We start from the raw sequence: 492,493 nt of genomic DNA on the forward strand, positions 1-492,493 counted from the left end.
TGTTTGTTTGTGTGTCTATCAACCTGCCAGCACTTTTGTTTGGTAAGTCACATCATCTTTGTTTTTAGATATATTTTTCCCATGTGGAATGTTTCCCTCTATTATATTCTGAACAATATTATAAGGTATACAAGGGCAATTTATTCGGGCTGACTTAGATGATTGGAAACTATGTTGGCTGGAACCATATATCGATACTTTAATTACTTACGCACATGAGAGTTTTGGTCATTGTGGATCAACCAAATGTACACAGAAGATTCAGGAAAACATCTATTTTTATAACATAGGAAGGAGAGTCAAGAAGAAGATTGCCAGCTGTGACAGATGTCAAATACTGAAGGAAAGTAATCAAACAAGTAGAGGCCAAATGCCAAATGTACTGCCAAATAGTTACCTAGACCTCATGTCTGTGGACGTTTATGGACCTTTGCCTATGTCTAAGAATAGGTTTTGTTATGTTTTTGTGGTGGTTGATGTATTTTCGTAGTTCATAAAGCTGTTTCCTCTTAAGAAAGCTACCACTAAGCAATTCATCTCTAAGTCTGAAAATATTTATCTGGCAATGGCTCTAGTTTACATCATAACTTGGAAAGATTTTGTTGATCACACTAAAACAAGGCATATTCTAACCTCAGTGTACCAAGTGTCAAGTAACCCTGCAGAAAGATATATGAGAAGAATTGGAAGACTGTTTAGAAGATATTGTAGTAAGAATCATACCAGTTGGATAGATTATGTTGGTGGTTTTGAGGATATCATGAACAGCTTACAAAGTTCTTCAACTGGTTTTTTGCCATATGAAATCATGTTTGATTGCAGGATAGCTAACTTCATTTCTGAGACTGTTGAGTTTCCTCCATGTAAAATTCTGTCATTGCAAGAGAGGGAAGAGTGTGTCAGAGAGATGATGAAAAAGCAGGGGGATAGGAGAAAGCAGAGACATGATGGTAAAAGCAGATTTTCTAAGTTTGAGGTAGGAGAAAGCCAAAGGAAAGTCAAAAGTGCCAACATCTGGGATAAAGAAATTTTACAATACTTATATAGGACCATTACAAAATCTTGATAATCTGCATCCTAATGCATACAGACTTGTGTATCCTAAATCTAATTAGTTGTTTGGATTATGTAGTATCACTGAACTGAAAGTTTATCTTTTTTCATAGTCAGATACTGTCCCCATACCCTCCACCCAACAGTTCCCACCCCTCTGTCCTATCATCTCCTCCGCCTTCTCATCTTCCACTCTGTTCCAATGCCCTTCTCCAATGAATCTGCTCATCTTTCCCTGCTTCTCTCCTCTTTTCCCCACCTCGCTGCCCCACAACCCCCTGTCACTGCTCTTGTTGGCATTCTAGTTCCTGCACATTCCACCAGACAGCATTCATCTCTCTCTCTCTCTCTCTCTCTCTCTCTCTCTCTCTCTCTCTATATATATATATATATATATATATATATATATATATATATATATATATATATATATATATATATATATAAAACAGAAAGAAACTTCCACATGGGAAAAATATATTAAAAACAAAGATTCCAAGACTTACCAAGCGGGAAAGCGCCGGCAGACAGGCACATGAACAAAACACACAAACACACACACAGAATTACGAGCTTTCGCAACTGGCAGTTGCTTCGTCAGGAAAGAGGGAAGGAGAGGGAAAAATGAAAGGATGTGGGTTTTAAGGGAGAGGGTAAGGAGTCATTCCAATCCCGGGAGCGGAAAGACTTCCCTTAGGGGAAAAAAAGGACAGGTGTACACTCGCACACACACACACATATCCATCCGCACATACACAGAGGTGTCTGTGTGTCTGTGTATGTGCGGATGGATATGTGTGTGTGTGTGCGAGTGTACACCTGTCCTTTTTTTCCCCTAAGGGAAGTCTTTCCGCTCCCGGGATTGGAATGACTCCTTACCCTCTCCCTTAAAACCCACATCCTTTCATTTTTCCCTCTCCTTCCCTCTTTCCTGACGAAGCAACTGCCAGTTGCGAAAGCTCGTAATTCTGTGTGTGTGTTTGTGTGTTTTGTTCATGTGCCTGTCTGCCGGCGCTTTCCCGCTTGGTAAGTCTTGGAATCTTTGTTTTTAATATATTTTTCCCATGTGGAAGTTTCTTTCTGTTTTATATATACACTACTATCACTTCCCCCTTCCTGACCGCTCCAGATTGCTGCTCACATCCCATGTGACAGTTGCATTCTGGCCTGAGATGCTGGAGTTGGTGGTTGTGCGTGCATGAGGTGTGCTTGCTTGCTTATGTATGTGTCTCTCTTACTGTGGCTGTGACTGAAAGCTTTATGTAAGTGGCCTTAAACTGTGCCTGTCTGCAACTTGAACTTGTCTTCAAGTAGCAATCTGTCTTTCCCTACATTGTTGATATTCCTACCCGGAGTTTCTATTGTTTGATTTATACAAAAATGTTTCGGATAAATTACTCAAAAGAGTCATCTTTACCAAAGCAATGAGAGGTTTCTGCTGTGTAACAATGGTCAAGCTGCTGTCTCACTAACTATCATTCTATTTGTGGTTAAAAAAGTGAAAATCCTGCCCAATACTTCTTTCCTTTGGTATCTGCTAATTTCAGTTTTCTTAAAAACTGACATTTTCTTTTATGTAACACATTATGAGCATATTACTGTAATTAAAAAGCAGTGATAAGTGCATGGAAGTCATTGTAAACATATTTCTTAAATAAACAAGTGTGTACTGACATAATGATTATGTGAAAAGTTGAATGAATAAAAGTTTTTGATATCCATGTATACATTTTTGTTCACCAATTGTTTGAATTTTTGAGGCAGGCTGTGTAAATCCTTTATCATAATAGAGATAAGATGGTGATAATTACTTTTGGAATGTTTAGGTGTTGTATTTTGGGATTAGTGGTTTTCAAAATGGTTGTAAAAGGGTGGGCAATGACAATTTCTGCTAAAAACTTTTGTATTGTGTTTATCATTTCCTTTATTCCCATTTCTTCCAGATGTCTTATTACCTCTCAGATTCACGGTATTTTGGTTGTTGTGTTGAAAAGAAACTGCATTATCTGATGTGTCAACCTTTCCTGATCCATTCTTAGGTCATGTCCAAAGAATGTAGTTTTCCTTTATCTGACAGTGTCTAAGATCCTCTCTCTCTGATTATAATATTCTTGGCTTATTGGTCTTCTATACTGATCATCTCCTGTCCTTCTGAGTTCCAGTGTCCTCCTGCAAGTCCTTCATTTCGTAAGTTCTAGCCTCCTAAGTAATCCTATATATACGAGATTCAGACATTTTCTGTTTATAATAATTTAGGTCAGATCACTGTCTTGTAATGTTTTAGTTTTGCATTGGTCTGAATGTTTTTATTATTGTAGATGTTCATAGTAAGTTTGTATCTGAAATTCATCTTGTTTGTTCATATCCCAATGTTTCTTTTTCTATTAAACAAGTTTCTATCCATTCTATCATAGCATTGAAGACTGCCACAGACAATTTTGAAAAGCATATCTTATTTAAAAGTTAATAAAAGGATAATAAATATGGAGAGAGAACAAATGTTTTTAACAAATTGCATATATTTTACAAAACAGGAACAATTTTTACAAGACTACTTACAGTAGTTCATTTAAGAGACTAGTTGTTTCAGAACATACCCAACTGGTACAGGCTGAAAATACTGTTAATGATAGTGTCTTAGAAAGAGTCAGCAGTAAACTCTGGTTTACTAGAAAGTAAACTAGAGTTCACCAGTAACACACAGATCCCACCTAATTATTCAGGAGAGCTTATAACATTCTGCCATAACTTTCCTTACTATACTTGCAACTTTATCTTATAGAAATACCATAGGTGAAATTATGATATGTAGAGGAAAGCTTCCTGGAACATATGACTAAAATTTCCATTACCCAAAAAAAAAGTTATGTCTTGAAATCTTTCTCCCCTAATTTTTTTATAATTTCATAACTTGATAAGTGGAATCTTTCTCCAACTTTGTAAAACCAGACTTTATACCTTAAGTTTAAAAAAAGGTTAATCAGTTTTTCAAAAAATAGAATGACACAGTATAATTTAAAATTTACTATATGAAGTGAAGACTAATTTACAGCTGATATGTCCATTTCATATCAGTAAAATTATTCTGCCAGTATTTCAGTTTTACACCAGAAGAAAGTAAAACACTTATTCTGTTAGAAACTATATTTGAAATATAAGCACATGTTTTCTCATATCCAGTATGAGAAACTGTCAACATACTTACACAAAATGTTTTCCAGGTTATATTAAACAAGTGAATCACTGCTGTTATATTCTTTTAATAAGTGATGTGATGCTAAAGCACACAGTACTAATTTCATGTTTGTTTATCTTCTTTCACATAAATAATTGTGCACCTCAAATTCCATAACCCTATTGTTACATTGTTTGTACATTTTTATCTCTTCAGCTGAATATGTTGACCATGTTACAATAAAAGGAGGTAAAATCCTGATGTATGATATATTTTATGTATTTATGTTTATAAAATGCAGGCAGCAATCAGACTGACAGCATAACAAAACAGTTGTACCAAATCTTGAGTATTTGAAGTTAAACAGTTTTCATCAGCAAATAAGTGTTCAAATCCAATCACGACAGTGTACACTTTATTATTTTTCCCTTTCAGTTTATCTTCTGCAAAATAGATTTTGATGTTATGCTGATGAGATTCAGTACTGGTGCTTTTATAATGATATTTGCTCATTCACCACAACTAGTCGTGGCACACAAAGTCATTTTGCTGACTCAACTGTCATTGTAACATTGTTTTTGCTTCACTAGCTTAAAAATGCCAGTAATATCATTTTCAGTGTCAGCTGAGTGATACAAGAAACTGTCGATGACATCACTTCATCAAGATCCATCAGTAACTTCTTTTACTGAAGCAGTACATCCTCTGCATTACGCCTTTTCAGCAGGGGCTGACTCAGTGTTTTCTGTAAAAATAAGAAAAAAAAAATTAAGAATACTGAAACTGTTTTACAATTATGGTAAGCAAGTTTACCGAAATAAAAAAGATATATGTCAGGCAAATACATACACATATGAACGCACACATTCTTTGTGTTCTTTAGATTGAGAGCCTTTATTGATGCTTGGGTATGAGAGACTTAGCCTTTGTTCTTTTACATTATCATGCTTGGTTGTGAGTTATTTATCATTTTTTCTTGTACATCTAAAATGGTTCTATGTATCTTAAGTTGTCATATTTTATCAAAATCAATAGAATGCCTGGTCTTTTGTAAACTTGGGATCACAGAACAGAAAATGTTGATGGGCAGTTAGGTGCTGTCTGGATAAAGAACCATGGGGTAGTCAGTAGTGTAGAAGCGGAGAGGGCATCATATTGTAGAAGGAAGAGCATGAGGAAGTTCTACGTGACAAAGAATCGATATCTGTGAATAAGAACAGTGGAGGGCTGGAGGGAAACTAGGCAGGATGTCAGCTCAGGTCCCACTGAGCATGGACAAAGAGGTGGTATGGGAAATAAGAATTCAGAAGTGACAGAGAAATAGTTATAGGAGTGCAAGAGGGAAGGTAAATGGAAAGTCAAATAAATATTTTTTAATTATTGCAGTGCATCTCTACTCCTATGATTTGTTTGGGCATACACAAACACCCTCAGCAAAACCACTGCATCCATTCCTGTTACTTTGTTAATCATCAATATTTCTAACGTTAATCATCAATATTTCTAACTGCATAATTATTGGACTCTCCTTCTTCAAACAACAGCTCTTCAGATGGATATGAAATCTTTCCACCTCACTTAATATTTTGTATGAAATTATTATTATGTGGTCTGTGTTGACACAAAAGAACTATTAACTTGCTCATAAAAACTTCTGAGACCAAATTTCTACATCTACAACTGTACTCTGCAAAGTGCAGGCCAGAGGGTCCTTCTCATTATACCACACATTAGAGTTCCTTCCCATTCCATTCATGGCTGCTATATCACCTCTGTGTATGATTTGATTAGTCTAATCTTGTATACTTGGAGCAATACAAAGGCAGACATGGCACATTCCCAGATTTGTCTCTTATTACTCATTCTTGAAATTTTTAAAAGACTGTTAAGGGATAGCTGATGTAGGTTCTCAAAACTCTGTAAGTAGGCTTTACATGGATAGCAGGCATCTATCTTCAAGCATTTGCCATTTAAAGTTCTTCAGGAATTGTTTAGACGCTCTTCCATGACTCAAACACACTTGTGACCATTCATTCTGCCTTCTTTGTATATGTACAATATTCCCTATTAGCCCTGTTTGTTATGGGTCCCACACATGATCAGTATTCTAAGCCATGTCACACAAGTGTGTTCCTATTAAACTCCTTTGTTGAATGACTGCATTTTCTCAATGTTCTACCAATGAACCAAAGTCTACCAACGGCTTTACCTATGACTGAGCCACTGTGATCTTTCCATTGCATATTCCCACAAATGAAATGGCTCTTTTGGAAAGTAAAGAATGTTTTTTCTAAAGAAATTTTTATTTGATGTAATTAAACCAAACTGTATTTTACATACAGTTTGATATCCAAGCTACTCTTCTACTTAGTCATACTGTTCAACCAGCTTTTTTATGCCTTCTGCATACTCAGTTGCCACCAAGTTGTTGTTGAAGCACTGGTTAACAGCTCTTTTAAGTTCACCATCACCACCAAGGCATTGTCATCTGCTCTATGTAAGGAAGACTTAAGCTGGGTTGCCTGTATTAAGGTGCGTGAAATACGAGATGATCCAAAAGTCCGTTAACATTTGAAAATAAACGTACTTCACGGAATAATGTAGGAAGACAAGTAGAAATTTACTGAGAAATTTACTTAGATTAACAATGGATTTTTAGCGAAAAAAAAAAAGACGTGGATTAGGGCTAAGTCAGGATTGTATGGTGGATGTTGAAACATTTCTCATTGTAACCACTGAAGCAAGGCCTTTGTCACTTCTTGTATGTGGACTTGCATTATCATGAAGGAGAATGACTTCAACTGGTTAGCATTCCATGCTGCTTGTTTTTAAGGCCACAGTGAAGTCACTGAATAGTCTGACAGTAAGCAGCTGCATTTATGATCTCACTATATACACATAGTTGATGAGTGGGAAACTCTTATGATCCCAAAACACTGCAGCCATAACCTTTCTTGTGCTCAAAATTTGTTTTGCTTTTCTGATTTCTTTTGGGATTGCAAGTGACATCATTCCATTAACTGGTGCTTTGTTTCTGATGTGAAATGTGATATCCAAGTCTCATCAGCAGTAACAATGTGAATCAAAAATTCATCACTATCCTTTTCACAGTGACTTTATGTCTATGCAGCTGCCATTTATTTCGTTTTGTGTCTGTATGGAGAAATTCTAGGAACCCACCTGGCACACACTTTTTTATAGCCCAGATCTGCACTAATCTTCTTGTTACAACACAGTTTTTGAAATACCTGGAAAGAGTAAATGCAGTCCACTAATTGTGAAATGGCTCTCTTCTTGGATTTTTCTTGCAGTCCTTGCTTTGAGTCCATCAATCACCACTCAGAGTCAGACCAAGTGATCTTCATGTGAACAGCTAATCTTCATGTGACCAGTCTCCTATTCACCATTAATTATGATACACCACTTCCAAACTGACCTCAGTTACCTATCTATAATTCCTGCACATTTAAAAAGTAGATAACACTATGCACCTCACACTTTGTGTTATCATCAATTTCACTACACATTTTAAAACTGCACAAATAAGTAGTAAGCAAGTTTATCAGATCATACCTGCCATTAAACTTAAGCAGATGAGTACCTAGGTCAGTGGCCACTCAGTGGTGGCGATGGGGTGACATGATCACATGCCAAAACAAAAGTCCTTTACTTTCTGAATTTGTATGAGTCGACTGATCCCAACTGTGGTTCATTGAAACTGCAGTCACATCATATTTCTTTTTTTGTGTCATATAAAGGGCACAGTTTACATTTCTGAACATAAAGTAAACTGTCTGTTTTTCAGATAGTATTTCATTGTAGATACATAGTTAAATCATCTAAAAAAATTCTGAAGTTGCCATTAATATTGTCTATCATATCATTATCATATAACTTGGGCAGTAAGGGTACACACTGTTAGACATTTCTAAGGCTGTTCATGACTCTTTTAACTAAGATGGCGTGCGGCATTTTCTCTACTGAGGAATACCTGACCCAGTCACAAATTTTTTTTGCCACTTCATATAATCATACTTCAGTTAATAAGCATCATTGTGATACAAAGCCAAATGCTGTTCAAAAGTTAAGAATTACTGAACCCATGTGATTGTCATCATCCATGGCTTTCAGAATGTCATGTTAGGAAAGTGAAAATTGTGTTTTGCCTGACCAGTGTTTGTGGAATCCATCCTGGTTAGTGTGAAGGAAGTAATTATGTTTGATCAACCTCATTGTATTTGAGCTCTGAATATGTTTCGACAGGCATGTTAGTCAGCTGCTCCAAAAACAGAGATAGAGCTTCACTGCAGTTTTAAATTCATCCAAAACCTTTCAAACAAAACTGAGCAAAACCAAAGTTAGCTTAAGGAGAGCCATGCATGAAGTGTTCAATGAAATCAAAGGCAAAATTCACTCTACCACTCTGACAAAAAATTCAGAGATGTTCTGGTCTTATGTTAAATCAGAAAATGGATCAAAGCCATATCCCACACCCACAATGAGCAGTGACACTGAAACAGATGATGACGTAGAAAGGACTGCAATACTAAATTTCTTGTTTCAAAATCGTTTCTCTGAGCAAGATCCTGCTGCAATTCCTCCTTGAAATCTTCTCGTGCATGTCAGAATTACATATACTGAAATAAATGATCATATGACAGACATAATTTGAAATCACTGAATAGAGGAAAGTCAACTGAACCTGATAGGATTCTAAGTAGAGTATGCAAAAGTAATTGTTCCTCTTCCAGCAGCAATGTACTGTGGGTTGTCAGAGGGGCACAGCATTCTTAGCGATTGTAAAAAAAAAAGTACAGGTCATTCTTGTTTCCAAGAAGGGTTGTTCTGCCTCAAGAACTTTGGGATAAATTCTAGAGACACTCGTATTTCACCATCTCAAACACACGATATTTTAAGGATGAGTGTGTGAGAGTGGAAATGTGTCTACTGTGCCCTGGTTTGTTTGTGTGCAGGACAGAAATGTGTTAGGAGAAGACTAAAGTTGCGGCGATCTATCGGCACTGACAAGTGGTGGCCATGGATGCCTTGGAAGCCATATGTCCAGTACAAGGAGTAATGAAGGGCTACTCTTTGGTAGTGAAATAGTAGTGACGGTTGGGAACAAATGAAATAGGTTTTATCTAGAGACTCATATACTCTGTTGTTTGACTTTCTAGGAGCAAGAACTGTTTTGACAAGGTTTATTAAAACCAAAAGAGACTGTAATGGTATATGTTAAGTATTAAGGTTTTCCAGACGGGGTTGATTTGCGAGACTTGAGAGTGCATGTGAAACTTGTGTAGTTGTTTTATTGTGAAGAAGAAAATATAGCAAAGTTGATATGAAAGTATTCTGAGAGTAAGAAATCATTTCAAAAGTAGAGAAGTAGTTCAGTATCATTTCCCTCACCAGCACAAAATCATCGGAGAAGAAGCATTGTGAAGATTGATGCAGCCGTCTGTCCTGAGAAGAAGATCGGCTGCACACTATACGTAAATCACCCAAGAGAAACGTGTGAGTCTTCCACCCCAGTACAACACACCTCTTGTCATCAGGAAAACATTTGAGGGTCATTGAACAGATGCACAAAAGTATAGGGCTTTATTACTGATGTCAGTATGTTGTTGAATTTTGGAACACATTTAATGCTCACATATTATGACATTTCTAGAGACAAAAAGAAAAAATTTCTTCTTTGGAAATCAGTATGGATTCTGCAAGCAATGATAATTTGAAACTGACCTCTCTCTCTCTCTCTCTCTCTCTCTCTCTCTCTCTCTCTCTCTCTCTCTCTCTCTCTCTCTCTGCTCATTCACAAGATCCAGAAGCCATCAGATAACCTCAGATTATGGCATGTTCCTTGACTTCCAGAAAGTGGTGTAGATACAGTTCTGCACTGTCACCTCGTGAACAAAGACCGATTGAGGTGGCGCAGAGGCTAGCATACTGGACTCGCATTCAGGAGGACGACGGTTAAATCCCACGTTAGGCCATCCTGATTTAAGTTTTCTGTGATTTCCCTAAATCACTCCAGGCAAATGCCGGGATGGTTCCTTTGAACGGGCATGGCCGACTTCCTTCCCCGTCCTTCCCTAATCCGATGAGACCAATGACCTTGCTGTTTGCTGTCAGCAAGGGACTTGATTATTTGTTTTCCAGTTATTGACATTTTGTAAAAATGGACTTTTACTAAAGGGGTCAAAAATGGCTCTTCTTGCCACATAAGTGTTCAAAGAAGTATTTAATTTCTACAGTGTTAACTGACTGTGAAAGACAATTCAAGAAGCATTTTTTTGTGTTGTTGGTATTTAGCTAGACGCTCAACTGTGCACATTCAACAGAATAGTGTCAATAAACATTTTCCAGTTTAGATTCCATGTATCAGTTATATCACACATAATAATGGCGACAAGTTAAAAACTGTGTTTTACCTATGCTGTTGCAGAAAATGACCTGGTGATTTTTTTATTCACCATGGCAGCTCCAACAGAGACAGTGGATATCAAAAAACTTGTACTCATACTCCTCCAGCAGATGCTGCAGACTAATGAGAGGTTGGTGGCAAGTCCATGCCACTAGTGTTGGGCCAATTAACACAGATAGACTCATTGGTGTGGAAGTGCCTTGCCCTTTGACCAGAAGGTGGAACCTTGGGACAGCTAGGTTACCCAACTGGAACAATACTTCTGCATTTATGAGGTTACAGGTGACATGCAGTCCATGCTTTCCTCCTGGCTCATGCAGGTCCTTCGGTGTTCCAATCAGTTAAACAGCTACACCCTCAAACAGAGCCCCAAGCCCTCCCCTATGATACGTCAAGGCTAGCCTCTCAGAATATTTCAAGTCACAGATCCAATGTGCAGCAGGGAGGAATAGTTTTTTAGCTGTTAAAAGATAGAATCAGAGTCATACCATGATTGTATTGACTCATTACAGACACTGTAAATTCATGTGTACTAATAGAGAGTGCCATCAGTCTTATGCTTCCTTGCTAGATAGAAACATGGTTTCAGTGCACGCTCTCAATGAAACAATGAGACATTATGTCCTTAAACTCTAGGACTCTTCACTTTATGCGTGTTTCCCAATTATTTGTGCATATGAACAGTTGCTCCACTCTTCAACAGCCCTGTAGGATCTCACTTTGGTGTCTGCGTCCACGCCAGCCAAGCCTGCCTGTGGACCCTGATGGCCATTCCACGAGCAGGATGGGGTACCCCCAAGAGGCTGCCAACAATAGCCACTCCCATCAAGCATCCAATGTTTCATACAACACACAAGTCAGAAATGTCATTTTCGACAAGTGAGAGGAAAATCTTGTGGCAAAACAGGACATAAAGCGAACTGCCACTCCTCTTCACATATGAATGAGCGGTTTATATTCAAGTTGAACAATTTGTGAAAGCCCAGGTCTCGACAGAGTTTGAAGATCCTCATGTAGCGCACATCCAGTCCATCCACAAACCATTGTCCAAACACATGAAACCGGGTGTTTAAATTGATGGGGTGATAGTGTCCTTACAAACTGACACCTGTTCAGCTGGCACAATAATTGATTAGAACACATACAAAAAGGTTGGAGCACCACCTTGCATCATTTTTTCACTTTGTTGAAGAGTTTCAGCAACGATGTAATCTTGGTGCCAGGTTTTTTTCCATGTACGTGTGTTACAAGGACAAATCAGTTATGATTCACATCCTGATGTCACTACCATAGGCACCTGTAATTTGCTGGGTAGGGATCTCTTTCACACCCTGGGTTTAGAGATACATGAAACTGTACCAACATTCAGTGTATCTCACCACAGGTGCAACATTTCCTTCAAAGTTCCCCATGATTTTTTCATTGAATAAGATAGGGATGAATAATTCTGAGGCACACATTACCATGTTACCCCAGGCCATTCTCAAATTTTGTGAAGCCCATGATGTTCCATTCACTCTACAGGACTCCAATGGCTGCAAGGGAGTTCTGTCCCCAGTGTGTAACAGTAGATGGGCATTCCCCATTGTCTTAGCCAAAATCCCAATGGCGCAATCCATGTCTTTGGCGACTTTAAAGCCATCATCATTGCACAAGCAGTCACAGACCCATATCCAATCCCAAAAATTAGAGATATTATGACTTGCCTCACCTGCCTAGACTGATGTAAAGGATGCCTATCTGCAGCTCCCCTTTACGATGACCCTAAGAAGTTACTACTGATCAATAAACCATTTAGACCTTTCTGGTATAATCAATTACCTTTTGACATGTCCAGTGCACTGGCCATATTCCAGATGTATTTAGAACAGTTAATCCAACAAGTTCCCAGCACAGCCCATTATCTGGATGATATTTTGGTAGTAGGCAAAACTATGGAAGACCTCACTCATAATTTAGAAGCATTATTTACTATTTTTCAAAAAGTGAATTCACATTGCAACTTGGACAAGCATGTATTCTCTATAAATCAAATGGAGTATTTGGAACATATTGTTAGTGCTTCAGCAATATGTTCCATCCCAACTTGCATGGAGGAGGCAGTCCAAAAGCTTTCTACTCCCAAGGACATCTCTTAACTGAAGTTTGTCCTTGATCAAATTAATTACTATTACCACTTCATCTCCCAGGTGGCAGCCGTAGTGGAACAGCTACATCAGCTCTTATGAACAAAATTTGCCATAGAAACGAGCAGACTAATGTGACTGCACCATCTGTAGTTTGAAGCAGGCTCTTTTCAAATGTACCTGTGTAATAGAGTATGATCCAGCAAACCCATTGATCCTCTTGCTTAACTGATTACTGGGTGATGGCAGTGCTCTCCACATTGTGGACAGGGCAGAATGCCTATAGTCTTTGTTTCCAAATCATGCATGGAAAAATTACAGCCAAATTGAGAAGGAGACCCTTGCCAACATATTCGGCATAAGGAAATTCCATGGCTGGTTCACACTCCTCACAGGCTACAAGCTGCTCCTGCCCTCTTTGGAAGCTCTTCCACCCAAGAATGCTTGATGCTTACAACTTTGAGGCCTCTTTTCATCAAGTTACTCAAAAGACATCAGTTTTGTTCAACAACACACCATGATAATGCGGAACTTCTCTCCTACTCAGCTGTATAAACTGCTCCTGCCTTTGACAAAGACCCTAAAGTGTGCTTCCACTTGGATGTTGCAGTGAAGGAAGCCATCAACAACCACCCTCTGAATGGCAACACAGTAAAGCACCCCATAGCATAAGACCCAATCCTTGGTAAGGTCTTTAGATGTGTGCAATTTTGGTGGCCAGCCAATGGAAAGCAACTACAGAACCCAGAACATCAGGCCATCTGGGATCACTGCTATGACTTCTCTACACCAGTTGGTTGTCCTGATCCAAGGGCAAAATTGGTGAACACGTGTTGTAATCCCCAGCTCACTCCAACAGAGCATCTTGTAACTCCTCCACCAGACACCTGGGTGTCGTGGGAGGTTCTCACAAAACAGCTGGCCAAACATCACAGGTACTGGTGAGGAATGGATGGCCGGCCGTGGTGGTCTCGCGGTTCTAGGTGCGCAGTCCGGAACCGTGCGACTGCTATGATCGCAGGTTCAAATCCTGCCTCGGGCATGGATGTGTGATGTCCTTAGGTTAGTTAGGTTTAAGTAGTTCTAAGTTCTAGGGGACTGATGACCACAGCAGTTGAGTCCCATAGTGCTCAGAGCCATTTGAACCAATTGTTTTGAGGAATGGATGCAGCCATCACAAACATGTTTTCTGCTTGTACCTCTTGCCAATCCAAGCAAGCAGTCTCTACACATAGATATTTCACGTGGCTATCCACTTCAGCCCCTTTGTCAAGGATTTATCTGGGTTTCACTGGCCCCCCTCTGGGGACCTCTTGGCTCTGGATACCGATCTGTCTCATGGATGCCTTCCATTTACTACCATCCACTCATTAGCCAGGATATTTTCCTTAGTGGGTCTCCTGGAAACTATAGTTGGTTCCCCAACTTACATCTTCAGAATCCCAGGAATTTTGTCAATGGAATCAGATTACTCCACATGGCTCCATTCCACCCAATTCCAAATGGCTTGGCAGAATGATCTGTAATAACTTTCAAAATTCAAATATCTAAACTCTGCCAGCATTGCTCAGTCACCAATGTGCTTTCTCTTTTTCTATCCTCTGAATGGGGACAGCCTCTTGAGGTGGTGTCAGTTTCTGAAAAAAAAAAATACATGGGACACTCATTACATTCTCAACTATCCACCATCCACTCGACAGTTCGATCACATCAGCCCCCTGCCCGCACCATCACAGGTATGCCCCACAAGGCCAGGTGTGGGCAAAACTATATATCAGGTATAGGCCATAATGCATCTCAGACACCATTTAGCATGTCCTCAGAAGGGCCAAGGTAGAAATCTCGTGTACTGATGGGTCAAAACACAGGTACCACCTATAAACCAAATTTACCAATCATGGGGACCTCCACAACTGGCAGAAAATCTGACACCACTATTTGTTCCATAAACCCCAGTGCCAGCAGCTGACAATGATCAGGTGCCAGCCAGAGGGTTGCTGTGGCATGCCTACCACAGAGGGCCAGCAGCCAAATGGCTGCCAGCTGCACAATTCAAATACCTATGGCTCCACTCGAACCATTGAGGGCCAACAGGGCAGCAAGTATATCATCAAATTTCAATCATTGCGTGCAGCTAGCATCGGCCTGTGCTGGTCAAGACCATGTTCTGCTTCTGCGGCCCAGCCAATAGGCCATTTGGGAAGATGCAGTACTTTGCACATCAAAGATTTAAGCTCACACCAGGTTGGTAGAAGGCAGTGACATTGCAAGCCCAGAACCTATGAACTTCACCAGAACTGTCGCCACTGTCAGAACAGCTCTTCATGCCACAGTAAATTTCCTGAAGGAGTATTTAATTTCTATGGTGTTAATTGATTAGTCCTGGAAGACTCTACAAGAAGCATTTTTTGTGTTGTTGTTAATATTTAGCTAAACACTCAGAACTGTGACATTCAACATAATGCTGTCAATAAACATTTTTCCAGTTTAGATTCCATGTATCAACTATGTTGGACATAATAGGGGTGATCAATGATCATCACTATTTATGACATATTGATACTGTCCATTCTCACTTTCTTAGATATTGATGAGGGTCATGACAGTATACAAAAGCAGAAAATCTGAGAATATCTTGAGAAAAGACCTGTTATGTGTGTTTTAATTAATTAACATATACAGATCATTGTATGAACACTGGCAGACTTATTCACAAATACGTGCTTGTTTTTCAATTGTGGTTTGAGACTAAGCAGGGTGCACAGGAAGGCATTTTCATAATTTTATTCATCACTGTATCACAATTTTAGGCTCATGCATTTGCAGATGATGATTTAATGTGAGATGAAAATGATGCTAAAGTAAAACAGAAATTGAATGACTGGATTCTGTATTCAAGCCAGTAGACTAAAAACTTCCTTTATGTGGTGAGTAGCAATCTATTGGTTTCATAATATTGATGTTGTTCCATCCTGACTTTCCATTGTTTGATTCAGCTGTAAGAAATTACTGATAAAATGAAGTCAGTTGTCACACCTGTTGTTGAAAGAAAAAGTGTTCTTAAATGTGTTTCTTCACTGAAGCTGAAAATGTTCATAAAACAAGCAAATATCCTTTCATGACATGTTAACACTGTACTTTATGGTATCAAAATTAATCAAAATATAAATGCAGAAATTATTGTCCTACCTTTACTTTTCTTTGGCTCATTCCAAGGCTGCACTACTGCACTTCCAAAGATAACAAAAATTGTGTTTCCAAAAAGATATATACCCGAAGCAATATAGAAAACAATTTGCCACTTTTCTCTGGTGCTCTGTATGAAACAAAAATAAAATAAAGTAATAATTATAAGATGGACAGGAATTTAAAGCCTACATATAACTACATAGATTTATTCATTCAGTCATCTTGTTTTGTAGACCCTACAATGAAGAGAATCTTCAAAGCTGTGGAATATTCATTTGTCCTGTTTTGCTGACTCCAACACAACGGAAAAAAAAGCGAGACATATCAAAGTACACATTAACAGTGCAACTCCATAATAATTTATCATCATCATTTTCTTTTTGATACACATCAGACACTTAGCTGTGAAAACACTATTTAGTTTATCAAAAGCAAACCAGGAAAGTTTTACTCATTTCATTTACTATCCATTCAACTGTCTTCAACTGCCCTAAGTATACAAATTCATCAAGTGGTTTACTAGTTCACTGTTAATTTGTCTAGTTTTCTTTCAATAAAAAACAGAAAGCTCTCTCAACATGAAGATTGGTTTGAACACTATAATAATAGTAATATATTAATTTTTGATCATTTAGTACAATGATATGGATAAATCACTTCTAGATAATTATACAATGGAATGACTGTATTGTATAATAAATTCTCACATGCATTTTTGTAATACATAACTTAGAAACAGTTTTGTGTGTTAATTATTTTCAAAGAATGATAATACTTTTGTGTTTTCATTACTCATAATCTCTTCTCTCTCTCCCTCCCTCCCTCCCTCTCTCTCTCTCTCTCTCTCTCTCTCTCTCTCTCTCTCTCTCTCTCACGCACACACACACACACACACACACACACACACACACACACAAACACTCAAACGCAAACACACACATAGTGGTACCGGTTTGGTGAGTTCAGCATAATTTCTTTAAGTGAGTAATTTATGATTCAATGTTTTTCATATTATTTGGTTTTAAATATTGCATTATATGGAAAACCAATAGTGACATATTGATCTCCAACCCATGTATATATGCTGTATAACTTTTATTTATGTAACTGGGCTTTGTCAATTGCTGCAATAGCTAAACGACAATAAAATTTCATTCAGTTCAATTCAACACACACACGCACACACACACACACACACACACACACACAGACAGAATTTCATACACTTAACTTTGTTCACAGAATTATTGTTGCTCCTTCCAAGGTCACTAAGCAGAGTCAACTTTAACAGATCACTGCTGGAGATGAAAGGGATGATAATCAATAGAAGAGATCCTATGACTGTCTGCAGATTAGGGGCCCAATAATTTTCTTAGAATTTATTTTATTCTCCTTTAAACTGATTTTCAAATCTACTTTCAAGATTAATATATTTATTAAGTCTTCCATTTGTCATTTATGGTTTTGTGTAGAAGAGGTAAACAATGCAATGTAATCAGTAAAACAAAGGTGATTCAGATGAGTGTACCTAGGACGTGAACTGTGGAGAAGGCTGGGAGGGGATGGAGGGTGGGAGTGGGAGGCAACATGTTTTAGCTTTATGATGAATGGCAAAATACATTTGAGATTTCATGATAAATGTTTCTGGGTCACTTGCTACTTGTCATAATCCAGTACATGCACTATCTTTCTTCGATATGGTACTAAATTGAAAAATCAGTGTGTATGATGCAGCAGACTGAGTCAGTACATGAAATTACCATAACAAGGTAATAATAAAAAATAAAATTTTACATAAATCCTGTGCAGACAACATGCTGTTGAGTATGTATCAGAAAAATCGATAATATAACACAGGAATTTGGTTTTTTTCCCCTGACAGAAAAGAAGGAGATAGCAATGAAGAAATTCTGCAATTTAGAGTTGAAAGTGTGATATTACTGTGAAGATTTTCTAATTCTTGTAGTATGTTATCGATAAGGACCTGAAAATGTACTTTTGGTAAAATTTGCATCTATTTTTGGTGAAATTCACATCAAATTTGTTTTTACATTTGTAGATTCACAAATTTAAAAGTTTGTTACTCTATGTTCCTGAGACAAGGTCTTAGTACATCGAAACTGACTGTTAAAAAACGTTGGTAATTGGGGAGCTTTTTGTCTGGAATGTTTGCTTTTGCACAAACTTCAATGTTTTCTCCCCAAAAATTGCCTTTGTTTTCTTCTTCTAACTCTATCCATTTTTCCACCAGTGAAATGAGTACATCTCTGATTTAAGGTATTTTTCCCGATTATTTTTCTTTTCCTGGTCAACTCCATAAGTACAAAACCTGAAAATATTAGTTGTGACCTTTGTGGGCATTCATAGCTACACAAACCATAATTGACAATGCTACAGACAGAATCAATAAGGCACTTAGCATACAAGCAGAACCAAAAATAACTGTATCCGCACATTAGGGGAATTTTGACTCAGTCAAACAACGTTGACAGCTTTTGTTTTCCGGTTGCTGCAGTGCAGAGTGCAGATGTCATAAACTGGCGGTAGGTCGTGAATGTATGCAAACTAGACATGTGACTACCAGAGGATGGGGGTCTGAGGGAGTGGGCAATAGTGTGGGGAAGCAATACCTGCATCCCTTTCATACCCATGTTGTGTGTTTCTGTGAAAGCAGAAATGACATATGATCACAGGGATCACTGATCCCTTCTAGTGTTGTGAGGGTCATAACCGAAATCCATGATGGACCAAGAGCAGTCTTTTCACTCATTTCACAATAAAGAAGAAAGACAATGAGCAATGCACAACACAAAGCTTCATTAACAGCTACTGTGCAACTGTTTGCTGACTGCTGAGGTTGGCAATGTTGTAAACAACATATTTCAGATACTCTAGGGGCTTTTCATGTAGTCACAGCTCAAAACAAATGCTATTTAAAACTGCAACATTAAAAGTGTCCAAATAATACTAACTTTTGAACTTCCACTAGCCAACAATCATACATGTTTCTTTGTTCTAGATGCTAGGTTCCACACTTGAGTCTTACATCACATTATGCAGCATGTATCTCATACAGACCATTCAATGACCCACAATTGTTGTGGCATCAGTGCATCGAGCACACTGTTATATCATTGCATTTTTGCACTTTTTATTTTGCAGACACATTCTTATGCACATTATCTTTCCAAACTGAGCTTTGTCAGATGATGTGCAATACCAGTAACCAAAAATTGATTACATTTTTGGTATTTATATGCAGAAAATAAAGCTGTTTCAGACTGTCTCTGATACAATACTTCATCTAGATGCAATTTGCTATGAAGCAGCATCTATTAAGTGATTATGCATTTTCACATTTTGAGGCAGAATTTGCGTCTATATTTGCATTTATCACAAAATGCAAATTTTTCAGGTTCCTACTTACTGAAAATTGATGCAGCAGAATACTGGTCAATCCTCTGCACAAGTGTCAAGGAAATGCTATCCAAAGGCAGATTGGACTTCTGTCTAGTATTAAGTGAGTGAAAGCTACCAATTCTTAGGAATTAGCTCATATTGTTAACAACAAATTACATTGAAAGTGCAAATACTGAAAAGGCAATGTTGGAAATCTGAGACTCCTAAAAAGGAGTCAACAAGAGGTTCATGAACTTAGCTGCATATTGCTCAAGCAGGCTGTTGCTGAGCCAAAACTAGCCTTTGCGAATGGGAATAGTTACTCCAGAATAAAATGTCATATGTCATAAATGAATGACACTAATTTTTTGTTAGACTATCAATTATTCCAAATACTGTTCTCAGGGTAAATATACCATCCAAAAAGTTTGGTGAATGGTCCCAAAAAATGAAGGAAACAAGAGTTACAAATAAAATACTTTCATTAGCTGTCAATGTAATCACCATTAGCTACAACACACTTCTGATATTGCTTGCAAAGCAGTTGTAAACTATCAGAAAATGCTTCTAGTGGAATTGCTCAAAGCATCGTGGTCATGCATTGTCAGATATTTGACTTTCTCAACTTCCTCACACATTGCGAGGTGACTGTTCTTCAACACCTCTCTTATTCTCCACATCTGGTATGGGCAGACTTCTTTTTATTATGCCTCACTGACGTTGTATGTGACCACAATACTTCAAGTGATTCCACATGAAGCATTCGCAGTTTTACAACTGATTTCAGAAGCGTGTATTAGCTAATGGTGATTACACTGAAGGCCAGGAAAGGTATTTTGTTTGTAACTCTTGTTTTCTGTATTTTATGCAACCATTCACTGAACTTCTCAGATTCACCTTGTATGTATAAGAAACGGTAATGGTGCTAGCACTAACACTGAGGCACCCCCCTCCATCCTGCCCCTCCACCGCAACCAACTTACTTAACCACTCCTCAATCAAATGCCGCCTCACATTCATTCACATCAGTGTGGAGAATGGCCTTTTGCCACCTATTCTTAAAATATCAGAGGAACCAGTTCTAAATTGCTCCTCTTATTCCACAATGAACCAATTTCTGCAGTACAGTTTGTGATCATCACAGTTAAAAGCCTTAGTTAAATCAAATAAGCTGCCTAATGCTCACAACATTTTGTTTAATCCATCCAGTGCCCCACAAAGAAAAGAGAATGTATCATTTTTAGCTGTTAAATCACTCCCAAAACTAAATTGTACATCTGACAGCAAATTGTGTGAACTGAAAGGATCAATTATCCTTACATGTGAAACCTTTTCAATTGCTTTTGCAAACACTGATAGCACATAAAAAGGTCTAAAATAGCCTACATTATTCATTCCACTGTTTTTAAAAAGCACTTTCACTACAGTAAACTTTAATCATTTAGGAAACTTCCATTTATAAATGAAAAATTACAGATGTGGCTAAGTAAAGGGGTTAAAATAAGCATCACAGTGCTTTAGCCTCCTGGTAGGTACCCCATCATATCCACAAGAGTCCTTAGTTTCCAGCGAGTTGATTATTGACTCAGTCTTTCCAATGCAAGTACCTCAGAGAAGTACTTCAGGTAGAGGTTTATATGCCATTTTTAAGAGAAATATATGATTCGCTGTATGAATTAAGTTTTGATTTAATTCACAGAAATTAAGTTTTAATGTAATTCACTTGCTATATTCAGAAAATGATTGTTAAATACTATATACTTGTATCAGTAGGAAAAACACTTTTATACTGCCCTTATGTCCTTTATCTTGTTCAGTTGGCCAACACTTTCTTCACTAGTGACCATACTGTTTCAATTTTATCCTGAGAGTTAGCTATTCTATTTGCATACAACATCCATTTTCTTTCCTAGTGACATATTTCTTACTGTGCTGTTTATAATGAGCTACTGTACCTCAATTGTGGCTATTTCTAACATTTTAATATGATTCTCCCTTTGTAACACATGATATCCTTATCCCATTAGCTAGCCACCCAGGTTATCTGTTAATTTTAGTACCTTGTTTTAAATTATCTGCTGTAAAGCAGCTTTCAAAGGGCATCAGAAATGTGTTGAGGAATGCATTATATTATCAACACTATAAACAACCTGATGCTCTTTTTTTAATGTAGTTGTAAAAGTATCTGTTGCCACTGAATTAACATTTTAAAATATGTTTGTAATTATATTTAACATCTTTATGTGCACAAATTCCTTTTAGGGTTACAATTTGTATATCATTGTCTGAAAGGCCATTCATGTTTTTACTAAGAGAATGGCCCTCTAGTAATGATGATTGAATAAAAATGTTATCTGTAGTTATGCTACTGTTTCCCTATACTCTGGTTGCAAAGAATACAGTATACACCAGATGATATGAATTTAGACTTTCCAACATTCTTTGGGAATGCCAGATATTACTTCTGTTTTACTCGATGACTTTCTGTCTATTACTACAAACTGTGACCTTTCTGACAGGAAATCACAAATCCAGTTGCATAATTGAGGTGATACTCTGTAGGCACCCAGTTTGGTTAGAAGACTCTTGTGAGGAACGGTATCAAAAGCCTTCTGGAAATCTAAAAATATGGAATCAATTTGACATCCCCTGTCGATAGCACTTATTACTTCACAAGTATAAAGTGCTAGTTCTACTTCACAAGAACCATATTTTCTGAAACTGTGCTGACTGTGTGTCAATAAATCATTTTCTTCAAGGTACTTCATAATGTTCAAATGCAGTATATGTTCCAAAACCCTACTGCAAATCGACGTTAGTGATGTAGGCCTGTAATTCAGTGGATTACTTCTACTTCCCTTTTTTGGTATTGATATGACTTGAGCAATTTTCCAGTCTTTAGGTACGAATCTTTCTGTGAGCAAGTGGTTGTATATAATTGCTAAATATGGAGCTATTTTATCAGCATACTGTGAGAGGAACCTGACTGGTATACAATCTGGACTGGAGGCCTTGCCTTTGTTAAGTGATTTAAGCTGCTTCGCTACACCGAGGATATCTACTTCTATGTTTCTTATCTTGGCAATTGTTCTTGATTGGAATTCAGTAATATTTACTTCGTCTTCTTTGGTGTAGGAGTTTTGGAAAACTGTGTTTAATAACTCTGCTTTATTGGCACTGTCATCAGTGACTTCACCGTTGTTATTGCACAGTGTCTTGCAATTGGTGTGCTTGCTAACAGGTCAAGTATGCTTTCGTAACCATTTCCGCCTTGAGTAGGTTCATGAACTAATTGGTCAAAATAATTTTCTGAGAAAGCATTCAGTACAATTTGTTCAGTACAATTTCGGATGACGTTTTATGCCTGATGCCGGCTTTAAATGTATAATTTTTCCAGCATTTCGAGGGTAGATTAAAGTCACCGCCAACTAGAATTGTATGAGCAGGGTACTTATTTGGAATGAGACTCAAGTTGTTTTTTTTTTTTTTTTTTTTTTTTTTACTGTTCAGCAACTATATCTTCTGAGTTGGGGGGGGGGGGGGGGGTCAGTAAAATGATCCAATTAATAGTTTAGTCTGATTGTCAGATATAACCTCTACCCACACTATTTCACACGAACTATCTACTTCAATTTTGCTAAATGGCAAACTCCCTCTGACAGCAATAAATACTCCACCACTAACTGTATTTAATGTATCCTTTCTGAACACTGTTAGATCATTTGAAAAAATTTTGGCTGAACTTATTTCCGGCTTTAGCCAGCTCTCTGTACCTACAACTATTTGAGCTTCAGTGCTTTCTATTAGGTCTTGGAGTTCTGGTTCTTTCCCAACACAGCTACGACAATTTACAACTACAATACCAATCATATCTACAACTACCTTACTATGTTTTACCTGACCACTTTTAGACGGATGTCACTTCTGTGATTCCCTGAGACCCTCTAACCTAAAAAACCGCCCCGGCCCTTCCACACAGCTCCCACTACCCAAGTAGCCACCTCCTGTGTGTAGTGGACTCCTGAACTATGAAGCGGAACCCAGAAACCTACCACACAATGGAGCAAGTCAAGGAATCTGCAGCCTACACCTTCACAGAACCACCTGAGCCTCTGATTCAGACCCTCCACTCAGCTCTGCACCAAAGGACCACAGTCAGTTCTATCAACGATGCTGCAGATGGTGAGCTCTGCCTTAATCTCAGAAGCAAGACTGGCAGTGTTTACCATTTCCGCTACCCGCCCAAAACCAGACAGAATCTGCGTTGTTCCAACATGACACACATGATTGGTACCGACATGAGCCACCACCTGCAGTTGGATGCACCCTGTACTCTTCATGGCATCCAGAAACACCTTTTACACATCTGAAATGGCTCGCCCCGGAATGCACACTGGCTTCCTTACCCTCCTTACCAACCATGTTACTAAGGGGCCCCATTACGCACCTAACGTTGGAGCTACAAACTACCAGAAAACCCATCCTCTGTGAATGCCCAGACCTTGCGGGCTGAGAAGCTTCCTCTGGAACAGGGTGGACAGCTACAGCTGGCTCAGAGACATCATCAGCCACAGATAATGCCCAAAACATATTCGTCAAACAAACCAGGAAGGCCCTACGATTGGCCCCTCGGAAAGTTTTTTGCTGCCTGCCAGACTTTGGAATGATCTCCCACTCAACCATGGGTTAGAGGTCAACCTCAGTGAAGCAGTACCCAGAACGGCCACAGCAGTGGACCGATCGGAGGACACGTGGGATGTTCTCGAAGTCCCTCGCATCCCCACGTTCGATCCCCCACAGTGCCCCTTGGCAACAGCCTCAAGCTGTGTGATGGAAGCCAAAGCAGCCTGGAGCTGTGAGTGAAGGGTCGCTAACTCAGTTCGTATCTGTACACAACAATCACAGTTCCTATCCAACTTTTAACATTAATATTAAATTCACCACAGACAACTAATTAACTTATTTTTTGGTACTCTGTATAAAGTGAAGATATTTTTTCCTAGGGTGGAGCAGGTATCATCTATTAACCTGTAGTGACTCAATCACTGATTGCCTTGGCAAAATTTTTGTTTATCACGGCAGAGCTCTGTTACAGTGCTGTCTTTGGCCAGCATTTTAAACTCAACAATTGCCATGTGTATTGAGATATCAACAATAAAATGTACATTGTCCCCACTTGCTACCTACATTATTCTACAAGAGTATTCTTACCTGGACCATTCCCCACATTCATGATCCTCTGAAGAATATCAATACCTACTACAGATTGCTCAGCGTACTTCATCTCATCATATATGTGCTGACAATGGAACCAATTACAGTTTAGGTGCACACCAAGTGCAAGAAAGTTTCATAGTGTTTCATTTAGTGCTCCATATCAGCAGGAATGATCTACATTTTCTGTTAAATGGTAACTGCACTGTATTGTTGGTAGTAACAATGATTCTTGTGTACATGAACAACGGGTAGTGATTGTTGATCTGCTGAATGATTTCAGCAATGAGTGTAACCCATTTTCCTACCAATGAGACACTAGTCATCTGTGTTTATCATGCCAGCTGAAACAGGAACATTTCCACTGAACCTATTTGTGACATCATATGGAGACTGGCCAGCTGGGCCATGCGACAACATTCTAGTGGGATTTTCTTCTGCAGTGCATCTGCATCAGGGTAGTTCATCCGCCACTGTTCTCCAACTTCCTGTGCCGCCATATCCACATTATGTAACAGAAGCCTACTGACTAAGTGAGGGGCATGACAAGGTCTAGGTGCACATGTTGGAAGTGGTCTTGGGTATCAAATTGCGAGCATGCTGGCCTATCTTAAGAGTGTTGGTAGGCTCTACAATCTTGAGTCCAGTAATTACAATCATGCTGGGCATTCGGCCATTTGAAATAGTCTGTGACTATTATAGTTAGCATGTGGACACCAAGATATGACAGCCCATGCAATCAGTTGAAAATAGCCTTCTGCATGACAAGTGGGACATGGTTCTAAGGCAGTTCTGTGATATGTCACACAAAACTTGCACAGATGAACCAGGAATAATATGTGATGTGACATTTGAGAAATTTAGTTATGATGTTGTGTAGGACATCAAGTAATTGTATGGCTGGTAGTTGTGTCTTGGCCAGTTTACTGTAATACTACCAGCCATGTCATCGTAAGACAGTATGGGGAAGGCTATCCAACAAAGGGTCTCTTCCAGGGACAATTAACTTTCAGCTACAAACTTACCCCCCCTCCCCCCCACCACATCATCAATCCAGACATGATTACGTCATGGTTATCAGCTGACTATGCCTTAACCATCATGGCCATAGGGGAGCACCTACCACTTAAGCATGTGAAAACAGAGTTTGACACAACTCCAACTACAATGTTGCCTCCACAGACCAAATCCACGACTCCCACATTGCACTCCAGTGTGGACCTAATATCACACTATGGCTGACAACACTGTCTCCCTCCTCTCATTGTGCAATATCACCTGTATTAAGATATGAAAAGATCAAATATTCTTTTCAGCACTGCACTGAGAAATGGTCCAGCCATGCGTCGCACAAGCAGCCAACCATAGAACAGGTGATTTTACGGGCTCGTGCGAAGATGATTTCAGTTGCTGCGACATATAATTTAATGTTTTTTTCTAAGCTGTAGGTGAAAATTTTAATGAATATCTTGTCCATTACAGATAACAGGTAGAAAGCAGTATACTTTTTGGTCTTTTGTGTATCCTTTCATGTGAAGTAAAATAATTACAACATTCTGCCAGCTTTGGGGAACTGCCTTCCTCTGCAGACACTCTGAAAACTCTTTTGTAAGTTTATTCATGGCTTAAGTAATATTCTGTGCCTCATCTAATTTATCTCTTACACTATACAAACATTTTAATAAGTCTTGGAATGCATCTACAATTTTCTCTCTCTCTCTCTCTCTCTCTCTCTCTTTTTTTTTTTTTACGGTGTTACTGTGTCTTGCATTTTTACTGATGTAACATGGTGACTACCCACATAAGTCTATGTTTTGCCTTCTTCATACACTTATTGTTTTCAGTTGTTTCTGTAAACATAAGTTCATAGTATCTTCCCATATCCTCTCAATGACTTTTTGAATAATCTGGTGTTATTCAGCATGTTCCTATTACTGTTTGCTTTACCCTCTTGATTCCCTTTTAATATCTGCCTCATTCCATTTAAGATCTTTTCCTCATACCTGCAACTTCTTTGCTGTTTTCTTGAATGCTTGGATAAATAAACCCCTTCATCAATGTCTGTCCAACCATTTTCTTGGACACTGAGCTTGTTGCTTCATTTTATGGTATAACTTGGTGTGTATTTGTGTAAATCCTTTATTAAGAGAAGTGATTCAAATGTCCCACATGTTAAGACATGAGTCAAATGATCTTTTCAGGTATCTAAAGGAAAGTAATGTATTGTGAAAATTTTTCACTGACTGGGAAGGCATGCAAGATCCTCTGTGACTGTAGTGCTCCTACTTGGAGAGTAATCTAGTAATAAGATTATAAAAATATTCTGACTATTTATTTTGGTTTGGACACTCAACTGGCTTGGACACATATAGTGATTAACAGTAATTTCATTAAATATGTGTACCACTGTTGGCCAGCATTACAGCTAGTATTAATTTAAAATCATTTATATGACAAAATTGGTGTCCCATAAGTATTATTTTGACTCCTTCTGAATACACTAATTAAAAAGAACAGAATATCTTAACTCTAAGGCATATAACATTTTTATTTATCCAAAAATGACTGATCTGCAATATAACTGATTGGTCATTATGCTCCTGTTTGCATTTTTCCTATTTCATAATGACTGATCTGAGTTTGTGCATGTTGAGTACTGCCAGAGGATTTTTGGACATTGATTTATTGATGTTTCCCAGCAAATATGCCATCACAGCCGTTTCAGCAGGAGAATTATTAATCTATAGTTAACTTTGTGAAATCTACACATCTGGCAAGGACAGCCATGAGTCAAGTGAGTGCTGTAATTGCACTTGCACAGGCTCCGAGTATTCTATGTGTGGAAATAAATGCAAAATCAAGTTTTCATGCAACTGATTATTATTTAGTGGAGTTGTGGCTGAGCAATGAGACATTCAGGAACCAGAACAGTGACTACTAGCAATTCACTGGTATTTTGTGAGCTCTTTCAAAATACTCAGAATTCATGACATCATCAAATAATTTGATCTTGCTTTAGCAGCAGTAGAAGTTTTTGCATATTCTTACTTCATATCTGTTGAATTTCACATGGTTTAAGAATTCTGCCACTGATATAAACAGTGATCTAATAAGAATGCCCTTATGGATTTATGAAATAGTGAAAATGAAAAAATAACTTTGGCAGACCATTGTAAATTTGTATTGCACTATTTGTAGTGAAGATTTTAAAGGCTGTTGTCCTTACTGACTGGGCATGAGGTTTCCCTTTTTGCCAGGTACTATGTTCATGTACTTTAATGTTTCTATCTATCTCTTCGAAATTCTTGCTCACATATTTACGAGTTTCTAGAACAAAAAGACAAGGGAGAGGAAGGACTGAAGACTTCAGAAAGAGGGGCCTTCAGAGTCAGTCTGTTGTGCATGGTGCATTGCTCTTATAGCTCTTTTTTGGGTCAATAAGATGACTGAGCAAGCAGAAGTGCTACACCAGATCATAATTCCACACTGTAGAATACTGTGGAACTGGGCAAAGCATGCAATTCAAACAATGTGGAAGCTTGCTTTGTGTGCAGGTAAACATAGACAACAGTATAATTCTTTCAGTGTCATATTTGTTAGTGTTACATGCATCTGCTATTTAAAATAATGTTGAAGCCATATGCATAAAAATTTTGTTTCCAGTGAGAGTATAACTTCACTGGCATTTTTTGACATAGTGATGTTGCAAGCTTCTTCATTTTAAAAAGAAATTAAGAATAGTTATTTTGGATGTGTTTATTATTAGTTTATTTCCTTCAAACCAGTCAATTAGCTGGTCTGTAGTTTTATTTATTATGTTTCCTTGTAGCAGTGTTCAAGTTTTCCCTGTATGAGGATGCTAGTGTCATCTGAAAATAAGGTATTTATTTGCAATTCTATGCTTAAATCTAAATATTTATGTATAGAAGGAAAAGGATAGGCTTAAGAATAGATCTTTGAGGGACTCCACTTTGGATTATTCTTGCATCTGAAAAATATGTTCCAGTTCTATCATTCAGTTCATGTATTATTACTAATTTCTATTTCCCATTTGTGAAGTATGAAGAGAACAATTTTAATATCATGCTTCGAGTGCCGTACTTTTGTAGTTTTTCCAACAGGATTTCGAGATCCAAAAAGTCAAAGCCTTGTTTAGATCTAAGAAAATACCAGCAACATTTTGTTTACTATCCAGTGCTTCTAGAGCATTTTGTAAGAAATTATATATGGCCCTAGTCATAGATTTATTTTTCTAAAATCCATGTTGGGCATCAGTTATCCAGAAATTTGACTAATCTCTTTATGACAAAGTCTGGAATACCAATTCCTGAGGACATTTTTCTGGAACTTCTTGCTATGTGAATGATTTCATTCAGGGATGTATCAGAGAGATAGATTCAGTGGAGGCAAGAATTTACTTTGTTCTGTTGGTTGATTAGGCAATCTTACTTATAATTAATTATTAGATTTTTTGTATTTTCTTCATAGCACTGCCTGAAGATATTTGTGATCTGCTGGAGATCAGTAATTCTCTTCTTGTCACAGTCTAGGATGATATTTTCAATTTTACTATTTCCTTCCTGCTTCATTACTTTCCAAATCACTTTGCTTTTATTTTCTGACTCTGATGTTGTTGTGGTCTTCAGTCCTGTGACTGGTTTGATGCAGCTCTCCATACTAATATATCCTGTGCAAGCTCCTTCATCTCCCAGTACCTACTGCAACCTACATCCTTCTGAATCTGCGTAGTGTATTCAACTCTTGGTCTCGCTCTACGATTTTTATCCTCCACGCTGCCCTCCAATGCTAAATTTGTGATCCCTTGATGCCTCAGGACATGTCCTACCAACCGATCCCTTCTTCTAGTCAAGTTGTGCCACAAACTTCTCTTCTCCCCAATCCTATTCAATACCTCCTCATTAATTACGTGATCTACCCACCTAATCTTCAACATTCTTCTGTAGCACATTTCGAAAGCTTCTATTCTCATCTTGTCCAAACTATTTATTGTCCATGTTTCACTTCCATACATGGCTACACTCCATACAAATACTTTCAGAAACGACTTCCTGACACTTAAATCTATACTTGATGTTAACAAATTTCTCTTCTTCAGAAACGCTTTCCTTGCCATTGCCAGTCTACATTTTATATCCTCTCTACTTTGACCATCATCAGTTACTTTGCTCCCCAAATAGCAAAACTCCTTTACTACCTTAAGTGTCTAATTTCCTAATCTAATTTCCTCAGCATCACCTGACTTAAATTGACTGCATTCCATTATCTGCGTTTTACTTTTGTTGATCTTCATCTTACATCCTACTTTTAAGACACTGTCCATTCCGTTCAACTGCTCTTCCAAGTCCTTTGCTGTCTCTGACAAAATTACAATGTCACTGGCGAACCTCAAATTTTTTATTTCTTTTCCCTGGATTTTAATACCTACTCCAAATTTTTCTTTTGTTTCCTTTACTGCTTGCTCAATATACAGATTGAATAACATCGGAGAGAGGCTACAACCCTGTCTCACTCCCTTCCCAACCACTGCTTCCTTTTCATGCCCCTCGACTCTTATAACAGCCATCTGGTTTCTGTACAAATTGTAAATAGCCTTTCGCTCCCTGTATTTTACCCCTGCCACCTTTAGAATTTGAAAGAGAGTATTCCAGTCAACATTGTCAAAAGCTTTCTCTATGTCTACAAATGCTAGAAACGTAGGTTTTGCCTTTCCTTATTCTTTCTTCTAAGATAAGTTGTAAGGTCAGTATTGCCTCATGTGTTCCAACATTTCTATGGAATCCAAAATGATCTTCACCAATGTCGGCTTCTACCAGTTTTTCCATTCGTCTGTAAATAATTTGCGTTAGTATTTTGCAGCTGTGACTTATTAAACTGATAGTTCAGTAATTTTCACATCTGTCAACACCTGCTTTCTTTGGGATTGGAATTATTATATTCTTCTTGAAGTCTGAGAGTATTTCGCCTGTCTCGTACATCTTGCTCACCAGCTGGTAGAGTTTTGTCATGACTGGCTCTCCCAAGGCCGTCAGTAGTTCTAATGGAATGTTGTCTACTCCGGGGGCCTTGTTTCAACTCAGATCTTTCAGTGGCCTGTCAAACTCTTCACGCAGTATCGTATCTCCCATTTCATCTCCATGTACATCCTCTTCCATTTCCATAATATTCTCCTCAAGTACATCGCCCTTGTATAGTCCCTCTATATACTTCTTACACCTTTCTGCTTTCCTCTCTTTGCTTAGAATTGGGTTTCCATCTGAGCTCTTGATATTCGTTCTCTTTTCTCCAAAGGTCTCTTTAATTTGCCTGTAAGCTGTATCTATCTCTTACCCCTAGTGCGATAAGCCTCTACATCCTTACATTTGTCCTCTAGCCAAGCCTGCTTAGCCATTTTGCACTTCCTGTCAATCTCAGTTTTGAAACGTTTGTATTCCTTTTTGCCTGCTTCATTTACTGCATTTTTATATTTTCTCCTTTCATCAATTAAATTCAATATTTCTTCTGTTACCCAAGGATTTCTACTAGCCTTCATCTTTTTACCTACTTCATCCTCTGCTACCTTCGCTACTTCAGCCCTCGCAGCTACCCATTCGTCTTCTAATGTATTTCTTTCCCCCATTCCTGTCAATTGTTCCCTTATGCTGTCGCTGAAACTCTGTACAACCTCTGATTTAGGCAGTTTATCCAGGTCCCATCTCCTTAAATTCTCACCTTTTTGCAATTTCTTCAGTTTTAATTTACAGTTCATAACCAATAGATTGTGGTCAGAGTCCACATCTGCCCCTGGAAATGTCCCACAATTTAAAACCTCATTCCTAAATCTCTGTCTTACCATTATATAATCTATCTGATACCTTTTCGTATCTCCAGGATTCTTCCATGTATACAACCTTCTTTTATGATTCTTGAACCAAGTGTTAGCTATGATTAAGCTATGCTCTGTGCAAAATTGTACGAGATTGCCTCGTCTTTCATTTCTAAGCCCCAATTCATATTCACCTACTATGTTTCCTTCTCTCGCTTTTCCTACTGTCGAATTCCAGTCACCCATGACTATTAAATTTTTGTCTCCCTTCACTACCTGAATAATTTCTTTTATCTGATATAAACCTATTATTGGCCATTATTTTTTCCTGGTGTATGACTTTTCAATACACCTGAATATATTTTGTAATATAACTCTCAAGGAGAGGGTATATGCTGTGGTTTTTTTGGTAACTGAGCAATTTTCTTTTTGTACTGTTGGATACTTTTATGCCTCTTGTTATCCATGTCTTTGCTTTTAGATGTGTTCCTTACTACCATGTTTTGTGAGGAAATGCTGTTTGCAAAGAATGGTTGAAAATGTCAGAGATCTTTTCAAACTTTTTGTTGGTGCCTTGCACCTGAGAAGCTTCTTCCTACCTTTCTCTTGATAATAGGTGACTGAATGTTTCTGCACTCTGTGTGCTGAACCTTTTTGCAGTCACACTCCTTTTGTGGTTCTGGATGAGTAGTAAACATCCTGAGACTGTTACCACTTGGGCTTCATGATCACTGAAACTTGTTTAAGCTACTCGTAAATTAAGAGAAGTCAGTGACAACGTAGTTTACTCTTAGCTATAGCTAGAACATAAATAGAACTTTGTTTACCCCTCCACTGGCCCTTAGCTACACAAACAAACACAAATTTTTGGGAATAATTGTTGATGAACATCTGTCATGAAAAGAACATATATCCATATTTGTAAGAAAATCATTACAAATGAGTAGCTACTGAAAAGGATCTCAGCCCTCCTGGACCATAACAGCTTGAAACAAATATACTTTAGAGTGATAAATCCACATCTTCAGTATGGTATTGAGATATGGGGCAGGGCACCAGCTGTCTATACAGACAGCCTCTTCAGACTATAATAAAAGGCAGTAAGAGTGGTAGCTAAGGTAGACATGAGTGAGCCTTGTAAAGAAATCCTCAGAAAATATAAAATACTAAACATCTACACTATGTACATCCTGCAGGTAATATTATTTGTGGAACAAAATCCAGAATATAAATGTACATAGGTACAATACACATGGAAGGGAAAATTTTCACAGAATTGCAAGTAAAAAGAGGTTGCAGACCATAGTCCACATACAACAGTAACCAAATTTTATAACAGACTTCCATCTGACCTCAAGAGAGCTAATTTAAATGCTTGAAAGAATAAATTTAAGCATTTATTAATAGAGAAAAGCTGTTATTCATTTGGTATCAAGTTATAATAGCTTTGTGTAAAACAGTGTATTTAGCTTAAGTTTATTTTTACAAAAAAATGATAATTTCTAACCTTCACTATTTATACACTCCTGGAAATTGAAATAAGAACACCGTGAATTCATTTTCCCAGGAAGGGGAAACTTTATTGACACATTCCTGGGGTCAGATACATCACATGATCACACTGACAGAACCACAGGCACATAGACACAGGCAACAGAGCATGCACAATGTCGGCACTGGTACAGTGTATATCCACCTTTCGCAGCAATGCAGGCTGCTATTCTCCCATGGAGACGATCGTAGAGATGCTGGATGTAGTCCTGTGGAACGGCTTGCCATGCCATTTCCACCTGGCGCCTCAGTTGGACCAGCGTTCGTGCTGGACGTGCAGACCGCGTGAGACGACGCTTCATCCAGTCCCAAACATGCTCAATGGGAGACAGATCCGGAGATCTTGCTGGCCAGGGTAGTTGACTTACACCTTCTAGAGTACGTTGGGTGGCACGAGATACATGCGGACGTGCATTGTCCTGTTGGAACAGCAAGTTCCCTTGCCGGTCTAGGAATGGTAGAACGATGGGTTCAATGACGGTTTGGATGTACCGTGCACTATTCAGTGTCCCCTCGACGATCACCAGACGTGTACGGCCAGTGTAGGAGATCGCTCCCCACACCATGATGCCGGGTGTTGGCCCTGTGTGGCTCGGTCGTATGCAGTCCTGATTGTGGCGCTCACCTGCACGGCGCCAAACATGCATACGACCATCATTGGCACCAAGGCAGAAGCGACTCTCATCGCTGCAGACGACACGTCTCCATTCGTCCCTCCATTCACGCCTGTCGCGACACCACTGGAGGCGGGCTGCACGATGTTGGGGCATGAGCGGAAGACGGCCTAACGGTGTGCGGGACCGTAGCCCAGCTTCATGGAGAAGGTTGCGAATGGTCCTCGCCGATACCCCAGGAGCAACAGTGTCCCTTATTTGCTGGGACGTGGCGGTGCGGTCCCCTACGGCACTGCGTAGGATCCTACGGTCTTGGCGTGCATCCGTGCGTCGCTGCGGTCCGGTCCCAGGTCGACGGGCACGTGCACCTTCCGCCGACCACTGGCGACAACATCGATGTACTGTGGAGAACTCACGCCCCACGTGTTGAGCAATTCGGCGGTACGTCCACCCGGCCTCCCGCATGCCCACTATACGCCCTCGCTCAAAGTCCGTCAACTGCACATACCGTTCACGTCCACGCTGTCGCGGCATGCTACCAGTGTTAAAGACTGCGATGGAGCTCCGTATGCCATGGCAAACTGGCTGACACTGACGGCGGCGGTGCACAAATGCTGCGCAGCTAGCGCCATTCGACGGCCAACACCGCGGTTCCTGGTGTGTCCGCTGTGCCGTGCGTGTGATCATTGCTTGTACAGCCCTCTCGCAGTGTCCGGAGCAAGTATGGTGGGTCTGACACACCGGTGTCAATGTGTTCTTTTTTCCATTTCCAGGAGTGTATCAATGTGTGCTCTTATGTATGGTAACTAAACCATTGTATATGTGAACTAGAATCAATGACAATGTTCAAAAACTTACTGTTATATGTACGAAAACAAATAAATAAATAAATAAATAAATTTCCACATTTTGCTGTATAGTACCTGTTAATGAATGTTTAGTCCATAGTAGTGGCAGAAGTTTTTATAATGCTTGTTGAAGTTGTAACTGTTTGTTTGAAATTGAAAGCATCTGTTGAGTTGAATAACAGTTCCTTTCTTCTAATTGCTGCAAGGAAATCAAGGGAGAAATCCCCAACAGTACTATTCATTTCTTGCCTATATGTATCCTATGTTGTAATACTTCAAGTTTGTTGATAAATGCCTCAAAGTTCCCATTTGGCTTTCTGCCTTGAGTTACTGAAAATTGTTAATAGTTTTGAATTTCAACCCACTTTTAGTTAAAATGGCTGTACCTCCACTTTTGTCATTTTTTTCTACAGAAGAATTTTGCAAATGTGTATCCTAGTATTGAAAATTAAGCAATCTGATCTGCCTTTGGCCAGCATTCTGAGAAACATAGAACACTGACAAAATGAAGCTAAGTGTTTAGCAAAACCTCAATGTCCAGTGAGGGATTCTGTCCACAAAATATCACCTGTGCAAGTGCTTTGAGTCTTCTTTTGTTTTGTTGATTTCCAAATGCTTTATACTCCTGGGAGATCCAGCCTCATTAGGGCTGCTGCTGTTGGGCTTCTTCCACCCAAGCATTTCCTTATCTTGATCAGACTCATTGGCTGCTTCCGTTTTGTAGTTTTCTATCTCATCTGGCATAGAGCTAAATGGTACGCTTCTAGCCTTGATAGACATCACTTCTGTTACCACATATTTCTTATTTATAAAATTAGACATAACGCATTTGGCATTGAGAGGTGCGGGTCCTGAGATGTGGTGCTTCAGGCATAATTTTTCACCTGCTATTTCTAACATCTTGCAAGTAATGAATTTCTTTCCTACTCTGTTAAGATAGAGGCTGCGAGCTGTGTGCAATCTTCTTCAAAGTTCACTTATGTCCATAAACATTTTATCTGTAAATTAGCTGCAGATACTTTGAACATCTTTGTTTGCTTTTCATACTACTTCATTTACACATCAGTTTAGTATGCCATGGCAGTGTGCAAATAAAAATATAAATAAAATTAAAAAAATAGAAAAATCACATTTGTGTTTCTGAACGCAGGCAACCTTTGTTTAAGAGGAATTAAGAGTTCCTTTGTACTGTTTGTATCATGTTGTGCATTCCAGTGATGAAAATTGAGAAATCATTTGTGCTCAGGTCTAATCATTTTTCACATCTTACTGTAATCACAGCTCTGAAAATGGCAACTGGTTTCACAATGGCATTGATTTTATAAATACTGCTATCACTTAATTTGGTGGCTGTTCCTCATCCTTGACTGCCTTTAAACAGATCAACTTTAGCTGTGCTTGCTGAGGGAAGTTTACAAATTTGAAAAATACTATTGGGGACTGCTCTGCTTTCTTTTGTATTAGTGCTCTCAGCTGCTTTTCCCATGGGAGCTATTGACATCCCAGTTTGATTGCTTGAGTTTCGCAGATTTTTATTGTTTACAGTCACTTTTTGTTCATTTTCTTTCCACGGTGCACGCCTCTCTCTTCTGCACAGTCCTGTTTATATCCACTACAATCCTCATCTGAAAATACTTCATGTTAATTTTTGTGCACTAAATTTAAAGTGTTCACATGATTTATCAGTTTTCAAATGCTGCTTTTTTTCCCTTTGAAAAGTTAATCCACTAATCTGCAGGATCTGTGATTTCTTGCTTAGGTCCCAGCATGTTTCGCTGTGTTGTCATGTGAGGACTTTGTGCTTTAAGTTCATTTATTTCCATTTGTTGAGCACTGATTAGGAATTGCACATTTGATAAGCATTCCCTCAGTTTCACAATTCCAACCTTACATTTTGGACAGGATTGCTTTTTACCACTGAAATTACAATTTTCTCACAGAGAAATATGTTTCACTTTAACACTTGCCACCATCAATTGTACATTGCCTTCATTCTTTCTGCACTTCTGCTTACTCTAGTCTTACTGTAGTAAATCACATATGATCTCATCTAACTCCCCTTCCAATTCCACTAAGATTGGGAATTTATTGTCCATAAATAAATAGTGAGTAAGTGGAATTTGATACTGGAAAAAGGAAGAGAGTAAAAAATTGGAATGAAAGTGGAAGCCATCTGGCAGAATTTTGCACAGGGAATCAGAGCTGCAGTTGGATTAAGAACTGCGAAAGAACTTGTACATGCCGAAGACACCCAGAGACCCAGGAAGCTTTCAGACTGATTTTACTATGGTACAACAGAGATTTCTGAATCAAATTTTAAATACTAAAACATTTGCAGGGATAGATGTGGACTCTGTCCACAATTTATTAGTTATGAATTATAGATTAATAGTGAAGAAAGTGCAAGAAGGGAGGAAATTAAGGAGATGGGACCCAGAGAGGTTGAAAGAAGGAGAGTTTGTTGAGAGTTTCAGAGGGAGCATTAGGCAACGTTTGAGTAGAACAGGAGCAAGGAATGCAGTAGAAGAGGAATGGTTAGCTTTAAATATGAAATAAGGAAGGCAGCAGAGGATCAAATATATAAAAATACAAGGTCTAGTATAAATCCTTGAATAACACAGGAGAAAAGGGGAAAATATAAAAATGCACCAAATGAAGCACCAACGTCTAAAAATTGAGATTGACAGGAAGTGAAAAATGGATAGAGGATAAATGGAAGGCTTTAGAAGCATGTTCCACCAGGGGAAAGATAACCAGCGCTTGCAGGAAAATTAAAGAGCAAAGAAGGGAAAGCTGAAAAGTGGAGAAGGGTCTACAGAAAGAATAAGAAGTTGAAGGCATATTATAGAAATGGAAGAGAAAGAGATGAAAATGATATGGGAGATATGATACTATGAGAAGAATTTGACACAGCACTGGAAGACCTAAGTCGAACCAATGCTTTGGGAGTAGATGACATTCTATCAGAACTAATGACAGCCTTGGGAGTAGATGACATTCTATCAGAACTAATGACAGCCTTGGGAGAGCCAGCCATGACAAAACTCTTCCATGTGGTGTGCAAGATGTGTGAAACATGTGAAATACCATCAGACTTCAAGAAGAATGAAGGTAGCAGGGGTAAAGTACAAGGAGAGCATAAAGCTATTTAAAACATATACTGTAACCAGTTGTCATTTATAGGAGTCGAGGGGCATGAAAGGCAAGCAGTGATTGAGAACTGAGTGTGACAGGGTTGTAACCTATAACCCATGTCATTCAATCTGTACATTAAGCAAGCAGAAAAGGAGAAAAAGGAAAATTTGGGGAAGGAATTAAAGTTCACGGAGAAGGAATAAAAACTTTGAGGTTTGCCGATGACGTAATTCTGTCAGAGATAACAAAAGACTTGGAAAACCAGTTGAATAGAATTGTCAGTGTCTTCAAAGGAGGATATAAGATGAATGTCAACAAAAGCAAAATGAAGATAATGGAATATAGACAAATTAAATCAAGTGATGCTGAGGGAATTAGATTAGGAAATGAGACACTTAAAGTACTAAAGGAGTTTTGCTATTTAGGGAGCAAAATAACTGTTGATGGTCGAAGTAGAGAGGATATAAAATGTAGACTGGCAATAGCAAGGAAAGCGTTTCTGAAGAAGAGAAATTTGTTAACATCGAGTATAGATTTAAGTGTCAGGAAGTCATTTCTGAAAGTATTTGTATGGAGTGTAGCATTGTATGGAATTGAAACATAGACAATAAATAGTTTGGACTAGAAGAGAATAGAAACTTTCGAAATGTGGTGCTACAGAAGAATGCTGAAGATTAAGTTAGTAGATTGCATAACTAATGAGGAGATACTGAACAGAAAAAGAAATTAAGTGCTGCACAACGTGACTAGAAGAAGAGATTGGTTGATAAGACACATTCTGAGACGTCATGGGATCACCAATTTAGTACTGGAGGGAGACCAAGACGTAAATACGATAAGCAGTTATAGTAGGGTGTAAGCTGCAGTAGTTATTTGGTGATGAATAGGCTTGCACAGGATACAGCAAAAATGAAAGCTGCATCAAACCTGACTTCGGATGGAAGACCACAACAACAGCAATAAATGGCTAAAGAATGGTGTTAGCAGATGGTATTCTAAGTCCATGTTATAGTCTGTTTAACCAGACTTTGTGTAATTATGTGTGAGGATAGAAAAAACTGGGCATATCAAGCAATCAGAATCCATTGTGTTCTCTCAGTATACTCCTTCCAATATTCTTTCACCTTAGCCAGAATAATGGCTTCCAACAGAACTGCACATTGGAGTAAGCATTCTGACAATTTTATATTCTCCTGCCATGACCCGAAGAGTTTAGTGACACATTTGAACAGTGCCATACATTTGCAGACCTATGGTTACAGCAAGCCTAGATGCTTCTGAGCATCAGAGCCTGAAATCAGTATGATCAGTTCGCATAGTGATCAATTGCTAGCAGAACTTTGAAATTTCCATTCAGTTTTGTTATTTGGCAGCTAGTTAGACAGACAGTCTGTGTGACAGCTATAATGCATTTAGTGCTTAGGCACCAGTCTTTTATTTCACCACACTATGCACAGTTTGTATTTTGGATTAATTTCTTCCTATGTTCCATGGCTCATATTCATGTGGAACTTGTCAGTAGGTTAACAAATAAATTTTATCTCTGTGAATAATGGCCATTTACAAAACTAGATGTATTGTCTTAATCTTGATATAAAATAAAATTTGATAAAAGTATGCCAACCACACACATATCATCTACCCATAAATTAATTAATGGGGTAAGAGTTGTCAAGCATAAATAATTTCACTTTGTTTTTAAAACTTTAATTACCTGCCAGCACCTTTGATTCACAAGGGAAATGGTCAGTCATTTTTATTGCTGTATACTTTGGTCCTTTCTGTGTGTGGTTAATTCATCTACAGTATGGATTCATTTTGTTCCTAGTGTTATGTTTATGAACAGCACTATTATTTTCAAATAATACCAGATTCATCACAAAAACATGTCATAAGACAGTAAATGTATTGTCAAGCTGCTGTAAGTATATTCAATTTTTTAAAAAGTTGCCTAAATGAAGTTTGAGGATTAAAACCAGATATTATCCTTACAGCATGATTACGTGAAAGGAATACTTTGTGTGTGTGTGTGTGTGTGTGTGTGTGTGTGTGTGTGTGTGTGTGTATGTGTGTACGCGCACACAATTTCCCCATAAAATTACTCCATAATACATCAAGGAAGCATGCAAAGTAAGATAGTCCTGTGATGCCTTCACCACCAAAATCAGCAATTTCACATAGTGCATATGTTGCTGATTTCCTTCACCTCTCTTCCTTCCCCTTCAAACCTTCTGCCTGAGAGCTTGCCTAATTATAACCTTCTTTTATGTGTGTGTTCTGTCACCACTTGGTGAGTAGTTTTTTTTATTTATTCTATTACATTAAACAGACTATTTTGTACTGTATAAAGGGTAAAGTTGTAGTGAGACCTGTTCCCTTTATGTTTACATCAGCCTTTTAGTTGTCATTCTCATACTCACATTCTGACTGGTGGGCTTGTGGAATGAAAATGGTATGACTACATCTTGTTCCATGCACCAAGTGTAATTTCTGATACAATATGTTTTATCATGTGCTTTGTGATACCCATTTTTAACTGTCATAAATTTTGTAAACATATGAGATTAAAAAATTGTCTCAATTATTTTGATGGATATAAATGTCAGAGAGGTATGTAAGCATGGAGAAATTTAATAATCGTAGGCAAATGTGTTGTTATCTTTGTATTTAACAATCTATAGACTGTCAGCAGGTAAAATAAGTTAGCTGCTGGGGATTAGTTTGTGAAGAGAAGTTGTGTATGGCTACACATTGGGTGATTGTTGCCCATTATGTCTAAATAACAGTGCTCAAAACTACATTTTTATAATTGTGAACCACAAAGAAAAAGTGTTATTTAAAATTTGTGAAATTATTTCAAAAATATATCAACACAGCGAAATCTGAAACGTGTTCTTTTTTTTTTTTTTTTTTTTCAGAATTGATACAACAAGAACAAACCCATAAACTCCTGCAAATCCAAATATTCTATCAATGTTCCACAGGAAAGCGAGAAAGAAGACCCCTAGATGTGAACCACAAGAAACATTGAAGAAGAATTTTACCAGCTAAGTACCAATTCTTTTCATCAGTCAACATTTCTGAAATTTCCACCCTGTTTTCTCAGTGTGCTGTTATGGAGGATGAAGTTCACGTCCTGAAAAATCAGCAGAGACCGAATTTAAATAATTAATTGAATCAGGAATTATAGGGTTTGGGGTCAGAGTGGGTGTATTTATTGACACTGGTGATGAGTAGAAAAAGAAACCAGTACCTTCAAGAACAACCAGCACACCATAAAACATCAACAAAGTAAGGCTGGCAATTTTGTATTCCCCCAAGTGATTTGCTTGCAAACATCCTTTTGCTTTTTCAATTTCTGATCACACATTGCGACAAATTTTTCATGAAGACCTGAAATTTCACCCACACAAAGCAACAGTGGTTAACACACTCAAGACACACTATTTTGTTTCACAAAAAATGCATATAAACCCTTGATCGAGAGTCTGCCTCATAATGTCCGCACATTTCATTTGTCTGGATGTGTGAATAAGCAAAATGTGTGATACCAGAAGGGCATGAAATCTGCAAAAACTTCATGAAGCCCCCCGTATTCAGAATGTGGCAGTTTGGTGTGTGTTATTGAAAATTGACATTACTGGCCCATGGTTTTTTGAAGAGAATGAGAGGGCACTTACAGTTACTTCTGAGCATTATGTCCAGATGACTGAGGAGTTTTTTCTTCCCAAACTTGATGAAATGGATGTGGCTGATGTCTGGTTCCAACAAGATGGTACCACAGCTCACACAGCACGAATACCAATGACACTCTTGCATGCAAACTCTACCAACCATCTCATCTCTATGAGGGGTGCTCTTCAGTAGCCAGTACACTCGCCAGATTTAGCCCCCTCTGATTTGTTTCTTTTGGGGTTAATTTAACTCCATGGGGTATACCAATCATCCACTGACCCTTTGTGAGCTGTGGAACAATATTCATGCTACTGTTGTTAACACAGAGACATGCTGGACAAATTGGACCCAAACTTATGATTTCGATGCTCCAAGTTCATTGACCACAATGGAGGCCACCTTCAGGATATCATTTTCAAAACCTAATGAAATAAAACTTTAAATGTGCCTCTTTATAATTTTAAAAATAAGGAAGCTCCCACACCACATCCTGTACTTTTTAATATTTCATTTATTGATTCTCTTATTGTTCCAACCCAGTTGAGATTGATGATTATTTTTTGCATCATCAACAAAGAACAATATTTTTCCTTTATCAGTGTGGGGTGTCATTTATGTATAAAGGGTTGACATTAACAAAACCAACAAACTCCAGGGAGGACAAAATATCCTGTGAACATGTGACCAGAACTAAATCATTGCCACTATAGAGGGCACCAACGAATGGAAGTTCCTCTGACCACATGTTGTGTGTTCCTTGTGTGCTGCAGGCTGTGTGATTTATGTAGTGTGCTGTAAGCAGCAGAATGGTCAGGTGTTCATCTCCAATAACAAGCTGAGATGGTGTTTGTGCATGGCCAAGCAGATGGAAACATTCAAGAGAACGCACAACTATTCCAAAGTACCATCATAGACACCAATCACAACATTTCAAGTCCTCTTTAGGTGTTTGTGTGATCATGGGTACTTTCAGTATTATGAAAAGTATAGTTGCTACTCACCATATAACAGAGGTGTTGATTCACAGAAAGGCACAACAAAAAGACTGTCCGAAAGTTACCTTTCGGCCATCACAGCCTTTGTCAAAAATAAACAAAACACACACACACACTCTTTTTACTTCTCGCCTTCTGACCACTCCCCCTCCCCCCCCCCCCCCCCCCCCACACACACACACACACTGTAGGACCAAATTGAGGAGAAACTCTCCAAGGTCACAACACGTGTCAGTAGTCAGTACATGAAATTACAACATAAAGTAATAAAATAGGAAACAAAATGTTTATGAATCCAAACAAAAGTCAAGCCATAAGTTTGAGTAAATGCAATCAACAATACAACATAAGAATCAGCTTAATTTTTCAAGGAACTCTTTAACAGAATAGAAGGAGTGACCCATGAGGAAACTCTTCAGATTTGATTTGAAAGTGCATTGATTTGGATTCAGCAGTATTTGGCATACCTTTCTGCTCAACAGTTAAGGAAGTCCGATCTAAATGCAGTTTGGATTGAGAGGCCAATGTCAAAATACCCAGACTAGTTAACAGGAGTGTTGGTGAGTTGCAGTTGCATGTGTGTGTGTGTGTGTGTGTGTTTGTTGTCCATTTTTGACAAAAGCCTTGTTCGTCAAAAGGTAACTTTCTGACAGTCTTTTTGCTGTGCATTTGCGCTATATGATGAGTAGCAGCTATCCTTTTCATAATACTGTTACATTCCACCCTGGATTTTCAATGGGTCCTTTCAGACAGATGAACATGCAGGGAGTTGGTGTGCTGCACATACACCAGATTTGGAGGAGTGTGTTCTACAGGGTATGCTGCCTCTCAACCATTTCCATCGTTTGGCAGTACACAAACACCATCTTGGCTTGTTCCTGAGATGAATATCCAACCATTCTGCTCCTTATGGTTTGCTGTGTCAATTACACAGTGTGCAACACACACAGAAAACATGGAATTTGGTCAGAGGAACTTTCATTCGTCTGTGCCATGTAATGTAAATGTATATGCTCAACCTGAATAGCATGCTACACATTGTTCAGTAGTGAAACATAACAATCTTCATTAAGACTCTGCCTTTGAGTAGTAAGTTCTAATAATGTCTTCATGACTTTTTCTGCACGAGAGACCATATTTTTCTTTCCTTGGTGTATTCATGTCATGTGCTCTGCTATCTCTCACATACAAAATGAGCACAGGTTTGATTCAACTTTAGTGCCATAAAACTGAATGACAAGTGTACTAACAAACAATCAGAAATTGGAAATATTTTCAATAATCATTTTTTAAATGTTGTGGAGAAAATAGGATCTAGATCTTCACTAGAAGAGGCAAGGCTTCTAATAGAAGAGGCCATATCTGTGCAGTTTGAAACAACCTCTCCCTCTGAAATCAGAAAAATAATAAACTCACTGAAAAGTAAAAGCTCTTACAGAATTGATGGCATTTTCAGCAAGATACTTAAAGCTTGCTCCCCACAGATAAGTAGGATTCTCAGCCACTTATGTAATAGCTCTTTGGAGCAGGGTGTTTTCCCCGATAGACTGAAATATGCCATTGTAAAACCATTGCATAAAAAGGGGGATACAACGGACGTCAACAACTATCGCCCAATCTCTCTTCTGACAGCTCTATCAAAAATTTTTGAGAAATTAATGTATTCAAGAGTAGAGTCCCATATTTGTAAAAATAAAGTACTAACAAAATGTCAGTTTGGTTTTTAGAAAGGCTTTTCAACAGAAAGTGCTATATATGCTTTCACTGATCAAATATTAAATGCTCTGAATAACCGGACATCACCCTTTGGTATTTTTTGTGCTATCTCAAAGTCCTTTGATTGTGTAAATCATGAAATTCTTTTAGATAAGCTAAATCATTATGGTTTGAGGGGGGCAGTGCACAAATGGTTTAATTCATACTTAACTGGAAGAATGCAGAAAGTTGAAATAAGTGGTTCGTGTAATGTTAAAACAACAGCTGATTCCTCAAACTGGGGGGCTATCAAGTACGGGGTCCCACAGGGTTCGGTCTTAGGTCCTTTACTGTTCTTGATATACATTAGTGACTTACCATTCCATATTGATGAAGATGCAAAGTTAGTTCTTTTTGCTGATGATACAAGTGTAGTAATAACATCTAAAAACCAAGAACTAAGTGATGTAATTGTAAATGATGTTTTTCACAAAATTATTAAGTCTTTCTCAGCAAATGGCACAACTCCAGTAATAAATATTGACTTTGAACAGAAGTCTGTAGCTAAGGCAGAATTTTCAAAAGTTTTAGGTGTGTCCATTGATGAGAGGTTAAACTGGAAGCAACACATTGATGGTCTGCTGAAACGTCTGAGTTCAGCTACGTATGCTATTAGGGTTATTGCAAATTTTGGTGATAAGGATCTCAGTAAATTAGCTTACTATGCCTACTTTCATTCACTGCTTTCTTATGGCATCATATTCTGGGGTAATTCATCATTGAGTAGAAAAGTATTCCTTGCTCAAAAATGTGTAACCAGAATAATTGCTGGAGCCCACCCACGGTCATCCTGCAGACATCTATTTAAGGATCTAGGGATCCTCACAGTATATATATTCACTTATGAAATTTGTTGTTAATAATCTTACCCAGTTCAAAAGTAATAGCAGTGTGCATAGCTATAACACCAGGAGAAAGGATGATCTTCACTATACCGGGTTAAATCTGACTTTGGCCGAGAAAGGGGTAAATTATGCTGCCACAAGAGTCTTTGGTCACCTACCAAACAGCATAAAAACTCTTTCTACTCATTGGCTGAATTTTTAGATATAAATTAAGGGAGGGGAAAAAAACTAACTTAAACATTAGTGTCATAGAATATTTTGTGTAATGTAATATCTTGTACAGACATCTTTCATTAACCTGACACGTTCCACATCGTTACGAAGTGTCGTATTCATGATCTATGGAACAAGTATTAATCTAATCTAGTCTATAAATAATAATATAATCTTATTAGAATTGCATTTACGGAACTCTACATGTGTGTTAACAAACTCAGTGATCTTTTTAGTAAAAAGATTTGTTTTACCCAAATTTTCATGAAATGTGGTAGACATGCCATATAAAGGTTCCATGTGTTCAGTCAGTGTTCGCTGAATATGTACCCTGAGAATTTTTGCCACAATGTGGTCAGTCATATAAATTTTTGGATTCTATAAACACTTTTTACATACAGACATTGCACAACTACACTTAAATTCAGCAGCCCACTACTAAACCACAAAGAATAAAATGCAAATATTGCTTCTTGTTAAATCCCACTCCTCTTTTATGTATATATACTATGAATATAAAACTTCATTATTTAGATAATCACTACAAACAAGCAGCTTAACTTATGTGTTTTGTAGGTTCATAGTAAATCTAAAAAGATTTGTAAGCTTTCACTGTATCCTTTATAACTAACTTCAACACAAATTATCCAAAAACTTAGCAATATTGCTGCTGTAATAATTCAACTACTTACCTCAGTGCCAAGAATGACTCCAACCACAAGTGGGCCTACAATAGACATGATGTTTCCAAGCCCATTGGTTATTCCCATCAGAGTTCCAGCAAAATTTGGAGAAAGATCCACATGGTTTATTTGGAAGCCTACAAAAGTTCCAGCGTTGAGACCAACAGCAATTGTGAGAAGTGCAACCACCAAGTCTGAATTGCCCACAGGGGCTAATGCTACACCAATAAGTGCTGCAGCAGGACCATAATGAGCTGTAAAAAAGGTATTGTTTTCATTACACACTTTCTCCCTTTTGGTAGGATACAGTGTTACACCTTGAAACACTTTTTAGTCTTTTGTCTCTTTTGTAATAGAAGTGTAATATATTTTGTTATTCCATTCTGCATTCTGAAAAGAAAATATTCACTTTCACACAGAAAGTAATCACTTTCTGTGTTTTGCAGCCTGTTTCTAAAATTACAGATATTGCTCTAGAACAGGAAGATTCCTCCAAATGTGAAAGACAGTTCCAAGGTACAATATGGCCATGTACCAAGGAACAAATATTCAATTCAGATTTAAAGTATTGCAACTAAGAAAAATCTTGCCATTAGAGTCTATAATGGTCTGTGTGTTTCATAATTTCTCAATTATCCATGTTGTTGTTGTTGTGGTCTTCAGTCCTGAGACTGGTTTGATGCAGCTCTCCATGCTACTCTATCCTGTTCAAGCTTCTTCATCTCCCAGTACTTGCTGCAACCTACATCCTTCTGAATCTGCTTAGTGTATTCATCTCTTGGTCTCCCTCTACGATTTTTACCCTCCACGCTGCCCTCCAATGCTAAATTTGTGATCCCTTGATGCCTCAAAACATGTCCTACCAACCGGTCCCTTCTTTTTGTCAAGTTGTGCCACAAACTCCTCTTCTCCCCAATTCTATTCAATACCTCCTCATTAGTTATGTGATCTACCCATCTAATCTTCAGCATTCTTCTGTAGCACCACATTTCAAAAGCTTCTATTCTCTTCTTGTCCAAACTAGTTATTGTCCATGTTTCATTTCCATACATGGCTACACTCCATACAAATACTTTCAGAAACGACTTCCTGACCATTAAATCTATACTCGATGTTAACAAATTTCTCTTCTTCAGAAACGCATTCCTTGCTATTCCCAATCTACATTTTATATCCTCTCTACTTCAACCATCATCAGTTATTTTACTCCCTAAATAGCAAAACTCCTTTACTACTTTAAGTGTCTCATTTCCTAGTCTAATTCCCTCAGCATCACCCGATTTCATTTGACTACATTCCATTACCCTCGTTTTGCTTTTGTTGATGTTCATCTTATATCCTCCTTTTAAGACACTGTCCATTCCGTTCAACTGCTCTTCCAAGTCCTTTGCTGTCTCTGACAGAATTACAATGTCATCGGTGAACCTCAAAGTTTTTATTTCTTCTCCGTGAATTTTAATACCTACTCCAAATTTTTCTTTTGCTTCCTTTACTGCTTGCTCAATATACAGATTGAATAACATTGGGGAGAGGCTACAACCCTGTCTCACTCCCTTCCCAACCACTGCTTCCCTTTCATGTCCCTCGACTCTTATAACTGCCATCTGGTTTCTGTACAAATTGTAAATAGCCTTACGCTCCCTGTATTTTACCCCTGCCACCTTTAGAATTTGAAAGAGAGTATTTCAGTCAACATTGTCAAAAGCTTTCTCTAAGCTTACAAATGCTAGAAACGTAGGTTTGCCTTTCTTCCAAGATAAGTCATAAGGTTAGTATTGCCTCACGTGTTCCAACATTTCTGCGGAATCCAAACTGATCTTCCGCAAGGTCAGCTTCAACCAGTTTTTCCATTCGTCTGTAAAGAATTCGTGTTAGTATTTTGCAGCTGTGACTTATTAAACTGATAGTTCGGTAATTTTCACATCTGTCAACACCTGCTTTCTTTGGGATTGGAATTATTATATTCTTCTTGAAGTCTGAGGGTATTTTGACTGTCTCATAAATGTTGCTCACCAGATGGTAGAGTTTTGTCATGACTGGCTCTCCCAAGGCCGTCAGTAGTTCTAAGGGAATGGAATTAGCCATACCAGTAACATAAGATAAAATATTATCAAAAACCAGTCAGAACCTAAAATTTTGAAATAGGAGTTATTGGCAACTAATGCAAATATCCATTTTTGAGGCAGTAAAATTGTTAGGACATTAGAAGAACTCTGTTGATTTGCAAACATCATACTTTAAAAAAAATAATAAAAAAATAAAAAAAATCCATTTCCAGGTGCTAGATAGTACACGACTGACAAAATACAACTTAAATGTCCACACATTAAGTAACTAGTTTTAAAATATATATTAATTTATTGGCCATAAAACTCTGTAATGGAAGAATTATCAGTAAGCTCACAACATCATAAATATATTATACAGCATTTAAATATGTAGAACTCATAACATGGTATTTACTGACACTGTACAAAACACAACCTCATATTTCACAATAACGGAAACAGCAGAAAATGCTGCAAACCATTTATGACAGTCTACAATGCATGTTCCTTCATTTAATTCCAAACTCAACCACTAGATTGAAACACTGACTAGGATATGTTGTGTGTTCTAGGGTACACTATCCTCAAGGTACAACACGCTCCTCTACTGTATGAACAACTGGAACAAAAACAAGATATACAAATATGATATGTAATGCATATACAGGGTGTTTCAAAAATGACCGGTTTATTTGAAACGGCAATAAAAACTAAATGAGCAGCGATTGAAATACACTGTTTGTTGCAATATGCTTGGGACAACAGTACATTTTCAGGCGGACAAACTTTCAAAATTACAGTAGTTACAATTTTCAACAACAGATGGCACTGAAAGTGATGTGAAAGATATAGAAGACAATGCAGTCTGTGGGTGCGCCAATCTGTACGTCGTCTTTCTGCTGTAAGCGTGTGCTGTTCACAATGTGCAAGTGTGCTGTGGACAACATGGTTTATTCCTTAGAACAGAGGATTTTTCTGGTGTTGGAATTCCACCACCTAGAACACAGTGTTGTTGCAACAAGACGAAGTTTTCAACAGAGGTTTAATGTAACCAAAGGACCGAAAAGCGAAAAATTTCAACGGACTGGGAACGTGACGAATGAACATGCTGGAAAGGTAGGGCGACCGCATACGGCAACCACAGGGAGCAACGCGCAGCTAGTGCAGCAGGTGATCCAACAGCGGCCTCGGGTTTCCATTCGCCGTGTTGCAGCTGCGGTCCAAATGACACCAACGTCCACCTATCGTCTCATGCGCCAGAGTTTACACCTCTATCCATACAAAATTCAAACGGGGCAACCCCTCAGCACCGCTACCATTGCTGCATGAGAGACATTCGCTAACGATATAGTGCACAGGATTGATGACGGCGACATGCATGTGGGCAGCATTTGGTTTACTGACGAAGCTTATTTTTACCTGGACGGCTTCGTCAATAAACAGAACTGGCGCATATGGGGAACCGAAAAGCGCCATGTTGCAGTCCCATCGTCCCTGCATCCTCAAAAAGTACTGGCCTGGGCCGCCATTTCTTCCAAAGGAATCATTGGCCCATTTTTCAGATCCGAAACGATTACTGCATCACGCTATCTGGACATTCTTCGTGAATTTGTGGCGGTACAAACTGCCTTAGACGACACTGCGAACACCTCGTGGTTTATGCAAGATGGTGCCCGGCCACATCGCACGTCTGACGTCTTTAATTTCCTGAATGAATATTTCGATGATCGTGTGATTGCTTTGGGCTATCCGAAACATACAGGAGGCGGCGTGGATTGGCCTCCCTATTTGCCAGATATGAACCCCTGTGACTTCTTTATGTGGGGACACTTGAAAGACCAGGTGTACTGCCAGAATCCAGAAACAATTGAACAGCTCAAGCAGTATATCTCATTTGCATGCGAAGCCATTCCACCAGACACGTTGTCAAAGGTATCGGGTAATTTCATTCAGAGACTACACCATATTATTGCTACGCATGGTGGATATGTGGAAAATATCGTACTATAGAGTTTCCCAGACCGCAGCGCCATCTGTTGTTGACAATTGTAACTACTGTAATTTCGAAAGTTTGTCTGCCTGAAACTGTACTGTTGTCCCGAGCATATTGCAACAAACGGTGTATTTCTATTGCTGCTCGTTTAGTTTGTATTGCCGTTTCAAATATACCGGTCATTTTTGAAACACCCTGTATGTTGTATTTACAGTATTACTTGGGAAAAATTACTTGTGTGTCCCCAAAATTTACTTATGAGCACTTCAGTGTTAGAACTCCAGTACTTTCATGATCAGCATCTGGAAAGTGATAAAATGAATGAACTGTATTGGATTATACTTCTACAGTTTATGATCCATCCTGTATTTTTTACTGTACTATGCCAAAATCTTTCATTGAGAGAGAACTAATAGCTTGGTTTTGATGTTGCAGTTTGTTATTTAAGATTAAAATAGTCATATTTTGTGTTCCAAAGTAAAATAAAGTATGTCTTTTAAGACTAAGGAAACAAATCAGTTAGGTTCAACAGCAGTTGTTATTCAAGCATCCTGGGACCTCTGCTTTTTCTGATCAATATAAATGACCTGGGTGACAATCTGAGCAGTTCTCTTAGGTTGTTCGCAGATGATGCTGTAATTTACTGTCTAGTAAGGTCATCCAAAGACCAGTATCAGTTGCAAAGCAATTTAGAAAAGATTGCTGTATGGTGTGGCAGGTGGCAGTTGACGCTAAATAACGAAAAGTGTGAGGTGATCCACATGAGTTCCAAAAGAAATCCGTTGGAATTTGATTACTTGATAAATAGTACAATTCTCAAGGCTGTCAATTCAACTAAGTACCTGGGTGTTAACATTAAGAACAACTTCAGTTGGAAAGACCACATAGATAATATTGTGGGGAAGGCAAGCCCAAGGTTGCGTTTCATTGGCAGGACACTTAGAAGATGCAACAAGTCCACTAAAGAGACAGCTTACACTACACTCGTTCGTCCTCTGTTAGAATATTGCTGCGTGGTGTGGTATCCTTACCAGGTGGGATTGACGGAGGATATCAAAAGGGTGCAAAAAAGGGCAGCTCGTTTTGAATTATAACGTAGTAGGGGAGAGAGTGTGGCAGATATGATACGCGAATTGGAATGGAAGTCATTACAGCAAAGACGTTTTTCGTCGCGGCGAGATCTTTTTACGAAATTTCAGTCACCAACTTTCTCTTCCGAATGTGAAAATATTTTGTTGAGCCCAACCTATATAGGTAGGAATGATCATCAAAATAAAATAAAAGAAATCAGAGCTCTAACAGAAAGGTTTAGGTGTTTGTTTTCCCGCGCGCTGTTAGGGAGTGGAATAGTAGAGAGATAGTATGATTGTGGTTCAATGAACCCTCTGCCAAGCACTTAAATGTGAATTGCAGAATAGTCATGTAGATGTAGATGTAGATTTAGAAGAACAACTCATTCATTAATTCATTAATAATGTTGAGTAAATCCCATAACAATGGATCACTAGCTTTCTAGCTTTGGATCTTTTTCTCGAGAAAATTATACATATTAACATACACAACCAAATAGACACTGAAATGCATACTACCAGAGCAACATTGATTACTGATTTTTGTTTATTGAGAATGATTATTTTGGGCAACAAATGTGTGGAAGTGGTAGGGAAGGATGCATGAGGTGAGGAAGGTGTAGTGGGCTTGTGCAAGATTGGAGTGGGACAGACAGATGATTCACTGGCTGCACAATAATAGAAAGAAATTCTGAAGGGGTAGGCATATAAGAAATAAAGAAACATATCATGCATCCTTCCCTACCCCCTCTCAAAATCTATTAGCTCAGAAAACTATCCTCAATAATTAAAAATCAATACTCAGTGTCACGTGGGCGTAGTAGTGTGTGTTTACTTGTTCATGAGGTTTTTTTTTTTTTTGTGAATTGTGTTTTATTCATCTCATGACGTACATTTGCAATCCATTTGGTTTGCGTACAGGAGACATGTCAAAAATTTATAAAACAATTACAATGATTTTTACATTAATTAATGATAGCACTATAATAAATAACAACACTATAAGGATATTTCTTGGAACATGTAACACATTGTACCCAGCTCAAATTTCCAGATTGTCCTGCATGAATTCATCCACTGAGTAATAACACTTCATTGTCAGTACCTCATATAGCTTTCTTTTAAGTGAACCTAAATTCATCTGCATCAACTTGTTCCCTTTTAATTTATTAAAAATTTTCATTCCCATGTATTGAGGTCCCTGGGCAAACAGTCTGAGGCGGTGGGTGGGGAGCATAAAATTTTCTTTGTTTCTGGTATCATGTGAATGGACAAAATGGTTTCCCTCAAATAAGTCGCGTCTGGAGTACAAAAATATAATAATCTCATATATGTATAAGGATGGCAGAGTTAATATTTTGAGTTTCCTAAATAATGGTCGACATGGTTCTTTGTGATTGGCAGTGCACATATTTCGTATGATTTTTTTCTGTATTTTTAGTATCCGCACTATGTTTGTCGAGTTACCCCAAAAAACAATACCATACCTAATAATGGATTCAAAGTAGCTTGTATATGCTACTTTCCGCGTGTCAATGTCCGTTGCAGTTGATAATATTTGCATTGCAAATGCAAAGCTGCTCAATTTGTTTGCAAGGTATTCAATGTGTGCCTGCCACCTCAAATTTTCATCTACTTTTAGACCTAAGAATTTGACTGAGTCAACTTCTTCTATAACTTGGTTGTTGTGTACAATCTTAATTTGCTCACATTTTGACAGTTTGGTTTTGAACTGCATCACGTGAGTCTTAGATATGTTTAGATTCAGCCCATTTAGCTGAAACCAAGTTTCTAAGGTACTGAGGGTACTGATCACAGATTTGAGAATTTTTTCTGAATCCTGATCTTCAACTAAGACAGAAGTATCATCTGCGAACAGAACTGATGGGGAGCTGATATTTAGTGGTAAGTCATTAACATAAAAGAGAAATAGGACTGGGCCTAATATGGAGCCTTGTGGAACACCCTGAGTAATTTTTTTCCAGTCAGAAAAATAATATGCGCCATTTGAAGAAATGCTAACTCTTTGCTTTCTGTTGGATAAGTAGGATTTAAGCCATTGTAGGGCACTGCCGCCAATGCCATACTTTTCAAGTTTGTAAACAAGCAATGCGTGGTTTACGGAATCGAATGCCTTTGTGAGGTCGCAGAAAATTCCTGCCACCTTATTTCTCTTGTCTAATGACGTACTTATTTTCTCAATGAAACTGTTAACTGCATCTACGGTGTTTTTCCCTTGCTGAAAACCAAATTGATTGTTTAGAATAACAGAATATTTTGCAATGAAGTTTTGGATTTGAGCAACAGCAAGTTTTTCAAATATTTTAGATAGGACTGGGAGAATTGAGATAGGACGATAATTTCCCATGATCTCTCTTGATCCCTTCTTGAAGAGTGGTTTGACTTCAGCATATTTCAGTACCTCTGGGAAACAGCCCTCTTCAAAACATTGATTTATTATCTGAGCTAGTGGGTTTGCAATTCTATTGTGTACCACTTTAATAACTTTGGTGGGTATTCTATCCCAACCTGCAGATTTTTTGTTTCTTAATGTTAAAATAGCATTTTCTACATCCTCAAAAGAAACTTTTGAGAATTTTGTAAAGTTTTCAGAGTTTTTGCCTAGGCCAAAGGGATTTACTTTGTTGTGATAATCTGCTACATCTACATCAGATTTTGCTACATTTATAAAGAATTCATTAAAGTACTCTGGTATTTGAGTTGGATTTACAACAGTTTTTCCTTCAATGTCAATTTTTGGAATTTCTTGGTTACAGGCTTTAACACCTAACTCAGATTTAATGACTGACCACACAGCCTTTGTCTTATTTTTATGATTTAAAATTAACCTGTTGTTTGCCAGTTGTTTTGCTGCCTTGACAACTCTTTTAAATATGGTTTTATAGAGTCTAACATATTTAATGAAATTTATATCTTTATTATATTTTAGTTCTCTGTGCAGTTGCCTTTTCCTTACACTGGAAATTTTTATGCCCTGGGTAATCCACTTTACTGTATTTGTTATCTTATTGCTGCAGAGTCTAGGTGGAAATGTTTCATTAAAGTCTGCAAGAAAACTATTTAGGAATTTCTCAAAGTTTTTATCACTTGAGTTACCATAATCAAAAGGCCATGTTTTATCTCTTAGCTTCTCACTAAATGTTAGCAAGTTTTCTTTGCTAAAGTTCCTGCTCATATGGGTTCTTGTATGTGAAATGTTTGTGTCTGTCTGTGGCAGCTCAATAAACAATACATAATGATCTGAAATACCTAGATCTACACAAAATTTATACACATCTTCATATACATAATTAGTTAGAACATTGTCAATGCATGTTGCTGATTGCCCATTGTCCCTGGTAGATTCAAAGAAATTCAATTTGAAACCATATTTCTTAACTAAGTCAGTGAACCTTGAAGCTTGGCTACTATTACATGTGATATCAATATTAAAATCAGCAGCTATTACAACTTTTTTCTTTGTTTCTCTACAAAGGTCTTCTAGCATAATTTGAAGCTTAGATAGGAATAGTTCTGTTGTTGATGTCCCTGGAATTCTGTATATTGAGATTATTATAACATTTGCTAGCGAGTCCACTATTTCTACACAACAGCTCTCGAACACACATTCTTCATTTAAATAATTAAAACAGTTTCTGGTCTCATAATTTATGTCATTGTGTAGAAGTATACATGAGCCTCCACGTAACTTGTTTCTTCTACAAAAGCTACTTGCTAATCTGAAGTTCCCTATTTTGTTCAGAATTTTAATTGTCCCCTCAGTCAACCAGTGTTCATTTAAACAAACAACTTTAATATTTGCATATTCTGACAGAATGATTTCCAATTCATCTATTTTGGAGCTTTTATTATTAGAAGCATCAGTGTTTAAGCCATTTATATTCCAGTGGATAACATACCTACTTTGACTATTTCTTACAGGCTTTAGCATATTTCTTGCCAGATAATGGTTTGGTTTTTTCTTTCTTAATGCTACACACGTTTTTTCACCCCCATCACTACTTATAAGTTTCCCTTATTTTTTATGATCTGGCAAGTATCTAAGAACATCTTACTGAATATTTTTGAGCCCAACCTGTTCAGATGTAGACCATCTTTGGCAAGACACTTTGCACTTAGAAATTTGTTGGGATCAATAAAAACGACTCCTAGCTTATTGCACTGTGCCTGAATGTGTGTAATTTCTATTAGGAAAGAAATAAAAGCTTGAAAGCTAGTGAACACTGTTTTCTGTTACATATGTTAATGTGCCACATATCAATCTAGTATGTACTGTTGTGTCCAGAATTTACCTTTATTGCTATTAATCAACATGCTGGTCATTATGATAAAAAATTACTGCTTTTTGGGACAAGTTTCAGTAACTTTTGTTTCATTATTCACTCATAACTTAAAAATTTCAGATAAAAGAAATAAGTGCGAAGTCATTGTATTTAGAGATCTTAGTGTTGACGTCATCCTTTATAGTACTGATCAATGTCAAGTTGCTGATGTCCAGCTTTGGCTTGTTCCCCACAGTATTATTTTCAGCAAAAATAGATGTATACAGCATAACACTGCAACACTTTTAGTGCTTGCCCTTGCTGATATTGCAGCATAGTAGGAGCAGATCTCCTGTTTGTATCAACTGTAATACATATATCCTCTTGCAAAGAAAACTCTGTACAAATCACTGTTTGCACACAGTCAGAAACTCCAGAGCTAAATTGTGTTGAGTGCTCTTCCAGATGTGAAATATTGTGTTACAAGTTGATGCTTACAAAATATTTCTTCCAATCTACAAGAAAGATGGACTGATTGGAGTCTGGACAATTCAAAAGTTGCTTCTGGCAACCCCCCCCCCCCCTCTCTCTCCCTCCACACACACACACACACACACACACACACACACACACACACACACACAGGGCAAACCTGGCTAAGAAAGAAAGTCCAAAGGAGTAGTTCAGTATTCTAATTTATTCAGTACACATAACCTAGTGAGATACCAAATTTTTTTCTTCATTTCATACAAGAAATAGGTTCTGTCATATTCTGGGAAGTACCCCAGTATGAAGCTAATCAGTTCCTTGTTTGTTGAAAGTTTCTTCCTGCCAAGCCCAACTTCTCAAGTTAAGTGTAGGGTTGGTTAAAGCAAATAAGATAGCACTGATATGAATTCTAGCTATTTTCACCATTGTGACTGCTCAATAAATGAATGTTGGCTGAAGCACTGTTCTAGTGAAAAAACATTTTCTTGTGTGCCAGTCGTGGTGGCTTTCAGGGACAAACAAACCACAAATAAAGCAAAAGAGATGTCATTCATGGGTCTGATTTTCCCTGAGTAACCTCTGGGCATTACAATCTGGTACCAACATCAGTTACATAAAAAAAAAGAGATCAGAAATTTCAGCATTCAGCACACTATGGGCCCTTTTTGGTACTTTTTCTGGAGAATATATTGTAGTCTATTGCCTGAGGTTCCTACAGTATCAGTTACTTTGTGCACATTCATTATCTTGTCATAAAACAATATTATGAAAAGCGTAGTTGCTACACACCATATAGCCTAGCAGCTGAGGCGGGGGAAAAAAAAAAAAAAAAAAAAAAAAAAGGACGCAAAATGAGCTTTTGACCAACAAGGTCTTTGTCAGAAAGACAACACAGACAGACAGACACACACACACACACACACACACACACACACACACACACACACGACCACAGTCACTGGCAGCTGAAGCCAGACTACGAGCAGCAGCATATAATGGGAGAAGCAACTGGCTGGGGGTAAGGAGGAGGCTGAGGTAGGGATGGGGAGGGATAGCAGGGTAGGGATGTGTGATGGTAAATTACTGCAAGTGGGTGTGTTCAGGGATGAGGTGGAGAGAGGGTAGTGCAGCCAGGTGCAGTCAGGAGGTTAGACAGAGGGCAGGAGAGGGAGGGGGTTGTGGAAAAGGAGAGAAGTAAAAAGACAGGGTGTGCTGGTAGAATAGAGGGCTATGTAGAACTGAAATGAAATGAAATGTTGTGTGGTGAAGGCCCCCAGCGTGTCGACCTGATTGCCTGATATAAGTCTTTTGAGGTGACGCCACATCGATGACTTGCGCATCCATGAGGATGAAATGATGATGATGATGGTGATGATGATGAAGAAGATGAAACAAACACACAGTCCTTAAACAAAGAAAATCTCCATCCCAGCTGGAAATCGGACCTGGGCCCCCCGGCATGACTAGCTGGTGCGCTGTCCACTCAGCTATCGTGGCGGACTATGTAGTACTGAAATGGGAACAGGAAAGGGCTAAATGGATAAGGACAATGACTAACGAAGGTTGAGGCCAGAAGGGTTATGGGAATGGAGGATATATCCACTTGTTTCTTGGCCACAATTTGTTGATGGCCATCATACAGACAGATAGCTTGTTGGCTGTCATGCCCATGGCAAATGCAGCACAGTGGTTGAAGCTTAGTTTATAAATTAAATGACTGATATCTCACAAAGTCTTTTATTTGATGGGATAGGTGATGTATGTGACTGGACTGGAGTAGGTGGTTGTAGGAAGATGGGTCTTGCATCTAGGCCTATTACAGGGATATGAGCCATGAGGCAAGAGGTTGGGGGCAGGGGTTGTGTAGGGATGATCGAGGATATTGTGTAGGTTCAGTGGGCGATGGAATACCACAGTGGGAGGGGTAGGGAGGATAGTGGGTAGGTCATTTCTCATTTTGGGGCACAATTAAAGGTAGTTGAAACCCTGATGGAGAATGTAACTCAGTTGACCCAGTCCTGTGTGGTACTGAGCCATGAGGGGAATGCTTCTCTGTGGCCATACTGTGAGGTCTTGGTGGGTGACTGGAAAGATAAGGCATGGGAAATCTGTTTTTGTATGAGGTTGAGAGGGTAATTACAGTCTGTAAAGGCCTCAGTGAGATCCCTGGTATCTTTCGAGAGGGACTCCTTGTGACTGCAGATGTGACTGCCACAGATGACTAGACTGTATGGCAGGGACTTCTTGGTATGGAATCAGTGGCACCTGTCGAAGTGGAGGTATTGCTGGTGGTCAGTAGGTTTGATATGATCAGAGGTACTGATGTAGCCATCTTTGAGGTGGAGGTCAACATCAAGGAAGATGGCTTGTTGGGTTGAGTAGGACCCTACGAAGTAAATAGGAGATGGTGTTGAGGATCTGGAGGAATGTGGATAGGGTGTCCTCATCCTTGATCCAGATAATGAAGATGTCATCAGTGAATGTGAACCAGATGAGGGGTTTGGAATTCTGGGTATTTCAGAAGGATTCCTCTAGATGCCCCACAAATAGGTCAGCATAGGATGATGCCATGTGGATGCCCATAGCTGTACCCTGGATTTGAATGTAGATAATGCCCTCAAAGGAGAAGTAACCGCGGGTGAGGATACAGTTGGTCCTGGCAATTAGGAAGGAGTTGGTTGGTGTGGAATCCATCGGGCTTTGGGCATTGGGCATTCAAAAGTGACAAGACCATGGGCATTAGGGATGTTGGTGTAAAGGGAGGTGGCATCAATAGTGATCAGCAGGGCACAATGTGGTAAAGGAACAAACACTGTGGAGAGTTGGTGGAGGAAATGGTTGGTATTTTTTATATAGGAGAGTAGGACGTAGGTAATAGGCTGCTGGTGTCAGTCTCCGAGAGCAGAGATTCTCACAGTGAGAGCACAGTAACCAGCCACAATGGGGCATCCTGGGTAGTTGGGTTTATGGACTTTAGGAAGCATCTATAAGGTAGGCATGCAGTGAGTAGTAGGGGTGAGGAGAGAGATGGACTCAGGGGAAAGATCCTGGTCTGGGCCCAAGGATTTGAGAAGAGAGTGGACATCCTGCTGAATTTCTGGAATGGCGTCATTGTGGCATGATTTTCAGGTGGATGAATCTGACAGCAGGCAGAGTCCTTCTGCCAGGTAATGATTGCAATTCAAAACAACAGTGATGGAGCCTATCAGCAGGTAGGATTATAAGGTTGGATCAGTTTTTAGGTGGTGAGTTGTGATTCTTTCTGTGGGTGTAGGGTTAGTTTGCATGTTGTGACAGATTAGGGAATGACGCCGAGGCAAGGTTCAATGCTAAGAAAGGTAACAGGAGGTGATTTGGTGGCAGTTGGGATGGATCACAGTTGGATGCAGTGAACTGAGATCTGCTGTCTTTTTTCAACAGACTCCTTGTTGGCTGAAAGCTCATTTTGTGACAGTCTTTTTGTTGTCCTTATCTGTGACTCAGCATATCTGCTATATGGTGTGTAGCATCTATCCTTTTCATAATACTGTTATATTCCGTCCTGTATTTTCCATTGTTTGATCTTGTCATAAGAGTTACATATAGTTACATCAAGTAAAAAGAAAACAGTCAGTGCCCCAACGATACAGATAGCCACACCGTAGGTGCAACCACAATGGAGGGGTATATGTTGAGAGGCCAGACAAATGTGTGGTTCCTGAAGATGGGCAGCAGCCTTTTCAGTAGTTGCAGGGGCAACAGTCTGGATGATTGACTGATCTGGCCTTGTAACACTAACCAAAACGGCCTTGCTGTTGTGATACTGTGAACAGCTGAAAGTAAGGGGAAACTACAGCCGTAATTTTTCCCGAGGGCATGAAGCTTTACTGTGTGGTTAAATGATGATGGCATCCTCTTGGGTAAAATATTCCAGAGGTAAAATAGTCCCCCCATTCAGATCTCCGGACGGGGACTACTCAGGAGGACGTCATTATCAGGAGAAAGAAAACTGGCATTCTACGGATCGGAGTGTGGAATGCCAAATCCCTTAACCGGGCAGGTAGGTTAGAAAATTTAAAAAGGGGAATGGATAGGTTAAAGTTAGATATAGTGGGAATTAGTGAAGTTTGGTGGCAGGAGGAACAAGACTTCTGGTCAGGCGAATACAGGGTTATAAATACAAAATCAAATAGGGGTAATGCAGGAGTAGGATTAATAATGAACTAAACATATAGGAGTGCAGGTAAGCTACTACAAACAGCATAGTGAACGTATTATAGTGGCCAAGATGGACATGAAGCCTGTGCCTACTACAGTAGTACAAGTTTATATGCCAACTAGCTCTGCAGATGACGAAGAAATTGATGAAATGTATGATGACATAAAAGAAATTATTCAGGTAGTGAAGGGAGACAAAAATTTAATAGTCATGGGTGACTGGAATTCGACATAGGGGAAAGGGAGAGAAGGAAACATAGTAGGTGAATAAGAATTGGGGCTAAGAAATGAAAGAGGAAGCCGTCTGGTAGAATTTTGCACAGAGTATAACTTAATCATAGCTTGGTTCAAGAATCATGAAAGAAGGTTGTATACATTGAAGAATCCTGGAGATACTAAAAGGTATCAGATAGATTATATAATGGTAAGACAGAGATTTAGGAACCAAGTTTTAAATTGTAAGACATTTCCAGGGGCAGATGTGGACTCTGACCACAATCTATTGGTTATGAACTGTAGGTTAAAACTGAAGAAATTGCAAAAAGGTGGGAATTTAAAGAGATGGGACCTGGACAAACTGCCTAAACCAGAGGTTGTACAGAGTTTCAGGGACAGCATAAGGGAATAATTGACAGGAATGGGGGAAAGAAATACAGTAGAAGACGAATGGGTAGCTCTGAGGGATGAAATAGTAAAGGCAGCAGAGGATCAAGTAGGTAAAAAGATGAGGGCTAATAGAAATCCTTGGGTAACGGAAGAAATATTGAATTTAATTGATGAAAGGAAAAAATATAAAAATGCAGTAAATGAAGCAGGCAAAAAGGAATACAAACGTCTCAAAAATGAGATCGACAGGAAGTGCAAAATGGCTAAGTAGGCATGGCTATAGGACAAATGTAGAGATGTAGAAGCATATCTCACTAGGGGTAAGATAGATACAGCCTACAGGAAAATTAAAGAGACCTTTGGAGAAAAGAGAACCACTTGTATGAATATCAAGAGCTCAGATGGAAACCCAGTTCTAAGCAAAGAGGGGAAAGCAGAAATGTGGAAGGAGTATATAGAGGGTCTATACAAGGGCGATGTACTCGAGGACAATATTATGGAAATGGAAGAGGATGCAGATGAAGATGAAATGGGAGATACGATACTGCGTGAAGAGTTTGACAGAGCACTGAAAGACCTGAGACGAAACAAGACCCCAGGAGTAGACAACATTCCATTAGAACTACTGATGGCCTTGTGAGAGCCAGTCCTGACAAAACTCTACCATCTGGTGAGCAAGATGTACGAGACAGGTGAAATACCCTCAGACTTCAAGAAGAATATAATAATTCCAATCCCAAAGAAAGCACGTGTTGACAGATGTGAAAATTACCAAACTATCAGTTTAATAAATCACAGCTGGAAAATACTAATGGCAATTATTTGCAGACAAATGGAAAAACTGGTTGAAGCTGACCTCGGGGAAGATCAGTTTGGGTTCCGTAGAAATGTTGGAACACATGAGGCAATATTGACCTTACGACTTATCTTAGAAGGAAGATTAAGGAAAGGCAAACCTACGTTTCTAGCATTTGTAGACTTAGAGAAAGCTTTTGACAATGTTGACTGGAATACTCTCTTTCAAATTCTAAAGGTGGCAGGGGTAAAATACAGGGAGCAAAAGGCTATTTACAATTTGTACGGAAACCAAATGGCAGTTATAAGAGTAGAGGGGCATAAAAGGGAAGCAGTGGTTGGGAAGGGAGTGACAGGGTTGTAGCCTCTCCCCAATGTTATTCAATCTGTATATTGAGCAAGCAGTAAAGGAAACAAAAGAAAAATTTGGAGTAGGTATTAAAATCCGGGGATAAGAAATAAAAGTTTGAGGTTCACCGATGACATTGTAATTCTGTCAGAGACAGCAAAGGACCTGTAAGAGCAACTGGACAGAATGGACAGTGTCTTGAAAGAAGGATATAAGGTGAACATCAACAAAAGTAAAACGAGGATAATGGAATGTAGTCGAATTAAATTGGGTGATGCTGTGGGAATTAGATTAGCAAATGAGAATCTTAAAGTAGTTTTGCTTTTGGGGACCAAGATAACTGATGATGTTCAAAGTAGAGAGGATATAAAATGCAGACTGACAATGGCAAGGAAAGCGTTTCTGAAGAAGAGAAATTTGTTAACATCGAGTATAGATTTAAGTGTCAGGAAGTCGTTTCTGAAAGTATTTGTATGGAGTGTAGCAATGTATGGAAGTGAAATATGGACAATAAATAGTTTGGACAAGAAGAGAATAGAAGCTTTTGAAATGTGGTGCTACAGAAGAATGTTGAAGATTAGGTGGGTAGATCATGTAACTAATGAGGAGGTATTGAATAGGATTGGGGAGAAGAGAAGTTTGTAGCACAACTTGACTAGAAGAAGGGATCGGTTGGTAGGACATGTCCTGAGGCATCAAGGGATCACAAATTTAGCACTGGAGGGCAGTGTGGAGGGTAAAAATCGTAGAGGGAGACCAAGAGATGAATACACTAAGCAGATTCAGAAGGATGTAGGTTGCAGTCTCAGGACTGAAGACCACAACAACAACAACAACTTCTATTGTACCCACTGACAAGTCTTTCTTTCGATAAAAGAAGCAACATTTTCATCTGATTAAGATTAAAAATAATTATACTGAAAAATTACCTATAGAATTGAAAAGTTTCCTGGATGCTGTCAGACTTATAATTTCTCTCCTCTGCAACCAGAATGAGACAGGGCTCATAACAAAACTCAACAGCCACATCACCAAGTATGGTAAGGCAGAGAGCAATCCATTCTGAAACCCAGAACAATCTATTCTGTACAATGACAGTATATCATAAACATGGCACAGATAATGCAGTTATATAACAATGAGATAATTCTAACAGCTTATGCAAACTGGACAATAATTATTCTAAAAGAAATCTTTTGGCACAGTAAGAGAAATGCTGAAAGCATGGGAATCAGTTGCATCATACATTGATAATCACCACCGCAATAAAGCAGTGGCTACGCGCGCAACAAATTTATTTCACGATAATGCTGTCTCACATTTTCGCCAAGTGCTGAAGCATGAGCAGATACAAATAACTATAGATAGTTTCCTAGTAAAAAGAATTAGTATAATAATAATGTACATAATACTGTATGTATAATTTTCTTTGAATAAATGGCATGAATATGATAAAACTTTTAGTGTTTTTTCTGCATGGAATGCATTATCATATTTTACATTAATTTATTTGTGATAAATTGTTTCACTTAATGAGTGTTTTGCACTACAAGTAAGATTGTGAAACAAATTATGCCCATTATACTAGGTTCCATTGTACTTCCTTTACACTTACCCATGAGATAAACAAGCCTGTAACCATTCATACTGCCATTCTTGTATACATTCAATGCAGTATTTCAGTTGACCTTAATGCGGATACCACAGGCTTGAGCTGCATTTGTTGCACTGCTCAAATGTTTTTTAATGAATCTTTATCAAGGACAAACTGCAATTTGCCAGTATCCTATGAATATATAAAAGATGGCCATTGACTTTGCTAAAACTGTGTTTGTGTAATTGTTCCGCTTCATATCTCCAGTCACTGTTACCACATGACATTCGTAGGAATTGCATTTGCCTCAGTACCACACAACACGTACTAACAAAAGTATGATCACATATAGCATCAAACGAAATTTGTTATTATATTAGAGACACAACATGTTATCTTGGATGGAGAGTCATCAAAAGATATAGAAGTAACTTCAGACACCCCAAAGAAGTGTGTTGGGACCTTCACTGGAATGTTGTATATTCGTGATCTGACTGACAACATTAATGGTAACTTTCTTTTGCAGGTGATGCAGTTGTCTATAATGAAGTACTGTCTGATAAATATTACATAATTATCCAGTCAGATTCTGGTAAGATATAAAAATGGCACAATGATAGATAACTTGCTTTGATGTTCAGGAACACAACATTCACAAAAGACAAAAATGTAGTATCCTAGGATTACAAACTCAATGAATCACAATTGGAATCACTCAGCTCATACAAATAAATGTATTAAGAACTTGTGGAGATAAGAAATGGAGTGGCCAGTCAAAGTAAAAGAAATGACAGAGTTCAGTTGATTGGTAGGATACAGAGGAAATGGAATCAGTCTACAAAGTAAACTGATTACAAGTTACTCATGCTATCCATCCTAGAATATTGCTCAACTGTAAGACCCATACCAATTCAATTCAACTTATTAGAATCCTTGTGTCTCACCACATGTGAATGAGACAGGAACTGAAATTAAGGGTAGCAAAGCAAGAGCTGAAATGCTTAACTCCATTTGCAAATGTTCCTTTAGGATAGAAAACCCACAATAATTTCTCCAATTTAATTCTCATACCCATGAAAGGATGAATGAAATTAGTGTTTGTGTCAGTGGTGTTGAGAAATAGCAGAAATTGTTAAATTTGAACAAAGCTCCAGGCTCTGATGGAATCCCTGTCACATTCTATACTGAATTTGCTGCTGAGTTAGCCCCTCACCCCCTTTTAATTATAATCTATCATCACAGCTCCGTTGAACAAAAAAACCATGCCCAATTGCTGGAAAAAAAGCACAGGTCACACCCATCTACAAGAAGGGTAGTAGAAGTGGCCCACAAAATTACCATCCAGTATCCTTGACATCCTTTTGTTGTGGAATCTGAAATCATATTTTGAGCTCAAACATAATGAAAAATCTTGAACAGCATGACCTCCTCAATGCCAAGCAGCATGGATTCCAAAAACATCAATCATATGCAATCCAACTCACATTTTTTCCAACTCACATTTTTCTCATATGATATACTGAAAGCTTTGGATCAAGGCAGTCAGGTAGATGCAGTATTTCCTGATTTTCAAAAAGCATTTGAATCAGTACCACATCTACACTTATTGTCAAAAGTACAATCATATGGGGTATCAAGTGAAATTTGTGACTGGATTGAGGACCTTTTGGTAGGGAAGAAACAGCATGTTGTCTTGGATGGAGGGTCATTGTCAGATATAGAAGTAACTTCAGGTGTGCCCCAAGGAAGTGTGTTGGGACCCTTGCTGTTCATGGTGTATACTAAAGACCTTGCAGACAATGTAAATAGTAATCTCAGACTTATTGCAGATGATGCTGTTATCTATAAAGAAGCTGTCTGAAAGAAGCTGCGGAAGATTTCACGGTGGTGTAAAGACTGGCAACTTGCTTTAAATGTTCCAAATGTAAAATTACGTGCTTCACAAAACAAAAAAATGTAGTAGCTTATGAATATAGTACTAATGGGTCACTGTTAGAATCAGTCAACTCATACAAATTTGGGGGTGTAATTTTGTAGGGATATGAAATGGAATGATCACACAGGCTCAGTAGTGGGTAAAGCATGTTTATTGGTAGAATACTGCAAAAGTGTAATGAGTTTACTATGGAGATTGCTTACACATCACTTTTGTGGCCGGTTCTAGAACACTGCACAAGTGTGTGAGACCCATAGCAAACAGGACTTACAGTAATATTGATTGTGTATAGAAAAGAGCAGCATGAATGGTGGGTTTGTTTGACCCATGGGAGACTGTCACAGAGATACTGAAGCAACTGGACTCTTGAAGACAGACATGAACTATCCTGAGAAAGTCTGTTAACAAGGTTTCAAGGGCCAGCATTAAATGATGACTCTAGGATAATACTACCCCCCCCCCCCCCTACATATTACACTGTAGGAATCATGAGTATAAGATTAGAATAATTACTGCATTGAAATAATCATTCTCCCTATGCTCCATATGTGAATGGAATGGAGAGAAACCCTAATAACTGGTACAATATTACATACCATCCGCCATGCACTTCACAGTGGTTTGCAGAGTACAGATGTAGATATAGCTGCCACACACATAAAACAATCATAATATAAATTAGCATAGTGGAAGGCATGTTACTATATTTTATGTAAATATATTTCTTAAACTAAGCAGTTCTCTTCACTATAGTGAAGGAAATTAGCTGCTCTATTTTCAATGCTGCTGATTCATGCATTGTTCAGTGCTATAAGAACTGTTGCTAATTAATATTACTTGACTTTTTTAAAAATATGTGGAACCCAGATTTTTTTATTTACTTAGGTAAGCAATGAATAGAATATTTTGGCTGATAAAAAGTACCTTTTTTGATACAAGGTTGTGAGTATTTCTCTATGAAAATCATCTCTATTTGATGTTTCATAGCTATGGAATTGATTGTCTAATACACAGTTCCTGATGTCATGACTTTAAATTCCTTGAAAGATAGTCCCAAGAAAACCTCAGACATTACGTAATACATAACTGTTGGAGGTTTGAGTGATAGGTAATGCCTCTATGCACTGTATTCCTCAATAGATGGAGCACTGAGATCTAACTGATTTCAGTAAGTTGTGAGGAGTCTACGTGCAACTCAGTTAACTGCAAGCTACTGCTGCGATTTGATGCATTGTTATTGTGGTCAAATTGGAGCAGTCAATGGGAGCTAGTCAGTGCAACTGAAACAATATGCTATCAACACCTTCCCAACAACAAAATTATGTGTCAAAGCAGTTTAGGACAATGTATGTGTTGATGTTAGCACTGTGTGGTGCTGCGTAAATACAGCTAAGGCCGACAGGCTTGAAACATTGAAATTGTGTGACAAACAAAGAACTGTATGAACATTTTCAGCAAATAACAAATTTCACAAGAGAATATGAGAAGAGTGTCTTTGACCTGTAAAAAAGTGCCTCAGGAAAATTCGAGGGGAGAATGAGAATGTTTTGTTGTAACAAGAGAATGCCAGGCCATAAACTAAATGTCATCATGGAAGAGCTTAGGTGACATACTTGTGACAACACTGCATCTGCTATACAGTCCACATTTGGCACCCTGTAATTTTCATCTCTTTCCGAAAAGGTAAAAGGCTTTTGTAGGTACTACTATTGCTCCAATGAAGATATCCAGATGGTAATGAAGAGCTGGTTGTGGAGCCAGAAGTTGGGTTCTTATGTGATGCCTTCATGAAACTTAATCCTCATTGTCAAAGGTGATCCAGTTATCTGCCTATCAAATAAAAAAATGGTAGTACCTCATTAAACAAGAAATTCTAAAGAAACTCAGTTTCTCATTTACTAAATCACTCCCATCCAGTCACTTAAGACTATTTATCAAAGCATTATTTGTCATTCAATTCTCATTTGTTCTTTTGAAAGCATTAGTGTTGAATTTTTTCATACAAATGAGATATGTACTAGTTTCGTGGATGGTGTCTTATGTTATGGTACAGCAGTTCAAGGATTCCAATGCCTGCTGTTAATACTACTCTATCTGTTGTGAATTTCAATAAATCTGAGCAATGAATATTAACTGTTTAATAATGTACTGACACCTTTACAAAATAGTTTGTCTTTATATTTGTTTTTTCACATATACACCAGTTAACTAACAACAAAGTTACAAAATTACTGTGATTATTTTTCATTTATCTTAATGGCTACTATAAGCCCTGCACCTCAACCACAGTGATGTGGATGATGCACAGTTCTGCAATGAACCTGAAGTTGTTAACTGCCAGCTTGTACTGTTCTGCAGAAGTCTTAAGTGTCAATCTTGGATAACAATCATAGGTAATATTCATTGCACTTGTTGTGGAGGAAGCAACAATGTTCCCCATTTATTACACAGTGGCTAAGTTGGCTGTAATCTCACCAGAAGGCACATCGTAGATGCTAGCAATACTAGCATGTTTAAAAATTTACTCCATTCTCAGACCAATGAAGATGATGTAGATATGAAAACTTTACTACCCCTGACATACTGGGTCATCATTTCAATATGGTCTTCCCAGTAAAACAAAACAAAGTACAATACTCACACAGAAAAATGGATAATAGGTGGATGACAAAGGATATAAGAATGCCATGTAAGATTAAGAGGTCACAGTATGAGCCAAGTGTAAAAACAGATGATTCAAGTTTTGCACAGTTATTTCAAACATTCAAGAATATCCTTCATAAAGTAATATCTAAACCAAAACAACTAGCAAATAAAGCCTACATAAATGATTTGCATAACAAATGTAAAGCCATGTGGGATATTGTCAGAGAAACCTTACAAACTGATATCAAACAGAAAAGATCAGAATCTCTTTAATGTAATAATCACCAAATATATTTATGATACATTCAATACACCCTTTTTTGAAATTGCTAAGTCTTTCAGTTGGTCACTCTCCACCAACAAAATCTTTCTCTCCAAAGAGTAAAAATTCTAATACCTGCGGCTTTGAAAAAGGTTCTCCTAATTATTAGGGATATGAAAAATTCTTTCCTGTCTGATGTTGATGGTTTACCTAGCTTTATAATGAACCCTGTACAATCACTTTGCAAACATAACCAAGAGCTCCATGGGTACTGGCATTTTCACTCAACTACTCAAAACCTCCAAAATAGTTCCATTACACAAGAAAGAGGACAAGCATGAGGTCAACAACTGCCAACCAATATCTCTACTCCCAACTGTGTCAAAAATAATAGAAAAAATTGTATATACTCAAGGGCATAGCTGTCAGAGCTAGCAAAGGACCTGGAAGAGCAGTTGAATGGAATGGGCAGTTTCTTGAAAGGAAGTTATAAGATGAACATCAACAAAACAAAATTAGGATAATGGAATGTAGTCAAATTAAATCATATGATGCTGAGGGAATTAGATTAGGAAATGAGATACTTAAAGTAGTAGATGAGTTTTGCTATTTGGGGAGCAAAATAACTGATGATGGTCAAAGTAGAGAGGATATAAAATGTAGACTGGCTATGGGCAGGAAAGCGTTTCTGAAGAAGAGAAATTTGTTAACATCAAGTATAGATGACAAAAATCTATTCTAGGTGTGGTGGGCAAAGTCTCAGACAGAACAGATCTCATTTCAGAGCATGATTTTAGGAAGTCATGGCCTTGTCAAAGCAGGTGATTAATACATTCCAAACTAGGAGATTGCTGAGTGACAAGTGGTGTGCTCTGAAGTTTGATCCCTCCAAAAAACAGCTTTGGAGAACATTACTTGTTGCTCAGTATTATCCTGGTCTGGAATGTATTAATTATCTACTTCAACAAGACCATAATGTCCTAAAATCATCCTCTGCAATGAGAACCATTCTGTCTGAGATTTTTCCCACCACACATAGAATAGTTTTCATCACCATCCCAATCTCCGCAATATCCTTGTCAAACCCTATGCTCTTTCTGCATCCATCTCCCTACCCTATGGTTCCTACCCCTGTGACTGTACCCACTGCAAGACTTGCCCTATGCATCCTCTTATCACCACCTGTACCAGCCCTGTAACTGGCTAAACATATAGTATCAAAGTGGAGAACCACACGTGAAATGATATATATCATATATAGCAACTGTTATGTAAAGATTGTTTGACCTTCTACAGCAGCATGACTACCAACAAATTATCACTTAGGATGAATGGGCATTGGCAGACATCCTCTACAACATGACAGTCGTGACCTTGGTGTCTGTTTCACCTCATGCGCCATCTGGATTCTTCCTGCACACACGAGTTTCCCATAACTTCACAGGTGGGAACTAGCGCTACAACATGTCCTTGGTTCTCGCCACCTGCCTGGTCTTAATTTACATTAATTTCTTCAGTCTCAGCATTTCTTCACAATAGCTACTCCTTTCTTCACTCCATTTTAGTTTTTTACATCTTTCATTCTCTTATCTGTCTATTTTTTGCCATTCCCCTCCCACCTTTGTTATGTGCAATACACTTAGCTTTTCACTCTTATTAACTCATACATAATGTTTTAGTAGTAATCTCTGTCTTCCATATTACCCTGTCTTCTGCCTTTAAGCTCTCAGGTTTTCAAATCTCATCTGGTGCCATCCCCAATAACCAATCTTTCCATTTCAACCCATCTGCTAACCCTCCCCTGATCCACAGTTCTGCGCGACTTTTCCAAACTGTACCCCTTTTTCTAGACCTCTTCGATACTTTTCCTTCACCCCTCTTCGTTGTCCTACAGCTCTTCTGCCAGAAGAAGGAGCCACTGCCTCTGAAAGTTTGCATAATTATAAACCTGTTTTTTATGTGCATGTTTTGTTGCTGCTTGGTGAGTAGATTTTTCAGCTCTGCATTGTTAGAACTTCTATCCCACATCATGAACATGATTTTGCAGATAAATAAATAAATGTAATTGAGGTCTGAGGATAACCACATAATAATGAATAGAGCCCAGATTTGAAGGTTCTAACCTTATAAAACCTAAAAAAGGGCTAAATCATACTTAAAGGTATAAAAGGGGCTAAATAGCACTTTCAAAGAAAAGGTAGAGGCTAAAGAGAACTTTTGCAGAAAAACATGGTTTTTAGATAGATTTTCTGTATTAGTATTGTCCGCCCCGATAGCTGCGTGGTCAGTGTGATGGACTGCCATCCTACAGGCCCGGGTTCGATTCCCGGTTGGGTCAAAGATTTTCTCCACTCAGGGACTAGGTGTTGTGTTGTCTTCAGCATTATTTCATCCCAATCTGGTGCACAGGTCACCCAATGTGGTGTCGAATTTATTAAGACCTCCACCAAGGTGGCCAGACCTGCCCCACAATGGACCTCCCAGCCAATGACACCAACGCTCATTTCCATTTGTATTAGTATTAGGGAAACTCAATAATGTGAATTTGTACATTTTAAGAAATGACATAATGAATACATTTATGCACTGCACTGAAACTAAGAATTTGTATGGCATACTGTTGCTTGTCTTTATAACTCGATAATGTGTCACCAAGCAGCTGCATTGGTGACACCTGAGTCTACTTATTTTTGTAATCTGGAACGTATAATAAATACAGCACACTCTGTAATCAACATAGGGTATGGCGCATTGTCGCTTTCAGAATATGTCCCTATGCCATTGCACTTGGAAAAACTTAGCTAGTCTTTACTTAAATGTCATCTACCAATAGAGAGATATATTAAAGGAACAAATCAGTGACACTTGTGTCTATTTATTTTTGTAATTGCAAAGGAAATTTGGATATTGTGTTGACTCCTATTGAGTAGTGTGCTTTAAGTGTAATTTTGTCATGCCTGCTAAACACAAATCATCAAAAGTTGGTCTTGGAAGCAATAGATTGAGTAACGCTGCCAACTGGGTAATTTTTTACCAAGCCTGTCAAAAACAAGTAAGTAAACATGTTATTTTTATCAATCATTTTCTCTACCAGTCTTTGGGCTAGTCAGTCTTCTTCCTTCAGACTTTCAAATCAAAATTTACAATTTGTTTTCTGAAGTGCATACACAGTTCTATTGAAGTTACCATTTTATGTGCTAATATACATATTTTTTAGCTACTGCCATCTCCTTGATGTTTGTTTGTTTTAATTTTGGTAAACCATGATAAAAAGTCACATTTCCTTCAACGGAAAGATACTGCAGCTAACTATATGAGCATCACTAGGAAAAAGAATAAACAATAGATTCAACCATCAATTTCCTGTATGACAAGTAGTGTAGAGCACAGCTTTAATCTAAACTTGTGTAGCACTTTAGTGTCAACTAATGTGCCATGGAGTGTGTTAAAGAACCCTACCTTTAAGGGCTTCTTGGAGACCTTCAATGACTGCAATATTCCAGATGAGTCAACATTGTGCAAAAATGATTTAGACCTGATGTATGAAAAGGCTATTGCTGGTATTAAAACATACATTGGTGACCATTATATTTCATTTTCAATTGGCAAGACCACTGACAGTTGGGTAACTTTATAGCTAATATCGTCATGAGGAAATAAGATTCCATGACACCAGGAAAACCCCACCTACTCCACTGTAAAGAATTGGTGAACATGAATCACAAAACTGCAGTCTCCACTGCCAGGGATGCCATGCACATCCTGTGGCCAGGAGAAGATAGGGATGATAAATTTTTGCTATTACTAACAGACTGTGCTATGCATATGTTAAAGGCAGGAACAACAATGAAGGAATTCTGTCCTAGTATGATTCATTGCATATCACTTATTACACCTACCTTACTCTTGGCCTACACTGTCTAACAAAGGAAGTCACAAATAATTTTCCTGAGGTTAACAATACCAAATGCAGTATTTTTCAGAGCTCCTTTGTGCACTCAGTATTTTAAGGAAATAGCTTCAAGCATTCCCTTCCCACCTGAACTCATGCTTACACGTTGGTGCAGCTGGCTCTTGACAGATTTATATTATACAGAGTACTACCAAAAAGTCAAAGAGGTAGTGTACACATTTGACTCTAGTGAATCAGCTTTTATTGTAAAAGACAAGATGGCCCTTGAGAACAAAATGAATGTCGCATCCTTGGAATTTTTAGGAGATTACTTTCAACATCTACCTGTTGCAATTCAATGCCCTGAGCCCACATCTCTACCAGTGAAAGATGCTGTGGATGTTATCTCTGACATGCAGATGTATCTGGAGGAAATATCTGACTCATTGGGTACAGCATACATCACTAAATAATGGATTATTCTTCAGAGGAATCTGAGATATGAACGTATGATGAAAATGTCCACAGTTGTTCAGACGGAGAAGTTGAAAGGTGTACTGTATTGGGGATCACAAGTAAATGTTGGTGAAATATGCATCATTGACCTCTTGTGCTATAGAGAGATTGTTCTCAGCCTACAAAAATGCACTGAGAAACAAAAGAAAAAGTTTCACTTTGCAAAACTTAGAAATGTGGTTAACTGTGTGCTGCAATATCAAAATGCAATAGCAAATTTCTTGTTAACTGCAGATTAGGATATGGATTGTGCTCATAGACAGGTACACATTTCAAGTGTGTTTGTATGTCAGTGACACACAAGAAGAATTTTCTCAGTAGAAGACTTTTCGTCAAAGTACTACGAAAAGACCACTGTAGCATTGGTAAATATCTCAACTTTTTTGCATTTTGAAGTGCCTATATAAAGAACAGTCAATTTTTGCTTTCTGTAAATAACAAGAATAACTGTGTCATAATTACAATAAAACTTTCGTATTCTAATATTAGTCTTCATTATATTTTTATTAAAAGATTCCAAATATGCCAAAACAGTTTGTTTGAACCTAAAAACTGCTATTCCAAGAAAATGAAGGACTAAAATTCATTTTCTAAAAATCTGGGCCCCAATAACGAATATGAGTGGCTAGAAAGTATAAATTACCAAGAATTAGGCAAAAACTAACAAAATGAAGAGACCAATACCAACCTCAAATTGTATCATGTGATATAGTTCCGGGTTTTTAGTTCAAATATATGTTTACACATGAATTCCACAAGATATAAGGGCTTATGCAGAAACCAAATTACTTTAACTTGTCAGAATTAATGTGAGCACTCCTATCAATCGTGTTTATACGATACAGAAACATAGTTTTTCTCAAACAAATTTTGTCATGCTATTACTCCATTTGGAACAAATAAAAATGTAATGTATGTGAAAATTAACATGGACAATCACAACCACAAGAAACTTCTTCTTCATGAGGTTACCAGTTTTGGGCTGTTTTAGACCATCTTCAGACCTACCACCATGACGGTAGACAGTAGTGCTGAATGGAGTTGGTGCTACAACTCCACAAAACTTGTGAAGTCGCAGTGCTATGATTCCACAAATACTCATTTGTGGAGTCATAATGCCTGCTCTGTTCACCACCACTATCTACCATTATGTTGATACGTCTGAAGATGGTCTAAATTAAACCAAAACAGAGAACTTTATAAAAAAAATAAAAAAAAGAAGTTTATTGCAGTTGTAACCATTCATGTTCATTTTCAAGTAAAATAAACCATTGTTCTCCATGAGAAATGTTCTCAAAGATTACCAGTGTGTGTGAAATAAGTAATCAGTTATCTTTTAGACCTCCTGTTAAAATGTTAGTTGCAACATGTCATACTACAAATTTTAAAATAAATTTACTCTAATCATTATGTGGAAATTTATTATATAATTTTAGTTTTCACTTTTATGACTACAGTTATACAGTTTGTTTCATTAGAAGTGATGTATCTACGTAAAAAAATACAAAGCTACAAAAAATAATTGTAATATACCACATTGAAAAAACCTTTTAGTATGTCAAAAAGCACATTTGTTAAGATGTACATGGTCTCAAAAAATTTAGATTTGTAAAAGTTTCTAATCAAAAAATGCAATCATCTAAAACCATTATTGCCACTGTTTGACTGTCCTAAGTTTTCTATACACAAAAAATGTACGCCTGTGTTTAAATCTCTGTTTCAATTAAAAATCTGTGATCTATGAGAAACATCTAGCACAAATACCTAACATACAAATATTAATGTGAAGTGTGACAGTGGCTCTTTGGACATGATATTTAGTTCAGTAGCAGCATATGTAAAATTGTGAAATTCATCAAAGTTGTCTTCTGTAGTGTTTTGCTGTCTGCATTGTATTGGAAATATTTTGTAAAATTTTATGAAGATATCATGCAGTAACTTGAAAGGACAATAACTAACTGGAAAAGAACAAATATATGTTTCATTCAAACTAGTCAAACACCTGAGACCTACTAGATGCCACTGCCAACCTCTTGCTGTCTTCAAATACAGATGAGTATAATTAACTGATTGTTTTTGAAAACTTGTCTTCCCTACCAAAAGTATCACGTGCCATATCAGTGTTGAACTAACTAGATGCAAAAATTAAAGTGAAACTTTTTGCAACTTTGTTCTTTTTAAAAAGTGTTTATTTATAAGAACCATGAATAAATAATTAATGTGCACATTTATTCCTATCCACAAAAAGTGACCGTTTGGCCTCATTTTAATTTGCTAGATAATAAGCTGTAAATGTGAAGATAAATAAATAAATAAACACATATTCAATCTCAGTGCATTTCAAGTATGAATATGAAGAAAGCAGTAGAACTTATGTGAAAGAAATGGAAAAATTCCTTGAACGCCATGAGGCATACATGTGAGAATAATAATTATGTGCACTTACCTTAGAAATGTCAAAATCAAGGATGTCAGCCATGTAAGTTGGCATTTCTGTCAGAAGTGTCCAAAATCCCCAGCACTGGCAAGCATGGACAATTGTGAGTGCTATCATGGGAGGTGATGTAATAATAGAAAACCAAGGAGTTGAATATCTCTGAAATGTATTAATTTTGGTTGTAACATCATGTAGTAGAAGTATTAGTACTACATTGTACATTAAAGTAATTGTCCAAATAACACGGGTCAAAATATAGTGCCCAAAACAAACACAGTACACTATTGGGTCACATTGCTACTACCACAAGGTAGTACAAAAACATAATATACATAGACCAAAAAAAAAATAATGCTAGGAGAAAACGCACAAAAAATTTGTAAATGCATGAGCTTTTGGATTCAGTGATCTCTACTGGCAGAATGGTTGAAGGGAAAGGCAGAGAGAGAAGGAAAGGATTGGTGAGTGTTAGGAAATAGGAAAATTTATAAAAAAGACCCACCCAAAAACTCAAGTCAGCAGAGGCTTATTGGACAGGTTGAGAACGAAAGGCTGTCCAATTCAGTTTCCAAATGTTACTTTATGTAAAAGATACAGATTTACTCTTCAGTTTATTTCTTGTGCCACAAAATATTTGAGTGATAATACAATTATTATAATCAGTGGTACTGAGTGCAGCTAAAATTGCTGAACTTCATTGACTCCATGGCCCAGTGAGATCCCTATCAGACTATATACTGAATTTGATGCCGAGTTTGTTCTCATTTAATCCACAACATAGCACAGATTCCTTGAAAGGAAAAAACTATGTACAAGAAGCACAATAGTAATGATCCACAAAACTATCATCCAATCTCATTTATGTCTGCCTGTTGTTTGTGAAATAGAATTATATCTGCATGCCAAACAGTGAGCATTCCAAAAACATCAATCATGCAAAACCCAATATGTGCTTTCCTCATGTAGCACCCTGAAAGCCATGAGTAAAGGAAATCATGGAAATGCCATATTTCTTGATCTCTATAAAACATCTGACTCAATACCACACCAGTATTTGTTCACTAAAATACAGGGGTGGGCAAAAATACTGAAATACCAGAACACAACATGTCACTACGCCTAATACAACGTAGGAAAGCTGTTGCCCTTGAAAACAGAATCTGATCGTCTTGGAGTGGGTAAATAAGGGTCCTGTATGGTTTTCATGGGAATCTTATAGTATTCTTCCTGCAAAATAGTGGCAAGTTCAGGTAACAATGATGGAGGAGGATAGCCATCATAGCTTCTTTGCCATGTGTACCACAAAGGCTCACTAATATTGAACTGGTGACTGCAGTACCTAGGGAAGATGCAACAATTTATCATCATGGTCACAAAACCAGTCATGGATTATGTGAGAAATGTGAACAGGGGGCCTGTCATCTTGGAACACAGTGTCACCACTGCAAAACAAATATTGTGCCATGGGATGAACCTGATCAGCCAAAATCTTCATGTAATCCTTGGAAGTAATGTGATCCTGCAGAGTAACCACAGGGGCCATTATATAGCTGCACAAACCATCACTGTACCCCCACCTTTTTTTCACTTTTGGCAACAAGCACTCTGCATCACAGGCTTGGGATGGTGTACACCAGATGTATACTTGGCTGGACGCTGGAAATAGCATGAAACAGGAGTCATTTAAGCAAATAACTTTCTTCCACTGCTCCTTAGTTCAGGTCTTATAGCATTGGCACAATGTTTTCCTGTCATGGGCATATGCATAACTGAATTGTTGTTTTGGAATTCCAGCTTATACCGAAATTCCCAGCTTATGGAGCTCCCGACATGTTGGTTTCATGCTAACTTGGTTTGCGAGTGTGACATTCAGTTCTGCAGTGACTTTTGTAGCTGGCATCCTATTTATTTTTCGTCAAAATCTTCTTCAACGACTTTCCGCCATGATCACTCAACACAGGCTTCTGACCACATTGTGACTTAGCGGATGGAATTATTCTGCTTTCCCTGTATGCCGTATAAATCCTTAGTATGTTGTTGTTGTGGTCTTCAGTCCAGAGACTGGTTTGATGCAGCTCTCCATGCTACTCTATCCTGTGCAAGCTTCTTAATTTCTCAGTACCTACTGCAACCTACATCCTTCTGAATCTGTTTAGTGCATTCATTTCTTGGTCTTCCTCTATGATTTTTACCCTCCACGCTGCCCTCCAATACTGGTGATCCCTTGATGCCTCAGAACATGCCCTACCAACCGATCCCTTCTTCTAGTCAAGTTGTGCCACAAATTCATCTTCTCCCCAATTTTGTTCAGTATCTCCTCATTTTTTACATGATCTACCCATCTAATCTTCAGCATTCTTCTGTAGCACCACGTTTCAAATGGTTCTCTTCTCTTCTTGTCTAAACTGTTTATCGTCCATGTTTCACTTTGATAGATGGAAACATTCCATACAAATACTTTCAGAAAAGACTTCCTGATATTTAAATCTATACTTGATGTTAACAAATTTTTCTTCTTCAGTAACGCTTTCCTTGCCATTGCCAGTCTACATTTTATATCCTCCCTACTTCGACCATCAACAGTTATTTTGCTCCCCAAATAGCAAAACTCCTTTACTACTTTAAGTGTCTCATTTCCTAATCTAATTCCCTCAGCATCACCCGACTTAATTCGACTACATGGGTTATGGAGGAGATTGGGGCAGGGAGGAAGAGGGACAGCAGAGTCTTCACATGCTCGCAGGAGCCCTGCATGATACTGGGCAGATGTACTAGTTTCTTTGGCTCTTCAGTGTATTTGGAATGGGTCCCACACACTTGAGCAATCTTCTAAGTCAAGATTCGCAAGTGACTTGTCAGCAGTCTCATTTATAGACAGACTGCAGTTTCTCCATATCCTGCCAACAAACCAAATTTGCCAGCTGTGTTACAAGTGAATAAGCCTCTGTGATCATTCTGTTTCATATCCCTACAAACCATTACACCCAGGTGTTTGTATGAGTTGACTGAGATTCATTATAGACAGCTGTATTATTTATGAAAAGACTGAGGCTGCAGTTAATATTGTCCACTACCAGATCATTAATATACAAGATGAACAACAGAGGTCCCAACACAGTTCCCTGCGACACACATATACATCTACTTCTGCTAATTACTCTCCATCCAAGATAACATGTTGTGTCCAGCCAACAGAAATCCTCTACCCCATTACAAATTTTGTTTCGTAACCCCTGTAAACGTACAGGGGTTGAACAAAAATAGGGAAACACTGAGAGAAATGAATACCTGACCATAACAGTAGTTGCTAGCCAAGCCTGCAGTTGGCATTGCTTTATCTAACCATGAACAGCAAATGTGCAATGTCCTCAATATATTGCAAGTTTCAGTTGCGGTGAGAAAAGTGTTCTTTGTAGTTGTAGGTGCATTATGCCTGAGCTAAGTGAATCAGATGTGGGCATATTGTTGGTGCTCGTATGATGGGTGTTTCCGCAACCAAGATAGCTAAAGTATTCGGTATTTCAAGAGGCATCATACCAAGATGAAATAGGAGATATGATACTGCATGAAGAGTTTGACAGAGCATTGAAAGACCTAAGTCGAAACAAGGCCCTTGGAGTAGACAACATTCCATTAGAACTACTGACAGCCTTGAAAGAGCCAGCCCTGACAAAACTCTACCATCTAGTGAGCAAGATGTATGAGACAGGCGAAATACCTTTAGACTTCAAGAAGAATATAATAATTCCAATCCCAAAGAAAGCAGGTGTTGACAGATGTCAAAATTACTGAACTATCAACTTAATAAGTCACAGCTGCAAAATATTAACTCAAATTCCTTACAGACGAGTGGAAAAACTGGTAGAAGCCGACCTCGGGGAAGATCAGTTTGGATTCCCTAGAAATGTTGGAACACGTGAGGCAATACTGACACTACAACTTATCTGAGAAAATAGATTAAGGAAAGGCAAACCTATGTTTCTAGCATTTGTAGACTTAGAGAAAGCTTTTGACAATGTTGATTGGAATACAGTCTTTCAAATTCTGAAGGTGGCAGGCGTAAAATAAAGAGAGTGAAAGGCTATTTACAATTTGTTCAGAAACCAGATGTCAGTTATAAGAGTTGAGGGGCATGAAAGGGAAGCAGTGGTTGGGAAGGGAGTGAGACAGGGTTGTAGCCTATGCCCAATGTTATTCAATCTGTATATTGTGCAAGCAGTAAAGGGAAGAAAAGAAAAATTTGGAGTAGGAATTAAAATCCATGGAGAAGAAATAAAAACTTTGAGGTTCAAATAAAATTGTACCAGTGAAAAAATGGTCCTGTTGGAGCACAAAATGGCAAATTTGTTCCTCTTTACAATATACAGACAGAAAAATGGAGAACCAGCTGCCTCAATCCTCATTCTGCCTTATACACCAAAACATATTTGTGCTCTTTTAACACAGAACTTTCTAAATCCTTCTACTCAGTCTCCCATTGTATTTAAGCCTTCATATTCACCATCTCCCTCTTACTACCACTGTCTGTGTAAGTATCTCTCCAATTGTCTATTTTTAGCCCTCACTGATTTACAGTATATCCTGCTGCCAGTGTCTTCTCTCTCACTTACACTTTTGTCTTTCTTTCCCACTGCCACTATCCCCACCAAACCTTGGCAGCTCACAGACTGTGGGGGGTTCCACTAATTTTTTCCATTGTATTCACATGTTTAAATTTTTGGTCCAAATTCCATCTATGGCTATGTACTGTATTAAAGTTCGCCAGTCTGGGAGGGTCCAGAGCCCCCAAGCATATACACTCCTGGAAATGGAAAAAAGGAAACACATTGACACCGGTGTGTCAGACCCACCATACTTGCTCCGGACACTGCGAGAGGGCTGTACAAGCAATGATCACACGCACGGCACAGCGGACACACCAGGAACCGCGGTGTTGGCCGTCGAATGGCGCTAGCTGCGCAGCATTTGTGCACCACCGCCGTCAGTGTCAGTCAGTTTGCCTTGGCATACGGAGCTCAATCGCAGTCTTTAACACTGGTAGCATGCCGTGACAGCATGGACGTGAACCGTATGTGCAGTTGATGGACTTTGAGCGAGGTCGTATAGTGGGCATGTGGGAGGCCGGGTGGACGTACCGCCGAATTGCTCAACACGGGGGGCGTCAGGTCTCCACAGTACATCGATGTTGTCGCCAGTGGTCGGCGGAAGGTGCACATGCCCGTCGACCTGGGACCGGACCACAGCAACGCACGGATGCACGCCAAGACCGTAGGATCGTACGCAGTGCCGTAGGGGACCGCACCGCCACTTCCCAGCAAATTAGGGACACTGTTGCTCCTGGGGTATCGGCGAGGACCATTCGCAACTGTCTCCATGAAGCTCGGCTACGGTCCCGCACACCGTTAGGCCGTCTTCCGCTCATGCCCCAACATCGTGCAGCCCGCCTCCAGTGGTGTCGCGACAGGCGTGAATGGAGGGACGAATGGAGACGTGTCGTCTTCAGCAATGAGAGTCGCTTCTGCCTTGGTGCCAATGATGGTCATATGCGTATTTGGCGCCGTGCAGGTGAGCGCCACAATCAGCACTGCATACGACTGAGGCACATAGGGCCAACACCCGGCATCATGGTGTGGGGAGCGATCTCCTACACTGGCCGTACACCTCTGGTGATCGTTCAGGAGACACTGAATAGTGCACGGTACATCCAAACCGTCATCGAACCCATCGTTCTGCCATTCCTAGGCCGGCAAGGGAACTTGCTGTTCCAACAGGACCATGCACGTCCGCATGTATCCCGTGCCACCCAACGTGCTCTAGAAGGTGTAAGTCAACTACCCTGGCCAGCAAGATCTCCGGATCTGTCCCCCATCGAGCATGTTTGGGACTGGATGAAGCGTCGTCTCACGCGGTCTGCACATCCAGCATGAACGCTGGTCCAACTGAGGTGCCAGGTGGAAATGGCATGGCAAGCCGTTCCACAGGACTACATCCAGCATCTCTATGATCGTCTCCATGGGAGAATAGCAGCCTGCATTGCTGCGAAAGGTGGATATACACTGTACTAGTGCCGACATTGTGCATGCTCTGTTGCCTGTGTCTATGTGCCTGTGGTTCTGTCAGTGTGATCATGTGATGTATCTGACCCCAGGAATGTGTCAATAAAGTTTCCCCTTCCTGGGACAATGAATTCACGGTGTTCTTATTTCAATTTCCAGGAGTGTATATGGTTTCTCTCTCTCTCTCTCTCTCTCTCTCTCTCTCTCTCTCTCTCTCTCTCTCTCTCTCCCTCTCTCTCTCTCCCCCCCCCCCTCTCTCTCTCTCTCTCTCTCTCTCTTTCTCTGTCTGTCTCTCTTACAGCCACTGACTCTCACCCACTATCAATATCTCCTCTGTCTCTGGCTTCCACTACTATTGCCATTATCCATCTGTGTTTCCCTTTCACTGCCACGTTCTCTCTCCCACAGTCACTGCTCATCTCTCTGTCTCTCTACTTCTTTCTTACATCGCAAAAAAGTGCAAATTATATTCAGCTGCTACAGAGGCAGAATGAGAATTAAGGCAGCTGGTCCCCCACTCTTCTGTCAAAAATCTTTTAAAGGGGAACATATTTGCCCTTCTTGTGCTCTGGCAGAAGCATTTTTCTACTGGTACCCATCTTTTCCCTGTTACAGCAAGGTTTGCTGCTTATATAAAATGAATTATATAGCTCTGTAATGTTCCAACTGTTTAATCATAAACTTTGACATATTTATATACTTTGGCACACAAACAACAAATAAAGATGCATAATACAAGGCCACACAAAACTGCCTGCTTTACATTTTTTTCTGGATATTTTGCTCATTGATTGAAATTCATCTGTCCATCTTATGAATTGTATCCTAAAAGAGTAAAAATGTTACTAGAAATATTTTATTGAATGAACAGTCCTTCCAATTTTACATTATTTTTGGCAATCATTTTAAGTTCCTTCCAGGGATGTTAAAAACCTTTTTAGTCCACTTTGTGTCACTGCAGTACCACTTTGGGCATATTTCTATATGCAACAAGTGCCCATTTCACAGAGACAGTGCACCATAAAGTCTTACTGGTAAAAAAGCACTCACTCAAAACATTGTTTGATGACTTCAGAACCCTTGCAATGATGCTACTACCCTTTCCATGTGTTCACTATGTCACTTAAACTACATTTACCCCTCAGACCTTATATTACATGCCTATTTTATTTGCAGAAGTATGGTAACTTTGTACTTCGGGATCTCGATAACGAATAATGATATTGTAAAAAGTTTCAAGGTTACCTTAGAAAATCATCTTAAGAACATACGTTAAAAATTTTGATAATCTGCCATGAACAGAAGCTAAAGAAGTGACCATGCCCACAACTGATATTTTTCTTACCTAAAAATTCTTTTTCGGAGCTTTCTCAGAAAGCACTCATGAACAAGCCATACTTTTTATAAGCCACCTAAGGCCTACCCTGGCTACATTTAATGCAAAAGAACCAACTGATTTGCTCAGTTTGTCTGCACTAGAGGAAGTCTGTGGTGTTTAAATTTCGAACCTGTACAGTAGGATAGCTACAGTATGCTAGCTCTTCCGGTAGGTATGCAAACAGTCACTAGCCCAAGGCTATCTAACACGCTTCACCCCTTACCTTTGTGATCACTAGAAACTGAGATATGATCCACATAAAAGAACATATTTTTGCTCATTGCTTTTTCGAGCATACCATGCACTGTCATGCACTCACAGAGAGGCCATAAAAGGTGACACAGTTTCCTTGAAATTTGATTAGGATATAAAAAGACTTAGAAATAACTGTTTTGCAAACATGGATATCTAACAATTTGTTTTAACCAACAAGTATAAAACAGACACAAGGAGGTAATAAACTCCCCAATGTTTATCCTTGGAAAAAAAATTACTAGACTATTAATATGATAATTTAAGAATAATGTAATATGGAAATATTAAACTGAGTTAAAAACTGATCATCTGGTTAATATTTATTACAGCACATATAAACACTTAGGAATAAAATCAGATAAAGTAGTTGTAGTAGGGAGGGGGAGGGGGAGGGGGGGGGGGGGAAAGAGTAGTAGCACAGCAAGTTCACACATTGAGAGGGATCTGCTCAACAAGAGGTGGTGATGAAGGAGAATTTACCGATTTACCGGACTGTGACAGTCAGTACATATGCACACAGCTGTCATACTTACTGACCTGGATGGAAAGCTCCATTTATTTTACAGCAACATTCAGCACTCTCTTATACTTGCAGGGACATTCACAACATTGGCTTGATGATTTTTATGAGATATGGAAACTCAGAGCAGTTTTCTTAAAAAGTTTTATATATATATATATAAAGCTTCATACATCCTTATAATTATGAAAATAATACCTTATCAGATGATCTGTTTGTATGAGATTCTTCAATGAATTTTCTCTCTTCACCAGTTATGAATTTGTGTTTTGCTGGGCTACTGGCTCCAACAATCGCACATAAGATACCCCATGCCACAGCAATTCCACCAAATATATAAAAGACAGAAGGCCAGCCAAGACTGCTGCTAGCCAAGACTCCAGAGAGAGGCATAGATATGATTGTTCCCAGCTGAGCCCCTGTTACAGAAAACACTCTTTTACAGTAAATGTCCTTCTCATCATGGTTACTGCCTCTTTTTCTTCTTCTAAATATTATTATTATTATTATTATTATTACTGTGGATTCTCATGACAATTCTAAATAATAAAACATTCGTTACAATTTTGGTACAGTATTCAATGTGAAAAGAAAGTTTCCTTTACAGATAGTATCCTAATTTAAGCCAGAAACTTACAAAGAGAAATATTTATATTTTTCAGTTTTTAAAATACTTAGATTAACTTTACATCTTGTATAAGTTTTTAATCTAAACCCAGAATGGGAAACATAAAATATGATGTTCCAAAAAGTTTGGTATTGGTGTTGATTCCATTTTTACCTATATCAGTGACCTAGCTAAAATGTTAAATGACTACACAAAAAAATGTAATGTTGCTGATGGTACTGACATACAAACACCAATTTCAGGCACAGATAAGATGGTTGTTTAGCAACTTATGACAGGTTCAAATACAAATTTTAAATGTTAATCTCAAAAAACAATATTATGCAACTGTAGACAAAAAAAAAATTACCTATAGTTACCAGAGTTGTGCATTAATGGTCTACACTGAATGAAGCACTGTACATAAAATTTTCTGGAGTTCAGATACATAGCAACCAAAATTGGAGTCAGGGTGTTGGACTCAGGGCTCATAGTTCTTTATGTGTGAAACCAGGAGAAAGTTAGAAAGTAATGGACTTTCTGATGAGACAAAAACCGAAACTGAGAGCAGCAAAACAAAAGCAGAAATGTGTAACCTGCTTTCAAATGTCCCTTTACAGCAGAAAGCTCAAGAGTATTGTTCACTTTAATTTGTGTACCACTGCAAAAATGGGTGAAACAATTGAAGTTGTTAAAACTGAACAAAGCTACAGGATCTGATGGAATTCCTATTAGCTTCTATACTTAATTTGAAGCTGAGATAGCACTTTTTCAACTACAATATACCAAAGACCCTTTGAACAAAAAACTATGCCCAGTGGTTGTAAGAAAGCACAGATCACTCTCATCTACAAGAAGAGCATCTTACAAAATATTCGGAGCTCAAACATAATGAAGTTTTTCAGAGAGACCTACTTCATACCAACTAGCACAAATTCTGAATATATCAACCACATGAAACCCAACTTGTGCTTTTCTCACAAGATGTCCTGAATGCCATGGATCAAGGCAGTCAAACAGGTGCAGTCTTTCTTGACTCCCAAAAGATTTTTGACTCAGTTCCACACATATACTTATTATTCTGTTCATTCGGGGTGCCCTCTTGAATCCATGTGAATGGACTGAAGATTTCTTGATGGGCAGGACTCATAACATTATTTTGGATAGTGAGTCAATGATAGATGTAAAAGTAACTTCAGATGTGTCCCAGGAAAGTGTGTTGGAACTCTTGCTGTTCATGTTCTATCTTAATGGCCTAGTGGATAATATTAACCTCAGACCTTTTGCAGATGATGCATTTATCTATGAAGAAGTACTGTATAAGAAAATCAGCCCAATATGCAGTCAGATCGTGATAAGATTTCAAAGTCCTGCAAAAATTGGCACCTCACTTTAAATACAAACAACTTTCTCAGGAGGCCAACCACAGCTCAGAGACATTAACAATAACAGTAACAATATCAACATTCAATAGCCATTCCAATTATCATAAAATTATAACAACTAATGAGGTGTTTCCAAAAGCTGCATAGCTGTATGGAAGTGCTTTTATTTGCAACTACTAGTTTCACATCAGTATAGATGCATCTTCATGTTTATCTGTCAAGAATATGAATTTTTGAAATGGTAGAAATACAGAACCATGGCGCCAGGATTCAACAAAAAAACAGTGACACATATTAACAATGGTTACATGTCATAATGCAGATGGACAATTACAGAGTTCCAGCTTTGAGAAAATTATTCATGTTAAGAGACAAAGCACAATGATGGGTCATCATAATAAAATTGAGTACACCCAAAGGTGCTCATCGCTTGACTGCTGAATGAGCTAGACCTATAACAAAGCAGAGGAAAGAACTAAAAATGAATGAGACACTACTGTAAACAGGGACAAAATGCTGAAAAATTAATTAACATCTAGGGAAAGTTCTATAAGTACATGGGAAAGATCATCCAAAAATAATACTCTAGTATGGGAGCGAAGTGTTGTAAATGGAAGAGCTCTTAAAAATAGCTTACTAGATAACACCTCATAGGATGTATGATAAGATCCTATTGACACCAACTGTAAAAAACTAATTAAGTAAAACTTAAAATCCCATGTAATGTGTGTACTTCCACCATATTGCTAACAGGCCAACGTGGTTAAGCAGATCATGGGGGCTAGCAGTGCAGTAGAAGGCGGAAGGCCATGATGCTTAAGAGAAAAACAAAGTAAACACATGGGCAGCTGCAAGGAGGAAATCATAACTATGAAAACAACTGAAGTCTGGGAACCACATTATATAACTTCAAAAATCTGTAGTTTATTGCAGGTATAAAATAAAAAATAAAACATAATCTGCTTTACATCAGTACTTCAGTATTATAAAATCATCAAAGGAGTAGTATCTGAGTATTATGCAATTGCTAAATTAACATGAAAATCATCCTAGTAGCTAGCAGCAACAATTCAGATCATCAAGATTTGACTGGATGTGTCTCAGTTCAATCTGATTATTCAAAGTTGAGCCTGGGCCTCACTTTAATGTATTTATGGTATGTATTTTTTCCAAATATTTAAAACGTTTCCTTCTGTTCCCTTAAATATAATACACTTTTTTTTTACAGTGTTGGAAATAGAGTAGCCTATTTCTTTTAGATGAGCTGAGATAGTTGATTTGGGGCCAGCGAGATTTCGGTGTTTTTTCAACTGTATATTAAAATAATGCCCAGTCTGATCTATATATTTCTGGGGGCAGCCACTGTAAGCAATATCACAAAACCCAGAACCCTTATATTTATTTTATTCAGCCTTTTCACTGTGCCTTTATCTTCTATCAAAACTACTCAGAATGAAAAATTCTAGATGGATATTTTTCTGATAAACTGCTGAAATACAGTACTCTGTAATAACTTGGCCTGACACTATTTTGATTAGATGGAATTTATGTTTGGCTGAACCAGGAGTGCTCGCTAAATGGACAGAGTGGCGAACCTTTTCATCTTAATAGATCTTCTTCTCTTACTGGTGGCTTCATTATTGATCTTCTCATCAGTAAGAAAAGTCTGCTCATTCTGTCCATTCAGCAAACACTATTGGTTCAGCCACAAGTTAATTCCATATGATCAAAATAGTATCAGGCCCAGTTATCACAGAGTATCTTACTTTGGAAGTGTATCAGAATATGTTGCAGAAAGTTAAAAAAGAAAAATATCCATCCAGAATTCTTTATTCTGAGGAATGTTGGTAGTAGATGCAGGAAAAGTGAAAAGATTGAATACAATAAATAATATCTATCAAATTTTGCTTATCTGGACTATGACCAGTAGCTATTAGGATGATTTTTACATTAATTTAGCAACTGCACAATACTCAAATATTACTCCTTTGGCATTTTTATAATATTAAGATACTGATATAAAGCAGATTATGTTTTATTTGTTATTTTATACCTACCATACATTTTGGGTTTTTAAAGTTACGTAATGTGATTCCCAGCTTTTGGTTGTTTCCTAGTTATTTTTTCCTCCTTGCAGCTGCTCATGTGTTTACTTTGTTTCTCTCTTAAGCACTATGGCCTTCTGCCTTTCGCTGTACTGCTAACCTCCATGGACTACTTACACCACATCAGCCTGTTAGCAATATGAGGGAAATGTGCACATTACATGGGAATTTATGTTTTACTTCTTTCGTTTTATACAGCTGGTCTCGTTAAGATCTCATCACACATCCTATGAGGTATTATCCAATAACCCATTTTTCAGATTTCTTCCATTCTCAACATTTTAGTTCCATAATAGAGTATTATATTTGGATGATCTTTCCCATGTACTTATAGAACTTTCCCTAGACATTAGTTAATTTTTCAGCATTTGATCTCTGTTCACAGTAGCGTCCCATTCGTTATTAGTTCTTTCCCCTACTTTTTTTAGTCCTGGCTCATTCAGCAGTCATGCTTTGTACATTTTGACAAGAATCATTGGGTGTACTCAATTTTATTATGATGACCCACCATTATCGTTTGACTCTGAAATTGTCCATCTGCATTATGGAAATATAACCACTGTGAGTATACATAATTGTTTTTTTGTTGAATGCCAATGCCGTGGTTCTGTATTTCTATCATTTCAAAAATTTGTATTCTTGATAGATAAACATGAAGATGCATCTATACTGATGTGAAACCAGTAGTTGCGAATAAAAGCAACTTCATGCAGCTATGTAGCTTTTGGAAACATCTCAGCATTCTTAACTTTTTAACTGTTATAATTTTTATGATAATTTGAATGGTTGTTAAGTGATGAGTGTTGTTATTGTTATTCACTTTAAATACTCAGAAATATAAATTTGTGCACTTCACAAAATTAAAAAAAGTGTGATATCCTATAACTATAGCAGTGGTGAGTCACTGTTGGAATCTATCAAACCATACAAATACTTGGGTGCAACAATTTATAGGAGTATGGAATGGAATGATCACATAGTCTCAGTAACAGGTAAAGCAGGTAGCAAGCTGTGGTTTGTTGAAGAATGCTAAGGAAATACAATCAGTCTACAAGGAGATTGCATTGAAAATACTCATGTAACCCATTCTAGAATATTACCCAAGTGTTTGGTATCCATACCGAACAGGACTAACAGGGTATATTGAACAGATAAAAAGAAGGGCAGCCTGAATGGTCACAGGTTTGTATGACCCATGAGAGACTCTCAGAAATACACTGAAAGAATTGAATTGCCAGATGAAGACAGATGCAACATATCCCATGAAGCCTACTTAGAAAGTTTCTAGAACCAACTTTACGTGATGAATCTAGGAATATACTACAGCCCTCTCATACCACCTGCATTAGGCTTGTGAAGACAAGATTAGACTAACAGCATGCATAGAGCTGTTCAAGCAATCATTTTTCCTGCACTCAATACATGAATGTAATGGGAAAAAGCCTCAGTAACTAGTGCAATGGGACATACCTTCTGCGACCACTTCACAGTGGTCTGCAGGCTATGGATGTAAAGATATATGTTGACATAGAAGAAGATTCATGCTGAGAGCTGCCCATTGCTTCCTGCCAGTTAAATATGAAGTGAACCACTCACTCATTGTACCTCAACAGCCACAAACTTCAAATTTCTCCAAAAGAGTGTTGTGAACTGCCTAGTCAAATGACTTTGATCACAAAATATTCCAGTATTTTGTCATTCAGGTGGTATAATATGCATTCAGTGAAATGGTAGATGGAATGTTAAGCACTTCTTGAAACCATATTAAGGGTAACTCAATATCTTATACTTGCAGATATGTCCAACCTTTCTTATATGAAAAGCTTTTCCAAAACCTTTGCAATCATCAAAGTACGTAATTCTAATGCTAAATAAATGAATTATTGTCAGAGCTTTGTGATATTCATCAACTACTAAATCTTGTAATATTCCTAACTAATAATAATTACAATTTCAATGGCCTGGTGCAAATCTTTCGATTGGACATCAGTGCTTCGACTATCCAGTCCGGGAATGGTACCTACAGCTTAACATGAAACCTGTACCATGTATCATTCCTGGTGACTCCTCACATTATTCATTAGGTTAAAACACAAACTCAAGAATCTGTGATCCAACTGGGATTTGATCCTGCGACCTCTCAGTTTCCAGTCAAGTGCTTTACCATTAGACCAGCAAGCCCAACTGCCTAACTAATAAAGCAAGTTAAACTAGCTTACCTGCATAAACTATAGTCCCCAACAGCCCACTTTCTTCTGGTGTCACCCACAATGAAAGTAGAGTGTGTATTGAAGGGTACAGGAATCCCTGGAAAGAATGAATGGAAATTGATGAAATGTGTGTTTATTTGTTGTTCATGACTGAACAATCTTTTAAAACATATAATGCAATTTCATCATTTTCTCTGATTAGACTTCTGCTATTTCTGTATGTGCACACTGTACGTTACTTCAGTAAACTAGTGTGATAGTGATTTGACTCTGCTACTTTCAACCTCAACTGAAATATAAAGAAAGCAAAACTGGAAAGATGCACATGCTGTTCTGTTATTTATTGTTAACGGTGTTTAAGACTAAATTCATTCTCCATATGCACCAACCGTTCACTGTACTCCATATAGTCTGACTACAAATAATTCTTTAGGCTTGTAAAATGTAAAACAAATCTTACTCGTAAATAAATGTTATTTGTTTAAAAAAACTTAAGTTGTAAATAAATGTGCTATAATAACAAAGAAAATAAGCAATTTTTGAGAATATGATGTAACTGGATAGATTAAAAAAATCTATTCACCAAACGATTCCTGGAGAAAAAAAAAAAGTTTTCCTTCCGCAAGCTTTTGGAACCAGTGGCTCTTTCTTCCACCAGAAGGTTTGAAAGGGGAGGAAGGGGGAGCTATCCCTTTTCCCCATTTTCCTAAACCACTCTAGTTCCTTTCCCTTCATCCCTTTTCCTTACTCGCAACTCTGAAAGCTTGCATAAGTAAAACCTTTCTCTCTCTCTCTCTCTCTCTCTCTCTCTCTCTCTCTTTTTCTTTACATGTATGTCCTCTTGCCACCACATGATGAATAGATTTTTTTATCTATTCAGTTACATTAAATGTGCTATTAGTTTTTTTATATACTCTGGGCAGTGAAAAATCACACAAACTTAAAAATAAAGGAAACCTGAAAAAGAACAAAAGATAAACACTAATTCCACTATGAAGCAGAAATCCTTTCAGTCAATTATCATTAATTCAGGATTTAAGCCTCAACCATATCTCAAAACTTGCAAGTCTGGTATGAACGAGTAACAAGCACTTTTAATGTCTGGATTAGACAAAAGGCTACGTATCATTCAGAATCTACATTTTTCAATCTGAACTTCAATTTATTCATCACTATTCAATGTAACCATACTTTGTACAAACCAAATTATATACAGTACAGTTCTATGGAGCGCAATGTGAACTGGAGAACAGTAAAACACAAGAATAAAGACAAACACTTTGTATAAACTGTATATTGTATAACTTTAAAACCCAACAGTGAGGGTAAAAGTGTAAGATATATAAATTAATATACAAAATAAAAGTAATGACAATCAAAATGTAATATCTTTCTCTGATAACCCATTAATTTCTATACTGTGTAAAGTGCCTTTTTAGCCAGTTTTGTATAACATTCCTGAAAATCTCTAATGGCACTGTATATGCTTGAGACAAAGTACATTGAGAAGTTTAATGTCTATATTTGTATAACCATTTTGGGTTTTACTAAGTCTAGTAGTGGGCTGGTCAGTCATTTGATTGTGAATTTAACAACAGTGTTATGAAAAGGATTGACTGCTACCCACTGCATAGAGGAGATGTTGAGTCACAGATAGACACAATGAAAAGACCATTAAACATTTAAGATTTCAGTTCAAAGGCCTTCTTCGGAAACAGGAAAGACACACACATTCACTTAAGCACAACTCACACACACATGGCTACTATGGCTGTTTGTTTAACATGTAGTTTTGCTAATTTTCTTATTTGTGTAGTTGACAATTGAGTGTAATTAATGAAGAAACTTCCATAGTCATAGTTGTTTCAAAAGGTGGGCTACAGGACAAATCGTTTTTTTGAAGACACATACAATACATCTAACTTCCTCCTTCCAACTGATGAAAACTTGTGAAATTTAAAATTTTACCAGCAAATTAAATGCTTGAAGCGATTTCAGGATTGCAGCCAGACATAGTAAACTTCACTGCATGATATTTCAATTGGACACCTGCCAGTCATCTTCAGGTGAGCCGTTTAAGGCTGATGGAGACATTCTCTGCTCTGCCTTAGATAGTATGCTGAAACTATTGCTGCACATGCACCAGAATCATGGTGAGAGAAAGACTACACCATTCGGTGGCACTGCCATCACTGGTGTAACTGCAAAGTTCAGCTATCTTCGGCATTGCTGCTCGCTCCAGTCAGCAGAGTATTCTGGTGTCATCGTCTGGAGCAAATCTCAAAGATGACAGGATTCTAAAGATGACAGGATTCTAAACATTAGCCAGCTGCTGCTGCTGCCACAGTTAATTAGATTTTCCACAATGTGTATTTCAATGGATTCTTCTATGACGGAGTCTCAAATGATGTTGCTGTGACTAAAATTAATGATTTGTTATATTCCACAGAATGTCTGTTGGTGATATAATGTTCCACAATTGCAGACTTGCTGGATTGCAGAAGGTGAATGGAATATTTATGTTCCATACAGTTTTCTTTTACTGTGTGAGTTGATTGTCCTATATAGGCCATACCACCTGGCAAGGTATTTTGTCAATTCCCACCTTCAGCAATAACAAATTGTCCTTCACTGATACCAGCAGGAGATGGTGGACAGAAAATCACTTTCACCTGAAAATTACTAAGCATTCTTGCTATTTTGAAGGATATATTTCCAACAAAGGGAAGAAAAGCTATGGACTTTGCTGGCCCATTCTCCTTTTTATTCACTTCCCAATTTTTGGTTTTAACTGAGAATGCTCTGTTAATTTTCCAGATAGAGTATCCATTGTCTCTGAACACTGTCTTTAAATGTGCAAGCTCTTTAGGCAAACTATCTGCATCCAACACTATGTGGGCTCTGTGTACAAGGGTTTTAAGCATACTAATAGTTTGGGATGGGTTGCGACAACTTTGAGAGTGTAAGTACAAATCAGTTTGAGTGGGCTTATGATAAAATGTCCCAGAAAGCTGTCACTCTTCCATCTAACCAAAGCATCCAGGAATAGGAGACAACTATTTTACTCTAATTGCACAGTAAAATGAAGGTTCTCATGAATGGTGTTAAGATGATGTAAAAACTCCATTAACTTATCTTCACTGTGGGATCACAGTATGAAAGTATCATCCACATACCTCCAAAAAACAAGTGGTTTAACAAGCACTGACTCAAGTGCCTTTCCTCAAAATCCTCCATATAAAAGTTAGCAATGAGGGCAGACAAGAGGCTGCCCATGGTGATGCCATCAGTCTGTTCAAAATATTCTTGGTTAAACATAAAATATGTTGAGGAAAGAATATGCTGAAACAAAGCAGTGATGCCAACCTGAAACTGTTCACCAATCAGCACTAAAGAATCAGCAAGAAGTACCACTCCAAAAAGATGCACTACATCAAAATTCACTAAAAGATCTAAACTACTTGGGTGGAGAGCCACTGGTCTGTTAACAAAATCAGCTGAGTTCTGTGTATGGCATGGACATTTGCCAACCAATGATCTCAGCAAGAAAGCAAGGTATTTTGCTAAATCATATTTGGGAGTGTCAATATTACTCACTGTAGGCTGTAAAGGAAGACCAACTTTGTGCCAAAGAAATAAGAAGGAAACTTGCTTTGCTCTTTTGAAAACTCTTCCTCAGTGCAGTAATTTAACCTCTGAAGAAAGGGTAGCACCATGAAATCTCTGAGAGGAGCTGGACATGGTGGTGTTAAAGACCTTATAGTTAATATTTGGAGAAGATGTATGACCTACTTAGTGATACTATGTATTGCCAGATTGATTATGACCAGACAGCACATGTGGAATGGAAGACATGTACACTCCTGAATTTTCCCTCATTATCTCCAGAGACCATCAAGCAGTTAAGACCACATGGCAGTGTACTACCAAGACTGTAAAATCTTCCTTAGGCACATGTGGTACCCACTACTATTAAATTTCCACACCGAGCAATGACATGCTCCTTTATGAGCAGCCGAGAAACGCATTGTTGGCCACACTTCTCCATGCGTGGCCCCCTATCAACATTGCAGGCTGCCTTTGCGTGCATGTGTTTCAAAACTCATCAATTGGGCACCCATAACACTCAGTGATTGGCTGAGAAAATACAGTGACCGCAGCTGCCAGTTCCATTAACTATGGAGCCTTATCTAATGCCACTGCTGATGTCTACAAACCAGGTTTCATCATGCTATGTTTCTACTCCACAACTCAGAAATGTGATGCTGTGATAGACCTGCTGTTCAATGTTGATTCAGCTGCTCTTTGGACTTGCTATTCTGGAACTTGGTCTCCAATGTTCATTAGGCTTAGTATGTCAATTGACTTGTGACTTCTGCCAAAATTCTGCATTTCACTTGCACTTCCTGGATGTTGGGACAATCACCATCAATTTATACAGGGTGTTAAAAAAAGGTACGGCCAAACTTTCAGGAAACATTCCTCACACACAAATAGAGAAAAGATGTTATGTAGACATGTGTCCGGAAATGCTTAATTTCCATGTTAGAGCTCATTTTAGTTTCGTCAGTATGTTCTTCCACCTACGCTCAATGGAGCACGTTATCATGATTTCATACGGGATACTATACCTGTGCTGCTAGAACATGAGACTTTACAAGTATGACACAACATGTGGTTCATGCGTGATGGAGCTCCTGCATATTTCAGTCAAAGTGTTTGTACGCTTCTGAACAACAGATTCGGTGACCGGTGGATTGGTAGAGGTGGACCAATTCCATAGCCTCCACGCTCACCTGACCTAACCCTCTTGATTTTCATTTATGGGGGCATTTGAAAGCTCTTGTCTACGCAACCCCGATACCAAATGTAGAGACTCTTCGTGCTCGTATTGTGGATAGCTGTGATACAATATGCCACTTCCAGGGCTGCATCAGCACATCAGGGATTCCATGCGACAGAGGGTGGATGCATGTATCCTCGCTAACGGAGGACATTTTGAACATTTCCTGTAACAAAGTGTTTGAAGTCACACTGGTACATTCTGTTGCTGTGTGTTTCCATTCGACGATTAATGTGATTTGAAGAGAAGTAATGAAATGAGTTCTAACATGGAAAGTAAGCGTTTCCGGACACATGTCCACATAACATATTTTCTTTCTTTGTGTGTGAGGAATGTTTCCTGAAAGTTTGGCCATACCTTTTTGTAACACCCTGTATAATTTTCCATGAAATGTTCATCTACAGCTTGGCACTTGGTAACAGAATTATTTGTATCAGTATTGTATCAATAAACTGAGAATGGTGATATGTTTGTTGTGTTATGCCTAGCTATCCAGCAATAAAAGGGTGATGAGCCAGTAACCACCTACATCGGAAACTCTACTCGTGCAACATATTCATCAGCAGGATGAAGACCAGAAGCTGCTACTGAACACCCTCCAACCATTTCTTTAAAGCTTACTACAGTCGCAAGCAACACAGCAAGTGTCGGCTTTACCTTCCTTTGACAAGCCTTTAGAGGATTGGAAAGCCTGCAAATCAAGATTACTGGAGCATTTCCATGCATTTAAGGTAACTGCTGCCGGCCCCATGAAATCTTTGTTTATGTCATGGTCAAAACCCAAGAATTACTGGCTACTGCCCAAATTGGCCCCCTTATCTAAGCCTTAAGAGCTCATCTTTTCAAATATTTGTTTGTTGCAGACTAAATATTACCAGGGGCATTATTTCCTCCTGGATAACATTTTACTGATGCAAGAAAAAGCTAAACCAGACTCATAGAGAATTGGGCTTAGAGGTGCTAGATTTAGCACTAAAATGTCATTTTGTTACCCCTAAAAGTAAGGAGTCATATGCAGAAGATATGATCAGGGACATGGTCATCCACGGTACTCTAGACAGGGATCTTCAGCATGAGGCACTTCAACTTGATGACCCATCATTAGACAGAGTTTTGGACTTAGCACAAAGCTTCAAAGTGACCCGAGCAGTAGGCAATAAACTGGAGTTGTGGATCGACATGTAACGTTAATGTAAACACATCCAAACCAGCAACCAATGACCACACTAGGACATTGCAACTGTACAAGTGAGATGCTGTCTCATTAACCAACAAAGTCCTCCATCCCACTTGAGCTGATCAAATCAGTCTTGGGTACTGAAACGATTGCCGTCATGTCTAGATTGTTTTAAAAAACATCAACGTAAAGGCTTAGGATGGATGTTAATCTGGTAGCCACTATAGACCATCAAAAGACCTTGCATAACCTTTTCAGAGAAGTCCAAATTGCAGAGAAACCAGGTCAATTACAAGTACAATTGGCACAGCCATGAGCATGCTGAACTACGGTACCTATTTGGAACTTGGTGTTCCTCCCTTGCAAGAAACAGAGAGACATCTAATGATGTATAATGAACATACCATCCCAGGATGTAGTCAAGTTGAACTGCCAATGTCATATCATAATGTCATCCACCACATAGCCGTCTTAGTCATTAACAGTGATTCCACTGAGAATTTGTTTGTATTTGACTCTTTACAGAACTTTGGGTTTTCAATAGATGATTCTGCGAATTTGGTATATGAAGATGTTCCATACTCAGACCTAGAGATACTTTGCCAGGATTATGAGGACCTGTTCACCCCACGACTTGGCACGGCAGATGATTTTGAGGTGCACATTACACTGAAATATAATGCATGGTCTCAGTACTTTCGAGCCCACATCATTCCATTGGCTCTCAGAGACCAAGTAAAGGAAGAATTGGATTGCCTAACTGCAATTGGAGTTCTAGAACCTATTCCTTCTAGTCAATTGGCTACCCGATTAGTCATAGTGTGAAAGCCATTGGAGGAGATCTGCCTGCACAGCGATTTCAAAGTAACTGTCAACACCCATTCAGAGATTGAGACATATTCTATTCCGAAGCCAGAAGAATTATTGTCAGAATTAAAAGGTGGACACTTCTTCTCTAAAATAGACCCAGTGGATACATACCTCCAACTTCCACTTGATGCAGAATGTCAACAGTTTCTTACACTTAAAGTGCCACATGGGCTTTATCATTTGAAATGCCTAATGTCTGGTATAGCAAGTACCCCCACCATCTGTCAGCGGTTTTTGGAACAATTAGTACTAAAAGTGAATGTAAGCATTAACTATTTGGATGAGATCATTGGAACAGGGAGAATCATGGAGGAACACCTTCACAATCTGAATTATTTATTCAGTGTCTTAAGGGAAGCTGGCCTAAAATGAACAAAAGAAAAATGTTGTTTTTCCAGCCCAAGACTGAGTACCTTGGCCACATCATTTCCAGCTCAAGCATTTGTCCACTGGATGAACACGTCGAAGCCATAATCAAACTTCCCAGACTAATAATGCTTAAGCAATTTGTTCCTTTCTGTGGAAGATATCATGTTATCAAAAGTTCTTACCCACAACAGCAACAGAAACTAACCCCTCGTGCCACTTGTGCAAGAAAGGAGTGCCTTTCCACTGGACACCAGCTTGGAAGTGGATCTTCCACAGGTCGAAATCCCAGTTGTTGATGGCCCCGTGCCTCGCACATTTTGATCCAACAAAGTAGATAGTTATTGCAATGGACGCATCTGATCAGAGCGGTCCTGGCACACAAGGGGGGGGGGGGGGGGGGTGGAGAGATGGCTCTGAGCAACCCATGACCTATGCACAAAAACATTGACTGACAGCCAACACAGAAATTCCCAAATAGAAAAAGAAGCACTGGCTATCATATTTGCATTAAAGAAATTCCATGTTTTTCAAAGTTTCACCTTACCACAGACAATAAACCACTGATCTCCTTATTCAGTCCAGCAATGAATATTCCAGACAGGACTGTTCACCACCTCCAGTGCTGGAATTTATTTTTTGTGCACTATCAGTAAGAGATTCACTTCCACAACACTACCGAGCATGCCAAAGCTGATGCTCTCTCCCGCCTACCATGGTGACCCAATTCAGAGTTTGACAAAGAAGATATTCTGTATTTTCATGTTGATGGGGAAGCAAAAGCCACTGCAGATTCTTCTCCCATTACCAGCTTCCAGGTCCCAGACACAACTGGTCGCGATGACGTACTCCAACAATTGCAGAATCATATACTTCAGTATGGCCCGAACAACAATCTCCCAAGACTTCTGCAGCATTCCATCAGTTCTTTAATGCTGCCATCAGCACATGTTGACTGATGGAGTAATTTCACTTGCTTCTGATTAAGGGCCACCTGTGAGTAGTGACTCCTTATTCTTTACACTGGCACATCCTACAACTATTGCACCAAGATCATTGGGGGGAGGAGGAGGGGGGGGGGGGGGGGGGGGGGGGGAAGGAAGTACCCCGAACTATACTCCTGACTCACAGGTTCACTTACTGGCTGGGAATGAACCAGGATATTGAATGACTCACCCAAACATGTCCATCCTGCCAAAGCCAGCAGGCAGCCCCATGACATTCATTTGCTTCTTGGCTACCCTGTGCTTACCTGTGGGAGCAGGTACACATTGATTTTGATGAGTCAGTGTTTAGCACCATGTTCTTGATCATGGATGATGCTTACTCCCAATTTCTGTACATTGTCCAATACAGTGCCATGTTAACCAACTGAAGGTCTACTAGAAGTGCTCATAACTCACAATGGCCCAAATTCTGGCATTCAGCACATTCCAACCCCCCCCCCCCCCTCCCCCTCCATCTCATCTACAATCGAATGGAGAAGCTGATAGAATCATCCACACTGTCAAAACTCAGATGAAGAAATTCTTCCAGGATCACTCCACCGATGCATCACTAACTTTTTTTTTGAGCCGTTACGGGTCCACAGCATTCGGAGACAAAAGTCCTGTGGAATAGTATATCTAGGAACACATGATGTTTCCCACTCGGTGTTTGAATCTAGTGACCAATTTTACAATCACATGAAGGAATAAGCACTAGACTGCTGTAAGCAGTTTTTGACATTGTCTGCTGTTTTTGTTGTTGTGAGACAGGAGGTCGTGTTCTATGCAGCATTTACAAACATTTTGAGTTGTACACATTTAAATGCTGTATAACATATTAAAGCTTTTTGGAAGATACTGTTAATTCTTCAGTTTAAGAATTTTATCACAAGTAATACTCTACATATTTTTAGATCATTTACCAAGGAACATGTGATACTTAAAAATGAACTGAATTTCTTTCATCTCTTAATCATTTTACATGTTTTGAAAATGAAAATTTGTTTTAGTCTCCAATAGCTTCTATTTCACAGTGTATCTGGTAACTGGTTTTTCACAATACTTCTATTTAATTTGATGTCATTTACTGTTTGTTGGTGTGTGGCAGTGTAATAATGTAACAGATAGGTTATTAAATACAGTATTGACAAAGTTTTCTTGACTGCAAGACTTTTAAATTTCAATAGAATATTTGTTCCTCAGGACATGACCATGTTTTACTTTGATTTGTTTTATGATTTCTGATGTTTAATTAAAGATAACAAAGTACATCTGTTTCAATGTATTTTCATTTGTCTTAAATATTCATTATGGAAGTACCTTGCTGGGGATAGATGTAAACCACTGATGTACACTTTTATGTCAATGTTTGATTTGTTTACATGTCTTTTTACTACTTTTGGACAACACTTATTAAATTTATAAGGATCAATCAAAAAGTTTCAATTTCAGTGCAGTGCTGCAGCTTATATTCAACATAGTGTGACTCCAATGTGGGTATTTAAGCACTGACATGCAGACAAGGGATCAGAGTAGTATTCATGTCTTTCCAATGTGCAGTAACTATGGAAAAGTGAACTATGGAGACATTATTACTAAAAGCATCCAAACAGGAGCTTTGTGCTGTTATTCTTTTCTTGGCTGCCAAAGGACAAACACTACAAACACTGGTAGATATCCATCAAAGAATAAAGAATGTGTATGGGTCAGTATGTCTCTTGAAAACGATGATTATGGAATGGTGCATGGCAAGAGGAGCTGCTGCTTCATAAAAACCTGCATCCCCATATCACAAATGTCATAACACAAAAGGTGTGCAAACTCAAGTGGGAGACACTTGAGCACATGCCCTATAGTTCTTATCCCTCCCCACATGATTATCATGCCTTTGCTCCCTATAAAAAGGCCTTTAAGGGTCAATAACTCCTGACAGACAAGGATGTGCAGCACACAGTTACAGATTTCTCCACATAGCATGACACAGTGTTTTACCAAATGGGTATCTTAAACTTGATGCATCAGCAGGACAATGCCTCAATACTCCATGCAGTTTTGCCTGATTGGCAAAAAGAGTCTGGACTGTGCGACCTTTGAACGGAAACTTTTTGATTGCCCCTTATATCTGAAAGAAGGTAGTCAAAACTATAAAAAAAACTTCATCAACATTCGTATAAACAGATACTGACAATGGAAATTTCTGGATGGAATAATAAATAAAACAAAGGAAAGCAGCCTGTAGCTGACTGAAGTGTGGTGCATAGAAATACACAAAAGAAAACAGTATTTACACTAGCTTTAAAGTTTTTGCTCTTCCTCTAGTGAAAGTACACACATTCACACATGCATCACCATAGAAACATGAATGTACACATCTGCTGGAGCAGGTATAGGAAGTTAGGCTACCTTATCTTACAGTTTCTTTCAAGGTCATTATTTACATAATTACTGGAATTATCTATATTAAACTACAGCTAGATGACATATAAAGATGTAGTCAATTCTCATTTAACCAATATCTGTTTACACACAAAATTAATATTTGTTTCTCCGAGTTGAATACAAATCTCATCTATCTATTCATTAACACCGATAAGCAAGAATAACATATAACTGTTAGCCAATAAAGGGAGATCAGATGTGTTTGAGAGCAGTACACTTTGTTCTTGTTAGCAAGGGCATATTTTCGCATTTTTTTGGCATTACTGCTGTCTGACATCCTCATAAAATCAGCCTTTTAATTCACCCATCCATCCCTTCATTCATATTGTTCCATAGATCATTTCAAGAAGGAGAAAATCAGGGATGTGGTACAAGTCAGGGTGTACATTAACAGAAGACAAAGGACTCATAGAAACATAGTAAGTATTCTGTATTCATGGTAAACTATCATACTGCTTCTTAATGCTATTCACATTTAAGTCATCTAAGTTTAATTGAGTAAATTAGGAAGGAAGCTGCTACTTAGAACTTAACTGTAGAGATACTATTTATCTCCTATTAGTAATGTAGTATCCATTTGATTACTATTAAAGATATCAGTGCAAACAGGGGAGAACTCACATTCTACAACATTCAATGTAGAAGGTGGTTTTATTAATGTGACTGGTCTGTGTACATTCAGTGCAAAATAGGAATATCTCTAGTATTTACCCCTCGCTCCTACCAAAATGATAATGGGGTAAGACGCTAAAGCTTATAGTGTTTGGTATATGCTATGGGAGAAAGTGGAGTTATCCCCTTTTTGCACTGAGTTTCTCAGTCGTATTTTTTAAAGAAAATACAATATGTTTCTGAAAAGTTTGATGATTGGTCTCATAAAATAAAGGAAACAAAAATTACAAACAAAATACCTTTACTGGTTTTCAAAGTAATCACCATTACAGTAGTTACAACACACTTCTGACATCAGTTGTAAAGCTTATTGTGGAATCGTTCAAAGCAGTGTGATCATGTGCACCTTTACAAACTGTAACCCTTTTGGAGCTAATTTAAGGTGGAATAATAATAAGAAGTCTGTCAACATCAAATCTGGAGAATAAGGACAGCATTGAAGAACAGTCACCTTACATTGAGTGAGAAAGGTGAGCATACAGACATTGCAGATATCCAACAATGCATTGAAGCCTACTTGCCTTTTACCTGTACAGCTTGGTAGTGGCATCACCATCGAAATTGGCTGAAAATTTATTGGTGGGAATACTCTGTTGTCAGTCATTTTTGGTCATCTCAAATAAAAAAAAAATGTTGAATTTACTTGCACTTAGAGATGCTGAATGTCAGTTTAAATCACACTTACTCTAATTATGCAGAGATAAACGGATAGCCATGTGCAGCACTTTGATGATGACCTGCAATATTGTTCACATGTAGTGAAATAACACTGACGTAATTATTCACAAAAGTTCATATGTGCCAAACAAATAGTGAACATAGTCACTGAATAAAACTCTTAAATCATGTCTTTTGGATCTATCATTCACAGTAAGTAACTACTGGGAGTAACACTGTTCATAGCCTAATCCTATTGTCACAGTTTTCATCAGTCACTCTTGAAATTTCCAGTCAGTGAAAAAAATTACAAGTTGACAGTCAACCATCAAATACAATCATTGAATCATTCAGCTAAACTCCCAGAACATGAAATTTGGATAACACTCAATACATTTCTCATCCTGTAATCCACACTAAATTATCTGCAGTACATTATCCCATATTTTTGGACATAAATCTTGCTCATTTCAAAACTCACCCCGGAGTGGATTAAAATGGCTTCCAACATATGCTTTCCATATTAATTTACAATAATTAAAGCTGAATTTCTCTGTTGTTGCTTGCCTGATTTTCACAAACTACACCTAAATATTTACATTTCGTTTGCTCTTGAACTTCCAGAGACAGTAATAATTTCTGTAGAATTAGTAGAGTAGAGTAGAGTTTTATTGGTCCTGGTAATGATATAGTACACAAATAGTACATTCTGATGTAGGACAAGTCAGTTTATAATAAAATATAATTTGAATTGCATTAATTTAATTATTTCTACATTAGTTGATCACTGAGTTACAATGTATAGAGCAAATATTGTACAAAAATAAAGAGTAGATATTTTAAAGCAGAAAGCTCATGTACTATAATGGCAGATTTATATTTGTATTACAGCAACTTTTACATGGTAAATTGTTAACGTTCTAGTAACACTTATATGATACATCACTAAGGCAAAGACACAAATCATTAGTGAGCTTTCTGAAAGAACTTGTGGAGGCAACAGAAGCAGTGATGAGCCAATATGCCTTAGCAACTGACTTGAAATTTGCCAGATAATTTATTGATTTAATTTGTGAAGGAAGTTTATTATAAATAGCTTTCCCATAATACAGGGTTCGTTTTTTATTCAGGGTGGTGTTAGTGGGCTCTAAATGAAAGTTTCCTTTTTACCTGGTGTTATAGGAGTGGACATTTTCATTTTTCTGGAAGAGAATGAGATTTTTCATTGAATATTTTTTCACAGACACAGTTATATCATACACATATATACATTGAAGTGGAAGGATTTCTAGCTTTTTTAAGAGTGGCCTAAAGGTTTTGTTCCATTTTACACCTTCCATTGCTTTTGGCTAAGAGAAGTGTTACCCCAGAAAATAATTCCATATTTCAGTTGTGAGTATATACAGTGTGTTACAAAAAGGTACAGCCAAACTTTCAGGAAACATTCCTCATACACACAGAAAGAAAATATGTTATGTGGACATGTGTCCGGAAATGCTTACTTTCCATGTTAAAGCTCATTTTATTACTTCTCTTCAAATCACATTAATCATGGAATGGAAACACACAGCAACAGAATGTACCAGCATGACTTCAAACACTTTGTTACAGGAAATGTTCAAAATGTCCTCTGTTAGCGAGGATACATGCATCCACCCTCCGTCGCACGGAATCCCTGATGCGCTTATGCAGCCCTTGAGAATGGCGTATTGTATCACAGCCGTCCACAATATGAGCACGAAGAGTCTCTACATTTGGTACCGAGGATGCGTAGACAAGAGCTTTCAAATGCCCCCATAAATGAAAGTCAAGAGGGTTGAGGTCAGGAGAGCGTGGAGGCCATGGAATTGGTCTGCTTCTACCAATCCACAGGTCACTGTATCTGTTGTTCAGAAGCGTACGAACACTTCGGCTGAAATGTGGAGCTCCATCGTGCATGAACCACATGTTGTGTCTTACTTGTAAAGGCACATGTTCTAGCAGCACAGGTAGAGTATCCCGTATGAAATAAGGATAACATGCTCCATTGAGCATAGGTGGAAGAACATACTGATGAAACTAAAATGAGCTCTAACATGGAAATTAAGCGTTTCCGGACACATGTCCACATAACATCTGTTCTTTATTTGTGTGTGAGTAATGTTTCCTGAAAGTTTGGCTGTACCTTTTTGTAACACCCTGTATAGGCATAACAGCTGGCTGGATCAGCCTGCTTTGTCATAGCATGACCAAAGTATATCAAGCGATTCCACAAGAAGTGTTTGCTGACAGTTTCCAACAGCTTTACAACCAATGTCAGAAGAGAGTTGTAGCAGATAATGATTATTTTTAAGCCCCATACAGGTATTTTATTAGTAACTTTTCTTTCCTGTATTTTCTGAGATCATTCATCAAACTTTTCAGACACACCTTTCATGAATGAACAGTATATCTGCAAATAATTTTTCAAGTTACATCTGTAAATACTGAGCCCTATTTACAGTACATAATGACTTGTCTTGAACCTTCACAACTAATGTTGTTACTTTCCCTGTAGCTCGCAGAAAGCAAGAGATCCAGACATATTAACTATGGTTTTCAATGATTGTAGTCAATGATTCAATAAATCCTACATTTTTGTGGAGATGACCAGAGGTTTTAAATGGACTGACTGACTGAAAATACCTTTGTTGGATTTATTTGGAGGGAATAAAATAATTCAGATTGGTCACAATAACAGAACTGGCTGCATTTTAACATCATGTAAGATCTGTAAGAACAAAATAAACTAGAACATGACTCTAGGAGAAACACAATATACAGATGAAACAATATCATCGATACATAGAAGGTTGCCACAAGGAAGAGCATCTATTGTACAGGATGTCTCTCCTAGGAACTGTCAGGCACAGTTTCTCTGGTGTTTCAGCAGATATTTGTAATTTTGGTTTTGAAACATGTAGTACGAGTCAGCCCAAACAATTGCTGTCCATCACATCTTTCTTGTGACACCCAGCATTAGTGGAAAGCATCAGTTTATTTCACATTGCACACAAAATTAATTTTAAAGAGGAATTTTACATGCCAATTCAACAGAATGGTCCCAAATTAATCTAGTGTGATATTAATTTTACTGATAACTTTAACAAGGACACTAAAACACAAGGAATAAGAAGAGCTCTAGCAGCAACATCACTTGCTTGGCCTGTCCTGACTGCTACCGCAATGTAGAAGTAGGCTGCTCAGTTCCTACAGGAGTACTGGTTATTCTTTGTATTTTGTGTCACATTTTAATGCATATCAACAAAACAAATATCACACTAGACTAATGTGGCAGTGCTGTATTGAACAGGAATGTAAAATTCCAATTTAAAAATAATTTTGTTTGAAACGGAAAACAAACTGATGTAACCTGTTGACACTGGGCACCCCGTGAAATGTGTTAAGAGTAATATTTGTTTGGGCTGACACCAATTGCATATTGCAAAAGTGAAGTTGTAAGTATCTAACGAAATACCAGAGAAAATATGCAACTCTTATGAGGCACCCAGTATAATCAAATAGTTTCCTTTGTAATGAATTATACAAAGGATTTGCATTGCAGGATGAATGATTCAACAGAAAACTCACCTGGGAGGCACCCTGGAGGACTCGGCATGCACAGACAAGTGGCCAATCTCCGAGGTCTGCAGCCACTGGCGTGAGAAGTGACAGGGCTCCTGTGATGAACAGGGCAGAAGAGAAGAAAATGTTGGCACCAAACCTTTCTGCTAGTTGCCCTGCAGGGATTTGGAACAGCACATAGCCCCAAAAGAAAGAGCTCAATATTGTACTGCGTGTTTGTGGATCCCAGTCATATTCCTGTTGAAAGACACATGTATGAAACATCAGTTCCTAATTGAATTTCCTTTCAACAGAAGGGAGATATTTACTTGTTAATTATTTAGTTCATTACATGTTGCATTGATTGTTTCCTGTCAAAATGATGTGTATACATGATTTGTATGTACACTAGGCAGCTTGCTGACCATTTTGAGAATACTACATAACACAGATCAAACAATGGAAAATCCAATATGGAATGTAACAATACCAGATAAGGAAAGCTGCTACTCACCATATACCACAGTAGGAGGGGTGGGAAGGATATTGGGTAGGACATTTCTCATTCCTGGAACCCATAAGGCACACTGAAACTCTTGCCCTGTAGGAACTTGAGCGACATGCACAAGGCCACCTCAAAAAGCTCCCCATCCTGCTCACTTCCTACTCCCACCTCGGAGTACCACTGTCCACCACTTCTACTACAACCTCCAAACCTCCCCCACGCCCCCTCATAGCTGACAAACCCTGTCTTGTACACTTACCCCACTCTCCAAAACTCCCTTCCACCACCGCAAAGAACCCAAAACCTAAACAGACCCGCCACACAGCCATGGACCTTTCCTCCAGAAGCCTTAGTCCCACAGAAGTATCAGTCCTTTCCAAAGGCCTCACCTTTTGCCTCACTCCCAAATTCAACCATGCAGGACTAGTTAAAAACCTTCTCTCCTTCCCCTGGCCCCTACAGTGGAAATACTTTTTTGCCACCAACCTGACCAATCAGACTCAACCCACGACCAATACTGAACCTTGCCTAACTCAGTTCGCTCCTCCATCCAACTGTGATCCACCCCCACTGCCTCCAAACCACCCCCTGTTAACTTTCCAGAATTTCTTATCCTCGAACCTTGCCTCATCATCATCCCCCCAAATACCTCAACATGCATACTAACCTTACATCCGCAGAAAGAACTGCAGTCCACCATCTAAAAACTGATCCCGACCTTATAATACTACCTGCAGACAAAGGCTCCACCACCGTTATTTTGAACCGCAAGGATTACGTGGCAGAAGGACTCTGTCAGTTGTCAGATACTTCCACCAACAAACCATGCCACAGTAATCTCATTCCAGCAACCCAGCAGGATCTCCACTCACCACTCAAATCCTTAGGCCCATCCAAAAACCTCTCCCCAGAGTCCATCTTCCTACTTACCCCTACCACTCCCCGCACCCCCATCTTCTACATGCTTCCTAAAGTCCATAAACTCAACCACCAAGGACACCCCATTTTGGCCGATTACTGTGCCCCCCCTGAGAGAATCTCTGCTCTCATAGACCAACACCTTCAACCTATTACCCGGAACCTATCCTCCTATATAAAATATACCAACCATTTCCTCAACTGACTCTCCACAGTTCCTTTCCCTTTACCACACGGTGCCCTGCTTGTCACTATTGATGCCACCTCCCTGTACACTAACATTCCTAATGCCCATGGCCTTACTGCTATCGAACACTACCTTTCCAGATGCCCTATGGATTCCAAACCAACAATCTCCTTCCTAGTCTCCATGACCAACTATATCCTTTCCCACAATTACTTCTCCTTTGAAGGCATTACCTAGAAACAAATACATGGTGCGGCTATAGGCACCCGTATGGCACCTTCCTATGTTAACCTGTTCATGGGCCATCTAGAGGAATCCTTCCTAAAACCCCAGAATCCTAAACCCCTCACCTGGTTCAGATTCATTGATGACATCTTTGCTATCTAGACTGAAGGTGAGGACACCTTATTCACATTCCCCCATTTGCTTCACATGGTCCTACTCAGCCCAACAAGCCACCTTCCTAGATGTTGACCTCCACCTCAGAGATGGCTACATCAGTACCTCCATCCATATCAAACCTACTAACCACCATCAGAACCTCAACTTCAACAGCTGCCACCCATTCCATATCAAGAAGTCCCTTCCGTACAGCCTAGCCACCAGTGGTCATTGCATCTGCAGTGATGAGCAGTCCTTCTCTAAATATACCGAGGGTCTCACTGAAGCCTTCACTGACCATAATTATCCTCCCATCCTTGTACAAAAACGAATTTCCCGTTCCTTATCTTACCAGTCTCCCACCACCTCTGAAAGTCCCACAGTCCGGCCACAGAGGAGCATTACCCTCGTAACTCACTACCATCCGGGACTGGAGCAACTGAATTACATTCTCCACCAAGGTTTTGATTACCTCTCATCGTGCCCTGAAATGAGAAATGTCCTACCCACTATCCCTCCCACCCCTCCTACTCTGGTATTCTGCCGTCCATCAAACCTACACAATATACTCATCCATCCTTATACAACCCCTGCTCCCAATCCCTTACCTCATGGCTCATACCCCTATAATAGACCTAGATGCAAGACCTGTGCCATACATCCTCCTACTACTGCCTACTCCAATCCAGTCACTAGCATCACCTACTGCATGAAAGGCAGGGCTACCTGTGAAACCAGTCATGTGATTTACAAGCTAAGCTGCAACCACTGTTCTGCATTCTATGTAGGTATGACAACCAACAAGCTGTCTGTCTGCCTGAACGGCCACTGACAAACTGTGGTCGAAAAACAAGTGGACCACCCTGTTGCTGAACACGGTGTCAAACATGATACCCCTCATCTCAATTACTGCTTCACAGTCTGTGCCATATGGATCCTTCCGACCAACACCAGCTTTTTTTAATCGTGCAGGTGGGAACTTTCCCTGCAATACATCCTATGTTCCAGTAACCCTCCTGGCCTCAATCTTCGTTAGTCACTGTCCTCACCCATCCAGCCCCCTCCCCGCTCCCATTCCAGCACTACACAGCCGTCATTTCACCGCCACAACCAGTCTTTTAATTTATTTTTATTTCTACCCTTCCTGTTACTTACTCCTTCACCCCTCCACACCTCCTCTCCTGCCCTCTGTCTAAACTGCAACATTTCACTGTCCGCCCTCCCACCATACTATCCCTCCAGCTCCCCGCCCCAGCCTCGTCCTTACCCCCACCCAGTCAACACTCCCATCATGCACTGGTGGTGCTGCTCGCAGTATAGTTTCAGCTCTCTGAGACTACAGACGTGTGTACAAGTTGCGTTTGTGTGGATGTGAGTGTGCGTGTGTTTATGTGTGTCTACTGCTGACACAGGCGTTAATGGCCGAAAGCTTTGATTGCGTGAATCTTTTTATTGTGCCTATTGCGACTCAGCATCTCCACTATATGGTGAGTAGCTGCTTTCTTTCTCTGGTATTGTTACATAACACATGTCACAAGTCTAGTAAAACTGAACCCATTACTATCTGTCCCCACTCATGTTACAACAGAAACACAGATTTAATAACAAAGTACACACTCCATGGGATTATGGGACTTTAACTGGATGATGTTAATTCCTTCCCTTCTTATTTTAGCTGACAATCAGGCAGCTATGTTTGACTAAATTTTACATCTGGAGGTAACTAGCACATGCCAGTTTGTTTATATGAAAAACTGGAATGGTGACAAACATGCGTAAGCCTTGCCTGTGTGACCACACCTTGTTGACTTTAGTTCCCTTGGCTGAATTGTGTTGCATCTGAAGACAATAGTACACACAGAAAGAAAATATTTGGGCCACCATCTTGCACAGGACAGTGTCAAACCTCAAATATGTTAACAGTCATTCAAGGAAGCTTTAACCATTATGTATGCTGTCCAGAAGTTCCATGTTTTCCTTTATTGCAACAAATTCTATTTCATAACCAACCATAAACCACTAATGGCACTCTTTGGTCCCCAGTCCCAGCTTTCTGACAGGTCAGCACAATGACTCCACCATTGGGCTTTGTTTTTCAGTGTCTGTCATTATGAGATTCAGATTCATTATAGATCGATAATGTAGCATGCAAATGTGTGTGTGTTATTGCACTTGCCCATGGGACCCAACATCACCTTTGACAAAACTGAAGTTGTCTGGTTTCAGATCGATGATCATTTGCAGCATTTGGTAGGTAGACTTCTGGTGATGGGCCATTGCATAGCACAGACCACCCGGAGAAATCTTGTGCTCCGCCAGAAGATTTATTTTGTGTGCAAGGGTTAGCCTGAGAAACTGCCGACCAAGGAGTCTCATCTGCTCTGCAACTGTTTTCTCCCCCATCATCAGCTGACAGTAGTTAATGGCATGCTCCTCCTAGCACCAACTTTACTACTCTTGCATCATCATCCCTCCAGTCCTTACTTTCCTTGCCATTGGGGTATGACCTGAATGAAGGTCCTCGCATGTCATTTTGTCTACTGGCCTGACATAAATTCAGCAATTATGAAGATCAGTGACTGCCAGCAGTATACAGAGCAGCAGGTGGTGATGTTGCAACTTTCTGCTCCACGGCCCAGGCCAAGTCCGACATCATCAACATTGACTCTGCAGGCCCCTTCCATAAATCTACTCAGTTGGTGGTGGTTGACGCACTGCCCAATTATCCCTATACCATGGCTGGCCGGGGTGGCCGAGCAGTTCTAGGTGCTACAGTCTGGAACCGCACAACCGCTACAGTCGCAGGTTCGAATCCTGCCCCGGGCATGGATGTGTGTGATGTCCTTAGGTTAGTTAGGTATAATTAGTTCTAAGTTCTAGGGGACTGATTACCTCAGATGTTAAGTCCCATAGTGCTCAGAGCTATTTTAACCCTATGCCATGCACATGCACTCCACCATAATGGAAGCAACTGTGCACGCTCTCACCCCTCACGATCTAAGGGTTGCCCCTGACAATCGTGTCTGATAACGGTCCACAGTTCACTTCACCACTGTTTCATGAGTTCTGCATCTCATACCCACACCATTTCACCTCCAGATGAATGGTGTGGCAGAGTGTACGGTGCATACTTTTAAGACACAACTGAAAATGTGATTGATGGACATGTCCACTGACTTGGCATTGCCTCTGTTTCCCAGAGCCTACAGGGCCACTCCACTGAATGGAAGTACCTGAGTGGAGATCTTCCACAGCCGACAGCTCTGGACACTGTTGCAACTGCTCTGATCTGTGACAAGGCCAAAGGTGTGTTCGTGACCTCTGTTGTACAGTGGGGCACTGATCTGTCACAGCTGCAGCCATAGAAAACTCTGGTGGGAAGCCCTCTAGAAACCACTGCTCACTGCTCCACTCCAGGGGCCAGGGGCCATGGAGCCACCTTGACCTGATTGCCTTTGGCACCAGAGACATAGATACGCAACAACCAGCTGCACCAGACCCTCCACTGACATGACAACAGCTGCCCGGAAGCCGCATATCTGCCAGAGCACCTGGCTGCCCCTTCCCAGCCATTACTGGGGCCATCCCTCATTGCAAAAAGTGCATTTTCCATGCTGGCACCTGGCTTTCCATCATCCGGGCCACTTCTGGATGCATGCCCTGCCAGGCCATAGACAGCTGGCAGTTCAGCCCCACAATGGCAATGCTTCTTTAGTTGCTGTTAAGCTGATGCAGACAAACACTGTTGACATTCAGCACCAATTGTGCCGCTGTTGGGACATGTGGCTGGACCCTGTGGACTCCTCGGCCATGTCAGCCTGTCAACTGCAGTGGTCTCCCCTGGTTGGCCCTCCATTTTCTCATTTTCTGCCATCAATGCCTGTGGTGTTGACTTCTCAAAGAAGGTGAGGGAAGTGGCAGCTCACCGAAGTATGCCCCCATGGTGACTGGAGAATCTTTACTTGAAGCTGTCAGTGGAAGGTCGAAATAAGAGCTGTCAACACCAACATTGGCCACGTCTTGCTGACAGCACGCTCCCAGTGACACCTCACTTTCTCTTGCTTTAGCCATGCTCTGTGAAGATTCTGCTTACTGCCTAGAACAGCTCTGTGATTTTGTATGACAATCGCTGCATGTTACCTGACATGGCATGGGATACAATTTTTCGTTAATGTTCTCTCTAATGTAGATCTGATGCTCTATTAACTGCCATTGTATTTTTTGAGTGTTGATGGTTGTAAACAAATAACTGTAGATACTACATGAATTCTTCCATGGTTGAGAAAATATGGGCCACACACTTGTTGTTGTTGTTGTTGTCTTCAGTCCTGAGACTGGTTTTATGCAGCTCTCCATGCTACTCTATCCTGTGCAAGCTTCTTCATCTCCCAGTACCTACTGCAACCTACATCCTTCTGAATCTGCTTGGTGTATTCGTCTCTTGGTCTCCCTCTACGATTTTTACCCTCCACACTGCCCTCCAATGCTAAATTTGTGATCCCTTGATGCCTCAGAACATGTACTACCAACTGGTCCCTTCTTCTTGTCAAGTTGTGCCACAAACTCCTCTTCTCCCCAATTCTATTCAATACCTCCTCATTAGTTATGTGATCTACCCATCTTATCTTCAGCATTCTTCTGTAGCACCACATTTCGAAAGCTTCTATTCTCTTCTTGTCCAAACTATTTATCGTCCATGTTTCACTTCCATACATGGCTACACTCCATACCAATACTTTCAGAAAAGACTTCCTGACACTTAAATCTATACTCGATGTTAACAAATTTCTCTTCTTCGGAAACGCTTTCCTTCCCATTGCCAGTCTACATTTTATATCCTCTCTACATCACACACTTACTTGAACAATAAAAAAATTTAAAACAAATGTATGTTTGGGTCACACACTTCCTTGAACAATAAAAAAAATTAAAATAAGTGTGTGTGTATTCTTTTTTTCATTCTAATTGGTACTTTTTGTTTGAAAAATGAGTATATTGTCTTATTTGTAACTGTTGAGTGTAGAGAGAAGAGTTCTTCTTGTTATTGATCACCACTAGGAGGAGTGGATGAAACATTTAGCCAGAACATTCATCTCTCATTGTGTGTGTGTGTGTGTGTGTGTGTGTGTGTGTGTGTGTGTGTGTGTGTGTGTGTGTGTGTGTGAGAGAGAGAGAGAGAGAGAGAGAGAGAGAGAGAGAGGGGGGGGGGGGGAGCATAAGGCAGTTTCTTATAACTAAGATATAAAGTATGTAGTTTCTAATTATTACAACCAACAGAAACTTACCGGAAAATTTGGATTTGAGCTGTTTTTGTCTGTCATAGAGACAATGGCAATTGAAAGATTTGTCCTCAAGGCGTACGCAAATGTCACTCCCAGGAACATGAGGAACACCTGCAAATGGCGGTAGCCAAGGGCAGAACCTGCAACAAATGTGGTACAATGATTACATGAAAGAGATTGAACCATATTTTGAGAGCGTCTTTCCAGAGTGAAAAATCACTACCAATACAGTTTAGTAACAACACCTGCTAGAGAACAAGGAAGGTTTTCATATCCATGCCTGTGTCACAGCCGTATAACTGCACCCATTTCCTGGTACAGGTCACTGATGACCAGTGTGTCCCACCAGCATAGGCAATGGCATACTGGAACTCACTTCTCAGTAGTATCTTATGTAGATAGATCATAAGTTGTGACCTTGGTAGATGTTGAAGGAGAGAGTAGTCAGTTATAGCATGGTAATGCCACACAGTTAACAGTCCTACTGGAGGATGCCGACAATGTGTCGGCTGAGCAATTTCGACAGTGGAAGGACAGTTGGTTTTCTTGAAGGGGCCACAGTTTCAAAAATGTTACAAATATTATGCCGCTGTCATAAATTGTCATGGCTGAAGGAATCTGTTGTTACCTGCTAAACAGCTGAGTATGTGTATTGTGGAAGTTGTGGAAGTCCTGGTACACATAGAGATGATTGGTACACAGTTCAAGTTGTGCTCTCTATTTGTGCACAAATGACTTCAGATCTTGCTAGTGTTTCAGGTACTTGTGTTTACAGTAGACCATTTCAGGAGGAACACACAATGTGTTATTACATATACAAATTCCATCTGAAGTAATTTACTGACTGGTGTGCCCATTTTTAAAGATGTGCTAACTCTTATTTGGAGTTAGTGGTAATGTGTGTAGTTACATTTGTGACATATCTTGCAGGTTTCATCCTATATTTTTGTATTATCCATGAAATGTCACTTGAGTGTGGGTGGAAAGTCAGCAGTAACAATGAAATCTATTCTTCAGTTTAAGTGCTTTAAAACATATAAAAGTAGTTTTAAATTACAAAATAAGATGTTAAAATACATCTGTTCTGTTACTAAATATTTAGATAAATCGTTTTGTGTTTCCTGAAGCTATAAATCCATTTACTTCGTGATTTATGAAATATATGTAAATAACATATGACGATTTGCTCTGACTTCGCCATTGTTGTTGGTGCTACAGATTGGCTGGCCGTACAGCAAATTAGTCGTTAGGTAATACCGATGATGACTAGTTAAGAGGCATTAGGGCGCTTCTGGAGGAATCATATAGACAGTTATCTTTCATCACTCAATACTTGAATGTCATACAAAATAAATCAATATTATTTAACGTCTATCCCTTGCCACACACCCAATTGCAGGTTGCCTATCAAACAGCAGCCAGGGGCAACAAAACTTTGATTTTCAATGCGAATTTCAAAGTTTAAAATTCTGTAATAACATATCCATTAAGAGGAATACTCTCACGTGGAAGATTCAACAAAGCAAGTCAAGTACGGTATTAGAGTTAGAAACAATGTACATAATGATTCATTTCTTTACCCAACTAGTGCTGACTCGCGCGGCCCCACGGTGTGTAATTAATAGCATCTGTTGTATAACAGTTACACTTATCAGCAAGTCTATACAAATACAGCCACTGCCAATAATAATAACAGCAGTAAAAATAATAAGTACAGTTAAAAGGAAGTCACGTTTGATCAAGGTCCGCGTCACTTTCCATTTTTAACCAGACATAACGTCTGAGACAGGAAATAATAATCATAATAATACCGAGCGAGGTGGCGCAGTGGTTAGCACACTGGACTCGCATTCGGGAGGACGACGGATCAATCCCGCGTCCGACCATCCTGATTTAGGTTTTACGTGATTTCCCTAAATCGCTTCAGGCAAATGCCGGTATGGTTCCTTTGACAGGGCACGGCCGACTTCCTTCTCCATCCTTCCCGAGACCGATGACCTCACTGTTCGGTCTCTTCCCCCAAAAATAACGCAACCCATAATAATAATACGTAAAAATAATCAGTAGCGGCTCGTGTGTATACATCTTGCGCGTTCACAAATTTTTAGATTCGATAAATTTGGGAGTATGAAATTAATAGCATCTGCTGTGTAACAGTTATGTTTATCAATAAGTTTATACAACTATAGCCACTACCAATAGTAATAACAGCAGTAATAATAACAATATGGGGCATGACTTATCTGACAAATGAAACAACTTTTTGTGGAACTTTGTTGTTTTGTACATAATTAAGTACAGTTTAGTGTAATAATGAAATAATATGTAAGATTTCGCAACTCGCCGTTTCGCATTTTTATGTAAGTGTGAGTTTTCGTATTATTCTATTTTTCTCGGACAGATGTACTAGGTCCCTAAAAGATGTATTAGTTCACAGATTTACTTTCGGGCTGAAAATCAGATGTTCTTACGCTGCACCCACATAACAACTTGTGCTCACGGTACACTTCCCTTCTTAAATGTTCGCTTGTGATCACGCTTATTTCATTTCGTCACTCTCTCAATCAAAGGATCTGTTCTCGGAGGCCGTAGTTCTATCGTGGCTAACTTTTCCTGATAATTTACTTTTATGTTCCCAGAATGAGATTTTCAATTTGCAGCGGAGTGTTCGCTGATACGAAACTTTCTCGCGGATTAAAGCTGTGTGCCCGATCGAGACTCGAACTCGGACCTTTCCCTTTCCCAGGCAAGTGCTCCACCGACTGAGCTACTCAAGCAAAATTCACGACCCTCCCCAAGGCTTTACTTTTCTGTTAGCATTTAAAACAGATTCAACATAGTTCATGTTTACACTAGACATGAAAGCCGATTGCCGCAAAGTAAACAACCAACTCCAAACGCAAACAAACGTTTGCCGGAAACATTAACTCAAGTACTAATGTCTACCAACATGGTCACTTGACTAGAATACAAATGAGACGCTGAGATTCTTAAGGGCCTAAAGCACACCACCATCGATCCCACATTTAAGTGAATATCAGAGAAACCAGTGATACAGCTTTTCGTGAATTTACATATATACAATGTGGGCCTACAGCACAGATAAACCTGTCTCACCATAAGATCAACACATTTCAGAACCATGAATAAATGCTACAATTGATGGTGATTTGCTTTAGGCCCTTATGATTCTCACTGTCTCAAATGGATTAATGTATTATAAAATTCATAACTTAATACTCTACAACTCATTCAGAAACACACAAAATAGGTTTACTGTCAGTACAGCTGTAACGTATACTGACGTCCGATCTAATTTTGCTATACAGAGTATTACAAAAAGGTACGGCCAAGCTTTCAGGAAACATTCCTCACACACAAATAAAGAAAGGATGTTATGTGGACATGTGTCCGGAAACGCTTAATTTCCATGTTAGAGCTCATTTTAGTTTCGTCAGTATGTACTGTACTTCCTCGATTCACCGCCAGTTGGCCCAATTGAAGGAAGGTAATGTTGACTTCGGTGCTTGTGTTGACATGCGACTCATTGCCCTACAGTACTAGCACCAAGCACATCAGTACGTAGCATCAACAGGTTAGTGTTCATCACGAACGTGGTTTTCAGTCAGTGCAATGTTTACAAATGCGGAGTTGGCAGATACCCATTTGATGTATGGATTAGGACGGGGCTATATCTGTGGCGCGGTACGTTTGTACATTTCCAGAAAGAAAGTGTCCCGACAGGAAGATGTTCGAAGCAATTGATCGGCGTCTTAGGGAGCACGGAACATTCCAGCCTATGACTCGCCACTGGGGAAGACTTAGAACGACGATGACACCTGCAATGGACGAGGTAATTCTTCGTGCAGTTGACGATGACCCTAATGTCAGCGTTAGAGAAGTTGCTGCTGTACAAGGTAACGTTGACCACGGCACTGCATGGAGAGTGCTACGGGAGAACCAGTTGTTTCCGTACCATGTACAGCGTGTGCAGGCACTATCAGCAGCAGATTGGCCTCCACGGGTACACTTCTGCGAATGGTGCATCCAACAATGTGTCAATCCTCATTTCAGTAAAAATGTTCTCTTTACGGATGAGGCTTCATTCCAACGTGATCAAATTGTTAATTTTCACAATCAACATGTGTGGGCTGACGAGAATCCGCACGCAATTGTGCAATCACGTCATCAACACAGATTTTCTGTGAACGTTTGGGCAGGCATTGTTGGTGATGTGCTGATTGGACCCCATGTTCTTCCACCTACGCTCAATGGAGCACGTTATCATGAGTTCATACGAGATATTCTACCTGTGCTGTCAGAACACGTACGACACAAAATGTGGTTCATGCACGATGGAGCTACTGCACATTTCAGTCGAAGTGTTCGTACGCTTCTCAACAACAGATTCGGTGACCGATGGATTGGTAGAGGCGGACCAATTCCATGGCCTCCACGCTCTCCTGACCTCAATCAACCCTCTTGACTTTCATTTATGGGGGCATTCGAAAGCTATTGTCTACGCAACCCCGGTACCAAATGTAGAGACTCTTCTTGCTCGTGTTGTGGACGGCTGTGATACAATACGCCATTCTCGAGGGCTGCATCAGCGCATCAGGGATTCCATGCGACGGAGAGTGGACGCATGTATCCTCGCTAACGGAGGACATTTTGAACATTTCCTGTAACAAAGTGTTTGAAGTCACGCTGGTACGTTCTGTTGCTGTGTGTTTCCATTCCATGATTAATGTGATTTGAAGAGAAGTAATAAAATGAGCTCCAACATGGAAAGCAAGTGTTTCCGGACACATGTCCACATAACATATTTTCTTTCTTTGTGTGTGAGGAATGTTCCTGAAAGTTGGGCCGTACGTTTTGTAACACCCTGTATAGTGAGTGGATTAGCGTATCTGAGGACTGTGGTATCATCTAGCAGGATTTATGCCGAGCGAACGGGGATAAAAGTCTGCCGCAGTGTGCTACCACCTGATGGCACTGACGTAACCTTCTAGTGAGTGGCAAGGGCTAGCTGTTTACATCCTGAATTGTGCACCTTGTTTTTATCAAATCCGTATGTATTTAACACATAAGGCAATTACGTCACGCAAGCTGCAAAAGCTCCTTAAAACGTGCACAACTGAAGGAGTGCTCGCGACCATGACGCCATGTTTCACTGAGTCTAGAGGATCAGTAACGCGGTAGATTCAAGCTCCGTATTTTCAGATTGCACTATGTTACATTTAATAGCACTCAAAGAAAAATAACCGATAAATCTGCAAGGTGTCGAAAGATAGGATGTTCATGAAACCTTGTGCTCTTGCACATCAGCCGCCACAGACTATACCGTAGCGAAGTAGCAGCAAGACCTTTAACAAACTGCAATTTGCGCTTAAACCATGACAGGGAGTGTACGAAACTGTGAACTGCTAGTGCTGCAATCTAGTAGTTAGTCTTGCAACAATATTGGAGGAGCAAATGGTTGTCCGCAGCTCGTGGTCGTGCGGTAGCGTTCTCGCTTCCCGCGCCCGGGTTCCCGGGTTCGATTCCCGGTGGGATCAGAGATTTTCTCTGCATCGTGATGACTGGGTGTTGTGTGATGTCCTTAGGTTAGTTAGGTTTAAGTAGTTCCAAGCTCTAGGGGACTGATGACCATAGATGTTAAGTCCCATAGTACTCAGAGCCATTTGAATTTAGTAAATGGTTACGTATAAAGCAATGTGCTCTACTTCCTTCGTCATAAGAAAAAAAATGCTGATTTAAACAAATACGAAAGCGATGATTGCTCAGCAGCCGTAGCACACGGACGCTGGTATTGTTACGCTCTTGGAAGTAGCCCCTACTTATTATTAGATATTTTATTATTATGTTGCTAAAGATATTCTTATGTATTAATAGCCATCAAAGATTTTTCTTAATCATACTTTTAGTAGTATAGTTTTTCTTTCAAATATCGCATACAGTCGTAGTCTCTGTTAAAGCAAGTTGTGCTCTGATTGTCGGGCTCTCAATAAGTACTGTGAATATAGCTGGCGCTAGTACCTGCTCTGTAGACAAATACTCGAGTGGAACACCATTGAAGAATGTGAGAAACGAGCTATTCTTAATGGTTTTTTTTCACAAGTTTACGGAGTAAATCGGCTTTGAAGTTTTCCGACAAGCTTTAGTACTGAAGGTGAAGACGTTTCTGAAAACGAAATGTGCAGTCTAATCGGCACCAACAGATAACGGTGATTAGTTGCTTTGTACATCGTTGCTTCGAATCCCACCGTAGTCTTTTTCCGATATTTACCTGTACAGTTCGAATACCTACTTGATTTAAATATAAAAATTCATTGAGCATTTGCTAATTAACACATATCTAATAATTTGCTAATTAACACATATCTAATAATTTTTTGTGAAAATGCACTAATATTTGTTCTAATTATACGTCACATGCAAAATTCCAGTTTTCTTTGCAGATATAAATTCTTAGTTACGGTACTGATATTTTATAAAAGATTGTTGATGTTGGTTGTTTACATTAAGAAAACTTTACAAATTAAATTTTTTGGGCAAAAATAAAAAAAAATCTATGGACTCTGCCCATTGTTTTATACCACAGATCTCGTCTCATACAAGCCAGAGTGACAAGCGTCATAGAAACATGAGAAAAACAACCATTTCCACGGTATCGTGCACAACGTTCAAATGTTGCATTTTTACTGTTGCTACCGTACGACAATGTTGATTGGAATACTCTCAAATTCTGAAGGTGGCAGGGGTAAAATACAGGGACCAAAAGGCTATTTACAAGTTGTACAGAAAGCAGATGGCAGTTACAAGAGTCGAGGGGTACGAAAGGGAAGAAGTGGTCTTGAAAGGAGGGTATAAGATGAACATCAACAAAAGCAAAACGAGGATAATGGAATGTAGTCGAATTAAGTCGGGTGATGCTGAGGGAATTAGATTAGGAAATGGGACACTTAAAGTAGTAAAGGAGCAAATTAACTGATGATGGTCGAAGTAGAGAGTATATAAAATGTAGACTGGCTATGACATGGAAAGCGTTTCTGAAGAAGAGAAATTTGTTAACATCGAGTATAGATTTAAATGTCAGGAAGTCGTTTCTTAAAGTATTTGTATGGAGTGTAGCCATGTACGGAATTGAAACGTGGACGATAAATAGTTTAGACAGGAAGAGAAAGAAGCTTTCGAAATGTGGTGCTACAAAAGAATCCTGAAGATTTGATGGGTAGATCACATAAATAATGAGGAGGTACTGAATAGAATTGGGGAGAAGAAGAGCTTGTGGCACAACTTGACTAGAAGAAGGGATCGGTTGGTAGGACCTGTTCTGAGGCATCGAGGGATCACCAATTTAGTATTGGAGGGCAGCGTGGAGGGAAAAATCGTAGAGGGAGACCAAGAGATGAATACACTAAGCAGATTCAGAAGTATGTAGGCTGCAGTAGGTACTCGGAGATGAAGAAGCTTGCACAGGATAGAGTAGCATGGAGAGCTGCAACAAACCAGTCTCAGGACTGAAGACCACAACAACAAAAACCGTACGACTGCAATCTGAACCCAAATAGAATTGTTATTGATCCAAGGTAAGGGATCTGTCGCGAGAAATGACAAGAGATCTAAGCTGCCAGACGCACTGAAACTAACGCACGAAGCTTTATCACCCATCACTGGCGGGTTGCAGAACAGCACATCATAAAAGAGGAGAAAAGTATGCGTTTGGGTGGCAGCGTTAATTCTCTTATCGATAGCCTCGTTATGAAAGTAGCAAGTGACAGTTCCTGTAGGCCTACCGAAATATATTCTTCGGATGCGAATATGGAAGGAGTTCAGAAGTTACCAGACGACTGACTGTAATTAATGCTTTCAGTGGCTTCAATGTTTAACCAACAGTGGAATCCCTGCAATACGCTCTTACGTCACACATAGCTCAGGCAGAAAAATTACCTGTGTTTAAGTTAGGAACATTCATCACTTTTGTGTTTAATTACAAGGTTAGCTAAGAACAGGAGCATGCTATGCTTTCTGTCTGGTCCCTTAAGAAGCGTATTGGCGGAGATTTGCTGTCGCGGAAATTTTCTGTGTATTATTTCAATCTGTTTATATGACATTCCTAGACTCTTGATACGTCTGAACTGCTTATCTTGACATTACTGTAGGTTAGTTGGGCCTTGGATCCGCTGACTGGCCACTGCTGTCCAAGTTAAATGCGCCGCTAAAGCTATGGTCCAGTATTATCGCCGAGTTGATGTGCGCACACCGCACACAGCACAAAACGCGTCGTTACTAGCGCACTTGACTGTACTCGGGACAGCTTGGCTTCCGCTCCAAGTGAGATGTAATCCGATGAAATACCAGCAAACGCCGAAGAAAAAATAGTGTAAAATTTACATCAGTTATATTCTTGACGCGTCAGTTACATTCCTGACGCACGCAGTATAGTGTAATTTACAGCTTCAGGCTGTAGGTAGGGTAACTGTAATTATACTGTCGTTGGTTTTAACTTCGCTTATAGCTACTCTCCTCCTGAAACGAAGTTCTCCTTTTCAAATGAAAAGCAACACGCAACTAGACGAAAAGGTTGGATCACGTCATTGAAGAGGGAGACAATTGATGATGGTAAGCAATGGACTCTGTAAAACTTTCTTATGTAATCGTCATTTCATCACTGGTGTGTCACAAGACAACCTGACAGCCCAGGATATGTACCAAAATTGCACATTTCGCCAAAATTATATTGGTTGCAAATTGCAACAAGTAATAACGCTGCGAGAATTTGTGCACACCTTCGGAATCCATGTTGTTGAAAACGCATGGCAAAGTCTACACTTCAGATTACATATAGCATCTGTGAATCGCATAAGTACTCTGGATTCCAATAGCAGCACAATAACGAATTAACCAGTGATCTCTATACTTTCTTAGTATAGAGATCACTGGAATGAACATATTATATTCACTTTGTTCAACAGCGTTCATTACCAACTGCCTCACAGTTGAGTTGGATGTAACCTTTGCTTCACGTTCACACTCTTCTCGTAATGTGTGAAACAAAGCACATTCAAACTCTTTAAACTTTTCAAATATTTCTTGTTTATTATGACATTGCTTTTCGTTGCTGCAGATTTAAAAGGTTGTGTGTGCTTTTTATGCGAAACATTTCTTCACCCGTTTCGTCTTAGTAGTACAAGTTGCAACGATAACTACCTGGAGCTTCCCATTGTTGCCAAACGGTTGTCTTACAAAAATCTCTTTCACTATTAGTGAAGCAGCACAATGCAGCAACGTGTTTAGACACATTAGCCTTTGATCATTGACTTCCTGAAGAAATGCGATACTGCACATGACGCTCATTAACGTAATACATATAACATTCTCATATCACACTTACGGTAAATATATTTACGGAACTTACTTTGATTTAACCACATAAGTTTGCAGATTAACACCGGTTTCTCTTAAACACATGCCGCACTCTTCCTGTCCCAGTATTTCCTTAACTTCTAATACGTGCTTCCTGTTTTGGAGATCTATGTCTTTCTTTAGAGCGCTGTCAGAGGCACTCGCAGTAACAAATTCTGGATTATCGTGTTCCCCTGTGCATCTCTGTTCAGCAGCAGTCTTTTCTTTACAATGCTTCTTGAACGAAATGACACTGCGTACGACCGTCTTTTTTTCCTGTTTGCTTTTATTTCCTGTCAGTTTTTGAGAACCCACCTGTCCCCCCATCCGCCCCTTTGTTCCCGGCGCACTTTGAGGCAGTGATAGGACAACTGACTGATAGTAACAACCGACTTGACTACTCCAGCAGCCACCACCACGGGGGCGAAACTCATCTAGGGACACGACCTAGGTTCGCTGCTAGGCCACCAGGAGCGTTCCAAGTTTATCAATACATCATGTCGCGTTCTTAGTGGCTGATTTTTAGTCTTCCATACTTGTTTCCGTCTCGTAGTTAACTTGGTTTCATCTCATTGTGCTTCTGATCACGTCTTCTTGTGTGTATTGCACTTTTTGAATTGCATCGTAAATATGTTGTTCGTAATCTGATTGCGTTCTGCACGCATCCATCATATCAGGTGGGTTACATTTTTTTTCTTTTTCTTTTCATATAAAACAGAAGCTGCCTTCGTTCCATGATGTATTGTGGACGTATGTTTGTTATTGCTTACGATTCTATGACCACCAACCTACTATCCATATAAACCCGTCTAGGCGATAGCAGAGTCACCTGGCGAGGAGTGAATGCTATTCAGACACACGCACAGTACCTGTAGTATCAATGAGCGTACTGTCCGTGTGTAGTCTACGGAAAGCGCGCTGTCTCAGTTTGACTGAGGGCAGATTAAGAGCGCCCGGAGGCACGACACGAACATTTCGAAAACTGCACTTGTCAGGTGCTCGAGAATTGCTGTGGTGAGTGTCTTCAAGATGTGGCGAAGGTCCAACGTCATGAGGTTGGGCGTCCAACCGTAGTTATAAACGTCGTAGGCTGGGCTGACTGCTAAAACGGGACAGGAAGCGAACTGTGGCGGAACTATCATCAGACTTTAATGCTGGGCAGAGGACAAGTGTGTCTACACACAGTGCACAGAACACTCCTAACGTTGGGCCTCTGAGCCGATGACCCACGCATGTGCCAATGTGAACACCACGACATCGGCACCTACGACTGAAATGGGTACGTGACCGTTGACACTGGACATTGACGCCGTGGCAGAGCGTTCCATGGTCTAATGAATTCCGATATCTTCTTCATCACGCCAATGGGAGGACGCGAATCCGTCGCCTCCCAGGGGACCAGCTCCTTGACAACTGTATACAGCGAGACGGAGACAAGCTGGTAGCGGCTCCGTTATGCTCTGGGGAACATTAGGCCAAGAAGTATCGCACACTGGTTGCAGACCATGTACACCCCTCCATGACGATCGTGGTTCCCAGTGACAGTGGCATTTTTCAACAAGATAATGCGCCATATCACAGGGCGAGAAGTGTGATGGAGATGTTCGAGGAACACAGTGGCGAGTTCCAATCGATGTCCTGGCGCTCCGTCACTGATATGAAATGTTGACTCATTGCAGAAGATTTTAGTGTTCAGGAATGTCTTGTCGTCTTCTAACCGATGCAACGTTTCCGCACAGAATTCCCAAGAGCAACCTTATCTGCATCAGTAATGTGTTGTGTCACTGTGAATACGTATGGTTTCAAGTGTAAAACTCTACACAGTACTCACCAAACATTCTGTAGTGGAATACCAGTCTCGCGAAAGGCACGGCACGTTGATTTTTGTGGACTGCGGGTAAAGCTCTCTCCAACCTGTTCAACATAATCAACACACGGGCGACCTGGTGATTTATTATGTCGCAGTGAATAACCCGTCTCAACATAGTTCTTGTGTCAAGAGTAAATTGTAGGGCTGCCTTGTGGTTCTTTAGCGCAATTGGTGCGAAATTTACGCCGAGCGTTCGTTGCGGATTTCGTTTCATGAAATCAAAACACACAGCGATAACACTCCGCAGCAGTGAAGGTTGGCATTTTAACAGTACACTACGCTGGCGCTGCTGGCAGCGCAATGAAGTACTGATGCACCATGTGAATCGAACTACAGGTTTCTTTTTTTTTTTACTCGCTCTGTAGATGCATCACCCCATTGTGTCAGTCATTTTTAGAATTGTAGCTTTCTGTCCATTTGGTGCCCTGCTGCCGCAATGTATAACAAAACAGAGCAGTATTGTCGTAACTGTATTATACCATGATACAATATTATTATGCGGCCATGGCCAGGTGAAACACACTCACGGAAGATACAGACGGGCGATACATAACAAAAAGAAATAATAACAGATATTTGAGAATGATTCGTCGGTTTTATTATTGCCTTTTGCCATTCGCGCGCTCATGCTCGCCACACGTGTAGGAAAAAGAAAAAAAGAATCGAGCAACTATAAGACGACTGACAGAATTACTTGCCGTAAACTTGCAATAACAGATACGAAACTGAACAAATAAACTTAGCTATTTCAGTTTAGTGCCCTCCAGCCAATGTTCTTGCGTGTCAGATAAAGTATGTGAACACTTTTTGTGACACAATAGTAATTGTTGTTTGAGGTTGTAGCGCTTGCGATGAACTGAAAGAAGCTACAGTACGTGAGCTAATGCCACCACCCACGAGACACGCAAGACAAAACGAGTTTCCCATGTTCACTTCGTTCAACAATGAAGTGAATGAAAGTTGAGGCGCGCGGCAAATTCAAATTATTATTTTGTACAGGAGTTTGCGAGAAGCTGTTTGTTGGGAGATTTTCTATACTGCCTGGAGTCTGGAAATAGTACGAAATCCAGGCGAATCCCGACCATCTGGCAACACTAATCACAACGCGTCAATTCTAAAACTGATGTGTGTTTCACTGGCGCAATAAATTGCGAACGTCCAGTTTGTTTTATATGCACATCTCAAAGTATATCATAGTTTAAACAAATTTCTCATGAACACTACAGTTGCGTGTATGTAGGGAAATACCTGGACGCAAACGTTATATTACTTGCTGTACTTCCACCCAGACAAACGTAAGAGGTGCCTTGTAAATTTGTTTAGGCTACCATAATTTTGTTGGAACATTGTAACATCCATGAGATAAATTTTAGCTACATTGCGACGAGAGGAAATTATGCCTCTAACAATTATAAACATTATCTATTCAACATATGAAAAAACAGTGAAAACGATGATAAATATTAATTATTTATGTAATATTTTATGATGTAATTGGACATATCGATGTGAATCATACAAAGACAATGATAATTGTAAATTCCTTTTATGATCTGCGTTTGTCTTCTTTTGTTTTTACCTTTTGTTGGTTGGCTTTTGTAGGTTGTGGACGCATATCAAACTGAGATCTGTTAAGAAATTGTAATTATTTGTTAATTATTACTTGAGAGTAGAGTTCATTATTATTATAAATATGAGTGAATAATTATTTGTAACTTTAATTCCTTTCTCAGTAACCATTATCTGTGTTAATTATTTCTTTCCAATGCAACTAGCGCGGCCATTGATGATAGCGATTTGTATCGCGTTTTTGTCTGTGTTTTCCTTAGAAAAAAAAATCAAATGTTTGCTTGATGGAGTCTAAATATTTCACAATACGAAAGTAAAGTTTAATAAACATTTCAAATACTTATCTTATTTGCTCTAACAATAGAAAGTTTCTATCAATTGTCTGCCGCCATTTTACAATTATCTCAGCGGCAAATTCCAATTACGCAACTCTGCAGACATAAATGCCGAAGTTAATACAAATGTGTAAAAAGAAATGGGCGCCGATGGTCCCGGCTCTTTTTAATGAAAATAATTCGAATCAGATTGGTTCTTTAAAAACAGTGCTCATAGCACGATCCTTATAACAAACTTTTCTAGCTGATGTATGGAGCCGAAATTAATTAACGAGCAGTTGCGAAGAATATTGTTTCAGGTAACATACGTCAGTGTTGTGCGCGGCTGATATTCGGTGGTTTTAATGATCATTTTGCTGAAGATAACTGCTTCCATCATAATCAATAGTTGTATAGAATCTGTCGTAGGAACTGTGATTTAGCGACACTTACACAACTTACAGACAACACTTTAACACGACGTTAACTTGGAGTTCTTTAGCAACTTGACCAAATCTTTAGCCGGGAGAAAAATCATTTAGTAATTACTCAATGTAATAAAATAAGATTATCATTTTCATTTACAAGTTAATTAAATATCACACCACTGAATGACACAGCGAACGCCACAACATGTTCCACAGCCTTCACTGTATCTTCTTCCATTTCAGTGTCATTGTGATAATCGAGCATCTGGAAGACAACTTTGATGCGCAACGGTTTTTACACAACTTAGATGCGCGACGGTTTTTACGTAGAACCAATTCTTTTTCTTGTTCTTTTAAATGCACTTGTACGTGAAATGTATTTTACGCCAAATTTGAATTTTTTTATGCACGCTATTGGTTACGGAATTTCGCTAAATCTGGGTCGCGGGGCGAGAATTTCTTCGCCCATTGTCGGCCTTAAAGAACACACAAACCGCCAGTTCTTGTGGTACCCAGGTAAGATTTGCGATAGTTTAATGTGATAAGAACTGCTCTCAGTAAACAATGTACTTTTATCAAAGCTTTTTATTTTACAGCAGTGTTTCTACGAGGGCGTGCTGAAAAGCAGTGCTTCCGAATTTTTTGATCTGTTCTCAATATCGATTGAGGTATTACGCGTTATGCATATTACTCGGTCGACTTTCCCGTTGAAAGTTACAACCATCTACTGCTGTAGCATTTAACATGACCGTGTGTAACGTACCTATGTCGTGAGCAAGAAACAGCGTACTATGATCGAGTTTCAAATTCGAAGAATTGGTCTACACACGGAGTTCCCTGTCCTTCAAAATTACAGTGGCAGAGCACACATGAGCGTTCCAACAAGTTACAATTCGACGCCTTGGGTTCACTGTCAGCGACCATTCTCCATACCGTACCGTTTTGACTTGACCCCATCCGATTTTCATCTATTTCCAACACTTAAAGAACACATTCGAGGACTTACTTTCTCAGTGATGAAGCAGGGCAATCAGAGGTGGTGATGCGACTGCGTCAATAAAGTCAAATATTCTACAGTGAGGGTGTTAACATATTGGTCTCTCGTTGGAAGAAATATGTTCGTCGGCTGGGTGATTATGTTGAGAAAGACAAAGGTGTACAATGTTAATTAAGGGTCGTTTATTCAAAAAAGCTTTCAGAGTTTTCACACACACACACACACACACACAATTCAAAAAAAGCTCTTAGAGTTTTCACACACACACATACTCACAAAATCGGAGGCAATACTTTTCAGCACACCCTCGTAGAATGTGTTTATCTTTGCAATGCGAACAATGAACAGTCGAAGAGCGTTACCAGTAAACGTCATATCTGGCAAATTTCCCATAACGGTGACAAGGACACGTTAACAGAGCAGACATACGGTTTGACGGCGCATGTTAGGAATGTCGCCACTTGAACCGATTGCGCAGTACGTTTGAACTCACGGTTTTATTCACTAGTCTTCATTTTTTACTCATCGGCGAGCAATATCAAGCCAAGAGATCTCTGCCAACAGATATCAGGACGGAGTTATCTCGCGGGAACGAGCTGCCAAAGAAGCTCCGTCAGCCATTAGCAGCGCGGCGTGGGCGGACGAGAATTCCTCGAGTACATTCTGATTTTCCAAGCACCTGTCGACGCGCTAGCTACACGTCAATAATGAGCAACGGACTTCAGATGAGACACCTTATCAATCTGACGCTACCCATCACAAGCATCGAAGCATCGTTCTTTCATACTACGGTAATATTCGGTCCAGTCACATAGGCATGCGGGAATGGAGCGATTTGTCTGACGTCCAAAAGGGCGTGATCATTGCTTTCGGGCCAAGGGTGAAAACATTTCCGAAACGGCTAAGTCCGTAAACTGTGCACATGCCCGCTTGATTAAGGTATGAGGGTCACTCCAAAAGAAATGCACACTACTTTTTTTTTAATCCATCTTTTATGCTACATTTTTGAAAGTTTTACAGTGTGTAGATACATCCTTTAGAAACAATATTTTCATTTCTCCACATAATTTCCATCTCTCTCTACTGCCTTACGCCATCTTGGAACCAGTGCCTGTATACCTGCACGGTAAAATTCTGGATCAACCTGTTGGAGCCACTGTTTGGCAGCGTGCACAAGGGAGTCATCATCTTGAGACCTTGTTCCACGAAGAGAGTCTTTCAGTTTCCCAAAGAGATGATAGTCACATGGAGCCAGGTCAGGACTGTAAGGCGGGTATTTCAGTGTTGTACATCCGAGTTTTGTGATCGCTTCCACGGTTTTTTGACTGACATGTGGCCGTGCATGATCGTGCAACAGCAAAATATCCTGCTTTTGCCGATGTGGTCGAACACGACTCAGTCGAGCTTGATGTTTCTTCAGTGTCGTCACATATGCGTCTGTCAGCTGTCACCAATTCGTTAACTCTGCACATTGTCTGGAGTGTGTGCAGCACGAGGCCTGACGTTGCGAGGACAATCCTCAATATTGCCGTGCCGGCTTTCATCACGTAACCTGCTTGCCCATCGACTAACTGTACTGCGATCGACAGCAGCATCTCCATACACCTTTTTCAACCTCTTGTGAATGTTTCTCACTGTCTCGTTTTCACAGCACAGGAAATCTATGACAGCACGTTGCTTCTGACGAACGTCAAGTGTAGCAGCGATCTTGAAGACATGCTGCGACGGCGCAACTCACGGGAACATGTTGAACTAAGTTTGAAAACAAGCGGGATGGATGTATATACACACTTTATGACTTTCACACATGGAAAATGAAAAGTGTATTTTTACCAAAATAGTGTGAATTTCTTTTGGAGTGACCCTCGTATACCGTGCACGGCAAAATGGTGCCATCCAAAACCGCCGCCGAGGGAACTGTGAAGCACCACGGGCCATAGATTACGACTTCTGCGGAGACGTATACGGGCGAATAGACGCGCAACTGTTAAACAGCTGACCGCCCTATGTGTCTTCTCAACGAACGCTCAGCGAAAGTTGTTGCTTATTGTTGTGTACATAGTTCCGCGTAGTCAGCGCGTACACAACTTTCCCAATAGAGCGCGCCCCGCTAAGCACAACAGCACAGGCGCAGCGCTCGTCCGTCTCCACACTACGAGATGGCGCTGTCTTAGAGACGGACCAAATTCTGCCACCGCCGATTCGCGTATTAATACGTAACGCAGCCAACGAGATTGCTGCTAACATAGCACCTTTTCTCCTCGCAGATCAGACTCGCGCAGTGATACCTGAACGCTCGAGGTATTATGACGAGTGTACAGACCTCCGATTAGTCAGTCTGCATCAGTTTGCATTAGTCTGCATTTATCTGCATCAGTCTGTACCAGTCTATAGTCAAAGTTTCTGTCTGCGCCTAATAAGATTATCATATTCCTGCACATACCCATGAAGATAAATCTATAGACCCTTTGTCAAGTATCAGAGATATGTGCGAATAAGACCAAGTATCAGAGACATGTGAGAATAAGACCAAAGGAACTTCAAACTGTCAATTGCAAATAGCATCCAGAACCAAGTTAAGTTATTTTTGTGCTTGTTATTATTTTAATAAATGTGTGTGAAAATTAATCAAGTTCTGTTTAAAGTTGGTCACCGTCAATCTGCTACACTAAGCGTGCAAGTGGCATTTCTATCGTCTGACCTAGCGGCAGAAGATAAACACTCCACGATAAGACCACGAGACATATTTCTGACACTCGCCTACTTCGTTAGAGCGACAAGTCAAATAATTTGATGGTGTGTGTACCGAAGGTCTTACAGTACACACACCACACTTCCGCACCTGGCGCCTGGTTCATGTACCCATGCTGACTGCTGTACATCAGCGACAAAGGCTGGCATTGCACGCCAATACGGCAACTGGACGTCCAATAAGGGGCGACAGGTGGATTTATTTACACCACGGGCCATTAAAATTGCTACACCACGAAGATGACGTGCTACAGAGGCGAAATTTAACTGATAGGAAGAAGATGCTGTGATACGCAAATGATTAGCTTTTCATAGCATTCACACAAGGTTGGCGCCGGTGGCGACACCTACAATGTGCTGACATGAATGTTTCCAACCGAATTCTCATACACAAACAGCAGTTGACCGGCGTTGCCTGGTGAAACGTCGTTGTGATGCTTCGTGTAAGGAGGAGAAATGCGTACCATTACGTTTCCGACTTTGATAAAGGTCGGATTGTAGCCTCTCGCGATTGCGGTTTATCCTATCGCGACATTGCTGCTCGCGTTGGTCGAGATCCAATGACTGTTAGCAGAATATGGAATCGGTGGGTTCAGGAGCGTAATACGGAACGCCGTGCTGGATCCAAATGGACTCGTATCTCTAGCAGTCGAGATGACAGCCATCTTATCCGCATGGCTGTAACAGATCGTGCAACCACGTCTCGATCCCTGAGTCAACCGAAGGGGACGTTTGCAAGACAACAACCCTCTGCACGAACAGTTGGACGACGTTTGCAGCAGCATGGACTATCAGCTCGGAGACCGTGGCTGCGGTTATCCTTGACACTGCATCACAAACAGGAGCGCCTGCGATGGTGCACTCAACCTCGAACCTGGGTGAACGAATGGCAAAACGTCATTTTTTTCGGATGAATCCAGGTTCTGTTTACAGCATCATGATGGTCGCATACGTATTTGGCGACATCGCGGCGAATGCACATTGAAAGTGTGTATTCGTCATCGCCATACTGGCGTATCACCCGGAATGACGGTATGGGGTACCATTGGTTACACGTCTCGGTCACCTCTTGTTCGCACTGACGGCACTTCGAACAGTGGACGTTATATTTCAGATGTGTTACGAACCGTGGCTCTACCCTTCATTCGATCCCTGTGAACCCTACATTTCAGCAGAATAATGCACGACCTCATGTTCCAGGTCCTGTACGGGGCCATTCTGGATGCAGAAAATGTTCGACTGCTGCCCTGGCCAGCACATTCTTCAGATTTCTCACCAATTGAAAACGCCAGTCACTACTCTTGATGAACTGTGGCATCGTGTTGAAGCTGCATGGGCAGCTGTACCTGTACACGCCATCCAAGCTCTGTTTGACTCAATGCTCAGGCGTATCAAGGCCGTTATTACGGCCAGAGGTGGTGGTTCTGGGTACTGATCTGTCAGGATCCATGCGCCCAAATTGCGTGAAAATGTAATCACATGTCTTTTCTAGTATAATATATTTGTCCAATGAATACCCGTTTATCCCTGCATTTCTTCTTGGCGTAGCAATTTTAATGGCCAGTAGTGTATTTAATCTTAGGCCAGCTCGCACCGCTGTCGGGTAGACTGTTCGCTGGGTGTCGGTCTTTTAATTTGACGCCATTTTGGCGACCTGCAGTCGATGAGGATGATAGGATGATTATGAGTACAGCACAACACCCAGTCCCTGGCCGGAGAAAATTCCCTGACCCAGCTGGGAATCGAACTCAGGCCCAGAGGACTGACAATCCGTCACGCTGACCATTCAGCTACCGGGGCGGACGACAGGTGGATTAATGACGTTTTATTCCGCCTTAGAAAGATGGTAAACACTCTGGAACAATCGTCGGAAGGTTCCAGGCCGGAGGAGGGAACTTACGGTCTGGGGAATGTTTTCGTGGCATTCCGTTTGTGTTCTCGTCATCCAGGAAGGCTTAGTGGATCAACCAAACATGCATCTATCCTTGAGGCGTTTGTCCACCGCTGAAAGCAGTGTGCTTTTCCTCGGCACGATGGCATCTTCCAGCAGAACAGTACAACGCGTTGACACAATTCGCAGTGAACGTGGATGTTTCGAATAGCACCAGCATGAGTTTGCCATACTCCCCTGGCCACCAGACGTCCAGAATTTAAACCCAATCGAGAGTCTGTGGGACCACTTCGATCGGGCTGTTCACACTGCTGACTCTCAGTGGAGAAACCCAGCGACACTGGTTCAAAAAAATGGTTCAGATGGCTCTGAGCACAATGTGACTTAACATCTGAGCTCATCAGTCCCCGACAACTGCCAGAGGTCTGCTCCAGACTGAAGATCTTAGAATCGCTTGGTCACACCGGCCGGCCCGGCATGGTTCGACTTCTGGTATTTCCAGAACCTCACTGTCTCCTTTCCTGCACGTCTCTTAGCGGTCCAAGCTGCAGAACGTGGTTATTCAGGCTTTTGACGGATGGTCACATTGATGTGACTGGACAATATGCTACACGTTGAATTTATGTGTCTCTACACCAATGTTCGGTGACACAAACTACTGTGCAATTCAAATCAAAGATTGGAGCTCAACTTCAAATTGCTGTATTTAATTTTTTTATTGATAGGATGTTTGAATGAAGGATTGTTAAGTGCGCGAAATGTTCCAGGTTACTTTTTCCAATGGTTACTTTTTTTATGACTATGTATAGTAAGTGTGTCATTTCCTGTCTCAGAAGCTATCTTATGAGTACTTACTGCAGAACTATTTAAACTGATGAAGAAGCTTTCTTGACTTATCCCAGATTTGGTTTGAATATGCTGGTGACCTGATACGCTCTCCCAAGATTGCCTGGCGATTCCCCGCTTTTCTGAGATCATTACCTCTGAGTGCAATCAGATATTTGCTAGCACACCCGCCCCCTCCCTTCAACATCATCAATATTACTCTTCACTAAAGTGTAGTATGTAACATAAATTCTTTGAGCATTATCATTTTTTAAAAACGAAGTAGGATAAACGATATTTAGGTGTCGTAGGTGTGTTACTAAACCACAAACTCACAAGTCGATGAGACAATTTATACTGCTTATTTCCAACGATCTTATTTTATACAACGGTGATACAATTTGCAATACATCGTTGTGCTACTTACAATTCCCTCTCGGAAAAGAAAGCTAAGCATCCTCGTTGAGGGTAAACACTTGTTACAAAACATGCTACTTCTTCGTAGCGGAACTTACTTCACGCACACCCTACACCCGCATTTAAAACCAAGCAAGTTAAAATTTCTGCACTAACTTCATGTTTGTAAGTCACATGATTTCTGCTTTCTTCACTTCTGAACTGACAGGAATTGGAAGAATACAGACTGTGAGTTCTTTGTGTCTGACCACTGCCACTAATAATAATAATATAGTGTAGGCACAATGCCGTACAGCAGTGCAGTGGCCATTACACAGTTACTACTGTGTTGTGCTGTCACTTAGTTTGTAAACTGTTATGAAGTGGATTATGAAGCATTTCCAGTGTGTTACGGGAACTACCTGTAACTCGGAAAAGGCATTTTCTTGAGGTATTTGAAGCGTATGTTATGTATATGTGTCAGTTTTAATGTCACAGATGCACAGTGTTGTTGTTGTGGTCTTCAGTCCTGAGACTGGTTTGATGCAGCTCTCCATGCTACTCTATCCTGTGCAAGCTTCTTCATCTCCCAGTACCTACTGCAACCTACATCCTTCTGAATCTGCTTAGTGTACTCATCTCTCGGTCTCCCTCTACGATTTTTACCCTCCACACTGCCCTCCAATGCTAAATTTGTGATCCCTTGATGCCTCAAAACATGTCCTACCAACCGATCCCTTCTTCTAGTCAAGTTGTGCCACAAACTTCTCTTCTCCCCAATCCTATTCAATACCTCCTCATTAGTTACGTGATCTATCCACCTTATCTTCAGTATTCTTCTGTAGCACCACATTTCGAAAGCTTCTATTCTCTTCTTGTCCAAACTAGTTATCGTCCATGTTTCACTTCCATACATGGCTACACTCCAAACAAATATTTTCAGAAATGACTTCCTGACACTTAAATCTATATTCGATGTTAACAAATTTCTCTTCTTCAGAAACGCTTTCCTTGCCATTGTCAGTCTACATTTTATATCCTCTCTACTTCGACCATCATCAGTTATTTTGCTCCCCAAATAGCAAAACTCCTTTACTACTTTAAGTGTCTCATTTCCTAATCTAATTCCCTCAGCATCACCCGATTTAATTGGACTACATTCCATTATCCTCGTTTTGCTTTTGTTAATGTTCATCTTATATCCTCCTTTCAAGACACTGTCCATTCCGTTCAACTGCTCTTCCAAGTCCTTTGCCGTCTGTGACAGAATTAGAATGTCATCGGCGAACCTCAAAGTTTTTACTTCGTCTCCATGAATTTTAATACCTACTCCAAATTTTTCTTTTGTTTCCTTTACTGCTTGCTCAATATACAGATTGAATAACATCGGGGAGAGGCTACAACCCTGTCTCACTCCTTTCCCAACCACTGCTTCCCTTTCATGCCCCTCGACTCTTATGACTGCCATCTGGTTTCTGTACAAATTGTAAATAGCCTTTCGCTCCCTGTATTTTACCCCTGCCACCTTTAGAATTTGAAAAAGAGTATTCCAGTCAACATTGTCAAAAGCTTTCTCTAAGTCTACAAATGCTAGAACCGTAGGTTTGCCTTTCCTTAATCTTTCTTCTAAGATAAGTCGTAAGGTCAGTATTGCCTCACGTGTTCCAACATTTCGACGGAATCCAAACTGATCCTCCCCGAGGTCCGCATCTATCAGTTTTTCCATTCGTCTGTAAAGAATTCGCGTTAGTATTTTGCAGCTGTGACTTATTAAACTGATAGTTCGGTAATTTTCACATCTGTCAGCACCTGCTTTCTTTGGGATTGGAATTATTATATTCTTCTTGAAGTCTGAGGGTATTTCGCCTGTCTCATACATCTTGCTCACCAGCTGGTAGAGTTTTGTCATGACTGGCTCTCCCAAGGCCGTCAGTAGTTCTAATGGAATGTTGTCTACTCCGGGGGCCTTGTTCCGACTCAGGTCTTTCAGTGCTCTGTCAAACTCTTCACGCAATATCGTATCACCCATTTCGTCTTCATCTACATCCTCTTCCATTTCCATAATATTGTCCTCAAGTACATCACCCTTGTATAAACCTTCTATATACTCCTTCCACCTTTCTGCCTTCCCTTCTTTGCTTAGAACTGGGTTGCCATCTGAGCTCTTGATATTCATACACGTGGTTCTCTTCTCTCCAAAGGTCTCTTTAATTTTCCTGTAGGCAGTATCTATCTTACCCCTAGTGAGATAAGCCTCTACATCCTTACATTTATCCTCTAGCCATCCCTGTTTAGCCATTTTGCACTTCCTCTCGATCTCATTTTTGAGACGTTTGTATTCCTTTTTGCCTGCTTCATTTACTGCATTTTTATATTTTCTCCTTTCATCAATTAAATTCAATATTTCTTCTGTTACCCAAGGATTTCTAGCAGCCCTCGTCTTTTTACCTACTTGATCCTCTGCTGCCTTCACTACTTCATCCCTCAGAGCTACCCATTCTTCTTCTACTGTATTTCTTTCCCCTATTCCTGTCAATTGTTCCCTTATGCTCTCCCTGAAACTCTGTACAACCTCTGGTTCTTTCAGTTTATCCAGGTCCCATCTCCTTAATTTCCCACATTTTTGCAGTTTCTTCAGTTTTAATCTACAGGTCATAACCAATAGATTGTGGTCAGAGTCCACATCTGCCTCTGGAAATGTCTTACAATTTAAAACCTGGTTTCTAAATCTCTGTCTTACCATTATATAATCTATCTGATACCTTTTAGTATCTCCAGGGTTCTTCCACGTATACAACCTTCTTTCATGATTCTTAAACCAAGTGTTACCTATGACTAAGTTGTGCTCTGTACAAAATTCTACTAGGCGGCTTCCTCTTTCATTTCTTAGCCCCAATCCATATTCACCTACTATGTTTCCTTCTCTCCTTTTTCCTACACTCGAATTCCAGTCACCCATTACTATTAAATTTTCGTCTCCCTTCACTATCTGAATAATTTCTTTTATTTCATCGTACATTTCTTCAATTTCTTCATCATCTGCAGAGCTAGTTGGCATATAAACTTGTACTACTGTAGTAGGTGTGGGCTTCGTATCTATCTTGGCCACAATAATGCGTTCACTATGCTGTTTGTAGTAGCTTACCCGCATTCCTATTTTCCTATTCATTATTAAACCTACTCCTGCATTACCCCTATTTGATTTTGTGTTTATAACCCTGTAATCACCTGACCAGAAGTCTTGTTCCTCCTGCCACCGAACTTCACTAATTCCCACTATATCTAACTTTAACCTATCCATTTCCCTTTTTAAATTTTCTAACCTACCTGCCCGATTAAGGGATCTGACATTCCACGCTCCGATCCGTAGAACGCCAGTTTTCTTTCTCCTGATAACGACATCCTCCTGAGTAGTCCCCGCCCGGAGATCCGAATGGGGGACTATTTTACCTCCGGAATATTTTACCCAAGAGGATGCCATCATCATTTAATCATACAGTAAAGCTGCATGTCCTCGGGAAAAATTACGGCTGTAGTTTCCCCTTGCTTTCAGCCGTTCGCAATACCAGCACAGCAACGCCGTTTTGGTTAATGTTGCAAGGCCAGATCAGTCAATCATCCAGACTGTTGCCCCTGCAACTACTGAAAAGGCTGCTGCCCCTCTTCAGGAACCACACGTTTGTCTGGCCTCTCAACAGATACCCCTCCGTTGTGGTTGCACCTACGGTACGGCCATCTGTATCGCTGAGGCACGCAAGCCTCCCCACCAACGGCAAGGTCCATGGTTCATGGGGGGGAGATGCACAGTAGTAAGTGCAAAGCACGTGTCTGGCGGGAGGACTACGTGAGGAAGATGTCCATACACTCGTATGGTGATGTGGTCTCGAGTCTGAAGACGTGTGTGATGCAGGTCTACTTATTCCTCTATCCAGTGCGAGCCTCTTCTTCCCCGAATAAATACTGCAACCTACATCCTTCTGAATCTATTTACTGTATGGAACTCTCAGTCTCCCTCTACGATTTTACCGCCCCCCCCCCCCCCGCCCCTAACCCACATACACGCGCATACTTCCCTCCCGTACTAAACTTATGTCTTAGGTTATGTCCTACCAACCCATTCCTTCTTCTAGCCAGGTTTGCACCACAAATTTCTTTTCTCTTCAGTTATGTTCTGCATCTCCTCATCAGTTACTTCATCTACATATCTAATCTTCAGAATTCTTCTGTAGCACTGCACTTCATGAGCCTCTTTTCTCTGCGTATGTAAACCGTTTCGTTCAACAAGCTGTAACCAACACCACATTGTATAACACGTTAATGCTAGTATTTGAAAATAAATAAATGAATAAATCAATAAATTGTAACTTATGTAATCAGTATTACAGTCTTACGAGATAAGACTATTGATCTTCTAAAAGTAATTTAGTTTACACAATTCAGCCCTTTTGCTTTTATACCTCAGAAAATTAAATTTTACCCATCATGGGTAATTATCTGCAGGTTGGCAACCCCTAACATCGCCCATGCTTACTACCTAGTAGCACTACTTTCTTCTTCTTAGCGATTTGCTCAGTTAATGCAATTACTCAAGACATACTCTCAAAGTGTCTCAGGCATACTGCACATTGAACATTTCTGAAGGGTAAATGAAATATTTAGATGTGTACCGTAGAAGATTACACTACTTGCCATTGTAATTGCTACAACACGAAGATGACGTGTTACAGACGAAAAATTTAACTGACAGGAAGAAGATGCCGTGGTATGCGAATGATTAGCGTTTCAGAGCATTCACACAAGGTTGGCGCAGGTGGCGACACCTACAACATGCTGACATGAGGAACGTTTCCAACAGATTTCTCATATACAAACAGCTGCTAACCGGCGTTGCATGGTGAAACGTTGTTGTGATGCCTCGTGTAAGGAGGAGAAATGAGTACCATTACGTTTCCGACTTTGATAAAGGTCGGATTGTAGCCTATCGCGATTGAGGTTTATCATATCGCGACATTGCTGCTGGCGTTGGTCGAGATCCAATGACTGTTAGCAGAATATGGAATTGGTGGGTTCAGGAGGGTAATACGGAACGCCGTGCCGGATCCCAACGGCCTTGTGTCACTAGCAGTCGACATGACAGGCATCTTATCTGCATGGCTGTAACGGATCGTGCAGCCACGTCTCGATCCCTGAGTCAACTGATGGGGACGTTTACAAGACAACAACCATCTGCACGAACAGTTGGACGACGTTTGCAGCAGCATGGACTATCAGCTCGGAGACCGTGGCTGCGGTTATCCTTGACACTGCATCACAAACAGGAGCGCCTGCGATGGTGCACTCAACCTCGAACCTGGGTGAACGAATGGCAAAACGTCATTTTTTTCGGATGAATCCAGGTTCTGTTTACAGCATCATGATGGTCGCATACGTATTTGGCGACATCGCGGCGAATGCACATTGAAAGTGTGTATTCGTCATCGGCATACTGGCGTATCACCCGGAATGACGGTATGGGGTACCATTGGTTACACGGCTCGGTCACCTCTTGTTCGCATTGACGGCACTTCGAACAGTGGACGTTACATTTCAGATGTGTTACGAACCGTGGCTCTACCTTCATGCGATCCCTGTGAACCCTACATTTCAGCAGAATAATGCACGACCTCATGTTCCAGGTCCTGTACGGGGCCATTCGAGAGGTGGTTGTTCTGGGTACTGGTTTCTCAGGATCTATGCACCCAAATTTAATGAAAATGTAATCACATGTCAGTTCTAGTATAATATATTTGTCCAACGAATACCCGTTTATCAAACGCATTTCTTCTTGGTGTAGCAATTTTAACGGCCATTAGTATATACCAGGTGATCAAAAAGTCAGTATAAATTTGAAAACTGAATAAATCACGGAATAATGTAGATAGTGAGGTACAAATTGACACAAATGCTTGGAATGACACGGGGTTTTATTAGAACCAAAAAAGGCAAAAGTTCAAAAAATGTCCGACAGATTGCGCTTCATCTGATCAGAATAGCAATAATTAACATAACAAAGTAAGACTAAGCAAAGATGATGTTCTTTACAGGAAATGCTCAATATGTCCACCATCATTGCTCGACAATAGCTGTAGTTGAGGAATAATGTTGTGAACAGCACTTTACAGCATGTCCGGAGTTATGGTGAAGCAATGGCGTTGGATGTTGTCTTTCAGCATCCCTAGAGATGTCGGTCGATCACGATACATTTGCGACTTCAAGCATGGCGACAGTGGCGGCTGAGCACACGCTCATCACCAAATGACGCGTGCAAGAGGTCTTTCACGCGTCCGGCAATATGGGGTGTTTTTCTTTTTTTTTTTTGTTCTTATAAAGCCCCATGTCATTCCAAGCATGTGTGTCAATTTTTACCTCTCTATCTACATCATTCCGTGGTTTATTTGGTATTCAAATTTATACTGACGTTTTGACCACTCGGTATATATGTGATGTGTCAAGTCAAATTTGTGATTGGATTGAGGACTTTTTGGTAGGGAGGACACAGCATGATGTTTCTTAGATGGAGAGTCATCGACAGATGTAGAAGTAACTTCGGGTGTGCCCCAGATAAGTGTGATGGGACTGTCGCTCTTCATGTTGTGAATTAATGACTTTTCAGGCAATATTAATAGTAAAATCAGAATTTTTTCAGACGTTGCAGTTATCTACAATGAACTACTGTCTGAAAGAAACTGCATAAATATTCATTCAGATACTGACAAGATTTCAAAGGGAGGAAAGATTGGCAACTTGCTTTAAATGTTCACAAGTGTAAAACGAAGAAAAGGGAATATCCCATTAGTATAATATCAATGAGTCACATTTGGAAAGAACTGACGCTTACAAATATCTGGGTGTAACACTTCGTAAGAATACTAAATTATTAACAAAATTTCCACAGGACACCTGCAACTGTCAGCTGAACGAGATATTTTGAGCTGAATGACAACTTGCGTCGTCTATGGCAAGGCACGGCCTACCCAGCCGGCCTTGAACTGTCATTCCGGCGGTATGACGTCATGCCAGGCAAGTGTTACGCCGAACTATTCCACTCGCCGTTACGACAGCAGAGGTGTACCTCCAATAATGCGGAGTGCATTTATGGGACGTGCAAGCTAAAAGCACACTCCTAAGCTATTCTGGGAAAATGGACAGCAGAAATAATCTATTTACAATTGGTCTGCGCAGGTTCGTCGTGGTGGGGCTTCCGCCAGTGATAAATTTCATGAAAAGCGACCACAGTTGTTTGTGGTTCCAAAAAAATGTTGATGCTATCGGCAGTATGATTGAGAAGTATCGGTATATGTCTTACCTTGAGATAAAGCGTATCAAAGAGGGCTGTCTTTGCACGAGTCTAAAACTAAAGACCAATCACCTCTTTAGGTGCTCCAAGACGAATCGAAACTAGTAAAAATGGTTCGTTCGCGAACCACCTCCAAATAAAGATCTGTTATTTCAGTGAATACACTGGACATGTCTTGTCCACTGCATTGACGGTTCGAAGAGCAGTTCACGCTAAATGAAGAGATCGGGCATGGGAGCAATTTCAGGCGAACTTGGAACAAATAAGACTTACTACCTGCAAAAAAAGTATTGTTGGGGTAAGACATCACTGGCACGTTTAGGAGGGATAATGGGATTGAACAACGATTTCCATAGGAATATTTACATTAGAGTGAGTTGATGTTTTCAGGAGTGTCATGTCTTACAACGTACTTCCAAACTGAACATCTGGATGCCATAGTTGACTCTTGCATAAGAAATAATTTGAAGAAGAATAACAACAACATTGCAGTTCACAGTTAGAATACTGCACACTTTACTTTTCAACTTGAAGGTGAGGTAAACAGTTTAAGTACAACCAAATAAAAAGAACGTAGCGACAGAAGCACTTGAGGGATATGATGGGAAACGATAACGTGGAAGAGCGAGTAAATATGAAGGTAGCTCCATGGCAACAATGGCTAGCAACCTTCAGCACGGTGTCATGACCACAGATTATGCTCGGCTGTCCTGGAGGACGACTCTGCGGTCGGAAGAATGGGTCAGCCAGCGAGGTGACGGCTGTCCGGCTGTTACGTGCGAGCCAGACAATGGGCCCGTGACGAGCGTACCCATGTAATGATTCTTTGGCTAGGCCTCTAAAGGTCGCCACTCCAAACCGCGAAGCGTTCGGCCCCAGACCCGCTATGTCGATGCTGTCCCTGATTGAGCCTGATGAAGTGTTCTTCAGTGAGAAATGCAGCCACTCCATAGCCTCGGTCGGTACAGCCACCTATACCGCCAACATCAAGTCGGGTTATCCATGTTAGTAAGATCACCGGACAGAACACGAAGGTGTGCTGAAAAGTAATGCCTCTGTAATTGATGTTTGAAAACTCTTAAAGCTCTTTTAAATTAAACTTTATTAACGTTCTGTGCCTTTACTCCAAATGTCAACGTATTTATTCCTCAACGTAGTCGCTCTGCCGAGGAACACATTTCCCTTAATGAGACCAGTTTGTTGATACCGTCTCTGTGGAACGTTTGAATTGGTCGATGGAGCCACAATTTCGCCTCTGATTGTGCCGCTTCATCACTCGAGGGCTTTCTTTGAGTGTTGGAAACAGATGAAAATGGGATGGGGCCAGGTAGGGACTGTATGGAGGATGACTTACAAGGCGACCCTCCATACTGTAAATCACGGGTTTTGATGCGCTTCAAATATATTGTAGAGGCACTTACCCTGAGTACCTGGTTATCCGGTTTTTTAGCGATGGGCCATAGTTTTTGAGAAAATCGATTTTGAAGTACATTGCGGGCTTTTTATACCCGTAACATTACATATATTCCGAGCAAGTTAGCTTAGCGCAGCGGTGAAGGTTCACGGTTACTGCGTTGGAGGTACCATGTTCGAGTACTGCTCTTGTACTTTTTTTTTCAAAATCGACCGAATATTTCAATTTTATTTCAAGGAATATCAACAAACAGTGTAAGGTGTGCGAATTATAAAGATACATTCAGTTATTAATTTTTCTGTCATACAATATTACTAAATCTTATTTTTCATCGTCCACATTGCTTGATGTGCCAGATCAATATTGTGGGTGATGCTTATCATAGAAGCAACCAAAGCACAAATTTTCGCAGCACCATGCGCATTTTGTGAAAGCAACGGTCTTGCAGGCGCGCGGTTTCTTCATGAGCGACACCGGGAAATACAATTCATTTGCATTCAAAAAGATTTCTCTTTTATCCGCTAATTCCGATGCGAACCATGCGTATCTAATCATGCTTTCAAAATTAGGTGAGCTGAATTGATGTAGGTTTAGCGAATGTAATTTTATCGAATCTTCACTAGAAGCGATCTCTCTATTGTCTTTCATCAATTGGGGAGCATTCTGAATAACTTACGTGAAGATTTGCACCTGTCGGTAAAAACAAACATCGCAGGGTTGGCAGTAAGGAGTGCACTTTGGTGGGACCACTTTTAGGGTGCAGGTGCTCACTTTCCTTTCATCATTGAATAGATGATCGTATTAAGTTCAATCGGTTTGCCCTCCCCACAAGTTGATAATGTACAAAAAAAATTTCTGTACCACGTACGGAAGAATTACAGAACACAAAAATTCTTCGCACACCAGTTTTGTGAGCTTCCAGTATTTCGTGCAGGACACGGTTACATTTCTGTATTTCCCAGTTAATTTGTCTACTCGTTTTTGAACGTTAGGACCAAATTTTCCGGACGGTTCTTGCATACATAAAAAAACAGATGGGAGCGGGATTCGAACACGGTACCTCCAGCGCGGAAGCCGTGCAGCTTTACCGCTGCGCTGACTTTCTCGGAATATATGCAATGTTACGAGTATACAATGCGCGCAATGAACTTCAAATCGATTTTCTCAAAAAAAAAAAAAAAAAAACGGATAGCCAGGTACTCAGAGTAAGCGCCTCTACAACATATTTGAAGCGCATCAAAATCCGTGATTTACAGCATGGAGGGTTCCCTTGTTAGCGTCCCATTTCGTTCCAGTCATTGAATATCCGAGTGTCGCTGTTTGAATAGGTAAGAATATAGTTGTTTATTTTAACAGGTAAAAGAACACTGTTAAAAGACTATCACTGTCAGTTTTGTTAGCCTGCTAAAGGATAATTTAAAGTAATTAATAGTGAAGCCTCAGTAAGTTAACAGTGACGTTCGGTAATATTTAGAGCCAAAATCAGTCTTGCTAATTGAGTGAATACAAAGTAAATTAACTAAAATTAAAGTAATTATGGCAATCTCCAATCAAAGAAACAAATAAATTAAGTTTACATGTTTCATATTTGTGTCTATTATAGTAATGCTATTGTCTGCTGTAATGGTTCGTATTTCGGCGTTGTCAGCCTGTTGAAAGCCAACAGTTGCTATTTGATGCAGTATAATTTTCATAGTAATTACAATCTGTTCAAAGTACGCAGCTTGTCATATCCAGGAAACTAGTGCACGAAAGTAGACATTAATGTGACGTTCCGTAAAGTATGAATGGCTAACAGCCGCCATACTCGCAGACAGCGGACATATGGGATACTGCAGAGCCGCTGTTTAACCACAATGTGAAGCCATTCATAATCCGTCCGTGCTTCCCAGCTACAACCACCATTCCAAACGCGGCCGTTTGTTTTGTGGCGTTAAAGACAGCCTATTCATGGGACGATAATTTCATTGTCCAGGTGCTGCCAATCTCCGAACATGCAGTCCAACCCTGAGCCACCCAAATGCCCCACAAATCTGGGTATTGCACGATTCGAGCAGTTCGCCAAATGGCGACCCTCTTTCAAACTCTGGGAAGGAATGAAGATTGGGTTTAACGTCCCGTCGACATCAAGATCATTAGAGACGGAGCACAAGCTCGGATTGTGTTAAGAATGGCGAAGCAAATCGGCCGTGCCCTTTCAAAGAAACCATCCCGGCATTAGCCTGGAGCAACTGGGGGAAATAACGGAAAACCTAAACGTGGAAGCCGAACGCAGGTTCGAATCGTTGTCCTCCGGAATGCAAGTCCAATGTGCTTAGCACTGCGCCACTTGGATCTGTCTTTCAAACTCTGTCAGGCACTGACACCAGTACTTGGCATCCATGTTACCCTCACAGTGATCACTCAACATCTGACGCTGTTCACTCCCCTTATATACCTTAGCAGACCTAGTAACTACACAAGACACGAACAGCACTAATTCTCTCTGGTGGTTCTTCTACGTACTACAGAGAATTGCAACTCTGTTCGATTACATATCCGCAGGTGCAAAATACTAACGCGTGCTCTCTACAGACGAATGGAAAAACTGGTTGAAGCTGACCTCGGGGAAGATCAGTTTGGATTCCGTAGAAATATTGGAACGCGTGAGGCAATACTGACACTACGACTTATCTTACAAGCTAGATTAAGGAAAGGCAAACCTACGTTTCTAGCATTTGTAGACTTGGAGAAAGCTTTTCACAATCTTGACTGGAATACTCTCTTTCAAGTTCTGAAGGTGGAAGGGGTAAAATACAGGCAGCGAAAGGCTATTTACAATTTGTACAGAAACTTGATGGCAGTTAAAAGAGTCGAGGGACATGAAAGGAAAGCAGTGGTTGGGAAGGGAGTGAGACAGGGTTGTAGCCTATCCCCGATGTTATTCAATCTGTATATTGAGCAAGCAGTGAAGGAAACACAAGCAAATTTCGGAGTAGGTATTAAAATCCATGGAGAAGAAATAAAAACTTTGAGGTTCGCCGATGACATTGTAATTCTGTCGGAGACACCAAAGGACTTGGAAGAGCAGTTGAACGGGATGGACAGTGTCTTGAAAGGAGGGTATAAGATGAACATCAACAAAAGCAAAACGAGGATCATGGAATGTAGACGAATTAAATCGGGTGATGCTGATGGAATTGGATTAGGAAATGAGACACTTAAAGTAGTAAAGGAGTTTTGCTATTTGGTGAGCAAAATAACTGATGATGGTCGAAGTAGAGAGGATATAAAATGTAGACTGGCAATGGCAAGGAAAGTGTTTTTGAAGAAGACAAATTTGTTAACATCGAGTATTGATTTAAGTGCCAGGAAGTTGTTTCTGAAAGTATTTGTATGGGTTTAGCCATGTATGGAAGTGAAACATGGACGATAACTAGTTTGGACAAGCAGAGAATAGAAGCTTTCGAAATGTGGTGCTACAAAAGAAAGCTGAAGATTAGATGGGTAGATCATATAACTAATGAGGAGGTATTGAATAGAATTGGGGAGAAGAGAAGTTTGTGGTACAACTTAACTAGAAGAAGGGATCAGTTGGTAGGACATGTTCTGAGGCATCAAGGGATCACCAATTTAGCATTGGAGGGCAGCGTGGAGGGTAAAAATCGTAGAAGGAGACCAAGAGATGAATACACTAAACAGATTCAGAAGGCTGTAGGTTGCAGTGGGTACTGGGAGATGAAGAAGCTTGCACAGGATAGAGTAGCACGGAGAGCTGCATAAAACCAGTCTCAGGACTGAAGACCACAACAACAACAACATCCGCAGATGGGCTTACTTCTACGAATTTACATCGACATTCGATCTTGCCTTCTCGGCGTTTCACTTTCTTGTCTGGTAGTGAAGCTTGTAATCTCCTCCCTCTTTCCTTACTCCATCTATTGTCCCCATTTGAGAGGAGCAAAGATTACAATAACCTTTCTAGGTTAGAAACTTAGCTCGTTATGTTGCCTCCAGTTCTTATTGTCTAGAGGTCTGATTCTTGAAGCAGAAAATGTCACGTTTTAGATACTCACGGTTGAACTGATCTAAATAAATTTGTGGATTGTTGTTAAAGAATTTTTGTTTTTATGTAAAAATATTTTTTCACGTTTTAGTATATCATATAGTCATTCGATTTCTTCACATTAACAAAACCAAAATTGCATTGCTTGCGCCCATTAAACAAAAATACGTCCTATCACATCAGAGGTATGCTTACCACTCCAACGCTCTGCGGAAATAACCACGCTCCAAAGGGTTTACAATTTTTCTTAACAAATGAATTTCTACAATACTCTGTTACATTATTACTTTCGATTATTATTTCATAAATGAATCCAGAAACAAATATAACAAGTACTGTATTGCGTAATTAATAATAGAAATTTTAAGTTAGCCAGTGGGTCGTAATTTAAAATGCTTCTAAGAAAATAATTTTAACTTTACATTCGGAACTAGTACTGACCGATTATAACATCGAGAGCAAAACATTTTGTAAAGTACTTCATTTTCATAAATTTTAGCTTGAAATATAACATACTGTTATAAATTTATATGAAAGTTTTCAGGAAAGCAACTGAGATAAAAATGACCTGTCCAAAATTCGAAAAATAATGCTGGCATCGACGATTATTGTTGAGGAAAAGTAATTCAAGAGGAGGATGTCCCGTTACAAGCTGCTCGCCTTCAGTGGACCTCGTGATGACTGGGTGTTGTGTGATGTCCATACATTACTTAGGTTTAAGTCCAAAATAGTTCAAATGGCTCTGAGCACTATGGGACTTAACTTCTGAGATCACCAGTCCCCCTAAGTTTAAGTAGTTCTAAGTTCTAGGGGACTGATGACCATAGATGTTAAGTCCCATAGTGCTCAGAGCCTTTTTTTCAGTGGACCAAACAAAACAGAAACTGGACAGGTGGATGAAGGTGCGTACTGTCAGCCAACGAGCGCGAATTTGCCTCTTTTCAAATGACACACGCCTGCGGTCCAGTCAGACGATTAACTCACACTATGTGGACGGTTACTTCATGCTGGACGTAGTTCTGTGATTTTTGTGGCGTTGTTGGTAATCTGAGTTGACCACACTCATGTGCCGAATATCAATTAGGATGTTCATTTCAAAATAATGTCCAAATACTGTGATTTCTTCTATTGCTTCATGATGGGTATGCTGTGGACATTTCCGTCCCCAAAGAAGACGACAGCCGTTTTCACAGGGCTGCACGTATACGCTTCTAGTTTGACGAACGTTCAGGCACCTTACCGCACCTAAACTGTACCGCTAAATCACCTGACTCTAATCTCATAAAATATATCTTGTGCCGTTAGGAACAGCGAATGAAACGTAGCGATTTGGCAACTCCACGGGATCGAGTCATCTACGAGGGTCACACGAAAAGAAATGTACACTATTTTTGTAAAACTACAGTTTTTATTCAACATGTGTGAAAGTTTTACAGTGTGTAGATACATCCTTCCCGCTTGTTTTCAAACTTAGTTCAACATGTTCCCGTAAGTTGCGCCGTCGCAGCATGTCTTCAAGATGGCTGCTACACTTGACGTTCGTCAGAAGCAACGTGCTGTCATAGAATTCCTGTACAGTGAAAACGAGACAGTGGGAAACATCCACAAGCGGTTGAAAAATGTGTATGGAGATGCTGCTGTCAATTGCAGTACAGTTAGTCGGTGGGCAAGTAGGTTACGTGATGAAAGCGGGCACGGCAATATTGAGGATTGTCCTCGCAAGAGCAAGCCTCGTACTGCACACTCTCCAGACAATGTGCATAGAGTTAACGAATTGGTGACTGCTGACAGACGCATCACAGTGTACGAATTGTCACGCTACGTTGGGATAGGGGAAGAAAGCGTTTGCAGAATACTGAAAGTATTGGCGTTAAAAAAGGTTTGTGCCAGGTGGGTTCCTAGGATGTTGACAGTGGCTGACAAAGAAACAAGAAAAACGGTATGCAGCGAACTTTTGGAATGGTACGAGAATGGTGGAGATGAATTTCTTGGAAGAATTGTGACAGGTGATGAAACATGGCTCCATCATTTTTCACCAGAGACGAAGAGGCAATCAATAGAGTGGCATCATGCAAATTCACTCAAGAAAAAAATTCAAAACCACACCTGCTGGAAAAGTTATGGCTACGGTGTCTTTCGATTCCGAAGGACTCTTGTTTGTGGACATCATGCCAAGTGTAACCCCCATAAATTCTGATGCATATGTAACGACACTGAAGAAACTTCTAGCTCTACTGAGTTGTGTTAGACCACATCTGCAAGAGCAGGATGTTTTGCTTTTGCACGACAATGCACGGCCACATGTCAGTCAAAAAACCATGGAAGCGATCACAAATCTCTGATGGACAACACTGAAACAGCGCCTTACATTCTTGACCTGGCTCCATGTAACTATCATCTCTTTGTGAAACTGAAAGACTGTCTTCGTGGAACAAGGTTTGAAGATGATGACTCCCTTGTGCACGCTGCCAAACAGTGGCTCTAACAGGTTGGTCCAGAATTTTACCGTGAGGGTATACAGGCGCTGGTTCCAAGATGGCGTAAGGCAGTTAAGAGGGATGGAAATTATGTGGAGAAATGAAAATATTGTTCCTAAAGGATGCGTCTAAACACTGTAAAACTTTCAAACATGTAGAATAAAAGATGGATTTTCAAAAGATGGTGTGCATTTCTTTTGAAGTGACCATCATATTATTGGCTTCTGCTGGATATGACGTGCCTATAAGAATTTATGGGCTGTCCTCCTCACCGAACTAAGACTGCTGCACGGCATTAGTGTCTTACTTTTTTGTCCAGTGTACTTGTAATGATCAGCCTGTATTATGAGGTCCATTCACATTTATGTGACCACCGCCTATGTTCGACGTCAATGTTCAGTAACCACTCACGGAAGGCAGATGGCAGCACTAGCAATGTAGGGTGTATAAAGCGTTTCAGGGGATGCGGAAAACAGTGCAGACTATGTCTTAATGCGGAAACGGAGTTATTTCCCTAACAGCATTTCCGAAAAACGACTAAGTTCTTAAACTCTTTTCGTGCCGCCGTGGTTAAAGTATACCTTGGGTGGCTAAACGGCGCTAACCAAAACCGGCGCCGATGCAAATGTGGTTCACTAAGGGCCTTAGATGAAAGGGGTAAACGACGGCTGTGGACATGTATACGAACGAACAGACGTGCAACTGCTGAGCAACCGACAGCTCAGATGAACCAAGTTGCGAGCACCAGTGTCTCGTCAACGACCGTTCAGCTAACGTTGTATGGGCTACCACAGCAGGCGCCTGGTCCATGCATCTATGCTGACTGCTGCTCATTGGCGGCGACGGCTGGAATTTGCAAGCCACTGCCGGAACTGGAATTCCACTCAGTGAGGTTCGCGCACTGGACTCCCACATGGAGGACGACGGTTCACAATCGCGTCCGACCATCCAGGTTTAGGTTTTCCAAGATTTCCTTAAATCGCTCCGGGCAAGTACTGGTTCAAGTGGCTCTGAGCACTATGGGACTCAACTGCTGTGGTCATCAGTCCCCTAGAACTTAGAACTACTTAAACCTAACTAACCTAAGGACATCATACACATCCATGCCCGAGGCAGGATTCGAACCTGCGACCGTAGCAGGCGCACGGTTCCGGACTGCGCGCTAGAACCGCGAGACCACCGCGGCCGGCGGCAAGTACTGGGATGGTTTCTTTGAAAGGGCACGGCCGATTACCTACGCCATCGTTGACAACTTCGTAGCTTGTGCTCCGTCTCTAATGACCTCGATGTCGATAGGATATTAAACCCAATCTTCCTTCTTTCCTTTCACTGAGTGATGACAGGTTGCCTCTTTGGATGAATCACGTTTTATGCTCCATCTGACAGATGGCATTTGGCGTGTACGGCGTGAAAGGTCTTAAAGCAAACATCCTGTAACAATCATCGTAAGGGTTCAGGCTGGAGGAAGAAGCATTATGGTCTGGGATATGTTTTCATGGCATTTCCTCGGCGATCTCATCATTCTGGATGGGAAAATACATCAACATAAGTATGCATCCATCCTTGGGGACCATGACTACTCCTATGAACAGTTTGTTTATCCTCGGCTAGGTGGCTTCTACCAGCAGGAGAATGCAACGCATCACGCAGCTCGCAGTGCACGAGCGTGGTTCAATGAATCCAATGATGAGCTTACCGTACTCCTCTGGCCATCAAACTCCCCGGATTTAACCCAGTAGAGAATCCATCGGACCACTTCTATCGCTCTGTTCGCGCCATGAAGGCTCAACCGAGAGAGCTAACGCAGTCGGTTACGGCAATGTAGTCAGCGTTGTCTCACATCTCTGTCAGTACCTTCCAGAATCTCACTGACTCCCTTCCTCCACGTCTGCACTCCACAAGGTGGTTATTCACGCTTTTGGCATGTGGTCACATTAGTATGGACAGTGTAGCCAGCCGCTGTGGCCGAGCGGTTCTAGGCGCTTCAGTCCGGAACCGCTGCTGCTACGGTCGCAGGTTCGAATCCTGCTTCGGACATGGATGTGTGTGATGTCCTCAGGTTAGTTAGGCTTAAGTAGTACTAAGACGAGCGGACTGATGACCTCAAATGTTAAGTCCCATAGTGCTTAGAGCCATTTGAACCATTTTTTGGACAGTGTAATTCTTATCTTGTTGCTGAGGAACATATTTAGCTCTTGAAAACACATACATTTGGACGCTCTTATGATTTTGCTTAGAATTTGATAGTATAATTAGTCATTTAACCCTGTCATTCATGACCCTTGATGCTAAGTAAAGACTCGTACGTGATATTCTGATCCTTTTTGTAACCTATCCCGTGAAAATATAGTTGGAAAGTTTCTAGAACTGAGGACTCTAGGAATATACTACAGCACCCTACATATCACTCCCACGGGGTTCACAAAGACAAGTTTAGACTAATTACAGCGCGCACAGAGGCGTTCATGGAATCGTTCTTACCACGCTCCGCACGTCAATGGAAGAGACACAATGGGAAGTAGTCCCTGCCATTCACTTCACAGTAGTTTACAGAGTATAGATGTAGAAGCATTTAATCTGCTTATCCAGGTTTTTTTTTTTTTTTTTTTTTTTTTTTTTTTTTTTTTTTTTTTAAGGCAACAGTTCACAAAGTAGTCTATGAATATATTACAGAGTACATTACATTTTTCAGTAACACCGGATATGTCGTATTTCGCAGATACATCTTCAGCTTCTCAATTCCTTTTTCATTTATTAATCTTGTAGCTTAATTACAAGTATTCTGAAAATAGCTTTGAAACTCGCTGTGTCTCTGAAAATGTTATCAATAGCAACCCAGATGGTTCCCGTAACTCTTCTTGGAAACTGTATATAGGAGAATTACATTATATTACATGGCAAGGGACTTAACTTATAGCACTAGAGTAGGTGTACCAGTAGTTTAAAACATTTAAATTTTAACCGCACTGAATATAACATTATTATGTTTAGAAATTAATAAGTTTAATAGAACGTCAAGTCATTACACGAATAAAATCGTCGACTGTAGCGCATAATATTATAACTATTTCTATTAACTTCCCGTGAATTTCTGTTTCTGCAGAGCAAGATTCAAAATGATGATCACTTCGAAATCCAAGAGTATGGGTGTTTCTATGGTTCAAATGGCTCTGAGCACTATGGGACTTAACATCTGTGGTCATGACTCCCCTAGAACTTAGAACTACTTAAACCTAACTAACCTAAGGAGATCACACACATCCATGCCCGAGGCAGGATTCGAACATGCGACCGTAGCGGTCACGCGGTTCCAGACTGAAGCGCCTACAACCGCACAGCCACACCGGCTGACGGTGTTTCTATATTCGGATTCGTTTTATACAGCGTATTTCAGAATAAAGTTTTAAAAATTTGGGGACAAGTTCCTTAGACTAAAACAAGAAAAATATGTCCAGTAAATTTGGGCTCTACAACGCATACCTTAAGAGATATGAGCAATTGTTCATCCTTTTTGCTGTGAAACATCTCTTCTATGGCACAGGTGTTCTTAGCTCTTAAGATATGCCCTTTAGAACCATATTTACTGGACATTTATTTCTTGTTTTGGTCCATACTACCTCCTACCAAAATATGAGGAGCAAAGATCTTGCAATAGAAGTTATGTGTTTCACAGTACAGGAGATGAACAAGTTCTAATCGCTCTTAAGGTGTGCATTTTAGAGCCCATGTTTTACAGGGTTTTTTGTGTGTATGTGTAAGAAGGCTCGCCCCCCAAATTTTCAAACATCATACTGAAACACCCGGTATTTGTATTCTTTCTTGATTCAACTTCGCCCTCAATTTCAGTTTTCGGAATGGTACATATTGGTTCAAATGGCTCTGAGCACTATGAGACTTAACATCTAAGGTCATCAGTCCCCTAGAACTTAGAACTACTTAAACCTAAGTAACCTAAGGACATCACACACATCCATGCCCGAGGCAGTATTCGAACCTGCGACCGTATCGGTCGCGCGGTTCCAGACTGAAGCGCCTAGAACCGCTCTGCCACTCCGGCCGGCTGGTACGTACTACATGAATGTAAATTCTACTTCTTACTTCCATGTGGATTAGCGAAACTACACAACCAGGATTAATAGCTAGACAAACGAGCCACAGACGGGCAGCCATTTTTCCGCACACGACCGATTTGTATCCTACAATTCACCGTATTGCTTAGGAACCACCAGCGATCAGTGATCCGTGGCTGAAATCTGCGACTTGCGCGCACGCATGTGATTTACAGACGGATCGCAAGACCTGACGACTGCTCTATCCGTCGCTAACGTGTGGGTCCCTGGCCTGACCCCTTTCACTCGTTACTACAGGAAACTGCAAATATCTGCCGAAACATATACAAAATACACTTGACGACTCTTCGGAGGGAAAACCGGTACTCACATAAATATTTTATTTTTTGCGATCTTTTCCTCTGAACACCGTGGACTTGAACCACCAGGTTTCCAATAGTTTTCTCCAAACTTTCTTCGTGCTCAAACGCTCCTTTATTATTGGTGGTGGACGGCAGAGAGAACAAGATTGTACCCCCTAGGTTCAGGTAAAAACCGTCCTCTGTGACTTGAGAGCTTCATATGGGCTGTTTCTACTTTTTTCAAATCTTACCAAATGTACCGTGCATTTTTTTGCTAGTCGACGAATTAAGGTAATTTGCAGCACTACAGTATCTTCCCAGACGTATTAGCTCCTGATGAAGAGAAACGTGATCATGCAGAATCACGTGGCGAGATAACGTGAAAGATCGTTTTGAGGCTGATAGAGTGGCACCTGGGAAGCACTCCATCATTTGCTCTTGAACGAGTATCACATAAACCCAATAAACGGTGATTAGCTACGGCGCATCGGAGCGTACCTAAACCTGGTAGTGTTAACAGGTTAGATAACACTTGATATAGGGCTTCGTTATCACAATTCGTTGCTGTTATTGAGGTAATACCACTATTAATACAAGAGTCGTTGAAGACAGTCTGAGGGACCCACCACCTCGTCATATTACACCTCTTCCAGCTATGAAGTAAATCGATTCGTTTACAACAGATTCCTGATTTTCGTTGACGTACTGTCCTACGGATTATCAGCCTGCTTGATATGTTATATCAGTGTTGCTGCCTCAGTTTCATTATCATCGGAAAGAGGAAGGACAAATGGGAAAGAGAGAAAAAATTGCTCTTGAGTTCGTGCTCATACTGGCAATAATTTCCACACCATTGTAAGAATTTCTGTAAAGCTGGGGAAGTAGGTAAACGAAAGAGTGAGTTAACATAATACTTTACGACCCGCCTACGTCATTTCATGGCAATAGCTAATATGTCTGCTTCAGGTTTAGTAGATTCATATTCGCAATGGAGCATCGCAAGTTTGATGTGTTTGCTAACCGAAATGAAGAAGTCGTAAGAAAATATAAAAAGCCTTTTTGTTTTTAAGAGGAAACGTGGAGAAAACGATTACAACTCAAAAAAAGATTACAAGCTGTGGTTTTAAGAAGGGAGTAGTATGTCTCGAGGAAAAAATGATATTATACGATACTAAACATTTGGATACTCGCCGTCTCGCAATATGTTTAAAATACAGACTGGTCCATGTGTAGATACTTCTGAGTCCATAGTACGTAATCTAACATTCATACAGAAATATTGTTTGCAGTGTGATTCATCTAAAAATAATGATAAAGATCGTTAGAAAACTACCAGAAACGAGTTCGAATACAATCGAAAGTTCAAGTGAAAGATACTCTACAGAAAAGTCAACTAAACTGTTACGCCGTTTAACTCCGCAACTGAGAATTAAAAGATTCAGAGGTAACATTATCAACAACGACCTGCATTTTTAGTAATAAATGTTCTGTTCTGCATGAAGCACAGTTTTCGTACCAATCAAAGCGTGCTCATACCTGTGCATGGTTTCTTCACATGAGACCTGATTCAATCTCTTAGGTGCGTGAATTCTGAAAGCAATCCCCGTTATGCATCAGGATACCATCGTCTGTACGTTGAAGAACCGTTGGCTAATGTTAAGATTAGAGTTAGGTGTGAGATTTCTAGCCGGGTTTTAGTTTGGCCATACAGTACACCTCAAACTGTAATTGTGAAAGTTGATCTTTATAACTTTTGTTTACCCGCACCGACGATACAGAATTTTAATTTTGCTGTAATTACATTAATTTCTATCTCTTATGCATGCTACTTAGTCGAACGCTTTTAATTTCTGGTGAAACAGGTAGAGATATCTAAAGGTTGTCATAGGTAAAATGGTAATTGGTATGGGAAATTGACTCGGCCACACACTGTAAGGTGGCCTACGAAATATACATTTACCTCTATATTCATACTACGAAAACTAATGAGAAATGCAAGACAGGAGGTACTCCCCATTGTACCACGTACTGATGATCATTATCGTTCCATTCGTATATGGAGCGCGCGAAGAAAGCCTCTAATCTTCCGATCTCTACGGAAGCGTTACACAGAGTGCTGTAGTATACTCCTAGATTCCCCTCGTGAGTCTTAAAACTTTTAAGTATGTTTTCGTGGGATAACTTGGCGTCTATGTTCAGTCGTCTGCGAGTTCGGATTTTTACCATTTCTGTTTCTCTCCCCCTTGAGTCAAACAAACCAGCGACCTTTCGTGTTTCGCGTTCTATATCCTTGTTAGTTCTACAGGGTCCGGCAATAAAACCTTCCGCATTTGATGTAGCCGGCGTGCGAGCTGTAGTTGAGGATACTGACGTGAAGTGAGTTTTGTTTGAAAGAAGTTTACGTGCCATGGCGCCATGGCGTGGCTTGGTGAGCATCGTGCGTTTGTCGTGGAGGAATTTATTCGTGACTGCCGTTATGTGATCAGTATTCAGGGAGCGTTTCGGAGACGATTAGAACTTGGCCACATGATCGTGTCCTGGACAGAAACACTATTCAACTGTGGGTGTCGAACTTTAGAAAGACAGGTTCAGCACTGAAATGAAAAGAAAACCTACTGGCCGTCATCGGACTGCAACAACGCCGGAAGAAGTGGCGCGTGTGAGTATCTGGGCAACAATCATCAATGAGTTCGTCACTTAAACATGCACCTACCCTGGGATTATCTGACAGGAGCGTAATAAGAATTCTTCATAGAGAACTTCATATGCAACCTTTCAAAATGATGGTTACCCAGGAATTAAGCGAAAGAGATTTTGAAACTCGCAGAGCTGTGCGTGAGGAAATTCTTCAAAACATTGCCCCTGGTGCGTTGTTTATTTCTTCAGAAATGTGTGTGAAATCTTATGGGACTTAACTGCTATAGTCATCAGTCCCTAAGTTTACACACTACTTAATCTAAATTATCCTAAGGAAAAACACACACACCAATGCCCGAGGGAGGGCTCGAACCTCCGCCGGGACCAGCCGCACGGTCCATGACTGCAGCGCCTTAGACCGCTCGGCTAATCCCGTGCGGCTTTATTTCTTCGGATGAGGCCCATTTCCATTTATCAGGAACTGTAAACAAACAGAATTTCCGCTACTGGGCTGCAGAAAACCTTCGATAAATTCATCAGTGACCATTGCACAGCCCTCATGTGCCAGTTTGTTGCGCCGTTGCTGTATGTTTTGCGTGGGGACCGTATTTTTTCGAAGAAGGTGGCCACACGGGAAGGGTTAATTCAAAACCGTTGTTGTAACATGCTAGAGACTTTCCTCCAACCTAGGCTAAACCAGTTTATTGCAGACCATGAAGCTCAAGAAGTGTGGTTCCAGCAAGACAGAGCAACAACCCACACCTCTCGGTGTTCTATGGAAATGTTGCGCGAGTTGATTCCTTGTTTTCTTGTCTCTTAGCGAGGAGACATCACGCGACCCTCAGAGACGCTTGATTTATCGGCTTGTGATGTTTTTTTTCTTTGGGGACGTTTAAAGGCTCTAGCGTACAAACATCGTCCCGCAACACAGCATGCACTTAAAGAGGCCATTACCCAAGAAGTGGCTGCCATTCCAAGAGAAATGACACGAAGGTGTATGGTGAACTTTCGGGATGGTCTTCGTCATTGTGTCAACAATGGAGGACGTCATTTAGCAGATACAATTTTTGAAACCAAATAATCCAAAGTGGCGAAGTATGTACTTTTCATAAATAAAAGTAGTTTTTCTCTATCATATTTAGTTTTTCTGTGACAACCTATTAAAATGAGGGAGGTTTTATTGCCGGACCCTGTATGTGGTGTGGGTCCCACACATATCCGCCATATTCCAGGATGGGTCGCACAGGTGTTTTCTCAGCATTCTCTTCTGAAGATGCTGCATTTTCTCAGTATCATAGTAATTAATCTAAGTTTGTACGTACATCTACATCTATATACATACATACGGTGCGTGGAGGAGGATGCCTTGTGCCACTACTAATCATTTCCTTTCGTGTTCCACACGCAAATAGAGCGAAGGAAAAACGATTGCCTGTACATCTCCATATGAGCCCAATTTCTCTTGTCGGCGTAGTCCTTACCCGAAATATACGTTGGTGGCAGTAAAGTCGTTCTGCAGCCAGTTTCACATGCCGGTTCTCTAATTTTGTCCAAAAATGTTTCGAGAAAAGAATGTCGTCTTCCCTCTAGCAATTCCCATTTGATTCCACGAAGCATCTCCGCATTACCCGCGTGTAGATCGGACCTATCGGTAACAAATCTAGCGGCTCGCCGCTTCGTTTAAACCGGACTGGTGGGGATCCCAAACTCTCGAGCAGTACTCAAGAATAGGTCGCAGCAGTCTTCTATAAGCGATGTCCTTTATAAATGAGCTACACTTCCCTAAAACTTTCCCAATAAACCAATGTGGTTCTCTAAATTTTCTCAACAGTACTCCTCAACAAGAATTTCGCTTTCCTGCAGGGATTCCCATTTGCGTTCCCGAAGCACCTCCGTAATACTTGCGTGTTGTTTGAACATACCAGTAATCAATACAGCACCCCGCATCTGAATTTCTTCGATGTCGTCCTTTAATCCGACATAATGCGGATCCCAAACACTTGAACAGTACTTAACAATGGGTCGCACTATTCCCAAACACTTGAACAGTACTTAACAATGAGTCGCACTGCTGTCCTACATGCGGCCTCATCTACAGATGAACCACACTTTCCTAAAATTCCCTCAATAAACCAAAGTCGACCATGCGCTCTACCTACTACAATCCTTACATGCTCATTCCATTTCATATTACTTCGGAACGTTACGTGCAGATATTTAATCGACGTGTCTGCGTCAGGCAGCTCACTACTAATACTTGTTCGAACGTTACGGGTTTATTTTTCCTACTCACCTGCATTAATTTATATTGTTCTTCATTTAGAGCTTGCTGACATTCGTCACATCAAATCTAAATTTTGTCTAAGTTGCCTTCTAGCCTCCTATAGTCACTCAACGACTGCTTTCCACACACCAGCCGGCCGTTGTGGCCGAGCGGTTCTAGGCGCTTCAGTTCGGAACCGCGCTGCTGCTACGGTCGCAGGTTCGAATCCTATTTCGGGCATGGATGTGTGTGATGTCCTTACGTTAGTTAGGTTTAAGTAGTTCTAAGTCTAGGGGACTAATGACCTAAGACGTTGAGTCCCATAGTGCTTAGGGCCATTTGAACTCACACACCACAGCATCATCAGCAATCACTCATAGACTGCTGCTTAACCTGTCCTACTCGTCATTTACAGAAAAGAACAGCAGTCCTATCACACTTCCATGGGGCACTCCTGACAAAACCATTGACTGTGATGAACACTTGCAACCTTGTGACCATTCGTTAGGACAAAAGCACAGGTTAGACTAGTATAGAAGGAGGGTGCTAAAAAAATCCACAAACTCTCAACCAGTGTCATTGATTTCCATTTCCTGTAGATTCTTAGGACGCATTCTGTGCTCAAACGTGACAAGCAAACAAAGATTCCATACATATCGCTCTTGTGGAACCTAGTTCCCGCTTTTCTCTCACGACATACTGAAAGCCGTGGATCGAGGGAGCCAGGTAGATGCAGTATTTCTTGACGTCAGAAAAGCATATGACTCCGTGCCACACCCGCGTTTATTAACGGATGTACATCGTTTGGATTTGTTGTTGTTCTTGTGGTCTTTAGCCCGAAGACTAGTCTGCTGCAACTTTCCACGCTAGACTTCCCTACGTAAGCCTCTTCATCTCAACACCACTGAAGAACACGTGCTGTAAACTGCCATAGAGTTCCGTATAAAAATACCCCGCCCTCCCCCTCCTCCCTCCCTCTCTCTCTCTCTCTCTCTCTCTCTCTCTCTCTTTCACACACACACACACACTTCCCACCATTACCAGTTAACTATTCCTTGATGCCTTAGAATATGTCATGTCAACCGATCAGTTCTTGTTAGTCAAGTTGGGCCATACGCTTCATCCCCCCCCCCCCCCCCCTCCCCAGTTGGATTCGATATAGTTTCCCCTCACTAAAATTAGTAAAAGTATGATGCATCAAACGCTGTTTGTGACTGGACTAATGATTTGGAATCTTATTGTCTTGGGTGGTGATTCATGGACAGATATGTAAAAGTAGCTTCAGAGTGTTCCAGGGAAGTGGGGCCCTCGCTGTTCATGTTCTTTATTAACGATGTGGCAGTCGATATTAACAATAACCTCAAACTTTTTGCAGATGATGCAGTTATCTATAATCACCTACTCTCTAAAAAGGTGGCACAAATCTCTAGCCAGAGCATGGTAAGATTTCCAATTAGTATAATGATTAGCAACTCGGACTGAAATCGGTCGTCTTATTCTCTGTATAGAAAAATAATGTGACGAACAAGGTGAGTTGCAATCTGTGATTTTTGCTGACGGATGTCGTCGTTGAGTGGCTGCACTAGTTGCGGTGCTGAAGGAGACTTGCTTTAAATGTAGAAGAATGTAAGCTAAGACAGAGTAGGAAAAACAATCCCGTAAAGTTCGAATACGATATTAGTAGTGTGCCGCTCGACACAGCCACGTCGATTAAATATCTAGGCGTAATGTTGCAAAGCGATTTGAATCGGAACGAGTGCGTGGGGGCGTTAGTAAGAAAGGCGAACGACGGGGTGCTATATTGATTACTGGTATGTTCAAACAACACGCAAGTATTACGGAGGTGCTTCGGGAACGCAAATGGGAATCCCTGCAGGAAAGCGAAATTCTTGTTGAGGAGTACTGTTGAGAAAATTTAGAGAACCACATTTGAGGCTGCCTGCAGAACGATTCTGCTGCTACCAACATACACTTCGCCTAAGGACCATGAAAATAAGATTAGAGAGGTTAGGGAACGTACGGAGACATACAGATTTTCGTTTTTCTCTCGCTGTATTTGCGACAGGAACAGAAAAGGAAATGACTAGAAGTGGTACGCCATGTATCATACGATCGCTTGCGGAGTATATACGCGTATGTAGAAGTAAATGCAGAAGATTTTGTTCGAGAAGAAATAATGACATTGCAATATTAGGCACTGTTTTTCGTTGTTGTTGTTGTGGTCTTCAGTCCTGAGACTGGTTTCATGCAGCTCTCCACTCTGCTCCATCCTGTGCAAGCTTCCTCATCTCCTAGTACCTACATCCTTCTACATTCTTCTGAATCTGCTTAGTGTATTCATCTCTCGGTCTCCCTCTACGATTTTTACCCTCCACGCTGACCTCCAATGCTAAATTTGTGATCCCTTGATGCCTCAGAACATGCTCAACCAACAGGTCCCTTCTTCTTGTCAAGTTGTGCCACAAACTCCTCTTCTCCCCTATTCTATTCAATACCTCCTCATTAGTTACGTGATCTACCCATCTAATCTTAAGCATTCTTCTGTAGCACCACTCTCCCTCGTGATGACTGGTTGTTGTGTGCTGTCCTTAGGTTAGTTAGGTTTAAGTAGTTCTAAGTTCTAGGGGACTAATGACCAGGGCTGTTAAGTCCCATAGTGCTCAGAGTCATTTAACAATTTTTTGTAGCACCACATTTCGAAAGTTGCTATTCTCTTCCTGTCCAAACTATTTATCGTCCATGTTTCACTTCCATACATGGCTACACTCCATACAAATACTTTCAGAATCGACTTCCTGACACTTAAATCTATATTCGATGTTAACAAATTTCTCTTCTTCAGAAACGCTTTCCTTGCCATAGACAGTCTACATTTTATATCCTCTCTACTTCGACCATCATCAGTTATTTTGCTCCCCAAATAGCAAAACTCATTTACTACTTTAAGCGTCTCATTTCCTAATCTAATTCCTTCAGCGTCACCCGACTTAATTCGACTACATTCCATGATCCTCGTTTTGCTTTTGTAGGTGTTCGTCTTATATCCTCCTTTCAATACACTGTCCATTCCGATCAACTGCTCTTCCAAGTCCTTTGCTGTCTCTGATAGAATTACAATGTCATCGGCGAACGTCAAAGTTTTTATTTCTTCTCCATGGATTTTAACACCTACTCCGATTTTTTCTTTTATTTCCTTTACTGCTTACTCAATATACGGATTGAATAACATCGGGGAGAGACTACAACCCTGCCTCACTCCCTTCCCAAGCACTGCTTCCCTTTCATGCCCTTCGACTCTTATAACTGCCATCTGGTTTCTGTACAAATTGTAAATAGCCTTTTGTTCCCTGTATTTTACCCCTGCCACCTTTAGAATTTGAAAGAGAGTATTCCAGTAAACATTGTCAGAAGTTTTCTCTAACGTAGTTTTGCCTTTCCTTAATCTTTCTTCTAAGATAAGGCGTGAGGTCAGTATTGCCTCGCGTGTTCCAACATTTCTACGGAATCCAAACTGATCTTCCCCGAGGTCGACTTCTACCAGATTTTTCATTCGTCTGTAAAGAATTCGCGTTAGTATTTTGCAGCTGTGACTTATTCAACTGATTGTTCAGTAATTTTCACATCTGTCAACACCTGCTTTCTTTGGGATTGGAATTATTATATTCTTTTTGAAGTCTGAGGGTATTTCACCTGTCTCATACATCTTGCTCACCACATGGTGGAGTTTTGTCAGGACTGGCTCTCCCAAGGCCATCAGTAGTTCAAATGGAATGTTGTCTACCCCCAGGGCCTTGTTTCTACTCAGGTCTTTCAGTGCACTTTCAAATTTTTCACGCAGTATCGTATCTCCCATTTCATCTTCATCTGCATCCTCTCCCATTTCCATAATATTGTCCTCAAGTACATCGCCCTTGTATAGACCCTCTATATACTCCTTCCACCTTCCTGCTTTCCCTTCTTTGCTTAGAACTGGGTTCCCATCTGAGCTCTTGATATTCATGCAAGTGGTTCTCTTTTCTCCAAAGGTCTCTTTAATTTTCCTGTAGGCAGTATCTATCTTACCCCTAGTGATATATGCCTTTAAATTCTTACATTTGTTCTCTAGCCATGCCTGCTTAGCCATTTTGCACTTCCTGTCGATCTCATTTTTGAGACTTTTGTATTTCTTTTTGCCTGCTTCATTTACTGCATTTTTATATTTTCTCCTTTCATCAATTAAATTCAATATTTCTTCTGTTACCCAAGGATTTCTACCAGCCCTCGTCTTTTTACCTACTTGATCGTCTGCTGCCTTCAATACTTCATCCCTCAGAGCTACCCATTCTTCTTCTACTGTATTTCTTTCCCCTATTCCTGTCAATTGTTCCCTTATGTCCTCCCTGAAACTCTCTACAACCTCTGGTTCTTTCAGTTTATCCAGGACCCATCTCCTTAAATTCCCAGCTTTTTGCAGTTTCTTCAGTTTTTCCGTAGTTCTTTCAAATTCGTAACTGCATTACTAAATCCGTGAGTACGATTTTCGTATCACATAAGCGCAACAGCGTTCGATCACCGATTTCACTGCGCCGCAGTTGGTATCACTGTAAAACTTGTTTGTAGTTGTAATATGAGGCCAGCAGACAGAACGTCACTGGAGCCCGGTGAACACGCATTGGTCGAGTTCCAGTTGGAAATTAGATGTGGAATGTTTGCCTGGCAGATGGTTCGTCGAACCACTTTCACACTTTTTTTCTGCTGCTCCGCTCTCGTAACAGCGCGCAGGAAAAACGAACACTTACACCTTTCTTCGAGAGCTCTCATTTCTCTTATTTTATTACAACCATCATTTACCTCTATCTAGGTGGGCGCCTACAACATATTTTCGTATTCGGTGGACAACGCTGGAGATTGAAATTTCGTGAGAAGATTTTTCCGCAACTAAACACGATTTAACGGTTGCCATCCCAACTCGCTTATCGCGTCCGTGACACACTCTTCCCTACTTCGCGGTAATACTAAAAGAGCCGTCCATGAACTTTATCGATGTTTTCCGTCAATCCGGTCTAGTAAGGATCCCATACAGCACAGCAATACTCTATCAGAGAACGAACAAACGTAGTGTAGGCAGTCTCTTTAGTAGAACTGTTGCATCTAATTAATGATCTGCCAATAAATCGCAGTCTTTAGTTTGCCTTCCGCACTACATTATCTATATGATCGTTCCACTTTAAGTTGTTTGTAATTGTAATTCCTAGGTATTTAGATGGATTGACAGGCTTTAGATTTGTGTGATTTATCATGTAAACGAAATTTAGCGGATTCCTTTTAGTACTCTTGTGGATGACCTCACACTTTTCTTTACTTGGATTAATTACCTCAGAGAGATCTTGTTTAAATCATTTTACAATTGGTTTTGATCCCCTGATACTAGGAGGTAAATGACAGCATCATCTACAAACAGTCTAAGACAACTGCTCAGATTGTCTCACAAATAGATTAGAGGGCCTGTAACACTTGCTTGGGGAACACCACCTTTCACTTTTGTTTCACACGATGACTTTCCATGAACTACTACGAACTGTGATCTTTCCGAGAGGGAATGACGAATCCAGTCGCACATTGAGACGATACTCCATAGGCACGCGACTCGATGGCAAGGCGCTTGTGAGGGACGGTATCAAAAGCCTTCTGGAAAGCTAGAAATATGGAATCAATTTGAGATCCCCTGTCGATCGCAGTCATTACTTCGTGAGAATAAAGATCTACTTGTCAATCACAACAATAGTATTCTGAATCGGCGCTGACTGTGTATCAAAATGTCGCTTTTCTCGAGGTGATTCATAATATTGGAGCACAGCATATGTTCCTAAGTCCCACTGCTGGTCGATGTCAACGATATGTCTATATTGTTTCTTTCAGGAGTGCTAGTTCTGCATGTCTCGCAGGAGAGCTTCTGTAAAGTTTGGAAGGTAGGAGACGAGGTACTGGCAGAAGTAAAGCTGTGAGTACCGGGCGTGAGTCGTGCTTCGGTAGCTCAATTGGTAGAGCACTTGCCCGCGAAAGGCAAAGGTCCCGAGTTCGAGTCTCGGTCGGGCACACAGTTTTAATCTGCCAGGAAGTTTCATATCAGCGCACACTCCGCTGCAGAGTGAAAATCTCATTCTGGAAACATCCCCCAGGCTGTGGCTAAGCCATGTCTCCGCAATATCCTTTCTTTCAGGAGTGCTAGTTCTGCATGTCTCGCAGGAGAGCTTCTGTAAAGTTTGGAAGGTAGGAGACGAGGTACTGGCAGAAGTAAAGCTGTGAGTACCGGGCGTGAGTCGTGCTTCGGTAGCTCAATTGGTAGAGCACTTGCCCGCGAAAGGCAAAGGTCCCGAGTTCGAGTCTCGGTCGGGCACACAGTTTTAATCTGCCAGGAAGTTTGATATGTCTATAATTCATCTGATTACTCCTACCCACATTCTTAAGTATTGGTGTGATGCGTGCAACCTTCCAGTCTTTAGATACGGATCTTTTGTCTGGCGGGTGGTTGTATATGATTGTTAAGTGCGGAGCTACTATATCGCCATACTCTAAAAGTAATCCAACAGGACCGGAGGATTTCCCCTTATTAAGTGGTTTATGCTGCTTTGCTAGCTTATTGCTGTACTCAGTGTAGTCATTCCTTTTATGACGGTAACAATATTTATTTGATTTAATTTTATCCATATTTTTCAGCTTAAAACGTGACTGTATTCAAAACATTGGAGGAATGAATTAAACAACGCCTTCAGTCACAACTTGTTCGTGTTTTATTAACTACACGATGCATTTCGGACCCTGTGGGTCCATCGTCAGATGTAATTTGTTTTAATACATGTTTTATTTCTTGGCCTGAATGGGGTGAAATGCCTATTCCTGTCACGAAAAGGTTTAATGTTAGTTTATGAATTTAGCAAGTCGAGCGCGGAAAAGATGTGCAAAATAGTGGAAAATGAAGAGTGTAAACTTACCACATCATCCAAGGAAAGCATTTTTAACGGTAGGCAAACAACATCAGTACATTTCGCTTCATTCAGGATGTACATTTGCACACACAGTTTATAAACACTTCAAAGATGTTTTTGTACATGGTGTTGAAGATGAATTTATTCGCAGTGCTAAAGATATAACTATTAAACAATTGACATATGCAAGAAGTAACTTTATAATAGGTCTTTAAGATTACTGAAATAACTATGGCTTGCGAAATCTGTTTGGTCATTTAACATAGATTCTGGTTTTTTGATTTTGTGAAAGTATATCTCCAATTGTTCTAACAGACTTAGGGTCTTACCGTTGGTTTCGTTATGTACTATTACCAAATTGTTTTCTAGACTGTTGATGACATGTTTCGTTTCCAACATATGTTATGCAATGACTGATTTTTCGAAATTCTTGAGCCTGAAAGCATCTACATGTTCTTGAATACGGGTCTTGTAGTTTCTGCCTGTTTTCCCTACATAGTAGGCAGGACAACTGGGGAATGATACGTTGTACACTCCGCTGTTGTTGTATGTTTGTGTATTTGATTTTACGTTATGGATGAGTAGGTTTCCTAACTTATTATTGCTTGAGAATGCAACTGTTACATTTGTATGGTTTGGTACAAATGTATCCATAAACGAAGAATGTCATCAATGTATGCATAGCACTGAAAAATGATTATGATAAGTAAAACCATATTTCTCCTCTTGATTCCACGGCTTTTCTCGCCCACCAGCCTCCTCCTCACCTTATCTTCCCACTATCCACTCTAATTATCTTCATCTCCATAGTTACTATGCAATGGCCCCCCTTTACTTTTGACCCATACCCTTCAACCCTATAGAACACGGTTTCCTCTGCTCAAAAGGTTTTCCCCCACGGCAGGTGCTCTTTTTTTATATATAGAAATACGCATTTCTCCAATACCATTTGGAAATATATTTTTGTTTCTTTTTTAGTCTTTCATTGTTAATATCAGCGAGGAAAAACCCTATAAGTTTTAATGTTTTGTATAAACGCCAACAACATTATTCTTTTTATAGATTTGTCTCGTCTTTGTTTATATTTTTAAAGCTCTTTACCGTCCCATACGCGACGAGTGGCTTCAAATAACAACAAAGAAAAAACAGTCCACATATGTAAAGTATGTGCAGACAATTACACATTATGTGTCACATTATACACGTCATGAAATGATGTGAACATATCGCAGAAGATACTAATTAGCAAAAAAAGTATAGCATGATCAAGAATACTTGCCAGGACCAACCAGTGTACAAAACTCCATTTGTAACTGAAATCGCCATGACCATCCTATAACATGTTCCGGAAACAATCTAAGAATCTCCTATTTTTGAAGTCAGCTTTTTGTTGTTGCGGTGTTCTGTATGGGAACCACTGTAACATTGTATTAAACTGCTCGATAAGAAGCATGTCAGCTAATGCCGACATTCAGGTCTGGACTGCTCCCATTCGCTAACTGTTTCTGTTGCATAATACTGCACCAGTGTGTGTGTGTGTGTGTGTGTGTGTGTGTGTGTGTGTGTGTGTGTGTGTGTGTGCGTGCGTGATTGGGTGGGTGGCGGTTGCCCGTGCGGTCAGTGTCTGATTTCGCTACTATCGCATCATGTAATATCATGCCGATGGCTATATCTGCTTTTAGCGCTAGCTGCCGTGTTCTGCACTGCACAGTATTACAGCACACTGTAGGATTATGTCAGAATGACAATTGCACCAATTAATGGGGGGGGGGGGGGGGTGGAGTGTTGTCATCGTGTGTACAGAGAGCGATTTTGGAGACCTAGCGAGGAAGCTCCTTCCATAAGTGGAACTTCGTTTGTCGGGACTGGATGGGACTGTAGGTCACCCGTATTATCGTAAAATTTTGATGAAACAAAAACTAAGAAAACATTTATTATGGCGTGGGTCAAATACCGTAAACATATAAGTTGTATATCTTCCGGCGTCAGTACACAAATGACACGTTTGTTTCACACAAATTTGGACAAGCTATTCAAAAATAAGCGGTTGAGTTTATATTCGGATATAATTACTAAATATCTTTTGAGCCAGTTTCGTATGACGTTCATTTGTAACACGATCACACAGGTGTTTCGCCAACAAATGAACCGTTATTTAGACCAGCTGCGTTGTTGGCTCTGTATGTGTCTTAATGCCCTCAGATTTAGGCGCCAACATCGTCAGCTAAACCATCAACAGTACCCTCATTTGCCGGCCGAGGTGGCCGAGCGGTTCTAGGATCTGCAGTCTGGAACCGCGCGACCGCTATGGTCGCAGGTTAGAATCCTGCCTCGGGCATGAATGTGTGTGATGTCCTTAGGTTAGTTAGGTTTAAGTAGTTCTAAGTTCTAGGGAACTGATGACCTCATAAGTTAAGTTCCTTAGTGCTCAGAGCCATTTGAAACATTTTTTAAACAGTACCCTCATTTTCGGCAGCGGAACAAATAGCGATAATTTCCTCCTCAGAAATCGTCATTTTAAAGAAAATTCTTCAAGTTATTTTCGATTATTCTTCGAATCTGACACCGTTGAAGTTCAAACACATGGTTCAGCAGCAATATTTTCCAACAGTGCTGCTTTATCCATCTTATGCAGTGCATATAATTTTTTGTCCACGATCACAGCCGCCTTCCTACTCTTTGATTTCAGTTTACACACACAACGAATGGGAACAATACAGTACTGTACAACTTAGTGTTAACTCCTTAACTGACACCGTTACAGAATGCGTGTATAGCGGTTGCTTGAATTTAAACTTAATGATCATCGTCGCAGACACGTGCTTACTTCCAGATTGCCAAGTACTGGGCAGCTAGTGCATTGAAAAGAAAAAAAAAAGTATCGACTCAGATGAATCGGATGGACCGAAGATTCGGATAGGACCGCATAAACGAGGTTACCCTGTGCTAACGTCTCTTGTGTTTTAACGTGTGTCAGTCTCCGTCAGCTGTTTTTCATTCACGTGATCTGTCACTTGCCCTATGAATTTCAGCTTTGTTGGTTTACCTTCAGTGATGTAGCACCAGCAATGGTTAAAGTGGCTGATAAGACAAAAGGGTAACCTGTGCTGGGTAGCCGACGATCCGCTCGGCTCCCCCCGTAGGAGGTTTGTGTCCTCCCTCGGGCATGGATGTGTGTGTTGTCCATAGCTTAAATTAGTTTAAGTTAGATTAAATAGTGTGCAGGCTCAGGGAACGATGACATCAGCAGTTTGGTCCCATAAGACCGTACCACAAATTTCCAAAATTTTCGAAAGCGTAAAAAAACCTAGTTTGTTTACCAAAGTGAGTCCTGCCAAATTACGTTTCGAAATGGGAACTAATGAAATAAAGACCAGGGAGACGCCATTACGTGTAGATTCACTTACTGGAACGGAACCTATTGTTGCAGATTGTCATTAGCGCTACTTGTAAAACAATGATATCATTGTCGCGTCCTTCGTGTTTTCTCGTTAGTGAAAAACGAAGGTCGGTCACGCAAAACCCGAGTGATAACACCTGAGTGATAAATTTGACGAGACATTTACGCAGAGGGTCGACAGGCACTTGTTATCTCAAAAAGGAAGGACTCGGCACAAAATCTAAGTTTCTGACAGAAAACTGGCTAGCGGCCAAGCCGACTAGCGTCGAGCATAAAGGAGAAATAGCCTTTCATTACTGCTCGGTAATTTCAAGTTTTATGTGCCGCAGTTAGTTTCACTGTCTTGCCTAACCCTCGCAATACCAACATATTTTCAGTAACGTGTGTGAAAAAGGTAGGGGGTACTTTATGCCCAGCCAAAACAAAATTTGTTAACTTCTGCTGGTTAATATTAAGAATAAACTTTTTGAAGAGGTACTGATGTGTAAATAGAATCCTGAACATGAAAATATTGAATATGACGTACATCTCAAACTAGCTACTGCTGGGACTTAAATTTGCGGATTAAGTTTAACTCTCTCTCTCTCTCTCTCTCTCTCTTCTCAGAGATCACAGGCCCTGTAGCCCACGCACTGCGTCAACGATCTCCTTCCACCGCCTTCTATCTCTCGCAGCCTCTCTCCACCCTGTGGAAATTCCTAATGCTGCGATGTCCTTCTCTCTGTCATCTTTCCACCTTGTACGGGGTCGGCCCAATGGTCTTGTTGCCTGGAGAGTTCCTTCAAATGCTTTCTTGGTGATTCTGTTGTTTTCCGTTCTAGCCACATGTCCAGCCCATTGCAGTCTCCTTCTTTTTAATTTCTAGATGATAGTGGGTTGCTTCATTAACTGATAAATTTCTTTGTCTATCGAATTCTCCATAAGCCATTTTCCAACATAGGTCCCCATATTTTCTCATTACTTTTCTTTCGAAAACACTCAGTTTTTCTCTTTCATTCTTTGTAAGCGTCAAGCTTTCTGAACCGTGTCAGCACTATGGAGCAGATGATAGTGTTGTATATCTTCATTTTGGTGGTGACTGATATAGCTTTACTTTTGAGTGGGTTGCTTAGTGAGTACAGAAATCTTCACCCTGAGGCTATTCTTTCATTTGTATGAATTGTTATGATATTTTTACTGTTGAAACGTGATTAAAGGTATTTAAACTGGAGAACTTTTCTGAATTTAGAATGTTGGTCAATTTCAAAGAAAGGATTTGGGTTTATGACTCGACCTATTTCCATGCATTCGGTTTTCTCTTGGTTAATCGAAAGATTCATTTTGCTGGCACTGTGCCTAAGAGATCTGTACATGTCTTTCTGTTCTTCTTCAGTTTCACTCAGAAACACTATATCATCTGCTTAAGCCAGGAGTTTTACCTCACTGTGTTCGAATCGGAGAGCATTGTATAGATGAAAATTACTCGCCCGAACCACTTTCTCTAATGCTAGGTTGAAGAGGACACATGAAAGAGCGTCTCCCTGTCGTAAGCCTGTCTTAATTGGAAAGGTGGGGATATGGATCCTCTGAACTTCACTGCTGCCTGGGATCCATCAATGCACAGTTGTATCATCCTAATGATTTTGCTGGATATACTAAATTCTCGTAATGTGTTGTAAAGGTTACTTCTGTGGATGCTGTCGTAGGCTCGCTGGAAGTCAATGAAGAGACAGTGGATATTTTTGTTACATTCCCTGTATTTCTCAAATATCTGTCGTATAGTAAACAAATTATCAGTTGTGCGACGGTTTGTTTGAAATTCAGCCTGGTAACGTTGAATAATGTTTTCTGCGTAAGTTTTAAATTTCTCCAGAATGATCACTGACAGGATTTTGTATGTTATGTTAAGCAAACTGATTCCTCTGTAATTTCCACATTCCATTCTGTTTCCTTTCTTCTGTATGGGACAAATTATTGCAGTTTTCAAATCTTCAGACAGTGTTTCAGTTTTCCAGATCATTATGATAAGGTTATAAATTTCCTTGTGTAGTTTGCTTCCGCCCTCTTTTAACATCTCTGCTGATATCTGGTCCTCGCCTGCTGCCTTGTTATTTTTGAGCTTTTGAATGGTGTGGATCACTTCCTGTTCTGTGATACTACATTATTCATTATTAATGATGTCAGTTTAACTAGAAAATTTAAAACATTTATGGAGTTTGGTAGAAGACTGCAATAGAATCATTAAATATTTTTTTTCAAAATGGTAAAATGTACGTTATATGAGTAGATTACAATATTTTCAAGTTGTGGGCCCAGAGTAACCTCCCCCCTAGCTTTTGAGAGATTTCATCCACAGGGGCAGGAGAGAGCTGTAACCTACCCGTTTCTGGGACACGAACAGTCGAGCAAACCCTAATAAATCCGCCCCGCTGATTAACGACGGTAACCAGTCTGGTACGGCAATAGAAGATAGCAAAAGTAAAGTCGAAGTTTTAAACTTCTCATTTAAGGAATCTTTCACGCAGAAGAGTCGTACGAACATACGCTCATTTTACTATCGCACAGACTCCAATACGTAGGACATACACTCATGCTCATAAATTAAGGATAATTGAAGAATGTGGCGGCACACAACGTGGCACTACACAAAACTGGCGCTAATAGCATAGGCACGTAGGGAACACACACGAAACAAATCTGTAAGTCCACGGTATTGGTGATAAGTTGAGAAAACCGTCCCGAAACACATGTGCTACAAAACGCCACTGTTTCCTCCGCATGTACCCCGACATTAATATAGGATACGACCACCATGCACACGTACACAGGCCGCACAACGGGTTGGCATACTCTGGATACAGTGGTCAAGCAGCTGCTGGGGTAAAGCCTCCCATTCTTGCACCAGTGGCTGTCGAAGCTCTTGAAGTGTCTTAGGTGCTTGAAGACGTGCAGCGATATGTCGACCGAAAGCATCCCAGATGTGTTCGGTGGGATTTAGGTCTGGAGAACAGGCAGGCCACTCCATTCATCTGATATCTTCTGTTTCAAGGTATTGCTCCATGATGGCGGCTCGGTGGGGCTGTGCGTTATCATCCATCAGGAGGAAGGTGGGACCCATTGCACAACTCAAAAGGCGGACACACTGGTGCAAAATGACGATCCGATACACCTGACCTGTTACAGTTACTCTGTCAAAGACATGCAGGGCTGTACGTGCACCAATCATAATCCCACCCCACACCATCAAACGACGACCTCCATGCAGGTCCCTTTCAAGGACATTAATGGGTTGGTATCTGGTTCCTGGTTCACGCCAGACGAAAACCCGTCGAGAATCACTGTTCAGACTATACCTGGATTCGTCTGTGAGCTTAACCTGGGACCACTGTTCCAATGACCACGTACTGTGTTCTTGACACAGGGCTTTACGGACTCTCCTGTGACCAGGAACCGTGGAATGCCCCTTGTAGGTCTCTGGACGATTAAACCATGTCTGCTCAGTCTTCTGTAGACTGTGTGTCTGGAGGCAACTCTTCCAGTGGCTGCGTTAAGGTCCAGAGCAAGGCTACCTACAGTACTCCGTGGCCGTCTGCGGGCACTGATAGTGAGATATCGGCCTTTTGGTGGTGTTGCACGCTGCGTACGTCCCGTGCTGTAGCGCCTGGACACGTTTCTTGTCTGTTGGAATAGTTGCCATAATCCTGAGATCACACTTTGTGGCACACGGAGGGCCTGTGCTACGACCTGCTGTGTTTGACCAGCCTCCAGTCGCCCTAGTATTCTACCCCTCATAACGTCATCAGTATGAGTTCTTTGAACCATTTTCAACACACAGTCACCATTAGCACGGCTGAAAACGTCTGCACACTTACTCGCTGCACCGTCCTCTGACACGCACCAACAGCGCCACCGCGCGATACCGCAGGTCAAATGCACCACATGGTCATATCCCAAGGCGATTTAAACCCGAAAACCGCCCACCAGAGCGTCGTTTCACCATGTGTCAGCATTATCCTTAATTTATGACCATGAGTGTAGTAATAAGCATCGCTGTTGTAGAGAAAGAACTGAAAGAGTTAAGAGCAAATAAGTCGTCAGCTGCAGATGTAATCCTCAATTCCATTTTAGACAGAATACTCTACAGCGTGGCCCCTTACTTAGCTAGCATTTATCGCGAATCTCTTGCGCAACGCGAGGCCCCAAGCGACTGTAAAAAAAAGCGTAGGCGAATTCTTTATTTTAAAAAAAGTGTAAGAGAACGGACCCGCAAAACTACAGACAGATCTCTTTAACATCGGTTTGCTGCAGAATCCTTCAACATATTCTCAGTTCGAACGTAATAAATTTCTTTGAGAGGGAAAAGCTTCTGTGCACAAATCAGCACGCTTTTAGAAAGCATCGCTCATGCGAAACTCAGCTTGCCCTTCTCTCACATGATATCCTGCGAACCATGGATGGAGAGCAACTGGAGGATTCCATATTCCTAATTGTTCGTAAAGCATTTGACGCGGTGCCTACTGCCGACTGTTAACGAAGGTACAAGCATACGGAATAAGTTCTCAGGTATGTAAATGGCCCGTTGACTTCTAAAGTAAGAGAAGCCAGTGCGTTGTCCTCGACGGCGAGTCTTCGTCAGGAGTGCCCCAGTGAAGAGTGGTAGAACCTCTCTTGTTCTCTACACACATGAATAATCTGGCAGACGGGGTAAGCAACAGCCTGCAGCTGGTTCCTGATGATGCTGTGGTATATGGGGAGACGTCGTCGATGAGTGTCTTTAGGAGGATATAAGATGACGTTCACAAAATTTCTAGTTGGTGTGATGAATGGCAGCTAGTGTTTAAATGTAGAAAAATTGTGTAAAAATGTAAGTTAATGCAGATGAGTAGGAAAAATAAACCCATAATGTTCGGATACAGCATTAGGAGTGCACCGCTTGACAGAGTCACGTCCATTAAATACCTGGGCGTAACGTTGCAAAGCAGTATGAAATGGAATGAGCATGTAAGGGTTGTAGTAGGGATTGCGATTGGAAGGTATGTTAGGAAAGTGTGATTTATCATAAAGAAGACCGCATATAGGGCACTAATGCGACCTACTGTTGAGTACTGTTCGAGTGTTTGGGATCCGCACCACGCCGGATTAAAGGAAGACATCGAAGCAATTCAGAGGCGGGGTGCCAGATTTGTTACTGCTATTTTCGAACAACACGCAGGCATTACGGAGGTGCTTCGGGAAGTCAAATGGGAAACCCTGAAGGAAAGCGACGTTTCCGATGAGTACTACTGAGAAAATGTAGAGAACCGGCATTTGAGGCTGACTGCAGAATTATTTTACTGGCACCAACGTACAGCCGGCCTCGGTGGCCGAGCGGTTCTAGGCGCTACAGTCCGGAACCGAGCGACTGCTACGGTCACAGGTTCGAATCCTACCTTGGGCATGGATGTATGTGATGTCCTTAGGTCAGTTTTGGTTTAAATACTTCTAAGTTCTAGCGGACTGATGACTTCAGATTTTTAGTCCCATAGTACTCAGAGCCATTTGAACCATTTGAACCAACGTACGTTTCATTCAAGGACCATGAAAATAAGATTGGAGTGGTTGGGGTTCGTACGCAGGCATGTAGACTGTCGTTTTTCCCTCACTCTCTTTGTGAGAGGAACGGAAAAGGAAATAACTAGTAGTATAGGGTACCCTCCACCATGCACCATACGGCGGCTTGTGGAGTATGTATGCAGGTGTAGATGCAGGGCTGGTGAGCAAACCAGCCAGACTTTTAGGCGGTTTCCCAGTTTCCTACATCCAACTACATGGAATATGCGATTTACTCTATTCTCAGACAGATGCCGTAGACAGCTCCCTTCCCAAGGGTAGCTGTGGCGTCAAGAGAACATCAGGCCACGAAATGCCACTAACACCGCCAAAACCGTTATATAACTCTGCCGACCCCACAGACAAACGGGAAAAGGAAAAGGCGAAGTTTCAGTGTCGTGATTGTGTTGTACCATAGGTGCAGAAGATTTCTTTCGTGGCGCGGCTACTGCAATCATCAGATATATAATTAAGAATTAAAGAATACAATAATGAGAGTGGTAGTACTGTTAGAGGCACACCTCGAGGAAGATCAGTTCGGATTCCGGAGATACGTAGGAACTGACCCTACGACTTCTCTTAGCAGATTATTTAAGGAGAGGCAAATCTACCTTTATAGATTTTGTAGATTTCTAGAAAGGTTTTAACAATGTGGACTGGAATACACTGTTTGAAGTTCTGAAGATAACAGGGATAAAATATAAAGAGCGGAAGGTTATATTCAACTTGTACACAAACCAGACGGCTGAGTCGAGGGGCACGAAAGGGGAGCAATGGTTGAGAAGGGAATGAGACAGGCTTGTAGCCTACCGCCGATATTATTGATTCTGTACATTCAGAAAGTGTAAAGGAAACCAAAGAAAAAAATTGGAGCAGGAGTTAAAGTTTAGGGAGAGAAATAAAAGCTCTGAGGTTTGCCAACGACATTGTAATTCCTCCAGAGACAGCAAGCGACTTTGCAACAGCAGTTGAACGGAATGAATAGTATCTTGAAAGGAGAATAGAAGATGTCAACAAAACCAAAACAATGACAATGGAATGTAGCCGAATTAAATCAGTTGGTGCTGAGGGAATTTGACTAGGAAACGAGACACTTAAAGTAATAGACGAGTTTCGCCATTTTGGAGCGAAGTAACTGATGATGGGCGACGTAGAGAGGATGTAAAATGTAGACTGGCAATGGCAAGAAAAGCGTTTTAAATAGATAATTTTTTTGACTTAGAATGTAGATTTAAATGTTAGGAAGTCTTGTCCGAAGGCATGAATCTGGAATGTTGTCTTGTGTGGAAGTGAAAAGTGAATAGTGGGCGATTGACAGTTTAGACATGACGGGGATAGAAGCTTTTGAATGTGGTGCTACAGAAGACTGCTGATGGTTAGATGGGTAGGTCACGTAATTAATGAGGAGTTACTGAATAGCACTGGGGAGAAAGTAAATGTGTTGCATAATTTGACTAAAAGAAGGATTGTTTGACAGGACACATTCTGAGACCTAAGGGATCACGTGTTTAGTATTGGAGGGAATTGTGGGGTGTAGAAGCAGTAGAGGGAGACCAAGAGATGAATACTGTAAACAGATTCAGAAGGATGTAGGTTGCAGTAGTTATTTGGAAGTGAAGAGACTTACATGGGATAGAGTAGCGTGGAGAGCTGCATTAAACCAGTCTTCGGACTGAATACCACAACAAGAACAAGAACGAGAGGTGTTTTTAAACATTATCAGGCTAGAAAAGATAAAAAATTAAAAAGTTAAAAGTTGAAAAAATTACTCATCAAAACTTAGAACGCGTAAACCTACGTTCAGTGTCAGTGAACGTTGTTTTACAGGTTCTAAGACCAGGAATGCTAGTGCAAATGAGAGCTTCTGTGGATTTTTGATTGTAAGAGAGAGGTATTGGCGGAAGTACAACTGCGCGGAAGAGTTGTGAGTCGTGCCTGGACAGCTCAGTCGGTAAAAGCATTGCCCGCTAAAGACAAGGTTCTGGGTTCGAGTCCCACTCCAACACATAGTTTTAAGGTGCCATGCAGTTTCGACAATGAGGAAATTTCTCCTGTGGCGCAAACTGTTCACTTCTTCGGTATTTGCTACGTCTTGCCTCTCCTGCTATAGTGGCGCGCAGTCTCATTCGTCTGGCATAACTATGCCGCCGGGCATGAACAGCGGCCATGTTTTTTGACAATGGGCTGGAGGACAGATACCGTTTCAGACATTACTGACACCACTCATGGATTAGGACTTACTCGTGTTTCGAGTGACCGACTGCTAGTACAAGGCAGTACGAGAAGCCACATAACTATATCTACATGAGTAAAGAACAATTCACAATGAAGTTCCAGTACACGGAGAAAACGAACAATTAAAACTTTCCGTGCGATCTCTGATTTCTCTTCTTTTATTACAATGGTTATATCTTCCTGTGTAGATGAGTGAGCGCAAACAAAATATTTTCGCATTGTTAGGTGATTGTTGGAGATTGAAATTTCGTGACAAAATCTCTCCACAACGAAAAGTCTTTATTTTAATGATGCCAAGAAGTACCATATCCTTGACACTCTCTCCCATTGTTTCGCGATAGTACGAAACGAGCTGTTCTTCTCTGATCTTTTTCAATGCCATCTGTCAATACAATCTGGTAAGGATCCCACACTGCACAGCAGTAACCTAGCAGAGGACGGACAAGCATAGTGTAGGCAGTATCTTTAGTGGACCTCTTCCATCCTCTGTGTGTTCTGCCAATAAAACGCAATCTTTGGTTTGCCTTTCACACTACATTATCTATATGGTCGCTCCAGTTTCAGTTGTTCGTACTTGTATTTCCTAGGTATGTAGATAAATGACAGCGTTTAGCTTTGTGTGATTTAGCATATAATCGAAATTTAGCAGATTCCTTTTAGTGCTCTTGAGGATGACCTCACACTTTTCACTATTTTGGGTCAATTGACACTTTTCTCGCCATACAGATACCTTGTCTCAATCATTTTGCGATTCCTGTTGATCACCTGTTGATTTAACTAGACGGTAAATGACAGCATCACCTGTAAACAATCTAAAAGAGCTAGGCAGATTACCTCGTAAATCGTTTACGTAGATCAGGAAGAACGGAAGGCCTGTAACGTTTCCTTGGGGGACGCCAGATATCACTACTGTTTTACACGATGACATTCCGTCAATTAATACGAATTGTGATCTTCCCGACACGAAATCACAATCCAGTTATACAAATGAGACGATACGACATAGGCGCGCAACTTTATATAAGCCCCTTGTGACGGATGGTATTAAAAGCCTTCTGGAAATATAAAAATATGGAATCAATTTGAGCCGGCCGGAGTGGCCGTGCGGTTCTAGGCGCTACAGTCTGGAGCCGAGCGACCGCTACGATCGCAGGCTCGAATCCTGGCTCGGGCATGGATGTGTGAGATGTCCTCAGGTTAGTTAGGTTTCAGTAGTTCTAAGTTCTAGAGGACTGATGACGTCAGCAGTTAAGTCCCATAGTGCTCAGAACCATTTGAACAATTTGAATCAATTTGAGACCCCCTGTCGACAGCACTCATAACTTAATGAGAATAAAGAGGTAGTTGTGTTTCACAAGAACGATATTTTCTGAATCCGTGTTGGCTATTTGTCCGTTTTCCTCGAGGCAATTGATCGTGGGACATGTCCCCATTCCGTCCAGCCGTTGTTGCTAGCAGACGAATCCTTGTGATGCCGTTGCTTCTTTATTCAGGCAGCTCCTCACCAGATCTCACGAGGCTGAGTGGATCCCGTTCTAGACCTCGCTGTCTCAGAAAACATTTGAGAAGGTACCGGAAATGGAAATCGAGTGCTTCCGCACTGGAGGCAGCAGCGCTAAGCATTCTGGAGGGAGGTGGAACATTATTGACACTGAAGAAATAGTGATTTTTCTTTTTTTTGGAGACCGCAGTCATTCTCCAGTTTTTAAATGAAATTTCCTTCATTTGACTGTATATTTTAATACTCAATAGTTTCACACTATCGCGATTCCTGTTTTAATTGAAGATGACACGCAATCCAGACATGTCGAATACTTCGTGATATTTCACCTTCCATTTGATAATGGCTGCAAAGCTGATATCGCGATAGTGTGAAACAAGTGCATATAAAAACATTAAATTTCATTAAAAACTGAGGAAATATTTTCAGAGGTGGCAGAGAAGCGCAGATGTATCAATTTGAGGAAAGGAACACTGGTACGGCTCAAAAATGTCTTAACCATAGCCTAGAGGGATTTCTTGTAAGGACATTATAAGTTTAGTAAGACAAAACGGCGCTATATTCAAAGACGTTTTATTATCATCCTATTTCTTTGGTGCTATAAGTATATTTCGGCTCCATGGCACTATGAAGCTGTCTGAAAACATGTGGAGTTATTGGTGCATGTATATGTGCGTATGTCTTTTTATAGCTAATAACAGATTTGTATATATATGTTGTACTTACTTCCATAACACATCCTTAACGCTGTTGCTGTCCAATACCTTGTACTGCGCTACATCTATGATATGCAGCATTACAAGCAACAGCGTTAACGATGAATTACAAAAGTAAATAACACAAAAGATACTGTGTATACAGAATTGTCATTAGTTACAACAGACAGAGATATATGGACTAACTCCATGTTTGCAGATAGCTTGATAACGGCCATGGAGCCGAAATAAGCTTATAGCGCCAAGAATAACATCGTAATAAAAAGGCTTACTAAACATATAATGTACTTATGTACATTTATAACGCTGTAGGACCAGAAGAATTCAGAATGTTGACGCCTAGAGGGATTGTTCCCAGAACGAAACTTCCAATCGGAGTTGTAAGTAGGATGTTTAGGTTTTTATGTTGGTAACGCCACGTAGAGCTCTGTATGAAAATCACTGACTGTGCTGTGTGCAATCTGTGGCTGGTTGCCATTGTTGGAATATTCGGTATTGTAGTGTTGGGCAGTTGAACGTGAACAGCGCGTAGCGTTGCGCAGTTGGAGGTGAGCCGTCGGCAGTGGTGGATGTCGGGAGAGAGACGGCAGAGTTTTGAGAGCGGACGATCTGGACGGATGTCCGTCAGAAAAAGGAAATTTGTAAGACTGGATGTCATGGACTTTTGAACACTATTAAGGTAAATACATTGTTTGTTCTCAGTCAAACTCTCTCATTTGCTAACTATGCCTGTCAGTAGTTAGTGCCTTCAGTAGTTAGAATTTAGCTGGCAGTATTGGCGCTCGCTGTATTGCAGTAGTTCGAGTAACGAAGACTTTTGTGAGGTAAGTGATTTGTGAAAGGTATAGGTTAATGTTAGTCAGGGCCATTGTTTTGTAGGGATTATTGAAAGTCAGATTGCGTTGCCCTAACCACACACTTTGCGTTAGTTTAGTGTTGATCAGAATAAGTAAAGACAGAAATCCCTGAGTACGTTCAGTTTTGCTCAGCTGTTTGAAAATCAAATAACGTAGAGGTATTCCAACACCGTCATTTATAAATGTTTCTAAAGGGATGCTTCAGAGTATTCACTCTTTTGAAACTTCCTAGTAGATTAAAACTACATCGCGGGTCGGAAATCGAACCGAGAACCCTGCCTTTCGTTTCGTCTGACGTAGACCATCCAGTTGCTTCAGTAAATACGTCAGATATGCCGAGAGGTGTGCGGGATTCCCAACCCCAGCCGCGGCTCCCACGAAAACTGCGGCTGGTGTCTGCGGCCTTGACAGCCGTCACTGCCACCAGCGCTGCGGTTCCAGTCCGCTGGCTTCCTCCGCCAAATTTCACTACAGATCCGCTAGCCACGACGTTTGCTATTACAATCTCTGTTTCAAATTCTCCCAAAGTATTTAGAGGGGAAACGATTCGCCCAATGGAGACCCGGTATTAAGTAAACCCTTAAAAACTACACATTGGTCGCTTTGAGCGCTATGGATGGTGAAGAACTGGTGCCACATGGTCATGCGACACTCTTCACGGCTGAGCCTGCGGCAGCAGTAAGATGGAGTGAACGTGCTATTCGGTTTTATGGAACAGTGCAGTCAGACAAAGTGTACGCGTGTGGATGCCACAATGGCGGAAAGAAGCCATTGAGTATTGGGCGTTCCTATGACCACACGATGAGTGAAACTACTCGATTTGTTTGTGTACCAACGCGGTTCATCCAACTTGTCAACAATGAATTGTGTTCGACTCGCAGCCACGTAATACGGCGTAAGAATCTAACCGACAGGGGCCAGAGGCGAGTGTTTCACCTTCTCACCGAAAATTGATTTCAAAGCCGACAGAAAGAGCTGCTGTCGACAAATGTAGTTCCATCTCAACCACTTTCCGAGCTAACGTTACGAAGAGAACTGCATGCGGCGGACGTTTGGAATCGGGTATCTGACAAGGCCTGTTGCTCACAACTGTACTTAAAACGCTACTGTTGCAGGTTCGAATCTTGCCTCGGGCATGGATGTGTGTGATATCCTCAGGTTAGTTAGGTTTAAGTAGTTCTAATTTCTAGGGGACTGATGACCTCAGAAGTTAAGTCCCATAGTGCTCAGTGCCATTTGAACCATTTGTACTTAAAACTGCACGCCTTCAGTGGAACGATCATATAGAAAATGTAATGGGGAAGGCGAATCATGCCTTTTATTGTCAGAACACTTAGGAGATGCAACAAATCTACTAAAAAGACTGCCTACAGTACAATTGTCCATCATCGGCTAGAGTAGAGGTGCCCAAAAAGTTCGGAGAATGGCGGTTCGTTTTGTACTATCGCGAAATAGTGAAGAGAGTTTCACGTGTATGGTGGAAGCTGTGGTGTCAATCATTAAAACAAAGAAGATTTTCGTTGTGGCGAAACGTTTCACAAAATTTCAATCACTGTCTTTCTTCTCCGAATGCTAAAATGTTTTTTTGACTCCCACCTACACAAGGGGAAATGACAATCGTAATGAAATAAGAGAAATCAGATCTCGTACAGAAAGATTTAGGTATTCACTTTTCTCACGTACTATTCGCAAGTGTCTGTAAGTGGTTCTGTGGGGCCTCTATCCAGCACTTGGATGGGAATTGTAGAGTAGTGACATAGGTGTAGATGTAGGCCAACAAAGACAGAAAATGGACACTTCTTTTCAAACGATCAAAAACAGGCTGTTGGAGCTATATGTGGTGTAAGTTCGAGAACCTCTTGTCGACCCCTATTCAATAGTCTCGGAATTCTGACATTGCCCTCACAGTATATATTTTCTTTAATGTCGTTTGTTGTTAGCAATATTTGCTTATTCCCATGAGTTAGCAGCTTTCACTCAGTTAATACTAGGCAGAAATCAAATCTGCATGTGGAATGCACTTCCTTAACTTTTGTGAAGAAAGGAGTGCAGTATTCTGCTCCATCCATTTTCAATAAGCTACCACATGAACTCAAAAATCTTAGCAGTAGCCCGAACACTTTTAAGTCTAAACTGAAGAGTTTCCTCATGGCTCACTCCTTCTATTCTGTCGAGGTGCTCCTGGAAGAGCTGAAAATTTAAGCAAATTCCTGTGTTACATTGTTAATTTTCTTTATTTAAACTTACGACTTGTCGCCTGAATATGTTTCTTATATTTCATTTTATCTGTTTCTACTATCGTGTTATAATTTCATGTGTTGACTCGTTTCATGACCATGGAGACTTCTCCTTCATTTGGTCCCTCGGAACAATAAATAAATTAATTAATTTAAAAAAAATAAAAAATACACGGCATTGACTGCACTGAGATTCCAATGTGAGATTTAAGATAATAACAGCACTGTTTGCTGGGTTGCATGCATACGTAACTGGTCTGACGAAAACACTGGCGGTCTATTACACCTCGGTTGGCCCGCAGAATCATCCGATGTGAATCCCACACCAAATGTCTGGGACTATTTGGAACAGCGCCTGAAACGTAACGTTCAACATCCCGCCAGTTTCGTAGCTCGGCGGGATATGAAGATCAATCATTAGGCTGTGTACCGAGCGAGACGGGAAATGATTATGTAAATGAAAATGTATCCACTGAAATCCTTAACTTTGTCATGTATTACTGATAGCTTGCATGTATTTAAAGGCACATTTAGGGATTATTAAACTCATCTGAAATAGTAACACGCTTCCTGCCGGAGATGACCGCTGGCACTCGAAAGACTTGTCTCACGTGATGTGAAGCACGCCACGTGGCCAGTATATCTCTTTGGCCCCTATTATGGAATATCTGAAGAAACTTATGGATTCTCTTCCTCGGCGAACTCAGCCAATTATCAAGCGTGCAGGCGGTGTTGTAGGCGGTATTAGCGTGGTGTCTCTGGCTGGTGTGCTTAGATATCGGTGAATAATATTTTCGAGGTGTCGGGAATACCGGTGCTCACGGACCGAATTTTCAGGAGGCACAAATTCCGCACATATCATTTGAAGTCTCCGACTGGGTAGGAAGTGCAGGAAGATCAAACCCGTGGATTGAGCTGACGGCGTTCTGTTTTCGTCGTATGAGCAAAACTTCGACATTTGATCGAAGTTGGCGTGCTTTTTTCGGTCTCGGTGCTCCGAGGTGCTTCCATTTGGAGTGCCGGAATGAACTCGACTAATGTCTGAAGTAGTGCTGGAGGGGAACTGACACAATGAATCCTGCAGGGCTCTCCATAAATCCGTAAGAGTAGGAGAGGTGGAGATCTCTTCTGAACAGCACATTACAAGGAATCCCAGATATGCTCAATAATGCTGACGTCTGTGGAGTCTGGTGACTAGCGGAGGTCTTTAACCTCGTAAGAGTGTTCCTGGAGCCACTCTGTAGCAATTCTGGGCGTGTGGGGTGTCGCATTGTCCTGCTGGAATTGTCCAAGTTCGTCGGAATGCACAATGGACATGAATGGATGCAGGTTATCAGACACGAGGCTTACGTTCGTGTCACATGTCAGAGTGGTATCTAGACGTATCAGGGGTCCCACATCACAACAATTGCGCACGTCCTTCACCATTACAGAGCCTCCACCAGGTTGAACAGTCCCCTGCTGACATGCAGGGTCCATGGATTCATGAGGTAGTCTCCATACCCGTACACTTCCAACCGCTCGATACAATTTGAAACGAGACACGTCCGACGAGGCAACATGTTTCCATTCATCAACAGTCCAATGTCGGTGTTTAAGGGTCCAAGCGAGCGTAAAGCTTTGTGTCGTGCAGTCATCAAGGGTAAACGAATGGGCCTTCGGCTCCGAAAGCCCATACCGATTAGGTTTCGTTAATTGGTTCGCACGCTGACACTTGCTGATGGCCCAGCACTGAATTTGCTGCAATTTGCGGAAGGTTGCACTTCTGTCACGTTGAATGATTCTCTTCAGACGTCGTTGGTCCCGTTTCAACACGACCTTTTTCCGCCCGCAGCGATGTCAGAGATTTTACCGGATTTCTGATATTCACAGTATGCTCGTGAAATGGTCGTACGGGAAAATTCCCTCTTCATCGCTGCCTCGGAGATACTGTGTCCCACCACTCGTGTGCCGACTACGACACCACGTTTAAAATTACTTAAATCTTCATAACCTGCCATTGTAGCAGCAACAACCGATCTAAAAACTGCGCTATACACTTGTTTTCTTATATATGCGTTGCCTATCGCAGCGCCGTATTCTGCCTGTTTACATACACTACTGGCCATTAAAATTGCTACAGCACGAAGATGTGCTACAGACGCGAAATAACTGACAGGAAGAAGATGCTGTGATATGCAAATGATTAGCTTTTCAGAGCATTCACACAAGATTGTCGCCAGTGGCGACACCTACTACGTGCTGACATGAGGAACGTTTCCAACCGATTTCTCTAACACAAACAGCAGTTGAACGGCGTTGCCTGGTGAAACATTGTTGTGATGCCTCGTGTAAGGAGGAGAAATGCGTACCATCACGTTTCCGACTTTGATAAAGGTCGTATTGTAGCCTATCGCGATTGCGGGTTATCGTATCGCAACATTGCTGCTCACGTTGGTCGAGATCCAATGACTGTTAGCAGAATATGGAATCGGTGGCTTCAGGAGGGTAATACGGAACGCCGTGCTGGATTCCAACGACCTCGTATCACTAGCAGTCGAGATGTCAGGCATCTTATCGTGCAGCCACGTCTCAATCCCTGAGTCAACAGATGGGTACGTTTGCAAGACAACAACCACTTACACGAACAGTTCGACGACGTTTGCAGCAGCATGGACTATCAGCTCGGAGACCATGGCTGTTCGATCCCTGCGAAACCCTACATTTCAGCAGGATAATGCACGACCGCATTTTGCAAGTCCTTTCTGGATACAAAAAATGTTCGACTGCTGCCCTGGCCAGCAATGGAGGCCGAGCAAGTGGCTCGTCACAATACGCCAGTCGCTACTCTTGATGAACTGTGGTACCGTGTTGAAGCTGCATATGCAGCTGTAACAGTACACGCCATCCAAGCTCTGACTCAGTGCCCAGGCGTATCAAGGCCGTTACTACGGCCAGAGGTAGTTGTTCTGTGTACTGATTTCTCAGGATCTATGCACCCAAATTGCGTGAAAATGTAATGGCATGTCAGTTCTAGTATAATATATTTGTCCAATGAGTACCCGTTTATCATCTTCATTTCTTCTTGGTGTAGCAATTTTAATGGCCAGTAGTGTATGTATTTGAAAATGCATGCCTATACCGGTTTCTGTGGCGCTTCAGTGTATAAGGAACAGAATAGTGTACTCAAAGAAAATATATCTCTATGTAGCACGTAAAAATACCTAAACACACAGCGTGAAAACCTGTTCGCATTTTTTTCTCGAATGAGTGCCGCCCTTCCTCAATTTACAGACCTCTGCTGGTCGGTATGTTGCTCGTAAGCCGCTCGGCGAGAACCAGAAACTTGCTGTCTTGTTCTTCCAGCGAGCACAAAGGTGCGCTTCGGCTCAGTGGGGACAACATGTTTGCGTGCTCATAAAATAGATGGGCCCGTTCACAGACGGATCGGTCGACCGACCAGTGGCCCAAACACGTCCGCCCAGACCATCTGCCTGTGTGTGGGCGGTGGGTCCTTGGAGTCTGCGGTCTGGGTGCATCGATTGCACCGGCGAACCGCTACCTGCAAGGTCGCACTCTCAGTACGCTGCCACGTGACTGGGCGAACGGCTGGTAGAGTTCAGAGCAAGCCCGTTTGGCGCACGGGTCAACGACCTGTCCACTTGTGACTGGGGGCCGTAAGTGTGTGTGTGCTCACGTGCAATACGGCTACCAGAATGCTGAGGCGTATCATTTTTTGGTCCGAGTAGCTCGTGAGGCAATCGCGAAGATACTGTTTGTAAGGGTGCGCGCACCCTACGACAGTACGGGAAATAACCGTTGGGTGGAGTGCGCTAGTCCGTAACACTGCATCCACTGGCCATCTCTGACACTGGCAAATTAAAGCTCTGTACCAGGCGTTATCGGAGTAGTGGAGACGGTAGTAAAAACTAAATCTAATAAAACATTCCATATACCTTTCGTCTAATTTTATTGGTTACAGTGATACAGCTGTTAGAATGTAACCCATGGAAGGTTTTAGGCAAAGAAAATCGATTAAGTTCAAAGTTGATTTTCGTACTTTCTTGAGAACATTACATGTAAATCTTCTGAGATCGTCGTTGCGTTCCTCTGTGAGGGCAGCGCTATTCGTAATCCATACGAAAAATATCCGTTTCTTGCGTTAAATTTTTCTTTGTAGACTTCGCCTTTCTACCATCCTCACAGGGAAAAAAATGAAAGGGTTAGGTCAGGGGACCTTAGTGGCCAAGAAATGTGACCATTTCTGCCGATTTATCTTTTGGAGAATGTTGTGTGTCACCTGACACCTAGAATGCACAAAGCGTCCGAAACTCTGGGAGAACACACCCATCCTTGTAGCCAATGATACCTCTTTCAATAACGCTGAAAGTTCTTTTTAGAGAATGTCTAGAAAATGGGGCGTAGTAAGATGATGCACCAACACATCAGACCCAGTAAACTGTGTATCATAGCACATCAAACATTTATGGAGAAGCGTTTCAGAAAATGCCTCTCCACAAAGGCAGGTGGATTTTCTTCAGAGCACACGTGTGAGCTACGCAATTTACTGATATAATCATGAGTGAATATGCCGATATCAGTAAAGAGTATTGAAGTGATTATTGGGCAAAATCCAATTAACGAATGACAAAATTCCTAATATTCCTTTATCTCTTTCTCAGAGGAGTTGAATCTCCCGTTAACGATAAGTATAGAGACCGTGCATACGTGATGTCCGCCGTATTATTGTATGTGAAACACAGATACATGTAGAAATTCTGCGTGTGCTTGTTCAATGACTACATTCTACCAAATCAATAATGCTTCCACTACATCCTCTACATCCTCTCTCTACTCATTTCCAACAAGTTCAGATGAAATACAACTGTTGGCCGCTGCACCAGCCTCGAGTAGCTTAGTGAAAACACCAGTAGCACTCTCGAATGTGTTACGTTGTGTTTAGGAAATAGTCTATCGCATTGTCTATAAACAGCAACAGTGTGTCCGATATAAAACCAATACACAAATACCATTTCTGGAATATATGGCATACATATAAGCGTGTCGCATGATACAGTAGAATCAGCCAACAAATAACAGCTAAAAAATTCAACTACCTGAACTAAAGTGCAACTTGACAACTTGGACTTCAAAACAAAAATGACACTCGATAAACAGACCCACAGTAACTGGAATATAAAAACGAAAAATGAAAATTTCTGTAACAAGCTGCATTTCTAGAACCAAATATAACTGGAAACAGATAATCTGAAATGTTTTATTCGAATTAGGTTTTACTATCACTTCCTGAAATATTTGCTACTCCTCGTGAAACACACTGCAGACGAGTGACACAACGGAAAAAAGGAAGAAAAAAACGACATTCCTTATTACACCACGTTAAGATTGTCTTTAGCACAAAAATGGGGGCACAAAGGAAAGCGTAGTGCGGGCAATGCAAAGGGGATGATGATACTCACAGTGTTCGTTGTACAAAGTTACGTGACAACAAAGTGGTGGGAACGGTGTGGTCAGTTGTTTGCTGAGAGGTTTGAGGGTATCAAAGTTCCATACAACACTTAGTCCGAAAATGGCGTCAGACAGGATCTGTTATGGACAATTCCGAAAACATTCCGAAATGTCCTCGCACACCAGAAAATATTGCTGCAGTTCACCAGACAATGCTTCAGAGTCCTACCAAACCAACCCGACGCCTGTCGCGAGAGACCGACATGTCACGTCGATCATGTAGACGAATGCTCCACCCGAACCTGTACATTAATCCCTATCAAGTTTCTGTTGTTCATGCACTGAAACTAGCAGGTGCTCCTCATAGCCTCCAGTATTATGATTGGCTGTTCACTGAGGTAATAATGAACGGCTTGGATACGGATCTGTCCTTTGTGTCTGATGAAGCATGGTTTCACCTCAGTTGTTATGTCAAACCGTAGAATCACAGGTTTCAGGCAGCGAAGATTCCGCATAACTATCACGAAACACCGTTGCATGATCAGAAGGCTGGAGTCTGGTGTGCAGTGTCTGCACGCGGCATTATTGGTCCCACCTTCTTTCATCAGACGCTGACTTCGGCGCTTTACATTGCAAACATTTTGAAACCACTTGTTGCAGCATTAACGGAGGAGAAAAGGCCCTGCAGCCACTTCCAATAGGGTGGAGCAACTGCCCATACAACCGGTCGAACCTTGGTGCACATCTACACAGTCTTCACCCCTGACAGAGTTGTTAGCAGAGGTCAGCGTGGTCGCGGCCCTACCTGGCTACCCAGGTCACCTGAACCTGCAGTGTGCGATTACTTTGTGTGGGGAGCCCTCAAGTCTAAGAGGTATCACAGCAACCCTCGTAGTCTTCAAGAACTGCAGCAGAACATTTTGGATGACACTGCAGCAATTCCGGTAGGCCAGCTTTGATCCGCCATCAGAAACTTGCTGACCAGGGCTCTAAAGTGCCAAGATATGAGTGATGGTGGTCAGTTTCAACGTCTACCATAGTCATGTTACTAATGTATTTGCATTCCTCTGCTGTGTGTCTGTGTACGCTGGAACTCTATCCTCTGGGCTACTTTTATTTGCCTCACCTGCAGAAGAATATCCCACCGAACGTCATGCAGCCCACCTAGTATCAACACGACAGACGTCGTGCCCATTCCACACAGATATTTACAGCCCTTCTTAATAAAATGTTTAGAGATCGTAGGGTCGGTCAATCGCGAAGCACAAAATGACCTGTATGCCAGCGGACAAAGCAGCTCTGGACTTTTATCTGTAGAGAAAAATAACGCAAGAGGTCTGAAAGGAAAGTGGCGACTTCGGAAGACGTGAAATGCTGTTTAACGTGGATATGTGCTGCGGTAACTCCAGATGACAGTGTCCAGCATTGCTTGCCCGGAATCGACTTACAGCATGTTTCAGTGCAGAAGGGCAACATATCGAGTGGTTGATATGACAGTCATCACAAGAAACACACGAATCGTACCTGCGGTATGTGTTTGCTTACCTTTGGTACACTGCGGCAGACGTTGAGCGTTCTCTTCTCACGGCCGTTGGACGATGTTTAGCGTCCCTGTTTTGTTGTTAAACAAAAGTATCCACACACACTCCTATTTAAAGCGGAAATGACCTCTAGATGTCACCTGAGGCGACCACGACATTGTACGAGTAACGGACGCGGAGAGTAAAATGGTTCAATGGCTCTAAGCACTATGGGAATTAACATCTGAGGTCATCAGTCCCATAGACTTAGAACTACGTAAAACTATCTAACCTAAGGACATCACACATATCCATGCCCGAGGCAGGATTCGAACCTGCGACCGTAGCAGCCGCGTGGTTCCGTAATGAAGAGCCCTCAGCCACAGCAGCCGGCGGTAGTGGAGAGTATTTCGTTGTCTGTGGTGAAACAGCAAAAAAAGTAGGCAAGAAGAAGTCAGTAGCTTGGAACGAGGACTAGTAAACTGAAGAGCCAAAGAAATTGGTACACCTGCCTAATACCGTGTAAGGGCCCCCGCAAGCACGCAGAAGTACCGCAACAATACGTGGCATGGATCCGACTAATGTCTGAAGTAGTGCTGCAGGGAAGTGACACTATGGATCCAGGAGGATTGTCCAAGAGTAGGAGGGGTGGAGATTTCTTCTGACAGCACGTTACAAGAAATCCCAGGTATGCTCAATAATGTTGACGTCTGTGGAGTCTGTTGACCAGCGGAGGTCTTTAAACTCATAAGAGTGTTCCTGGAGCCACTCTGTAGCATTTCTGGGTGTGTGGGGTGTCGCATTGTCCTGCTGGAATTGTCCAAGTTCGTCGGAATGCACAATGGACATGAATGGATGCAGGTGATCAGACACGATGCTTACGTACGTGTCATCCGTCAGAGTCGTATCTACACGTATTAGGGGTCCCATATCACTCCAACTGCACATGCCCAACACCATTACATAGCCTCCACCAGCTTGAACAGTCCCCTGCGGACATGCGGGGTCTATGGATTCATGAGGTAGTCTCCATACCCGAACACGTCCATCCGCTCTATGCAATTTAAAAATTGTAAAGTCATCAGATGATCAAAATGACTTGCAGAATTATTTATATAATTTATCTGTATGGTGCGATAAGTAGCAATTGACCCTGAATAAGGAAAAGTGTGAAGTTATTCACATGAGTACTAAAAGAAATCAGCTAAATTTCGATTACGGGATAAGTCACACAAATCTGAAGGCTGTAAATTCAACTAAATACTTAGCGATTAAAATTACAAATGATCTAAATTGGAACGATCACATAGATAATATGGCGGGTAGAGCAAACCAAAGACTGCAATTCATTGTCAGAACACTTAAAAGGTGCAACAGGTCTACTAAAGAGACTGTTACACCACGCTTGTCCGCCCTCTTCTGGAGTATTGCTGTGCGGTGTGGGATCCGCATCAGGTGGGACTGACGGATGACATCGAAAAATTACAAAGAAAGACAGCTCGTTTTGTATTATCGTGGAATGGGGGAGATAGTGTCACAGACTTGATACGTAAATTGGAGTGGTAATCATTAAAACAAACGCGTTTTTCGTTGCAACGGGATCTTCTCATGAAATTTCAATCACCAGTTTTCTCCTCCGATTACGAAAACATTCTGTTGGCATTAACCTACTTAAGGGAGAAATGATCATCACGATAAAACAAGAGAAATCAGGGCTCCCAAAGAAAAATTTAAGTGCTCGTGTTTCCCGTGTGCCGTTTGACAGTGGAACGGTAGAGAGACAGCTTGAAGGTGGTTCATTGAACCCTCTGCCAGGCATTTATTGTGAATAGCAGAGTAATCACGTAGATGTAGATGTTTCCATTCATCAACAGTCCAGTGTCGGTGTTTAGGGCGCAGGCGAGGCGTAAAGCTTTGTGTCGCGGAGTCATCAAGGGTACACGAGTGGGCCTTCGGCTCCGAAAGCCCACATCGATTACGTTTCTTGAATGGTTCGCACGCTGATACTTGTTGATGGCCTAGCATAGAAATCTGCAGAATTTGCTGAAGGGTGGCTGTTCAGTCGTCTTTGGTCCCGTTCTAGCAGAATCTTTTTCCAGCTGCAGCGATGTCGGAAATTTGATGTTTTACCAGATTCCTGATATTCACAGTACACTCGTGAAATGGCCTTACGGGAAGATCCCCACTTCATCGCTACCTCGGGGATGCTGCGCCGCATCGCTCGTGAGCCGACTGTAACGCCACGTTCAACACACACTAAATCTTGATAACCTGCCATTGTAGCAGCACTAACCGATACAACTGCGCCAGACGCTTGTTGTCTTATATAGGCGCTGGCGGCCGCAGCGTCGTATTCTGCCTGTTTACATTTCTCTGTATTTGAATACGCATGAACATACCAGTTTCTTTGGAGCTTCAGGGAAACTAGATATATCCCGAGCAACAAATCCATCAGGAACGTTTCAACCCTTCTCAACCTGCCCAAGTTGACTGTCGATGATATGCCTGCGAAGTGGAAACGTGAAGCAACAGCCACAGATACATCAAGACCAGGCAGACGTCATGTACTGACCGACAGGGCACGTCGGGCATCGCGGAGGGTGAAGGTAAGAAAATAGCTTGAAATCAGCGGAAGGAATCACCCTGAGTTCCAAAGCAGTTCAGCTAGCACAATGACTGCCTGTAGGGAGTTAGGAAGAATGGATACAAGGGTCGAGCAGTTCCTCATAAACCACACATTTCTATAGTCAGTGGTAAGCGAAGTTTGAGGAGGTGTAAAGAGCGACGCAACTGGACACTGGGTGATTAGAAAAGATTGACAGGAGCGATGAATCACTCTATACCTCTGTGGAAATGCGATGGAAAAGTTTGCATTTTGCGAGTGCATGGGGAACGTTACCTGACATCGCAGTAGTGCCAACAGTGGATGAAGTATGGAAGAGATGATGTTACGATGTGGGGGTGTTTCTCGTCGTTAGACTGTGTTACTTTTATTGTGCTTAAGAGAACGCTAAATGTCGATGGGTATGAACACATTTTGCAGCATTGCGTACTACGTGCAGCTCCGAGACGATGGTTGTTTTTATCAGCATGCACCCACCTACATCTACATATACATGGATACTCTGCAAATCTCATTTAAGTGTCTGGCAGAGGGCTCATCGAACCAACTTCACAGTTCCAATCTCGTATAGCGCGCGGAAAGAAGGGACACCTATATCTACATCTACAGCCATACTCCGCAAGCCACCTGACGGTTTGTGGCGGAGGGTACCCTGAGTACCTCTATCGGTTCTCCCTTCTATTCCAGTCTCGTATTGTTCGTGGAAAGAAGGATTGTCGGTATGCTTCTGTGTGGGCTCTAATCTCTCTGATTTTATCCTCATGGTCTCTTCGTGAGATATACGTAGGAGGGAACAATATACTGCTTGACTCTTCGGTGAAGGTATGTTCTCGAAACTTTAACAAAAGCCCGTACCGAGCTACTGAGCGTCTCTCCTGCAGAGTTTTCCACTGGAGTTTATCTATCACCTCCGTAACGCTTTCGCGATTAGTAAATGATCCTGTAACGAAGCGCGCTGCTCTCCGTTGGATCTTCTCTATCTCTTGTATCAACCCTATCTAGTACGGATCCCACACTGTTGAGCAGTATTCAAGCAGTGGGCGAACAAGCGTACTGTAACCTACTTCCTTTGTTTTCGGATTGCATTTCCTTAGGATTCTTCCAATGAATCTCAGTCTGGCATCTGCTTTACTGACGATCAACTTTATATGATCATTCCATTTTAAATCACTCCTAATGCGTATTCCCAGATAATTTATGGAATTAACTGCTTCCAGTTGCTGACCTGTTATTTTGTAGGTAAATGATAAGGGATCTATCTTTCTATGTATTCGCAGCACATTACTCTTGTCTACATTGAGATTCAATTGCCATTCCCTGCACCATGCGTCAATTCGCTGTAGATCCTCGTGCATTTCAGTACAATTTTTCACTGATGCAAACTCTCGGTACACCACAGCATCATCTGCAAAAAGCCTCAGTGAACTTCCGAAGTCATCCACCAGGTCATTTATGTATATTGTGAATAGCAACGGTCCTACGACACTCCCCTGCGGCACACCTTAATTCACTCTTATTTCGGAGGACTTCTCTCCATTGAGAATGACATGCTGCGTTCTGTTATCTAGGAACTCCTCAATCCAATCACACAATTGGTCTGATAGTCCGTATGCACTTACTTTGTTCATTAAACGACTGTGGAGAACTGTGTCAAACGCCTTGCGGAAGTCAAGAAACACGGCATCTACCTGTGAACCCGAGTCTATGGCCCTCTGAGTCTCGTGGACGAATAGCGTGAGCTGGGTTTCACACGACCGTCTTTCTCGAAACCCATGCTGATTCCTACAGAGTAGATTTCTAGTCTCCAGAAAAGTCCTTATACTGATCGACGTTAGAGATATAGGTCTATAGTTCTGCACATCCGTTCGACGTCCCTTCTTGAAAACGGGGATGACCTGTGCCCTTTTCCAATCCTTTGGAACGCTTCGCTCTTCTAGAGACCTACGGTACACCGCTGCAAGAAGGGGGGTAAGTTCCTTCGCGTACTCTGTGTAAAATCGAACTGGTATCCCATCAGGTCCAGCGGCCTTCCCTGTTTTGAGCGATTTTAATTGTTTCTCTAACCCTCTGTCGTCTATTTCGATATCTACCATTTTGTCATCTGTGCGACAATCTAGAGAAGGAACTACAGTGCAGTCTTCCTCTGTGAAACAGCTTTGGAAGAAGACATTTAGTATTTCGGCCTTTAGTCTGTCATCCTCCGTTTCAGTACCATTTTGGTCACAGAGTGTCTGGACATTTTGTTTTGATCCATCTTCCGCTTTGACATAGGACCAAAATTTCTTAGGATTTTCTGCCAAGTCAGTACATAGAACTTTACTTTCGAATTCATTGAACGCCTCTCGCATAGCCCTCCTCACACTACATTTTGCTTCGCGTAATTTTTGTTTGTCTGCAAGGCTTTGGCTATGTTTATGTTTGCTGTGAAGTTCCCTTTGCTTCCGCAGCAGTTTTCTAACTCGGTTGTTGTACTACGGTGGCTCTTTTCCATCTCTTACGATCTTGCTTGGCACATACTCATCTAACGCATATTGTGCGATGGTTTTGAAGTTTGTCCACTGATCCTCAACACTATCTGTACTTGAGACAAAACTTTTGTGTTGAGCCATCAAGTACTCTGAAATCTGCTTTTTGTCACTTTTGCTAAACAGAAAAATCTCCCTACCTTTTTTAATACTTCTATTTACGGCTGAAATCATCGATGCAGTAACCGCTTTATGATCGCTTATTCCCTGTTCTGCATTAACTGATTCAAATAGTTCGGGTCTGTTTGCCATCAGAAGGTCTAATATGTTATCGCCACGAGTCGGTTCTCTGTTTAACTGCTCAAGGTAGTTTTCCGATAAAGCACTTAAAAAAATTTCACTGGATTCTTTCCGTACGAACTCTGATTTCCCTTATTTTATCGTGGTGATCGTTTCTTCCTATATGTGTCGGTGTCAATATAATATTTTTGCATTCGGAGGACAAAGTTGGTGATTGGAATTTCGCGAGAAGATGCCGCCGCAACGAAAAACTCCTTTGTTTTAATGATGCCCACCCCAAATACTGTATCATTTCTCTGACATTCTCTCCCCTATTTCGCGATAATACAAAACGTGCTGCCCTTCTTTGAACTTTTTCCACATACTCTGTCAATCGCCGGCCGCTGTGGCCGAGCGGTTCTAGGCCCTTCAGTCCGGAACCGCGCTGCTGCTACGGACGCAGGTTAGAATCCTACCTTGGGCCATGTATGTGTGTGATGTCCTTAGGTTAGTTAGGTTTAAGTAATTCTAAGTCCAGGGGACGGATGACCTCCGATGTTAAGTCCCATAGTGTCTAGAGCAATTTACTCTGTCAATCCTATTTGGAAAGGATTCCACACCGCGCAGCAGTATTCTAAAAGAGGACGGACGAGCATAGTGCAGGAAGTCTCCCTAGTAGATCTGTTACATTTTCTAAGTGTCCTGCCTACAAAATGCAGTGTTAGGCTAGCCTTCCCCCACAACATTTTTTTTATGGGAATTGTAATTCCTAGGTATTGTGTTGAATTTACGGCCTTTAGATTTGACTGATTTATCGTGTAACCGAAGTGCAATGGACGCCTTTTAGCATTCATGTGGATGACCTCATACTTTTCGTTATTTAGGGCCAAATGCCATTTTTCACACCATACAGATATCTTTTCTAAATAGTTTTGCAATTTGTTTTGATCTTCTGATGACTTTATTAGTCGATAAACGACAGCGTCAACTGCAAACAACCTAAGACGACTGCTCAGTTTGTCTCCCGAATCGTTTTTATAGATAAGGAACAGCAAAGGACCTATAACAGTACCTTGGGGAACGCCAGAAATCACTTCTGTTTTACACTATCACTTTCCGTTAGCACGCAATTACACTACAAGTCGCTTGTGTGGTACAGTATCAAAAGCCTTCCGGAAATTCAGAAATACGAAATCAATCTGAAATCCCTTGTCAATAGCACTCAAGACTTCATGCGAGTAAAGAGTACTTGTGTTTCACAAGAACGATGTTTTCTAAAGAAGTGTTGAGTGTGTGTCAATAGATCGTTTTTTCGAGGTAATTCGTAATGTTCGAACACAATATATGTTCCAAAACTCTGCTGCATATTGGCGTTAATGATGTGGGCCTGTAATTTAGAGGATTACTCCTACTACCTTTCTTGAATGTTGGTGTGACCTGTGCAACTTTCCAGTCTTTGGGTACGGATCTTTCGTCGAGCAAACGGTAGTATACGGTTGTTAAGTATGGAGTTACTGCATCAGCATACTCTGAAAGGAACCTAATGGGTATACAGCTAGCTGTCGTAAAGTAGCATCTGAGAGACAATGGTTTTCGAACAATAACGTTTCTGAATGGACTGACCTGCCCAGAGTTTCGACCTGAAACCAGTGGAATACATTTGGGATGTATGAAGGTGGCATCTGATCTTTTGGACATGCCCGAAAGAACAGATATCATCTTCATATAGTTAAGGCTATCCGGCCATTGACTTTCTTCTGTGCGGATGCACACGCATTGCCCCAACTCTCATGGGGCTCGGTAAGATCGTCTGTCGCGAGTAATGAATGTAATGGACAGGGGCACTACGAATGTAGTGTGGGATATTAAGTTGGGAATGTGAGTCTCACGGGGAGCGTGCAAGGGATAAATGCCTGCAGGCGCACTCTCCTCTGTGCCTTCGGTGGCTCAGATGGCTAGAGCGTCTGCCATTTAAGCAGGAGATCCCGGGTTCGAGTTCCGGTCGGGGCACACATTTTCAGCTGTCCCCGTTGATGTATATCAACGCCTGTCGGTAGCGTAGGGTCTTGATTTAACTATCAGTTCACCTTTGGGACGAGTTGAAACGACGACTTCGCCATTGACTCCAGAGTTCATCGGTGACTTGTCTGGCTTCGGCTCTTGCATGGGCTGGCATTCGTCCACGGACATTCAGACACCTCGTTGAAAGCGTCCCCAGTAGAGAAAAGAATGGCTCTGAGCACTGTGGGACTTAACTTCTGAGGTCATCAGTCCCCTAGAACTTAGAACTACTTAAACCTAACTAACATAAGGACATCACACACATCCATGCCCGAGGCAGGATTCGAACCTGCGACCGTAGGGGTCGTGGCGTTCCAGACTGTAGCGCCTAGAACCGCTAGGCCACTTCGGCCGGCACCAATAGAGAGTTTAGTTCGTATTAAAAGTGAAGGGGAACACACAGGCTATAGTAATGTACTCTAGTAGATGTGCAGGTACTTTTGATCAGACAGTGTGTTTGATGTCATTGCAACCCTCTTGGAAGGCTCTTTCCAGTGCCGACGAAAGAAAGGATTTTGTTTTACTTTGAAGAAAATAAACGATTTGTCATAATTCGGCGGCTATAGGCGTTACAAATGACGTGCGTACTTAAGATAATTCGCTGCAATGACCGATGTAACTCTCCGAAAACTGCTTTCCGGTTTGTTAACTATCTCTGGATATATTTTGTGTTGTCTATGCTACCTGAATGGCCCTGTAGGGTTCGAATGAGAGACCGACAGCTTTGCAACCTTCGCATTTGGACGGGAAGCTCTTTTGTTCAAAAAAGGCAGCCACAAGCGTTACCTAACCGTTCCTGGTCAACAAAAGTTACGTTGTATTTGGAAGAGCGAAGGTTGTGCCCCCTACAGCGGAACGACCGACAGCCACGTTAATGCTCCGTCATTGTTGAGGTAGCAAAACAGTTCCCAGAGCGTAAACTCAACCGAGAGGAACAGCGGTGACAGACTAAATATTCTTGGTGCTGTCTGAGAACAATAACTTCAGTTATTCGCTGTCAGAAACTTTTTTGATGAATGAGTACCACAGTGTCGTTTTAATTTTTTAGTAGTCGATTCTTCACTTTTTATATTCCAATTGCGGTATTCCATTATACCAAGTGCCGAGCGGTCTTGGGCGCTGCAGTCATGGACTGTGCGGCTGGTCCCGGCGGAGGTTCGAGTCCTCCCTCGGACATGGGTGTGTGGGTTTGTCCTTACGATAATTTAGGCTAAGTAGTGTGTAAGCTTAGGGACTGATGAGCTTAGCAGTTAACTCGCATAAGATTAAACACACATTTGAACATTATACCAAGTCTCTCTTTGCAGCCGAATAAAATACTTAAATGCTAGCCAGTTGTGCTGTGCTTAGTCTGTGACGTATACTAACGACCGGAATTAATATACACATTCGCTAACCGAAACTTAATTTTTAAACAGCTCCTTCTTTTCTTTTTCTTCTAGGCGTTAGGTTCCACTTTCAACTTAGAAACGCATTTTTGTGAACATCTGTGTTTCATCTACGTTATCTGATCAAAAGCATCCAGGCACCTGTTAGTGGATATTAATAGGGGGTATCCACCTTCGCCTTTATAGTGGCTTGAACTCTGCTGTGGACACTTTTAGTGAGGAGTCAAAGTCTGTGGCGGAATCGAAACCCATTCTTCTTCAATAACCGAAACTAAAGAAGGTATAGACGTTCGACGCTATGGTTTGAAGCGAACGTTGTAACTTTTCCCGACGGTTTTATGTATATAAACTCAAGCAAAAAAATGGTCAAATGTATGTGAAATCTTATGGGATTTAACTGCTAAGGTCATCAGTCCCTAAGCTTACACACTACTTAACCTAAATTATCCTAAGGACAAACACACACACCCATGCTCGAGGGAGGACTCGAACCTCCGCCGGGATCAAACTGAAGCAGTGAGTGAAGATTTGTACCAAGGCCGGGGATCGAATCCGGGTCTCCTGCTTACTAGATTCTTGCGTTAGCCACAAAGGCACCTTGCCACAGTTGCTCAAACAGATTATTCTCGGGAATTTAAAGTAGACTGGGGCGGCAGTGAGAATTTTGTTTGAGGAGGGAGCTGTGTCAGGCTAATCTGTGCAGCTGTGTGAATCGCTGTTCCAAGGCGCCTTAGTGACTAACGCACCTGCATAGTAAGCCGAAGACCGAGGTTCGATTCCCGGCCTTGGTACAAATTTTCAGTCGCTACTAGAGTCTGTATACATAAAATCAAATCTGTATGAGACCAGTAAAGTCTCTGAAATTGTGTCATTTCATTATCCCGGTTCAGCTTGTTCCCTGGGCAGGCCAGCCCAGGTCAGCAATGTTCTTGTTCACAAACCATCGCTTCACAGATGCTGCTTTATGACAATGTGTGTTGTCATGCTGATAAAACAGTTATCGTCTCCGAACGGTTCTTCTACTGTAGGCAGTAGACAGTGCTGTAAAACGTGTTTATATCGTTCTTCATTTCGCATTTCTTTTAGCGCAGTAAGGAACTACACTCCAAGCATGGACGACACCTCCTTATCCTAACACCACCTGCCCGTACTTCGCTGTTGTCACTATACATGATGGCAGGTAAAGTACTCTACTCATTCTGCGAACCCAAACCCTTCCTTCGCATTACGCGCGTTTCATCAATGAAAATCAATCGTTTTCAGTCGCCCAGTGTCCACAGGTGTCTGTCGCTCTTTACACCTCATCAAGCGACGACGCTCAGCACTGACTACAGAAATCTGTGGCTTATGAAGAGCCTCTCAACGGTCGTACCTCATTCTTTTTAACCCTAAACACAGTCATCGTGCTAGGTGGACTGATGGTATGACTTGGAAGTCACGACTGATTATTTCCGCTAATTTCTCGCGATGTTTTTATAACCACCTTCAGCAGAGCTCGGCAATACATGAAACCTGCCAGGTCTTAATTTATCAGTGGCTGTTGTTTCGCGTTACCACTTCACAGTCATATCATCAACAGTGGATTTGGGCTGCTTTAGAAGGTGCAACTGACCCTTAATAAAGAAAAGTGTGAAACTGTTCACATCAGCTGAATTTCGATTACGCGATAAGTCACACAAATCTGTAGTCTGTAAATGTGAAACATCCCCTTAGAAAAATTTATGAATTACTGGGCTGGTTAACTTCTTACGTTATTAGATTTTCAAACAGCTGAACAAAACTGAACGTACTCGGACATTTCTCTCTGTACTTATTCTGATAAAGACTAAACTGACACAGTATTTTTCGTGCAACGCAGTCTGACTTTCAATAATCCCTACAAAATAATGGCCCTGACTAACAATAACCTATACCTTTCACGAATCACTTACCTCACAAAATCTTCGTTACTCGAAGTACTGCAATACAGCGAGCGCCAATACTGCCAGCTAAATAAAAGATTCTAACTATTGCAGGCACTAACTACTGACAGGAATAGTTAGAAAATGAAAGATTTTGATAGAGAACAAACAACGTATTTACTTTAATAGTGTTCTTTATTCATTATATATATACGCGCTGCTCACATCCAACTGCCCAACACTGCAATAGCAAATATTCCAACAATGAAAATCAGCCACAGACTGCACACAGCACAGTCCGTGAATTTCTTACAGAGCGCTACCAACATAAAAACCTAATCACTCTACTTACAAATTCAGCTAAGTTCTTAGGGACTACAACTACAACTAACCTAAACTGGAACGATCACATAGATAATATTGTGGGTAGAGTAAACTGAAGACTGCGATTCATTGGCAGAACACTTAGAAGGTGCAACAGGTCTACTAAAGAGACTGCTTACACCACGCTAGTCCGCCCTATTCTGGAATATTGCTGTGCGGTGTGGGATCTGCCTCAAGTGGGACTGACGGATGACATCGAAAAAGTACAAAGAAGGGTAGCTCGTTTTGTATTATCGCGAAATAGGGGAGACAGTGAACCAGACATAATACGAGAATTAGAGTGGCAATCATTAAAACAAATGCGTTTTTCGTTGCGACGGGATCTTCTCATGAAATTTCAATCACCAGTTTTCTCCTCCGATTGCGAAAACATTCTGTTGGCACCCACCTACATAGGGAGAAATGATCATCACCGTAAAATAAGAAAAATTTGGGCTCGCACAGAAAAATTTAAGTGCTCGTTTTTCCTGCGTGCCGTTCGAAAGTGGAACGGTAGAAAGACAGCCCTTATTTCCACTTCATGTTTAACACCGCTTTCACTTCCTTTGATATCATGTTTTAACGGTGCATTGAACCCTCTGCCAAGCTCTTTATTGTGAATAGCAGAGTAATCACGTAGATGTAGATGTGAAATGTTCCTCATGGGCTTGTTACTTGGGTGACATCCAAATAATACCCATTTCCGAAGCTACTGAACTCTCCTCAGCTCGTCTTTCTGCTATTACTGCTTCTCTTCAAAACACTATAGTTCCGGCCTTCTGTTATACTGGCGGGTCTGCCTTTCGTGACATACAGTAAGTAGCAGCAACGCGGTTCCAGACTGAAGTGACTAGAAGCGCTCGGCCACAACGGCCAGCATTCTATGTCTCATGTCTAAGTCTATCGTAAGAGGAATAAAGGCTAAAGAAAGTTAGATAGCAACGCTTGGATATAGCCCTTCAGTCCAGATGTAATGACTGACAAGACCTACTGAGAAGAGTGGACAGCGTCCTTAGCATAGAAGATGGCTTAAAGACAAACAAAGTTTAGGCGATGAAGAATTGTAAGGATAGCAGAGACGATGCATACTCACGTCTTTTTCTGTATTTGAGTAGATATAATGCAATATGTGTAACGTACACCGTTTAACGCCTTCGCAACCGCAACAAGATTCCAATGCGCTTTGAAGGTGAGGTTCAGGGTCACTGCGTAACTGGAGGTCTGCTGCACACTCCACTCGCAGAGGCCAAGATGCGCTTCCGCGTAGTTACAAACTCCTCGCTCTGGGGTTTTAACTCTGACTGCTTCCTTCTTATGTAATGTCCAATCCCTTATTTCCACTTCATGTTTAACACCGCATTCACTTCCTTTGATATCATGTTTTAACGGTGCAAATGTGTTAGTAGCTTCCTCATAAATGTTCTTATTGTCTTCGGAGCCGGCCGTGGTGGCCGAATGGTTCTCGGCGTTTCAGTCCGGAACCGCGCGACGGTAGCAGGTACGAATCCTGCCTCGGGCATGGATGAGTGTGATATCCTTAGGTTAGTTATGTTTAAGTAGTTCTAAGTTCTGGGAGACTGATGACCTCAGATGTTAAGTCCCATAGTGCTCAGAGCCATGTGAACCATTTGAACCAATTGTCTTCGGTCTCTCCACGATAGACTATCCTGAACAAGCCTCTTCATCTCTGCAAAAACTACTGCAATCTACATCCATTTGAACCTGTTTACTGTAATCACACATTGAACTTTCTCCTCAGTTTACCCTCCTCGCCCCACATTTTCGTCCAATACCAAATTGATTACTCCTTGATTCTTCCCCATTAACCGATCCCTTCAGCTAGTCAAGCTGTGCCATGAATTTCTTTGTTCCTCATTTCCACTGATAACTTCTTCCTTAATTATTCGATATACCCATGGAATCTTCCGCATTCTTCTGTAGCATCACATTTCGAAAGCTTATATTATCTTCTTATCTGTACTGTTTTTAGTCCACGTTTAGCTCCCGTACAAAGCTACACTCCAGACAAATATCTTCAGAAAAGATTTCCTAACACTTAAAGTGATATTAGATGAAACTGTCTCTGTCAGAAATCCTACTCTTGCTGTTGCCAGCCTGCAATATCCTCTCTGGTTCGAAACCCATCATTTAGTTTTCCGACCATTTTACAGAACTCATCTAGTACTTTCAGTGCCTTGCTTCTTAATGTAATTTCCTCAGCGTCGCCTGATTTAATTCCACTATATTCCATTATCCGCATTTTATTTTTGCCGATGTTCGTCATATAGCTTCTTTTGAATACATCATCCATTCCGTTCAAACAGGCTCCCAAATCTTTTGCCGTTTCTGACAGAATTGCGGTGTCATCTACAAATCTCAAAGCCTTCATTTTTTTATTTCTTCTCCTTGAACTTTAATTTACTTTCCAAATTTCTCCATGGATTCCTTTACTGCTTGCGAAATGTTCAAATTGAGTAACATCGGAGATAGGCTATACAATCCTGTCTCATTTGCTTCTCTTTCGTGTCCTTCGACACTGAGCTTATAGGCTAACTGTAGTCTGTTACCTACACAAGTTGCAATAGCTTTTCGCATCCTGTATTTTATACCTCCTATCTTCCGAATTGTCAAGAGTGTGTTGCAGTCAACACTGTTGAAACGGTCATCTACATCCACAAATGCTATGAACGCAAGTTTGCATCTCTAGTTTTCAAAAATAAATTGTATGATCAATATTACCCCGCGCGTTGGTACATTTTTCCTCAATCCTAGCTCACATCTCCCGAGTCTTTGCATTCTCCCCTAAATAATTACTGTAAGTATGTTGCCAGCACGACTTATTAAACTAATGTGTCTGTAATATTCACAACTGACAGCATCGCCTTGTTTTGAAACAGGAATTATTTCGTTCTTCTTGAAGTCCGAGGGTATTTCGTCTGTCTCATATACCTTGCCTACAAGGTGGAATAGTTTTGTCGAGGCTGGGTCTCCTCATGAATGTATTGTATCGAATATAGAATGTAATGTACACTGCCATTTGCATACGAGACTTAAGATTGCATGAAATGCAGACTAGTTATATGAGTCGAAGAATGTGGAAGAAAGGCAGTGCGTGAGAAGGGAGAGAGACAAGGTTCCAGTAATTCAATCATGCTATTCATTTTGTATATAGAACATTCAGTAAAAGAAACTGAGGGGAAATATGGAAAAGGAATAAAAATTCAGGATGACGAAATAAAAACTTTAGGGTTTGCCGATGTTACTGTGATTCTGTCTGAGACGGCAAAAGAGTTAGGAGAAACGTTGAACGAAATATACAGGGTGAACATTAATAAAACCGACAAACTACAGGGACGGATTCCTGACTGGAAATGGAGGAAAGAAGGTCCTATGAACATGTGTCCAGAAATGCACCGTTGCCACGGCAGATGACACTGAAGTTCCTCTGACTACGTGCCGAGTGTTCCATGTGTGTTGGAAGCTGTGTGGTTAACGCAGCACACTGTAAGCAGCAGAATGATCCTGTTTTCATATCGGGAACAAGCCGAAATGTGTTTGTTTACGGAGCACCGGTTTCTACGGGATATGCCGCCTTCCGACCACTTCTATCTACTTGGCAGTACGCAACCACCATCACGGCTTGCTGCCGATATGAATACCGGACCATTCTGCTGCATTCAGTGCGATGCGTCAATCACATAGACTGCAAGACGCGAGGAACACAGGGCACTTCATGCGTCAACGCAATCTACTGTGGGCAACAATACGTTACCGGACACATGTCCATAGGACTTTGTTCCTCCATTTCCAGTCAGGGAAACTGTCCTTGCAGTTTATCGGCTATTAGAGGGACATTAATGAAAGAAAAAGAGAGTACCAGAGTGTAGTTGAATTCAGGTGATGCGGAGAGAATTAAATTAGCGTTAGTTGATGGGAGTAGTAGATGACTCTCTTGCGATTTCTGGAGCAAAATAACTGGTGACAAGAACTGACGGAGACTGCAGATTGACAGGAATAAGGAATTCTTTCTGAAATGAGAAAATATCTTGACGTCTAATACACTGCTGTGCAAAACTTAAGGACAATCTAGATATAGTAGCACAATATATTATCCGACCACTGTGACCATGCGGTTCAAGGCGCTTCAGCCCGGATCCGCACTGCTGCTACGGTCGCAGGTTCGAATCCTGCCTCGGGCATGGATGTATGTGACTTCCTTAGGTTAATTAGGTTTAAGTAGTTCTAAGTGTAGGGGACTGATGACAGATGTTAAGCCCCAAAGTGCTTAGAGCCATTTTTTGAACAACTTATTAACTACCAGGTGGAAATGAATGAAAATGCGAGAGCGTGACAGAGATATCCCAGTCGTGAACAGGAAGCTGGACGTCATATAGTGTGAGGTCAGCGTGACTATAGCGCCAAATGGGCTGACCATGCAACATGAGTTGAAGGAACGAGAAAAGACAGTGTGTGTCGAACAGAGAGCCGTTACAGTGCGCTGTAGTGGTGTTCTTCATTCCAATATGGCCTAGATACAACATTTGGACTATTTCAGCGGGGGAAGGATCATTATAAAACTGGAGGAAGGAGGAAGTGTGACGAGAGTAGCTCAGGAGTTTGGTATTGCTCACAACATTGTTTCACGTGCATGGGGAGCGTTCCGAACCGCAGGCGCCGCTACCCGAAGGAGAGGAAATGGTCTACCATGGTCAACTACAGCAGCAGATGACCCCTGCATTGTGCAGCAGACAAAATGGGACCCACGTCACGCTCCACAGTTGCACAGTGGGGAGGAAGTTGCGTTCAGTTCACAGCCGCACGTTGTCAGCACTATTTGCGATGGTGCCAGAAGCGTAGGCACTTGACCAAAGAGGTCTTGGGTAGCGTGACGTTCTCCGATGAGAGCAGAACCAGTCAGAGTAGTGATTCTGTATGTACTATCGTATGGTGAGAGGCGGGAACACGTAATGTGTCAAAAGTGATCAGTTTGGTGGTCCAGCTGTTGTGGTGTGGACGTACTGACCTCCGAATCTTTGAACTCGTTGTACGCTCACAGGTCAACGTTATTGTAACGCTGCACCCTTTCCCCAGGTACGTCGTTTCAGGGGTTCATTCCGCTCTGATTTCATTTTTGTCGATGACAACCGCATCGCACAGACAAGCTCTTGTAACGAGAGGATGTACGGCGAATGGACTGGCATGTCCGGGCCCCCGAGCCGGACGGCGTGGCCGAGCGGTTCTAGGCGCTTCAGTCTGGAACCGCGCGACCGCTACGGTCGCAGCTGCGAATCCTGCCTCAGGCATGGATGTGTGTGATCTCCTTAGGTTAGTTAGGTTTAAGTAGTTCTAAGTTCTAGGGGACTGATGACCTCAGATGTTACGTCCCATAGTGCTCAGAGCCATTTAAACCATTTCGTACCCCCGACTTGAATCCCATCGATCACCTGTGGGATGCACTGGGAGACGTATTGCACCACGACGACATATCTTAATGACTATCCAACAGCTGTTGGGTGGGGTTGGGTTGTTTGGGGGAAGAGACCAGACAGCGAGGTCATCGGCCTCATCGGATTAGGGAAGGACGGGGAAGGAAGTCGGCCGTGCCCTTTCAAAGGAGCATCCCGGCATTTACCTGGAGCAAATTAGGGAAATCACGGAAAACCTAAATCAGGATGGTCGGACGCGGAGTCGAACCGTCGTTCTCCCGAATGTGAGTCCAGTGTGCTAACCACTGCGCCACCTCGCTCGGTCCAGCAGCTGTTAACAGCGCTAGTGGGAGAATGGAACGCCCTACTACACGAAGTCCCTTCTTACCTCCTGGCCAGCATGGGAGCTCGTTGCAGAGCGTGTACTGCCGTTTGTTGTGATCACACACCCTGTTAAGAATTATTTGACTTCAGTGTAGCCGGCCGGAGTGGCCGAGTGATTCTAGGCGCTACACTCTGGAACCGCGCGACCGCTACGGTCGCAGCTTCGAATCCTGCCTCAGGCATGGATGTGTGTGATGTCCTTAGGTTAGTTAGGTTCAATTAGTTCTACCTTCTAGGGGACTGATGACCTCAGATGTCTATTCTCATAGCGCTCAGAGCCATTTGAACCATTTGAACTTCACTGTAATTATCATTTTTGAATAGTGCCATCTGCGTTCGTCTCATTGTGTATTTATTTCAGTTACCTTCTGTACTAGACTGCAGCAGCTTTTCATATGTATGAGCGAAGTTTCATCGAACTATATTTTGTGGTAGAGGCCCATCATGCGAAAGTTTCTTTCGTCGTTAGAAAGTATTTTTTTGAGGGCAGAGTTATATCGAAGCGAAACGTGTACAATAATTACTAGTACAGACAAGAAGAGTATAAAGCTTTTGAAATGTGGTGATACGGAAGATTGCAGAAGATAGGAGGGGTACATAGGACAATCAATGCAAAGGATACGGCGGGAAAAGATTTTTATCCCACAGCTTGACGAAAAGAAAGGATTGGTTGAAAGGGAACGTCCTCAGGTAACAAAAACCAGTTGGTGACATTACTGTCACATAGTGCTGTACGATATTGTTTCTTTCTCTGCGACTATTTCATGGTTACTATTTTGTGGGTACTGAACCGGTGTGTTTGGGAGAAAAGATCCGCGTTTTTCGCACTGGGACGATGCACTATCGGTATGGAATCAGGGCCCTCTTGTCAGCAGAAGAAAATCAATGAATCTCAATAGGAGAGGTATGCCCCCCCCCCTAATCCCCGGGCCGTCGTGCCAACAGTGTCCCTACAGAATTATTGAGTTTTTGCGTATATCGGAGTCGAGGACGTCATAGAACCACCCGGCCAGCGTGGGAATGACGGTTGCATTCGCTCCAAAATGTCTGTCCTACGACTTTTCCATGGTTACACGACCAACAAATAACAAATATAACCCGTTGTACACCCAATTTGTTGTTCTCACTGTGACGGTATTTTCTTTGCGTACAGTGGCCAAACTCAACGATCTGTTCCATGAGGTATTCAGAGAAAACAACGAGAATAGCACTCGCTCGTATGACCGAAGACTTGTTTTATAATGGGGGTTGGACTTACGCTTCTTGAGTCACATCTGGGACATACCGGATGCAACTTTGAGTTTCTTTCGTAATGGAGGAATGTGCTGAGTGTAAAAATTGGTCGGCCGGAGTGGCCGTGCGGTTCTAGGCGGTGCAGTCTGGAGCCGGCGACCGCTACGGTTACAGGTTCGAATACTGCCTCGGGCATGGATGTGTGTGCTGTCCTTAGGTTAGTTAGGTTTAATTAGTTCTAAGTTCTAGGCGACTGATGACCTCGGAAGTTAAGTCGCATAGTGGTCAGAGCCCTTTGAACCATTTTTTTTTTTTTTTGTAAAAATTGTTGATGGTAGCCGTAACTTGAGTACAGTAAGCAAGTAAATGGAAATGCCGTGTGGCTAGGGCCTCCCGTCGGGTAGACTATTCGCTTGGTGCAAGTCTTTCGCGTTGACGCCACTTCGGCGACTTGGGTGTCGATGGGGATGAAATGACGATGATAAGGACAACGCAACACCCAATCCCTGAGCAGAGAAAAATTTCCGACCCAGCCGGGAATCGAACCCGGACCATTAGGCATGACATTCCGTCACGCCGACCCCTCAGCAACCAGGAGCGGACAGTAAGTAGGTTGAATCGGCTGTATTCTGCAGTAGTTAGGCAGAGATGAAGACACCTGCATCGAACCAGTCAGAGTGATGACCAGAACAACAACAAGCCCGTCTGTATGCCGCAATATTCCGTAACAGTGATCGGCGCTGGGGGCCAGCAACAAGGTGTTACTCTTAGCAGCCGATTCTCGGAATTCACGGTGCCTCCTCAACACGGCAGCGCATGAAAAACCCGGGGACCTCTCGACCTTGCAGCCAAAGGGCGCCATACAGCGCCTACCAGCTGTCTGCCCGCAAACAGATACATCGATGTCGCACATCTTTCCCGCCCCGCTCTCGATTATCGCGCCGACACACGGCTCGGACCTTGACGACTTCTTACTCACGTGACACGCCAAACTATTCCATTCCCTGTCGCGATAGCAACGCCTTATCTCCGCATATCAGCAGTCTCTAACATAATCGCTCGCGTGTGTGTATCCGGCTTTTGAGAGTTCACCATAGACATCAGTTACCTTCTGTCGAGGATCTGAGCATACGTGGTAAATCCGATTCTGTGAGCGTATTTTTCTTTGTGACGATATGCATACGTCAGTGGTGTATAGAACCAATTTGTCACTAGTCTAACTAGGATGTCGCGTTCCGATGCGGTTTTATAATTATACTGTTAGTATAAGCGGCAGTCAAATGAAAACGAGATAGATGGAAAAAGAATTGGCCAAGTCTGAATAGAACTCGCGCACGCAGGGTTATGCATACGTCAGTGGTGTATAGAACCAATTTGTCACTAGTCTAACTAGGATGTCGCGTTCCGATGCGGTTTTATAATTATACTGTTAGTATAAGCGGCAGTCAAATGAAAACGAGATAGATGGAAAAAGAATTGGCCAAGTCTGAATAGAACTCGCGCACGCAGGGTTCCGCACACGTTTAATTACGTATATCGAGATCTCGTATGTCGAGATCTCGACAATTTTTGCCTGTTATCGATGCTGATACTAGCAAGATATCGCTCCTATGAATTCCAAAACTTTCGAGAATGTTTTAATTCCAAATTTGAAGTCGGATAACAAATGACAAACGCTATTTTTTCGTGCGATATAATTACAAATTAACAATTTTTTGATTCTTTTCCTTTGTTTGTACAGTGAAATCTTTCTTCTTGCAAAATTTCATGATTCTACGTCAATGCAAAGTGCCCTACATGTTTTAATGAGTGAGTTTGTATCAAAATATTTGGCGTAAATGGCTGTATCTTTTGAGTGCATTGAGTTAGAAGCTTAAAAGTCATGCACCACCTAAGACCTATAGGCCTCAATATGTGACATAAATTTAAACGTGAAACGTGTACTAGTTCCTGAGAAAAAGGCGCTCTAACAGACGAAGGGGCAGACAGACAGTAGGATAAAAATGACAATTGTTTTTCATGTGACGTAATTACAAATTAATAATTCCGGATTTTTGTCGGTTCTTGTGGTGTGAAATCTTTCTTCATGCCAAACTTCATGATTCTAGACCAAAGGGAAGTACCCTATAGGTTTTTATGAGTGAGTTTACGAGTATCAAAATATATCACAAAAACGGCCGTATTTTGTTACTGCATTGAGTTAGAAGTTTCGCTTTTTTACATCAGCAAAGGACTATAAACCTTAATATTTGACTTGATACTTATATCCGTTACTGAGGAAAGATGTTTTGAGCAGCCGAGGAGACAGCCAACAAAGTAATCCTTTAAGGGGTTCATTTTTACAGACTGATGTACGGAACCCTAAAAAGCGAGTAAACTGTTTATTATTTCAAAAGCAATCGCCACAACCGTTAATACATTCCTGGAAATGGAAAAAAGAACACATTGACACCGGTGTGTCAGACCCACCATACTTGCTCCGGACACTGCGAGGGGGCTGTACAAGCAGTGATCACACGCACGGCACAGCGGACACACCAGGAACCGCGGTGTTGGCCGTCGAATGGCGCTAGCTGCGCAGCATTTGTGCACCGCCGCCGTCAGTGTCAGCCAGTTTGCCGTGGCATACGGAGCTCCATCGCAGTCTTTAACACTGGTAGCATGCCGCGGCAGCGTGGACGTGAACCGTATGTGCAGTTGACGGACTTTGAGCGAGGGCGTATAGTGGGCATGCGGGAGGCCGGGTGGACGTACCACCGAAATGCTCAACACGTGGGGCGTGAGGTGGATATACACTGTACTAGTGCCGACATTGTGCATGCTCTGTTGCCTGTGTCTATGTGCCTGTGGTTCTGTCAGTGTGATCATGTGATGTATCTGACCGCAGGAATGTGTCAATAAAGTTTCCCCTTCCTGGGACAATGAATTCACGGTATTCTTATTTCAATTTCCAGGAGTGTATATTTTTCCCACTATGAGACAAGATGGTCTATGTCTTTATGGAAAAATGTTTGCGATTTCTCACAGAACCGTTGTTTTACACAGGCGGGCACCTCTTCGTCCGAAGCAAACCGACGGCCACGAATGTCTTTCTACAGCGCTGCAAACATGTGGAAATCGTGTTGGGACAGATCGGGACTATGTGGAGGATGTTCAGGGTGTCTAGTGGAACTTGACAGCCTAGTCGAAACAAGAAGCACGCCAACTCCAGGAAAGTCACGGTGACCTTTATCTTTGACTGCAACGGACCTCTGCTCATTGACTTTCTGGAACACGGCACCACAACTAACGCACAGCGGTACGTGGACACTTCGCAAAAATTGGGTTGCCACATCAAGTCCAAATACCCAGGAATGTTGACTGACGGCATCATTTTGTTGCAGGATAATGTCTGACAACGTGGTGGTGGTGGTTCGTGTTTAACGTCCCGTCGACAACGAGGTCATTAGAGACGGAGCGCAAGCTCGGGTTAGGGAAGGATTGGGAAGGAAATCGGCCGTGTCCTTTCAAAGGAACCATCCCGGCATTTGCCTGAATCGATTTAGGGAAATCACGGGAAACCTAAATCAGGATGGCTGGAGACGGGATTGAACCGTCGTCCTCCCGAATGCGAGTCCAGTGTGCTAACCACTGCGCCACCTCGCTCGGTCTGACAACGTGCTGCCAAGGTTGTTTCGACTACGCTGCAGACGTTTGTGCTCCATGCAATCCCGATTATCTCTCCATCAGATTTCCGTATTTTTATAGCCCCGGAGACGGATATTTTATTACTTCACACGAAAAGGTGCATGCTTGGATACAACCATAGTTAGGTCGGCATCCTAAAACATTTTTCCATGAAGGCATTGACCGTCTTATCTCACACTGGGATAAACAGTCACGGCAATTACTATCGAAATAATGAACAGTTTGTTTACTTTTTTCCATGTGTCTCGTTTTCATTTTACTGCCTCTTGTATTTCTTTCCACATCTATACTCCGCAAACCACCCTACGGTGCATGGCGGAGAGTTTTCTGGTACCACTTCTTTTCCCTCCATTCCTGTACCATTCTCGGATGCCCCACGGTGAGAAAGATTGTCGCTAAATCTCCGTAGGAGCTCTAATTTCTCTGAATTTCTCACCGTGGTCCTTTCCCGAGTCGTATTTGATAGGAACTGGTATGTTGCCAGTACGTACTCTCTCAGAATTTCAACAGTAAACCGTTCCACTGTGCACAACGCCTCTGCCATACCCACCGGCACTGGAGTATGTCCGTAACGCTCTGGGGCGGAGAAAACGATCCCTTGACAAGATGCAGTTCTCTTCGTTGAATCGTCTCTATATCTTCTATTAAGCTAACTACAAAAGGGTTCCAGACTCACGAACAGTACTCAAGGATCACCAGAACTGTTTGGTAAGCCACGTCTTTCCTGGATGAACTACATTTGCTTAAGATTATTCTAACGAATCTCAGCCTGGCAACTAATTCTCCTACGACAACTTTTGTATGTTTATTCCACTTATGTAGCTCCAGATTGTTACTCCTTGTTAGATTACAGGTGTTACAGTTATTTATCGCCAATACTGTAATCGGACGGCAATGGGTCTCTTCTCCTACATAGGTACAATACTTTACGCTTACTTTCGTTCAGCTCAGCTGCCAGTAGGTGTACCAGCTGTAGATCCTATGCAGGTCTTCCTGGATTCGATACAGTTTTCTGCCGTTGCAACTTCCGTACAGTCAAGGTCATTAGTCAAGGTCATCTCCTGCGAACAGCCTCACCGAAGTTCCGACATTCTCCGACACATCACTAACATACAATGAGGTGACAAAAGTCATTGGATAGTTATATGGTAAAAAAGGGCACTGAATTGGCGGAGCTGTCATTTAGACTCAGATGATTCATATTAAAAGGTTTCCGACATGATTATGGCCGCCCGAAGGGAATTAACACACTTTGAACGCGGAATGGTAGTTGGAGATATTCTAAAGGGACATTACATTTCGGAAATCATTGGAGAATTCAGTATTCCGAGAGCCACAGTGTCAAGAGTGTGCCGAGGGCAGTAAATTTCAGACATTACCTCTCACCACGGACAATACAGTTGCCCAAGGCTTTCACTAAAAGTTCGAGTGAAACGGCGTTTGAGTAGTCCGCGCTAAAAGAGAAATAGCACTGCGTGCAATAACCGCAGAAATCAGTGTGAGACGTGCGACGAACGTATTCCTTAGGACAGTGCGGCGAAATATGGCATTAAAGGGCTATGGCAGCAGACGAACGACGTGAGTGCCTTTGCTAACAGCACCTTTCCTGGGCTCGTGACGATTGGAAAACCGTGGCCTGGGCACATGAGTCCCAATTTTAGTTGGTATAAGCTGATGGTACGGTTCGAGTATGGCCATGGACGAAATTGTCCACAAGGCACTTTGCAAGCTTGTGATATCTTCACATGGTATGTGCTGTGTTTACATGGAATGGACTAGGTCCTATGGCCCAACTGAACCGATCATTAACTGGAAATGGTTGTGTCCGTCTACTTGGAACCCATTTGCAACCATTCATGGATGGAATATTCTTGGATGACAGTGCGCCATGTCACAGGATCAAAAGCGTTCGCGACTGGTCTGAAGAACATTCTGGACAGTTCGAGCGAATTATTTGGCCACCTAGATCGCGCCACATGAATTCCATCGAACATATGGGTAATGATCGAGAGGTCAGTTCGTACACAAAATCCTGCACCGGCAACATTTTCGCAGTTATGGGCGGCCATAGAGGCAGCGCGGCTCAACGTTTCTGCAGGGGAGACAATGCCATGCCTTGCCATGTCGAGTTGCTGCAAAACGCCGGGAAAAGGAGGTCCGACAAGATATTAGGAGGTGTCCCGTGACCTTTGTCACCTCGGTGTATACTGTTAATAGTAACGATATTACAACATTCCCGAGTGGTACTCCGGAAACAATTGCCCAGTTAATAACGGCTTGTTGAGTTCTGTCTCCTTGGCAGTCCTGAATCCAGTTACAAAGACTCGTCACATACTGTATCTACATCTGCATGACTACTCTGCAATTCACAATTAAGTGCCTGGCAGAGGGTTCGTGGAACCACCTTCAGACTATATCTCTGTCGTTCCACTTTCGAACAGCGCGCGGGGAAAACGAACACTTAAATCTCTCCGTACGAAATCTAAATTCTCTTATTTTATACGATAATCATTTTCCTCTACGTAGGTGGTCGCCAGCGAAATATTTTCGCATTCGGAGGTGACTGAAATTTCGTGCAAAAACTTCACCGGAAAGAAAAACGCCTTTGTTTTAATGATGTCCATCCCAACTCATGTGTCATATTCATGACACCGTCTCCCCATTCGCGATAGTACGAAAGGAGCTGCCCTTCTTTGAACTTTTTCGATGTCCCCCTCAGTCATAACGCGCAGCAATACTCCGGAAGAGGACAGACAAGCGTAGTGTAGGCAGTCTCTAGTAGACCTGTAGCATATTATAAGCGATCTGCCAATAAAACAGAGTCTTCGGTTTGTCTTCCACACAGAATTACCTATGTGATCGCTCCATTTGAAGTCACTCGTAATTGTAATCCTTACATATTTAACTGTATTGGTAGCCTTTAGATTTCTGTGATTTGTCATGTAAACAATCTAAGAGGGCTCTTCAGATTGACTCCTAAATCGTTTATGTACATTTAAGAACAACAAAGAGCCTACAACACTCCTTTGGGGAACGCTGGATATCAACTGTATTTGACACGATGACATTCCGACAGTTACTACAAACTGCGACGTTTCCGACACGAAATCAAGAATCCAGTGGCGCAACTGAGACGATGCTTCGTAGACACGCAGTTTGATTCAAAGTAGCGTGTGATGGACGGTGTCAAAAGTCTTCTGGAAATCTAGAAATATGGTATCAATTAGGAATTTCCTTTTGCTAGCACTCTTTACTTCGTGTGAATAAAGAGTTAGTTGTGTTTCACAAGAATGGTATTTTCTGAGCTCGGTAAGTTCGTATTGTGTTCATTAAGCACCAGTGCGTAACTACACCTAATGCCTTCCGAAAATCGAGAAACACGGTATGAACTTGGGCGCGTATGTGGTCATGTCCTCCAGCTTACCCACTGAACTTCCTCTGTATGAGGTGAGGCTACAGATCGGAGAAGTAACCACAGCCACGTCTGAGATGCGTTTTCGATCAAAACGAGCGTTCTCATGGAGGGCATGATTGTAGTATGATCTTTCACGGCTAAGGCCAGTTTCCATAAACTTATCGTAGGTTATTGATTGTATCGTAATGTCAACTTTTGTTTCGGATAGATGCATGTGGCTTTCTTCAGAGTATGCCCTGACTGTGGAAGTTCGGAAGTTCAGCTACACCGCCAGAGAGATTTCTACACGAGCTATGCGTATGAATGACAACTTTTTCTGGGATTCATACATATTGTTGGACAGGTTTTGACTCGGTTTCAACGAAATCTGTACTAACTGCCGTTGAGAAACGCGACATAGATCACCCCTGTGTTAGTATGCAGTAGATTAAATTCTTAAATAACACAGCTGCCGCTAGACTCCATTAGGAAAACGGGAAAATCAGAACTAAAAATGGTGCAAATGGCTTTGAGCACTATGGGACTTAACATCTTGGGTCATCAGTCCCCTAGAACTTAGAACTACTTAAACCTAACTAACCTAAGGACATCACACACATCCATGCCCGAGGCAGGATTCGAACCGGCGACCGTAGCAGTCCTGCGGTTCCGGACTGTAGCGCCTAGAACCGCACGGCCACCGCGGCCGGCAAATCAGAACTGAAAAAAATGTCTGGCATGGGAATGCCTTATCACGAAAACGTTCGCAGCCACTTTAGAGGAATTTTACAGGAGCCTGAGCGGCGTAAACAAGGAAAGAATGTGTGTCAGTGGAACTCACATCAACCACTCCAGTTTTGCTGATAACATTGTAATGTTTTCTTTGGTCAAAGTAAATAAAAGCAATAATTGCTTCAGGGTGAATTATCTATAAGTTTTTAGTTTTCTTATGATTGCGAAAACTTACTGGCGTAAAAAAGTTGCTCACATTCGCACGGAAAGTTAACGAGAAAATTTGTGTGTTAATTGGTCAGACAATGCTTGTGCCTTCGCAAGGTCACTTACACATGTGTTGTTAACGTAAGCATCATAAAATATACGTTTTCTCGATTAGGATTTTCCCAGTAATTGTACATTAATTTCCAAACGCCTTTTTTTTCACTGTTGTCTCTTTTTTCAAAGTGCTCACCAACCCTTTTACATTCAAGTGTTTTTGCAGCAAACGCAAATTACTGAAATTATTACGAAAATAATGAAGAGCGTGCCATAATTCTTTAAAAAATTTGACGCTAGTGTAGGAATATAGTTACGTGATAGTGCCTTAGCCCTTTGTTTACCAAGTTTATAACCTCACACGACGCATATGGTACACGAATGGAACGTGGATCATGAACGACAGTAGATGGCGTATTTGGTACAACTCTTTGTACTAACACGCCGTCTAAGGCGGGTTACCAATGAATGGCTCATGGCTAGCTAACGTAAACAGATGTGCTGTTGTGCATTTTACCTTACGTTGTGATTTTAAAATTTAACAGCCATCTGTGACGCGCTGCATATACTGACATGGCCATGTGCAAAAAATGGTTCAAATGGCTCTGAGCACTATGGGACTTAACATCTGAGGTCATCAGTCCCCTAGAACTTACAAGGGGAGGCGACCACGTTTGGAACGCAGATTTACTGTAAACTTCGTACACTCGTAGTACTCCATGAGGACAACAAAATGTGTAAACAGTAGCGCGTACTTCTCAAGCGTTACTGAGAAAATCGCAACAAATTTCGGTCCTCGGATATATATCTGTGGGTGGCCATTTTAACTATGAAGCGGCTGCAGCGGAGTGGTGCCGGTACGGTAGCTCAGCGTGTTCGGTCAGAGGGCTAGCTGCTCTCTGTAATAAAAAAAACTGAATTAATGGATCAACAACGAATTGAAATGGGCGTCTTTCGACATCCGTCCCGAGCAGATACAACGAACGAAAACGAACAAAATGAGATTTAAAAAAAGCGTGTTCGGTCAGAGCATTACCTAGCCTTTCTAATAAAAAAACTGAGCGAACGGATGAACGAACAAACAGAATGGGTGTTATCGGACGTCCGACCTGAACAAATTCAACGAACAACATAGACCAATTTTTCTTTAAAAAAAAATTGTTTGGCGTTTAAGCCGTTGGATCACTGGATCGAGTTCTGTTCGTCAGTTTTTTTTTATTTTCAACACTGTCATTTTCTTTATTATTTATATTACAATTGATATAATGGGAAAATACGTGTAATAGGATGAACTTTTATTAAATTTACAATGTTATTTGGCAATCTACTAATTTTTATTATCACAAATAATATAATATTCGTAACTATCGACTAGTAAAAGACCAAACGCATAAAGTGATACTGAAAATGTGTGCTTGTCCGTGTCTTCAAAACTGTTCGTATTTAATCGAAAGAGAACGAGAAATTGAATCTTGGAAGACGCTATTAAAATACACTCGATACTGCAAAAACCAATTATCAGCGCCGATTTTTAAGGAAATAATGTGCTATGCATGGTTTGCTTAGAAACTATCGTCTGAAAGAGAGGTTTTTGAAAATGTTAATGAGGTTTGTTTTTCCACGGAAAACGTCGAAAGACCTCGCCTATGCTGAAACATAGCGTTTATTCAATGCAGCGGGTGCCGTTTAACTATATGTTTTCCATGTTTTTACGAAAAATATCACCCTGTAACTTGTAATGTCGAAAGCGACTATTAATTGTACATCTTTCGAAAGCCGTCTGTGCCGGTCAAAACTTGGAGGTAACACTTCGTTTCGGGCTCCTTCCAGGTGTAAGGGATACCTCAAATCACGGACAAGCATATATTTTCTGTATCACTTAATGCGTTTGGTCGTTTACTAGTCGATAGTTATGAATATACATTATTTGTGATAGTAAAAATTAGTAGACTGCCAAATAAAATTGTAAATTTAATAAAAGTTCATCCTATTACGCGCATTTTTCCCATTATATCAATTGTAATATAAATAATAAAGAAAATGACTGTGTTGAAAATAAAAAAAACTGACGAACAGTACTCGATCCAGTGATCCAACGGCTTAAACGCCAAACATTTTTTTTTAAAAAACAAAAATTGGTCTATATTGTTCGTTGAATTTGTTCAGGGCGGACGTCCGATAACACCCATTCTGTTTGTTCGTTCATCCGTTCGCTCAGTTTTTTTATTAGAAAGGGTAGGTAATGCTCTGACCGAACACGCTTTTTTTTAATCTCATTTTGTTCGTTTTCGTTCGTTGTATCTGCTCGGGACGGATGTCGAAAGACGCCCATTTCAATTCGTTGTCGATCCATTAATTCAGTTTTTTTTATTACAGAGAGCAGCTAGCCCTCTGACCGAACACGCTGAACCACCGTGCCGGCACCACTTGGCTGCAGCCGCTTCATGGTTAAAATGGCCACCCACAGCCATATATATCTGACTACCGAAATTATGTTGCGATTTTCTCAGTAACGCTTGAGAAGTACGCACGACTGCTTACACATTTTGTTGTCCTCATGGAGTACTACAAGTGTACGAAGTTTACGGTAAATCCACGTTCCAAACGTCGTGGCCTCCCCTTGTTAGAACTACTTAAACCTAACTAACCTAAGGACATCACACACATCCATGCCTGAGGCAGGATTCGAACCTGCGACCGTAGCAGTCTCGCGGTTCCGGACTGAAGCGCCTAGAACCGCTCGGCCACCGCGGCCGGCTGGCCATGTGCACAAGGTGCTTTTTGACTAGAAACTTTTTATTTTTGACAAACCTTTGCATAATGTGCTGTACTTTATCTTCTAGTATGACAACTCGACATTGAGTTCCAACTCACAAAGAACATGTTTTGTACCAAAACTTTTTGAAGACCAGAAGATGACAGCTTAGCCTGTCGAAACCAGTTGTCGAAAATAAGTAAGTATTTATGCGACCTTGGCTGTAGAAACCTTCTTACCAAGTAAAAGAGCTCTTTACTTTTAGTTTCTTAAAATGAGAAATTTCAGTCATGTTGTATCATGATCGACGACGCAAGGCTGCAACGGCATAAGTATTATCACGTGCACCTGAGTGTACTGAGCATTAACATGTTTTATGACAAGTATTTATTACCATTTAGATGTACACATGCTTAAAATTTTTTTTGTCTTTCCACGTCCATGACGAATATTTTACTTAGGATCTATGGAGGTTAAATTAGAATATTTGTTTTTCATTGTAAATATTTATTATGTATTCTTATTTTTCTAACATATTCTAAATCCAGAAGGATATCCTCACTACGGGTCAACTGGAACGAAAAGTATCTCTAATTAAATCTAATGTTGCCTTACGCTGGTTACATGTTCATCGACAGTGATGAATCCACGCGTTCCCATTGCCAGCTTTGCTACTCTGTTTCGGGGACACTGTGACCCATCCAGCACTTGTCCCTAGCTACTACACCCCTGGAAATTGAAATAAGAACACCGTGAATTCATTGTTCCAGGAAGGGGAAACTTTATTGACACATTCCTGGGGTCAGATACATCACATGATCACACTGACAGAACCACAGGCACATAGACACAGGCAACAGAGCATGCACAATGTCGGCACTAGTACAGTGTATATCCGCCTTTCGCAGCAATGCAGGCTGCTATTCTCCCATGGAGACGATCGTAGAGACGCTGGATGTAGTCCTGTGGAACGGCTTGCCATGCCATTTCCACCTGGCGCCTCAGTTGGACCAGCGTTCGTGCTGGACGTGCAGACCGCGTGAGACGACGCTTCATCCAGTCCCATACATGCTCAAAGGGGGACAGATCCGGAGATCTTGCTGGCCAGGGTAGTTGACTTACACCTTCTAGAGCACGTTGGGTGGCATGGAATACATGCGGACGTGCATTGTCCTGTTGGAACAGCAAGTTCCATAGCCGGTCTAGGAATGGTAGAACGATGGGTTCGATGACGGTTTGGATGTACCGTGCACTATTCAGTGTCCCCTCGACGATCACCAGAGGTGTACGGCCAGTGTAGGAGATCGCTCCCCACACCATGATGCCGGGTGTTGGCCCTGTGTGCCTCGGTCGTATGCAGTCCTGATTGTGGCGCTCACCTGCACGGCGCCAAACACGCATACGACCATCATTGGCACCAAGGCAGAAGCGACTCTCATCGCTGAAGACGACACGTCTCCATTCGTCCCTCCATTCACGCCTGTCGCGACACCACTGGAGGCGGGCTGCACGATGTTGGGGCGTGAGCGGAAGACGGCCTAATGGTGTGCGGGACCGTAGCCCAGCTTCATGGAGACGGTTGCGAATGGTCCTCGCCCATACCCCTGGAGCAACAGTGTCCCTAATTTGCTGGGAAGTGGCGGTGCGGTCCCCTACGGCACTGCGTAGGATTCTACGGTCTTGGCATGCATCGGCATGCATCCGTGCGTCGCTGCGGTCCAGTCCCAGGTCGACGGGCAAGTGCACCTTCCGCCGACCACTGGCGACAACATCGATGTACTGTGGAGACCTCACGCCCCACGTGTTGAGCAATTCGGCGGTACGTCCACCCGGCCTCCCGCATGCCCACTATACGCCCTCGCTCAAAGTCCGTCAACTGCACATACGGTTCACGTTCACGCTGTCGCGGCATGCTACCAGTGTTAAAGACTGCGATGGAGCCACGGCAAACTGGCTGACACTGACGGCGGCGGTGCGCAAATGCTGCGCAGCTAGCGCCATTCGACGGTCAACACCGCGGTTCCTGGTGTGTCCGCTGTGCCGTGCGTGTGATCATTGCTTGTACAGCCCTCTCGCAGTGTCCGGAGCAAGTATGGTGGGTCTGACACATCGGTGTCAATGTGTTCTTTTTTCCATTTCCAGGAGTGTAGTTGGCTAAAACAGTCATCTGGTCTGGCCTGAAACAGCTGCAGCAATCCCGCTGCTGCCTCGATTCGACAGCTTTCTGGATGGACGCGCGCAGTCGCAGAACCCAGCAAGCGACGAGGTTTACCATGCTCGAAATAAGAAGCTACAAATCTATCCCTGTATGATTCTCACTTTCTCGACTTTCGCCTCGATTGTGATACTTTTCCTGCGATTCTCAGTTCTTCGCAGAGAGATGGTGTGCCACTTCGGACTTGTTTGACCAGACTGGACGCGTCTGTCACCTGACCATTGGGGCACATGACGATGCTTATCTGCAGCACACTACCACCAACTACGCATGTATTGTTCCAGCGTTGTTCCCCTTCAAATGCAGACAACGAATCCTGCACGATACTACACTGCATTAAAGGGCTGTGCCGTTTTCTTTTTGGGTTCTCTAGCGGCATTCTGCGGTACTGTGTCGCAAGGATTTCGATGTGTACCAAGACTGCAGACATACCTGCAAACAAATGAAAATTATTTACGTAATTTTATGTTGTCGAGGTGATAATTAAAATTTACGCATACCCATCGTATAATCCATCAAATTCATTCTATCTTATGCTTTAATTTTGCTGAAGATTACGCAGACATTGACTATTGGCACGTTAAGAAAATGCTCGTTATGCGGTGCCACCTTTTCACTTCCATTGTCACAGTCGGAGTTTACTAGCTCCTGATAATTTGGTAGCTCACTAACGCCTTGTCCTTCTCAGGGCTGAGCGAGTCTACCTTTGTTCCGTAGGGGCGGCCGTTAGTGACGTGTTGTTGACTGATGAGCGAAGCACTACGTCGAGCTGCTGATAGCAATGGCACGACATGTAAAATACGCTTGTTCCCAGACTCGCTACTTGTAGCTTTGGAATTCTGCTTGTGAGCAGCGTCAGCTGTGTAATGCACGTGTCCTGCTGTGTGGTGGCTGCACGCAGGAGCACGTACATTTTCCTCTCTTCTCCCACACCCGCTCAGGTTCGACGAAGTTACTGTGTGTGCACCCTAACTGAATGTACGTTTACTGCTTTAGTTTGACGCCGTTCCCTCACCTCTGGTATTGCTGCAGGGCTGCCAACATAAACTTCAAATTTTTCCGTTTGCGTCACCGAGTATTTGTCCATTACCTTGCTATATTGTTATGGTGTGTTAATAGCTGCTGTACGCTTTATGCGTAATAACTTGAAATTTTTTGTAGATGTACTGTAATTGTAATACGGTGTGCGCTCCAAATATCAAAAACTAGAAAAAAATGTGCAGCGCTACTTCTGACTGACTTGGATGATTGTCGTGTGAGAACTACAGGTGCATGGTAATAGCGATGCCGCAAAAGGAATGCTTTGGCTTTATGTTGATCTGGAGGCCAAACCGCGAATAACGTAAACTGATAGTGAAACAGAATTACCTGAAATATTCCGGATTTTGTTGACTGGAATACTCTTTTTCAAATTCTAAAGGTGTCAGGGGTAAAATACAAGGAGCGAAAGGCTATTTATAATTTGTACAGAAACCAGATGGCAGTTATAAGAGTCGAGGGGCATGAAAGGGAAGCAGTGGTTGGGAAAGGAGTGAGACAGGGTTGTAGCCTCTCCCCGATGTTATTCAATCTGTATATTGAGCAAGCAGTAAAGGAAACAAAAGAAAAATTTGGAGAAGGTATTAAAATTCATGGAGACGAAGTAAAAACTTTGAGGTTCGCCGATGACATTGTAATTCTGTCAGAGACGGCAAAGGACTTAGAAGAGCAGTTGAACGGAATGGACAGTGTCTTGAAAGGAGGATATAAGATGAACATTAACAAAAGCAAAACGAGGATAATGGAATGTAGTCAAATTAAATCGGGTGATGCTGAGGGAATTAGATTAGGAAATGAGACACTTAAAGTAGTAAAGGAGTTTTGCTATTTAGGAAGTAAAATAACTGATGATGGTCGAAGTAGAGAGGATATAAAATGTAGACTGGCAATGGCAAAGAAAGCGTTTCTGAAGAAGAGAAATTTGTTAACATCGAATATAGATTTATGTATCAGGAAGTCGTTTCTGAAAGTATTTGTTTGGAGTGTAGCCATGTATGGAAGTGAAACATGGACGATTACTAGTTTGGACAAGAAGAGAATAGAAGCTTTCGAAATGTGGTGCTACAGAAGAATATTGAAGATAAGGTGGATAGATCACGTAACTAATGAGGAGGTATTGAATAGGATTGGGGAGAAGAGAAGTTTGTGGCACAACTTGACTAGAAGAAGGGATCGGTTGGTAGGACATGTTTTGAGGCATCAAGGGATCACAAATTTAGCATTGGAGGGCAGCGTGGAGGGTAAAAATCGTAGAGGGAGACCGAGAGATGAGTACACTAAGCAGATTCAGAAGGATGTAGGTTGCAGTAGGTACTGGGAGATGAAGCAGCTTGCACAGGATAGAGTAGCATGGAGAGCTGCATCAAACCAGTCTCAGGACTGAAGACGACAACAACAACAACATTCCGGATTTATCCCCTTACTTGACTTTTACGGTAAATATTGTCCTCCTTATCTTTACTATTCTTCCTGTGGAAGCCGTTGTCACTATCAGACACTGTTGATTTCTCTGTGTGTGGATGTGAGTGGAGCAATCAGCCGTCATTTACGCTTCACTGACATGGGGGAGGCTTCAGACGCGGCCAACTGAATCGGTTCAACATACAATATTGTAGTTGGGGCAACCACAGCTAAGAGTATTCATCTTGGGTATTAATGACCGCTTCAGCTGTTTTTAGTCCTTTATTAGTGGATCACTACCGGTTTCGTGGCACTAAAAGCCACGTCTTCCGGTGAACATATAATTAAAACATTAGAGCGGAAAAGCTCGGAATCCTTTTACCCAACATTCGTTGTCTGTCAAAACAATACGGCGCTAAAAGACGGTATGTGATAGATTAAAAACTGCCAGATTCCAATATATTGGATGGGTCCAAAACATATCGTAGAGTAGTGAACGCTTCTCCGATCAATACGGAACCGCGTAGGGGCAACGAATGTTGTGTAAAAACATACCGAGATTTTCCTCTCTAATGTTTTAATCACATGTTCACCTAAAGATGTGAGTTTTAGTGCCACGAAACCGGTAGTGATCCGGTAATAAAGGACTAAATACAACTGAAGTGGTTATTAATGCCCAAGATGATTCGAATCATATTTGTCAGGTAGCTTTTGTAAGAAAGATTCAAAGATACATCTTCAACTTTTGTGCCTGTCGTCCTTAGTTGCGTATAATATCAAAACGAGTGTTCAGTACTTAGTGCTGTGAAGTCTGAAAACAAAGTTTCAAAAGGCAGTTATAACGAGGTGAACAGCGATAACAAAGGAACGAAAACAAAACATGTAGACAACAGGCGCGAAACCTGACACTGAAGATGATTTGCAAACAACAAAGGCGAAAAGCGTACGGCTCAAAAATTGTTTTTCATTCAATTATAATTAGACGCCCCCAAAATAAAAATTGGCAATTACTGTCATACTCTAAGATATTTTGACTCGACAAGTGGTTCAAATGGCTCTGAGCACTATGGGACTTACCTTCTAAGGTCATCAGTCCCCTAGAACTTAGAACTACTTAAACCTAACTAACCTAAGGACATCACACACATCCCTGCCCGAGGCAGGATTCGAACCTGAACCGTAGCGGTCGCGCGGTCCCAGACTGTGGCGCCTATAACCGAACGGCCACAGCGGCCGGCTTGGCCCAACATCCCTCCGCTTTTGAGTAAACCACCTGTAAAGCTCATGACGCGCAAGCGACTAAAAATTTCTGGAATCGCTAGATAATTGAAAACTGAGCACTTTTCATCATCATATGTGCTAGCGCATATTATCCTAGAAATCGAGGAAAGAAACTGCTACTACTACCGCTTGTGTAACCATAAGGAAAACGCTGTGCAACGGAAGTGTCGCTGGTGTAGCGATTAGCATTTTTTCTATATCGAAACTGACAGGAGTAGGAGGGTTAATGAGGTAAACAATAAGGAATAATAACAACGTAAGCAAATAAAGTTCTCAAACGACTCGGATTAGTAAAGAATAAAAATTTTAGTCCTGGTCGCCTTACAATCACTCTTTTGCTCACTCTGTTACATGTTCTCACTTTTTTTCGAGTAACTAGTGGGATTGTACTTGTGATATAATCATTCGAAGCAAATACATTCGCGGCACCAAGGATATCTAATGACTGCAATCTTCGCGCAACTACATCGTTCCTTCCGGAGATTTGGCAGGAAACAGATTTGATTTACATTTAACAATATTTCTTTTCCGGGATTAATTTCAACGAGTACCACACATAAGATGACATAGCCTGAATAATTGGTGCTTGAAATTTTAATTATTTACTAATCCAAGTCGTTTGAAAAATTGATTTGCATATTATTTAATTTATTCGTCATTTATTCCTCATTGACTACCTTATTTACCCTCCTATTCCTACAAGTTTTGATACGGAAACAAATAAAAAAATTAAAAAAAAGCTACAGCCTGTTTCATTTGAGAATCTAACACTGTGTCTCTGATGCCCAACTAGATGACTTGGTTATTACGTCAGATTTTTCCTGTTTGCTATATGAGCGGCAGCTCTAACGGTTTCTTTGCTCGATTTCTAGGGAAATGTGCCTTTGCGGCCCCCACATATGATGAAAAATGCTGAATTTTCAATTACCTATCGATCCTGTGAACTTCGAGTCGATTGTGCAGCCTGAACTTAGGCTAGGTTTCCTCAAACCCGGAGGGATATTGAGCCAAAATATCTTGACAGTCTTTCATTTTTGGTTTTACAAAAGCGACGTGCCAAGTATGAGCCGAATCAGTTGGCCGTCTCTGAGGCCTTCCCCTTGAAATTGGAGGCTGCAGTTTATGTGGCGGAGTTGCGCAACAACGAGCAGCAGGTAGAACATTGGCTGAATTCTCATGACGTAATTCGTGGAGCGGTGAGGGAACCCCGAGTATCTGCTCTGGGCAAGGTCTTACGGAGAATCGTTTGCCTTTGCCGCTTCCTTTCACAGGATTGCTCGAGGCGTGTTGCAAATCTACCGGAGAAGCGTTGAAATCACTTCTGACGCCTTAGATGTACGGTATACAGATTACGCGAGAGAACTTGCTGTCCTTCCAGTAGCAGTTTGTCATAGGTCGATGGAGCAGGGAAGCGTTCTAAGAGACTACAGAAGGACAACGGTTCAAATGTGCGTCAGGCCATCCAGATTTAGGTTTTCCATGGTTTCCCGAAATCGCTGCAGGCAAATTCTGGGATGGTTCCTCTGGAAGGGCAGGGCCGATTTCCTTCCCCATCCTTGACATATTACGAGTTTGTACTCCGTCTCTGGAAAAGGGGGCTTGTCAGTTTCATTTTCAAAAATAGTTGTCGTGTGCACAGACCTGTAGGCCTATACCATTGATGCTGTTGTAGGACTATGCAGCTTGTTTTATGCGCAAGCATTATGATCTTTTATGGAGACCAAGAATCTCCTCTGTGAGGATCAACATGGATTCTACAACTAAGGACCATCTGAAACTCAGCTCGTGTTGTATGTCCACCAGATCCAGACGGCAGTCGGTAAGGACGGCCAAGCTGACATCGTATTCCTTGCGTTCTGAAAGGCGTTAGAAACAGTTCCGTACTATCCTACTGGCAAATTGAGGATAAACCTGCAGACTGGAGACGAATTAAATGGATAAGAGAACCTACTGGTTTGGAAGACGTATCATCACCATTATCGTGATCATGCTGTGCATTTTCTCGCCTCTGGCATGGTCTGTATGTATCGCAAGCCTTTCCATCTTCTGCATTCTTCCCACTATCTCTCTGTCGCCATTCTGGGCTAATTTTCGTCTGACTTCCGAATACTTCCTTCCACTGCTTCTAGTTCTTTCATCCCTTGGCTTTCTCCTTCCTCTCTTGCCCGTAACCTTCATGTAGCGACTCTTTCTAGCTCACGTCTTCTCATCCACTCTCTTCACGTGCCCATATCATCTTAATCTGATTTCCACAAAGTTATCATTTTTGAGATTGCTCATATGTTATCTTCCTAAGCGTTTCATTTCTCATCATTTACTGTCTTGTTACGCTTATTCGACTAGTTAAAAACGTCTCCACGCTCGCACCTTCCATTTTTTCCTTTCCTTCACGACCAACGTCTGTACAGAGAGGTATTTCCAACAGACATTAATTAAAATTAAATGTAAGCAGGCGAAACATCCAACTAGGTGAAATGATGTAACGTAGATCAGGGAAGTTTTTTGACTGTTTCCGGGAGGTATGAAATGTGGATAGATCACATTATGAAAAACGCAATGGCGATATGGATGTAGATACATGAAGTGAGTATTGCACTGAATAGTGTGGTGGTAGCCTTCATGCAGTAGTGAATGTTGAATGGTTGATAACTAAAATGATTGACGATAAGTGCGACTGCTCTATGAGGTCGTAACAAGAAACACAATAAAATTCTAAGCTCTGAGACTGGGGCTTTCGCTTACAGATTTAATAAAAAAACAGATTACTGTTCATAAGATATGTGCCGTTCAGCGTTTCTGTTTACGGATTCGTAAAAAAATGGTGGTGTGATCCTCAATACGAAGGTGCAGCTTATCGCGTTAGTCTATCCTGTTTAAGCTTCTTCATTTTTACGTAGCTACTGCAACATACGCTCATTTCAACATGTTTGTATTAAAGCCATGATATCGTCTACAACTGTACCACCAAATTTGTCTCTGTTATCAAATTCACAGCTACAGGATGCCTCAACGTTTCATTTTCATTGAATTCATCATGCCTTTCACTGTAGTCTTTTCTCTAAGCAGTTCGTGTGGTCTCCCGTCTCTCTCAGTTATTCCCAACATGCACTTCTCAGTTACTCGCTGAGAAAGGCTCACTTTTTGAATTAATTTTACGTTAAGTGCTCAGTTTCACTGTTATTTATCAGAAGAGTTCATACGCAATGATTGCAAACTTTCTGTCTCAGAGTTCCGGAAGCTATAATTTCCATTTAGCGTGCCAAAAGCATTTCGCAACTCTTTTCCTTTTCGTTTCATCCAGATACCCTAAATACAAAAACTCGCCAACTTGATTTATCATTTAATAGTTTAGTTGTACTATTTCTTGTTTGATGTTTTGAGTATACGCTGTTCCAGTGCTGTGTATTTTTTCAATGATAATGACTGTTACTTTTGTAACTGAATTTTATTATTATTATTTATTTCTGTTCATTATTTATTAAAATGACGCAACCGTGCTGTTCAAAGGGATTGTGAGGCTAAAATGCTTACACAAACTTCAGTGGATCCACACAAAGCACAACAGGCTCAAAACAAAAAAATTAACAGCTAAATCGCCTTCTTGTATCTGAAAATAACGTAAACATTTAGGTAACCTAAATGTGGTGCCATGAAGCACTACATATCTCAAAACAAAATGTTTACACTGACGTTCCTTCGGTTCCTTTGTTGACTACCGAAGATGCCTAATACACTTAGGTGAAATAACAAGGTAAATGACTTTGAGCTAGCAACTGAGGAAGAATCGCTGCAACTATGAACATTATTTTTATGTTATTGCAATTGATTTTACGGACTACGGCAAAAGTAAAGATAACTTACTGGTGGTGCAAAACAGCTTTTGCTTCTTTTATACAGGGTGAGTCACCTAACATTACCGCTGGATATATTTCGTAAACCACATCAAATACTGACGAATCGATTCCACAGACCAAACGTGAGAAGAGGGGCTTGTGAATTGGTTAATACAAACCATTAAAAAAATGCACGGAACTATGTTTTTTAACAGAAATCCACGTTTTTTTTAATTGGAACCCCGTTAGTTTTGTTAGCACATATGAACATATAAACAAATACGTAATCAGTGCCGTTTGTTGCATTGTAAAATGTTAATTACATCCGGAGATATTGTAACCTAAAGTTGACGCTTGAGTACCACTCCTTCGCTGTTCGATCGTGTGTATCGGGAAGCACCGAATTACGTAGGGATCCAAAGGGAACGGTGATGGACCTTAGGTACAGAAGAGACTGGAACAGCACATTACGTCCACATGCTAACACCTTTTTTTTGGTCTTTTTCACTGACGCACATGTACATTACCATGAGGGGTGAGGTACATGTACACACGTGGTTTCCGTTTCCAATTACGGAGTGGAATAGAGTGTGTCCCGACATGTCAGGCCAATAGATGTTCAATGTGGTGGCCATCATTTGCTGCACACAATTGCAATCTCTGGCGTAATGAATGTCGTACACGCCGCAGTACATCTGGTGTAATGTAGCCGCAGGCTGCCACAATACGTCGTTTCATATCCTCTGGGGTTGTAGGCACATCACGGTACACATTCTCCTTTAACGTACCCCACAGAAAGAAGTCCAGAGGTGTAAGATCAGGAGAACGGGCTGGCCAACTTATGCCCGTGTTTGTTACAACACACAACTGAACGTCGGAGGTTTCAAGCGTAAACTTTAGATTACAATATCTCCGGATGTAATTAACATTTTACAATGCAACAAACGGCACTGATTACGTATTTGTCTATATGTTCAGATGTTCTAACAAAACTAACGTGGTTCCATTTAAAAAAACGTAGGTTTGTGTTAAAAAACATACTTCCGTGCATTTTTGTATGGTTTGTATTAAACAATTACACTAGCCCCTCTCCTCACGTTCGGTCTGTGGAATCGATTCGTCAGTATTTGACGTGGTTTACGAAATGTATCCAGTGGTAACGTTAGGTGACTCACCCTCTATACTACTATATTCATCGGTCTAATTGTACCATTAATATATGGGAGCGCATAATTATTTTAAATGACTTGTAAAGGTCTTTTTTTCAGTCATTATAACATTACGTGCAAATAATCTAAAGCAAATGCAACTTCATAAATGAGGAATATTTGGAATATTTTATGCAGCTACGCAAATGAGCAGGTGGTGTGTCTTGTTTTAGGTGTGGGAGATTTTGGTTCTGTATCTGTGCCAATTTGTGCGTAAATTTTCATGCTAACTTGTGAACGCCAAATTTTACTATGGAATAAATTTAGACAGGTAGTAATACTTCCGTCTTGCATATATCTATTGAAATCAGTCCCAAGTAAATACAACCATCGCATCTTCACAGAATAACGAAATTACCATATTTTGTATGTCCCGTGTGACAGAATACAAACAGCGTGATGCCAAAACTGAGACAAGTATGTGTTCTGTTTAAATTGTCATGAGCTTGGCTCACCAAAATGAGTGGTAGATTTTTCAGACAGAGTGTTTACCACTAACGGACGATCATATCGAAAGTGATTTCGACTCATGGTACTTATGAAGCGGCAAATATTCTCTTTGAAGTAAAATGTCAGTTCCCTGCTTAAGAAATCTACCGTTCCTCCGAGATAACGACGCAATATCATTATTAGAGATTGCAAGATTAGATAAAGATAATAAAATAATTAACGACTAATAATCAAGCTATTACGGACATACATGGCACAATTTTGTTGATTCGAGCTCTGAAAATATGACAGGAAATTAGCTGTGCGATGAAATTGTTTGAAGATTTAATGTCAGATAAGGAGTTTTGCGACTGGATATTGTCTGTGCCTGATGAGGGTTTCAATTTCTTTAGTAAAATTCTTAAATGGTCGCGCTTTCTTCCAGGATCGATGGCATTTATTAAACCACGTGTCTACATAATTTCTTTTATCCAGCTAGATCAGTATTCATGGACGTCGGCAGAAGTTTGCCCGGGGGAATAGGGGCGGGGGGGGGGGGGGGGGGGTGAGGGGGGACAAGGTTAAAAAATTACCAGTTTTGACATAAATGAGTTTGTCCGTTTTGAGACATGTCATGCCTCAAGAACTAAATTTTGCAGGCGACGCTAAAATCTTATTGCGTCCCAGAGCATTGCTTTTTATTACTCACTTCTCGAAGTATGTAAGAATTCTGCATCGTATAAAATATCTGAAGTCCACATTCCAGGCTGACACTCCCCATTACTACCAATTGTCCTCAGTATTCCTGAAATAATTTTCGAATGTAGAGGATTGGAAACATCCATCTGGCGGATTAATTCCTCTTCTAGTGAGAGAGCTGGCCAGTATACGGCGCTTCTGGCGTATGATTAATCCGTACGCATATATTTGAAGACCGCACCAACTTTGCTAACAAGGTCGTAGTCGACAAATTGATTACAAAATTGCCCTCTGTTTATGGTGATGACAGAAAAAATTTGGAATGGGTAATAAATCTGTGGTCGTGTCAGCTTCTTTTCCCAACATTTTAGAGATAAAAGCGTAATTTTATTTGTAGCTTGACCGATTCCAATGATCTGAAGCATGCCATAATTTCTTTTGGGTGTATTTGCGTTTTATGTTTATTTTCTGTACGCCCTCTTTCCGACTCTTTTGTTACATTCTTGTGTTATTTTCTTCGATCCTAGGTCAAAGTCGCTGCGAATTTCTTGCATGCGTCCATGACGCCTGCAACTATTAATTTTTATTTTATTTTTGTACTGTTGTACATTTTCGGCCTTAGGCCTTTTCCAGGATGGATGCGTTTCTTAAAACTTTGACGATAAAATATCTACGATGGCAAATATTAGCAAATTTAATAGAAGGCGTCAATATGTTCCATCAGAAATATTTAATGATAAAAGGTTTAAGAAACGTATCCAGGTACTTGAAAATGGTCTAACGCTGAAACTGAGCAACAGTACCAGATTAAATTAATAATTAACAGTTTCAGGCATCCTGGAGTCATTAAAAACCCTTATGTTCTTCTAGGAATCTACTTTTGTCTGTAATGCGAATGACAGCAATGTCATGTGACTATCACTAACAACAACAACGAAGGTACAACTCTATCTCATGATATTATCAGCTTGTAAACCTCGTATTGTTTATTTTGTAAATTGAGATTCTAAAACAACAATGTAATCATAGCATGGCGTACTACATCTGTAGTCACGTAAGTGAGAAAGTTACTGTTTGTCAGCCAAATGTTTATAGCCAATAATAATTTCGTGTAGTTCAGTAGTCTGGTGCAAGTCTTTCAAATAGACGCCTCTTTGGCAGCATGTGTGTCTTTAACCTTACCTACTAGCCCAAGCGGTGAAAGCGGACCTACTTTTTAAGGTCGGATTCGGGCCACTTGTCGTTCCTAGCGAATCTTCACATCACTGAGAGGTGTAGTTTGGCTTAAAGGCAGATGGAAACATTTCATTGATTCCACCGGGATTCAAGTCCGCGACCTGTCGCGCTTTACCACCTACTCCACGAGGGCCGGCAGATGCAGCTGACTTCTTGACGGCCTTCACTGAACCTTGATCGCTAACTGCAGTAAACTTGTAGTTAATGCGAAGATAGTGCCAGTGGTCCGTGAAAACTGAAGCAATTGCAGCAAACGCTGGTACCATCGAAAGCCCAACTGGTGCGACTGATTGTCAAGTTATCATTTCTACCGTAACTTCTCTTCCATTCTACCTAACAAGGCCAAGTTCGTATTTGATCGTCTTACGCGGCTAGGAACCTATGAAGTGTAGCGCGCAGCTATTATTTGTACAAGTGTTCACAGACACGACAACAAGTTCTGTATAAATGCACGTTACCTAATATTACTGCATGTGTGTATTGTCAGTCCTACGGTGTCTATTTTCTCACATTTTTACAACGGTGTGGACAAAGATTTTTCCCTTTAATTTGTACTGTCATTAGCGGAATTTTCAGTTATTGTATGCTGTCATGTACCTCCGAATGACTTACAATGTGAGTAAGCAGTAAATCCTTGGAGGATGCGCAAATCAATTCGTCGCAGAATATTAGCATTCAACTAGTTTTCAAAAGCCAAACTCTTTGAGTTGAAGCTTTGTCTTCCACTATATAGCCATTCACATTTCTCAAACCAAATTTCTCGTTTCACTATAACTGATCCAATTCAGCCTTAGACGTCTCTGTTTCGATTTCGTTATTGCTACGAGATTAATAAAATTACACTGCTGGTCATTAAAACTGCAACACCAGGAAGAACACCATATAACGAAAGTTTACTTATTGTGCATGTGCAATGTAGTGGGATGAATGCATCCCAAAATTTGTAATACGTAATACGTAAGCTAGTTCCTCTGGCACCAACATGGATACATGTCCAAAGGAACATGCACTGTGGCGATGACAACAGTTACGAAATATATTAAATGTATTTATATTTGCGAATATGGGCAACCACTACGCATTCATATCCAAAGGAATTTTGCATCACAAATCGGAGCAACATAGGCACAGCAATATCGTATTTATTCGCTGACACCGGGCAAGCGACTTTCAAATAAAATGTTTCTCCCGTACGGAAATATATAGGAATTCACAGAGTGGCTGTAGACGCATCATTGACGACATATGGAAGTTTGAGTCGTATAGTTAAATAAGATGACCGCTCAATATAAGCGGGAAACCCGCGTTCTGTTCTACAGTTGATGGTCGTCCATATTCTCAATCGCGAATTCATTTCATTTATAAACTATTCATGGTCCGTCCTCCTGAGAACAGAATTACAAAACTGTGGATGGTTTGGTATGTGTTGTTGGACGGTCCAGAACCAGGTACCCCTCTGTTGGCCTGATTGCCTATTGTATACCAATAACCTATGCTGTCTAAATCGACAGTACGAACGCTTAATGGACTGAAGTAGTTGTAAATAAAAAATAGTAACTCAATGGAAGGATAGAAGACTGGATTACAACGGCAAATGTTATAATTATACCCTTTCGCGCTGAGCAACGTATGGCAGAAGAGAATGTCTACCGTGAGTGCCAATGTAAGAAGGGACGACGAACGATATGTTCCGGTTCAGAACTGACAAGTTCATTTCAGATGCACCTGTCTTTTAAACTCTACGTCACACACACCATCAGGACAACTTTTTCATTCACTCTGTTCTAGCGCTGCATCCATAAAAATTTAAACAGGTCGAAAAACAATGAAAAAAAATACCATTTCGGAATTTTTCAGATTAATTTTCACTCAGGATCTGTATTTTAATATACGTAAAGCACTAAGCTCATACAAAACTACACAATAAAAGCGATCGTAAAATAATTTGAATTTTACGTCACAGATTCGGATACTATAATGTTTATATGTCAACCAACAAGTTTTTTTTAAATTTCGACTGAAAAAAACCGATCTTAAGAAGGTAAAAATTCCACTAGTCGTTCTTTGATCGGATATAACAACAACAAGGAACGGAGCTACCATGTATCAATTTGGAAATTTGATAAAAAAGCTACTACGTCATTAAGCTATCAAACTTTACCGTACAGCTGAATAGAACGCGTGAAAACCTCATCCTTGGGTACAGCTTTAGCATCGTTGACTGCTACGGTTGGAATTGATCACTTGCGTATTTTCTCACTTACTCGTGGCCCGAAAATCGTACACAATACCTTAAAGTATGAGGCTAGTACATAAACTGAAAAATAAATGCCACTAATTTCCAGTATTAATGTGATATTGAAAATTAGTCGCTGTTTCTCTTGCGCGTCGTATGCTTACTTACCAGTCTCTCAAATCATCAAATTATTTCAGTTTCGCGAAAAAGGGCCTTCTTAAGCAAAAACATGTTCGAGTAATTTTTCACTCATTCATTGTAACAGCAATAGGAAATTGATGTACATTGTTTTAATTCGGGATTATTCTAAAAATTAACTATGTAATTAACGAGTCACGCCTTCCTGTGTTACTTTAGTTCGACAGGTTTCGATCTGTAATATCTGATCCCTAGGGACAAGTTTGGTTTATCACTGGCGCCAAAGCAACTGTGTCTTTGGTTATGAATTTGTCGTATGCTACAACTGACTTGTGGCAGCGTCGAACACATAGTAAGTGACCTGATATATTTTGGACGTAGGTATAATCCAGTGGGATAATGGACACTTATATGGAGAACGCAGATTGACAAATATCTCCAGCTCTTTTATCATTATGTGCGACAGCAGAAGGAAACTGAGGTACAAAGTAGTACTTGTGGAACTACAAAGAACGGGCAATATAATTAACCTGTCACGCTTTAATATGTCGTCTTTGTTCGATACGTTTCAAACATCCAAGCGTCATCATCCGATACAGGTGTGTTACGTGCGGTGGTTGAGCCTTGACGCGAAAGCGACCCTATCAGTAGTTGTGGTAATAACACACAACAGGTGACTTATGACGGCGTCGAACTCGATACACGAAATCCGATACGTTTTGGACGTCGATGGGAGCCGGCGACACTAGTCGAAGCATAGCTTGGTTGTGAACGCAGACAGCTGCAGTAGTGTAAGGTGAGACGAGAGGTACGTACGTATGGCGGTGGGCGTGAGCTTCACCATGGTGGAGAGAGTGTTTTGCGGCGGCGTCCTGCTCAGGCTGCCCCAGTCGTGACACTGCGCGAGTCCCAGGACAGCCGCGACGACCGCCCCCCTCCCACACCTCCAGCCCCCCCCCCCCTCCTCAAAGTAAAGCGGCGCCACTACGCTGTCCTGTACTACGCTATCCTATCCGCTCCTATCGCCGCCGGGCAGCCTTTCGCCAGTTACTTGCTCCGCTGGGCGCACGCGCTGGTGTGTGTTCTGACTGCGCCAGACCTGCAGGTGGCAAAGCCAGTGATCATCCAACTGCGTGCCGAATCAAGTATTAGTTCGTACCGCGGTTCTCAGCCGAATTTTACTGTAATATGCATGTAGCAAATAACAGCCGAATCCATAAACATCGATTGACGTTAAGAGCTTTTTTTTCTCCTCAGTTACAAACAAAAGTACTTACAGAGAAAGTAATATTTTAAAATTTGCTTACTTTTAATTGTCGTTAGTGAATTTGGCCGTGATCTAAATTGCCTACTAACAGGGCAGAGGGGCATGTAGCACGAACACTGAAGGGTTAATAGAAGTAAGAAGGCGAATGTTTCGTTGTTTGTCTTCTAGTAATGACAACTGACGGGCGCGATTCGTACCGATCCCCTGCTAAGGTATAAATGTGAAAAGTCCCCTTAGAACAATTATACAAAACTGTACTTAAACTGACACACAATATTTTTTTTTTTTTTTTTTTTTGCGCAACGCAATCTGACTTTCAGTAATCCCTACAAGAGAATGGCCCTGACTAACATTAATCTACATGTTGCACAAATCACTTACCTCACAAAAATCTTCGTTACTCAAGCTACTGCAATACAGCGAGCGCCACTACTGCCAGCTAAATAAAAGATTCAAACTACTGAAGGCACTAACTACTGATAGGCATAGTTAGCAAATGAAAGATTTTAATACAGAACAAACAATGTATTTACCTTCATAGTCATAATATATATATATATATATATATATATATATATATATATATATATATATATATATATATATATCAGTTCGTGACACCAATTCTTACAAATTTCAAAACTCCGCCATCTCTCTCCCCACGTCCACCACTGCTGGCGGCTCACTTCCAACTGCGCAACGCTACGCGCTGTTACCATCCAGCTGCCGCAGCTCAACACTACAATGGCAGACAACAACGCAAACTAAGCACAGACTGCGCACAGCACAGCCAGTGATTTTTCATACCGAGCGCTATGTGGCGTTACCAATAAGAAAACCTAAACAGCCTACTTACAAATGAATTGGCCAGTGCGCGTTTTGGAGACGGTCGTGTTGAAATGTGTTATATAGTTGTAGCAAGAAGTATGAAATTAAAATAGGGGTCCTGTAATACAACAGTCAGTAGAAGAAAAATGACACTCAAAACACTTAGTAACATTTATGATCGTGTCTCACATTCAATAGTTCAATTCAATATCAGTCGAGTTTCTGTTATAAATCAGTTAATCATCCTCTCATCCTCTCACACAGACAACAGAACACTTCGTCACGCAATTACAATAAATTGAGGCCGCACAGAGTGGGAGGACATTGCAACAGAAGTGCTGCGAATAGTGTCGACTTTTAACGATCAGTGCTTGGGGGCCGGCTGCCAGACTTTTGCGCCCTTGCTATACAGGGTGTTAAAAAAGGTACGGCCAAGCTTTCAGGAAACATTCCTCACACACAAATAAAGAAAATATGTTATGTGGACATGTGTCCGGAAACGATTAATTTCCATGTTAGAGCTAATTTTTGTTTCGTCAGTATTTACTGTACTTCCTCGATTTACCGCCAGTTGGCCCAATTGAAGGAAGGTAATGTTGACTTCGGTGCTTGTGTTGACATGCGACTCATTGCTCTGCAGTACTAGCATCAAGCACATCAGTTCGTGGCATCAACAGGTTAGTGTTCATCAAGAACGTGGTTTTGCAGTCAGTGCAATGTTTACAAATGCGGAGTTGGCAGATGCCGCCCATTTCATGTTTAAATTAGCTCGGGGCAATAGCCGTGGCGCGGTACGTTTGTATCGAGACAGATTTCCAGAACGAAGGTGTCCCGACAGGAAGACGTTCGAAGCAATTGATCGGCGTCTTAGGGAGCACGGAACATTCCAGCCCCATGACTCGCGAATGGTGAAGACCTAGAACGACGAGGACACCTGCAATGGACGAGGCAATTCTTCGTGCAGTTGACGATGACCCTAATGTCAGCGTCAGAGAAGTTGCTGCTGTACAAGGTAACGTTGACCACGCCACTGTATGGAGAGTGCTACGGGAGAACCAGTTGTTTCCGTACCATGTACAGCGTGTGCAGGCACTGTCAGCAGCTGATTGGCCTCCACGGGTACACTTCTGCGAATAGTTCAACCAACAATGTGTCAATCCTCATTTCAGAGCAAATGTTCTCTTTACAGATGAGGCTTCATTCCAACGTGATCAAATTTTAAATTTTCACAATCAACGTGTGTGGGCTGACGAGAATCCGCACGAAATTGTGCAATCACGTAATCAACGCAGATTTTCTGTGAGCGTTTGGGCAGGAATTGTTGGTGATGTCTTGATTGGGCCCCATGTTCTTCCATCTACGCTCAATGGAGCACGTTGTCATGATTTCATACGGGGTACGCTATCTGTGCTGCTAGAACATGTGCCTTTACAAGTATGACACAACATGTGGTTCATGCACGATGGAGCTCCTGCACATTTCAGTCGAAGTGTTCGTACGCTTCTGAACAACAGATTCGGTGACCGGTGGATTGGTAGAGGTGGACCAATTCCATAGCCTCCACGCTCACCTGACCTAACCCTCCTGATTTTCATTTATGGGGGCATTTGAAAGCTCTTGTCTACGCAACCCCGATACCAAATGTAGAGACTCTTCGTGCTCGCATTGTGGACGGCTGTGATACAATACGCCATTCTCCAGGGCTGCATCAGCGCATCAGGGATTCCACGCGACGGAGGGTGGATGCATGTATCCTCGCTAACGGTGGACATTTTGAACATTTCCTGTAACAAAGTGTTTGAAGTCCCGCTGGTACGTTCTGTTGCTGTGTGTTTCCATACCAAGATTAATGTGATTTGAAGATAAGTAATAAATTGAGCTCTAACATGGAAAGTAAGCGTTTCCGGACACATGTCCACATAACACATTTTCTTTCTTTGTGTGTGAGGAATGTTTCCTGAAAGTTTGGCCGTACCTTTATGTGACACACTGTAGAGAGGGTAATATTTTAACATGTGGTTACTTTTAATTGTCATTGGTGAATTTGGCCGTTATTTAAGTTGTCCACTTACCTCGAGGGCAGAGGGGCATGTAGAGCGAACACAGGAGGGTTAATAGAAGTAAGAAGGCGAGTGTTTCGTTTTTGTCTTCTAGTACCGACAACCGACGGGCGTCCGCGGCTCTTGCCGATCCACTGCTACGGTATAAATTTTGACACAGAAGTAACATGAACTGGCCAGTGCGCGTCGTAGAGACGGTCATGTTGGAATGTGTTATAAAATTGTAGCAGGAAGTATGAAATGAAACTTCCTGGCAGATTAAAACTGTGTGCCGGACCGAGACTCGAACTCGGGTTCGAGTGAAAATCTCATCCTGAAAACACCCCCAAAGCTGTGGTTAAGCCATGTCTCCGCAATATCCTTTCTTTCAGGAGTGCTACTTCTGCAAGTTTCGCAGAAGAGCTTCTGTGAAGTTTGGGAGGTAGGAGACGAGGTACTGGCAGAATTGAAGCTGTGGGGACGGACCATGAGTCGTGCTTGGATAGCTCAGTTGGTAGAGCGCTTGCCTGCAAAAGACCAAGGTCCTGAGTTCGAGTCTCGGTCCGGCACACAGTTTTAATCTGCCAGGAGGTTTCATATGAGCACACACTCTGCTGCAGAGTGAAAATCTCATTCTGGAAAGAAGTATGGAATTAAATTAGGGGTCCTGTAATGCAACACAGTCAGTAGAAGAAAAATGACACTCAAAACACTTAGTAACATTTATGATTGTGTCTCACATTCAAAAATTCAATTAAATAAAGTGGAGTTCCTGTTATTAAGCAGTTAATCATCCTCTCACACAGACAACACGACACTTCATCAAGTAATTACAATAGACTAAGGCCGCTCAGAGTGGCAGCAAACTGAGACAGAAGTGTATACACGAAGTGCTCCGAATAGTGTCGACTTTTAACGATCAGTGCTTGGGGGCCGACGGCCAGTCTTTCGCGCCCTTGCTATAGATAGTTTGCTTAGGGGGGGGGGGGGGGGTGGTTACATCACTGATATTGCATATCATGGATCCGACAGTTTGTTAGCAGGTTTGTGGAGGTATTTGGCATTAGGTGTCTACGCAGGGGTCATGTAATTAGCGTAAATAACGAGCCGCTGATGTAGGAGAGCTGTCCAGAAAGTAAGTTACGATCGGTCGCGAAATCTAAACCACTGGGATAATCCGGTAAAGCTTTGCACAGATGTGTTGGGCAGTGTCTCTAGTATGCCCGTAGATCGTGTCGCGTTGCTCTTTTCAGTTTTGAGTAAACAGTGAGCACGTAAAGATGCGTAGGGAATAGCGTCTCCCGCCAAGTATGAGTGCCTGGTTAGAGATTTCGCGTGTGTCATGCAGCCCACTTAACACAACTGTCGAGCAGTTCCTTCTTCATGTCGATTCTCAGCCGCACACTGCAGGGGCAATAAAGACGCTCCCGCAGCGTTTCCGATGAGAAGTGTTTGATCACCCACAATACAGTACCTAATTGGCTACCCCTGAGTCTCATCTCTGCTCACAAGAACCGTTGGCTATGAAGACACAATTTTTCCACAGACAACGAGCTGCAGACTAGTGCAGATAACTAGCCGAAAGCACAGGCGGCTGCTTTCTATGACAAGGATATTGGAAAGTTGGAACAACACTAAGGCAAACTTCGAAGTTGGAGCGGCGAATATGAAGAGAATTAGGTATAAGGCGCGCCTAACTGTCGCAAATAAAACGTTTCTGGTTGTCGCTGTCGTTTCCATTTCGCGACCGATCGTAACTTACTTTCTGGACAGCCCTCGTACATACGCGATGATAGCGCGCGATAGCGATCCAGATGAGCTCCACAGGATTTACATGAGGCGAATTTGATAGACGAGACACCAAAGTGAGTTCACTATATTGCTCCTCAAACCATTGTAGCACGGTTTTGGCTCCGAGACACGGACAATTATTTTGCTGAAAGATGACATCCACGTCGGGGAAGACATCAAGCATGAAGGGATGCACATGGTTCGCAGCTGTCAGCCTGTCTTCGATTACCACCAAAGGTCCCATACAAGAGCAGGAGACTGTCTCCCGTAGCAAAACACTGCGCCCACCAGCCTGCGTCCATGGCGCGCTGCACGTTTCAGACCGCCGCTCACATCGATGACGTCACTCGACCTAGGGTAGCAAAAATGTGATTCATCCGAAGAGCCTACACGTTTCCATCTATCGACGGTCGACTCCTGACGGTCCAGTGTACATTCAGTCGTAATTGATGATCTCGTTGGCTCAACGTGTGAACACATAGGGGTGGCCTGCTGCGGAGCTCAATATTCAACAACGCGCGACGAACGTTGCGCTTCGAAACACTAGTGCGTGCACCAGTAATGTGCTCTTTCGGCAGACATGCCACAGATCACCATCTATCCTACTTTACTGAGCAATCAAGCCTCCGAACTACTCGTTCTGGGAAGAGCCATGGACGTCCAACCATTTAGCGCCTATTGGATGTTTCACTGTCCTACCATCCTGCGTAGATGTTCACGACAGTAGCACGACCACATTCGACCAGCGTCGCCGTTTTCGAGATACTCATTCACAGGCTATGCGTAATAATGATCAACCCTTTGTCAAAGCCGCTTAGCTCAATGGGTTTCCCCATTTGGAGCTCATATCTTCAAATGGCTCTAAGCACTGTGGGACTTAACATCGGAGGTCATCAGTCCCATAGACCTAGAACTACTTAAACCCATCTAACCTAAGGACATCACACACATCCATGCCTGAGGTTTTACACGAACATGCGATTGTAGTAGCAGCGCGGGTCCCGACTGAAGCACCTAGAACCGCTCGGTCATAGCGGCTGGCCCCCATAGCTTCGTTAGGGTGATCCCCCGTCCATGTATGCTCCGCTTACACCCTTTTTTTTTTTTTTACCGCGTCAGGTGCCTGCAGTGCTACCGGGTGGCATGCAAAGTCGCGGTGGGCAGTGGTCATAATGTTTTGGCTTATCAGTGTATGTTCCTTCCATTTGACATTTATACTACTTATAACAGGTGGTCGGCAGTCACACCCGCCCTTGGGTTGTCAGTACTGAAAGACAAACAAGAAAATACTCCTCCTGTGACGTCCTCCACTCCAGACACACCCACGCTACTTACCCTTCTTCTGCTGAGGTCAGTAGTCAACTTAACTCCGGTCGAATACACTGACGTCAATTAAAATGAAGCTCATCTAAAAATATTACTGTCTCTGTAAGTATTTTTGCTTAAGTGAGCACTGTTAAGAAGCTCCTAATGTTGGCTCACGTTTTTAGGTTCGGCTGTTACTTTCTAGATAGTATTGTTATAACACACGGTTGAGAATCACGAACAATTTATTCTGGCCGCGATTTGACGACCACTGGCTTACGGGAAACGTGCGCCATCTCATTCCATTATACGTCTCGGAGCAAGTTCACCAGTTCTGCTGCCGCCTTCAACAGTATTCTGGTCCCCATAACGAGGCCACCTTATTCGTGGTGGATTTCGCCATATTTTATTCGTCCTATAAACCTACATCTTAGACGACATACGTGGCGCATGACGTCATTGTATTGAAACCAACACCTCAGCTGACTGGTGGCGGCATATATTTCTATTTTCACCGGAACAAAGGAAACTGGTATAATACACCGAATAAATTATAACTACGTTATTACCTTGCAACAGACACTAGAGTCGTAGGCCCCCTACCGAGATACTCATAAAAGATCTCTTGAACAACATCCTAATTTCTGTCAGCTGAGTTCTTGCTCTGTACAAATAGTTTTATGGCTCTTCATTCTGCATATTCAGGTCCGATGATTAGTTTATGTCCGCCTTTTTGATAGCTTCATGAGTCATGGTGGTGCCGCAAGGTTTAATATTTTCCCTGAAACAGTTACACGATGGTTTCAGAAGACAACCAAGAGGAATTATGACGGTGTTGCAAACAGCCCACCAGCTATTCCAGCAAGTGGAATCGAATTGAAAGCTTCCGTTCTATGCAATCTCGGAAGCACTGTACTCCATCCTGGTTACAGACGTGGAAAGAAAAAAAATCGTCGGTACACGTTTAATCTTGAGAATGTACATGACGAAGTAGGGTTATACCATTATTATAACTCCGGGAAGAATGCAAATGCGCTGCGGTAACTTAAATAAGCATAACGGATATAAATTAGTCACTTTTACTTTGCAGGTCATTTTCTAGCTTGCCACTTTGGGTTAAACAGCTCAGTTGACTGTTGCCGCCGTCGACGCCTTGCGTAGTTTGAAAATATTTGCAATCACGAGACTCGAACTAGCTAGTCGCCTTACAACGATAGTAGTATAGTTTGTATTGCCCAGTAATACTTCGTCTTAGAGGGCGATTATTTGACAATAGTAATTGTTGGTTTAAATCAAAATAATAAAATTGTCTTTGCTATACTAATCAGATGTAAAATAATGTTAGGATGAGGGTAGGTGCATTAAAATTAAGTAATATATTTTAAATACAAATAGATAAGTTTGGCAAATAAAGCTTATTGTTCTTATGATCGTTTAAAAATTGTAGGTGGGTGAAAAATTCCACACGAACGAAAACTGAATCTAATCTAATCTCATCATAATTAAGTGAAATGGAATTTAGCTACAGGCCCCAATATAGTAGGTGGCGAATACTCTATATAAATAAAATGAACAAAATGGATAGAACTCAAACTCCACAGTAACACAAACAAATATTAATCTAATCTGCACTGGATGCTATAATCTTAAGTGCCGATCAGCGACGAAAATAATCAAAGTCCCCAGTGGCAGACTGAATTAAAAATCAGACTCAGTGCAAATAGCTCGAAGTTCAACTCAGCTTCACGATCAGCAGAGTTAAAACAGTCGTGACCGCTGCAGAATAATTCTTTAGGTCCCCACTTAACAGTCGCGAAATACACTACTGGTAATTAAAATCGCTACACCAAAAAGAAATGCAGATGATAAACGGGTATTCATTGGACAAATATATTATACTAGAACTGACATGTGATTACATTTTCACACAATTTGGGTGCATAGATCCTGAGAAATCAGTACCCAGAACAATCATCACGGGCCGTAATAACGGCCTTGATACACCTGGGCATTGAGGCAAACAGAGCTTGGATGGCGTGTACAGGTACAGCTACCCATGCAGCTTCAACACGATACCACAGTTCTTCAAGAGCAGTGACTGCCGTATTGCGACGAGCCAGTTGCTCGGTCGCCATTGACCAGACGTTTTCAATTGGTGAGAGATCTGGAGAATGTGCTGGCCAGGGCAGCAGTCGAACAGTTTCTGTATCCGGAAAGGCCCATACAGGAACTCCACACATGCGGTCGTCCATTATCCTGTTGAAATGTAGGGTTTCGGAGGGATCGAATGAAGGGTAGAGCCACGGTTCGTATCACATCTGAAATGTAACGTTCACGGTTCAAAGTGCCCTCAATGCGAACAACAGGTGACCGAGACTTGTAACCAATGGCACCCCATACCATCACGCTGGCTGATACGCCAGCATGGCGATGACGAACACACGCTTCCAATCTGCGATCACCGCGATGCCGTCAAACACGGATGCGACCATCATGATGCTATAAACAGAACCTGGATTCATCCGAAAAAATGACGTTTTGCCATTCGTGCACCCAGGTTCGTCGTTGAGTACACCATCGCAGGCGCTCCTGTCTGTGATGCAGCGTCAAGGGTAACCGCAGCCATGGTCTCCGAGCTGATAGTCCATGGTGCTGCAAATGTCGTCGAACTATTCGTGCAGATGGTCTAAATGTCCCCATCTGTTGACTCAGGGATCGATACGTGGCTGCACGACTTGTTACAGTGATGCGGATAAGATGCCTGTCATCTCGACTGCTAGTGATACGAGGCTATTGGGATCCAGCACGGCGTTCCGTATTACCCTCCTGAACCCACCTATTCCATATTCTGCTAACAGTCATTGGATCTCGACCAACGCGAGCAGCAATCTCGCTATACGATAAACCGCAATCGCGATAGACTACAATCCTACCTTTATCAAAGTCGGAAACCCGATGGTACGCATTTCCCCTCCTTACACGATGCATCACAACAACGTTTCACCAGGCAACGCCGGTCAACTGCTGTTTGTGTATGAGAAATCGGCTGGAAACTTTCCTCATGTCAGCACGTTGTAGGTGTCGGCACCGGCGCCAACCTTGTGTGAATGCTCTGAAAAGCTAACCATTTGCATAACACTGCATCTTCTTCCTGTCAGTTAAATTTCGCGTCTGTAGCACGTCATCTTCTTGGTGTAGCAATTTTAATGCCCAGTAGTGTATTTCAAAGCGCTGCGACCGACGACGCGGTAACGTCTGTCAGCGAGAAGCGTTCGGTCGAATCACTGCTCAGACTACCGTAGGTCTGTCCTTTACCAGACTAAGCTGTGAAAGAGAATGATAGCCGTCATGCTTTTAAGCCCTCGGCGCACCCATTGCCAGAAAATTCAAGCCTCTACGTCACTTAATGGCTTCATGCTATCACCAGCCTGTTTTACAACTTTTTATATACAAATGCAATGAAAAATCTGAATGCGCGATCAAATGCGCACTAAAAATCTAAAGAAAACTGGGATATCATATTTAATTTACTTGTAGTATTTTTGCCACAAATTACTTTTAGACAACTGCATACTTTAGCAACAGTAATCAAAATAGCTCATGTCTGTGCTTTCACTGATTACAGTGTAGAGACGTGTGACACCTCAGTCTTACGGGAATTTGCCTTCTCTTTCTACTGCTGCAATCACAATTAACGTGGCTATAATCAGTTTAGAATTATGGACAACATTAGGCGAATTTAAAAACAGTTAATTAAAAATGACAAGTAAAAGGGTAAATCTTATAAACCAAACGTTGTGTGTGCTGTGTAATGTTGTCTGTCAACTCATATTACTTTGCTATTAGTGCAGCTGTCTCGGATAAAGGGATATGCTGATTTTTATCAAAAATTCGATTAAAACTCTCTCGTAAGTTAATCAGTTATGAGTGAAGCATGTGAATAGATCTTGCACTGAAATCGGAAGAACGTAGGTCCCTTGTGTTGGTTATCACGTTTCAGTCGTCAGTTGCGGTGTGTCACAGACTGTAGGTTCTTGCTGGACCAGAAAACCTATAAAAATGAGACTTATTGATCCTAATGGATCCTGTGGAAATACTCGGAAACAGACAGAGAGATAAAGCTTGCTGTCGTGGTTGGAGTTATTTTCTGTTGCCACCTCAAATAATCGTTCCTGTAAAAACAACTAGGTATCTCTGTGGTTGGCTTCCACTTGCCAGAGAAAATGATGGGCAGGCTGGTTGAAGGTCAGAGTGTGGACGAAGCACTGTGGTGTCAGGTTTTCATTAGGGGAAACAGTCTATGTGCCTTTCCACCTTCTAGGAATAGGATGATCTCTTTGACGATGAGTTGTTAGAGATGGAGCACAAACTCGAGTTGGGGAAAAGATGGGAAGGAAAATCGGTGGTACCTCTTTCAAGAGAGCTATACCGGTGTTTAGGCGTATGGAACCCATTGAACATCTCAGTCTCAGTGGCCAGATGAGGATCTTATAGTCTGGCCTCCCGGATGTAATTCCGGTGTCTTACCACTTCGCCATTAACTCGCGGCTCCACCATTCAAGGAGTATTTAGAAAAAAACCAGCACAACTTGTGAGGGATAATATTCTGGCTGTGCAGTATTCTGCCTGCCTTTAACCTAGATTTCACATCTCAATGATGCGAAAAGAAAAACCACCAGAAACGACAAGTGGTTCGGATTCCCGTTAAACGGCATGTCCCCGTTTCCGGGTTGTATAACTGCGATAGGTCGAAGACACGAAAGTCGCCAAAGTGGCGTCCAAATGAAAGTCTTGCACAAGGCCACTGAACCACATGAAATTTTATTATTTACATTTTGTTATATAAGGAAGTATTACACGGTTGATTTGTCATTGAGAAATCGCATCTAATTGCGGTTGTTGTTAAGAAGATAGTGTTAGCCCTCGGGTCGGAATTCAACCGTGGCAAGATTGTGGCCTTCCAAGACTACGATTTATCGTTCTGCGATGCTGCTGCGCGCGTTGTTTGGTATGCTGCTACTGTTACGTGAATATGGAACCGATGATTACACGAGGTCATACTCAACACCACACAGGATTAAATGGTTCAAATGGCTCTGAGCACTATGGGACTTAACATCTGAAGTCATCAGTCCCCTAGACTTAGAACTACTTAAACCTAACTACCCTAAGGACGTCACATACATCCATGCCCGAGGCAGGATTCGAACCCGCGACCGTAGCAGCAGCGCGGTTCCGGACCAAAGCGCCTAGAACCGCTCGGCCACAGCGGCCGGCAACACCACACTGGACCTCAACGGCTCCACAAGACTAGGAGGACAGACATATTCTTCACTAGGCCCTGCACGATCGTAAAGGTACGTAACATACGGAAATTGCTAGATTGCTTTTCTCATTGTGAAACAGGTCCAGCACCTGCTTTGATGATATAGAGTGTCACTGGATGCACAACTCGATCACTCTGGTTCGCATAGCCAATAATTTGGACAATACCGATACATTTCTGACGAGTTATAGCCGGTGGCCGTCCCCTATCCTCGAGGTCCTGTGACATTTGAACAAGTTGAAATGGCAGATATGATACTGCGTGAAAGACCTGAGTCGAAACAAGGCCCTGGGAGTAGACACCATTCCTTTAGAACTACTGACAGCCTTGGGAGAGCCAGTCCTGACTAAACTCTACCATCTGGTGAGCAAGATATATGAGACAAGCGAAATACCCTCAGACTTCAAGAAGAATATAATAATTCCAATCCCAAAGAAAGCAGGTGTTGACAGATGCGAAAATTACCGAACTATCAGTTTAATGAGTCAAAATACTAACACCAATTCCTTACAGACGAATTGAAAACTAGTAGAAACCGACCTTGGGGATGGGCAGTTTGAATTCCGTATAAATATTGGAACACGTGAGGCAATACTGACCCTACGACTTATCTTAGAAGCTAGATTAAGGAAGGGCAAACCTACGTTTCTAGCATTTGTAGACTTAGAGAAAGCTTTTGACAATGTTGACTGGAATATTCTCTTTCAAATTCTGAAGGTGGCAGGGGTAAAATACAGGGAGCGAAAGGCTATTCACAATTTGTACAGAAAGCTAAAGGCAGTCATAAGAATCGAGGGGCATGAAAGGGAAGCAGTGGTTGGGAAGGAAGTGAGACAGGGCTGTAGCCTCTTCCCGATGCTATTCAGTGTGTATATTGAGCAAGCATTAAAGAAAACATAAGAAAAATTCGGCGTAGGCATTAAAATCCATGGAGAAGAAATAAAAACTTTGAGGTTCGCCGATGACATTGTAATTCTATCAGAGACAGCAAAGGACCTGGAAGAGCAGTTGAACGGAATGGACAGTGTCTTGAAAGGCGGATTTAAGATGAACATCAACAAAAGCAAAAAGAGGATAATGGAATGTAGTCTAATTAAATCAGATGATGCTAAGGGAATTTGATTACGAAATGAGACACTTAAAGCAGTAGATGAGTTCTGCTATTTGGGGAACAAAATAACTGATGGTCTAGCAACGGCAAGAAAAGCGTTTCTGCAGAAGAGAAATTTGTTAACATCGAGTATAGATTTAAGTGTCAGGAAGTGTTTTCTAAAAATATTTATATGAAGTGTAGCCATGTATGGAAGTGAAACATGGACCATAAATAGTTTAGACAAGAACAGAATAGAAGCATTCGAAATGTGGTGCTACAGAAGAATGCTGAAGATTAGATGGGTAGAACACATAACTAATGAGGGGGTATAGAATAGAATTGTGGACAAGAGAAGTTTGTGGCTCAACTTGACTAGAAGATGGGATCGGTTGGTAGGACATGTTCTGAGGCATCAAGGGATCACCAATTTAGTACTGGAGGGCAGCGTAGAGGGTAAATATCGTAGAGGGAGACCGAGAGATGAATACACTAAGCAGATTCAGAAGAATGTAGGCTGCAGTAGGTACTGGGAGATGAGGAAGCTGACACAGGGTAGAGTAGCATGGAAAGCTGCATCAAACCAGTTTCAGGACTGAAGACCACAACAACAACAACAACAACAGAAACCGCACGTTGTCCGTGCTTTCCTGACCTACCTCGACACAGGGTGTGTTCGACTGTCACCCTGGCCAGTACGTTCTCCAGATCTCTCATCCACTGGCAACATCCGGTCGCGTTTTGCAGAGAGACTGGCACCCCATAACTAGCTAGCCACACCCCTTGATGAATTCTGGCACAAAAGTCATCTACATCTACTCTGCAAATCATTCTTAAGTACTTGGCGGAGGGTTCATCTTACCACCATCACAATAATTCTCTGTCACTCCACTCTCGAACAGCGCGCAGAAAGAACGAACACCTATATCTTTCCGTTTATTATGATGATCGTTTCTTCCTATTTAGGTCGGCGTGAACAAAATATTCTCGCATGCGGAGGATACAGTTGCTGATTGGAATTTCGTGAGAACAGAATTTCGTGAGAACATCCCGCCACAACGAGAAATGCCTTTGTTTTAATGATGTCCACCCCAAATCCTATATCATGCCTGTAATACTCTCTCTCATATTTCTGCATAATACAAAACGTGTTGCCATTATTTGAACTTTCTCGATGTACTCTATTAATCTTGTCAGGTGAGGATCCCACATCGTGCTGCAGTACTCCAAAAGAGGACAGGCTAGCGTAATATTGGCAATCTCTTCAGTTGATCTGTAGAATCTTTTAAGTATTATGCCAATAAAACCCAATCTTTGGTTCGCTTTCCCCCACATCATTTTAAGTGGGTTCTTGGCCATTTAAATTGTCCGTAATTGTAATTCCTAGGTATTTATTTGAAATTACGCCCTTTAGATTTGACTGATTTATCGTGTAACCTAAGATTAATGGATTACTTTTAGCACTCATGTGTATGACCTCATGCTTTTTATTATTTATAGTCAATTGGCAATTTTCGCACCATTCAGATATCTTATCTATGTCGTTTTGCAATTCGTTTTGATCATCTGATGAGTTCACTAGACGATAAGCGACAGCATCATTGCAAACAACTTAAGACGACTGCTCAGATTGCCTCCTAAATCGTTTACATAGATAAGGAACAACACAGGTCCTGCAACACTACCTTGGAGAACAAGGTTTTACTCGATTACTTCCCATAGCTGCAACCACAACGGAGGGGTATCCGTTGAGAGGCCAGACAAAGGTATGGTTCCTGAAGAGGGGCAGCAGCCTTTTCAGTAGCTGCAGGAGCAACAGTGTGGATGATTACTTGAAATGGCCTTGTAACATCAACTAAAACTCTTTGCTATGCTGATACTGCGAACGGCTGAAAGCAAGGGGAAACTACAGCCGTAATTTTTCCCGAGGGGATGGAGCTTTACTGTATGGTTAAATGATGATGGCGTCCTCTTGAGTAAAATATTCCGGAGGTAAAAGATTCCCCCACGTGGATCTCCGGGCGGGGACTACTCAGCAGGACATCGTTATCAAGAGAAATAAAACTACAGATCGGAGCGTGGAATGTCAGATCCGTTAATCGGGCAGGTGGGTTAGAAAATTTAAAAAGGGATAGGTTAAAGTTATATTTAATGGGAATCAGTGAAGTTCGGTGGCAGGAGGAACAGGACTTCTGGTCGGGTGAATGCAGGGTTATAAATACAAACTCAAATAGAGGTAATGCAGGAGAGGGTTTAATAATGAGTAAAAAAAAAAAAAATAGGACCGTGGTTAAGCTACTACGAACAGCATAGTGAGCGCGGTATTGTAGCCAAGATCGATACGAAACTCACGCCTACCACAATAGTACAAGTTTATATACCAACTAGCTCCGCATTGGACACAAACGTGTGATGAGATAAAAGAAATTATTCAGGTAATTATGGGAGACGAAAACTTAATAGTTATGGGTGGCTGGAATTCGATAGTAGGAAAAGAAATAGAAAGAAATGTAGTAGGTGAATATGGACTGGGGTACAAGGAATGAAAGAGGAAGCCGCCTGAAAGAATCTTGCACCGAGCATAATTTAATCATAGATAATAATTGGTTTAAGAATCATGAAAGAATGTTGTATACGTGGAAGAGACCTGGAGACCCCGGAAGGTTTCAGATTGATTATAATATGATAAGACAGAGGTTTCGGAATCAGGTTTTAAACTGTAAGACATTTCCAGGGGCAGATGTGGACTCTGACCACAGTTTACTGGTTATGAACTGCAGATTAAAACTGAATAAACTGCAAAAAGGCAGGAATTTAAGGACCTGGGACATGCATGAACTGAATGAACCAGAGGTTCTAGAGGGTTTCAGAGGGGACATTAGGGAACAACTTACATGACAGGGGAAAGGAATATAGTAGAAGAAGGAGGGGTAGCTTTGAGAGATGGAGTAGTGAAGGCAGCAGAGGATCAAGCAGGTAAAAAGACGAGGGTAGTAGAAATCCTTGAGTGACACAAGACATGTTGAATTAATCGATGAAAGGAGAAAACATAAAAATGCGTTAAACGAAGCACGCGAAAAGGCATACAAACGTCTCAAAAATGAGATCAACAGGAAGTATAAAATGGCTAAGCAGAAATGGCTAGAGGACTAATGTAAGGATGAAGAAGCGTGTACACTAGGTGTATGACAGATGCCACTTACAGTAAAATTAAAGAAACCTTTGGAGAAAAGATAACCACCTGTATGAATATCAAGAGCTTAAATGGGAAACAAGTCTTAAGCAAAGAAGGAAAAACAGAAAGGTGGAAAGGGTATGCAGAGGGTCTATATATGGGAGATGCACTTGAGGGCAACATATGGAAACGGAAGAGGACGTAGAGGAAAATGAGAAGGGAGATATGATACTGTGTGAAGAATCTGACAGATCACTTGAAGACCTACGTCGAAACAAGGCCCCGGGAGTAGACAACATTCCGTCAGAAGTACTGAAAGCCTTGGGAGAGCCAACCTTGACAAAACTTTTCCATCTGGTGAGCAAGACGTATGAGATAGGAGAAACACCCTCAGACTTTAAGAAGAATATAATAGTTCCAATTCCAAAGAAATCGGGTTCTGACAGAAGTGAAAATTACCGAACTATCAGTTTAAAAGGTCACGATTGCAAAATACTAACACGAATTATTTACAGACGAATGATAAAACTGGTAGAAGCCGACCTCGGTAAAAATCAGTTTGAATTCCGTTGGAACACGTGAGGCAATACTAACCCTACGACTTATCTTAGATTAAGGAAAACTGCCTTTCAAATTCAGAAGGGGGGGGGGGGGGGGGAAATACAAAGTGCGAAAGGCTATTTACAATTTGTACAGACAGCAGATGGCAGTTATGAGACTCGAGGAGCACGAAAGGGAAGTAGTGGTTGGGAAGGGAGTGGGACAGGGTTGTAGCCTTTCCGCGATGTTATTCATCTGTATATTGAACAAGCAGGAGAGGAAACAAAAGAAAAATATGGAGTAGGAACTAAAATCCTAGGAGAAGAAATAAAAAACTTGAGGTTTCACGATGACATTGTAATTCTGTCAGAGACAGCAAAGGACTTGGGTGAGCAGTTAAACGGAATGGACAATGTCTTGAAATGAGGATATAAGATGGACATCAACAAGATCAAAACAAGGATAATGGAATGCTGTCGCATTAGATCAGGTGATGCTGAGAGATTTAGATTAGGAAATGAGACACTTAAAATAGTATATGAGTTTTTCCATTTGGGCAGCAAAATAACTGATGATGGTCAATGTAGAGAGGATATAAAATGTAGACTGGCAATGGCAAGGAAAGAGTTTCTGAATAAGAGTAATTTGTTAACATCGATTATAGATTTAAGTATTAGGAAGTCTTTTCTGAAAGTATTTGTATGATGTGTAGCCATGTATGGAAGTGCAACAAGGTCGATAAACAGTTTACACAGGAAGAGAATAGAAGCTTTTGAAATGTGGTACTACAGAAGAATGCTGAAGATTACATGGGTGCATACATAACTAATGAGGAGGTACTGAACAGAATTGGCGAAAAGGGGAATTGGTGGCACAACTTGGCTAGAAGAAGGGATCAGTTGGTAGGGCACATTCGGAGGGGTCAAGGGATCACCAATTTAGTATCGGAGGGAATCACCGAGGATAAAAATCGTAGAGGGAGACCAAGGGATGAATACCCTAAGCAGATTCAGAAGAATGTAGGTTACAGTAGGTACTCGGAGATGAACAGGATAGAGCAGCATGGAGAGCTGCATCAAACCAGTCTCAGGACTGAAGACCACAACAACTCCTATTGGCTATTCCAATCTTTGCGTAGGGATCTTCCGCCGAGCCAGCGGTTATATATTATTGATAAGTATGGAGCTATTGCATCAGCATAGCCTGAACGGAACCTAAGCGGTATACAATCTGGACCGGAAATTGGTTTTATTAAGTGGTTTAAGGTGCTCCGCTACTGCAGGATATCTACTTCTAGGTAACTGATGTTGGCAACCGTTCTTGATTATAATTGAGGAATATTTACTTATCTTCTTTGGTGAAGGAATTTCTTGAGGTTGAGTTTAGGAACTCTGCTTTAGCAGCACTGTCATCGATAGTATTTACATTGCTATCGCTCAGAGAAAGCAATGATTGTGTCTTGTCGCTAGCAGGCTTTACATACGACCAGAATCTCTTTCGATTTTCTCCCAAGTTTCGAGGCAAATTTTCTTGTGGAAACTATCATAAGCGCCTCGCATTGAAATCCGAGCTAAATTTCAAGCTTCTGTAAAAGATTGCCAATCTGGGAGATTTTGCGTTTGTTTAATTTGAGATGCTCTTTCATTGTTCTGCGAGTTCTGACCTGTTTTGTGTACCGTGGGGGAATCCCCTCCACCGTTAGTTAATTTATTTGGTATTAATCTCTTAATTGCTCTAGATACTATTTCTTTGAATTCAAGCCACATATGGTCTACGTTTACATTTTTAATTTGGAAGCATTGGAGATTGTCTCTCAGGAAGGCATCGAGCGAATTTCTACCTGCTTGTTTTAATAGATATATTTTTCGTTTATTTTTGGTGGATTTAGAAGTTACGGTATCAGTCTCGCTGTGACAACACTATGTTCACTATCCCTGTATCCGTTTTCATGCTCGTTATTAGCTCTGGATTATTTGTTGCTAATAGATAACTGTGTTTACACAACCGTTTATTATTCGAGTGGGTTCATGAAATAACTGCTCGAAATAATTTTCAGAGAATGCGTTTAGCACAATTTCGGTTGACGTTTTATGCGTACCTACGGATTTAAATACGTGTTTTCGCCAACATATCGAAGGTAAATTGAAGTCCTCACCAACTATAATTCTATGAGTCACGTACATGTTTTCAATCAGAGTCAAGGTTTCTTTTAGCCTTTTAGCAACTGTATCATCTGAGTCGGGAGGTTGGTAAAAGGATTAATTATTATTTTATTCCAGTTGCCAAGAATGACCTCTATCTACACTAACTCATAGAAACTATCTACTTCAATTTCGCTAGGATATAAACTATTTCTAACAGAAAGAAGTACGCCTATCCTTTGTGAATACCGTTAGATTTCGGCTGAACTTACATTCGGCTTTAGCCAGCTTTCAGTGCCAATAAGGATTTGAGCGTCAGTGCTTTCCATTAACGCTTGGAGCTCTGATAGTTTCCCAACACAGTTACGACAATTTACACCTGTTATACCGATGGTTCCGACATCTGTGTTATTCTTGTGTTCGACCTGCACCCTCTGAAACCCTTTCTGTGTCTTCCCAAGGCCCTGTAACCTGAAAAACACAAGTCCAGTCCAAACAGCCCCCGTTACCCGTGTAGCCGCCTACTACGTGAAATGGAGTGCTGGGCTCTTTAGCGAAACCCAAAGCCTACCACCCTATGGTGCAAGTCGCGGAATCTGCAGCCTACACGGCTGCAGAACCGTCTGAGCCTCTGATTCAGACCCTCCACTCGGCTCTGTACAAGAGGTCAGAAATCGGTCCTGTCGGCTATGCTGCAAATGGTCGCTGCAAGCGAGACTGGCAGCCTTGACCACTTCTGGTAGCCACTCGACCAGAGAGAATCTCTTCCGATCCAAAGCGACACACATCATTGGTACCAACATTAGCCACCACCTGCAGATGGCTGCACCGTGTGCTCTTCATGGGACCCAGCATACGCACAGAGTGCACATTGGCTTTCTTTCCCCCCTTGGCAGCCATATCTACATCTACATCTACATCTACGTTTATACTCCGCAAGCCACCCAACGGTGTGTGGCGGAGGGCACTTTACGTGCCACTGTCATTACCTCCCTTTCCTGTTCCAGTAGCGTATGGTTCGCGGGAAGAACGACTGCCGGAAAGCCTCCGTGCGCACTCGAATGTCTCTAATTTTACATTCGTGATCTCCTCGGGAGGTATAAGTAGATGGAAGCAATATATTAGATACCTCAACCAGAAACGCACCCTCTCGAAACCTAGACAAATAACCCTGTGACAAAACGCGCCGCTCTTCTTTGGATATTCGCTATCTCCTCCGTCAACCCGACCTGGTATGGATCGCACACTGATGAGGAATACTCAACTATAGGTCGAACGAGTGTTTTGTAAGCCACATCATTTGTTGATAGACTACATTTTCTAAGGACTCTCCCAATGAATCTCAACCTGGCACCCGCCTTACCAACAATTAATTTTATATCATCATTCCACTTCAAATCGTTCCGTACGCATACTCCCAGATATTTTACAGAAGTAACTGCTACCAGTGTTTGTTCCGCTATCATGTAATCATACAATAAAGGATCCTTCTTTCTATGCATTCGCAATACATTACATTTGTCTATGTTAAGGGTCAGTTGCCACTTCATGCACCAAATACAGGGTGTTTCAAAAATGACCGGTATATTTGAAACAGCAATACAAACTAAACGAGCAGCGATAGAAATACACCGTTTGTTGCAATATGCTTGGGACAACAGTACATTTTCAGGCAGACAAACTTTCGAAATTACAGTAGTTACAATTGTCAACAACAGATGGCGCTGCGGTCTGGGAAACTCAATAGTACGATATTTTCCACATATCCACCATGCGTAGCAATAATATGGCGTAGTCTCAGAATGAAATTAGCCGAAACCTTTGACAACGTGTCTGGCGGAATGGCTTCACATGCAGATAAGATGTACTGCTTCACCTGTTCAATTGTTTCTGGATTCTGGCGGTACACCTGGTCTTTCAAGTGTCCCCACAGAAAGAAGTCACAGGGGTTCATGTCTGGCGAAAAGGGAGGCCAATCCACGCCGCCTCCTGTATGTTTCGGATAGCCCAAAGCAATCACACGATCATCGAAATATTCATTCAGGAAATTAAAGACGTCGGCCGTGCCATGTGGCCGGGCACCATCTTGCATAAACCACGAGGTGTTCGCAGTGTCGTCTAAGGCAGTTTGTACCGCCACAAATTCACGAAGAATGTCCAGATAGCGTGATGCAATAATCGTTTCGGATCTGAGAAATGGGCCAATGATTCCTTTGGAAGAAATGGCGGCCCAGACCAGTACTTTTTGAGGATGCAGGGACGATGGGACTGCAACATGGCGCTTTTCGGTTCCCCATATGCGCCAGTTCTGTTTATTGACGAAGCCGTCCAGGTAAAAATAAGCTTCGTCAGTAAATCAAATGCTGACATTCTGGAGTAGTCGGGTGTTCTGCCGGATGTTCGTGTCAAACTTGCACAATATATCATAAATCATAAATCAAATGCTGCCCACATGCATATTCCGTCATCAATCCTGTGCACTATATCGTTAGCGAATGCCTCTCGTGCAGCAATGGTAGCGGCGCTGAGGGGTTGCCGCGTTTGAATTTTGTATGGATACAGGTTTAAACTCTGGCGCGTGAGACGATACGTGGACGTTGGCGTCATTTGGACCGCAGCTGCAACACGGCGAATGGAAACCCGAGGCCGCTGTTGGATCACCTGCTGCATTAGCTGCGCGTTGCCCTCTGTGGTTGCCGAACGCAGTCGCCCTACCTTTCCAGCACGTTCATCCGTCACGTTCCCAGTCCGTTGAATTTTTTCAAACAGGTCCTTTATTGTATCACATTTCGGTCCTTTGGTTACATTAAACCTCCGTTGAAAACTTCGTCTTGTTGCAACAACACTGTGTTCTAGGCGATGGAATTCCAGCACCAGAAAAATCCTCTGTTCTAAGGAATAAACCATGTTGTCCGCAGCGCACTTGCACGTTGTGAACAGCACACGCTTGCAGCAGAAAGACGACGTACAGAATGGCGCACCCACAGACTGCGTTGTCTTCTATATCTTTCACATTACTTGCAACGCCATCTGTTGTTGAAAATTGTAACTACTGTAATTTCGAAAGTTTGTCCGCCTGAAAATGTACTGTTGTCCCAAGCATATTGCAACAAACGGTGTATTTCTATCGCTGCTCGTTTAGTTTTTATCGCCGTTCCAAATATACAGGTCATTTTTTAAACACCCTGTACCTATCCGCTGCAGATCTTCCTGCATTTCGCTGCAATTTTCTAATGCTGCAACTTCTCTGTATACTAGAGCATCATCCGCGAAAACCCACATGGAACTTCAAACACTATCTAGTAGATCATTTATATATATTTTGTGAAAAGCAATGGTCCCATAACACTCCCCTATAGCACGCCAGAGGTTACTTTAACGTCTGTAGACGTCTCTCCATTGAGAACAACATGCTGTGTTCTGTTTGCTCAAAACTCTTCAATCCAGCCACACAGCTGGTCTGATATTCCTTAGACTCTTACTTTGTTTATCAGGCAACAGTGCGGAACTGTATCGAACGCCAAAGCACACAGATGAGACTAAATACACTACTGGCCATTAAAACTGCTATACCGAGAAGAAATGCAGATGATGAACGGGTATTCATTGGACATATATATTATACTAGAACTGACATGTGATTACATTTTCACACCATTTGGGTGCATAGTTCCTGAGAAATCAGTACCCATAACAACCACCCCTGGCCGTAATAACGGCCTTGCGCATTGAGGCAAACAGAGCATGGATGGCGTGTACAGGTACAGCTACCCATGCAGCTTCAACACGATACCACAGTTTTTCAAGAGCAGTGACTGCCGTATTGCGACGATCCAGTTGCTCGGTCGCCATTGACCAGACGTTTTCAATTGGTGAGAGATCTGGAGAATGTGCTGGCCAGGGCAACAGTCGAACTTTTTCTGTACCCAGAAAGGGCCGTACAGGACCTGCAACATGCGGTCGTACATTATCCTGCTGAAATGTAGGGCTTCGCAGGGATCGAATGAAGGGTAAGGCCATGGGTCGTAACACATCTGAAATGTAACGTCCATTGTTCAACGTCCCGTCAGTGAGAACAAGAGGTGACTGAGACGTGTAACCAATGGCACCCCACATCATCACGCCGGGTGATACGCCAGTATGGCGATGACGAATGCACGCTTCCAATGCACGGTCACCGCGATGTCGCCAAACACGGATGCGACCATTATTATTCTGTAAACATAGCCTGGATTCATCAGGAAAAATGACGTTTCGCCATTCGTGCACCCAGGTTCGTCGCCGAGTACACCATCGCAGGCGCTCCTATCTGTGGTGCAGCGTCAAGGGTAACCGCAGCCATGGTCTCCGAGCTGATAGTCCATGCTGCTGCAAACGTCGTCGAACTGTTCGTGCAGATCGTTGTTGTCTTGCAAACGTCCCCATCTGTTGACTCAGGGATCGAGACATGGCTGCACGATCAGTACAGCCATGTGGATAAGATGCCTGTCATCTCGACTGCTAGTGAAACGAGGCCGTTGGGATCCAGCACTTCGATTCCATATTCTTCTAACAGTCATTGGATCTCGACCAACGCGAGCAACAATGTCACGATACGATAAACCGCAATCGCGATAGGCTACAATCCGACCTTTATCAAAGTCGGAAACGTGACAGTACGCATTTCTCCTCCTTACACGAGGCATCACAACAACGTTTAACCAGGCAACACCGGTCAACTGCTGTTTGTGTATGAGAAATCGGTTGGAAACTTTCCTCATGTCAGCACGTTGTAGGTGTCGCCACCGGCGCCAACCTTGTGTGAATGCTCTGAAAAACTAATCATTTGCATGTCACAGCGTCTTCTTCCTGTCGGTTAAATTCCGCGTCTGTAGCACGTCATCTTCGCGGTGTAGCAATTTTAATGGCCAGTAGTGTAATTCGCTCCTGGTTAGGAACTTGTAAATGTCACAAAATCGGTTTCTTTCCGACACCAAAGAAAGCGCGAGAACTGTGTCTATTAAATATTTAATTAACATGCAGAAATAAAAAACTAAATCACCAAAGCACACATCGTATAATTCACTCCTGGTTAGGACTCGTAAAACGTCACAAAATCGATTACTTCCTGTTACTGCTCTGTCTTGGCCGGTGCTGCTGCCTGACTGTTGCAGCATCGAGGAATGATGCATTCATATATATCATCTAAGCTCAGTTCGATGTGATGCCCAGTCGACTTATCCCTCCTCCCGTGTGAACAATCTGATATGAATAGGGCGTACTGCAGGACTGCACATATATTCGAGCGATCCAATGCAAAACGGTACGGTTACTCTGTCCTACGTGTGCAGTGCAGGCATGTTGCATGAATTGTTTGTGAAGTGTTTGAACAGATGTGCCGCCCCCTGTAGTACTTGTGATCCAATTTCAAGAAAACTATTCACTGAAAAATAATTGATTCTTTCGCATCTTACAGTCTGGTAGCTTCACTCGATTATGTACCGAATTTCTTTTCGTTATCTGTCATAGTTATTGTGCTGCATCAACTTCAATAAATCACTGCACGAAATTTTATGAGTTTGCAGATGGGAAAACGCATTGCAGTTTATTTTAGGTCAGACATTGCTGTATATGAAATGTAACTAACATATAGAAATTGTGTTTAAAGCTGAGAGCAGAGCGACATCCACCCCTTGCCTCTAAGTTATGGCTTATATTTTTATGGGAGGGTTGTGCGCAGTGCGCGCCGTACAGTCCATGCACAACTTGAGTAATGTGGTCATAACACCTGTCGTATCTCATAAACAGTTCAAGATAGGGAAAAGAGTTTTTTTTTTTTTTTCAAATGATAGCATTCAATGATGTGCGTATGTCGCCATATGATTAACGCTTGGAACTTTTTAATTTATCGAGGTATGGAGTAACTACAGTTTTTTCGATGGAACCATTTAGTTTTTTAACAAAATGTAATTTTTCATCAAAGAAGAATACTTTGGCATTGCACCCATTACTATTTATGATATTTTATATGGGCTACTTAGTTTTAATCGAAATTTTTTGTGGTTATGTCACAAGATATAATCGCTACATAACTACATGTACTAATTATTTCAATCTGCAGTAAGGCATTTTGTTTGTTTAGAACTTATAGAGTGCTTTACAGCTATATTGATATCAGTTTGCCAACTAGTCTCTCCAGTAAAACTACTGATACGGTATTTATACAGGGTGAAAAGTATTTAAACCAACAAACTCTGGGAGGTTGTAACGGACATCAAACCAATATTTTTCCCTAATGTCATTTTTTTCCTTTGAGGAGTATTAAAACGGTAGAGGAAGATTTATCTGGCGGCAAATTTATTAAACCAACTAACACTTTTCCATTTTTTATGACCAAGAGACAACACATTAACGCAACTCAATTTTAATTACAGTAGATTTTCAAAAATGCCTCCATTGACACGTAAACAAAGGTTTCACCGTCGGATCATATTCTGTCTGACACGAGCAAAAACCCCAGGAGTATTCTGAATTGTTCCTGCTGCTGCTACTATCCGGGCAACCAGATCTTCTTCTGGTGCAACAGGAGTTGCGTAAACAATGTTGCGCATCTCTCCCGACACAAAAACGTCCAGAGGGGACATATCTGTGGATCGAGCAGGCCATGATACAGGACCACCTCTGCCAATCCACGTTCCTGGGAACCGTCGGTCCAGGAATCGCTTGCATCTCGTGGATGTGCGATAGCGTTTTCTCTTCCCACGCCCGGGTTCCCGGGTTCGATTCCCGGCGGGGCCAGGGATTTTCTCTGCCTCGTGATGGCTGGGTGTTGTGTGCTGTCCTTAGGTTAGTTAGGTTTAAGTAGTTCTAAGTTCTCGGGGACTGATGACCACAGATGTTAAGTCCCATAGTGCTCAGAGCCATTTGAACCCTTTTTTTTTAATTTGAACCATTTGGTCCAGGAATCGACGCACATGACGCCTGAAATGTGCCGGCGCCCCGCCATGTTGGAACCACACGCGTTGTCTTGTAAGGAGTGGGACGTCTTCCAGCAATTCTGGCGATGCTCTGGCTAGAAAATTGTAACAGTGTCTGCCATTTAATGGCCTAGGTAGCAGATACGGCCCAATTAAACAGTCCCCAACAACACCGACCCACACATTAACGAAGAACCGCACTTTAGGAGCGCTAGTAACTGTGGCATGTGGATTATCCTCACTCCAAACATGTGAATTGTGCATGTTGAAGACTCCATCACGCCCCGAATGTTGCTTCATGGGTAAACAACACACAGGATGGAAATGTAGGATGCATTTCACACTGTTCTAGGTACCGCTGCGAAAACTGGGCTCTGGTTGGATTATTAACTGTTTCCCGGTTGTGGACACGCTGTAAGTGAAATGGACGTAACAATTGCTCTCGAAGGACTGTTCTTAGATGCGTCTGATTCGTCCCCATGTTACGTGCAATTGCACGAGTGCTGATTGAAGGATCCCGCTCCACATGCTGCTAGACAACTTCCTCAAATTGCAAAGTTCTTACCGTGTGACGGCGTCCTTGTCCAGATAACCTGCTAAATGACCCTGTCTCACGCAAACGTTGGTACACAGCAGCAAAAGTCGTATGATGCGGGATACGGCGATTAGGTTATTGTTGTTGATAAACCCGCTGTGCACCTCGTCCCTTGTAGTCCGCTACGTAGTAAGCACCAACCATATCAGTGTAGTCATTCCAGCTGTATCGCTCCATTACTAAACAGAGACAGTGCACTACTACACAGGTGGACAGCAGTTGCCTACAACTGAAGAGCGTAATACGCCCTCTAACGACTGAAGATCGTAATACGGCCTCTGACAACTGAGGAGCGTAATACGGGCTTCACCGGTTTAAATAATCCTCATAGGAAAAAATGACATTAGGGGAAAATATTTGTTTTGATGTCCCCTACAACTTCCTAGAGTTTGACAGTTTAAATACTTTTCACCCTTTAGACAGTTATCTGGTACTCAACTTGAGATTCTTTTATCCTGTGATGACAAGTACCAGGCTTAATTGCCTGCCACCATCTTCAGAATTCACACATCCTGTAGAACAGTACAGCATGCTCTATGAGCATTCTTACTCATCAAAGACTGAATAGTAGCTACGTAGGTCCATAATTAGCTTTAACTCGCCAACTTCAGCTGTAAGGTTATGATACTTAATTCGCCACTTGATTGCCAAACTACTGACCAGATCTTTTGTTAACCTGCATGTCTAAAAAAGGTAATAATTAAAATAGTTTCATATCTTATTAGCATCCCCTTTGATCAGACTGTGTATGGTTGCATGATGATCGGAACTAGCAAAAAAGGCTCCCCTGCACAAAATACGTGAATGGGACGAAAAAAACCTTAATAAATGGTGCAATGGGCGTACCTTCTGCCATGCACTTCGCAGTGTTTTGATTTTAAATAATGAGCGAAACCAACAAATATTTAAACTTCAAATATTTATTACTCTGGTGGTCATCTTAATTCCACTGTCCACCAAAGACAATGACAAAACACAAAGTAGCACTTCTTTTACATGTTCTTTGCAATGTTTATCCACCTCGAACAATAACACACGTACACTTTACCAAAGTGACATTCTTGCTGCTTGTATTTATAACCTTGTCAAAGAACTACTAAAAAGAGATATAGTTTATAAGTCTCATGTACATCTGTTATCGTAATTTGTGCAGAAAAGTTATTAATTTATATCGAGTGACACAATTTAACAGGTTATTTAAATGACAGATTTGTTGACTTGACAGAATAACTCTTTGTTACAAAAAGGCGGCTTTTTAGAGGTTTGTCAATTGACTTATCTAATTTACATAAATAAGCAAAAAACATGAATTATTAAGAATTACATTTGTTTTCGTCTAAAATAGGAGTGTTTACGTGAATACTGAGTGAAAACGGTCCTAGTGAACAAATAGGTTTCACTGGGTGATTTTTATTTAAGGAGATTCAAAATACGTAAGTTGGCCACTATTTTTCATACTTCATATTAATTATTTAAGATGAACTTAGTGTTTTTACGTGATGACATTTGCTGTATCAGTGATCAAGTGATAATAACTTTTGTGCGGGTCAGTTATTCAGTATAATTTAATGGATTGACTGTTTATGGAGACATGTTATGCAATCTTTGTTAACATACACAATAACTTTTCTATAATCATAAATACTTGTTAAACTGGTTGAATTTGAAGGGTATCGCATACTTCGGTAAAGTAAAGCCTTTAACAGGTTCCGTTACAAAATGTACACAACGTTTTGAACAACGCTGATCAAAATCTTAGATATTATAACTTGATAAATCGCAAACTGCGTCAGCTTCGCGAAACCAACAGATCATGTACGCTTCGTGGCATCGCGTGTCGCACCATGCCTCATGCGTGGTAGGCTCATGTAGGACCATTCAAGCGCTGGCAACTGTTTTTATATTACTGCGCGGTCGCCGCGACGCGATCGCAACAGTTCGCTCACTTAGGACTCGCCTTGTTGTGGTTGTTATCCCTCCAAAAGTGGCGAGTCTGCGTTTAACAATTCGAGCTCTGAATACCCTAAGACTACCTACAAATTATTAGTGAATACTTCCTTATCTGCCGTAAACTTATCACCCAGAACATTATGACTACCTGCCCAATAGCCAGTATTTCCACCTTTGTCATGGATAAAAGCAACGACGTGTCGTGATATGGAAGCAATGAAGCCTTGGTTAGTCGCTGGATGGAGCTGGCATCACATCTGCACACACAATAGACCTAATTCCCGCAAATTCCGGGGTGGGGGGTCGATACGCTCTGACGCCTGGTTCAATCACATCCCAGATGTGTTCGGCCGGGTTCCGATCTGGTAAGTTGGGGCCAGCACAACAATTTGAACTCGCCACTGTGTTCCTCATACCACTCTATCCCAGTCCTGGTCTTGTGACATGGAGCATTATCTTGCTGAAAAATGCCACTGCTGTCGGAAACATGGTCTTCATGAAAGGGGGGTACGTGGTCACCAACTCCTTAGCCGTCTTTATGCCTTGCACGAGCTCCACTGGACTCATGGATGCCACATGTATGTTCCCTAGAGCATAATGGAGCCACCGCCTGCTTGTCTCCGTCCTGCTGTACAGGTGTCAAGGAGCTGTTTTCCTGGAAGACGACGGGTTCGCGCCTCCCATCGGCATAATGAAGAAGGTAAGGGATTCATCAGACCATGCAATGCTTTTCCACTGCGCCAACTTCCAGTGCCGATGGTTGCGTGCCCATTTCAGTCATAGTTGCCGATCTCGTGGTGTTAACATTGGCACATGCATGGATCGACGAGTGGGGAGGCCTATTATTATAGTTCAATTCTTTTATCTTGGCGGTTCGCGCATGCCCGCCCAGACACGGGAGATTGCTGCATTGCCAATTGTACGCCCCAAGAGAAGCAGCGTCATAGTATAATTCGCAAACTTACGTTGAGGGGGGAGCGCGTAGTTTATGAAGTAAAGCCACCACGGCCGCATTAACCCTTTCGCTGCTCCCGGCATTCCGCGATGTGCGCGATTTTGTCATCATAGCACTGCTCGCCTGTGCAGATACACAGTGTTTCGACTGCTTTGACACACTTTATCATTCGATTTCACAAAAACTATTTGGCCCAAAAATTTGATTTTTACACGTCTTCTTGACTGATACCTTCCACTCCATAAATGAGTTAATTTTATTGCGATGTTCAACGCAGTTGTTGTGCTGCATTAGATGTAGTAAACTATTGCACGAAATTTTGAAGAGTTTGCAGAGGTAAAAGTCCATAGCGTATATTTTCCGTATGCTCGATTTTAGTTGCTACTAGAAATTTTAAAAAATTACATTCAAACGAATAAAATTCATGAAGTAAGACACTTCGATATTATTTTTAAATAAAGAAAATATTAAGCACAGGACAAGGTTTAAACTCAGACCCTTTCGCTTAGCAATCAAACGCTTTATCCACTACGCTAACGCAGCTCGTCATTCAAAACATCTCCCAGAGGACTTTAAAATATCACGCAAAATACCGACGAACATTGTTGGAATGATTATGAATTACTCACGTTTCGTCGAAGTACAATAGGAAATAAACAATTACCGCTGTTCTTTATTGCGAAAAAGCGGTTAGCAAGAATGATACAAACACCTTTCCTTGCTATCGCCTGAATTATGAGGCTTATTGCTTGTTTGGTTTAATTAATTAATATAATATAAAGCAATTGGTATAAAGAATGCTTTTTCCAAACTTTCTGTAAAAGAAAGTCTGCTATCAAGACATTGTTTTTGTTCACTTACTTTATTTATGGCCGGCCGCGGTGGCCGTGCGGTTCTGGCGCTGCAGTCCGGAACCGCGGGTCTGCTACCGTCGCAGGTTCGAATCCTGCCTCGGGCATGGGTGTGTGTAACGTCCTTAGGTTAGTTAGGTTTAAGTAGTTCTAAGTTATAGGGGACTTATGACCTAAGATGTTGAGTCCCATAGTGCTCAGAGCCATTTTTTGAACTTTATTTATGATTGAACGTTTCTAAAACTGAAGACACTCGTCCGTGTTCTGCACTGCAGTCGAGCTGTGGCAACGCCGTTCTCTGTTCATTGGCTGACTGTGTTTTGTGACGTCAGATGCGCAGAACGAACCTAAACTCGGCCGCCGTCATAAATGACGCGCACTGTAGTAGTGTTCAGACACACTTGTACTCCGGCCAACATTAAAGCCTAATGTTGGTTCCTCCACAATTCGCCGCCTGTCCTGTTTTCCTAGACTGCCAGGGTACGACGTCCAACGTCTGTAGTGAGGAGTGGCCGCGCGATCCAATGACCTCTGGTCGTGGTTTCACCTCTGTTTCGCCACGTAATGAAGACTCTCTGCACAGCACTCCTCGAGCACCCAACAAGTCGTGCAGTTTCAGAAATGCTCGTGCCGAGCCTCCGGGCCATCACAATCTGCCACCGGTCAAACACATATGATCGAGCGCTTCCCTCATTCTATGCACAGAGCACGCTCACTGATACTACATGCACCCTGCGTGTCTCTGGCTAGCAGTCATTCCTCGCTAGGTGATGCTGCTATCGCCTGGACGATTTTATAACGATAGTAGGTCGGTGGTCGTAATTTTCTGGCTGATCGGTGTATACGCACAATAAGTAAAGTTTTGTTATTTGCTTACCTATCTGGTTTCTGAGTTTTAATACTAGTTGTGTATGTAGATTAGAATATCATAAAATCTTATGCCAGCATCATGTGTGGATTCCAGCAGGTACTGTTGAAATTAAAGTCTCCTCCAGTAGCTGTGGTCTGCGCAGCTGGCTTCCAAGCGGAGGATTCGGGTTCGGTTCCCGATAATGTTAGGAATTTTTCTTGGTGGGAGGCCTGGACGATGTACACTCAGCCTCTTGATGGCGATTGCTACACTACTGGCCATTAAAATTGCTACACAACGCAAATGACGTGCTACAGACGCGAAATTTGACTGACAGGAAAAAGATGCTGTGATATGCAAATGATAAGCTTATCAGAGAATTCACAAAAGGCTGGCGAAGATGGCGACACCTACAACGTGCTGACATGATGAAAGTTTCCAACCGATTTCGCGTACACAAACGGCAGTTGACCGGCGTTGCCTGGTGAAACGTTGTTGTGATGTCTCGTGTAAGGAGGAGAAGTGCGTACCATCACGTTTCCGACTTTGATAAAAGTCGGATTGTAGACTGTCGCGATTGCAGTTTATCGTATCGTGACATTGCTGCTCGCGTTGGTCGAGATCCAATGACTGTTAGCAGAATATGAAATCAGTGGGTTCAGGAGGGTAATTCGGAACGCCGTGCTGGATCCCAACGGCCTCGTATCACTAGCAGTCGAGATGACAGGCATCTTATCCACATGGCTGTAACGGATCGTGCAGCCACGTCTCGATCCCTGAGTCAACAGATGGGGACGTTTGCAAGACGACAACCATCTGCACCAACAGTTCGACGACGTTTGCAGCTGCATGGACTACCAGCTCGGAGACCGTGGCTGCGGTTACCCTCGACACTGCATCACATACAGGAGCACCTGCGATGGTGTACTCAACCACGAACATGGGTCCACGAATGGCTAAACGTCATTTTTTCGGGTGAATCCAAGTTCTGTTTACAGCATCATAATGATCGCATTCGAGTTTGGCGACATCACGGCGAACGCACATTGGAAGCATGTATTCGTCATCACCATCACCGGGCGTGATGGTATGGGGTGACATTGGGTACACGTCTCGGTCACCTCTTGTTCACACTGACGGCACTTTGAACAGTGGAAGTGTTACGACCCGTGGCTCTACCCTTCATTCGATCCCTGCGAAACCCTACATTTCAGTAGGATAATGCACGACCGCGTGTTGCAGGTCCTGTACGGGCCTTTCTGGATACAGAAAATGTTCGACTGCTGCCCTGGCCAGCGCCTTCTCCAGAGCTCTCACCAATTGAAAAGTCTGATGGTGGCCAAGCATCTGGCTCGTCACAATACGCCAGTCACTACTCTTGATGAACTGTGGTACTGTTTTGAAGCTGCACGGGCAGCTGTACCTGTACACGCCATCCAAGCTCTGTTTGACTCAATGCCCAGGCGTATCAAGGCCGTTATTACGGCCAGGGGTGGTTGTTCTGGATCCTGATTTCTCAGGATCTATGCAACTTAATTGCGTGAAAATGTAATCACATGTCAGGTCTAGTATAATATATTTGTCCAATGAATACCCATTTATCATCCGAATTTCTTCTTGGTGTAGCAATTTTAATAGCCAGTAGTGGACTTGCAGCTCCATGCCACGATAACTTACAACGTCCGGGGGAGGGTGTGCTGGCCCCTTGCGACCGCCCCCCCCCCCCTCACCCTCCCCCCTCCCCCCGCCCATATCGTATCCACTGAAGCCGTTAGTTAAGGATGACACTGCGGTCTGGGCCGATGGGGCAGCAGGGGCCTGTTGATCAAGTAGTAATAGTGGTGGTGGTGGCTGTAGTAGTAGTAGTAGTAGTAGTACTAGTTGTTGTTGTATTGATGGAATTAAACGCATAGGCAATTCTGGGTGAATGCTGTTTTGGACCATTGATGTCCCGAAGAGCCTGTACTAAACGAATTCAGTGTACGACTATAAGCTGATATCTTATGACCACTGGAGCAGATAAGTTTTCGAGCTGTTGAATTTTGCAGCCTCTCTGAATCTCTGAGTGACGACTCAGTGCATATTCCCAGCAGGAAATTAAACCTAGGGTGTGCTATCAACATGCTTATGAATCTCTTAAAAGGACAGAGTTTCATATGATCTGGACTTTCAAAAACCGTATTGATACCTTCAGGAGTGTCGTTAGGTCTCCAGAAATGAGCCACTGAAATTTGCATCACATGTTTTTTTTTTTTTCTTCAAATATGGTCTTCAGCTGTACGCTTCAGCTGTACTCGTCTTATAAATCGGTCTGACCAGTGCTGATTTGCATTTAGTTGAAACTTTTGAATGCCTATATGCCGTGCACGGCTCGTGTTCATGCTGTGTATTCATTGTCATCTTCTATTACGGTACTGCCTCCTCGTTTCCTTATTCCATTTACTGGCGTCACTAACTTCCCGCCTTACCTGCCCGTGAGTGGCAGCGGCAGCTCGTATCGATAAGTGCACTGTCGTACCATTGCTGGCGCGACCGATAGTATTGCCGGGTCGTCGTGTGTCTGGCGGTCAGTTGGAGACGGACCAGCAGTGCAGTCGGGACGCAGCAGCAGTGAAGTCGGGGACCGAGCGCCGGTGGGGCGCCGACAGCCGGTGCTCGCCGATCGCTGGCGACACACGTGACCTGTCCGACGGAGGCAGATTGGAGCGGGACGACCGTCGGTTGGTCGTCTCATCGGCCGATTTATATTCGGCCCTTTCACCGTTTCCGGGCCTGGGCAGTCGTCGATTGGCGTGGAGCAGCGAGGAAGTCTCCGTGGCGCGTGTCTGTCGGCGGTCCGCTGGCGGCGTTCACGCATGGTCGGAGTGTGAGGGTCTGTTCCCATTGCTATGACGTCCGTGGCTCACCGACCTGGACATGAAAGCTGAGTCTTTACTTAATATACCAGCCAGCCCCAACTGTTCACACTGTGTCGTTTGAATTTCGTTGTGGGCTGTTGGGACATTCCCCGCCAGCAACAACACGTGTTTTCAAGTTCGCGAAACTTTAGCCGCCCTCCTGTGGAGTTCAACTTGATTATTTTTGAATTTAAGTGCACCAGCGGCATATTCTACCTTGTGGCCGCAAACTTTACGGTTACCTGCCCTGGCCGTTGATGTAAATGCAGGCAGTGTATTTTCCTCGACTTGTGGTTGTCCAGCACGACGTGTAATTGGACAGCCCAATGCGTGATTCGTTGTGGGCGCCGACACCTTCAGCGTTGTTCCATTGAGCTCCCTGTTATGTGCTGATCGGGTGGAGCAGAAGTTATCCTGTCGCTTGGTCCGTTGACTGTCTGTTGGTTGGGTTGCCGTCGAATTGAGAATTGTTGGGCCGACTGCCTGTCTCACCCAAGCGAGCGTTAGTGTTTGAATTCCAGGCCGATCCTTGGAAACTTCTGAGCGCCGTTTGATATGCTGCCTTTTCTTATTTGTCGTTGTTATTTGTTTATGTGTGGCCTCTAGCCGATTTTAAATTAAAGTTGTTTTGCCCTTAGGGCGTGAGATTGGGTTCAAAATGGCTCTGAGCACTATGGGACTTAACTTCAGCTCCCCTAGAACTTAGAAATACGTAAACCTAACTAACCTAAGGACATCACACACATCCATGCCCGTGGCAGGATTTGAACCTGCGACCGTAACGGTCGTAGATTGTTTGGGTCTTCACCCTAAATTAGAGAATTTTTTAAAGATAAGGCCTTCTGCGTTTAAAATTAAAATTCTTGTTTTTGAGTCTTAAGTGATTGACCTTCAGCTGGTTTTAAATTACAGTTGTTTTGCCCTTGAGGCGTGAGATTGAATGGCGTATGTAGCCAGGAATTAAGTTCTAAAATTAATGTTTGGCTTGTTTTTAATGTTTTTTTTTTAGTCTTGTTATGTTTGTCAAATGAATAAAGTAGTATGTTCGAGCGCAACTGAAAGCCACTTATTTTGGTCCCTTCCCACAAATTAAACTATCTATCCTGTCCTGCGGGTATAGCAGGGGTATTCACCCTGCGTGACGGAAGATACACACGGAGTATTTCGCACTGACTTATTGTACAGGAAAGGACAGCTGGAATTCTCTGTATTAGTGAGGCGATTCAGAAACCTCTTCCTTTTGAGCATCTTTTGTCACTGTCCAATCTGTTGTGAATACAGACTGCACGAAGTAGATGTTGACTGTAATGACGACGGTTCGGTAAGGAAACGAGACGGGTAACCTGCCGAGCAGAGAAGAACACGGAGACGTCGAAGCTGGCTGGGTACTTCTTCCACGATTGCGTAACTGAAACAGTGCACAAGTCGTCAGGCCAGTTAACGTAGTAGGTTGCAAGACTCACTGACCAGTTCACATTGCAAGGGACTAGGCTTCCAGTCATTACATCGACCCCATCATACAGTATGTGCGGCAGCATATAACTACACGGGTTTCTCCCGATATTAGCCATTTTTGATGAGCTTTCCACAATTCGTACAGATCGTTATACCCTTGATTACTGATGTTCTGTCTCTGTCTCGAGTTTTTGCCACAAAAGCATTTTCTAGAACTAAGTGATCCAAGGTGATCCCAGGAATTTAAGATAAAGCTATCACGCAATATACGAATGAGTAGTTTGGATTACTACACTGGTGGCCATTAAAACTGCGAGACTAAAAATGATAGAACGTAACGAAATTTTGCTTATGGTGCATATACAGTACACAGGAAGGGTGGGCCTACTAAATAAATCTGTAGGTGATTTAGGAGTATAGAGGGTGAGAAATTTGGTACACAAAACAGCAATAACGGCTCTGACTTAGCTGGGATTTCAGATATGGGTACGTTATTCCATGCTGTAAAAACTCTATGCCAGAATTCTTCGATCATGTAACAGTTATGATTTTTGTGTTTTTGAAATATTGTTGTTGCAAACAAATACAGCTGAAACTTCATAACCGTGTTGCAATTAACTTTTACCAAAAGTAAAACTGTATACTGAATAAGTTGTCCTGTGAAATTCTATACTGCGCATTGCAGTAAAAGTGTCACAAGGCGTGACGTAACAGTACGTGACTTTCAGTTCGAACACACAAAACAAACAACATAAAAATTCTACATAGAACTAGAAATCGAATTTTGAAAGAATAACCGTCCAGATGCTTCTTTTAAATGCCCTGTAAATTAATGTGCGCAAACAGAGTAAATAAAATTCCAAATATTACATAGTGCGCGCGCTGTAAGAATAAGTCTTTCTGACAAAGAAACGAAATCTGAACTAAACCTTACCTAAACTGTCACTGATATCAATTTTTAAATGCAAAGCTTAATGAATGATTTATCTGTATTCTGACTGTAGTGTTAAACTGGCCTTAGTAAATTTTCATTATTTACCTTGTGGCAACGGAAACACGGTACTGCTCGAAAGAGTTGAAAGTAAAAAGTACAGCAAACTAGCTAAAGAAAAGAAAAATTGTCCAGTACAGTGCAAGAAAAAGTAGCTGATCTAAGCACATAAAGCTTTAACTTGAGTGACTGCGTTCGCTTAGTGCAATGCGGGGATACACAACTGCAAAACGAAATTAGAGAGACAATGGTAGAAACTCGACTTACTAAATGATTGAAAAGAGACTGCATTTAAAAATGTATTGTCAATAATGAAACTCATTCCTTGACAATTGCAACCAACCTTACAAAAATTACTTCTTATTAAAAATATTACTCTGCAATATAATAGGTTACTAAAATGGCAAAGAAGTGGTGACTCTATAAGTCTTAGTGAAAGCCATGTGAACATTTTACCTAATCTAGTCTCGACAACCAAGCTAACTGACCAGAACAAATAACAAGAAAATACTGAAAATTTGCTTTTCGAAACTTATTATACATTACTTGCGACCCTGCAATGTAACAACAACATAATTGTACCCGAATAACTTCACACTTCTCAAACCAGTCTAACCCTGTGGCACCCTCGATAAAGATACACTTTCTGACCAAATGTATCCGGACACCAGGCTGAAAACGACTTACAAGTTCGTGGCGCCCTTCATCGGTAATGCTGGAATTCAATATGATGTTGGACCACCCTTAACCATGACGACAGCTTCCGCTCCCGCAGGCATACGTTCAATCAGGTGCTTGAAGGTTTCTTGGGGGATGGCAGCCCATTTTTCACGGAGTGCTGCACTGAAGAGAGGTATCGATGTCAGTCGGTGACGCCTGGCACGAAGTCGGCATTCCAAAACATCCCAAAAGTGTTCTATAGGATTCAGGTCAGGACTTTATGCAGACCAGTCCATTACAGTGATATTATTTTTGTGTAACCACTCCGTCACAGGCCGTGCATTGTGAACAGCTGCTCGATCGTGTTGAAAGATGCAATCGCCATCCCCGAATTGCTCTTCAGCAGTGGGCAGCAAGGAAGCGCTTAAAACATCAATGTGCTGTGATAGTGTTACTGAAAACAACAAGGTGTGCAAGCTCTCTCCACGAAAACAACGACCACATCATAACACCACCGCCTCCGAATTTTACTGTTGGCACTACACACGCTGGCGGATGACGTTCGCCGGGCATTCGACATACCCACACCCTGCCATCGGATCTGCACATTGTGTACCGTGATTCATCACTCCACACAACGTTTTTCCACTGTTCAGTCGTCCAATGTTTACGCTCCTTGCACCGGGCGAGGAGTCGCTTTTCATTTACCGGCGTGATGTGTGGTGTGGCTTATCAGCAGCCACTCGACCATGAAATCCATGTTCTCTCACCTCCCGCCTGTCATATTACTTGCAGTGGATCCTGATGCAGTTTGGAATTCCTGTGTGATGGTCTGGATGGACGTGTCCCTATTACACATTACTACCCTCCTCAACTGCCGGCGGCCTCTGTCAGTCGACAGACGAGGTTGGCCTGTACGCTTTTGTGCTGTACGTGTCCCTTCACGTTTCCACTTCACTATTACAACGGAAACAGGGAACTAGGGATGTTTAGGAGTGTGGAAATCTCGCTTTCAGACGTAAGGCCCAAGTGACACCCAATCACCTGACCACGTTGGAAGTCCGTGAGTTCCGCTGAGCGCCCCATTCCGCTCTCTCACGATGTCTAATGACTACTGAGGTCGCTGATAAGGAGTACCTGGCAATAGGTGGCAGCACAATGCACCTAATATGAAAAACTATGTTTTTGGGAGTGTCCGGATACGTTTGATCGTGTAGTGTAACTAAGCCAGAGAGCGCGTGCGGCACTCAGCGACGCCTAACATCAAATACAATTTTTTGATAATTTTTCTAGTTTTCTGGAAGAATTTATAGAAGGGTTTAGAGCTACAAGTAAAATCGTTATAAGCACAGATTTCAGTGCTATTATAGACCTTTATTAAACCAAGTCTTATAAAAATTTATAGTGAAGAGAAACGGAAATGCTTTATAGTCATAATAAAGAACAAGACATCGAAATACGAAAAAAATATCGTGAACACATATAAACAATCACACACTTTGTTCCTCTGGAGGAGCTCTGCAGCCAGTAGAAGTCGCAATGTTGTGGCTGTGTTGCTTGCAAACGATTCTTTTGCAACTGTTGCAACTCACAGTAGTATTGGTATTTATTACCACAAGAAAGATAGCACCTATCACACCTTCTAACAACCTCTTCGTTACTTACGGGGATTGATCGACCGGGTGACAGAAATCCATGGATGTCCCTTGGTAAAGTATAGAATTTCAACTGGCCCTCCATTAGAACAGCCAAGGCAAGGTATATTAGGTAACTTCTTCTTCTGAGCCTTTTATCTGGAATATTTGCGAAGAACAGCACTTGGGAATTAATTACAGCAATATCCAGATAGCGTAAAAACAAGGCCAAGAGCCATCACCTTGATGACCTCTGAGTGGAGTAGGATAAACACATGTAAAATCATTAGTATCGACACTACCTCTGGTTGCATTGTAGTCCAGATTTACAACAGACATTCCTGCTGAAGTGTCTGTTCGGCAGTTTCATGCACTGACGATAGAAAAATCACAGTCTTGTTTCCTTTCGTTTGGCACGAAACCAGAAGAAGTCATCATTCCGAAAGGACAGTTTCCAGTTTCTCGAAACCTGTTTGGCAAGAATTCCGGAGCAGTTTCCTTCTTGTTCTTTCTCAGTGTACCTATGAAGGTTAGTCCATTTTCTAGAAGACGCTGTCCTAAAGGGTAACTACTATGATAGTTATTCGTAATTACATTCCTGTGAGTGCCCTTGATTGGTTCAACTGATCTCTTCACAATATCCATAGGCTGGTTAGATGCAAGATATGGTCCAGGATTGTGTCTGCCGCATTATACTTCAAATTACAAGTGTATAATGTCTTTCTATCGCACAATCTGTAAAACTTCATCATACTTGGCCAGCTTATTGGGCATGTACTGCACACAACCATAACGTCCACGCAAACGAGTTGGGTTGGGTTGTTTGGGGGAAGAGACCAAACAGCGAGGTCATCGGTCTCATCAGATTCGGGAGGAACGGGGAAGGAAGTCGGGCGTGACCTTTCGAAGGAACCATCCCGGCGTTTGCCTGGAGCGATTTAGGGGCATCACGGAAAACCTAAATTCCGAATGCGAGTCCAGTGTGCTAACCACTGCGCCACCTCGCTCGGTCTCCACGAAAACGAATAAGCATTTGGTCTGTGGTTGTGAACTCCCCTGGGCTGTAGTTACTTCTGCAGTTTTTCAGAAATAAAGGGCGGAGACTGCGGATGGCAGCAATTTTGCCAACTGCAGGTCGCTCTTCAAATGGCTCTGAGCACTATGGGACTTACTTCTGAGGTCATCAGTCCCCTAGAACTTAGAACTACTTAAACCTAACTAGCCTAAGGACATCACACACATCCATGCCCGAGGCAGGATTCGAACCTGCGACCGTAGCGGTCGCGCGGTTCCAGACTGTAGCGCCTAGAACCGAGCGGCCACTCCGGCCGGCCTTTATGTACAGCTGTGACAAACATTGCTCCTAAGCGACCCATTGTTTCAGAAGCAGAAGTATTTCTACAGTCTCTGCCCTCGCGTAATTCAGAGATGCTCCTTTGTTCTTTGTATTTGATGTTCGCAACGACACAGTCAGTTACCTCTGCATAAAAAAAAATAAAAAAAAATGAGAATACTTTCAAAAATATTCAAATGTGTGTGAAATCTTATGGGACTTAACTGCTAAGGTCATCAGTCCCTAAGCTTACACACTACTTAACCTAAATTATCCTAAGAACAAACACACCCACCCATGCCCGAGGGAGGACTCGAACCTCCGCCGGGACCAGCCGCACAGAGAAAACTTTCAAGTCCTGCAGCATTGCGTTTCGGGCTATATAAGACCTTGGTTATATTCTTACATTTTATTTTACCCGACACCAGTAAAAAATTATTTATTTGTAAAGTTTCCTGGTCCTTACGAATTTAAAAATGACACTCATCACTTGGTAATTCATTCACTTCATTCCAGCCATCGTACGATTTTTCAGATTCACTGGAATAATCTGCAGCCTCGATTATTTCTGCTTTATCATCACTGTCAAAGAAATTTGCATAATCCTTTTCGTTAGATAATTCCAGAAGAAGGTGCTCAATTTCGTCTGGCGTCACTGCTTGCACTTCAAGACACTTCAAGACAATGGGGAAGTATAATACTAAGGTTCAGTAACAAAATAATCATTCACTCAAAGTGTTTTTGAAAAATATAGCTTCTGATCTTGGAAACATTCAGCAGAGATTACTCCACATTTACTTGCACCAGCGGGTGCGTGCGGTACGCAGTGCCACCCCTGTGTAGCTGTCCACTTCACAGATCCATCACGCCTATTATGAATGGTAGTGAGACTTGTAGCCTGACAATGTCATCGAAGCATGTCTAGTACCATTATTGTGTGCCTGACACGCTAATATAATTACGGGAAGAAAACTGAATTGGAGGTACAGTGCGCCCGCCGCAGTGTTAATCAAATTAAATTTCCAAAAAGCAACATACTCCGGCTTACATCTTTATGTTCTGTTGGTTATTCCAATTGTCCATCAGAGTGACCAACACCCAACTCCCTCACTTACTTCTCACTGTATGCTATTGGCACGACATTGCTACTGACAACAAAAGATCAGTTTGCTTGTACTTAGAACGTCTGAGAAGAGTTAATGATGAGCTGCAGAGAATACCGTCTTTCATGCTGACATTCAATTGACAGAAGCTTTCAGACTATTTTAAAGGAGACTTTCTCTACCTTAAAGTTAGCCCGCATACATCTAACCTAATGAGCCTCAGCACCAGGCCTTGAGAAGACCAAGCTACTTGTCAAAGATGCGGCCCTCTTCCCACTATCCAGGTATTCAATGCTCAGCCCCTGCCATGTGTGTCAGTTGCCATCATATTGCAGAAAAAAAAATGTTTTGTAGTCACAGAAGAAACGAAAATCCAAGACATAAAACCTATACAATGCATCTCCTATACTAACCCGAAGAAGTTGTTTAAGCCCTCACAGTGTAATGGAACAACTGTAGTTGCCACTGAAAGATGACGATGTTAAATTATTTTCATAAATGTTTTCGATGTTTGGTGGTCGATCGAGAAATTCCTATACGTACCTGCAAGTAAGTGGAAGGCAGATATGTTTGTAACTTAAAAATAACAAGTTTATGAATATGTATTAGTTAATTTAGGCAGAAGAGAAGCAGTGGTTGGGAAGGAAGTGAGACAGGGTTGTAGCCTCTCCCTGATGTTATTCAATCTGTATATTGAGCAATCAGTGAAGGAAACAAAAGAAAAATCCGGAGTAGGTATTAAAATCCATGAGAAGAAATAAAAACTTTGAGGTTCGCCGATGGCATTGTAATTCTGTCAGAGACACTAAAGGACTTGGAAGAGCTGTTGAACGGAATGGACATTGTCTTGAAAGGAGGATATAAGATGAACATCAACAAAAGCAAAACGAGGATAATGGCATGTAGTCGAATTAAGTCGGGTGATTCTGAGGGAATTAGATTAGGAAATGAGACACTTAAAGTGGAAAAGGAGTTTCGCTATTTGGGGAGCAAAATAACTGATGATGGTCAAAGTGGAGGGGAATGTAGACTGGCCCGAAGAAATTAAATGCGTTACAGTACCGTTATAATATGTCATCCCTGTACTGAAGTGCATAACAGACATCTATCTGCGCCAGACCAGATTTAGTTCATTGTTAATGCAATGGAATTAATGCTCGTTAAGGATAGCCAGGGACTTGTCGTATCTGATAGAATTGGATATTTATTTCTACATGAAACACGCCTGTATAAGATAGGTAACATGTGTGGAAGGCGTAACGGTTACTGTAAAGAGTAACTATAATGAAAAATAATAGGGGTAGCATTCATTTCACGCTAGGTGAGGAGAGCTGTACGTCATAGTGACGTAGGCACGCGTCACCATGTGTTTTACGGGTTGTCGTGTCGGCTGTTGTGTGCATTCTGTACACATCGACTGCTGTGCGCCTCTTGAATGTGCATTGTTCATTGTTCTTAGTTGATTTACAACATGAAGGCAAAGTTAAATGGAACTAGATGGTTTAATATTTCCAGCGGCATTCGGAATTATCTTCGGAACTTCCGTTCCTCCGTTTAACGTTTCTGCCCACACGAATTATGTACAGTTCATTGGCTTTTATAAAAATGAGAAACATTTTAATTTCTCCCTATTTCACATTTTAATCTACATGATTTATTCACAATTAATCGGACTAAAAATGCCTAGACAATTTTGTTATGGTTATGATTCCTTCATTAAGATATTCGTTATGTTCATGAAAAACACGATAACATCCCACATTCTTTGTAGTACAGCTTGATAATTAATTATTTTACGTTTCTATTCACAGGATTTAGACACGATTCATCGGATTTTAAAAAAAGTGGGATAGTATTCATCTCAGGCTAGAAAAATGACTAGACACTTTCGTTATGGTTATGATTCCAGCTGTCAGATATTCGTTAGGTTCATGAAACACACAATAATGACCCATATTCTTTGGATTGCAGCTTAATAATTAATTATTTCACGTTTCTTTTCCACACGATTTATGCACGATTAATCGGATTTAAAAAAAAAGGACTAATAGCTTTCTTTTTACTTTTGTTATGGTTCCTTCGTTCAGACATTCATTGTGTTCCTTTAACGCACAATAACATCCCAAATTGTTGGGATTACAACTTAATTAATTCAACTGGGATGAGCATAACAGATAATTCCTGTCACTTCGTTTGTACACATGTATTTACACTACTGGCCATTACAATTGCTACACCACTAAGCTAACGTGCTACTGACGCGAAATTTAACCGACAGGAAGAAGATGCCGCGATATGTAAATGATTAGGTTTTCAGAGCATTCACACAAGGTTGGCGCCAGTGGCGACACCTACAACGTGCTGACACGAGGAAAGTTTCGAACCGATTTCACATACACAAACAGCAGTTGACCGGCGTTGCCTGGTGAGTCGGCCGCTGGTGGCCGAGCGGTTCTGGCGCTACAGTCTAGAACCGCGCGACCGCTACGGACGCAGGTTCGAATCCTGCCCCGGGCATGGATGTGTGTGTTATCCTTAGGTTAGTTAGGTTTAAGTAGTTCTAAGTTCTAGGGGACTTATGACCTCAGCAGTTGAGTCCCATAGTGCTCAGAGCCATTTGAACCATTTTTTTGTCTGGTGAAACGTTGATGTGATGCCTCGTGTAAGGAGGAGATATGCGTACCATCACATTTCCGACTTTGATCAAGGTCAGATTGTAGCCTATCGCAGTTGCGGTTTATCGTACGCGAAATTCCTTCTCGCGTTGGTCGAGATCCAACGACTGTTAGCAGAATATGGAATCGGTGGGTTCAGGAGGGCAATACAGAACGCTGTGCTGGATGCCAACGACCTCGTATCACTAGCAGTCGAGATGACAGGCATCTTATCCGCATGGCTGTAACGGATCGTGCAGCCACGTCTCAATCCCTGAGTGAACAGTTGGGGACTTTTGCAAGACAATAACCATCTACACCAACAGTTCGACGACGTTTGCAGCAGCATTTACTATCAGCTCGGAGACCATTGCTGCGGTTACCCTTGACGCAACATCACAGACAGGAGAACCTGCGATGGTGTACTCAACGACGAACTTGGGTGCACGAATGGCAAAACGTCATTTTTTTCGGATGAATCTAAGTTGTGTTTACTGCATCGTGATGGTCGAAACCGTGTTTGGCGATATTGCGGTGAACGCACATTGGAAGCACGTATTCATCATCGCCATACTGGCTTATTACCCGGCGTGATGGTATGGGGTGCCGTTGGTTACACGTCTCGGTCACCTCTTGTTCGCACTGATGGCACTTTGAACAGTGGACGTTACATTTCAGATGTGTTACGACCTGTGGCTCTATCCTTCTTTCGATCCCTGCGAAACCCTACATTTCAACAGGATGTTGCAGATCCTGTACGGGCCTTTCTGGATACAGAAAATGTTCGACTGCTGCCCTGGCCAGCACATGCTCCAGATCTCTCACCAATTGAAAACGTCTGGTCAATGGTGGCCGAGCAACTGGCTCCTCACAATATGCCAGACACTACTCTTAATGAAGTGTGGCATCGTGTTGAAGCTGCACGGGCAGCTGTACCTGTACACGCCATCCAAGCTCTGTTTGACTCAATGTCCAGGCGTATCAAAGAGTTGGTTGTTCTGTGTACTGATTTCTCAGGATCTATGCACCCAAATTGCGTGAAAATGTAATCACACGTCAGTTCTAGTATAATATATTTGTCCAATGAATACCCGTTTATCATCTTCATTTCTTCTTGGTGTAGCAATTTTAATGGCCAGTAGTGTACATTTATCTTTGACGTTATCGGTACAACTCCAAAGATCGATATACGTACTCATGGAGTCGATTTAGGTTATTTACGTCACGATGATGTGATGTTACTTCACTATGACGTAGTGTTCTCCTCAACTAGCGTGAGATGAATGCTACTCCAAATAATAGTCACACGGAGTGTTTATACATCATTGTACACTCGCGTTTGCCGGGAAAAAATGAAATGCTACATGACTCCCTCTCCTAGTGTTAACGATATCGCAAATTAAACTTCACATGTGGCCCTGCATGCGCTACCGCTGCTTTCTTGAAACCTGGCATTGCGCCACTGCAGTCGGTGGTTCCAACGGTATGTGAGGTACCAGTCCTCGGTGTCATTTTCTTCTCCGAGGCACCTGGCGTCCGTATTATCTCGTGGTGGCTGTGGGGCACGAGGACGCTTTCTGGTGATATATCCTTGTCTTCTCGTTTGCCTCCTGCAGTCGTTGCTGCGGTCAAAGCGTCAAAAAACGTGCGACGGTGTCAGGCATACCATTAATTCTGACCTGGAATGTGTGGTCGCCTCTGTTAATCGCCGGATATAGTCTCTCGTATGGTGGCTACAACGGCTTGCGTTCTGTGTCATTGCGTACGAAAACGTGTGTGCAATTCTCAAGATCTGCGAACACAAACAAGTGTCTCGCAGCCTGACTTCTTGCCGCCGTTGGTCTAGTCTCACGTAATCTAGCAGCAAAGTCTGACGCATCGACTGTATCGTCCGCCATGCTGTGCAAGAACTCTCCTGGCAGACGTAAAGCCTGCCCGTACGACAGCTCTGTTTCCGTAGCCTTTGTATCGATTTTGGATGACGTCCATAGTCCTGGGAGTACAACAGGTATTGTCTCCATTCAATTCTGCGTCGTGTGACATCGCAGAACTGCTTTCAGTTGGTGATGCAGGCGTTCAACTATACCATTAAACGGTATTTGATACACGATCATAGGCTGTGGTGCGTATACGCTTCATGCCTAATAATGTAGACATTGCTTTGAAAAGGTGGGCTTTGAATTGTCGTCACTGCTCTGTGGTAATCCGTAGTGGTACGCCGACTCGGGCGATCCAACCCCGAAGATACGTCTGTGCCTCGGTTGCGGCTGTGACATCCATTCGGCTGTGATATCCTTAATCAGATAAGCTGCAGACCATCTAGTAAATCGGTCCACAACTGTAATACATTAACCACAGCATTCTGAGACTGCGAGCAGCACTACGTTATTGGCCTGTACATGTTCGACACGTTAATTCGGTGGCAGAAGCGCGTGATTTCGTTCCTCTGACACGCAATGCATTGCTTGACAGATGTTTAGAATCCTGCATTCCAGGCCATATGAAATTTTGTTTCACCACTATAGTAATAGATTGTACTCCTGGATGTGCCAGATTGTGTACTGATGCCATTGCTTGTACTCGAAAGTGTTGCGACACAAAAGGACGAGCTGCATTCCAGATAGATCCCAATACAATTCAACATTTACTTCAGGTATCCCGACACATTGTAAATTTAGTTGTCTTGGTTGTTTCAACAAATCTAGTAACTCATCATCACGTTGTTGGACCTGTGCAAGTGCATCAAAATCACTGGTAGCCGCTACAGCATCAACAGGTGAGCATGTGTCTGCTGTCGCGTTCACAACCTCTACACGTGATAGCGCATCCGCTGGTAAGTTCAGCTTCCCTTGTATATAAACAAAGGTGGTGAATTGAGTATTGTAATCTAAATGGCATAGTTGCTTCGGCGATGCTTTCTCTGGTTTTACAGCAAAGGCGTACTTAAGCGGCTTGTGACAAGGTATAAATAGTGAGTAAATGGCTGAATTTCTGGACTGCGGCGTAAGCTGCATACATTTCGCGCCCATAGATTCCCCAACGTTGCTACGAAGATGACTTGTAACTGCAGAACGCTATGGGCTGCCTGTTGCTACAGTAAAGCGCCAACGGCGGTAGACGAGGCATCAACCGTAAGTGCAAGTGGAGTATGTGCCACAGGGTGTGCTAACTGTGCACCGTCTGCAACTTTTGCTTTTACGGCTTGAAAAGCGTCGTCTGCCTCGCTTGTCCAGTCCAACCTTTCGTTTGACTTTGGAATACCCTTACTAAATTCATTCAGGGGCGCCGGTATCGATTCGTGATTGTATACAAACAAATCTTTGGTAAACATTTATGACTCCTAAAAACCGGAGTAGCTCTCTGACTGTGATAGGGCGAGGGTACTTGTTTCTGGCTTCCAGTCTTCCGGGTAACTCAGAAACTGCACATTTTTCGCTTATAAAGTACACTTTGAAGGATTGATTACTATGCCTTGTATGCGTAAAAGTTTAACTATCTGAGCCAGATGACGTAAAGCTTCTTCTTCCATCGCAGACATCATCAAAATGTCATCTATGTAAACATAACAGAAGTCTAAGTCCCTAGTCATCTCATCCTTGAAACTATGAAGCGCCTGTGGTGCGTTGCACAGACCAAAAAGGCTTCCTAGCAAACTCGAAAAGACCGAAACGTGTTGTCACTGCTGTCTACGAGATATCTTCTACGGCAAAGGGGATCTGATAATAAGCCCGGACTAGATCAATAATGGAAAATATAGCCTTATCACGAATGTTGTCAGAGAAGTCTCGATCCGGGACGGTCCTCGCACGGAGCTGCCGATAATCGCCACATAGACGGCATCCGTTACTCTTCTTAGATACCACATGGATTGGGGCTGCCTAGCTGCTACTCGAAACTCTGCAAATACCCATTGGCAGCATGCTGTGAATTCCTGCTTCACCACTCGCAACATCTCTGGCGTCAAACGTCTAGGCCTATAGTGAGACTGTGGGCCTGACGTGGTCGAAACACTGTACACTCTCATTTGCGGGATCAGAATGAGATGCAACAGACACAAGTGGCGCAATCTCTGTATAGAATGCGGAACAGTATATCGTACTTGAATTATTAGAAATTTGTGACATGTAATTAGTAGTTTGAACTGTATTGGAGTATATTTGTCAATGTGTTTGCTTGACTTGAAGCTGACTATTGAGCAGTGTCATTATATCTGGGTGCGAGAAATATTGCGAAGAGACAAAGCTTATACACACATAAAAAAAAGTTTTGCATCAACCCAGTTCCCAGAACTCCTGAAGATAGACGTTGACTATGGCTATTGTATCACAGACACAGTGCCCTTGAGTGTTCAGAGATGTCACTAAACCCGCCCAAAGATGTAAACAACCGTACATGAGCACCGCCTATTAGACGGAGGGGGTCCGACAGCCGAACAGTTCCAGTCATTCCATCAGGAAGGAGGTACACGTCTCGTGTTGTCTGTAGTTCAACCACGCCTAGAGGGTCAATACCGCAGTTTGATCGCGCCCTCATTGTTACTTTGTGCCAGGAAGTGTCCAGGCGTCTCGGAGTGAACTAAAGCGATGTTGTTCGGACATGGAGGAGATACAGAGAGACAGGAACTGTCGATGACATGCCTCGTTCAGGCCGCCCAAGGACAACTATTGCAGTTGATGACCGATACCTACGGATTATGGCTCGGAGGAAGCCTGACAGCAACGCCACCATGCTGAATAATGCTTTTCATGCAGCCACAGGACGTCATGTTATGACTCAGACTGCGCGCAGTAGCCTGCATGATACGCATCTTCACTCCAGGCGTCTACGGTGAGGTCCATCTTTGCAACCACTACATCTTTGCACCGTAGTACAGACGGGCCCAACAAAATGCCGAATGGACCGTTCAGGATTGGCGTCACTACGTCTTCAACGATGAGTGTCGCATATGCCTTCAACCAGACAATCGTCGGAGACGTTTTTGGAGGCAACCCGGTCAGGCTGAACGCCTTAGGCATACTGTCCAGCGAGTGCGGTAAGGTGGAGGTTCCCTACGGTTTTAGGATGGCATTATGTGGGGCCGACGTACGCCGCTGGTGGTCATGGAAGGCGCCGTACCGGCTGTACGATACGTGAATGCCATCCTCCGACCGATAGTGGAACCATGTCGGCAGCGTATTGGTGAGGCATTCGTCTTCATGGACGACAATTCGCGCCCTCATCGTGCACATCTTCTGAATGAGTTCCTACAGGATAACGACATCGTTTGACTAGCAAGTTCTCCAGACATGAACCATATCGAACATGCTTGGGATAGATTGAAAAGGTCTGTTTATGGACGACGTGACCCACCAACCACAATCTATGCCGAATCGCCGTTGAGGAGTGGGACAATGTAGGCCAACAGTGCCTTGATGAACTTTTGGAATGTATGCCACGACGAATACAGGCATGCATTAATGCAAGAGGACGTACCACTGGGTATTAGAGGTACCGATGTGTACAGCAGTCTGGACCACCACCTCTGAAGGTCTCGCTGTATGGAGGTACAACATGCAATGTATGCTTTTCATGAGCAATAAAAAGGGCGGAAATGATGTTTATGTTGATCTCTATTCCATTTTTCTGTTCAGGTTCCTGAACACTCGAAACCGAGGTGATAAACTTTTTTTGCTGTGTGTATGTACCACTGAAGTTGCAATTTTAGCAGTCGTGCGTATACGCGATCTCTCTACTCTAACGCCATGCAGACAAATAGTAGAAAATTTCAAGGCTTATTAGCTATTGAAAATAGCGATTATAAGATTATTTAATTTAGGCCTCTTTCGTCTGCTGTTTGACCTGGCTCGATGACAAGAGTTTAGTGGAACGAGATTTGAGCAAGCCAACTGCTACACTTAACATCGATCACCAAGAATAAATCATGGTCCCGCGGTAGAAAATTAGCCACAACATCCTCTAAACTACTGCTTCTACATTATTTTATTGCTATTTTCAAAAAGCTCACGGTTCACACTTTTCGTAAATGATTCGCAGATTATCTTTAATTTTCTAAATTAAGATAGTTTCGAATTGTAAACCGGTTTGAAACTTCTTAACTATTCACTTCAATGTCTTTTTTTTTTTTTTGGTTAAAGTTCGGAAAATTCTATGTGAATTGCTGGGTATGTTTCTTGAAATTGCTGTTAGACGGAAGTTTTAGTATTGGATCATCACTCTTCAGCGAAGTGTGCATTGTAATCAAACTTCATGGCAGGTTAAAACTGGGAGTCAAAGAATGTTGCTATGACATCGTACAGGGAATGATTAAGGCATTTCAAGGGCAACTAGAGAGGTTCGAACGTGTTGTTAACGAACTGGACTGGTTATCTTTGACAAAGTGTGTGAAGTCCAGAGTGATTACCCTGCCACCATTGTCAGAATAGGTCGCCTAATGAGGCGCAGTCGATGGACACGTAAATCACCGTCGTTGGCGAGGTCGCCGTATAACGTTTGTACACGGACTAATCAGTTTTTGTGTTAAACGAGGAAGAAATTCTCGCTGCCGGTATTCGGACACGAAGTGAAAGAGAGACGGTATAGGGTTCCCGATTGCCAAATCTCACACGAATGACCGTGATAAAATTCCAAACCTCTCCGCACTGTGTTTTGGAGTGGGGCGGTAGCGCACTACTGGTGATGAGGTCTATCGATTTGGGGCGTTAAGCCCGGCGGTCCTATCGGTGGGATTCGAGAAGAGTGTTTGTGCGCCAGCACCCCGTTTCACCTCTTCTCTCTCTACACTTCATCCTTAGCAGCACAAGGTCCCTGAGATTTGGCAGAGGTCTGATGGATGTTGTTATTAAGAAGTACGATTACACATACCTATAGGACTCCAAAACCCCAGAGGCCAATCAGTGCTCTCGCCAAGGTTTGGGGGAGGCTTCTTGCGGTCACTTGCTGACGTGTAGAAAATTTCGAGACCAGCGCACGAGCCACTCTCGGTTTCAGACAGCTGACAGTCTTAACAACATTGTGTCGTAAATTGACCCTAACTTATTTCATCCATGTAGGGCTGTGTATTTTTAAATCTGATACTCTTCTGCATCCATAATCTGCAGAACATGTGAAGTACATGCCAGAGGGTACATCCCACTGCACCCGATTTGTAGGTTGTAATTAAGTTGTTTATGATAAAAGAAAAAGTAAATCAGTTGTCTGCATAAGCCACACTTTGTATATATGTTGGCGACGTGTTTCGAGGATTTACACTCATTACAATACATTAGTTTACATGGGTATTTTTTGCTTGCTGCGGCCAGACATCTGCCTTACGCATAATTTTGCTATAAAATAATTATGTTATTACATTATACTCAATAAAAAAAAACTTGGTCACACGTTGTTCCAGTTTTCTGCAGACTGCTGACCGTTATGACATACACTCGTTATACAACATGCGTACAAAAAGAAAAGAAAAGAGAAACGACGAAAGACTGAACAACACGGTTTGGCTGTGGTTTGTCAGCTAAATAACGTTATAAGACTGAGGAAGGATAGAGTTGACACGTCCAGGAACATTCTACCTTTATGCAGAAATCACCAGATACAGCGAAAAAGCAGACGCCAAGGGTATTTCCTACTTCGTCGAGTACAGGGAGTGAAAAATCTATAACTTGGGCAGAAACCAGATTTTAGGTGCACAGTTGTGTGGGGAATGAGACAGGGTTGTAGCCTATCGTTCACGTTATTCAGTCTCTACATTGAGTAAGCAGCAAAGGAAACCAAGGAGAAAGCTCGAAAATGAATTTAAGTTCAGACAAAACAAATAAAAACTTTTATGTTTTCCAATGGCACTGTAATTCTGTCAGAACTAACTAAGTACGTAAAATATGTGTCGAATTAAATAGAAGTAAGCTTGAGAAAAAAGTTAAAACGTGAACATCAAGAAAAAAAAAGTTAGTAAAGCAGTGTGGTACAGGTGAGTCAGACGATGCAGGTGGAATTGGGAAGTGAGCGCTATAAGTACTAGGCTAGTTTTGTATGTGGACAAAATAACTGACGAAGGCAGAATTAAAGATGTAATTTGTTGACTTTTAATATAAATTTAAGTGTTAGTAGCCGTTTTAGAAAGTAGTGTCTTTACACACTACATACAACAAGGGAATACAACTTTTCGAAATGTTCTACTGAAAAATGTTGAAGACTAGATGGGTGGATCGGGTGACTATTCAATAGGAAGAATCGAACCGGGGAGAAATGAGTTTTGTGTCAAACGTCAACTAAAATAAATGCTATGTTGACAGAACACATGTTGTAACATCAAGAAACAAATAATCTGGTGTCGGAGAGAAGTGTGGGGCGTCAAAATTGTAGAAGGAAACCACGGCTTGAACGCTGTAAACAGCTTGAAACGGACGTAGGTTGCATTTTTATACAGAGATGACGTAACTTCTGCACGTTTTATTAGTGTCGAGACCTGCATTAAACTAGTCTTAGGAATGGAGGCTACAACAACAACACAACCAAGATGCTTTTGTTAGTCTTTGGTGGTCTGCAATGTAAAGACCATTGATAAATCTGCAGGTAGTCGATGACCACTAGTGAAGTCTCCAGATAGTGCTGTGGTTGAGTGGCAGACTGGATTTTGGAGACAGTTAGGTTACGAAACGAACTACTAAGTTACACCAACAAGTTTCTGTATGCGCACCTACGTCCTTAGATATCTGCGTTGAACCCTTCCTCGAATTGTTGGATGGGGAAAGAGAAAATTAATGGGGGACTCGTAGTTGCATATGCAGATGACCTGATGGAGGCGATGTCAGGAAACATCAGAGCTGCACCAAAGAACTGCGAAATGGAAGTCCTTGATTGAACTTAGCACCTTCAAGAAAACTGTATGTACGATCTCTAAATGAAATCTTTTTCCCAAATCGAAAACCTGCTGTAATCTTTAGATACGCTGATAAGCAGTCTGTTGACCTGCCGATATTTGGGAGTTTATCTTATTTAGACTTTCATATCACTTCAGTAGCAACGAAAGCAAGTAGGGTAATGTACAAGTGGTGCCGATAATCCATCTTTACCAACAAAATGACTCTGCCGACGATGAGCAGCTACTACAATACTATCTTCAGTACCACACAAATTTCGCGGCATGCTTCTAAGGGCACTTAACATATGCAATGTACAAATTGTGAAACTTCGCGGCGTGCGTAGTGGGATGTACTTCTAAAAGGTGCCATTTTCCCCCTGCGCTTCGCACCCAAGTGCTGTGAGCTCTCTCTTGCCTCATGCGCTAGAAGAGGTATGCGTGTAGCGGTACGTCTCTTTCTCAACATGTGCGCATGCGTGATTCCATTCACCCCTGGGTGGAAGCGCTTACTCTATCCCAAAGTTCGAAACACCTGCTTTGCTAGCAGGTGTAGCTGCCATCGAACTCGGTATTTGTTTGAGACAAAGACAAAATTGTAGAAATAAGAGAAATTACTGGGATAGTGCAAATATTTTGCATAAGGCATGTGCGACTGTGGTGAAAGAAAAAAAAGGATGGTAGCAACAATCTGGTTTGAAATTTTAGACGTGATTTCGGAGTAATACTTCATTCTGTTGCATCACTGATAGTGAAGGAAAGTACACAACACAGAGAGTGGTGACAAGATTTGCTCTGGCACTTCAGATTCTTTCTACCAAAGACAATGCCAGTGTTGATGTTCCATTTCAAGGGATCTACTGCTTCAATATGTAATATCATCCCAGAAGATTGCCAAACTCTGATAAAATCCTCGGAAAATTACATTAAGATCATTGGTCACCACTGAACGCTTCTTTTCTGGCAAACAAAACATTCGGTTGATGCTTATCGTTTATAGTTAATTAGATTATCTGAGCTTCTTGTTCGGTCACTTTCAGCAGCCGATCTCTAGAGAAGTGTGGCTCGATGTCGAGCGAGATTTTGAACTGACATTAAATCTGCACTGTTTGTGGGCTTCAGACGACAAATATGTAGATTTGCAGTACCCATACATGCCATTTCAATTACAAGCATGATTTCGCTGTTCTTTTATTTTCTCTCATCGATGCAAACAGTGTACGTATTGAAGTAACTCTTAAAGGAGCCAGGAAGGCTTCGGTACATCAAGAGCCTTAAAATTACTCTTCAACATATATTCGTTGGAAGCACGAAGGCGTTTTTATTTTGTCGTGGCTTAACTTAATTATTTCCAGGTTACATTTAATTGTCAGGAACTGTAGACAGTCATTTGGTTATATTCTGTCTTTATAATTTGCGGAACTGATTAGCCACAGCCGGTCGGAGTGGCCGAGAGGTTTTAGGCGCCACAGACTGGAACCGCGCGACCGCTGCGGTCGCAGGTTCGAATCCTGCATCGGGCATGGATGTGTGTGATGTCCTTAGGTTAGTTAGGTTTAAGTAGTTCTAAGGGACTGATGAGCTCAGAAGTTAAGTCCTACAGTGCCCAGAGCCATTTGAACCATTTGTAAACGCACCTTAAGGTCAAGTGGGGTCTTCGACACCATACGAGTTCACCCACTACGGGTCATCCTATGGATATATCCAGTGTACATCATTATCATACATCTATCCGCCCATTATTATCTACGAAAGTGAGACCTGCAAAGAGTTGAAAGAATAATTAAGTGTAAACAAAATCAAAGCACTTGCAAAGGAACTTAGACAAAACCGTATCTCTCCCAGTTGAGGCATGATTTACGAGGGTGAGTCAAATGAAAACCTTAAATATTTTTTTAAATATTATTTATTGTGCAGAAGTGGTACAAAGCTGGCTCACTTTTCAACATAATCTCCCCCACGCTCAATGCAAGTCCTCCAGCGCTTACAAAGTGCATAAATTCCCTTAGAAAAAAAATCTTTTGGTAGTCCGCGCAACCACTCAGCCACCGCGTGGCGTAACTCTTCATCAGAACGGAACTTCTTTCCTCCCATTGCGTCTTTGAGTGGTCCAAACATATGGAAATCACTTGGGGGCAAGTTCTGGTGAATATGGTAGATGAGGAAGACACTCAAAATACAGGTCTGTGATTGTTGCAACTGTTGTATGGGCAGTGTGCGGCCTTGCATTGCCATGTTGCAAAAGGACACATGCTGACAGCAATCCACGTCACTTTGATTTGATTGCAGACCGCAGATGATTTTTTAGGAGACCTGTGTATCATGCACTGGTAACAGTGGTCCCTCTAGGTATGTAATGCTCCAAAATGACGCCTTTTTCGCCCCAAAAGAGAGTCAGCATAACCTTCTCTGCTGATGGCTCTGTTCGAAATTTCTTTGGTTTTGGTGATGAGGAATAGCGTTATTCCTTGTTCGCTCTCTTCGTTTATGGTTGGTGGAAGTGAACCCAGGTTTAGTCCCTAGTAACGATTCTTGCAAGGAAGCCATCACCTTCTCGTTCAAAGCGCCGAAGAAGTTCTTCGCAAGCATCAACACGTCGTTTTCTCATTTCAGGAGTCAGCTGCCGTGGCACCCATCCTGCAGACGTTTTGTGAAAGGGGACCACATCATGCACAATGTGGTGTGCTGAGCCATGACTAATCTGTAAACATGCTGTAATGTCATTCAGTGTCACTCGGCGGTTTTCCTTCACTATGGCTTCAACTGCTGCAATGTTCTGTGGAGTCACAACTCGTTGTGCCTGATCTGGACGAGGAGCATCTTCCACTGAAGTCACACCATTTGCGAACTTCCTACTCCACTCGTAGACTTGCTGCTGTGACAAACATGCATCACCGTACTGAACCTTCATTGGTCGATGAATGTCAATAGGTTCCACACCTTCACTGCGCAAAAACGGAACAACAGAATGCTGTTCCTCCCTGGTGCAAGTCGCAAGTGGGGCGGCTATCTTTATACTGATACCGCGACGGTATGTGTGCATCTGCACTATGCTGCCACCTACAGGCCATTCTGCACGCTGTTTGTAGCACGCTTACCAACTTACAGGATAACGGCTCAAAATTTCGATTTGTTATTACAAATTAAAGGTTTTCATTTGACTCACCCTCGTACTTTCTGACTGGGCACGACCCTTCTCCTCCACACCTACACCGAATACTTTGGCAATGGGAAAGACAGTGCAATTGCGGAGAGATTCGGATTCTGAAACATATTGATGTAGGAGGTACGAATCGTATAGAAATAAAAGCCTTGTAGACTATCCTCCAGACAGATAGGCTATTGGCGCAGATCGATCACAGCACATCAACAACATTGCGGACTGTCTCAAGACGTTTGTATGCTGAGTGCTTGATTGCAGAGTCAATCACAAACGTAAATTATTGCGGTGAAAATGAAAATGTGAGTCAGTTTGAACCTCGAATTACGAGTGGCCTAACTCCTGTGGTGCGTGTGCTGATGATATAAAATAATACACTGTCCAGTCAGATTAATGTGACCACCCGTGAAAAACCTAAATAAACACCTTTTGCAGCGCGAACCGCTGTGAGCCGCGCGGGAAGAGAATAGAGGGGTTCTGGAAGGTATGGACAGGGATCTGGAGCCGTGCGCTAGTGCTGTTGACCGCTGTGCTAAGTTTCTCGGTTGACAATCCATGAGCCGGCCGCTGTGGCCGAGCGGCTCTAGGCGCTTCTGTCCGGAACCTCATGACCGCTACAGTCGCAGGTTCGAAACCTGCCTCGGGCATGTGCGAGTGTGATGTCCTTAGGTTAGTTAGGTTTAAGTAGTTTTAAGTTCTAGGAGACAGATGACCTCAGATGTTAAGTCCCATAGTGCTCAGAGCCATTTGAACCATTTTGAGAATCCATGCCACGAACAGCCCGACCAAGGTGATCCAACAGATTCTCGATTGGGCTTAAATCCGAAGAGTTTGGTGCCCAGGGGAATAAGGTAAAACCCTGATGCAAATAGAACCCGCACGTACGCCGAGAGCTGTGTGACACGTTGCATTGTCCTGCTGGTAGATACCATCGTCCAAGGAAAAACAAACTGTAGAGGTGGACATGATCCCCAAGGATAGACGCCTTCCAGAATGACGTGACGAGATCACCTAGGGAATGCGACGAAAACATTCCACGGACCATAAAGCTCCCTCTTCCCGCCTGGACCATTCCTACGATTGTTTTATGGTGTTTCCTTTCGGACGTTCCAGGCTGTACACGTCAAAGGTCACCTGTACGATGGAGCACAAAACGCAATTCATCTGAGAAGTCCACCTGTAGCCACTCAACTGAGGTGCAAATTCCAGCCCTCGTCGCCGGTGAAGAGCAGTCAGCTTGAGTGCATGAACCAGACGTGTGATACGGATTCCCATACGCAGCAAAGTTGGCTGAACGGTCGTTGAGGATACACAGTTGATGGCCCCTTGGTTCATCTGGGCAGTCAGCTGCTCAACAGCTGCACGTCTATTACCCCGTACACGTGGTTCATATGGCTCTGAGCACTATGTGACTTAACATCTCAGGTCATCAGCCACCTAGAACTTAGAACTACTTAAACCTAACTAACCTAAGGACATCACACACATCCATGCCGAGGCTGGATTCGAACTTGCGACCGTAGAGGTCGCGCGGTTCCAGACTGAAGCGTCTAGAACCGCTCGCCCACACTGGCCGGCTAGCCCGTACACATCTTCGGATCTATAGTTCACCACTGTCATCTATGGCCCAGAGTTTCCTCGGCGACGGTTTTGAATAGCTCCATTTTGCCGTGTTTACAAACTTAGTCTTTTCTGAAATGCTTCCACCCTTGGCAAAAAGCCAACTAACATGCCCGTTTGGACGTCTGACTAGGCGGTCCGTTTTCGCGTTACAACGACAGCACTGTTATCCGCGTCCCGCCGACACGCTTTATACAGGGTGTTACAAAAAGGTACGGCCAAACGTTCAGGAAACATTCCTCACACACAAAGAAAGAAAATATGTTATGTGGACATGTGTCCGGAAGCGCTTACTTTCCATGTTAGAGCTCATTTTGTTACTTATCTTCAAATCACCTTAATCATGGAATGGAAACACACAGCAACAGAACGTACCAGAGTGACATCAAACGCTTTCTTACAGGAAATGTTCAAAATGTCCTCCGTTAGCGAGGATACATGCATCCATCCTCTGTCGCATGGAATCCCTGATGCAGCCCTGGAGAATGGCGTATTGTATCACGGCCGTCCACAATACGAGCACGAAGTGTCACTACATTTGGTACCGGGGTTGCGTAGACAAGAGCTTTCAAATGCCCCCATAAATGAAAGTCAAGAGGGTTGAGGTCAGGAGAGCGTGGAGGCCATGGAATTGGTCCGCCTCTACCAATCCATCCGTCACCTAATCTGTTGTTGAGAAGCGTACGAACACTTCGACTGAAATGTGCAGGAGCCCCATCGTGCATGAACCACATGTTGTGTCGTACTTGTAAAGGCACATGTTCTAGGAGCACAGGTAGATTTGTTGTTGTTGTGGTCTTCAGTCCTGAGACTTGTTTGATGCAGCTCTCCATGCTACTCCATCCTGTGCAAGCTTCTTCATCTCCCAGTACCTACTGCAGCCTACATCTTTCTGAATCTGCTTAGTGTATTCATCTCTTGGTCTCCCTCTACGATTTTTACCCTCCACGCTGCCCTCCAATACTAAATTGGTGATCCCTTGATGCCTCATGACATGTCCTACCAACCGATCCCTTCTTCTAGTCAAGTTGTGCCACAAACTCCTCTTCTTCTCAGTCCTATTCATTACCTCCTCATTAGTTATGTGATCTACCCATCTAATCTTCAGCATTCTTCTGTAGCACCACATTTCGAAAGCTTCTATTCTCTTCTTGTCTAAACTATTTACCGTCCATGTTTCACTTCCATACATGGCTACGCTCCATACATATACTTTCAGAAACGACTTCCTGACACTTAAATCTATACTTGATGTTAACAAATTTATCTTCTTCAGAAACTCTTTCCTAGTCATTGCCAGTCTACATTTTATATCCTCTCTACTTCGACCATCATCAGTTATTTTGCTCACCAAATAGCAAAACTCCTTTACTACTTTAAGTGTCTCACTTTCTAATCTAATTCCCTCAGCATCACCCGACTTAATGCGACTACATTCCATTACCTCAGTTGCTCAGGTACAGTATCCCGTATGAAATCATGGCGGTGAATCGAGGAAGTACAGCACATACTGACGAAACTAAAATGAGCTCTAACATGGAAATTAAGCCTTTCCGGACACATGTCCACATAACATCTTTTCTTTATTTGTGTGTGAGGAATGTTTCCTGAAATTTTGGCCGTACCTTTTTGTAACACCCTGTATACCCAACGCTGTTAGTGGCACCACATGCCGCGTCTGAATGATTGTTGGCGTGGAACAGAGGCGGTGGTCACATTGATGTGACCGTGTATGTGCGCACGACTCTCCCCTTGACATTCGGGAGGACGACGGTTCAATCCCACGTCCGGCCATCCTCATTTAGGTTCTCCCTGATTTCCCTAAATCACTCCAGGCAAATGCCGGGATGGATTTTTTTTAAAGGGCACGGCCGATTTCCTTCCCCGTCCTTCACTAATCCGATGAAACCGATGACCTCGTTGTCTGGTCTCCTTCCCCAAACAACGCCCAACCAACTCCCCTCGAGTGAGCGCTACTAATTGCAGATTATTTTCACTACAGAATAATACCATTCCTACAGATGAAGAGTAGTGTGAGCACATGACAGCTGTTGAAGATGTCTAGAATAACTGGAACTTACGTTAGCACTAGCGGAACGGGGTTCCTGCGTAATGATGGGTCATCTTTTGTGAGTGAACACGTGATGCATCAGTGCTCAAGGCGGAGTTGTGGACATCTCTCTGTGATTGTCCCCATGTAGTGATTTGTGAAGATGGAAAAAAAAATCATTCGAACAGTTATTAAGAATTTCCTAAAGAGAGGTGTGAAAGCAAAGGAAATTCATTCATGCCGATTTTCAAAACACATTGTGGGGGGTGGGGTGGGGGGCTGTGCTCCCTTATTTTCAAGGTTGCCAGGTGGGCAAACGAGTTTAAATGTAGTCGGCACAGCTTAAATGATGATCCGCGTACTGTTCTGCCAAGATGTGCCACTACTCCACAAATTATTGCGAAAGAGTATAAAATGGTCATGGATGATCGACGACTGAAATTCGAAAATTGCTGAAGTTGTAGGTAAGTCATCTGAACGGGTATACCACATTTTAACAGTGGAATTGGATGTGAGAAACGTATCTGCTAGATGGGCGCTGCCACTCTTAACGGAGGGTCAGAAACGCGTCAGAATGAAAATGTTCTGATAATGTTTGACATGTTTTCAGAGCAAACAAAAAGATTTTTTGCGCCGACTTGTGACCATGGATGAAACATGAGTACACTACAATACCACAGAGATACTGCAGTGGAAACGTGTTGATTCACCATCACCACCAAAGAAAGCAGAGGCAATACGGTCAGCCAGAAAGGTCATGGCCTCTGTTTTCTGTGATGCGAAAGGTACACTGTTGATAGATTATCTTCCCACTGGTCAAACAATTACAGGACAATACTACGCCGGCCGCTGGTGGCCGAGCGGTTCTAGGCGCTTCAGTCTGGAACCGCGTTGCTGCTACGGTCGCAGGTTCGAATCCTGCCTCGGGCATGGATGTGTGTGATGTCCTTAGGTTAGTTAGGTTTAAGTAGTTCTAAGTTCTAGGGGACCGATGACCTAGATGTTAAGTCGCATATTGCTCAGAGCCATTTGAACCATTTGACAATACTACACTGACCTCGTGCATCAACTACAAAACCTCCTGAGCTAACTACAATAAAAGATTAAGGCCTAGTTTGGTAATGAAGAAAGTCATCTTTCATCAACACAATGCGCGCTCAGACACAAGTGTCGTCGCCATGGAAAAAATACGTGACCTAAAATATGAATTGTTGCCACACTCATCTTATTAGTCCGATTTGACTCCATCAGACTTCCATCTCTTTCCCGAGCGCAAAATTTTCCTCAGGCACGGATATTTTCTTCGAATGAAAAACTGATACCCGAAGTTGACGGCGAATTTTGCAGGCAGATTTTCAAGATGAGATCAAGACATTAGAACACCACTGGACCAAGTGCACTAGTGTAGAGGGAGGCTAAATCGAAAAGTAAAAAAGGTTCACTGACGAGACCAGGCGTTTCTTTCTATTCCATTCCGAGAACTTTTCGAACTACTCTCGTATTTTCCAACAAGATAACAGAAGACAGCATGTTGCTCGTGCTGTCCTGACGTCCTTCGATGCAGGGGGTACTAGGGCGTTGTGCTGGCCTGGACTGGACTATTTATTAAATCTGGTGTAGAGTTGAAGGATCATGCAGAAACGTACCATTTAAATATTACTGTCAATGTTTAAACAATGATTATATTTAGTGTCTGAAGATCTTAGTTCTCGAAACAGATCGCAAACAGAGTGATTTCTTGTGACTAAAATATTTTTTACGTGTAAATCAGTTTTGCGAGGTTTTTGCCCAGCGTCTCATATTGTTAAGGGAGAAGTGAGCGGTGTAAACATTGAAACGTCTAATATTTACGTAATACCGTATGGGATTCAATAATTCCATAATTTCAAGTGGTAGAAGCGCAAAGGTTGATACAATATCTCTGTAGAATACTAACATAACACATTTAAAGAATTGTGAGGCAACTCAAAATCTTTGCAGACAGTAGGTAAACTGTTTTTCGGAAGATTTTTCGCATTGGACCGCCATGAACTGAAAGACTTCACCATTTACTAAGTTCACTTCCACAAGTCGATTTTGGAGTGAGGTACTTCAAATTGATTATGTACAACCTACTATGAGCATGTAAGGTTTGTAAAAGTGTAATTTGACGCCATACCTGCCGACCGTATTGATCCATATTTTATTATGCGAATGTTAGGGTGAACCTTATTGCAAAGCGAACTGCTGCAAATGTTTGCAGATTAGAGACTGGGGAAGTCGCTATACATATGGTTTCAGCACGGTTACTGTCATGCAGTCTTTCATATTTTTCTCTGGGTCATGTAGAAGACCCTTCATACAAGCGGAAACAGTCAAATTAAACGTTAATAAATATAAACAAGTATCAGAAACTAATGCGGTACACTCTGTTCACCTTTCACTATCAAAAATGCTTAAAATGGCTCTAAGTACTAAGGGACTTAACATCTGTGGTCATCAGTCCTCCTAGACTTAGTACTTAAACCTAACTAACCTAAGGATAGCACACACATCCATGCCCGAGGCAGGATTCGAACCTGCGACCGTAGCAGCAACGCGGTTTCAGACTGGAGAGCCTAGAAGCGCTCAGTCACAGCGGCCGGCCCCTTTCACTATCGCTAAGCAGTGTTTGTACTTACACAGACTGAAGTGAACATCGTAAGATTAGCAGGAAGCCGCTGCTTTTGAATATACTGCTGTTTCTTCTTGTTGTACTTGTTTGCCTATTACTACTTACTTAACATTTACATGACGATGGCGATGACGTCAAAGAACATCGGTTATCGGCAGTGCCAAAGCGTGAAAATCAACTCGTTCGATGCCTTTGTTTTACACCTTACAAAAGACCTATATAACACATACCTAACTAAAATATGAGTACACTGCTATTTCTCAAAGAATAATGCGCTGCGCACAAAAAAATATCACTTTTCCTAAAAAACGTACTTGTCTCTAATTGCGACGTGTAAGTTTTAAATATTGATTACAGGCGCCTACAGCTTTCTTCTGTAACGATGCAAAGGATAAGCGGTATCGGTTTGCCTGCTCTTAGGAGCTTGAGCAGCCGCAAGGCACCACTCAGCTGAAAGGGTTTCGTAGTGTGTGACAGATACATTTTTAACATGCTCAACAAAGGTGCTTGGTTGACACTGAGCATATTGACAAACTGAGAGGGGGGGGGGGATCTTAGAGAGGTCCTTAGCCGTTTTATTCACGCACATGTCAGTGGTGCATCCGCTGAGATCATGTCATAGGAGGGCGTAAAATGGAAGGGTTGAAAAAGAATAAACACTCTTTGCTACCTCGGATCACGTCAGAAATTCGTTGAATGGTATTGAACTGTCCCTAGTGGTTCCACCCCGTACATTAGAGCGAAATTTGCAATCGTAGTACACTCCAGATAGGTCAGATGATGTTTAGTGCGGTTGCAGCCCCATGATGTCCTTAGAGTAGGAGGGGGGGGGGGGGGAGGGAAGAGATAGAGGTCAGCAGTGTTGATCGTTGGCAAGAATGTCGTCCTGCTCCTCATTGCACTGTGAATTCTCGTTTTCGATCATGAAATGTGTGTAGGGATCAACGTTCAATCGGAAGGGGTGGTTTCACTTGTGTATTTGTCACCACTGTAGAGTTTTGTACCATAAGAAAGCAAGGGAGAGGATGTTGTTATGGGTGGCCGGTAACCTCTGGTCGCTACGTGCTATCGTATCCTGCAAGTAAACTGGCGGACGGCAACTTGAATGTGAGTGAGTCGGTGAGGCCCTCCTGTCAGCGGTGGCAGCCTAATACACGCCGTCGAGAGGGCATTGGCGGCGTGTTGCTTGCCGGTGTGTCTCTAGCCTCTCTTATGATGGGCGCACTTGATCCAGTGTCTACTATCGATATGCGGGCCACCTCTTTGCCGACTGGTGCTCTGATGGCAACTTACGCGAGCACACTCCTCTCCCTCGAAATGTCGCACTGTTGTTGTGTAGGGAAGATGCGAACAACAACGGCTGGGGGAGGGAGGGGGGGGGAGGTAGGACGCTGTACACAGAGATGAGCTGGGAGCCATGACTGTGGAGGACAGCAGACTTCCATACCCCACCATCTGGCATGCAAGGCAATAGGAACATCCTCCTGAAAACTGCTCCCAGGGCACACGTACAGGCCTGACGGTGTGTCCTGGGGAGATGGCGGCAATGGCAACAACGAGTCCACGTCCATCGGGTCAATGAGCGTTGACAGCGAGGGCAATGTGGCATCATCCAGCTGCTCCTCCTGGGGTACCCTGGTGGCACCCACGAGTGGCTGAAAAGGCCGAGGGATCTTGTGAGGCCGTGAATCCGGAGCCAAATGACACGCACCAGTTTGGTTCTGTTGGAGTCGCTGCAAACCATCGAGACCTGCAGTCAAGTACATAAAAGCGCCAATGCGTTTCTGGATCACTCCTCTTTCCCAGCGCTGACAGTTGCCGTAAACCCTGAGAAGATCGAGATCGCTCAGAGCAAAGCGATACTTAGGGACCATGCTGTGGTGGGTGTAGCAGCTTCCGATGGTGGCGGCCATGCTGAAATAACGCTCGCCCTCACACTGCCAGTGACACTCAACGTCCTTTGCAAGACGTACAGCAACTTCCCTGGGCAGCACGATCTCTGGATGTGTCTCCAATCGACCACGTGGGGAATATGATGTGACGAGAAGTGACTTGTGCTACTCGTCAACCAACAGCTCTTACAAAACTACATGATCAGGTCGAGCAAGAGTGGCATAACGTATCCCAGGACAGTATTCGCTATCTGTAAAATGACCGGAAGCCGGTGTCAGAGCTCGCACTGCCGCCCATGGAGGCAACACCACGTACTAATATGGGTATTTCAGCATGGGGCGATATCTGATATCTCAGAATCGTTTTCAACAATAAATCTTGAGTCAAGCCTGTGCTATTTTTTTTCCGGCACAGTATGTCCTCTGTCGAAGCTGTTTCTTTGGTTTCATAGTTAACAATGTCACTAATGGTAATCTCACTGTATGATTTCGCCCAAGCGAAGATGATAAAGTTCCGTTTTTATTGTACTGATAACACTACTTTGTGACCGTGTATGCATGAATAGATAAAGGAATTTTTTAAAGATAGTGGGATTTTTTGGAATCTCAGTGGATTCAAATGACTATTAAAAATAAATATCTTTATACTCAAACGTTCTGCATATCATCCTTGTTATTGAGATTAGATGCATAAAAAGTATTAATGTTCGTTGGAGACAAGCTCTTATCTTTAAAGCATAAAGCATATAAAAAAGTATCTCTTTTTCAAAACCCCATGATTGTCTCCCACGTCATCCTCAGTGTCGGTGATATTTCAAATATCAAGGTGTCGATACAGCTGAAAAAAGGCCAAATCTCAGAAGTCCATTTGAGATGTAAGGCTTATTAATGACGTCACATTGACACAAAATTCCCCACAATTCTTCACAACGCCATCGTGTATGTGACACATCGTCACACCCTCTCTTATCCACAATTCACCCGATCTTTTGACTGCTCTGCAGTGGAGGTCAGAACCGTTACACAAAGCACTGAATTCATGTTGTTTTCCTGTAGGTGACCGAGCAAAAATTTCAGACACACTGCCGATCAGAACAGACACCAAAAGCCCTCAGATGGTGGCAAAAACTGAGCGACGTGGCCCAGTGTTTAGGACATTGGACTCGCATTCAGGTTGACAATGGTTCAATCTCGCATCTGGCCATCCTGATTTAGCTTTTCCGTGATCTCCCTAAATCGCTCCAGGCAAATGCCAGGATGGTTCCTTTGCCAGGGCACAGCCGACTTTCTTTTTCCATCCTTCTCTAATCCGATGAGACCGACAGCATGTATTTAGGCCAGCGCCACTGACCGGAGGGCTTCACTGTCTCACTCGCACTCCAGTTGGCGTCCTATGTAGGGGGTTAGTATATTCCTAGAGTCGCCATTTAAAGTTGATTCTTGAAACTTTGTTTGTAGGCTTTCTTGGGATAATTTTTGTCTTCTTAAAGAGTCTGCCAGTTCGGTGGCTTCACTGGTCAAACAAACCTGTGACCATTCCTGCTGCCCTTCTCTGTATACGTTCAATAACTCCTGTTAGTCCTATTTGGCAATATTCTAGGGTTGGTCTCACGAGTGATTTCTACACAATCTTCCTTGCAGAGTGATTGCATTTCTCTGGTATTCTAACAATAAATTGAAGTCTGGTACCTGCTTTACCCACGACTCCGATCATTGCTCTGTATGTCCCTACTAAGTGTCAGACCCAAGTATTTGTATGAGTTTACAGATTCCAACTGTTGGATCACTTCTATCAAATTCTTAGTATACAATGGTTTTTTCTTTTGTGAAGTGAACAATTTTACGTTTTTCAATATTTAAAACAAACTGCCAATCACTGAAGCACTTTGAAATCTTATCAAGGTTGGCCTGAATATTTGTAAAGCTTCGTTCAAATTGTAGTTCGTTGTAAATAATTCATCATCTGAGAAAAGTCTGAGGCTAATATTAATGTTGTCTACACGGTCATTAATATACAACATGCACAGCTAGGGACCCAACACGCTTCTTGGGGTACAGCCGAAGTTACCTCTACATCCGTCGACGACTCTCCACCCAATAAACACAATGCGTCCTCCCTACCAAGACGTCCTCAATCCAGTCACTTATTTCGTCTGACACTCCATATGATCGTACTTTTGATAATAAGCGTACGTGTGGTACTGACTCAAATGCTTTTCGGAAATCGATAAATACTGCATCTACATGACTGCCTTAATCCACGGGTTCACAGTATCATCTGAGAAAAGTGTCAGTTTGGTTTCACATGATCTACGTTTTGGAAATCCATGCCGTTTGTGATGAAGGAGGTCGTTCTGTTGCAGATATTATGTGTGAGCTCGGAATATGTTCTAAGAGCCGGCCGGAGTGGCCGTGCGGTTCTAGGCGCTACAGTCTGGAACCGCGTGACCGCTACGGTCGCAGATTCGAATCCTGCCTCGGGAATGGATGTGTGTGATGTCTTAGGTTAGTTAGGTTTAAGTAGTTCTACGTTCTAGGGGACTGATGTCCTCAGAAATTAAGTCCCGTAGTGGTCAGAGCCATTTGAACTATTTTATGTTCTAAGATTCTACAACAAATGGATGTCAAGGATATTGGATGGTAATTTCATGGATCGCTACTGCTATCCTTCTTGTAGAAACATGTCACCTGTACATTCTACCAGCTACTGGACACAGTTTTCTGTTCGAGGGATCTGCGATAAATTATAGTTTACAGAGGGCTAACTCAACCGCGAATTGGGTATGGAATCTGATAGGGCCCTGGCACTTTGTTCAGTGTTAACGATTTCAGCCGCTTCTCAACGCCACTATTTCACTAATATTTTCAGTGGTATGAAAATTATAGTCATTTTGCTTTTCTCTGAGGGTTTTCAGTACTAAATATGAAAATACTGGGCAGTGCTAGAATTAACACGGAGTTTTAAATATGCATCTCCCACACTGAAATCTACCAGCTTTCTCAACTATAGTTACAGATGCTGAACAAATAAGAAAATTCCAAAGGGCAGGAAATTAATTACAATAATCCCTGTTTAGAAGAAAGGAAACGTCACCGTGAAATTATATGGGCATTTCTCTTCCAAACACAAGTTATAGAACACATTCTAAAATAGTAACACAGAGGCTAGCTGTAAAAGTTGAAAATATTCTGTTAGAAGTGCAATTTGGCTTTACACAAAAGATAGATCGTGCACAGACAATACGTTCCCAGTTGCACAAATCACTGAGAAGTACCAGAGAGTACGATAGAGAGACACACTTACTATTCAGAGAATATGCGAGAGATTTTAATAAAGTAAACAGAGAAAAGCTATGGGAGATAATGAACAAAAGAGGAATGCCTCTGCACATAATAAAGGTAGTAGGAAAAACGTACCAAAGATCAGAAATCTTCTGTGCAGGAAATGGAAAATTTAAGAAATCTATTTAAGAAATCTATTTCAAAGAAAATAAAAGTTATGACTTTCTGAGCCCAGGAGGCAATTCCCAGCAAAGTAATAACAAATGATCGGAAAGTAGGAAGGCAAACTCTTTTAACTTCTTCTTCTCACTCATGGCAGAAATCGACATACAGCAAGTACAAAAAATTAATTATATCAACAAGATAGCCTTTAAGCCCTCAGAACTAAACTAAGAAAGGCAAGATTACTTAAGTTCTACAAAACTATGTTCATGCCAACGATGACATATGGAAGTGAGTCGTGGACCATAAGAAAAAGAAATGGACAAAGAAAACAAAGATCGGAGATGCGATTTCTGTGAAGAGTAACTGGGCGCAGATTATCCGACAGGAGGGGGAATGCTGACATCAGAGAAAAATTGGAAGTGAAAACTTTAAATAAGCAGATTAATAACCACAGTAACAACTGGAAGGGACACGCCACAAAGATGGGAGATGACAGAACACCAAAATTAATGATATTTATTTCCCAATGGCAGGAGATGTTTGGAAAGACCGTGTAAAAGGTGAAAAGATGCATAATTTCAACCAAGAGGGCATCAACGCAAATGCCTAATACATGCAGAAAGAAGAAGAAGTTATTTTGCTTCCCAAACAGCACACTTTACTGACTACCTTTAGTATCTCCTTCCCTAATATAATTCTATGAGCGTCACTTGATTTAATTCATCTACATTCCATTACCCTCATTTTACTTTTGCTGATATTCATCTTGTATGCACTTTCCCAGATATCGTTACTTACACTAAGCTGCTCTAACAACTCCATTGCTCTCTTTGACATAATTACAGCGTCATCAGCAACCCTCAAATGTTTTAGTGCTCTCCTTGAATTTTAATTCCCTTTCAAAATTTATCGTTACTTTCCTCTGCGACCTCAGTGTATAGAGTGAATAATATCGGGGAAAGGTTACAACCCTGTCTCCTACTCCCTTCTCAACAACTGTTTTTTTATGCCCTTAGGTTCTTTCAACTGCAGTCGGGTTTGTGTCATTTAAAGGCATGTTACAAGACTGCCGACAAGAATGAGAGCAAACAACGACACATTAGGGTAAGAATTATGATTTCTGAGGATAATCTGCCTGCCAAGACAACGTCGGTAATAAATATTTAAGACACTTTCATTAGTGACCGTCTCACAATCACAAATTTAGCATTGGAGGGCAGCGTGGAGGGTAAAAATCGTAGAGGGAGACCAAGAGACGAATACACTAAGCAGATTCAGAAGGATGTAGGAGCTTGCGCAGGATAGGGTAGCATGGAGAGCTGCATCAAACCAGTCTCAGGACTGAAGGCCACAACAACAACTGGAGTTGAATTGCATTGGAGCTGGGCATTTGCATTCACCACTACAGGCAGAAATGTTCATTCCATCGAAAATATCTTTCCGCAGATACGCCTTTCATTTGACCCTTGGACTAACTAGTGATTTATCGCGTGCTAGAGTGGAGCAATATCAGATTTTTATGTCTGTTCGAGCGCATCACAAAATTTGCTAATTAAGCTTTGTTGTAGCGGTAAACCGACTGATAACGCGTATCGCGCACCTAGCAGAAGCGAAACGCTGTCATCTGTTTGACTGACAAGAATATTTCACTTATACTGAAGCAAGGTCAATGATTTAACGATCTTTTTATCTCTGCTTGATAATTCGGAAAGAATGATGAAGTAGGCTATTGCTCATGATACAGGAAACAAAACGCTCTGAGGCTACAAAAGACGTTATTTGGGGCAAATGGAAGACAAATACTGAGTTCAAAAGAAGAACGATGTCGCGTAATAAGACTACGAGAAGTTGCATGTTCTTTCTGCGATATTGCAGAAAGCTTAGGCAGGAGTATAACAACTTACGTGACTGCTGGCAGCGGTGGTCACGGGAATGTACAGTCGCAAGAAGACTACATACATTTACAGACTTCTAGCTAGAGACAATCATTAGATTTACTCCTGGTGTAAAATACTTTATTTTTTACAAATAACTTATTAAATAATGTAATGCCACACTGTTCACTCATATCTCACTATCAGTCACTGCAGGCACTATACACACATTGTTTCATAACACTTCACTCACTTCACACGCAAACACACACACACACTGGTGATCTCTGGGCCATTTTCTGTACCGCAACTTCCCATTTGCTATCCTGAAAATTTGAGTCAGCATCCCTGTATAATAAGTGAGATGTTTAGCTCAGAAAGAGGAAGAGGTGTTGGTATTGTGCTATGCATAGCTTGGGGGTAAGTTTTTGTATAAAAGAAAAACAAAAGAAGGGGAAAGCATAGTGTGAAGGTATTATGTGGATTGTTGGATGTTTTATAATCATTATTATTATTTATTTGTGTCACATTTTCTTTACTCTGTTTTATCTAAGTAATCCTTCAATGTATAAAATGTATTTCATAACAAGGGCTTTTTGGGTGCCTTTTTAAATAAGTTTATTTTTGCAATTTCTTTAATCTCGTTTGGTAATTTATTGTGCAGTTTTATTCCCTAGTAGAAAATGCTGTTTTCTGTTCTATGTATTGGTAAATGTGAGTTGAGTCTAGCTCTTGTTCCACGGTCACAGACAGAGCTGTCTGTGCAGTAATTACCAATGTTATTTTTGATGTATTCACACGGACCAGTTACAATCTCGAATGTTTTGAACAGATCTTCACAATGGGCTCGACAACTTTTTTTATTATTCTTATGGGTATTTTCTGGAGTTTGGAAATTGTGTTCACATTTTGTGCGTTTGGTACCCAAAAATGAATGCCATAGCTAAGAGGGGAGGCCTGTTTTCTGCTGATTCTGCCTCGATGCCAGCGGTGGCCGTACGCCAGTTGAAGGCCTACAACCAACCTGTCTGCGTGCTAGACACACAGGACCTACACTTTGTTATGCTCTGAGGTGCGATTTCATATGATAGCAGGAGCACTCTCATGATTATCCCATCCACGCTGAATGAAATGTGAACGCCCCTTTGGTGATCAGGCCTGTTCTCTTTTCCATGGGGCTCGCTCACATACCGCTGTTGTAACACAACATGCTCAACAGAGTGTCGAAATGTCCCTTGGCTTTCTCTACCACCACATCTGTCTCAGTCGAGCACAAAACGAGACATTATCGGACAACCAGTATTAGGTCGCGACCAAGTGCAACAGGCATGGAACACCACCCCACAAACTGACACCCGGACCGGTTACAATTTAATTACGTTTGCTTGCTTGCATTCAACATTCTGGCGGTTACACTGGTTATTAATGTACCAACATTTCACATTTGTAGTGGCTTTTCTCACGCTTACCTTAACCGGCGATCTTGCAATGTTAATCACTTAAAGATGTTACCTAGACAAATGTATTTCCGAAATTACGCTATTGGCCATTAAAATTGCTACACCAAGAAGAAATGCAGATGATAAACGGGTATTCATTAGACAAATATATTATATTAGAACTGACATATGATTACATATTTACGAAATTTGCGTGCATAGATCCTGAGAAATCAGTACCCAGAACAACCACCTATGGCCGTAATAACGGCCTTGATAAGCCTCGGCATTAAGTCAAACAGAGCTTGGATGGCGTGTACAGGTACAGCTGCCCATGCAGCTTCAACACGATACCACACTTCATCAAGAGTAGTGACTGACGTATTGTGACGAACCAGTTGCTCGGCCACCATTGACCATACGTTTTCACTTGGTGAGAGATCTGGAGAATGTGCTGGCCAGCAGCAGTCGAACATTTTCTGTATCCAGAAAGGCCCGTACAGGACCTGCAACATGCGGCCGTGGATTATCCTGCTGAAATGTAGGGTTTCGCAGGGATCGAATGAAGGGTAGGCCCACGGGTCGTAACACATCTGAAATGTAACGTCCACTGTTCAAAGTGCCGTCAATGCGAACAAGAGGTGACCGAGACGTGTAACCAATGGCACCCCATAGCATCACGCCGGGTGATACGCCAGTATGGCGATGACGAATACACGCTTGCAATATGCGTTCACCGCGATGTCGCCAAACATGGATGCGACCATCATGATGCTGTAAACAGAATCTGGATCCATGCGAAAAAATGACGTTTTGCCATTCGTGCACCCAGGTTCGTCGTTGAGTACACCATCGCAGGCGCTCCTGTCTGTGATGCAGCACCAACGGTAACCGCAGCCATGGTCTCCCAGCTGATAGTCCATGCTGCTGTAAACGTCGTCGAACTGTTGGTGCGGATGGTTGTTGTCTTGCAAACGTCCCCATCTGTTGACTCAGGGATCGAGACGTGGCTGCACGATACGTTACAGTCATGCGGATAAGATGCCTGTCATCTCGCCTGTTAGTGAAACGAGGCCGTTGGGATCCAGAACGGCTTTCCGTATTACCCTCCTGAATCCACCGATTCCATATTCTGGCAACAGTCTTTGGATCTCGACCAACGCTAGCAGCAATGTCGCGATACGATAAATCGCAATCGCAATCGCAAAAGTCGGAAACGTGATGGCACGAATTTCTCCTCCTTACACGAGGCATCACAACGACGTTTCACCAGGCAACGCCGGTCAACTGCTGTTTGTGTATGAGAAATCGGTTGGAAACTTTCCTCATGTCAGCACGTTGTAGGTGTCACCACCGGTGCCAACCGTATGTGAATGCTCTGAAAAGCTAATCATTGCATATCACAGCATCTTCTTCCTGTCAGTTAAATTTCGAGTCCATAGCACGTCATCTTCGTGGTGTAGCAATTTTAATGGCCATTTTTGTAATTATTTTTTGGTACTGCGATTCTTTTGCCTGAGTGTGTATAATAGCAGAAGCAAAAATATTGGAGTAAACGTAGGTCCGCAAACGAACCATTTCCGACATCTCGTGGAATTTGTGGTTGCAAGCCACCACTGACTCGAAATGTCGTCATAAATACAAGGGGCGATCAGAAAGTTTCTGTTCGAAGGCCACGCTAGTCCCTTGCCTACATGTCGCGCTGGGTTGCACACGCGCTGCAGTGGAGCGGAAGTAAAATGCAAACTGGCGGTAGCAAGGAAAGTATTTCTGAAATGGAGTAATGTTTTAACATCTAACATATAAGGGTCGTTCACAAAGAAACGAGCCGAAGGCACAATTACAGAAACCAATATCTGTATGTTAGAAGTATTGACCCTGGCTGTTAAGACACTTGTCGCATTGTGACACAAGACGAATTGATGTCTCGTAAAATTCCCGGGGCTGCGATGTTAACCAGTTCCGCACGTGCACTTGGTCGTCGTCGTCCGAGGTGAATCATTTGCCTCTCAGAGCCTTTTTATGGGGACCAAGGTGACCCCTTTCTGATTCACTTTCTGCAGCATGGTCAACAATGAATGCCTAGCGCTACTCGCAAATCTTGACCACCCCTCGCCAAGCGATCAAATCAAAACTACCAGGCAATCTCCCCCTTAGGGTCATTCTGCTCCACTACAATGCAAAGCCTGATACGGCCAACAAAGTCGCGGCACTCCTGCAGAAATTCAAATGGGAGGTTCTCGGCCACCCTCCATACAGTTCGGTCCTCTCTCCCTGTGATTACGCCATTTTTTTGTCCCCTTAAAAAGGCTCTGAGGGCAAACGATTCACCTCCAGCTGTACGTGCAGCAATGGTTATCATCGCAGCCCTGGGAATTTTATGAGACAGCCAATCGCCGCCTGTGTCACAGTGAGACACGTGTCTTAACAGCCAGGGTCAATACTTCTAACATACAGGTATTGGTTTTTGTAATCATTCCTCCGGCTCGTTTCTTTTCGAACGCCCCTTATAAATTTAAACATTAGGAAGTATATACTGAAAGTGGTTGTTTGGAGTGTACACTTTGGAAGCGAAAAGTGGATAATAGGTAATTTCAACAAGAAGAGAGTAGAAGCTTTTGAAATGTGGCGCTACAGAAGAATGCTGAAGAACAGACGGGTACATCTGATAAAAATGAGGAGATACTGAATAGAACTTGGGAAAAAAAAAGACAATTGTGGAACAATTTCAGTAAAAGAAAGGGGAATCTGCTGCTAGGACACATCCTGTGGCATCAAGGATTTCTCATTTTGGTAATGGGACGAAGCGTAGGAAGAATGTAAATGATGATCTAGGTTCGAACGCAGTAAGCAGGGTGACAAGAACTTAGGTTGTGCTAGTTATCCACAGATTAAAAGTTTTGTACAGTGCAGACAAGCACGGAGAGACGCACAAAGCAGACTTTGGACTGAAGACCACAGCAATAGTCACAATAAACCAAGACGAGACAGACCTCATGTACTGATGAACAGGACCCGTCGAGCACTGCGGAGAGTTGTTGTAAAAGGTCACACGATTAAGCAAAAGGAATAACTCTGTTGTTGCCGAGAGCTACGAGTAGTCCATCTAGAGCAATGACTATGCGTAGGGTGTATGTTTCACAGACTATTCATCAGGACTCGATGATTCGCTGTTCCATTTCTTCAACTGTATCAATGGAAGTGCTGTACACTTCACTTATGAGATGAACTCAAACTGAAAAATCCAATGAACGTAGGTCGGTTTATCTTGGAGCCTTGCTCGAGCTATCCATCTTAGACCACACTGACGCATTAGCAGTCATCTTACATCAGCAATAACGAAAGGTGCCGCTGCATCGTCATGTACGTAGCACCTGCCACATTCTCCAAGCTTGTGTCATGGCTCGGGACTTCATCGAAAATGTTTCATTTCAAATACATTACTTAACGAAGAAGTGGGCACCTAGAAGGTGGTGGGAAAATTAAATGAAACTTCACAGGCTGAGAAGGTGTGTGACGTTGTTTCAGTGATTAGAAAGTTCAAAGAGAACTTGGCTGTATGAGCCCACTTATTAATACAGCGTTGCACCCTATCCGACCTGAGCGTATGAACTGATTCGGTTGGAAAGGGTGTCATATAGCCTTTGCATCGACCAAGCTGGCCCAAAACTGTAGTAAATGCTCCTTGATATCCACAGTACTGTCACCCTCACAAGTCTTATCAGGGACAGATCTAGGGATCTTGCTGTTCATGGGAGTAATTCAGAGTCACTCAGACAGTTCAAAGAGACACGTCCCACGTGTGGGCGATCATTGTCGCTTTGAAAAATGACCTCACGAAACGTTCGTATGGCAGGTAACACGTGAGGAACAGATTGTCTGTGATATATGGTTGTGCTATCAGAGTTCCGTAGTCACTACCAGATAAGCCTGAAGCGATACCTGATTTCTCCAGGTAACATTCTTGTGCCGGCCGCTGTGGCCGAGCGGTTCCGTAGGATCATATTGAGAAACAAAACTCCAAGGTCATAGAACGTGTCAGTACATGAAATTACAGCATAAAGTAATAACAGATAAAATAAAATGTTTATGAACCCCAAAAAAGTGAAACCATAAGTTTAAGTAAACGCAGTCAACAATACAACATAGGAATCATCTTAATTTTTCAAGGAACTCCTCGACATAATAGAAGGAGTGTCCCATGAGGAAACTCTTCAGTTTTGATTTGAAAGCGGGTGGATTACTGCCAAAGTTTTTGAATTCTTGTGGATGCTTCACTTTTTTGTCAGGATGTGTACATTATACTCTAAGGGGCGATCAAAAATTTCCGTTCTTCTTTCAGAGAAGACTTCCTAATACTTAAATTTATATTAGATGTTTACAAATTTTTCCCTTTTAGAAATGCTTTCTTTTTGCTATCACCAGTTTACTTTCCCTCCACTTTGGTCATCATTAGTTATTTTTCTGCTCTAACAACAAAATAATCTACTACAGTTAATGTCTCATTTCTTATCTAATTTCCTCAGAATCGCCTGATTTAATTCGGTTACATTGTATTACCCTTGTTTAGCTTTTATTGATGTTAATCTTATAATTTCTTTTCAAAACACCTTTCATTCGCTTCAACTGCTCTTCCAAGCCCTTTGCCGTCTCTAACAGAATTATGTCATCTGAAACCAAAGTTTTTATTTCTTCTCCAGGAACTTTAACTCCCTTTTATAATTTATCCTTGGTTTTCTTCACAAATGGCTCAGTGTATGGACTGAATGATATAAGGGATAAGCTAAAACCCTGTCTCATTCCAATCTCAACTGTGGCTGCCTTTCAAGTCCTAAGATTCTTATAACACCATAACTGCATTCTGCTTAAGTGTTCGGCGAATTTTGAAGACAACAAAGTGTAAGTGCTACATCCCACGATTACTGCACGGAGTGAACGAAGACGACCCAGATCGTACAATGGATTACTGCGAGTGGTTTACTAACATGGTGCGCAACGATGAAGAGTTTACAGAGATGATTGTGTGATCTGATGGGGCACAGTTCAAACTCAATGGTACAGTAAATTGCCACAATTGCACCTACTGGGCCGCCGAAATTCCAAACTCCATGTAGACAAAGCCGTGAATTTGCCAGGAGTAAATGTGTGTTGTGGATTGTCTTACCGGGGCTTGATTGGGCCATTTTTCTTTGACGGAACAGTTACCGGTGAGGTGTACCTTCAGAAGCTTCAGACATCCATTTTACCCGCCACCCGAGACTTGTATGGAGACGGAAGAGTTTACTTTCAACAAGATGGTGCCCCAGCCCACTACCAAAATCGTGTTAGGACGTATCTCGACGAAAATCTACCAGGAAGATGGATAGGCCGTAGAGGTGCTGTGGAGTATCCACCACGTTCCCCAGACCTAACGCCTCTGTACTTTTACCTGTGGGGAACACTAAAGGAAGTAGTTTATCGACAAAAGCCACACTCATTGGATGAACTTCGAGAATCCATCGTACATTCGTGTGCAAATATCCAACCGAAAACGTTGCAGTCAGTAGTTCGTGCTGCAGTTCGGCGGCATCGTTTGTGTGTGGATGATAATGGTGGCCATTTCGAACACCTGCAGTGATATCTTTAAGTTGGACTTTAAGCTACACTTTCCCCAAAAATGAGACAACTCTGTCAATTAGTTTGCTAGTTATGGACTATTAGTATGCAAGTTATTAAACAGTGGATACATTCTTTTGGACCCCTCTGTATAATAGAGTACTAATGTATATATACAATTTTGTTCAACCTTGATGTTAAATTAGATAATGATGATATATATGATACATAACAGTTTGTAGATGTATTTTAAATTAAAATTAGAAGTTTATTTAATGGAAGAAACAAGGGATGGCAATTTCACTGAGACACGTTTTGACAGTTCTTCCTTTTATACCTTCTGAGTGCGTGATTAAATCTGTTACATACGTTGTCTTGACGGTGGTATTAATTCATAATGTACTGATTATGCAGAGAACAACAAGAACGATGAAAAAGGGGTAGCATCTTTGATTAGTAATCAGAACGTCCTCGGTTCTGGGTTCGACACACGACACTTTTTAAATTTTGAATAAAAATCAACTATAATGGTGGCCGAAGACTTCCAGCATAAGAAGTCACCCCCGTTCTGCCAACGGCCTTGTCAAAGGGGGTGGAGGTGCGGACTAACGTTCAGGGCCCTATCGTCTCCTTGAGTTGGGAAACTGCCTCTAAGAGACGGAAGAATCAGCAATGATCAATGTTATGAGGATGCAAATGCTGTGGAAACCATTGCATTATGACACATAATGTGTATCCACAGGACATGTGATCGCTACTTGAAAAAGTGTCGTGATGATATCTCTCGATAGGCGAAGGATTCCATTCGGATCTCCGAGAGGGGACTGCAAAGGGAAGTGACCATGGGAGAAAGACTGGATAACCAACGAAAAGATAATGTTCTATAAGTCGGGGAGTGGGATGTAAGAAGTTTGAACATGGTAGGGCAGCTAGAAAAACTGAAAAGAGAAATGCTAAGGCTCAATCTAGATATACACTGGTGTACAAAATTAAAACAACTGGAAATTTTCCAAGGATGCGTTTATTTTCCGCAAAACAGTAGAAACAGGTGACAGTAAAGTAGAAACAATGTAAATAATACAGACGTAAGCTGCTGCAACACGCATTATGATAGCGTTTCTCCAACTTAACAAAATGGTACATACATTCCGAAAACTGGTTAATGTGCTCAGTATAGGGTGTGATCACCCCTAGCAGCAATACTGGCCTAGCAACAAGGCTTGCTGTAAATGATATCATCAGTCTCATGATGAAGCAATAACGCCCATTATTCCTGCAAAGCTTCTCCCAAGGCTTGAAGAGTGATTAGTGGATTCTGACATGATCCAGTCCGTCTTCCTAGTGCATCCTAGATAGGGATTCTAATCTGGAGAGCTGGTATGCCACGCAGTGCATGCAGTATCATCCGTTGCCAGGAAAACATCAACCACCTGTTCTGTATGAGGTCGAGCATTCTCGTTCGTCAGTACGAAGTCTGAGCCCACAGCACCTGGCAACAACCGCGCATGAAGTCCCGAGATCTCGTCACGATAACTGACAGCAGTTTAAGCTAGTCGATTCAACCGCTCAGTTTCATGAAGAGGTGTTCCTGTGTCAACATAATTTCCACTATTAGGGATCCTCTTCGACATCAGTCTCGTTTCACAATGTTTGGTCCCGAAATAGTATTCCACCTTCCCTCCAAATGTAAATCTGTCGAGAATCACTCTCGCAGACCAAATCGGGCCTTATCTCTGAAAATAACATTGGGCCACTGTTCGATCGTCCAGGTGGTATACTGACGACTACACTATAGACGTTCCCTCCTGTGAAGGCGTGTCAGAGGTACTCATTCAGCGGGTCTCCGACAATAAAGGCCACTCTGGTGAGGCCTTCTGTACACCGTTTGCCTCGATACAACACTTCCAGTGGATGCTGCGAGGTCAGTTGCCACTTGCCGTGTAGTAGTAAAGCTGTACCGTCGTGTCGTTACAGTCAAATAATGGACCTTTTTTCTGATGTCGCATGTCGTCGGCCACGCCTTGGTCTTCGGGACACAGTTACAGTCTCTATAAAACGTTGCAATGAGTGGAGGGCACTTAGTGAATCGAAACGGACAAGAAATTTAGGACAAGAAGAATGTCTCATCTGCTCCAGTGCCCGCAAGATCGCAGACAATTCGGCATCAAAGACAGTAAAAGTCTGAGGCAGCCGGACCTGGAGGACACGATCCGGAAAAACAACAGAGCAACCAACGGCATCCCCATGTTTCGACCCATCTACCCAGCTACATAGTCGTGGTGCTCAGATAAAATGGCAGAAAATGCTGCATTAAAAACTGTGGCAGGAGTGCAGTCTCTCCTGTACAGCAGATAAAACAGTCCAGACCATCCAGGATGCCCTCCTCCAACTACAGCGATTGGGGAAGGCGATGGCTTTCTGCTGGGTTCCGGGGCATGTCGGCATTGCTGGGAATGAAAGGGCAGATCCCCCTGCACGCACTCACCTCGCTGTTGAGCTCACGAGGCATGCATTTGTGGGAGAATGAGTGGCTGGAAGTGACTGCCAATAAGCTCCGTATAGTCAAGCCCACAATGCGTGTGTAGTGTACTTCCTTCCAGCCCCGTCGGCGGGACGAGGTTCTCCTCACTCCGCTTCGGATGGGCCACAGGGCTATGACGCATGGCTTCCTGCTCCGGCGACAGGACCCTCCAATGTGTGGTGCTTGTAGCGTCCAGGTCACTTTGTGCCGCGTTTTAATGGATTGCGTTTTATTTTCTGACCAGCGGGCCGCGGCTGACGTGCCAGCGGACCTGCCATCTCTTTAGGCAACACTCGGACGAATGTGGTTAAAGTTTTAAAGATCTGTGCCATGTCAAATGTTTTTCCAAACATTTTACGGAGAGGATTTTAATTTGCTCGCTGTATGACAAGCTCGCCCATATTTTATGTAAGTGGCCAGCCAATGACAATTTACTGTGGCATTCTTGTTGCTACGTTTTCCCTTTCCTTACGTTTTACTTTCTTGTGTAGAATTTTCCTTCTTTTCCTGCTTTCTTTGAGTGTGTGCTTCAGTTTTATTAGGTCTGCCCACATTCGTTCCCTTTAATGTGTGTAAGGGCGCTGATTACCTCGACGTTGAGCGCCCATAAGCCCCAACCACAAACACACACACATACACACACACACACACACACACACACACACACACACATAAACTGTCGCCACACACCATTTGTATGATTACATCGTGAATTAGTCACAGTACGGTGAAACAGAGGTTTGTTGTTTTAATTTTGGACACCAGTGTAGTTGGGTCATTGGAGTGAAATGGAAGAAAGACAAGAATTTCTGATCAGACGAGTATAGGGTAAATCAACGGCAGCAGAAAAAAGTATAACGGGAGTAGAATGCCTTATGAATAGGAAGATAGTGCAGGGAGTGGGTCACTACGAACAGTGCAGTGATAGGGTTATTCTCATCAGAATCGACAGCAAACCAAAACCGACAACCACAGTTCAGGTGTACAAGCTGATGTTGCAAGCAGAAGATGAAGAGATACGGAGAGTATTTGAGATTATTGAACGGGTATTTCAGTACGTAAAGGGAGATGAGAATCTAATAGTCATGGGGGACTGGAATGCATTTGTAAGGGAAGGAGTAGAAGAAGGTGTTAGGGAGAATATGCGCTAGGTAGTAGGAATGATACGCTAGGTAGTAGGAATGATAAAGGAAAAAGATTAATCGAATACCACAATAAATTTCAGCATTTAGTAACCAACAGCCTGTTGAAGAATTACGGCAGAGGGAGGTATATTTGGCAAGGGCCGGGTGATGCGGGGAGGTTTCAGCTGGATTACACCATAGTTAGGCAAAGATCCCGAAATCAGATACTGGAGCAGATATAGACTCAGATCACAATTTGATAAAGACGAAGGGTAGACTGAAGTTTAAGGGACTAATCACGAACAAACATTGCGCAAAGTAATGTGATACGGAAGCTCTAAGGAGAGCTGTAAATAATGCGATAACGAGTAGCTCTGTAGGCAGTTCAGTTGAAGGAGAAGAGACACGTCTAAAAAGGCAATCACAGAAGTTGGTAAGAAAAACGTAGGTATTAGGAAGGTAACTACGAAGAACAAATGGATAACAGAATAAATAGGAAGTGCAGGGAAGTTAAGGCGAAAAGGCTACATGAAGAATGTGAAGAGATTGAGAAAGAATTGATTGGCGGAAGGACGGACACGACATGTAGAAAAGTCAAAAGAAACTTCGATGAAATTAAAAGCAAGGGCAGTAACATTAAGAATGCAATGGTAGTTCCACTGTTAAATGCAGAGGAGAGAGCGAATATGTAGAAGGAGTGCACTGAAGGCCTCTTGTCTGGTGACGTAATAGACGAGGATACAGGAGTCGATAGGGAATAGATAAGGGATCCAGTATTAGAATCAAAATTTAAATTAGCCTCCGAAGCGCCTGAGTTTAACAACTCATGCATCCCACTGTTGACAAGAATAACATAAAGAAGAATGGAAAAGAAAATTGAGGATCGGTTAGATGAAGATCAGTTGGGTTTAGGAAAGGTAAAGGCACCAGATAAGCAATTCTGATGTTGCAGTCGATAATGGAAACAAGACTGCAGAAAAATCAAGACACGTTCATAGGATTTGTCGGCCTAGAAAAAGCATTCGACACTGTAAGATGGCGCAATTCTGAGAAAAATAGGGAAAAGCTATAAGGACAGACGGGTATCACCCGTTCAATATGTACAAGAACTAACAGGAAACAATGGGAGTGGAAGGCCGAGAATGAAGTGGGCGGATTAAAAAGGGTGTGACAGAAATGTAGTCTTTCGCCCCTACTGTTCAAACTATGCATCGAAGAAGCAATAACGGAAATAAAAGAAAGATTCAAGACTGCGATGAAAATTAAAGGTGGGACGAGTATGGAGGACATAAAAAGCAGACTAATACAGGCAAAAAGGGCATTCTTGTCCAAGAGAAGTCTACTAACTTCAAGTGTAGGTCTTAATTTTTGGAAGAAATTTATGAGTATGTACATTTGTTGCACAGCAGTTTATGGTAGTGAAACATGGACTGTGAGGAAACTGCAACGGAAGAGAACCGAAACGTTTGATATGTGCTGCTACAGAAGAATGTTCAAAATTAAGTTGGGCCAATAGCGTAAAAAATTAGAAGATTCTCAACAGAATCGGCGAGGAACGGAATATATGAAAAATACTGCCAAGAAAAAGTGAGCACAACAATGCTTCATACTGGAGAGATATGGACCAACTTTCTTCAGTCTAGGTGGGCTGTTCTGGCGAATATGACGTTTTGTGATGTTTTCCAGGTTCATTAGACTTATGGCGCAGGTTACAGTTTAACCACAGTGATCCAAAAATGTAGCTATCAGAAAGTATTTCATTCAACTTTAACTATCTATATCAGTTTTTTAAAAGTAGAAAATAGAAAAATGTGCAATAAGTTCATTAATTAGATCAGATGTGAAGTTATGTTAGCAAACGAAGCGTTGTAGATAACTTGAAAGTAGAATAAGCGTTTTTAAAGTTTACCCTGGAATTCCTGTTTTTCCGCTTTGAGGGGTCGTAATCAGTGGCATTCTTCTGTTTGTTTTTGTTGTTAATCAACAAAATTTACTAAATTTCTCTGGCCTCTTTCTGTTTCATGTTTTAATTTTTAGGATCGATCTCAGATTATTGACATATGATCAAAAATACTTTTTGTGAATATATATGCTGAATTGAATTATGTGTAGAAGTCATTTCATATTGTCAAATTAGATGAATCACATTATATTCATATTGATAAAATCGAAAGATATACTTTGTGTATATTGAAGATGTATGCTTACCTTTGAGGTATCAAGGTAATCTGTAATGGACAGTCAAATGAAAATGAGACAGATGGAAAAAATAAGTAAACTGTTTATTGTTTCAACAGTAATCACCACAACTGCTAATACATTTATCCCACAGTAAGACAAGATGGTTAATGCGTCCAAGGAAAAATGTTTGGGGGAACAGGTGATGCAGACATGAGCTCTACTCAAGTGGGGTAGCCCTGTCTCCTGAAAACTGATTAAACAAGAATATGGAAACTGAATTGAACAATATATTGTTGACAATGATTTGAATTTCGTGCCATGAGATCCTTCCTCTACTGCATAGACTGAGTCTTTTTCATGTCAATTTCTAGATGGGGAGGGGTGGGGAGGGGGAAGTGGGGGAGTGGAGTGGAAGGCTAAGGGGTTTCCCAGGAGCATGCAGGTGCAATTAATTGACTGATTTAATTAATTACTCAATTAATTTGATATCAAAAGTGTGCTCATATCAGTGAGTGGAGATGGATTGGGGGTTTCCCAGAGGAGTGGAGGGTTTCTCAGAAAGGCAGATTATCCCCAGCAGTTCATGAATCAATTCCCAGGGGATCATAAATCAATTAAATAACAATAGGTTAAAAGGGGACAGGGATACTTTGCCCCTGAATGTATTATTGCCTCTGAATGTATGCAACCTGCACAAACAAACTGTGCCAGAACCATCTTTTTCTCAATACTAACAGTCTCAGTAAAGCCAGCTTAAAGTATTTACCTCTAGTGTTTCTTCTTCTTTTTTTTATATAGAAGTGCAAGGCTACAAAGTTCCTTCATACGATGTCTGTGAGGCATATTTGGGCCACCTAGAGCGATGTCCTTATAAGAAGCAGCCACTAACCTACTCCACTTAGTGGTTGTTCAGCTTTAATGTTTCCTGTGTGTTATTCTCATTGGATGCTGCCACTGAAACATAGGTGAAAGACAGGTTGTAAGGATTTGCTATGACTTCGCACATAAACATTAAAAGATTTTACTGTGGACAGCATCATCTTTGCAAGAGGGCAGTTAGCTATAGTTAATAACTCATGTTATGAGAGCGTTGTGCACCAACATGAGGTATACAAGAAAGAGTTTTGGATGTTTGACAACACATGCTTGGTTTCTACTTTTGACCATAACCGGTATCATATTAACTTTAAGGTATGTAATACTACAGGGCAATACAGATGTCAGTATGCATAGTAATACGAAATAATGGTTTGTGTTTCCTTGTTTTATGGAACTTGATAATGGGATAATGTAACCACAAAACATGCTGTGTTAAAAATTTTCAAGGTTTTCGACAACTGGTGCGTAATATTCTCAGTACCGATTCGTGGTACAGCTATATTGTGGCTTCACAACAAATAGCAGCTATTTTTAATTGAGCATCTTTCTTTTTAATGTACTTGGTTAAAGTTAGATGGACTGAACATTAGCAGTATTATGAAACACACTGTAACTTCACTTTTAATGCACTGTACAGTTTAACTTGCTAGATGTTTGTTGTTGTTCTTCATGCATGCCTTCGCTGGGTCCACATCTCTGAATGCTTTTCTTGATAAGAAGATAAGGAATATGATGAATGAATGAGATAAATGAATGTCTTCCACTCAACCACGTCCCCAGTTACAGAATCTGCTGCGGTCAAAGTTTTGCCTAAATGTAAATAATCCCTCCGTTATTACTGTGGAAGCTTTTTAAAAAGTTCAGGTAAAAAAATCGCAAAAGGCAGGGCAGTAATGGCTAGACAACTCGCGGTTCCTTCGCAATGACAATGACCCTGCCACAGCACCATCAGTTGGCGAGTTATGTGGCATAAATCAGTAGAGTGCCATCCCACAACCACACTGGTCTCCACATGTTGCTAACATGTGAATTTTCTTGTTTCCCAAATTTCAATCAGTGTTGAAAGGTCGTCGTTCATACCATTGTTGATGGTACGTGTAAGTAGAATTAGCCGGCCGCGGTGGCCGAGCGGTTCTAGGCGCTACAGTCTGGAACCGCGTGGCCGCTGCGGTCGCAGGTTCGAATCCTGCCTCGGGCATGGATGTGTGTGATGTCCTTAGGTTAGTTAGGTTTAAGTAGTTCTAAGTTCTAGGGGACTTATGACCTTAGAAGTTAAGTCTCATAGTGCTCAGAGCCATTTAAACCATTTCAAATAGAATTAGCCAAAGGCATTGACCTGCTTGGGAAACTTGAAGCACCACGATTCAGGGCAGAAGTTTAAAATATGCTCCAATTTCCTACGTTTCTATCCCGAAGAGGTCGCGCAGTAAAAATCAGACAAATAACAGCTCAGCCAAACACGTACAAGCAAGCAGTCATTCTTGCCCCTGCACCGTATGTGAATGGTAGGGGAAGAAGCTTAATTTCTACACCGAAGAAAAAAAATCGCAACACCAGTAAGAAGTTGTGCAACATAAACGACAGTTGGTAGGCGACTTTCTACAGCTGAAAGAGGATGTGTATTCAAATTTGGCGCTGGTAGTACTACTATGAGGTTGCAAATCAGGTTTGCTTTAAATACACACTGTAACGGTCGTAAGCGTTAGTTACCTTTCAGACTGGATGTGGTGAGTTGATGTTAGTCAAGAATGCCTTTAAGACGACAAAGACGCCTTTATCAATAACTCATTAAGTTGGAACGAGGTCGTGTAATAGGGCTACGAGAAGGTGGATGTTGCATTTGCCATATAGCAGAAAGACTTGGCAGGAATGTAGCAGCTGTATATGGCTGCTGGCCTACCGTGAGGGAAGGCCATCGTGTTCGGTACACGAATGGCTCTAAGCACTATGCAACGTAACTTCTGAGGTCATCAGCCTCCTAGAACTTAGAACTACTTAAACGTAACTAACCTAAGGACATCACACACACCCATGCCCGAGGCAGGATTCGAACCTGCGACCGTAGCGGTCGCTCGGCTCCAGACTGTAGCGCCCAGAACCGCACGGCCACTCCGGCCGGCGTTCGGTATAAGGCTCTGGAGCATCCTACAGCATCTGCAGCAGCAATTAGAGCAGCAGTTGGCAAAACTGTGAGACAACTAACTGTTACAAATCGGTTACTTCGAGGACAGCTTCGAGGCATATGCCTCATAGCATGGAGTCCAGTCACTTCAAATCACCGTAATTTGCCACTTCGGTGGTGTCAAGCGAGATCTCGCTGGAGTGCAGCGTGGAGGCCAGTTGTGTTTTCTGATGAAAGGTGGTTCGGCTTCAGTGACAGCGATGGCCGTGTGTTGCTTAGGAGGAGGCCACCTGAGAGCCTGCAACCAACCGTCTACGAGCTAGACGCAATTGACCTACATCTGGAGTTATGGTGTGGGTTGCGATTTCGTATCACAGCAGGAGTACTCTTCTGCTTATCGCACGCACGCTGACTGCAAAACTGCACGTTAATTTGCTAGTTCGACCTGTTGGGCTGTCATTCGGGAGTTTTCCGAAGAGTAACGCTCTCCCACATACCACTGTTGTAACCCAACATGCTTTACAGAATGTCGAGATGTGGCCTTGGCCTGCTCGATCACCAAGTCTGTCTCTAATCGAAGAAATACGTGACACCTTTGGACGACAACTCCAGCGTCTTCAACAACCAGCATTACCAAGTGCAACACAATGTATGCACGTTTGCGTGCTGGCATTCAACATTCTAGCGGTTACACCGATTATTGATCCACCAGCGTTTCACATTTGCAATTGCTTTCCTCTTGCTTACATTAACCTGCAATCTTGCAATGTTATTCATTTGCATATGTTCCGGAGACAACTGTATTCTCGAAATTTCTTAACTGTACATTAGTTATTTTTTTGAGATGCGATTTTTTCCATCGGTTTGTATTGCTAAGCGACTAACCCGGGGCGCGGTAAACCAATTCCATTTGTGCTTAACTGACAGCTTCCAGGGGCAGGAAACTTTTGATTTTCAGTAAGTCACATACGATTACTGTCCAATTCAGAAATATAAAATCCTTTCGTAATCTATTCATTAAGAGGTATGATCTTCTGCTGCAGTATTAACACAGTATGACAAGTACTACAGCTAGAAACTTTCTATATATCCTGGGGCAGTGTAACTCACGACGCCCATTCCACCAGTATTTGAGAATGAGAACACTTAGCGGAATGCAACAAACTTTCCACGTACTTTCAAACCTTTACGACTGTTTTTCTCGCTGACACTGCTGCGCAATATGTTGAAGAGAAGAAAAGTTTATCCATTACCATATTTCTCTGCTCGCGAAGTAAAACTGCCACACGAAGAACGACGTCTTCTATACATATTTTCTTGGTTACATGCTTAATGTGAAATACACTTGTGTGCAAAACGTAAGGACGAAACTAACTTCCGCATAGCCTGCCCGGTTAGCCGTACGGTCTAACGCGCTGCTTCCCGAGCGGGAAGGTGTGCCGGTCCCCTGCAAGAATCCGCCCGGCGGATTAGTGTTGAGGTCCAGTGTGCCAGCCAGCCTGTGGATGGTTTTTAAGGCAGTTTTCCATCTACCTCGGCGAATGCCACTTATTCCGCTTCCGTCACACTGTGTCGGCAATTGCTACGCAAACACCGTTTCCATGTACGTGTACACCATAACTATTCTACCACGCAAACACTGGGGTGACACTCGGCTGGTATGACATGTTCCCGGGTGCGTCCACTGGGGGCCGAACCTTACAATAACCCTGGGTTCGTTGTGAGGCGGCGGTGGGGTGGGCGGACTGCTGTCGCCTGTTGTGGGGTTGCGACCCACTGAGGGCTACGACGGGACGAAGTCTCTCCTTCGTTTCTGGGTCCCCAATTTAATACATACATGCATACAACTTTCGCATGATGCGTCACTGGCGAGTTTAAAAAGCTCGATGAAAATTTGACCATACATTGAAAGAACTGCTGCGGTATAGTACAGAAGGTAACGGAAAGAAATACGCATAAGACGAACAGAAGTGATGTTTTTATTAAAAAAAACAGCAGTTACTTTGAAGTCACCGAAATTTTTCATAGTCCCCTGGACATCATAAAAACTCAGGACATGGTTCTTATCAGGGTGTGTGCTCACCAACGACGGCATTGCATGGTGTGTAGCATGCTGCCATTGTAGCCACATTTTTAGTAAGGAGTTCTTGTGGTAGAATGTTCTATTCCTCCGTCAGCATGATTGACAACTGCTGGATGTCCGCCCAGATAGTTGAGTGGTCAGTGTGACGGATTGCCTTGCTACGGGCCCAGGTTCGTTTCCCGGCTGGGTCGCGGATTTTCTCCGCTCAGGGACTGTGTGTTGTGTTGTCTTCATCATCATTTCATCCCCATCCGGCTCGGAGGTCGCCCAACGTGGCGTGGAATGTAATAAGACCTGCACCAAGGCGGTCGGACCTGCCCCGCTAGGGGCCTCTCGGCCAATGACGCCAAACACTCATTTTCATTTCACAACTGCTGGATGGTCGTTGGTGCATATGGGTGTGCTATAATACGTCTCACCAATTCATCCCACACGTGTTCGGTGGGGTTTAAGTTGGGGGAAAGGGCAAGCCAGACGTTTGGCGAAAGTCTCTCATTCCAAGAGCGCCTTCATCTGCGCCGTTCGATGCGGTCGTATATCGTCATCCATAAAAATAAAATAACGTGCAAAAGCACAGCCGAAAATACGCACATGGAGAAGGAGTGTACTACCACAACGACGCTGACCAGCAGTGTACCGTGTTCAAACACCTGGACGTCAGTACGCCCATGCACATTATGCCATCCCACACGTGTACCGTTCTAGCGACCGTTGCCAGTTTTCCAGACACGCTCTAGTAGCTCCTCAGCTAGCATCACGAGGCTGAATGCTGTCATGTAATAAAATAAAAGTTGTGTTGTTATTCAATGGAAAAGTTGGAATTTGAGATTTCGTTTACTATTTTATCAATCACAATTGGCGTAAGAATCATGCATTGACCATTGTCACAAGATATTGCATTTTGAAATGTGAATAGTCTTTACTTGCAGTTTCGCGTGGCTTGAGGCAGTCACAGCTAGCTTTCTATTGACAAAGAAATTACATTATCGCCTTTCTAATTACTTCATGATCGTAGATACTATCATACCCTGTTGTGAAGTTATTGTTATGACAAAACAATTTCCTAAGGGGCCAGAAAGTTCCTAAGGGCGCAAAAACAACAGTAACATCACACAGAAAGGGAATTCAATATTAAAGCTGATGCAAGAAGACGATAAAACAGTTTTTTTTAAAATGTAACTCATGCACTGGACTGCTGATCTTGGGGTATGTAATCTTAGCAAAATGCTTAATTAAAATGAAAACAATACTGAGGGGATGATAGGAATGAGCACTGCTACTTATCCAGTATTTCCAGAACAAATATTTATTATAACTAAAACATATATCGTACCTTATGCTTGGTACAACAATGACGGTAGATTTTTATGTCCGTTTCATGTCCATTGAGCGCTCTTTTGTATAGCCATTGTCCTCTTGAGTCGCCCGTGCGTCATCACGATAAGTTATTACAGTTCTTCTTTTTACACTTCAAACTAAGATGAAACACATTTTTATACATTTAGTAAAAATTAGATCAGACCGCCACAAATCTGCGTCCGTCTTACTTAAGAAAAGCAGTTCTAGGGTTTAGCGCTCAAGGCTTCCTTTGTTCTCCAGCGGACCAAATAGTGAGGGATAACATATCGTTCCGTATTCTTTTCAGTTTATATTGCGGCTCAAACACGACGAATTACATTATTTAGGAAATTCCACCGTCGCTATGCGACGCCTCATTATGCATTAATCATTCTTTATAAACAAGTATTCGCCTTATGGCTGAAAGTGTTAACTATTTGCTGTTTTAATGAAGCCAAAAATAGCGAATATCCCAATGCACTCTGTTCCAGTCCTCTCGCCAAGGGAAAATTCCTAACTGTACCAGGAATTACTCAGATCATCCGCATAGCTGTCAGGCATGTTGATCACCAGGCAATGGAGGCGGACAAACTTTAATATATAGCACAGCTAGCAGTTATCTGCAACTGCGCAACCGTATCAGTAAAATGAAACTAAATGTGTGTACGGCTTTGTTACCCGGGAGAACCTGTTCGGAATGTTCCGCGGCTGGTGCAAGTCTTTTTATTGACGTCACTTTTGCGGAATGTGCGTCGTTGATGATAAAATAGTGACAAGAACAACACACACACTGACAGGAGAAAATACGACACGGCTTGGAATCCAACACGGGATCCTGTGATGAAGGACCAGCAAAGCTAACCAAAAGGCCTCGAGTGGTTTTGTTACTTGTCAGTAGTTTTGTTACGACGAAACTAACGAAGAACGAAAATCAATATTTTGCAGTTCGGTGCAGCGCAAATTTTATAATATTTGTATATTTAACAACGTCAGCTCCCCTCACATTTCTGCCTATTACCCGCGATTGCACTTGCGTACCGTAATCAAATGCGGCCTCACTAAAAATCTCCCCTTTCTACAGAGGCGGACAAAAGAATTCAGACACTGGGAGTAATTAGAGGAGAAAACTTAAATGTGTTTTTAACCCAAAACGTATGTTTTATTCTTTACAGATGTGTAACACGTATGTCAATCTGAACATATACAGGACAACAAGTCACGACTTACGTTAAAAAAAAATCGAAATATACAATGGAGAAAAATATTCAGACATCCAGCAGTCGGTATGAGGGAATGCGTCAGTTTCTCTGCATTGCAGCCGTCAGTTTTTGTGGCATGGAGCAAACAACCGTTTTCGTTTTATCCGAACCGATATTAACCCATTCTTCTTCTATCAATGCACGCAAATGTGTCAAACTGCTAACATGGCGTTTGGGTAATCCCGTTTTCAGTTCATTCCAGATATTTTCCATAGGACTGAGGTCCGGAGACTGCGGCGGGGTAATGAGGGGATGAGGCGTGTTGTGTAGGATCCACAATGTGACTATTTCCGCCATATTCTTAGGATCATTGTCTTGTTGGAAATAAAACTCACCTCCAAGATCCATCTTCAGAGCACTTTTCGTCAGATTTTGTTTGAGTATTTGTCCATGGTGCCTTCAATGAAGACAGCCACGCCAACACCTCTGGAAGACATGCATACAAACACCATCACACTGACACCTCCATGTTTGATTGTTCCTTGCATGTTTTTGTGCCCCCCCCCCCACCCCCCTCTGTGTTTGCTTGACGCCACACTAAATTGCGGCCGTCCACGTGGCTCGACGGTTTGGATGTACCGTGCACTATTCAGTGTCCCCTCGACGGTCACCAGAGGTGTACGACCAGTGTAGGAGATCGCGCCCCACACCATGATGCCGGGTGTTGGCCCTGTGTGCCTCGGTCGTATGCAGTCCTGATTGTGGCGCTCACCTGCACGGCGCCAAACACGCATACGACCATCATTGGCACCAAGGCAGAAGCGACTCTCATCGCTGAAGACGACACGTCTCCATTCGTCCCTCCATACACGCCTGTCGCGACACCACTGGAGGCGGGCTGCACGATGTTGGGGCGTGAGCGGAAGACGGCCTAACGGTGTGCGGGACCGTAGCCCAGCTTCATGGAGACGGTTGTGAATGGTCCTCGCCGATACCCCAGGAGCAACAGTGTCCCTAATTTGCTGGGAAGTGGCGGTGCGGTCCCCTACGGCACTGCGTAGGATCCTACGGTCTTGGCGTGCATCCGTGCGTCGCTGCGGTCCGGTCCCAGGTCGACGGGCACGTGCACCTTCCGCCGACCACTGGCGACAACATCGATGTACTGTGGAGACCTCACGCCCCACGTGTTGAGCAATTCGGCGGTACGTCCACCCGGCCTCCCGCATGCCCACTATACGCCCTCGCTCAATGTCCGTCAACTGCACATACGGTTCACGTCCACGCTGTCGCGGCATGCTACCAGTGTTAAAGACTGCGATGGAGCTCCGTATGCCACGGCAAACTGGCTGACACTGACGGCGGCGGTGCACAAATGCTGCGCAGCTAGCGCCATTCGACGGCCAACACCGCGGTTCCTGGTGTGTCCGCTGTGCCGTGCGTGTGATCATTGCTTGTACAGCCCTCTCGCAGTGTCCGGAGCAAGTATGGTGGGTCTGACACACCGGTGTCAATGTGTTCATTTTTCCATTTCTAGGAGTGTATCTCCATATCAAATTTCATCAAAATAGGGTCAGAGATTTAATCGTGAAAGCGTAACAAACAGAGTTACTTTGGCATTTATAACATTCTACATCTACATCTACATCTACATCCGTACTCCGCAAGCCACCTGACGGTGTGTGGCGGAGGGTACCCTGAGTACCTCTATCGGTTCTCCCTTCTATTCCAGTCTCGTATTGTACGTGGAAAGAAGGACTGTCGGTATGCTTCTGTGTGGGCTCTAATCTCTCTGATTTTATCCTCATGGTCTCTTCGCGAGATATACGTAGGAGGGAGCAATATACTGCTTGACTCTTCGGTGAAGGTATGTTCTCGAAACTTCAACAAAAGCCCGTACCGAGCTACTGAGCGTCTCTCCTGCAGAGTCTTCCACTGGAGTTTATCTATCATCTCCGTAACGCTTTCGCAATTACTAAATGATCCTGTAACGAAGCGCGCTGCTCTCCGTTGGATCTTCTCTATCTCTTCTATCAACCCCACCTGGTGCGGATCCCACACTGCTGAGCAGTATTCAAGCATTGGGCGAACAAGCGTACTGTAACCTACTTCCTTTGTTGTCGGATTCTTCCAATGAATCTCAGTCTGGCATCTGCTTTACCGACGATCAACTTTATATGATCATTCCATTTTAAATCACTCCTAATGCGTACTCCCAGATAATTTATGGAATTAACTGCTTCCAGTTGCTGACCTGCTATTTTGTAGCTAAATGATAAGGGACCTATCTTTCTATGTATTCGCATCACATTACACTTGTCTACATTGAGATTCAATTGCCATTCCGTGCACCATGCGTCAATTCGCTGCAGATCCTCCTGCATTTCAGTACAATTTTCCATTGTTGCAACCTCTCGATACACCACAGCATCATCTGCAAAAAGCCTCAGTGAACTTCCGATGTCATCCACCAGGTCATTTATGTATATTGTGAATAGCAACGGTCCTATGACACTCCCCTGCGGCACACCTGAAATCACTCTTACTTCGGAAGACTTCTCTCCATTGAGAATGACGTGCTGCGTTCTGTTATCTAGGAACTCCTCAATCCAATCACACAATTGATCTGATAGTCCGTATGCTCTTACTTTGTTCATTAAACGACTATGGGGAACTGTGTCAAACGCCTTGCGGAAGTCAAGAAACACGGCATCTACCTGTGAACCCGTGTCTAAGGCCCTCTGAGTCTCGTGGACGAATAGCGCGAGCTGGGTTTCACACGATCGTCTTTTTCGAAACCCATGCTGATTCCTACAGAGTAGATTTCTAGTCTCCAGAAAAGACATTATACTCGAACATAATACGTGTTCCAAAATTCTACAACTGATCGACGTTAGAGATATAGGTCTATAGTTCTGCACATCTGTTCGACGTCCCTTCTTGAGAACGGGGATGACCTGTGCCCTTTTCCAATCCTTTGGAACGCTTCGCTCTTCTAGAGACCTACGGTACACCGCTGCAAGAAGGGGGGCAAGTTCCTTCGCGTACTCTGTGTAAAATCGAACTGGTATCCCATCAGGACCAGCGGCCTTTCCTCTTTTGAGCGATTTTAATTGTTTCTCTATCCCTCTGTTGTCTACTTCGATATCTACCATTTTGTCAACTGTGCGACAATCTAGAGAAGGAAGCACAGTGCAGTCTTCCTCTGTGAAACAGCTTTGGAAGAAGACATTTAGTAATTCGGCCTTTAGTCTGTCATCCTCTGTTTCAGTACCATTTTGGTCACAGAGTGTCTGGACATTTTGTTTTGATCCACCTACCGCTTTGACATAGGACCAAAATTTCTTAGGATTTTCTGCCAAGTCAGTACATAGAACGTTACTTTCGAATTCATTGAAAGCCTCTCGCATAGCCCTCCTCACACTACATTTCGCTTCGCGTAATTTTTGTTTGTCTGCAAGGCTTTGGCTATGTTTATGTTTGCATACATTAGTATGGATAAAAAGTTCCCTCCACCACGCACTCCAGTATCATTCTCAGGACCTATAACTAAACACAGATATGTTGTTGTTGTCTTCAGTCCTGAGACTGGTTTGATGCAGCTCTCCATGCTACTCTATCCTGTGCAAGCTGCTTCATCTCCCAGTACCTACTGCAACCTACATCCTTCTGAATCTGCTTAGTGTACTCATCTCTCGGTCTCCCTCTACGATTTTTACCCTCCACGCTGCCCTCCAATGCTAAATTTGTGATCCCTTGATGCCTCAAAACATGTCCTACCAACCGATCCCTTCTTCTAGTCAAGTTGTGCCACAAACTTCTCTTCTCCCCAATCCTATTCAATACCTCCTCATTAGTTACGTGATCTATCCACCTTATCTTCAGTATTCTTCTGTAGCACCACATTTCGAAAGCTTCTATTCTCTTCTTGTCCAAACTAGTTATCGTCCATGTTTCACTTCCATACATGGCTACACTCCAAACAAATACTTTCAGAAACGACTTCCTGATACATAAATCTATATTCGATGTTAACAAATTTCTCTTCTTCAGAAACGCTTTCCTTGCCATTGCCAGTCTACATTTTATATCCTCCCTACTTCGACCATCATCAGTTATTTTACTTCCTAAATAGCAAAACTCCTTTACTACTTCAAGTGTCTCATTTCCTAATCTAATTCCCTCAGCATCACCCGATTTAATTTGACTACATTCCATTATCCTCGTTTTGCTTTTGTTAATGTTCATCTTATATCCTCCTTTCAAGACACTGTCCATTCCGTTCAACTGCTCTTCCAAGTCCTTTGCTGTCTCTGACAGAATTACAATGTCATCGGCGAACCTCAAAGTTTTTACTTCGTCTCCATGAATTTTAATACCTACTCCAAATTTTTCTTTTGTTTCCTTTACTGCTTGCTCAATATACAGATTGAATAACATCGGGGAGAGGCAACAACCCTGTCTCACTCCTTTCCCAACCACTGCTTCCCTTTCATGCCCCTCGACTCTTATGACTGCCATCTGGTTTCTGTACAAATTATAAATAGCCTTTCGCTCCCTGTATTTTACCCCTGCCACCTTTAGAATTTGAAAAAGAGTATTCCAGTCAACATTGTCAAAAGCTTTCTCTAAGTCTACAAATGCTAGAAACGTAGGTTTGCCTTTTCTTAATCTTTCTTCTAAGATAAGTCGTAAGGTCAGTATTGCCTCACGTGTTCCAACATTTCGACGGAATCCAAACTGATCCTCCCCGAGGTCTGCATCTACCAGTTTCTCCATTCGTCTGTAAAGAATTCGCGTTAGTATTTTGCAGCCGTGGCTTATTAAACAGATAGTTCGGTAATTTTCACATCTGTCAGCACCTGCTTTCTTTGGGATTGGAATTATTATATTCTTCTTGAAGTCTGAGGGTATTTCGCCTGTCTCATACATCTTGCTCACCAGCTGGTAGAGTTTTGTCAGGACTGGTTGTCCCGAGGCCGTCAGTAGTTCTAATGGAATTTTGTCTACTCCGGGGGCCTTGTTTCGACTCAGGTCTTTCAGTGCTCTGTCAAACTCTTCACGCAGTATCGTATCTCCCATTTCGTCTTCATCTACATCCTCTTCCATTTCCATAATATTGTCCTCAAGTTCATCGCCCTTGTATAAACCTTCTATATACTCCTTCCACCTTTCTGCCTTCCCTTCTTTGCTTAGAACTGGGCTGCCATCTGAGCTCTTGATGTTCATACACGTGGTTGTCTTCTCTCCAAAAGTCTCTTTAATTTTCCTGTAGGCAGTATCTATCTTACCCCTAGTGAGATAAGCTTCTACATCCTTACATTTGTCCTCTAGCCATCCCTGTTTAGCCATTTTGCACTTCCTGCGATCTCATTTTTGAGACTTTTGTATTCCTTTTTGCCTGCTTCATTTACTGAATTTTTATATTTTCTCCTTTCATCAATGAAATTCAATATTTCTTCTGTTACCCAAGGATTTCTAGCAGCCCTCGTCTTTGTACCTACTTTATCCTCTGCTGCCTTCACTACTACATCCCTCAGAGCTACCCATTCTTCTTCTACTGTATTTCTTTCCCCTATTCCTGTCTATTGTTCCCTTATGCTCTCTCTGAACCTCTGTACAACCTCTGGTTCTTTCAGTTTATCCAGGTCCCATCTCCTTAATTTCCCACATTTTTGCAGTTTCTTCAGTTTTAATCTACAGGTCATAACCAATAGATTGTGGTCAGAGTCCACATCTGCCCCTGGAAATGTCTTACAATTTAAAACCTGGTTCCTAAATCTCTGTCTTACCATTATATAATCTATCTGATACCTTTTAGTATCTCCAGGGTTCTTCCACGTATACAACCTTCTTTCATGATTCTTAAACCAAGTGTTAGCTATGACTAGGTGTGCTCTGTGCAAAATTCTACTAGGCGGCTTCCTCTTTCATTTCTTAGCCCCAATCCATATTCACCTACTATGTTTCCTTCTCTCCCTTTTCCTACACTCGAATTCCAGTCACCCATTACTATTAAATTTTCGTCTCCCTTCACTATCTGAATAATTTCTTTTATTTCATCGTACATTTCTTCAATTTCTTCATCATCTGCAGAGCTAGTTGGCATATAAACTTGTACTACTGTAGTAGGTGTGGGCTTCGTATCTATCTTGGCCACAATAATGCGTTCACTATGCTGTTTGTAGTAGCTTACCCGCATTCCTATTTTCCTATTCATTATTAAACCTACTCCTGCATTACCCCTATTTGATTTTGTGTTTATAACCCTGTAGTCACCTGACCAGAAGTCTTGTTCCTCCTGCCACCGAACTTCACTAATTCCCACTATATCTAACTTTAACCTATCCATTTCCCTTTTTAAATTTTCTAACCTACCTGCCCGATTAAGTGATCTGACATTCCACGCTCTGATCCGTAGAACGCCAGTTTTCTTTCTCCTGATAACGACATACTCCTGAGTAGTCCCCGCCCGGAGATCCGAATGGGGGACTATTTTACCTCCGGAATATTTTACCCAAGAGGATGCCATCATCATTTAATCATACAGTAAAGCTGCATGTCCTCGGGAAAAATTACGGCTGTAGTTTCCCCTTGCTTTCAGCCGTTCGCAGTACCAGCACAGCAAGGCCGTTTTGGTTAATGTTGCAAGGCCAGATCAGTCAATCATCCAGACTGTTGCCCCGGCAACTACTGAAAAGTCTGCTGCCCCTCTTCAGGAACCACACGTTTGTCTGGCCTCTCAACAGATACCCCTCCGTTGTGGTTGCACCTACGGTACGGCCATCTGTATCGCTGAGGCACGCAAGCCTCCCCACCAACGGCAAGGTCCATGGTTCATGGGGGGAGGAAACACAGATAAGCGGATTAAAAAATTCTGGAAATAACGTGGCCAGACGTAATATGACATTACTTAGTAAATAACCTTGATGAAGAATGCATTTTAGGTCTGCTCGGAGTGTGCGCTGATGTGAAACTTCCTGGCACATTCAAACTGTGTACCGGACGGGTACAGAACTAGGAACCTACGCTTCTCGCTAACGCCTGCTCAACCAGCTGAGCTATCCAAGCACGACTGAAGACCCTTCCTCATAGCCGTACTTCTGACCGTACCTCGTCTCCTACGTTCCAAACTGCATTTGAGCGTTCTTGCATAACTTACGGGACTAACACTCCTGGAAGAAAGGATGTAGTGCAGACATGGCTTAGCCACAGCCTGGGGGATCTTTTGCAGAATGAGTTTTCACGATGGAGCGGAGTGTCCACTGAAATGATACTTCCTGTCAGATTAAAACTGTCTGCCAGACTGGGATTCGACGCCGGGAAGTTTGTCTTTAGCGGGCAAGTGTTGTACCAATTGAGGTATCCGAGCACGATTAGTGACCCCGCGCACAGCTTTACTTCCGCCAGTATCTCATCTTCTGCTTCGACACTTTACATGCATAAGTTTCAGCTTCAAGACCCGGCCAGCCCTACAGTATTAATCTGTCAGGAAGTTTCAACCTTGATTAACTTGGGAAAGCCTGTAGGTAGAACTGGAACTCATCCTAATAGATGAACTTATGTAGCTACTATTAAATGTGTCAGATGCTAAAGTTACACTAAAGTGGTTTCTCAAAATGTTTTAACCAGCACCTTGAAAAACTCCGTCTGTGATCGTGAAACTTAATGATGTTATTAGCCTCTTATGCATATTCACTCTTCAGTGAGACACATTTTTCCGAATGATGAAGGAGTCTCCGAAGACGTTTGTTGGTCTGCATTCTGGTTACTCACGAAAAGTTCCACCTCGAGAATCACCCCGTCGTCATACTGGGTATACCTGCTGTGCTCTGGTTTCTTCATTCCAGGAAACAGGAAGAAGTTACTGTGTTAGAAGACAGCAGAATTTGGAGGTAGAGGCAAAATTTGATAGCCCAATGAAGCAGCATCTCTGACTGGTCTTGTGCAGAATTGGCTGGGACGTTGTCATGGAGGTAAAAACGATGCCTTCGACGTGTTCCCACTCGACACTTCTACCTGACAGCCACCTGTTCCCTTGTCAACAGATTTCGGTAGTATAAACCTGTCATAGTTCGCGCAGTACGAGCATAATCTGTGAGTACCGTACCATGGCAGACACAAAAACACTCAACATCTCTTTTGCTTTCATGGCCCAGCACCCGTCCATCGTGATTAAGCGGCTAATGAAGTCATTTGGATTGGCATGACACAAATGCAACATTTCTGCTACTGTCCGATTTGAATGGGTGTGAGATGGCGCCAAACTTTGCGAAATTCGACCTTTGTTATGTTCAAAATGTTGAAAACTGATCCGTAACCAACTATCACGTTTTCCACAATTGCCTCGGTTCTAATATGCTGGAAGTCAGAGCGTCCACTTTTCCTACGATTCCTGATTTTTCACCCTTAGAGATGGTCTGCCGCTTCGTTCTTCGGGACTGTGCGTCAGCTCCAGCTAACTACAGTGTCACCTGATGTACTTTTGTTGTACATTTCAACCAACTCGGTATGAATTATTGCAGTATTGTTCCCCTTGAAGAAGCAGAAACCATTTTATCAACTGTCTGTACCATTTTGTTTTGGCTCCTCTGGCGGTGCGCTAGGGTACTGTGGAACGACGATTTCGGCTTGTACCAGGGCTCAAGACACCTGTTTACAAATAAACAAAAATAAATTACTCAGATTTTTTTGGATGACTACATAAATTTAATAACTACATTCGTATATCGCAAAACCGTCAGAGCTGGATTGTTATCGCCGTAAAGACGTCTTGGATAATACTTCAGATAAGATGGCAGTCGCAAGCCAGACTGAGGATATCTCCTAATTAATCTCCTACATGGACAATGATGGATTTCATCTACTTGAATGGTACTGATTTTAATATGGGGTAAAGCTTGCGTTGCACGAATTATTGACGGTTGGACACCGGTATTTCTGTTTGACATTACTGGGTTATCAATAACGAGAGCTGAGCCCTTATGGTTGATGTAATGCGGAATTTTTGATAGTTACAGCTTTCAAGACAGCCATACGACCGTGCTTCCTCTGACCAAAAATATCTTGTATATATAGCTGGCAGTAAGAATGATAACTTTTGTCATAACATTTTAGCTTGCAGGGAGCCATACACATATCAATACCTGTAAACCCCGCCGAATTGGGCAAAAAAGGTTCAAATGGCTCTGAGCACTATGGGACTTAACATCTGAGGTCATCAGTCCCCTAGGACTTAGAACTACTTAAACCTAACCAACCTAAGGACATCACACACATCCATGCCCGAGGCAGAATTCGAACCTGCGACCGTAGCGGTAATTGGGCAAAACTCCATGCCTGAAGTTTCACAGAACTGTGTTGGATAATTATGTGCTCTTTCAGTATTAACTCATTCTCCTGAAGGCCGTATGGCAAGAATCCGCAGCTCGTGGTCTCACGGTCGCGTTCTCGTTTCCCGAGCACGGGGCCCCGGATTCGATTCCCAACCGGATCAAAGCTTTTCCCCTGCATCGAGATGACTGGGTGTTTGTGTTGTCCTCACCATTTCATCATCATTCATGAAAGTGGCGAGATTGGACTGAGCAAAGTTTGAGAATTTGCACGGGCGCTGATAACCGCGCAGTTGGGCGCCCCACAAACCAAACATCATCACCATCATCATCGTATGGCAAGACAAATGGGAGTCGAACCCCGTGAGATATTGTGCCGTCTGTGTAAGATCCGAAAAGGTAGCCTGAGACTGTAGCTCTACATAGATGAGGATGTCATCGATAACCCTGAACGTGCCTGAGGAGCAGCTGAGCAGACCGTGATCCACATCATCCATCTGTGAGCCAAAAAAAGATACCCTGGGTAATGGTGTGATGTCCGGGATGCTGTAAATGAAAATTTGAAGATTACACGTAAGGGATTTTGCATTTTTCCAAATACCACTAATAAAACGATTTTATACGCTTCTCGACCTTTCCGCATCACCCAGCAACAATTTGGAATTAAGAATTTCGTATCTTACATTTGGAATTAATATTTTAGCGGAGGATAAAAAAAAAGAAAACAGAAAATTATCTAACTGGATCGATAAAAGCTACACACTCCAGTCACATTAATGTGAACATCGCCTGTGTTCGACGTAAACATGCAATAACCACTCACAGGCAACAGATGGCAGCACTAACAGCGAAGGACATCTAAAGGTAGTCAGGGGGTACCTGAAAACCAGTGCAGTCGTTGTCATAACGCAGAAACGGAGTGACGTTCAAAAGAGCATGATACTGGTTTTCGGACAAAGGATAAAAGCATTTCCGAAACGGCTAATATTATGTAAACTGTTCACGTGCCGCCAAGATTGCAGAAGGCAAAAGAGCTCTATCCAAGACTGGTGCCAAGACAGTTGTGTTGGACCGCGTGGATGACAGGGGTGAACGGCGGCTACGGAGATGTGTACGGACGAATACACGTGTCACCGTTGAGCAACTGACCACCCAGATTAACCAAGGGGCTAGCAACATTCTCGTCTCAACGGCCGTTCATCGAACGTTGCTGCGTATGGAACTCCGCGACAAGTGCCTGGTTCATGGGCCCATCCCGACTGCTGTCCAGCGGCGACGAAGGCTGGAATTTGCACGCAAATACCGGAACTAAACGTCCACTGAGTGGCGACTTTTCAGATGAATCACGTTCTGTGCCCCATCGTACAGTGGTCTTTGGCGAGTACACCGTAAAACGTCCGAAAGCAACTATTGTCGGAATGTTCCACATTGGAGGAGACAGCGTTATGGTTTGTGGAAAGTTTTCGTGGCATTCTCTAGGTGATCTTGTCATTCTGGAAGGTACAGTGGATAAACACAAGTATGCATCTATCCTTGGCGACCATGTCCACTCCTATATGCAGTTTGGTTCTCCTCCGCACAATGGCATCTACCAGGACGACAGCGCAACGTGTCACATAGCTCACAGAGTACGTGCGTGGTTCGAAGGGCACCAGGATGTGTGTGAACAGTACTCCCGTGGCCACCAAACTCCCCGGATTTAAACCTAGTCGGGAATCTTGGAACTACCTTCATCAGGCTGTTCATGCCATGGATCCTCAACAGAAAAACCAAGTGCACTGCCACTGGAATCTACATGGCTCCACATCCCTGTTGCTTCCTTCCAGAACGTCATTGACCCTCTGCCTGCACGTCTCACGAAGGTCCACACTGAAGAAATTGTTATTCGGGCTTTTGACTGGTGCTCACATTAATCTGCTGGACAGTGTGTTTACTGGATGAATACCTTAACTGTGGGAGTCCAGGTCCGCCTAATGTGCAAAGAACTGTTCTTTCCAATTTCTGTACATTATACTGGGCCGAAAAATTAAATTTTTTTTTCAAATCGTAGTACCTTGAAACAATGAAAATTAGGGAGATGAAAAAATGAAAAAGAGATCAAATCGATTGATATGTTCCGGTCGTATGTGCTCTAAATTCTGCAAAAATGTGCAAAAATTAACATTATTAAAATAATTTTTAATATTTTTCAAGTAGCCGCCATCCGAATGGAACAGCTGAAATTGCCATCTACAAGAACAATAGGACAACTTCAGAAAATACTGTTAAAATACAATTTGATTTCGTTACCGTCTTTATGTCGCGCATTGCTCTCAAAATTGGTGAAAAAATCCAAAAAATAACTTTATAAACTTATTTAAATTAAAGGATAAAACTGTTGATAACTTCCGGTATTTTTCTTGTTTATTTCACTCATATAATTTAAAATGTTTCTAAACGAAATATTTTAGGAACTCAGCAGTATTCTTAAAGAAAATTTTTTTTAATGCTGAATGGCATAAGAAAGTCCTGGAAAATAACGTAGAGCCTGTTTGTTTCATTATTTATTCCCATCCGGACGTACTTGGAAATTTGATTTCTTTTTGGATTTAAATTTGGCTGATCTTCACAGCTGCATTGTTCTAACAAAGCGGTCCCTAGATTCAGCTCTGCAAACTTATTTGCGATGCTTCTGTTATGACGTTCTAACGTCGTTCCACTGTGTGAACAGGGACTTCTTGATTATTATATCCCGCTTAAGGACTGAGTCACATTGCCTATGACGTGACTTAATGTTGCCAACACAGACTTATCTCAACAAGGGGGGAGCATATAAATTACAGCCCATTCAGTTAAGCATTTCTGAGTAGTCTTGAGCTTGGAAACTGAGTTAGGCTCACATCCACTGGGTTAATACCAGTCTGGTAACAAAGTCGCTTCTCAGTTACGCGATTCGCAAACGTTTAGAAAACTTGCCCTCACTTTCTCATGAATAACACTACACTTAGACAGTTCGGATGCGTATAGTTCGTCTGGGGGGGGGGGGGGGGAGGGCGGGAGGAGCGGGGGGGGGGGGGGGGAATGTTATCGGGCCACCCCTTAAACAGCTGTTGTCGTTGTCTTCAGTCCTGAGACTGGTTTGATGCAGCCCTCTATGCTACTCTATGTTGTGCAAGCCTCTTCGTCTCCGAGTAACTACTGCAACCTGCATCCTTCTGAATCTGCTTAATGTATTCATCTATTGATCTGCCTCTACCATATTTACCACCCACGCTCCTCTCCAGTACAAAATTGGTGATTCCTTGATGCCTCAGAACGTGTCATACCAACCGATCCTATCTGCTAGTCAAATTGTGCCGCAAATTCCTCTTCTCCCCAGTTCTGTTCAGTACCTCCTCATTAGTTTCGTGACCTACCCATCTAAGGTTCAACCTTGTTCAGTAGCACCACATTTCAAAAGCTTTGTTCGTTTCTTGTCTACGCTGTTCCATACATGGCCACACTCCATACAAATACTCGTACTTTCAGAAAAAAACTTCCTTACACTTAAATCTATACTAGGTGTTAACAAATTTCTCTTCTTCAGAAACGCTTTCCTTGCCATTGCCAGTCTACATTTTATATCTTCTCTACTTCGACCATCATCAGTTATTTTGCTCCCCAAATAGCAAAACTCCTTTACTACTTTAAGTGTCTCATTTCCTAATCTAATTCCCTCAGCGTCACCCGATTTAATTCGACTACATTCCATTATCCTCGTTTTGCTTATGTTGATGTTCACCTTATACCCTTCTTCCAAGACACTGTCCATTACGTTCAACTGCTCTTCCAAGTCATATGCTGTCTCTAACAGATTTACAATGTCATCAGCATACCTCAAGGTTTGTATTTCTTCTCGCTGGATTTTAATTCCTACTTTAAATTTTTCTTTTGTTTCCTTTACTGCTTGCTCAATATACAGATTGAATAACATCGGGGATAGGCTACAATCCTGTCTCATTCCCTTTCATGTCCCTCGACTCTTATAACTACAATCTGGTTTCTGTAAAAATTGTAAATAGCCTTTCTTCGCTCCCTGTATTTTACCGCTGCCACCTTTAGAATTTGAAAGACAGTATTCCAGTCAACAGTGTCAGTAGTTGTCTCTAATTCTACAAATACTAGAAACGTAGATTTGCCTTTCCTTAATCTATCTTCTAAGATAAGTCGCAGGATCAGTATTGCCTCACGTGTTCCAAAATTTCTACGGAATCCAAACTAAACTTCGCCGAGGTCGGCTTCTACCAGTTTTTCCATTTGTCTATTAAGAATTCCTGTTAGTGTTTTGCAGCCTTGACTTATTAAACTGATAGTTAGGTAATTTTCACATCTGTCAGTACCTGCTTCCTTTGGAACTGGAATTATTATATCCTTCTTGAAGTCTGAAGGTATTTCGCCTGTCTCATACATCTTGCTCACAAGATAGAAGAGTTTTGTCAGGACTGGCTCTCCCAAGGCTATCAGTAGCACTGACGGAATGTATCTGTTACTGGGGCCTTGATTCGACTTTGATCTTTCAGTGACCTAGCAGATTCTTCACGCAGTATCATATCCCCCGTCACATCTTCATCTACGTCCTCTTCCATTTCCATAACACTGCCCTCAGGTACATCGCCGTTGTATAGACCCTCTATGTACGTCCATCGTTCTTCTTTCCCTTCTTTGCTTAGGACTGGTTTTCCATCTGAGGTCTTAATATTCAACTAGGTGGTTGTCTTTTCTCCAAAAGTCTCTTTAATTTTCGTGTAGGTGGCATCTATCTTACCTCTAGTGATATATGCTCCTCCATTCTTACTTCTGTCCTCTAGCTACTCCAGCTTAGGCATTTTGCACTTCCAGTCGATCTCATTTTTGAGACGTTTGTATTCCTTTTCGCCTGCTTCGCCCCTTTACTTACGCACACAAAATCCGTTAATAACTATGCCGACCCTACACCAATGCGGGACAAAGCCGTAAGAAATAGAATATTCTAATAGTTTTCCTCTCTTTATCTAACTATCTCGCTTTTAAAATTCGTCGAAGACTGAACGCTACAATGTGATTTGATTTATACTGTGGCGTGGCCATGTCCAACATCAACTGTTCTGGGTGGGCAAAAAACTGTTGTGTTCGAACGTAAGCTCAATAACGCAAAGTAAATCTCGTGACAGGCGTCGTGGAGATTGTGCTGACTGATACACAAAGGCCGGCTGGTGTGGCCGTGCGGTTCTAGGCGCTTCAGTCTGGAATCGCGTGACCGCTACTGTCGCAGGTTCGAATCCTGCCTCGGGCATGGATGTGTGTGATGTCCTTAGTTAGTTTTAAGTAGTTCTAAGTTATAGGGGACAGATGACCACAGATGTTAAGTCCCATAGTGCTCAGAGCCATTTGATACACAAATTTTGAACTACCTGTAAAGGCCGGCCGATGTGGCCGAGCGGTTCTAGGCGCTACTGTATGGAACCGTGCGACCGCTACCGGCGCAGGTTCGAATCCTGCCTCGGGCATGGATGTGTGTGATGTTCTTAGTTAGTTTTAAGTAGTTCTAAGTTCTAGGGGACTGATGACCTGAGAAGGTAAGTCCCATAGTACTCACAGCCATTTGAACCTTTTTTATCTGTAAAGCATTTACTTGTTTTAATACCAGATTACTATAATATGTATGGCTTAAAAACAAGTCCAACTATTTCTTGAACCGAGCGAGGCGGCGTAGTGTTTAGCACACTGGCCTCGCATTTGGGAGGTTTTCCCTGATTTCCCTAAATCGCTTCAGGCAAATAATGGAATTGTTCCTTTGAAAGGGAACGGCCGACTTCCTTCTCTAACCTGATGGGACCGATGACTTCGATGTTTGGGTCCCTCGCCCACATTAACCAACCAACCTATTTCTTGATGCAAGGATGTGGAACTCTATTTGGTCAAGTACAACTCGACGGTTCTGTTTGCTGGAGTGTAGCTTCACTATTTCTTCGCCATGGAATTATCGAGTAGGAATTTTTTATCACTACTTAGTGTATTTCTGTCTATTTTGGGATCTGATCATAAAACTCTTGGAGCTAAGCACTGGAGGATTTTCGTAATCTCTTAGCTTTTCACCGACAGTCTCTCTATAAGTTTTCGGACCTGTGAAAGTTGAATCGTCCTTGAGATAATGAAACAGATGACAGAATAGCGGCTCTTTAAAATGGATAAGGCAGACGGCAATGGTTCCCCCAGATGTGTTTTGATTAGGAGAATCAGTGCATTTTTCCTACCTATATGAACTGCATTGAGCCATAACCTATGGTAACCAATTTTTCAAGAGAAATAGTATGAGCAGACAGATAATAAATAATAAAGTGACAACATTTTCAAATCTCCCAGAAGCGGGAGTAACATGGCCGGTGAAGACTGAACGAGGTTGCTGAAGTAAGGATTAATTGCACGAAATCTATTCGCATGAACTAGATCTACCACCAGCATGTCTATCCCCCGTCCAAATATATAACTTAGAAGAAAGATTAAGGAAACGCAAACCTACGTTTCTAGCATTTGACAATGTTGACTGGAATACTCTCTTTCAAATTCTGAAGGTGGCAGGGGTAAAATACAGGGAACGAAAAGCTATTTACAATTTGCACAGAAAGCAGCTGGCAGTTATAAGAGTCGAGGGACATGAAAGGGAAGCAGTGGTTGGGAAGGGAGTGAGACAGGGTTGTAGCCTCTCCCCGATATTATTCAAACTGTATATTGAGCAAGCAGTAAAGGAAACAAAAGAAAATCCATGGAGAAGAAATAAAAACTTTGAGGTTCGCCGATGACATTGTAATTCTGCAGAGACAGCAAAGGACTTGGAAGAGCAGTTGAACGGAATGAACAGAGTGTTGAAAGGGGCGTATAAGACAAAAGCAAAACGAGGTTAATAGAATGTAGTCGAATTAAGTCGGGTTATGCTGAGGGAATTAGATTAGGAAATGAGACACTTAAAGTAGTAAAGGAGTGTTGCTATTTGGGGAGCAAAATAACTGATGACGGTCGAAGTAGAGAGGATATAAAATGTAGACTGGCAATTGCAAGGAAAGCGTTTCTGAAGAAGAGAAATTTGTTAACATCGAGTATTGATTTAAGTGTCAGGAAGTATTTGTATGGAGTGTAACCATGTATGAAAGTGAAACATGGACGATAAATAGCTTAGACAAGAAGAGAATAGAAGCATTCGAAATGTGGTGCTACAAAAGAATGCTGAAGATTAGATGGGTAGATCACATAACCAATGAGGAGGTATTGAATAAAATTGGGGAGAAGAGGAGTTTGTGGCACAAATTGACTAGAAGAAGGAATCGGTTGGTAGCACATGTTTTGAGGCATCAAGGGATCAGCAATTTAGTATTGGAGGGCAGCGTGGAGGGTAAAAATCGTAGAGGGAGACCAAGAGATGAATACACTACACAGGTTCAGAAGGATGTAGGTTGCAGTAGGTACTGGGAAATGAAGAAGCTTGCACAGGATAGAGTAGCATGGAGAGCTGCATCAAACTAGTCTCAGGACTGAAGACCAAAACAACAACAGCTATGGTTGGTCTGGATTACTTCGCAGTTTAGTCCTAACAAGTTGCTTTGCGTCCTTACGTTGTTCTTGTCTATAATATGGGATGACACAAAATCGGTAAATTTTCCAGCGTAGTGCAAACTAGTTGATCCAAGTACAAAGGTAGCTCTATCTGAAACATTACAAATTTTGTTTGGTAATTGCCCTTTCAGCTGTCAGTTAGAGGAAACTTAAATATTGATATCAATACTGCTATCTTCATCTTTACTAGAAAGATATTGATCTTCAGTTTCAACAACATGCACATTACAATGCGAGCTTGAGAGTTTCGAAACATCATTCAACATGAAATGGCCGTCAAGTGCTCCTGTTTCCTATTTCGTAAACTCGTAGTGAGTAAATAAACCTTATCTCAAAATAACAGATATTTTCTTTGATATTTCATAAGCACAATTGGCAGTAATATCGCAGTTACACAAAACGACGGGTTCTATTACAAATTAGGTTTATAACAATGGAGCATTTCGAAATGCTTTCTCAGAAAACAACGAACATTTTTTTCTGGTTCTCTAAGACGGTAACATGTATCATGCAACACACTTATAAATTGTACGATTCTCTTCCCTTATGAAAGGGATATAGTCTTTTCGAAACAAACATATTCTGATAGCTACTGCTCCAATATTTTTTCTGGTTCTCTAAGACCGTAACATGTATCACGCAACATACTTATAAATTGAACGATTCTCTTTACTTAACCGAATGGGGGTTGGGGTTGTTTGGGCAAGGAGACCAGACAGCGAGGTCATCGGTCTCATCGGATTAGGGAAGGAACCATCCCGGCATTTGCCTGGAGAGATTTAGGGAAATCACGGAAAACCAAAATCAGGACGGCTGGACGCGGGATTGAACCGTCGTCCTCGCGAATGCGAGTCCAGTGTCTAACCACTGCGCCACCTCGCTCGGTTTAACGGAAGGGATATATGCTTTCTGAAACAAACCTATTCTGATAGTTACTACTCCAGCATCGTATGGAAAACTTGATGCTATTATGTCAACCTCAAACGCAGTTTTATATAGGTTGGACGAAAATGTGAAACATGAAAAATACAGCATTCTTACCGCAGTATAGTGGCTAGTTAAGGAAACGAAAATAGAGGTGGATAGCGATCACGTACCCTTCTCTCCATCTCTCCAAACTAGAGTACAAAGGCTCAACAGTATTGAGATCTAGGGATTGTGGTGGGCAGGTGAGATGGGACAGTTCATCCACGTGCTCACAAAACCAGTCCTGGACGACAAGAGCTGTCGTCTTGGAAGACAGCTTCATCAGTGGGGAACAAACACCGTACCTAATCAGGCAAAATGGTCACTTAATCCTTGGCAGTAATGCGATATTGCAGAGTAATCATGTAAATGTAAATGTTGTGTTGTTAGGGCCTCCCGTCGGGTAGACCAGTCGCCTGGTGCAAGTCTTTTGAGTTGACGCCACTTCGGTGACTTGCATGTCGATGGTGCTGAGATGATGTTGATTAGGACAACACGACGCCCAGTCCCTGAGCAGAGAAAGTCTCCGACCTTGCCGGGAATCCGGGAATTGAACCCGGGCCCGCTGGTACGACATTCTGTTTTTTTTTTTTTTTTTTTTTTTTTTTTTTAGTTGCCTCTCGACGGACTCTCTTCAGTAGCCAGGTTAGTTTCGCTTTCCTGCAAGGTGTGTCGGTCTTCAACTTCAGGCGGATCTGCTTCCTTTACAGTTGCAGGTGCTTGTTTCGGTGGAATTTCAACTGTTTCTGTCGATTGACGGGACTCTTATAGGCCGTCAGCTGTGATGGTACTGACGTCCATCGGAATTTCATTGTCTGGAATACCTGTATTTTCACACGATTCAGGGGCTGAGGGAGCAGTCGGCCGTGAGCGTGCCACGACGGCGTAAGTTCCAGGCAGTGTTGTCATCACAGGTGGCCTAGCGGACGCGCCGGCCGGCAGCTGTGCAACGCGCCTCTGTATACATTCTGCGCGAAATTGCTAAGGCTATCTGTGGCAGGTACACCTTCCACATAAAATCTCACGTTCGATTTCTGGGGATGATTTTTGACTCTGGGTTAAGCTGGGCGCCCCACATCCGATCCACCGTAACCAAGTGTGAAGAAGGTTTAAATGTAATCAGATCACTCACTCGTGTCTGGTGGGGAGCGCACCAGAGTGTTTTACTCGCCATGTACCGAGGGATAATTCGATCTCGATTAGGCTATGGCTGTCAATTCTACCACACTGCGTCAAAGATTCGTCTCTCCAAATTAGATACTCTTCAATATAGAGCCCTTCGTACCTGTTTTGGAGCCATGCGGTCGACGCCCACCAACGCCCTTTTAATAGAAGCAGGGGAGATGCCCTTGAGCATTAGGCGCCAAATGTTATCGGACAAACTCTACATTCAAGGCATGGCCACTATGGACAGTTCCGTCTATCAAAGTAGAGACTGCATTTATCGACTGTGGGTTGCATCCCACAGGAGGAATAAAGTGCCAGCCGTTTGTGCCAGCTTTGGCACTTGGTCACCTGGTCACCTGTCATACATTCTATACGGCGTTGAGCGCATCTACCTGTTTTTGAATATGATCTTCAAACGCTCTGCTCCCAGATCCCAGTCCATTATTTAAGTACGATCTGGCTGGACAGTACTAATGTCAACGTTGACTTCAATCGTCTCGTTCAAGCACAATGGCCGGGTTTTCTCTGTGTATATACCGATGGCTCCAAAATTCCGCAAGAAGAGTGCACAGAATGCGCTTTTTTCTGCCCTCAGATCCAGATCCGCAAAACCTTCGAACTGCCTAGGAGCACTTCTATTTTTACGGCGGAGACAGTGGCAGTTTTGGAAGCACATACGTTTGTCTCTAGCACATCCTTCCCCAAGATATTGATAGTATCTGACTCGCAAAGATTTCTTAAAAACATTCAGTACAGTCGATGGAACAAAACAGCCAACAGTTATATCTTGGATGTGATATCTGAATATATTCGCAGCACACAACGGGCCGGACGATCCATTTGTTGTGGGTGCCTTCCCACTCTGGTATCCTCTATAATGATGAAGTTGATGCATTAGCCAAGCAAGCGGCAACCTTAGGCACCGTCCTGTATGTGCACCTTCCTTATACAGACTACTTACGTGAAGTCAAGGATCACGCAAAACAACAATGGCAGGAAATGTGGAACGTTTCTCAACAGACAAAAGGCGGTTATTACGCAGTGCAAAAACCTCGGATTCCTTCACATCCGTGGTTCATGAGGACACATCTGGATCGATCCACGATTTCTACCATCATAAGACTCCGCTTCAGTCATGCCTCTTTCCCACAACATCTACATCGGATCAACGTTTACAGTTCACCAGCATGTGAGTGTGATCCTGAGTCGGAAGCTGACGTCAACCACATCTTATTTATGTGCCCCAAATTTGACCGTGAACGATTGGTCTTTCTGAAGACATTGCTGAGTATGGGCTACCATCTTCCTCAATCAGCTTCTTCTCTTTTGTGTGCTAAAGAAGTTCGTCTATATAAAGTGATAGTTAACTTCATCAAGAGTGCTGGTTACAATCTGTAGGTTTTAATAGTGTACGTAAATTATAAATATGTCTTGCTGATGAAGATAATTCAGAATTGGTGTGAATTGTAAGCCAAGACACTTTTAATTATTTTCCAATTCAATTCAATTCAACTTTTAAAACATTATGTACAAAACTGTAACAGTTAAGGTTTTTATTCTTGTAAATATGCATTTCTGTAATTGTTTATTTAACTATGTGTACATTGTCACTACGTGTTGCCAATGGCTAAATTGAGTACACACTCAAAGGCAAAAAAAAAAAAAAAAAAGTGTCCAGGCTTGTTACAGGCGGCACAGATTCGCGGTTGATCATCATAAATTACAATCCCTCTGTATCCGCGGACTTTGATATACGAGGAAATGTGCTTTCGTAACTCTACTCGAAGCTGCCGCACTCCATTTAGTACTGGAAACTTGTGCGCGCTTGATCATTTCTCGGCAAAGTTGCTGAGCGCTTTACCGAAGGGTGAAATTACGGCACTAAGTTGTTCTGTTGTAATCTCAAAAGGCAACTCGAAGATTCGAACTGTGCGAATGCCGAAACCAGCATGTGCAACGGTGACTTCACCAGCGTTTCCATTTCCATCAGAAAGCTTAAATTTCATGACACCTCCGGAAGACTCAACTATTTTCTCGCACAACTCGGCACTACACAATTTTACAAACACAACACAAGCTACAATCGACAGGTGGATGCCTATTATATCATTAAAGGAGAGCTTCACATCTTCTTCTAACCAATTCTCTACTTCAAACGACTTGGGTCGAGAATATCATGGATGAAAAGTAAGTTACAATGTATCTTTTCGACTTGGTTGGGCCATCACTGCATAGTACACATTAATTCTCGAAGTGTTCTGTAAACCGAGCTTTAAGCTGTAGAAAGCGCAAGACTTATCACACGGAAGCACAGACGGCGCAGCGCATACCACACTGCGTCCTACCTCCACGCCGTCCGCCGGCGAACTATCCACTCAGCTACTCGGGGCGGACTGCAGAGTAATCATGAGATCCATGGAATACCATAATAATCTACGGCTTCCCAAATCATGACAGGACCCCGCCATGTTTCACTCCTGGGACGTAAACTCCGCCAGAAGCTGGAAACAGTGTGAAACAAGAGTTATCCGACCATATAACATTCTTCCATTTCCCTGCAATTCCTTGCTTATGCAGATCCCTACTTGTTGTTTTGGTGCTGACATGGTTCGCGAGTGTGACATTCAGTTCTGCAGTGTCTTTTGCAGCTGGATGTCCTCTTATTTTTCGTCACAATACTTTTCAATGAGCCTCTGCCATGGACCTTCAACAGACATTCTGCAACATATACTTTTGTTCCGCTTTCCCTGTAGGCAGTACAAGTCTTTGGTATGATGCCTTTTGAAACACCAAGCACTTCGGCCCTCTTGGTTACGCTAGCACGCACCATAAGGCCAGCAAAATCTGCCCATGTTCGAATTCACTTAACTCCGACGTAACGCATTCACAACTACACAGAACGCTATGTGACCACGGCTGACGACTTACAACGTATTGAGGACGCTGCATAAATCCCATTCGTGGTCAAACACAACAGCGCAACCAGCAGGCTTGGCTGTCATCTACATTTGTGTTCAAACACGTATTTCTCGCATGTTTACATATTTTTGTCCAGCTCCCGTACTTCTGTGGTGAACGACGCCGAATCCTGTCCTCACCAGTAAGAAGCTTGTTTGCTGAAATACAGGGTACGTCAAAAAATGTATACACACTTTGAACTGTCATAGACAATTTATTTCCACTTCTACAAGGTTAAATATCTGTGAGAAAGTAATCGTGCGTTTCTTCAACAGGTGGCAGCAGTGACAAGGAAGTAACTGAAACATGGCGGACGTGCGTTTGAGCTGTGAAGCACGAAAGCAGATAATTAAGTCGTACTGGAAGTTTGAGAATGTAGCTACGGTTCTAAGACAGTGGAGAAGTGAGTATGGTATAGAACCACCTTCAAGGTTAATAATTACAGGTCTACGAGACAAATTCGAAATTCGTGGAACAGTGTGTGATGTGCATAAAGGTCGATTCTACAACTGCGGTCTTGGAACTGTTTCAGCGTACGCCTAAAAAATCTTCAAGGCAAGCGGCACTTGAGAGTAATGTAAGTGCTAGTAGTGTGCTAGGCGTTCTGAAGAAAGGCAAGTTTCGTGTGTACATTCCAAGGCTGGTGCAACAGCTAAGTGACGACGATCCAGATCGAAGGTTAGAATTTTATGAATGGGTTCAGGAGATGGTGAGACGTGAACCGGGATTTATGGGTAGCATAATTTGGTCGGATGAAGCTCAATTCAGACTAAATGGAACTGTCAGTAGGCACAATTGTGTGTACTGGGCAGAAGATAATCCTCACATTACAGTTGAAAAGGCTGTGAATTTGCCTGGTGGAAGTGTGTGGTGTGGTTTGTCTGCAAGGGGACTCATTGGGCCTTTCCGCTCTGAAGGTACTGTTACTGGAGAAACGTACCTAACAAAGCTTGGTGACTCCATATTCCCTGCCATTCGTGCTTTATACGGTAATGATGAGTTTTATTTCCAACAAGATGGCGCCGCGCCACACTATCATAGGGACGTACGAGCATACCTGGATCACAATGTGCCAGGCCAGTGGATAGGACACAGGGGACCAATCGAGTTTCCTGCACGCTCTCCAGAACTCACGCCGCTGGATTTCTTCTTATGGGGCACAATAAAGATGAGGTGTACAAACGTAAACCACGTAACCTGGACACACTTTGGAATGAGATTCAGGCGGTGTGCGCAGAAATCTCACTGGACACTTTCGTACGATGTACGGAATCAGTGGTGACTCGTGCTCAGAAATGTATTGATGCTGAAGGCCACCAGTTTGAACATTAATCACATTTGCAAAGTACATTTATTCTTCCAATTGGACTTTGAGCTTTCCATTTCCATAAATTTAACATTGTAGAACGGAAAATAAATTTTCTCTGGCGCTTCAACGTGTGTATACATTTTTTTGACGCAACCTGTATATTTAGGTTTACCAAATATACGGCATCAATCACCTGCCTTGTAATGTAAGATAAAGACGTGATTTATCACCACGACGTCACAAAATAACTCAAAAATTATAAAAACCTGATAATACATGATAATTTCAACGATAACTAGATGAGCGATTGAAACACACATCAGACACTGGTAACGAGTGCCAACTGACAGAACAAAAGCACGGACGATGCGGAGGGAGGAAATGTGGGCGGCACTTCATTCTTTGGCATGAACGCAGTGAGCACGTGTGCGTGGGTCGACTGAGGGTTTTCCCTTTATTTTGTTAAACTTCACAGCTTTTGAGCGAACTGAGACCCTGACCAATGTAAGACATACCTTTTTTCTAATCCTCTGTCGACTGTAATACTAATCGACTATAGGTATCACATTCATATTATGTCATGTTAATAGTGCAGGCAATTATCCTAGTGAAAATGAAAATGTGATTTCCTAAAAATAATGCGAGATTGGAAGATAAGAATCAATTTTATTTCTTTTTTTATCCTTTTTTATCTGTCTAATCCTTCCACAGTAATACGATTTAAAAAAAAAAACGTTTCGAATCTTTTCGACCCATAATACCATACGTAATTCAACAGCTTTGCAGCGTCATAGATGGTTACTTTTTTCATTTATGTGAAATGTTAACGTCTGTGAGTAATAATTATTGTAACGAAATTGGGCCTAAAACAGTTTATGTTTTGCGACCATTACTTTATTTTCTAGGATGTTATGTTCTGTAGAAAATTCTTTGCTTTATTTTATAGCTTGTCATCTACAACGTAATGGGAAATAGGGGAGAGAGTGCCACGGATGCAATAAGCTAGCTGGTTCAAATAGCTCTGAGCACTATGACATATTTAACTTTTTTTTATTATAAAATGCAGTATGCCGTTTCAGGACAATAGCACATTGCAGAATTATCACAAATATTTCATACCTATAATTACACTCAGGTGACAAAATTAATGGGATATACACGTATACAGATGGCGGCAGTATCGCATATACAAGGTATAAAGGGGCAGTGCATTGACAAAGCTATCATTTGTACTCAGGTGATTCATTTGAGAAGGGTTCAGAAGTAACTTCTGAGGTCATCAGTCGCCTGCAACTTAGAACTACTTAAACCTAACTAACCGAAGGACATCCCACACATCCATGCCCGAGGCAAGATTCGAACCTGCGACCGCAGCGGTCGCGCGGTTCCAGACTGTAGCGCCTAGAACCGCTCGACCACTTTGGCCGGCTAAGCTAGCTGGGATGCAACAAAGGGTTTTTCGTTGCGACGAGACCTTTTCACGACATTTCAATCACCAACTTTCTCCTCTGAATGTAAAAATATTTTATTGTCGCCAATCTACATAGGAAAATTATGATCATCATAACAAAATAAGAAAAATCAAAGCTCGTACAGATTTATTTAAGTGTTCATTTATCACACACGCTGTTAGAGAGTGGAACGGTGGAGAACTAGTCTAAAGGTGATTCTAAGAACCCTTTGCCAGACACTTAAGTTTGAACTGCAAAGTAGCCATGTAGATGTAGTCGTAAATGTTTTTGTGAGTTTGGTTGGTGACTCAACAAATCACATTACCACCAAACGTATTATTGCACATTTCTCGATTCCTTACATATAACTTCGTGGTATCTGCTCTCATCTGCACGCCTATGTGCTTGTGAAAATACGCTCTTGAATGAGTTACACGTGTTTGAAGAAACGAACTCGCAAGTAGCACTTTTTGAACTTTTCTGCCTGTAAACGTTCACTTGTTTTCATACTTGTTCTGCCGTCAATCTGAACTTTGTTTACTGTATCTCTCTCTCTGTGCGGGCGCGCGCGTGTGTGTGTATGTGTGTTTGTGTGTGTGTGTACTATTATTTTTTCAGTTTTTATTGTCGTTTTTAATCGTTCCTATAATGTGTTTAACAGTGTGGAATTGCATATGTAATGTAGTTGTTTATAATCTGCACTAAAAACCGATATTAGTCTGTATTTATTAATATTATACTTCATTACGCGTTTCGGCGGCAGTGTAAAATTAATAAATGCAGTAGTCAATATTAAAATCTGCTGTAGACTGCATTAAAAATGGCGGCAACATCTCACAAAGCATTATGCATTTTGCTGCTGTATATCATGTGTATTCCTCAGGCTATTTCCTTCTGTACGTGAAGTTCCCCTTTATGTTTAGTTTTATTGGAGTATTTTTAAATGTGTGTCTATTTAAGTTAGTACTGGCTGTGAATTATTAAGTGCTGAAGAAATGTTCTTTTTAGGCTACTTCTTTACAAGGATAATCGGAATACTTTAGAGAAGATAATATTATTTTGTTATTCTTGCCTTTTAGTCGGATAGATCCACCACTCTATCTGTTTTTGTTCTGAGCCAAAACATCATTCCTTACCCCGTACTTCCCTACACTTCGATGAAAATAACTTTGCAATTGACGTTTCAACGAGTTGAGTGGGGGTAGGGGACAACGGTCATATGATCATTCTTCGGTCTGGAGATCCATGTGTTTGTTAGGTATAATTTTTTGTTTAGCAGGTAAATGTATAACTTTGACAAGTTTCGCAGGCTACACAATTGTACATTAATAGCACGATTATACCATTTCTGTTTAGGGCCAGAGACTACAACATCCAGTGGTCTCCATTCTATCTGGATCTCGAATTCCAGCTGTGCAACGTACCGGCCAAAGATGCTGGTATTCCGTTTCTTGCCTAACATGGCTACCAGGAAATGCCAAGAGATCGCTAAATGATAATACTTTTCGATCTTGCTTTTACATCAGCCTAGTCATCCTATGTTAATACAAAATTCAGAGCCAGAATTCTTTATCACCTATAGAACTGTGGAAATTTTGTTGTCTAATTACAACATAGCAAACTATGCAGATGACAAGAATCTACAGGCACGTCGAAATTCTCTGCTGCGGGATCTACAGTTTAGGAATCTATGATTATACGGTACCAGTACTATATTTAACTCGATGACGCAGATGCCATATTGATTTTGGAATATTTAACTTTTTTGTATTATAAAATGCAGTATGCCGTTTCAGGACAATAGCACATTGCAGAATTATCACAAATATTTCATACCTATAATTACACTAAGGTGACAAAATTAATGGGATATACACGTATACAGATGGCGGCAGTATCGCATATACAAGGTATAAAGGGGCAGTGCATTGACGGAGCTTTCATTTGTACTCAGGTGATTAATTTGAGAAGGGTTCAGAAGTGACTATGACAGCGCGACGGGGATTAACAGATTTTGAACGTGGAATGGTAGCTGGAACAAGAAGCATGGGACATTCCATTTCGGAATTAATTAGGGAATTTAATATACCGAGATCCACAGCGTCAAGAGTGTACCGAGGATACAAAATTTCACGCAACACCTCTCACCATTTCAACGCAGTGGCCGATGGCCATCATTTAACGATCGAGGGCAGTGACGTTTGACAGTGCTAACAGACAAGCAACAGTGCTTGACATAACTGCAGAAATCAGTGTGGGACGTACGACGAACGTATCCATTAGGATAGTGCGGCGAAATCTGGGGTTAATGGGCTATGGCAACAGACGACCGACGCGAGTGTTTTTACTAAGAGCAGGACACAGCCTGCAGCGCCTCTCCTGGGATCGTGACCATATCTTTTGGACCCTAGACGACTGGAAAACCGCGGCCTCGACAGATGAGTCCCGATTTCAGTTGGTAAGAGCTGATGGTACGTTTCGAGTGTTGCGCAGACCCCACGAAGCCATGGATCCAAGATGTCAAGAAGGCACTGTGCAAGCTGGCGAAGGCTCTATAATGGTGTGGGTTGTGTTTACTGGAAATGGATTGGGTCCTCTGGGCCAACTGGACCGATCATTGGCTAGAAATGGTTATGTTCGGTTACTTGGAGACCAATTGCAGCCATTCGTGGACTTCATGTTGCCAAACAACGATGGAATTTTTATGGGTGACAGTGCGCCATGTCATCGGGATAAAATTGCTCACGTTGGTTTGAAGAACAATCTGGACAATTCGAGCGAGTGATCTGGCCACCCAGATCGCCCGACATGAATCCCATCGAATATTTACGGGGTATAATCGAGGTTCGTGCACAAAATCCTGCACCGGCAATACTTTCGCCATTATGACCTCTATAGAGGCAGCATGGCTCAATATTTATGAAGGGGACTGTGAACGAGTTGTTGAGTCCATACCACCCCAAACTGCTACACTACGCCGGGAAATGTACGTCCGACACGATATTAGGAGGTATACCGTGACTTTTGTATCTTAAATGTACACTCCTGGAAATGGAAAAAAGAACACATTGATACCTGTGTGTCAGACCCACCATACTTGCTCCGGACACTGCGAGAGGGCTGTACAAGCAATGATCACACGCACGGCACAGCGGACACACCAGGAACCGCGGTGTTGGCCGTCGAATGGCGCTAGTTGCGCAGCATTTGTCCACCGCCGCCGTCAGTGTCAGTCAGTTTGCCGTGGCATACGGAGCTCCATCGCAGTCTTTAACATTGGTAGCATGCCGCGACAGCGTGGACGTGAACCGTATGTGCAGTTGGCGGACTTTGAACGAGGGCGTATAGTGGGCATGCGGGAGGCCGGGTGGACGTACCGCCGAATTGCTCAACACGTGGGGCGTGAGGTCTCCACAGTACATCGATGTTGTCGCCAGTGGTCGGCGGAAGCTGCACGTGCCCGTCGACCCGGGACCGGACCGCAGGGACGCACAGATGCACGCCAAGACCGTAGGATCCTACGCAGCGCCACTTCCCAGCAAATTAGGGACACTGTTGCTCCTGGGGTATCGGCGAGGACCATTCGCAACCGTCTCCATGAAGCTGGGCTACGGTCCCGCACACCGTTAGGCCGTCTTCCGCTCACGCCCCAACATCGTGCAGCCCGCCTCCAGTGGTGTCGCGACAGGCGTGAATGGAGGGACGAATGGAGACGTGTCGTCTTCATCGATGAGAGTCGCTTCTGCCTTGGTGCCAATGATGGTCGTATGCGTGTTTGGCGCCGTGCAGGTGAGCGCCACAATCAGGACTGCATACGACCGAGGCACACAGGGCCAACACCCGGCATCATAGTGTGGGGAGCGATCTCCTACACTGGCCGTACACCTCTGGTGATCGTCGAGGGGACACTGAATAGTTCACGGTACATCCAAACCGTCATCGAACCCATCGTTCTACCATTCCTAGACCGGCAAGGGAACTTGCTGTTCCAACAGGACAATGCACGTCCGCATGTATCCCGTGCCACCCAACGTGCTCTAGAAGGTGTAAGTCAACTACCGTGGCCAGCAAGATCTCCGGATCTGTCCCCCATTGAGCATGTTTGGGACTGGATGAAGCGTCGTCTCACGCGGTCTGCACTTCCAGCACGAACGCTGGTCCAACTGAGGCGCCAGGTGGAAATGGCATGGCAAGCCGTTCCACAGGAATACATCCAGCATCTCTACGATCGTTTCCATGGGAGAATAACAGCCTGCATTGCTGCGAAAGGTGGATATACACTGTACTAGTGCCGACATTGTGCATGCTCTGTTGCCTGTGTCTATGTGCCTGTGGTTCTGTCAGTGTGATCATGTGATGTATCTGACCCCAGGAATGTGTCAATAAAATTTCCCCTTCCTGGGACAATGAATTCACGGTGTTCTTATTTCAATTTCCAGGAGTGTATATGTCAGTTATTGATGAATCAGCGTTCTAAACCTTCAAGAGATACTATGACAGCCGCCATAAAAGACGAAAATTGCATGTCCTCGGCGCAGGTGTAGTGGATAAGCTCCTCGATCACAGTATGTAGGTTCATGGCACGCTATTTCCTTTTAATCCTAGCGTTTTTAACGTATTAAGGGCTTTCTTACGAATGTAATGCAAGCATGTTCTACTGCATTGATTGTTATTTACATTTCCATCTGATTAGAAAATTAAGAATGAAATTAATACTTGACTGTTTCTTTCCGCATATGTGCCGATTTCCGAGTATGTAGTTGGGCAGGAACCTAAGAGGGCACCTTAAATTTCTACAGATAAAACGATCAGCAATAAAATTAAGATTCTTTCTTCTCACCGATATTTAGCTGTTTATTTCCAGCCCATATATCGTCAAGAGACAGACACCTCCGGCTGGCATAACAATGCCGCTAATGACGTATGGCTACAAGCTGGCTGTACTGAATACTGACACTAGAAATCTCTCATTCACAGAAATATGTTATTCGACCTGTAGACCCTGACGTACCCCTTTACCCCATTATTTTATATAGGAATTTACTGGGTGATTCACAATTCCTGTTAGAGATTTGGAGATTGTAGAGGGAACTTGGTATATAAAGTTTTGATCAGGAACTCATTTTTGGAAATGTGCCGTTTGGATATAAAATAAGTTTGAAAATCGGATCACTTATAAATCGCCAGTTTCACGGTTCAGTACGTAATGGCGGAGCTATGCAACGCATGTGTCGCAAACGTTTGCCGGTTCGACTCATTGCGTCACATACGACTTTCGGCCGATTACAACAGCTACGAGAAACAGGTGCGTGTTATGAAGATGGTATCTGTTCTTTCGAACATGCCCGAAAGAACAGATACCATCGGTGACCATGCAGCTCTCTTAGAATGAAATGATAAATAAATCAAGACCCTAAGCTGTCGACAGGCGTTGATATACATCAACGGGGACAGTTGAGTGCGTGGACATTAAGTGTGGACATCAAGTTGGGAATGTGGGTCTCATGGGGAGATTGCAATGGATACGTCCCTGCAGTCGCTGTATCCTCTTTGCCCTCGGTGGCTCAGATGGATAGAGCGTCTGCCGCGTAAGCAGGAGATCCCGGGTTCGAGTCCCGGTCGGGGCACACATTTTCAACTGTCCCCGTTGAGCCGGCAGAAATGGCCGTGCGGTTCTAGGCGCTGCAGTCTGGAGCCGCGAGACAGCTACGGTCGCAGGTTCGAATCCTGCCTCGGGCATGGATGTGTGTGATGTCCTTAGGTTAGTTAGGTTTAAGTAGTTCTAAGTTCTAGGGGACTGATGACCTCAGAAGTAAGTCCCATAGTGCTCAGAGCCATTTGAACCATTGTCCCCGTTGATGTATATCAACGCCTGTCGATAGCTTAGGGTCTTGATTTAATTATCATTTCATAGAAACAGGCACGTTCGCAACTACGGGTAGGTGGGTTGACTGTGACGTTCCACAGTCGCCTACCAGGATAGGGGACCGTGTGTGGACTGACACACCTGTTGCAATGAACGTCAGGGTCGCCACGGAGAGCACACGCGTCAGAGATCGTTGTCTATGCTCCGTTCTATGAAGTGAGAGATTCGAAAGTTATCCAATCTAAAAACTCAATTTTGCATCCAAGTGGTACATTTCCAGACATGGGTTCCAAATCAGAACTTTATCCAGTAAGTCCCTTCTACAATCCCTGTAAGCCTGTATTCTAAATCGTGAAACACACTGTGTACATTTATTTAGATGCTGGCCACACTGTAAATGCACACAGTCCAAATGTCACACTAATTTAAAAATGTATCAAAAGTATATAAAGTATAGGAGCGAGAGGTTATCTACTGTTTGAACAGAAAACGGACTGTAGTAGATTTTTATTTAATAAAGAGATTCGGCAAACACCTTCCCAAAAAAATAATCGATTCTGGCATACAGGAGCCATATGCTTCTGGAAGTCGTGAATTCGTACCTCAAGTGCTTCCTTCGAAGACTTGACTGCAACTGGCCCCTGTATGCCAGTATCGATTATTTTTGAGAGATGCATATGGGGCCTGAAGATGACATAATCAACTGCCGAAATTGTTAGCGAAAATAAAATAAAAGAACTTCCCAATTTGCACGGCTGTTTGCCGAATTTCTTTATTAAGTGTTTGACCACCCACTGTCCCACGTCCACAATGTATCGACCGAGACTGTGGTTATGAAAGTCGAAAGACGATAAAGGGAAAGAGTAATTGAGAAGGGGGTGAGACTAGGTAGTAGTCTATCTACACCTTACGTTATTCAATTTATACACAGAGCAAGCAGTGAAGGAAACCACGGAGATATTTAGAAATGTACTTAAAATTCAGGAGGAAGAAATAGAAACTTTAATGTTTACTAATGACATTATAATTCTGCCAGAGACGGCTAAGGACTTGGAAGATAAGTTAAACGGAATGGATAGCAACTTGCAAAGAGGTTGTACAGGGTGGAGCAGAGGAAACGCATGTTTTTTGAACCGCTGGAGGGGGTATTGGCCTTGAATGAATGTTGGCAGACTGTCCGTCAATGCAGTTTCAGTCGCTATGGAGCGTAGGAACGTAGGGCATGGTGTGTTTGTCGTCTACTTTAGAAACAATGATTCCGTAGTCACAGTGCAATGTCGTTTCCGTCAAAATTTTAGAGTTGGACGTCGAGGTGCAGTGCCTTATCGAAATATGTACTCCGATGGTTTGCAGAAGTACCGGATCTGTAATGAAAAAGTAGCCACCTGGTCTTCCCCGTTCAGTTCGTACTCCAAAAAATATAGACCGAATGAGAACCGCAGTTCTTGCTAGTCCGAAACGATCAGCTAGGCGGCAGGCGGGGTATGTCACGTCGTTCGCTTCACCGCATCTTACGTGATGATCTTAAGTTTCACCCGTACAAGATAATGATCGTCCAGCAGTTTAGTGAAGGGGATTTTGTGCAGCTCAGAGAGTTTTGTCGCTTAATGGACGAAATTTTTACGGAAGATGCAGATGCTACAGTCTTCATGAGTGATGAAGCACATTTTCATGTTGACGGTTATGTCAATGTTCAAAATTGTCGGTACTGGGTGTTGTGGTTGGCAGGAGAGCCAACCCGTATAACTAAAGGAGGCCGAAATGCACGCGTTTTAGCTCACGCAGGCTGGCGTGAGGTCTGGAACATGACAAGGGAATTAGAATTGAGAAAAACTGACGTAGCTGGTGGAATACTTAACTTTAATCCATTAATGGAGAACGTCGCTCTTTATGGTACATGATTCACAATATCAATAGTACGGATACTGGCGCCTTGCTAGGTCGTAGCAAATAACGTAGCTGAAGGCTATGCTAACTATCGTCTCGGCAAATGAGAGCGTAGAAGTCAGTGAACCATCGCTAGCAAAGTCGGCTGTACAACTGGGGCGAGTGCTATGAAGTCTCTCTAGACCTGCCGTGTGGCGGCGCTCGGTCTGCAATCACTGATAGTGGCGACACGCGGGTCCGACGTATACTACCGGACCGCGCGGCCGATTTAAAGGCTACCACCTAGCAAGTGTGGTGCTGCATTTCAAATATGGGGATTGTTGGACACCTTTTTTTTTTTTTTGGAAGAGAAAGGACCTGCAGTTACTGTGACATCAGCGCGCTACGTTAAAATGTTAAACAACTTTTTTCGTCCAGAACTTGAAAGACGTCAAGTGAAGATGAGAGAGCATCCATGGAAGTGGTCCGACAGATGTTCCCAGGACATGTTATTTCGAGATACGGTGATGTTTACTGGCCCCCTCGCTCACTCGATTTGTCGATATGCGGCTTCTTTTTGTGGGGATATTTAAAATCAAAAGTCTACATGAACAAGCCTCGCACAATCCATGACCTGAAGAGTTCCATTCGTCAGGAAACTGAAACCGTGCCGAATGAAATGTTGGAGAGAGGCATTCGTAACTTTCGGGAGAGGATCCAAATTTGCATCCAGCAAGAGGGACATCACCTCCAAGACATTATCTTTCGAACCTAATTAACGTATATATATATATATATATATTTCAAAACAGCATTAAAATATATCATTTACTGCTTGTTTTTATTATTTTTATCAAACCGTGTCTTAGTCATTCAATAGTGAAAAACATGCGTTTCCTATGCTGCACCCTGTAAGATGAAAATCAACAAAAGTAAAACAAGGGTAATGGAGGGTAGGTGAATTAAATTAGGCGTTACAGTGAGGGCTAAATTAAGAAACGAGACACTAAAAATTCTTAAGAGAGTTTTGTCATTTTGGGAGCAAAATAACATGCGGTGGCAATAGTAGAGAGGATATAAAGCACAGACTAGCAATAGCAGGAAAAGGTCAGCTGAAAAAGAGAAATATGTTGGGATCAAACCAAATTTGAAGTGCTTCGAACTTTTTTCTGAAGTCATTTGTCTAGATGTAGTCTCGTACAGAAGCGAAACGTGGACGAGGAACAGTTCAGACAAGAAGATAACAGAAGCTTCGAAATATGGTGCTATAGAAGATTAAATTGGTAGATCGAATAACTAATGAAGAGGTTGAAATGGCTCTGAGCACTATGGGACTTTATATCGGAGGTCATCAGTCCCCTAGAACGTAGAACTGCTTAAACCTAACTAACCTAAGGACATCACACAACACCCGGTCATCACGAGGTAGAGAAAATCCCTGACTCCTCCGGGAATCCGGGCGTGGGAAGCGAGGACGCTAACGCACGGCCACGAGGTGCGGACTGTTATGAAGAGAAATTTAAGGTACATTCTGACTAAAAGAAGAAAATGGTTCATAACACATTCTGAGACATCAAGGGACGATCAATTTGGTAATGGGGAGATGTGTTGGGCGACAGAATTTCAGAAGGAGAGCAAAGCTTGACTACAGTAAGCTGGTTGAAATGGGTGGAGGTAGCGGTAGTCACGCAGAATGGGAGAGCTTGTACAGGATACACTAGTGTGGTGAGTTAAATCAAACCAGTCCTCGGACTGAAGACTGCAACAACGAAAACACGAAAAGAAGTTGGGTGTTTGTGCCGTCGCCCACATTATTTTGCCTGACCCTAATCGATAACAATAGTCCCTCACGCTGTCAATGTGTTGCCACTCGAATACCTGATATTCCTCGGATCATATCGCGGATTTAATCGCAAAGTTATCAATATTTAGCGTGACATTTGAGCGGCTAAGCTGTACGTATTCATTGGAAACAATATCGATTATAAAGAACAATTAATTACGTCTCTGACAAGGTCTGCAAGAAATACTGTCCTAAATCAAACGTTTAGCTCTTGTGTGTTTATTCCTTAATCCACTTTTGCTGTACAGCAGAAAATATAAGAATATAGCTTGACTTGGGAATCCTGTCTGTTAGAGATAATGTTGGAAGCTACATATTAATTCTGAATGTCGACCTGTGATGAATCTGAGTGAATGTTATGTTTTCGCGCTGTGAGTATCACTGCGACACATCGGAGCATTAACTTCTGTATCTAGATACGGTAAGCTGTAATCTTCGTCAGATTAAATACTGTGATAATTGATGATTCTGATGAGACGTGGGTGGTATTATCGATATATCTCTGGACGCCGTTTGTTAAGATGATGTGCCCGCTTCATTTTTTCTTCGCCGCAAATGTCCAATGTTTCTTTGAGAGGACTATGAAAATCACTTAAAACTTCACAGCAAAAATTGTGAAAACGGAAAGTGGTATTGATGTGTGGTTTTGACAGAACGGATTGATAGTCAGAGCTCGTATCGTTCGCCAATACATTGAGTGCAATAATATTTAGAAAGCGAGTTTTCCGTGCAGGCATACACATTTTAAATGGAGCATTAACTGTTGACATTGACGAACTAAAAGTAGGGTAAATTATAACGTCAGTGTTGTTTGTTGCAGGATTTTAGTACTAGTTATGAGATACAGTATTTTGAAAAGTTCCTGTACCGACACTGGTACAATGTCTGTGGTTCCACACACCGAAGAAGAACAGAAGCGCACACAGTCGTTATGTGGACTCTGACCAATAACAAGACAGTTGCCCATCATAGGTTGTGTTCAAAATGACCACCGGCAGCGGCAGTATACGCTTTCACTCTGGTATGGAACAACTGCAGCACACGTGCTAGCTTTTCAGCGGGGATGTCCGAGCAGGCTGCAGTAATACGTCGTTGCACATCATCAGGTGTGGTTGGTATGTCGTTGTAGACAGCGGATTTCAGCTTTCACCAGAGAAAAAAGTCTGCGGGCGTCAAACCGGGGTAACGGGTCGGCCACGGTACAGGTCCTCTGCGTCCAGTTCAAAGATTTGGAAACAATTCGTGAAGACATGCTGTAATACTTCGTGCACTATGGTTCGGACAGCCGTCGTATTGATACCTCAAGTTTCTCCTAATCTGCAGCATCTCTAGAAGATGGTCTCTTAGGAAGCTGCGGTACTCGTGTGCGTTCAGCGTTCGTAAATAAAAAAAAGGGCCTATGAGCTGATGTTCCACTACACCGAACCACACGTTTACGCTCCATCGACGCTGACGTTTCACTAGAGAAAGCCAACGGTGATTTTTGTTGTTGTTGTAGTCTTCACTCCTGAGACTGGTTTGATACAGCACTCCATGCTACTCTATCCTGTGCAAGCTTCTTCATCTGCTAGTACCTGCTGCAACCAACATCCTTCAGAATCTGCTTAGTGTAATCATCTCTTGGTCTCCCTCCACGATTTTTACCCTCCACGCTCTCGTCCAATACTAAATTGGTGATCCCTTGATACCTCAGAACATGTCCTACCAACCCATCCCTTCTTCTAGTCAAGTTGTCCCACAAATTCCTCTTCTCCTCAATTCTGTTGAATACCTCCTCATTAGTTATGTGATCTACCCATCTAATCTTCAGCATTCTTCTGTAGCACCACATTTCGAAAGCTTCTATTCTCTTCTTGTCTAAACTATTTATCGTCCATGTTTCACTTCCATACATGGCTACACTCCATACAAATACTTTCAGAAACGACTTCCTGACACTTAAATCTGTACTCGATGTTAACAAATTTCTCTTCTTCAGAAACGCTTTCCTTGCCATTGCCAGTCGACATTTTATATCCTCTCTACTTCTACCATCATCAGTTATTTTGCTTCCCAAATAACAACACTCCTGTAGTACTTCAAGTGTCTTAGTTCCTAATGTAATTCCCTCAGCATCACCCGACTTAATTCGACTACATTCCATTATCCTCGTTTTTGGTTTTGTTGATGTTCATTTTAGATGCTCCTTTCAAGACACTGTCCATTCCGTTCAGTTGCTCTTCCAAGTCCTTTGCTGTCTCTGACAGAATTGCAATGTCATCGGCGAACCTAAAAGTTTTTATTTCTTCTCCATGGATATTAATAGCTACTCCGAATTTTTCTTTTGTTTCCTTTACTGCATGCTCAGTATACAGATTGAATAACATCGGGGATAGGCTACAAACCTATCTCATTCCCTTCCCAACAACTGATTCCCTTTCATGCCCCTCCACTCTTATAACTGCCATCTGGTTTCTGTACAAACTGTAAATAGCCTTTCGCTCTCTGTATTGGATCCCTGTCACCTTCAGAATTTGAAAGAGAATGTTCCAGTCAAATTTGTCAAAAGCTTTCTCTAAGTCTACAAATGCTAGATACATAGGTCTGCCTTTTCTTAATCTATCTTATAAGATAAGTCGTACGGTCAGTATTGCCTCACGTGTTCGAATATTTCTACTAAATCCAAACTGATCTTCCCCGAGGTCGGCTTCTACCAGTTTTTCCATTCGTCTGTAAAAGATTCGCGTTAATATTTTGCAGTCGTTATTTATTAAACTGATTGTTAACAAACCAATAGTCCTGTTTAGGCGGTTTACCTGGCCATGACTGGTAAATGTGGCTTCATCACCAAACAAGATACGTGATGCATCTGGAGTATCCTGCCGTAATGCCCATCTACAGAAGTTAACACGATTCTCGTAATCGTTTCCATGTTGCTCTTGATGGAGAGGGATGTGGTTTGGATTGAACCTACTTCGATGAAGAATGGTTAGGACACTTGCCACTTCCTCGTACGATTGCACGGAAGCTAACGTCTGGATCTGTTGCAGCAGCAGCAAGAACATTAATTTTTCCTCTTCTGTCGTCACATCTTTCCTTCTGCTACTTGTCTCGGTGATACACTAACACTTTCACGTAACTTGTCAAAGAGGTGATACACTAACACTTTCACGTAACTTGTCAAAGAGGTTGATAAATAACTGCTGAGGTGGTAGACGTCTGTTGGGATACCTTGCCGCATAAGCCGTGAAAGGACGAACTGTATTCTTCCTACAGTCTCTATACACCACGATCATGTCGGCTTTTTCTGCATTTGTAAGTCCCATCGTCCAGTCACGACCTACTGCTTGGACTATCACGCGCTAACTGACTTACTAGTCTCAGTGCACTCAAGGAGCACACAAGCACAATATAAGCAAACATAACAACATAGTACCTACCAACTACGCAGGTTGAATGGCACAAATAATTGTCAGCGTGGAAACTTTGCACGATACGATATCTCGTAAACTTTTCGCACTATAATCCTGCAAAATACACGACTGAAATTATAATTTACCCTGCTTTTAGACAGTTAATATCAGTAGGCATTGTTTCATTTAAAATGTATATCTCCACAAAAACACACTAAGTATTATTACAATCTGTTTGCGGGCATACAATCCGGGACCCTGACGTCAAATCCATTCTGTGAAATACAAATGACAGAGCACAGCAATCAGTCGTGCTTTTTACAGGTTTTATTTGGCAAATATAGATTTCGGGTACTGCCTAGCCATTATCAGTGCACAGTTTCATAGTATCAGTGCACGTCAGTTCCATGTTGTTCGGGCGTCCGTCACAGTTCTTTCAAGACTATACTGTGAAAGCCGCATACCAATTGTACATCCGCCGACCGGAGTGGCCGAGAGGTTCTAGGCGCTACAGTCTGGAGCCACGCGACCGCAACGGTCGTCGGTTCGAATCCTGCCTCGGGCATGGATGTGTGTGATGTCCTTAGGTTAGTTATGTTTAAGCAGTTCTAAGTTCTAGGGGACTGATGACCACAACAGTTAAGTCCCATAATGCTCAGAGCCATTTGAACCATTTAAATTGTACTTCCCATTTTCTCAATATTTGCAGTGAAAGTTTTAGGTGATTCACCCGTTATAGCACATCTCAAATAAAAACACTTCCATTCGTACCAAATTGTATGTATTTCGCGGTAAATTACTAATCCCTTTCAACAAATAATTCTTTGCCTAAATTTTTCACGTGACAACGAAAGTATGTACTTTCCAAATCAATAAAATTATTCCGGGTATGAGACGTCATACACAATAAAACGACCAACGTTGCAGGTGCAACTACAGCGAGATTTCAAAAGGGTGTGTCACTTGGCTGAATGTCATTTGAAAACAGTGGTAACGTTGGCAGTTTTATCACGTACGACGTCACACACCCGGAAGGATCTTTTCGAAGTAGACTTCTGCAGTGGAAGCTGAGCCGTGTGCTGCTCGCTGTTTGTAGGTTTCCGCCCTCTGTTGGAGGGCAGACGGTATCGTTTAGTTGGTTGGCATGGTTGCGGTTGTTTGTCTCCTTCTCGTGTTGACTGGCGCCTCTCGGTTTCGCAAGCGTTGCCTGTCCGCTAGTGGTAGCAGCGGCGGTTGTCGATATGTAGTAACTGTCGCTCTATCTTTGGGGCGACGTCGTTTTTCCGGGTCGTGTGAGTGGGCCAGTTCGGTTGGGGACTCAGGAGGAGCCAGGTCCGCGCAGTGCCAGAACACGCCGGCACCGCTGGCGTCATGCATGGACTGCCGGATGGAAGGTCTGTGGTCACGAGGGTGCACAACATCGTCGTAAAACGGATCCAGCAAGATTTAAGATTACTGCATTTCAATCCAAGTAGAGAAACTTCCACCACTGTGATATCTCGTGATTCTCCAGTGACTTGGGTTCGTGTTGCTGCTCATAGTGTCGCCGAGGCGAAGAGCAATAAGTGGAGTGTTTGGGGAAGACTAATCTGACTGGCTTTCCTCGACTTCTTATTACTATTTACTGCGTTCAACTTGTTACAATTTGTTCAGTTTAACCACCGGTAATTTTTCTTGCCTGGTGGCCGCTAACGCCCCAGTTACCTGCTCTGGGGGTTAGTGTATGTAACGGCAGTGTACTTTTCCCCGCCTTGCCGCTGCTGTCCGGTAAGACGTGTAGTTTTGACAGCTTTCTTGATTGTATGTCGATTGGTGATTCTTCTACTTTGGTGGTAGTGGTTCCTTTTTCGTTCTGGGCGTTCTAAACACAGTATTCTGGGGACGTAGTGCGGACCGCCGGTTCCGGCTTTGGCGTATTGTTCCATCGTTGCATTTGGTTTATCGGGCGTCAGGTAGCTTCAGGAAGATTATCATTAGTCATTGGTTAGACTGCCACTAGTCTGAGTTACCATCCTGTGAAGTGAATGCAACTCTTGGCTGCCTATCTCATCGCTCGCAAAAGTGTTTGTTGCCGGACTTTCTCAGAGGTCGTTTCCTGGAGCACCGTCTGTGGACCCTTGGTTCTTGTAAGACATGTGTGTTCTAAAAGGAGTGTAAGGTGTCAGGCAAATCCAACACCTTCCATGAAAACCCTGACATGATAAGCAAATCCAGTAGTATGTCACATAGCTCGGAATAAATCGTGACATTAAATTAACCAAAGTAATACGAGTAACGAGTGAGCAAATGGAATACCACAGACTAACACAAGAATGCGTAAATGCATGTCGTACCTTCCCACCGTGAGGCAAACGCAGTTCCAAGGGGAGAAACGAGGGCAGAAGCCGAGAGCAGAATCGTGTTAAGCTAGATAAGGGAGGGACGGACACCCACGCCGCCAGACTACCTGTACGACTACACAACCCGCACGTTTCAGCGTGAGGCTTTTTCGCGTCTCAGGTACGTCAAGGACCACCCCCAGCCCATGTTAAAAGCCAGAGCCCTACAGAAAAGCAGTATAGATCTTACGATAACACAAAAAGGGCCACTACCACCCGCAAGTTTTAGCGTGAGCCTTTTCGCGTGTATGTTACATTAGGATCACTCCCCAGCCCATGTTAAAAGATAGAGCCCTCCAGAAGAGCAGTATAGATCTTACGATAACGCTAAAAGGACCACACTAGCTGCAGGTTTTAGCGTGAGACTTTTTAGCGTCTCTGTTACGTTGCAAACGTTAAAAACATTGCCCCACCACGAAAAGTATAACGTTTCTCATTGGATAGACAGAATTTTTGTAGGCGGAGCTTAAGGTTAACATTGAGACCCTGACTGGTCAGATGAAAACACAGCCAGATAGTTTTTTTTTAAATCTACTTCGGTAAATTGTAGTAAGGAGAAGTTAGGAGAGAGTTGGTTCCGAGACGGCGAGCTGGACGGCTGGGGCGCCGGCCGCTGTCGCCCTGACGCTGCTTAAACACCGACAAGGTAATGAACGCACGCGATGCCGCATTTTTGAGCGCATAAGGCTTCACTCAGAACTGCAGAAGTCTCATCTGTTACAGCCCCTTTTTGCGTAATACTAATGGTGATCGTTAATTAAAACTCATGGTGTTCACATTTGCCACTTGAAGAACAGATCTGAAACTCGATGATTTTTCTTTTATATAGTTATTGAGAAGCCACATCAGCCACTGTAATTTACGACAAGTTAGATAAGTTATTAAAGATAATTGAGGGTCACTGTAGACCATTTTTATAGTTTTCTCTTTTGTGAAACTTAATTTAAACCTAGATTATAGATGTGATATGGCATAGGTCATCCTTCGATCGATTGTAGAACTTGGAAACCCATTTAGGGAATATTCGTTCACATTTTTGTTGAACGCAGTTGGTTTTTACCATCCTGTATTAAAACATTTCCTTTTATCAATAGTGCAATTTATAAACGATGTTTTGTGATTAGAATAAATTTCCAATGGTAAACTTAACTGCTTTTTCGACGTTATTTTACCAGCTAACTAAAAATAGGAAAGCCTTGAACCCTTTCCACTATATTTAGTTAGAATTTAGATTCTTTTACAGGGAGTGCAGTGGAGCTGACGCTGAGATCATTTAGTATTTGGTTATATCATCGCTAGTCTCACTGAACTCTTCTGAATTCTACATGTCATGTGTGGTCTGGCGTCTCCTTACCAGCAACAGGTCCCAGGTTCAAACTAGTTAATTCCCTAAAAAACACGCTCAGAGCGTTGTTGCGCGAAAGTGGTAGGGAGACACGATATAGTACAATCAGACACCACCATGAATGTTTAGAAAATGGCGACCCTGCCAGGATGGTAAAATACCATGATTGAAGGTCGACCACATGCCTAAGTAGGTCAGAAAAATATCCTGTTAAAAAAATTTTCGTAGTAAAAAAAAAAATTTTTCTTAAAGTTTTACATAGTCGAAAACAGTAGCTGCAGCGAAAGATAGTAAAAGTATTAAATAGAAATGAGTCTAGCAGAGACAATAGCATAATTAAGTTATTAATTTTAATATTGTTAGAATTAAGTTTTCTCTCCAATGCAAGCGCGCAGGTGGCCGATACATCGTTGACAAGTTGGTTCTGACCCAACAAGTAAGTGAATGGATTGTCAGTCTTGGTAGTGTCAAATTGAGTGAACAAAAAGTTTATGAAACGTGTGAGATCGTATGAGTGCATGAGGGCGTGTGAATTGCTTTTAAAACAGAAAATAAGAAATTCGGAAAGATTAGCAATGGCAGATCGAGACCTTGACCGAATTGAGGTAGAGACCCAGTATGAAAATGGACAGAGAATAGGCAGTACAAGAGACGATGCAGTATGGCGAGAAATTGGACAGATAACGCACCATAACGAGGATAATGTATGCCAAGGCATAGAAAACCTAGGTGAGCATACGACAGAGGAGCAGGAAAGTAGAGAGGCAGTCGATGAGGATTCTAACTTGCGTCTTGAATATGTAGAACCCATAGTACAAGTAATCAGAACTTCCTCACCACAGAGTACAAGGAATGCGAGCAGAAACGTGTCACAGCACAGTTTAATGCAATCGGTTGCGAACGAACACTTGGGCGAAAACACAGAGCGTAGGACGTCGGAAGAAAACACAATAGGACCCACCAATTTGGCAGAATTATTACAACACATTACGGAAACGATGACAAGGCAAAATAAAGACATAGCGAACCAAATTCAAATTCAGAATGCAGAAACCACGAGACAAATGCGTGAGATTAAAGAGCAAAACAAAAAAATTCAGTTACACCTAAGTCATATTGAAAACGAGGCAAAAGAATCTCGAGAAGTGATAGGACACCTAACAACAGGTCACAATCAATTGAGAACAGACATTGACAAGGTACAAGCGGACGTACAAACATTGCGTAATGACACTCAGGACGAGATCAAAACATTACGTAACAACACCCAGGGAGAAGTCAAGAAAGTAGAGAAACAGATAAACGAAATTACTAGACAAGCAGCAGGTACAGCGCGTGAAATTGTTGAAAACAGTATGTTACACAAACGTATCACAAAAGCAGCGCTGAAAAGATATGATAACCGCATAGTCAAAATAGAAGCGCAAACGAAGAGACAATTTCAGAAATTGCGAACAGAGTTGTTGCAAACCATTGAAGAGCGTAGTGAACAGGATCGAACAAGCACTGAGTATGCAACCACGTCCGTATCTGTAACAGCACAGGAAAAACAAGCAATTAACGAAGATATTACGCATTTGCGATTCCAATCACAGGCGGAAAGTAACATACGTGAAATCAGACAGCCTGCACAGCAACAAACACGTTTCGAAATTCTTGATGAAGAAACGTCATCACAAACACATGCGGAACCAAAAATGTATGTTTCAAGACAGTCTGGATCGTGCAATGAAGCAACAAGGTTAGCCATACAAGATACCCAACCAATACGTGGCAATGGAAAGCCAGGTCGCGAAGAGTACAGTGCAATGCATTCAGCTACACGTTCACAACCGATGGAAGAAAATTATTGCGTACCACTCCAACGACACTACGCAAGGGTAGGCGAAAGTTACAGTGGACAATATCCAATGGATCTACCACAACCGGAAAGAACGACGGGAGAAATGGTCAGAAACAAAAGTGGCGAAGAATCGCGAATTTCATATGGAACTATGACGAAGTACGACAACGATAATTTCCTCACAGTCAGAAAATTTCAACACTTTCGAGAAGGAAACTCATTACATCCACGAACTTTTATTGATCAATTCCGAGTAGGATTACCAGAACACTGGACGCTAGCACACAAATTAGACTTTATATGTGCACACATGTCAGGAACAGTCGCAGAAACCATGCAGAATGTTGCAGCGACATGCCGATCGTACGAAGATTTCAGAGAGAAGTTTCTCTCACGATATTGGTCCAGCGAAGCAGAGAACAGAGTGAAATACGAATTATTACAGACATATATTTTGAAAATTCAGGAGAGAAGAGCCCCGTGAAATTTTTCGAATTAGCGGGAAAGAAAAATCAATGCTTAGATGTACCATACAGTGACGGAGAGCTGATTAAATTATGCGCGATGAAGCTACCATTGAAATATCAGCAATCATTAGTAGGTCGCGGAGGCAATGACGTCGAATCATTTAAAGGTATTCTAAGGGAACTAGAGTTCATATTTTCGGGAAGATGACGCAAGAAAAAGACGAAGCGCACGTGAAAACGAAAGCAAAACGCAGTGGAATCCACAAGACACAGTACGAGGAAACAATAATTACGAACCACGTGATAACTTCGCACCAAGAAACGACAATAGATTTCAACAAAGAACCGGTTATGGATTTAGAAGAGAATATGGCAATAACTATAATTCATCCAGGAACGGCAAAAACTATTACAGAGGGAATAACGACAACCGGAATGGGTACTGGAGAACCAATAGACCGACAAATTATCAACAAAGAAACCACTATCAACAAGCTGAACAAGAAAAGCGAATACAGATAGAAGACGTGGAGGTAAGACCACCAAACCCCAATAAAAGTTCGATTTGACAGCTAAGCGCCCATGCCAAAGAGAATGACGCACCGACCCAGCACAATTGCAGCACCTTGAACAGAGAAGTGAAAATCTTATCACGAGAAGAGAAGAAGGAAGAAACAAATCCGCAGGGACCAGATGAAAACGAAGACAAGAAAATAAGAATATCGTGTTGGGAAGAAATTAATCGGGAGAGTACTGACGAGGAAGATGAATTACCAGAGGCATGCACAACGAATGTAGGAGGAAAGGTCGAAGTAATGAGTACTGCAGAGCTATTTGAGATGGAAACCAGGGAAAGCGAATTCAATGAGGATAATGCGCAGTCGACAGAAGTTGAAAATAAGTTACAAGTGGGTACACAACCCAACGTATATAATGAAGGAAGTTATGAAGCGATAGTTAGTGCATTTAGATGCGATTATGTGGAAGTAGCGACGAAGAAGAAGAAGAAGATAGATGAGGATGAGGAAAAAGTAGAGGATGTAGAAGAAAGCGTAAATGAAGGAAGAAATAGAGAAGAGGAAATAAAAGAGAGAGAAGTAGCAGTCGAAGCTTATCCTACAGAAAGTTCGAATTCACAAGGGAAATTCCTAAAAAGACTCATGTACGATTCAGTGGAGGATTCGTTGATGCAAGAAGAAGAAGAACAGAACCAACCCTTTCAAATTCAACCAATTGTGAAGGCTATGGTGAAGCATATCCCAGTCAATATTGTAATTGATAGCGGAAGTGAACTGACTGCGATCTCAGAAAATTTATTCATGCAGTGTAATGCCAATGAGGATTTGCCAGTTCTGAAAACACGTAAAGTAAGAGGTCCTATTAGAAACAATGCTGCGGAAGTTACGAGACAAACGAGGTTCACTCTTTCGTGCCAAGGTCAAAAGATCGAAGCCAACTTCGTGATTATACCTAAACTAACTGTAGATTTGATTATAGGTGTAGATTTTTTAAATGAGAGACGAGCGATAATAGATATGGGGAAAGGTAGCGTACCATTCGGGAATGTCACACTTCTCTTTGAGCAAAAGCTAAAATTAGAATAAATACCAGTAATAAACAAACAATTAAGAATGACGCTAGATAAAGAGGTTGAAGAATTATAATGGTATGCACAAAAGGGGGAATCGCCTCAACTCATGTTAGAAGTCCATAAAGAAATCGACGAAAAATTGCAAGAAGTTCAAGGTATTTCGGAACACAGTAAAAGAGAATTAGAGGGTATTTTATGATATAAAGCAGAGGTATTTTTACCTAAAGCTGGCAGTATTAAACACTTTCAGTACAAGTTTTAAGATTAATTTTATTACTGGTAAATAATCAGCACAATATTTCAAGATTATGTTGCAGATAATATCGTCAGGTGAAAGAAGAATGAAGAGAGAGGAAGGTGGAAAAAAGAAAGTAGTTTCAATAATAACACCAATAGTACCATAGCTTACGAAATTTCAGTCACCAACTTTCTCTTCCGAATGCGAAAATATTTTGTTGAGCCCAACCTACATAGGTAGGAATGATCATCAAAATAAAATAAGAGAAATCAGAGCTCGAACAGAAAGGTTTAGGTGTTCGTTTTTCCCGCTCGCTGTTCGGGGTGGAATTGTAGAGAGATAGTATGATTGTGGTTCGATGAACCCTCTGCCAAGCACTTAAATGTGAATTGTAGAGTAGTCATGTAGATGAGCTTAAGGTGAAGGGATAAAGCGTAGATAGTCTAACAGCATGAAATACTAAAATGCCATACACCATGACACTACACAAAAATAAAATAAAAAACGAATTTGAGGTTTCTTGAGTAGACGTTAAGACTCCAAATATCATAGAATTGTAACATGGAAAGGGCGCCAAAATTTGTAAAGCTTTTTAAGAAGACGTAAAACAAGTAGATACTAGATATATGTTAGATGATTATAAGTAAAACTTTTTGTAAGAACCATTGTAAAAACTCCAGCAAGGAAGAGATGCAACGACCCACAAGTTGCAACGCGACATGTATCAAGAAAGAAAAGGACGTAATTAGCAAGACACGATTCCTACATAGCAGGAGGGTCCAGAGAAGGGAAAGGACAGCGAAAGGCCCTTGTATATAAAGTGGAACCCTGCAGGGATGGAACGCCGAGCTGCACAGTGACAGACCCCTGCTGAGACGCGGCGGGACGGCGTTGGGACGGCGAACGCCGGAAGGGTCTCCGAGCCCCGAATGAACGGAGCGAGCAAAAAAACGGCCGGACGAGAAGACCGCTTGGGAAAGCCACCGCTGGCAAAAAATATGCGTAAAAGTCACACTACTGCTATTAAACAGCACGCTGATGCACGAAACTGAAGAAGAACTTCCACAAAGTAAAAATGACGCGCCCAAACAATTTATCAGACTGTTACTAGGAGAAGAACTTCAAAGCGACTAGTTATCAATAAATATTTCCATATCCTGCCCAGAGAAGAACCAAGAAGCAAGTAAGAAGCAGAGAAAAAGCGGGAAGAACAGAAGTTGAAGATTCGCAAGATTGAGACCAAGAAAGAAGATGGGTGAAGAATAGACGACATACCTTCCCAAATCCCTATCCTATTGTAAACTAGTCGTCTGCGAAGTATTATAAACGAACAACGACCGCATTCAGCGACACATAACGATGACTTTCACGCATACAAAGCCGGTAAACCACGAGATTCTGCACTCACAGCTCCATTCCATTATATGACCTCCACAACAGCAACACACACTTGCAAAGCCAACAAGGAACGACGAACGAAGCTGTACATCAAATACTTGCCCACATCCATCTCGCTCAAGTCCATCACCTTCGTGCAAAAGCATTCGCCAACCTCATGCTTGAACATTCATAGGATTGTGTGAATGCGTGAAATCAAATTATATGATGTAGGAATTGTGCAAAAGAAACGTGTGAAAAACTAAATAAGTAAAGCACACCAGACGGCTAATAAACTACAAAATAACAGTCATTGACTATGGGCTTAAGTAAAAAATAGACTGTCGATAAAAACGAGTCATTAGTTCTGAAATGGACAGTATATAAAGAAACTATATACCACTTATTTTCTCCTCATAAAAATAAAATAATAACTATATAATACTTATTTTCTCCTTATAAAAACAAAGAATAAAATATATCTTGTTGGATGTTTTCCCTTTCTTTAACATTTGTGCCATTTATTAGGATAATACCTCAATACGTGTGTATGTATATTTCTCTGTCAAAGCAAATTTTTTAACATTTGTACCATTTAGTAGGATATCATCTCAATACTTGTGTATGTATAGTTCTTTGTCAAAGCAATTCTTGGAAATAATTCTTATTTGTTAGTGTAACAATGTTGAAATGTGTGTCTAGAAACAAAAACATTTTACTTGTACATGATATTTAGAAAATGTGTTAGGAATAGATTTTACTTAATTACTACATTTATAAAAACAATATTTCTAAGAAAATCGATGTGAAAGACTCCTCACTTTCGATAACAAACTTCTTAAACAACAAACTTCACACTTAAATAAAGAAAGAAAATAATTAAATATTAATAATAGTATAAAAATATTCTTCTCTTGTCGTTTTTAATTATAATGTGGAAGAATATAAAAATATAAATTAGTAATACCTAGCATAGAACAGAATAACGTGGCTGAACAATACGCAACAAAATTTAGATAAATTAGAAAATTTTTGACTGACTTAGACAACGATTCTATCATTGCCTAAATTCAGTGCAAAAAATTAAGTTCGAAGGGTGGTGATATGTAAGGTGTCAGGCAAATCCAACACCTTCCATGAAAACCCTGACATGATAAGCAAATCCAGTAGTATGTCACATAGCTCGGAATAAATCGTGACATTAAATTAACCAAAGTAATACGAGTAACGAGTGAGCAAATGGAATACCACAGACTAACACAAGAATGCCTAAATGCATGTCGTACCTTCCCACCGTGAGGCAGACGCAGTTCCGAGGGGAGAAACGAGGACAGAAGCTGAGAGCAGAATCGTGTTAAGCTAGATAAGGGAGGGACGGACACCCACGCCGCCAGACTACCTGTACGACTACACAACCCGCACGTTTTAGCGTGAGGCTTTTTCGCGTCTCAGGTACGTCAAGGACCACCCCCAGCCCATGTTAAAAGCTAGAGCCCTCCAGAAAAGCAGTATAGATCTTACGATAACGCTAAAAGGACCACACTAGCTGCAGGTTTTAGCGTGAGACTTTTTAGCGTCTCTGTTACGTTGCAAACGTTAAAAACATTGCCCCACCACGAAAAGTATAACGTTTCTCATTGGATAGACAGAATTTTTGTAGGCGGAGCTTAAGGTTAACATTGAGACCCTGACTGGTCAGATGAAAACACAGCCAGATAGTTTTTTTTAAATCTACTTCGGTAAATTGTAGTAAGGAGAAGTTAGGAGAGAGTTGGTTCCGAGACGGCGAGCTGGACGGCTGGGGCGCCGGCCGCTGTCGCCCTGACGCTGCTTAAACACCGACAAGGTAATGAACGCACGCGATGCCGCATTTTTGAGCGCATAAGGCTTCACTCAGAACTGCAGAAGTCTCATCTGTTACAGCCCCTTTTTGCGTAATACTAATGGTGATCGTTAATTAAAACTCATGGTGTTCACATTTGCCACTTGAAGAACAGATCTGAAACTCGATGATTTTTCTTTTATATAGTTATTGAGAAGCCACATCAGCCACTGTAATTTACGACAAGTTAGATAAGTTATTAAAGATAATTGAGGGTCACTGTAGACCATTTTTATAGTTTTCTCTTTTGTGAAACTTAATTTAAACCTAGATTATAGATGTGATATGGCATAGGTCATCCTTCGATCGATTGTAGAACTTGGAAACCCATTTAGGGAATATTCGTTCACATTTTTGTTGAACGCAGTTGGTTTTTACCATCCTATATTAAAACATTTCCTTTTATCAATAGTGCAATTTATAAACGATGTTTTGCGATTAGAATAAATTTCCAATGGTAAACTTAACTGCTTTTTCGACGTTATTTTACCAGCTAACTAAAAATAGGAAAGCCTTGAACCCTTTCCACTATATTTAGTTAGAATTTAGATTCTTTTACAGGGAGTGCAGTGGAGCTGACGCTGAGATCGTTTAGTATTTGGTTATATCATCGCTAGTCTCACTGAACTCTTCTGAATTCTACATGTCATGTGTGGTCTGGCGTCTCCTTACCAGCAACAGGTCCCAGGTTCAAACTAGTTAATTCCCTAAAAAACACGCTCAGAGCGTCGTTGCGCGAAAGTGGTAGGGAGACACGATATAGAACAATCAGACACCACCATGAATGTTTAGAGGAGGTCTGATGGCCAGTAGCTCAGTGTAACGCTCCTTCAGCCCACGCCTTCTGCGGGTACAATCTGCCTCAGTACCCTTTAAGGGACTTATGTACTGGTCCTTGTGTTTAATTACTGCATTATTGATTACAATACCTTGAAATGCCTACATTAAAGGTTATATATGTCTAGTTAATGGCTCTGATCACATTCTGGAATAAATCTAGCAGTGTAGTGTTCAGTGGATGTTAAGGGTTGTTACCATCATGTTATTTCACCCGTTTGGTGACCAGTTGCTTGTTTTTTTAGTTAACCTTTGCTATTGTATATGCTGTTTTATAGCAGGTTTCTAAATTTTTTATGTTATTGCCGTTCCTGGCGTGTAAGGCCTTCAGCCGTGATTGTGGTCATTTGCCTTAAAATTCTAATTTGGTATTTGAATTTTAGCAGTAAGCCTTCAAAATTTTATTTACTCCCATTCCTGCCGTCTGATGCCTTCTGCTGTGTTTGTGGGGACTTGCCTTTAGTATTTCAATACCTGTAATTTGTAAGTTGCGGCGAGTTTTAAACAATTTTTAATTTATTGCCGTTTGTGGCGTGTAACGCCGTGTAAGCCAGCTTTTAAAACATTATCTACTGTATCCGTATTTAATGGTGATTTGGTAAATTGTAACTCACCGAAAACACTATTAGTTACATAGTTGTTTATTCTTTTATTAATAACGTGTGGTATTTTCATTTATTGTTGAGTCTGGAATTACTGGATTAAAATAATTTGAGTGTAACTGCAAAAGGCAACAAATAGTAACTAATTACGGCCCCGTCCATAATCGTAACCGAATCCTGTCTTCCCTCGACTACCAGGTTTCAGAAGCCTATGCTTTTACGCTCTCCATGCGATTAAAATTGTAGCACCTGGAAGGATAACAAATGACGAAGTTTTACTTATTGCGCTCACACAATATATCAAAAAGATACGTTATTACATTTCTGGGTGGCTAGGGGTAAACAGGATGTGAAATGTAGTGCACAGAGCTACCACCTCTGTCTGTCACAGGCAGTCAAGAAATGAAGGCCCAGTTATACAATGAATTCTAAGTTTATTTTAGTCAAGATAACAAAATGTTCCTCCGTTGAACTCAGTTTGGAAACACTTCCTTCGTTGAAATCAGTTTGAAGACACTTCCTTCGTTGAAGTCAGTTTGAAGACAGTCACTCGCAAAATACATCTTCTTCTTTTAACGTAGACAGTACTTGAGGCAGAAGCCCTATTAACGATGAATAAATAAGGAGCTTGCAAGCTATGTTTCAAAAAGTCCTGAAGGGACCTGTTAAAGTCGGAGTTCACAATTTTTCTATGAGGATGCACGCAGAATTATAACAAATCCACTGGTTGGTCACACGTTGGGGCTAAGCCTTCTTCCGGGAAGATCATGTCGGAGATTCTCGGATGCTAAAATGGGCACAGGAAGCTCCTGACAGATGAGACGCGACTGCGTTTGGCGCCTGGCCAGTAAGCCCAGTCGAACTGAAAACACACTCCTCATTGCCCAAACGTCGGCCTAAGTATATCCCTGGGCCTCAGGATATAGCTTGTCCTACTTCCTGGTACTTGGTCAGTGTAAGAAGAGGCCTGCGAGGCCAGGACCTCTGACGACGGTTAGGTTGCCGTCTAGTGGCTGTGTTGAGCATGGCAGCCCCCATAGATCGTTTTGCGAGGAAGCCTGCCTCGCACGTAGCTTTGATGTAACGCGTGTGGCTGGCAGTGTAGGCATAAGCCCCACGGTACAGGAGAGTCAAACTGAGCTTCGACTGCAGATGCGGGTAGGTCATTCTACGCTGCTTGAATTCTGTGCCATAGTTCATCAATCATGGTGTCTGGTGAGTGGTGGCGAGCCAGTCTCTTGGCAACCCATGTTTTTTCAATGGGCGCGAGATATGCAGAACGTGCCGCCAGGCTAACAGTCAAACACTCTATATATCTGGATAGATTATGGCAGCAATAGTGGATAACATGTGGTCCTGCATTATCTTCTTGAAAGATGACTTCAATCATAGGTACCAGCCACCCTCGATAACAGATCAGAAATGTAATGCCTGTTATTAGAATTATCGATTATGTGAACTGGTGGTGATCGTGATGTGTACCTACCATGGAAATGCCACCATGGAAATTTCTGCGCCCACATGATGATTATGAAATGCAACCAGGCAACGTTCGTTCTCCTCGGAGTCTCTACACACGGATGCTTCCACTGCGATGTTGTCCACAGAACCAGGACTCATCTGAGAAGACTAATGTGCCCCAATTCGTCATTGGATCCACCATTATCAGCGAGCCTCTGTCTGCTGCCACGTGAAGGAAAGGCTCAACAACGGGTACTGTGCAGACTGGCCATTGTTGTCCAGACCTCGTCGCAATGTCAGTGTTGATACTGTTGCGAACACGCCCTTTTACTCATTCAAGGAATGTGATGTGGCTGTAAGATCGTGCATGGACGAAGGAATAATATGCACTTTCCTCTAGGCCACTGGATTGGGGGGGGGGGGGGGGGGGAGTTTGAAATCCTACGAGGTTTAAGGGGGTTGGACAATCTGAACCACGATTACTGACTGGTGTGGCTGTCTACCTCAGGATTCAGGGCAGTGGGTCACGAAACATCAACGAGTCGATGGTTGTGGAATAAGTAGAGCTCTATGGAAAATACATTCTTTACTTAGCAAGATGCTCGTACAGTAGTGAAGGCAGCGACTCCAACGCGTGCAAAGACACCAGCAGCAAAGCTTAAAACGACAAACTTCGCTGCAACGGCGAATGCTCACCTCCCTTGGAAGCGACCTTGGCGAAGGATGCAGCGTCAGTGGTCTCTGGCGTCAAGAGTTCTGCGGAAACAGATTGCAAGTGCGTCGGACATGTGGTATCTCTGGGAATGTATAAGGCGTAAGGCATGTTAGAGTGCAGGCTGTTTACTCAAGAACCCTTCCAGACGCCCAGGGACAAAATGAATTCACCCTGTAGGTGGCCTCTGCTCGACGTCTCTGGAATCTATCTGAGTGTCAGTAGTGGATGAAGACAACAGTATCGCTAGGTTAGAGAGGCGAGTGTTTACACTAGATTTTCCCAGCTTTTTTATGACCAGGCCCTGCCTTCGGTCATGTAGGGGCTGAGGCACTGCAACGGCAGGCCACAGCATGAGGTTATTCAGCTCTCCACTGCAGCAGCTGCGGCCTTGCATTATACTGCCTCAGCAGTATTCCGGCCCTGGAAGCAGGATCACACATACTGCCTCATTACAGGTTGTGACGTTTGCTCACAGAGGTGTTGCTGCACCATTCCTTCTCACTTTAGAAGAAGTGCACCACTAAATATCTGCAAATCACTTAATGTAACACAGTACTATTAACATTCTCTTATACTCATATATACAGTAATCATACTTGACCGTCTCTTTCCCTTTGGTAAATGCTACACTGTGGAGTATGGAGATTGGTATGCTCTCGTTTTACTTAAATTTTGGGGATGACCCTGTAATGGTACCACCGACCACCTTAAAACGGCAGTCGATGCTAAAGTTATACCTCTGCAAGGAATTTCTGAGAAAGCTGACCGTGAGATAACCTAAAGGAAACAGTACATTCAAACTGGGAATCGTTTCCGAAACACTCCAGCAGACTATGAGCAATAGGAAACGGTGGGTGTGGAACCGACGTTCCCCCAGGAAAAAAGCAAGTTGTAACATTGCATTTGAAAACAGGTCGCCAGCCTAGTTAGGCATTCTTGTTTAAATCAAAATGATAAAGCAGAAGGCAGTGCTGAGGCTAACCTTCTTTGACACACACACATACACATACACACACACTCTAAACTCTTTCCTTACATGTGTTCGCACTAAAACACAGTAACCTAAGCTTGCAGGTAAAGACTAGTAAGTCAGATAAACAAATGGCCAATGAGATAGTAAACAGCAAGATATGCCTTTCAACAACACTTACCTTAAATGAACCAGGTGTAACAGTTTATAAAATCAATTACCGACACACATGGAAGTAGTAGCAACACTCAACAAGGAAAAGCTTAAAATGATTCTGAATTTAAATCAGGGGGTCTGCTAATGATCCTAATGTATAACTTCATTGCTTAGTACAGGGTCTCTAAGCCTGTGTATTAACCAAGTTGCATTGGAATAGATAACACAGTAAATAGTTCTTTCTTGAACTCTGTTTGAAGCAACTAAACTGTATGAAAAATCTAACTACACTGGCTCTGAAGGAGCCTTTGCTTTGCTTCATTAACTGACTAGGGAAGCACACGAGGACACTTAAACTTTCATGGTTTGAATAACAATGTTCATTAACAAAGCTACACAAGTATGTATGAGAAATGGTAAGTATTATTATCATTAATTATTAGTTACATAAAGCACAACAAACTCTAACTCCTTAAATAACAAATGTGCTTTCATAAGCAGTCTTTTGACCTACTCAAAAATATAATTGGCTGTGCAAATGGCAACACAACATTAAATTCAAGTTCAACCACTTTCTCATAATAAATTAGGAAAGTCGGAATTAAATTCACTAGGATAGGATTCCTGTCCAGGTTTGTGATTTGGGATAATCAAGGGTGTAAGATAGAGTTTTTGGCAACACCACGATTATAATTAAAATCAACCAAATTTCACAAATACCAGGTCCATTTAGAGAGTGCCAAATATAATCAATTTAGTGGAAGACTGGTGGCACTTGTGGCGTAATTTGCAGTCGCTGTTAACATGGCGGCGGTGCAGTCACGTGTACTGTTGGCCTCGCCCTGTTACATATCTTCTTGTTGTCGGAACTATACAGGCTGTTTCAAAAAGAATTTACGTTTTTCGAATGCATATAACTTTAAGACGTACGAATATGAAACTTTACACGTATTTACGAACTTCATAAGTTCGGATTACAGATGTTCAATATGCCCTCCATCAGCTACACGAACCGTATCACATACATACTCAAATTCCTCCCATACTCGGGCAAGCACGTCCTTCGTCACTGATGTTATGGCAGTACGGATCCGGTTCATCAACACTTCCAGGTTTTGTTTGATTGGAGGTACATAAAAGTTGTCTTTAACGAAACCCCGCCGGAAGAAGTCAGAGGAAATCAAATCCGGTGACAGTGGAGCCCAGCTGAGACATGCTAAGTCACCAGCTAGTTGAAGACCAGTCCGACGGTTCGGTACAGTTTCATTCAGATATTTATGCACTTGGCGAGTCCAGTGAGAGGGTGTCCCGTCTTGTTAAAAATAAAGTTGTCTTCGTGCAGCCTCGGAAACAACCAGTTTTGACATAGCGAGATACTGCTGACCGTCAACAGTGTTTCCATCAATGAAGAATGGGCCGTAAACAGATGATCGGGATATCGCACAAAACACTTTTACCTTGGAGGAATCTCCTACACGTTCAATGGCCGTATGTGGGTTCTGTAGGCCCCAAATTCGTAAACTGTGTTTGTCTACCTGACCGCTAACGTGGAAAGTCGCTTCATCACTGAACACGATGCGTTGTCCGAAAGTGTTATCATTGTCAGTAGCACTAAGAATCTCGTTACACAATGCCACACGTTTGCGTCTGTCATCAGGACGTAGAGCTTGTAACAATTGTAGTTTGTACGACTTCATAGCCAACCGACGACGCAAAACACTCCAAAATGTTGTTGTAGACAGTTGTAACTCCCGACTGGCACGGCGGCTTGATTTTGAAGGAATACGTTGGAAAGCAGTTTGAATTCGTGCAACATTTTCTTCAGGAACACGAGAGCGGCCAGGACTCTTTTCATTACATACACATCCTGTATCTAGTAACTGTCGATACCATCAGCGAATGTTCCACCCGTTCGGAGGATCAATTTGGTACCTCAACGTGAAACCTCTTTGCACTGTAATCACGGAATTGCACTTCAAAGACTCGAGAACACAAAATGATTTCTGCTGCGGAGTAGTCATTTTAAACATATCACGGTTACCAAGCAATCCAGAGGACAACTGACATCTAGCAGCTATTAATGTCAACTAGACTATGTATTCATTTCTGCAATAGCCGAGCCGAGCAGTAGCGATCGGTAGCTTGGACAAAATAATATTCTGCAATACGTATATTCTTTTTGAAACACCTTGTATTTATAGGGCCAAAAACCATGCCAAGATCACAAATGCACCATCCGGGGCCCATAAATACTACCATTAAGCCCTTCTTTCCTCAAAACTCCAGGAATATGAGCCACAATGACCCGCTACGGCTAGCGAGATGTTAATCACAGCACTGCTGAGCTCGGACTCCTTACCCGTCACAAAGGAAGAGAAGCCACTCGCGCGCCAAACACGCTTTTTCCACTCCGCCAGGCTACTTCCGTAGCTGCGAGGCTTCCCCATATCTTTTACAATCAACCCTATGTTCCCTACGCACGGACTAAGTCATTTACAGTACATTACGAGGCGTATTTTTTAAGTTAGTACCATTTTGAAATAAAAAAAAGACGTGCTAAGATATCTCAATAATTTTATTTTTACATGAAAGCCTGTACCTTAATCTACTTTTGTACATAATTTCCGCCAATATTGAGGCACTTGTCATCGCATTATTCCAGTTTTTGAATACCCTCCTCATAGAAGTCTGCCACCTGACTTGTTAACCACTGCATCACCACTGTTTTGACTTCGTCATCGTCTTGAAGACGCTGACTGCCCAGGTGTTTTTGAAGTGCGAGAACAGATGGTAGTCACTGGGCGCAAGACCGGGGCTCTATGGAGGTTGTCCTAGAGTTTCCCATCGAAAGGATGTGATGAGATCTTTGGTCTGATTCGCCACATGCGGACGGGCAATGTCTTCCAGCAAAACGATGCCCTTGCTCAACTTCCATGCACTGTTGCTTTGATTCTGGTGTGTCGTAGGCCACCCATGTTTCATTGCCCGTAACAATTTGGCTTAAGAAATCATCGCCGTTGTGGTACAGCTCAAGGAAAGTCAATGCACTGTCTAAACGTTTGGTTTTGTGCACATCCGTCAACATTTTCGGTACCCAACGTGCGCACAATTTTCGGTAATTCAAGTGCTCGGTCACAATGCCATACAAAACACTGCGAGAAACATTAGGAAAGTCATCCCGCAAGGAGGAAATCGTAAAGCGTCTGTTTTCTCTCACCTTATTGTCCACTTCCTGCACCAAACTTTCATTGACGACTGAAGGACGCCCACTCCGTTGTTCATCATGCGAATTGGTGCGGCCATCTTTAAACGCTCTCACCCACTTTCTTACCATTCCACCACTCATAATGTTTTCTCCGTAAACTGCACAGATCTCACGATGAATATCGATCGCTTCTAGGCCTTTAGCACTAATAAATCTTATAACAACCCGCACTTCACAGTCGGAGAAACTCACGACTATCGGAGGCATCTTAAACACTCAGTACACAACTTAAACAAGGAAGAATCATACTCTAATGGCGTCAGTGTGTAGATTAAGGTACAGGCTTTCATGTGAAAATAAAATTATTGAGATATCTTAGCACGTCTTTTTTTAACTTCAAAACGGTACTTACTTAAAAAAAACAAGCCTCGTTCATAACAATCACGCCAGTAGTTACTTAAATTCACAAGCATAATTTAAAACAACATCGTTCAAAAGTTCACATAACTGAAATATGTATACAAAGTCAAAGATTTCCATGACAGATACAACATTATTCATAAGCAATACTACAAACTGACATAGTATTATCGATACAGATACTAAATAGATCTTTGGTATGTACTGGTCTGGGAGTTTGGGTATGTGGATGGTTCTCTGTCGTAGATAGACATAGGCTGCGCAAATGAAGACCAGGATTATTATGGTACCTGACGACGAGAGTCCTCTCACTGGGGCTCGATGCTCGTACCGGCTGGTGTACTGCTGAATATGTTGGAACGTTTGTTCTGTGCTAATACGCCCCTTCTGTGTGGCTATAAGCTCGTCCAGAGATCTGAATAAGGTAGGATCCAAAGTAACGTCTAGGAACGTCAAGTGTGGGCAGTACTTTCAAAGGGTTGTTGGGCAGTTGCAGGAGTGAATACATTAGGTTCAGAACCTGAAAGTTATTCCTGAGATGATGCAGTTTGTGCAATTGAGTAGTATCCCATTGTCCAGTAGGAAACATTCTATACCATTTCTATATCCTTGCATGTAGCAGGTGGCAGGACTACAACTGGGTCATATACCGCGCACACCCATTTGAGGTCCTGATTTTTGAAAGTAAGGTTATGTTGTAAGGACGTTCTGAGGGCATTCAGTCTCCCCTAGAAACAACTATTACCCCACATGTTCCTGTGACAGTTAGACATTCTGGTTACATGTATACCACCAGTAATGGCTGGTCACATATAGTTCTGTAGTTCTCTGACACCTGTGACTTCATAACATGTAATCATGTGCCTGTCTCAAAACTTCCTCATGCACTGTGGCTGGAACTGCAATATGAGATGCGAGCTGTTTACTTGCATAACGTAGAGCTGTGTAAAATGAACTGTGGCTGCACTGCAAGTACTTTACTGTCTTCGTCAGCTGCTTGCACTCTCTACCCCTTTGCTATGGCGTGACTCACTCACCATAACACACTGGCTTTCCTACGGAGGCCACCTGCATTCCAATTATTCCTACTCGATCGACGAATACTTCAAAATCGAACTCAGTTAGCTTAAGTGCTCAGCACATTAATCTGTTGGATGGATCTTTTAACTCTAGTAGACACTTTAGTTTGATGTAACCTGCTGTTACATTACATCATCTATCAGACAAATAACAGTGGATGTACACACTGAAGAGCCAGGGAAACTGGTACGTGTGCCTAATACCGTGTAGGGCCCCCGCCAGCACACCGAAGTGCCGCAACACGACGTGGCATGGACTCGACTAATGTCTGAAGTAGTGCTGGAGGAAATTCACACCATGAATCCTTCAGGGTTGTCCATAAATCCGTAAGAGTACGAGGAGAGAGTGGAGATCTCTTCTAAACAGCGCGTTGCAGCACATCCCAGATATGCTCAATAATGTTCATGTCTGGGGAGTCTGGTGGCCAGCGGAAGTGTTTAAACTCAGAAGACTGTTCTTGAGACACTCTGGACATGTGGGGTGTCACAGTGTCCTGCTGGTATCAATCAAGTCCGTCGTAATGCACAATGAACATGAATGGAAGAAGGTCATCAGACCGGATGCCTACGTAGGTGTCACCAGTCAGACGTATCTAGACGTATCAGGGGTCCCATATCAGTCCAACTGCACACGTTCCACACCATTACAGAGCCTCCATCAGCTTGAACATTCCCCTGCTGACATGCAGGGTCCATGGAATCATGAGGTTTTCTCCATACCCGTACACGTCCATCTCCTCGATACAATTTAAAACGAGGCAAGTCCCACCAGGCAACATGTTTCCAGGCATCAAAGGGTCCAATGTCGGTGTAGGCGTAAAGCTTCGTGTCGTGCAAAGGGTACACGAGTGAGGCTCTGAAAGCCCATATCGATGATGTTTCGCTGAATGGTTCGCACGCTGATACTTATTGATAGCCGAACACTGAAATCTGTAGTAATTTGCGGACGGATTATACTTTCGTCTGGTTGAACGATTCTCTGCAGTCGTCGTTGCTCCCGTTCTTGCAGGATCTTTTTCCTGCCGCAGCGATGTCTGAGATTTGATGTTTTGCAGGATTCCTGATGCTCACAGCACACTAGCGAAATGGTCGTAGGGGAAATCCCCACTTCATCGCTACCTCGGAGATGCTGCGTCCCACCACCTGTGCGCCGACTACAACACCACGTTCAAACCCACTTAAATCTTGATAAGCAGCCATTGTAGCAGCAGTGAGCGATCTGTCAACTGCGCCAGACACTTCTTGTCTTAAGTAGGCGTTGCCGACCTCAGCGCCGTATTGTGACTCTTTACGTATCTCTGTAATTGAATACGTTTACCCATGCCTATAACAGCTTCTTTGGCGATTCAGTGTATTATGCCGTAAATTACGCTCAGCATATCTTTTTCCATAGTAGAGTTATTCCATTCCACTCCGTTTAAAAGATCCAATGCATAGGCAACTCTATGTTCCACCCCACCTATGTCTTGGCTTAATACATAGCCAAACACATGACTACTAGAGACATAAGACACTAAGAACTCTTAGTCATAAAAATTTTAAATATGACTGTGAGACATCAATCATACTAGAATGTGATTTGTACAGTACAATCACACTGAGTGGGGTAGCACAGCTATTAGCACACTGAACTTGCAGTCGGGAGGATGGCGGTTCAAACCCGCGTCCAACCATCCTGATTTAGGTTTTCCGTGATTTTCCTAAACTGATTAAAGCAAATTCTGAGATAGTTCCTTCGAAAGGGCACGGCTGCTTTCCTTCTCTATCCTTCCCTGATTCGCGCTTGCGCTCTATCTTTAATGACCTCATTGTCGATGGGACGTTAAACACTGATCTCCTCCTCCTCCAGTACAGTCACCCAGTTGCAACAAGATTTTACTTTAACCTGCTTAGACAAAAACTATGGCTTACAAAACCATTAATACGGAGAAAAAAGGAAGAACAGATGATTATTATAAACATTTTTCTTGTCTTTATATTTGGAAACACTTTTGGAACAGCCCATGTATCCAAGGCTGTTACGAGGAATTTCACTAGTGAAATTATACATATTTAGAAGGCCTAGCTCTTTTTTACTAACTCACTACAAGGTGACTATCAGCAAATACCACAATGTTCGCTTCTGTGCAGTCTTATGTCACCACAGAAGATGGTTCAAAGAAATTGATGAGTATAAATGTGCAAGGTACACTGCCTGACAAAAAAAGTGAAGCAAAATGGAATTTCATTGGTTGAGATGGTACAGGGTGTTTAAAAAATGACCGGTATATTTGAAACGGCAATAAAAACTAAACGAGCAGCGATAGAAATACACCGTTTGTTGCAATTTGCTACGGACAACAGTACATTTTCAGGCGGACAAACTTTCGAAATTACAGTACTTACCATTTTCAACAACAGATGGCGCTGCAAGTGATGTGAAAGATATAGAGGACAATGCAGTCTGTGGGTGCGCCATTCTGTACGTCGTCGTTCTGCTGCAAGCGTGTGCTGTTCAAAACGTGCAAGTGTGCTGTGGACAACATGGTTTATTCCTTAGAGCAGAAGATTTTTCTGGTGTTGGAATTTCACCGCCTAGAACACAGTGTTGTTGCAACAAGACGAAGTTTTCAACAGAGGTTTAATGTAACCAAAGGACCGAAAAGCGATATAATAAAGGATCTGTTTGAAAAATTTCAACGGACTGGGAACGTGACGGATGAACGTGCAGGAAAGGTAGGGCGACCGCGTACGGCAACCACAGAGGGCAACGCGCAGTTAGTGCAGCACGTGCTCCAACAGCGGCCTCGGGTTTCCATTCGCCGTGTTGCAGCTGCGGTCCAAATGACGCCAACGTCCACGTATCGTCTCATGCCCCAGAGTTTACACCTCTATCCATAGAAAATTCAAACGCGGCAACGCCTCAGCGCCGCTACCATTGCTGCACGAGAGACATTGTCTAACGATATAGTGCACAGGATTGATGACGGCGATATGCATGTGGGCAGCATTTGGTTTACTGACGAAGCTTATTTTTACCTGGACGGCTTCGTCAATAAACAGAACTGGCGCATATGGGGAACCGAAAAGCCCCATGTTGCAGTCCCATCGTCCCTGCATCCTCAAAAAGTACTGGTTTGGGCCGCCATTTCTTCCAAAGGAATCATTGGCCCATTTTTCAGATCCGAAACGATTTCCGCATCACGCTATCGGGACATTCTTCGTGAATTTGTGGCGGTACAAACTGCCTTAGACGACACTGCGAACACCTCGTGGTTTATGCAAGATGGTGCCCGGCCACATCGCACGGCCGACGTCTTTAATTTCCTGAATGAATATTTCGATGATCGTGTGATTGCTTTGGGCTATCCGAAACATACAGGAGGCGGCGTGGATTGGCCTCCCTATTCGCCAGACATGAACCCCTGTGACTTCTTTCTGTGGGGACACTTGAAAGACCAGGTGTACCGTCAGAATCCAGAAACAATTGAACAGCTGAAGCAGTACATCTCATCTGCATGTGAAGCCATTCCGCCAGACACGTTGTCAAAGGTTTCGGGTAATTTCATTCAGAGACTACGCCATATTATTGCTACGCATGGTGGATATGTGGAAAATATCGTACTATTGAGTTTCCAAGACCGCAGCGCCATCTGTTGTTGACAATTGTAACTACTGTAATTTCGAAAGTTTGTCTGCCTGAAAATGTACTGTTGTCCCAAGCATATTGCAACAAACGATGTATTTCTATCGCTGCTCGTTTAGTTTGTACTGCCATTTCAAATATACCGGTCTTTTTGAAACACCCTGTATGTGACGATGTTTCCGTGATTATAGAATCGAGTAAAGTTTACAAATAACTTGGAATATGACGTAGCACGCCATCTGGTCACGATGGACGTATTGATTCGGATGGAAAGGGTGTCTATAGCTGTTGATGGAAAGGGTGTCTATAGCTGTTGTGTCCTCTCCCGCGGCAGGCTGCCAGCATCTCTTGCAACTAATCCTTAATATCCTGAGTACTGGCACCGGGATGGAACTGGCGTCTGAGATGGTCCCACACATATTCAATTGGGGACAGATCTGGGGATGTTGCTGGCCATGGGAACAGCTCAACATCATGCAGAAAATTCATAGAGAGACGTCCTGTGTGGACGAGAATTGTAGCGCAGAAAACTGGCATCATAATACTGTCACATGAGGGAATATGTAAGGACGCAGGATGTCCAACACATACCACTGTCCCATCTGAGTTCCCTCAATCACTACATCTACATCTACATTTATACTCCGCAAGCCAACCAACGGTGTGTGGCGGAGGGCACATTACGTGCCACTGTCATTACCTCCCTTTTCTGTTCCAGTCGCGTATGGTTCGCGGGAAGAACGACTGTCTGAAAGCCTCCGCGCGCGCTCGAATCTCTCTAATTTTACATTCGTGATCTCCTCGGGAGGTATAAGTAGGTGGAAGTAATATATTCGATACCTCATCCAGAAACGCACCCTCTCGAAACCTGGCAGCAAGCTACACCGCGATGCAGAGCGCCTCTCTTTCATAGTCTGCTACTTGAGTTTGGTAAACATCTCCGTAACGCTATCACGGTTACCAAATAACCGTGTGACGAAACGCGCCGCTCTTCTTTGGATCTTCTCTATCTCCTCCGTCAACACGACCTGGTAAGGATCCCACACTGATGAACAATACTCAAGTATAGGTCGAACAAGTGTTTTGTAAGTCACCTCCCTTGTTGATGGACTACATTTTCTAAGGACTCTTCCAATGAATCTCAACCTGGTACCCGCCTTACCGACAATTAATTTTATATGATCATTCCACTTCAAATCGATCCTCACGCATATTCCCAGATATTTTACAGAAGTAACTGCTACCAGTGTTTGTTCCGCTATCATATAATCATACAATAAAGGATCCTTCTTTCTATGTATTCGCAATACATTACATTTGTCTATGTTAAGGGTCATTTGGCACTCCTTGCACCAAGTGCCTATCCGCTGCAGATCTTCCTGCATTTCGCTACAATTTTATAATGCTGCAACTTCTCTATATACTACAGCATCATCCGCGAAAAGCCGCATGGAACTTCCGATACTATCTACTAGGTCATTTATATATATTGTGAAAAGCAATGGTCCCATAACACTCCCCTGTGGCACGCCAGAGGTTACTTTAACGTCTGTAGACGTCTCACCATTGATAACAACATGCTCTGTTGTGTTTGCTAAAAACTCTTCAATCCAGTAACACAGCTGGTCTGATACTCCGTAGGTTCTTACTTTGTTTATCAGGCGACAGTGCGGAACTGTATCGAACGCCTTCCGGAAGTCAAGGAAAATAGCATCTACCTGGGAGCCTGTATCTAATATTTTCTGGGTCTCTTGAACAAATAAAGCTAGTTGGGTCTCACACGATCGCTGTTTCCGGAATCCATGTTGATTCCTACAGAGTAGATTCTGGGTTTCCAAAAACGACATGATACTCGAGCTAGAAACATGTTGTAAAATTCTACAACAGATTGATGCTAGAGATATAGGTCTATAGTTTTGCGCATCTGCTCGACGACCCTTCTCGAAGACTGGGACTACCTGTGCTCTTTTCCAATCATTGGGAACCTTCCGTTCCTCTAGAGACTTGCGGTACACGGCTGTTAGAAGGGGGCAATCGTTATCTGAAGCCGTAATCGGTCGCTCACCTCACTATGACGCCAGAGAAACATCGCTTTGCCTCCCAAGAATTGAAAGTATAGAACCCATTCTCAGGTCGAAAAGCCACTCGCTGATGATTTTCATCTGGGTTAGTGCAGAAATGCGATTCATCGCTAAACACAATGAGATTTCATTTATCAGCATTCCATGCTTGACGGTCACGGCACCACTCCAAACGAGGCCGTTTGTGATGTGTCGAGGCGCAGCCTAGGCTTGGGATGTTAATCCTCTAGTTCGATTGCTGCTAGTGTCCGACCACTGGTTTGGGATGACACGGTATGTTGCAAGGAGTCTTATCACTTGTCCTCGGATGACAAATACATATGTTGTTGTTGTTGTCTTCAGTCCTGAGACTAGTTTGATGCAGCTCTCCATGCTACTCTATCCTGTGCAAGCTGCTTCATCTCCCAGTACCTACTGCAACCTACATCCTTCTGAATCTGCTTAGTGTACTCATCTCTCGGTCTCCCTCTACGATTTTTACCCTCCACGCTGCCCTCCAATGCTAAATTTGTGATCCCTTGATGCCTCAAAACATGTCCTACCAACCGATCCCTTCTTCTAGTCAAGTTGTGCCACAAACTTCTCTTCTCCCCAATTCTATTCAATACCTCCTCATTAGTTACGTGATCTATCCACCTTATCTTCAGTATTCTTCTGTAGCACCACATTTCGAAAGCTTCTATTCTCTTCTTGTCCAAACTAGTTATCGTCCATGTTTCACTTCCATACATGGCTACACTCCAAACAAATACTTTCAGAAACGACTTCCTGATACATAAATCTATATTCGATGTTAACAAATTTCTCTTCTTCAGAAACGCTTTCCTTGCCATTGCCAGTCTACATTTTATATCCTCTCTACTTCGACCATCATCAGTTATTTTACTTCCTAAATAGCAAAACTCCTTTACTACTTGAAGTGTCTCATTTCCTAATCTAATTCCCTCAGCATCACCAGATTTAATTTGACCACATTCCATTATCCTCGTTTTGCTTTTGTTAATGTTCATCTTATATCCTCCTTTCAAGACACTGTCCATTCCGTTCAACTGCTCTTCCAAGTCCTTTGCCGTCTCTAACAGAATTACAATGTCATCGGCGAACCTCAAAGTTTTTACTTCGTCTCCATGAATTTTAATACCTACTCCAAATTTTTCTTTTGTTTCCTTTACTGCTTGCTCAATATACAGATTGAATAACATCGGGGAGAGGCTACAACCCTGTCTCACTCCTTTCCCAACCACTGCTTCCCTTTCATGCCCCTCGACTCTTATTACTGCCATCTGGTTTCTGTACAAATTATAAATAGCCTTTCGCTCCCTGTATTTTACCCCTGCCACCTTTAGAATTTGAAAAAGATTATTCCAGTCAACATTGTCAAAAGCTTTCTCTAAGTCTACAAATGCTAGAAACGTAGGTTTGCCTTTTCTTAATCTTTCTTCTAAGATAAGTCGTAAGGTCAGTATTGCCTCACGTGTTCCAACATTTCGACGGAATCCAAACTGATCTTCCCCGAGGTCTGCATCTACCAGTTTTTCCATTCGTCTGTAAAGAATTCGCGTTAGTATTTTGCAGCCGTGGCTTATTAAACAGATTGTTCGGTAATTTTCACATCTGTCTGCACCTGCTTGCTTTGGGATTGGAATTATTATATTCTTCTTGAAGTCTGAGGGTATTTCGCCTGTCTCATACATCTTGCTCACCAGCTGGTAGAGTTTTGTCATGACTGGCTCTCCCAAGGCCGTCAGTAGTTCTAATGGAATGTTGTCTACTCCGGGGGCCTTGTTTCGACTCAGGTCCATATGTGACGCTTTAATGTGCTTGGAGCTCATTACGGCGTTCCTCCCTCGTGATGATCGGACATGGACAACCGCGACGTTGACAACAAAGTATGCCTGCCCTGGAGTTCTCGTGCAGTCTAACATCGGGCCTCTGTCACATCTGAATGCTCCACAAATCTGGATAATGCGGCTGGCCAAATGGAGGCCCACAATGAGGTTCTGTTTAAAGTGCTCACAAAGGAGTCTCACACGAGTACACGGCATTTCCATTTCCTTCACAGTGATGACTCACAATCTGGCGCAGTTCACACCTCTTATATGTCCTACAACGCTTGGCAACATACATGAACAACACCGATGCACTCTTGTGGACGTTCCTCTTGACACAGAGAAATGCAGCAGGGCTGGCCAGTGTGGCCGATCGGTTCTATGCGCTACAATCTGGAAAGCTCGACCACTACGGTCGAAGGTTCGAATCCTGCCTCGGGCATGGATGGGTGTGGTGTCCTTAGGTTAGTTAGGTTTAAGTAGTTCTAAGTTCTAGGGGACGCATGACCTCAGATGTTAAGTCCCATAGTGCTCAGAGCCATTTGAACCAACTGCAACAGTAATCGCCGCGCCGGATTAGGCGAGAAGTCTGAGGGGCTGCTGTCATGGACTGTGCGGTTGGTCCTGGCGGAGGTTCGAGTCCTCCCTCGGTCATGGGTGTGTGTGTTTGTCCTTTGGATAATTTAGGTTAAGTACTATGCAAGCTTAGGGACTGATGACCTTAGCAGTTAAGTCCCATAAGATTTCACACAAATTTGAACAGAATTACTTACATGGAAGACCATCCACAGCATAGTAAAAAAAACCATTATGAACAGATTTCGAATATGACCGCAGCAATATGACGGTGTATTGCATTGGGGAAACTACTCATATGCAAGGGAGGACAAGGCGCACTTGTTACAAAACCTGGTGTTCTTGTAAGCCACAGAGCCCGTCTCCAGTAGGTAGTGAAGGACGGTCTGAGAGATTGCAGGGCACTCTCACTTCTGATTCGGTGTTGTGCCACTTCGTGATTATAGGGAATACGACTTTCACTGTGATTTGACTTCATATACACTCCTGGAAATTGAAATCAGAACACCGTGAATTCATTGTCCCAGGAAGGGGAAACTTTATTGACACATTCCTGGGGTCAGATACATCACATGATCACTCTGAAAGAACCACAGGCACATAGACACAGGCAACAGAGCATGCACAATGTCGGCACTAGTACAGTGTATATCCACCTTTCGCAACAATGCAGGCTGCTATTCTCCCATGGAGACGATCGTAGAGATGCTGGATGTAGTCCTGTGGAACGGCTTGCCGTGCCATTTCCACCTGGCGCCTCAGTTGGACCAGCGTTTGTGCTGGACGTGCAGACCGCGTGAGACGACGCTTCATCCAGCCCCAAACATGCTCAATGGGGGACAGATCCGGAGATCTTGCTGGTAGGGCAGTTGACTTACACCTTCTAGAGCAGGTTGGGTGGCACGGGATACATGCGGACGTGCATTGTCCTGTTGGAACAGCAAGTTCCCTTGCCGGTCTAGGAATGGTAGAACGATGGGTTCGATGACGGTTTGGATGTACCGTGCACTATTCAGTGTCCCCTCGACGATCACCAGAGGTGTACGGCCAGTGTAGGAGATCGCTCCCCACACCATGATGCCAGCTGTTGGCCCTGTGTGCCCCGGTCGTATGCAGTCCTCAATGTGGCGCTCACCTGCACGGCGCCAAACACGCATACGACCATCATTGGCACCAAGGCAGAAGCGACTCTCATCGCTGAAGACGACACGTCTCCATTCGTCCTTCCATTCACGCCTGCCGCGACACCACTGGAGGCGGGCTGCAGGATGTTGGGGCGTGAGCGGAAGACGGCCTAACGGTGTGCGGGACCGTAGCCCAGCTTCATGGAGACGGTTGCGAATGGTCCTCGCCGATACCCCAGGAGGAACAGTGTCCCTAATTTGCTGGGAAGTGGCGGTGCGGTCCCCTACGGCACTGCGTAGGATCCTACGGTCTTGGCGTGCATCCGTGGGTCGCTGCGGTCCGGTCCCAGGTCGACGGGCACGTGCACCTTCCGCCGACCACTGGCGACAACATCGATGTACTGTGGAGACCTCACGCCCCACGTGTTGAGCAATTCGGCGGTACGTCCACCCGGCCTCCCGCATGCCCACTATACGCCCTCGCTCAAAGTCCGTCAACTGCACATACGGCTCACGTCCACGCTGTCGCGGCATGCTACCAGTGTTAAAGACTGCGATGGAGCTCCGTATGCCACGGCAAACTGGCTGACACTGACGGCGGCGGTGCACAAATTCTGCGCAGCTAGCGCCATTCGACGGCCAACACCGCGGTTCCTGGTGTGTCCGCTGTGCCGTGCGTGTGATCATTGCTCGTACAGCCCTCTCGCAGTGTCCGGAGCAAGTATAGTGGGTCTGACACACCGGTGTCAATGTGTTCTTTTTTCCATTTCCAGCAGTGTATTATGGTGAAATGGTGGGCAGTAGTTTATGGTCTTGGTTATGTGCTCTAGGGAAGGGAATGCGGTAAGATTTACCTGCATTCAAAGGGACGTGGTGCCGACTTAAACGATTGCAGTAAAAGAATGGCATTGGTGGGCTGACAAAGCGCGTATTTCTACGTAAACGGTGAGGGGACATTTCCAGATGGCCACATGCCACGGTCGCATTTTGCAAAACACATTAAGTTGACGCCGGACGGGAGGCTGGCGTCCAGGTATATAGACCAGCGCCGAAAAGTCGCCGACAGCGTATTGTAAGCTGGGAATAAAGCAGAGGATGGGCCCTTGTTAGGGAGCAAGCTGCCAAAATAAATGTAAACGTTCTGCGGATTTCTGTGAGACAGGGAAACTGGCTTCCAGACTCTGTTTAAAAACATGTTTAAACACGACGCTTTTGGCGAGTTATGGCCGTTCTTTGGAAACTTTGAAATGGACGCAACAGGGGAGACAACAGCCTGTTTATGGAGGGCTGTGCTTCCACCCTGTATTGTGGGCAAATGCGTGGGAAAGAGGCCGCGAAGCAGAATCGTTTCTCCGTTGTCTGCCAATTAACTTTATAGTCTCTGATTGGTCAAATCGGTTTGCAGTGCAAAGACCATTCTCCAAGCTTAGAATGCAAGACTCCAGCTCGTGATTGGCTTGTGCAAAAGTGGGGAAAGTAAAAAAAAAGAGAATGTGCTTTTGGAATCGAGCTAAGGAGGAAGCATTGAGGAAGGAAGAAGACACTCTTGTGCTAGTCTCTTGTACCTTCACTTTGCTAGTAAAGAATTGCACGTCTCTACCTAACCAGTGAGAGGTATGTCCTTTGCTAGTGTGCAACTTACAGCCTGTGCCAGTCACCTTCTGAACTGTCAGAGGTACCGCTTATATCATCACAGTCACAATGAGTGATGTGTGTGTGTACTTATTTGCCTTTAGTTGGCTGTCTAAACATTTGACATATTCTGACATGCACATTCGTGACACAGAGTCCAATTGGTTTGGCAGACCAGCAAACGGGTCCACCTGCACACTGGAATCCATCGAGGTTTTAGGGGCGTGCGTGCGTTCTGGATCAACCGAAATCGAGACCGCGTAATGCATTTTTCGGCAACGCGCATTTCATAACAGATTGCCGCCGTCCATGACTTCAGTCGCCGAATGCATCGTGGTGTTCTGCCGTGACCAGCAGTAGGGTTAAGTGTTCGCTGCTGTGACGTACGGCTATAGTATACAGGGTGAGTCACCTAACATTACCGCTGGATATATTTCGTAAACCACATCGAATACTGACGAATCGATTCCACAGACCGAACGTGAGGAGAGGGGCTAGTGCAATTGGTTAATACAAACCATAAAAAAATGCACGGTAGTCTGTTTTTTAACACAAACCTACGTTTTTTAAATGGAACCCCGTTAGTTTTCTTAGCACATCTGAACATATAAACAAATACGTAATCAGTGCCGTTTGTTGCATTGTAAAATGTTAATTACATCCGGAGATATTGTAACCTAAAGTTGACGCTTGAGTACCACTCCTCCGCTGTTCGATCGTGTGTATCGGAGAGCCCCGAATTACGTAGGGATCCAAAAGGAACGGTGATGGACCTTAGGTACAGAAGAGACTGGAACAGCACATTAAGTCCACATGCTAACACCTTTTTATTGGTCTTTTTCACTGACGAACATGTACATTACCATGAGGGGTGAGGTACACGTTCGACCGGCGTTTCATAGGACGTGGAGGACGCATAAATTGGTCAGCCCGTTCTCCTGATCTTACACCTCTGGACTTCTTTCTGTGGGGTACGTTAAAGGAAAATGTGTGCCGTGATGTGCCTACAACCCCATAGGATATGAAAGAACGTATTGTGGCAGCCTGCGGCGACATTACACCAGATGTACTGCGGCGTGTACGACATTCATTACGCCAGACATTGCAATTGTGTGCAGCAAATAATGGCCACCACATTGAACATCTATTGGCCTGACATGTCGGGACACACTCTATTCCACTCCGTAATTGGAAACGGAAACCACGTGTGTACATGTACCTCACCCCTCATGGTAATGTACATGTGCGTCAGTGCAAAAGACCAATAAAAAGGTGTTAGCATGTGGACTAAATGTGCTGTTCCAGTCTCTTCTGTACCTAAGGTCTATCACCGTTCCCTTTGGATCGGTGCTCTCCGATACACACGATCGAACAGCGGAGGAGTGGTACTCAAGCGTCAACTTTAGGTTAAAATATCTCCAGATGTAATTAACATTTTACAATGCAACAAACGACACTGATTACGTATTTGTTTATATGTTCAGATGTGCTAACAACGCTAACGGGGTTCCATTTAAAAAAACGTAGGTTTGTGTTAAAAAACATACTTCCGTGCATTTTTTAATGGTTTATATGAACCAGTTACACTAGCCCCTCTCCTCACGTTCGGTCTGTGGAATCGATTCGTCAGTATTCTATGTGGTTTACGAAATATATTCATCGGTAACGGTAGGTGACTCACCCTGTATATTTCTCAGTACCCTGTTCTTTCGAATCACGTTTTACTTTTCTTTTTTGTATGGTAGAATACAGATGCTTAATGGTGGCGTATTTGGTGTCATATCCTGTATTCACGTGTGTGAAGTCAGATAGAGCGAATAGTGTTCTGGTTAGTGTCGTGTGTCAATACACAGCAGATCACTTTGTCCACCATAGATCCCATGTTAGTAAGGCGCCTGTTAAATAAATATGTTTATGTGACGTTTCTTTAATAATTTTGTTGTCTTGTCGTGTTTAATACGAATAAATATTAGAATACAACTTCTCCCTGAGTTCTAATTAACAGTTCCTTCCCATTTTATTACTGCAGTCTAGATCTGAAACATCTTTTCACTTGGTGTCCACTGCGTGGATCTTTTACTGCATTAACGATGTATACTCTTCTCTCTTCTTCGTTGTATACATGGAAGATTCCTGGAGATACTAAAAGGTATCAGATAGATTATATAATGGTAAGATAGAGATTTAGGGATCAGGTATTAAATTGTAGGACATTTCCAGGGGCAGATGTGGACTCTGACCACAATCTACTGGTTACGACCTGTAGGTTAAAACTGAAGAAACTGCAAAAAGGTGGGAATTTAAGGACATGGGATCTGGATAAGTTGAAAGAACCAGAGGTTGTACAGAGTTTCATGGAGAGCATAAGGGAACAATTGACGGGAATGGGGGAAAGAAACACAGTAGAAGAAGAATGGGTAGCTTTGAGGGATGAAGTAGTGAAGGTAGCAGAGGATCAAGTAGGTAAAAAGAAAAGGGGGGTGCTAGAAATCGTTGGGTAACAAAAGAAATATTGAATTTAATTGATGAAAGGATAAAACATAAAAATGCAGTAAATGATGCAGGCAAAAAGGAATACAAACATTTCAAAAATGAGATCGACAGGAAGTGCAAAATGACTAAGCAGGGATGGCTAGAGGACAAATGCAAGAATGTAGAAGCTTATCTCACTAGGGGTCAGATAGATACTGCCTACAGGAAAATTAAAGAGACCTTTGGAGAGAATAGAACCAATTGTATGAATATCAAGAGCTCAGATGGCAACCCAGTTCTAAGCAAAGAAGGGAAGGCAGAAAGGTGAAAGGAGTATATAGAAGGTTTATACAAGGGTTATGTACTTGAGGACAATATTACGGAAATGGAAGAGGATGTGGATGAAGACGAAATGGGAGATAAGATACTGCGTGAAGAGTTTGACAGAGCACTGAAAGACCTGAGTCGAAACAAGGCCCCCGGAGTAGACAACATTCCATTAGAACTACTAACGGCCTTGGGAGAGCCAGTCATGACAAAACTTTACCAGCTGGTGAGCAAGATGTATGAGACAGGCGAAATACCTTCAGACTTCAAGAAGAATATAATAATTCCAATCCCAAAGAAAGCAGGTGCTGACAGATGTGAAAATTACCGAACTATCAGTTTAATACGTCACAGCTGCAAAATACTAACGCGAATTCTTTACAGACGAATGGAAAAACTGGTAGATGCGGACCTCGGAGAGGATCAGTTTGGATTCCGTAGAAATGTTGGAACACGTGAGGCAATACTGACCTTACGACTTATCTTAGAAGAAAGATTAAGAAAAGGCAAACCTACGTTTCTAGCATTTGTAGACTTAGAGAAAGCTTTTGACAATGTTGACTGGAATACTCTCTTTCAAATTCTGAAGGTGGCAGGAGTAAAATACTGGGAGCGAAAGGCTATTTACAATTTGTACAGAAACCAGATGGCAGTCATAAGAGTCGAGGGGCATGAAACGGAAGCAGTGGTTGGGAAAGGAGTGAGACAGGGTTGTAGCCTCTCCCCGATGTTATTCAATCTGTATATTGAGCAAGCAGTAAAGGAAACAAAAGAAAAATTCGGGGTAGGTATTAAAATCCATGGAGAAGAAATAAAAACTTTGAGGTTCGCCGATGACATTGTAATTCTGTCAGAGACGGCAAAGGACTTGGAAGAGCAGTTGAACGGAATGGACAGCGTCTTGAAAGGAGGATATAAGATGAACATCAACAAAAGCAAAACAAGGATAATGGAATGTAGTCAAATTAAATCGGGTGATGCTGAGGGAATTAGATTAGCAAATAAGAGACTTGAAGTACTAAAGGAGTGTTGTTATTTGGGGAGCAAAATAACTGATGATGGTCGAAGTAGACAGGATATAAAATGTAGACTGGCAATGGCAAGGAAAGCGTTTCTGAAGAAGAGAAATTTGCTAACATCGAGTACAGATTTAAGTGTCAGGAAGTCGTTTCTGAAAGTATTTGTATGGAGTGTAGCCATCTACATCTACATCTACATGACTACTCTGCAATTCACATTTAAGTGCTTGGCAGAGGGTTCATCGAACCACAATCATACTATCTCTCTACTATTCCACTCCCGAACAGCGAGCGGGAAAAACGAACACCTAAACCTTTCTGTTCGAGCTCTGATTTCTCTTATTTTATTTTGATGATCATTCCTACCTATGTAGGTTGGGCTCAACAAAATATTTTCGCATTCGGAAGAGAAAGTTGGTGACTGAAATTTCGTAAAAAGCTCTCGCCGCGACGAAAAACGTCTATGCTGTAATGACTTCCATCCCAACTCGTGTATCATATCTGCCACACTCTCTCCCCTATAACGCGATAATACAAAACGAGCTGCCCTTCTTTGCACCCTCTCGATGTCCTCCGTCAATCCCACCTGGTAAGGATCCCACACCGCGCAGCAATATTCTAACAGAGGACGAACGAGTGTAGTGTAAGCTGTCTCTTTAGTGGACTTCTTGCATCTTCTAAGTGTCCTGCCAATGAAACGCAACCTTTGGCTCGCCTTCCCGACAATATTATCTATGTGGTCCTTCCAACTGAAGTTGTTTGTAATTTTAACACCCAAGTACTTAGTTGAATTGACAGCCTTGAGAATTGTACTATTTATCGAGTAATCGAATTCCAACGGATTTCTTTTGGAACTCATGTGGATCATCTCACACTTTTCGTTATTTAGCGTCAACTGCCACCTGACACACCATACAGCAATCTTTTCTAAATCGCTTTGCAGCTGATACTGGTCTTCGGATGACCTTACTAGACGGTAAATTACAGCATCATCTGCGAACAGTCTAAGAGAACTGCTCAGATTGTCACCCAGGTCATTTATATAGATCAGGAACAGTAGAGGTCCCAGGACGCTTCCCTGGGGAACACCTGATATCACTTCAGTTTTACTCGATGATTTGCCGTCTATTACTACGAACTGCGACCTTCCTGACAGGAAATCACGAATCCAGTCGCACAACTGAGACGATACCCCATAGCTCCGCAGCTTGATTAGAAGTCGCTTGTGAGGAACGGTGTCAAAAGCTTTCCGGAAATCTAGAAATACGGAATCAACTTGAGATCCCCTGTCGATAGCGGCCATTACTTCGTGCGAATAAAGAGCTAGCTGCGTTGCACAAGAGCGATGTTTTCTGAAGCCATGCTGATTACGTGTCAATAGATCGTTCCCTTCGAGGTGATTCATAATGTTTGAATACAGTATATGCTCCAAAACCCTACTGCAAACCGACGTCAATGATATAGGTCTGTAGTTAAATGGATTACTCCTACTACCCTTCTTGAACACTGGTGCGACCTGCGCAATTTTCCAATCTGTAGGTACAGATCTATCGGTGAGCGAGCGGTTGTATATGAGTGCTAAGTAGGGAGCTATAGTATCAGCGTAATCTGAAAGGAACCTAATCGGTATACAATCTGGACCTGAAGACTTGCCCGTATCAAGCGATTTGAGTTGCTTCGCAACCCCTAAGGTATCTACTTCTAAGAAACTCATGCTAGCAGATGTTCGTGTTTCAAATTCTGGAATATTCCATTCGTCTTCCCTGGTGAAGGAATTTCGGAAAACTGCGTTCAATAACTCCGCTTTAGCGGCGCAGTCGTCGATAACAGTACCATCGGCACTGCGCAGCGAAGGTATTGACTGCGTCTTGCCGCTTGCGTACTTTACATACGACCAGAATTTCTTCGGATTTTCTACCAAATTTCGAGACAATGTTTCGTTGTGGAACCTATTAAAGGCCTCTCGCATCGAAGTACGTGCCAAATTTCGCGCGTCTGTAAATTTTAGCCCATCTTCAGGATTTCGCGTTCTTCTGAACTTCGCATGCTTTTTCCGTTGCCTCTGCAACAGCGTTCGGACCTTTTTTGTGTACCACGGGGGATCCGTTCCATCTCTTACCAATTTATGAGGTATGAATATCTCAATTGCTGTTGCTACTATATCTTTGAATTTGAGCCACATCTCGTCTACATTCGCATAGTCAGTTCGGAAGGAATGGAAATTGTCTTTTAGGAAGGCTTCTAGTGGTACTTTATCCGCTTTTTTAAATAAAATTATTTTGCGTTTGTTTCTGATGGATTTGGAAGAAATGGTATTGAGCCTAGCTACAATGACCTTGTGATCACTAATCCCTGTATCAGTCATGATGCTCTCTATCAGCTCTGGATTGTTTGTGGCCAAGAGGTCAAGTGTGTTTTCGCAACCATTTACAATTCGCGTGGGTTCGTGGACTAACTGCTCTAAATAATTTTCGGAGAATGCATTTAGGACAATCTCGGAAGACGTTTTGTGCCTACCACCGGTTTTGAACAAGTATTTTTGCCAACATACCGAGGGTAGGTTGAAGTCCCCACCAACTATAACCGTATGAGTGGGGTATTTATTTGTTACGAGACTCAAACTTTCTCTGAACTGTTCCGCAACTGTATCATCGGAGTCTGGGGGTCGGTAGAAGGAGCCAATTATTAACTTAATTCGGCTGTTAAGTATAACCTCCACCCACACCAATTCGCACAGAGTATCTACTTCGACTTCACTACAAGATAAACCACTACTGACAGACACCAACACTCCACCACCAATTCTGCCTAATCTATCTTTCCTGAACACCGTCTGAGACTTCGTAAAAATTTCTGCAGAACTTATTTCAGGCTTTAGCCAGCTTTCTGTACCTATAACGATATCAGCTTCTGTGCTTTCTATTAGCGCTTGAAGCTCAGGGACTTTTCCAGCGCAACTACAACAATTTACAACTATAATTCCGACTGTTCCTTGATCCAAGCACGTCCTGTAATTGCCAAGCACCCTTTGACATTGCAGCCCATCCCGCACTTTCCCGAGGCCTTCTAACCTAAAAAACCGCCCAGTCCACGCCACACAGCCTCCGCTACCCGTGTAGCCGCCATGTATGGAAGTGAAACATGGACGATAAATAGTTTAGACAAGAAGAGAATAGAAGCTTTCGAAATGTGGTGCTACAGAAAATGCTGAAGATTAAATGGGTAGATCACATAACTAATGAGGAGGTATTCAACAGAATTGAGGAAAAGAGGAATTTGTGGGACAACTTGACTAGAAGAAGGGATGGGTTGGTAGGACATGTTCTGAGGCATCAAGGGATCACCAATTTAGTACTGGACGAGAGCGTGGAGGGTAAAAATCGTGGAGGGAGACCAAGAGATGAATACACTAAGCAGATTCAGAAGGATGTAGGTTGCAGTAGGTACTGGGAGATGAAGAAGTTTTCACAGGATAGAGTAGCATGGAGAGCTGCATCAAACCAGTCTCGGGACTGAAGACAACAACAACAACAACTCTTCTTTCAAGTCGTTGTCCAAGAAGTGGGTACTAAACATATTTACGTACATGGAAGATCATCCTAAGCATAGCAAAAAACAATTATGAACAGATTTCGAATAATACGACCGTGTAGTACATTAAAAAAACTAGTCATATGGAAGAGAGGATAAGGCACACTTTAACAAGAGCTGGTGTTTCGATAGAATTTACAGCATATGCATCATAGTGATCTACTACGTCATGCACATCAAACTGCGCGCAACATAGTTTACAGAGATTTTAAGGGAAGCAATGCATAGTTGCATAACTTCAAACGGTGCTACAGAATTTGAAGACATGAGATGACGAAATTTCAAATGAAACGTCACCTCTACGATGCACAGCAACCGGCTCGAAAATTTGTGGACGAGATAAACAAACATATCCCATCGTTCAGTATGGAATTTGTTTTCAACTCTGACCAATCGGGATTTGAAGAGGAAATGCATGTGATAGGAACTCTGGAAATTGGAGGTACCAAGAAAGTTGTATCGTGATCGACTAACATCAATACCTTAACGCATTCGTACGCAATTATGATGACTGTTAATCTGGATGACAAATTGTGTTGCAGGCAGTTGGAGGTGCTGTTCTCCCTACGATTCATTCCCGTGTGCATGATCTCGCATGGTCAGTAGGGATTATTCACGTCACAGCAAGCAAGAGTGGGAAAATGAGCATAAGGAAACTACAAATGTGATATGAGCATTGTTTTTTTGCCAACAGCTGATCAAAATAATTTGCTTTTGCTTGATTCCTGGTCTGTGTATAAAAATCATACTCCTTTAGAGCAAACTATCCCCCCTGAAAAGTGCGTGACATTGGGATTCATACCACCTGGAACCACTGGACAAATTCAGCCTCTGGATGTTTGTTTTTTCCGAGCCTATAAAACATATTATAGCACTATCTGCAGATACACCTTTAAAGGATAGCCAGTGATCACGATAAGCTCCTGGACAGACTGTTTCGCATTCGGTTGCATGCCATCACATTCCATCAGTTCTCTTCATCCTGTGGCACTACATGCATCATTTTTTGAGAGTGGATACCTAGCTGAACATCCTGCACGGTTTGTATCACCCAACGAGTTCGCCATCGATCTTGATAGCGCAAACCTGAGTGATGACTGTGGTGCGACATTTTTCGTTCGGTGTTCACGCTGCAAGTTAGTGGTTTATTTAACATTTCTTATATGTCGACGACGTCCATTTTGAGAAGTGTAATACATATACCGAAGCGCCAAAGAAACTGTTATAGGCTTGCATATTCAAATATAAAGATATGTAAACAGGTAGAATAAGGCCCTGCGGTCGGCAACGCCTATATAAGACAAAAGTAGTCGGCGCACGAGCGATGCGACACAGCATCTCCGAGGTAGCGATGTAGTGGGGATTTTCCCGTACGACCATTTGACGAGTGTACCGTGAATATTAGGAATCCGGTAAAACATCAAATCCCCGATATCACTGCGTCCGGAAAAAGATCCTGCAAGAACGGGACCAATGACGACTTATGAGAATCGTTCAACGTGACGGAAGTGCAACCCTTCCGCAAATTGCTGCAGATTTCAGTGCTGGGCCATCAGCAAGTGTCAGCGTGCGAACCATTCAACGAAACATCATAGAATTGGGCTCTTCGAGCCGAACGCCCTCTCGTGTAACCTTGGTGACTGCACGACACAAAGCTTTACGACTCGTCTGGGCCCGTCAACACCGACATTGGACTGTTGAAACATTTTACTTGGTCGGACGAGTTTCGTTTTACATTTTATCGGGTGGATGGACGTGTACGGGTATGGAGACAGCCTCATGAATCCGTGGTCCCTGCATGTCAGCAGGGGACTGTTCAAGCTCGTAGAGGCTCTGCAATGGTGTATGGGCTCTGACAGTTGACACGTACGTAAGCATCCTATCTGATCAGCTGCACGCATTCATGTCCATTGTGTATTCCGAAGGATTTGTGCATTTCCAGCAGGACAATTCGACACCACACATGTCCAGAATTTCTACAAAGCCGCTCCAGCAACACTCTTCTGAGTTTTTAAACTTTCGCTGACCACCAAACTCACCAGACATGAACATTATTGAGCATTCCTGGGATGCCTTGCAACGTGCTTTTCAGTATAGATGCCGAGCTCCTCGTATGCTTACGGATTTATGGATAGCCCTGCAGGGCGCCAATTTCCTCCAGCTCTATTTCAGACAGTAGTCGAGTCCATGCCATGTCGTGTTGAGGTACTTTGCATGCTCGCGGATAGTCTACACGATATCAGTTTCTTTGGCTCTTCAGTGTACATCCCATAGAGGATGGAACTCTGCACCTCCCGGACTCTCATTTTCTGTCGCCCTCCTGATGCACATGGTGAGTCATTAGCAGCTAATATTTTTCGTCTCGTAACTGGTAACACAACACTTTGAAATGAGCCTTGTTAAAGACTGAACTTGGGACTCGTACTCAAGGGATTCCTTCTTAGAGCTTTGTCTTCTCTTGGGTTAAATGACCCCTTTGGCTACAAGAAGGGTGACTGCCCACAAAAGTAGATAAAATAAATTCGGAAAATCATGAAATTAGCGGACACAATGCGAGGGGATAAACGCTGGGAAAGAGAGAGTTTTGATTTACTTCGTAGGTGATATCTGACGTCTCAGTTAAGCTGAAATAAATGTGGTACCTAGCAAGTGACAGCAGTGGAAATGATATCAAACCAACATTTGGACTGATGTGTTGCTTGAGGCTTTCCCGACGGTCTAGTTGTAAACGTGTTTCTCTGGCGAGACGTCGGATGTTGTTGTGGAGTTTTGCCAACGACATCCGACGTCTCGCGCGAGATCCATATTTACATTTGGATTGATGACGTAAAAAATAAGATATTTTATGCCTCCGATATTGTTTCAATCGCCTGATGTTTGAAGGTGGAAACTAACATAAAACAAGAATGAATACAAATGACATTTAATGAATCAGAGTAAACGCAATTTACTCGATTTCAAACCCAAGTGCGGGAGAGGGTGGCAGAGTTTCTGTGCACATAGGTGCTTTACCTTGTAGACTCCTTTTGCAGATTCAGTTGCCTTCAAAGGGCATTTTGTCTGCGACCATTTCTACTACGGATATTTGGCGCCATGTCTAGTGCTAGCGAGCTTCAGTTATAGAAATAAAATGTTGTTTGTCCAAGTAAAGCAGCGCCTCTAGTTGCAAGTTAACGCGGGGAGAAACCCACCAGCTACTGATGGGCTGTCGAGTGAACAAACGTGATGCTGCAAATTGTTTATCTTGTAAGTACTTTGGCCCAAGGCTTCGTACGCTCGTGACGGAGCATCTTCTTTGACACCTGATATTCCCCAGATAGCTTCTTCACGTGATGAAACATTATTTGCTCCTGCTGAATAATGAAATACAGTCCTTTTTCTTGAATCTGTCGCGGCCGAGGAAAATTTGTGCCAGCCCGTGACTCATTTTTCCACTTAATGCGAACAGTCGACTTTAACTTCAGCCTGTCTGGACGCATCTCCAGACCAGGCTCAACTTTTATTGTACTCCACTTTTATTGTCGGTGATACGGCTTCTTGTTACTATCGAATAACCATTCAGAGATTTTTGGGAAAGAATTCCATTCTGACTTTGGAGAAGAGTGTGGTTTTTAAACGTATCGGAGAGGTAGAGGTAAATTTACGTTGAATAGAAATATTAATTTGCATGAAATACAGTGGTGTCCAAAATTTAAGTAACAAACTGCTATATCCCCGTCTTGTGTCTAATTCATGATAGAGTCATACAAACCGTCAACATATGTCCGTACGATTGTGTTCTGCATGGAAGACACCATTCCGATCAACGGACAACCACCTCAACGATGACGTCAGGGCATCTGTTACACGGGCTAGTGTTTGCCGGGTAGTCCCACATCCATAGTCGCTGTGTACAGTCACAGACAGTGCTGTGTAGGCCGTTTCATCTCCGAGTAACTACGCAACCTACATCCTTCTCAACCTGCTTAGAGTAATCATCTCTTGGCCCCCCTCTACAATTTTTACACTCCTCGCTTCCCACCAATACTAAACTGATGATTCCTTGATGCCTCAGCACGTGTCTTACCAACCGGTCCCTTCTTCTACTCAAGTTGGGCCGCAAATTCCTCTGCTCCCTAATTTTATTCAGCACCTCCTCATTAGTTACCTGATATACCCATCTAATCTTCAGCATTCTACTGTAACACTACATTTCGAAAGCTTCTATTCTTGTCTAAACTATTTATCGTCCATGTTTCACTTCCATACATGGCTACACTCCATACAAATACTTTCAGAAGAGACTTCCTGGCACTTAAATCTATGCTCGATGTTAACAAATTTCTTTACTTCAGAAACGCTTTCCTTGGTATAGCCAGTCTACATTTTATATCCTCTCTATTCCGACTAACATCAGTTATTTTGCTTCTAAAATAGCAAAACTCATCTACTACTTTAAGTGTCTCATTTCCTTAAAAAATGTTCAAATGTGTGTGAAATCTTATCGGACTTAACTGCTAAGGTCATCAGTCCCTAAGGTTACACACTACTTAAGCTTAATTATGCTAAGGACAAACACACACACCCATGCCCGAGGGAGGACTCGAACCTCCGCCGGGACCAGCCTCACAGTCCATGACCGCAGCGCCTGCCACCGCTCGGCTAAACCCGCGCGGCTGTTTCATTTCCTAATGTAATGCCCTCAGCATCACCTGATTTACATCGACTACATTCCATTATCCTTGTTTTACTTTTGTCGATGTTCATCTTATATTCTTCTTGCAACACACTGTCCATTCCGTTCAACTGCTCTTCCACGTGCATTGCTATCCCTGACAGAATTACAATGTCGTCGGCAAACTTCAAAGTTTTTATTTCTCCTCCATGGATTTTAATTCCTACTCTGGTTTTATTATTTTAAATAACTACTTGTTCAATATACAGATTGAATAACATCGGGCATAGGCTACAACCCCGTCTCTATATGAGCCCTAATTTCTCGTATCTTATCTTCGTGGTCCTTACGCACAATGTATGTTGACGACAGTAGCATCGTCCGGGAGTCAGCTTCAAATGCCGGCTCTCTAACTTTTCTCAGTAGTGTTTCTCGACAAGAACGTCGCCTTCCCTTCAGGGATTGTCATTTAACTTCCTGAAATATCTCCCTAACACTTTCATGTTGTTCGAACCTACCGGTAACAAATCTAGCAGCCTGCATTTGAATTGTTTCAATGTCTTCCTTCAATCCGACCTGGTACGGATCAGATCACATTAGAGTAGATTAGATTAGTACTAGTTCCATAGATCATAAATACGACACTTCGTAATGATGTGGAACGTGTCAGGTTAATAAAAGGTGTCTATACAAGATATTACATTATACAAAATATGGGGTTGGGAAAATTACCCACTTACTATATCCAAAAATTTATCTAATGATTAGAAGGAGTTGCCATTAAGAAATTCTTTTAATTTCCTTTTAAATGCTATATGGCTATCTGTCAGACTTTTGATGCTATTAGACAAGTCACCAAAGAATTTTGTGGCAGCATAATTTACCCCCTTCTGAGCCAAAGTTAGATTTATCCTTGAGTAGTGAAGATCATCCTTTCTCCTAGTGTTGTAGCCATGTACACTGCTATTATTTTTAAATTCGTTTGGATTGTTAATAACAAATTTCACAAGTGAATATATATATTGTGAGGCTACAGTGAAGATCTCTAGCTCTTTAAATAAGTGTCTGCAGGATGATCTTGGATGAGATCCAGCAGTTATTCTGATTAAACGTTTTTGTGCAATGAACACTGTTTCACTCAATGATGAGTTGCCCCAGAATATGATGCTACACGAAAGCAGAGAATGAAGATAGGCATGGTTAGCTAATTTACTGAGATGTATATCGCCAAAATTTGCAATGACCCTAATGGCATAAGTAGCTGAACTCAAACGCTTCAGCAGATCTTCAGTGTGTTTTTTTACATTTCAACCCCTCATCAATGCATACTCCTAGAAATTTTGAATATTCTACCTTAGCTACCGATTTCTGATCGAAGGCTCGAGCAATACCCAAGAATAGGTCGCACCAGCGTCCTGCATGCGGTCTACTTTTCAGGTGAACCACTCTTTCCCAAAATTCTCCCAATAGCTGAGACGACCATTCGGCTTCCCTACCACAGATCTCACATGCTCGTTCATCTCGTATCGCTTTGTAACGTTATGCCCAGCTATTCAAAAGACTTAACTGAGCCAAGGAGAACACTAGTAATACCGTAATACACTACAGGTTTGATCTTCCTACTCATTCGTATTAACTTACATTTTTCCACATTTTGGGCTAGCTGCCATTCATCATACCAACTGGAAATTTTGTATGTCTTATATCTTCCTACAGTCACTCAAATTCGACACGTTACCGTACACCACGGCATCATCAGCAAGCAACCGCAGACTGCTGTCCTCCCTGTCAGCCATATTTATGTACATAGAGGACAACAGCGGTCCTGTCACACTTCCCTGGGGCTCTCCCAACGATTACCTCGTCTCTGATGAACACTCGCCCTCGAGGATAACATACTGGCTTCTATTACATAAGACGTCTTCGAACCATTGCACACATATCTGTGAACTTATTCTATATGCTAATTCCTTCGTTAACAACCTGCAATGGGACACCGTGTCAAATGCTTCCCGGAAATCTAGAAACATGGAATCTGTCTGTTGCTCTTCATTCGTAGTTCTCAGTACATCGTGAGAAAAGGCGAAGCTGAGTTTCGCACGAGTAATGCTTTTTAAAACCATGCTGATCCGCGGACATAAGCTATTCTGTCTCGAGAAAGTTTATTATATTCGAACTGAGGATATGTTCAAGGATTTTGCAGCTGACATGAGTCAGGAATATTGGTCTGTAATTTTGCACGTCCGTTCTTTTACCCTTCTTATACGCTTGAATCACCGCGCTTTTTTCCACTCAATTGGGGCTTTGTGCTGGGCGAGAGATTCATGATAAATGGAAGCTAAATAAGGGGCCAATGTCGTAGAGTACTCTTTGTAAAATCTAACTGGGATTCCATCCGGATCTGGTGATTAATTTGCTTTCAAATCTTCCAGTTGTTTCACTACGCCAGGTACGCTTATCATTACGTCGCCATACGGGGTGTGTCCGATGGGCGAACGACGATGTGTTTGTACGATTTTGCTGTGTGAACGATTTGTTGAACGTGAAATTTAAAACTTTGGCTTTCGTTTTGCTATCTTCAACTGCCACAGCAGACTGGTCAACAAGGAACTGAATAGAAGCCTCAGACCCGCTTAGCGATTTTACATACGACCAGAATTTTCTCGGATTCTCTGTCAGATCTTTTGCTAAGATATAACGATGGTAATTGTTGCATGCTTCGCGCATAAATCTTTTCACAGACTCACGAATCTCTTCTACCCTTCGCTTTTCGTCGTTTATGCATCAGCTTTTGAACCGAGAGTGCAACAGCCTCCGCTTCCTCAACATCCGCCGAATTTCGTTATTAAACCATGGTGGGTCTTTTCCATCCTTTATTCACTTACTAGGCACATACCTTACCAGACCACGATTTACAATCTGCTTAAAGTTTGACCATAATTATTCTGCGCCCATCTTACTGGAACTACGTGATGCCGGTTCACTGTCTACGTGAGATGTTAATGACTGACAGGCCGCTGTGGCCGAGTGGTTGTAGGCGCTTCAGTCCGGAACCGCGCTGCTGCTACGGTCGCAGGTTCGAATCGTGCCCCCGGCATGGATATATGTGATGTCCTGAGGTTAGTTAGCCTTAAGCAATTCTAAGTCTAGGGGACTGATGACCTCAGATGTTAAGTCCCATAGTACTTAAAGCCATTTTTTGTTAATGACTGCTTACCTGCTCTGTCTAGCAGAAACACTCTCCTAATCTTCTTGACTGAATTATTTACGTTCGTAACCATATTTGCTATAATGACATCATGATCGTTAATCCCCGTTTCTATACTAACATTTTCGATAAGGTCTGGCCTATTTGTAGTTACCGAGTCTAAGATATTTCCATTGCTGCCGAGTTAGATGCTCAAGACAATCGTCAGTATTTACGCGCTCCTAACCTTCCTTTGAATGTCTCTAGAACTGCCACAGCAGAATTGAATGGCCGGTAAAAACGTCCAACAATTAGCTTGGTTTCATCTACACCTGTTACTACACCTGCTATACTCGACCAGATGACTTCAATGTCAAATTCAACTTCGACCTCTATGGAGAGAATATTTTTGTCGACTGCAATGAACACTGCCTCTCCTATGTCTCTAATCTGTGTCTCCGATATTCGTTCTACGACTATCTAAATATCTCGGAGCTTACCACTTCGGGTTTCAGCCAGCTTTCGGTCCTAATAATAATTTGAGTGCGAGAACTTTCCTGGAGGGCAGTAAATTCAGGAACTTTATTACGAATACTTCGACAGACTACTGATAAAATTGTCATGGGCGACGTGTCTTTATTCTGAACGCAGTTTGACTTCCCTTGCTGCATATCGACTGGCGAGAGTTCATCAGCGCACCTCAAACTACCACCTAGCCTAAAAAACCCTCATGCGCAGTTCACAAGTACTCTGCTACCCGAGTAGCTGCTTCCTTTGTGTAATGCACCCGTGACCTATCAAGGGGAGTGCTACAAATCTCACACGATAATGCAACTCTAGAAATAGAAACGATGCTGCAAACTGCGAGCTCTACTTGCAACCCGCACGCGAGGCCAGCCAACAGTCTTCACAGCCTCCCCCAGCCGCCTGTAGGAGCTGAGGATCGCGCAGAACCCATGCGACGGGCGTCGTTGGTGCCGACGTGAGCTACAACATGCAGACGACTGCGCCCTGCACGCTCGATAGCCACAGGTAAGGCCGCCTCTACATCTCGGATGAGGCTCCCAGGCAGACATACCGAGTGCACAACGGCTTTCTTTCCAACCCTGATCGCTATCTGCAGGAGGGGCTCCAAAACGCGCTTAACTTTGGAGCTCCCAGTAACCAGTAAACCCTTCCCCCGTGTTTCTGCTCGGACCCTGCTGAATGCGAGGCCACCTGTCCACTCACATGGTGAATGGGCGAGGCCAGTCTCCACATTGGCCCTGCGCCTCGAGCGACGTGAACGCGTTACCGCCCACCAGTCACTCTGCTGTGAGGGTGTATCCGCACCGTCAGGTGAACTAGGAGGTGCCTCGGAAGCACAGCCCGTGGGCAAAAGTGACACCTGATGTGTCCCATCCTACGCGCGAGATTCTCCGCCACCACTACACCCCGAGGCAGCAGCCTGAAGGTGATTGACCGTAGCCAAGAGCACATTCAGCTGTTCGCGAACTGCGGCCAGCTCCCTGCGTCCGCACTCAGCATGAACACATCCTAGCCATCATTGTGAGATTAACTGAAGGAGTGAACTACAAAAGCAGACAATCCTAGATAAGCAGCTTGCTACCCTCCTGATGTGTCACCTATGGGCTGGTGCGTCAGTGAGCTACGCATCTGGCTACTCAGTGAAAAACTTTTGCGCTAAAGAGGGAATTAATTTACACTTACAAAAACTTGTTCTTTGGTTATGCATCTCCAGCGTGTCTGCACTGCCAGCAGGCCATACAGATGATAAGTAATGCTGCGAGATACACGCGAATCACCAATTTACATAATAAGACTCTCGTGGAGGTATTCAAAAACTCATGACACAACTTTAAACAAGAACTCGAGACACTGGAACAACCCCTTCTCCCTGAATCTGGTGAACTACGAGTATAACCACAAATGGAGGCGCAGTCGCCCAAAAATAGTTATTCCAGGGAAAATTATTCGCCTACGGAAAGCTTAAATGAAGTACACGCACAATGCTACATTACTGGCCATTAAAATTGCTTCACCACGAAGATGAAGTGCTACAAACGCAAAATTTAACCGACAGGAAGAAGATGCTGTGATATGCAAATGATTAGCTTTTCAGAGCATTCACACAAGGGTGGCGCCGGTGGCGACACCTACAACGTGCTGACATGAGGAAAGCTTCCATTCGATTTATCATACACAAACAGCACTTGACCAGCGTTGCCTGGTGAAACATTGTTGTGATGCCTCGTGGAAGAAGGAGAATTGCGTACCACCACGTTTCCGCCTTTGATAAAGGTCGGATTGTAGCCTATCGCGATTGCGGTTTATCATATCGCGACACTGTTGCTCTCGTTGGTCGAGATCCAATGACTGTTAGCAGAATATGGAATCGGTGTGTTCAGGAGAGTAGTATGGAACGCCGTGCTGGATCCCAACGGCCTAGTATCAATAGCAGTCGAGATTACAGGCATCTTATCCGCATAGCTGTAACGGATCGTGCAGCCACGTTTCGATCCCTGAGTCGACAGATGGGGACGTTTGCAAGACAACAAACAGCTGCACGAACAGTAGACGACGTTTGCAGCAGCATGGACTATCAGCTCGGAGACCATGGTTGCGGTTACCCTTGACGTTGCATCACAGACAGGAGCGCCTGTGATGGTGTACTCAATGACGAACCTGGATGCGGGAATGGCAAAAACGTCATTTTTCCGGATGAATCCAGATTCTGTTTACAGCACCATGATGGTCGCATCCGTGTTTGGCGACGTCACGGTGAACGCACGAAGGAAGCGTGTATTCGTCATCGCCATACTGGTTATCACCCGGCGTGATGGTATGGGGTTCCATTGGTTACACGTTCCAGTCACCTCTTGTTCGCATTGACGGCACTTTGAACAGTGGACGTTACATTACAGATGTGTTACGACCCGCCGGACGGAGTGGCCGAGCGATTCTAGGCGCTTCAGTCTGGAACCGCGTGACCGCTACGGTCGCAGGTTCGATTCCTGCCTCGGGTATGGATGTGTGTGGTATGTCCTTAAGTTAGTTAGGTTTAAGGAGTTCTATGTTCTAGGGGACTGATGACCTCAGCAGTTAAGTCCCATAGTGCTCAGAGCCATTTGAACTAATTTTTGTTACCACCTGTGGCTCTACCCTTCATCGATCCCTGCGAAACCCTACATTTCAGCAGGATAATGCACGACCGAAAGTTGCAGGTCCAGTACAGGACTTTCTGTATACAGAAAATGTTCGACTGTTGCCCTGGCCAGCACATTCTCCAGATCTCTCACCAACTGATAACGTCTGGTCAATGGTGGCCGAGCAACAGGCTCATCACAATACGCCAGTCACTATTCTTGATGAACTGTGGTATCGTGTTGAAGCTGCGTGGGCAGCTGTACCTGTACACTCCATCCAGGCTCTGTTTGACTCAGTGCCCAGGCGTATCAAGGCCGTTATTACGGCCAGATGTGGTTGTTCTTGGTGCTGATTTCTCACGATCTACGCACCCAAATTGCGCGAAAATGTAATCACATGTCAGTTCTAGTATAATATATTTGTCCAATGAATAGCCGTTTATCATCGACATTTCTTCTTGGTGTAGCGATTTTAATGGACAGTAGTGTATTTCGGCGAACCCCTGTGTAACAGCAAATCTGACTGACACCGCCAGCTGCACTAATACAGCCAACTAGTCGCCACAAGCAAGGAAGCCGAACACACAAGACACAAACAAAGTCCACACGGATCCACACAACGAGCGGCTAATTTAATAGTGAAACAGACTTGGTATATTGCGGTACGCTGACGCTGCAGCTGGTCGAGGAGATTTTGTCGGAGACCAGCTACAACGCTAACACCTGTCGGCTAACATTTCCCAACAACCAAGCATGAGGCGTCGGTGCTGGAACGAATCCGTTTGAAGCCCAACTACCTGGCCAGGCTGTTGCACAGGTTTCTTTTTCCCGCGGCCCTTTTTTACCTCTGTCCTTATAAACGCTACCCCTCAATCGCCTTCTGTCTACTCTCTTCTCGATGGGACAGTATTAGTGGGTGATCATAACCAGACATACGGACAACAAAGATCCGCATCTTGTGCCTCCTGGATTCGAATACCAACCATATTGCAGAGGTATCAGTAGAACTTTTTATGTTGGCCACCATGCTGGTGTGGGCGTGGAGAGGCTCCATCTCTCCGCCACTTTTCTACTTTAATGGAACGTAGCCTCATCATAGAACAGTAAACTGTAAAAATATATATATATATATATCATGCTCCACCTCCACGTCAAGAATGAATTTGCAAAACGCTACACGTTGCTGTTTATCACTAAGCATTTGTAGCCATAAAGTCCTGTTTGGTTTGAAATGCATCGTCACCGCAGAACACTCCAAAAAGACGCATGAAGAGCAGTCGGTAAACTTTTGTGATCTACGTGCAAAACTCGGTTGAATCAATGGATAGCACACTTGACTCGCTTTCGGGAGGACGACATTCAAATCTGCGTCCGACAATCCCGATTTAGGTTTTCCGTGATTTCCTCCCTAAATCACCCTAGGCAAATGCCGGGATGGTTCCTTTGAAAGGGCCCCGCCGATTTTCTTACACATCCTTGAAACAATCAGAGTTTGTGTTCCCTCTCTCTTGAACTAGTTGTTGACGGGACGTTAAATCTGAATCTTCGTTCCTTCCTGCTTTCGGTTGGTGTGCTGAGCGTCTTAAATAAGCACGCAAAGCGACTTGTGCATTTCCCAAGCATAAACAACCAGTGACTTGAAACTGTTGCTGCCCTAGTCTCATGGTTTGATTTGCATGTGTCACTCTCGACGAAAATCGCGACGTACAGCTGAAACTAAATAATGTCAGTTGAAATCGAGAAGGCATAGCGCCTTTTGTTGATGAGTTATCCCCACCTCTGCTCGACGCACATCTGGTAATGTACGGGTGAGCGAATCAGGCCCTTCGCGCTCGGTGCGATTCAAATTAAACGCGTTGCCGACGCGAGTTGGTAACTGGTCGCTTCCGAATCACTCCCTGTGTATTTGGTAGTGCTTAGACTGCAGGGTGACTCACTAGAAAATCATTTGCAATGCTGTGCCAACCAGCTGACAGCGACTCGGCGGCCGCACTGCCGAGGTTTCTGATTTGCGTCCTATCCCCGATCACAACTCCGTACCGGTTTAATTCGAAGATGAACGAACGGGTTCTGAGCCTTGGCTTTGTACGGAAAGTCGAAAAACATAACATTTTATACAAGTGCAAGATTCAAGGCTACTGTAGGTGAGATTTGACAGAGAAAGTGTGATGTAGAGTGGGCAAGGAACTTCATAAGACATGTGTAGAGTACTGTACATCTATTGTTATCATAAAGTAACCGGTGCGGTACGTCAATGGGGCAAATGTACAAAAAATTCCAAATCATACCGATAGTATTCTTTTGTATGACTAGCAGCCTTTGTCGTTTCGTAAACTTACATTGTAAAGTGGAAACCATACTGTGGCGGCCTGTAAAAAAGAGCTTTCCACTGCTAACGGTGTGCGCCACTTTTCTAATTCCATCAAAGTATCAGTTATTCAGTTACTTAAAACAGTCAATCGTTATCTTTGAATCGTTGTTTTTGATTTTAAGCTCCTAACTGTCACCGTATTAATACTGTATGTCAGCGTTGACAGACATTGTAATAATTCTTACAGCTATCTCAAAACACTCTCACTAATTCTATTTTCAAATAAAATACGCAGTAATAACGTTTAAGCAGACTGAATACCGTCAGTTAATTATCAAACGAAATCATTATCTTTGTTGTCCAAAGATAAACACTCTCTTTATATTTTCGTATTTATTCGTCAAAATAAACCATTCTATTATTCATACCGAATTGATTAGTACCAATCATTAACATATAACATCGCAAAATAATAAGGCCAGATTTAATTATCTATCGGCCAGCGTAGCAGCCCTTTTATTAAATAAACTCTAACTACTACAGATTTTCGTACAGTTTAAAGTACGAGTTCTGTGTTCAAAGCTTAACGCCCATTCCCACCATAAGAGCAAAACAACAAAAGCCAAACAAAAATCCTAAATGCCACCGCTATTTGGACCATAACTTTACATTAACATTCATTCAAAAATTACAAAGCTAAACCTCTTCGGGCGTTGGCGATAAGCGTCCCTTTATAATCCTTAGTGAAATATTTAAATAGAAACTCGACTTTTATTAACTTACAAGTCTCAGTATTGCTACGCACTTTATATTGGTGGTCCCTTGAGTTGTGTTAACTTTCAAACAATCAAATCAGGCTAAGGTGTGATTTCAATTTCTTTCAGGCAACAACTTGAAGGCAAGCCAAACAAAATCTGTGAATATTTCTGATAGTGCCACATCCAAACCACAACTGTTCCATGCATCAATACAGCACTCTATCCAATAACGTAAACTACCCAATTACCTCTTTGAGTTCGAAACCGCAAACTAATAGTTCATCCCTGAAAATCGGACGATTCCGATACCATAAATTACCACTCAAATAGCACGCACTATATAAGTGCATTTAAAATTAATTGCAACTTTTGGCTCGGCGGAGGGGGCGTGACGCCGTTGCCCAGGTAACACCAATGGCGAGCAGGCTTTCCCTACCACACTGCCAGCTGCTCGGTTGGTTAAGCACTCGTGTTGCCACGCCGAGGGTAAACAGTACCACGTGGTGTACCGCTTCAGTTGCTTCTGCGTTCGTTAGCTCTCTCTGCGAAGCATTATATTTTGTCCTTTAAGTGTTCTGCAGTGCTCAGGTGGTGTGAACGAGTGTCTTTGTGTTGACGTTGCGTTGATAACAACAGTGCAGCATGCCTGAACACGAGATTGGAAGTAAAAAGTGGTCGTCCAAGAGCACACTCACCGACTGCAAAGATAACGAGCTGTGGAAAGGAAATTCCGATCCGTGCCCAAAGTCGCGAATTTTTGTGCTCTGTTCGCAGTTATTTTGAATTCGAGTGCAATAAAGGCGGTCCGATTTTACATGTTACAAGAGCGGTGCACTTAAAATTAATCGATCAACGGTGCTGAAAACTGGCAAGGAGAAGGAAAGAATGGAAGACGCGAGCGAAGAAACAATACCAGTTCATTCTTTATTAGAAACTCCAGGCAAGAAAAGATTTTATGACAGACAGGTAACGAAAATGGACGCAATGCAGTAGGATGAAATTCAGAGACATGTGTACGCTTATTATCAGCGCAAGGAATATCCTACTTTAAATACACTTGTTTTCAGCCCCAAAGAAGCAGAGCTGTTCAATGGGAGTAGCTCGTCACTTCGAAATTGTTTACACGAACTTTGTTTCCGGCTCTAAAAGTGTTAGTCTCGGACATTTATCGCCGAGAGAAGCGACATAGTGGCGTGCAGAGGTAGATATCTGCGTGCAGTGGGCAATGTTTCGTTCGAAGAGATTGTCTGGTTGGACGAGACGCAGGTAATGCGCGTCACACGTTGACGAAGGGGTGCACGGATCGCACAGCACAAGGAACGACGAAAGCGCCGATAGGCAATGATGGCGGGATAATTGTCCTCCACGCTGGCTCTGCTCGTGGTTTCATTCCAAACTGTTTATTGCTGCTCCGTTCCAGGAAACAAGGTGACTATCATGAGGAAATGAATGCAACAGTTTTCGTAGAGTGGTTTTCTGATGTTGTGCTGCAGAAGATTCCTCCAAATACGACAATAGTAATGGACAATGTGCCATACCAATCTGCTGTGATAGATGACGCTCCGACATTGCAGTGGAGGAAAGTACATATTTTGCTGTGGGTGCAAAGAAACGTTGAACCTGGCATGAATAAGGCAGGGTTAATGAAACTTGCAGCACTTCACAAGCCAAAAACTTCACGCTATCAGGTCGACGAACTGGCTACCGATAAAGGGCATTGTGTAATCAGTTTTCCTCCATATCACTCACTTTAATCCTATTGAGAATATATGATGATGATGAGGTCCCATACTCCGAGGAGCATATGGGACGGTGCGGGAAACGCGCAGAATATATGGGCGCAGGTGAAAGGTAGTGTGGCAAAAACACACCAAGAAGTTTGCGCTCAATCACGTTGAAACGCTGACTGTAGAAGCCATTGCAAGTGCTAACTTTCAGGACTGGTTTCGAGTTGTCAGTCATACGAAGAAGGTACTGGATCCGCAAACAAAGTTGACGCTCGTCGCGGTGGCTGCTGGGAGCGATTGTAAAGGTATTTGCCGTATACAGTCCCTCCCATCGGGCATAGCGTTGACTGTCAACTGTGTTTATGCGTTTAATAGTTGAGGAGACGTGGATTCGCCAAGGACTGCTGGAAGAACAGATTGAAGAGATGGTAATTCCAGTCGGCGCCAGTAGCAGTTCCGAGGAAGAGGAAAGTGACTGTTCTTCCCTTGTGGTCGCTCCACTTAACCTTATCTGTGATTATGTATCAAAGATCATTGATTTAACTGTTCTGTTCATTATTGTCGTTCATTATTGAGCGCAGCCCTGGGCAACAGCGGTAATACGAGGGTTATTCGGAAAGTAAGGAACGATAGGTCGTGAAATGGAAACCACAGTGAAAATACGATGAAGTTTTGCAGAGGTGTGTTGGGCAGTGTCTTTATTATGCCCGTCGATCGTTCTTTTTAATTATGAGCACACAGGGAGCACATTAAGATACCTAGAACAATAGTGTTTCCCGCCAAGTACGAGGGCCTGGTGAGAAATTTCGCCTGAAGCTATGCAGCCAACATTACATAACTGTCGTGCGTTTTCTTCTTCAAGAGAGTTCTTAGCCGCATTCTGCAGGGGCAATGAAGATGCTCCTGCAACGTTTTCTTTGGAAATGTTTGATTAGCCACAATACAGCCCGTAATTGTCTCCCTTTGAGTTTCATCTCTGCTCACAGGAACTGTTGGCTATGAAGATAACATTCTGGCACAGACAACGAGCTGTAGGCCTGCGTAGAGAATTGGCAGCTGCCTTCTATAACGATGGTATTGGGAAGTTGGTACAACGCTACGACAGACGTCTGAGTCGTATCGGCGACTATGGAGATAAGTAGCTGGAAATTGAAGCTAACTGTTGCAATTAAAACAGTTTTGATTTTACTCTGGTTTCCATTTCGCGATCTGTCGTTCCTTACTTCCCGAATAGCCCTCGTGCAATGCTTATACAAACCTCAATGTGTTTATTCCATACTTCCATGCTAACATTATAAATGCGAAAGTAACTCTGTATGTTACATTTTCACAACTAAACCGCTGAACCGATGTCAATGAAATCTGGCGTGAGATAGCTTGAACACTGATGGAGAAGGTGGCTACTTTACAATATATTTATTGATTTAAAGAATATTGCGCAAATTAAGGAAAAATATTTACTCTTTGTAAAAGCTATTTATTCTTTCAAATGCTTTTTATTCCAGTCTTCGGTCACAATATAAATTCCTCCATCTTCACATCTATTCTAAACCATTTCCTAATGTGATAAAGCCGTAATAGCATCGTCAAAACATATAAATACACTCAGCAAAGCATCGTCACGTAGAACTAAAATATCTCTCACTTTTGAATTTCATCACATTGGTGAAAATGCTTTTATTAGTTGATATGTTCTATGTGATACGATTCAACGTAATCAATGTAACGCATATTCAATTCTCAATGTGTTTAATCCATACATCCATGCCAATACCTGTATTATTAACTGCGAAAGTGACTCATTCTGTTACGTTTTCGCTACTCTTTGCTGAAGCTATACCAATGATATTTGATATAGAGATAACTTTAACCCTGAGGAAGACCATAGGCTACTTCAGAAAGTTGTATCTTTTTAAGTACTCGTACTATTAACATTGTTAAATATTCTACACGTGAGCGGCATGCAGAAGACGCTGGCGCGATGATCGGCGAATCTTAGTGTCTATAGATTACTCTGTGACACTGCAAATCCAATATTATTGTGCGCATGGTTTATGATATTGAGTTTCTACATCACCTGATATGGTAGGAGAGTTTTTGTGGAAATACAGCTGTAAGCTCGAGTACCATACTCACAACTGTTACTACACTGAAGCGACAAAGAAACTGATACAGGCAGGCGTATTCAAATACAGAGATACGTAAACAGTCAGAATACGGCGCTGCGTTGGACAACTCCTGTATAAGACAACAAGTGTCTGGCGCAGTTGTTAGATCGGTTACTTCAGATGGTTCAAATGGCTCTAAGGACTATGGAACTTTACATATGAGGTCATCAGTCCCCTAGACTTAGAATTACTTAATCCTAACTAACCTAAGGATCACACACATCCATGCACGAGGCAGGATTCGAACCTGCGACCGTAGCAGTAGAGAATTTCCAGACTGAAGGGCGTAGAACCGCTCGGCCACCGCGGCCGGCAGATCGGTTACTGCTGCTACAATGGCGGGTTATCAATCTTTGAGTTGAACGTAGTGTTATAGTCGGCGCACGAACGATGGGACACAGCATCTCCGAGGTAGCGAAGAAGTGGGGATTTTCCCACAACTATACCGTCGATTTCAGGAATCCGGTAAGACATCAAATCTCCGACTTCGCTGCGACCGAAAAAAGATCTGCAAGAACGAGAGTGGATGGACGTGTACAGATATGGAGACAATCTCATGAATCCATGGACCCTGCATGTCAGCAGGAGACTGTTCAAGCTAGTGGAGGCTCTGTAGTGGTGTGGATCTAGATACGATTCTGACAGGTGACACGTCCGTAAGCATCCTGTCGGATCACCTTCATCCATTCGTGTCCATTGTACATTCCAACCGACTGGGGCAAATCCATCATGACAATGCGACATCCAGCACGTCCGGAATTGCTACATAGTGGTTCCAGGAACACTCTTCTGAGTTTAAACACTTCTGCTGGCCACCAAATTCCCCAGACGTGAACATTAGTGAGCATATCTTGCATGCCTTGAAACGCGCTGTTCAGAGAAGATCTTCATTACCTGTACTCTTACGGATTTATGGATAGCCCTGCAGGATTCGTGGTATCAATTCCCTCTAGCACTACTTCAGATTAGTTGAATCCACTGTTGCGGCTCTGCGTGCTCGCGGTGAACCTACACGGTATTAAGCAGGTGTACCAGTTTCTTTGGCTCTTCAGTGTATAAGCCTCGCAAACGGAAGTCTGGTTCAGCGCATAGTTGTAAAGGAGCTCAAGTTGCGGAAATTACTGGAATCCAACAAATCTCAGAGCAATCTCATGCCCGCCGAACTCGGACGCAGAACGTCACGTGGTCTTAAGAGCTACACTGACATTAGAAGAGTCACAAGCCCGTCGCTTTTTTGAGAGTCACAGGTCTTTTACAAGTTCCTAGATCCTTGAAGACTAAAAATGGCAGTGTCATTTAATGGCTGTATGGCAGAGAGTCGTGTCATTAGATGTCAAGCGTGGAGCTTTTGGTGAGGCTCTTTTTGATTATGATCTGTTAACTGACCATGTTAATCATAAATTAATGATAGTTGGGGGATGGGTCAAAAATATAGGCACCATAATGAAGTAAAGTGTAAGGAATTAAAAGTTGGTACGTGTTGCTCCGGTGGCAAGATCTCACATCCAGTACTAGGTAAGTAAGAGAAATCCCTTAAGCTCTACTTCTGCACAAATATAGAGAATCGAGAAATTTTTTTAATATAATTAGAAAATGTAATGTATTCTTTCAGGTTCCACGTGCAGCAAAATAATGGAAACACATTCATTATGTACCTACGTATCGGCACTGCATACATTTTTATACATACGTCTCAACACCTCTATATACACATACATATCGTAAAATTAGTAGCTTGCTTACTCACCATCACTCATCATAACAAAACTACTGATAAACGAGCGAAGCAGCGGCTAGCAGCTAGTTTATTTGAAATACGGATAAGAATCGCGGACCGCTCGAATACTTAATTTTGACCGCATGCGGCGCTCGGGCCGCAGTTTGACGATCACTAATGTAGAAGATGAAGTTTTGCGAAATCGGATTAATGTTTTTGAAACACCTCGTATTTCAGTTACCTGGTCCAATTTGGGCTTTTCTCGGTTGATAAGAGTGTCGTATGGTCCGTCCTATTCACCTGCATTTATATAATTAACGTCGATAAATCACTGCAATAATTCACAACTGGTTTCACAGCGGTAAATAGGATCGAATATGACGCCATAGAGAACGCTATCTCTTTGCTTGGATTCCACTTGTTAGAGAAACGGTTGGGCAGATTAAGGGCTCAAATTCTCTAGCTTATACTGACGGGGATTGCTTGCAGACACAGAACGTAGCTCAACTGCCAACACGTCACATACATCTCCAAACTGTAACTAATCCTTTGAATGACTCTGAATTGTCCCTGACTCGTGCTTTAAAAAGCAGGTGAAACACGAATGCAGTTGGTGGATTTACGTAGCATCCGTATTTCTGTCTCTTTATCTTGTCGACTAATTTTCCACAGATCATGTACTATCTGAGATTACTTATCGAACAATAAAGTAATACTGGTGGCTGTCATTTAATGTTGCACAAACACAGATTCCGGATAAGGAGTGCCTTCTTATCTCGTGTCCGTGGCTTTGCTGTGTCTATTGTGTCAGATAATCCTCGCTATCTGCTCGATCAGAACTTGCAAATCGCCTGTTCGATTTCCCAAGTACGTGATAAGTATGACGCTTGTCGAGCAACTCAGGATTTTCTGATATAAGCACGCGTGCAACACGTGATAACTGTCAGCTGAGATAACAGCTCAATACTGCGGCAGTTGGTACACAAAAACGCATCCACTGCAAGTCCAGAGAAATTACAACACAAGAATACAAATGTGGTCAATCCACAAGAGATAGGTGTCGGAGTGTCGAACCAACTCTTTGGACGAAATCGTACAGATCGCTACGGTAATGAGGTTCAAAAATGGTTCGAATGGCTCTGAGCACTATGGGACTTAACATCTATGATCATCAGTCCCCTAGAACTTAGAACTACTTAAACCTAACTAACCTAAGGATATCACACAACACCCAGTCATTACGAGGCAGAGAAAATCCCTGACCCCGCCGGGAATCGAACCCGGGAACCCGGGTAATGAGGACTAGATAGTTATCATCCCCTGTTGTTGTCACATTGTGATGTCCGGTACTTGCTAGTTGCTGCGTACGACCCTCTTCCATCCAAGTTACGGGACAAGATATGACTGATCATTCTTACCTGTCGAATTCCTTCATACGCTGGCATTGTTCCCTCCGAAACAGACGTGGCATACTGCACTTGCTTTTACGTTCCCACATCGTCTGAGTCCAGGCACGGAGTCAGTGGGGAGGCAGAGCATGAGGTATGCGAGCTGCGCCCCCCTCCCCCCCCCCCTTTGACCTCCCTCCCCCAGCGAAGGATATGTAAATGATAAGAGCTGCGATTTTCTGTTCAAAAATGGCTCTGAGCGCTATGGGACTTAACATCTGAGGTTATCAGTCCCCTAGAACTTACAACTACTTCACCCTAACTAACCTAAGGACATCACATACATCCATGCCAGAGGCAGAATTCAAACTTGCGACCGTAGCAGTCGCGAGGTTACGGACTGAACGGTCTAGAACCGCTCGGTCAACGATGCCGGGGATTTTTTGTGACGGATAGAACGAGCATCAGATTGCGAATGTGTTGTTCGTGTTTAGTGTTGTTACCAGGCTTGGTACGACATGTTAGTCGTTTGAACAGCGTCAGATATTGAGTGATCGCTACGAATGACACGAAGATGCCACTTACTCGCATGAGACAGCGTTATCAACAACTGACAGAGTTTGAAAGCGCCCTCATTGTGGGTCATTGTGGGTCTCCATTTGGGCAGCTGGTCAAATCGTTAAATATCCGGATATTTGGGTCATTCAGGTGTAACAGTGTAGGTAGGCTGTTTAGGTGTGAGTAGGCCGTTTAGGTTTTTATGTTGGTAACGCCACGTAGTGCTCTATATGAAAATCACTGACTGTGCTGTGTGAAGTCCATGGCTGGTTTGCATTGTTGGAATATTTGCTATTGTAGTGTTGGGCAGTTGGATGTGAACAGCGCGTAGCTTTGCACAGTTGGAGGTGAGCCGACAGCAGTGGTGGATGTGGGGGGAGAGATAGCAGAATTTTGAGAGCGGACGATCTGGACGTATGCCCATCAGAAAGAGTAAATTTGTGAATATTCGCTATTGTAGTGTTGGGCAGTTGGATGTGAACAGCGCGTAGCGTTGCGCAGTGGATGTGAGCCGCCAGCAGTGGTGGATGTGGGGAGAGAGATGGCAGAATGTTGAGAGCGAACTTGTATCCATCAGAAAGAGCAAATTTGTAATACTGGATGTCATGAACTGATACATGTATGACGACTTTTGAACATTATTAAGGTAAATGCATTGTTTGTTCTCTATCGAAATCTTTCATTTGTTAACTATGCCAATCAGTAGTTAGCACTGTCAGTAGGTAGAATCTTTTGTTTAGCTGGCAGTATTGGCGCTCGCTGTATTGCAGTAGTTCTAGTAACGAAGATTTTTGAGAAGTAAGTGATTCATGAAAGGTATAGGTTATTGTTAGTCAGGGCCATTCTTTTGTAGGGATTATAGAAAGTCAGACTGCGTTGCGCTAAAAATATTGTGTGTCAGTTTAGTGTTGATCAGAATAAGTAAAGAGAGAAATGTCTGAGTACGTTCAGTTTTGCTCAGCTGTTTGAAAATCAAATAACGTAAGAGTTTCATCAGCACAGTAATTCAATAATTTTTCGAAGGGGGCGTTTCAACAGTGACCCGACGTTCGATTGCATGGAAGCATGAGGGAAACTATACTCGACATGTGGGATAAGAGCGACCAGATCTGACTACCACACGGGAGGATCGCCGGTTTCTGCCACAGGTCCGTCGTACCCCCTTCATATCTGCGTCTACCTGCCGAGAACAAGTGGTGAACTCTCTGCAATATTTTGTGTCATCTCGCACCATTGGTCAGAGACTAGCAGCACCCAGACTAGATAATTACCGTGCCATGCAAAGGCTGATGTTAGCTCCTGAACATAAATGGCACACCGGTGATATTTCTTTGGTCGTGATGGAGTAGTCATCGTGTATTACGCCAGGTAGTGACTGTGGAAACTCTGACACCATAACAGTAGGTCATGGACATCCTGCATCATGTGTTACCTCTCATCAGCAGTACCGTGGTGCCATTTTTCAACTGGACAATGATCGTCCACACATGTCACGTGTGTCAGTGAACTATCTGAATGATCTTGAGGTACTCCCGTGGGGTAGGAAGATCCCCAGATCTGCCCCCCATACAACATGTTTGGGGCTGCTCCGATGCCAACCACATCCTAGTGCCAGTATCCGGGATATCAGGTACCATTTACAACTGCTGCACGCCAGCATGTTTCAGGAGATGATGGGAACTTCCCAGCCGAATCAGTGCTTACATCCAGGCCAGAGAGGTAGCAGCGTCATACCGACTAGTCGGTTCATACTGTCAAGTTATTTATAAATTTTAGTCAATTTTCTAATCAATGAAATGACTTCACATGCCCTCTCAATTCGTCAAGTTTCAAGACGCAAAGGATATGTAGACATTGGCTGCAGGCGAGCATTGATTGATTGAAGTCAATGGGGAAAGTTAAATTTTGTGCCTACCAGGGTTGCCTCTTGCCCATTATCCTCATTGCTCGTGGCATTTCGTCGATTCGCTACCCCCTACATCTACATACATACTCCGCAATTCACCATACGGTGCGTGGCGGAGGGTACCCCGTACCACAACTAGCATCTTCTCTCCCTGTTCCACTCCCAAACAGAACGAGGGAAAAATGACTGCCTATATGTCTCTATACGAGCCCTAATCTCTCTTATCTTATCTTTGTGGTCTTTCCGCGAAATGTAAGTTCGCGGCAGTAAAATTGTACTGCAGTCAGCCTCAAATACTGGTTCTCTAAATTTCCTCAGTAGCGATTCACGAAAAGAACGCCTCCATTCCTCTAGAGACTCCCACCCGAATTCCTGAAGCATTTCCGTAACACTCGCGTGATGTTCAAACCTACCAGTAACAAATCTAGCAGCCCGCCTCTGAATTGCTTCTATGTCCTCCGTCAATCCGACCTGATGGGGGTCCCAAACGCTCGAGCAGTGCTCAAGAATAGGTCGTATTAGTGTTTTATAAGCGGTATCATTTCCAGATGAACCACATCTTCCCCAAATTTTGCCAATGAACCGAAGACGACTATCCGCCTTCCCCACAACTGTCATTACATGCTTGTCCCAGTTCATATCGCTCTGCAATGTTACGCCCAAATATTTCATCGACGTGACTGTGTCAAGCGCTACACTACTAATGCAGTATTCAAACATTACCGGATTCTTTTTCCTATTCATCTGCATTAATTTACATTTATCTATATTTAGAGTTAGCTGCCATTCTTTACACCAATCACAAATCCTGTCCAAGTCATCTTGTATCCTCCTACAGTCACTCAATGACGACACAGCATCATCAGCAAACAGCCGCAAATTGCTATCCACCCTATCCAAAAGATCATTTATATAGATAGAAAACAACAGTGGACCTACCACACTTCTTTGGGGCACTCCAGATGATACCCTCACCTCCGATGAACACTCACCATCGAGGACAACGTACTGGGTTCTATTACTTAAGAAGTCTTCGAGCCACTCTCATATTTGGGAACCAATCCCATATGCTCATAGCTTAGTTAGGGGTCTTCAGTGGGGCACCGAGTCAAACGCTTTCCGGAAGTCAAGGAATATGGCATCCGTCTTATACCCTTCAACCATGGTTCGCAAGACTGAAAAAAGGGCGGGTTGCGTTTCGCAGGAGCGATGCTTTCTAAAGCCGAGCTGATGCGTGGACAGCAACTTCTGTGTCTCCAGGAAATTCATTATATTCGAACTGAGAATACGTTCGAGAATCCTGCAACAAACCGATTTTAAGGATATTGGTCTGTAGTTTTTGAGAATCCGTCCTTCTGCCCTTCTTATACACAGGCGTCACCTGCGCTTTTTTTTCCAGTCCCTCGGGACTTTACGTTGGCAAGAGATTCGCGATAAATGCAAGCTAAGTAAGGAGCCAATGCAGTAGAGTACTCTCTGTAAAACCGAATTGGAATCGCATCAGTACTTGGCGATATATTTATTTTCAACCCATTCAGCTGCTTCACAACCCCAGGGATCTTTAGCACTATGTCCTCCATACGGGAATCTGTGCGAGACTCAAACGGCGGTATGTTTGTGCGATCCTCCCGCATGAAAGGTTTCTCAAATGCTAAATTTAAAATTTCAGCTTAAGTTTTGCTGTCTTCCGTTGCCAGGCCAGACTGATCAGTGAGTGACTGGATGGAAGCCTTCGACCCGCTTACCGATTTTACCTAAGTCCAGAATTTCCTTGGGTTTTCAGCAAGGTCTTTACTAACTTTTGCCTGTCCTCATTCTCTCCATCTCCTCCATTCTCCGATTCCCATTAAGAGTTCGAGCCTGATGTACTTCTCTTCAGTGCGGATGCGCACTCTTAAAGGGAATCGACAAAATGCCACGAGTCACGGGCAAGGGGAACTATTTGCACATTAGTAGTGTATTGATAAGTCGAGGATTTGGGTCTGACGGGAGGTTTGCTTGGGTAGACCTTGCAGTTCAGATGACCCCTGTGTCCAGACGGCTTAGTGGTCAGTGCAATTGCCTACTAAGCAGGAGAGACTGATTCGAATCCCGGTCCATCACAAATTTTCGGCTTTTCGCATAGATTTCAATCAATGCCCGCTCGTAGCCAGTGTCTGTATTTCCTTTGTTCCTTAATTCATACGGATGCTGGATGGTGTAATTTCGGATGTGTCCGAAAGAACAGTCACCACATATATACTGTGAAGTTTCATTCCGTTTACCCCTCCCCTTCTGGCTATTCACCTTTTTTGGCAGGCAGCGTAATTTCCAAATTTAGCAGATAACTTGCGAAGAAAGAAGTAGCGTGAAAACTAAGACCTTTGAAAACTGTAGATTGAGGTAAACGTGGGTTGTTTTTCAGTTACTTGTGCGAGGGTTTCCCTACGCGGATGAGCTTACGGTCCTTACTGTCCCCAAAGAATTTTCCAGGTACGAGAAATCGTTCATTCATAAGCTGATTGTACCTACTGCCAATCCGACACAGTTCGTGAGTCCACTGGTAGAACAGGATAACCAAATGACAAGGAGTTAAGGCAAAACAGAAAGGGAAAGACCGTTCACGAAAAATGAAGAACAAAGACTGATTTCTCGAACGTAGGCGAAAACGTTTGAAACAAGTAGTATTCGTGTTCTGACACGTTCGCTTAGCCATAGTCTGCAAGATAAGGGTCCGAGCGCGGTGGGGCGAGGGAGTGGGGCTGATTCAAATAGCTCTGAGCACTATGGGACTTACCGATGGAGGTCATCAGCCCCCTAGAACTTAGAACTACTTAAACCTAACTAACCTAAGGACATCCATGCCACAGGCAGGATTCGAGCCTGCGACCGTAGCTGTCACGCGATTCCAGACTGAAGTGCCTAGAACCGCTCGGCAAAACACGCCGGCGAAGGGGGGGGGGGGGGGGGGGGGGTAGGTTGCCCGCTCTTGGAAATCTAGAGGACGCATTTTTAATTATTCATTACAGAACCATCACGCATTTCTAGAAATATGCATGATTTTATTAAACCGGAGTTTTAATACTGGGATGCACAATGCACAAAAGGCTTTAGCATCACTCATAACTTAGCTTTAGGACAGTATTTTTACAAAGTACAAAGCACAAATATATAGCACCCTCAAGCAAAATATCCAAAAACACAGCCAAAACATTCCCTGACCTCGTCCCAATCCTGCAACCGCTAACTGAAAACACAACAACACCAACTCACCTAGATGAAAGAGTAACAGATTAACCACAAACACACACACACACACACACACACACACACACACACACACACACACAACACACCAACTCAAGAAACAAACAAACAATCTAAACAACACCAGACATCTGACAACACCCAACACCTCTCAGGATCAATTATCAATTACCAATTAAAAACTTCAACCAAAATTGAAAATACGCAAGGAAGAGACGCAACAGCACCTATAGATGTATACTATTATAACCAAAAAAGCATTGTAAAGCAGCTACGCTCGGAATCTGTTATCTACAACAGATTACCGAAATATATGTATAACGATAAAGAAAATCACTTTGATATTTCCCATCTAAATTCTACCAAATTACTTATAAATTACATCTCAATTATATGTCTTCATACTTCTCATGTACATAACACTCTCACATAGTGTCCTTCTACTATCCTTTTGTTTTTATCATGTCTTTTGTTTTTATTATGCCTTTTGTTCTCATTATTTATTTTGTTTTCATTATTTCCTTTGCTTTTACCAAAAACATATATTACACTAAAATAACATTACTTAAACTTTTTGTATAACAAAACAAGGAATATACTGTAATGCATGCTGTAACAAAACTAAACCATATATGACAACGCACTTGCGAGAAAAATAAATTGTATAAAAAAACACTTCCGCTGGCCACCAAACTCCCCAGACATGAATATTACTGAGCATATCTGGGATGCCTCACATGTGCTATTCAGAAGAGATGTCCATTCCCTCGAACTCTTCCGGATTTTTCTTTCTCACTATTCATTTACACATCTGAGGGAGGAGGGCGCGCTGTTTGAAGTCATGCTGGCGTCTATTTTAAGCCATACCGGTAGATTAGCTAAGCCAAACCAATCTCGAAATAAGGAAGTTAACGGTCCTATCAGCACATCTGCGTCTACATTTATACTCCGCAAGCCACCCAACGGTGTGTGGCGGAGGGCACTTCACGTGCCATTGTCATTACCTCCCTTTCCTGTTCCAGTCGCGTATGGTTCGCGGGAAGAACGACTGCCGGGAAGCCTCCGTGCGCGCTCGAATCTCGTTAATTTTACATTCGTGATCTCCTCGGGAGGTATAAGTAGGTGGAAGCAATGTATTCGATACCTCATCCAGAGACGCACCCTCTCGAAACCTGGCAGCAAGCTACACTACGATGCAGAGCGCCTCTCTTTCAGAGTCTGCTACTTGAGTTTGGTAAACATCTCCGTAACGCTATCACGCTTACCAAATAACCCTGTGACGAAACGCGCCACTCTTCTTTGGATCTTCTCCATCTCCTCTGTCAACCCGACCTGGTACGGATCCCACACTGATGAACAATACTCAAGTATAGGTTGAACGAGTGTTTTGTAAGTCACCTCCTTTGTTGATGGACTACATTTTCTAAGGACTCTCCCAATGAATCTCAACCTGGTACCCGCCTTACCAACAATTAATTTTATATGATCATTCCACTTCAAATCGTTCCGCACGCATACTCCCAGATATTTTACAGAAGTAACTGCTCCCAGTGTTTGTTCCGCTATCATATAATCATACAATAAAGGATCCTTCTTTCTATGTATTCGCAATACATTACATTTGTCTATGTTAAGGGTCAGTTGCCACTCCCTGCACCAAGCGCCTATCCACTGCAGATCTTCCTGCATTTCGCTGCAATTTTCTAATGCTGTAACTTCTCTGTATACTACAGCATCATCCGCGAAAAGCCGCATGGAACTTTCGACACTATCTACTAGGTCATTTATGTATATTGTGAAAAGCAATGGTCCCATAACACTCCCATGTGGCACGCCAGATATTACTTTAACGTCTGTAGACGTCTCTCGATTGAGAGCAACATGCTGTGTTCTGTTTGCTAAAAACTTTTCAATCCTGCCACACATCTGGTCTGATATTCCGTAGGCTCTTACTTTGTTTATCAGGCGACAGTGCGGAACTGTATAGAACGCCTACCGGAAGTCAAGGAAAATAGCATCTACCTGGGAGCCTGTATCTAATATTTTTTGGGTCTCATGAACAAATAAAGCGAGTTGAGTCTCACACGATCGCTGTTTCCGGAATTCACGTTGATTCCTGCAGAGTAGATTCTGAGTTTCCGGAAATGACATGATACGCGAGCAAAAAACGTGTTCTAAAATTCTACAACAGATTGATGCTAGAGATATAGGTCTATAGTTTTGCGCATCTGCTCGACGATCCTTCTTGAAGACTGGGACTACCTGTGCTCTTTTCCAATCGTTTGGAAACTTCCGTTCCTCTAGAGACTTGCGGTACACGGCTGTTAGAAGGGGGGCAAGTTCTTTCGTGTACTCTGAGTAGAATCGAATTGGTATCCCGTTAGGTCCAGTGGACTTTCCTCTGTTGAGTGATTCCAGTTGCTTTTCTATTCCTTTGACACTTATTTCGATGTCAGCCAGTTTTTCGTTTGTGCGAGGATTTAGAGAAACAACTGCAGTGCGCTCTTCCTCTGTGAAACAGCTTCGGAAAAAGGTGTTTAGTATTTCAGCTTTACGTGTGTCATCCTCTGTTTCGATGTCATTATCATTCCAGAGTGTCTGGATATGCTGTTTCGAGCCACTTACTGATTTAACGTAAGACCAGAAGTTGCTAGGATTTTCTGTCAAGGCGGTACATTGAATTTTACTTTCGAATTCACTGAACGCTTCACGCATAGCCCTCCTTACGCTAGCTTTGACATCGTTTAGCTTCTGTTTGTCTGAGAGGTTTTGGCTGCGTTTAAACTTGCCGTGAAGGTCTCTTTGCTTTCGCAGTAGTTTCCTAACTTTGTTGTTGAATCACGGTGGGTTTTTCCCGTCCCTCACAGTTTTACTCGGCACGTAGCTGATCTGTTAGGTAGTCTGTAATCAGCCTCCTATTACTCTTGCTAAACAGATAAACCTTCCTCCCTTTTTTTATATTCCTATTTACTTCCATATTCAGGGATGCTGATTCCCTGTTCTGCGCTTACAGAGTCGAAGAGTTCGGGTCTGTTTGTTAACAGTAGGTCCAAGATGTTATCTCCACGAGTCGGTTCTCTGTTTAATAGCTCGAGGTAATTTTCGGATAGTACACTCAGTATAATGTCACTCGATGGTGTGTCCCTACCACCCGTCCTAAACATTTGAGTGTCCCAGTCTATATCTGGTAAATTGAAATCTCCACCTAAGACTATAACAAGCTGAGGAAATTTATGTGAAATGTATTCCAGATTTTCTCTCAGTTGTTCTGCCACTAATGCTGCTGAGTCGGGAGCGCAGTTGCTGCACATTTTCACCATACTCATAGTTTTGCCGTAGTGGGTGACCGAAATGGTGCCTATGGTCTGTGAGCCTAACCATTGCATGTGCATCCATTTTGCGACAGAGTACAGACTCTGAAAGTTGGAAGCGAAGATGGCTACTGAGCTCACGAAGTTGAAGCATTCTCGGTGCCACCTAAGATGAAGCGTTCTCTGCTCACTATTATAGAAATTATGCTGGCTCTCCCAGCATCAGAAACTCTCTAGCCAATTATGGTAAGTAATTAGAGCACCGACCAATGTTTCCAAAATCCCATCCCTTACATGTTTCGATTTAACCAATTATGTTAACTGTCTCAAAAGGGGGGGGGGGGCAGTAGTTTGAAGCTCTCTCCCACCAATACCGTGATTTTCCATCCTGGTCAGAGAGAGGGAAGGCATTTACACATATGCGAGCCTTTCTTCCAGTGATCAAAATAATTTTTGTGAACCAATCATAGTTCGTTGATTAAGACCACATGGCAGGCTCCTTTTCCGTTACGCCGTCGTTCTTCGCTTTTAAAGTATCTGGTTTTTTCTCCACCTATTAGATCCGTACTGCCTAAAAAGCGTTCTTAAGGCTCCTCACAACCCTGAAGTTTTACACTCTCCTAGTTTCACCTGGACATTCCTGGTTGTTAGGGCCTATGGACGGATCCTGACTTCTTCGGCCACCAGCCGCGCCGACCACCTCTTCGCTCAAGGCTCTCGGAAAGAATCTCATTGATGCCTCTATATTGCGCGCCTTCGCAGAAATTTCCCACAGCAACTTTTCTAACTTGCTGACAGAAAGACAGGATTCCAGACTGTAAAAAGACAGGTCAGGAACTACTGAGATTCGCAGTAATTGTAATAACTCATATTTGCATGTATACTCTTATAAGACTTTATAGGGTATCCCACTTTAAATAAATGACTGATAATTTTATTGCGTGTCAGTTTGGCTGTCATGTCTACTAATCAAACTGCGTGCCTACTGGAATATCGCCTGAGCTGTGCGACCGGATTCGTGATTTCCTGTCAGAAAGGTCACAGTTCGTAGTAAAAGTCATCGAGTAAAACAGAAGTAATATCCGGCGTATCGCAAGGAAGTGTTATAGGCCCTCTATTATCCCTGAACTATATCAACGACATAAGAGACAATATGAGTAGCCGTCTTACATTGTTTGCAGATGATACTATCATTTACCGTCTTGTAAAGTCATCAGATGACTCAAACGAGATGCAAAATGATTTAGATAAGATATCTGCACGGTGCGAAAAGTGGAAATTGATCCTGAATAAAGAAAAATGTGAAGTTATTCACTTGAGTACTAAACTAAATCCTCTACATTTCGATTACGCGATAAGTCACACATATCTGAACTTTGTAAATTCAACTAAATACTTAGGGATTTCTATTACAAAAAATCTAAATTGGAACGCTCACACATATGATGTTGTGGTTAGAGCAAACCAAAGACTGCGATTCATTGGAGTGCACTTAGAAGGTGTAACAGGTCTACTAAAGAGACTGTCCACCCTATTCTGAAGTATCGCTGTGCAGTGTGGGATCCGCATCAGGTGGGACTAACGGATGACATCGAAAAAGTTCAAAGAAGGGCAGCTCTTTTTGTATTATCGCGAAATAGGAGCGATAGTGCCGCAGACATGATACGTCAATTGTAGTGGCAATCATTAAAACAAAGGCGGTTTTCGTTGTGACGTGATCTTCTCGTGACATTTCAGTCACCAGTTTCCTGCCCCCTTTGCGAAAACATCGTGTTGGCACCCACCTATATAGGGAGAAATGATCATCACGATAAAATAAGATAAATCAGAGCTCGCACAGAAAAATTTAAGTGCTCGTTTTTCCCACGCGTCGTTCGAGAGTGGAGCGGTAGAGAGACAGGTTGAAGGTGGTTCATTGAACCCTCTGCCAGGCACTTAATTGTGAATAGCAGAGTAATCACGTAGACGTAGGTGTAGATGTGAACATGCAGTTTATTTTTACCCGGCACGATGCCATCTACCAGCAGGACAATGCAACGTCTCACACAGCTCGCAGTGTACGTGTGTGGTTCGAAGAAGACCAGCATGAGTTTCCTGTACCTCCGCGGCCGCCAAACTCTCCACACTTAAACCCAGTCAACCAACTGTGGGAACATCTCGATAGGGTTCTTCATACCATGAATCCACAACCGTAGTACTTATCGCAGCTGGACACGACACTGTAATCAGCATGGCTCCACATCCCTGTCGGCCGCTTCCAGAACCTCATTGACGCTCTTCCTGGACGTCTTGCAGCGGTCCGCCCTGCTTAAGGTGGTTATTCTGGCTTCTGAGAGTTAGTCACATCAATGTGACTGACCAGTGTGTTACTGCATAAAATCATACGTAATCTCAGTATTTAGATGTCCAGTGCAAAACACACAATCAGTGGACCAAAAAGGCTGTTTATGAAACCAGTTACTTTTTCAGTGAATGTAATCTACACTCAAGCTCTTAAATTAAGGATAATTGCAGAATCTGGTGCCACAGAACGTGGCACTGCACAAAACTGGCGCTAATAGCATAGGCACATAGGGAACACACACTACATAGACCTGCAACTCCACGGTCTTGGTGATAAGTTGAGAAAACCGCCCCAAACACATGTGCTACAAAACGCCACTGTTTCCTGCGCATGTACCCCGACATCAATATGGGATATGATCACCATGCACACGTACACAGGCTGCACGACGGGTTGGCATACTCTGGATCAGGTGGCCGAGTAGCTGCTGGGGTATAGACTCCCATTCTGGCTCCAGTGCCTGACGGAGCTCCTGAAGTGTTCTAGGGGTTTCGCGCCCGGGTTCCCGGGTTCGATTCCCGGCGGGGTCAGGGATTTTCTCTGCCTCGTGATGACTGGGTGTTGTGTGATGTCCTTAGGTTAGTTTGGTTTAAGTAGTTCTAAGTCCTAGGGGACTGATGACCATGGATGTTAAGTCCCATAGTGCTCAGAGCCATTTGAACCATTTTGAACCTAGGGGTTTGAAGACGTGCAGCGATACGTCGACCGAGAGCATGCCAGACGTGCTCGATGGTGTTTAGGTCTGGATAACAGGCAGGCCACTGCATTCGCCTGATATCTTCTGTTTCAAGATTCTCCTCCACGATGACAGCTCGGTGGAGCCGTGCGTTATTATCCATCAGGAGGAAAGTGGGACCCACTGCATCCCAGTAAAGGCGGACATACTGGTGCAAAATGACGTCCCGATACACCTGGACTGTTACATTTCCTCTGTCAAGAACATACAGGGGTGTACGTGCACCAATCATAATTCCACTCCACAACATCAAACCACGACCTTCATACAGGTCACTTTTAAGGACGTTATGGGGTTGGTATCTGGTTCCTGGTTCACGCCAGATGAAAACCAGGCGAGAGTCACTGTTCATAGCATACCTGTACTTGTCTGTGAAAATAACCTGGGACCACTGTTCCAATGACCATGTACTGAGTTCTTGACACCAGGATTTAAGGGCTCTCCTGTGACCAGGGGTCAGTGGAATGCAGCTTGCAGGTCTCTGGGCGAATAAACCATGTCTGTTCAGTCGTCTGTAGATTGTGTGTCTGGAGACAACTGTTCCAGTGGCTGCGGTAAGGCCCCGAGCAAGGCTACCTGCAGTACACCGTGGTCGTCTGCAGGCACTGATGGTGAGATATCGGTTATTCTTGTGGTATTGTACACTGGACGTCCCATTCTGTAGCGTATGGAAACATTTCCTGTCTCCTGGAATCGTCGCCATAATCTTGAGATCCCACTTTGTGGTACACGGAGGGCCCGTGGTACGACCTGTTGTGTTTGACCAGCCTCCAGTCGCCCTAGTATTCTACCCCTCATAACGTCATCAATATGTGTTCTTTGAGCTATTTTCAACACACAGTCACCATTAGCACTTCTGAAGACGTCTGCACACTTACTCGCTGCCGTACTCTGACATGCACCAACACTCCTCTGCGTATGTGGACTGCCGCCAGCGCCATCGTGCGACGACCGCAGGTCACATGCACCGTATGGTCATACCCGAGGTTATTTAAACCCGCAAACCGCCCACCAGAGCGTTGTTTCACCATGTATCAGCATTATCCTTAATTTATGAGCATGAGTGTAAATAGTCAATCACTATTCCCTAAGTGCAAAAAACAGTGTTTAATTCCGGCTTTGGTAATCACGTGGGTTACCTGTGCGACAACGGATACTGAGGCTGTTGCAATGTTGCATTTCGGTGGAATAGGCTGAAAAAAAAATCACGCTCTTTTGCCTTTACGTAAATACAATGTCCAGACTGCAGTGCAAGAGTGCTAAGCGCCAACATGTCACAAGTTAATAGGCAGATCAAGGAAGGTGCAATGCGAGTCAGAGCTCTTACGTTTAAATTATTTTAAGTAGCAGCTGGAATTTGGAGGTTAGGAAACGAATAATTTGAAAACTAATTGCACCTCAGTTTTTTAATTCTTTTGTTGATTTTAGAAGATATGAACATACCTGCGTCATTGCACATGATATTAACAATTTTTTGTAATTTGAAAATAAACGGTAAGTTTAGAAGGTGTGCTCTCTAAATAAAACTTTCATGAATTTAGTTCATTAAACAAAATTTACATCCAGTGCTTTGAAATAAAAAGAGGTAAGGAGTGATGTGATTGTTTCCTGAGTTCGTTTATGTTCTACATTACCTGGAACAACAGTACCAAATAGTCAAACAATGCGAGTTACGAAATTTACAAACCAAAGCTGATGTTTCCTAACTCAATAGCTGACTTTCTGCAATACTGGCGCATACGAATGCAAAGTCGGATATTACCTTTTGTAATACGAGAGTCAGTCAAATGAAAACCTTAAATTTGTAACAACAAATCGAAATTTCGCACCGTTATCCTGTAAGTTGGTAAACTTGCTGCAAACAGCGTGCAGAATGGCCTGTAGGTGGCAGCATAGTACAGATGCACACATACCGCCGCAGTATCAGTATAAAGATGGCCGCCCACTTGCACCAGGGAAGAACAGCGTTCTGTTATTCGGTTTTTGCGTAGTGAAAGTGTGAAACCTATTGAAATTCATCGATGATGCATGTTTGTCACAGCATGACATGACAATGCAAGGCCCCACACTGCCCGTACAACAGTTGCAACAATCACAGACCTGCATTTTGAGTGTCTTCCTCATCCACCATGCTCACCAGACCTTGCCCCAAGTGATTTCCATGTGGCTGGACCACTAAAAGAGGGGGAGGAAAGAAGTTCCGTTCCGATGAAGACAAACGCCACTCGGCGCATGAGTGGTTGCGCAGACTACCAAAACAATTTTTTCTAAAGGAATTTATGCACTTTGTAAACGCTTGAGGACTTGCATTGAGCGAGGGGGAAATTATGTTGAAAAGTGATACAGCTTTATACCACTTCTGCACAATAAATAATATTTTAAAAAAATATTTAAGGTTTCCATTTGAGTCTCCCTCAATATATCAAGCTGCAGCAACAGACTTCCGAAGTCAGGCCTTCATATCAATACACACTTGCTTCAGCCAACGCTCGACACCAAAGTGTTTGCCCACATAGACTGACTACTTGACGACAATATAAATTTTGGTATCCAGAGTGGTTCTTTTATACACGTACACAGGAAAAGGTGTTTCCTGTCGCAAACAAAACTACCACTTCTCATAATGTGACAGCCTTTCACCTGTTGGTTAGGATCTTCTAATGGCCACTGTTTATAACCCGTGGGACATGGCTCCAGTTGGTACACGATTGTTTGTAGAGACGTTGCTTAGTCTGCGGTGATACACCAACAGAAACTTCTTTCACGTTTGGTCATGGGTACGGCCAAACATGACAGTCTGTCACGTCTCCACGTCGAAGCTTCTTACTGTGTTGATTTCAAACAACCGACCGGTTCGTAATCACCATCTCACTGTCCTTACGTACGTCTACAGTACATGGTCTCATGATACCGGATCCACACCCATACAGCGCTCCGACGCGACAAGTGACCTCTTTTAAAGGGCTGACAGTATTTTGACCGCAGATCTTACGAGGTGAGGAATAACACTGACCAACGAATGAATTAGTTCTCCAGCCATATTCCACCACTTATTGCATCGCCGTTTATACGGATCGCCACAAACATTTTATATCGTAATTATACAAAGCAGAGGATCCCAAGCTGTTTTCTGAAATAAAGAATCTTTAATTGGAGATGGTATTTCATGTGATATGAAGTCTTTCATGGACAATGCTAGTGAGGCACATGTATGCTTGTCTTTCAGCATCAGCCGTGATGGTGCTATTATGACAAACAACACACAGTCGCCTATGATCTGTCCAAAATTCATTTTCTCCTGTGGGTTAACGTGATGTTAGTGATGTAGAAACTCCAACTTTCGCTGAAGAGGAACTGGTTAGCAGTAGCAGGTTCCTGGCTGTGTGTCTTATTATACAACAGACAATTGGGATATTTCAGACAGTGTGACCAAATTGCATGCGAAGTTGTAATGTGTGCATTGAGAGTGGCTGTCGTTACTTTGAACAGCTGCTCTCAGCTTAACTTGTAATGGTTCAAATGGGAGCACTATGGGACTTAACTTCTGAGGTCATCAGTCCCCTAGAACTTAGAACTACTTAAACCTAACTAACCTAAGGACATCACACACATCCATGCCCGAGGTAGGATTCGAACCTGCGACCCGGCCGGCGTAGATGTAATGTGAAAGTTGTATATATCGGTATAAAAAGAAAGTGCTCATTTCCGACCATTAGTTCATTATTTACAGACACTAAGTTTGTCCTCCTCTATCATTTCCTTAATTCTGGCTCGAATGTTTGGCACAAGTTGTTTATAAAGTAGGGTCAAAAGTGAAAATTGCGTCGGCATCCATGGAATAAGATCTAGAATAACTTGGGATCGAAAACTGGACTTATATGTATCTGTATTTTAACACTTTCGGGCGCAATCCACTCGGCCACAGTTGCCTTTTAGACCACTGTGTCCTTTACTGAAAAGATAACGGATAATGACAGCGGTTCAGAGTCATATGCCAAATAGATACGAACATACCTGCATACGATACCTCGATTCTGCTGACGCTGCCATACGTCACACAGCGCTCTCCGCCATACAGGAGGTTCGTCTCGACCATCGTTAACCGAACCCGCTAGCAACACAGCTCCATCCGATCTTGTAGTATGTATCACTGGGCTACTGACATGGCTCGCTCCCGCTCCCGTTCAAAATAAAACGTTATTTGTCTCCATGTTTACAAATTTTTCCATTCTGTGCCTGTATCTACCAAGGCCAACGTGTCCACACAGCGGCTGATAAGAACGTACACAAAACGTAAGACGTCCAAGTCAAAATAAAACGATTATCTCGACGAGCCGCCACTACTTAAAAATGCGCTGTGTTCATCAAGTCAAGCAACAGAATAGTTGACGAGATGTGAATATTGAAAGCACGAGGTTGCTCGCTGCGATATCGAGCGAATAGCATTTCAAATGTAACACCCAACACGTAATCCGTACTGTATCGGTAAGTAACGAAGAAGAATTTTTACTTATGCATCTTACTTTAAAATCAAAGGTCCGTCAGAAAATTCATCGAGGTAATAACGACGAAAATTTTATCCTGAGGCCGGCCGGTGTGGCCAAGCGGTTCTAGGCGCTGCAGTCAGGAACCGCGCAACCACTACGGTCGCAGGTTCGAATCGTTCCTCAGGCATGGATGTGTGTGATGTCCTTAGGTTAGTTAGATTTATGTAGTTCTAAGTTCTAGGGGACTGATGACCTCAGATATTAAATCCCATAGTGCTCAGAGCCATTTGAACCAATTTCTTTAATGCTGAATCTGATGATAGAATGGTTTAATATTCATATTTCAGTCATATTGTATCAATAATGCAGGAAGAGGTAAAGTTGTTTTGTCGGTAGATGATATTTTGAAAGTTCTATGGTTGTTTAATAAAATATATTTCTTCTATAACAGCTGCCGTACCACTCAATACATCAAATAATACTAAAACATTTTATTGGTTCTTACCATTAATGGCTCTGGACATGTTGTTCATCATCAGATAGGCTGCACCGCATTTATTGATCAGTTGCTGAGTGTGAACAGTGCTATAGAGAAAAGCCATTTTGTATTGAGATACATTCAGATTCAAAGGAATAGCGCGGATAAACTAAAATTACAAACAATCGGATCATGTATTGTCTATACGCTTACGAAAAAAAGTCACACTTATTTATAAAAACTAGCATTTTCTAGTAGTCACATGAAGAATAAGCATTTTTGCAGTATCATTTAATGACTGTACGTATGTTCGAAGAAATTTCGGGCTTCTAACCGGTTGTTGTCGATTATACTCTTCGATATTTCAAATTGGTACCTGTTATCCTCCAGTGAGTAATCGAAAACTAACGAAGATGTACTCTGTTCCGCAGTATACAATGAGATGACGAAGTCATGGGATACGAGGGTCACTCCAAAAGAAATGCACACTAGTTTCGTAAAAATACAGTTTTCATTCTGCATTTGTGAAAGTTTTACAGTGTGTAGTTACATCCTTCCCACTTCTTTTCAAACTTAGTTCAACCTGTTCCCGTGAGTGGCACCGTCACAGCATGTCTTTAAGATGGCTGCTACACTTGACATTCGTCAGAAGCAACGTGCTGTCATATAATTCCTGTGCTGTGAAAACGAGACAGTGGGAAACATCCACAAGAGGTTGAAAAAGGCGTGCGGAGATGCTGCTGTCGATCGCAGTGCCGTTAATCGGTGGGCAGGCAGGTTATGTGATGAAAGTGGACATGGCAATATTGAGGATTGTCCTCAGTATTGAGGCCTCTTACTGCACACACTCCAGACAATGTGCAGAGAGTTAACGAATTGATGACTGCTCATAGACGGATCACAGTCAACGAATTGCCACGCTACGTTGGGATAGGGGAAGGAAGTGTCTGCAAAATACTGAAAGTCTTGGCATTAAAAAAGGTTTGTGCCAGGTGGTCCCCAAGATGTTGACAGTGGTTCACAAAGAATCAAGAAAACCGGTAGCAGCGAACTTTTGGAGCAGTACAAGAATAATGGAGATGAACTTCTTGGAAGAACTGTGACAGGTGATGAAACATGGCTCCATCATTTTTCACCAGAGACGAAGAGGCAATCAATAGAGTGGCATCATGCAAATTCACTCAAGAAAAAAAATTTAAAACCACACCTGCTGGAAAAGTTATGGCTACGGTGTTTTTCGATTCCGAAGGACTCTTGCTTGTGGACATCATGCCAAGTGTAACCCCCATAAATTCTGATGCATATGTAACGACACTGAAGAAACTTCAAGCTCGACTGTGTGATGTTCGACCACATCGGAAAAAGCAGGATGTTTTGCTGTTGCACGACAATGCACGGCCACATGCCAGTCAAAAAACCGTGGAAGCGATCACAAAACTCGGGTGGACAACACTGAAACACCAGCCTTACAGTCCTGATCTGGCTCCATGTGACTATCATCTCTTTGGGAAACTGAAAGACTCTCTTCGTGGAACAAAGTCTCAAGATGATGACTCCCCTGCGCACGCTGCCAAACAGTGGCTCCAACAGGTTGGTCCAGAATATTACCGTGCGGGTATACAGGCGCTGGTTCCAAGATGGCGTAAGGCACTTGAGAGGGATGGAAGTTATGTGGTGAAATGAAAATATTGTTCCTAAAGCATGTATCTACACACTGTAAAACTTTCAAACATGTAGAATAAAAGATGGATTAAAAAAAAATTGTGTGCATTTCTTTTGGAGTGACCCTCGTATCTCCTTTTGCCCGGCGTAGTTCAGCAACTCGTCATGGCACGGACTTATAAAGTCGGTTAAAGTCCCCTGCAGAAATATTGAGCCATTCTGCCGCTATGATGATGATGATGATGATGATGGTGATGGTGATGAGGTCCCATGCTCCGAGGAGCATAGGGGACGATGCAGGAGATACGCACCGCCTACTAGGCAAGGTCCTAGCGGAGCTGGTTTGCCATTGCCGCTGTATCTATAATACCATAATTGCGAGCGTGTTGCCCGTGCAGCATTTTGTGTACAAACTTTCCTCCCAGTTAAGCCCGAAAACTGTTTGATGGGATTTATCTCGGGCAATCTGACTTGCTAAATCATTCGCCCAAACTTTGCAGAATGATCTTCAAACCAGTCATGAACAATTGTGGCCCGGTGGCAGGCGAATTGTCATCCATAAAAATTCCATCGTTTTTTAGGAGAATGACTTCCACGAATGGCTGCAAACGGTCTCCAAGTAGCCGAACATAAACATTTCCAGTCAAAGATGGGTTCAGTTGAACCAGAGGACACAGTCCATTCTATGCAAACACAGCCCACATTAGTCTTGTGTAGTTCGCGAACGAACTAGTTCGGAAGAGCACTTCCACAGGCGAACTACGCGAACTAGTGCACGGATAAACTCGCTACTTAGTTCGTTCGCTCTTTTCCGAAGACCGACGGACAATAGCGAGACAGAGCGAGAGCCCGCAGTAGGCTTTAAGAAATCACGTGCTTTTGTTAGCGGAATATCTTATCTGCTATCAGACTTGGTGAGTGGCGATCAGTCTCATGTTTCGCCCACTCTCTAAATCTTGTTGTACAAGAAGCTACTAAAGAAATATCTGACGTTTTGGCGCAAGTTAAAAATATTGTCTAGTTTTTCAATCTTTGTACACAAGGCCAAAAAAAATGATTGCTACACAACAGCAAATGAATCTGCCTGTCCTCAAGCTCAAACGGGACGTCCAGACCCGCTGGAATTATACTTTTGACATGCTTCAGCGAATAATGAAAGTAAAGGATGCAGTGATTGCTACGTTAGCACATCTGCGCTCTGACTGAACAATAAAAGAAAGTGACTGGCAAATAACAGAAGGAGTTTTGCACTTACTTAGTCCATTCTATGAAATTACGGTAGAAATAAGTGCGGAAAGAAATGTGACTTTGTCAAAAGTCATTGTGTTTTATAACCTCTTCAACAGTTTTCTGCAGAAGCATGCTTCTAACAATAAAAAAATTGTCGCTGTGCAATCACTGCTCAACAAAGACATGGAAGACCGTTTTACAGATTTAGAGAATAACATTCTATACGCAGAGTGTAATATTCTGGACCACCGATTTAGACAGAGAGGATTTAGAAATCAAAAAGATAATGAAGTTGCAATGCAACGCCTCAAAAATAAAGTTGGCAGAGTGCAGTTACCTCAGAGGGAGAATCGAGATATTTTAGTGGCTAATCCTACTGCTAGCGACCCTTCGGCGTCTTGTTCTAGTAGCAGCAGTAATAAAAATAAGAAAGACTCTATATGGGACGAGTGTGACCAAGAAATAACAAAAATCACTAGACCACATAACCAACTTGCTGCTGGTATTCGCGAACTCGATAAATACCTCAATGAAGAGTATTTAGATCGAAGAAAAGATCCGTTTGAGTGGTGGCACGAGCGTCGTCATTTATACCCTCATGTACGAGGGTCAGTCAAAAAGTAATGCCTCCTATTTTTTTTTTCTACGTTTAATTGTCAGGAAATTTAAATGCAATTACATAGGTTGAAAACCACAACATTGAGGATCATTTTGTCATTTTTCAATGTAATCTCCGCCCATCTCTACAGTTTTGGTCCATCTTTGAACAAGGGCATGTATCCCAGCACGGTAAAAATCACAGCTCTGCTTCCTAAGCCATTGACGCACGGATGTTTTGACGGCCTCCTCATCTTCAAAATGAATCCCACGATGAGGTTCTTTTAGTGGCCCGAACAGATGGAAGTCTGATGGTGCCAGGTCAGGGCTGTATGGGGGATGAGGCAAAACTTCCCATCCAATTTTGACAATCTCGTCAGAGGTGTGACGACTGGTCTGTGGTCTTGCATTGTCATGCAAAAGAAGAACATCTGCCATTGATTTTGTTGGGCGAACTCGCTGAAGACGTGCTTTAAGTTTTTTGAGGGTTGTGACGTATTGAACAGAATTTATTGTGCATCCCTGCTCCAAAAAATCAACCAGAATCACACCCTCTGTATCCCAGAAAACTCTTGCCATAACTTTCCCTGCCGATCGCACAGTTTTGAATTTTTTCTTCCTCGGCGAGCTTGTGTGACGCCACTCCATTGACTGCCTCTTTGATTCGGGTTCAAAAAAATGCACCCATGTTTCGTCCCCGGTCACAATTTTTTTCAGAAACTCATCTCCCTCCAAACGGAAGCGCTGCAAGTGTTGGGAGGCTATTGTTTTCCTTGCCTCTTTATTCTGATCGGTTAACATTCTTGGAACCCACCGTGCACAAACTTTTGAGTACCCCAATTGTTTAATAATCGTGATCACACTGCCTTTACTAAGAGAAATAATGCGACACACTTCATCTGCAGTCACCCGACGGTCACCACGAATGATGTCATCAACTTGCTGAATGTTGTGTGGAGTCACTGCACTCACCGGCCTGCCGCTCCGCTTTTCGTCAGTCAACGGTGTTTGCCCTTCAGCTTCCTTACAACGACGAACCCACCGTCTAACAGTGCTGACATCCACTGTCACAACACCATACACCTTCTTCAGTCTTTCATGAATGCGTATGGGCGTTTCACCTTCTGCATTCAAGAATTCAATCACACAACGCTGTCTCAAACGAACATCGATGTCGGCCATCTTACAAACTTCTGCTGTGCTGCCACCTGTTGACACAGAAAGTTACTACTGCAGTGGATTGCAGAAGAAGGTTTGAGGAATGGCGCCAAATTCAAATTTTTCACTTAACTTAATTTTTTTAAGTAGAAAAAAAAATGGAAGGCATTACTTTTTGACCGACCCTCGTATATGCATATGTGATACAGAGATTTTGTATAGTAGCTACATCAGTGCCCCGCGAAAGCGTTTTTTCGGCGACGGGACAAATCCTTAATGAACGAAGAACAATGTTATCAACCAACAAAGTTTCCAAATTAATGTTTTTACACAATAATATGCACATTTTTGTAATATTTCACTTGAAAATTAGAAGACTGATTATTTAAAGAATGATAATGCAGGGCACAAAAAGTATGCTTTAGAATACGATCTGACTCAGGAGTCATAGTTATTTTTTCTATGTCTAATTGTTTGGTAACAAATTATTAGTGTTAGTGTTTCTTCTGTTAATGATAAAGGTATTATTTGAAACGTCCCCTTAGAAAAATTATACACGACTGTGCTTAAACTGACACACAATAGTTTTTAGCGCAACGCAATCTGACTTCCAAAAATCCCTACGAAAGAATGGCCCTGATTAACATAAAGCTATACGTTTCACAAATCACTTACCTCACAAAAATCTTCGTTACTCAAGCTACTGAATACAGCGAGCGCCACTACTGCCAGCTAAATAAAAGATTCAAACTACTGAAGGCACTAACTACTGATAGGCATAGTTAGGAAATGAAAGATTTTAATACAGAACAAACAATGTATTTACCTTAATAGTCATAATATATATATATATATATATATATATATATATATATATATATATATATATATATATATCAATTCATGACACCAATTCTTACAAATTTCAAAACTCCGCCATCTCTCTCCCCACGTCCACCACTGCTGGTGGCTCACCTCCAACTACACAACGCTACGCGCTGTTAGCATCCAGCTGCCGCCGCCCAACACTACAATGGCAGACAACAATGCAAACCAGCCACAGACTGCACACTGCACAGCCAGTGATTTTCATAGAGAGCGCTACGTGACGGCGGCGTTACCAATAAAAAAAACCTAAACAGCCTACTTACATAGCCCCCATGCTCCACACAAAAAATTTTACAAGTTGTTTTGGGCACTGGCCAATAATGATTTGATAAAATTTTTCATACTTACAATAACAAAGATATCAAATGCACACACTTATTGATACAATGTTGGTCAAAAGCTAAAATTGTCTCACAGTCCATAAAGACAGTCCTGATCGTTCATCACAGTAAAATTGCAGTGTTTTTCTCAAAGTCTGAGTCTGGAAGCAGTGGATTTCTAAGTAGTTTTGAAGAAGTAGTGGTGTCCTTCTAACGGAAAGACAGTGCTGACTCTTGACATGCAGACAGGTAATGGGCCACAACAGAGCAAACCCACAGCAGAGTCAGTCGAAGTTTTGAAGAATATTGGTAGGTAGGTCAACACAGAGTAGACCCATTGTAGTCCCGGTAGAGATTACGGTATTGGTGGGCCACCAGAGGTGCAGACACACTGCAGTCCTTGTAGAAACAATGGTATTGGTGAGTCATCAAAGGCGTAGACCCACTTCAGTCCTTGTAGAGATAGCCAGCAGCCATCTGTTGCGACTGTGCAGGTGCACAATCACCATCGAAGAGTCTTGCGGACAATATAGCAAGTGCATCAACCAACACTTGTGCACACACAAAGTTTTTGGAATTGTCCTTAGAACCAGTAACGCTATTAACCAGTCCCTTGCTGAATTATCAACACATGTGCAAACACTAACATTCCCTACTTCTCACATATTGTCCATATACTATGACCAACAGAAATGTGTGCAGTGAAATGATACTTAATTTGAAGAACTGGTGTCTATACAATTATAAATTTACAACATAAAAATACAATTACAAAGGCACAAAATACATCATTAAAGAACATAACAATACAGATAATATTTGTAGTAAAACGGGCTTTACAAAAGAATTGAAATAAACATATACACCAGTGTTACAGGAATTATGACATAAGTAAATACATAAAAGATCAGAATAACTTTTGAAACATCAACTTCACACATGAGCATTCGAACAAAAGAGAATAAATAATGTGTAAATATCTTTACTAAGTAAATAACATGTTATTAATGCAAATTATATTTGAGGATAACAGTATTCCTCATCATAGTGAATGTAGCTTAGCATTAGAAGAGAAAAAATTCTATGAACAGTACACAGAGACAAGAAGAAAACAAATACACAAGGGTACACAAACGCATAGTAGGATAACACAAGAGGAAAGGGCAGGGTTTGTTTTCAGTGTAACATTTGGTACTGCAGGCCAACCCAAAACTTCATTCTGTAGTTCTTTCGTCATATCTCAACATTTGTTTCCACCAAAAATATCCTATCCAAGCATGCTTTCTGTATTTTGTTCACATCCTATTTCAAAAATAGTTTTTATCCACTGTACACTACTTTTTTTTTGGCCAAACCATTTTCTTATAGCTTCTCAATGCTTTTCTTTCAATTCATCATAGTTAGTTTCTTATACAGTCTACCCCCTCTTAAGCTAACTTAAACCTACTGAGCTCAGATGATAAACTAAGGGGGGACGCAATGCAGCAGCACAAAACAAATTAACACAAACAGCAATGACCAAAAAAAATGCAGATTTACAAAGCAAGCAGCAGTAAATGTAATAACTTATATCTAAGCATGACAAACCCACAAGCAGAAAAAATAGTATACTAAAGACAACAATGCAGATAAGGGAAAGTTATAATCACATCTTAATGTCTATGTAATTAAAGTGGTGCACCACAAAAATTAATGCTACAACAAATTACCAAGTACTTGAAAAGAAAATTATATATACAGTTACTGTTATTAGTCGCTTCTTATTGCTCTTTCCATTCCAAGAGCCTTTTTCGAAGAATGTGGATCATAAAATAATTATTTAATACATCTGTTGACAGAAAGTGTTCACATTAGCAAATGCATTTAATTTTATTTTATAAAACCAATGCTGCAACACAGCTGGAAACCAGACATCAAATTAAATGAGCAACTATGAAAGGCAAAGCATAAAAATATCATTCAATAGTCATGTGACATTTCATAAGTTAGTAGAATTCTCTCAACTCTCGTAGAAAGACGTTTGTTATAATCAGGTGTGCAGAAGTAAATAAGTATCTTTCCCAAGTAATGAGCGTGTCGTTTTTGCGATGCTTTCTACAAAGGAATGTCAATAGCGAGGATAATTGCCTCCCTTTTTTTTTCTTGTGCCTCTGAAAGGCACACACTAATTAATGGGTTGTTTCCAGGTGGCTGTCGCCCAGCTGGGTGCCCACGACGCATTATGTGCAGGTGGTCACTTAACTGTCTTACGGAAATATTACGACACCAGTTTCCGCTACAGTGGCAGTCTCATATAAAAAATTTCACAGGCCAAGAATTTGCGTTACACATCTGTAGAAACAAAATTCTATTAATATAACAGTGTCCAAAAAGTTTTCGTCGGCATTGTAATACATTCAAGCATTTACATACATTTCATAACTCTTAAAGTACGATTCTTGGTTTTCAACAACCTTTTTCACAAACCAGAGTCCCTAACCACTACTCATTATTCCTTACCTTATTCGTCGACACTTCTTCAATATTTCATCATAACAGATACGTAGCATAATCAAATAACTCATATAGCATCAGCTTATTGATCATAAACAACAGCACAATACACATAGTCATCGTAATAACAACATCATAACACCTCAGTCAAATTCTCAAAATCGTCGTAGCTTCCTCCACTAATTTCAAAACCTAAAAAAATTCTCTGCTCATGTCAAAAGTGTCATCTACCTCAAAAGTACTTTAAAAACCATGATCCCATACCAAATACATCATTCAAAGCTCTCATAATATCACAATGGTTCCGAAAAAATATGAACTGTTCACAAAGTACAGACAAAATACAATTTCATAAGTGTGAAGTTATCCAGCGGTGCAATTACGTAAACATCTGTCACTGATGTAGTAAAATAAATGTTTGTCTCTCTCAGTTAAATAACCAGATAGCTGTGTAATTTATGTGTTAGAGAAATATGGTACCGATGTGTAAAGTTGTATAAGCAAATACCATATTAGCTAGGGCTCCTTGTGCTTGCCAAACACATGGTACACAAAGTAGGCGTGTACCCCCCTGAGGATTAATGTAATTATACCCTCAGGTGTTACAGATTACAGCAATGGAATGAAATTTATCACAAAAAACTTTCTTTTTATTTCAACAATATTGATAAATAAATGGTTTAAGTACCAAATTAATCACTCAAATGCGTCCCCTGTAGTGCTAAATGTGCGTTTTGCTGTAAGATAATTCTGTGGAACTGTCGTAGTTATCGTCCTCTGTAAGCAAAGTTCTGCTGAAGTCAATGTACTTACCTCATCATAAACGAAGGTGAAATGCTTTCCGTATAGATATCGTAGTTATTACGTACCTTACCGTGATCAACAAAGTACTATAATGTAACGTATTGTTGTGCTACGATAAAGGCTGTCTCATTGTAGTTATAACACAAAAGTTGCTACTAAAACATGTTTTACTTTCCAGAATAATACAGAAAAACTGTGCAGATATAAAACAGATACACCGCAAAAGCAACAATGTAAATCGTGTCACATATTAGTAGCGTCGTGATATAATCGTGTAGCTGTTAGAGAAACCAAATGCTAAGTCATCTTTAATCTCACTGAATGTACTTCAAATAAATAATGTATTTTCAAGTAAACCAAAATGTTGCATTAAAATCTTATTAGCAGTACTGGTAAATGTTCTAAGTATGTAAGCCTTATAGTCGTTACGTAATCGTGCAACTAACAAGCAAGAATGTACACACACAATAACACTGTGGCGTCTGTTCACTATAACAATGCACTCGTAAATACTGTCTAAATAAGTTCTCTAAGTTCTAGACTGGATAGTTAACTTCAAAACATTTTTGCATGTTAACAATTTTTTAGTCTGACAAAGCATACTATTAATGTAAAGTGATAAGTTATATGGCAAAGGCAAAGTTAAAAAGCAGATTATCTTTCAATAAACGGTTTTACATGTGAAATGTAGTACAATCCTTTACTCTTCCTGGTGCTCAGAGTTAACTCGAACGCAATTATCATGCGGTATACGTCGGTAAAGAATACTGGAATTTTTCTCAAGGTTAGCGTCTATGTTATTTTTCTCTGCGCCAGCCGGAGCACGCGGCTGCCTGCGGTGCGAGTCATTGTCTGTCTCTCTGTTGGCGCGCGCCGTTATTGGGATTAGGAGACCTAACTTCTACAAGTTCACGTTGCCGAGAGGGCCCAGCTCTGTTTGAATCCCGCCAGTTCTGATGCAATTCAGGTCTGTCGTTACGATCATATCGTCTGTCGTCATGTCGGTAATTTCTGTAATTAATTTTTTGTCGGTCACGTGGTGGAGAATTTCTCCCTCGCGGCGCGGTGGACCCTTGCGTCTGAAATTATTCCGTCTCCCTTGATAATAATTGTTTTGGTTCCCGTATTGTCTGTTTCTCTGATTGTTTCTGTGATATTCATTACTACGGAAATGCGATCTTTCTCTGTAACTATTACTCTGCCAGTGGTTGTCATATGGGTGGTGTCTGTTTTGGTCACGATTTGTATTGTGAGAATGGCCTTGTCGTGTCCAGTTATTGTTTCTTTCATCGCGGAATTGCGACGGATGTGACCTGTAGTGATTGTTTTCCTGTTTTCGCATCCCGCGACTGTCTGTGTCAATTTCTAATTCTTGTAAGAGCCCCTGAAAAGCTTCAATGTCGTCTTTGCAACGTCCCGCCAAAATCATATGTCGTAAATGTTCAGGCAATTTCATTAAGCAAATGTGGATGAGTTCTGAGGGGCTGTATGGGTTTGAAAGATACTGATTCTTATGTAACATGTCTTCAAAATATTTGACAAGACTGGAAAATTCAGATTGTTCGAAATGTTTCATCATTATGATGCTATGTTCTACTCGGTCTTGTGCAGCTTGAGACCAATATGCTGAGAGGAAGGCATGATAAAATTCTACTTCACTATGACAATCGTGAATGACCGATCGCATTCTTACAGCTGGTTCAATCTCCAAGTAGCCACACATAAATTCTAATCTGTGCTCTAATGACCAGTTGGGAGGAAAACAATGAGAGAATTGATGGAGCCACGCTTGTGGATGAATGTCTTTGCCAGAATTCTTAAATGTTTTGAATTTACATGCAGTAATGAACAGCTTATAGTCAAAATCATCGTGTCGGCGGGTAGCATATCGTTCATTGTTACATCGTGTCGGCAGTTCCATCTCAAAATTCGGTGCACCTTGCCAATTTCTTTCACAATTTCCGAAATGCCCTGTGTTATTATTATGTGGCTTTTCCGTATTTCTAAGTCCCTCTTCCCGTGTTGGAGCACGAGTGTCCTCTGAAATACGTAATTCTTGTATTACCTGTGCCAGCTGATCTTGCATTTCCCGGATTTCTCTTTGGTGTTGTGTATTAATTTGATTCTGATTTTGTTTGAATTTCCTAATTTGTTCGCACTCTTCTGTACCATTCAGATCATCATCTACCTTTGTAGATAAGTTAGTGAACTGATATGAAAGTTCGGCTACTTTCTCCGATAGTGAACACATTTCCTCAGTGTGTTTTTCTGAACCAAGTTTCAGAGTGTCATTTGTGTTGAAATCGAATCTACTGTGACCTTTAAGTTTTCCTGAGTTCTTGCAAGTTGCGTAACCGAATCGGTGGATGCAACTGAGTCCATTTTAGCTTGCAAGGTGTCGTGATTTTCACGAACAATAGTTTGCAGTTCTTTTATGGCTGCTTCATGATTCTGTAATGCATTTTCATGCCGCGAAAAAATAGGTTGAAAATGCTCACAAATTTGTGTTTTTACGTCATTACAGATTTTTTGGCATTTCGATTCAATGTTATGTAACTCAGTAGTTAAATCGTCACGTGTTTGTTCAAGTGTGCTGTCTAACATCCAAAGATTTTGTTCCATTGTGTCTAACTGTTGCTGTGTTTGTCTCTGGTGTTGTTCCTTTGTGTCTAACTGTTGCTGTGTTTGTCTCCAGTGTTGTTCCATTGTGTCCAACTTTTGAAGATTTTGTTCCATTGTGTCTAACTTTTGAAGATTTTGTCCCATTTGTTTCTGATTTTGTTCAAGCGTTGTGTCTAGCTTTTGTAGCCTTTATCCCATTTGTTGCATTAACTGTAATAACAGTGCGCTGGTGTCTGAAACATGTTCCTCAGTGCTTTTCGGCAGTGCATTTGAACCGGCAATATTCGCATTTTGAAAAGCAGAAAATGTGTCTTGATTTATTTGAGAAAACGGTGAGGACGCAAAATCTGAATCTACAGTATTTGCAAGATTGTGTCCTGTCATTTCGGAATCCTGAGGCGAGCTGTTGGAGACCGATCGATCGATAATGCTTCCCTGTTCACTAATTGTTTCACTGCCTACACCATTATTTGCAGCCCGCTCCATTTCCCTGTGCGCTATTACCAAATTACTACTTTGAACGTTAGTGAATTCATTACGTGGTGACGCTAACACACTGCTTTCGTCTTCACTGTCATTTCTCAGTTTACTTTGGAGCCTAGTGTTACGTTTTTCACACGCCATTATTGTCACAATTTTTCACGCGACAACACAGAAAAACACAATTTGAAGAAAAAAATAAGAGAACACATTAACATAGCACTGAAAATAATATCTAGTTAATTGCAAGCGAAGCTGCGAAATTCTTGGTGCAAATATACATGCGTGCCACAACTGGTTTACTGTACAACAATGAAAGACTGCAACTACAAAGGAAATTCTCTCTATGATTACGCGCTAGCAATACACAAAAGCTACACTAATTACACAAACTACAAGGAATAAATCAGAAGATTCCAGTGAGGTATCCTTGGCTAAGGGTCGACATATGAAACGTCCCCTTAGAAAAATTATACACGACTGTGCTTACACTGACACACAATAGTTTTTAGCGCAACGCAATCTGACTTCCAAAAATCCCTACGAAAGAATGGCCCTGATTAACATAAAGCTATACGTTTCACAAATCACTTACCTCACAAAAATCTTCGTTACTCAAGCTACTGCAATACAGCGAGCGCCACTACTGCCAGCTAAATAAAAGATTCAAACTACTGAAGGCACTAACTACTGATAGGCATAGTTAGGAAATGAAAGATTTTAATACAGAACAAACAATGTATTTACCTTAATAGTCATTATATATATATATATATATATATATATATATATATATATATATATATATATATATATATATATATATATATATATATATATCAATTCATGACACCAATTCTTACAAATTTCAAAACTCCGCCATCTCTCTCCCCACGTCCACCACTGCTGGTGGCTCACCTCCAACTACACAACGCTACGCGCTGTTAGCATCCAGCTGCCGCCGCCCAACACTACAATGGCAGACAACAATGCAAACCAGCCACAGACTGCACACTGCACAGCCAGTGATTTTCATAGAGAGCGCTACGTGACGGCGGCGTTACCAATAAAAAAAACCTAAACAGCCTACTTACATATTGTTTGTGTCATATAGTACTTAACCTGTACCTAAAGCAGAAATATTTTTTTTGGTCATTTCCAAAACTAAAAAAGTCGATTATTTATGAAAGTGTATTTTTATTCACAAGAAATGCATTTAGCATATTCTGTAAGTATTATTCCTACAACGAACTAATAAATAAATAAGTATATTTTAAAATTAAAATACTAACTGTAGTTAGATGGATTACTCCTACTACCCTTCTTAAACACTGGTGCGACCTGCGCAATTTTCCAATCTGTAGGTACAGATCTATCAGTGAGTGAGCGGTTGTATGTGAGTGCTAAGTAGGGAGCTATTGTACCAGCATAATCTGAAAGGAACCTAATCGGTATACAATCTGGACCTGAAGACTTGCCCGTATCAACGATGTAAAGTAAAGTAGTTGACTACCCCATTTTACCCATTTGTGTAAATAACTGGTTTATTTGCCCTTTCGAAGTCTAATTACTCGACATAAGACTAATAATACAGGCATTGGCAACACTGGTCGCTATTTAAAAGACTAGCATAACGAATAAAAGAGCGTGTGCAGTAACGGTAGCAAAGCGAGCGAACTGGGAGCTAACGAACTAACAGAGCGACCTATTTCGCGACGAAACCGCGAACTAAACTGAACGTTGCCAGTCGCGAGCTATTATGCGCAAGACTAGCCTGCACTATTATGGCGCCACCACAATCTTGCAAAGTGCCTTGTTCACAACTTGGATCTACACCTTCGTGGCGTCTGCGCCACTCCCGATCCTACCATCAGCTCCTACCAATTGAAATCGGGACTCATCTGACCGGGTCACGGATTTCCAGTAGCCTTCGGTCCAACTGATATGGTCACGAGCCCAGGAGAGGCACCGAGGATACGTTCGTCGTACGTCCCACATTGATTTCTGCGGTTATTTGGCGCAGTGTTGTTTGCCTGTCAGCACTGACAACTTTATACAAGCGCCGCTGCTCTCGGTCGTTAAGTGAAGGTCGCCAGCTACTGTGTTGTGCTTGGTGAGAGGTAATGCCTGAAGTTTGGTATTCTCGACACACTCGTGAGACTGTGGATCCTGAAACACTGGTCCCTATAGTTAATTCCCGCAGTGGGGCCATAATCATGTTAGAAACCTTCCCACAATAATCGCCTGGGTACAAACGTCAGTTCTGCCATTGCATTGCTCTTTTGTACCTTGTGTACGCGATACTACTGTCATCCGTGTATGTGCACATCGCCATCCCACGACCTCGGTCACTTCAGTGTGAGTGTTCAGCGCATGCGCCAAAATGATGTTAACAAGCTGACCACACCACCCGGCGGTAGCGCCCTCGCTGGTGGAACTGCGAGACTCAGCAGTCCTCTGCGTTGGCGTTCGCCGAGGCCGTCGGCGTGCTCTGTCGTCTTCAATTTGAGCAAATCATGGAGATCATAGAGTCCCACACATTGTCCAGCTGGTAGCCACTGTCACGGTTCATCAGATTTTCGCCAACGTATTTCCATAAACTCTTTAATAATGGAGACCCAAAAAGACGTACCTGAGGTCAAAATTAATGTTATATCATACTTCATTGAATGTCCGGTGGAGATGCAATGTTCGGCAATAGCAGACTTGCTTTCTTGCAAAAGGCGTGCACAGAGTTGATGCCCAGTGCGACGTTCTTACACAGTGCTCGAAGTCTGGCCCATACAGGGTGGTCAGAAACACTCTGAAAAGCTTGTAAGAGGGTTGCAGAGTAGATTGTGCTAGCACTGGCGTTGCTCAGTCAGGTCGCTGTTAGTGCAAATTCAAGCTACCCAACAAAGACAATTTATCGGTGTCAGTTCTCATAGCGTAGAGCCGTAGATGATAGAGCACGAGGCTGCTCAGCCTGTGGTTCGTGTTCGAGTCCAATTACTGTATCGGTGTTCTGTTCGGTTTCAGGAAACCAAACGAAGAACACGTCTCTGGTGGGCCGCTTGATTGGCTAAGTTCAATGCTAATTAATTCGGGACGGCGCATGGTATCGGATCGTTATCTTGACAATTACTTCTCAGCACGATTTACACTGCAACATCTTTCCAAGATTTTCAGATCTGCAGTAACAAATTGTCCTTCACTGATGCCGGTAGATCGGCAACCTTAGATGATGGGCGGAAAACCACGTTTAACCTGAAAACTACGGAGGAATCTTGCTATTTTAAATGGAGTGTTACCAACTCTCCCCTTTATCCACTTCCTAAGTCTTGGTTTTAGCTGATAGTGTCCTGTTAATCTGTCGGGTAGAATGTCCATTTTCCCTGATTTCTGTCTTTATGTGGGCGAGCACTTTTAGGCAGATTATCTGCGTATGAGACAGTTGAGCTTTGTGTGCAAGTGTTTTTGAAGTGTACCCATAGTTTGCGATGTATGGTGACTGCTCGATGATTGTAAATACAGGTCGGTATGTGTGGGCTTACAACATACTAAATGTTCAAGAGAGCCATGGTTCTTGCGCCTTCCCACAGCGTCCACGGAAAGGTAAACAATGACTGGAGATGAGGTAAAGTAAAATCTCCATTAATTTATCTTCTCCATGACGCCATACCACAAAATAATCGTCCACATACTTCCAAAATGCAGTTTCTTTGAGAGCTGCTAATTCATGCACTCTCTCCACAAAGTCCTCCATAAAAAGGTTGGCCACCATGAGAGGCCGTCAATCTGCTCAAAATATTCGTGGCTTATCATAACATAGGTTGAGGAACGAGCTTGCCGAAACAAAGCAGTGATGTCCACCTGAAACTTACTACCAATTATTAGTGCCAAAGAACGTATGTGTATAACAAAACACACATGCTTCTAAACGCACTACACATTGCATGATGGAGTGCACTTTGTGCCAGTATTATCGATCATCTGTCCTGTTCACGTGCTCAGCGAGGAAAAAATGTTTAGAAGCTTCTGAATGCAATCTAATCCCTCTTAATGTCATGACTCCTACACGAGATACACGCTGGTAGCAGTACAATAGTCGTGCAGTCTCCTTCAGATACAGTATGTCTAAATTTACCCAAGAAGTGTCGCGACAACCACGACAATTTTCTTCCAATGATTCCCATTTAAGTTCTTGTAGCATCTCTGTTACACTTTCTTGAGGGCCATACGACCTGTTACGAGCCTAGGAGCGCTTCTCTGAATTCGTTCCATGTATGCTGTAATACCTGCTTCATAAGGATGCCAAACAATGAATCAGTATTCTACAATTGATCACAGTAGCGTCTTGTATGCGATTTATTCTACACTTTCACAGAACCCTTCCAACGAATTATTTAAATGTATGTCGCTAGCTGTTCATTTTCAAACCAGACCTGCACTAAAAGTGCCTATTAAAGCAAAAGTCCGCCAACATATTCGGCTAACGTCCACAAAACACAGTCACATAACAGGTGTGGAGTAATCATATTACAGTGTGAAACATTCAGCAGCCGAATTTGTATTCTGTTCTTCCAGATATGCATGCAGTTATGTAAATCCAAGCCTTCCAATCGCCTTCGCTGGTACTGTATTTAAGGGACCGTCCCATTTTTTCTTACTGTAACCCCTACACACTCCACAGGTGTTTGCTGATGATGCTATCGTGTACCGGAATGTGTCATCGTTGAGTGACTGAAAGCGGATACAAGACGATTTACACAAATTTTCTACATGTACATCTACATGACTACTCTGCAATTCACGTTTAAGTGCTTGGCAGAGGGTTCATCGAAGCACAATCATACTATCTCTCTACTATTCCACTCCCTAACAGCGCGCGTGAAAAACGAACACCTAAACCTTTCTGTTCGAGCTCTGATTTCTCTTATTTTATTTTGATGATCATTCCTACCTATGTAGGTTGTGCTCAACAAAATACACTCCTGGAAATTGAAATAGGAACACCGTGAATTCATTGTCCCAGGAAGGGGAAACTTTATTGACACATTCCTGGGATCAGATACATCACATGATCACACTGACAGAACCACAGGCACATAGACACAGGCAACAGAGCATGCACAATGTCAGCTCTAGTACAGTGTATATCAACCTTTCGCAGCAATGCAGGCTGCTATTCTCCCATGGAGACGATCGTAGAGATGATGGATGTAGTCCTGTGGAACGGCTTGCCATGCCATTTCCACCTGGCGCCTCAGTTGGACCAGCGTTCGTGCTGGACGTGCAGACCGCGTGAGACGACGCTTCATCCAGTCCCAAACATGCTCAATGGGGGACAGATCCGGAGATCTTGCTGGCCAGGGTAGTTGACTTACACCTTCTAGAGCACGTTGTGTAGCACGGGATACATGCGGACGTGCATTGTCCTGTAGGAACAGCAAGTTCCCTTGCCGGTCTAGGAATGGTAGAACGATGGGTTCGATGACGGTTCGGATGTACCGTGCACTATTCAGTGTCCCCTCGACGATCGCCAGAGGTGTACGGCCAGTGTAGGAGATCGCTCCCCACACCATGATGCCGGGTGTTGGCCCTGTGTGCCTCGGTCGTATGCAGTCCTGATTGTGGCGCTCACTTGCACAGCGCCAAACACGCATACGACCATCATTGGCACCAAGGCAGAAGCGACTCTCATCGCTGAAGACGACACGTCTCCATTCGTCCCTCCATTCACGTCTGTCGCGACACCACTGGAGGCAGGCTGCACGATGTTGGGGCGTGAGCGGAAGACGGCCTAACGGTGTGCGGGACCGTAGCCCAGCTTCATGGAGACGGTTGCGAATGGTCCTCGCCTATACCCCAGGAGCAACAGTATCCCTAATTTGCTGGGAAGTGGCGGTGCGGTCCCCTACGGCACTGCGTACGATCCTACGGTCTTGGCGTGAATCCGTGCGTCCCTGCGGTCCGGTCCCAGGTCGACGGGCACGTGCACCTTCCGCCGACCACTGGCGACAACATCGATGTACTGTGGAGACCTCACGCCCCACGTGTTGAGCAATTCGGCGGTACGTCCACCCGGCCTCCCACATGCCCACTATACGCCCTCGCTCAAAGTCCGTCAACTGCACATACGGTTCACGTCCACGCTGTCGCGGCATTCTACCAGTGTTAAAGACTGCGATGGAGCTCCGTATGTCACGGCAAACTGGCTGACACTGACGGCGGCGGTGCACAAATGCTGCGCAGCCAGCGCCATTCGACGGCCAACACCGCGGTTCCTGGTGTGTCCACTGTGCCGTGTGTCCGGAGCAAATATGGTGGGTCTGACACACCGGTGGCAATGTGTTCTTTTTTCCATTTCCAGGAGTGTATTTTCGCATTCGGAAGAGAAAGTCGGTGACTGAAATTTCGTAAAAAGATCTCGCCTCGACGAAAAACGTCTTTGCTGTAATGACTTCCATCCCAATTCGCGTATCATATCTGCCACACTCTCTCCCCTATTACGTGATAATACAAAACGAGCTGGACTTTTTTGCACCCTTTCGATGTCCTCCGTCAATCCCACCTGGTAAGGATCCCACACCGCGCAGCAATATTCTAACATTGGACGAACGAGTGTAGTGTAAGCTCTTTCTTTAGTGGACTTGTTGCATCTTCTAAGTGTCCTCCCAATGAAACGCAACCTTTGGCTCGCCTTCCCCAAAATATTATCTATGTGGTCTTTCCACCTGAAGTTGTTCGTAATTTTAACACCCAGGTACTTAGTTGAATTGACAGCGTTGAGAATTGTACTATTTATCGAGTAATCGAATTCCAACGGATTTCTTTTGGAACTCATGTGGATCACCTCACACTTTTCGTTATTTAGCGTCAACTGCCACTGCCACACCATACAGCAATCTTTTCTAAATCGCTTTGCAACTGATACTGGTCTTTGGATGACCTTACTAGACAGTAAATTACAGCATCATCTGCGAACAACCTAAGAGAACTGCTCAGATTGTCACCCAGGTCATTTATATAGATCAGGATCATCAGAGGTCCCAGGACGCTTCCCTGGGAAACATCTGATATCACTTCAGTTTTACTCGATGATTTGCCGTCTATTACTACGAACTGCGATCTTCCTGACAGGAAATCACGAATCCAGTCGCACAACTGAGACGATACCCCATAGGCCCGCAGCTTGATTAGAAGTCGCTTGTGAGGAACGGCGTCAAAGCTTTCCGCAAATCTAGAAATACGGAATCAACTTGAGATCCCCTGTCGATAGCGGCCATTACTTCGTGCGAATAAAGAGCTAGCTGCGTTGCACAAGAGCGATGTTTTCTGAAGCCATGCTGATTACGTATCAATAGATCGTTCCCTTCGAGGTGATTCATAATGTCTGAATACAGAATATGCTCCAAAACCCTACTGCAAACCGACGTCAATGATATAGATCTGTAGTTAGATGGATTACTCCTACTACCCTTCTTAAACACTGGTGCGACCTTCGCAATTTTCCAATCTGTAGGTACAGATCTATCGGTGAGCGAGCGGTTGTATATGAGTGCTAAGTAGGGAGCTATAGTATCAGCGTAGTCTGAAAGGAACCTAATCGGTATACAATCTGGACCTGAAGACTTGCCCGTATCAAGCGATTTGAATTGCTTCGCAACCCCGAAGGTATCTACTTCTAAGAAACTCATGCTAGCAGATGTTCGTGTTTCAAATTCTGGAATATTCCATTCGTCTTCCCTGGTGAAGGAATTTCGGAAACTGCTTCAATAACTCCGCTTTAGCGGCACAGTCGTCGGTAACAGTACCATCGGCACTGCGCAGCAAAGGTATTGACTGCGTCTTGCCGATTGTGTACTTTACATACGACCAGAATTTCTTCGGATTTTCTACCACATTTCGAGACAATGTTTCGTTGTGGAACTTATTAAAGGCATATCGCATCGAAGTCCGTGCCAAATTTCGCGCGTCTGTAAAATTTAGCCAATCTTCGGGATTTCGTGTTCTTCTGAACTTCGCATGCTTTTTCCGTTGCCTCTGCAACAGCGTTCGGACCTGTTTTGTGTACCACGGGGGATCCGTTCCATCTCTTACCAATTTATGAGGTATGAATCTCTCAATTGCTGTTGCTACTATATATTTGAATTTGAGCCATATCTCGTCTACATTTGCATAGTCAGTTCGGAAGGAATGGAGATTGTCTTTTAGGAAGGCTTCTAGTGACGCTTTATCTGCTTTTTTAAATAAAATTATTTTCCGTTTGTTTCTGATGGATTTGGAAGAAACGGTATTGAACCTAGCTACAACGACCTTGTGATCACTAATCCCTGTATCAGTTATGATGCTCTCTATCAGCTTTGGATTGTTTGTGGTTAAGAGGTCAAGTGTGTTTTCGCAACCATTTACAATTCGCGTGGGTTCGTGGACTAACTGCTCGAAATAATTTTCGGAGAAAGCATTTAGGACAATCTCGGAAGATGTTTTCTGCCTACCACCGGTTTTGAACAAGTATTTTTGCCAACATATCGAGGGAAGGTTGAAGTCCACACCAACTGTAACTATAACCGTATGAGTTGGGTATTTATTTGCTACGAGACTCAAACTTTCTCTGAGCTGTTCCGCAACTGTTTCATAGGAGTCTGGGGGTCGGTAGAAGGAGCCAATTATTAACTTAGTTCGGCTGTTAAGTATAACCTCCACCCATACCAATTCGCACAGAGTATCTACTTCGACTTCACTACAAGATAAACCACTACTGACAGACACAAACACTCCACCACCAATTCTGCCTAATCTATCTTTCCTGAACACCGTCTGAGATTTCGTAAAAATTTCTGCAGAACTTATTTCAGGCTTTAGCCAGCTTTCTGTACCCATAACGATATCAGCTTCTGTACTTTCTATTAGCGCTTGAAGCTCAGGGACTTTCCCAGCACAACTACAACAATTTACTACTATAATTCCGACTGTTCCTTGATCCAAGCACGTCCTGTATTTGCCATGCACCCTTTGACATTGCAACCCATCCCGTACTTTTAACCTAAAAACCGCCCAGTCCACGCCACACAGCCTCCGCTACTCGTGTAGCCGCCAGCTGAGTGTAGTGAACTCCTGACCTATTCAGCGGAACCCGAAACCCCACCACCCTATGGCGCAAGTCAAGGAATCTGCAGCCAACACGGTCGCAAAACCGTCTGAGCCTCTGATTCAGACCCTCCACCCGGCTCTGCACCAAAGGTCCGCAGTCGGTTCTGTCGACGATGCTGCAGATGGTGAGCTTTGCAGCTCTCTCTAGTTGATGTGATGAATGGCAACTAGCTCTAAATGTAGAAAAATATAAGTTAATGCAGATGAGTAGGAAAAACAAACCCATAACGTTTGAATACAGCATTATTAGTGTTCTGCTTGACAAAGTCACGTCATTTGAATATCTAGACGTAACGCTGCCAAGCGATATGAAATGGAACGAGCATGTAAGGATTGTATTAGGGAAGGAGAACTGTCGACTTCGGATTATTGGGAGAATATTAGGAAAGTGTGATTCATCTTTAAAGGAGACAGCATGTAGGACACTAGTATGACATATTTTTGAGTACTACTTGAGTGTTTGGGATCCGCACCATTCAGATTAAAGGAAGACAATGAAGCAATTCAGAGGCAGGCTGCTAGATTAGTTACTGGTAGTTTCGAACATCATACAGACATTACGGAGATGCTTAGGGAACTCATATGGGAATCGCTGGAGGGAAGGCGACGTTCTTTTCGAGCAACACCGCTGAGAAAATTTAGAGAACCGGCATTTGAAGCTGACGGCAGTACGATTCTACTGCTGCTAACGTACGTTCTGCACAAGGACTACGAAGATAAGAGAAATTAGGGCTCATGCGAGGCATGTAGACAGTCAATTTTCCCTCGCTTTATTTCCGAGTGGAACAGGAGAGGGAATGTCTATTAGTGGTACAGGGCACCCTCCGCCATGCACCATACTGAGTGTGTATGTACTGGGATAATAATTAAAGTGCAGCTACTCACAGAGGTTGAATGTGCGCTTTATAATTGTATGGCAGCGAAACTTGGTAGATATTCCAATGCGTTAACGCGGAACTGATTTACGGTGCAATAAGAATTAGTTCCAATTTTGGCCACCAGGTGAAATTCTGGCACTGTGGATGCAAGAAAGACATACAGAACTGCTTCCATATATAATGGATTAGGAACGGAATGTGGGCAGAAAAGGCTAAACAAGAGAGATAGGGATAATGCTGATTTTATCATTAACCAATGCTTACACAGTTTGTTGAATAAGAGCACCAGAGACGTAAACGGGATGCTGCACTGCGGCAGATTTGCAGCTGGTGACCAAAATTTGATCTAATTACTTAGAGTGAAAATCGGTTCCGCATCAACGCATCAGCATTAGTTTCGCTGCCATACGAAAATTACAGCCCACAATTGGCCCTTCGCGAGTAACTGCACTTGAATTATAACCACCCGGGGAATAGAGATGTGAGGAACTAAAAAGGTTCATTACTAATCTTCCTCATTGTCAATTGTTGTAGGAATTATGTAAAATCAATAGTACGGAAAATGGATGGAAAACTCAGATTTTGTGGAAGGATTCTGGAGAAAGGCACTCCGTCAGCGAAGGGAGGACGCTGGTGCATCAGTTTTGGAGTACATATGCTGTTCCACTCTTTTGAGTCCTTGTCACGTTGGCTTGGTGGTTGACATCGAACGATTTAAAATGTGCGCTGGTGTATAAATCCAAAGTTCAATATGTAACAGTGACAGTAATTGTTTAAAACCATATAAATAGAGACGATTTGTACACTGCTGCAAGTCGGTCTTACGTTAGTCTTACGTAAGTCTTGGGCCGAATTATGTTTCAGCAGCATGTGGTCAGACTTTGTACATTCGCCGCCGAACATCTAGCGAACGAAATAAAATTCTCTGTGAACAAGAAGTACTGAAACTTATTTCTACCATTGCGTGATTCCCGTCTGGCGATGCAGTAACTTCAAGATGAACCTAGGGCAGCATTAAGAGGCAGCACCGCCAGATTACACAAGATATGTTTTACTTTCTGGTTGGAGGATATCCTTGATAAGACGTGGTATATTAATCATTATTTTTCTTGTATTGAGCAACGATACACATCCCAAACTTCACGCACAATTTTTGCCATCTTATATTACAGTTTGGACAGCTCAGCCAGTTGAACAAGTCCTCGCAAAAGGCAAATGTCTCTGGTTCGAGTCCCTGTCCGTCACACGATTTTAAATCTGCCAGGAACTTTCAAAGGCCGCGTTGTTTTCTCTGAAAGCTGTTGGATAGATATTCTGTGTTCAGAGAAGACTGCAATCTCTCTGCTACCTCCATCCATAATTAGGCTCTGAGCACTATGGGACTTAACATCTAAGGTCATCAATGCCCTAGAACTTAGAACTACTTAAACCTAACTAACCTAAGGACATCACACACATCCATGCCCGATGCAGGATTCGAACCATAATTAGGAAGCATAAGAATAAGAGACGTCAGAAGGCGTACCGAGGCATGTAGTCGTTTTTCCGTCGCTCTATTGGCGAATGGAACAGAAGAGGAGGTGCTAATGTTGGTAATAACTTACATCCGCCATTCACGGTACAGTGGTGTGCAGACTACATACACTCAGGTAAATGTAGAATCGGAATGTTATTTCCCCTACGAGTAAATCAATGGGAAGCTATAGAACAAATCAGTGCCTTATCCAGAGCTTGCAATCTGTGAGCTTCCCGACCTAGGAACGGCGCTATTCCAAATACATCATTCGATAAATAAGTTCAACGAAGCTTTCAAACAGAGCCATACCAAGGGGGTAAAGAGATACGAGGGTCACTCCAAAAAAAATGCACACTATTTTTTTTTAATCCATCTTTTATTCTATATTTTTGAAAGTTTTACAGTGAATAGATACATCGTTTAGGAACAATATTTTCATTGCTCCACATAATTTCTATCCCTCTCAACTGCCTTACGCCACCTTGGTACCAGCGCCTGTGTACCCGCGTGGTAAAATTCTGGACCAACCTGTTGGAGCCACTGTTCGGCAGCGTGCACAAGGGAGTCATCATCTACAAACCTTGTTCCACGAAGAGAGACTTTCTGTTTCCCAAAGAGATGATAGTCACATGGAGCCAGGTCAGGACTGTAAGGCGGGTGTTGCAGTGTTGTCCATCGGAGTTTTGTAATCGCTTCCATGGTTTTTTGACTGACATATGGCCGTGCATTGTCGTGCAACAGCAAAACATCCTGCTTTTACCGATGTGGTTTAACACTACTCAGCCGAGCTTGAAGTTTCTTCAGTGTCGTCACATATGCGTCAGAATTTATGGGGGTTCCACTTGGCATGATGTCCACGAGCAAGAGTCCTTCGAAATCGAAAAACTTCTTAGCCATATGTTTTCCAGCAGAAGGTGTGGTTTTGAATTTTTTTTTTCCTTGGGTGAATTTGCATGATGCCACTCCACTGATTGCCTTTTCGTCTCTGGTGAAAAATGATGGAGCCGTGTTTCATCACCTGTCACAATTCTTCCAAGAAATTCATCTCCACCATTCTCGTACTGTTCCAAAAGTTCGCTGCATACCGTTTCTCTTGTTTCTTTGTTAGCCACTGTCAACATCCTGGGAACCCACCTGGTACAAACCTTTTTTTAACGCCAACACTTTCAGTATTCTGCAAACACTTCCTTCCCCCATCCCAACGTAGCGTGGCAATTCGTTCGCTGTGATGCGTTTGTCAGCAGTCACCAATTCGTTAACTCTCTGCACATTATCTGGAGTGTGTGCAATACGAGACCTGCCTCTGTGAGGACAATCCTCAATACTGCCGTGCCCGCTTCCACCACGTAACCTGCTTGTCCACCGACTAACTGCACTGCAATCGACGACAGCATCTCCAAACACCTTTTTCAATCTCTTGTGGATGTTTCCCCCAGTCTCGTTTTCACAGCACAGGAATTCTATGACAGCACGTTGCTTCTGACGAACGTCAAGTGTAGCAGCCGTCTTGAAGACATGCTGTGACGGCGCCACTCACAGGAACAGGTTGAACTAAGTTTGAAAACAAGCGTGAAGGATGTATCTACGCACTGTAAAACTTCACCCGTGCAGAATGAAAACTATATTTTTACACTAATAGTGTGCATTTGGTGTCTATCTTCTTGCCAACGAGAAGCAGCCTTTCTCTCGGCCCGTGACCGTAAAAGCACGCTGTTCCTGGTGTCACTTCTATGTGTCATTTCGTCCATGTAGCACCATAATGAAACGATTGCTACAGCACCATAATGGAACGATTGCTACCGAACCAGTGTCTCTCGCCACATGCGGAAACATTACGTTTAGTTCAAACAGCTACAACTCACACAGGGCGTTCATGATCAACAGTGGCGTTCTTGCTGCTACATCGCTTCTGTATTGAAGGATCTCGAAGGTCTCCGTGGGTGTGCTGAAGTAAATATGCTGTTTAACCGAAGGGTTCCGGTTTTTGCAAATTTATCCCAACTGAGGGCTGCTAATAATTTATGACTACCAAATAAACACTGTTCTTTATTGTAAAATGTGAGCCGTGGCGGCTGGCGCTAAGGTGTTCGACTTGCATCGCTGATATCGATATTCCGCTGTCTTGCTGTCTTTTTTCCCCCGGAACTTTTTCCGGGTGAACGTGTGACGAGGGAGTCTCCGGTTGGCGTTCAATGAACCAACTTGTGTTGAAAAGAGCCCATGTCCCTCCTAACCGTTGTGCATGGGCCTCGCCCTGCTCGCCGCCCTTGTCTTTTGGCGCGCGCCGGATGTACGGTGCCGATTATTGGGCGCCTTGGCGTCCAAAATTGTGATGGGTTCGTCATCGCACGCTGAACAACTTCCCAGGTCGTAATTTGCAAGCTGCAAGTTACATATGACTTTTATTCTGTGCTTAACTAAGAAGATTGTTGAAACTTATTGTGGCATGGGTAGCTGTCGGAGATGATTCTGAACTTGGTTCCACAGTGGCTATTTTAAGGAGGCTGATGTTCGTCATTCAGTTTTTGATCATCCGTGGAGTGTATGTTTTAAGTGGTTTTCATGCATATTTTAACTTGTTTCAGGACATTGTCCGCTTTGGGACTGTCTGCGGCTGTGTACGTGCCCGACAGCCGTAGAGTTAATGGTTTAATCGTTTGTCACGGCAGCATTTTTTATGTTTATTTAATGTTGAAAGTGCCTTAAGGCAACTGGAAGTGAGCTCATAGTTTCCTGCTGATTTACTGGGAGACGGTTAATGTTAGAGTATTGCTCCTTAAGAACTTGGGGGCGTGCTTATTATATATTCCAGTGTGGCTGTGATTTGACCTGTTTTCATTGCAATCTATTTGTGCTGCAGGCCATTTGTTAAGACTGCTCTTTGCCTGGCGTCATCGCTGTTATGGATTCTTGTCAGGACCGCTCATTGTGGAGCCGGCCGAATCATATATAAATATATACCGCCTGCTATGTGGCCCTGTGCACAAGCCGTGGGCAGTGAACGCTCGTATTGGCTGCCGGTCGTAGCGTTATTGCTTCCAAACACTGCTTTGGGCCTTAACGCTCTTCTCTAAAGTTGAGTGCAATTTGGGAATCATTCTGAGTCGTCATGTGCGTTAATTGAGACCACCTTGTTAATATTGGCGTTTCTGTAAGTCATTTTATTGGTTGAGTTATTACTAGTCCTTCTTATTAAACACTTGTGTTAATCATTTGTGTATCTTGGATGAACGTGCAACTTGTTATTATTCCTGCGTGCAAGTTTTGCGACCTTGGTTGGCCCACTTCGTATTTTTAGTAAAAGCATTCTTCACTGTGGACCTTTATATGGGCAGTGCAGTTTTATTAAGCTTTAAGATCTCTTTGTTCTTTATGAAGTTGTGGTATCATGTGGCTGTGTAACTTTGGTTGGAAGTATATAGTGTTATTAGTCTCTTGAGAGATGCTTAAACAAGAACGATTGTTTGTGATTGATTATTCACCGTGCCTGCTATCAATGATTTTGGTTGCGGATGCAAAATAATATCATTCTTATTCGTGTTTAAGTAATTAATTCAATCAAAGTGAAGATTTGTATATTGCATCAGTAAGAGGGCAAATGTCCGAATTGAAGTTTATAATGAAGTCTGTTTTGAGGAAAATTAAAATTTTAAAACAATCACAAGCTTGTCCATCACCAGTGATCCCGAGCTTCCTATTTCCTTTAAATAACTGTAGTGAGATTTTAATTTTGATTTTCTAAAGAATTGGGTAGTACCACGGTTCACAATGTACTCCAAAATGTTCTTTACAATTTTGATCATATTTATGTCAGACATTGAGACAGGCAGAAAGTTACGTTTTGCGGCGTAATATTCACAAACAGCTTTGTAAAAGTTTTAATAACTGTTTAACAGACCTTAACTGCATGCGCCCTCTGTAGCATGTGGGATATGTAAGCGACATTCCAATTCCTCCCATTTCTGGCGTCGCATATCTTCATTAACATGTGCAATTGCTGCTCCGGCGGGAACACGTAGTTCCTGAGAATCCGGCACTGTAGTATAGTAGACAGTATCCTTTGCAAAACGCCAAAGGAAAAGTCTGATTGGTTTATGAGTGGAGGCCTTGGCGGGTCACGAAATGGGTCCTCCTCTGACAATCCAGCAACCTGGAAATGTGTCGCCTGAAGTCTTACAAACAATCGAGGCCTGCTGAGGAGGGCCACCATCCTGCAGAAGTACGATGACAGGACGCAGTCCTTCGGCTTGTGGAAATGCAAACTATTCCCACATGATCAGATAAACAGTCGAGGTTACTGACGCCTCTGCAAAGAAAAACTGTCCCACCACTAAGTCATGTAGCAAACCACACCAAAAGTTCACCTTCGGACTGTCGCGCAGGTTGGGGTTCTCAGAGCTCCAGATCCTCACATTGTGTCACGTTTACCTCACTGGACACAGGAAAGCAAGGTTCGTCCGTGGACATCACCTTTTTCAGACAGTCTGGATCATCGTCAATGCAGCTCAAAGACGCAGTTGCAAATGATTTGCTCTTTGGCCAGTCATCAGGTTGACATGCAGCAACTGCACTTATAGGCATGAAACGTCAGTCTCTTGTGTAGAATCTTATGCACTGTGGTAGGCGGTAGCTGCAACTGTCTAGACACTCGACAGATTGATTTGGTTGGGCTCCTGGTAAATGCCCTTTGCACCCATTGTACATATGGATCACTCTGTAACGCCGGAAATGCAATCCTCCTATTTCCATTTATTGTACTATAAATTTTTTCCCTTACTTTGTTATCTGTAGATATGACATTTCTGTGTCTTTATATATTGTAATTGTTTTAATATATATATACTCCTGGAAATTGAAATAAGAACACCGTGAATTCATTGTCCCAGGAAGGGGAAACTTTATTGACACATTCCTGGGGTCAGATACATCACATGATCACACTGACAGAACCACAGGCACATAGACACAGGCAACAGAGCATGCACAATGTCGGCACTAGTACAGTGTATATCCACCTTTCGCAGCAATGCAGGCTGCTATTCTCCCATGGAGACGATCGTAGAGATGCTGGATGTAGTCCTGTGGAACGGCTTGCCATGCCATTTCCACCTGGCGCCTCAGTTGGACCAGCGTTAGTGCTGGACGTGCACATCGCGTGAGACGACGCTTCATCCAGTCCCAAACATGCTCAATGGGGGACAGATCCGGAGATCTTGCTGGCCAGGGTAGTTGACTTACACCTTCTAGAGCACGTTGGGTGGCACGGGATACATGCGGACGTGCATTGTCCTGTTGGAACAGCAAGTTCCCTTGCCGGTCTAGGAATGGTAGAACGATGGGTTCGATGACGGTTTGGATGTACCGTGCACTATTCAGTGTCCCCTCGACGATCGCCAGAGGTGTACGGCCTGTGTAGGAGATCGCTCCCCACACCATGATGCCGGGTGTTGGCCCTGTGTGCCTCGGTCGTATGCAGTCCTGATTGTGGCGCTCACCTGCACGGCGCCAAACACGCATACGACCATCATTGGTACCAAGGCAGAAGCGACTCTCATCGCTGAAGACGACACGTCTCCATTCGTCCCTCCATTCACGCCTGTCGCGACATCACTGGAGGCGGGCTGCACGATGTTGGGGCGTGAGCGGAAGACGGCCTAACGGTGTGCGGGACCGTAGCCCAGCTTCATGGAGACGGTTACGAATGGTCCTCGCCGATACCCCAGGAGCAACAGTGTCCCTAATTTGCTGGGAAGTGGCGGTGCGGTCCCCTACGGCACTGCGTAGGATCCTACGGTCTTGGCGTGCATCCGTCCGTCGCTGCGGTCCGGTCCCAGGTCGACGGGCACGTGCACCTTCCGCCGACCACTGGCGACAACATCGATGTACTGTGGAGACCTCAAGACCCAATTCGGCGGTACGTCCACCCCGCCTCCCGCATGCCCACTATACGCCCTCGCTCAAAGTCCATCAACTGCACATACGGTTGACGTCCACGCTGTCGCGGCATGCTACCAGTGTTAAAGACTGCGATGGAGCTCCTTATGCCACGGCAAACTGGCTGACACTGACAGCGGAGGTGCACAAATGCTGCGCAGTTAGCGCCATTCGACGGCCAACACCGCGGTTCCTGGTGTGTCCGCTGTGCCGTGCGTGTGATCATTGCTTGTACAGCCCTCTCGCAGTGTCCGGAGCAAGTATGGTGGGTCTGACACACCGGTGTCAATGTGTTCTTTTTTCTATTTCCAGTAGTGTATATTCAGGAAACATTACTCACACACAAAGAAAGAAAATATGTTATGTGGACAAGTGTCCGGAAACGTTTACTTTCCATGTTAGAGCTCATTTTATTACTTCTCTTCAAATCACATGAATCATGGAATGGAAACACACAGCAACAGAACGTACCAGCGTGACTTCAAACACTTTGTTACAGGAAACGTTCAAAATGTCCTCCGTTAGCGAGGATACATGCATCCACCCTCCGTCGAACGGAATCCCTGATGCGCTGATGCAGCCCTCGAGAATGGCGTAATGTATCACAGACGTCCACAATACGAGCACGAAGAGTCTCTACATTTGGTACCGGGGTTGCGTAGACAAGAGCTTTCAAATGCCCCCATAAATGAAAGTCAAGAGGGTTGAGGTCAGGAGAGCGTGGAGGCCATGGAATTGGTCCGCCTCTACCAATCCATCGGTCACCGAATCTGTTGTTGAGAAGCGTACGAACACTTCGCCTGAAATGTGCAGGAGCTCCATCGTGCATGTACCACATGTTGTGTTGTACTTGTAAAGGCACATGTTCTAGCAGCACAGATAGATTATCCCGTATGAAATCATGGCGGTGAATCGAGGAAGTACAGTACATACTGACGAAACTAAAATGAGCTCTAACATGGAAATTAAACGTTTCCAGACACATGTCCACATAACATCTTTTCTTTATTTGTGTGTGAGGAATGTTATATTGTGGACGTCTGTGATACATTATGCCATATTGCTTTGTTTTGTAAATACTATTTGTTTTTTTTACGCTGGGTCTTGCCTAGGGAAAACTATGCTATCTAAGGAATACATCGATAGGTCGTGTGGAGAACCAAAGCGTTTAGGATCTTTGGTAGTGTTAACTCTGCCGCATGGAGCGCGGGAATAGCAGAGACTGACGGGAGTAGGGCGGTGGAGCAGGTGTGTTGTGTGACGCTCCTGCGAGTTGCCGCGCTTTCAGGGTTTGGCTGCACGTAATTGCACTCGACTTGCTATGATAGTTTCTGACACGGTGTCGCGGACGGGAAGCATTAGCTGGCGCACATCAAGACCCCGTTTCGCCTGGTGACCGTGTCGAGAAGAAGGCGCGCCAACATCCAGCTTCTGCAACAGCGACAGCCGACAATGAGTAACTGTCGCCACCTGCTCGATCGACGACTTCAAACCTTCAATCAACCAACAAGGAAGACTGGAATCACGTAAAGTTTTAGAACTGTATGGCAGACCTCAGCTTTTTAAACTGTTGCATCTCAGAAATACAGGAACTTAGCATGAACGTTTGTTGCTCATTGCCCCAATTGCATTACCAAGCTGGGTCCCTTCCTTTTTCGGAACGAACCCGAGTGTCGTTGAAATTCTAAAGCGAGCATTAAAGTAATATCATTCCATTTCACTGCTTTAATTTCAAAGTTCAGTTAAAGTGTTCATAGCTGGCTACAATATTTAGATTACACAAGCACAAATTAAGAGTGTGAGTTTTGTTACCATATTGTAGCTTACCTGTGACTGCAGCTCAGCTTGATACATACTAAATTTTACTATTGTTAATTTTCAGAATCATTTAATTCAAGTTCAAAGTTAAATCTCTTATTTCTACATTGCGTATATTCAAGTAGCTTTTGAAATGATTGTTGAGGCAGCCCAAGACTAACCTTATTTTATTGAATTTCGTAGTGCTTCAGAAACAAAGTTCATTATTAATTTCAGTCACTAACTTAACCTTCAATTTTCCGGTTTTATTAATTCTTTTGCTAAATTTAGTCAGAGTGTAGCGAAATTTATTACTTCTGACAAACATTTAGTTTTCATACAACACGTGTCAACCTTCAGTTGCCACGCTTTTAGTGCTAAATATATGTGCATTAGTCTTTCATTTTCAGTTATTATAGTAGTTGTCCATAGGACTGGCTACCGTAATTTTCCCCAAATCTCAAATATCTATTTAATGCCAATTAATTGTTAATTGTTAACGTAACGACCGCACATTTATTAACTTTACCCTTTTCTCAAAATTAATTTCCACAAATTTTGTTTGCATTTTTCCTTTCATTTAGATGTAACCCTTTTCTCCCTCTTTACCGACAAATTAACTTCGGTGTCCATTGCTTTTCCCAAAGTTCCATTAGGTGCACGCGGTTTAATTTTTCACTGTCATTAAGGTCGATAAGTGAGGGGGAGGTTACACGTGGCGACCTGATGATAGGACAATCTGCGTATTTCAGGTTGTTCTGGACACGAGTTTTGCATTGTGGAAATCACGTAACAAAGTACTGGTTAGCGAGAATAAGTAGTAGGAGCAATCCTAATGAGATTTGAGATTTGACATTTATATTGAAAATTATTAAAATGAGTGAAGGCAACAGTTACCAAAATTTGGTAGAACCTGGGTATCAGATGCGTTGTCTGTCAATCATGACACACACTAAATGTAAATGTCGTGTGACTAGGGCCTCCTGTGGGTTAGACCGTTCGCCGGGGGCAAGTCGTTCGATTTGACGCCACTTCGGCGACTAGCGCGTGTGTGGGGATGAAATGATGATGATTAGGACAACATAACACCCAGTTCCTGAGCGGATCAAATCTCCGACCCAGCCGGGAATCGAACCCGGGCTCTTAGGATTGACATTCTGTCAAGCTGACCACTTTTTTTAAAATCTCATTTTGTTCGTTTTTAGTCCGTTGCATCTGCTCGGGGCGGACGTCGCAATACACCCGTTTCAGTTCGTCATTGATCCATTAACTCAGTTTTTTTTTTTTTTTTATTACAGAGGGCAGCTAACCCTCTGACCGAACACGCTGAGCTACCGTGCCGGCAAATGAATTAATTAATGAATGTGCCACTCAGCTATCGTGGGCGGACATGCCACAACCTGTGCCATCAACTAGGAATGACCATTTTCCCTAATAACTAACCTGCAAAAAAATAAAAAATAAGACTGATGACTCAAACAAAAATTACTACATCTAGGTAGAAAAAATATGCAGAAAGTTGATTTTAAGGAAAAAGGGGGCAGTTCTATCAGGGGTGCAGGATCACTCTGGTACAGTTTTGCTTGGATAAACTGTAAAAGATGGAGCATTTCTCAAGAAAGAATAAGAACAGTAAGCAGTAAAAAAACAGCTTGGTGAACTTCGATGGGAGACCTAAGAGCAATAACTAGCTTTACAGTGCCTCTTTTTAAAACAACTATTGACCCAATTATTGTAAATTTATTATGTGGTTTCAGCGAATGAACTTACTCATAGCAGAGCAACATAATCTTGCTTTGGAGGAGATCATAAATATGACACACAATTGTGTTTAGCGGAACATAGTGTAAATAAGCCAAAGGAATATGCTCAATGCGAGATTAAATGCCTGATGGTGGCATTGCGGGAACAAGAATGTGTAAGGGGAGTACATAAGCGGAACCGCAACGAATAGGGATTGATTCTAGTGACGATAAGGGCTACAAATGGGGTAATCTACTGACGTACCGGTAAGCACTGTTAGAGCCTGACGCCTGGAAATGAACATCGCGGACACAAGGAAGCTCGTTAGTTACTCGCTTGCTACAGTTCTTGAACATCTATGGGAACTAGTTGAAGGACAGCGAAACCACGAATAGGCGACAAGTTGCTTGATGTCCACACTTCATTACAGAAAGTGACGGTTGACCCAGTCAAAGAAGACCATAAATAGTACCAAATTTTTGTGCACCGGTCGTAGTAAGTGCCGTGAACAACATACTAAAAATCGTAACCGTTCAGTTGCGAGGGTGTGGCTGGGGGAAGAAGAGGCGTTAAAAGGTAATTTTTTGAACTTTTCTTGAACAATTAGAACACAGCGGCTTCTAGCGAAAATGTTTCACAGCACAAAATTAAACTACATTAAATTTCCTATAAAAAAAGGCTCTGTTTATTTTTTCCTCCAGGAATAATAGTTTCCACGTTTCAGGGAATGGAAAAATTGCAGGTTATTAAAAATAGTGTTTTAATGGTATACAATTGATGTTGACTGTGAAATGAAGTGAGTTGAAAGCAATTATGAAATGTGTGTACCACATCTAGGTGCAGTACAGCTGCATTAGAGGATGTGTTCTGGGGGAGTAACACGGTGGAAAAGGGGGGGGGGGGGGAGGATAGATGAGAGAGGGAGATAGGTCGCCGGACTGTGGTCATACACTTCCATCCCCCACAGGTCTGCAAACTGAAGAGTAAACACGTGATTCCCCACTCTATCTACCCCACTACGGCAGAAGAAACAACTACAGGATGTTTCAGAAACTTAACCACAGATCGCCTTATGAATAACTAACGAGGGACTGTGCGAACACGACGGGAGGGGGTGTCTGTTTTCCACAAAGTACGACATTACATGTAATACATACCTGAGTTACTAATAATTCCAGCGCAACAAACACAGATCGACACAGCCTACATAAAACGCTGTACTGTATGTACTACACTGCTAGAGGAGAAATTGGTTCTTTGTCATCCTTTACAGCAGCTGTAGAGTTCTTCCAGGAAAGGTAACTTCCCCATCCTCTGCGCTGTTCACCTTTCAGTTCACGGACAGATTGTACCTCCCAACTATTTCCTGTCCAGTTTTCGTGGGTAAACAAAATAACTTCGCTGAGCTCATGTTTATATAGTGGAGCTATTTTAAGTTTATTGAGCGGGTACTGTACCACACTTAAGAGTCTATCCCACGTGAAACATGCTGTCAGTATGCATCCGCTAATGTCAGTTCCATTGTCTCCACTATCACTGGCTGGAATACTTGTCACGCATTGGAGATATCAAGCGCATCACCCCAGCCTCAGCTCTCCCAACATCTGAAGAGGCCCCTTTGCAGCAGAGGCGCGTCACCTACATCTCATTGAACTTCAGATATTTCAACGTAAATCAAACAATGCATTACAGCAGATTAATTTCTAGACTTGAACATGACCAGTTTCATTCCATCAGAGATATTCACACCCACTTAAGACATGCTGTGGATGCATGGTAAGTCGCTCCACTCAGAGTAGCTCGCTGTGCAAGTGCCAGCATTTCCTGACTGAAGAGATTTATGCAGTCTACCAATAACATAATTAATGATGAGAGAAGTGCAGTAACTTTCTGGTCATTCATTAGTTCACGATCAAGTTACTACAGCACAATGACACGGCTTTACAGTGTGCTCTCAGTGATAAATAGCAGCAAGGTGTCACATTTACCAATCCACCTCCTTCTCATCAACACTACATAGATCACTGACAGTATGACACAAATTAAACATTTCTCATCCATTGTCTAGAGAAACATAAAAGCTCACTCTACACCTTCAAAGTAAATACTCATTTAATAAACTGAAAATATCTCCACTGTACAAGCACGAGCTCGGTGGAGCTATTTTATCTAGCACATAAGAAAATTGGACAGGAAATGCTGGTGAGGTATAGTTTGTCTATAATTGAAATCCGAGCAACACTCTTGATGGGGTAAGTTGCCTTTCCCGGATGAACTCTACAGCTGACGCACAAGGTGACTATGAATCAATGTCTCCTCTAGTAGTGTAGAACAGTGTGCAGAGATTTACTTAGACTGTGAACATTTCCTGTGTTCGTGTCGCTGGTAACTCAGATCTGCATTGCATATAGTGTTGTGAAAAATAAACGCTTCTAGGCGCTTCAGTCCGGAAACGCGTGATGGCTACGGTCGCAGTTTCGAATTCTGTCTCGGGCATAGATGTGTGTGATGTTCTTAGGTTGGTTAGGTTTAAGTAGTTCTAAGTTCTAGGGGACTGATGGCTTCTGATGTTAAGTCCCATAGCGCTCAGAGCCATTTGAACCATTTGAAAATAAACACCCCCGAGCATGTCTGCACACTTCCTCACCAAAAATTCAAAAGGTGCACTGTAGAGGTTTGGTACAACTTTGTGGAACACCGAGTTGTTGCTTCTAGTGGCGCGGTTGGGTAAACAGAGTGGGGAATCAGTGCTCGGACTACAGTTCGCACACCTATGAAGGAGGAAAGTGCGTAATTGCAATCTAACAACGTACCTTCCTCACGCATCTATCCTGCCCCCCACAACACAATGTATCCCCTAATACACCTGTATTTCACCTACATGTGGTACACACATTAAGTATTTGTTTTAAACTTACTTCATTTCACAATAAACACTAATTTTATACCATTGAAATACTATTTTTAATAAAATAAAGAACAACGGCTTTCAGTCACTATCGTGACTGTATTTCAATGCACGATGTATTTTGAGCTCTGGCAGCTCATCTTCAGTTGCTTTGACGGTCTATATCAGTTTTTTATTCAAATTTAGGTTAATTATGGTCCTGGTAAGATTACAGTGGTATATTACAAAGTGACACGTTGTGAATATAAGTTTACAGAACTAAGACAAATCGAAAAGTAGCTTACAGTTGTTTCCTGATTTGTCTTTGTTCTGTAAACTTATATTCACAATGTGCCACTTTGTAATATACCGTTGTAATCTTAGCAGAACTAGAGTTAACCTTATCTGAAAAAACTGACGTAGATTGCCAAAGCACCTGTAGATGAGCCCCCCAGGGCTCCAATTGGATCTTACATTGAAATAAAATCACGACTATAATTGAAGGCAGTTATTCTTTATTTTACGAAAGTAATACAGTCACGGAAGAAACACTGACAACTATGGATAAAATTAAACTGCTATTAATATTGGAGAGGCTCTGAAAGATGGAAACTATTAGTCCTAGAGAAAAAATGTCAAAGGAAATTTAATGTACCGGTAGTTTAATTTTGTACTGATAAATATTTTCGGTAGAAGTTTCTGTCTTCGAGACAGAGAAACGTAAAAGAGTGACTTTAAAACGCCTCCCTCTCCCTGCCAGCCACACGCTCACACCCCATCGGTCGTGATTTCTAGTGTGCTGTTCATGGCACTCCTTCCTACCAGTGTACTGATATTTGCGACTACACGAATTTTTCCCCCAATTTTCCATCGTTGACTGGAGATGAAATACTACTGCCAGAAATGTAAATTCAGAATTGTTTATGTCGTTCAGCAGACCTCTGGCAAGTTGACTGGAAGTATCATCAGACAGTTCACAGTAAACTATGGTTTCGAAAGCCTCTTGACGCTTTTCCCAGTGATCCACAGTTAGAGGCAATGATTTCGAATTGGAGCCTCAGCGCACAGATGCTATAGCTGGAATTCATGGCCCCAATGTAGAAGTAATTGCGTACGTTTTGTTTCCTGAGTGATGGAAAAATAAATTCCAGTAATATAAGGAAAAATGTTTCTATTCTTCGTATTTTGTTGCAACTCGGTTGCAAGACTAGGCTAGTCGGTGTGACCAACAGTGTAAGAGCACTGAAAAAAGAACTTTGTCCTTAATTTTTTTTTCTGGATCCACGCTTGCACCACCAAACACTGCCCTACTAATTTGTGCTCGAAGTCTAGTGCTCCCTAGCTGTTCTCCAATGAAGCAAAGTAAGTTTCTTTCGGCACCTGCATCGTAGAAACCTAAGAAACGCTCCACTATAGATCATTTGGAGTCAACGAACCTCACTGTTACAGAACACTGAGACACTTTTGTGAAATATGTTGTATCAACCAACTGAAGGGAAAAAAATCCAGTTACTTCCAATTCAGCTTTCATAAAATTACTGATGTAGTCTGAAATGCAATCTATTAGTTCATTCTGTATACTTTTTTAGTCACCATTGAACCCTTTTTTATCTTGGAATATTAGTTCTCTATTCCTACAGGACTCCTTGATACATCAACTGATGCTTAGAATTCCCACGATTTACTGAATCTGTTGAATCATTGTGTCAGTGAAAAGCTCATTCTTGCTTTCTTAATAGAATACTGCATCAATAACTAATTGTAGGAAGAGTCTGTTCAAACGTACATTTTTACTGAACTGCACGGTATACAGTATAGCATTTTCCTTTATGGCTTCTGAAATTGTACTTCGATGTCTTTGCAAACTTTTCAAGTTAACCAGGCGTTTTAAATGCTCTGCCGAATCTGAATGTTTGCACACTGATCATTTTGCTTCATTTGCTGGAAAGCAAGCATGGTCAAGAAAACGATTTCCACAGAATTGGAGAGCAGCACAGCCATGGGAATTCCATAAACCACAATCGTTTGAAGCTGAGACTGTATCATTTGCCTGAATGTTTCACTGAATTTTCACATGTTGAAAATGACAAGGAGGGATCGTTTTTACATAGTAAAAAACTTTCTATAGCCATGTCGGATACATATAGTATGTTGTACCATATACTTAGTGACAAACCTTTGGCTAATGTTATCCACTAATGTGACTACTTAGTACGAGATTCCAACTTACAATGAACATGTTTAGTAAAAAATAAATAGAAATAAAAAATATTGGGCAGCAGAAGATGATAGCAAAATCTGTCAAAACCGGTTGTCGAAAATAAGGAAGTATTGTTGCGATCTTGGCTATAGAAAGTTTTGCACCTGAATGTCTCACTTCCTTCATACCGTATACTTGTAGAGATTCAGTAGGGCGCCCATAACTCAAAACTTCCTCCTTATCTTCATCATTGCAACGTGAAAAGGGTGTTTCTACATCAGAAGCAAGATTCATATCTAAAACCCACGGCATTAAACGCACTACAGACGGAAGCATTCTACTCGCACACAACCACCACTGCCTAGAACTGGGAGTAGCTGGGAATAAAATTTCTATCTACCTCGCCTTATGCTCCACCACAGGCGAACTCAAGCAAATGACATTACGACTGCTAGAGCAAACACATAGTTAGGCGCGGGCTGTGACTCCGTCCATGAGGTTGAACTGCGAGACAGGAAGTCAAGATTGTTAGGTGGGTGATAAAGTTATACGCATGCCATAATTTCAAGTCCTCTATGACGTATGATCCTAAAAATAAGTGAAGGATTATACACGAAAATATGATAGTTCTGGGATTTTTACTTTCTGAGCGAGAAACCCTTGCGAAACAAGTAAATTCTGCGTACATTACCAGGTTACTATCAAGCGATTACGAAGCGTTAACATGAGTGTAAGAACGTCTTCCGATACACGCGCCACGCAGGGACCTCGTTGGGCAGTGAAGTTCATTTTAGCTCTGAATGTTCATTACAGTTCGTCTTAACACTTGAATATTTAACTAACGATGAATTTCAGCTAGGTGCTTCGTGGTGCGTGATTCCTCATTACACATGACTATACTGGCAGCTTTGCTGTGAGCTGTTTAACAGTCATTATCAGCTGTTCGTACTATGGTTCGGTGATGAAAAAAGCATATTAATAAAATGAATGGTATCACTGAAAAATCATATGCAACTTTTGCAAAACGCTTTTGTCTAAAGGAACGATAATGCTCCACAGGCGAATTTCGGAAACCGTGTTTAAAACTGCACCGTTCCTAGCAGCTCATGAGATTCGTTTTAATACAACTGACCATTTAAAAAGTGCGGTTCCTGAGCCTAGGATAGCACAAAATATTGTTAACAAAAGAAACAAAAGAACGGATGTTATAAGGAGTACCATTGTATTGCCTGATAAAAATTATCTTGTTTTGTTAAATAGTTTTAATGTTTCTTTGTAACAGTGGAGACAGGCCTCTGAATACTATCAGCGAAGGGCACGATGGTAGAAGGGGGGCACAGATTGAAAAATAAAAATGTATGATATTTTCGGTGATAGTATGATATACCTGTTGTGGGTTGTGTGATCCATTTGCCATGAATTTCTAACTACAGTGCTGGAAGGCTACTTCACTTCGCCCGCTTGCTGCTACAAGAGTTCCAAGCAGTACAAAATAGACCTGTTGATAAAATATCGATATAACGACATTTTTTCAAAAATTATCGATATATAAATCAGCGATATTGCAGTCTCCGATATCGAAATGGCAATATTGGATGCCGTTATTTTTTATTATTTTTTTCACAATAAATATTTGATACTGTTCTTTTGAAATTGTAATAGAACATAATATTACGTTCACTGTTTGAAGGGGTTTTACCACTTTTTGAGATTTCATCACGTCCAGTCTTTCTCTTTGACCTTTTGAAACAAGTATAGATGACACAAAGAAGAAGTTCCATTGCTCTAGGTGGTAGCGGTATGAATGGAATAACAAGATATCCGATGTGAAGGAACAGCGCACCAGTTGCGTTATAAAACAATTTGTAACACAACTAGTGTGCTATTTCTTAACATCGACATTCCTCAAAAACAGTTGCTGAAAATGATGAAGAGAAATCCACATGACTAAATTGTGGTGGGCAGAGACATATGAGCGGAAAGACTGATGTAATCGACGCCCAATGCTACTAACAGAAACTCTGACGTTTAACTTCACCACGCAGTTTTGATATTCAACTGTTAGGACGGTGGCGTTTGCAGAGATGAAAGAAAAAAAAACAAGGAAGTCTACATAAAGTCTTCCAGACAAATTCGATATGTGACGAAACCGAACGACAGACCCATCGAACACCTTTTATTGTGCCATGTAACACAGTTACCATTGTTCGCAAAATGGTATTACCAAGTATGAACGTGCATCCTTTTCCTTTCAGTTCTTGCTCTAAGGGAGAAAAGTAGGCTCTAGCTTGTTGATGTACACAATGTCTAATGATAAATCAATGCTTACATATAGAGCACTAAACTGGCAGCTTATTTACAATGTACAGCTGATATCTCTTGGCTGGTTCATCGATATTTTTTCTCCCGATTTATCGATAATTTTTTCGATTTTGAGGACCGTACCCCTAAGTAGCCACTCCTGCGTAGGTCGGAAGGAATCTTCCCATTCTGCAAAGCAAGACAGAATGTAGTCTGACAGCAGAGTACAAGTACAATGCTAGTGCAGACACAAATATTTCAGCAACAGTGTACAGCGGACGTAACTGTGCATGGGTCTCCGTAACAGGTGCCCCCAATAGTTTTCCATGCTCAACCAGTGATGTCTTTTATTTATTTATTATCATTCCAATGATCACATTTGTGATATAGGATTTGTCAGGGTACATTTTAACAACTATATAATATCTTTACAAAATTGTTATCTGTGCTGAATCCATATGAATCTATCTTATGTTTTATACAATGTACAACTAATAAGTGTTTTTATAATATAATGTCTTATGTGCTTGACAAACGTATTCACTTATGTAATTTCATTGGTCACATTAACTTAAAAATATATTCTTATACAGTTGCGCAGAGATATTCACTTATGCTGTAATAACATTTGTAAGCATGTGGTTCTTTATAACAGTTTTAAATTTATCCTCATTTTCCATCTCTTTGCTATGTTTTGGTAGCGCATTAAAAAGTTTGATGCCTTGATTACATACATGTTTCTGATTTCGGGTCCATGTTACAGCTTGTATGTGGAGATCATTACATTGCCGTGTACTGTAATTATGGTAGTCTGTGTTGGTTTTGATTTTGTCCTGATTTCTTTTGATCACCAACAGACATTTCAGAATGTATAATGATGGAATTGTTAAAGTTTTCAATACTTTAAAAAGGGGCCTACAATGTGTTTGAGGTGGGCTCTGGGTCACCCGAATAGCGCGTTTTTGTAGTTTGAAAATCTCATTTAGATGACAATTTGTTTTTCCCCAGAATTCTATCCCATAGGATGCAATGGACTGAAAATAGCCAAAATATACGAATCCGGAACAGTCATTTCTACAAACTCTTGAAATTATTCTAAGTACAAAACATGCAGAATTTAGTTTTAGTGCTATGCTCACCACATGGTCCTTCCAGTTAATCTACTCATCAATGTGCATACCCAGGAATTTTGCACACTGTACTCTTTAAAGTTGTTTGCCCTCTGTGGTGGGATTTAGGTCGTCATGTTCACTTATTTTTCCATATTGCACATAATTAGTTTTTTTTGTTTGCATTCAGTGTTAGCTTGTTAGCACTAAACCATTTTTGTATATTTTGTAGGACATGGTCCAAGTACTGTGCAATGACTACTTCATATCACTAACTATTAAACTAGTATCATCAGCAAATAACATGATTCTGAATATCATTAATGTAAATGAGGAACAGCAAGGGGCCTAATACACTTCCTTGGGGTACTCCTACTGCGACCTCCCTCAGATCTGATCTTAGTTTAATTTTTTTGATTATATTTGGTGCTGTAATTTCAACCACCTGCACCCTCTTTTCCAGATAAGATGTCAAACCGCTATTTTACTGCTTCAAGCTTTTCCAAAAGTATGCTGTGATCAACAGTGTCAAAGGCTTTTGACAAATCTAGATTTATCAAAATACACTTTTTCCCTCTTCCAATTTAGTGATTATTTCTTTTGTTTATTCCAGTACAGCTGTTTCGGTACTTCTCCCTGCAAATCCATGCTGATTACTGTTTATCAGATTGTGGATATTAAGATAATGTGTGTCTCTATATTTCATTAGTATCTAGAAAACCTTAGAGAAAGTTGGGAGAAGTGATACAGGTCTGTAGTTTCTATTTTAAGCTTTTCACCCTTTTTCAACAGTGGAATGACTTTAGAAATTTTCAGTTTCTGTGGAAACACGCCCTCAGCCATTGACAAGTTTGCTATGTGTGCCAATGGTTTCGCCATTTGATTAGGTTTTTTTTTTTTTTTTAACTAGTATTATTGGCACCTCATCTACTCCAGCCGACATCTTGGACTTGACACTTTTAATCACTTTTAAAACTTCCTTTACGTTTGTTGGAACTGCCATCATACTGCTGGCTGCCTTGGGTGCTTCCATCTTAATCTGCTCCCCAAAATTACTGCTTAATGTCTGGAGTACATTTAAAAAGTAATTATTTATATAATTAGGCATGGCATATTTATTTATCATTTTATTCTCCTCATCTCTTAGAATAATTTCCTTGTCTTTGATAGGTATCCTGGTTTCTTTTTTCAAAATTTCCCATGCTATTTTAGTTTTATTTCTGGATTGTTTTATTTCCATATCTTTACTTAATAACTTTGCATTTGCAATTACTCTGTGGTATATTTTCCTATACCTTTTTACATATTCTATAAAATCAGTATCTGTACACTCCCTCAATGCTGAATTCAGTTTTTTTCATGTTTTCACATGATTTCTTAATGCCACGAGTCATCCAAGAACTTGACTTAATGTGTCCAGTAGACTTCATTCTGGTCTGTTTCTTTGGAAAACACATCTCAAAGTTCATCATATAAATTGATGCAAATACACTATATGCCTCATCTGTACTTGTTTGTTTCATAACATCTAACTAATTTTCATTTTCTAAGATCATTATGAACTGATGACAGCTGTCCACAGAGAAGTTTCTTTTGCAAATTTTATTTACACCATTATCTTTCTTTGACCTTAAAGGGATTTCAATGGTGAGAGCATTGTGGTGAGACAATCCTAAATCTATGTTTGTTACCTCTATGTCACTTGCTGACATAATTGAGAAAATGTTATCTATGAGGCTATTGGAGGTGTTTGTTATTCTAGTTGAATTATGTGTGGTGACATGTTGAAACTCTTTAATATGTCCAAAAATTACCTTTTTTTGTTGACTTTCAACTAGAAGATTAATATTGAAATCACCACAAAGAATAATCAGTTTCTTTTTCGTAAAAAGTATTTAGCAACAATTCTAATTTATAAAAAAAGACTTCAGTGTTTCCACATGGTGATCTATACACTGTTATGACTATGACTTTTTTTGTCAGGCCATATACCTGGACAGCAACTGCTTCAAAAAACTTTTCAATACTTAAGTTCTCTGCTTCGCACCTCTTTTTAAATTCTAACTCTTGTCTAAGGCAAATACTGACTCCACCACCTTTTGAAATTTTCCTACTATAATGATTTGCCAGTTTAAATGGATTAATATGAATACTACTAATTTCATGGTCCTTACACCAATGTTCAGTAAGACACAAGACATCAGGTTGGGTGTTACTGCTATTTCAAGTTCACAATATTTGTTCTTGAGGCACTGCACATTTAGTCATAATCTTTAGAACAGGGGAGTGAGCACCAATGGTATTTCTCCTTTAGTTTAACACTGTTAACTTGGAGTTTTCATTATGGTTGGATACCAAAAATACTGTTGTACCACAGGTTTCTTGTTTCTGTTGCTTTTCCTACTTGAAGTGGATGATGCTGATTGATTGTTTCGTCAATCACAAATACAGTAAGTATGGAATCATTGGTATTTGGACAGCTTCTTGCTAAACTTTTTTGATTCTAGATCAATGTGGAGCATTCTATAGGTATTAATGAGCGAGTTTGTATCAAAATATTTGCCATAAATGTCCGCATCTTTAGACCACACTGACTAACAAGTTTCAATTTTTTACACTCCCAAGAACCGTAGATCTTGATAGATCTACCTGTTCCTGACAAAAACGTTTTTTAACAGTTGGGCAGAGAAACAGAGAGGCAACAAAGTGATCTATAAGGGTACAGTTTTTACCAACTGAGGTACGAAATCCTAAGATTTAGGAGAGCTTTTTTATTATTTCAGAAGTAAGTGCCATAACTGTCAATACATTTATCCCACTATGAATTAAGATTGTCAAAGCCTTCAGAGAAAAACGTTTGTGGTTGCCTATCGAACCATGATTGTAACCTGGTGGGCATCTCTTCATCTGAAGCAAATCGACAGCCACAGATGTCTTTCTTTAGGGACTGAAAATACAGGAATCACATAGGGAGAGATCAGGACTGTAAGGAAGATGGGGACCTGCTCACATGCTGCGAAGGTGATGAGTCTGCTGTAGGAGTTTCTCTTGGAAACCCTTGCATGTCCTTCATATAGACCTGATATCTCCCCCATATGATTTCCATGTTTTTGGAGCTCTGAAGGAGGACACTCGTGCCTGCTGATTTACTTCAGACAAAGAGGTGCATACCTGGATTCAATCATTGTTCTATAAACAACTGCAGATTTTTTTCCAAGAAGGCATTCACCCTTTTGTCTCGCAGTGGGATAAATGTATTAACAGTATGGTGATTTATTTGGAAATAATAAACAGTTTACTCACCTTCTTTCTTCTGTCTCATTTTCATTCAACTGCCCATTATAGATGAAGAGAGATTTTCAAAACTGACTCAGATGCCAGTACAGCACCAACTTTCTGAGGTACCGTCTTTGAAGAAGTCAAGGAAAGAAGTTGAAAGCTTCAAGTCAAGAAATAACTCTTTAAGGAAAGCTTCCCCACCCTTTATGAAAATATTATTTTGCTCATCCTACATTTATGGACGACCAAAACAATCTCAGCTGGCCTCAGATATGACTCAATTGTTATCTTACAAACAGTGTGACAGATCTGATTGTGGTAATTATCATGGATTTTTGATGCACTCTGATGCTGATAAAATTCTCACTAGATTTCTATCCAACTGACTGATGTACCTGGCTGAAGAATATTTATCTGAATTGCAGCATAGTTTCAGATACAGCTGAGGAACCGCTACTGTAATATTCAATGACCCATTAATGTAATAGAAGTGCACAGAACAAAAGTGTCCACTGTGTATGGCCTGATAATCTTGTCACAGCCTTTGACTCAGGAAAGCAAGATGCAGTCTGGAAGATAGGACTGATTGGCTGCACACAAAAACACATTAAGGTTCTTTGATTGCTGCATGACAACATGAAGGCACCGTACTCTCCAATAACTCACAGAGAGAACCATTTGAAGTTGCTGCATATGTTAAACCAGGATGTGTTGTACCTCCCATGTTATTCTCAGTATTAGTTGGCACAATCATTCACCTTATCAAAGTAGAACTGCCATTCGATGTAGAAACTGAGTGCATGATTGACAAAGGATTGTTCAAACTAAAATGAATAAAAGGCAGGGGAAAAGTATCCTCAGTTATCAATATTGTAGGCACTTAAACAGGCTGAAAACAATGTTGTTTCACCCATCTCAGGTGACAGTCTTGCATTGGCCTGAGTCAACCAAAAAAGATCTGTATTCTGTATCAACCAGTTTTCATTGCCAATGGAACACCTCCCAACATTACAATAAATGGCAGGTTTGTACAAAGCAGAGAAAATTTCTCCTATTTCATTAATCAAGTATTGATGCCTAAATATAACATTCCCTCCAATGTGCTGGTCATAACTGAATGCAACCATTTTTTTGAAAGTTGGATGTTAAGGAATGAATTTCTGCTGTTGATAAGCTGTCCAAAACAGAGCATTTTGTGAACAGAATTAAATCCATCATAGGGAAATGATTGGATCAGTCGGGATTAAATCACTGTAGGTGCTATGATATGATATCAGTGTGAGATCTTTCAGAGATACTGAACCTGCACCTAAAATGTAATGAATATGATGTGACTAATGAAAAGTTGTGCCAGACCAACTTGAACCAGGATTTTTTGCTTATCACAGGTAGTCACATTAGCCATTAGCCTATCTGATCACACCTAAATATATAATTGAAACTTTCATTGTCACTGATATATCTACCTACTATTTCTGAACACTAAAGCCAGAGATTCTCCATTGGGTTATGTGGGAGTAGTGCCACCAGAGGAACAGATTGGTTGAGGACTATGGCGTAGCCAGTCATAGGGGATATATGTGAATTTAACTAAATACACTTGACATGAATTGAGAGAAACAATGCAGATAAAATTAATGAAGATGATGTCATTATAAATTTACTAAACCTGTAGGATAATGTAATTTGTAATGTACCTAACAATTCAGGGTAATATCAAGGAACACAATTCTTTTGTTTCATTTTTCCATGCTGAACCATAAAAGAATGATTTCCTTATAATTTATTTTGCTCTAATAACATATCTTACCATTTTTGACGTGTTCTTAATAAGTGCTCACAAGTGAGAACACTTACTGTTTTAGTATCTTTCAATAAATTTTTATGAATAATGAAACTGTTATTTAAAGAACTGCTTACATGAAATTGTACAGAATGACATAAAATCACTATGGAAATGTTAGTAATGATTTTGGAAAGACTGAGATAAAATATCAGTGATTATAAATATGATGCTGTAAATTATCACTGTCTATTATTTTTTGTAATCCGTTAATGTTGTGCTTTCAGTCACTAAGACTAAATGTGAACAAACATAAATACCACTACATGTTGATAAGGCTTTGTAATTTAATAGCTTTAATTGTAATGAAGTCTAATAAAAAATAATTATATATTCATATGGGTAAAATTTTTATAAGTAGTCCTAGCTCTTGTAACCATTGGTTGCGCTCAACCTTCCTGCAACCCAACAATCCCTTCAGAAATTGAGTAAATAAAGAAAATAAAACAAAGTGGTTTTAGCCACCATTCAGGAGTGGCATATGATGATTAAACACTGCTATTTGTTCAATCTAAATTAAGAGTGAGAAAAGCTAAATGAGACAACATCCGTAACCATTTTTTTTTTTACCACTGCAAAATATAAAATTGTATTGTATTGTTCAAAAAGGGTGAAAAACAGATATAACAAAGTATAAGCCAGTCTCTCTACTATCTGTTTTTTCTAATATAATTGAAAAAAATGGTTTTTTTTATAAAAGACTCACAGATTTTGTTGAAAAAAATAAACTTTTCTCAGCTACACAGCATGGTTTCCGAAAATGTAAATCCACTGAGACAGCTATTATCGATTTCTTAAATGAAGTTTTAAATGATGAAACTATGAAAAAAAATGAGTGTCAAGGTATTGAAACTTGAGAAAAAGCCTGGGACTAGTGTATCCTGAACCACCTACAACTAAATCTACATAGTGCATGACAGAGGTACTTCCATATATACCAGTTGTTAGGGCTTCTTCCCATTTCATTCACATATGGAACACAGGAAGAATTCCTCTGTGTGCACTGTAGTTAATCTAATTTTGTCCTCATAATCCATATGGGAGAAATATGTAGGGGCTCACAGTGTATACTTAAATTTATTATTTAAAGCTGGTTCTTAAAACTTTGTGGGTGGACTTTGCCAGGATAGTTTACACCTATCTTCAGGTGTCTGCACTTCAGTTTCTTCAAAATCTCTACGATACTCTCTCATGGGTCAAACAAACCTGTGCACTTCCTGCTGCCCTTCTCTGTATATGTTCCATCCTGTTAGTCTTATTCGGTATGGTTCCCATACACTTCAGCACTATTCTAGGATGGGTTCCATGAGTGATTTGTAAGGAATCTCGTTTATAGACTGACAGCATTTCCAAAGTCTGCCAGCCCCTTATGTACAACTGAGTCTATATGACTATTCCATTTCATGTCCCTACATCTACATATGTACTCTGTTAGCCACCAAGTGGTGTTTGGCGGAGTGCACAATTCGCTCCAAAGTCATATTCCCGCCCCCTCTGTTCCACTCACGGGCTGCGCGAGGGAAAAACGAGTGTCTGAACGCCTCAGTATGAGCTCTAATTTCCCTTATCTTTGAATGCTGATCATTGCGTGATTTGAAAGTTGGTGGTAATAATATATGCTCTACATCCTCAGTGAAGATCTGATTTTGGAATTTAGTGAGTAGCCCCATCCGTTTAGTGTGCCGTCTATCTGTAAGTGTGTCCCACTTCAAACTTTCTATGAGATTTGTAATGATCTCGCGATGGCTAAATTTACCAGTCACAAATATTGCCGCTATTCTTTGAATGTTCTCAATCTCTTGAATCAGCCCCAACTGCTAAGTGTCCCATACAGATGAACAATACTCTTAAGATTGGATGAACTAACATATTGTAAGCTATTTCCTATGTTGAAGGACTGCATCGCTTCAGGATTCTACCAGTAAACAGCAATCTAGTGTTTGCCTTACCCATTACATGTGTAATCCTATCATTCCATTTGAGATCATTTCGAATAGTCACACCCAGATACTTGATAGATGTTATCACTACCGAAGACTGGGCATTTATTTTGTACTCGTACATTAATGGGGATTTTCGCCTTGTTATACACAGTAGATTACACTTACTAATATTGAGAGATAAGTGCCAGTCATTACACCATGCATTTATTTTCTGCAAATCCTCACTGATATGGTCACAACATTTGTGTGATACTTCTTTCCTGTAGACTACAGCATCATCGGCAAACAGTCTACTGTCGTTGTCAATACCATCAACCCGATCGTTTATATAAATTGTAAAAAGCAATGGACCAATTAAGTTGCCCTGGTGCACACCTGTAGTTACACTTGTTTTTGTTGAAGTCACCGCTGTATGTTATAAAAATTTCTATCCAATCGCATATGTCATCAGATAGACCATAAGCGCACACTTTTTGGAGCAAGCGACAGTGTGGAATTGAGTCGAACGCCTTTCAAAAGTCGTGAACCTGGGAAGCGGTATCTCGAGCCTGTTGTATATTAGGCACAAAAAAGGCCAGATGTGTCTCACAGGACCACTGTTTCCTAAAACTGTGCTGGTTTCTGCAGATGAGCTTCTCAGAGTCTAGAAAGGTCATAATGCTGAACACAAAATATGTTACATGATTCTACAACAAATCGATGTCAGTGAAAACAGCCAGTAATTATGTGCATCAGATTTTCTACCGTTTTTATAGATTGCTATGACCTGGGCCTTCTTCCAGTCCCGTGGAACTTTCTGCTGTTCCAATTATCCCTGATAGATGATGGATAAGAATGGTGCTGTGTTTGTAGCATAGTCAGCATATAATCTGAAAAAAAGTCTCAGTTTACCATTAATATTGCCTACAAAGTCATTAATATACAAAAGGGCCCCAACACACTTCCTTGGGCACACCTTACATCAGCTGTTAAGCTTAGGAATTTCTGCCCTACAAGCTTTACCATCCCACCCAGATAGACCATTTCCTGTTGTGACTCATTGATACAGTAGTCATACAATACTACTTTTCTGTCATTTTGTGAAGTATATAATTTTACACTTTTAACATTTAAAGCAAGTTGCCAATCTATGCAACATTTTCAAGGCTTATCAAGATTTGACTGATTATATGTATAACTTTTTTCAGTCAGTATCTCATTACAGATAACTACGTCATCTGTAAAAAGTGTGGGTTTACTATTAATATTGCCTACAAAGCCATTAATATACAAAAGGATCCAAAACCACTTCCTTGGGCACACCCTTCCATTGGCCGTTGAGCTGACACTAATATCCATATCACTCATCTCTGAACTGGTGTGAAAATTAAACTGTGCAATAGCCCTGGATTTCCCTTTGTGAAGAAGAATTTGAAAACAGTGTTCAACATATCTGGTACTACTAACACAATTTATGTATCTCTGGAATTCCTTCATAGCTAAGTATAAAATATCTAAATATTGTTCTGGCAACATACTTTTCATTCCTGTCATGTGCTGATAAATTTTGTAATGTCATTTCAAGGTAAACCACCTGCAATTTACGTCTTACATAGTAACAGAAATTCATATTGTGACAAAAATTTGTGCTACACTTGGACTTGAAGTGAAGTTTCCAGCTTTTTGCAAATGATTGCTTTAACCATTGATATCATGCCACCTGTATTTCATTAAGTTCATTCCCAATGATTACTTTCATTTCAGTGAATTTTTTTCAGTTGTTGTGTATCCAACTACAGCTGTAAAAGGATAAGATGCAGCCCTCCATTTGATATATTGCTTCCGTACTTTGGTGATCTCAAGGGGGGAGCAAGAGAGGGCTCTTTTCTCCTCCTAGACTCTGTGTACAAGTGCCTTATTCACTACAGAATTCTTATGAATTTATAACAATGATTGTGTGTGGCTCTCGTGAATTGCAGATCTAACATTGCTGAGTGTGTTAGTATGCTCAGTGTTTTCTCAGACATTCCCTCCTGCAGCACTTACCAAGCTGCAGGAAGGCATGGACCATTGCCTAGAACATCATCTTAAGGGGAAACTGTCAGTTGAAGGCCATTTGCAAGTACAAAAACTTATTTGTGTGTCAAAAGACATCAGACTGGTATGAAATACAAGTCTTTGCCAGAAAAGCATATCTGATCATATAGTCCATATCTGTAATTAGTAACAGGGAAAGCATCTCTAAAAAACCTGAATAAGTTACAGACTTTCATTTCTGGATCACATGTTGTAGCTGTTATGCGTAACTGCTAACCAATGAACAAGTGTGCACCACGCTATTATGCCCAACAACAAATTTTCTGACCATACAGGTATACATTATATTACATAATTGATTAGACATAGTAGTGCAGGACATACCTCTTTATTGGTTAAAATTTTCATACAACAGCTGTACTATTAGATCCAGGAATGGAAGTCTGCAACTTATTCAGGTTTTTCAGAGATATTCTCATGTTTACTAATGACAGAATGGACTATATGGCCACATGTCCTTTACTGAGAAGGACTTATGTTTCATACCAATCTAATGTCTTTTGACATACAAATAAATTTTTGTACTTGAAATGGCCTAAGGCCAAAATCTGGAACATGTAACAATAAAACAAAAGTTATTACAGTCAAATGGCAGCAGTATCATTAAAAAAATTGCCAGCCAAAATAAAAATTACCTGTTTCACACACTTTTTCACAAATTTAGTTCTTGTGGGATGACACTTTTCAATTTAACCAAATTACTTTAATCAAGGGTGGCAAGTTTAGAATTTGGCACTCTCTTGCAGAAATTTCTGCAAAATCCTTAGGTGCTATCCCTGAAGGGAGAATCATTGTTTTTGTTTTCAGGGCAATAAGTGGAAAAGTATCTGTCAATGAATGAATGGGTCAGGCTTGGAGATGTGGTTGGATATCCTAATCGATTAAGCTAACAGTTTTCGAAAACCAGGTAATACACTTTCAAGTCCTAATGTGGCACAGATTTTCATTGTTCATGTCATATTCAAAGATATAATTGTGGTAGAGTACTTCATTCAGTCCATTTGAACAACACACACCGACAAACATCATAAATTCCTTAGAGAGCTTTAGAAACAGATCAACTCAAAATATGAAGTTGATATTTCAGTTACATATATGGGAAGAATGTATCTTTGGAGAAATATTGATACCACCTCTGTGCTAGATGTTCACTATGCCACTGTTCCATGGCAGCACTGTGGATTCTCATGAATTACATTTTCTGAATGACCTTCTTATTACATAACGTCAATCTGTGTAGTACAAATTAGTTATTTCACACAAACACACACACACAATTTCTAGCTTTTGCAACCAACAGTTGCTTCTTCAGGAAAGAGGGAAGGAGAGGGAAAGACGAAAGGATGTGGGTTTTAAGGGAGAGGGTAAGGAGTCATTCCAATCCCGGGAGCGGAAAGACTTACCATAGGGGGAAAAAAGGACAGTTCGAAACTGCACAATCCATAGCCCTCACCTGCCTAATCCTCCACCTATACATTGACTCGGCCAATGAAAACAACTCCTATCCCAAATCAAAGTCCTCAATCTTTCCTCTCCCACATCCACACCGGCTGTTCATAGCATCCTCCTACAGGCCAACCACAAATTAGAACAGCATGCCACCCTCCACCTCAAAAAACTACCCAATCTCCTGGTTTCCCACCTCTGGAAAGGCAACTCACTCATCTTCCACAACATTTCCAACAAACCTCAACCTCCTCTCATTGCACACAGACCCAGTCTCTCCCATCTACTCAATCTCCCACTTCCAGCTCCACTCCCCCCAACACCTCAAAATTCTAGTCAACACAATCTGGAATCACAACACCCCAATTCAGTAGTTAACCTTTCCTCCAAACCTCTCTCCCAATCTGAAACCTCTGTCCTATCCAAAGGCCTCACCTTCAGCCCCACTCCAAGATTCAACCAAACTGCCCTTGTCAAAGATTAATTGTCCTACACTCGTAGTCTCTGCTGGAAATATCACTTTGCACAAAGAAAAATAATCCTGATCCCACTCCTAATGATCCAACTCCCCAAGACACTATCCAAATTGAACCCTGCCTGGAACAGTTCCGTCCTCCATCACAGCGGGACCCACCTCCTCTTCCTCAAAATCACCCTCTCCAAACCTTCCAGGAATTTCTCACCTCCAGCCTTGCCTCTCAATCTTTCTTGAAAAACCTTAATCCTACTCCCAACATCACCACAACCGAAGCCCAGGCTATCCGTGATCTGAAAGCTGACCGATCCATCATCATTCTTCCGACTGACAAGGGTTCCACGACCGTGGTACTTGAGCGTCGGGAGTATGTGGCTGAGGGACTGCGTCAGCTTTCAGACAACTCTACATACAAAGTTTGCCAACGAAATCCCATCCCTGATGTCCAAGCGGAGCTTCAAGGAATCCTCAGAACCTTAGGCCCCCTACAAAACCTTTCACCTGACTCCATCAAACTCCTGACCCCACTGACACCTTGCACTCCTACCTTCTACCTACTTCCTAAAATTCACAAACCCAAACATCCCGGCCACCCCATTGTAGCTGGTTACCAAGCCCCCACAGAACGTATCTCTGCCTACATAGATCAACACCTTCAAACTATTACATGCAGTCTCCCATCCTTCATCAAAGACACCAACCACTTTCTTGAACTCCTGGAATCCTTACCCAGTCTGTTACCCCCAGAAACCATCCTTGTAACCATTGATGCCACTTCCCTATACACAAATATCCCCGCACGTCCAGGGCCTCACTGCAATGGAGCACTTCCTTTCACGCCGATCACCTGCCACCCTACCTAAAACCTCTTTCCTCATCACCTTAGCCAGCTTCATCCTGATCCACAACTTCTTCACTTTTGAAGTCCAGACATACCAACAATTAAAGGGAACAGCCATGGGTACCAGGATGGCCCCCTCGTATGCCAATCTATTTATGGGTCACTTAGAGGAAGCCTTCTTGGTTACCCAAGCCTGCCAACCCAAAGTTTGGTACAGATTTATTGATGACATCTTCATGATCTGGACTCACAGTGAAGAACAACTCCAGAATTTCCTCTCCAACCTCAACTCCCTTGGGTTCCACCAGATTCACTTGCTCCTACTCCAAATCCCATGCCACTTTCCTTGACGTTGACCTCCATCTGTCCAATGGCCAGCTTCACACATCCGTCCACATCAAACCCACCAACAAGCAACAGTACCTCCATTATGACAGCTGCCACCCATTCCATATCAAACAGTCCCTTCCCTACAGCCTAGGCCCTCATGGCAAACGATCTGCTCCAGTCCTGAATACCTGAACCATTACACCAACAACCTGAAAACAGCTTTCGCATTCCACAACTACCCTCCCGATCTGGTACAGAAGCAAATAACCAGAGCCACTTCCTCATCCCCTCAAACCCAGAACCTCTCACAGAAGAACCCCAAAAGTGCCCCACTTGTGACAGGATACTTCCCGGGACTGGATCAGACTCTGAATGTGGCTCTCCAGCAGGGATACAACTTCCTAAAATTCTGCCCTGAAATGAGGTCCATCCTTCATGAAATCCTCCCCACTCCACCAAGAGTGTCTTTCCGCTGTCCACCTAACCTTCGTAATCTCTTGGTTCATCCCTATGAAATCCCCAAACCACCTTCCCTAACCTCTGGGTCCTACCCTTGTAACCGCCTCCGGTGTAAAACCTGTCCTATGCACCCTCCCACCACCACCTACTCCAGTCCCGTAACCCGGAAGGTGTACACGATCAAAGGCAGAGCCACGTGTGAAAGCACCCACGTGATTTACCAACTGACCTGCCTACACTGCGACGCTTTCTATGTGGGAATGACCAGCAACAAACTGTCCATTCGCATGAATGGACACAGGCAGACAGTGTTTGTTGGTAATGAAGATAACCCTGTGGCTAAACATGCCTTGCTGCACAGCCAGCACATCTTGGCACAGTGTTACACCATCCGAGTTATCTGGATACTTCCCACTAACACCAACCTGTCAGAACTCCGGAGATGGGATCTTGCCCTTTAGTATATACTCTCTTCTCGATATCCTCCAGGCCTCAACCTCCGCTAATATCAAGTTGCCGCCGCTCATACCTCACCTGTCTTTCAATAACTTCTTTGCCTTTACA

The 492,493-nt window shown here is 42.1% G+C and overlaps 1 protein-coding gene and 2 non-coding genes across 4 annotated transcripts; 2 read left to right on the forward strand and 1 right to left on the reverse strand.

The window, feature by feature from the left end:
• Positions 1-3,552: 3,552 nt before the first annotated feature.
• LOC126281617 (putative inorganic phosphate cotransporter) lies at positions 3,553-436,680 on the reverse strand. Of its 2 annotated transcripts, none has more exons than XM_049980742.1 (10): positions 436,533-436,680; positions 112,215-112,351; positions 104,966-105,196; positions 89,356-89,443; positions 83,238-83,458; positions 74,840-74,989; positions 62,477-62,609; positions 45,727-45,971; positions 15,968-16,094; positions 3,553-4,973 (listed from the first exon to the last, which is right to left on the reverse strand). In XM_049980742.1, the coding sequence occupies exons 1-10, from the start codon at positions 436,612-436,614 to the stop codon at positions 4,939-4,941; spliced, it is 1,449 nt and encodes a 482-aa protein (XP_049836699.1). In that variant the 5' UTR covers positions 436,615-436,680; the 3' UTR covers positions 3,553-4,938. The 2 variants fall into 2 exon arrangements, with proteins under 2 accessions (XP_049836699.1, XP_049836705.1); XM_049980748.1 differs by lacking the exon at positions 436,533-436,680 and adding an exon at positions 233,173-233,252.
• Trnak-uuu (transfer RNA lysine (anticodon UUU)) lies at positions 194,993-195,067 on the forward strand. The gene has a single exon. It is a non-coding gene; the product is annotated as a tRNA-Lys (tRNA).
• Trnat-cgu (transfer RNA threonine (anticodon CGU)) lies at positions 353,105-353,179 on the forward strand. Its single transcript has one exon. It is a non-coding gene; the product is annotated as a tRNA-Thr (tRNA).
• Positions 436,681-492,493: the final 55,813 nt, after the last annotated feature.

This window comes from Schistocerca gregaria, chromosome 1 (genome assembly GCF_023897955.1).
Source record: "Schistocerca gregaria isolate iqSchGreg1 chromosome 1, iqSchGreg1.2, whole genome shotgun sequence".
Classification (NCBI taxonomy): Eukaryota; Metazoa; Arthropoda; class Insecta; order Orthoptera; family Acrididae; genus Schistocerca; species Schistocerca gregaria.

What these genes read in the sequence shown, in the direction of transcription:
- LOC126281617 (XM_049980742.1), bottom strand. Translation starts at nt 436,614, where the DNA reads ATGGTCGAGACGAACCTCCTGTATGGCGGAGAGCGCTGTGTGACGTAT. An exon ending in CAAACAGATCATCTGATAAG is followed by an intron (nt 74,990 to 83,237) that starts GTATTATTTTCA and finishes AATACATTTCAG; the next exon opens with AGATATTCAACTCCTTGGTT. An exon ending in TTGATTTTGACATTTCTAAG is followed by an intron (nt 62,610 to 74,839) that starts GTAAGTGCACAT and finishes TCTGGGTTTCAG; the next exon opens with AATGGATTGCTCTCTGCCTT.